General features: G+C 39.9%; 47 protein-coding genes, 1 long non-coding RNA gene and 3 other non-coding genes across 84 annotated transcripts; 24 read left to right on the top strand and 27 right to left on the bottom strand.

The window, feature by feature from the left end:
* The first annotated feature begins 12,313 nt into the window (after nt 1-12,313).
* Awh (Arrowhead) lies at nt 12,314-36,911 on the top strand. 2 transcript variants are annotated; one of them, XM_065488498.1, is made up of 6 exons: nt 12,314-12,450; nt 24,448-24,629; nt 32,982-33,196; nt 34,581-34,820; nt 35,298-35,477; nt 36,229-36,911. In XM_065488498.1, the coding sequence occupies exons 1-6, from the start codon at nt 12,445-12,447 to the stop codon at nt 36,300-36,302; spliced, it is 897 nt and encodes a 298-aa protein (XP_065344570.1). In that variant the 5' UTR covers nt 12,314-12,444; the 3' UTR covers nt 36,303-36,911. The 2 variants fall into 2 exon arrangements, with proteins under 2 accessions (XP_065344570.1, XP_065344569.1); XM_065488497.1 differs by having other exon boundaries at nt 32,979-33,196.
* Nucleotides 36,901-41,901, bottom strand: LOC135942396 (zinc finger protein 28 homolog). The gene is made up of 16 exons (XM_065488494.1): nt 41,703-41,901; nt 41,262-41,390; nt 41,112-41,196; nt 40,845-41,058; nt 40,677-40,786; nt 40,431-40,617; nt 40,237-40,376; nt 40,052-40,176; nt 39,891-39,998; nt 39,626-39,837; nt 39,270-39,570; nt 38,829-39,098; nt 38,559-38,771; nt 38,396-38,503; nt 37,207-37,344; nt 36,901-37,153 (listed from the first exon to the last, which is right to left on the bottom strand). Exons 1-16 carry the CDS (start codon nt 41,853-41,855, stop codon nt 36,998-37,000), a joined length of 2,649 nt encoding a protein of 882 aa, XP_065344566.1. The 5' UTR covers nt 41,856-41,901; the 3' UTR covers nt 36,901-36,997.
* Nucleotides 41,902-42,298: 397 nt separating this feature from the next.
* LOC135942397 (uncharacterized) lies at nt 42,299-46,010 on the bottom strand. Of its 2 annotated transcripts, none has more exons than XM_065488495.1 (15): nt 45,661-46,010; nt 45,337-45,483; nt 45,133-45,282; nt 44,727-44,812; nt 44,518-44,648; nt 44,267-44,453; nt 44,115-44,212; nt 43,904-44,058; nt 43,650-43,853; nt 43,487-43,593; nt 43,185-43,352; nt 43,001-43,131; nt 42,829-42,940; nt 42,612-42,776; nt 42,299-42,556 (listed from the first exon to the last, which is right to left on the bottom strand). In XM_065488495.1, exons 1-15 carry the CDS (start codon nt 45,707-45,709, stop codon nt 42,467-42,469), a joined length of 1,980 nt encoding a protein of 659 aa, XP_065344567.1. In that variant the 5' UTR covers nt 45,710-46,010; the 3' UTR covers nt 42,299-42,466. The 2 variants fall into 2 exon arrangements, with proteins under 2 accessions (XP_065344567.1, XP_065344568.1); XM_065488496.1 differs by having other exon boundaries at nt 44,115-44,209.
* An 815-nt stretch (nt 46,011-46,825) lies between these two features.
* Nucleotides 46,826-48,744, bottom strand: Prosalpha6 (Proteasome alpha6 subunit). Its single transcript, XM_065489025.1, has 6 exons — nt 48,615-48,744; nt 48,221-48,280; nt 47,974-48,164; nt 47,751-47,910; nt 47,459-47,668; nt 46,826-47,144 (listed from the first exon to the last, which is right to left on the bottom strand). The coding sequence occupies exons 1-6, from the start codon at nt 48,615-48,617 to the stop codon at nt 46,932-46,934; spliced, it is 837 nt and encodes a 278-aa protein (XP_065345097.1). The 5' UTR covers nt 48,618-48,744; the 3' UTR covers nt 46,826-46,931.
* Nucleotides 48,745-48,973: 229 nt separating this feature from the next.
* Nucleotides 48,974-50,723, top strand: Coq2 (ubiquinone biosynthesis protein COQ2, mitochondrial). Its single transcript, XM_065489024.1, has 6 exons — nt 48,974-49,535; nt 49,589-49,755; nt 49,819-49,966; nt 50,015-50,208; nt 50,263-50,451; nt 50,502-50,723. The coding sequence occupies exons 1-6, from the start codon at nt 49,187-49,189 to the stop codon at nt 50,676-50,678; spliced, it is 1,224 nt and encodes a 407-aa protein (XP_065345096.1). The 5' UTR covers nt 48,974-49,186; the 3' UTR covers nt 50,679-50,723.
* Nucleotides 50,724-51,538, bottom strand: LOC135942747 (protein Abitram). Its single transcript, XM_065489027.1, has 2 exons — nt 51,467-51,538; nt 50,724-51,410 (listed from the first exon to the last, which is right to left on the bottom strand). Exon 2 carries the CDS (start codon nt 51,294-51,296, stop codon nt 50,739-50,741), a length of 558 nt encoding a protein of 185 aa, XP_065345099.1. The 5' UTR covers nt 51,297-51,410; nt 51,467-51,538; the 3' UTR covers nt 50,724-50,738.
* A 949-nt stretch (nt 51,539-52,487) lies between these two features.
* LOC135943487 (sodium/hydrogen exchanger 9B2-like) lies at nt 52,488-56,129 on the bottom strand. Of its 3 annotated transcripts, XM_065490032.1 has the most exons (11): nt 55,978-56,116; nt 54,801-54,906; nt 54,407-54,729; nt 54,235-54,350; nt 53,983-54,165; nt 53,747-53,925; nt 53,580-53,689; nt 53,366-53,527; nt 53,158-53,307; nt 52,996-53,097; nt 52,488-52,939 (listed from the first exon to the last, which is right to left on the bottom strand). In XM_065490032.1, the coding sequence occupies exons 2-11, from the start codon at nt 54,820-54,822 to the stop codon at nt 52,751-52,753; spliced, it is 1,536 nt and encodes a 511-aa protein (XP_065346104.1). In that variant the 5' UTR covers nt 54,823-54,906; nt 55,978-56,116; the 3' UTR covers nt 52,488-52,750. The 3 variants fall into 3 exon arrangements, with proteins under 3 accessions (XP_065346104.1, XP_065346105.1, XP_065346106.1); XM_065490033.1 differs by lacking the exon at nt 54,801-54,906 and having other exon boundaries at nt 55,978-56,129; XM_065490034.1 differs by lacking the exons at nt 54,801-54,906; nt 55,978-56,116 and having other exon boundaries at nt 54,407-54,562; nt 54,615-54,740.
* Nucleotides 56,130-58,548: 2,419 nt separating this feature from the next.
* Nucleotides 58,549-70,604, top strand: LOC135942758 (carbonic anhydrase 2-like). Its single transcript, XM_065489041.1, has 7 exons — nt 58,549-58,770; nt 65,596-65,655; nt 66,271-66,426; nt 67,283-67,403; nt 69,244-69,352; nt 69,420-69,653; nt 69,972-70,604. Exons 1-7 carry the CDS (start codon nt 58,707-58,709, stop codon nt 70,167-70,169), a joined length of 942 nt encoding a protein of 313 aa, XP_065345113.1. The 5' UTR covers nt 58,549-58,706; the 3' UTR covers nt 70,170-70,604.
* A 5,696-nt stretch (nt 70,605-76,300) lies between these two features.
* mnb (minibrain) lies at nt 76,301-123,059 on the top strand. The gene is made up of 8 exons (XM_065489628.1): nt 76,301-77,353; nt 107,866-108,131; nt 116,517-116,705; nt 116,903-117,050; nt 117,173-117,459; nt 117,723-117,869; nt 118,149-118,578; nt 120,777-123,059. Exons 1-8 carry the CDS (start codon nt 77,134-77,136, stop codon nt 121,373-121,375), a joined length of 2,286 nt encoding a protein of 761 aa, XP_065345700.1. The 5' UTR covers nt 76,301-77,133; the 3' UTR covers nt 121,376-123,059.
* Nucleotides 123,060-125,651: 2,592 nt separating this feature from the next.
* Nucleotides 125,652-129,839, bottom strand: LOC135943183 (mitochondrial E3 ubiquitin protein ligase 1-like). 2 transcript variants are annotated; one of them, XM_065489630.1, is made up of 6 exons: nt 129,794-129,839; nt 128,955-129,229; nt 128,546-128,745; nt 128,219-128,487; nt 126,902-127,095; nt 125,652-126,654 (listed from the first exon to the last, which is right to left on the bottom strand). In XM_065489630.1, the coding sequence occupies exons 2-6, from the start codon at nt 129,075-129,077 to the stop codon at nt 126,415-126,417; spliced, it is 1,026 nt and encodes a 341-aa protein (XP_065345702.1). In that variant the 5' UTR covers nt 129,078-129,229; nt 129,794-129,839; the 3' UTR covers nt 125,652-126,414. The 2 variants fall into 2 exon arrangements, with proteins under 2 accessions (XP_065345702.1, XP_065345701.1); XM_065489629.1 differs by having other exon boundaries at nt 129,689-129,826.
* A 518-nt stretch (nt 129,840-130,357) lies between these two features.
* On the bottom strand, nt 130,358-137,299 carry LOC135943379 (uncharacterized). 2 transcript variants are annotated; one of them, XM_065489876.1, is made up of 5 exons: nt 136,919-137,299; nt 134,562-135,080; nt 133,434-133,710; nt 133,216-133,369; nt 130,358-132,115 (listed from the first exon to the last, which is right to left on the bottom strand). In XM_065489876.1, the coding sequence occupies exons 2-5, from the start codon at nt 134,924-134,926 to the stop codon at nt 131,832-131,834; spliced, it is 1,080 nt and encodes a 359-aa protein (XP_065345948.1). In that variant the 5' UTR covers nt 134,927-135,080; nt 136,919-137,299; the 3' UTR covers nt 130,358-131,831. The 2 variants fall into 2 exon arrangements, with proteins under 2 accessions (XP_065345948.1, XP_065345949.1); XM_065489877.1 differs by having other exon boundaries at nt 133,458-133,710.
* Nucleotides 137,300-137,745: 446 nt separating this feature from the next.
* mge (translocase of outer mitochondrial membrane 22 homolog mge) lies at nt 137,746-139,847 on the bottom strand. Its single transcript, XM_065491152.1, has 5 exons — nt 139,692-139,847; nt 138,858-138,987; nt 138,439-138,544; nt 138,202-138,329; nt 137,746-138,143 (listed from the first exon to the last, which is right to left on the bottom strand). Exons 2-5 carry the CDS (start codon nt 138,978-138,980, stop codon nt 138,093-138,095), a joined length of 408 nt encoding a protein of 135 aa, XP_065347224.1. The 5' UTR covers nt 138,981-138,987; nt 139,692-139,847; the 3' UTR covers nt 137,746-138,092.
* Nucleotides 139,848-140,116: 269 nt separating this feature from the next.
* LOC135944297 (multiple inositol polyphosphate phosphatase 1-like) lies at nt 140,117-148,334 on the top strand. 2 transcript variants are annotated; one of them, XM_065491144.1, is made up of 10 exons: nt 140,117-140,417; nt 140,479-140,616; nt 140,953-141,143; nt 141,202-141,330; nt 141,387-141,543; nt 145,823-145,920; nt 145,984-146,096; nt 146,169-146,372; nt 146,442-146,602; nt 148,173-148,334. In XM_065491144.1, the coding sequence occupies exons 1-10, from the start codon at nt 140,219-140,221 to the stop codon at nt 148,187-148,189; spliced, it is 1,407 nt and encodes a 468-aa protein (XP_065347216.1). In that variant the 5' UTR covers nt 140,117-140,218; the 3' UTR covers nt 148,190-148,334. The 2 variants fall into 2 exon arrangements, with proteins under 2 accessions (XP_065347216.1, XP_065347215.1); XM_065491143.1 differs by lacking the exon at nt 148,173-148,334 and having other exon boundaries at nt 146,442-146,655.
* On the bottom strand, nt 142,701-142,774 carry TRNAN-GUU (transfer RNA asparagine (anticodon GUU)). Its single transcript has one exon. It is a non-coding gene; the product is annotated as a tRNA-Asn (tRNA).
* On the bottom strand, nt 143,103-143,174 carry TRNAM-CAU (transfer RNA methionine (anticodon CAU)). The gene has a single exon. It is a non-coding gene; the product is annotated as a tRNA-Met (tRNA).
* Nucleotides 145,376-145,447, bottom strand: TRNAM-CAU (transfer RNA methionine (anticodon CAU)). The gene has a single exon. It is a non-coding gene; the product is annotated as a tRNA-Met (tRNA).
* A 2,939-nt stretch (nt 148,335-151,273) lies between the features above and the next one.
* Nucleotides 151,274-156,517, top strand: LOC135944299 (uncharacterized). 2 transcript variants are annotated; one of them, XM_065491149.1, is made up of 4 exons: nt 151,274-151,776; nt 152,897-153,119; nt 153,371-153,487; nt 155,850-156,517. In XM_065491149.1, exons 2-4 carry the CDS (start codon nt 152,919-152,921, stop codon nt 156,192-156,194), a joined length of 663 nt encoding a protein of 220 aa, XP_065347221.1. In that variant the 5' UTR covers nt 151,274-151,776; nt 152,897-152,918; the 3' UTR covers nt 156,195-156,517. The 2 variants fall into 2 exon arrangements, with proteins under 2 accessions (XP_065347221.1, XP_065347222.1); XM_065491150.1 differs by lacking the exon at nt 151,274-151,776 and adding an exon at nt 152,231-152,389.
* LOC135944298 (uncharacterized) lies at nt 156,218-175,945 on the top strand. 3 transcript variants are annotated; one of them, XM_065491145.1, is made up of 3 exons: nt 156,218-156,774; nt 169,065-169,403; nt 174,266-175,945. In XM_065491145.1, exons 1-3 carry the CDS (start codon nt 156,655-156,657, stop codon nt 174,581-174,583), a joined length of 777 nt encoding a protein of 258 aa, XP_065347217.1. In that variant the 5' UTR covers nt 156,218-156,654; the 3' UTR covers nt 174,584-175,945. The 3 variants fall into 3 exon arrangements, with proteins under 3 accessions (XP_065347217.1, XP_065347218.1, XP_065347220.1); XM_065491146.1 differs by lacking the exon at nt 156,218-156,774 and adding an exon at nt 160,172-160,628; XM_065491148.1 differs by lacking the exon at nt 156,218-156,774 and adding an exon at nt 166,847-166,933.
* Nucleotides 175,946-175,979: 34 nt separating this feature from the next.
* On the bottom strand, nt 175,980-177,296 carry Vps20 (vacuolar protein sorting 20). The gene is made up of 5 exons (XM_065491151.1): nt 177,096-177,296; nt 176,865-176,974; nt 176,542-176,782; nt 176,312-176,486; nt 175,980-176,258 (listed from the first exon to the last, which is right to left on the bottom strand). Exons 1-5 carry the CDS (start codon nt 177,162-177,164, stop codon nt 176,215-176,217), a joined length of 639 nt encoding a protein of 212 aa, XP_065347223.1. The 5' UTR covers nt 177,165-177,296; the 3' UTR covers nt 175,980-176,214.
* A 216-nt stretch (nt 177,297-177,512) lies between these two features.
* Nucleotides 177,513-185,148, bottom strand: LOC135942176 (uncharacterized). 4 transcript variants are annotated; one of them, XM_065488166.1, is made up of 10 exons: nt 184,677-185,148; nt 183,015-183,245; nt 182,802-182,958; nt 181,836-182,297; nt 181,510-181,783; nt 181,055-181,213; nt 180,898-180,999; nt 180,691-180,845; nt 179,671-179,802; nt 177,513-179,617 (listed from the first exon to the last, which is right to left on the bottom strand). In XM_065488166.1, exons 1-10 carry the CDS (start codon nt 184,692-184,694, stop codon nt 179,517-179,519), a joined length of 1,791 nt encoding a protein of 596 aa, XP_065344238.1. In that variant the 5' UTR covers nt 184,695-185,148; the 3' UTR covers nt 177,513-179,516. The 4 variants fall into 4 exon arrangements, with proteins under 4 accessions (XP_065344238.1, XP_065344240.1, XP_065344239.1 ...); XM_065488168.1 differs by lacking the exon at nt 184,677-185,148 and adding an exon at nt 184,460-184,613; XM_065488167.1 differs by lacking the exon at nt 184,677-185,148 and adding an exon at nt 184,021-184,391.
* A 543-nt stretch (nt 185,149-185,691) lies between these two features.
* LOC135942381 (uncharacterized) lies at nt 185,692-187,629 on the bottom strand. The gene is made up of 3 exons (XM_065488472.1): nt 187,024-187,629; nt 186,073-186,278; nt 185,692-186,013 (listed from the first exon to the last, which is right to left on the bottom strand). The coding sequence occupies exons 1-3, from the start codon at nt 187,627-187,629 to the stop codon at nt 185,692-185,694; spliced, it is 1,134 nt and encodes a 377-aa protein (XP_065344544.1).
* A 2,461-nt stretch (nt 187,630-190,090) lies between these two features.
* RpS19a (Ribosomal protein S19a) lies at nt 190,091-191,746 on the top strand. 3 transcript variants are annotated; one of them, XM_065488634.1, is made up of 4 exons: nt 190,091-190,153; nt 190,427-190,497; nt 190,637-190,806; nt 191,523-191,746. In XM_065488634.1, the coding sequence occupies exons 2-4, from the start codon at nt 190,427-190,429 to the stop codon at nt 191,708-191,710; spliced, it is 429 nt and encodes a 142-aa protein (XP_065344706.1). In that variant the 5' UTR covers nt 190,091-190,153; the 3' UTR covers nt 191,711-191,746. The 3 variants fall into 3 exon arrangements, with proteins under 3 accessions (XP_065344706.1, XP_065344705.1, XP_065344707.1); XM_065488633.1 differs by having other exon boundaries at nt 190,134-190,217; XM_065488635.1 differs by lacking the exon at nt 190,091-190,153 and adding an exon at nt 190,190-190,208.
* Nucleotides 191,747-192,226: 480 nt separating this feature from the next.
* Nucleotides 192,227-196,877, top strand: LOC135943140 (E3 ubiquitin-protein ligase siah-1-like). Of its 2 annotated transcripts, none has more exons than XM_065489560.1 (5): nt 192,227-192,535; nt 193,161-193,661; nt 194,664-195,160; nt 195,847-196,167; nt 196,371-196,877. In XM_065489560.1, the coding sequence occupies exons 2-5, from the start codon at nt 193,163-193,165 to the stop codon at nt 196,644-196,646; spliced, it is 1,593 nt and encodes a 530-aa protein (XP_065345632.1). In that variant the 5' UTR covers nt 192,227-192,535; nt 193,161-193,162; the 3' UTR covers nt 196,647-196,877. The 2 variants fall into 2 exon arrangements, with proteins under 2 accessions (XP_065345632.1, XP_065345631.1); XM_065489559.1 differs by having other exon boundaries at nt 192,228-192,539.
* A 232-nt stretch (nt 196,878-197,109) lies between these two features.
* On the bottom strand, nt 197,110-200,082 carry LOC135942718 (WD repeat-containing protein 91). Its single transcript, XM_065488994.1, has 13 exons — nt 199,807-200,082; nt 199,613-199,736; nt 199,417-199,557; nt 199,236-199,351; nt 198,988-199,178; nt 198,808-198,929; nt 198,529-198,749; nt 198,348-198,469; nt 198,118-198,294; nt 197,939-198,065; nt 197,656-197,886; nt 197,448-197,603; nt 197,110-197,396 (listed from the first exon to the last, which is right to left on the bottom strand). The coding sequence occupies exons 1-13, from the start codon at nt 199,924-199,926 to the stop codon at nt 197,226-197,228; spliced, it is 2,019 nt and encodes a 672-aa protein (XP_065345066.1). The 5' UTR covers nt 199,927-200,082; the 3' UTR covers nt 197,110-197,225.
* A 266-nt stretch (nt 200,083-200,348) lies between these two features.
* lwr (lesswright) lies at nt 200,349-202,813 on the bottom strand. The gene is made up of 4 exons (XM_065488995.1): nt 202,745-202,813; nt 202,128-202,398; nt 201,923-202,067; nt 200,349-200,729 (listed from the first exon to the last, which is right to left on the bottom strand). The coding sequence occupies exons 2-4, from the start codon at nt 202,393-202,395 to the stop codon at nt 200,663-200,665; spliced, it is 480 nt and encodes a 159-aa protein (XP_065345067.1). The 5' UTR covers nt 202,396-202,398; nt 202,745-202,813; the 3' UTR covers nt 200,349-200,662.
* A 1,854-nt stretch (nt 202,814-204,667) lies between these two features.
* Nucleotides 204,668-208,670, top strand: LOC135943943 (uncharacterized). Its single transcript, XM_065490611.1, has 3 exons — nt 204,668-205,140; nt 205,275-205,368; nt 207,635-208,670. Exons 1-3 carry the CDS (start codon nt 204,925-204,927, stop codon nt 207,931-207,933), a joined length of 609 nt encoding a protein of 202 aa, XP_065346683.1. The 5' UTR covers nt 204,668-204,924; the 3' UTR covers nt 207,934-208,670.
* Nucleotides 208,671-209,096: 426 nt separating this feature from the next.
* On the bottom strand, nt 209,097-210,943 carry AIMP2 (aaRS-interacting multifunctional protein 2). The gene is made up of 5 exons (XM_065489334.1): nt 210,866-210,943; nt 210,096-210,265; nt 209,843-210,031; nt 209,544-209,769; nt 209,097-209,490 (listed from the first exon to the last, which is right to left on the bottom strand). Exons 2-5 carry the CDS (start codon nt 210,240-210,242, stop codon nt 209,135-209,137), a joined length of 918 nt encoding a protein of 305 aa, XP_065345406.1. The 5' UTR covers nt 210,243-210,265; nt 210,866-210,943; the 3' UTR covers nt 209,097-209,134.
* A 335-nt stretch (nt 210,944-211,278) lies between these two features.
* On the top strand, nt 211,279-213,538 carry LOC135942966 (zinc finger protein 131-like). 4 transcript variants are annotated; one of them, XM_065489330.1, is made up of 6 exons: nt 211,279-211,369; nt 211,430-211,560; nt 212,022-212,221; nt 212,282-212,335; nt 212,391-212,483; nt 212,542-213,534. In XM_065489330.1, the coding sequence occupies exons 3-6, from the start codon at nt 212,026-212,028 to the stop codon at nt 213,345-213,347; spliced, it is 1,149 nt and encodes a 382-aa protein (XP_065345402.1). In that variant the 5' UTR covers nt 211,279-211,369; nt 211,430-211,560; nt 212,022-212,025; the 3' UTR covers nt 213,348-213,534. The 4 variants fall into 4 exon arrangements, with proteins under 4 accessions (XP_065345402.1, XP_065345403.1, XP_065345401.1 ...); XM_065489331.1 differs by having other exon boundaries at nt 211,280-211,369; nt 211,430-211,556; nt 212,542-213,536; XM_065489329.1 differs by lacking the exon at nt 211,279-211,369 and having other exon boundaries at nt 211,376-211,560.
* A 397-nt stretch (nt 213,539-213,935) lies between these two features.
* Nucleotides 213,936-220,932, top strand: LOC135942545 (BOS complex subunit NOMO1). Its single transcript, XM_065488699.1, has 14 exons — nt 213,936-214,152; nt 214,334-214,433; nt 214,495-214,623; nt 214,908-215,152; nt 215,335-215,635; nt 215,686-215,854; nt 215,974-216,265; nt 216,353-216,751; nt 217,876-218,405; nt 218,649-219,012; nt 219,218-219,389; nt 219,586-219,906; nt 219,971-220,044; nt 220,391-220,932. Exons 1-14 carry the CDS (start codon nt 214,016-214,018, stop codon nt 220,689-220,691), a joined length of 3,534 nt encoding a protein of 1,177 aa, XP_065344771.1. The 5' UTR covers nt 213,936-214,015; the 3' UTR covers nt 220,692-220,932.
* Nucleotides 220,933-221,841: 909 nt separating this feature from the next.
* Nucleotides 221,842-223,425, top strand: LOC135943233 (uncharacterized). The gene is made up of 4 exons (XM_065489688.1): nt 221,842-222,025; nt 222,239-222,497; nt 222,837-222,977; nt 223,050-223,425. Exons 1-4 carry the CDS (start codon nt 221,908-221,910, stop codon nt 223,216-223,218), a joined length of 687 nt encoding a protein of 228 aa, XP_065345760.1. The 5' UTR covers nt 221,842-221,907; the 3' UTR covers nt 223,219-223,425.
* Nucleotides 223,426-223,701: 276 nt separating this feature from the next.
* Nucleotides 223,702-225,515, top strand: LOC135943234 (uncharacterized). The gene is made up of 4 exons (XM_065489689.1): nt 223,702-223,885; nt 223,975-224,241; nt 224,744-224,928; nt 225,259-225,515. The coding sequence occupies exons 2-4, from the start codon at nt 223,975-223,977 to the stop codon at nt 225,341-225,343; spliced, it is 537 nt and encodes a 178-aa protein (XP_065345761.1). The 5' UTR covers nt 223,702-223,885; the 3' UTR covers nt 225,344-225,515.
* Nucleotides 225,516-225,959: 444 nt separating this feature from the next.
* LOC135943236 (uncharacterized) lies at nt 225,960-227,648 on the top strand. The gene is made up of 2 exons (XM_065489690.1): nt 225,960-226,120; nt 227,095-227,648. Exon 2 carries the CDS (start codon nt 227,097-227,099, stop codon nt 227,616-227,618), a length of 522 nt encoding a protein of 173 aa, XP_065345762.1. The 5' UTR covers nt 225,960-226,120; nt 227,095-227,096; the 3' UTR covers nt 227,619-227,648.
* Nucleotides 227,649-227,656: 8 nt separating this feature from the next.
* Nucleotides 227,657-230,077, bottom strand: LOC135943232 (uncharacterized). The gene is made up of 3 exons (XM_065489687.1): nt 229,912-230,077; nt 229,003-229,539; nt 227,657-228,384 (listed from the first exon to the last, which is right to left on the bottom strand). The coding sequence occupies exons 2-3, from the start codon at nt 229,529-229,531 to the stop codon at nt 228,110-228,112; spliced, it is 804 nt and encodes a 267-aa protein (XP_065345759.1). The 5' UTR covers nt 229,532-229,539; nt 229,912-230,077; the 3' UTR covers nt 227,657-228,109.
* A 517-nt stretch (nt 230,078-230,594) lies between these two features.
* Nucleotides 230,595-232,087, bottom strand: LOC135944225 (uncharacterized). Its single transcript, XM_065491035.1, has 2 exons — nt 231,584-232,087; nt 230,595-231,313 (listed from the first exon to the last, which is right to left on the bottom strand). The coding sequence occupies exons 1-2, from the start codon at nt 231,829-231,831 to the stop codon at nt 230,872-230,874; spliced, it is 690 nt and encodes a 229-aa protein (XP_065347107.1). The 5' UTR covers nt 231,832-232,087; the 3' UTR covers nt 230,595-230,871.
* Nucleotides 232,088-235,730: 3,643 nt separating this feature from the next.
* Nucleotides 235,731-237,715, top strand: LOC135943062 (uncharacterized). The gene is made up of 3 exons (XM_065489457.1): nt 235,731-235,889; nt 236,343-236,582; nt 237,136-237,715. The coding sequence occupies exons 2-3, from the start codon at nt 236,350-236,352 to the stop codon at nt 237,446-237,448; spliced, it is 546 nt and encodes a 181-aa protein (XP_065345529.1). The 5' UTR covers nt 235,731-235,889; nt 236,343-236,349; the 3' UTR covers nt 237,449-237,715.
* Nucleotides 237,607-244,685, bottom strand: LOC135943061 (uncharacterized). The gene is made up of 9 exons (XM_065489456.1): nt 244,574-244,685; nt 243,782-243,936; nt 242,616-243,017; nt 241,889-242,202; nt 240,934-241,353; nt 240,455-240,618; nt 240,192-240,395; nt 239,969-240,136; nt 237,607-239,482 (listed from the first exon to the last, which is right to left on the bottom strand). The coding sequence occupies exons 1-9, from the start codon at nt 244,665-244,667 to the stop codon at nt 239,127-239,129; spliced, it is 2,277 nt and encodes a 758-aa protein (XP_065345528.1). The 5' UTR covers nt 244,668-244,685; the 3' UTR covers nt 237,607-239,126.
* Nucleotides 244,686-248,160: 3,475 nt separating this feature from the next.
* LOC135942378 (uncharacterized) lies at nt 248,161-248,763 on the top strand (the record flags this gene model as incomplete). Its single annotated transcript, XM_065488469.1, has 1 exon — nt 248,161-248,763. A coding segment is annotated over one exon (336 nt), but the record flags the coding sequence as incomplete, so codon positions are not given.
* Nucleotides 248,764-248,887: 124 nt separating this feature from the next.
* On the bottom strand, nt 248,888-259,062 carry LOC135942679 (uncharacterized). The gene is made up of 10 exons (XM_065488938.1): nt 258,796-259,062; nt 256,360-256,482; nt 255,576-255,730; nt 253,803-254,204; nt 253,213-253,526; nt 252,455-252,874; nt 250,459-250,622; nt 250,200-250,403; nt 249,973-250,140; nt 248,888-249,497 (listed from the first exon to the last, which is right to left on the bottom strand). The coding sequence occupies exons 2-10, from the start codon at nt 256,451-256,453 to the stop codon at nt 249,142-249,144; spliced, it is 2,277 nt and encodes a 758-aa protein (XP_065345010.1). The 5' UTR covers nt 256,454-256,482; nt 258,796-259,062; the 3' UTR covers nt 248,888-249,141.
* A 1,777-nt stretch (nt 259,063-260,839) lies between these two features.
* Nucleotides 260,840-266,412, top strand: LOC135944740 (uncharacterized). Its single transcript, XM_065491895.1, has 15 exons — nt 260,840-260,988; nt 262,303-262,379; nt 262,439-262,634; nt 262,711-262,882; nt 262,937-263,260; nt 263,836-264,103; nt 264,162-264,343; nt 264,413-264,524; nt 264,577-264,718; nt 264,775-264,920; nt 264,976-265,185; nt 265,245-265,391; nt 265,445-265,605; nt 265,665-265,908; nt 266,039-266,412. The coding sequence occupies exons 2-15, from the start codon at nt 262,331-262,333 to the stop codon at nt 266,182-266,184; spliced, it is 2,499 nt and encodes an 832-aa protein (XP_065347967.1). The 5' UTR covers nt 260,840-260,988; nt 262,303-262,330; the 3' UTR covers nt 266,185-266,412.
* On the bottom strand, nt 263,535-271,701 carry LOC135944744 (uncharacterized). Its single transcript, XM_065491906.1, has 7 exons — nt 271,590-271,701; nt 271,153-271,327; nt 270,654-270,775; nt 270,463-270,590; nt 270,320-270,399; nt 270,133-270,264; nt 263,535-264,011 (listed from the first exon to the last, which is right to left on the bottom strand). Exons 2-6 carry the CDS (start codon nt 271,313-271,315, stop codon nt 270,149-270,151), a joined length of 609 nt encoding a protein of 202 aa, XP_065347978.1. The 5' UTR covers nt 271,316-271,327; nt 271,590-271,701; the 3' UTR covers nt 263,535-264,011; nt 270,133-270,148.
* LOC135944742 (sedoheptulokinase-like) lies at nt 266,603-270,049 on the top strand. Of its 5 annotated transcripts, none has more exons than XM_065491898.1 (9): nt 266,603-266,703; nt 267,548-267,718; nt 267,784-267,931; nt 267,993-268,204; nt 268,264-268,486; nt 268,994-269,134; nt 269,193-269,342; nt 269,398-269,590; nt 269,649-270,049. In XM_065491898.1, the coding sequence occupies exons 2-9, from the start codon at nt 267,563-267,565 to the stop codon at nt 269,830-269,832; spliced, it is 1,407 nt and encodes a 468-aa protein (XP_065347970.1). In that variant the 5' UTR covers nt 266,603-266,703; nt 267,548-267,562; the 3' UTR covers nt 269,833-270,049. The 5 variants fall into 5 exon arrangements, with proteins under 5 accessions (XP_065347970.1, XP_065347974.1, XP_065347972.1 ...); XM_065491900.1 differs by lacking the exon at nt 266,603-266,703 and adding an exon at nt 266,799-266,819; XM_065491901.1 differs by lacking the exon at nt 266,603-266,703 and adding an exon at nt 267,053-267,072.
* LOC135944741 (calpain-5-like) lies at nt 271,617-275,156 on the top strand. Its single transcript, XM_065491897.1, has 11 exons — nt 271,617-271,805; nt 271,868-271,999; nt 272,085-272,293; nt 272,350-272,575; nt 272,626-272,744; nt 272,799-272,888; nt 272,949-273,098; nt 273,149-273,479; nt 274,112-274,341; nt 274,400-274,521; nt 274,574-275,156. Exons 1-11 carry the CDS (start codon nt 271,617-271,619, stop codon nt 274,891-274,893), a joined length of 2,118 nt encoding a protein of 705 aa, XP_065347969.1. The 3' UTR covers nt 274,894-275,156.
* Nucleotides 275,145-277,640, bottom strand: LOC135944743 (uncharacterized). 2 transcript variants are annotated; one of them, XM_065491904.1, is made up of 6 exons: nt 277,423-277,640; nt 276,929-277,268; nt 276,661-276,817; nt 276,024-276,393; nt 275,882-275,969; nt 275,145-275,534 (listed from the first exon to the last, which is right to left on the bottom strand). In XM_065491904.1, the coding sequence occupies exons 1-6, from the start codon at nt 277,476-277,478 to the stop codon at nt 275,367-275,369; spliced, it is 1,179 nt and encodes a 392-aa protein (XP_065347976.1). In that variant the 5' UTR covers nt 277,479-277,640; the 3' UTR covers nt 275,145-275,366. The 2 variants fall into 2 exon arrangements, with proteins under 2 accessions (XP_065347976.1, XP_065347975.1); XM_065491903.1 differs by having other exon boundaries at nt 275,882-275,972; nt 277,423-277,639.
* A 444-nt stretch (nt 277,641-278,084) lies between these two features.
* LOC135941735 (ras GTPase-activating protein-binding protein 1-like) lies at nt 278,085-287,310 on the top strand. The gene is made up of 5 exons (XM_065487423.1): nt 278,085-278,221; nt 281,157-281,282; nt 281,718-282,597; nt 285,336-285,758; nt 285,869-287,310. Exons 2-5 carry the CDS (start codon nt 281,179-281,181, stop codon nt 286,025-286,027), a joined length of 1,566 nt encoding a protein of 521 aa, XP_065343495.1. The 5' UTR covers nt 278,085-278,221; nt 281,157-281,178; the 3' UTR covers nt 286,028-287,310.
* A 54-nt stretch (nt 287,311-287,364) lies between these two features.
* LOC135941734 (uncharacterized) lies at nt 287,365-298,616 on the bottom strand. The gene is made up of 7 exons (XM_065487422.1): nt 298,100-298,616; nt 295,802-296,011; nt 293,091-293,261; nt 292,494-292,871; nt 291,153-291,583; nt 290,327-290,667; nt 287,365-289,105 (listed from the first exon to the last, which is right to left on the bottom strand). The coding sequence occupies exons 1-7, from the start codon at nt 298,467-298,469 to the stop codon at nt 288,610-288,612; spliced, it is 2,397 nt and encodes a 798-aa protein (XP_065343494.1). The 5' UTR covers nt 298,470-298,616; the 3' UTR covers nt 287,365-288,609.
* Nucleotides 295,045-295,700, top strand: LOC135941737 (uncharacterized). Its single transcript, XR_010575005.1, has 2 exons — nt 295,045-295,267; nt 295,327-295,700. It is a non-coding gene; the product is annotated as an uncharacterized LOC135941737 (long non-coding RNA).
* Nucleotides 298,617-299,300: 684 nt separating the features above from the next.
* On the bottom strand, nt 299,301-303,937 carry Nf-YA (nuclear factor Y-box A). Its single transcript, XM_065487424.1, has 6 exons — nt 303,696-303,937; nt 302,211-302,575; nt 301,350-301,492; nt 301,102-301,290; nt 300,868-300,956; nt 299,301-300,462 (listed from the first exon to the last, which is right to left on the bottom strand). The coding sequence occupies exons 1-6, from the start codon at nt 303,920-303,922 to the stop codon at nt 300,303-300,305; spliced, it is 1,173 nt and encodes a 390-aa protein (XP_065343496.1). The 5' UTR covers nt 303,923-303,937; the 3' UTR covers nt 299,301-300,302.
* Nucleotides 303,938-305,033: 1,096 nt separating this feature from the next.
* On the bottom strand, nt 305,034-333,479 carry Hipk (Homeodomain interacting protein kinase). Of its 5 annotated transcripts, none has more exons than XM_065487465.1 (18): nt 333,151-333,479; nt 321,578-321,976; nt 320,342-320,707; nt 320,069-320,287; nt 319,289-319,496; nt 318,873-319,124; nt 318,655-318,815; nt 318,361-318,603; nt 316,934-317,191; nt 316,391-316,874; nt 315,921-316,158; nt 315,473-315,586; nt 314,373-314,600; nt 314,014-314,274; nt 313,466-313,765; nt 313,244-313,312; nt 311,882-312,091; nt 305,034-310,722 (listed from the first exon to the last, which is right to left on the bottom strand). In XM_065487465.1, exons 2-18 carry the CDS (start codon nt 321,971-321,973, stop codon nt 310,512-310,514), a joined length of 4,218 nt encoding a protein of 1,405 aa, XP_065343537.1. In that variant the 5' UTR covers nt 321,974-321,976; nt 333,151-333,479; the 3' UTR covers nt 305,034-310,511. The 5 variants fall into 5 exon arrangements, with proteins under 5 accessions (XP_065343537.1, XP_065343539.1, XP_065343538.1 ...); XM_065487467.1 differs by having other exon boundaries at nt 319,322-319,496; XM_065487466.1 differs by lacking the exon at nt 333,151-333,479 and adding an exon at nt 325,374-325,531.
* A 6,703-nt stretch (nt 333,480-340,182) lies between these two features.
* Nucleotides 340,183-342,675, top strand: LOC135942389 (uncharacterized). Of its 2 annotated transcripts, none has more exons than XM_065488484.1 (4): nt 340,183-340,373; nt 341,806-342,015; nt 342,098-342,274; nt 342,366-342,675. In XM_065488484.1, the coding sequence occupies exons 1-4, from the start codon at nt 340,310-340,312 to the stop codon at nt 342,443-342,445; spliced, it is 531 nt and encodes a 176-aa protein (XP_065344556.1). In that variant the 5' UTR covers nt 340,183-340,309; the 3' UTR covers nt 342,446-342,675. The 2 variants fall into 2 exon arrangements, with proteins under 2 accessions (XP_065344556.1, XP_065344555.1); XM_065488483.1 differs by having other exon boundaries at nt 342,074-342,274.
* Nucleotides 342,676-344,420: 1,745 nt separating this feature from the next.
* Nucleotides 344,421-351,943, top strand: LOC135942004 (signal peptide, CUB and EGF-like domain-containing protein 1). Its single transcript, XM_065487864.1, has 20 exons — nt 344,421-344,495; nt 345,442-345,708; nt 345,902-346,258; nt 347,023-347,142; nt 347,623-347,883; nt 348,083-348,316; nt 348,378-348,494; nt 348,693-348,929; nt 348,986-349,108; nt 349,240-349,455; nt 349,510-349,632; nt 349,714-349,981; nt 350,042-350,133; nt 350,187-350,327; nt 350,382-350,549; nt 350,705-350,866; nt 350,926-351,120; nt 351,277-351,429; nt 351,488-351,567; nt 351,623-351,943. Exons 1-20 carry the CDS (start codon nt 344,426-344,428, stop codon nt 351,767-351,769), a joined length of 3,531 nt encoding a protein of 1,176 aa, XP_065343936.1. The 5' UTR covers nt 344,421-344,425; the 3' UTR covers nt 351,770-351,943.
* Nucleotides 351,944-352,378: 435 nt separating this feature from the next.
* On the bottom strand, nt 352,379-392,009 carry LOC135942005 (ras association domain-containing protein 10-like). 5 transcript variants are annotated; one of them, XM_065487866.1, is made up of 3 exons: nt 391,663-392,009; nt 365,312-365,330; nt 352,379-354,806 (listed from the first exon to the last, which is right to left on the bottom strand). In XM_065487866.1, exons 1-3 carry the CDS (start codon nt 391,682-391,684, stop codon nt 353,486-353,488), a joined length of 1,362 nt encoding a protein of 453 aa, XP_065343938.1. In that variant the 5' UTR covers nt 391,685-392,009; the 3' UTR covers nt 352,379-353,485. The 5 variants fall into 5 exon arrangements, with proteins under 5 accessions (XP_065343938.1, XP_065343940.1, XP_065343937.1 ...); XM_065487868.1 differs by lacking the exon at nt 391,663-392,009 and adding an exon at nt 385,378-385,471 and having other exon boundaries at nt 365,198-365,330; XM_065487865.1 differs by lacking the exon at nt 365,312-365,330.
* Nucleotides 392,010-419,816: the final 27,807 nt, after the last annotated feature.

Genomic DNA, 419,816 nt, shown 5'->3' with positions numbered 1-419,816 from the left:
AAATAATAGCATAGTGAGTGTGCACGTCCTCCGATCCTTTGTCTGCAAGGGGTTGCTGGAAAGAGTTGTGACAGCTTAATTAGATAGGAGGAGAGCGAGCGAGTGCACCTGCATGAAAACCGCGACAATAAAACATACAGCGCAATTATCGCCAATTCTATGCACACAATAAAAAAGCGGCGGCGGCTGGGGAGTCATCAAATTAGATTTGATTGAATCGCAGCAGCCACGTGCCGCTCCACAAAATTAGCGGGCGTGTGGTGCGGAGCGCACGTGCACGCGCGCCGTCCGCCCTTTTGACTCACCCTGTCAAAATATGTACTGAGAAAATTATTAAAATACATACATACGGCTGTATTAAACTCATGACAGTAAGTTTTAGTCCGGGTTTCGTAGAGTCTGAAAATTACTCACATATCGTATACAAACCAAAGAACCATGGGAAAATAGTGTTGAAATGTCAATAAAATTAATCTAGCTGAAATTGTTTAATCCCCATTTTAAACTCTCAACTGTTAAGTTCGGAATCAAGATTATTTACGTGTCTCCCCTAAATTTTTGAACCCGAAAAATCATGATTACACATTGTTAAATTGCCTTAGCTATAACAACATGATTATAGACGGAACGTTAAAATTATTTCAGTTTTCTGGCAAACATTCCATGTTTTAAGTTGATTATTATGTATGACTGTACGAAAAAATTTCAATGTTCGAATGTCTAGCTTAAAAAGTCATACTGCCCAAAACAAAGCAGACCTTGCTGAGAGCAGTTTGTTTAATAATTTGGTCTAATTACTACGGTGCTACCTGAAAATGTTCGAATATTTAAGGACATTGCCAGATGAGAAATTTCGCCAATAATAGTACTTTCCTTTAAAGGCATTAAAGTTATATTGAAATTTAGCAGCAGAGAATTAAGCTTTGATTTTTATTGATGATTTTGATTTAAATTAAAGGCAACTTTCGTCGAAGGTATGCATATAGTTGACAAAATCTCGAAATGAAAATTTTTAGTAATTGAAGTAAAGTTTTTAATCATGCTTCAATCGTGGATGGTGTAACTTAATAAAATTAAAAAATTATTTTATCTTAGCACGATTTAAAAAACAAAAAACTTTTACACCTGCCAAACCAGTTGTGATTAATGAAATCTGGCATTGCCCTGCCCGAACAATTTATTGAATTCATAATAATGTGTATTGAAAACCTCATTTTTTTTAGTGCTTTAGCATCTCTTGTTTTGCACTGCCCCTGCTCGCACGTTGCTGATAACAACGCTTGCGTCGGCTGTTTTGCATGAGCACCTGATGAGTTGCTTTGTGCTCCTGCGAGGTAGGCAGCAGCATAGCAGGAAACAAAATCTGTTCTGTTCGCCCTCACTCGGTGCGAGCGAGCCATTAATCCAGTCGAGCTTTGAGATGATGATCGCGCGCGCGTATGTGTGTGTATCATGGCGGTGCAATTATGTGATCAGCGGTGTCAAAGCCTGTAATCAGCGAGCGGGCGAGCGCCCCGCTCTCGCTCACTCTGCACACTGTAATTTTCGCCGCGGGGTAGTCGCCACCACAGAAGAGACTGTGATTGTAAATGCTCTACTTCTTCTTCCATAGAGTGCTTGTCGAGTTGCGAATCTTCAAGAACCCTTCAGCATCTGTATTTGTCGCAACGGCCAAACTTGGAGGACGCGTCGAGATGATTTGGGGAAGCGAGGGGTGGAAAATTGGAGCCGCAATTACTGGCTGTATTTTCTCTAATCGCTGTCAGAACTTGACGTTATCAGCTGAAATTTCAAGCAGCATATTTTTGTGCGAGAAATCCGGATTTTTACAATAAACACAGCATCGAACATGAAGTTGTGAATTAAATAAATGTCACAACCATGAATATGCACGGAATTATTTAAAAAAAAATCACGTTGATGTCATTATTCGGCATTTAATTTCTCTTGAACTACAGTTGCGCTCTTTTCATGTACGTGCTCTCGTCAAATATGTGCCAGTCTTTGTATTTAGCCATTATTCCATTATAATGGCTGTTGAGAAGTGTGACCGTGCTACCTTTGGTCACCAATCCTCCCCACATGCCAAAGGCCCCGTAGTCGATGATGTTGTGGTCTGCCATCGATAAAAGTGCAAGGTCGTGTCCTTCGTCCTGGCTGACACTGATGACGTCTTCACGTTCGTCGAGCTTGTTCTTTCTGCACCATGCGACGTCATCGCTTACTATCAAAAACAGCAATTTTCCTTTGCTAATATACTTCTGGTACCAATCCATTGCATCCTAACAATTGAATGAAAATTCTTCAGCTTTCAATCGTGTGACTTAAATATTACCAAATAATAGCTGCTATGTGCCGGCAGTTTTCTGTACATGACATACAAATATTTATCATAATGCTTTCTTCGAACATGTACGGCGACGATCACACGAGAATGACCTCCAACCAAACGAATAGTTTCTCTCATTTTGTACATGACGGAACTGTGAAACTTAAATTCTTTTTCTCTAATTTCTTCCAACAAGGGTAGAAGCAGCTCCGGGATTACAACTTTATCAGGTACTCGCAAATTTTCATTTTTAAATTGCTCCGTCAGATTTCCCCCCAACTTAATTAAACTTGAATTAAGTGTTTTGAAATTCTTCAGTTTACAGTGATTGAAATCCTCCAAGGGCAAGAGACTGAGGTCCGGGAAAATAAGTTTCATCTTGTCTAGGATTATTTTGGATGCAAACGCTGGGCGATCGAGAGACTTGGATAAGGCCCACGCAACGGCGTAAGACCAAAGTTGGTTACCAAAAGTCATGTAACCGTCATAGACGACTGCGATGGCAGGTCCAGTTGGGCATGGCAAATTCTCATTGTACTCGGCATTGGAAGTATTGCTGTTCTGAACGAGAATGTACCAATTTAATCTGATTACTATAATTAAAAATGAATTTACCTGTCTCAACTCAGCCGGAGTGCTTTTGTTTGCAATGTTTCGAATTGGTTTCTGTGTGTTTAAGCTTTCCAAAAACTCCAGTTTAAGTGCGACTAGCCAATAAATTACCACACCAATGATAAATGCGTAAAAAATACGTGCTTTCAACATATTGCTTATGTGGCCGATTAGTAAAAAAAGGTGTGTGCACTGTCCTGGCTATATCCGCACTCTGTTACTGTAAAATACACCGGGCCATATTCATTTCTATGTGGGCATAAACTGATAAGGAACGCACCGGGCACGCGTGTGATAACAGTCGCGTAAAAAGAACAGCTTGAAATAAAGTTTTGTTTGAAAAAAAAATTTATTTTCTTACTGTGGTGCCACCACTATTGTCATAAATTAACTGGACCGGATAGTTATAATAGTTAAAACAAATACAAAACGCCGAGTAAACTCGCGTTGAAGCGAGTCAATGTTCAAATTCTAATTTGGAAGTGTATTTTGTTTCGTCGAACACGTGCCAATCCTTGAATTTCGTCATGATCCCAGTAAAGTCAATATCAATAAGGGCAATCGTGTGTCCTTTCGACATCATTCCAGCCCACATTCCGAAACTTCCGTAGTCAATAATATTGTGGTCGGCCAAGGACAACAGGGCCAGGTCATGACTCATGTCATCAGAGGCGATGACCACGTCTTTTTCACCGAGGAGGTTCTTCTCGCACCAATTAATATCGTCAGTAACGATCATGAAAATCAGCTGCCCACCAATATTTTTCCTGAACCAATCCATGGCATCCTATAAAGCATAATAATTCTTTAATATATAGCCTGGGGTTTGAATATGATAAGCGAAATTACCAGATAAAAAGAGCTGTGCGCGGGAGAGAGTTTATAAAGGATGGCAACCAGGTCAATGTAGTCCGACCGGCGAACGTGGACAACAACTTTGGTTAGATCCTCTGCGTCAAACGAGTGAATGGTCTCTTGGACTCTTTCCAGAATTTCATCATGAAACTTAAATATCTCGTCCCGAAGTTCATCCCGGTATGGTAAAATCAGCTCAGGCAACATGTCATATTGCGGGATTCTCACGTGAACTCCTTTGTAACTCTCCTTTAAAGTTTTCACATCCACGTGCATTTTCATGCCAATGGAATTATTGATTACGTTGCAGTGACTTATTTCTTCTATGGTTGGCATCCCAATGTTTGGAAAATAAACCCTTAATTTCTCGTTGAGGGAATCAGAAACGAAGCCAGGGCGGTCAAGAATCTTAGCCGCTGCCCAGGCCTGAGCATACTCCCAAATTTGGTTCCCTAGACCAGTATAACCATCTTTCGCGATGACTGTAGGACCTTTTGGACAGGTTAGTCTTTTAGCACCCTGTAGCAAAAAAAATATTTCGTATTCATTATCTCAGCTATCTATATCTTGTCTTTTTAATGTTTAAAACTATTTGTTAGAATAAATATTAACACATTATATTGTAAATTGCGAAAAATATGAGAAAATTTAAATGATATACCGTTCCATTATTTTCTTCCAGCCAAACTAAGCCGTTCAGAGCGTCAAACGTAAATGTCGCAGGTAGCTCTTTAAATGAGGGAAATTCGACTAGCTTTAAAAATCCTAGATGCATTAAAGCAACCCAAAATATGAAGATGAACAAAACAAACGCATGGAAGCACCGCGCTTGTCGCATGTTGAAAGCGTGGTTCCTCAATTTTCAGTGAAGCAGGTGACTTGTTATCAGCAAAAAGTGATACTTGTTGGTGCACCTCCTTCACTTCCTGTCTTTTTTAGTGAGAAAAGATATCGCTTGGTTTCTTACGTTTGAAACTAACAACACTTAAATTTGCAAGCTTTCAATGTGTGTTTGTAAATTTTGAAAATATTTTTTATATAAACAATTAAAAATCCCATCATATTATAACGTTGTTTAGTTTATTGGCTTGAGATTAAATCAGACACGTAATTATTCGAAAAGAGAATAATTTATTTTAATTTTTTTAATACTCTATTCCTTCTACTATCTCCCCTACACACAAGCGCTATCAAAATTTGAATTGTATAAGTTTCGCGCGAACCAATATATTGTGAATTTTCGCTGTGAGAGTGCACCTTCGCCTATTTAAAATAGACGAGCCCATTTCCTGAGCAGGCACTAAGTGGGGACCGAGTGCATCCGTATTCGCTTGCAAGTAAATTTTTCAGAAGCCCAAACACCTCAACTGGCGAAGCACACATCGTGTAGATGGTGTGCATTCGGCCAACTTGCGACTTCTATTCTGAGTCGGATCCGATTTAACTTTTAAGCTGTACTACAACGTAAGTTACAGTTTTAATTTTTGGGCTTTCTATTTTCCCAAATGACTTCTGGGCATTTGATTATTTTTGGCTGCTTTCTGACAAATTACTTGTAACCCCAGGTGCCCTACGGGGCCGTTTTGTACTGTTTGAATCGACGGCCTGCGAAGCCTTCCCGGGCGTCATACGGGCGGCGGGTTTGGACCCTCGACACCCTGAGTCCACCTAAGACCATCTACCCGGTCCTCGCCGTGCAGCCACAGCGACCACTATATTTTTGCATTCGGCCATTAGAATATCTTTTTTATTTCATATCAATCAGCAAGACTATAATCTTTTCTTATCAGGTAATTCCTGTGAAGATTAATAAAACAAAAAATTTTAAATCGTCATTTGTGCTCCATGCTCAGGGTGAGCATTTTTTGTAACATAAAACTCAAGCGCGCGTCATAGGCCCGCTGGTGAGAGCCGAAGCGCAGCACAACATCATAAATCGAGATTTTGCAGCGGGGCTTTTGAGGTTTCCATGGTGACAGAAGTTGCAAAGGCGTGTCTCTCTGATTGTGAGTCCGACAACTGCGAATATCGCTGCCAGCGAGCGCACTGCATCAATAAAGTAGCAAGAAACGGCGAGCGTTGTGTGAGAGAAGAGCAAGTAAACAATCTTACAAAACTCCATAGCTCGCACAGCACTTCCTTCTCGCTCGCTCCTCCTGAACTTTATTCGCATCTATATGCAAATAAAGCAATTTGAAACTTTGGAGTAATTTGAACAAAACCTTTTTGGATTTTTAATCTAACAATGCGTTGTTCAACCACAACTAAATGTGAAGTCATAGAACTTATTTTACATCTACATTACCATGGTAATTTAAAATTCAAACCCCCTGCTTCAAGCGAGGAACCAGTCGCGCGCAAAGAATAATAATATTTTGGTCCTTTTTCCGTTAATGGCCGGTACGGCGGGGCGCACAGAACCGAGTAAAAGGCGAAAATTGTGATGTGAGGAGGAGCAGCCGCAGCGGGGATCGAAAGATGTAGTCCCATAAAGAGTGATATTATATGTTTGAATTTATTATTTTGTGAGGCGGCCACCGCCGCATGCTGCAGTGTCGCCGAGAGCGGAGGTCAAGCGGCCTTTTCATATTTAAAAAGCGGCAAAGGGCCCGTCTGAGGTGCTGCGCGAGAAAGCCGCTTCGCTCTCAACACACAATGCCCAAGCTCATACATCAAAAAGCATAAAAACTCCGCCGCAAATGCAGTATAACAGCAGCAGCAAGTCTTCCTTTATTTCTAGCTGGGAAGGTGTGTAAATCACGCCGCTTTCCTTATTTATTGATCTACACCATATAAATTTTTAATAAAATATAAAACACGCTCACCGTTTTATTCCGTGTTAATATTTATTATCTGCGCTGGCTGCTTTTTCAAAAGAGTGCCGCCGTTTTGCGCTTTGAAAACACGTCGTCGATTTATGTTTGACGCGTATTACTTTTTGCTTCCTAAAAATTTTAATGCAAATAGAATTTTCATAAACCACCAGCCGTTACTACCAATGAGCATTATGAGCAAGTAGAAAAATTTTCATATTTTAAAATTTGAATATGCATCATGATCATCAATTATTCAGTGAGGGACTCGATTTTTCCATAAAATATAATTCCCAAAAATGAAGTAGGCGGAATGCACGAAAAAGGTTAGTATACCTTGTGGCGCCTTCTCGCCACTACTGCACTAATAACTGCCTTGCATTTAACCCATATCGCCAGGTGGCAGTACAAAGGTGTGCGACAAGCAGAGCACCCTTACTGCACCTTATCCCCCACTGCACAATCAGACTCGCACCAAAGCAGTCGCAACACAATAATTTCTCTCTCCCGCTAGGATGAGATTTGGTGCGAGAAAACTCCATAAAAACTATTTCCTATTAGACCCGAACTACGGGGTAATTGTTATAATTGTTTGTTGCATTTGTGATTTTTGATTATCTATGTAATTTCACAGTCTTGATCTCGGTCCTGATCTTGGTCTTGCTCTTAATTACTAAACCACGAGACCTGAATAAAAGACGTTCACTACCAAAAGACGCATTTCTGTCACGGCTTCCACGTACCCACAACCTATTTTCATTCAAATGCAGTCTCCCTTAGTTTAAGCGTCTTTTTGTGAGTAGATGGAATCGAGATCATGCATGACAGCTAAACAAGTTTTGCAAAAGTATATTGCCAACATCTGAAGATTTGTTTTACTCGCAATATGAAATTTGTCAATAATTTAACGCTTAAAATCTGATACATAATTGAAATGACGGTTTATTAATATTTTTCTCATTTTTTCTGCTAACACAACGTGATTAACGTGACTGTTTTACACTTCTATACGGCACATAATATTACGCATTCTTTTTCCTCGTACGTGAATCGTAAATATTCAATTGTTATTATGTCGCACATCGGGGGCGATTTTATTGTGACAAGCCACTGCTTTGAGATACATGAGGGTGCAATCAAAGGGAGGCTGTGGGGGCGTCAATTACTCGCTCGTCATTATGCATGACAACACCCTCCCACGGGGTGCATTTGGATAAACGCGCCGCGCACCCACACTGCACAGCCTGCACAATGCAAACCCCGAGGGAGAGTCTATTAAATGTGTAAATGCGCAGCGTGCGAATATGTGACAGTTTTGTACAAATAACCGATAAATCTCTATAGCAATCAAAAGTAAGCTTCAAAGTTTATAAAAATCATAGTAATTAATTTTCGAGTCAGATAACAGACCATATTTTATAAATATTGTTAGACATTCTCTCCACATTTCCGACGTCATCGAGGGCTCATAAACACCTTCCATTGTTCAGTAAAATTGTCGGTAAAAGACCTTTTTCGGGCCATTTGTCCGCCACTACTCAAACAGACGAGTCAAACCATTTACAACGTCCCTCCTTACGACTGTGACTATCGTCGCGCAATACATAACAGCAGCATGTGAAAAACGCCACCAAATAAAATCTGGAGAAGTTGCAAACATGATTGACTTTTTATCTGCTTCCTCAGCAGCTGTTTTTAACTTTGGTAGAGCGGCACCTCGCAGCAGGGTATTTTAAGAGCGCGACTTTCAAGTACGACGAACCACCCCCGCTGTGCTTCCAGGGGCTTGATATATGGCTTTCTATTCGACATTGTCCTGCCGTGTCCAATTCGAAGGCGACCTTATGAGTATTTTTTCGGGGAGTCTATATTTGGGGGTAATATAGTATCATAATAATGGGCTCATAATAATACAGCTCAGAGAGGCTGAGCTGGGAATAATCTCTCTGCTTTTCATCACGCCAGCATTTTGCTCACCGGAATCATTTTCCCGCATATGGCTGTGTGTTACAGATTTAACAATTGTACTTTTGTAATTTTATGAAAAGAGCCACGGCGCCATAGTTTGATCATCTCTTTTATACGTTTTATATGGAAAGTGTCACTGCAGATGTTTAGAACTTATCAACATTAAGAGAAAGGATAAAATGTCTGCAAAATTGGATAAAGATAGAAAAAAATGAGGTTTGCAGTATATAAAGACTGGGCGAAAACAGAAAAGAGGCTGATGCGCGCGACACTCTTTGTGGAAAGGTATTTTAGGAATTTCCTTCTGGCTTGTTAGTAAAATTTATAATTAAAGAAAATCATTTTTCACACTTGACTTCAGGAATAGCTGAGTGGTTAAATCAACCCAGTAGCCAGTTTCTTTATAATGGAATCACAGATTCAACTCCCGCAGTCCGAAAATATTTTTTGAAGCAAAAAGAAATATATTTTTTAATAGTTGATGCATAATGAAAAGATTATGAAAAACTATCGTTAGCTTTTGTGTGACAGAAAACCAGATTTATTTTTTAATTGCAATACCAATATTAAGGTGATACTGACAATGAGAATGTACAAAATTTGCATCCAATGGTTTGAATTATTAAAGAAATTAATGGCAACAATAAAACTCATCTCCTCGAGAGAGGTGTGTCTGATGGCTATACGTTTTTTACTGATTGTGCGTAAGAAAAATCTATAATCAAATCTTAATTTGCTTTCAATTAGATTATAATATTTTACTCTAATTTCTTCAACTTTTTTCTAAAAATATTTGCGAATCTAAATTATTTCATGAAATTTCCAAATGAAAAAAACATAAAGCTGTGATGGTTGATTTTTTTAAGATTTGCAACTTTTTAAGAGTAATTTCTTGTGTCGAAATTCAATAAATCTTCTTGTTAGATTAAGTTGTGAGAATCCCTCAGTGGTTCCATCCATATACCGAGGGAAGTGTGATGATCCAACTTTCCCATTGACTCTCTTTGAGTTGCTACTATAGACTCCACAGAGCACAGCGCCCGCTCGTTGAATCGGCATAGACTCGAGTGATTTTGAATTGGCGCGCGTGGCCATTTACGCGGCGATTACTTCCAGGTCCATGACACTATTATGGTGCAATACGAATTGTGGCCTCAGGCGGATCCCACATTAAATAGCACTGTGGATTATTTTAGGACCCACCGATGTGTGTCTTGATGCCGAAATTGTGCCCGCAATCTGCTGCAGATTATTCATGCCAGTGATGCCAGTCACTGCTAACGATAATCAATATTATTTATAAATTTTTCAAACACACACCATATATGATTCCTAAATGAAAAATGGAAACAACAAAATCTAGCTAAAATTAATCGAAGATTCAATTTGGCAAATATGGTTGCGAAATTTCAAATTTAATGCAGCTTTTGTTAACCTGCTCTCTATAACGTTTATTCTCATTAAATTGGGATAGGGGTGTACAGCAATTACCGCCTCCTGAGGGTGAAACGCAACTATATTAGGCTTAAGTGTTAAGAGGGCAGGCTTTCAAGCTGCATGAATCTAAATGTGTATTGTTTCAAAAACTTCAAACAGAACAATATGACCTAGTGTCTTTTTTAAAATACAAAAAAAGACTTGCAAGCTTTTCTATACAATTGCTTAGCGGGAATCTGCTTGAAATGACCCTCTGAAGTCTAAACTGGGGTCAAGGATGACAAGAAATAAGTCGGGGCTTTTATTTAAAGGTCGAATGTAAAATGAGGAAATGGCAAACATGGATTATAAAGAAAAAATGTGTTACGCTCGTGATAGGGAGGCATATAGTAACATAAAAGCAGCTATAATAGCTACCGGCTCTGCTTTTGTGATCGCGTTTGAGACGCGCAGGCTGCGCTGCTTTGTCCAGAATAGAGCGAGAATGCTGTTCTCGATTCGATTTATGCGCGACACTCTATCTTTTTCTTACTGAGAACTATTGTATCGTGTGTAACGCGCTGAAAGTCAAAGAGCACATATGAAAAGAAGCGTACGAGAGTGTGCGGCGCGCAGGTAATAGGGGATCGCGCCCACGGAGCGTCTCCTCTGTCCCTCGCGTGCTACAATGGGACCCCCATAAGCACATGTGTCACCGCAGGATGACTGTCCTCGGAGCGAATTTGAAAGGAGCGCTTCATCCGCCAGGCGCCTCCACTTCAACTTTGACTCGCGCTCTTTGACAATCATTTATGCGGCTGATGCGATTATAGGAGACAGCGCGTGCACCCACCCCGCTCTGCGTGAGACTTTTGCTTTTCCCACTGGTGGTATTTTCAATCTCACGTTAGCTATGTGACAATGCATATGTCAGGTGCACTTGCCAAAAAGGGGGTTTTCAGGATTTAATGACAGCAAAAGTGACAAGGGGGTTGAACGTTCAATTGAACGCAATATTTATTTATTTGTATATAGACGTGTAATATTTGATGGAAAACGTCGTTTCGAGTTTCGTTTGATTTGAGGCTTGACGTATATTTTTATGCTTGAGAGAATATTTCAGACGATTTTAATAAGATGATCAAATGATCATTAAATACAATTTTATTTCCAACTGATGGAAAGGAAAAAAGTGAATCAAGGGTATTGATGCTTAAAGTGCATTTATCAAAATTAGCAAATATGCAGTATAAGGGTCAAGGATCTCACAAATTTAGAAGAATTTTATTTTATTTTTCCAATATACATTTCATGGCAGTGACATTTGAAGTTGCTCTTGAATTGCAAGACATTATGTTAACAATTACAAAATGCACAGCAGTTATTTCCTAAGTTGAAATTCGTGGTTGGGAAATATTTTACGACATACGCATGAGAGCTGCAATACGCTATTCATAGGCTCTGTGTGATTTTCCCGACCAAATATAGAACTTACAAAAAGTAAAATAAAGATTGAATCCAAGTCGTCAAGTTCCTGTCGAAAAAACTCCATAAACGTCATTAATTGCAGCTCAATTGATTGTGAGCACTATATAATGCATGATTTTGGTATTGTCACTTATAATCAGCCGTAGTGCATTATACACCTCTTGATCATATTGGTGACACGAAAACTGGACTTAAATTTCGATTTCATTATCCCACTACAAATTTTTCCCATTTGCAACTTCTAGAATAAATTAGGAGTTATGTATAAAATCGAATGAAAGTATTTAAATACTAAATGGTTGCTATAAGCACAAACAAAGTAAAAAAAAACTAGTAATAGACAATTAAATATAAAGCAAAAATGCAATTTTGTAATCTAAAATAATTTGCACTTAAAATAGTTTCCTGCGTGAAGAACACGTAGAAAGTTTGAACAGTAATCTGTCTCGGTGAGTAGTTCCTTTCAAACGAATTTCTTTGACACTCCGTAACGAAATTTAGTTTCAACTGATTGAAATGCAGTGCTAGTCGTCAACGAAGAGGGCCAGCTATATAGGACCCTCTCTATCGCTCCAGAGCTTATCAGCAGCAAACACAAAAGTGGCCAACTCGTCGTTCGTCGTGCCGATCTGATAGGTGAATCGCGTCTCCTATTCCCATGGCAGTGCCAACCTATTGTTTCTTCCGTTTTTCTACCTTTTGTTTGCACTGGCGAGCGCTCGACGACGCTGAATCCTTTTTCCATCGCGTTGCACGGCAGAGCAGAGGGGTTGCCGCCGCATGGGACCCAGCAAGCAGGAGGAGGACCCGCTGGCTCCTCCTCGCGCTGGACCATTTTAGAGGCGGAGTTTCAAGCGCTCTTCGGTGCCAGCAACTAGCCAAGCTAGTCGTATTCACACTGTGGAGCCGCGAGCCTCAAACGGGCCGCGTTCCCGAGGATTCTTACCCACGTGGAGCAAGGACATGAAGGTAGGATTCAAGTTTTCTAAAATTTTGATATCATCTCAATTTCAAAATTTTGCTATCAATTATTTGAGGACAGTGCCAAGGTGTATTTTTTCTAATGATTTTCCCCAACATTATTTTGAGATTCATTTGATCACGTTTTGGTCGCGTATCGTTCTACTAACTTGGCTAACTAAAAAATGAATGATTCTCTGGAGCTGGAGGCCTTTCAGCTCAAATGAATGGCATCCGCAGTCACTTATTGTGTTGTAAAAGTGTAAACAATTATAAATTTAAGTTGAAAGGAATTTTGTGCTCGTGAAGTCTTTTAAATGAACAGAAACTTTGTTTTGTTTGCTTGTTGTATTCCAAACTGCAAACGAATTCATTTTCAAGTAGCAGTCAAATTCCACTCGTTGCTTAAATTGAAATAGTTTTCTTATATACATTTGAATAAAATGCGCTGTTAATAAAGTTCAACAAATATGCTTATAAACATTACAAATTTAAAAGTTTAAAGGTTAATGTTGTGAGTAAGACTAAAATCAATTTAAAACTTAAAAATTTCCTGCATCTGTATATATTTGTACTTCATTTAGTTTTTTCCGTTTACAATATAAATTCACCCAGTGTTCCGTTTTCAATCAATCGCATATATTTTAAGATTTTTTGAGGTTCTTGAATTCTCTATTTTTAATCATAGCATTTACAATATTTAGCACTAACAAAAGGAAGTATTTTTTTCAATATTTCTTTGTTGCATTAGTCAACATGCATTTCAACAACAAGTTTCACAACCTTCGAGAAATTTTTCCGAGATCTAATGGTGTAAAAATGAAGCAAAAATGCACTTTTATTTTATAGACCACGTGTATATCGTAAAAATAGTTTGTCATTGTCTCCTTTTGTTGAACGCATGAACAGAGCGTGCTCTATGAGAATCTTGAGCGACACCTGAGGGTTATTGAGTGCGCGGGCTTTAACACCGTTGGGATTTGAGAGAAATGCAAAAGCAACCCAACTCGCTACTAGCTATATGGTTTGCACCTTTCCAGCATGTGTGAATGAATTCCACCCGACAAAATAAATGTCTATAGCTTTTCAATAAGATATCCCGGTGCGTGAGTAATAACGTAAATGGTTCCTTTTCTTTTCGCTTCTCCCGCTGAGGCTCCTATAATTCGTTCACTATTTTATTGGGAGTTCCAAAACTTCTGTAAACTTATTGGCCACAACGACTGCTGCAAGTGCAAAAAGACTAAATTGAAGTGAATTGATAGTATTTAAAATAATTTAGTATTGCTGACAATTATTAGCAGAGAGTTCATCATTTTGTTAATAGTTTAAATAATAATTTTTCACCCCCTTTTTATGTTTATCTTGCATTATATCTCATGGATCGAATGGTACAGAGTTGTCCTGCATTTATTAACCACAATAAAGATTTATTTGAGATTTATCTCTAAAGTTTGCAATTAAATTATATCTTACCAAATTAGGACCAAGTAAGAATTCTTTTTCAGATTTTGCCAAATATCTCAGAAAAATAAACGGTTTGTCAATGATTTTGTCGCTTGATTTCGATTCCTCTCGTCGTGATCTATATTCCAAAGGTGTGCAAATAATGAGGTAAACTCCTCCTCAGGTGAAATGAATAATGGTTTTCAATAATGAGTGAGTGCTCGCCGCTTGATGACATGTGTTGCATGTAAACTTTGGTGCCGATTTCCTCAGAAATTTAAATAAAGAGAACCTCGGAAACTTAATCCTCTTTCCTATGATTTTCAGAACATGTTAAGGTAGAGTTACAGAATTTTGCAGATATATCCAACAGCACCAATAAACGCTCATTTTTCTATTTAATTCTTTCACAGTCTCTTGTGAACCATTAGAATTAATTAAAAAATTGTCAACTATACATTGCGTTAAAACTGACTTAATTTCTTGTTAAGCCTTTCATTTCTCAATTATATATTGAAGCTTATTTTGTTTATACTATAATACAACAAATCATTTTTTGTGAATGTGAATTGAAACATTTTACACAATTTGAGAATGGAAAGGTGTAATCCCAATTCGTTTATACTGTGAGCAAGTCTAACGGATGTATAGCTTTAATTTTTTTAATATATATTCACCTTTGAGACAGCTGAAAAGCCTGTCAAATTGCAAGCGAACTTTTCGAAACACCACCGTTTGCTCTTTGATCGCGCTTGTTTTCATTTCTTATGTTGAGGACTCTTGACTTATTTTACAAAGGAAACGTTACGCCTGCCATCGCACCGCAGCGCATTGAAGGCAAAAAAGAACAAGCATTACAAAAATAATAAGCAGCACTTATCAGAGAGACTTTTTGAAATGGGTTTTGTTGTTTTATTTTGATAGGATCCGCGATCGCACACATCAACATTCACACGTCACCCACGCAAATAAACAAACCAGAAGCATTCTTGAATGATAATACTCTCGCGAGGAAGGGCTGAACTCTGCGGTTCGAATCGGAAAAGTAAAATGGCTGCGATGCTCGATCAAAAAAGGAAGTTGCGGGCATATATACACACACAACAGATTGTTTTTGTATAGCGGGTCGACGGCACACGAATAATGTAAAAGGCAGTCGGCGGTGGCGGCAGATGATGCGATGATGCTGAGAAAAAGTGTATTTGTATTTATTGTAGTGTCATGCTTTATTATTGATTCCTGCATGGCTGCTTGCCGAGAGAGCTGCTCACGAATTTCTTTTTATCGCTCTGGGCTGATCACCAAATATTTCGAATTGGAGAATAAATATAGCGGCACACACAACACGAATTTATTTTCAACATTGCAATCACGCCATATTGGAGATGGAGCAAAATTCTGGTTCCGGTCTTTTATTAACAAGCGAAAACGTTAGTGCAACGTTCATAATAACAATTTTGATGGCGAAATTAGAAACGAGAAACGCTTTTTAATTAATTTTCATTCTTTTTTGGATACATTAAAAATGTTGTTATAATAGCTCTCAGTATATTTTGTACAATATTTAATGTAGAATATTATACAGGCTGTAGTATAGCGAGTGCTTTAAGTAGTGGTAAATTTTGCTACCATCTTTTTCACAGGTTTCAGTGGGTTGTTCGCTATATTGACACTTTTCAAATGCCTTATTTCTCCTAATGAGATTTTCTTGACAAATTTATTTGTAAAATTATATGACTTTGGGATAGATAAAAACGAATTGTATTGAATGAAAAAGAGTAAGTTTAAAAAAAGTTTTTTTTTTTAATTTCTAAACCTCTGTTAAACCCAATAGCATACACCGCAGAGCGGATAACACATATATGTTTTGTCCATTTAGATTGCTGACGCAGACATAGGGAAACCCACACAAAACCTATGTCCAGCGGGGTGGCAGAGGAAACACATGATGGGTGCCAAGTGGCCGCAGAGGAGCCTGGACCCAATGTTACCATCTTAAACGGATTAAAAAATGATATTGTTTTATTAATTAATTTGTTAAAAAAATATCGAACGTATAGCAGCAAATGTTTTTAATATCTCTGATATATTTCAAAAGTTTTCAACTTTATTAACAATCTATATACAGAAATGAAAGAATTTTCTTTACCTTTCAATATACTTTACGGGCAGATTTTATTGCTTTTTAAATAAATACACTGTATATACCGATTACACACATGCATAGTTCCTTATGGAACTGGTGAGCCGAACGAGATCAGTTTATGCGTGCACAATTTCATACGATTAAGCGTGTAAGTTATAGTTAAAACATTAAAATTTTGCGACAGCCCAGCGGCGGCAGCATTGGAGATGAATTTTTATTAAATTATGGGGGTCCAGAGGGTAATTAAAAGGGTAGTCGTAAATTTGGACCGACCAGAGTGCTAAGTACCCGATCCCCCGCGGACCAGATTGAGACGCTGGCGGCGCGGCCGCGATAGATATACTCTCATACCCATAAAACGGCCCTGGCAGGCAGCAGGGGAGGCCCGGCGCGCAGTTACACGCACCAAAACACTCACTTTTATTCGAGCCCGACAAGCAGCAATTACCTGATGAGATAAAGCAGTCACCTGATGCTATAAAGAGGTACAACTTACGGCGTCGATTGCCCAAAAAGAAACATAAAAATGCCCCATTCGGAGGCTAATATTATCACTGAATAAAAATAATTTTGGTGGTTGGTGGCAGCGGTGGCGAATGGAATTTTTCAGAATGCGTGGGTTTGAAACGTTATCCATGTGATTCCAAAGGTTCAGACTGAATTTTCGATCAAAATATCAACCATTCCCTTTTTAACAAATTTTATCGAATTAATGGTAATCCAGATAACAAATTTGCAGTTGTTTCGAGCAGTTTGTTCGGTGTCGTGCCAGATTAAAAATACGGCACATCATTATTTGCCTGCTGTTTCCCTTAAATGCCGAAAGATAATCCTTTGATGCAATACGCATTCATATTCCTCTTATAAATATAGCAGGGAGTTGTTCAGTGTCTTCGATCGTGAAAAGGATTCTGCATGAAATATAGCCCTGGTTTGGCGTGAAGAGAGCGGCGCGAGAATGAAAAAGACCAGCGTGCTGTACACGCTGCTCTTTTTCACAGAAATGTACTTTATACCAAGCCGGGCTCTATTGTGCTCGAGTGCTTATTGCTTTTCGAATCGGAGGCGCAGGTAGGTCTTACCTTTCAGCTCGCCGGCCTGTCAGTGACATGACTTATTAGTTAGCGACACTATCCATCTTGCAACATGTGTTGCTGTCTTCGGCCTGCGAACGTTCTTTGTTTAGAAAAGTATGCACACACAATCTTTTCGCTGCTCTCTGCACGCCGCCCGCGACATGAAACAGCAGAGAGGAGAAAGATTTGCTCGCTCCTCCACAACTCGAAAAAGCGAGCGGTGCAGCGAAAAGTTTCAAAAAGGGAATGTGCTAGCGTATGCCCACTTTGCCAATCGATAAGTAACGCGAGATGTCCGTATTTTATTCTAGCCAGCAGGGTTCGCAAATTTTGCAATGCGCAAAAATGCACCTCTGGTTTTTTGCGCATAAAAAACAGCTGGAAAAACCCACTAGTTTTGGGGTTTCCACATTTTTTCGATTTAATCCGAAAAAAGTCATGTTTCGCGCGTATAAAGCCAGAAATTTTGGAAAATAATGATGAGAGTTAAAATTTTCTGCCTTTTGGTGAAACCAGTGGCTTTTATTCTGATTTTTTAAAATCCTTTTTTTTGTCATTTCATCATGGAAATTTTTGATCTTTCATAAGAATGTATGTGTATCGAAAAAATGCGCAAAATTGCAGAAAACCCCGAAAAAAACAGTTTTTTTTGCAATTTAGTGGCTTTTTCCGGAAAAATGCGGGTTTTTGAGAAAACTGCTCGCCAGCCACAGTATGCTTCCATTCAACATTAGAATACTCGGCATATTTATGTTCTAGAGTTTACTGCATTTAAAAACTCCTCTAATTTTTACTACAGTTCATTTTGATTCGCTTTGGATTCGCTTTGAGCAGTTCGGGGCCCAATGTCAGCAGAGATGACAAAATGTGGTTTATAGTTTTGAGTGACTCGAAATGCTCAAATAGCTCAACGGGCTGGGAGGCGCACCAAAGTCGACTTACCACTTGCTGGTCTTTGCACCTTTCCAGCGCCTTTAGGAACAAAGTTCTGGCGTTTCAATTAAAGATCTCAGTGCGATGAGGCGAAAAGATGGCCACATTGGGTCCAATATCTTCTGCGGCCATACTCGGACCCCATGTTATTCGCTCGGCGATGTTGTTAATTGGGACTCTGTGAGCTCACAGCCCATGGGAAAGTGCTGAGCAGAGGTTCTTAAAAAAGCTATATTATCGCTAAAGAATTAGTATATAATACGTGTATTCTACAATGTTGAAGATTCGTTAAGTTCAGCAAGATAGCTTTTTTTATTTCGAAGCCTATCGCTTCCTTTTGCCTAGAGCTGGAACGGCCTGAACATAAATTATACCCCATGCCCCTCGCTGACTCTTTTGTTGCGTATATGCGCGGAGAGAGGATAGGTGCAAAATATGGGAGTAGTGTTTCGCGTGTACCATTGACAGCTGCCTTGTTTTAACAATTAATTCAGCACGGCTTCTAGGCTTCCGTTTTCATTTCAAATATATGTCTTCATTCATTAAACCAGAATATATATGTTTAGCCGGATTTTTAATTGCTGTCAAGAATAGGACCAAGTAAGGTTCCTTGCGAACTCGTAATTTTGTATACGCAACTTATTTTTATCACTAACTTGCAATTTTTCTTCTTACAACCTTTAAAAATATTTTTAGGTTAGTAAGAGAGTTTCTTAATTTCTATCTGAAAATGTTAAACTCGTATTTTAGAACTAATTTTTTTTGGATAATCATATCCGAAACGAGAAAATCGAATAACCGCAACAGCATTTTGCAACGAGTGCCATATAAAGTCAAACCTCCATAATTCAAAACACAAAAGCTGCGACAATCTGTTCCACGAATCCACCCCTGACTCGCAGCGCACCCTTTGCCGGCTAATGGCGCGTGACACCCCTGAGACGATCACGCCGCGATTTGCGGTTGGAGATGCCGTGCACATTCATTTATCTCTGCTCGGCTCTAAACATACAAATCCATTATATTATAATGCAAGGGCAGATGGTTGGTTGGCTGCTCGTTTTTCCGCACGCCCTGCCTATGCGAGTGATATCAAGCCCCCGGCAATATAATATCAATATTGGGGGAGAGGGTGCCTGCCATGCCAGGTGAGAAGAGCAGCCGAGTCGAGTAATGGCACAAAGATGGAGTGTTTTATTGTCGCGTATATGAACTGGCGCGCAGTTTGTCCGATATGTTTACGGCCTTGTAGTACGCGCTGTGTCAACGGTCCTCTGTCGCACACAAAAAATCTGTGGGACTCTCAACACACGCACATCACCTCTCCGCTGGCTCTCTCTCTCTCTCTCTCTCTCTCTCGCTCGCGAGAGCGAGCGAGCGAGCGATCAAGAGAGTGAGCAGCAAACAGCAGACCTCCCGTTGGCATTTTAAACGCCCATAAAAAGAGGAAAACCAAACTCTGTGTGCTGCTGCTCATTTCGGGAACTCGCATTTTGTGGTTCGCGAATGGCTGTATGGCTTTCTTGGCTTGACGCGTTTTCAGAGTTATATGCGTTCTTAACAGACGTCTACCGTCGGCCTGGGCATCATCAGCAGCTGCGAAACCAAATATTTTGAATGTGTCTTGTGGGTTTAACTGAAAAATCTATATAAAATCATGTTTTTACTTTGGATTTTAACTGTTATCAAATCTGCCAACAATAGCGACTATTCTTCGCTGCTTATTGCTAGTTAATTATGATTCCGCAATTTTATTGAATTGATTCGAAATTACATCCTTGAGAAATAGATGAAAAGCCTGTTTTTTCATTATTGAATTATTATCTTCCAAGATTTGATGCTAATCTACTGTTTTAGACCCCTTAAAAACGATTGTTTATTAATTGTCTGGTGTTGTGTATATACAGTATAATCAACTGCATAGTATCTCTATAAGTGCTTCTTGTTTCAAATTTTGTCGTATCTTTACTGTTGCAATTTACTACAAGTAGCATTTAACCGCTGAATTGCGTAGTAAACAATTAAAATATTTCCCGTTGAAAATAAACTAATTAAAATCTCGTGCAAGATTTCAATCCAAACTTGATTCATTTTGCTCCATTTGCTAACCCACTTTTACGGTAATAAGAGCCTTTCAAAGTAGCCCTTTTCCGCAGCAGTAGTGCTGTGTCAGACATAAAGCGGTCCGAAATCCCGAGCATTGCCTATGTTTATGCCCATCAGTGGGTAGCAGCTCGCATCGTGAATGCGAATTGAGTCGCGTATTTCATGCCGGCGACGCAGGGCATATACAATTTAATTTGTCCAACTCGCTCGCAGTTTCGCACGCTCTTAAACTGATTACATCTTGGCACGGCCACGAGGAAGGCATAAGTTATATTAGTGAAGCGTAGATTGCCTCTAGTTGCTCCCAAATCAAATAAATAAACACCCAAATGTCTTTCTCTATGGTTTCTGCTTTTATTAATTTGGTATGAGAGAATTTTTCAAGAGTGGACGATATTTTGATCCCTTTTAAGGGACTTCAGAATAATCGAAAGTATTTGTATATTTTTCTTGAATAGCCACAATACAAGTATACGGGTGGTGTAACAGCATCCATTAATCACAAGACGCGCGCGATATATAAGAGCGAGAGTCTATTAATTCCTTCTGGGTCATCTTTTATCAATTAAAGTTTCGAATCGCAACCCCTTCGGCTGACACGGCGCGGTGCCGCAGTGATTAATAACGTGCGTGGCTCCGTCTTAATACGTATAATGTGCGGCGGCTCTAGACCGCATCTCTCTGCTGTGCAGCTCTTTTGTTGCTTTTTTTCAAGTGGCCGCCACATCCTATATGTAGGCGATAAAATTGTCCGTCCTCAATGGGGATATTTTTTTATACCTCAGTCAATGAGACACGCGCATTCCTTTGGCGGAAAGCTTCACCCTGAATATTATTTGTATGCTTCGAAAGATTATTGCAATTGAAAAAATTTTCAAAACTATGAAACTGATCCATGAAAAAAGTGCAGAAGATTGTACATATAATATTAATTGCAAAACAGTTTGACAGGCAAATCTGATGATAATTATGATGTCTACTTAACAAAATATTTCTTGGGTTAAACAGGGTTAAAAATTTATGTTAGTTGAAGACATCAAATTTGGTTCCACCAAAGGATAAAATTACGGAAAAGGGGGATGCTCTTCTGATTTACAATCTAAATTTTTGCAAGTCACTCAAAAGTAACATAACTACGCTTAAGAGAAAAACAATTTTGCCTCTAAAAAGAGAAACCTTGCATAATCACAAGAATAGCCTTTTACAAATCGAGTTCCTTTTTGAGAAAAAAAATACAGGTCTCGTCCATATACGTGTATTTGCACAATGTCGCGCGCAAGGGAATGTCGACAAGCGTGCAAGAAAAGAATTTCTTCCGCTTGGCGAGTGCAGAGGAGTTATTGCAGGATTAATAATTTAATAGAATGATGAATGCGATTCCCGGTTCCTTTGACTCTTTCGGCATGATGGATGGCGCCATCAACAGCCAGTGACAGACGTAATAAAACCGCCGCTGCCGCCAGAAGGAAAATCTTTGCTTATTCAGTCTATCGCATGTGATGCTGTGAATAAAGCCGCGCGCCGCGAATCTATCATGACATCATAACAAACTGTATCGTTGTTGCTTGTGTTCTGTTCCTTTTCATGCTTCGTCGCCGAGCTCATTCCTCTGCGAAATTTTGACATGCGACGAGGAGAGGAACCTCGGAAAATTTTGCAACAAGCTTTTTAAGTACGTTGTGGCGCTAATTTGACCAACAAAATTTTTACAATTCAATAAATCCGTAATTGGTTTGAAGATATTTCTGTATTTACTTCTTTAAATGTGAAAATTTTCAGTTATTTAATTTCAAGAAGTTTTAATTTAAATATTTTTGATTAAGACATTTTTGTTTTGGTCAGACGGGTCAGACCAAGACCGCCAATGCCCTTTTTAGTTGAACTTATTTATAAATGATAGCTTTATTGATATTATAAGAAAATTATGTTCTTATTTTACTTCATTTTGTCATAAATTTATGCTCCTCTTCATAGTCGTAATATGGACGGGCCAGTTTCTTTAGCCAGCTAAAAATCTCATCACTGATGAAATAAGTAGGGTTATCTAGAAAGGTTGTTAAACTGACAATGAGAGGAAATTCACTCGAGTTGTTCCCGTTGTTGTTCAAGATCTGTTTATGCGTTGTTATTTCATCTTGGCTCATGCCACCTAAATGATGGGAATATTACAAAACATTTATCATTCATGTTCATAGAAATTTTAAACACTAAAATTGTTCATAATCGTTTTTACAAGCAAAAAAAATCCATCGTCTTTTCATTCAAAACGCTAAAATAACATAAATTTAATTATAATCTAATTAGTCATGAGGTACAAACATGCGCCACATTTTATATTTAAATACAAATGAGGCTTTGCACGTTCTTTTCTGTTTCCCGCCGGAAAAACATTCTTATGATTGCAAACCTCTTTCGACGCATATAAATTTTCCTAACTGTCGCACTGTCGAATTTTTAGTAAAAAGCTTGTCAACATATTTTTATTCTCTGCCCAAGATAATGAAATTTTATGTTATGAGATGCCCAAAAGAAGAATAAAATCCAGCCAGAAAGAATATTAAGCAATAATCTTAGTCCTCAGCAGGAATTCTCCGCAGTAGCCGGAGCGTCTTATCTTAAAAGTATTTGGACGGCCGCAGCCACCGCGAAATAAATCCATTTTCAATTAGACCTCTGACCGACCCCAAATTTGTTACGTTGGAGCGCCTCTGGCCACACGTTACGATTTTTTCTGCCCGTGGTCATCAACACCGATCGAATAATTAAAAAGTGTGCGAAACAATTAATTTAGCGAGCGCTGTCTATGTGTGTGTAAGAGCTCATTGTGAGAAAATTAAATTAAAGAGTCGCAAAAACGGCAGGCCTGAGAGTCGCGACGGGAGAATCGAACAACGAGATGTGTGGCGCGCTGCCCGCAGCGGCAGATCAGCGGCAGATCAGCGGCTCACTTGAGGGAGGTCCAGCCGTGCATATTATTAATTAACCTTTGGCAGCAGGAATAAATTAGTTTAATTACTCTCGCTTTGTGGGTCACGTCGGGAACGGAGCGCGGGGATGAGCCCACGCTGCGGGGAACAAAGGACCCAGCGTCCGGATTAATTATTGCTAACAGTTATATATTCGCCAGTTTTTCATCTATTTTTTGCCAGGGCGCCTACCTCGCTGCTGATAAAATTGGATCAGCCTGAAGAGAAGGAAACTGGACTTAATGCACGCATGATTAGATATAAAGGCGAAATAACTAAAGGCGCACAATTTTTATTATCACGAACCCCAATGGGAAATTAGAAATTATGACTAATAATATATAGGATACTATCCTATATACTTTTACTGAAATACATTTTTTAAAAATTTAATTTATTTGATTAGCTGCAAACTAAAGACTAAGTCATTTATTCTTAATATAAAGACTAAGAGTTTATTATTAATATTCAAAATGCGAAATCATTTCATTTCTGTGATGAAACATGCAAACCGTTGAATGAAAAAGAAGTGTCTTGGCGTTCGCGTGCAACACAAATTCAACCATAAAACAGCATTATTTATTGCAGATGGTGATGTTACATTACACAAACCAGGAATCCCTCCTTCTTTGAGCAAGGCAGCTCTCGTTTCTTGCAGGGGATCACCATCACTTTTATTTATTTTCATAAATCAGCGCCGAGTTTTGCATGAAATTTGCCACAATTCGCGCTTGCCGTTGAAATCCTTTGAGTAAAGGGGCAGCTGCTGGCGCTTATTTCATGAATGAAATAGTGCTGGCTGGATTAAAAGAGCGATATGCCAAAATAGACCTGTTTTGCGGTGACGCTAATATTTCGCGACACTAATACCTTGGAGTCATTCATATTAGTCGCTCAAGTCGCCAAGCGTAATCCCTTTATACTGATCGCCTCACACCGCTCGTTCAAGTTTCCAACCAACTGCTCCTTTACTACATCAAATTTAATACGTACATTTTAAAAGTAAATTTTAAAACTGGGATTCCACACAAGAGGACGTAGAATATTAATTTAATTCAGAAGGATACACTCTTGAATGAGTAAATAAAATAAAGCTCAAAACATACGGCTCTTTTAGGGACGAATCTAGACTCAAAGCATGTTTGTTTTTGAAAATTACAGACCAGGAGTTGGTTTTCCAGAAACAAAATTGATTACATTATTATGTTTCTGTATAGCCATTCATTTGCACTCGTTAAAAAATTACAAAAACCTAATTATATTGAACATGAAAACAACCTCGAGTGGTCGCATTTTTCAAATACTAATTAATGTTATTGGCTCTATTTCGCAGACAGAGAACAGCGTGTGTTTTTCCTGCGGCGAGTGCATCACCGACAAGTACCTGCTGCAGGTCAACGGAAGACCCTGGCATGCCCACTGCCTGCGGTGCTGCGTGTGTCAATTGGCCCTCGACAGGCAGCCTAGCTGCTTCATAAAGGAGGACTCCGTATACTGCAAGGCTGACTACGCGAAGTGAGTTTTTTCCGCGACTTTCAAAATTGGAGATTATTCTAGAAAATGCTTTGGACCGAGGGTGAAATTCTTCATGCACGGAAGGGTTGGATATATCTTTTCAATTCGCAGTTCAATAGTGAGTTAATCTATAATGAAAGGCCTGCGGTTGGGAAGGGAATCAAAGGCACTCGGTTTATTATATCTTCTGAAAGGCGAGCCCCCCAATAAAAGCACGCGAGGCTCCTTTCTCTGATTCTCCAGCATCCACTCCTGCGTGGCCAGGAGGATTTTCATTGTTTGACAAGTGCGCGTTAAGAGCCACTAGGCTGTCAATCAAGCATGATAAATTATCATCGCATCACTTGCAAGTTCTCCTCGAGAATTATTATCATTTCCCTGGTAATCGATGTTCCCAACGTGACTCCACAATAATAATCCTCTTTATTTTAGAGCCACACAGCCAGCCGGTTCCCTTAGCGAGCACCAAGCACAAATGTGCTGCACAGGGTATAACGTATATATAATGACATGCCACAAATACCTCTCTCCGCAAAATAATTGCTGTGATCGGCCGCGCGACTTGTGTTAGAGTGTGCAAACCACGCTTGACCTACACGGCTCACAGACGGTGATCCTTTATTGTTTTCCCGCAAGCCTGCGGTGTCGATATGATACATGGGAGATCCGAAAGAGAGTTCAAACACACGCCGTAGGGTGCTATAGCTAAATCTTATATTTATACAATGACCTGCATTCATTCGAACTATAATTTAAATGGGAAACAAGAAATTTAAGAATATTACACTGCACTTTAAGTGATTCTATAAAAAAATGGATTTTCTTCGCAAGATTTTGATCGGGATGAGTGAAAAGTCTCCCGAACATTTGTTCTCAAATTTATTTCCTCTTGCCTCCCAATCTTATTTACAATACATGAATGTGATCCGTTGAGTATATTGTTTTAGGTATTTCAACTTTACATTTCCCTTTTTAAGGCACAGAAGTTAGTTGTTAGTCTCTTTGCACATTATTTTTTTTAACTTTTCAAGATGTTCGCAATTATATCTAAATACTCGTTATAGCACAATCAAACGAAAAATTAATGACTTTAAATTTATAGCCGACGAATTGATTAGAGCAAAATAAAACCGCGCCAATTACGGTGACTCTGAATTTGGCTCCAGAATACCGTTTTAATTTTCACATCGCCCTTTTTTAAAAAGAGAAAAAATATTTAATTTGATATAGGTTGAGAAATGAGATATTGTTACACACGAGAAAATTCCTAGCGTGAACCCAAGAAGAAAATCCTTGGCAGTTGGCAAGCAAAAAGTCGTAAAATCGTGTGTGGCAACGAACTATTCCTCTGGAACTGCATGTGCGCAAGAGAAGGCGGCTAATAACAATAATAGTCCCCACGCAGGGTAACGCGATACCTTAATAGAGCAACAACATCCACCTGACAGACAGACAGAAAAACGAGCAGTGAGTGAAATTGCTCGGCGCACAGTCAAACAATACAAGAGTCGCACTTAATTTACGGCCGCGTATCAAATTTTGCCAGCCACCGAGCTGCGCGCGGCTCGCATACACACATTAAATTTATAATTATTGCACGCTATTCGCATTACAGCCATTTCCCTTGGGGCCAATGTAGTTTTTGTGTGCGGAGAGTAATAATAAGCAACAATAAAACGAGCATTAGGATAGTGAAAAATGTTAATTCTTTTTCTAGTGAATTAGAGTTATACGTATAAATAAAGTAAAGAACTATACCATATGAAGCATCTCATTTGCATCGAGCTGTGGGATTCCGAGCAAAGCTAATAAAGTACAATTTTAATATTAACTTCTAGTGTTAGACAGACAATGAAGTATTCAAAATATTTCTCCATAATTGAATAAAAATATTTCAAATTTAAATTACATGGAATTTTCATAAAGCTTACAAATATATTTTCAAAAGAAAATGAATGATGATTATTGAACGATTTTAAACTTTGCCAAGGAAAAAACAATGGACATTATATATTTACTCTGCCGTTTGACTGTCATAGTTTAATTTTAAAGAGATTTGTCACAGTACATATTATATAAATAAAAAACTTCTTTGTGTCATGTTTTTATTGCTATCGACAAAGGATTTGAAATTTTGATGGGCAAAATGCTCCGATCAAGCATTGTTCCCGCATCATCTCGTAGCCCGAGTTGGCCAGCGACGTGCTCGTATTTATTTTGATTGCGGCCCGGCAAAAAGAGATCTAGCTAGAAAGTGGGCATGACTGGCGATTTGCTTAAACAATGGAACCGGCACATTATATCTGCATGCGGCTCTAGCTGGGTGGTAAACATGTCGGTGATATCAAAATAGGAATCGGTGCACGTCCTTTTCTGCTCGTATCAAAATATCAAGTCAAAACAGTGACAGTCGAAAAGCGGGCACCACGCTGTATGCATCGCAGGGTAAATACACTGAATATAAAAATGTGCATATTGGAATATCTCCAGCATGCAAAAAGAAATATCAGAACGACTGAAGCAGAAGCACAATGGGTGATCTGGTGTTTACAAAGATGCCAATCATCTGGTGTTTATCTAGAGACAGAATACATATAGTGGTCAGAGTTATTTTTTAATATATTATAGTGGTGCTTGATGATTTGGAAAAAACTTGCTGATTTAGTGTGGACAGCAAAACTTTCAAATAAACGATCAGTGCACTACGCGTTAATATTCAAACGTAGATATTTATCTTGGATAATATATTCTACCTGCAATGTGAATATTGGTCAGCCTTCAAGTTGAGCTATTTTTGTTCATTTAAAATAAGCTGCACTTTTTGACTAGTAAAATTGATAATTCCTTAACTTTAAGTGAATTCCATTCCAAACCAAAATGAGAACCTTATTTTTTCCAATTATTTTTCTCTTCAAACTTAACGATTTCTTATGGAATCATGATTCCATTCTTACTCTCTCCGTTTGCCTTCTATCATAAAATAAAAAGTGAACTCAACCTTATGCGTTCTAATCATCATTATTTCATTATAGACTGCTACTTTGTTGAGTCCGCGTGCAATAAAATGCTAAGTATAACGATATTGTTGAGCAAGACACAATACTCTTGTATGCATTTCCACGCAATCGAGCGCGCTGGTTAATAAATAATCCAAGAAGGCACTCTCAATTACCGCCGCAGCTCTCGCAGCAGGTCTAAAGGTTTTGCAAGAGCCGCGCTGCCGCGAACGCGCACCTTTCGTCTTTTTCTCGCAGTAAAGCGCACTTTTCTTCATCTGCTCGCTCGCTGGCTGATATAATTGATAGACCTGCCGTGCTCGAGTGTCATGAACGCGAGTACTAACATATACGTGCTGGCCGGATTTTCATGACAAATGACACACCGCGCATACATGCATACTTTGTTACATGCGGCGATGCGCAAGTCATGGTCGCTGTGTGGGAAAACACTCACCCTGCATGTGACTTTAGGTCCGCGCGCGCTTTGTTCTCCCATATATACCTTTTACTCCGAGTATGCAGCGCTTGCTCCAACCTCTACAGGTCTTCAAATGTTTTGATCTGCTTTTTCAAACGTCAGCTCAACGCATGATGATTCCATCCTCAAGGGAACGATTAGAGGGACAAACAGGAAACAGGACAAAATTCAGGGGTGGCCTGGGAATGAACACAAACACCTTGGATATAGCAGTTATATACCTTTTTACAAAGAGCTGAGATTATGTACTTAATATTTATACTATTGCCTAATCCCAATTTATCTCTCTTCCTTTTCTATGATTGTTTTTTTGCTCTTTTTATCCCTGTTCGAGGACCGGGAAGGGCGCGCACTGCACTAGCACGAATGCTGAAACCCGGGTCCCAATAACACCGCGAACGGATAAAATGGGCGCACCAGGCCGCACAGGGACCCAGCCCACTCAAGGGCCACTTGCCTCCACACCGAGGACTGCATTGAAACGCTAGACATTCGTCCCGTGAAGCCAAATCACGCATGCTGGAAAGGTGCAAACCAGCAAGTAGCGAGTCGGCGCCGGTGCGCCTCCCAGCCCGTTGAGCAATTTGAACATTTTATCGAGTCTCTAAACTGACCACTTTTTGCCATCTCTGACATTGGGTACATTTCATATTATGATAACTTTAAAAATTTGAACTGGTGATCTGGAATTTGGATTGATCTTTGGGATTGTACGTGACTGTAGTTAAATTGAACAAGGCATTGTAGTTTTTAAATCTAACTCAAATTAGGAAAGATTAACTTGGCATTTACATTATGGAGTGTTGTTGAAATGTTAGAGGTGCTACTTCTTCACTGCTGCAGCCGTTCTTCTATATCTTCTCTCTCCACCTTATTTTTCATAATAAACAGCAACTTTTCACACTCCTCGTTTTCTGCGTGCAAACATACATCATAAACGTCAATAAATTTCACAAATGAATGGATTATCAAATTCAATTTCTGTTGATTTGTAATTATGAAAATGGTACATTTCCAATAATAACTTGTATATTCAATTTACGAACTTCGAAAGATTGTTTTAATGCCTCTTAAAAATTTGGAATTCAATTTTTTCTAATAATTTAAAGTCGTTTATGGGACGCATTATATTTTTAACTATTTACCCACAGAGAGCCTTTTTCCCTGTCATCTCTTATTATTATATTCACCAGTCATGTTGCTCTGCTAAATTTTTCCAAATCTGCGGGACTGCATCGTGTACGAAAACGAAACTTACACGCATTTATTTAGCTATGGAATGATTTATGCGTGTGAAAAGGTTCAGCAACAGGCACGCACAATGGTAGTAAAGTAACTCACACGCTGCAAAGGCGACTGACTGAGATGTTATACCGATAAGATCAAAACCCTGGGGAGCGATAAGTAGATTCCAAAGGTGACATCTGAGGATGAAAAATGGCCTTAGTAGTGGCACAGCGGCGGCAGCGTGGTGCGGTGCGGTGCGAGCAAAAGGAAAGGATGCTCTGAATTCCTCCTATCGCATTCCACTATAGCGTTTTAATCACCACGATTTTTATTATTCAGGAATTAATAATTGCTCCGCACGCGCGTTTTTGACGTTAAATTTACGACTCGGAGGAGGAATTCTCCAACATTAAATTTTCATTCAGCGATGATACGCCAGTGTGCGAGTCGTTTTATTAAATCCGCGCAGCTGATTTGCATAGGAAAAATGCAACACCCGGGAAAAAAGGCCATAAATTAGATGCTGGAGACAAAAATGCACTGCATGGGGTCTCCTTTGCTGCGCGTTTGGATCGAATTTGTTGTTAGCAAAACGCGATATCCACACTCATCATCTCTGCACCCCTGAAGTATTTTAACTCAGGGTCAATTTAATTTAACAATTCGCCAGTTGAGTTCGAACCCGCCAATAGATGGCGCCAGAGGTTACTTTTTATTTAAATGAACTTCCGCTACGATTCATGCTGCTGTGCGCATTCTGCTCTTACAACTCATTTCTTTCAATGTGCTGAAAACTATCGCCGTAAAATTGTCAGGAAAGGTTTTTTATTTCAAAATATTGTTTTTCACGTTTCTACGGTTATTGGCTGAACCGATTTAGGTTTCCAACACATCATAAGAAATCATTTTAAGGGCTGAATTCATAGCAGAAGGATTGAGTCTTAAGACGCAACGTAAGTGCCTTTCAACCGGAAGTAAACGGTGGCGACATCTGTTGGCTGCTTCGATCGAACACCAATGGTGAATTGGAAGCCTGCCAATTAGAAACTTGCGAGTTTTTATCTCAACGCGAACCAGTTAACGTCTTAATGTGTGACGAGTTTGCAAAAGAAAACTTCAAAACCTGGAGACTCCTGCTATACATAACAATAATTATTGTATTGCGGTATTTAACCGATATATTTTTTAACTCAGATAAAAAGACAAAAAATGAAATACGAATTTACTGAGAAAGATTATCTTAGTTCTCCTGATTAAGCATACAACCCTTGAAAGTATATGGGACCAAAACAAATGATGGAGTTTGAGATGAAATTATTGAAGCGAAAAATTAATAATTATTACATGTTTCGATTTCGTCTTAAATGCTTCTGACTGCACAGCGAGGTTGAGGAAAACATTCGTTTCCTTTGCGACCCCTTTTTCAAGGTCTCATGTCTCTTTGTCATTTATTGTCACTCCCCTTACACCGATGTTTCGGCTATTTTATTCCGCATTATTCAGCAGAATTTGTCCCCTTCCTTGCCCAACTAAACTGCTTTATATACACAAACAACTTCAACCCCCGGAGGACGAAATGAAAAGCTAATGCTCAGTGTATTCACTTTTCGTCTACTGTCAAAAATGTCGACCGATATTTTGTATCAGGTGCACAATTTGGCCCTGAAATTTGCGTTAATTTAAATGAGCTCGTTCCCGAAGTCAAACTGAATGAGCTCGATTTCGCGTCCAGGGCTTGACATAAGCGGAACGAAAGAAATAGCGTTGGGATAGTTGGAAGCCGCGCGAGATTCCGATATGCATCGAGGCGGAGTGGCGGTAGGAGGTGGCCCGCTCGCCGGCCACTCTGCTCGCCGCGGTCCGGCATCAATAAAGATCATACGCAGATAAGCGCGATTCACGTGCTTTTCTAGACTTACAACTCGTCGTTTTATGTAGAAATAAGGGACTACCGGTGTTCATAGAGCGCCTCGCTTTTTTATTGCCCGATTCTTCTTTCTCTCATGTCCAGCAGCGTTCGGCGCGCGTGAAATGATTTTCCTCGCATCCAGAACACGCCTCTCACTATGCGCGTCGTTATAAATAAAAATGCAGTGACCCACGCAATTGTAATAATGTCCGCAGAGGACACTTTTATTGTGCACTCCCAAGCTCGAAAATATTTTCTCTGAAAGGACGATCTATTTATCAAAAGCGTGGCCATTATTATGCTAATTTTATTGGACTCCAGCTTCGGCGCAGCACCTTTTTATTTACTGCCTCCGCAGCTTTTCCAGCCGTTTTATTCGAGCGAGCCACGGTGGCCGCACGCGCACTCCGCATATTGTCCCTGCGACGCGGCCTCTTATTGATTGGTCCGTGTGAACAACGTGGATTACACGGGCTTAGATGCTCAGGCACTCGAAATTGCTGATTTATGCCTTTTACGCCCGACAGTTGCCAGATTTGTGGGTTTCAATCGCCCACGACGGCTTATTTCAACTCAAAGAAATTCCCAAACTCTTTTTCAATACTTGTCTATTATATAATTTGGAATAACCAAGCTTCACTTAATGACAAGTGGAAAAGACTTAAACTAGTGCAATATGCAGCGTTACTTTTCTTAAGGTTTTGCGTGTAATCAACTTAGTTTTTCGGCCCTCATCAGCAAAAATGACTTGTGTGATTTTAACAAGACAAAAAATCGTTAGTTGCCTCAATGGAATTTTAGTGTCTGTCCTCGCAGCATTAATTTGCTTTGAAGCGACGGAATCACGAGTTTCTTGTCCCCTTGATTTTATTGGCGTTAAATAAACATCCTCGCTCGCACTAGTTTATTAAGTCCGCGATTTTATCTCCCGCAGGTGTGGAAAAATTCCGACCGCAAACAAAAGAGAGTAAGCTTAATTAAATCCACTGACAGCACCAGCTGAAAACCGAAATCAAATTTGCAGATGAAAAAAAAAAACAGCCTCAGGTGAACGAATTTTCAGCGCTGCAGGTGCCAGGCGAAGTGGGCAAAATTTCATTACTCTGCGCGCACGCATATGCGAATGTGTGTGCCGAATTGGGGTTTGTTTTCGAAAGGCTTTGAAGTGCTCTCGCTGCCGGTGAATATGCAAATGTTTGAGCGGGAAAATTCGATTGGATGTAATCATAGCTGGGGTTTGTTATTTGCGGCAGGAGTGCGGCTCGCAACTTTGTTTGTGCTGTGCCGCCGCTGAGCGAAATCTAATAACAAACACGCACGCATTTCAATGAACAACCGCGACAACGGTGACGACAGCGAATAATATATTACGGATTCCATCCCTGCGAAGTAAGAGCAGGGAAGTATATGCATACATATATGCAGGGTTGTTATGCGCGTTTGAATTCAGTGTGTACGCGAGTGTGCTCACCACGTAAACAGCAAGTAAATAGTTATGAATATGAAACAGCGTGAATGCAAATAACCCTATGCGCCTGTTGACACTGCCTCATGCTGCGGTTTGAGGCCCACGGAGCTTTTCCTCGATGCTCTTATTTGTTTGCATTGAAGCGTCAAAATAGCATGATCTTAGTTTTGCGTACAAAGCATTTTTTAGAAGAGACTCATTTTCATTATTACTCGATATTTTTGACTCTATTAGTTCGATTGTGTGAGGAATATTTTGTTTGCGCCAGGAGTTTCGGCGCCAAGTGCGCCAAGTGCTTCCGAGCCATTTCTGCGACGGACTGGGTGCGAAAAGCGCGTCAGCACGTCTACCACCTAGCATGCTTTGCGTGCGACGCGTGCAAGAGACAACTGTCCACCGGCGAAGAGTTCGCGCTGCACGATGGACGAGTGCTCTGCAAGACCCACTACCTCGAAACCATCGACGGAGGCAGCACTTCCTCTGACGGTAAGCTTTAGCCTGTGAGTGCGTTTTTCATTTCTGAATCTCGCTTCATTGTGTATAAGTTGGAAACAATCTATTAAGCAGATGATATAATATACTTAGCAGGGAGATTGTCACTTGACCGCTCGCGTTTTGTCATATTTGTGCCTTGTATCTCAAAGCATAAAAATAAGCAACCTGTGATACACCAGTGTCAAGATATTGCCTTGGTGATTTTTTTCTCTTTTTTTTTAATTTGCTACTGAATTTCGATGGAGAAGCGTCATACTTTTGAATCATACAATATTTCATGTGATGTTCTCGATTCACATACCTTCAATAATTGTAAAAAAAATCACGGTAAGTTTTCCTTCCATCAAACAAGTTTTTTTAATTGCTTCGTGCCAATGAAGCAGTACAGATTTTACGTTTTACCTAAATAAATCACAATTAGTTTGTCATTTAACTAGAGATATTTGAAAACGTTCTTAGACACCTTTATTTAAATAAATCCATGTCATTCCAAGCAACTAAAGCATTTGCTCATTGAAAAAGCCCAGCTCGGCAAAACAAGAGTGAATGGAGTCAAATCATCTCATATAGCATTGCGCAATCAAAGCCGAATTCATCTCCGCACATCTCGGAACTTCCTTACCCGGCATCTTCAACCTGCTTTTCCTTTTGATCCCCGGCGCTGGGACTTTCTGCCGACGGGCAGGGAACTTTTGTTTATCAACCCCTACGACTTTTGCCAGCCTCACCGGCGATGAGTTGAGGTCATAGGTCATCCCGCTCTCTCTATTTCTCTCGCTCTCCCCCGCACGCGATTGCCACCCCCCGTTAACTCGCCCCCGCACTCGATTGATTTTGTGCTGGCTGCATTTTCAGCAGTTGTTGCCGAGCGCGGTGCTGCTGACAATGGAGCCGCGATTATTCAATAAAGGCTGCAAAACCGAGTCAGCAGCGGGTCCATTCGAGCGCGAACGCGCATAATTAAATTAATGACGGCTGTGACGCCACTCTGTTTATATCTCGAAACGCGCCGCCGGACGCCGGGGAGCTCCAATTATTTCAATATTTGTTCCCTAGTCGGACTAATTGAGCGGAAAATCTGCGACAGGCGGCGCGGAAGTAATTAAATTAGGCCGATCTTCATTCTAAATTGGTAAAATACGAAAATTTTCCAGCCTGTTTTGTTTGTACAGATGGAAATTTCGGGAATGACAAAATTTTCATGTTTTTACTAAATGTCATCCGCCCGATTAATAGTCATTTTATTTTTTTTTCTCACTTTTTAAATTTCTCGCACATATTGCAAATAATGCTACGCGCACTTGGTGTCGTACTATATTGATGCCAGAGTGTTTATTGTAAGTGCTGATTCAGGGTTTTGCTGGGCGTGTTACAGATGGCGGTGATTCAGAAAGTTATCAGAAGAACAAGGCGAAGAGGGTGCGCACCACCTTCACCGAGGAACAGTTGCAGGTGTTGCAAGCTAACTTCCAGCTCGACTCCAACCCCGACGGCCAGGACTTGGAGAGGATAGCGCAAATTACAGGTCTTAGCAAGAGGGTGACGCAAGTCTGGTTTCAAAACTCGAGAGCGAGGCAAAAGAAGCATTTACACACAGGAAAAATAAAATCTAATCGTAAGTACTCCGCTGATTTTTTTTTCTCCGAATGAGTGTTTTTATCAAGTGGCAAAATTTGTCATTCCCTTCTGCTGGGACTCGAGCCCGCGAGACAAAACCTTGTTCAAGCGGGATGGCTATGTTGCGATTTGCATTCATAAGAGTCGGTGGCCCCGCCCTGTCGGCGCAAGAGCCCTCAACGAACTTCCGAGCGCGCCTTCTCTCTGCTCCTCCCTGTCACGTCCCTTGCAGAACAAGCGGGCGCAATCGCGTAGAAACAAACACGGCTGCTCTCATCCCCGCACACTTAAAAAATATTTCTTCCCAAAGGCCAAATTATAAAAATATACTCATATATAAATATATACGTATAACCTTAAAAAAGTATGACTCTAAAAAATAAACACGTGTAAAATTAATTTTTTCATGTTCAAATTGAAAGAATTTAATTTTTCTTTCAATGCATATATTTTGATCAGAAATTTTTTGTTTCAGTTCATCACCATTCAAACTCACAGCTCAGAGACCAGGGTGAGCTGTCACCTTGCTCAGGAGCTGTGCCAGGAGCAGGGTATGGCCGACACATAAATCTTCACCTCACCTACTCGTTGCAGCAGCAGAACAACAACAATAATAACAAAGGCGGCAACACAACCCCAATCTTCAGTCCCAACGGTAATTTTGTTGAGAGAAAAAAAGCTTGATTTTTTCAGGATAGACCCTGTTGTCTCTATAGTTATCAAATGTACAGCTAGTTAAATAGGTTACACCTGTAAAAATCGATTAAAAAGAAAAATAAAATCATCTCGTTGAATAGAAAATAGGAATGAGGCACAAATCACAATATGCAAAAACTACAAACAAGAGCAATGTTAAATATACTTTTTATGATAATAACAAAAATAATTTCGCGAGCACGCTATTCAGTGAAAAAGATGACTGACCCAAAGTCAAGATAATTGTTTGAGAAGCCGTGTCATCTTGTGATAAAACATTTAAAATATAAAAAAGGAAATGCGATGATTTGCTTTTTTTCTTTTTTGAATATATGTGGCATACAATTTATAAACATATTTAATTTAATGTAATTTACTAATTCTCTCCATATTTGAAACTTGTGATAGCTTGTGATACGTAATATTATATTACGTATATATTATTTGAAATTTAATTGAATTGAACCTTCTTAAATGTGAATGAACTCAAAATGATTTTAATATTCTCAGTTAATCCAGAGAAAACATAGCGCCTGGTCAAAAGCTTTCGTTATTGTTTAGTCAGGAACCTTTCTTGAATATTTTAAAGGCTCATAAATTGAAAATTTACATTCGCAACTGTTTGAGTGGTTCTAAGAAATTTCACTATTTATACTCTCAATTTGAATGCAAATTTATGGACTTGAGAAATTTTTAATTCATTATTGCAGTTTCTGGTGAGAATTCGTCCATTGATGAAATGACAGATGACTCCCTAATGACCTGTATGAGAGGAGAAGTGTGAAGACGCATCGCAGCATTTAAGGCAACTGTAGCGACTTACCAGGATAGCAGAAATACCAACTTTAGTTGTGGCTGCTGTTTCATCTCCCAGTGTACTTGACTACAGTGTGATAGGCCTGATGCTGAGATTTAAGAGTAAGGGACTCCAAAAAATTTTGTTCGCTCTATAAAGTGTTGTAAATGATTGTTTTGTTCTGCATATTTGTGATTTGTGTCAAAGTAAGAATTCAGAAAAATTGTAAAAACAACAGATCAGCCTTGCCCAAAAATTTTTGTACTGCAAAAAACAGAAATGGTTGTATTGCTAACGAAAATATTAAGCTTCAAGTTTTACATGAATCTTTTAATGTCATGATAGGAAAATCAATGTTACTTCATTGTGCAACTTATAAATGTGCATTCTAGACTGCGGCAGAAAATAGAAAAGTAACCAAGCACTAGGCAAGAGAGATCTGTAAATATATTCAATTCATAATGAACTAAATCTTGCACAAATATGTAAATTTCCACACTTAAGAAGAAGCAACTTTAAAGCCAAATCAATGTTCAGCTATTGTGCAAAGTGGTGTATTTCAATAGTGACAAATAAAACTTAAAAGTACAAGTTAAATTGGATTTGAAGAACAAACAAATATGCTCTCCAGACATATATTTATTTATGTACATAAAATTTCACATTTTGGAGCATTACATCAGTTAAGACTCTTCACTGAAGTCAATGCTAAACGCTGCTGATGCGTCAGTTGCGTTGGATATCAGTTGTACGGCTCTTCCATCTTCTGTGACTAACTGGAACTGCACAGGGGGGACGTCTTTCATGGCACCTTTGCTACTTTTAGAACTCTCCTTTTCCTGCATATTAAATTGAGTTATATATCAAAATTTGGGATTTATGGTTGCCATACCTTCATAAAGTCAGATGAAGTCGGAATGTGCGCCACCAGTTGGCCATCTTCAACTGCCAGAGTCACTGGTAATCTCACCCCGTCTTCTCCAGCCTGCATCTGTAGAGTGGCACCAGTAGCATCAATCCCCTCAGGAAGCTGGAAACAACAACATGACAAATCATATATATTATGGTTTCAAAAAATTTGTAGAACATTAATTTAACTGAATCAAATTTACTAATTTCAAAATGGACAAATTATCTATAGCAAAATGCACTTCAAGATTTGTTTTTTAAACCTTTGCTCAGCACATTCTGTGGGTTATGAGCTCAGCGGGTCCCAACAACAGAACAACACTGCCGGGCGGTTAATATGGGGCCCGAGTGGCCGCAGAGAAGCCTGGGCCCAATGTGGCCAACCTTTCGCCTCCCTGAACCAAGGTCTTTGATTGAAACGTCAGACATTAATTGTCCCTAAAGCCACTGGAAAGGTGCGGACCAGCAAGTGGCGAGTCGGCTGTAGTGATTCTCCCCATTTGTTGGTATAAGAAAATTCCAGACATTTGCAAAGTAAGTTCCAGAATCCAGAATCTCAAGTAGGTATGTTTCAAATAAACTCCACACGTCATGACATGAATTTCTAACAAAAGATTTCACGACCTCTTGTTCATTTTGTGAATAAATATGTAGTTGAGTTATTACTTGTCGTGTTTAAATCTTACGACACCGACTCCAACAAGGCATTGAAATGTTATTTAAGAGCAACTGTTATATTACAATCTATTGACCCAAAATGTTTTGAAACCCCTGCTATGTGTAATTTGGATTGGACTAATACAAATTGTAAAGACAGGGCAATGTTAACTAGATATTCTTTTCATGGCTATCATTTCCTCATCTGTTCACATAAATGTTTTCATCTCGATGTCACCGCTAATTGTAAATGTAATTATTGTGATTCTTTGCTTTCTAGTATGTACCATTTACTAGACTGTGTCAAAAAACCTTTATCTTTATCTCAAGCATTCCGTTATAGTAAATAAATTTGTAATTGACTGTTAGTTGTACACCGATGGTGTCCAATAAAATGAATAGTAATAACAACTGTTATATTATAAAGGAAAAAGCGCGAATTAAAAAATCTTGGGGTGTTTTGCATTTCTCTGCACCAGATATGTGAGGAAAGTAATTTTCTACTGAACAAATACCTGCAATTGAGACTGCGCTGGAACAACCATAGGAAGCTCTCCACCGAGTGTATTCAAGATAACCTCTTGCCCATCTACAGTGCCAAGAACCAATCCAGTCTGCTCAACCTGAGTCAAACATAAAGGTTTATTAAAATGTCACAGCAACAGCTGTAAAATCTACATTTGTGATCTGCCGAAGAACGGATCCCGCTGATGTAACAAGTTCTGGTTGGTTTTCGTGATTATCAACATCTTCAGCTGCTGCTTGCTGGTTGTATGAAACATAAATCACAGGAAGAGTTCCGTTTTCATCTTCCTCTCCAACCAGTTGCAGGACAACGCTTCCTTCTTCAGCTTCAGACTTGGCTCCACTCTCAGGCAAGCCTCGGTGAACCTAGATTTAAATGAAAGTTTATTCTCAAACAAAGACAACTGGGAAATAATAGTTAACCTTTTTGTGCTTGTTTAAGTTTGAGCAGTCAGCAAACGCCTTGTTGCATATTTCGCACACGTACGGTTTCTCGCCTGTGTGGATCCGTAAATGCTTTCGAAGAGCCCAGTGTTCAGTGAAGCCACGCTGACAGTAGTCGCATGCGTATGGTTTCTCTCCTTTGTGGCGACGGACGTGACACTTCCAAGTGTCTTTGTGAAGGAAGGTTTTTGAGCAGAATTCACATTTCCACGGACGCTCACCAGTGTGCCTTTTAATGTGAAGTTTAAACTGCAAATATATTGAAAATCAGCGTGTTAATTCTTTAAGAAGAGGAAGGACAAATTATTTTCACCTTCACAGATTACATGTTTTTTAAATTAATGTTTATTAATTAATTAATTGTTGGACTAGCAAGAGATTTTGAGATAGCTTGAATCTAGAAATTTTCATTGAAGGTACCTGAGACGAGGTGGTGAAGCTGCGGCCACAAAAATTGCAAAAGAATGGCTTTTCCCCTGTGTGAATGCGCATGTGCTCTCGCAGATTTCCATTTTGAGAGAAAGCCTTTTTGCAGTATTTGCACTGATATGGTTTTTCGCCATTGTGCCAGCGGTGATGGAGGACAAGGCTCGTCTTGTGTGCGAATTGCTGCCCACAGCGGTCACAAAAGAATTTCTTCTCTCCCGTGTGAATAACCATGTGACTGGTAAGATTTGGCTTTGTCTTGAACGACGTTGTGCAAACAGTGCAAACATATGGTCTGAAAATATGATAGTGTCAGATCTAAACCAAGTGTAAGCTAATGAAATGAGTACCTTTCTTCTGTGTGAACAAGTTGATGCCTCTGAAGCAGCTGTCTGTGTTTGAAAGACTTGTCACACTTATTGCAGGCAAATAGAATGCCAGGACCGTGTTCTTTTTCTTTGTGATAAAACAGAGAGCTCAGGCTGTTGAACTTCTTATCGCAAACTTTACAAATCGAATCTTGCTTTTCGTTGAATTTGTCCAGGCTGGAATCTTTAACTCCCTATTTAAATGATTTCCTTAGACAGTTCCAAAGAGGTTCAACATTTAACTTACGTGAGAGAGTTCCAAGTGTCTTGCTAGACTCTTAGGGAAGGCAAACGCTTTGACACATTGGCTACATTTGAAAGGTTTCAGACCTTCATGCTCTGACTTCATGTGAGCCTGCAATCAAAATTGAAGGGTTTCTTGTGAATAAATCAATCATGTTTACTTACCAATAGAAGATCAGCGGACATGAATGACACCTGGCATGCTGGGCAAACAAATACCTGATCTCCTGCAGAATTTGGATCAACTGATGTTTCAACCGACAAAAAGTCTAGTGGATCCAAAATCTCATCTGATGAACAATAATGCACATACAATATTAATTATTCCTGAAGTGTTAATCCATCCTTACCATCAAGCTCATCAATTTTGTCATCAAGATTGATGACGCCTTCATGACTTGACAAGGCTTGATGAGAACGAACCGACTCCTCATCAAGGAAGTGTTCCTTGCAAACCTCACACTCGAATTTCCAGCTATGATCCTGAATTCTATTCATTTCTATTTAGAAAAAATTATCTTTTGATAAAAACTCTTGGGCCTACCTGTGAATTTGAAAAAGCTTTCGTTTTGCAAAAGACTTTTGGCAAATGCTGCAAGTGAAAAGCTTTTTCTTGGGCCTGAAGCTTTGGCGATCCTCTGACAGACCTTTTGATTTTGTCAGAACTATCACTCCACCAAGATCTTCACCATCTTGGTTGACAGTTCGTCCAATAACTTGAGTTACTTTCTCTGCAAGATGAAAAATTAGACAAGGAGTGATACAAAATGATAGAATCATTTAATCCAACCAGCAGATGAAAGACCATCAACAAATATGCGTTCTCTGTCGTCATCATCAATTACTCCTTGCTCCTTGAAGACTCGCTCCAATTCAGAACCAGCAACCGACTCCAAAAATCTATATTTTAACATACGAGTTATTGAAAAAATGATGAGCAGTGCAAAAGAAGGAAAACCTCTGTGGAATTTTTCGCTTTCTCTTAATTCGGCCATCAGCATCAACCTCTGCCTCTGGCTCAACTGTAGTAATAGGAGCTTTTTCTTGTGGAACCGCTTCAGGCTCTTGCTTCCTTGGCCGCCCTCGTTTCTTCCTTGGCCTATCTAGTCCTTCCATTTTTAATGAAATAGGATCATCGTCAGGGTACATTGTTTCCTTTTCGCTTGGTACAGCTGGTAGGAAAAACATTTTCATATAGTTATTTTTTTGCATAAAAAGCACCTACTAATCATCATGTACAATTTTCCATCCTCTCCTTCAACTTCCGGAATATTGGCTATTCCGATGGCCATTTTTTTCTCTTGCTCCCGCTGAGAAAATCAATGATGGATATTAATATAACTCATGTAATTATGTTGTATGAAAATGCCTGTACCTGCTCTGCAAACAGAGACCTGATTTTCTGTTGGCCGGCCACGAGGAGTTCAAAGAACTGTATGGTAGCTTGTACCTGGATGTTGCATCCAGGGCAAATTGTTCTAGGTAGCTTGCCGTCATCTTTGACCTTAAAATTGAAGGTTTAATGTCCGTTCAAAAGATAAATATTTTGAATTGGAAAAACACAATTTATTTATTTTAAATTTTAACCAGGACTGGAATTACATCAAATGTATCATAATATTAACGTATGTACATATTTTTATTAAATGATATTTAAAATAGGATTTTAAGAAAGCTTCACTGCGCAATTGATGGAATTTTTAAATAAAAATACACACCATATAAAAACAATTTAATTAGTGTGTTTACTTGTTGTAGAGCAATAAATTCATCCTAAATTGTAATTTTCATTTTTTACATCAGGATCTGGTCTTACCTTCACGGGCAAATATTTATTTACAAGAAAACCTAAAGCATTCTCGTCTTCCTCGTTGAACAGTAGCTCTCCGTTGGAATTTTTTTCACCGCACAAACGGCAAATATCAGAATTGTATAGAAGATTGTCCGAGAAAATAAAATCAGAACTCATTTTTAGCACTGATCGACGCAGCTCATCGCGATTTTAAATGTTTAGGAGGCACGCCCACAAAACAGTTGGTTAGATGCGAATGGTGAGTAGAAAGTGTTTTGATGTTGTCTTGATTTCTGAAACCTTGAATAATTAGTTTTAATGCCCCTTCACATCATTAAACAAGTAAACTTGACTTTAATCTTGTTGCTAAATATTTTACTTTCGTTTATTATAACAGTACAAAGTCCTAACCACAAAACTCCGTTTGTGGTATCTTTACTCCATTCAACACTTACTTCCAATCTAAGCACAGCCATCAGAGGTTGAGGGGGGCGAGGCTTTGAAATTGAAAGGAAACGCGGGAGCAACTTGAGCCTATCGTCCTCCTTAACTGTGAAAGCAAATTTTTCCACCATAAAAATGATAAAATTTAATGATTACTAGATTTCATGCTGAAAATAAGCAATACGCAGTTATATTTTAGCTGATGCGCTTGCGCTTATTATTTACAAAATTAATCAGATGGTTAAGGCACATTTTTAAAGAGATCTTGTTTCTCAGTTCATAAACCGTCATAAACAATCAGAATGTAAAATTTTTAAAAACTTAATAACTGTTTGTTCTATTTCCTATGAAGATTTCTGGGATTTTTCGTTGTGAAGGATTGCTAGAAGATGCGTGAAATTGGGCAAGTTGTTGCTGCAGAATTCGAGGGCATCCTAAAATAGTATTAGATTAACTCAAATAAATAATTGTGAACAGACTAATACATACCTGTAAATTCCACTCATTCATGTCATTTAGTTCCAAATTCAGCCTTGTGATCAGAAACCCAACATGCCTGAGAAGTTTGTGCTTGCTCATGAATCGCCTACTGATCACTGGGATCTGCCTTTCTCTAGAGGACGCCTTGATCAAAGAGAGAGTCTGGGACTCGGCCTAGGAAAAGTTTGGTCATTAGTGGAAAATGTTTAGCTAAAATTAAACCAACATCATCAACAAACAAGTCTAACAAAGTGTGATAAATGCTTTCCAAACTGGCCAGCTCTGCGGTTTTGCTTCTCTTCACTGCACTTGTTAGAGTTTTGGACCTTTCTCTGTACCTGCAGTTAAAATCATATGTATAAAAGATCATCTTCCATATTGTTGGTGAATAAGCTTACCCAAGAACAAGATTTGCAGAAAGCTCAAGAAGGTGAGGAGAACCACTGATAAAGCAGCCAATTATCAAACTGCTTGGTGCAACAGTGTAGAATTGAAAGCTTCGATGAAGAGTGCGTTCAATATTTGAGAGCTGGAATCATAATATTTAATATTTGTTATCAAAAACAGTACTGTATAAATCACCTTCAAATAGTGATTGATACCACTTATTTTCAACTCTTCTAGACTCAAAATGCCCTTAGCTGCAATACAGTGGTTGTACATTTTCTCAATGGACTTAGTTACCATCTCAAGTGACTTGGAAGGGTTCCATTCAAAATCATCCGCTTGCTTGTCAGCAAATTCCATCAGCTAAAGAGCAAAGTTAATTGATCAAGCAAACAATTTTGACTAGCTAAAAATAAAAAAATTTAATAACAAGCATGAAGCGCGATAAATTATAAGTTAGGGCATGATTCATTTTAATTGAATGCAAAATCAAATACCATATTGAAAGCCATACTCCAGAGGGCTTCAATGACTAAACATTTGTGCTGGAATTTGCTCGTGCTAAATGCCTGCTCCAATGGAATAAGGGTGTTGCTCTTGAGATCTGCAGAAGACATATATTAGTTTTTTTAACAATTTCTGCAGCTTAATTGGATTTACCTTCTGGGCCACTAAATTGAGGCCAAGTAGTGAGTTTTAAGACCAAAGGCAAATACTTTGTGTTCTGGTTATACATCAGGAAGTCTCTGTAGTAGCTGGTGATGACGCTCGATCCCTTCTGATCAATTTCTTGCTTGGTGATCACACATGTCAACAAAGATGCAATGTCTTCCTCTAAGTTATTTACACAGTAGAATATTTCCACTAAAAACAAAAATGAGTTTAAATAATTATAAGAGAACAGAAAATCATACACGTAGAAAACATCATTCGAAGGCAGTAATTGAACCGAGATTTGACGTCATCATTCTGATATTTCAAATAAAACACTGCCTCAGGGTTAGTGATCAGCGACAAAATTTGAGCAGGCGTCCTTGCTGAAAGGATATTGGCTGCTACGTCTTTCATTCTGTTAAACAATTCCGATTTAATTACAAAATTCTGAACCTAAAGCCACTTTAATACGTTTCACACTGAAGCAGCTCCTTCCCCTTGGTGTGCTGGGCAGCATCTATATTGTAACTAACTGCAGGCAACACCTCATCATGTTTTTTGGTTTTCTTCTGGAAAAATATGTTATAAGTTGGGTTGCTTTAAATGGTGAATATATCTTTAACCTTCTTCTGCATAGCCCAGCGAATCCTAGCAAAATTGTAGCTGTCATCATTGTGTGCTGCATTTTCTGCTCTCACAGAGGCAACTTCCAGGTCATCTAGCAGTCGCTTCTCAGCACTTGAATTGAAATCAGAAGTGATGACTGGAATCTGCATGGGCATCATGTCTGGCCGAAGTGCTTTGAACAAGCTGCAGTAGAAATGAAATTTGCTTTCGCGATAAGATATTAAATAGCAATTAGATAAAATTGAACCTTAGAATGTGTAGAAGTGGTTGACTTTGCTGTTTCAACTTGTTAAATTCATTCAACAAGTATTGAGTCCTGGATCGCGTGACTAAATCAGGGGTGGTGATCAACTCCAAGAATTTGGCGTGTGGCATTTTCTAAGGATAAAAAATGATTATCATTATTTTTTATGATCCTCATTGAAAAAGGGAACAAAACTAATCGTCAGTACTCACAAAGGAATGGATATCAAATCCGCGGCAGAATGAATCATAACACCAATTGATATCGTCAGCTTGAATTAATTCAAACTTGAGGGCACCTGAAATAGTATTAATTTCAGCAAATAAGAACTGTGCGCTCAGTTATGATTGTATTAGAGGTCTCAGCCAGCCACGCTACGCCACATCAGCCGGCAATTTTTGGGTCATGTGGGCAACCGTCAGCCGCCATTAAAAAGAATCAAAAATTGAAAGGTGCAAGAGAAAAATGTTTTCAGGCTCTTTGGGCCTTTTAAGCACTATAAAACTTCACGTTTGAAATATTGTCACCAGCGCCAGCTGTCAGGCAAAAAATTCTGCTACGCCCTGCTAATTTCGCAGCCGAGACCTCTAGATTTAATATAACTTTCAAGTTACACACCTATGAACCACATGAAAGTAGTTTTTGAAGCATTTTTGGGCATATGAAGCCAATGAGTCATGAACCAAACAACCAAAATTTCTAAAGATTCTTTTTTTAGTCTGGTCTTTGGGATGAGTCCTCGTATCATCTTTTGCAATGCGGTAGAGGCTTTAAACATTGGAAATTTTTTAAAATATGACACAAATTATCGTTCAATCTTACGAAAATTAGATCTCTTCATATCAATTTTTGACAAGGCTAATACTAAGGCATGAAATTCTTCTTGATTCAGCCCAATGAGTATAGCATGTCTTTCCACATGTTCCATAGCAACTGAGAACGCGTCTGAATTGTACCTAGCCCGTCCGTCTGAAAACAAAAAATAATAAATCACACTGAAATAAAATATCATCATGATAGGTTTAACATAAAGGTAAGTATGTAGATACTCTCGATATAATATGATGAATGTACATACATACATAATAATTAACATTTAGTATCATAATGCATAAAATTTAATCACGATTCGTTGTTTATACTCACCAGCTATGCTCTTAAGAAGCGAGTATAGGTTTTTGACATGAGTGTCCATTGTCTATAAAAACGTGAGACAAGCAGCAGCAGGATAAAATTAAATGTCCATGTAAACCATTGAATAGCGTTCTGTTTTCATCAGTTTTCTCATGGGTGCAATCAATTACCCACGCAATGAGCTGAATTTTAAAACATCAACAAGGCTGTGGTCAGAGTAGTGTGGATGCCTGTCAGCAATCTGCATCCGTTTCGATTCCGCAGGTATTAAAGTTAGACGAGTTGTAAGGCGTTAAGTCAAGAGGAATTTTCCGACTTGTCTGTTTGTGACGTTAGTATTTTACCGCTGTTTACAAAGTTGAACGCGGGAAAGCTGAAACTAAACATCTATGGTTTAAACGAAACTGCACTGATTGGTTATGGTTAACTGCCAAAAAGGGGCGAAGCACTGACCTTGAATTTTGGTGATGTTTGTTTTAAAATAATGGCGCGAACCTTGCCAATGCTAAAAACTGCTTATTGTTAGCAGGTCCTTCTGTATGTACCGATGGCTGAATAAACTCATTCATATTTTACTTTACTAGTTTTCACGTGTGTAGTAAATATTTTAAATAATATTATTAATTAAATTGTTAATTTGTTTGATAATTTTCTTTATTGTGGGGTTGTTACCTCATCTAATCAAAAAATAGAATCCTTTCTAGCTACAGAAAAATTAAGTTTTGTTGTTTGATAAACAATACACCGAGGAAGCTATGCATTTAATTTGAAGTGAGAAATAATTATGATACATAATTATGCTCCTCTTTAAATGTTTATCGTGTGAAACTGAAGTACATAAATATGGGCACAATAAATAATGCGATTAAAAATAGAAACAATTTTCTAGTTTAAATAGACAATTGTATAATGTAATGTAACTTCGTTACTTTGGACTATCAATACATAAAGAGCTTTGGTTGCTAAGTTATTTGCAGAACTTTAGAGGCAGAAAACCCATAATAATTTACATGTAAAAATGCGGCAGGGGTATACCATTCAACTTGAAAGTTTGTATATCAGGTGTTGTTCTGTAGTTCAGATTAAATGCTTCTGAAACTGTAAAATATTACTGTGTTATATTCGCTCTTGCTTCCAGGGATTTGAATTTTCCTCCACAAATTGAAAACAGTTGAAATAGTTAAGTTAGCATTCCAATTTTATTAACTTAAAGGCCAAATACATATAATGCTCAAAAGTAGAAAACTTGAAACTTAATTAATTGTAAATTTAATGATTTAAATTTAATTTCCGAAATCTGTGTCCATGGCCTCTTCCTGAGGAGCAGCAGGATCTGCTGCAGGTGGTTGGGCAGGCTCAGCAGCTGCGGCAGCCGCTGCAGCTTGTGCACCTCCGCGACGCTCTTCTCCCTCAATGGCAGTCAAAAGCCGGGACATTTCTTCCTCACCATAGATGGTGAAATCCAAGCCAGCACCAACCACACCAATTGAAACATTCTAAGTGAACCAAAGTCATTATAGCAAACGCGGCTGATGATATTATTTAAATGTTAGATATGATTTAATGAATCTAAGAAGAGTTAAATTATGACAGTAGCAACATTGATGCAAAAAACAATACTACCAGTGCTCTTAAATTAACATTGCACAATGCACATTTGAATTATTTAATTCCATTTCTTTGCTTAATTCTCCTGCATAAGACAAATATATTCTAATATAAAAAATAGTTGTTAAATGAGATTTTTAGTTCAAGAAGCTAGCAGTACATAAAAAATGCAATCTCGGAAATAATTATAAAGTCTACTTGCCTTGGTACTAAGCTCAACTTCGTTGGGCAAAGTGTCTCTCAGAGCCCTTAGGCCGTGCTTTACCAGCTCCTCAACGTCACAATCAGCAAACTTGTCCAGATTCTTCTCCAAATATGTACGAGCGCTCTGAGACCTGGCTCCAATCGCCATTGCTTTGCAGTCATAGAAGTTTGCCGACGGACAAGTCTGGTAGATATGAGGGCCATTGTCCTGAAATTGGGTTAGTTTAGCATATATTTTAAATTTTTAGCAGTTAACTATTGGCACATATTTTTTGGGAAAATTTCCTTACATCATATCCAGCTACCAGGAGTCCCACACCATACGGTCTGCGATCATATCTTTGTGTGCAGACTTGCATCTTGTTGCCAACATCAGTGATAAGTCTTGACACTGGCAGAGCGTCATCATGAGAATAGCGGTAGTTGAGACACTCAGTGCGCATGTATCGGCTAAAAGTGAAAATAGGCAATAATATTACTTTATCTTTCTTATTTTTTTATATAACTATTCACCTGAGGACTCTAGCATCCGCAGTGAGTCCAGCAATAGAAATTCCAATGTGATTATCAATGGGAATTAATTTCTTCTGATGAGCTGACAGTTCAGAAGAGGCCCTCTTCAGAGCCAAAATCACAGCATGTGTCTTGCTTTTCAAGCCGACGGTTGCTGAACCTAGCTTGACTGCCTCCATGGCATACTCCACCTTATATGATCAAAGCTGTGAGTTCAAAAAATATGCACGCAAGAGGCTACTCTCACCTGGTGGAGTCTGCCCTGTGGGCTCCAAACAGTGACATCGCTGTCGTACTGGTTGCGAAACTGAAAGTAAAAAATGAAATTAAAGCATACATAATGTAACACACAACATTAATTTAGCTCGTTAACTTAAATCAAGTAATAGTGGTTGAGCATTGAGCATAAAATTTAATCTTACTGTAGAAGCTAAAATCGCTTTTGCCGGTTTGGGGATGTCATTGTGAGTGCTCAATATGTATGAGCAAATTTTGTAAAACAAGATCAGAAAAAAGAGTACACAAGCCAAAAAATAACTGAATATTTTATTTAATATTGTTTGAAACGTAATTAATGCACGTTTTGGCTCCTCGGAAACTTCTAGTCAATGTTTTTCGTTGGTTAGAAATAGGAAACTTACCATGATTGACTGACAACAAACTCAAAACTTGCCGATTCACAACACACGACACAGCTTTTTAGATAGAGTTGGTAAAGAACTAAGGAGTAGAGAAGAGCGAGAGGCCATTTTATTTAATTTGATTGATTGCGATGCAATATTGACTTGGTGCTCTATTTAAATAAATGAAAATTTAAATTTACTTTTGTTTGAAAAGTTAAGGTTTCACGGTAATTTAAGGGAACAGTTAGGTTTTTTATTATCACATTTTAGCTCTTTTTATTACTACCCTACGCGCTATTCTTCGTTGCTATTTTGGCGTTGTCCCGCAAGATGGCTCTAACAGTAATGTTGTTTCACATGTTTAGTCGTTCGCCGTACTTCATTATCCAAAGCCCATGCACTTCCCGGTGTATACACGATCTCTACCTACCTCTTTCGAGATAGGATTTTTAAAAATTTGAATATCAGCTTTAAAATTTTAACGCCGCGTGCCGTGAAACACCAAACTTAGCTAAGACACCCCAGTGTCCCAAGATAACATGTTGTGAATCAATTTTGTTTTTTGCCTCAAGAAACTGATTCAACTAAAAATGCTGGTCAACCTCGTTCGTCGATGTTTTGTTCCTCACCAGAACTCTTTGTTATCAAATCTTGTTATCCCTAGTCTCGGTCCTAGAAAGGGCCTCTTACATTTTCCTCACCTTGCGGCTGGCAGCAGGACTTTCAGCCAGTTAAGATGCGGCATGTGCCGTCGAAGACCACTGGAAGTAACAAGCTTTACCCCCTATACCAAGTCTTGCCAAAAATATGAGAAGAAAGAAGAAGCTAGCAGCTTGCAATTTATTCAAATGAGATACATCAGCTCGGCTCAACTTGTCGATAGCACCCCTAAGAGTATACAACCGTACTTGAGGCTCATGCGATTGGACAGACCAATTGGTATGCATTGTTAAGATGATGAAAATAACATTTTTAAGAATGCTTTTATTCAGGTTCTTGGCTTCTGTTTTGGCCATGCGGCTGGGCGATAGCAGGCAGTGCAGCCCCAGGTTGCTTGCCAGACATAGCCTTGCTGTCCCTCTTTGGTGCTGGAGCTGTGATAATGAGAGGCGCAGGCTGTACTATCAATGACATGTGGGACAAAGACATAGATGGAAAAGTAAATACTGCGCTAAAATTTAAATCATTTTCCGTAATATGTGTCTTCATAACAATGTTCCAGGTTAGTAGGACGAAGGATCGACCGCTCGTCAGTGGACAGTTGACTCGAGGGGATGCTCTAGTCTTTCTGGCTGGGCAGTTAGGCCTTGGATTGGCGATCTTGCTGCAACTTAATTGGTACAGCATTGTCCTCGGAGCCAGTTCATTAGGTAGAAACAAAGCCCTAGCCTCAAAACTTTCTCTAATTTTTCTTTCAGGTCTGGTCATTGTGTATCCCTTGATGAAGAGAATTACTCACTGGCCACAGCTGGTTCTTGGCATGACCTTCAACTGGGGTGCGCTCCTCGGTTGGTCTGCAGTTCAGGGTTCTTGTGACTGGTCAGCTTGTCTACCTCTCTACGCAGCTGGCGTCTGCTGGACAATTATTTATGACACAATTTATGCCCATCAGGTACGTCTTGAATTTTTAGCCCTATTAGTATGTTCAGTGTTTTTTTCTACTTAGGATAAAGCTGAGGACCTATTGATGGGCATAAAGTCAACTGCAATAAGGTTTGGGGAGAATACAAAATTGTGGCTATCAGGCTTTGCACTGGCCATGTCCTCAAGCCTTATCCTTTCTGGACTGAACTGTGATCAAACTTGGCCATATTTCCTGTCGGTTGGTGTCATATCAGCTCACATCTCGCACCAGGTAAACCAAATTAAATTACATTGATGGTAACATTTCTGATCTTTTTGCAGCTCTACACTTTGGATATTTCCCAGGCAAACGACTGCGCCAGAAAATTTGTGTCTAACCATTACGTCGGTCTGCTGCTCTTCCTGGGGATCGTGTTTGGGAATTATTTAAAGAACAGAACTACGCCCAAGGTAACAGTGGAAGTTGATACCAAAGAGAAAGTCGCGTTATTCCAGTAAAATTACCAGGTGTGAAACGATAATAAAAGATTTAATCAAACTGCATTTCTAGATTTTTAACTAATCAACTTTAATGCTTCGAGCAATCTCATAGTCTTCTTTAGTCATGAGTTGCTCCTTTGCCTTGCAGCTGTTCACAATGTTTGGCAACACAATAGCTATGTAACCCTCCGCCTGAGGACGTTGAGCAATGAGGTTAGGGTCTGAAATCATTTTCTCGTTGAACTCTATTAGCTTTCCATTGAGGCAACTGCAAATACTGTAGCTACTTCCGTCACTACATTCTACAAAACAAAGAGGAGAGCTTGGTTGCAGGACCTGTGCTCCATTTTTGCCTTTGCCTGAAACCTTGTTTTGCCTGCGATCAACATTCTTGGAAATCTCAAAATTAAACTTGACCACTTCCTTCTTCTCGGTAATTATGGGATGTGTCGGGGCCAGTGTCACCAGGCAGATTTTATTCGAGTGAAAGAGGATGCAAAGGTCTTCTCCCTCGATTCCACTCGCATTGAGGACATAACGCGGTGTGTAGTAGCGTTCTGACACTGTCAAAATTTTTTCCACCATCTCAAAACTGCGCTCAATTGGCGGAGCAATGTAAACTTCTGTGGTGCTCATTTTTAAAATAGACTAAGTCGAATTTGACTGCTTTTTTAACTCTTCCAAGTTTTTAAGCACCCTCTCTTGCCGTTCCTGCGCCTTAACCTGGTTCCTCTTTCTGTAGATTTCTCTCTGGAAAAAAAATCAAAAGTAATATAAACTAAACAGGGCACATTATTTCAGCTCACTTCGTTCTTTAAACAAACGGTCATCTGCTTATATAACGAGCTGCACTGGCCGAAGAACTTTCCAACTTTATGCTGAAAATGATAAATAATTTTTTGAAATTTCCTTGCAAAACATGCGAGACAAAATTGAATTGAATTGCTTTTATTCTTGCCTCTTCGTAACAGTTATGGAGTTCTGTGATTACTTTGTTGCACTCATCCGTATGAAGGTGAGGCGAAAGGTCAGGATGCATTCTGGTTCGATTCTTCCTTATCCAAATAGCCTTTTTTCTGGCCGACCAGATTGCTGCTAGGGCCACAGTAAAACAAAAATGTACTGTTACTGTATGAATATAAATTTCTGTTACATAATAACTTCATCAACTTAACACATTTTATTTCACGCTCTAATTTATTGAATCCTCCAGGATCATCATAATAATAATAAATAAATAAAAAACTCTAAATTTATAAATGAACATAAAATATATACCCATATAATAATTTTACCTTCAGAGAAATTGTTAAATTTCGCCGTCGCTTTGCCACCTGATCAGTGATCAGTGCATGTGTTTAGTATAATATTGTGTCACGTGTACCATTGGTGGTAGCTAGGTGGCACCACCATCAATATAATTTAAAAATGTATGGAATCTCTTCAGCCGCGAGACCGGACAAGTCAAGATAACAGTTGGTCTAGGGGAAAACTTCGCTTTTCCTTTTTTCAATGAGCTCATAAATTTGCTACATTTACCTATTAGCTAAAAAAAAACTAATCGTGATGAAAGGATAATGGCAAAAATAGCATTAAAACTTGACACCAAAGGCTCTTGTATACGCGGCATCCAGGTTTCACAAAAAATAACACAAGACAAGAAATATATTTTATTATAGCTTTTATTAAATCACAATATAAATTTGATCCGCATTTTTTCTTGCCTGTAATTTGAATTCCAATTTCATTGTAATCAAAAGTATATATTTTAATAAACTATTCATTCAATAACCAAGCAAAAGGCATTTTTAAGTGAAATACTTTACAATTATTTCCACACGGTTGGTGATTTTGAGCTTTATTTGTGTAAGTAAGCAAATTGCATAATATTAATATCTAAACTTACATAAAACAATAAATAATGTTACCTGTGTAATCTCATTTTTAACAGATAAATTGAAAAGGTACGTTGGGGGAAAGTTAAGAAAATCAGGAACAAACAAATTAAAAAAACAATTATGTGAACGTGACCATTAATCATCATTTGCTAAAAACAATTTACCCAATCTGCACTTGGGCGTTATTTCTTGTCAAGATTGCTCTTTTTTCTCTTGATTAAGAAGGTGCGGACCTGAAAATTTAATGGCTACGGCTCCAATAGGAGCGGTGACTAGGATGGAGAGCACAGCGATAGTTAAAACCTGTTCGCCTAAATGAATTATTTCTTCAGGTGCATTTGTTTCTCTAGCAAGATCCAGGGCAATCGGCGCGAGTAGAGCCTATTTTAATAAATATCATTTCATTGATTTCAATTTATCAAAAATGCACTTCTTACTTGAACAGTCGCTTTGGGAAACCATGCGATGGCGATAAATAGTCTCTCTTTCAAGCTGAGTATTCCATTTACTGTGATAAGCCATACGGTTGTAACTCGAATCTGTCGGGTACCAGTAACAAGAAATACAAATGTGAAAATTGTTAGTTGGAGATTACTTACACATAAGCCAAAAAATAAGACTGCTAATCCAAAGAGCAGGGTTGAAGTTTCCAATTCTGAAAATTTTATTTCAGTTCCGATCAGCCCAAATAAAATTGGCTGAAAAATAACCCAAGCCGTAGAGAAAAATCCTTCAACCGTTTTGGTGATCTAAAAATACAGTTAATGTTACTATTACAAGTCTGTTTTGCTTGTCAGAAACGGATACATTTGCGTTGTTAGGATTTGAAAGCCATCCACTGGATGCCACAAATGCTGCGACAATCAAACCAAGGGGACCAGCACCGCCAAATCCAATTCGTTCACTTCCCAACACGGACAAAATACCTCCACCAAGCAGGAGCAATATTCTCCAGATTTTTATGTTGCTCTGAAATCAGTTCGTGTTTTATTTTTTGTTACATTTCTAGATAGATTCCAACTTCTTCTCGGTGGGGAACATAAACAATCAAGAGTCCATAGCATAATCCAAAAGCAATTCCTATTAATATTTCAATAGGCCCCTGCAAAATCAGCATTGTAAGATTTCCACCTAAAAGGACATAACAACTATGAAAATCATCTTTGGCTCATTACAATTTAAAAATACCTTGATCAGTGAAAATAAGACCTAAGAAAATTCCAAAGAGAGAAATGGCTGCAATGTCATCCAAACTGGAAGCAGCAATTACCAACGTCGCAATCCCTTTATCTTCACCATAGCCTTGCTCCTTTAGACCAAGAAGGGACGGAACTACGACTGCCGGCGATACCGCACCAAGAACGCACCTTCAAGATGACAAAATTATTTTTTTTTAATAATTTGATTTAATATTGCTACAATACCCTAGGAGTATTCCCCAGAGCCACGGCATTCTCAGCAATATGTTTGCAGCAAACATCACAGTGGCAGCCTCTAAGAGGCAAGGACAAAAGGCAAGACGAAGTACAGTGCAGCTAAGTCGCTTAAGAGCCATGGGATCAAGACCCAATCCCGCTTTAATTAAAATAACAACCATGGCAAGTTTCCTGAAAAAGTTAAATAATTGCACCATTACTAAATTGAGAACGGCATTCAAAATGCGCATTTATTTTTACCTGAGAGTGGACACAGCATCCAAGTAAGTACCTTCAAGGTTAAATGCTCCAACGTTTTTAAGCATGATTCCTGCAATAAGCATGCCCAACAATGGTGGGAGCTTGCAAAGGCTCGCCTAAATTAAAATTATCGTTGAGAATTGGGGCAGGAACAAATAATTTAAAATCGTACCAAAAATCCAAGTGCGAGGGCTACTAATGTAAGCATGACCAACTGGAAAATTCCTCCGTCAGGAGGCATTGCAGCATTTCCAAGTAGCGAAATTAACGCTCCGAAAGTCAAAAGGGTGCCCGCGATCGCCAAGCACAAGCTCATCAGATGGGAATACTGGGGGCACAGGACTTCTGGTCGGATGGTGCTCCATAGATTTGAAATATACCCTTTTGTTTTATCGGCCTCTTCACCCCCATCATCAGTTTGAATATCCACGCCTTCGACAGTTTTTTCAGGAGCGGTAGCAGTAGTCTCCATGTTGGTAAAGTAAAATGCGTCAGCTGGAACGAATATTAAAACTGATCACAAGTGGACAGCAACTAATTGACCTATGTGATCAAAACACATTGACCTGGTGAAACAATCTTGTGCATATAGTGTGTATTCTACAGGGTGCACTCTTCAAATGGAATATTTTTATACTCAGATCATGATAAGGAAGATAAGGAATGCGTTATCTGGAAAACAAATCAAAACTAGCGAAGCTTTAGCAATGAAAAGCTTAGCAAATTAATTAGTTAACTTATTTGTCTATTAATATATACATATAAACATTATTATGAGTCTTTTGTACTTGATCTTTTTCATACAAACCAAGTTATTTTTACTGTATTGGCTATTAGGACCAGGTTAAAAATATATCAAGGTGTGAAAATTGCTCTCTATTTTCATTCAAATTTTATAAAAATTAATAAATTGTCCAGTCTTAAGCATATAATTATATAGACGTGATAAATAATTATAAAATTTAATTTTAAGTGCAGATCCAACTGAGTTGTCAAATGTGAGGATTTTAGGACTCAATCCTACTATATATATATTGAAGGTGTATTAAGAAAAAGAGAAATATAACATGCAATTTTGATAACATTTTTAGTTCTACTATTTTATTCCAAACTCCCAAGTGCTTATGCACATATGGGGCAAATTTCACAACCAACTAGACCAAAAATCTTTTACTTTCTTACATCACCTTACCTAATTTCACCATGTATATTTAATATAAGAATGTATGAAAAATATGAAGTCCTCTATCGCAAAATTTTCTATATAATTAATTGTTGCAAAATGTTGCTTACGTTAAAAAGCTTTACTATTAGTCAAATCATCTGTCTGTGATTCAATTTATAAATTTCCGTTTTATACGAATTTTATAAATAAAATTCGTATAAAACGGAAAATGAATGGAAAGGTCCGCGAATTAAAAACATAAACTAATTTAACTGAGGATACAATTTTATGTTGCAAAAATTTGCACCAGCGAAGGTTTTCTTTTTAATTTTCCAATAAAAAAACGTTTCTTCCCGGAAACCTCGCAAACGCGCTTATACGCGCACGTAAAAACACGCCTTAGGGTGTCTTTGAGCAGTGCTTGTTTTATATTAATTGCGCAATGCGCACCCCTTGTACACAACACAGAGACGAATATCTTATTAAAAAAGAATTACAGAAACACCTGCACAAGCCATTGCTTTATTGTTTAATTATAAAACTAAATTTGTGTGTAAAAATGACACGTCTATTAATACCTTCTCCAGATTTTTGGTTTAAAGCTTCTGGATACGTTGCACCTGCTCTGACCTCAACTCATCCTTCACCTTGTTCACAGCGTTCGGCGTTGACAGTCTTAGATTTTGCCGATTTTGCGGTGGCTGACGCACGCCCCGTTGTTATGCTGTTCTCCATTGAGGACATCTGTGTTCTCCCTTCAACATCACTACGGATCTCGAATGGTAGCACATATCCATGCGCCACGACGGCCAACTCTGATGCTAAAACGCGAACCGTCGATTGTTTGTTGTTTGCGCGAAACCGCGGACTCATGCAAGCCAAGAAGCTGTGTTGGTCTTATTATATTATATAATTATTGTGCTTGCAAAAATCATGCGATTACTATATTTTGTTGGAATTATGCTCGACGATACTTTGCTTTGCGTTAAATTTTGATATCATTTTTGCAGAATATTTTCGTAGGATGCTACTTTTATTTCTTTCACTATTGTCAGATTTTGATGCTCCTCTTTTTTGAGTCATGTACCAAACAAACGTGACTTGATTGAATGCAGATAAGCCTGAAGCACCTACAGAGCTAGATTAAAGAATATCAAAGTTGATTACAATTTTATTACTATATTTGAACATAAATTAGTCTTTTTCCGTTTCCACTTTGAAGTATGCATAAAATTTCCCACTTTATTAGCCAAAACATTGCCCACAAGTGGGTTTTAGTGGCATTATGTGCAGCGAGAGATAAAGAGACAGTTCCCAGACTGCATTAATTCAGATTGTGCAAATTTAACATATATTTTATCTCTTGTTATCATCTTTGAGAGTGCTTAAGCTGGCCCACTTTTGAACAATCCCTGAAGATATGAAACGGACAATCTTTGACATGCATCTGCCGACAGTTCTAATTAAATTCATTGTTAATTTATTATTTCTTCACAGATGTCAATGTATTGAAACCAGTCAACGAGTATTTACATTAAAAAACAGAAAAGTTAGGCAACCTGCTGGACGCGGAAGTCGTGATAATTGCGTAGATATTTGAATGTTTGGAGTCGTGCAAATTAAATTAATTAGGATAAATGACAGTTCAAAATGATAATAAGTTTTTTTGTTTTAGTGCATTGCGAACAAAATCCAAGATCGGGTTAATTCAAAGCCTAATTTAAAAAACTGCACACATCAACTTGGAACTACATGATAGTCTGTGAAAAGCCTCAAACATATAAACATTTTATTAATTTGAATTTTATGAGCCATAAACTAATAGAAATTTCATAAAGGACGTTATTGATGGTATTATTTTGCTTTAATTGGCATTCATACTGCATGCCACTTATTGCTCCCTCGCGATATGTGTTTGTCTTGCAAACAAATAAATTAAAAAGCAAAAGTGCAAATAACATATTAATGAGGCAGGCGGTACTCCAAAAAGACTTATAAATTTGGAGAAGTTTACCCAGAAATTTTTAAAAAACGACTAGTCTTCAATAAAATTCAAGTAAAAAGTAAGGTCTGATATTGGTCAGTGTATATAGTCTTTTAATATGCTATATTGTGATATTTTTATCTGCAAACTTATTAATTGGGGGTAATTTTTTTTCTCAAAACTCATACTTTAAGTAAGTTATTTTTTTTCGAATATGCCTTCTACCAAAGCTGCCTCTTACTTAGAAAAATGTAAATGGTCGTACGCCGTTCAATTAAGTATTGCAATAATTAGTGTTTTTTTAGTAATCTTGTCAGCTCAAATAACGGTATTTTATTGAATCGCTTCAATGTCATAGGGTGGAAGGCAATATATTTTGCAGTATTTATAGGAGCAGATATATTTCTATTTTATGGAATCGATTTTTCTGGATTGCTTTTGTCGCTTGAAATTTGAAGTTCGGTTCCATTACATATAATAACTGGGTCTTCAAAATCGATTGTTTTTCTTGTGTGCTTGTAGCATTAAATGTGAAGTATTTTTTAATAAATCTATCATTTTGAGTAAGCTCTGGAGGGAGACAGTGAAGAGCAACATAATATTTGAAAAAGCACGCTCCACGACCTGAAAAAGTGGATGCGCTTCCTGAACAATAACTATTTGCTATAAATCCTCTCTCGATTACTCACGCTCCCTTGCCGTTTGAAAGACTCGATAGTTGACAGCATCCCAAATAGTGCATCGTAAGTCACGTCCAGCGTTTCACAGAAGAACCGCTTTGAAAAAAATGCTTTGGTTTCCAAAGTACACCATTTATTAACAAAAAACCTAACGGCTCAGTCAGTTCGTCAGTCGTGTAGTTCAGCCGTGAAAAGAAGCCCGCATGTGTGTTTAATTTTATATTATTTATCGTATTTAGACGCTCATCGCCGACTCATTGCTCGGCACAGAAATTAATCTTCATTACAGGGTGTCAAACTTTATTTTCAAAAGAGCGTCAGTGGGTTTGTGGAGCATTCGCCGGCGGTGAGCTCTCAGTCCGGCGCGACAAGATAATCAGCAAAAAGCGAGCATCTTTGTCAGCACATAGAGTGGGCGGGCGGAGGGAGGGCGAAGTGGTGAAAAGTGATTAGAGCGAGATTTGCGGCGATTCAGCATCGGCGGAGCAGCGGCGGCGGCAGCAGCAGCAGCAGCGGCGGCCGAGAACCGCGAGTGCAGCACCCACCAAGAGGGAGGAGGCTCGGAGGAGGCGCAGGCCGCGAGGACCGAAAAGCGGGATCGTGGCCGTGCTTTGTGTTCGTCTGTTGCCGCTGCCTTGTCACCATGATCACCCCGTCAAGTGCAGGCAAAACCACTCTGCTCGCACTTGTCACGCTGTTCATTGCAGGTGAGTCCCCCGGCCCCGGTGCCTCGGCTCGAACCCTTCCTTGTTTGCTTTTGCACTCGCCGCAGAACGGATCTGCGTGGCCGGCGGCCAATCCGCACGATTCAAATTGCCAATTATTCGTTCGCGGCTCGCCCGCCACCTAATTGATTTATTTCGAGACGATTTGGCGCAACTAGGTGTGTACGTCGCGTGTTGTGAAACGGACGGCGGTGCACAGATGCACGGCACAATCGGTGCCACGCGCTACTGTCGCCTTGATCGTGAATTCGCTCGTGTTAAGGTTGAACTGCTATTGGTTTGAAAAGCCGGTCGAGTCCATCGGCCTCGAGATACACCATTTGGGGTAATTTAAACGATCTTTGCACTCTCTTTCCTGTAGTTTTATTTACATCTGTATCACGAGACAAAATTCAAAAATAAATATTGCACTTCAAATTTAATAAAACCACATTGAAATCAGTAGTTGCATTTTTAAAAAATTCAGATATTATACTTAGTAAAAATTCTTACATTTTTAAAGACACAATGTTAATACACGTATTTCACGTCGAGAATCGCCTTTGATCTTTATCTCCCACACCCGCAAATTTTAGCATCAAACTCCTACTCTACTGACGAACTGGACTTCGCGCGTCCTCGTCAAACGTCCATTCCTAATAAACTAATCTGATTTTACTAAATCCATACTGCACGCACTCAAGCGAAACACACAGAGAATCATATCTTATTAGGCGCATCTGCAATGAAGAAACCATTAAAGTGAAAAGAGTGCAGGTGTAGATCTTTTTCGTAATACCACAGTGTTTAGGAGAACAACTAAAGCAATTATTTGCGCTCTTGAAGCCTCTAATTGCTCGTCGTATACTCTATATTATTCGTAAAAGAGATTAATTGTATCAAATCTGATTGTTAAATTAATAAAACAATCTTTGACACGAAAACGCGAATAAAAATACTCATTGGGAATTTTCATTGTGAGTTTGTTTCATAAACTCATGAGCCAAAAAAATTAGCACACTAAAAATTAATATTTCTCCCATTTGAACTGCAATAAACAGCAATGATTTTTAGCGAAAGAAATGAGTGCATTATACATATAATTATTACTCTGCGCACATAGAACCACTTTGTTCTACGATACATGAAATTTTTGATGCCGCAAGATCATGTTTCTATTTTTAACCTTAAAATCAGTTCGAGCAGCATGAGATTTCAACTATCCCTACAAGACTGCAACAAAATTAATCTTTGTTTGTATATCTTTTATAATGCTCTTAACATGTTGTTGAGACATTCATAGCTCGTGTAAAATATTTGATAAAAATTAAAAGGAAAATTATGGAGCAATGTTGTTTTGTAGTTGACCACACCAAGCAATAAAGTTTGTTCAATTTTATGAATTACACCACTCCTTTTAAAATACCCATCATTATAATAGACATGATAATGTAAAACATAAAAAATAAATAAATAAAAATATTAAAATATCGATCGTTTAAATAAAGAAATTAAAAAAGTGTGGATTTGCTATCAAATTGTCGATTGAGCTTGCAATTGAGCGATTTTATTTTCAGTGTAAAAATTCTATTATACCGATTATTATTTTGTTTTCATATTCCGACTGGCTCGCGTTAGATGTATGAGTTCACCAATTTGATCTGAGGACATTTGAATTCAAGTTGAAATTTGGAGATACGATATTTTAAGTAGATCAAGGCACTAGCAAGAAAGAGAGGTTGTGTTTGTGTGCATTTCAATAAAATATATTTCGTTGGGGTCCAGCGTATCAACGCAAGGCGGATTTTACCACTTCACTACTGCAAGCACAATAATTCACTGGTGTGCATATAGCGAGGGGGATCCGTCACTCGATGCAAAACTACATAGCACAATAGCAGCCTCGGCGTTACTTTTCAGCAGCGTTCACGAGAGCGCCAGATGATATGCCATGACTTACACCACGTGGTCACTAATTGACCCCGCGAGCCTGCTCGGGATTTCATTCGTCGAATAATTCGATTTGAAACACAAGTCCCCATCCATCGCAGCCTCTGCTTTGTATTGTAGTGTGCGCATGTTTTAAATCACTGCATTGGATGAAATGCATGGCAGAACAAAAGCAATTTGTTTTAATAAACGAACTGGAATGATTCCAGCCGATTATGAAATTATAGCTGCTTTTCCTGGTGATCAATAAAGCAGCAGGTCATTTCAGTTAAAGTAGATAATAGCTGACCGTGATTTTAAGACATTTGCCCCTAGTTAAACGAACAATGAGCAACTTATGTTAAAGGGATGTGAACAGAAAAAAAATCAATCGTAATCTGTGTTAAATGCTTAATTTCAAGACTTTTATTATGGATCAGCAGGGCAACTGCATAGATAATTACACGATTCAATTTCGATTACTATAAAAGTATTTTCCATTGAATACTTTTAATGAACCAGCAAAGTTCAAGTGCATAACAATTTTATTACAGTTATAAAAGATTTCCATAGGCTATTAAAAAGTTGCATCTGGTTTCGGAGAATTTTGATAACACGAGATTCAATGAAGAGAAAATAAGTTAGTGTAATGGTCCACCGCTAAGATTAGTATCAGATTCAATGGTAAAAATTGACTAAATAATTATCAGAAGCAGTTTAAAGTTTATCGAGTATCTTTCGGTTCAACTGCTGCCGTGATGTTTGTGTCACAATTCAGATACACTGCTGCTGCACTGAAGATAAATTACTGCGATATATAGCGTCACTTGTGTTTTGAGCAATGCGCTGACGCTTATTGCTATCTGACGGGTCCAAAGTTTTGACTCCTCAAGCAGCGAATGCCAAATTATAATCGGTGGTAAATTATCGCAGAGACTACAAAGGCGACCACTGTGATTGTATACACTCACGCATTAACGCCGGCAAAGAAGTTTCCAATTAGACGTGTAGTCACTTTTCAAGTGTGCCTCGTGTTAGTCATTTCTTTTTTGTCCATCACTCAGGCTCGTGTAATTTACGCTGATGCTTTTCATCGGCCGCTATTTTTGAGGACGCGGCGAAAATTTCCGCCAACATTTACGACTGCACTTCAGCTTGCCTCACATAAAGTTTTAGAAAAAGGACTTCTGGTCCTGCGATTTTACTCCCCCTTTGAACTCGTCGTAATCCAGGCCGCGGGTAAATTCGTTCTCATTAAGGCTTTCCACGCAAATAAAAAGGGGCACCAAATCAAAGAGCTGCCTGCCGATTTTACGGCTTTTTTGCTGCACGCCGTCGGCAGGGAATTTTATTGGCTGGATTCGCTGTCGAAGAGGGATTTAGGTTCGCTGCTGGGCTGCTGCGTTTTCGGAGTGGAAACACATCGGTGAAGATTGATTGAGGGGGTTGATGGCACGTTGATTCCAATCAGCCGTCCTATTTAAATATTTACTCTGACGAAGTGACGGATATAAGGTAAAGGCAACAAAGGGGAGCGCAGCCCTAGCCTCAAAAACCTAATGAAGCGTTTGTAAATGGGAGATGAGCTGCTAATTCTGCTGCAACGCATCATCACCTGCGTGTTGTTGATAAATTCTTTCTTGTGAAACTGCATGTAACTACACGCAGTAGGACACTTCAACTTGAATATGTTGTTATTTAAAAACAGGTTACCTCCGCTGGTGCCAAGCAACAAGCTGGTAATTTAGCATATGGTGCGATGTCACAAAAATATTTTCGTAAGATCGGCCGCAAGAAGCGACTTTTGAACGCGGGCCAAACGATGTACACCTCGTGCCGGGTGCTGCGGTCTGTCAGAAGTGCAATTTTTGACGCCGCAAACACGCACGTGCCTGTCAACAAAGACCCGGCCAAAATTTGGCTTTGTAAAAATAAGCGCAAATGAACGAGGAGATGGTGTTCATAACCTTGGGAGTGCGTCAAGGTGCTTTCAAAGTTGATTTGGTCCATTTTGAGTTTGCTGTTCGTGGAGGCAAGCCAAACCTTTGATGGAGCAGCCGAAACGAATTTCTCACTGATTATTTTTTCATCTCGCCGCAAGCTGGTTTGTGAGCGGCGATAGATTTAAAATGTGCCTAGAGTACAGAGTGTAATCCACGTTCTTGAATCTCGAAATATATTCCAAGGCATTGGGTCTGACACTTATTCAATAAATTACTCTTTAAGTTTTTTAATGAAATGAGGTTGAACTTCTAGCATTTATATATGGCACCAGAAAATACGTATAGCTCTTTATTGTAAATATAATTGTAATTTTTCCCTCTTTAATATTTTTAAATGCATATTTTCATCGTGTCACAGCAATGGTTGCCAAAAATCACGAAGAGTGATTTCATTGCACATTGGTCAGTTTTTAAAATATAATTCAAAATTTAAATACGTAATTTATAAGCTTACAATCAGCTCAAGCCATTTTAGGCAAATTTTGGGATGATGCGAAAAGTATGCAATTCAGTCAGCATTATTTGTATCAAGGATGAAATTTAGAGTTTCTTTCCTTACCTAATATGGGTATGGTAAGGTATTTTTGGAATTAATTGTTTTGGTATATTTTATTGTTTCTGGTCTTACCTGAGAACAATATTGTCTGTTTTGCAATCTTAGTTGAAATTTTTCTAAAATGTTTTTTAATACATATATGAATTTTAAGTTTCATGCAGTATACATACATTTTTGGCCATATCTGTGTTTCCCCGAAGACATTTTTTAAACTATAAAAAATCAACCATTTCTCAAACTTTGGTTCAACAATTAATTTGTAACTATTATATCTTTATTCGGAAATAATTGAATTTTGCTACCGCAATTAATATCTAAAAGCAAACAATTATGCGAACGATCAGGCCGCAAAAGCCACTGAAGAGCTTCTTTGCTTCCGCAACGAGGACTGAGTCTGAATTCTATTGAAACCAAAACCCACGCATGCTGGAAAGGTGCAACACATAGCAAGAGAATCCGTGTGTAAGCTCTTGAAAACCTCCCACGTTACGAACGGGTTGATTTACTTCTGTGCAAATCAAATTAATCTTCATTGCCAAGTAGAGCAAGCGATTTGATCAACAAACAAAGCAAAATGTGATTAATGGACTTAAGTCTTCGTGAATACTGAATCAATTTAGCTCTTAGTGTTGGTTGCGGTAATCAGTGGAGCGTAATAACGCAATGTTTCAAATAAGTTGTGAATGAATATATAAGGAGTTGATTATCTTCCAATATAAAGCTGCTTATCAATAAAAAAGCTCTTTCCATAAACATCAGCACTGAGAGGTCAGTCAATTATAAATCTAAGCCCCTCAAGCGAGCAAACGTTGAATTGCAAACTCTCAGATAGCCTCTTTCGTAAGAGGTTTAGCTGCCTTTAAGTTAGAACTCAAGCACAGCGCTGAAACGTCAAAAACAATAAATTCCACTTTGTGCAGTCAGTTGCAGGACGCGAGCACATCTACATAATTATATCTGACGTCCCCTCGAGTTAAAGTAATTAATTAATGCAAATATGCATGATGCGCGAGCGCAGCAGCATGAGTGAAAGTGAATGCAAAACGCGCGGCATTGTCGCCGAGCACGCACATAAAATTATCTCTCTCGAGCACATACATACGTACAACCGCGAGGCGAGCAACAGCATATATGCATATGAAAAGAGAGGTGCAATTAATTACCAGAGGATTTACATCTCCCCAGTAGCAGCTCCAGCATCGTCATTTGCAAGATGAAGAGAGGAAGATGCTTTTCAAGAGCACAAAACAGTGAAATATGCGGCAGGTATGCGAGTGTCAATGGGGACGCCGCGCGCTGTGGAAAATTTGTGTTGCGAACACAACTTGGGAGAAGAGAGCAAACACATAATTCACATTACACACTGCTGCTGCTTATGTTTGGTAATATTGCGCGCTCGTCGCGGCTTTAAACTGTACGATCGCAATCACTTAAAATTAACCACCGCAGCGAAGGGGGATTCGCACGTACACTGTACTTACACGCGAGTCTTAAGCTAAACGTGCGGTATTAGAGTGCGTCTTTGAACTTTTGATTGCGCGTTCGTGGAAGGGGTGAACTTCTGCGCAATCTGCTAGCAATTTGAGCCATTAAAAGTGCATTCCGCGAACACGACTCGTCTCCATTAAATTGGAAGTCTGCAGCAGTGTGTAAATCCAGCGTTTTGGTTGTTATCTTTACTAATGGGTTGTAAATATTAACCTTCTTTTGAGTGTGTACTTTCATTACCTTGGGGATGAGAGATTTGTTTGTTATTTCTGGGATTCTAACACGATCATAAATTCTTGTTACCAGCATCTGTTTCATTTGACATATCGGTGTAAACAATTATTATAGGACTTCAGCACGACTCCACATGTCCACAGCCATCGTCTCTTCTGATTTTAAAGTCAACAGCATTAAAGAACAAATTAATTTGCATTTCGTCTTTCAAATGTTTATTCTTTGGATGTTGCAATGAAAACAAATGAAGAAAAATACGACAGATTTCAGGTTATTTTCATGCAAGCCAAAAGCATGTGCTATAGAGATTCTGTTTACCCTTCTGATTTGTTAAATTTATCACATGGTAGACTCAGATTGTGTTTTTAACTCTCAATTTGAAATATCAAACAATTTTCCCTGGCTGTTTTCATTATAAGGCAAACAAATCATATGCTTTGTTAGTTTTAACAAATTTGTTCAAACAATGAATGAATAAATATTATAAGTGCAGTAGAGGCTTTTTCATTTTTGCTATACTGCGGCTGTGCGACGATTATGTTTTTAAAATAAAATATAAATATTTCCTTATCAAAATGCATGAACAATATTTCATTATTTTCATATGTTTGTTTTTAGTGTTGGACAGCGTAGTAGGCGGCGGTGGCGGCCACGAGTGGGGCTACGATGACCACAATGGTGAGTTTTTCTTCGATTGGGAAGCGCAGAGACGCATCTTACATATTAACAATCGCGGCCTGTACGAGCATAATGCAAAAGACCCTCTGCGTTGCTCGCAGTGATTACGCATCAACTATTAGCCGAGGCAATTTTGTTCGATGAGGGGGCTGACTTCGCGGTTGCGAGATGGAGAGGACGCACGATATATGTGTGTGTTCGTATTGTGCATCAACAAGCCGCTACAGTATGCTCGCTCTCTGCGCACTGATATATATGTACATAATATTGTCGTCAACCAGCAGAGAAGAGAATCGCGCCGGGCGCTGTGATTGAGGAAATTGAAGCTCTCTGATCTTGCAACTGTGCTGAGCCAACAAGAGCGTCAGCACAATAAAATGGATATAATATCTGGCTGGCGAATAAAAAAGCTCGGCGTAAAATGCATGTGTAAATAAAGATTTACTGCGTTCAGGGTCGATATCAAAATATCCCAGGTCAGCGGTCGTAAATTCCAATGAATGCGAGAGTAAATAAATTCATTACAATTCGTGAATAATTGAAAAGGCCACGTCGTAAAAGCGCCGATTTTTATTCACAGAATTAATCTTGTTTCATATTTTTAATCTTTTTCAGGACCGAAAAAGTGGGCTGGCACGTGCAAAAGCGGTCTCTTCCAGTCGCCAATTGACCTCAAGGAGAGCATCTCTCACCCAAGGAACTTTGAGCCTTTGGTTTTCTTTTTGTACGACAAGCCTGCTAACGTCACCATGAAGAACAATGGACACACACGTAATAAGAATAATTTAAACTTTCAACCATCAAGCGTAGAAACTGGAGCCTTCCACGGTTTGAATTTAAAGGGTGAAGCTGTGGTTGACCACCATGCAGTGCAGGGCGGGTAAATATTTTCAAGAAATTTGGGAGTGAGTGCGTGCTCATTCAGTGGGAACCAGAAATTTTTTTTTGCGTCTCCATGTTTGCCATTTTGGAAAATGCACAATGGTGGAATTCTTTTTCGAGGACCAGAGAAATTTATCTAGAGTGAGACCAGGAAAATCGTGTATTTTATTAATTCTTTAAATAAGTGGCATGTCGATACGAAAGACAAAATCAACAATAAAACCCTCCTGAATGCCAAATGTATTCATTCTTTAACTAAACTGATGCTGTAAAACTTTTAAGACGAGAGTCATAAAATACTTTGGCACGATCACAATCAAGCCAAACAAAATTTTCGCTTAAAATCTCGTGCAGGTGCGGGAACAATATAGTATGAGACTGAATTGGTTCACGTTACGAAACACAAAGCGAATATACATTCACTTGAGGCAGTAGTTTCCACTGCTTCTGCTGCTCGTCTGGCACTCTCCCTCGCAGTTTACATTTCATTTGACTTGCCGAGCTAAAAATAAAGAAATTCAAGCTCGTTGAAGAGGATGAAATTTGCCACCAAGTTGCCTGCGAGAAACATACTTAGCGCACACGCGCTGGGGGATGGAAGTAATTTGCATCGGAAAACACGACGAGTCTAATTCGAATTCTACTCGCTGCTGCGTGGAGCAAAACGCGGCCACAGCAGCATAACACTATTTCACTTCGCCGGCCGCATAACGCGTATAGTTAGCTGAACGAAACTTTTTTGCAGTGAAGCTGACGTTCGAGCAGTCGTGTGTGGCGCAAATGGCAGGTGGAGGGTTGCCAGCCGCCTTCTCCCTGGCGCAAATCCATTTCCACTGGGGTTCTGAACACACCCTCAACGGAAGGAGGTACGTAATTTGCACTCTAATTTCTTAATTAAAAGCGCAACTCAGGGAATGTATAAGCTAGCTAGCTAGCTACTGCGTGCCCTTGTGCGCGTGGTGTAAAATTTAACGCCGCTTACGAAACACACCGCGTAATTAGCTACTCGTTTCCGCGGCCCCAAAACTCGCAGCGCCCTCCTCGTTTAGGGATACACCGCAGAAGTTGCCGCGTGCGCTTAAAATTAGGGCCAATGAAGGAGGCGGTGCTTGCAAATTAAAATGCGAGCCTAACTTAACGCAGGCGGTGGCTGAGAAATTCAGCGTTGCTTAGCTTAAAAGCTTTTAAGTTTCTCTGAAGCGGCGGGTACTGGAATACTGGCCACAACACCAAAGACAAATTAAGTCCTCCAGAACTCCAGAAGGGCTACAGATGATAAAACGTTAGGACTTTACATTATAATAGATTCCATCATCTTCCATCTCAAATATTATCCAATAATAGAATAACATTGAACATAAAATTAAAGAGCTGGAATAATATTTTAATGTAAAAGTATTGTTCCAGTAAAATTATTGGGAGCTTCGTGCAAAAACCAGAGTTTTGTAGATTTTTTGTTGTTTAGAACAGGATTTTTCAGAGTAGTCAATTTTGGCTAGTTAAAGTCGGTTATGTTACTGTTTGCTGCTCACGTTAAATATTTCCATGCATAAATTATTGAGAATCGTGAACAATGGGAAAAAATGACAAGCAGTCTGCATGAACGCCCGAAACAAAAAATTGATTCGTCGTTGTCACGTGCCGTTAGTTAATAAATTAAACGCTCACGTTATTATGTATTGACTGCGAGCATACCATTTTATATTTTTAAGAACCATAAAATATTATGCATTTCGTTATTAAAATATGTGTTGCTGGCTATCATCTCTAGACTTGTGAAAAATTTAAATTAAGAACGAAAGAAATCAGGTGCGCCTCAAAACAGGTACTGTACAAAGCAAGCGTCCAAAAGTCATTGTAACGTCATCACAGAGTATTGGAGATTTCGAATACGTTAACTGTTACCCTATTTGTTTGTTGGATTTCCCTTCACTGGCTAAGTCATTTTGTAATTAAAATCAGCAATTCATCATAAAAATGGGTAGATAGATTATTAAATCATTTTTTCTCTTCAATTATTTCGCTTTTAGAGCAGAAGTAGAGCCATATTTGTTAATTTTTAATTTTAAAGTAATTATTTATATACTTCTGTGACTTAAAAAATACATTTCAACCGAGCGCGTCCTTTGAGAGACAATTTTGTGGCGCCATGTATAATGATGGTTTAATAAGGCGCACTTGACTCCCGCCAGAGACGCGATCGTCCAGGATTACGTTTAAACAATATTTTCGTGCACTCTGCTCCAAGGCAGCTGTGTATTTTAAACGGTCCAATTCATGAGTGATGACGTTTCATAGTCGCGTGCAATTGCCCAAATTGGTTGCAAATAATATCGGACCTGTTACACTCGGCGCTGCGGCACTAAGTGGCACATGGACCACGTCGTTAAAAGGGTTCAAAAGGTCAAACAACATGAATTATTGTGCCCGCCGTACAAATTCACGGTACGCGTGCTGTTGAAAAAGCGGCTCGCGCCTTCAAAAGAATCGTGTGTGCGAGCACCCATAGTGCGCAAATGTAAATATTGCCACAGCCGGCTGCTTTGCACTGCTGCTGTCACCAATCTCCACGCGGGCTTATTTTCCAGTTGTTTTCATTTTACAATTCGCCGTAACAAAAAGAAAAAAAAACTTGTTGCACGCACGACGGAGTTTCAAATGTTTTTTGGCACACCGCACTGATTGTGATTTACGAAAATGTTTTAGGTACCCGCTGGAAGCGCACTTTGTGCACTACAACCATAAAAGATACGATAGCCTCGGCGCAGCGGTTGGCAAGGAAGACGGTCTCGCTGTTCTCGGAGTGTTTTACGAAGTGAGCCACTATAGCCGCAGAAAAACAAAACGGCCGTTCTAATAAATTCAAATCAAACGTCTTGCAGGAGTCAAACGAGGAAGCGGATAACGGCATCGTGGACAAACTGCTCGAGCACTTAGCGAGGGTGAGCGACGAGGGCGCCGAGTTTAAGATGACCAGCAAGATGAGAGCAGAAGAACTCTTCCCGGAGGACATTGACAAGTTTTTCAGGTATAGGGGCTCGCTCACCACTCCAGAGTGCAACGAGGGCGTTCTCTGGACCGTTTTGGAGAAAACGGTTCCAATTTCTACTGCGCAGGTATATGATAAAAAGTTTTCCGCGTCAGATTTTTGCATGTAAAAGAAGCAATGCAACGTCTTTATCCGGGTTTGAAGTTTACTTGTGGCAATAAAAAGAGATGCATCTTTTTCATTTTGTGAGAAGTTCATGTTATGGAAAACCATAATAGAGATTTATGTGGAAAAATACACAAGTTTTAATCAATTTTCTCTTCTAAGTATAATAAGAGTTTTATCAGCATGGGGGATAATTGATTAAAACTTTGATTATTTCCCATGTTTAAATGTCTCCGTCAAACGACACAACAAAATTATTCATTTGATGATTCGCCTACAGGTGGAAAAATTCAAAAGTCTGGAATCGAGGAGTGGCAAGATAGAGGAAAACTACCGTCCGGTGGAGCCTCTAAATGGTCGCAATCTGTACCGACGCTCGACCCACCACAATGGGGCACCTTCTTCGACCACTTCATCACTGTCACTCATTGCGGCCAGCCTGGCATCTTGTTTGCTGTTGGCCAATAAAGTGGCCTGAAGTCGCCCTCAGCACGCTCGTTAAAGAGAGCAATGCATCACAATTAAAAGCAGACGGTGGATAGAGTTACCTAGCGAGCAGAAAGCCCAATTTTAACACAGCAATGCTTTTCTAGTTTTAAGTCGTGCTATCCCTAAGGGATCTGGCAAATCTTTGCCGTTTCCACATGCACATGTTATCATAGTTACTACGTAACAAGCAAAAAATTTGTAGTAGGAAATTAAAATCCGTAATATGTGTTCTTTATTATTATTATTATATCGTTTTACGAGTTTTCGCGATTGAGATGTGTGTATTGAGTTGCATTTTAATCTCAACATCAGGTGGAGAGATGGATGATACGTAAAATAAATTCAGGTCCTGTTTGAGAGTAAGAGATTTTATCGTGTAATGATCAATTATTTTCATAACAATAAATTACGCTTTTAATTTTAACCGGCTGCGTGTGTGGAATTTAATTAAAAGAGCTACCCCTGATACGTAACGACAAGAAAGAAAACTATTTGGTGCTAACGAATTGATTAAAACTGCGCTGTCCCCGCACGGCGAAAAGTGGCGTCGGGGGAAGAGAGAAAATGAAAACGAAAAGTCGACAGATTTATTAAGCGGGCCGTGCAAGTGTGTGCAGCCGCTTGCGACGGCAGCGCGCAGAAAGGGTCCTTTACTTAATTCTCGAGAAAATTGCCTCAGTTTGTCCAAATTATTCGCACCCCCTTTCGCCAGCATAGTGCGAGGCGGGAAAAGTGCATTAACAGCAGTGCAGTCGGCTGCCTGGCGGTTATGCCGGCCCGCCCGACGCCTGCAAGAAATTGAAAGCCTACGCGTCCAGGCGTTCTCTGGTCTCTTAATTTCAACCTGTCGTCCCCCCTTTTTAAATTCAATTAAAATGGGACGGAATTAATTTAAAAAGTTAACTCGCCGCGGTAATATTATAATACAGCGAGAGGAAACTTCACCCGGTGCGTGCGATTTAATTTCGACTCCCACTCCTGTCACGAATCGAGCGACAAACTATTCGCCCAACTTCATATCTGCTTGCTCGTCTGGCTGGAATTACTTTTCGCAATTAAATCTTGCCGACGAGTGCGCCCGTTCGCCCACCCACCGTGTCATTTGTGTGTTTTTGAGCGCCCTTCTCGCCCTGCTCTAACGTGACACATACAAGTTTTAATTGCAATTAAAAGTGGCATGAATCTGCTTTTGATTTTGACGATAAAGGGGGCGGCAATGCTCCACACAGACTCTCTGTCTCTCTCGCTGATAATAATCATTAGGCTGCTGCTGCTGCGATTCCGGCGGCGGGCGGGCGGGCGAGCGAGCACTTGCTGCTCGTAATTGTTATTGCCGGTGCTGCAGCAAACCCCAAAATTTAGTCGCTCGAAAGGGTTAAGTGACTGTGAAACGCGTCGACCGGGCAGTTAATTCAAAATTTAACGCCAGCTCGTATTAAGGAAGGCGCGTGCGGGCCGATTTTAAGTGAGCCTTTCCGTGCGAGGAACCGAAACGCGCGCGTGGGGGTTGCCACCGATCCCGAGGGAGGTTCACGCAGGCAAGAGTGGTTTTCAGAAATGGATAGTCGCCGGGGGAACCTATCGAGCTCCAAATTGGGGACTAGCTGTGCTTTTGCTCGAGCGCAGGCTGAGGGTAAATAAAAACACCTTAGCGAAAGTCGAGTGAGGGATTTTTGTCAACAAAGGGGGCGAAGGCGGGCTCTCTTTTTGTGGTTACAGGTAAAAAATGAGTTGTTTGGCCGTAATAAATTTGAAAGGTGAAAATTTTCCGAGTGTGTATAGGCGGCAGAGCACAATATCAAATATTGACGATCTAGTAAAAAAGCAATTTGTAAACTGCCGTGCCGGCGTTCGCAGGAGAAAAGTGAGAAAAGGAAGAGGCGGAAAACGCTGCGCATATTTTCGCCGCACGCGGGGGTGCCTGCTGCCGCCGCTTTTTGTTCTCCGCAGCACATTTTTGGGCCTCGTGTGCGAGGTTGGTCGTCGTCGTCGTCGTCGTGCAGGCCAGGGTGAAATATTATTGCGTGCGCTCCGCAAGGGGTGATCCCAGCAGCAGCGAACGAGGGTCGTGTGTGTGCTGCCAATGGGGCGGAACTCGCCACGAGTTGCGAGTCACGCACTATCTCAATAACCGACAGCCTGCGAAGGATGCTGATCCTTGGCAAATAATTTATCGCCTTTTAATCTCGCTGGCGACGTTTTTAGCATATTGATGGCTCAAGTAGCTCCCCATGTCTTTCACTCTTGCCGCCGGCCGCTGCGCGTAAGCGTTATAAATATTTGCCCTTTACTTACTTTCCACTAAATTCAACCCAAACATTTGCTTTGCATTTCAAGCAGCTCCGGGGAATCCTGCAATTTTCTGCGGTTTGTTCCTTCTTTAAACAGCTCCAAATTTCATGCAGCTGGAAACGCTGAAATGTGTACTTGAGCGAACCAATCAAAATATTTTTGTTAAAAAATATAATCTTTTGCAGAAATATAACCATATTATAGGCATATGACACAACAATTTTAAAAAATGCGTTTCTATGAAAACGATAGACTTTACTTATTGCTGAGCACAATAAAATTAATAAAAAAACCAGTTGTTCTTAGTTTTTATTTAAATATAAATATCTTGATCTTTTTATTCGTATCTATTTATCCTTAACACCAAAAAATCTATTATTTATTATGAGTAACCATACAAAATCTTGTGTCAGGCCAGACCAAAATGAGAAAAAATACAATTATTTTTTCTCTGAATTTGAACAAAACTCACTCACATTATTTGAGGAGTCTTTTCCCAGCTGAATGCCAACTAATAAGTGAATTCATTTCATTTACGTCAGAACTTGGTTGAAATTTTTGGTTGAGTTTTGGACCGCTTGAGCTCATAAAAAGTTCCTTCAACAGCGTAATGCTCACGTGGTAATTCCTTTATTTGCTTTTAGCATTTTGCACAAAGTCGATTTCCCTTTTGCCAACGGAGTGGGACGCTTGTTGCCATAAACGCGACGATTTGAAAATTCAGAACCTCGTTCTCTCCTTTTCTCTTTCCTCGTTTCTACTCCCTCGCACACTGCTGATGCTCGATTTGAAGAGGATTTTTCTTGTTTCAGCGTGTGTACGCTACCCTTTGGCAAGCACTTTCAAATCTTCATGAAAGAACTCTCTGGCACACAACGAAAAGAAATTCCCAAGTCGCACTTTTCCTTTCAAAAGAATCCCGTTTCATCCCCTGAGGTCGAACCGCCCTAAAAGTGACGTCACGCTTACAACCCTCGCAGCAATAATCATAACAGGAGAGAAAAAGAGAGGCGAACGACAGTGAAAGAGGGTTTAAATATTTCCGCTGTTCACTTTCAGCCATGAAAAAATGCCTTAAATTGATGTTTGCTTTTCAGGGCTCTCATTGAAGCCTATAATTAATTTTTATTTGAATTCTTTTCTTCCCTCCTTTGATTTTACTATTTGTTTTCTGATGTGTTTGAGTTAAAAATGAATTTCACCAGCACTGTTGAAACTTGTTTGCTCTCATGATTCATCAAATGATTAAACTCCTGAAGCATTTTAACGCAGCAAAACTTTGTCCATTCTGAAATAATCTATTTTAAACATATATTGAGTAAAAGCATGTTTGTTTAATATGTTGAATCGAACCCAAGATTTTTTTTTCTAGAATTGCAGTAAGTTATTATAAAAAATTAACTCTCACTTAAAGTTTCAATACATTTAGATATACATGCCGATGACGGAAACTATGAGGAAGGGCACCAATTCTGGCATAGACAACGTGTTAAGACTAAGAAGGGCAAAGTCAAAATTGACTCAAACTCTTTAGCCGAAAAAATTAAGAGCTTCAAAGAGCTTATTGTTGGTAGGTCAAATAAAAATAGTTGAATACCTTTCCTAACACTTTGATTTTATGTTGTCATATACTATCAGATATTTCCTCGTTCTCAGTTCATGATCTTAATTATATGTGTAGAAAATACAATCTTTTTGAAAATAATTAGAGTGGGGCAGAGCGGCAGGTAAACAGCGGTTACGTTGTTAAGATATGCTCTCGAAAACTGACCATTTTCAGAAATTCATTAGACCAAGGGGGTCCACAATATACCGAAAATTTGGACTCCGGCGTGGCACCCCAGGGCTATAAAACAAACTTAACAAACATTGAGAAGATGGCAAAAACTCGTAGAAAAAAGCCCTCCACTACTTCATCTATGGGCGTTGCGTCCCGCCTAAGGAAAGCAAAACATGCTGTCCGTGCCGGCCCAGATCGTTTACAACAACCTGCTTCTTTTTAAGAAATGTCTGTGCGGCCTTACTGTCTCCGACGCGATGGCGCGTCTCACCGAGGGCCGCGTGCACCGCGGCGATGATCCTCTGCATCCGCGTCTACAGCAGCCTCCGGCGCGCACCAAGCTCGGCCAAAGAGCGTTCGACTATCGAGTCATGGCGGAGTGGAATTCTGCACCCACCTCAAAGAAGGACTGTTCGGCGGCACAGTTTCCTTCAGAGTGCAAGGCGTACGCGAGTGCGATTTTTTAATTTGTAAATGTGATGCACTCTTCCTAGCCTAGGCCCATTTCGGCTTTGTCTCTCCTGGGTAAAGTTTGAACAAGTTTTTTTCGCCAGGTATGCTGCTTTTCTCAGATTTTTAATAATTGAGGCAACGGCAGAAATTTCTCGCTATTTGCCACATTCTTTGAATTTTCCTGTATTCAAAGTATTTTGTTAGTATACCAGGAAAACGCAAAAAATATTATTCTTCTCATTTAAAATTACCGTTTCCCATTTATTTCTTATTCACAATCCAGCCTAAACAGGCTTACGTCTTCGGACTAGAAAAAGTAATCAGAATTTTCTGAGACCTACCTCCCAGGTAGGATGGAAATTTGAATTTTTCGCTCTCGAAAAAAATCCTCAAACACGTATAATGAAATATATTCCACCAGTTGGTCTGGCAGACGGCTAAAGTTGCAAAAAAAAGTTATGTAGAAAAAAATGGTGCCTCTGTCTGGGCTAAAACTTTTGAATATTTCAAAGAGTGTGCCGCGTCGAGAATCGAAGCGATTTGAGCGTAGCTCGCCGGTCGGTCGCTGTAAGTCGCGGCCGCCGCGGCTTGGCGTTCGCCGGCGAGAGCAGCAAAGGGGAACCGCTTGCTCGCTCGCCGGCCAGAGAGTGGAGGGGAATTCTTGCATAGCAACTGTCTGCTCCAATCTTTTTCCTGCACTGCACACGGCTGCAGCTGATAAAGGCACAAAAGCGGCCGCCGCGTATGTGTCTTTGCACTTTTCAAACGCAAAACGAGCGACCGGCCGCTTCACTTGTGCACTGACCGCGCGATCAACATGAAAATTTAAAACGAATGGAATAATATTCGAACGGTTAATTAATCGCACCGTTACTCCGTTTTGCCTGCATCGCCGGTGGAATTTCGTTCGCTCTCCCACAGGAGATTCGTTCGTTAGACTATTTTGGTTATAATGAGAGTTGGCTCTAAATATAAATGGGAATAATTTGTCTGTCAATCGACTGCATGCATACACGTATTATGCACCAGAGGGAAATAAATCGGGCGACCAGCCGCGCGCGCGGTGCACCTGTGCACACATTCCGCGCCGCTGATATAGGCTGCTGGGTGCACGAGTCTCCTTTTCGAGTGACCCGTGGCGCGCGCTGTCTCCAAGGGCCCTGATCTATTTTTGTATACGACCGGACGCGCCCCGCCAGGAACCGACCGGACCCCGCGGGGCCGCAACGGCCGGAGAAGCCGCAAAAACGCGAACGGGGAGGAATGATCGCGTGTAGGACTGCCAGACTCTGGGTTTTACCCAGATATACCCGGAGTTTCAAGATTTTCTGCGGGTTTGTTTTTGAAAATTTAACGCTGAAGGTATGAGGATCTCCAGGTTTTCGGTCCCATAATTTAACCTGGGCTTATTGAAGTGGTGGGGGAAATCTTCGGGTTTTTCTTGGGCTATCTGGCAGCCCTAATCGCGTGACTCTGGTTCGGTCGTACGTGTAACATTATACGCCGTGTGCTTGTGCCGAGCCGAAAGGTGCGTTTGCCGCCATGGGGCGGAGTTGCAGCACTGCGCCGACGAGTGGCGCTGGCAACGGACCGCACGGCGCACGCCAGTTGTGCGCGACTGGTGTGTCCGTCTGCCATGTTGAGAAGTGAAGTCGTCGTGTGTTTGGGGCGTGCATCGGCTGTATTTGGCTGCGAATCGGCGATCAGTGAATGATGTGCCGCGTGATTGTGCCGTTCTAGCGCGACTCGACGAGCGCAGCACACGATGGTGAGCGCGCAGCCGGCCGACAAGTGCGGATTCGGCGGTTCGGCAGCGCAAAAGCCAGTGCTCCACCTCCTGCTCGGTGCCGCCGCCGCTGCATCCCACATCTGCCCAGCAACACGAAGAATGCGCCCCGATTTGTGTTTACGACCGTGTGTATGGTGATGATACTGTCTTAGGCGATGCATATACGTAGGATTCGCAATTAGCCGCACAATTGGTCGCTGACGCCGCGTCCGCACGTTCAGCGGGACGCGTCTCCGATCGCAGGTCGCCCGCTTTATTTTGTCCCCGTGCTTTTGACCCGACCGACCGAGTGGGCGAGTCCATTGTCGCGCCGAGCCAGGGGGTGCGTCCGCCGTCGAGCCGCAGCCCGCCCGACCGACCCGCGACCAAAACACGCCGCCGGGACGCAGGGCGGACACCGTGTCGGACAGCTCGACCGACCTGCTTGTGATATTACGGCCGAATCCACGTACACTTTGAATTCGTAGGCTCTCAAATTGTTATTGTTGTTGTCGTCGTCGTCGTCGTCGCACGGCCAATTCGAACACATAAACAAACAAACCGGTCCGCCCAGGTGGTTGCTACTGCTGCTGCTGAACAAGAGGATTTCTCCATCGGGCTGTCCGGACAGGCCTGCGGCTAGAGCATGGGCCATGTCCAATGGTGGTGTGCTTGCTGATCGCCGTGCCCGTGACGCTGCCACCCCGCGAGGTGCCGACTAGTGTCGTGGTGGTAGTCGTAGTGCTCCTCTACCGCACCACCATGGAGGCGTCTGTGGACGGTGCCACGGCCGAGGCCAACATGATCGCCATGCAGTTGAGAAAGCATCAAGCCGACTTTAGCAAGCGCCTTATCGGCATCGACAAGCAGAAGGAAAAACGTGAGTACATCCAAATCAAAACATTCAACATCTCTCACACCCCCTTTTCGTCCCGTGTCCCGTACACCAGTTTACACACTTCCTGAAGGGATTTTTAGTCCCACTTCTGTGTTATACCATGAAATTTTAGTTGTGCAGGTCGATCATTTTTATTAAATGCGTTACGATTTTTCTTGAATATATTATTGATTTAACCTATTTACAAGAAATTCCGAAAAAGTAAAACTTCCGGCAGGGAATTAAGGAATGAAAAACGATATCCTGATCAATTTTGTTTATATTACACCAGCATCACAGCTGATTTTGTCCGCAATCAGCCTTCATGAGTGCAGGTAAAATCGACAAACCGGACCGATTCCGGATCTTTTAATCACAATCTACAGATTGTAAACACAATCAAGGTGCATCTGACCCAATTTGCGTTCGGCTCGAGACTAATTAGTAAAGCGTTTCGTCCTGCTCGTCACATTTTCCTCGCCTAGCAACAATTTTGTTTTTGATCGGTACTCTCCCCCAGAATATGCCAACGGGGGTGGAAGAGGCAACCAACGAGCTGCGCGCGATGTGTGTGTGTGTGCGTTAACCCCCTTTTCCTCGCACTAATCAGCTCAGGAAGGAGTAAATAAAACGGCCTACTTAATCTCCCCCGATGTAATTGAAAAGTGCGGCCGGCTTATCGCGATCGCCGCCCTCTCAGCACCGTTCGCAGCTTTTCCTTCCACCCACCTCTCTTCGCGGGAAACACCAAAACTGGATTAAGATAAACAATCTGATTTTCGTTGGAATGCGTTTGTTTAAAAGCGGGAGCACGCATAAATTGAAGAAGTAGTCAGCATTTATCATTTAAATTTTCATTTGCTTTCTTTCCTGCTTTAAAGGATTCATTATTTGCATCCTAATTCTAATGTAAATGAATACCTGGAAAAATATGTTGCTCGTGGTGGAATGTGTTTTTAAAATAATATCTTGCTTTTGAGATTTCTAAAGTTTGTTTGTTCAGCTCAATAACCACATTACGCCTGACGCAATGTGCCAGAAATGCAGACGGCGCCGAAAATGTTATGCTCTTGGCACATATTGCTTCACTGGTTGGATTTCCAAGCCACGAAATCTATTATCCGTCATAAAGCAGTGTCAATTACCAATATTTCAAACTTTTCCTCTCCGCAATGTAGTGCGCGATTCGTAAACAACTGTCTCCAAGCCCGTAGTCGTGAATTTCTCGTCCACTTTTACCTACCGAGGGCAAAATATCGGAAGCTAATTAACACAGCAGAAGTTCATTCTCATCGCGGTAATTGGCCGGAATACAGCCACAGAGCGTGTTTCCCCAAGAAAGTAGTCCTTTTGCGTCCAGGGATTCCCCGTCGGCCAAGCGCACCCCGAATAAAGAAGAAAATACGCCGCATTTTTGCTTATCGCGCGTTTCAATTTGCTCTGAAGCCGACGATTTACCTCGATTTCCCTCGTGTTCAATTAAGCAGGCTTGACTGGTGCAGCAGCAGCAGCGGTCCATAAAAACGGAAACAATTTTCCCCCAGTCGCAGTTGTAGTTTTAAGCGCAAGTAATCGGAACAACAGGAGCAGTATGATAACAATCTCCATTCTTATGATCAAATATTATGTGTGATGGAAAGATGAAATTCGAGTGCAGTTGATTTCATAGATTGCTCCGTCTTTTTATTGAAGGTAGGAACGTGTGACCTATTTTCTCAGCAGTTGACTCGGGCATATCATTCCAGGCGCCAGAGGCAGATAGCAAGAAATGCCGCTTAGAAAACTAACATTCCTTAAAGTACTTCTAATTAAAAAAGCAAGAACGAAACCAAAACTAGCCTCGAATATACTCAAACTTGTTGGTGACCAAACTAATATTAACATTTTTTACTCTAACAACGTTGTATTGGTTGATTTTACATAATACTGGGCTGACACGTAAATTATTCACACGTAATTATACTTTATTTTTGTATTTTTGAACGTTTTACTTGCATAATGTAATGCATTTACATCGCTCTAACGCTCTATGCACTTAATAATCTTATATTTATTTATTTATGTGTTTATCATTCAAGACACAAATTATGTTAACAAAAACCAAATATTACAAATATATCAAATCAAGAACGAATACAAATAATGCAAAGTGAAAGTATGTACATATTAAAATAAAACAATATTATGAGTCAATAATCAATCAATTATGGACTCATTGGTATCTCAAATTAAGAAAATGGAGATTCATTAATTAAACTTACTCAGAAGCAAAGCATACTCAATTTGCTGCTAATTTCTCCCAAGAGCAAAGGCCACTTCTAATACCATGGGAATACTAACTAAAAAATTCTTCGCCAGAGCAAACCCTCCTTTTCCTTTTCATTGGTAATCACGAGGCTCACTCTTTCTTCAAGCAGAGAAAACCCATGCTCGAATTTTCCCGATCGGAGAAGCACAATTGGTCTTCCCCGGGGTGCGGGCGAAACTCTTCAAATTATGCAAATGTCGCAATTAGGGGCGGAATCGTAGCCGGCCTTGATAAATCCGCAAATAATCCCGCCTTCGGACGCACCGCTGACGCACAAGGGAGCAGCTTTGTGTCTTAGACGAGAAGACGGCCTAGCTGCTGTTGTTGTTGCTGTCGGTGCTGCGAGAGAGAAGAGAGATAGAGAGAGCCCAAAGAGATGAAGTGGGCTTATAAATATGAGTAGGAAGCCACCTGCTGCTGGCGCCCGCCCGCCCGCGCTCCTTGCTGGGTCACACACTCCTCGCGCTCAGTCACTCGCCTCGGTAGGCGTTCAATATTGTGAGGCCGTCGACCACCCACCCATCCACCCACCCTGCTTGCACAAAATTGCAGCCCGCCGGTGCAGTTGTGTGCCGCCGCCTGCACCCAACGCCAGCCTCGCCCGCCTGCCAACTTTCTCCGACTGGCCCGGCGAATCGCTCGCCCGCGTCGGGCCTACTTGAGTGCTCTTGCCTATGCAAAGCCTAATCTTTGTAGAATGGCTTTGAAGCGAGTGAGGATAGAAAATTTAAAACCGACTCATATTTACGAATTATTTTGAAAGAATTGAGTTATATTTTTAAATAGTTCAACTCTCTGTTGTCTGTTTATTGTTTTTTTTGTATTTTTTATTTCGAATTTTAAATATTTCCTCTACTGATAGCAATAATTTGTGAAGCCATTCATTATGCAATAGCTAGAGGAATGAATTTAATTCCAGACGATGTGTGTATTTGCGACTGGTCCAGAAACCTTGCGAGAATCGCCAGCCAGTAGGCTGTCAGGTGAGCTGGCGGGTGGATCTTCCGTGAAGCGTGACCTCGTGCCTTCTTCTTGATCTGCTCTCTCTAACTGAGGCAGCCAGTGCATGCATGTACGCGAGTGTTGTAGCCGGGTAACGAACTCAAGGCCCGTCCGTCACACTCGAGCTGGCAAAACCTTGCTCGCCGACGAGGAGCCGCCGCCGAGCGTCCCTCGTTTGGTCCGCGCCTCGTTGCTGCGACGATAATCACCTTGATTTACCGTCTGCCAGATAATCCACTTTGCACCCCCTTCCCCGCGCGTGCGGCGGCGCTGCTACAACACACACATTGTGCATTCGCCTGCCTGCCACTTTATGCACTCGACTGCCTTTTTTCTAGGCTTTGCGCTCGCCGAGAAAAGAAATCCGCGCCGCCAGTTTTATGTTTCGCGTAAGCCGAGTGTGCTCAGCTCTCGTGTTGATTGTTCTTCTATTTCGAAATGGCGCCGCCGAGATGCATCGCAAAGCAGCACAAGAGATAATCTTCCTTTTCAAATCATAAGTACCTTATTGCGACGCAGGTATGCTCACTACGACATTTGAGTATTTTCTGCGTTTCAAGAATGGTTGAAAATTATTTACACATAAACTTGTAGAATTTGGAAATTTTAGTTTGCAATCCTAAGATTCCTCTTCTAACAATCCAACTTCTTTGAAATCATTTGTTTGAAAACTGTGATATCTCAACGAGCTGTAAAGCGAAAAACATCGCTCCCCTGCCGCCTAAAATGGTGATGAACTTACGCATTTCTTGGCACCCCATTGAAAAGGTGAGAAGCTGTGCGAACATAAGACATGCTGCTTTGCAGACTAGTGGATTCCAGTTTCGCAACACGTCGTGTATGTTTGTGCCGGGCCCGGGTTTCGTTTCGATTTCAGTCGGGAGCCACTTGAAAAGTCCCCCTCACGGAAAAGGTGCCGCGCCGACGCCGAGCTGGAGATCCTTCCTCTATACAAGTGAAAAAATGAGAAAGAGAAAAAAAGATGCACGGCACGCACGAGGAAACAATGTTGAAGGGTATTAATTTCTCAAGAAAAGTGGTCGAATGGGGGGCGAGCATAATTCCATTCATGGCCGAGTATCATGTTTTCGCTTAGTTACAAACCGCAGCAGCAAGTCAGAGTAATCACAGAGTTCCAGGGAAGTGACCAAATGCATTAGTGATAATTAAAACAGGGGAGTGTGCCATATAAAATTTGTCGCCCATGCTAAGGAAACGAATCTAAGATGACACGTAAGATTGATTTTCTTCTTAATATGTGCCTTTATTATAACGAATTTAATCCGTAATATGACAGAATAGTTGAAAAATTGAAATAAACAAGTTCCTATGTAGCTAATAGCCTCTTATGTATCAATGTTTAAATATTCTTATATTTACCACTTTTTCTCGATTTCTTTAGACGCGAATCTCTTATAAAAAGGTTTAAAAAGCTGACTGTGAGTACCGATTAAGTGTGAAGAGCGTTTTCTCGGCGTATTCCAGGTCGCCCACCCGCTTTCAATCTTGGGTCTTGCCGAGTCCAACCAGCCGGTTCATTTTATACCACACATCAGTTTACGACTGCCGTTTCCTCATGCCGACTAATAAATACAATTATTCCTGGAACTGTGTACCAAACGAATCGGCACCTGTTAGACGATAGCTGGCGGTATTGGTAGCTGTGCGCCCGCCGGCTGGTCAGCAAGTGACCCGTGAACCTAATTAATTGCACAGCCGATGAGGTGGCGAAAAATTGTGGTTTCTGCTCTGGTGGCTCGCTTGCGAATTTTCCATCTAGTAGCAGCTAATGAGGAGCTACTTACTTCCAGCAAGGAGCTTGTGGGCGGTAAAGAGGAAAATGTGATTACTTGGAAGGTGATTGGCTCAAATTTCCGCGAAAAGATATATTCGCACAAGTTTGGCTTTACCTTGAGGGAAGCTGTCAAAGGACCGTGCGACAAACTTCTTTTAATTAAGAATCGAATTTCAACCAGTCCTTTCTATAAGTCTGCTGAAAAGTGCAAGACTCACACTTGTGTAAAAATACCAGAGAGCAGACGATCGTTACTACGTGAACAGTGTGCTATTTACTGTCTAAAAATTTCCCGCGACGAGACGCGAGAGCAGAACTCAAGGTCCGTCTGCTTTTGTCTGACCGAGCGAGCAGCGGACAGAAGTGCCAAGTGCAAACGCAAATCGAGGGTGGCTGCCGTATTTTTTTAACGCTCGCCAAAGCAGGTGATCTGCATCAGCTGTTGTTGTTTTGCACACGTCGGTCGGCAGACTGGCGCCGTCTTTTTGATTTATCAACACAAGTAGACAAAATTGACTGTTTTCAAGTTCAATCCCCTCCTGATGGGAAACCTCCTTGAACCCTAAAATTATAAACTTGGCACATGGATTAAGTTGAGTAAAATTAGCTATCGCCTATCAAAGAGGAATAATGGATCTACTTGGTTGAGCGATAAGAACCACTCAATTTTCTTTCCTAAAAGCTAAATCACGCCTGCTGAACAGGTATAAAGAAGCAAGTAAGTTTTAAGGTTCAAGCACATACCTTCCCAAATAACACAGTTCTTATAACATCTCTTGCGTCAGTCTATTTTAAGAGTTATAATAAAAATGTAGCAAACTCTTAATCAATAAACCTTGAATGTTATGTTTACATTTTGTTGAATAATGAAAACCCTTCATAATCCTACCGTCGGTTCTGCCTACAGTCATTTTGTAAGAACACCTGTGGTAACAACGAAAAAAAAGAGTAATGATTTTAATGTTTGTTGAGAATATAGTGGTTTTTGAACGGCATCTTATTTAACAAACTACAAACTCTAAAAATGAAAAAGTTGTTAACATCAAATACCTCGCTGATCGCAATAGTTGGCGTCCCTGCAAAAACAAATAACAGTAGCAAAGTAACGTCTGGAAGGCGACTTACTTAGTGTGTTCGCAAGCATGCAGGGAGGGTAGTTGAAATTCCTCAAATGCATTTCGACGGCTTCTGCCCGCCAATAAAAAAACGGATTTTTCAAGCAGCTATTATTTGTTATGATTTATTTTCATAATGTGTGCAACTCTCAACAAGGCAGGTAGAGAGCGAACGAACGAGCTAGCAATCCAGGCCCTGCGGCAAGGTATGCAGATGCCGCTGTATGATAAGGAAGAATGCCGCGCGCGAATGGTTAGCTGGATGGATGACCCACTTAATTTTCGAGGAATTCCACCGGCGCTGCGTGCATGAATGGACCAACGGCTGGCCGTTGGACTATAGAGAAGCGAACAGGAAGCAGGTTTCGCGCTTGACCTTGACTTGTTGCGCAAATTTGAGGCGACATAAGAACGAGACATGAGGAAATTAACCAAGAGAAGCCACGTTGGCGTTGCTACTGCGAAATTGGCCAAAAGCGGTGGCGGATCGCGACTAATTATTTGCGATTTGCGCGTGATTTGAGTGGGGTTTCGCAACGGTCGGCAGCTTTGAAGTGCAAATTGAGTCTATAAATGTATGCTGAACTCGGCTCAACTGTGCTTTGAATCGAGGCGTGAATTTTGATTTCTGCAGTCATACTGCTTCGAAGTTAATTTATTAAATTTTTTTGCTCTTTTTAATTTTTTTATCCCTGTCTGAGGACCGGGAAGGGCGCGCACTGCACTGGCACGAATGCTGAAACCCGGGTCCCAATAACACCGCGAACGGATAACATGCACCAGGCCGCGCAGGGACCCAGCCCACTGAAGGGTCACTTGCCTCCGCACCGAGGACTGCATTGAAACGCTAGACATTCGTCCCGTGAAGCCAAATCACGCATGCTGGAAAGGTGCAAACCAGCAAGTAGCGGGTCGGCGCCGGTGCGCCTAGCTCGTTGAGCAATTTGAGAATTTCGAGTCACTAAACTAACCACTTTTTGCCATCTCTGACATTCGGTAGCAAGTATTAGATCTCGAAACTGCTCAAATACCTCCCATTGCTTTGACACTCCTGAATGCCTTAATAATGCGAGCCAATGGACAGAACGTTTTCAATTGGCCTCCCTGTTATCATAATTCGTTTACTCATGACTTTCTACCTCTAGCATTCACAAATCATTTTTTGATTGGCATTTCTTTATTAATATTATAAAATAACATTTTGCAATTAAATTTAATTAAATTTGATGGATTTGAATAGCTGAATGCATAATTTGTTTTCAGCTTAAATAATTCTATAGAACAAACAATAATTATTATAATCGCTGTAAGAGATCTGAATTTAAAAGAACCTCATTTTAAAAGTAAAATAAAGATCGTATGTGGACTGTGGACCCTAACTTACTCCGATGCATTCTCCATCCATCAAAATTGAGCTGTCGTTTGGTCTAAATTTAGACGGTGGCACGAGTTTGAGATTCTACACAATGCTCGGCGTGACGAGCAGCGACGCGCATTCTAAGGGAGACAAAAAGGGCGTCTGATGTATCATCTTGTCGTGCGTCGAGTGTGTGTGTTTTGTTCTTTGCAACGCCGGTGCGACCAAAATTGGCCCGCTTGGACAAAACGGCGTCGTCAGCACGCACTAGCCAGTCGTCGAAGCAACTCGACTTGTCGTGGGCCGAGATGCTTTTTGTGTATAACGTGGAAGCCGCTTAATAGAGGGGATGCGTGGGCCGATTTTCCACCCAGTGCGTGTTGCTGGCTGGACCAAAAAAGCGGCATCCGTGATATTTTTATTGAAACGCCGGCTCTCTTTCCGCATTTTGTTTTTCACCCCCAGTCGCCGCCGCCGCCGTCCGTCCGTCCGTCCACTGCTGCTGTTTTATTTTTTATTCGCGCGCGTTTGGCACACGCACTCGCCGTTCGAATATAATAAAACTGCCGCAGCGTGGTGGCGCGACGAAAAAGCCTTCTTTACGACGACGGACGTGGCAGCGCGACGGAGGCAGGCACTGATCCTTTTGTAATGTGATTAAATAATTAGCCGCCAATTATATAAGAGCCACTGAGGTCGTCCGAGAGCAACTTGCTCACACGCGCTCAAAGTCCTCGCTGCCGTTTAAGAGAGTCGCTGCCTTTGAGGGCTTCTTCAGAGGCACACTGTCTTTCTTTCGTTTGTCGGCCTTGAACGTCGTCTATTGTTAGCGCCGTGACAGTGATTGACTGGAAAATTGAAGAGGAACTCGTGGAATGTCACTTAAATCCATTGGAATGTACTTTTCGTCACATAATTTCCATGTTTTAGGTAAAATAGTGATTGATCGATGTACTTTAAGTGATGGTTAAGTCTTTGACTAAAATGTGTTCTCAAACTTGAATCTACCTCTCGTTGGGATGCTGGTTTGCTAGGAAAATTTGGTTTTAATGATTCAAATGAAATCCCTAGAGTGGCGAGCCCATCTGAGAGACGGCCGCGATCCCTAGGGCCTATTATTTTGATGCGGCGGCGACAGGGCGACGGGGGTAGGTCCACCGCTCTGCTATTTTGCGCTCTGGCTCGCTGCTGGCCGGCCAGAGTGCCTAGCGACAGTCGATTCGCACAAGCCAGGGTGAAAATTTCTTCGCTGCGGCAGCGACGACGGCAGCACCAATTGAATTATTTTTATTGCCGGCCGCCCGGTTCGCCAGTCAACGCCCGGATCGTGATGCGTTTGTGCATCTCGTGATTTCTCGCGTCTAGTCAACGGCCCTAGACGAGCAAAATGCTTACTTAGATGGGCCGCTGCGATAAGACAAGTTGCTTTATTTTGGTGGAAAATGAAACTCGTGTCGAGAAATTGTAAACTTAATGACTGAAGACAAATTTATCAGCACTTCTTGATCTTAGCGATCTTAGAAAGAATTGGAAATCTTAAATAAAATACAAATAAGTTTCCCCAGGTAAATCTTCAGTCTGGTTCAAGTGCTTGTGAACTGATAAATTTTTTTTGCCTTTAAATCCGTGCACATGTTCCGAAGAAGCGAGTCCTACTCTCCCGCGCGCTCAGTTCGTTCACCTTGTCCGCTCGCGGCCGCGATGCTGCTGCTATTACAGATTACAGCACACATATATGAGGCGGCGGCTGGCGCTGTGTTATTATCTCACACTCCAACTCGCGCCGCTCACTGGATGCACCTTGGCTGCTCATTGTGCTTTGCCGGCCAGACGCTGCTTCCGCTCGAAAATCACTTCCAGATGCGCCCGCCAGCCCAAATTAGCACGTCGGCCCTCGAGTAAGACCACTTGATTAATTGAGACGTCGGAAAATGGCCGAGCAGTCCATCTTAATTGGCAGCTTTTTATCGGGGAAACAAGCCGAAGTTTGACGCAAAACACGTGGTGTTTCGCGGCAGTGTTTTGCAATTTAATAAGATCAATTGTATGCTTTAACTGAGTTTAATTTACCATTAGACATTTTGTAGCAAAGAAAAATGAAGTAGTACAATACGGGAAGGTGTTGATTGTAAATTAAAAAATCAGATGCATCGCAATTAATTGCGACTTCAATATCTTGTATGTAGCGGTAATCATATTAGTTCGACACGAAGTCATGCAGGACCACAGCCTAAAAATTAAATTTTTAAAATGACTTAGTTCAATTTGAGTTTTTCCGCCTTTTCTAGAGTTTTTCCTCATTGTTGCTTCTTCTAACAAAAAAAATGGCGTCTAGCGTTTTCTTACAGATGATAATTGTTTTTATCAGTTCTTTACATACACATATATACATTCTGATTAATATCTGCGCGACGGCGGTGTCTGGCGCGGCCGGAGAAAGACAAAATCTCAGCTGCAATCTCGGCACAAAAAGAGCTCTTGACACGCCGTAATAATATTCCTGGCCCGTTTCGTTGGATGCATTAGCACACGAAGCATAAAGAGTTAGATATAAACGAATACATCCTCAGCCAGAGCCTCGTGTCGCTCGCTCGCTTGCTCGCTGGGCCGTCCAGACGGTTGATATTTGGAGGGAATGTGGGGCGCTATCGTGCAGTCTGCTTTCCGCAGGCGATAGGTGCGAAAGGGCGAACGATTCAAAAGGGGTCCTGCCCGTCGGAGAAAGAAGAAGCACTTAGACTGATGTTGCTCGGAGAAAGACACAGCAATGCACTACGAGGACCTCGCGGCGTCTTCTCGCTTGGTGGGGTAATCGAAATCGACGGGGCTGGGAACGGATCGCTAATTGGCTAATAGGCCTGCGATCCGAGTCGGGTGAGAAGAGTCCTGTGGGTCGTCAGCTGATGCAACAGACGGGGCAAAAATGGCCAAGCAAAAGGGGTTGGTTTATGACTTAATGGGCCCGGGTGGCGGCCGATTCTTGTGCGACACCGACAAGCACTCTTTATGATCCGATTGTGAGTGCTCGCTCGTGATGAAATCTCTGGCGTGCTGTTGTTTATGGAGCGCTTTTCGCCTAATGGTCGCTGTTTATATTCACACCGCGGCCAAATTGCGCGTTTTTACCCTCGCACATAATACGGGGGGTTTATGAAGAGCCGGGTATGCTTATGTGTTGACTGAATACGGAAATCTGCTTTCCGACCCGTGCGTTCTCATGCAACGACAACGCAAAATGTTTTGCGACCATTCAAATTGGGTTAAATAATTGTTTCTTCGTCTGATTGTTCTTGGTCATCAGGCTGTAGTACTCGTCTCAATTTATGTGGTTGGTCAGAGGCTTAATATTTCAAACCTCAAGATAATTTTATGCAAGCCGAGATCATTTTTTTTTAATTTTGAACAGCAGTTGATTTGATTGCTGAGTGCATCTGTGGAAAGCCACTGCAATTGCGTCAGTACAGCATTTTACTATTGTGCGTTTAACATTGAAAGTTCTTATCGGTACAAAAGTGCACGCAGCTACTACGCACAATGCGTAACGCAGCACTTGGCCTCATTTCCCAGAGCAATCGGATCCGCAGCTGCGAGCTGCTGCTCCCGGGGCAGAAAATAGGCCGCACGAGGAAAAGGAAATGCAATTATAGTGACGAGCACCAAACAAAACTGTTGCGTAGAAGACTGCAGTTCAGTTCAGTGCGTCCTTGCCGAGTGCGTAAACAATGCAGCCTAGATGCGGAGAGGCTGCAAAGAGCAGCCAATATTGCGAACAATGCGTAGCAAGTGCGTAGGTAGAGTGAAAGAGCTCTCTCGGTGCGTAGAATGGGCACTCGCAGTGCAAACAGCCAAGTGCACGCACGCATCGAGTGCTGCACCGTATGCAGGTTGGGTCCGGAGCTCGAGAGCAGGCTGCAGCAGTAATTAAAACTGCTGATGCCATTACTGCTGCGTGCGTATGTATGGCATGGCACACAGGACGCAAGATTGTTCTGTAGCGCGCGTATTGATTATGCGTGCTCATACGCGCGCACCAGATTTTCCACCAGCACCGGCAGCTCATTACATTATGGTGCACACGCCGAACTGCAGCCTGCTTGCTGCTGACGAGGCGCCCGACTAATTCGCCATCCGCGGGGGGCGGCGGAGGCAGTAAACCACCGCCTCCTTCGCCTGACGGTGCGTACGCGCCGACCCAGGGGCGTGAAAAACAGCGCAATTTTTTGTTATCCGTAGCCGTAATTTCGAAAATTGCTTTTCTGCTTTTGTTCAGATCACATCTTATATCAGCCTGGGCAGCTGCTATTTCATAATTAAATTAAATAGCTAAATCTTTCCTGTGGACAGTGTTACTAATGGAGTTCTGTTAAGTCATTAGTTTTTCCCGTGTGCAATAGAGGTAAAAGATGAAAAAATTTTACTGCAAATACTCCTTCCTCGCAATGCGATGTCTATCAGTTCTCAAACCGATAACATTGATTTGTCACTTTATCCAGAAAAGCTTTGAAATTCGATTTTTCACGTCCCCACCCGTGAAGTTTGCACCCTAGCATTGTAGCATTCCTCCCCGGGACACCACTTTTAATACCGTAATGAAATCCGGCTTAATTAGATTCTCAGGCGCCGCCGCGTCAGCATTGCAAGCTGCCTCGATTGTTGTTATTATTTACGATTGTTTGCGTGCCCCGCCTGGCCGCCGATTTGATCGGCGCGTCTCGTGCACGTCGACGTAATTTTGTCATCTTGTATCTCTGGCCGACGAGCGAGCAAGCGAACACACGGACCAGCAAGAGTATGTTGCAGATCGATCGGTGCGATGCAGAAATCCGTGTCTAGACTGGCGTCTGAATAGCAATTAGACACCGAGTTTCGGTCCCTAAACGTGGGTTGAATAGCTGACGCTTGATGACACAAGGGGTGTAATAACTTCATCTGGCTGAAAAGTTCATAAAAGTTTTGAAATATTAAATATCATTTTTTTAATGCGTATTATATTTAGTTGATTTCTACATAACCTAAGTTAAAAAAATAACAACAAAGTTATTGATCTCGTATGAATGAAGCCACTTTTGGTATCAATTTTGCCGCACGAAAGTGGTTCGCATTAAATTCGTTCGTAAAAGGCCATCTGCCATGGTGCGACGACACAACTCAACTGCCGGCCGACCCAAAAATAAAAAAAGCGACGTATGCATGGCGCGGAAGGACATCCTGCGTCAAAAATAAATATAAAATAACACACATCCCGAGAGTGCGACGAGCGCAAATTTCTCCTCCCTCAGTAAATAGCTCGATGCGCGCAGCAATAGAATGGACTGATTTGTGCTGGAGGACGTAAGCTTTTATTTTGCATAATGCACACACGCTGTAGGTGTAAATAGGAGCAGCGGCTGGTGCACGCGTCTGCCGCCCACTCCATCAGCCCTAATGTGGCAGTCACGTGGCCGGCGGCAGCCAGCGTCTCGCGGAATTGGCAATTCCTAAGGCAAGATGCGCGAGCGGACAAATCGAACCCCCGCGGCTCAGCGGGCACAAATCGATCCGATCGTCGTCGGCCTCGAGAAACAAAACAAACTTGTATCTGTAGATATTATGTATTTGCTGCTGCTTGGGTGGATCCGCCTTGTTAATTTGGCGCACGTGGCGAGAGTTCTACCCAATAGTCAGGGGTTGCTATGCGGAATTTCTAGATGGGAGAAAAGTGAGTGGTGCGACACACATGTGTAGAACTGTAGATGCTGGAAAGGAACAAAAGTGGTGAGAATCATATGACGTGGACCCTTCTGGCGTTAGCTCGGAAAAGAGTAAAACAATTCTTGTCGGTGCTGAAAAAATGAACTTGACTCTTCCAACTGCGATGGAATCTGATCGGTAAAATGTTACAATCAAAAGAAGACATCAACGAATCAATCTGATCAAAGAAAAATATGTTGAAAACCAGTTATCTGCACTTTATTTCAGAATCAAATTTCTTTGTTTTTGGTGTCGTGATATTATTCAGACGTAAGGTTATCAAGTTTTAAACTGTATTAAAAATTTGGTTCCAAAAAACCTAAATTTTCTGCTCAAAGGTTCTCTCAGCTTGGGTCTCATCCATCATTGGTTAGGGTTAGGAGCACTAATTTGTTCCTCGCAGTGGTGAAACTATGCGAATCACGTCAATTCTAGCACATATATACGCATTTGAACATATACATACGCCAAAATAAAAAAGGCTGGTGCATTTTCTCATGTGTATGTACGGCGTAGCTCACAACTCACGAGCTCTCTTTTCCCATTGCAATTTGAACTCTCCTACTCGTTCGTTGCGTCTGCCGCTTTTCTCTCGCCGCCGTTGCTTTATTTTCGCCGCCTGCTCGCCCGCCGTAATAATGCTGTTTTGCAGACCCTTTATTGCCGCAGCCACTATTAGACATTCCTCTATCTGGCAAATTAACCGATTCCAGCAGCAGACTGCTGCTGTTTTTGCGGCCGGCCCCGGCATATTTGTTTATTAATACGTGCCCGCTCGTATTTATGGCGACCGGCTAGCCTCATACATCCCTTTGTTCCCGCGTGAAAAGCAGGGTAATCTGTGCGTGCGAAATAATTTCCAGCCAGCAGGGGGAGCGAGCGCGGTCGTTAAAGTAAGGGATGTACGGATTGTCAAATTAAATTGCCCTTCAGAGACAAGCCTTTTTAATATTCAGTTTTGAACACACGCAACATCAGCAAGGGGAGAGAGTTGTTAGCCGATATATTGCAATTTTTTTTTTACAAAACACGAAACAGAACAGCGCCTGCAAAAGGACTTTTGACAGCTCCTTCCTGCCGGGAGGTCAAGGAAAATGACTCGCTGAAGAAATATAATCAAACGGAACAGCAATTAAACCGATTCATCAAAGTCGCCACAAGATAAACAAACTTGGCTGCCTCTGGTGTTTTATGAGGTCTATTTCTCATCCCAAATAATAATAATAATAACACCGCACCAATCGCGCACGTTGTTGCAAGAACGTACAAAGATAACATTCAGCCCTCACATCCACGCACTCTGACCCCTCAGCGCTGTTCATCATCGTTGTGCCGGCCGCTAATTTTCCTTGTCCGCCCTGCGTAATTACAATCGAAAGCTAGCCGAATTTATATCTGCGGTCACGTCAACTGGGGTAGTCCGGCCGTCGGAACACCAAATGTCACGAGGAGCTTTTGCGCTTGATTATTCGGTGCAGCTAACTAACTTGGCACTTAATCAATCACGCGGTACTTGGTCCGAAAATCACTCGCCAAGTTGTTTGCATTGGTTCGTCACAAAGCAAAAGCAAACAAACTCCGTGGTGAGGTGGAAAGTCAGTCCATGTTGTGAACAACTCGATGTTTGAACTAGCGCTTCGCATTTCCGCCCCGCTTAGAGCTTATCAACTGGTTGTTGAGTTTGGTATGCAACGGTGCCACGTTCAATTTCGCCAGAAATCTCCAATTTGAAACAGGTAGCTTTCTGCCATGGAAATTCCATATCTGGCAAGGCGCATAGGACAAATTCCTTGCCATTGGTCAAATCGCCAGATCCAATTTTTGCTTGGTCTGCCGGCTAACAAGATTGGTCAGCGACGACGGAAAATTTCGTTACTTTTCAGCAGCGGAGACACGCCGACTTCGTTATACCGCGCAGCGGCAGAAGAAATTCAATTCCGGCGACGGTGCTCGAGCGAAACGCAATAATGCGCGCGCCGACCATTGTGGTCCAGCTTTTAGCATCATGCTTGCACGGCACTGAAAGGAAATATTCCCGTCGTTTGTCGCCACGCACGGTATGCTTTCGTCATGTGCGACAACGACGCAGCCCAGTTAATTAAGCGCCCGCTGCATCAGGCAAATTGGCCTAATCGCTCGAATATAATGAACAAACGACCAGTCTACATACTACTTTACTCAACGACCGAAGCACCAACATGGAATATTTGTTGAATTGTTACCAAACTAAAAATGTATATTAAGTTTTCGCCCTACGGTCAATTCAATATCAATTTGATATTGTTTTCAGTTAAATTTCATAGATGCATTTTGCTTCCGCTTCTCATAATATACTTACTAACTTTTTTATTTATATTAAATAGAGTTCAATATCGTTTAAAATTGAAGTCCACAGATGACGATAACATTGCATTCAACGCCATTAATCTGAGATAAAATTGACACATTTTTTTTCAGCAAAGAAACGGGCTTCTTGTAAAAATAAAAAGACATGATGATGGACTATTTTCTGGTAACAAAAGAAACGGTCTATGGGGGGTGAAAAGGTGGATGCACGAAACTTAAAGCGGCGGCATCGAGACCACCTGTCCGCTCACACACACGCGCGCGCGCCCGCTCGCTTGCAAGCCAGTGAGCGAGCACTTGGGAGCAAAGGGTTGTCTGTCGCCAAGTGAGTATATGTATGTGTGTGTTCTATAGCGGGGCCTCTTTCCTTCCTTTCTTTCCATTACCAGCACCTCCTAATACATGTAGAGGAGCCATAAAATGGGCTGGTTGATAGCGCCATCAGCCAAAAAGAAGAGGTCGTCGTGACGCCAAAGGGGAGGAAAAATCGAGTGGAAAAAAAAACAGCAAAGCGTTGGCTAAAATTTTCAATCTTTTATTTAATTTCATATAAGCCTTGTTCAACAGTAAAGGTGATCAAATTTGGAAAATAAAATCTTGTCATAATTATTTTAAAGATTGAAAGCAACTAACATAATCATTGGGCACATCGGGGAAAATACCGCTTAACTTCTCTCCATACGTTTCTGCAGTAGCAACGGATGATGTTATTTTTCCCGCGCATTTCAGCTCTCCAGTAGAGGAAACATCAAAAAGTTTGCTCGTTCTCGCGGAAATTGGATGTTAAAAGCGAGTTTCAGAGGGGGAGCGATCTGAAAACGAGATAAAAGCGTGCAATACTAGATACAAGAGGGTGCCAGCCGGGATTTTATTATTTGGCGGGAGTCGGCCGGCACATAAATATTGCGCTGGCAGGTCGCTGCCGCTGGGGTCAGGCAAGGCGACACAAAGGGGCCGAAGAGCAGCATAAACGGCGCGATAATCTGCGGTGCATTATCCGTCCATGGCCTGCCGGCTGCGTCCAATGGTCTGGCCTCGGCCGCTCCGCCCACCAGACGGCCGGCAGTAATCTCGGATTTCATTCATTCATAAAACGCTCGGCACTTTATTATATTGCGCTTCATTTCCTAAGTTTGACCTACTTGATAAGACGGCGGCGGCAGCAGTAGCAGCGGCAACGGCGGCGAAAAAATTGATGATAAAAAGATGGATGGACGGGAAACACACGAGAGAGCGAGAGAGAGAGAGAGAGAGAGCTATTTTTATGACGATTATCGCGATAATCATATAACACGCGGCCGTAAACGCAGCTTTACGGGTTTTTATGTCTCGCAGCAGGAATTTGTCGTTGCACTTTTCATCCCAGCGCAACAACATCCGTGTCTCGTATTTATGGGGATTACTTATGCCTGGTAGCAGCGTATCTGGTTACATTTAAAGGAAATGTAAACACGGGATTAAAGGCTTATACATTCTTGACAGGTTGAAAAATGGACACAGGCGTGATTTGTAAGCTACATATTTTTATCTTTGAAAAGTATTAACCGAAAAACAACAACCGCAGTGGCGGATTTGCTTTGCGGTATCAGTCGAAAAAATGTGCGAGACAAGCGAGCAAACTTTGATAACATAATTCGCGATAAGAGAAGGAGTGATAGCGGCAGTTCTAAATACAAAGTCCGGGATCCGCCTTCTTTTTCTGCAAAAAGCAGCTGAAATCGTGGCGTACGCAGGGAAATAGGTCGCATGGGTTGTCGTCGGGCGGCTGTGCTGCGAATGCAACGCACTTATTCGTCCTTGCGCACATTTCTGCAGCGAACATCGCACCCAGCGCTATTGTACAGCTCAGCCTGCTAGCTCGTACACATGCACACAAGCCGCGCGCGGTGCACTCTCGGAAAGCGGACGCACATTCGCGCACTCGCCCGCTAGTTCAGCGACCTTGTTTGTTTATATTATTTATCGCCGGCGTTGCGCTCGATTTGGGCTCAATTGCAACTGCCAGCAAGTCACATGATTTATCCACGAGGCTTTGTGCCGTGCGGCGCCTCTGCTCCGACGAGCAAAACTCTAAATCGGCTCGTGGGAAATTAGATTAGAAACTGGGAATTTCTCTAATGCAAGCAATGCAACATTTTCCCTTTTTTAATATATTAAATATTTCTTCAGTTGTGAATGAAGCAAGAAGCAAATCGTGAGCTATGAAGATTATTTTCCCGGAAGTGATTTTGCCTCATAAATGTAAGATGGATGGAAACAATTTACGAGTTGCTAAATCTGTTTATAAAAAATTCTAGTTTATTGAGCTTGCTACAAATTTTTGCGAAATCTCGCTTTGGCAAAAGTGTGTCACTGAAAACTAATTGCGAGAAAACAGCAACCAACTACAAACAATAACCATTCATTTGGACCATGCTGGAAGAGTGGGAGGAAAACAATATTTTCAGTGGGTTGCTAGTGATGCCGTTTTGCGTTGTGCACCTGATGCTCTTTCTCTCACTCGATTTCTAGCAAATCTGTTCTGGCGGAGGCGGACTGGCCGTTCGGCCGGCCACTCAGGCGTTTAAATCGGCGGCGCAGTTGGTCCGATTGCCGGCCGGGTGCTTTTGAAGCTGGCGAACGACGGAGCAGCCTTCGAACAAGCGGTGCAGTGATTATCTCTTCTCACGTGGTTGTTGCTGGGCCGGCTTGCTGCTTGCGCGAGTGACGTTGTGTGCGTCGTAGAGCCCCGACCGCCGCCGCCGTCGCTCTATAAACATACAATGTGCGCTCCACGTGACGTCACATGACCAAGGTCATCGTCATAACTCTCTTTCCGCTAATTCTTCTGCCGCTCGCTTTTTATCGCCCGCCGCAAGCCGGCTGGTCGCATCGCGTGTAATTAAGAGTGCCAAGCTCTCGTTTGTCAGACCGATTGGCTTCCGCCTCTGTCCGCTCTCTCGTGCACCGCACCGTTTGTTTTTCTTCGAGACGGCTGTTGCTGAGCGAGTGCGTTCGACCCGCTGCGAACTGCGAACCAACGACGTCGCTGCGTATTTCGCCAAATCTGGAAAGTTGATGGTCACCGGCTTGTTGCGCAGTGGCACTACATCTTGTCATATGTTTTTAACCTCCCTGATACTGATACTTATAAAAAATTGAAACTCAAAGATATTGAATAGACAAATAATTTTAACAAACATCATTTTTGTACAGAATAATTTTTCAGACTAAAAAATTTTCAAATGTGAATTGGCGAACCTCATATTCAAGATCAATATTATGCTTGTCATTGCTATCGCTTTATTTTTTGTTTAAATAACATTTTCCATCTTGAATCACACGATGATTGTAAAAAATGTAAATTTTCCAGCGATTGCTGAAAATATCACATCCAAAAGTGTCGTGCAAAAAACACGACTCTAAAACTGTGCAAAACTTTAAAATGTAATAATTTTATTGTTGTACGCCTAGTACATTATTTTATTTTTTTAATCTCGTCTCCTTTTTTGAAACAAAATTTGATTTAATGCAAACTTGACTTTAATCCATTGCGCTATTTTAATTCCTGTTCGACGAATTCGAGGTTTTCAAGGCTTTTCATCAGTTCAATTTTATTTCGACTGAATTTTTCTCTTTATGGCGGTCCAGTTTGCGAAACCCGAACGGCCTACGGATTCATGTTGGAGAGCACTTCAGAGTTGCAGCGTTAGCTTTAATGGACTCTTACTTACTTTTGGTTGGAAAACGCTGCTCGTGTCAGAGGTCGAGTCTATAAATTTGAAAACCTGCCTCGAATAGGGGACCGGCCAAGTGAACCCGTATGAGAGCATCGTTTGCCCCTTGACATAGCTTGGACATTAACACGTATCCCGAATTCCTGGCGGTTGAGTGCAAAGTTATTTTATTGCGAAGTAATAGTCTGGATGCAGCATGGCTGTGAAATTGCAATTTTGAGGAATGGAAATTTATTTCTCACAAAATTCCACTCCATGCACATCATAGCATGTGACGGGCACGGCCAAAACACAAATCTCGGTCAAATCTGGTGTTTGGTGCTAACAAGATTTTTGAGCCTCCAAAGAAAGACTCGCATGTGTCTGATGAAGAGTTGGGCGCACTCTGGGCAAATGTGCGGGGGTGGAAAGGTCAGGGGTTAAACAAGGGGCCACTGCGACAGAGGGATGCGAGCGAGTGTGTGTCTGTTTAGGGGTGCGGCAGGAGGAATGCAGTAGCTGCGAGAGAAAAGCTGCGCCGCTCGCTATGATAGTGACGTCATCGTTTCTATGGTTACACCAGCATCAGCAGTGGAGGATACACGGCACGTGGCACACGCAGGAGGTGCAGGGTTGCAGACCTGACGCCCAGGGTGTCCGACCCTGTGACCTGTGAGCCCCCGCACGGTGTGACCCGAAGGCCTTGGAGGCCGCGTGTGCCTGTTGCCGGGCGCAGGGGCCGATGCGCTGACGGCGAGGGCGCCGGGGCGCGCCGCCACTTTGTTGCTAGGGGCTCCGAGTGAGTCATAGCGAAAAGGGGTGTGGAGCCGGTCGCCGACCAACCGAGCCGGCAATCGTAGCCAAGTGAATTGTTATGTAATGGAAACCAATCACCACGTGCTTTAGTGGATTCACTACGATTTCACTAATCAGTTAAATTTAAGTTGCTGATAGTTTAATTTTTTACAGTCAAAACATTGATAAATTGTTGGAGATGAGTATAATATGTAATGCTTAACTTGACTACAAATTACTAGATATTCGAGACACGAAGTTAAAACTACAAAGATTCACCAAAAACTGGATCTGGTGTCTTGTCAATAAAGTAGAGTAGTTGTCGACAGTTATTTATTGGATGTATGTTGCACTGCTTGTGAGGTGTAAGCTCAAAATAGCTGGTTTTACCTATAAGATTTAAAAAATTTCTCACCTAGTCTGCGACCTAATGGAAAATATCACACAGTCTAAAACTTTGTTTATTTTTGCTGTTGCTCACTAAAGAAGGTGTGAATTCCGGTGGTTGAAACTGGAGACCGCAACTGTGAAAAAAAAAATGAAGCTAGCAACTAGATCCACACGGCGATTTCTCTGATTCCGTGCTGGCGGCCTCAGCAACCCAATCGCGCGCCGCTTTTTTCTCCACGCGCATTTTTCGCATAGTTTTCGCGAGTCACGATCGGTGAGATGACGATGCCACTCACTGATCGTGCTCCTCGACCGTCGTCAACGGCCTCAACGGGAAAATTTCGTCTCGATTATGGCGGTAGACCCACCAAGTAGACTGGTGTCATATACAGTCCTTATCTCCGTGAAACAGCTAATGAGCAGTTTTTGCTAGTGCAATATTACTCCGGGTCATATTGTTAGCTTGGAATAAAAGAATTTAATTCAATAATGCAAGATAAATTTGATTAAAAATAGTCAGGGAGCTAGAGTTAAAAACATGCTGACAGAGTTGAATATTTCTTGGAGACATTAACACTACTGCCATTGAAATTTAAGTCGCCTACATTGTTCAACTACGCTAGATTTTTGAATGGTCAGGAGAGTGCTTATGTTCGGCTACTAGTCACAGCAATTCATAATTTGATCCTTTTCATATTTCATGGGATCACTCTCTTCTCTTTTTGAAAGGTCCACGCCAGCGACGCAAATAAATACTGCCAGAGAGAAAGAACGAAAGTTACTCTAAACTGTTTATTGTGACACGCACGCGGAAAAAACCCTCACTCAGCATTCAGCTATCTTGTTGTATTTTTTGCCTTTCTCGCTTTTTTTCTTTTTGAACAAGAGGAGGTGATGATTTGTATCGCTTGCTCCGCAGAGTGGAAGGAGAAAAAATTAACAAGTGACGCACGTGCTCTCTTCCTCTCGCCTCTGCTGGTTTGCATGCGCACCTAAAAATTAATCGTCTGTCAGACGGACTTAATTAAAAAGGGGCGGGGAACTCAACTTAGTGGCGAAAAAATGCTGGGTGAGTAGAAAAGGGCGGCAGACGAATTTCGTTTGCAAAACAAACCACTGATGGAGTGCGTAGACTGTTTTCCAAACTTTGATACGCACTTTTGACGCACCTTTGCTCGATAATAACGTCTAGACTCGTGTTAGTCGCAAAAAATAAAATGAAAAACTGAGTTGGCAAGAAGCTCTTTCTCTATTGGATTTCAAAAATTTTATTTTTGGTACTAAAAAAAGGCCGAAAATAAAACTAACTTGACTATGGTTGAAACAGCGGGAAAGGCATTTACGCAGAAACTAGAGTAGATCTCTGGTGACCTGCAGTCTTGTTTGTTTGCCTTAGAATTTTGATCCGCACGCACAAGACCAATCGGGCAACGCGAACTTTCACCCCGGCGGTGCTGTTAAACGGTTGTCAAAAGCTATTTACCTGGCTTAAGTTGACCGGCCGGTGGGCCTTTTGCGTTCATTCGTAAGTACATACACAAAGTGACCGGTGATGGCAGTGCACGCGCGCATCAGCTTGGCCTAATAGAATCAGAAGCCCTTAGTTTTTGTTGTACCTGCCCGGCTGAGAGCAAGTAGTCTGTCGGCGGGCTCAAATTACGCGTGTCCCATGCGACTGACTCTTGACCTCCCCCAACTCCGATACCATTTTCCGCCACACCCACCCACCGACGCAAATCTGGCCTGCAAGAGTCGACGATGTAGTTCTGCTCGCTTGCTAATTGGATTTTTGCCGGATTAAATAATGATGACAACAAGCGCGCTGGACGTTATCAGGGCACCCGATTAATTTGTAAGCAGCGCATTTTCACCGTCTGAGTGCGTGTTTTACTTGCAAATGCCCGGTGCGCTGCAAAAAAAACGACACTGCACGCGAAGCCTTTTTCGTACATCTAATTATGCACCTAATCCACCTCGGTCGGCGTCGGCAGACCCAGCCGCCGAGATTCAAGCGAATTCGACAATTTCAGTCTGGATGAGCAGTGCAGTTGTCTGATTTTATCTGTTTTAATTAAGGTGGAGTGTGTGCGAGTACATTGAGCACTTGTCGATCCGTGAACGCTCTCGCAGGCACCAAATTGCGAGAGTTCAAGCGGACGAAAAGGTCACGTCTGGCTTTTTCTTTTTCTTGTTAGGTGGATTGCCTTGTTGTTTCCACGCATGAAGCAAATTTCCTGTACCATGGCTACTTCTGCCGAGGCAATTGACTATTTGGGGACTTGCACTGTAAGAAAGTTCATGGCCAATTTTACAAAACTGCTCACTCATATTCAATACAATGCCTGTATTAAAATGAGGTTTTCTGTTATTAAAAAATACTTATCTTGCATTCGAGGTAAATAATGGGAAAATAGTTATTGCCTTGCGTGCGCTAATTATTCATGTATGTCATGTTTCATCCAACATCATTAAACACGTCTATCTCTAATTATTCTAACCAGCGTTGCGAGTGCTACCAGAAGTTTGACCACTAAAATTTCTACATAAAACCATGGCAATTGTGAGGTCTGAGCAGATCTAACAGAAATAAACGTCCCGCTTGTCTAATCCCAAATCGCAGGGAAAACGTTTAAACGGGCGTAAACCCCGGTCACATCAGCTCTCGCAAATTCAATTTTGTGCCCCAATTTCAAATGCAAAACACCTTTGAGACGGTCTCGGCCGCTCGCTCGTCGTATTATTGTCATGCAAAAGGGCCTGAAATTGAATTTGCAGTGTGCAATCTTGCGCGCTGGATCAAAAGCGATGTATGCCGACCGGCCCTGCGGCCTATATGCTGCTGGAAATAATAATAATAACGACGTGAGTGCAAACTGTCGGATGGTTCTCACCGCGGGACGGCCGTGTGTATTGATTAGCGGGCTGCACCCCTGACCCCGCCGCACATAAGCAAAGAGGCCTTTTAGCGAGAGCGGGCGAGTCAGACCGACAGGCAGACAGCATCCATCCATCCACTGCTGCCGCTTCCAATTTTTGCCTTCGCATGGGCAGACTGGTTGTATACTTACTGACGACACGCCGCGGCCAGGAACACCTGTGCTTCGGGCCGTGCCACAGATAAAAAGGAGAGCAAAGTGTAGAAAAATAAAACATCTGCTCCTGCTAACCCCAGCTGGGTGCTGATTAAAATTTTTTGAGGGTATTACACTGCATCTAGAACTGAATTTGCTTAACTTCCATGCTTTTTCGTAGAATCAATTATCCTTAAGTGTCTCTAGACGCTCCTGAAACAGAATTATTAGCATGAATAATTAAAAAAAATATTTTACCGAAAAACGCTCTGATATAATTATGCCTGTTCAAAAACTCAATTATAGCTCAGCTGCCTGCAGCTAAATTCCGAGTGCATTGGCATTAATGAATAGCTGTTTCAATCCCCCAACGCAGATGCATATCAATAATAATTAGCATCTCGATGAATTCGAATTGGCTGCATCCCTTAAATGATACATTGACCTCTTAAAACCAGCTGTTGGAAATCGAGTGATTCCTTTTCATGACGCGTAATCAGAAGCTAGTCAAAATAAAGATCGCATGCTTTTATCGACTTTTATATGAACTGAAAAGTATCAAACTTTTTGCGCGCAGGCATTGCGTCTTGCAACAACTTGGCTCGCACTTTCCGCGAGCGACTCACCAATTTACCGATGCTGACAGGTTTTTTGTGCGGGTTCATCATGCCTGCGTTGAGCGCACGCAGAATCGTTCTGATGATATCCATCTGGGGGAAACGTCAACGAGATTGGACAAACAATAAAGATGCTGCCTGATTACTTTGAAATTTTCAGATGATTTCTTGTTTTCAATAAATAACTTCCTCCCTCATGTGTTCAAGAGATTTGTGTCTAACAAATTGCGTAATTTGCTTTTCCATTTAAGTATAAGCTGAATTGGCTTATTGTTTTTGTTTCTTTATGAAAATTTGCCTGAAAGTCTGCTAATTAACCAAAATCCGCTCGTTCTCAGTTTGAAGTTGAGTACAGCGTAGGAGGTTGTTTTAATTAAAAAAATACGGCAGTCCAATTAATTTTCCAACCTTGGGGCCGTGCGGCGACCATAAAACGAAAAAAGAAAAGAGCGGGCCCGGCTGCCAAGTTTGACGAAAAATGCCAGGGCATAATAAGCAGTGCGGCGGCGGCGCAGTTTATTGCGGCGTCGTACTACAAAACACACACTCACCTCACTGGGTTGTTCATATATCACATATTACTCTGTACTAAATGCGGCGGCGAAAGAGTTCGTGATGAGGGCCATAAAAATGAAGAAATCCCATAGCCGCCTCGTCTTATAATAATAATTTCATTATTGACCAAACTGGCCAAAATGAAAAAGGAAAAGTATGAAAAATATTAAAAAAGGCGAGTGTGCTGGAGCCAAAAAGCGGCTATGGCAAAACACGAGAATGAAGGTCAATTTCATTATTTATACCTCTCTTAGGGTACTCGTCGTCTGAAATTGTAGTACAATAACTCGTAATGCTTTATGGCTATATAACAGCACAAACATCAAGTTGATTAAAATTACTCCTATTGGTTCCAATCAAGTAACCTGATGGTAAAAAATCGCCACCCAGATATTTGGCAGCAGCCACGTATAATATAATAAATTCAGGACAGAAAAGCTTAAAAAGCCACAGAAACAAACCCCGTTTCCCCATTTTGCAAGTATTGTTATTTCGTTGGTTGGGCGCGTGTAATCGGCTCCCTCAGCCGGCGGCCGCCGATAATTTAGGCAAACAAACAGACGGACAGACGCACGCAAACAAGCTCGCAAACAGAGAGGGCGGTGGCAATAATTTTTGATGTCGGACTGTTGTCGGCGCGCGTTTGTTGCGGAGACGCACTTGGGCCTGACCGCAGAACGAGAGCGAGAGGGCCGTCGAGCGGGTTGCAGACTTTGAACCGAAAAGGCGCAGCTGCGTGTGTGCAAAGTGCGGTCGCACGCACAACTGCCGAGTTTGCTTGCCAGCTCGCTCGCGTCCGTGTTCGCCGGCCACCACCGCACGCACACAAACATAGACATAGACTCACGGTCGAATTCTCCACCAACGCGGAGGCCGCGAAATCGCGCAAAAATACCCGGAAAACTGGTCGGACCCACTCCGCAGCCGCCAACTTTGAGCAGTGCTATCGCTGTTTTCGTTACTCTGCAATAAGCAGCTCCATGCAGTTTTTGATTTAATGCTTGATTAAATAATTGATTTGATTTTAATGATAGTATGCAAAAAGTTCGTTAATGATGATGAAAGTAGAATTCTTAGTTAACTGGACAGCATTTTACTACTTAAAGATTTGTCAGACCTGATTTCCCCTTTTTAACTTCTATTAGAGCGTTGTGAAACAGATCGATTATGAGATCAGCTCAAAACTACAGCAAAATAGTCAGGAAAATTACATAGAATTGTAACTCAAGAAGCGTTGCTCTGGTTTTTTATTATACTGGAGCTCGCTTGATTTAACGCCCAATGAGAAGTGAGGGGGAGAACGCAAAGGAAAAACCGGAAAAAGTATCCCTTTTATTCGGTTCGAGCGAGTTCCAATAGCCGAGATAAAATTGGTACAAATTGGAAGCATTGCTGCGATCATAAAGTCGACGAAACATTCGATGAAGCAAAGACGATATAAATCGAGTCAGATTATGTGTGTAGTAACTCTCGCAGTCAGTGTGGCCGTTTTCGAGGGCAGAAGCGGTGCTTCCTCTGACCTGTCCAAATTCGGCGCTTTACGGATCACCGGCAGTAAGTGGTGGAAAGCAGGCAGGCAGGCAACCACTTCGTGATCCGAAATCGTTGCGATTTGCAGCTGCTGCGAACACTTTGCACCGTTGCCGACGTGCGGATGAGCGAAGCAGGCGCATTTTCTCCCGCGTATCATTGCCGCCAGCCATAAATTATTGGTTTCTTTATGTGTGCACGACGAAATGAGCGCGCCGGGTGACGTCACTCGCGAAAGATTGCCGCTGATAATAATAACATGCACGCGAACCCGTTCTTCTCCTCTCTGACGTCGCCGATTTCCTTTATTACGGCGCAGCGCTGTGTTTACGTACACCAGGAGAGTAAGTAATAGCACACATCCCTGCAGCGGCGACGGCGGCGACGACGACGACGCCGGCAATAATAAGGAGCAGAAGAAAGACCTGGCTGCCTGCGCCATCCGAGCATTATTATCCTCCCCGAGCAGACTTGACTACTATTACTATTTTCGGCAAAAAAAATCATGCTCACACAAACCAGTGCATCAAAGTTTGATCATTACAGTACTCTACACGGCTGTTGACAGTTCGTCCTGCCGACGACGCCACTTGTGGAGCAAATCTCAGATTAAATCCAAGCGCCGCTCTGCTAAAGGAGTTTTGATCGAATTTTTGCCAAATTTGCTTACGCAGCCAAAGTTTGTCGGGACTCAGGGCGAGAGTGAAATTGGAGCCAAATTAAGACTTTGAACTCGGATCAGGATATTTTGTTCAGATTTCTCTGTACTGAATGAGAGTGTATCAAACTCAAAAACCTTAGTTATTGAAAATTCTTTCTTTCATTGAATTTACCGTACGTTATTTCACCTCGCTTCCGCAGCAACTGGGTCACTTTTTTACTTTTCCCATTTGAATTCGCGATTGTTCGCGAATTTCAATTGTCACACGCATACCCATACATCTCGAAATTCCGCCCCGCGGTGTATCAGCCGCTCTTACAGAAAGTAATCTGGAGCTGAGTAAGTGTGTGTGTGTGTGTGTGTGTGTGTGTGTGTGTGTGTGAGAGAGAGAGAGAGAGAGAGAGAGAGAGAGAGAGAGAGAGAGAGAGAAGACGAAATATGGATTCACTTTTCAACATTGTTTCGAGAGGCGGCCGGGAATAAAGTGAAAAATCCCCAGGCTCCAGAATTTAATCCGCGGCGGCGTGCACGGTGCCTTCTCGAGTGCTCGTCGTGACGTAACCAAAGCAAAGAGAGCGTAATGAGAACGAAAAAGCTGCTCCCCTCCGCGCCTCCCCTTGTGGCCCACCCTCTTCACCCCGTCCATCCTACCGCCCTTCCGTTCGTTTCGTACGCATTGCCGTATTTTTTTTACTACAAAAGCCACAAGAACACTTCTTGAAATTTTGTGACAGCGGCCTTGAGTTTTTGATGTAGTCTGCGAGCCAAAAAGGATAAAAAGACCGAGCGTCAACACGCTAAATAACGCTTTTTGCGCTGATCACTGTCGCGTATTGATGCTACTTATGTTTTTGCCTCTCAGTTTTCCTGCCGCAGAGATTTTCTTCGAAGCACCTTCTTGCTTTTGATGCTTGCATTTCGTGAGATAAGTTAAAAGAAACAAAAAATTAAAAGCGAATTAATATTTATCTTGACATTTCGTTAGTTGACTTTGAATTAGAAAAACAGTTTTTGGCTGAAAATATTTTGTTTTAATTTCGACTTTATTTTGTTTTAAATTACGCACGGAGGCGCTTCGCACTTTGAACCATTCCACGAATCGAATCGCAAAAATATCTCTGAAAAATCTCATATTGCTTAGAAGATTCATCATAACTTTAAATATGGAAAAAAACTGATTTTATGGTTTATATTCATCCATAAAATCATAAGGCCTCTCTTCGCTTGCTAGTATGAGAATCAATTGCAAACTAAAAAAACATAAGCTCATGAACAACTCAATCGAGAGACTAGTTTCCTACTCTAACACAGCCTTGTAGAGCAAGCAATTCGTATTCAGGTACCCGTTGTCGTCGCATTGTTGGTGCAATCTACTTGTCGCTCGCCGCACGTACGGTCTCGTTAGCAATTTTTGCATTCCGAGGTGAGAGAGAGGAGGGTATAGCGCGCGAAAATAGCACGCAGATAACGAAATTCCTGCACGCTGACTTATTACGCCTTGTAATTAATGCGCGACTCGTGTGTGTAATTAGACTAAAGTGGAGTTGTATTTACAAGAGACGTCCTGCAGGTCGCGAGAAACTTGAAGCGGTGCAAACCGGCTCTCCAACGGATTAACGAGCGAGCTGCTTTTTCTCGAGTGGGCATTGAAAAAACTGGCGAGCGAGACAGATTTGAATGGATGGCTGTGGTATTAATGTGCGACATTCATATTCCATTCACACGTAGCTGCGTTTCATGAATGAAATTATTATTATCAACAGAAAGAGACGCGTGGCTGCTGGGGTGGCGTGTTGGTTCTTTCTTCCGGAGAAAAACAAGTCGCACGACTGCCACTCAGCCTGCCGTAATTATTGTTGCCGCAAAATTAACTCAACAAAAGCCTAGCCCGCATACGCGGAGAAAATGGATCGTGAATTTTTCACGGAGTACCTCCGGTCGGTGCCTACTTCCGAGCCGCGTGCAAAATGTCATTTTTATAGCGGGCAGAATAAGTGGACGCAAAGTGCAAGCGCAAGCCCTAACTGGCATGAACCATTATTTGTTTTCTCTTTCAACGGTATATAGTTTCAGGAAAAGTGAATTTGTTCACGATGACCACATTCATTTAATACAAGGCATTAAAGTCAAGTGTCCATTTTTTTTAAAAATACCACTTCACATTTCTAAAAAATGGGAATTGTCTTGATTTTAATGGGGAAACACTAATTTTGCTATTAAATATCTGCTATTGTACATCGTAGTTGATTAGTTATAATATACCGTTTACCAAGTTGCCAACTTTATTAGTGTGTTTAATTACAACTACTCCAGCATTCGATAAATCTTCTTTGTGAAATGAAAGAAGCACGTGTGGCGTGAACAATGATACTGTTTAGAAGCAAGGACACATAAATCGCATTATGATGCAATTCAAGTCTCATCTTTTCGCGTTCAGACAAACAAATGGGCTAACTGCTCTCGCAAAATCCGCTCCAGCAGCCATTTCTCAGCGTGGAAAATATAAGCATGCGCTGGCAAAATATAAATAACAGTCTCACGAATAACAAGGACGCCGCCGGCGTAATTATCAAGTCAAGGCACAAAGAGTTCGAGTAAATAAATCGCACCGGCAAGATGGTTTTGGCTCGTGGCCCCGGTGCATTAGCCAAAGTGTCCACGTCGGCGTCTCTTCGTTCGAGAGGCTAATGCACAGTATTTTATCCCGCCGCAAGTGTAGTGTGTAATAATAAGTCGCCAACACTCGCGGAGGATGCAGTAAAAGAAGGCAGCGAACGAGCACGCCCCCTGCACTCGCGGCCGACGGGGGTATGCCATAATAAAAGCCTTGCATGACTCGAGTTTGGATTATTATTGCGTGTTGCGCACCGCATGCGAAAAATTGGTGCCTGTCATGGCTTTTCAAATGATGCACATCAAAATCTAAAATGATGGCGCACGAAAGTGCGTTGGAAATAATTAGTCATTCGCTAAATACTTGTGTAACTACGGAAGCAAAATTTGCTGACTTAATTAACTTGGTAGGCATTAACATTATATGATTAAATACATTAGCTATTTTTGGAAGCAAATATATTGCTTTAGTAAATTAAATGAGAAATTTAGATTTTTAATACGCATTGAACAAAATTACCTTGACAGTCAAGAATTAAAAAAAAAATATTCTACACGGTCGGATTTCAGGTTGGGCTAACAACTTGCAATTTATATGCACCAATAAAGGAGCAAAATCCTTTCTGCAATGCAGGGATTTATGCAGCTCAGTCAGCCGTAGAACGCAATAATTACTCGCAGGCAGGAAGATAAAACTTGCCACGAGCCCATTTCTACGCTAGGCAATTTCTGCACTCGGCAAAGGAAAAACCGATTGCGCACTGACATACACACAGCAGTTGTTAAAAATTAAACTCTTGCGTGCGACCCGGATCGAAGTGCTTTCCCAGTAGACCTAGTTTTTCCGGGAACGAAGAAAATTCCCCAAATCGACCTCTGCTTGTTTTCTCTCTGACTTTCCTTGTCTGACTAATTCTCGTGTCCCATGTTAACAGCTGGCGAGGTGAGCTCCGTGGGCCGCCTTCTGCACCAATCGGTCGGCAGGGGTCACAATGCGCCCCTCTACGGCCGTCTTGTGCCCGAAGAGCAGCTGGAACAGATTACCTCGTCATTGGCCGCCGCGCCCGGCAGCTTGGGCACGCCGGCCGCCGACATCCAGGCTATGCAGGCGCGGATCCCGCAGCATTTTCGGGACCCCGCCACCGCACCCCTCCACAAGCTCAGTGTTGACCTCATCAAGACTTATAAACACATCAATGAGGTGAGTGTCCTCTCAGTTACAATTTAAGCCTCGCAGTTGAGCTGGAATTTTTCTTTACCATTTAATATATATAATATATTCTGTCAACTGTTTCGTAATTTTAATTTGAGATAAACAACCGCGAGTTTCTTATTAATTAGAGTGCTCTGAAAAATAAATTAATAGAGCTTTTAATAGTACAGTGTGAGTGACTCAAACGTTCCCCAGAACCAAATTATTGAGGAGCTCAAGAAACTGATTTCCTACAGCCGGAAAGTTTGCCAAAGTTAGACCAGTCTAGTGAAGCGGCGCGCGAAATCCAACAAGTAGCAGTCCAGAAATTTTAAGGCATTGCCGGCCAAACCTAATTACAACTGTGGCCGTCGTAGACGCGTCGAGTGCGACTTCAAAGTCAGCCCAAGCTGACCTGTCATTTCACGGAGCAGCGCGCCTGCGGTATTAGTATGTATGCAACCGGTAGAACTTGCAAGTCGTGCGGTTTGCCCAAGTTATTCGCCTGCTCTCGTGTGTGTAATTGAAAGCTCAGCAGCAGCAGCAGTTCGTTGTCCCCTTTGTCGCCAGAGAGGAGTTGAGTTCCGCACCCGTGAGTCCATCCGTTCGCCCATTTTTCCAGCGGCCAATTTAATTAGATCCAATGCGCGCACACCTGCCTCGCGACTCGAGATTTGTCGCGACAGCCGAGCATAATTTTGCTGCGGCAAGAAATGCAATTTCTGCAATGAATGCGCACGCGATTTGTAGTAGCTCGCTTTTCTGCAGAAAAATCGTTTTGCTTGATGGCTTCATTGCGAGTTCAGTAATAGTTTTTTGTGCTCCAGGAAAGGATATAAATCGCTGATTGCATTTTTATGGAAATACATCATGATGTGTATGTGAGAGAACTGAAAAGTTTCAAAGAAATGATTTTCCCTCCCCTTGGGAAGACCATTTTACAAATCAACCTCTAAAATTTTACATGCATTTCAGTTTTTATTCACACAAGTGGAAATTTTGTATTATTTGCGCTTGCAAATGCACATGGTTTGCTAATTTTCTAAATCTTCTAAAATAGCCCCAGACATGTTTTCTCTCTTCCTCTTTTTTACTCTGATAATATTTTTACATGGAGCCAATCACATCAATTAAAAAGCCTGAATTTTGGATCATTCAGTTCGCGGAATAGGTTCGTCCTTTTATAAGCCCATCAGCCGAAAGTTGAAGGCTTAAAACCTTAACTGGCAACCCATTGCAAATTTAATACAGGCTTATAATAACACTGCTCAATGTTGAAATGATTTTGCATTATTCTGAAAATGTTTGCATTTCGTTCTTTTATTCTTTTTGTGCTGAATAATTTGTATAAATATGAAACACGAAAATGCAGCTGCGAGATATTATAACTATTGTATTATGCTCATTTGAGGCGTGAGAATAATGAAAAACTAGACTTTTTAAAACTCTGACAACCGTACCAAATACTATGTCAGGCTAGGAACAATATTTTGCCGCGAGGCATGCATGCGTGTGGCATCAGGCGATTAGGTGAGGCGAGCGCGCGGAACCGGCGGCGTAATTAAATTATCATCGGGGTGGCCGGCCGCGAAAAAGAGTAGACATGTCTGCGAAAGAGCTGCTGCACCCACGGTCGAGGAGACGGCCCACGTGACGCTCGCCAGTGACGTCACGTGCGCTGCACCCAAGTTTAGCGAGCGAGCCTGCTAACGGCGCGGCGCTGCCTTTTATGCCGCCGCCGTCCCGCGTGGATCATGGATTCCTGCCTGGCTGCTCTGGGAGCCAACAAGCCAAGCCCGATATCTTTTCTTTTTTTTCTTTTTCTCCTCTTGCTGCGCCCGCGGCCTCGCCACCGCGCGTTATTGCGCCTGGAATTCGATCCGCCGCCGCATGCCGATGACTGACTGACTGCCAACCGCACGCGGTCGCGCGGAATTCGCGTACATATATACACACAGCACACGCTGCTTTCGATCCGTCCAATCCATCCAGCCGTCCAAGACCGCCTCAAAGAGACGCGGGCCTGAGACCTGAAGAGTCTGCGCGAAGTTAGTTTTGTCTTGAGCTTTGAAAGCCTGGAAAAATCGCGTCCCAGTTATTAAGATTCCCTTTTTTCACATGTTGGTTCTTGGTGCACTTATTTTAAATTTTATTGGTGCTGACTTGTTTTTTAAGAAATCAACTTATTCTTATTGAATTCGAAGCATCTCCAAAGAGCCTGAAGGTATCGTCAAATGAAATTACCCCCAAATTCCTTTTCTGTTGCCCGCCCACAAAATCAAATAACGTTTTGAAAACTTTTCCACACAATGTTTGCAATGGCCCCTATTCAGATGGTCTCCTCGATCCGCCATCGTGTTGGAATCGAAAAGGGTTCGTTTTTCTCCAACATTAGATCGCACGCGAACAACAGAGGGAATCTGTCACGCCTGCCTTGGGTTGGAGCGAGGAGCCACCGGCGCCAGGGAAAAGTGTCAAAATGTCATTCGCCAAGCTCAGGGTTTAGTGTTGCGATGGGGAAACTATTTGTTCCTGTGGTTTGCGGATCAGAACACGTCCATTGATTCGCCCATATTGCTTTTCTTTCCAAATCCAGAGCTGTGCTGGCGACACCGAATTCTTGTTCAGACCGTTTTGTCAAATGAAATTTCAGTTACTTAGATCATTGATTATCACTGATGTGACTGATTGATGTCGACGTTCGCGTTCCTTCAATACCAATTAAAATTATGCTTGCAAATGCTATTTTTACGCAAACCACGTTCTTGAAGTATGAATCACAATGCATAGTCAACTAAAGTAATTTATTTCACGAATATCATGTTTACATCTCGGCAGAACACTTCGAGCTATACCAGCTATAATTTAGGTAATTTCACCTTTAAAAAAATGAATTTCGACCAATTTAACGTTCTTGTTGTGTTGGCGATGAGGAAACTTGTGATGAAAATTGACCACCCCTTGTTAAAAAAGCAGGAAATTTATCGCAAGTTTTTGTAGCTCGTCAATATTACCAGCTAAAAAAGGCCAACAGCCGCTCACTAGAGATCAGTGATAAGGATGCGTGAGTGGCGTCTAGCGGGAGTCTCGAGTGTCTATGTGCGTGATGGAGAGAAAAAGAGTCAGAGCTAGTCTAGATGATAAAAGTTTTATTAGGTCAGATTGCGAGTGAAAAATAGGCGAGAAGTTTTAAAAGCGTGCAACTTATAAAACACTTTAAAACCCAAACTTTTAATACAGCTGGATGGCTGGTTGGTTGCTGCTACTTGGATGGGAAAAGTGGCGAAAATGCGTGCAAAGTTGAGCGCCCTTATCATCATTTGAACTGTCGTCAGCGTCATTTAGCTGCCGGGTTGGTTGGTCGCTTGCTCGCTCACTAGGAAAAACGAGCGAAAAAAGAGGCTGCGGTGTGCACTCGCTCGCCTGCCAGCCCACGACCTCGAACAACTTGTTAGCGCGTGTTTGTTTTCAGGTGGTTTTATTGGTTTCAAAGGGTCAAAAACATATTCGTCAGGCGACTGCATTTAGGCGGCATCATATTAAGGGCTGCCAATTTGAGCCAGATTAATGCAGGATCACAAGCAATGTATTCTCTATTTGCAAATTATCTTTGAAGCTGGTAAATATTTGGTATATAAGGTTATAGAAATTTTCACCCACGGTATTGCTCACGCAGATTTGAGGAAAACGGCAGCTTGAAACGAACCTTAAAAGTTAACACCCGCGCATAAGCACCACCATGCAAAGTTTACCGTGACTTGTTGCTAGTGCCGTTTCCTCAAGATGCGCGCAGCTCGTTTCCGCCGGTGGCTATGCAGTCCGCCTGACAAATTATGTAATCCTGCTTTTCGAATTGCCTTTTCACGCACCTTCTCACCCACCGCCTTTTAAGTAGGGTCTTGACGGTTATGGCGAAGGAGTTATTGGCTGTTTCACAGGCCAGGTTTAACAACGTGCGTGCAAACGTTCCAGGCACAAATGTGCTCGTTAACAAATCAGCGAAAAATCGACCTACAACTTATCCGAATCACTCTTGAGCCGTTTGTAATGTATCACTAAAGTCAAGGTCCAGATATCATTAAAGCTCATCCATTCGTCTCCCCAATAATATCTCAATGAAATTAATATAATGCAAACACCAGAGCATAGTACCTATCAATAAAGATAGAGTTAAAACCTTAATTTTGCCTAGGTATTTAAAGCACCGTCTCTTTTCAGTAAAAATCTTATTATCATCGGCATGATATAAATAAATGCGAACGCTCGTTGGCATAGGTATTCAGATCTTAATGAAATTTGGTGGAGGCTTGCCCTTGTGGACCACTGTCAAACCCTAAAATATTAAGTCAAAATTCCTAAAACTGCCTATTTTACATGGCATCAACGTTTTCGATGTTTTGTAAAGGCGAATTTTTTCATTGTTTGGTGTTCTAATAATATTTTATTAATAAAAAATGACTAGAAAAAGATACAGAAAAATTGCTAACTTTATTTTGCTGGTGAAATCGAATCAATGAACCACACATCGAGTTGCCGCTAGTCACTATTCGTCCCAATTTTGGCGTGTTAAAGCCTCCAGAATGCTCTGGCAAAACGGTTCTGGTTATGTGTTACAAATCCGGTAAAGTGGAAGAAAGAGATGAATGTGAAACAACATTTGGAATGGTATAGATCACAATTTTCTTGTGTGATGTGAACGTTTGCGCTCTATCATTTAATTAATTAGTCACAGCTCACAGCATCAATGTTAATTAATCTGAAGCATGGCGGTGGCTGGCACCCACGCGCGCTTTGTCCAAATATCACCGCACTTTGGTATTTAGGCGGCATTTCCCTCTTGTCCGAATCAAACACAAACGACCGCATCTAGACTGAACAGTGTCATCCCACGCCGTTGGTCGCTTTTGAAATTCACCACTTTCCTCGATTTGATGCTTTCGATATGCGCGCGCACGCGTTCATGTGCAAACAATGGCTGGAAGTAATGTTGGCGGATCTTTTAACAAGATCCAATCGAAAGGTCAAATCGCCGGCGGTGGCGGTGGAGAGAAAAAACTGATGGGCTTATAATTCAGTTTCACTGGAACGCACGGACGCATTTGTAAATATCACGGCGTTCTGCTGAGCAGGCGAACTCTGTATCAATCAGGAGACGATTCATTCCGTCGCCGCGCGCGCAAAATTGACGAAGGCACCTGGGCAAACTTTAGCACAGGAGCCAATTTTGTTCCGACTGCCAGCATTGATTCCGTTCGTGAAGTCATCATTTTATCAGCTTAATTTTTGGCACCTAAATCGAATTGAGACCAACGTTTCGCTGATTTTTTTTATTAGGAATTAGGAAAATATTGCGTTGAAAATTCAATTTTAATAGTTGTAATTTGCTAAACAGTCACAATTTTGTTCTGGAAAGCCACTCCATCCGCTAATTAGACGCTTTGATTCCTCTCCTGTTTGCGCTTCTTTCCACAAATACTCTGCGAAAGAGCACTTTTGGCATTACGACAGGCACTCCTGGCCGACATTCACCCAGCAACAAAGCCGCTGAAACGCCGTGGTCGGGGGCGAATTTTGGCAGTGCGGCAGCAATAAGGGTCCATTAAAGCGAGGCGGCGGGGCCGATTGAAGGAGCCGAGTGAACCGGCCGCGCGTGTGTGTGTAGTTATTGATGAAAAGGTCAGCAGCGAAACAGACCGTCTGCGGCTATGAATAGCTTTTGAATGCTTCTTTTTCTCGCGAGCTCAGCTGCCGTCGTGTGAGCGACAGAAAAAGCAGCCGGCCTATCAGCAGCCGAAATAAACCGCTCGTGGGCCGACTCGACGAGGCCTCCCTCGAATTAAATCGAACCGACACCTTGACTCCTTCTGTCCCGTGCGTCTGACATTATTGTCGCCGTCCGAGTAGTGCAGCAGCGCACCAGAAACACGGGCCGACCCCGTGCCAAAGAGATCGCTGGCCGCTGGAGTGTATTTTCGACAACGACGACCGCTCCACCCGCGCTTTCCATAGCGATCTACTGATTCACTCGGTATTTGCGACGCGTGCTGCAATTGCTACTTGCGCTCTGGAATTCATTTGGCAAATAGGGTTTAATTGGTGTATGCGTTTTTTGCTCAATTGGCTACTAGCCACAGGTCTACCCGCAGCTATACACACTATTATAATTAAATTGATGTGTGAGTTGTTGATTCAAATTTGTCTCCGTGCCTGTATGCACGAGAACTCGAGTATCTTTGAATAATGTACTGTAAACCTCTTCTATGATCCTTATATACAGTATTATGGATTAATGATGCACTTCTAACCCATCGCAAACCAATCTTATATTGAAAATAATAATTTTACCACCTTAAATGTTGATAGTCTTCGATTTTTGAATTTTGAAATTTTTCTTCTGGTGTCACAAAATGAATGTGATTAGATAGCGAAGGTACGAATTGGTGTGATCATGCTAAGGATATAAATTTTCAAATAATGTGATATATGATACGAAATAATGAGAGGCATTCTATGTTATTAATGCATATTTTTTGGCTTTACATCTTGACATAGATATTATATATTTTAATTAATTCCTCTTGACATTGATAACTTTATTTAAAATTACCGTTCTTAATTTAAATTTTGTGCGTTAGGTCGCGAATCAATCTCTGCCCGTCGTGACGGAAAAGAGTCGCGCATTTTTGCAGCCTGTTTTTCGAGCTGAAATTCCCCGCGGGCGCGCTTAAAGGGGATGTTTTTGCGAGTTCATGGCTGCCACCCGCTCATCCACCCACTGTCGGCAAATCGGGCCAACAGCCTGCCGCCCAACCGCGACCACGCTTTGGCATTGTCGGCCGGTCCGAACGTGGCGCGTGGGCGTATTCGCCGAATAATATGTTCGAGTTCACACCGGCCGTGGGCGAATGCAGGCCGGGTGTGCGCGTTCGCCTGATGGGCGTGCTGCCTCTGCTGCTGCTCTGCTGGTGTTGCCAATTTTTGCTTCCGTCTGTCGGCAAATAAAAATCAATTCCGCCCATCTTGCCGGTGCTAATAATTAAAGGGCGCCGCAAGAACCGCATTCTCGGTCGGTCTGTAGGTCGGATTCGGGGTCGGATGTGCTCTTTAGGCGGCGCCGTGCTGGTCTCTAGCGACGGTCCACGGCAACTGGCTGCCTGTCGACGGCATACATTATCGATCGGCACGCAAAACTCGAATTCTCAACCCTTTAAAGGCCTACAAAACTGCTGGCAGAAAGATGATGATGCTGCTGCTGGGGATGCCTGCCCGCCTGCTCCTCTTTTGTTGCTCGGCTCGTGCCGGCCGAATAAATCAACACGGACCGAATCACGCAACTTTGAGGCCGGGCAAACACACGCCCGCCGCCCCACCGGGCTTTGTTCGCGCACTGCGGCCCCCGCTCGCATACACACACACACACACACACACACACACACACACACACACACACATATGACTCGAGGGGGCGGATTTTTGGGCGGATTTATTGAGCCGCTGAGTGACAGCGGAAACTTGGCTTGGCAAATATTGCCCAAGCCAGCGAACGAGCGACGCGACCGCAGATCAAACTTTTGTCAGTCGATGAATGGAGAGCGAACCCGGAATATTGCGCCAAGAATCACGACCAAAATTATTGTATGCGTGCCGACTGGAGACCGACTTCTTCTTCGCCGCACAAATTGCTTCGGGTGTATCGGGTTCTGCCTTGCCAACATATTTATGTGCAGGTTTTTCCTATCTGGTCATTAAAATAACAGGGCAGCCAAGGAAAAAGACGAATATATGCACCGCAATTACTTTTTATATGTCTACGTGCAACAACGCATACACGCAACGCACGTGCTCCTCGTTACCAATTTGAGTAGAGCAATTATTTTCATTTGATGAAAAATATAAATATGGTAACTATAACTGCAATATTTCTTTTGCAACGAATGATTAAAATGACACCAATCGTTACTAACATTCTACAGTGTTCCTCTTGAGATAGTCGGTGATAATATGGATAATTAATGAGCTGGGTCGACCCTTCAGTACCTGACAGAAATAACTAAAAGAAAATTTACTATTGCCTCTAAAGAATATGTACTGTACTGCCCCAGAATTTGAACTCGTTACACGCCCACATGGGAAAAAATGGAACGCGTTGTAATAGAAAAATTCCAGCTCTAATTGCGTCGAAACTTTACTTAGTTTGCTCCTTCTTGTTAAGAAGAGAGTGCGGCAAAAAGCAGCTGGCTCTCGAGCTCGAAAGAAAGAAGGAAAGTCGTAAAAGGCAACGAGCGTCGCCTCTTGCTTGTTTCGTTATTGTGCGTCATTTTTTGCCAGCATAATTTCTTTCCGATGCTGTGAGAAGTTTGCGCGCTCGCTCACTCACGCGTGCCTTTTTTGCAGGTGTACTACGCCAAGAAGAAGCGACGGGCGCAGCAGACGCAGGGCGAGGATTCGTCCCACAAGAAAGAACGCAAGTTGTACAATGACGGCTACGACGACGACAACCACGACTATATCATCAAGACGGGCGAAAAGTTCCTCGACAGATACGAGATTGACTCGCTCATCGGCAAGGGCTCGTTTGGTCAGGTGAGTGACGTCTCCGTTGCTTTTGAAAAAGCATTACCTGTGATTCATTCTGGACTAAAAAAATTGTTGAAGGATAAATGTTTGAAAATTGTTTTAATTCCTTTTTTGGTACGAAAGGTGATATGAAAATAATGGAACTTGCCTCAAAAACAGGAATCGCAAGAAGTGTGCTGACCTTTTCATGTGTATGCCCGCAGGTCGTCAAGGCTTTCGACCACGATGAGCAGTGCCACGTGGCCATCAAAATCATCAAGAACAAGAAGCCTTTCTTGAATCAAGCACAGATAGAAGTTAAATTGTTAGAAATGATGAACGACGCAGATGCCGATAACAAGTTTTACATAGGTACACAAATTACACGCGCAACATAACAGAATATCTTTAATTCCATCTTTCAATTTTATTTTCATCCCTTATTTCAGCAACTTCATAAGCGATTCTAACGTTGCACTCTTTTGCTCTTTCAGTGAAATTAAAGCGGCACTTCATGTGGCGGAATCATTTATGCCTAGTGTTTGAGCTCCTCTCGTACAACCTGTATGACCTCTTGAGGAACACCAACTTCCGAGGGGTGTCGCTCAACCTGACGCGCAAGTTCGCGCAGCAGTTGTGCACGGCGCTCCTCTTCCTCTCGACCCCTAAGCTCAGCATCATCCACTGCGACCTCAAGCCTGAAAACATTCTCCTTTGTAACCCCAAGCGATCAGCAATCAAGATAGTAGACTTTGGCAGCTCGTGTCAACTTGGGCAAAGGGTAAGTTGTGCATTTTGATTCGTTATCTATGTCATTTGGCGTCTTTAAGCATGGAAAGCTTACTTGGTGGCCATAAATATGTTCACAAAATCACCTTCTGATAGGGAACGTAAAAATTTGATAGTTACAATAATATATTTGAAAAACTTAACCATAAACTGTATTTCTTCTATGGATTTTTAATGCCATATGAGTACTGGCTAAGGATGTAACAAATATTAATTCAACGTTACTTTGTGGTAATAATGTTCTTGTTTTTGCAGATATACCAGTATATCCAGTCCAGGTTTTACCGGTCACCAGAAGTTCTTCTTGGTATACCTTACGACTTAGCGATAGATATGTGGAGTTTGGGTTGCATTCTAGTAGAGATGCATACAGGTGAACCACTTTTTAGTGGAGCTAATGAGGTGAGTTGTATTCTTATTTACATAACAGTCAGTAGAGTCAAAGTCAATGCAAATATTTAGAGCTGTCGTTACTGCCAAGAACGCAAATCATTTCTCTGAAACCAAATTGAACACGTTAAAACCACTCCATCCAAAAACCAAATATATTTTTTAAAAAATAGTGCGTTGCATTGGATATCACTTCAGCGCTGAAGTGCTAAATTTGCATTTACAAGAGCATACTGATTTATTTAAATTCGTGTAAGATGACAAATCGTGATGAGCTAATTGTTTTTTCAGGTGGACCAAATGAATAAAATAGTAGAGGTGCTAGGCATGCCACCGAGGCACATCCTCGACCAAGCACACAAGGCGCGCAAATACTTTGACAAGTTACCCGACGGTTCTTATGTGCTGAAGAAGCCCAAGGACGGCAAGCGATATCGCAACCCAGGCTCAAGACGTCTCAGTGATATAGTGGGTGTAGAAGCTGGAGGACCCGGCGGCCGACGGGCCGGCGAGCCCGGACACTCAGTCAGTGATTACCTTAAGTTTCGTGACCTTGTGCTGCGCATGCTCGACTACGACCCGAAGACGCGGGTCACGCCGTTCTACGCGCTGCAGCACAACTTCTTCAAACGCACAGCCGACGAGGCAACCAACACGAGTCACAGCGCCAGTCCGGCGCTCGAGCCACCCCTGCCGCAGCCCTCGTCGTCTGGTGGCCAAGGTGAGAAGCAGGCCCTCCCTCCCACTTTTAATGCCCTCTGTTTGAAAATCGCGACAGCGCAGGGAACCTTTTAGGCCTTAAGGTGATGGCTGGGATGAAAATGGAGGTTTGGTCTGTTGCAAGCCGTTCCTATGTGGCAATTTTTTTGTGTGATGAGCTGATTAAAATCACTGAGCACAGACCAAGCACTCTGAACCCTTTTAGTGTAAATAAAGCTCATCATTTTTTAATATATTTCTCAATGACTCATCTCCTCTCAAAATTCATTAGCTCCGATTCACGACTACATATTATGTTAGCCACGCCAGTGAGAAACTAACCAATAAGTTATTGTCCTTCTCTGTAAAAGCAATTAAAACTGCGCCCTGACTACTCTTCAGTACTGACTAACAAATTGTCCCATCTCGCAGCAGATGTATTGCCCGCCCAGTTTGTGACCCGATGACTAACGCTAACTGCTGGCTCTCGGGCAGAGGCCAGCCCAGGTGTGCCCTCCTCCTAGTAAGTCAGCATCAGGACCTTTCAATTGATTGATTCGAACCACTCACTCCATAGGCGCTGCAGCTGCCACCATTGCCACTCTATTCAAAGTAGACATGTAAAACTAACGAAATTAGAAGTCAATGTAAGTTCTATTTGTTTCTATTGTAAGTCTAAAAAGTATTGGATTTTAGTAAAATCACGAGGATCTTTTTTCAGGCAATACTATCTGCTTCTATCGTAATTTTCTGCTTTCATTCCCGATTTCGATGGGATCCAAAGGCTTAGAATTATATTTCGCTATTTTCATCGATCAAATAAAAGCATTGTTTTAGGAAAGATGAATTCACTATTTCCAAAGCTCAATTGCATTTCCCTTTCAAATGTTGTCTCCATCAGAGGTTCAGAGTGTCGATGTTGGTGGCGGCGTCTCGTACAGTATTTGTGGCCTCCCCAGTCATGCATGTGATGCGTCCGACTCAAACCCCCGTTCGTTATCAACCCTTATCATCACCTGCTCGACCAGTTATTCATTCATCCTCATTGATTCACATACATCTTGGCTACCAGCTCTCTTGCAATGTGTACATCAAACTGGATGTGTTCATTATACCCAGATATATATATTCTATTCACTCTACAGACATATTTTATATACGTTCTTTCTCTTTCTCACCCTGCTCGAAGTCGGCTCGATCGAACAAACGCCCGCTGATGACTGTTGCAAACAATTGTACATACCCTTGTTAGACCAGTCCAAGTAGACGCAGTATGACACCCACACACGCAGCCTCTCGTTCTTCTGTGCTGTACATTTTGGTGCAAATTGAGCAGGATTTCAACCGGGACTGAACGCCGATGTCGTGAAAATCTAGTTAGTTCAGTACGATTTTTAAATCCCCTTAAGTTGAACTCCTGCTCAAAAAACTGCCATAAGATGATCTCCTTTTATCATTGTCCTTCCGTATCTGTTTAGTTGCAAAATTCCAAATTGTCTTGCATGTTAGAACATTCTTATTGGCACTCCCTTGTACTTCAATTTGACCAGACTGTCACTGCAGTTGCTTTGAATAGATCCAGACATCTGAATCGGAAGTAGAATCTATTGTGTCTCCACACTCAGTGTATTTAGATTAAGCACTGCATTGCAGATTGAAAATTTTCTTTCGCCCTATCATTTCGATTCGATCAACCATTATTTTTGCAGCCTGGTTTTCCTTTCCAAGATTATCATTTCGTTTCTTATTACTTTTTTGTTTTTATTTCTATACAATGTGCTTCTGGTTTTGTCTGTCTAACCTTTGTTCAGTTTTACAGCATTCTGATCTCTACGCCTGAATTTGCAACCAGATTTATTTGTTTTCTGTTCTTTCAAGACGCTAGGCCGATGGAAAAATCGCTTTATTTCAGACAGATTAATCAATAGTTAGATATTTTTAATAAAATACAAACCTCGGTTCTCAAGTATTTCCTTCTACTGCTTTAAACAGTTACTAACGTATATTAAGTAATTTTGAGAGAAGATATTTGTTAGGTTCCTGTTGAAAATAGTTGTAAACAATTTGTAAATTAATTTGAACTGAGGTGATCTTTCCAAGGCCGAGCGGTCGTGCCCACCCATTCAAAGCCACCACCATTAAAGCAAATCAGACAAGCGCCCCTCAGGGAGGCGAAACACACGTTGACAGGCATACTAACGGCCGCTTTTGCCTTTGCAGCTCTGAGCCTGGTGAATAAGATGCAGCGGAGCGGCGCGCAGCGGCCGGACCACAGCCACCACAGCTTGGGGAACTTTGTGCCGGCGCACCCGGCCGCCTCCAGCTTCGTGCACAATTCGACGCAGACAGCCGCCGGGCAGGCGGCCAACGACTTCGGGGGCTGCAAGTCACCGCTGCGGTACGTGTCGGCAGCGCCGCAGGTGGCGGCGCCGACCGGTGGCGGTGGCAGCATGGACTTCGAGTCGCCGTGGCTCAACTGCTACCCCGGCGTGCAGCCGACGCACCACGTGCACCACGTGGGCAGAGGCGGAGGCGGCCCCGGGGGTGGTGGCGGCCCGCCGGGACGACCGCCCCCGCAGGCCTACCTCACGTCGTCGCTGCCGGTGGAGCTCGAGTCAGCCGCCTTCCACCTGAAGGTGCACCATCCGGGCGTGCACCTGATGCAGCCACCCTTCGGCAGCCAGAACTCGCTCAGCGAGGCGGCGGCCAGCGTGTCGGCTGCGGCGGCGCCCGTGAGGCAGGACTCGTCCAGCGGCGACCGCGAGGACAGTCCCATGATGGGCGTGTGCGTGCAGCAGAGCCCCGTGGTCAGCCATTAACGCTGGCCCCCCGCTTAGTTCGACACGGACGCGCAGCCTGCACTGTGTGTGTGTGATTTTCAGTGGACGGACGCCGAGTGTGCCGTCCCAAGTAGGAAGAAGTGTCCCCGACCGATTGATTGACCGACCAACTTTTAATCGGAGCAAACATAGGTTAAAGATATGTCTTTTTTAAGTGCTGTGAGTGACTTTTTACATTATTGTAAAGGTGTACATGTTAAATTATGAATCGAGGGGGATTACTGCTATTTATTACACGCTAAATTATATATTGATGCGAAAAAAGATATTGAAATCAAGCAAACAGATACACACTACTACTATAACTACACACACACACACACACACACACACTACTTCTTAAAGGTTAAAATAATAGAGCAAACACACGCATACACTCACCAACTCACTCACACACACTGCAAGCGAAATGATTGATTTATCAAGCCGTAGATGAACGTATTCCTTCCCTTCTCTCGCGGCCCGGCCGCCGGTCCAACGCGGACGCTTTTGAACAAGGTCCGAGGGTCTTAATTCATTCCGTAGGCTGGCCCGCCTTGGTATCTCAGGGCCGGTGGCAAGGCTGTTCGTAATAGGGAACCAACCGCCTGTCTCATTAGTTTCACGAGAGGGAGGATGATGGAAGGACACATTTCCACAGCCAATCAATCAAATTAATCAATTCGGACCGTCGGCTTTGAGAGAGGAAAAAAATAATTATTATCGCGTAGACAGAGCAGAATGCAATTCTTGTGATTACTGTATATGAGTGACGACTACTCTGCATAGCGTTTCATGTAATGCAGTGGAAATATACATATAAATATTTATTTTAGACGATCCCCTATGTGCAATAAAACGTATACTAAAACCTTCTGAAGCTGATCGGTAACTAAGCTGTAAGGATTAATATGTCTAAGTTGCGTGGTGATTAATTAATTTATTGCCTGATTGAATGGAAAGAAGTAGTTGTTAATTAATCGTTTACATCCAAGCTGAGAGAAGAAAAAGAATTTGAGACGAAAATCGACAGTTTTTATTTTTCTCGACGGGAATGCATTCAGACTTTTTCGACAACATGCAAACGCACCTGGTGATATGAAAAACAGGGCCTTCCGTTGTCCTCTTCTTTTCCATTGTTTCCCACCCTTAAGTAAAAAGCTGCAAAAAGCACTTGCAAAAAAAAGGAAAACTCAAATCTAGCAACCTCCACTGTGTGTTTCCCAAAGAATCACCGCCACTCCCACCAAAAACCGCAAACACTTAAACAAAATAGCAGACAGTTCATAAATGGCGAAAGTTGAGGCATAGCGTCTAATTAAGTAACAATGTCTTAATTATACAATTACATAGAGGATGTCGATTGACACACAATACGAACGTGACACCGGAAATATCAGGAAACATATTGCGCGATGCTGCATCAGAAAATTGTTGAATCGGATATGTTATTCTATACAAGTGCATTGTGGTGATCGATCATAAAGAGTATTTGTTTTGTATACAGAGCAAAAATTGTCGAATTGGTTGAGGAAATGCTTTGAACATGAAAGAGACAAGAACACTCACAGTGTTTAGGGACCGTTTCACTCGAAGACTTGAACAACTCCACAGTTCATACAACCCTCATCAGCTGTTGATTTTGTTGAGTTTTATCGATTAAAGCGTAGGTGAAGAAAGTTGATTTGTTTGTTTGCTTTGTTTGCTGCATTTTACATGGGTTTGTTTTGTCGACGATTCTTTTCCTCGCGGGAGCGCGCGTGAAACTGGATCGCGAGCCTATAAAAGTTGCCTAGTAATTGGAACAGTCGCGTTCGACCCCGCGGAAAGAGCCCGCGCGCTCTCCCGCACGCCACACTCACACACATACACTGACCTCACGACTCCTGCCAGCCGAAGGACACACTTAAACTCACTCATTCGCCCCCATTTATACCAAGCAAACTGAGCTTCAAGTTCTACTCGAGGGTTACTCTGATGATGTAGAAAAGAATATTAATTACATAATATATTGATACGATAGCGAATGAATCCTCCTCGCCGTGCCGAGCACCGGGCTGGCGCGCCGCACTTGAAAAGTGGCCTCCCTCAACCGGCGCGCGCGATTCGGCCGGTGCGCCCATGAAGGCGAGGACTAAAGCAACCACACTAAGCAGCAGCGACACAGCCACTTTTTCTATACGCAGCCCTCTCCAGAGGCGCACATACAGACAGACAAACAGACGAGACAGAAATCCAAGTCGCCGCGCACTGACTGAGCCAGGCTCGAGTTTTTCCTTTCGCATTAATTCGCACGGAAACTGAAATTTCCTTCTCAATTCTTTCGCGGATTCGAAATTCGACCAACCACTAACTCTCTTGTGTCACTCGGAAACTGAAACTTGCTCACCCCCAGACGAGCGAGCAAGCTGCGAGAAAAGCAATTAATTCTGTACACTCTCTTCTAACTACTATTGTTAAACTCACTCACGACACACTCACTTACTCTCGCCCACACAACTGTAAATACGCATATGACTACTTAGTATCGAAATCTCGAGACGACGATTGAAAATCACACAATCCACAGCTCGCAAATTAGCAGTTTTTCGGACGAAAGCAGCATCTCATCGAGTCACGTAGCGAAAATACACTAATTAAACCAAGGGAAAATCCACCGCAGAAGCAGTGAAATGTGATGATTATATCATTGAAACGCATATAATTGTTGTGACGGAAATTGAATATGTTTATTATATTAAAATCATCACGGTCGAAACGCAGAGCAGATATCGCCACAGACTTGCAGATTATTAATTATTAAATTAATTAAGCCGCCGGCAGTTTGAACAATGGCCCTAAATGCGACCATGATTATATCTTATACCAGACAGCAGGTACGTTATCTCGATAAAATTATTATCTCTGTGGTACGTTGTCGAAAGAAGCAAAATTTTTGACTCAAAATGTATTCATACACCCACCCCCTCAAAGAAAAGCCACGGAACAATCCCACACGAGGTGTTTGTTTGCCGTGATAAATACGCTACCTAAATTTTAACAAACACGACGGTTCCAATCTGTGGTTTACTGAAGAAAACAGGTGAAATAAAAAAGAATAATATCCGGAGAGAATCGTATATCTATCTCATCATACCGCAACAAATAGCTGGAAAAGTATATAAAATTAATTAATTAAAAAATCCCCTCAGACAATGCAAGAGAACAAAATAGAATGATTGTTTGCCGAAATAAAATGTTTTGTGTCCCACTCAACGCACTGTTCAAAGTGTCTCGATTAAGTTTCGTCGTCAAAAAACAGAAAAATACTATACTTGTAAAAAACACAAACAAATTTTGTACCCCAGAAGCAGCGCGCAGAAACTGGAAAAATTCGCCACCCCCGCCCGCCGTGGCCGCGAGCTAAACACTACTAATAATACACACTACTTTTGTCGACGGAAAAGCGCATATTTTTGACATTTTAAACGGCTGAAAACGAACTACTCGTGACGCGCGATGGCGGGGGTCGCCAGTTTTTGGCCAAAGAGTAATTAATTATTGTTAAATTAATGATGAATTAATTATAAAACAGACACACTCAAGATGTACATACCTCCTCCCCGTCGAACCTCGTACGTACGAAGAAAAGAATTTTTAATACACACTCGCGCAAGAAAATTCACAGACACACACACACACACACACACTTTGCTAATAAGAAAAGTACTTTATATAGCGAGAAAGAGAATTTAAACAATTGAAAACCGAGGCGAAATGTATATCATCCAGCATCTCTGTCTTTTTCTATGAAATGTTTGTAAGTCTCTTGATTATTAATTTATTATTGTTACACACACGTACGCATCTCTCATCCAGACAAACAGGAAAAATCCACGCTCGCGCATATTTTTGATTGAATGATGAACAAAACCACACTGATAATCTCAACCGATGCTCGAATCGCGAACTCTCCCCAGACACACACTCACTCACGCTCTTCATAAACATAGCAGTAAAGAAACCAGACATGCAAGTGGCAATTCAAAGACTTGTTGATTCAAATAATGAAGAAACACAACTTTCGTTTCGCGGATTTTGACGAAGAAAAATGAACTACCCTCAAACTTATTTTATAAGCGGTGCCATCTCTTTATATAAACAACTGCCCTCTCCCCTGAAAGAAACATGTAAAAAAAAACGGTAAAAAGCGGAAGAAAAATATTTCTGTCGTCAAAAAGATGAGCCAATCGTGATTGTAGTCTAATTTATATGAACTTTAGGATAGACATATTGAGTAGCTTATGATAAAAAAGCTTTTTATTAGACGGATATTTGCTTCTGAAAATGTCAACATAAACCGACCGTGGGCTCGCACCCGCTGTTTCCTAATCACGCCCCGACGCCGCCAATCTCATCTCTTAACTTATTTCCCGCCCAACGACCGACTCATTTCCGCGCTCGCACTTTGTATACAGGCGGACGCGCGGCCGTGAGTCCCTCACTGTCGAAGCAGCTGACGCCGACACAGCTCCCACCCCGAGCCCTGTCGCCCACCAGGGGCCTGCTTAGGAAACGGCCGGTCTGACTCCCTCAGACTCCACCCCTTTTTTCAGTGGGTGTATTCAACACTTTTCTTGGCTTTTTGTTAAATAAAATAAAACAAGAAATTGTTGCAAACAAATGCGTTTCTTTTTGCAATGTACCTTACACTTTGAAATGAACAACTCCTAATACTTAAAATTTGAAATGTTAAATTAACAATAATAATTTTTCATACAGCCTTTGCACTATCAACATTGAACTTCCAAGAATTTGCTGGTGCACAGTATCAAAAATACTGTGTAGTCATATTCTGGTTAGGCCAGAGTCAGCACTCTTCAGGACCATTTTGTTTAAAATGCTCAACATGGACCTTATCAAATTTCACAAACTATCGAAGAAACAATTAATATAAAAAGAAACAATTTTCGGGTGCTAAAATAATAGGACTTTGATTGAATTTGAGAGAGTTTAGGTGACCGAGGTGTTCCTTGTTCGTGCTAGCAGGAACACTCTAGTTACGAGATGAAGTACTCGTTGATTGTCTCCACGTGAGTTCGGCAAATTGGGCAAATATTTTTTATATTTCGGCTGCAGTCAAAGCAGAGGCAGATGTGGCCGCACGGCAGCAGAATAACCTCTCGCGGGTTATCACAGATAATGCACGGCGACTGTTCTGACTGCGATTCTTTAGTCTCGGTGGCCTGGTCTTGACGCCGAGCGTGGAAACGTCTCCTGCGACGCTCATCTTCATCAGCCTGGAAATCAATCAATTATGACTAACTATCAATAACACCCCAAATTTTTGGCAGAACTTAAAAATATTTTCAATGGCAAGTTGTAGACAGGAATGCAGATTAATTTGGAAGCTTTTTACAAACATCTAGCTGCTGTTCAATTTGTTTTTTGAGCTTCAAGGTTATTTAAAATACCTCGATCCTTTAAACAAATTAAGCATCCTCTGGAAGATTTTAGCAAGCTAAAAATAGAGGTTTCATGATTCACCTTTGCTCTGTAATTTTCAATCGCTTTGCGAAGGCTGTAGCCAATAATCAAAACTCCTGTGATGCTGGCGACCGTGAGGAGCAGCAGTGACATGCGTTTGTCAGACCTCATTTTTTTCCTCAGCTCTGACACAGTGAGCTCAGACAGGATGTAAGGATGCATTGAAGCGCCATTGACAGGACTCAAAGTCTTGTCTGTAAGAACGAATCACAGCATAAATACAAAGGATATAATCTACTAGAACTAGAATTCAACTTGAAAGTGGCCAGTAGTTTCTTCTGATAATTTTGATTCTGCATGTCCAACTATGGCATTACATAATTTGTTGTTTGTTAGTTTAAAAATTTACGCAAATAGAAAATATGAGTTTAAAGTCTAGCACTTTGTGGTGACGCTAGATTTTCAAGGGTTGTCCATGGGTATCTTGGTCTTCAGACCCAGTGTCAGTTGATTTTGCAATTCAAACCCGTTTACTCTCCAAAGCAACTCATTAAATTTTTATAAATAAAAAATTATCAAATCACATTTAGGATAAATTAAGCATCTGTAGTAATAATAACCAGCTTTCAGCTCCTAACTAAAATAGAAGAAAAATTTACCACTACATACTCAAATCACTCGCACGACCAAGAAGCGAAGAGAAAAAAAAATTTGAATCTTGAGCAGCGGAGACACCGTTTCAGCAAATCTGATTCTTATCAGGGCTTGCCAAAAACCAACATTTTAATTTAAAACGCACTTGATTGACTGAAGTTATTTGCAATAATTTTCTACTGATTTTCAGGAGAGGTCTCGGCCAGCCAACTCATTTTGAGTCATATGGTCAGCCGCCAGCCATTAAAGCAGGAAAATTTTTTGATATTTTATAAATTGAGGAGAGTTTGGGAAAATGCGTGAAAAACAAAATATAATTAATAAAAAAACAATTTCAACTTTTTGGTGAATGAAAGACTTGGATTATTTAAAACTTTTCTTGTTTTTTAATCTAGTTCCCAGTTTATTGGGCCTTTTTTATATTTAGACTATCCTAAAAATGGTCTTTTTATCAACCACATCACATTTTTGCTGGAAGGGCTGCCCTTACTCATTGCGATCAACCGTGACAAGTCATGAGATGAATGGCATGAATAATTTTATAATTTTGAGAATATTCAAGTTTAAAATTCATCTACATAATATATTTGCTCATGGTCAGTTAGTTTTTTTTTAATTTGGTAAAGACAAGGGTCACATGTTCTTGAATCTCATATATGGGCTTCAAATCATAAACATCCACCCCTGAATCGAACACACTAAATAAGGAAATAAAGTTTGTACCTTTAGTGATTGGTCCACACGCAGATACCCTAGCGCCAACGAGGAGCATCTCCTCAGTGTTCCTAATTCCACGGTGCCTGGTGCCGACGATGAAGCTCCAAATCTGGTCCAGCACGCCTGAAGCCTTTTGACTGAACTTGGAGGCCACCGTCCTGAGCCCGAGGACCGCCGCTTGGGTGGGCTCCTCCATCTCGACCAGACTCCTGCCGATGCGCACTCCGAAAGGCACCACATTGGAAGTATCCGCGATCAATTTTTCGCCGTCTTGCCTGCAAAGGCCAAATTGAATTGCAAACGCACGCCACGTGAATTTTGACCATGCGTCACCAGAAGCCAGCGGTGCTGCGCGACGTGACGTACTCCTTCACTTTGAGTCTTTGGATGACGCCTCTGACCGATTTGTCATTGAAACTTTGTATCACCGGCCCGATTGGCTCCACATAGCCTTGCACCACGGCCCACTTTCTCGCAGACTCGGCACTTTCGAGCCAGTTTTCCAACCCATGGTGATCCACAATCAGTGGACGCTGAAAAGAACCGAATTATTCCTTAAAGTATCAATGGCAAAGATGCTTCCTGAAATTCGCTCATTACATTTTGCTTTCCAAAATATCAAAGGATTTTTTGTCCTAGCTCCTAAGTTAAATTTACTGTGGATTGGCAGGGCTCCTTGGCCCCAAGCACCACCATATCCAAATCAAAACAAAATTATTAAATTAGAAAATAAAATTCTCACTTTAAGATCTAAAGCATCTGAGGCTCTGCTGCTGTTGTGGTACCACTTCCAGGCACAAGCGACCACAACCGTGTCAATCGTGAGCAGAAGGATGTCCTTCCCGTAATCTGACCAGTTGATCATTTTTCACCCCCTTTGAGTCCGCAAGTGAGACAAAGTATCAAGATGAGGCGGCAGCAGAAAAAATTGGACGGTCCATGCACAAAATTTAGGCTTTCTCCTCACGGTTATTTTTTTGTGACGACAGCTCTACAGTTTTGATTGGATGCCTTGTTCTGTAATGTAAAATTAAAAACCCAATAAGCCAAATTAATGAAAATGAAATTTTAATTGACAGAGATGTTGAATTTGAGAGAATTTATACAATTGTGAACAATATAATAATCACACTTTGACATCTGTAAAATATGCTTATATTGACAACAATAGGAGCAGTAACAATCATATTTGAGGATAAAATAATTTATATGTACTCAAAAAAAGTATAAGTCAACGTCAAAAGCGAAAAAATGACTGTTCTCATTCCAAGAGCAAAACACCAAAGTTCTAACCAATATGTATGATACATGATCTATTTTCCTTAAAATGAGTGGCTGGACCCCATTCCCCTATTTTCTTTGATCTTGAAAAACTATGCAATGCAAGAATGTGCAAATACATACATATCGTTAAATTTGCCACAGCAGGACATCAGAATCATGTATGTTTTTTAACGAAAAATGCTAACTACATACGTGAAATTTTCAACGATGTTTAAACTCGAGTCGTTAGCACTTTACTATCGCCGCTGCATTTTATTATATTCGTTGCTGATAATATCGATAGTTAAGTAAATTAACCTTGTTTTACGAGCAGCAGTTGCGGGATGTGAGAGACTGAGAGAACGAAGAACGTAAACATTATCAGCTGCATAATGTACACACTCCCACTTTGGCACTGCTTTAAATTTCAAATGTTGCCGGGAAACCAGTGTACACATTAATAAAAAGATAATCTGCTGGTAGCTAGACAATGAAAGCCAATCAAAAAATGATAAGGAAAATTATATTTTACGAAGAAAAAAACTGCGGAGTTACGCTATTTTTAAACCATAAATTTTTTATTTTTTATCCCTGTGCAAGAATCGGGTGTTTCCCAAAAATTTGAAATTTGTTTGTGCGCTTTTTAAAATGCTTTTATAATATTTTCATGCACATTCTAACTGTTGAAAAAACTGCCTAAATTAGCGGAAATTAGAAATTTTGATAATGAGATCTTAAATAAAGGATAATGCGCACAGTAATGATTTGGCACCCAATGAAGGACCAAAAATCCTGATACCTCACCACAAGAAAAACAATTAAAAGATAAGTTTAGTGAAAACAAATTCATACTACACAATGTTACAGAAAATGCCATGAGCATTATGCTGAGAAGATTTATTTTATTTTCTGTCCATGTCAATTACATTGGAAATAATTATTATTATTTCACAACAACGTGATAGAACAAAGCGTTTGAAGAGGGAAGAGAAAACGTGTTTAATTTTTGTCAAAAATTCTACCTTTGGCTTACGCATTTCAAACGGTTGGTTTATTGTCTGTTGGGTGTGTAACAAGGTTAGTTATTTCCATTTTTGACAGTAAAAATCACACGGTCGTTCAATTTTGTTCGCTTAGAGATGCTCCACACGAATACATAACTTAAATTAGCGGCTTATTAGGCTTGACGTTTGCGATGTTTAATAGGGTACAAAGAGGGATGTATTAGCTTTTGCATTATGAAAATTGGTTGAATGCATTGTACGATATAAAAGGTAATAATTTGATCTTTAAAAAATCTAATTCTTTATTTTGTGTTTGTATTTAAGATGGTGAAATACATATACTTTGTTTCACCAAGAAAATGTCTGATGTATAAGAAAAAATTAAAATACTGTGTGCTTATACCACCTATATAAATATGTGTATAATAGCACATCTGGGCCGTTCCTACATTAAAATGCAAAGTGACAAATCGTATGCCCTTTTGGGAATTCGATCAGTCCCATAAAATAGCAATTTAAGAAAAATAGCCTTTTCAAGATTAGAAATTGTAGGTTCTGGGGGAAATCAGCAAGTTTGTTCAATTTTAGCATACATTTTACAGACTTAACACTATGTTTCACTTATTCCAATTCATGTATGTTGGAGGGGTTCGATGTCATATTTTTGCCTCCCAAGGATTTTTATTAAATTAATCAACTTGCTCATTTTTGGCTCGTACAGGGTATAATAGATTTTCTTTTGATCTTTAAGGTGGGCCTTTTTTACTCTTTGACTTTGGCGATAACCAGCTTGAACACCTAAATTCAGCTTAAAAATATTCAAAATGGGCGTCAGAGGTACAGCAGAAGTCTCTGAATTTGGATGGAGGGAATTGTAACTTTAAAGAATATAGCTTTCCGCAGTTCGCTCCCTTCTTAAACCACTGGAATTTGCATTTCTGGGAAAATATTTTTCCAAAAAATTGAAAATTCGTAAAACACTTTGCTTTTCAAACTCTAAGAGAGTTTTCCGAAAATTTTGAAAAATCACAATCGCAGCTTATGATTTGGACAATCAAACTTTTAGTCCACTTTCTCAATATCCAACAGTAAAACACCAATAAACTTTTGCAATTAGCTTATTATCATAATTATATGGTACTCCACTGAATTTTGATATGTTAGAAAAGCTTTTCAAGCACTCGCCGTCTCCACTGTCCAGCAATGCTTTCACCTTCTTGTATTTAATTCCGTCCATTTTTCCGATCTACAGAAATAACCATCGTGTCATCGGTGGACCACAATCCGCGCATAGGGGAGAAACAGGAAGAATTTATGTGATCACAATGGTGCAATGCGAGCAATTACCGCGATTAACTGGTCGCCTTGTCATAGGAGGGAGGAGGTATTTCTTGGATGGTGGTCGGCGGTGGATCCTCGGCGGTCGCCTCTGGCTGCGGCAGCCAAATGGCGATGTGGTACGGCGGTGGTTCGCCGCCAATCACCGACGGTTGTGCTTCGAAAATTGTCCGCTCGGACATTTGCAACGACTGTTCCAACTGGTGGCGCACGCACATTCCTGGCTGCTGACTCTCGACGACACCGCCGCCACCGCCAGGCTCCTCCTCTGGCACCTCAATTAGGGCACTTCGGGGACCTGAAAATAATGTTCAAGCGATTAAGCACCGATTATGAATAGGCTTGAAATTAAAAAAATTAATAAAATTTTTTACAAATTTGAGTAGATCGGGATTTTAAAATTATTTTTTATTATTACGTTATTAAAAAATTAATAAATGAAATAATTTTTTAAAAGTAATCGTTTTTTAAGATCTAGTTATCTTTTAGATTTAGTACGATTGAAATTTTTTCTGTTTGTCAGGTTTACTTCATGGCACATTGGCACAAATAATGAACACGAATACTTTCGAGCCATACTTAATGTCATCCACTGCCTTTATTTTAGACCCAATACACTATTTAAACTCGCTAAAATCCAGCTATAGTCCAATTCACCCATATAAACTATTGCCATTAACAGCTCTTAGTGTCAAATACTTCGGCACTGAAATGATATTTTTAATGTCCTATGCCGACGGGTTTCAGATATTTTTCGGACACAATAACTTTTGAAACAAGTTTTTAGGGAATAATGATGACCAGATATAAAGTAATTGAAATAAAGAAACCACTTTTTAATTATTCGGATCTCGATTGGTTTTGTTCAGTCACGTCAGCCAAATAATTCAAAAGGAAAAATTGATGGATTTCCGTGTCTAAGAGATTCAAAATCCTTCAAGGAAACAAAAAAATCCTAAATGTCAGTTTCACTTTTACTCTGAACAAAAAAACAACTAAAAATGAAATTATATATTGCTCAGTAAATGTATTTAGGTCGTTTATAGAATCCTCTATCTTGGTTTGTAACCTGTCATCTAATTCTCAACTCTATAAAAATTTGCATTGTTTTGCAGTCTGAAAAATAGTCGAATTCAGTCAAAATTCAAATCTCCACTCTCCATCGCGAAGTTTCCTATTTTTAATGCGTAAATTTGAGAGAACAAGCGCTCTTCTTTTCTTCCTTTAGTCACAGGTCATTCAAAACGCATTACTCGCCTCGAGCATGCAGCTAACGTTAATCATACTGTAAGGAGGAAAATTGCTGCCGAGAAATGAAAAGAAACTATTCATTGTAAAATATACGCAACAAGCAGGTCGTGCAATATGTATTCATGAATAAGCGTGTGTATGTATTACCAAGGTCTTGCGAATTGTTTGGTCCTTGCGGTGTACGTGCAATGAAGCAGCCCCTTGGCGGCCCGGCGCTGCACAGCGAAATAACACAGCCGCAGCAGAGAAGCAGGACCAAAAGCGCGCACACCATTAAGTAGAGTATCTCTAGACCAGAACCCTAAAATAAAAATCGATGTGAGCAAATGATGTGTGTTTCACGCGCGGCAAAATTTTTAACGAACTTTTTCATTTAATATCATCCTCACTTTCTGGTCCGAGTAGAACCTGGCGGCCGCCACGGAGAAGGAGATCAGGGCCAGGGTGGCCCACAGACCACACTTGAGTCTGCCCGAGGCGAAAACCTCCCTCTGTGGCGCCGGCAGCCGGAGCAGAACTTGCTGCTGCGACGCGAGTCCCTGCCCCACCGCGCCGTGGGGCAGCAGGGACATGCCGCCCCCGCCGCGCGCCGACCCCACCAGCTCCGAGTTCTCTGACATGTCTTGCGCGGTGATTTCCAAACTGTTGATGAATTACATAATTATATACTTAATTTAATTCAGTTTTTTTTTGTAAATGAATTACTCTAACAAGGAAACTCATTTAGATTTCGATTTTTAGTTTTTGGCAAAACTTATTGAATCCGTTAAACCTTTTATAACATTATCTTAACTTTTAAAATAATTTTTATCCTGTATGTTGAAAATAAATTCCATTAGTTTTTAATTGTTGTTAAGTAATTATTTAATTCCTTATCAAAAATTTCTTCAACCATCCTTTCCAAGTCATTTTACATAAAAAATTTGAATACTCGCATTTACTTGTGAATAAGTCACTATACAAATATTTTGGGGCATATATGAATTTAGAAAAGCTATGTATATTCGGAGTATTCGGAAACTTTCTAGAAATCAAGAATATCTAGCGTTTCAATAAAAGACCCAGGTGCGGGGGTAGTAACACAAGTTGATCCTTTTCTAGACTCGGTTTCCTCCAATGAGGCCCATGCGCCCAAATTATTCGTTCACGATGTTATTCAGGTCACGGAGTTTTCGCGAGTTGGTCGTTATCTGGGGAGCACCCATCTCGATAGGGGTGCACCGATAAAAAAATTATTCATCCTTTTTTCGCTAGCAACATCGGGACAGAGTTATAAAATTCAAAAAATGGTTTATTTTGCCAAGACGAACGACTTCCGTTAGAAGACGCGAGTAAAATTATAATTAGTCTATTGTACCGTGACTTATTTTGTTCATATCATACATTTAATATTTCGCCAACTAATTTAAAAAATCCAAAAAATCGAGATGTTTTAAAAAATTACAGCAAAATCAATATGATTTAAATAGAAATATTACGAGACTGAAATCAACCTTGGTTCTGCAGATGAAAATCTGGAGCTGGAGGCATGATGGTTGGGGCTGGCGTGCGAGGAGGAGGCCTGCAGGAGCGACGACGCCTGATGCAGGTGGTGGTGGTGGTGGTTGTTGTGGTGGCCGTGGTTGTGCAGTCGCGGCCGGTGGTGGTGGGCGCGGCGGAGGCCAGCGCCGGCCGCCTGCACACTCTCGATCGGTTGGAACCGATGCACCGGGGTCACCATGACGAGGCCGCCGACTTTGCAGCCTGCCACCCCAGCAGCGCCGCTCCAGCCACCCCCACGGTGTCTGTTTGCAGTTGGTGCGTACCTGTTGCGGTTTAGAGAACACACCTGGCTGCGCTTGTCGATCCAAAAATGCATCGAATTTTGTGCTCGCTGCTCACTGCTGCGTTGGAGGGGGGCGGGTTCAGGGTGCACGGTGGTGCAAGGCTACAGGTGGCTCATCATAGAAGAGCAGAGGCACCAGGCAAGCTCACAGGCGCTCGTACAAATGGCTGCTTCAGTATTGGAGTACCTAAAAATTTGGAATTTTCTTTAAGGAATTCCTTTTAGGTTTACGCTCGCAAGGAATGCTCACAAGGATCTATGTTATACAGTTAGTGTGGTGCTTTTGAATGAAAGTTTTACAAACATTTACAGAGCCTTTGATCAAGATTTAGATTTTTGGAATGGCCAAAAAAGACCAATCGATCGTTTTGTCTAAAATATTGTCAACAAATCATAAACAGTGATTTCAAAATAATTTTTAAATTTTTTGTCAATCAAATCAAAGCTCAATTCGTTTGAATTCAAATTGTCGAATCACAAAATTTCTACCGTAGAAACTTAGGTACACATGGATCCTATAAAATTGTACTTGTTCAAGTTTCCTTATCAGAATCGTTGCAGGATAAATATGCTATGATTATTATTTTTAGAGGTCTCATTATCAGTCAGCCGAGCTGCACCACGCCAGCCGCTGGGTGACAAAAATTGAAAGTGATGGAGGAATAAATTGGCTTTTAAAATTATGTGATCTGCGTCAGCCGTAGGCAAAAATGTTCATCCGCTACCCGGCCAAAATCCACCTAAGCTGGATCAGTCAAGCCGCCACCTCTAATTATTTGTAAATATAAATTTGAAATAAATTCAGAACAAAAATGGCATTGCAAAGAGAAATAGAATAAATTTTAAATGCATTAGTTTCAACGCAAATAAACTAATATTGTTACATCATGCATACTGGTTGCTTGTAAATGAATTAATCTTTCAATATTTGATAAGCATTACAATCTCTAGGCTCTACAAGTAACTTGAGAAAGATGAAGGCTGAAAACAAACTCCTGCAGGCACGCTAATCGCTTTTAGATAGTGATCCAAGTATATCAGAAAAGTCAACCACCCGCGCTGAATGTATGTGCGGCGGCACAGTTTCCATCTATAAGCTAGGCGTTTAGTTCGACCATACAAATATGAATTTCGCAATTAAGTTAAAAATTGCCTTATTTTTATAGGTTAATTTTTTATTAACTAATTTCTTGTTTAAGTTCATCCCTTTTTTCAAATTAAAGACGAATTAGGGGTAAATTTTAATTGCAACGATTCGATTTAACTGTTCATTTTTTTGTAAAATAACAAAATAAAATTAAAAATATAAATTACTACAATAAGACATACAATTTTCTTTGGGATTTATTTAATAATAAAATTATATTATGTGTATATTTGTGGTATGGGATATGTGAACTACAACAATACCAATTTTTCATATCATAAACTGCGGTCTTCAGCGAGTCACAAAACTCCTTCCAGATAATATACAGGAAATTAGGCAATAATTGCTTGTACAAGTCAATAATTTTTAACCTTGAATGATGTCTTAAAAAATTAAAGAGTGGCTCCTGCAAATCAAAATGGCTGAGTAACGCGTGAAACTTTGACTATTTGTCAACAATGTTCATCCCATTTTGGACTTTTTGGGAATTGAAGGCCAAAAGTGTTGATAAAAAACACATCTTGATTACATTTGAAATTTGTAGCTACAAGAGTGTAATTTTGGCTCGATATTATAGCAAAAATTGTGCTTCAGTTACGAGTAGTTTTTACTGAAAAACTTGAAATGAGTGCAAATAAACAAATGACAAATTCAGTATTTATAAAAATCATGTGCGAGCTGCATTGACTGGCAGATCTCAGGGTTTCCGCGAAAGTAACGATCTCTAGCAGCCGCAGCCAAGAACAAAACGGGCGCCAACGCCTTGCAGAGCAATGACAAAAACAACGCCCGCGGCTGCAGCCGATCGCAAAAACAAACGTAGGCTCTGTGCGAGAGGAAGGCGAGACAGCAGACACCTTAAAGCGCTTCATGCTCACCTTATTAGCAGGGGCAACATTTTCTCTCGTCGCGAGTGGCATCTTGCTCTCTCTCGTTAATACCACTCAAGGAAGCAAGCGCAGCTTCGAATCGCACTTGAAAGGCCGTGTGTTTACCCAGCGCCGAGCAAGGGTTGCACCTGCGTGGCCCCGCGCAGCCCCGCCGCGCGCCCCTAATTGCACTTGCCGCGGCCGCGGGCGGAATCGAGTCGTACCAACGCCGTCGGCCGCTGCAAATTGATTTCGTCACTCGTCATCGCGACTAATTGCGACTCAGGCGCGCCACAGACAAAACAACCCTCAGCAGCACGGCCCGAGTCTCCGCTGCGAACAGTCGTGTGTGCGGCTGGCTGGTGCGCGCGGCGGCGGCTTTGCATTTCTACCATGCCTACACGTATTGATTTTCGCCGCTGCCGCCACCCCTGCTGCTCTTGTATGAGTTTCCGCAATTAATCGCCGACGCCGCTCTTAATGAGACTGACCACTGAGATTGTAATTGAATGTGCAAATTTGCTTAGCCCTAATATTCAATAACGATGAACAAAGGAAACATTAAAAACTCGAACAAGGATTTTGGAGGATAATCAGGTGTTTTGAGTCACGTGTTAAACTGGCCTTGAACTCTCCACAGCACGGGTGTGACCGCAACGATTTTAAGATTACGCCTCAAATTAAGAGAGTAAGAACGTATTCGAATTTTCAGGCACTGAATTTGTCCTTAACACATACAAGTGTCATTTTACAATCACGTCCAAAAATTATTTAAATTAAATCTAACTAACGTTTTTACAATAGTTGCAGGAAGATAAATAAATTAAAAATGCAGCTTTTCTTTGATTAGCTATATTTTTAAATGGCGAAATACAGTAATTAAACGCATATATTTTTGTAATTTGAATTCAACTGCTGATTTGGACAAAATTACTCAAAAATATGATAAGAACTCAACCAGATCAAGCGCCGCAAAGGCGATTCTGAGCTCTGACGCATATTTTGAGCACTTACATAAAAATAGATGAAAGCAAAAACATTAGAACGATTTCCCTTTTCTGGGATGGACTGTGCTGGTTTTACACGGTAAACATAAACATCGGTGATAGGAATTGGGTTCATTTTAACTGTACTGCTCTTTTCCTCAACTGCTCTTTTTCTCTACGACTAAATTAGCAGAAAGTTACCGCTGGGGTCCAGCTCCTGCCATGGCTGCATTTGGACCCAAGATGAGCTGCAAGAATCGACAGAGTTAATTATTTGATAACACATAATAATGTGAAGCAAGTTACCTGTCTGTTCTGCTGCTTTTGCATTTCCTCAACCTGGATTCGCTCCGTCTCAAATATCACAGGAGCAAACAAAACGATAGACGTGGAGAAGAAAACCCAGGAGGATGCTCTCAGTAATGAATAAAATCCTAGTAATTCAGAAAAATTTAAATAAAAGGCTTTTTTTAATAAAACACGTTTGGTTTAAAATTAAACCAAAGTGTTAGAGATAGATTGACAACTAGAATTGACACTGACCAACAACCCCAGCTTTTGTTGTGGAACAGGTAAAGCCAGCTGCTTTCCGAACAGGTTCAGGGAACATTTCTGTCAGCCCCCAAAGTCTCTCAGCTAATGTTTCGTCCTGCAATCAAAAAGTTTTTCGTAGATTAGAAAGCAAGTTAGCATTGATCAAAATTTCTTCTAAAAACAAATAGCATACATCTCCGCGTTTAATTAATAAAAAATGATCATTAAAAAACCCTAACTGAAGGTTGATTCTCGCCGAGATCATTTCTAGCGTTGTCTATTTTAGGGTTTAAGTGGAAAACAAGATTCAGCCAGTGCCAAATTTTGTTCTCATGTTAAAAATATTTTCTTAGAATTAGGAGCAGTTAAATTTGTTTCAGAATTCCAAGAAATATTTTGTTAGCCTAATATGATAAGAGTGCTATTACCTCATCTTCGTCCTCATCGTCATCTTCCGTGATCGCAGCAACAGTCGGTTTCTCTGGGGTGAGATCCTTGCTGCTGGCAGACAAAGACTCCATTCCGCTATCTGACTCTTCTGCTGGTGCCATAGACTGACTGAAAATTATATTAGAAAATAATGATGAACAATTTAATAAGTTATAATTTGATTCATTATGGCATCCAAAGGGTACTCTGAATCAGGCGCGTTACCCCAACCATTCCCTGAAGTAAAGTTATGTACCTCAATTTTTATGACAATTTGAGGGAACGATTAAGGTAACGAGCCAATTTGGATTAACCTATGATAATGAACATTGCGTAGAATCACCGAAAGAGCTTACACATCAAAATATAAAAAAAAAACAGATCTAGAAATAGTCCAAATTATAAAAATTTTAAAGCATTTTGAAACATATTTTGAGCAACTTCATGAGAATGGAACAGTAGGCAAAAGAGAAATAAATAATCTCTTTCTTTCATCATTTGATGGAGGCCATAAACATTTTTACATTTATTTATGCAGCTACCTATGTATGTAGTCATTAATTAAAGAAGGCAAGGTAGGTTCAGTGTGACTATGAAATTCTTGACCGAATATTCATTAAGTTTATATTCATGAATTATACATAATAGAGATGTACATAGCTTTAAGAAATAAATATGCGAGTACGCACACATTGAAAGTATGTTAAGTAAAAACAACATAACAATAATTGAACATGAAAGAAACAGTCATGGAAATCTTGGATTTTTCATTTAGAAATATTTTCCAGTTATAAACACCAACTCGAGAATAATAAGCCCAAATAGAACGTTACCTGTCGTTTAAAATAATTCCTCAGCTAATTTTCAGCAGCAAAACACGAACAATAACCAATATTAGGAAAAATTTAAATGCACACTAAGTTCGGAAACAACAATGTGGAGAAGGAACAGCAGATGAGCAGATTCCAAGGGTCTAGAGTTGCGATGTTGCCAAGTTGATTGACTTGCAGGTTGCAAAGCTCATTCATTATCAATTATTTTCGATTTTTAATATTTTTCTGCTTGAATTTAATTTTTAAATCATTAGAAAATCCCAAATATTTAGAAAAATATTTAGAAACCATAAGAAAAATACATGAAATTAATTTCAATAAAATTCCATTTTTGAAAATGTTGGTAGCTCTGCACTGCTCTGCACTCTGCACGGGCTCTGCACGAACTATAATACGAAAACATTGCACGCGTGGGTGGTTGTGTTGATATGATGTTGTGTCCGCGGGCAAAGTGAACTCGTCGAACTTGTAGACTGAATGAACGGAGAGTCAACACATTATTTTTTATTTTACGGCACGGATTCGTCATGAAATCACTGGTTATTGTGATCATTTTTCTCAACGCTCTAGCAAAAACGTCTTCTTTACAAAAGAAAGAAATTTCGCTCAACCAAAGAAGCTGTCACAGTGAAAATGTTGACGTCAGTCCGTATTTGAGCACTAGAACTCCTTACAGGGTTATCCATGAGCAGAACAAAGCAAAAATAATTCGACATCACCTGCCAGGTATGAATTTTGAAAAGTTATTGTTTAATATGTATCTCTAATTATAATCTCTATTGAACAGATCAATGCGTTGCTCAACAAATTTGGATGCTTGTACGTCATGGAACGCGAAATCCAAGTGCCTCTGTCATAAAAAATTCACTTAAAAGTTTGTCCTTACTGCGTGAAAAAATAGTTGTAGCTCACCAAAATGGGAAAGGTATGTAAGTAATTATTATACAGAACTTATGTAGATTTTTTTGTATTAAACATGAAAAAGGGTAATGATTGAATTACAACATATTATGTATATTTTATGTACATACATAAACCAGGTTTAAGTTCATACTTATTAAACTGATTTTTTAATATTAGAATGCCACAGAAAAACAATATATTATTGAATGTTGTCCTAGGTATTTTTTCCATACATATATGATGTGCTAAATGTTTGATATCTGAAAATACATATTGTTCACTTTTTGGTTCCAATAATTATTTTTATTTATCCAGCTCATAAATTTTGTAATGATTTTGTTTGTGTTTATTTTGCAAGGGCTGCTCTGCGCTACTGAAGTAAACAGGCTGCAAAATTGGGCTATGAACATCACTGAAATTGATGAAAAGCTTCTTGTTCCTGAAGGGGAAAGAGAACTAAAGAATCTAGGTTCCAGAACGCTGACCAAGTATTTTGGTCTGCTAAATTATGATTCTGACGATCTGGAAAATAGTGAAATTAATTTAAAGGTAATTACACCACAAAGTATCAACTCTATGGTCGACTTCAAACTAATGTTTTTCAAAGTTTCGATACACTGACACAGAACGGACTTATAACAGTGCAAAGCACTTTGCTATTGGATTATTGGATTCAAACGATACGTCCCAAGTGCAATTTACTAAGTCACCCCTCAAACACGATCCTCTTTTAAGGGTAATATATTTTCTTGTTAAGCATCTCTTTTTAAATATTTCAACTGTTCATTTCAGTTTTATCAGTCATGTTTGAAGTGGAAAACTGAAGTCAAGGGCAATCCAGATGGAGGCAAACATCAATCAGTTGCGTTCAAGAATGGTACTGAGTATGAAGTACTAAAGGCAACTCTTACGAGCCGACTGGGACTGCAGGATTACAACCTTTCAACTTGTGAGTGTTACTGACTTTCTATCCTATATTGCAGTATTATGGAAAAGCTACAGTTTTCGCCACCCCTACTTTAACATGGGATTCTAATAAGAACTGGCGAGATGTGTAACGCGGCAGATATTGTAACCTTACCATAGTTACTTAAACATTATTTTTTGCACCTATTTGTCTAAATTGGTTTTAAGCATAGTTCTTTCCTCCCTGAGCAGGGAAACAATAATGTAATCATTAAATGATAGATGTGAATCTAATTCATTTTGAACAAAACGTGTGCCTCTCTGTACTTCTGTACTTCTAAGCTGCTGCTGATGAAAAATGGTTAAAAATCAGGGGAAAATAGTTAGAAAAAATGCCTTTCGGCCCTTCGGGCCGTTAAGCATGATCAGAATTCACATTTATAATATTGTCGGTCTCGCCAGCCACCGGTGAAAATGGCAAGCCGCACCCGCCAGGCAAAACATTCTGCTAATTGTAAGCAAGTCCCGTTAAATCTTGCGACTGAGAACTAAAATATTTTCAATTTTCTTAGATTTCTTGTCAATGACATCGCTTTACTTTTGGAGGAGAAGCTGAGATTGCAAAGTTTTTTCCTTTTATAAATAGCTATAGGAAGTTAAATTGGTTAAATTCGGAGGGACTCAATTACAAATTTCAATTTATTTCAACAAAAATTATCTTGACTGATAATTATTGTAAGAAATCACAGTTCCCTTACCAAACGCTGCTTAAAAGTCTACATGACAACTGACAAACAGAAGCTCAACAAAAATTTGCTTAAAATTTCCACTCATAAAATTAACTTAACAGCGCAGTGGCTATTGTTTCAATTCAACGACACTACTGCACCACAATGCTTCTGATTTAAACAAAACTAAAATTAATTTTGTGTCAATTGATATAAATTGAATCCCTCCAAATTTAACATCCTATTGCTATTTTTAAAAGTAAAAAACCTTTGTAAGAATCTCAGCTCCTCTGAGAGTAATTCGATGTCTCTGACAAGAAATCTAAGAAAATTGAAAAAAAAAATTTAATATAGCTTGAAACCGTTCGAGTGGAAACTTTTTCATCAAAAATACATTTTGGAATTCCTAGATTTCTATCCATTCTTGGCCAAATAATGATTTTTTGATTTTTGTCCTACTCGGTAAAAAGGACGCCCCCGGGTGGGCTTGAACCACCAACCTTTCGGTTAACAGCCGAACGCGCTAGCCGATTGCGCCACGGAGGCTACTGACATTGAATTGCGTGAAACTCTGTGTGGATTGAATGTTGCAATTGACTTAGTTGTCAACAATTATTTATTTTTTATGCTCTCGACTCACTCTTAACAATATTTTCGGAATTCGAGAAATAATTAATTGTCAAAATAGCTAGCATTTAAGTAACATAAATTTAAATATAGTAGTATACTATGATAATATAATATCATTCAAAATTATGTAAATTCTTGCCGGTGCCGGTCCACAACAAAACGGTTGCACTTCTCAAATTTTGTTTTCCATTTTAATAAAAAAAAATTCATGATTAAATTGCAAATTGCAATCCTTTCAAAAAGTTAGCAGAGCATGGTTTCGATCCACGGACCTCTGGGTTATGGGCCCAGCACGCTTCCACTGCGCCACTCTGCTCTATAGATGTGTGTGTGTTATCAACCCTGTTTATAGTTAAAATTGCGGATTCGCGGTGCGAACATCAGTTTTAAAAGAGACTGGAATGTTTTCTCTATGACCCAATGATGTTTTTTTTTCATTGGTAAATATAGGTTAAACCAAAAGAAACGTTACTATAAAAAACAGCCTTTGCAATTCAATAGTTGGATTGCATCATCCTACTCTCATCGCATTGATTCAAAGTATTTTATTTTATGATTAGAAAATGGACCCTCTTGCTTTAACCATGTGGGATCGAGGAGCCGTGACAGAAATGCGTCTTTTGGTAGTGAACATCTTTTATTTTGGATTGTGGTTTGAAGTAGTAGTAAAGACAAGACTGTGAAATTACCTTAATAATTAAAATCACAATATTTCAATAAATAATTACAACAATGAAAATATAACATTCGAAAATAAATATCCTTATCCCGTAAGTAGTGCGGGTCTTATAAATTCGAAATCAAAGTTTATAGAATATTCTCGCACGAAAACTCATCCTAGCCAGAGAGAGAACAAAAATTGTGTTGCGACTTTGCTGTCGTGCAATGCTGTGGGGATGCAATGCTTATCACACACCTTTTTACACTGCCACTTGGCGATACAGGTTATGTAAATACAAACTAGTTACCAGGACAGTATAGTGGCGAGAAGGCGCCACAACCATTATTATATTCCAACTAAATTATGCTTTGCGAATGACATGATTTCTTTCCTTTTAACAATTAAGTAAAATTCGTCCTCTTAGAAGCTCTTCCCCTTGTCAGCATATCAAGCGATATCATCTCTGCATCTTTTCCTGGCCAGATTTGTTGTGATGTGTTTAAGTGTAAATTATGTTGATTTTTAATTATGATGGTGACTTTTTGTCTCTTTAATTGTAAGTTACTCTAAAATATGAATGAAGAAAAATCAAATAATGGTCCGATCAATTCATTTTTACGTTAATTCCCTCTTTCTTACTCTCCACTAGTTCCTAGTAGTTCTCTGCATATTTTTTATCAATGAAAGAGCTGAACTAATTGTAAGTAAAATTCTATCTTTCCTTGAATGTGTAAGCCCACATGATTAAAAATAGTCAACTCCTTTTTCTAAAATAGTCGTTATTTTCTGTAAAATCCTCAACATTTATTTTTTTATAATTTAGGTCTTCTGTGTCTGTATTAAGACTGTTCTCTCCCCAATTATGCTCATAATTATTGTAATTTTGGGTCACATGGGCAGCCGCCGTGAATCTGGCTAAGCTGCGCCAGCCACTGGTGAAAAGGGTGAAAAATTAAAAGTTATTCACGCAAAAATAATTCTCTCAAAGGGCCGTTTAGCACTGTGTGATGCGTCGTCCAGCGTAATAAAATATGCGAATTCCTTTGAGTAGTTGGTTTATTGAAGTTATGAAATTACACGTTTAGACTGGAATATAAATTTACAACAATTACAATCATGCAAACAGCAAGTCAATAATATAACAATTATTATTATCACTGTCAAATACAACGCTTATCCCGGTAAGGTCTTCCAGTCTAACAATTACAAATCGTCCTGGTCCCGGCAAAATTGCGTAACTTTCAACAACCAAACGTGAATTTCCTTGTTGCAAGAAAAGGTCAACGATCAATTCGACAATGAAAATTTGGGTGTTTGTTGTACGTTGCGCAATTTTGCCGGGACCAGGACGAAATAGTATTAGCTACTCGCTTGAGTGGCTCCTGGCCAGGGAGCTTGAGTATGACATGACCGGTAGCGAGCGAAGGTGAGCGGTCAGTAAGGAGAAAAGAAAAGGGTAAAGGAGAAAAGCTTATGATACAAGAGTAGTGACATCTATAGGTTACAAACGCCAAAAGTGCGATCAAACTTCACGCTTTAAATATTGTTAGCTGCGCCAGCTGCTGCTAGGCAAAAAAATCGGCTAACAATAAGCTGGTCCCACCAGCCGCCGCCTCGTGGCTAAGACCTCTATTCAAATTTAATCCTGATTCAATTGTTTATATTCATCATTCATCACTTAAAATAATAAGCAAAAATGGCTTTTTATTGCTATTTAATGAATCAGCTTAAAATCTTATGAATTACGAGAAAGTTATACTCTGCAGATACTCACATTAAACCAAGAGGTAAAATTTAATTAAAATTTAGGTAAAAAGCATTATGGCTGCAAATTACATCCTTCAAGGAAAAAATATTAGCAGAGCGTGGTTTCGATCCACGGACCTCTGGGTTATGGGCCCAGCACGCTTCCACTGCGCCACTCTGCTGTGTTAATGTATCTTTAGCTTTACCTTTTTTGCCCATGTTTGCAGATCTAGTTTGATTCAGGCAATGGCATTTATTCCATTCCTCAATTCTTAAAGTGAAATTTGATGTATACAGTATCATGCTTATAATATTATCGAGATTCTGCTTATTCCATAAATACGATAAACATACTGAGAGAAAGATTGCATCACCCACCTTTGTTTTTTGTTCGTGAAAGATGAAAGGTACACGCGCCCGAACGTGCTTTCAGGTTAACACGGGATCACACTATCATACACACTTTTGTAAAATGAATCTGTCCCTCGTCACCTACTTTTTATTGAATAATTATGTTTTGATCGCTAAAATGTTGCGATTTTTTTTTCATTGTTTAGTGGATGTTGACATGATGTATAACACTTGCACTTTTGAGTGGTCTTGGAGCGATGATCCGTCGCCATGGTGCGCCGCCTTCTCTGAGGAAGATTTGCAGGTCGTTAAAGTTTTATTTTCCCTAGTAGAGAACACGTATGCGAGAATTCAATTCTGCATGCAGGTACTGGAATATTCATCAGACCTCAAATACTACTGGACCGACGGCTACGGCTACGAGTTGAACTACAAGCAAGCTTGCCCTTTGGTCCAAGATATGCTGGAGCATTTCAAAAAGTAGCTAAGCACGCACTTTTAAAATTTGTCGAACGTCTCTTGTATATAACACGCGCGAGCAATTACTTTCAGTGCCTCTCGAGCGACTCCCCAGCCGAAAGGGGTGTTTTATTTCACTCATTCGGGCACAATGCTCAAAGTACTCGCGCACTTGGGCCTGTACCGAGACAAAGAGCCCCTGTGGCACCACAATTTTGATCACCATAAGAGCTCCCGCCTGTGGAGGGTGGGCAGGATTGACAGTTTCGCCGCCAATCTCGCCGCTGTGCTTTACAGGTAACAGCCTGCAAGATTTTTTGCCTCTCAAAACCCACAACTCACATTTTTTAATATTCATAATTCAAGCTGTGACTCTACGCCGAAAGTGATGTTTTTGCACCAGGAGCGCCCAGTCGCGATTAATGGATGCCCCAGTGAGGAGCCCTTTCTTTGCCCGCTGGAAACGTTGGAAAAACTTTTCCCCTACTGCAACTTTGAGCAGATATGCCAGCTGCCCGAGAGGACAGGTGCTAAAATTGAGCTGTGAAAATGACAAATAAAACTGCTGGTCTTTCTTCAACAGCATGAAGTATAATATTAAAAACAAACTATTGCAGGCAAGACAGTTAAATTTTGCCTATGATTGAATTTACTAATTAAACGAAAAAACATGCATTGCGTTCATTAGACTTCCCAGGGCTTGACCAAAACTTTATTTTATTAGAAACGAAAAATTCCCAACCATAAATTAAGAGGGAAATGGTGGGTCAAGCAGTTTTATAAATATTTTAAAATTCCATCTCTCTAATACCATTTTTACTATCATACTTAGCATGAATCAAACTTTCCGGGTATTCGAAAATTTCGAGGACGAAAAAATATTGTTTGCATTAAAAATACATTGGTGACGAAGTTAAAATGCGTCAGAACAGAAGTAGTGTGAAAATGTTCGTTGCGGCACGATTCGCAAAAGCCAGGGAGTGGACCGGAAGAGATTCCATGGCTGTTTTGTTGAGCTCACCAGAGTGCTAATCATAATAACCTGCGCTGCTTCTGTGAGCATGCAAACATCCTTCTCTTGGGCCAGTGCTGGCTAAGAGGCTGCGGCACGCACAATTATGTTCTCCAAGTCCATACAGCATTCACCGCCGTCGCCGCCACCCACGATGAGTGGCTATTGAGCTCTCACCGCCTTCTCGTTCCAAATTGATCTCAAATTTGAAAAGTAAGAAATTCAAGATTATTTATTCAATTCATTGTGTTTTTTTCTAAGCTACTATGGACTTTGATTTGTATCTGTGAATTTTTTTGTATCTCAAAAAATGTGAACTCAAATTCATGCCGTCATTCTTCCATAAAAAAGTTCACAAATTCTACAAAATTTTAATTATTTCATTTTTCGCTGTTCAGTTTCATTCTTTGTCCTGTTTCCCAAAGCGAATTTTTCCTGAATGGGAGCATCTGCAGCCCGCACCCTTCCGACAAACCCACCAATCAGCAGTTTGTCACCGTCTCAAATCGTAAGCCCGGCGCTATATGCATCAAATATGTACAGGCTTGAAAAATCGTCACTCGCACTGTTTTGCCATCATTAATCTGCTTGGCGTGAAATTCCGCCAGCACGCGCGTCTCTCCTAGGCTGTTTGTGTGTGTATTATTTTTGCAATGTGCGTCTCGTGTGATTTATAATGACATTAGCCACACCGACTGACACACCACTAGCATACCGAGCAACAAACACACCCGCGCGGCACTCTTTCTTCTCTCCATCTCTCGCAACCGCAGCACATCAAATTGGTTATAGTAAATAATCTCTGGCGAGCAGCGAACGAAATTAAATTTCAACAACCGCTTGACCTAATAATAAATTTGTTTGTTTTGCCTGCAATAATAACCCCTGAGCGAAGTGAGCATCGTTCGTGCATGTTCCAACATAAACAGAGCAAATGAAAGGGAGCGACCAACACCATTATATGGTTGCGGTTGAGTATCTGTTTGAAGAAACGCTGCATACAAAAACGACGTGTGTGCTTGCTTTCAGCCGTTATGTTTCGGTAAGGACGAGACTAGTGCATTGAAATACCGCCCTTTTTCCAGGCCAGCAGTCCCGATGAGGATAAACAAAGGAGCACCGTGCGCTATGTGGTGGGCATCGTTTGCTCGGTTGGACTCGTTTTTGTCCTCTATCACGCGAGTAACGTCCAGAAAGGGTCCTCAAGCGCGCTTGCTGGACTGCTCGCACCGGCCGCCATCATGATCTCCTACTTGGTCTGGGTGGTCTACTCCACCAGAGCCAACCGCCAGAGGACCGCCCTGGTCAGTAAAATACATCGTTTATTCGTTTAACAAAATTTTGAAATTAAAAAAATCCTTTTGCTTGCACAAGTTGAAATTTCGATAAGTTCGATGCTAGCTATTGGTTTTAGTGTTTTTCTCATATATTACAAACTTCGTTGAGAAAACATAAATGGAATAGTTTTCAGGCTAGGGGAGCCAGACTTCCAAAGCTAAAATCCGGAGATTTTGGACTCGAAAACCCGGAGATCCCTATACTCCCCGTGTTAAATTTTCAGTCCCAAACCCGGAGATCCCTATACTCCCGTGTTAAATTTCAGTCCCAAACCTGGAGATCTCTGGTCGAAACCCGGAGAGTGGCAGCCCTAATTCAGGCTACTTTTTTGACATTCATCTTGAATGACAGGTGTAGCATATATAAAAACGAAGCAGAAAATGTGGGCGTCAAAAAGGTTTTCTTTAAGTAGACACAAGATGCAATCTAAAACAAGCATTCAAAGAAAATTTCAATTAATCCTCATTTTGCTAATTATTGTATATTGTGTACTTTATTTAAATAAACTTTAACTTTCGTGTTGTTGCAATTTATGCAGTGAATCTATTCACTAGACTTGCAATAAAAAAGCTCCACGCAATAAATGAATCTATTTCGCAATTTCCTCCTCTAATATGTGCACGTTTCCATAATTTCCTCAGTACAAGTTCATATTAAAAATATTGGAGGGACTGTAGAATGACAAATAAACTACGATGGAATATCATAATGCAATTAGTCTTGTGCCTGTAGGATACCTTTTAGGACTGAGCCATTTAAGGATAAAAGCGCATCTTAAATAATTTGTTGTTTTCCTAAAGAGACCATGTATGTGCTAAATAGTTTTTAAAAGCCCTTTTAAATCTTCAAAGATGGAACCACACTTAGTTCCCTGATTAATGAGCGGGCATGGAGATGGTCCAATTAGTTTTATATGTTAAGGCTGTTATATCCAATTAATTGCCAGTTCTGGGTTTTAACAGCTGACGAAGTGCTGCGATACCACTGAAAATGTTGGCATGCAGCCAACGTCGATTTGAATCTTTCTTTAACCTTGATATAATTAGACACAGGCCAAAGAGACTTTTTGTGGCTTGGATAGTTATTTAATGGCCCTAATAAACCACGAAATTTAAAGAAACCACATATCCCTTTGAGCATAACAACCCTTTTTGTATTGTTTTCTCAAGCTCGCCGCCCTGACCCAGCAAAACAACGCTCACGAAGCCCAACTCTCAGCACACACAGCAATCACCATGGCTGACAACGTATCCCTATCATCGCAAGCCTCCAGTTCGTCGAACAGAGATCATAAATTAAGTGGAGTGCCTGGGAGGGTGCGTTCCGCCTCGATGCACCGATCCACAGACAGTTTGAACCGCTCTGGGAGACACCACAGCTTGGACAGGCCGTTCACCACTCTGTCCACGGTGCCCGTGCACCAATCAAATTCCAACTTGGCTGCTTCGTCAAACAGGCCGCACCACCGGTCGGCGGCCAACATGCACCGGCAGGCCATTGGCCGCTCCACCCTGCAGATAAACAGCACCAGGCAGCTGGCCGCCGCCGTCGCCACACTGCCCACATTCACAGAAGCGGTCAACAAGAATAATTGGGTTTTGGATAAAAACCACAGTGAAGAGACGTTGCTGAGCAACAGCGGTAAATAGACACAGATATATATGTGAATTACTGATTTTCGGTTTCTTACTTTACTTGGGATTTGTCGTGTACAAAATGGACAATTATTGTTTTTTAATGGCAAATATACATAAATATGTGTATTACTCTGATGTGTATATATGAGCAATTTGAATATTGAGAAGCTAAATAATTATTTTAAAATATCAATTAGAGGCTGGATTAAAAAACTAAAAGGAAATGCAGCTGTGCAGTAAAATATAAATGACGCAGTTTCCCTATTCAGAGCAGGAATGACGATTGTGTCTGTACTTTTAATAGCTTGTATTATTGTTAGATTCTTTAACGCGATATTTTAACATAATTTTTCTTTCAAAGATAGGATGTTCTAGTTTATTTTTTTCTGCACTAATTGAAATTCGGACTTCATCCTTGTTGCTCAATAACCGTAAAATTTATTTTCAATGAGTTTCAACGTCACTGTGGTGCCATATTTTTTTAATTGGTTTACCTCTTTCGAGATGGGCGACCCCCTGATAGCGATCATCTCGCAATAGCTCTGTGTCCCAATAACATCGCGAACGAATAACATGGGCACACGGGCCTCATTGGAGAGAGCCCAGTCCAGAAAGGATCAACTCGTGTTACTGCCCCTCACCGGGGTCTTTTATTGAAACGCTAGATATTCGTCCCGTGAAATTAATTCGCGCATGCTGGAAAGGTGAAAACCAGCAACTAGTGAGTCGGAAAGCTTTGGAAATGTCCCAAATCCGAATAGACTCGTCGTCATTGCAATGACAGGCATCAGCCCGCACTCGACCCCCTAACATCGCTCAGATTCTCGAATTGCATCGTACAAGCCCGCAAAACATGCTCTCAACAATGTGAGCCAACACCATGGTTGGCTCCAACAAATAGAATGAAGTCCGATTTTGTTAACATCGATATGATATGGTTTTCTATATTCAATGATTTTAACTGTGTACAATGTTTTTCATTGTTTTGGGTTTTGTTAGTTTCCTGGTTTTTACTGCTAAACTAGGTTTAATAAAAGCCAACGACATTTATGTGTAGTCAGAGGACACATGTGTCTCATTCCCAACAACCACCCCAGTCATAATATCAAACAATCGCGGCTCATTACTTGCGCCTTATCCGCATATGGCGTGAAATCGGAACAAAGGAGCATTAATTCGCCGACAAAAGGGCGGCTCTTAAAAAACGCATCAATGAAATACAGAATCCACCCCATCCTCACAGCAATAATCGCCCCCTTATCACACCGAGGGGGTGAGTGTGTGTATGTATGTGTGTGTGTGTGTGTGTGCGCTCAACGGTGCAACAGTTACGCACGACGCGGGGAGAAACTGGTTCAGTGTGTCTGTCGGTCGGGGGTGACAAAGAGTGCGCGCGGCGGGTGGAGGAGGCAAGATCCCCCGCAAAATGGACCCGTCTGCGGGTCGGGAGAGCAGCTGGTGGCGAGCGAGAGAGAGAAGAGAAAAGAGACGAGCGAGGAGCAAGCAGCGAGCGCGCAGGCAGGGCGAGCTCTCGCGGGGCGCACCAACCAAGCGCGCGGCCATGTTTTTCGGTCACCATGAATGAAGGAGGGCGGCCGAGCGATTGTGCGTCGGCCAGCGTTTGACAGGACGGACCCTTTGCGACAATAGCGCCAGGCCGACTTGGCATGCGTCCGCCGTTCCTGGCTCCAGCAGCACCGTAGGCCTCCTCTCGGTGAGTGACTGATTGCTTGTTTAGTGTGCCTCGCACGCAACCATGCACCCACACCGCCCCCCGCACACGTACCAGCGCGGATCCGGTGCACGTTTTCCGGGAATAACTACTCCTCGCCGCGCGTTTTGCAAATAAATAAATACTGCACAGCCGCTGCTTCTGCTGCACAAGGTTGAGATTGCGCGCTGCAAAAGTGGGTTAAGTGCCGTACTCAAGAGTTCCTGCTTTTTTTAACAGGCGCCCAGCGCGCATTTGATGAATGCACCAGCTGCCTTTGGGGGTTGGAAAAAATTGCACCACTTGAATTAAGCTGGCGTAAAAAATGGTCATTTCCCTTTTGAGTTGCAACTTGCGGGCCCTTGGAACATAAATACATATGTATATATGTGTATACATTTCTGCTGCGGCGGCGGCATTGCACTACATGTACACGTGCCTTTGTGTAATTTATATTTTTGAGCTTACGCGGCACGTCATAATACACATCCTGTTCTGGGCCGTCCCGGATGAAAAACGCCAGATGCCCGTGGAAATGTGTGCTGCAGTGGCGGCTGCCGCGGCCTAGGTGACAGATATTGCCTCGATTTCGGCTGAACCCATCAAGGAAAGATACGTGCGTGTAAACTTTCGTGGAAGGCATGACGTGTTTATGTTTTTACTCCCGACGCTAAAAAGCTGAGGATATTTGCAACAACTAATTTGATGCACGGTTTGAAAGTAAAATTATGGCTCCTGACAATGATAAAACTATGAGATTTTTTTAATCGCATCTCGTACCAGTTTAATCGCAATGAGGATTCGCTAAAAATGAAATGAATTTTTTTTTGGTTTTAAATAATAAACTGGGCTCGTCCCCACAGTTGGTTATGTCGTCATGGGTCATTGGGAAAGTCACCACGTGCAGTGTCCATAACTCCACATTTTTCAACATTATGAAAGCTCGACTACAAAGAGAGCTAAAAGCAAAACATGGAGTTGTGTTAGCGTCTATTTTGAGCAGAATTCAACACCATTCCTTTTGATTGTTTTCAAACATTCGCACGCAACGGAGCCAACTTGTACACAGCACGTTTATTTCGGATTGCACACCTCACCCCGGCATTCTTGACTTTATTCGCAGGACGTGTGAGCCGGCTCCGATCATGCTGTTCTACCGGCCCACTCCGGGGCCGCCGGGTTCGCCCCCTACGGCCGAGCCACCCTCCCCAGAGCCAACTGATACACAATCAGTCGGCTCTAATTCGTTATCGCGGGGACTGGGCCCCCAGCAGAATAGGACTTGGGCCCTCAAATCCATGGCCACGGGCATTTCAGTTCTTGGACTGGCTTACTGTCTTGTTCAGGTGAGTGCTCTTATTCTTATTTTATTTGAGTTTTAACTCAAAAATTCTTAAATAGTTTATAATATAAGCGTTTTAATTTTTGTTCCCAACCGTCAAAAATAAAGTCCGGCGTGTCATTTTGTTCTTGTTTTTCATTTGCGAAACATAATTATAAATTAAAGCTGTTGGAATGTGTCCTTAAATTTCCTTAAACCTATTTTTAAGAGATGCTTTCAATATTGTTGTATTTTCTGCATTTTCTTTTTATTTAGGCGTTGCAGGTAGCCGGCGTGCAGTACCTGGCCACCCTGACTAGCGTGTCCCTGCTGGCCTTCCTGCTGATGTACCTTATGTGGTGTGCGTCAAGCAGACGACGCCACCAAATGCATGTGAGTAGACGGAAAAATGTAACTGCCCTGGCTCCATGGTTTGGGTCTGCCCTTTAGCAGCAGTCGATATTACCACTCGGCAGGGTCGACTGTTTGCTCTTGCCACCTGAACAATGTCCTCTTTCCTCTTCGGCCCAAGAGATACCGCTGCACCGTTAATGGCCAAGTTTCTGGCTCTTGACTTGTTAAGTTATGGGCACACTGGGCGTTTATGCCAGAAAGCACTATACGCACGTTCTCTTAAAAAAAATCTATTTGAAACACTCAGAAATGTTGTTTTTCTCTTTTATCAATATGAAACTTTATTAATTTTACAAGCGAACAAAAATAGGCTGAACATTGAAAAAATATGCCGTATTAAGATAATTTTTTAATACCCGATCATATATTTTCTATACAGGGAATCAAACATGAAATTTTTAGAGGAATGTCCCATTGTTCAATTGATTCAAATCGATTTTATTAAAAAACAAAAATTGAACCTAGCGCCTGGAGAATATAATTTTATAAGGCATTTAGACAAAAACATTGCTGTATGGCATCTCGACAATTTATTTCTACTTTGTTTCCCATTGATATTCCTGCAAAAGAATGATAATTAAGTTCGTCCCTTTCATTTTCATTTTCAAATGATCTCATTAGATCGCTGTTTCTCCTTCGGCAGCTAATTTAGACTCCCTGAGACGCGAAAAAAATGCTTTTGTTTCGCAGCACTCAATATTTTCCTAATTGCACCCTCGCGTTTCCACGACGAGTTCGTGCGCCCCAGCACGCAAGGTCTCGTCGCTGATAACGATAATAACACACATTATTCTTCTTATTCGTCTCACGCAGCCCTCACTCGTGAAGCAGATTGCTGTCGCACTCACGAATGAGGCGCAATTTATGAACTTTCAAGTGCACTGCACACTCTCAAAAATGTTCTCTGTGCCCCACCGGCGTTTTTTGCCCTGGTTCTACACAAATTTATTCAGATTATTGCCAGCATGCACACGCACGCCGGGGATGCGTGCATTATTTAGCCCGCGCCAACATCCTCATTCATAAATTATTATTTGCTTTATTACACGAGCGAGAGAGAGAGAGATAGGTGACCTGCCAAGTTCCCTGTAAAGTATGTGACTTGTTGACCCGCTGTGCAACGCAGGTGATCGATCCGAGTTTCCTCAACTATGTTTCGCTGCCGCGCACTCAATCTCTTGTATGTATACACATGTACATGTGTAGCGTAGTCCTCCAAAGGCTCCGAAAAAGAGTCACTTCCACCACCGTGATTCTTGCCCAGCACTTAAGAACTTTGTATAAGGATCATAATAATATGTATGCAAGTATATCGACTAAAGTCAAAGCAAACCTTTGATCAGCTCTAAAGTGGCTTGACGCGGCCATCGTATATTGGTCAAGTTGTAACGCGCATATATATGTCAAAGCAAGTCAAAGCGATCAAAAGAGCGAAAAGAATCTCTCTGGAAAAAACAAAATGATGCACATCGCACACAGATTAAAATGACACAAACCAGAGGTTGAAGTGTACAGTAATTGGTAGATAAAAATTAATCCCTGTACATTTTACTAATTTTTTGCTCGAGTGATACCATAAAATTAAATTGCAGCAGTGAAGCACCAGCCAATTATTCTTCAGAATTGGCTGAACTTATAAATACAAATAATTGACCAGCCATCTTATTGCTGGTATTAACCAATCTAATCCTTGTTTCTAGAACTGGATATTATGTGACTCAATCTCACAAAGAATTGATTGTTTCATTTCTATTCTGAACATTCTTCTTAGTTCGCTAATAATCGCTGTGGTTAAAGCACAATTTCATACGTATTGCAACTATTGCGATTACAGTGAACTTTGTTTTAATATTGATATTAATTATGAAACAGTCTTGCGTTTGCATAAACATCCATAGCTTAATTAATTTACAGCTACCAAAAAAGAGAGAGGCCGGCCCTCCAAATTAATTCGATCCTTGACACCCTTGACACTCTGCAGAATTCATTTCGTGAAGCCCCTTTGCGGTGAAATAAAACTCGTGCTTACTTTTGTTGAAAGTTCTGTCATAAAATTATCATCTATACATATATATTGAATATTGCAATCCAATAACAATCTGGATAGTTGTTTGCCTCCATACTTGCAGAGTTTTAAGTTTGATCTTGAATCTTCGGGAGGATTGCGTCTATTTATTGTTCTTACGGCAGTAAAAATAAATCGCTCTGGAGGAGTGCAGGAAAATTAAATTTAATATTTTTAGTTGCTTTTAAAAAGGCTTACTTGTTAAATTTCTCATGCAAGAAGTATTTTGTTGGAAAAAGAAGCAATTAAAATATATTTTTGTCTCTCAACTTGCAGAATAGTGGTGTGGAAAGCGGCATTGATTGCGAGTACCAAACGTCGTTGGCGGCGGTAGGACGCGGCGGCGGTGTAGTGGCGCCACGCGGCGTCGCTCACCACTTATCCATGCCAAGCTGCTCATCCTCCGTGGACCTACACGACGCCGAGCTGCTGAGGTCGCTGGCTGCTGCCGGCGTCTACGTCGGACCTGCCGAGTACAAACCGCCCCGCGCAATCACGCCACCCCCTAGCTACGAGGAGGCTGTCAGAGGCATGCCGCCCCCGGCGCCGCCCGCTCCTCCCGGCCTGCATCAGCACCTCCACGGCCAGCAGCCGCAGCACGAGCCGCCCCTGCCTGAGTAAAATAAGAACGTCAAACACCAACGAAAAAGCTTCATTCTGTTCCTTTTTGGGGAGCACTATGTGGTTTTATTTTCTGCGCAAGCCGTTTTGTTCTGACGAGTTTTCTTCTCAGTGCAGAATTGACTGTGTTAGCGTACAGATTCTAAAGAGCGATTTCTATTGATTGATTGATTGATTGATTATATATTGAAATCGAGTCGAAACCCCACTTATATTAGTTATTGTGACATTCACACAAGCAGTCAGCTTTAACAAGGACAATTTTATCCGCGCACCGTGTCAAATAGTGAATACACTTAAAATACACATCCTCCCATTGTCAAGTAATATTCTAAATTAATTGTTAGTAGCGGCGTTCTAAAAAAAATTGGTGCGCCCCACCGACATGCGTAGCCCTACTTGACAACTTATCAGTACTTTCACTGGTCACACATTCGCGGGGCAAAATACAAACGCAAATATGTCTTGGGAACGCTACTCGGCGCAAATGCTGTGCTCTGTCGACTGTGCCCCCCAGACCGACGCTGCCTCTGCGTCTTCAATGGACCGCAGTCACCCGGCAACGACAGCTCAGCAAAACGTGAGTGACAATTATTTATATTTCCCATTCAATGCATGTCTTTGGGAAAAACGATTGTGCAACCCTGACGGCGAGAAATCGTTTTTTCCATTTTCCTTGTGTTCAACTAGGAAAAATGTATCTATGGGTGGCCATTATTTTGAAACTTGGTCTTTACTATTGTAATAAAAATGTTTTTTTAGAAAGAAATGTTCACGAAAGCCACCATAGAAATCTGGAGAGCGAGAGGTGGCATATTGCCTCTGCTAAAAGGAGAATGGAAATATCGCAAAGTCAATTCCGCCAGCATGACGTAGTGGCCTGCTCTGAGCCGTGTAATCAACAGAGTATTTTTACGCTGATTGAATCTGGGTAAAAATAGTTTCTACACTTCAAGTGTATAGTAACTTTTTCAAAAGAGAAATCCTGAGTAATTTTTTTGGACATTTGCAGGAGATTGCCAACTGTACAAATTAAAACCTCCGTGTTTGAATTTTGAATTTGCTCTAAACCATTTTAACTTTTTTGATGGGAAAACTGCTTAGCAAAATTAAAAATTGAATTTGATTTTAAAGATGGTTCCTCTGCCATGGGCAGTGATTTGACAAATAATGAATTGAAACAAAATATTAAATTTTGAAGGGAGCGTGTTTCTAAACCGTTTTCACCATATTAAATCTGGTAAATCTCTTCTGAAAACAATTTTTGTATGACTAATTGTCAGTCAGATAAATTACAATAAAAGAGATCTTGCGTGTGCAAAAGTGTCTTCCTCATATCTGTGCGTCATTAGTCACTCGGTTGTCATTTCCATCTGCCCTTTGCGACCGCCCTCGAAAGTCGCAAGAGCACACAGCTGCTGTAGACTCGGCTCTTTTTAACATTCCATTGTCTGCCATATAAACGCTTCTCGAACGATCGGAAAGACAAATGGTTGTGCGCGTTGTCGGGCCTTTTATCTGCTCGTCACTGTCGACTGCGGAAAATCCGTCCGAGTGCAATATTGCTAAGTACTTGTTTCTTGTTTACGTTCAGCAACATTTATATCACATATGCGTGTACATGCACACTCGTACAAACACATCATCTGCGGCGCCCTTGAAAAGACTTAAGGTTGAGCCTCTATATGCATAATAGTGCTTGTTTGACATCCACACAAAGAGAGTGCAACTGGTCGCGGAGTCGCCAGTCGCCAGCATGCACGTCGCGCGCGTTTTCCTGTCACTGCGTTTTGGTTTTATAATGGCATTAAACGCCGCGCCTGTTTTGCTCGGGAGCGAATATGACACAATTTTGCATCTCTCGCTTGCCAACGAGCCAACATGAAAAGGCCACGTTTACGACGGAATTTTACTGCTCACGCTCCCTCGTGAAATCACTCTTCTTCTTTTCGCCCGTCACATCTTTCGCCTGATGTCGTGATTTCTGCCACTGAAAATAACGTTATTCGTTCAACAACAGTTGGTTGCACTCTCCGAAATTAATGCTATGCACTGGCAGCTTGCAAAAGTCGTTCACTCGCCGAGATTAGCGCGCTGCAACCTTTGAAATTCTGTCGCAAAAGACTTGCTTGGCTCCATTAGTGGTTTCGCATCGCGGACGTTTTCGAGTCTCTTCGCTGCCGTGGAAATTACGATGTGTGCACAAAGTAAATCAGAAATAACTGTATAATTACACTCGTCCCAGAAATTGGCGATAATTGCAAAATTGCTGCATACTTTCCGCTGCAATTTCCATTGTGTTTCGAAATTACACTCTCGACTTTGAAAATCGTTGGGGCAAAAATTAAATTATCCTGGCAACGAGTCGAGTTGGCCGCTCGCTGCCTCTGCGTATCGAGCGAGAACACGTTACACGGCCCGGCGGCGTTTTCCTCTTCGTGTGCTTGGCGTTAAATACGTACAAAAGCGACGGCAAACATCTTTTCTCTGCAGCCCTGTCGGCATCAAATTGATTCGAATGCCGTTGCATTTAGACTGAAGATTGCTTTCCCGACCTCTGGATATTGTTTTAAAGCGGCGAGCGAGCCGACACACAGGGCTCGAGGTTGCTGTCTGCTTTTTGTCTTCTTTGCACATGCCAAAAGTTTCGCGCAGAGCAAGAGCAGGTCTCTCTCATGCGCTATGTGTACGTAGGGCGAGAGGCCCTTTTTATTTTGCTTGGCACACTACATGCTTAAAATATACGGCGATCCGCACCGTGCGCGCGAGCCGACGAGGAAATCGGCCGCGTACGATGGCAAAGAAGAAATATTGATCTCGAACGAGCGAGCGTTACTTTTCTTTCGAACCATTACTGATGTTCCTCTCGCCGTTTTTTAAGTGAGCGAATAATTTATTTTTGCTTGCCTGGCACTCGCGCTGACGCAAAAAAAAAACACCACGCACCAACACCGTTGGTGTCTTACGTACGATATGTTCGCAGCTTGCTGCACGCTATTTCATCGTGTTTTTTCTTCTTGTAATGGTATTGCGACCGAGTTTTACTTGGCCAAAAGCAGACGCCTATAGGCAGCGTCAAGGAGAATACTCAGCACGATACCATTACCTTGCAGCTCGCATTCAGTTTTCCTGGCAAAGAGAAATAATGTATTTTTATTCGAGCATTGCAATCAGAAACCGAGGTTTCCTGTTTGCGAATGCAATTCCTCGCTTCTTCTGTTACACTATAAATTATGCAACTCTGCCATTTAAAAAAATAGTGTTAAATGAAGATGTTCGAAAGAGAAATAAAATGAATATGCTGTGGAGGTCCCTTCACCGACTGTAAACAACAACTATAAACTATAATATACTCAAGATTTTGCGCTTGTGGAAAAAGACAGTTGTTTTTACTTAATATGGGTGGTGCTTCATTTATTTGATGTTTGCGTCGTATTTGAACACGACTCAAGCAGGTGCAAATTTCCAGGGAAGTGAAGACACAAGGTCATCAAAGCCGAACAAAATTGGAATAACCAACCTCCTTAATGTATCTCAGGAGTTTTAGAGTGCTTATAAAATATTCTCTTCTGTTTTTAAAACTTAGAGCAAACATTTTAATGTGGACATCTCTCTGAATTTCCTACAAACCCGAAGTGGAAATTTGTGTTTAGCTGTCAAATAGGAACAGCCATTATATTGTGTGAAATTGGAAGCAAACGATTGTGTACGCATTTAAAGAAATTCTAGTTGCTGTAAATTGTCACGTGCTTTTAACTGTAGCTTGAGTTAAACACTCATTTTTAAAAAAGTATTCATAGTTGTTGTTTTGTTGTTCGGTATTATTTATTTTTTTCAGAACCAACACCGTTAGAGTTCAATTTTCAAAACAAGAATTATCGAACCAAACAAATTGCGTACGAGTAATTCTTTAAAAGGAATAGTACAATTGAAAACTATCATAATCATTCATAGTCTCTAAGCACTAGGCACTTCTTAAGCTTTGAAGTGCGACGCATTCGCATTTTCCCGTCAAGTGCCGATAATTGAGTCCATGCTTAGTTTGCGATTTTCCGTCTCCTCTTCGTGGAGCCAATCTTTTCCCGGTATAGAAACCCTTGCGTGCCCTTTAAGCGAGTGCCGGCTCGACCGACAACACGGACCCCTACTCCCTAAAGTCCTTGGAGGTTGGTTCTGGCGGCGCGCACGATGCCAGCCAGGCCCTCTCGGTGCGCCAGCGTGTAACAGCCATAGCCGTCAGTCCTGCTCCGCCGGCCAGACGCTCGCGATCGTGCCGGCTTTTCGCAGGCTGCAGATGATGGCACTTTGGTAGCCAGAAAACCACCACCAACACCGGCACCCTCACGATTTCTTCCTTTTTCGGCCACCACCTGCTGCAAAGTGCGTTTCACGACGATTTTGGCCGCGCCTGATTTTTACTGCGCCTACGTCACTGTGAGTTCTCCTCCCGAAATTCTAAATCTTTCCAAGTGTCTCGGCGTGATTATTTTCCAATAAAAAATGCCGTAGTGCCCGTAAATACGCTAAATATGCCATTGTTATCCTGAATTTGAATCTTGCAACAACCGCAGGAATGATATAATCCGGCCAAGCAACTGATATTTTATTAATTGTGAACTCAGGAATTATTTTAAAAGAAGTAAATGTTCCAACGGTTTTGGGGCACGCCGATGAAGTACTTTCTTTCGACTTTGCCTTGACTCCTTCTGCTCTTGCGGTTATGTAAACGCATAATTTTCACTCTCGCTAGTTGTGTCAACGCGCGCGTGGCATACGTTTGTGCCATTTTCGTTTCCTTTGCGGCTCCCTTTTTGCGGGCTGGTTTGCCCATTGGCGCTGATACAAGAAAGTTTTGCTTCACTCCGTGGCAGTGCCAGCAATTGTGTTTGCGGAAAAGTGATCGTTACCCAAGAAAAATATTCTTGGTGCAAAAATGCTTGCTTTTTTGCGGTATGGATTCGCCGAACTGATTTGAATATTTTGATGGAATATATCTTGGTTTTCTTTTTCGTTTGATTAGTTAAATGATTTTTCTCGTCCTCGTTTACACAATGATTGAACCGATTCACTGCCTCTTTCGAGGAAAACGCATAAAAAATTTAACGCTTGGCTGTCTTTAACAGATTTTTTTCGTTTTATATTTCCGCAAAGTCTTGTGATTCCAATTTACAAAAGGTGCACGCCTCCGCAAAATTGAAGATGCGATTCTATTAATAGTAGCACCCAACAATAAGAGGCAGAAAATTTACCCGAAATGCTTTGTGATGACGCTGCTGCTGCGATTTTGGAAAGGAAAAACTCGAGTGTCTGTTGAAAGCAATACGCGACTGGCAGACTCAATGAAAGAACACGCCTAAATGAGCTTTTTAGCAATTCTATCATTAAACATGTCGTTGTGCCCAAAAGCAGCAGGTGAAGGTCAGTTTGGGCATAAACAAAAGCCGGTCAAACTTTCTATAGAGCAGTTTTGAAATGTTTACAGCTCGCGGTTTCGGCCAGGCTGTACGATACTAGCAGAAATTGGAAATATGCAAGGTTTTCAAATCTAAATTAAATTTTCTTTTCGATCAAATAATGAGTTATATATAATCAACAGATAATCAGGAAATATTATTCACTAGGAATATAATTATTTTGATAATTTTGCAATAAAATGAATAATTTCGATTTAAATGAGAATTGAAAGAAGCATCATATTTGGAATAGCTCATTATTGAACAATGAAAACTGAGTGTAATATTACTATCAACAAGAAAATTAAATTTAGCAGTACAATATAAATTTGCGTGAGTAGGTTTATAATTTTAGTCTAACCTGTTAATTTGAAACAGTAATTGATACTTGTTTCCAGGTAACAAGACCATAACTAACTGTGCATTTCCATATGAACAGATTCGAAATTGAGGTTTCAGGTCAAAAAATTGGTGGTTTGGTGTTGTGCTTGCAGCAGTCGAAAGGGGCAAAACACAAAACCGCGATAGACTACAATTAAGCAAGATGAGAAGTCTGCCGCGTGCGATTACCGCATGGGTGACCGCACTTACGTCACCTAAATGCACACGACTCACGAGCCGAGGTATAACAACCTTGACTCGAGCCGACTACAACTTTCATCCTCGCGCCGAGACCTGAGACGCTCGCTCTTTGGCGAACGCGCAAACTGCACTCTGACCGCCAGCTACGCCATTAAAGCGCTAATTATAGTTTCCATTGTTGATTAAGAAAATCGCAATATCTGTTGAACATGCCAGCTGTGAATGTAGTTGCAAACTATTTTAAATTAAAATCGATCACTTTTGCGGATGAGTGTAACAAATTTTAAATTAAAATTCCAGGATTTTCGGTTTATAGTCTTGTGCCCTCTTATAATGTCGTGTTAAGAAAATGTGTTTAAAATTTTTTTGCCGTGGCAGAAATAAAGAAGCCTAAAAACCGAGAAATATACTTCAACCAATTTAAGTTAAAATACGCAACCACTCACTTGCCGGTCAAAAGGACGTCCTTCTTGATTTTCCCCGTATTGAAGAGGAAAGATTATTTCAGTCACCATAACTCACATCATGTACAAAACAACTCTTCAGTGTTAATATTCCCTAATGGAGGAAAAAGGGAAGAACACTTCCATTTTCATCAACTATGCTTTTGAGAAAATGAGTTGCCTCTGGAAATTTCTCGGACGTGGAGAAATGTAAATTTCAAATTAAATTTGCGTGTGACAAATGTCATATAAAAATCCAATTCCATTTTTACGACGCTTGAAAAGCCTCGGGAAGAAATTGCTCCATCTTTTTACGACAGCCTCACACAATCTCGTGAAATTAAGAAGAGCCAAAACCAAGCAAAAGGCCTACGCACCGACGATGTCCTTCAACTCGTGTCGCGTGCACCAATTAAGAACAGCTTACCACCACAGAAAAATCATCTCGCCTTCGACTATAAACCGTCGACGTTGGCGGAGATGAAAAGAGAGAAGTGACGCTGCAGAAGCGCGCGTTGTAAATACAAAATAGGAAACCTTCATCTCATGTCTGGTGTGCGGGTTTTTGCGCCCAGGTAAAAAATTCCGATGTGACGTGGGCAAAAATCAAACAAAAACAAATCAGGCAGTTGCTGGTGAAAGACAAACACGCTGCCTCCCTGGAGTTGAAGTGGCGAAACGAAAAAAAGCAGCAGTTCGTAAAGATGCTTCAGCACCTTGGCGATGAACTGAACAAATTGGAGAAAAGCGTTCGCCGGCCGACTCAGGCTAGAGTTTGTTTGTTGATGCTCAACTTCGCCCAATCAATCACGCCAGTTCGGACTTCTTCTTCTTCTTCTACTCCTTCTATTTTCACAGCAACGCCCTTTTGAATATTTTCCGCGCATCACGCTCCCGACGGTGTAATTTCTCTCTCGTTTTGCCATGCGAAAAGCGACGCAAAAGTCCTTTGTGTTAATTAAAAAGTTTCGTCTAACTGAAACGCGGATTCTCGGAGGACAAGTTCGGCGAGGGACGAACTTTTCCGCTTTTTTCCTGCGCTCGCAAATGTGTGGTGCGAGTGTGCGCGGAAAGTTTAATTGTATAATCCTGGGAGCTGCGTGTGCGATTCTTTTTTAAGAGCCGTTTTTTGCAAAAGGCACTTGCAGCTCGCAGTGCTAAAAAGGCTTTGGAATATTTATTGCTCATCTGCCAGCATTTTTAATTAAAATGGCTTTTTTTGCGAATAGGAGCGTTTTCATAAAATAAAATATGATTTATTTGGAATTTTCAATAAGAGCCTCGGAAAATAATCCAGATTTGTTTTTTGTTTTTTACAGCACAAACTAACAGATATATTTGGGCTTGGTTGAAAGAATTTTAATCAAGTCCTCTGTGATATACTATAGACAATTTAATTTGGCTCTTTTAAAAAAATTAATAAATATCAAAATATATCTTATTTAGTGCAGTTTTAACAAAATGGGTATTTTTAGACTTGAAGAAGGTTGCCAAACTTTAATCATTTTTACTGACCGGAAGTAGAAGGAGATGTAGCGGAAATGCTCATGCACTGCATAATAATTAGGCGCAGCGGGAAGCAAAGCACTTAAAATATAACAAAGTAGAGTCGTGTTCGTTTGGACGCAATCTAATTTTTATGCTATTATAGGATCCTCCGTCTTCTGATCAGATCTTCTTTGTATCCACACACATACACACACTCTCGATGAACAAAAAGAGCGGAGAAAGTGCACGGCGCTTGTCCGTATATTATGTGAGTTTGATTGTCGGCTATGTAATTGGGCGGGTGCCGAAATTAGGCCAAAGCGCGCGCTCGCTCACTTTTCTTGCGAATCGCACGCACGCCGGCGCAACTTAATTCTCTGAGTTGCGGTGCATATTATTTTCTGCACGTGCGTTTACCTCGGGTTCAGGACGACGCAACTCTTGGCTCGACAAACCAACTTGCTCGCTCGCAAGGGAGCCGCCTGCTTTTCTTTTCTCAGACTCCCGAGCCAAGATCGATCAATCAGTGCAATAATACTCTGGTATTCGCGCACGTGAGAACAATTTCTGATTAATGTGTTTTACACTCTGATTTTGCTCAACACGCGCGCACTGCTTTGAAATTGTGGTGGATTTCAGACCTCGCTTGCGAATTTCCTGTTCAATGATGTGCGAAGTTTGCACAATGCATCAAGCGTTCGTGCTTATTCAATTCCGGGCGGATTATTTGGAATTACTGAATTCGACCTTAATTTTGCATTGAAGCATTTATTTTGGTATTCAACAAAGTGAATCGCACTCAATGTCAATGTTTGCTTGATTTTCTTTCGCTTTATACAGGCGCAACATTTGTAAATATCGCATTTCATGCTATTCAAACGAAGCAAACAATCATGTTAGCAATCTCAATGCAAAAACAGTCATCCTGCGAGTGAAAACGACCTCTAACCTGAGACGCATTGCCTTCGATGAGGCTTGAACCTCCACGAACAAAATCAAAAGCAACTTTCAAACGGAAACACGTTTATCGGGAAGCTCGCTTTTGCAATGAGCTGTGAATCGTATTAATTAAAATCGTTTCCTTTTGATGACTGGGTATTTCAGAGTGCAACTTCGGCAACATGCTTATAGCTATTACAAAATTCTTCTCCAATTTGGATGGTCGGCATAATCAGCTCGACAAGTTTTGAACGCGTTGATTCCGATTCGGGCGCACTTTCAAATCAGCAGTCCCCGTTTAAAGAGGCTGGATTTTTATTTGGCAGAGTGAAAAGTCACAAGTCGTGCGAACAGCAAGGCTGCAAATCTCACGTTTCCGCCTCACCTAGACGCTGTCGAACACAATAGTCTGCTTTGTTTAAAATCATCATGAAAAGGCGACGAAAATTTTTGCGCTAACCAGAAAACTAATTGCAAAAGCAAAGCAAAATTACCAACAACGCACTTCCTTAATTTGAGCACCATGCACGGTCATTGCCGCCGCTTTGTGTGCGCCTTTATTTTGCTCTCAAGTGTGTTTGAAAGAACAAGGACTAGAGCACAGCAGCTGCATTAAAAAGTTCATTAATCATCTCGCACCGCAGGAATGATAATTCACGTTTTCTCGGCATTGACCTTCCGAACTGGCGCAGCAAGTGTAGTGAGGCCGACCACTTGCTTCGCTTCGCTTTGCTGGATGACTCGGGGAAATGTAACAAAGAGCGCGTGCATTCGCCTGCTGCACCTCTGCAGAAGCGGCCTCGCACACTTGTCCAGCCGAGATTCAATGGCAACGCCGTTGTCATTAAAATGTTTTGCAGCAAAATGGACGCGCTGCTATCGTGACGTTGCCGACTGGACATTTGATCGTTGTAATTGAGAAAACCTTGTCTTGAGGCTATTGAAAATTGAAATGGATTGGATATCGGTTGGAGAGAGTTTCGATTGCCCCACTGATTAGTTTTTGCCACGCAATTGACGCTTTGCAAATTGTTTTAGGATAGCCAAAAGTTATTGCCCTGTTCAATCTGATGTAAAATTTAGGGAAAGCTACGTTATCAAAGTGATACGGTTGAGATGGTTACGTTTTGAAAGAAGAGTCCCGCATCAAATCTAGGTAAATATTTAAGTGAACTTTACCAACAGTTCAACTTATACCAAGATTTCAAGTTTTTCTCAACTAATTTTTCTTGTGAATTGGTAATTAAGGAACGTTCAAATTTAGGCAGACAATAGGAAATTGGATTTTTTAAATAAAAATATGCAATTGCTTTTCCTCAAAATAAAAATTTAGAAGTATAGTATGTCATTAAAATCTTCTTCTAAAACATCTAAATATTCCTTTAAAATGATCCCAAAACTGCCAAAACCTTAGTTATAAAAATATCAATCTATTTAAAGAAACTGCCAGTGTTAAAAAACTAATAAGATTATAAAATTGTTTTTATTTACAAAACATTTTTGGGCAATGCCTTCTGCAATGCAAAAGGGCATGGACCGTCAGGGCTTAACCTTGTTGTTAGTCTGACCAAAAATACATGTTAAAAGTAATTATTTTAGTCATACTTTCAAATAAGTGACTTTCAAATTTTGGAAAGAGTTAAAATACATTATTTAAAGGAAGTACTGAGTAATCACCACCGACTTTTTAACCGTCTCGCGGCAAATCGATGTGGGCACCGCGCAGCTGTTTGCAAGCTGAGCGTCAGTGTGGTGTGGTGCGGCCTCCGTGAACATCATACAAGCCCGTTTCGAGCCAGCAGAGTTGAATCAAAAGCGTAATTTGCGCCAAACTGTAAGTGTGCAGTGTAATCATCACGGCCTGGCAGCAGATTACTCTCATTCGCTTGGCCGGAATTTGCATTAGTGCAGACCGACCATCGCGGAACCGCCGCCGGAGCTCAGATTGTTTGCACACCATTTGGCCAAACGCTATGTAATGGGCCTGCATGCATGCTCGTTCTCATTTCTGCCCACTGCCCACTTCAAAGTGAACAAAACGCTCGAGCATCACGACAGACAATACGCTCCGAAATGAAATTTGAAAATTTGCTGCCGGCTGTTTTATCAAAAGCTTCATGTGTGCGGATTTTTCGCAAATATTAACCCCGCGCACAACGGCTGGCCAGTTCCTTTGCTTAATCACGAACATTTATTTGGAAAATTCCCAAATTTCGGTCAATCCATAAATATGCGTTTTACATTTGTAAATAATGTTTCGGTCTACTCGGGCGATCAGATAAACGAAACTGCCCTCAAATATCCGCCGCTACCTGATCGAAGAAATTCAATTTACGTATGATTTAAATGGTTTGACCGAGAATTATGCGTGGAACATATAATTTTAAATTTGACTTTCAAATATAAATGAGCTAAATTAGTCACCATTTTCTAACGTTTCAATTTTTAATCTGTGGTGCACCATTAACAGGGTTGATAAATGTGGTGAGAAGGGTTCCTTCTCATGTAAATTTGCTCCGGAAGTAATACTTCTGTGCTGTGATAATTTTAACTTTCGCTGGCTACCATAATTTACGTAACTTCCTGGCGATTGCTGGTTACCCTTCATCCGCCAGCTCGGTCAAAGCCGCGATAGCAAATTTTTCCTTAAATTTAGCCAGCGCGTAGGCAATGTCTTTTTGTTTCGATGGCGCAAATGCTGAACACACTGCATACACATACTTTCTCGTTTATCTCTCCCTCGTCTGCCTGGTGTATTGCCTCATTTCGCGAACACACATACGTGACCTGCGAGAGCATCTTTGCACTTATTCGGTTTGCACAACAGAAGTTCGAGTCGACCTAAAAGCAATAACCGTCGACCTTTTTCCTCTTTATTGAGTCTCGCGCCTGTTTTACGTTGCTCTCATATCGCCCAATGTGCTACCTAAATTGCATAAAAACCAGCCTGAGACAGTTCAAATAAATCTTGTTTATTTTCTTCCTACGCAGTTTTATACAACCAGTATAAATGTTCAACCTGGGGGTTTGAAGTATTGATAACAAAAAAACTTGTGTTTCTTTTACTTTAAATGAAATATTATATTGAACTTCCGCGTCGAAATGTGTATTGCATTTAAATAAAAACAATAGTTTATCAATTAATTTTAAATTTATAAAATTGTATAATCAGTATGTAATTGGCCAAGCATAAAAAACTTTTTACAAGCACACCAAGAGTCATAAAAAAAGAATGGGACACATTTGTTATAAGCAGCCAAAAACCTGTTCTTTCTAAATTTAGGAAGTGTCTTGCTCCAGAGCAGATTAAAAAATTATCTATGGCAGACAGGCAGGCAGGCACAATTGGTTTCCGCTTTCAATCAGACTCATGGACCGCTTATCGCATAATTGTAAAAAACGGCACCTGATCATTACTCCACTTCACACTGCAATTTTTTTCTGGAGCGTGTTCACCACAAAATTTGCATGTTAAAACGCAGACACAGTTTGGAAAATGCGGCAGCATGTAACGGTGTAGTAAATTTAAGCATTGGCGAGTAAAAATAAATCGAGCGGAAGAACGGCGATAAAGGCGCAAAAATAATTTCTCGCCTTTAATTAATCACCTGCAAAGCTATTCGTTCCAAGTGGGAAACAGGAATTCATTCTCTCGTAAATCAGTTTCAGAGGGCTGGAAATAATTATTTTTTATAATTGATCCTTTTTTACTAGATTCCTTTAATTTATTTTGCTATTTTGCATTCTAAATTGTTAATTAACTTACATATAAAAATTAAAAATATGAATTTTCAGACTTTTTGAATCTAAGCATGTGTCCGGACTTCACTAGCTGAAACTAAACTATTAGCACATTCTCTACATCTTAAATTTTTTAAATAGTAGTTTCAAGTGGATAAACAGTACAAGAGATCTCGCTATGTGAATAAAAATTTGTCTGACGTGTTGTGCCCCTCTTGTTGCAGATGCCGCAGCAAGAGTGTCCGGCGTTGGGCTGCAGCCGGTCGGGCTGTACCGGGGCGCGGCTGGTGACGGACAACGCAGCCTTCCTCGAGGCAGAATACTTGCAGCAGCAGCACAATTACCAGGCTAGCCAAAAGCCGTACAGGGTGGGCCTCATCCTGCTTTGCATGGGCGCCCTGTTCAACTGGCTCGGCCTTGCACAGGCCTACGTAGAGCCGATGCGCTACATCGGAGTCGGCTGCATCGTGGCCGGCGCCCTGCTCATTTGCGCCGCTATGTGCCGCTGGTTGGGACGCTCAAGTGCCGGCACCGCGGGACAGCACGCCACTGACCTCAGCAGCGTGAGTTTCCGTCCACTTTTAATTCATTTTTTAATACTGATCCATTTTGTAAAATTTTATTTACACGAGGAAGAATATTTTTAGAAAAAATCAATTGATTTAAAATAAACGCCTGCAGATATTTCACCTGTTAAATTTTGTATCGGTTTACCTCTTTTGAGATGGGCGAACAAGTTGCAAAAACTTTGTGTCCTAATGAAATCGCGAAAAAATAACATGGCCGCACGGGTCTCATTCAAGGAAGCCCAGTCCAGAAAAAGACCAGCTCGTGTTACTGCCCTGCACCGGGGTCTTTTATTGAAACGCTAGACATTCATCCTGTGAAATTAATTCACGCATGCTGGAAAGGTGCAAACCAGCAAGTAGCGCATCGGAAAGCTTTCGCAATGCTCCCAAATCTGGATGGGTTCGTCATTGCAATGCAAGAGAATCAAACATAGGCGCAAACCAGCCCGTACACGACCCCCAAACATGGCTTGGATTCTCACATTGCAAGTGCACGCAAAGCATGCGCACAACGGCTTGTTTTGCAGAGGTTATATAAATTTACGCAAAAAATGGCACAAGGTTTAAACGAATGCAGTGTTCATATTTTTTTGCAAAAGAGAAGAATGCAGCTATGAGTGTGGTATTACACGGTATAACAAAGTTTCTAATGTCAATATGCCTTATTAAGTAGAGTCAAAATACGCGCAAGCTAATTTTGCCCTCAAATGTACCTTATTAACCTTCTTGGCACATACCTATTTTGTAGGATTAACTGGTCAGTCAGTCAATGTGTCAAATTTCAATTTCAAATTAGGTGCTTTAATAGTTTCAACTTTGATACCGACTTTTAAATTGAATTGAAACCTAAAATATATATTTTTTTAATTTGTTTATTCCTACTGTCATAGTTACAAAATTTAAATACATCAAATTAACACATATGGTTAGAACGGACAAACAAATTCTAGCAGAAAACTGCAAAAACGATTTAGGTACATTTTTAAACAGCTCAAGCTCAACTTATGATGGAAAGTTACAAGCTTGTTTGTTTTAATAATCTTTTTTTAAAATATTTTTGGTTGTTCTTCCTATATTAGCTTGTTTCTTTTTACAAAAATAAATTAGCTTTTACTGGGTACAGGAAGAGACTTTCTTCATCCGCCACTTTTTTATTTTTGCTTCCTTAATTTCTTTTGCAAAACTTCGGTCCATCGATTCACTCAATAACAAAACAAACATTGCGGATGTTTAGTCCTTGTCTCCGCACAGGAAACGTTCTGGATGCTCTTGCCAATATAAATCAGAAGCCAGAATCCCAGGAGTAAATATTTTCATATCTCCCTTGGTGCAGAGCACAGATGCGGATGCTGGGCTTTTTCCCTGGCATCAACATTCCGCTGATTTCGCCACTTGTGGAATCTATTGATCTCTTTTAGAGCGACCTTGATCGGGATGAAGGCAATCTCATTTCTCTCTGGTGCTCGCTGCTGCGCTCGTTGACCTTCCCTTCCTCGGATAATTAACATGGCATCTTCGAAAAATTGCGTTTCCATCGCGAGTGTCGCGTTGTTGGGATCACAATCTTTGGAAACGGAACGGCCTTGTTTTCTGTAGAAACAGGCGAAGGCTGTGCACGCAATTAGTCTTCTAATATAGTGTTTTTGGGGCTATTCCCCATTGGCTTGTTGTCTATCTCTAATTATTGGCTGGTCCGAATTTCTTGTGGTTTCTATCAGAGGTTTGTTTATGAATTGCTTCCTAACAATTTTCGAGACCACCAATTAAATTTTTGAATGCAAGTCAAATAGTTATATTAAAAATGAAATTGTTAAATGGACAAATACAAACTGATGATAGTTTTCATAATATATTATGATTAGAGCTGTGAAATTTAAACGATTGGTCTTTTTTCTCAGCTTTCAATCGTCATATGGGACCATCATCAAATGATCCTGAATCGTTGAAAGCCTTTTTAACCACACGTACATAGTAGCGTTTAGAACTACCAAATCCGTCTGAATCGACTAATATAAGCCCTTGCAAGCAGCATATTTTGCATTGCTTTTGGTATCTCTTGCTCAAATTGGAATTTCGCAGTTACAAAATATTTTTTGCCACATTTTCAATGGAATTCAGTTTTTTGCATAAAGCGAAAAAATAAATAATCTCCTGGAATAAAAATAAAGGAAAGAAATTAATGGAAACAACTTAATTTGGTTGATTTTTAAAGAGTGCAAATAATTAATGGAAAAGCCATTTTAGATTCAAAAAAGTTAGATTTAAATAAGAAAATGGCAGAGAAAATCCCACTGCTTTTTCTATGCATGCTGATTGTTAGTAGAAAATGTTTTAATGAGCTTTGTTTTGCACAAAAATCGAGATTCAGTATCAAAAAATGTGGTTCTGGTGCAAAAATCTTCCAGAAAATTGTGCTCCTTGAAATAAAGAAGGAAATGAAAGATATTTTGGCCAGAAAATGCTATTTTAGGCTTAAGTATGTATAAAACAGTCAATAAACCGTATAAATTAGCTATGTTGCACAAATAAACTGTCTGCAAATAGTCGAGTATTTCCTCAAAAATATACTCTTTCGATAATTTACATAGCCATCATTATGAAAACAAACGAAGGAAGAAATGCAACTAAATTTTTTTCACAGACACCACAGATGAAAGTGAAAATTCTTCGACCACTCCATTATCTAACATGCTTCTTAATTGCACTCTATATCGCGTGCACCAGATCTCTATGTTGAAATCATTCTGAAAAAACTGCAGGCCCTTTTGTCATCGCTTTACACTCCCGGCTTCCGAAATAGAAAGCAGACCTTCTCTTGAGTTGACTGTCAATCAAAGTAGCTGAAAATAGAGTTGCGCCGGACGCATATATAGTGTGTGCAGTGTGGCACTCTGTGGTGCGTTCTTGATGCAACGGCATTTACACGAAAACGCCGGCTGCTGATGGCGGTGCCCAACAATTAATTTCTCAACAGCGCACACTTGACCCGCAAACGCGAAACAAAAGTTAAACGAGTCGAATTGCTCAACAGCGGCTGTTATTGCAATGGAAATTGGAAATTCTGCACGCGCGCGCTGAATCGTTTGTTTTAATCAGAGGCGTGCGCGCGTGTGATAATTAATAAAGAATCGCGTCTGTCCTTTGTGCAGATGCCTTTAATTTATGCAGTTATAATTCGTATGAAGAACGAGCAGCAGCGGCACGACCTGCTTTGTAGGTCAGGGTTGTGCAGCAGCGATCTCGCGCGCACTCACCTGCGCGAATATATCGGCCGGAGCACTTTAAAAAAGTGGATTTACATTTATGCCCGTGCACGCGGTGCTCGCCGTTTGATTGTTTAATAGCTCACTTTCCATTTCACCCAGACGTTGCGCGCGCCGCGGCTATTGCAAATAGCGGCGGCATGTGTGTCTGCACGGAGAACAACTTGACCTGACCCAGCATTGCCGGTTCTCCAAACACCGTAAACCCGAAAATAAATAATTTCAAAATTCGTACGCAGTGCATATATAAATGCCAGCCAGTGCGTATATTTAATGAACAGTCGGCATACGCAATTCATTCATTGCGTCTGTTCTGGAGATTGGCAAATGTGTGTAACTAACAATGAAGCATGCGTTAAAAAGTCTGAACAAGGGCGTTTTTGTCATACAAGTCAAGAGCAGATTACGACCGATTTTTCCTTTTGAAACTGTCAATGTGTGACAAAAACTGGAAAGAAGTGGAGTTACGATATTTCATGAAATCTGTAATATACAAATTAGTTTTTCTTAATTTATTGATTATATCAATATCAAAGCTAGCTGTAACCGTATAAACCACATCTAATAAGCCATGGCCTATTTTTTAAAAGATTTTGATGCAAATAATAATATTTTCACGATCAAACCGCGCACTCTAATAAAATTAAAAAGTGAAAGGGTATCCAAGCACAAAAAAACATAATTACTAAATCTCTGTGGTGTATAGACTTCGAAATTTTATTGATAGTCTTTTTTGACAAGAAGTCAACTTTTTAGAATGTAATTTTGATATTTTGACCCATTTCTTGACCATTCCTGCTTTTGTCAATAAATATAACATATTGTTACAATCACTTGTAATAGAGGCAATCCGACCCAAAAATAGCTTTTACGTGTTTGCCAATTTTGCCGTTGCCTCTATTACAAGTGATTGTAACAATATAAAGAAATTAAGAGCAAGAACAGGTCAAAAATAAAAGGGACCTCTAATAAAACAAAAAATATTAATGGTTACATAGGAGAATAAGAAATATGAAGAGTCAAATGTTTTTCTATGCAAAATTTTGACAACTGATGAGGAAAATGACGAATTTCATAGCAATTTTTTTGTATTTGATTCTGGAATCTATTAAATAGCTGTCTAAAAATTAACCACCAACTATTCAAAGATTTCTAGATGGAATTTTTGGAATCAGATTTTCTTGGTCTTATATATATTGGTATAGATATCTATTACTATTATAGGAGCCATATCTACGCTTAGAGCAAAAAGGTCAATGCACTGACATTACCAAGTCTAACAAATTTATTTTCACACATTTGAAGTAGTATTATTTGTTGGCTCGAATTAACGTTAGATGTTATTTAAAATTAGGCTTTAATGTATTTTTTTTAAACAACTTAATCTTGTGTTTTTTCTTTTGCTTTGAAAATTGGTAGCTTTAATACTCCAAGTCCCTTTAAATAATTCACTTTGTAAATATCCTCAGACTATTTTGCTGATGTGGCACGAATTTTTAATTAATGCAAATTCAAATCAAGATAGGAACGAATTGCGTCTGAATGTTTCTACGCACCGATAAATAATTCATAAATTTCCATGTGTGGTTGCAGTGCGAGCTGAACACAATCGGACGCGAAGAGGGCAGCAGTCTTTACGGAGGTCAGCCGCCGTCGGTGCACATCATCAGTTTGCCCTTGAGTCCGACCTTGCAGAGCAAGCCACCTGATTACGAGAGTCTGGTCTGCGAGCTGCCCACCTACGAAGACGCCATCAAACTCCGCCCAACCCTCGAGCTCGTGCAGCAGCAGCCCCTGGTGGCCAACGAGGATTCGGTGGGCTCCTCAACTGACGCGTCGACAACCAGGGTCAACCTGACCAAAGCGGTGGAAAGCTCCCTGAACGACAGCCCAGCGCATCACTCGAGTTGAACGTAAAGTCGTCTTGCCAAGAAGAATTTGACTGACGCGCGCATGTACTTTGAATTTCGCAGTTTTTGTTACGACTATAAACTTTCCGATTCCTAAAGTTCTAAGGTGATTGTGTGATGTTGTGGAAGAAATGTTATATTTTTCCCATTGCCTCTGTTTGGAAAAAAGTGTTACAAAAAAGTATATATTTTTTGATCTAAAAAACAAAGACAGTGTGTGCTTATTAGGCAGGCTTGAATTAATTAGATTGCTCTGATCTCACCGAAAAGTAGTAAATTATCTTTGAAAAAGCATACCAAACTAACTTGATGAAATCATAGAAAAAATGAAATGAAATACTGAAAAAGTGAGAATAAATGTAATTTTGGTGGGGGAGAGATGAGAATTGTTGCAAAAGGAAAATACTCCTAGAGGAGACATTCATAGTGAATTTCAAACTTTCTTGCTACCAATATTAGATAAAAGTATTCCGTATTTTTGGGATAATAATTGACTGCTGCTGAAAATATTTGTCCAAGACAATTCTCATCATAGCTGACGAGAATTTGCATTTAGTTTGCAGACTTCACTAGAAGCAAAGTAAGATTTTGTTGTATGGTTGAGATTTAACTCAACAACTTTTTCGGTGTGTAAATATGGAGAGGAGAAATTTAATAATATCTCTGATGTATAGACTTGCACACAAGATTAAAAGAGAGTATGACATATATTATGAGCAATATTCTTCCAGAAATGCTGATGCTGGCAACTTATACGCACTCGCAAGTCTTTCCCACTATCTCCATTTCTAATAAACTGAATAAGCCACACTTCTAAATAAAATATTACGTACTAAGACCCAAAACCAACGTTAGCAACATTACATGTGAATTTTTCCTGGGAAGGAAGCCAAGAACTATTGGCGTTTGTATAAATCTAGTCATTGTAAGAGGAGCAAGATATTGGGTTTGTATTTTTGCTTCATCTGGTGCGAGGTCGCCTCGTTGTGTAAATTATATTTTTCTTGGAAAATATTTATATTCAATAAGAAGAGCGTTCCACACTCTTGCTTTGATGCTTGATATAATATGAATGATATTCTAAATTTAAATGCGCTGGTCTTGTTGATGAGTACTTTTTTGGTGTTGTGTGAGGTGCGTGCGCCCTAAACTTGTTGTGTAATATTTCCAAAAGAAAATAAACTTGTAATTGTGTAAAATGTTGACGAAGCACGGTGTGTTGCATGAAAAATATACAGTTAATCCAACAAGGCCTATCCAGTGATAAAATACAAATTCATGATTTACCATCATACCCATGATCTTAAAAAGTAAAACAGCTTTACAAGTGTAAATGGAAGAATAAAAAAACTTAAATATTTCACGGTTGCTTTTTCTTAATAAAAAAAAACCATTAGTTATTATTATTTTGTGTATTAAATTAATTTATTCTGGCAAAATTATCACATCTGTGTGACGGTGTAAATTCAAAATTGATTTTTATTATTATAATAAGGCTCCTAAAAGATGATCTTGCTGCCATACAAAACATTGAGATGTGATGAGAGCGACTAGGCGATTTTCAATAATATCATCTTAAGGTTACACCCAATTTTACCGTTAAATCACCAGTAACTTAGGAATTATTTTTGTTCAAGCAGCTTCCATGGCGATTTTTTTCTTCTCCCTGACTGGAGCTAGAATTATAATTATTAGAGAGCCAGTTTATTATATCATTTTAAAAGAATACCTTTAGGCTCTTCGGAAGGAACTTCTGGCAGCTCTACGTCGCCCTCTGGCTCTTCCATTGGCACATCTGGCAGCGTTTTGGCTGGCTCTGTGACCGAAATCAGAGCCTCAAGCTCAGCTTCAACGTCATCTTCATCTTCTTGCGTCAAAGCTCCGCTCAAGAGATCATCGATTTCCTTTACAACATATGGAAAATTTAAATTCTGCCCTAGTGAAATATCAGGCGCAAACCTTCTGCTTTTCTACAGCCTCTCTTGTCTCGTCAAGGATTTTCTCGACAGCATCAATATTCAGCACCTCTTGCACTTTCTTCAATGCTTCATTTCCTGTCTTCAGTCCATCCAATACTTGCATTTCAACCTGTGAAAACTCGAGGTCGTGAACCAGCCGTTCCAAATTTTCGAGTTGATTGTCAGTCTTGGCCAAAAGCTGTTCTTGGAATCGTTTTTTTCTCAGCAGCAATTTGGCTCGGCTACAAAACATGATGCATTAATAAAAGAGCACGGATCAGAGTATTATGTGTTCTGTCATGCTGATTAAATGACAATCCTTACTCTTTTTTGCCAGATGTGAGCAGTTTCTTGGCTAGCTCTCTATCCTTTTCCAAATTCTGTTCAATTTTCTTCTGGTGCTGCTTGATTTTGTCCCTAGTTTGTTTCAGTTGCTGCAATTTTATAACAAAATCATAAATTAAAACTCAGTAATTTCCATAAACATTAAACAGCAAAATCAACTCGTAAAATTTTTATATTAATGCATGTTGATGAAGTGAATTGCGTACTTACGAGCACTGCCTTGTCTTGTTCAGTAACTCGACTTTCCAGTTTTTTACTTTTTCCAAAAATTATACCCATTTTATGGTTTTGAGTAGACTCTTAACTAACACAACTGAATAAAAACTGACACTTTATGTTTATGCTCTTGGTGGCGAGGCAAAGGAAGTTAAGCAAATTTATCAATTTTTAGCTGTTTTGTTTTGATCTCTTGACGTAAGACTGCCACACCCATTATGTGTGCTGCCAACTTTAAAACACTTCCCAAACTTTCGATTTGAAACGATCTGGCGCTCAAAATATTAAGTTCATTAAGTGCCTCTAATTTCAATTACTAATTCATTGTTTAGTAGCTTATTACTAAAATACCGTTAATATATTTTATAAAAGATAACTTTCATGTAACAAAATTTTTACAATTAAAAAATGTTTTAGAAGTGCAAATTATTTTATTTCTCTTTTTAAATGTTCACAAATTTTCATAAAAGCCTAGACTACAATAATTTATTATCTCTCATCTATATAAATTTACCCATTTGAGTAGCAGTTTTTTAAAAGAATAGTGACAAGGGCTCTGAATTTAATTATGAACATTTGGCTAAGGAGAATAAAATACACATTTATAATTATGCCCAGAACCCTTTCAATCTTTTGCTTTTTAAAAAAAAATCAACAGGAAATATTGCAAAACAAACCGCGTTTGATTAATTTTTGCATTCACAATCAAGTGGTATAAGCAGTTAACATTAGAGACACGAATGTAGACAATCCACAACAGAAGTAAATTTTATAATAAAACCTTAATTAAAATCACAAAATTTAAGGATTACACTGAACCAAGCTGAATTTTGTAACTTGCGTCCAAAGCAGTTAAATCATCATCTGCGCGTGTTAAATTCTCAATAAATGATATACAAATTAGTTGCTGAATATGTACACTATACACAAAAGTTGTAGAATTCTTGGCTTGCCCGTAAACATTCAAGAGTGATCATATATATATTAAAATAGCATAAATGTTATTTATGTTTTGAAACAATTATATATGTATTTATAATATATTCAGCATAAGTGTATCTTCATATATATTTATATCATGTACATTTCCATGTGTGACCACTTATATAATTATACACAATCTGTTATTTCTATTTACAATTTTTCCTCCAATAACATATAATAACGATAAATGTTTACTTCAGTTCATACCCTGCAATCTCCTCAGTATTATAATATAAACTGTCCTGAATAGAATATAACATTAATTTTTACTTGTTTCTATTTAAACCTTTAAAAAATTGAGGAGTCCAGAGGGTATGAAATGACTCAAACCCAACAATAAGTCAAGGCACTATCAAAACAGATTAAATAAAACTGATGCATTGTCAATCACATGTAAAAACTGAAAACCTCAATGATTATTAAAATGGCTTGAATGCAATTCTCTAAATCTTTTGATTTTGGATCTTGATCAGAACAGAAAACTATTTGAAAGATGAAAATCAGAACTGCATCACTGCAACCTTGATTTCTGTCTTGATAACTTTCTTTGACGAAATTGAATATTTATTTTCTCATTTTAAGAAACTATTAAAAAATTTCTAGTGATAACTGTAAAATTTCATAAGTCAATGTACCTGACAGCAACCATGGTTTCAGCATTTCATCTGCTGTAATACTATTTTCACATCTCCCAAATCAATTATTCTGAAGAGATTGATGTCTAGCAAATTCAAAATATTAGAAGTCGTGTTCGCCGAGAATATAAATTGAGTTAAAACAACCGACTAAATGTTTCCCGATAATCCAACACGCACTCGAAATGCATACCAACAAGCATGAAGTTGTCAATGCAAAACAAGTTATGGTAACAAGTTTTTGACTAAAACAAAGAATAAAAAAATAACTTAAATGGAAATGTTGTGAAATGATGTAAAAACAATCTAAGGTGATTGACTACTGTTTAAAATTAGTTTAAATCCTCACTCATTCTGTCTGGCAGATCACATTGTGTACACCTCTCGCTTCCAGAGGCGTTTCCTACTACATCACTTTGTAATACAAAACACAGAAAAATATTCTTTAAATGTGCGCCCTGCATAAGTTGGCACCAATTTTCTCTTTGCTTTTGCAACAAAGCCAATGTAGCGTTTTCAAACTTTGTTCGAGCTGACCATAAACTGGTGCCAAATTGAGTTCTTTCCTCTCTTCCGCAAAAAGAGATTCTCTTCAACTATTCTACACAAACATCAACGCAGGTACTCCATTTCCTTGATTTCCTCTTATACGCTAAGGGGCAAGAGAGATATTAGCCCTCGTTTTTTCCAAGTTAAACTGCAAATCAAAATCCAGTTGCATTTTCCGTTTTGTGTGCAATGGTGTGTTAACGTTCGTGTACGAAAATGGCGTTGCTTCTCTCTTGATCATTGTTACTTACTGCTTGAAAAGTCTCTTGGTTACCGATGCTACTGCGGCTAATGTCGCAAGTCCGCTGTTACTCATAAGGACATTGTTTGGATCGGCCACAGCATTATCTGGAACAGATACTTCAGCTCTGGCTCTGGCAAATGTCGCAGCTTGTTCTCACCACTTATAACGTGCGGAGAATTAGGCTCCACTCGAGTTATTTGCAGTCGGCGAGCCTTCCTCTTCTGACTGCCAACCAACGGAGGATTTTTTGTCGGAGTCACGCTTGATGGGTTAGCCGTAGGCTTCGACACTGCAATAAAATATGACTTTTAAATTTTAATCTCCTCCAACACCAAACATTATTTATCGATTTTCACTTGTGTATGTTTGATAGAGCAGCCGATAAAAATGATTGGTTTTTAAATCTGAGAAAGCAAAAAGCATTGCTTCTGTTAGGACCAAAACGAAGAATGCAAATAGCTTGATTCATATCCATGAATAGGCATCTTGATTTTTTTTTAAATTAATTTTTCTTAAGAAAATGAAGATTTTTTATAGAAAGGTTAATTGGTAATCTAATTTTGATTAGAGGTTTGTATTTGGTTAAATTTTAGATAAACATGTAATTTAAAAGTATTAGTAAGAAGAAGTTTTAATTCTATTTACCCTCCTCAGAAAATTGTAATACACAAATATTACAACTACCATAAGGACCAAACTAAACCAGTAAAATTTTACTGCAAGTTTCAGTTTTATATTGAAATAATAAAGATTACCTAACCGTGATAATATTAATTTGGTAACAGATAGACTGACGTTTATAACTTAAGACTAACGCCATAGCCAAATGATATAAATATAGCAATGGTTAGACGCATTTTTTTCAGTCATATCATCTTTCCAATTGCTGTGTAGACCACCTTAGGCCACTTTCAAGCACAGGGCAAAAATTGTTTAATAAGCTTTGCTTTGTTTCCCTACCATTTGACTTTAAATGGCTTAGGTGGCCAGAACCGTGTCTCATATTTAGCACACAAATCAAATGCTTACTACTTCATCTGCAATGTAATACCGAAAACTTCCAATATTAAGTGGGCATTAAGAGTGCAAGAAGGAATATGATAAAGCTTGGTCAAATTGCAATATATTTTCCTCGGATGCGTTAAATTGAGTACTCATGAAAGAAAAAAATAGTCACCTGGAGTGGTCTCAAGAGACCTGTCCCGCACAATGTGTTTTTTAGGAGTAGATGGAGCGCTGGAAGCCCTCTTTTTCTTTGCCTTCTTCTTCTGTTGGAACTCCTCAAGGCTGAGGGAGGGAAGGGCGTCGATTTTCTCATCCAGATTGAAATCTCTGTTGGCATTCGCTATGATTTCAGACTCAATTAAAGCAAGAGCAAGCTCACGCGGCCCTGAATCGTTTCTTCATATTTGCATCCATCTCAGAGTCCTCGGAACACTCGGATATGTGGCGTCGCTTGATTGATGATAATTCCAGGTCCATGTCCCTACACAAAAACGAAAGGCTATTTCATGAACTAGGAATTGATTGGTGAAACTCACATTTCCATGCTGGGAGTGGGCGTACTTTTCCCTTGCAGCACATAGAGCGTTTCTTCATTGGGGTCTCTGGATCCCCTGCTTGCTTCAGAATAAGCAGAGTCTGTTTTTTCAGAGGCAGAAGAAGAGCCAGAATTGTGTCTGACTTTGCTAGGCCCATCACTGAGAAAAAATAAATCATGGTTATTGGATTTGGAACTTTGAGGTTAAGGAAGCTCATTTTTGGTGCCAACCAGCTACTTTGTAGGCTTCTTTACTGTTTGGTCTAGTTTCTATTGGTAAATTATGGCCATAGAAAAAATACCCAATATCTGTTTTCAAATTAATTAAGTTCATTCACTAAATTTATTTACATCCTTTTGCTCATGTTGTAAATATTTTTGTGACAATACAAAGAAACAACAGCCAAAATAACAGGAATTTTGTCAAGAATATGAGTAGTAGTTAAATTTACTAACCTGTCAAAACTCTTGTACATCCTCAGCCGGCCTCTCTTTCCAGTTGCAATTCGACCAGAACTCATAAACTCTTGATACCTCTTGCCCTTGCAAGCGCGAACAGATTTTCTAGTATCATGGGAGCCTTTTCCTTTCAAATTCTTCTCGTAAAAGGCATCCTGACTCGGCATATCACTACGACTAGACTCCTTCAACTGGATCCAAGGACCTGAGCTTTTGCTGGAAGTGTCAGCAACATTTGGTTTTTCATCTTCTTCAGCATGTACTGAAAAATCTGAATCTGGCTTAGTTAGTAATCAGGGCAGATAATAATTTAGCTTGCGTACCATTTAAATAAGAGGCTTCATTGTTATTTGTCTCCCTGCTGGCAACGTCCGCCCAAGAACTTGGTGCAGCAGCAGGAGTCTCGAGGCTGACGCACATGTCTTCCTCATTCTTTTCAACAGTTTCAGAGGTCTTCATAGAAACCGCGGCCGATGGACCTGCTTTCGCGCCCAACTGGCTCCAGGCCTGATTTAGGACGAGGGGTGCTTGTGCCGTCGCGGCCCCGACAGTGGTCGGAGACAGATTGCACAGCCCTGAGTCTTTTCCCTCGCTGTCTGGGCTGCTGTCTCGAGAGTTGTCATCGGTCTTATCAAATGAAGTGCCTTCCCAGGAGGACAAAGGGGTTGCGGAACCCAGGCTTTCCTCCAAGTATCGCTTTTTAGGAGGTTTTGGCACCGTTGGCGAAGTAGGGGTCACCGGGGGTGATGACAAGAGACTGCTCAAACCTCCCATCTGGCTTTCATCTGAAATATTTATGAATTATGAATAATAATATTTCTTGAGTAAGAAGAGAAACAGGCCAAATTAGTTAATTATATAATTAAATCTTCATCTTCATTCTTCACTGCTTTGATAACTTCCTCCTTTAATATATCATTTTGACAAGTTTTGGATGATGTCTCTTTTTATTATAATATGGAACAACAAAATTTGAATATCATATTTTTACTAATAAATAAATGAACTTTGAAATCAACAAGGACTAGATATTGTTATTCGTTTCTATATTAATGCAGCCAACCTTGAGTGAAAATTGTTTTTCACAAACCAATAATTTGTTGATGAGAATGAACCAAAACACGCGGCAAATAATACAGGCCAGTTTTAATGAAATATGTCAACTAAAGCAATAGTTGTATCTTTAAAGCATCTCCACATCTGCTTTAAATTTCTGAACTCAAAGAGTTTCACCTACTATCAGATAATGAAGCAATAGAAAGAAAACAAACACCAATATTCATCTGTACCTGCAAGTTTTCCTGGCACAATGGGTCCCGATGCTGATGGATACTCCAGCTTTGGTGGTTTCTGGTTTGATGGACGAGTGACAAGTGTCCGCAGTGGAGGAGCTGGTAGTTTGTACCATTTGAAGTCAGGATTAGCTTCAAGAAAAGCTTCCTTGTACTGAAACAATAATCCACGACTGTAAACCAGATTGAACTTGAAAATTATTTTATCACCTTCTTCGCCAAGTCGGTGTAGCACGACTTCTCTTGAGGCTCCAGCTGTGCCCACCACTCGCCCAAGATTTTAGTGATGCACCTGTTCTCCAGAGTGGGGTACTTTTCGCGCACCACGCTGCGATGCCTCTTGCAGAAGATGAGGAATGCGTTCATAGGACGGCGAGCATGGTGTGCTGGCTCACCATCGTCTGAGTCCATCCCTGCGTCGGGTGGTTTGAACTCTAGACCCTGACAAAGACAAGAGGCGCTCAATCAATCAATTTGTATTTGGTAAATATATTGTCGGTGATCACACACAAATACTCTCACAAAATGACTGAAATCACATTAAGTGAAAATGGATAATATTGTTTTTATCTCTACAGAAAACATGATACCTCGTTCTTTGCTGATAAAACTCGTCTTGCGCTTGACTGTTACTTTTATTTCTGAGACAATGAGTATTTACTTAAAATGTCGGATGTGCGTCTTTATTTTCACTACTTCTAGTAATGTTTCCCCTCCTCCACACCAAAAGAAGAGAACATATTATGCATAGCCACAGCGATAAATATCATGTTTCTTTCTGCTTTCTTCTATTTAATTACCTAGCGAAGGGCGTGGCTTGGAAAAGCTATAATATTCGCAAACAGCCCGTCGGTAAAACAAATTGGCAATGTCAGTTGGTGTGCAACGACAGCCAGCAAGCAGCCGGGCCCATTTTCTGTCATGAAAGTGACAGTGGCCGTTCTACATTTTTGCAACCTCCTTACGCGCTGGCGTGCTGTGCAACTAATAATAATATATGTATTCGCCGTTCGCTTAATTGACCCAGTCAGCAGCAGCGCGATTTGCAAAAATTTTATCTGTTTCACAGACGGCAAGGCCGCCCGATGAGCAGATTCCGTGCCACTTCTGTTCGCAGATAAAATGCGAGCAGAGTATTATAGTTACACAAGTTCTGGAAATCGATACGCAAATAACGCACAATGAGCACTGCTCCCAGCTCGTTGTCATAACCTACCTTCATGTGATCGCAGCAGCCGAACTGCGGAAAAATCGATTCGCACGCGAAATACTCGACCGCACGCCAAATTCCATCAGCAGCTTCGCGAACTGACAGCCAGCAGCTAGCCTTTCTGTTTCGCGACCTACTTCTAGCGAGCAAAAAGAATGAAATTTCGTCACTTTCCTTTATTCAGCTGTTTTGCTGGTGTTTGTTTTTGAAGCGGGTCGGCCCGACTCGACAGCCGACTTTCCTGTCCGACCCCCCCGGTCGACAGTCGGCGAGAGACACAGTCCAGTTCTCCCTAAAGAGCTGCTTGCCTTTTCTTGTCAATAAAGTTTACAAAGTATGTATGCACTCGCACATATGTGTGTGTATACCCCAACAACGAGCAGTAGCCAGCTTCAAGGTTATTGCGAGCGTCCCGAACACAGCCCTTTTCTTGACTCAAACCCACCTGCGAGGGTTGCGAGGTGGCGCCGATAGACACCCGCCGAAGCCCACTCGGTGCTGCGCGGCCCAATTCGGCAAGCCGAGCTCGGCAAACGCGTCCAAGTGCCGACGAGTGCACTAAGCCAGAGTGACTGTGTAATCTGGTGCCAGTAATGTCGTGACGTCACTCGAACGGAGAAAAGCATTCGCGACACGAAAACAAGTGGCTCCGCGGCACTCACCTTAGTGGATCTCTTCATTGCGATCGCTCACGATGGATTCGGCTCAGTTTGCGGGCATCTTTTCACTGACGATTTGCTCGAATTCGGATCCGCAGTCCAGCTGCGACGGAAAATAATACGAAGCTCTGGTCCCAGCAGCGATGAATCGCGATCAGCTGGTGCCGCCCAATCACGGAAGTGCTCCGTAGGTTGGCGCGGCGTTAATTCTCGCGAGCGCCGCTTCCATTGGCTGCTGTCTGTTTTCTACTAGTTGCCGATGTCACACGTACCAACGCGATCTATATTTAAATACCCTCGAGTGGGATTGAACCCCGACCCTCGGTAAAATGGATCGAGTGCAGCCCGCACACACTGCACTGCCCGACGACGACCTTGAGCCGCGAATCACAATTCATGAATTGATCGATTCGGCCACAGCAGCTTGTGCCGTGCCGCCCCCCGCCTGTCAGGCTGTCAGGTGTTGTGGAGAAGGGAATTTCGAAAATTTCACGGATGGGCGTGTGCGTGCGAAATGTCACACACGGCACGAGAGGATGTTGTTGTCGAGTCGGTTCATTCCCTCTCCCTCTCCTCCGCCACTTACTTGCCTTTTCGCTTTCCGCAGCCTTGACTTTTTTGCAAACGGGAATGCAACACGCTAACGCCAGGAATTTTCGAAACATCAAAACCAGCTTTTTATTTGCAAATATCTCACCATATTTTTCAATAATTTTTATTTATTATGTTTTTGTTTTTTGTTTTCATTAACACACCACTGAATGCAAAATAAATATTAAATAATATGTTTACGTTACATTATTTACTCAAATTTTTAAGTAGAAAAATCAGTGTATTACGAAAGAGAAAGAGGGTAAATAAAAACTCAAATAATATGCGCATATTCAACAATTCTTCTCAATCAGATACTATGCCCTCTGACATGCAATAACATGTATATAATTATGCTGATTTAAAAATCATTTTTAATTCATTAATTAAAAAATTAAATGGAACCAAAAAAGTAGATAATACCTTATTACAGCTGTAAACTTCTTGCTGATTTTCCGCAAAATAGTACTTCCATGCAGAAGGAGAAAATTGCGAGACACAGGCCAAAAATGAGCATCATGAAAGGTCCCCCCATGTGGGACAGTCCAATTGCGATGGGGACGGTGGCGGCGCCTCTCTTTTTCATCAAGCGACCCATATCCCTCTCTGGAATTTTTCGCACTACCTGATCTTCCCACATCTTCAAAATTCCACTCTCGATGAGATGCGAGGTTTCTCGGTCAAATGCATTTTTCAGAGGAAACCCTTTTTTCATAACCATTGCGATTTCCGACGTTAAAACAAAATCTCTGTTAGAATCACAACTTAATAAAATATAATTTATTTTGATCACTGACAAAATTCTCACTCTGAAAGGTGCAAATTTTCTAGCATGTCAGTCGTGATATCATCCTGCAGGCAAAGAAATCCAGTGTCCAAACATTCCGCGGTGTAACTAAATTTTCCCGAGTTGAGTCTCTTCAGCAACTCATCCCACGAGGAGGACATGCGGAATTTTTTCATGATGGTAGCAATATTTTGATCATCGGACAATCTGAGCTGCTCAAAACAATTTTATTTTATCGCACTGATTTAGCTAGTCCGCTATACCTGTCCCGGCCAGATTTCGTCAACATCAGTGAGTCGCAAATTAGAATCAACAAGTTCTTGCACCGAGTCAACTTGTTGGGCTGCTTGCTCTATGGTGAGAACAGCGAACAATAAAGCGCAATAACAAGCTCCCAGGAGGATAACACACAGCTGAAGACCAACTAGAATAGGTCTTCTCACCCCATGCGACCAGTACTGTAACAGTATAAGCACGTTAAAATGGCATCTTCAAGAATTAAATTATTCAAGCTATAGAGAATGGTGTTTTGAAAGCTGCATCAGAATTTCTGGGGTGGATATTTGTTGTTGATTTCAAAACATTAATTTTTTAATATCTAAATGCTTTAGATAGAAAAGGCCGGTCTACGTAACTAAAATTATTTAATTATTTTTAACTATCCATGCAGACCAAATTTTAAACGAATTTCTCAAACTTTTCTTTTGTTGCTATACGTGAGAAAAATGCAATGGAGAGCATTTTCACAGTTATTTTGTTTAAATATTGCAGACCTTTCCCAGATGTAAATATATGGAGAAACAAATTTTAATAATTTAAAAATTCCGTTTAATAACCTAATATAGATGAAGTAATGGTGTTGCTGCGATCTCATTAAAAAATACAGCAAAAAAGTAATTAAATTGCGTTTGGCATATTTATCCAGCTATACAGCTAGCAATATAAGAGTTAGCGACTTAATTTAATCAGCACCTTGGGAATGTCGCCCTGCTGAGCCAGAACGCCGAGGGAGACGAGCAAGCAGAGCACGAAGTCGGCGCCCTGCTGTCCGATCTCGACACGCTGCGCCAGGTTGAGGCAGGTGGCGGCCGCCAGCACCGCCACAAAGATTGACGACCAAATTTTCAGGTCAAAAGGATGCACGAGTGCGAGCCAATTAGCCGAGCCGCCGCGCCGAGGCGAGAGGAACTTGACAAGAGTGCGTCTGTAAGGCAAGAGCTGATCGACGTGCGGCCAGTAACGCAGGTCCCAATTAAAGCCGCCGACGCCGAAGTGAGTGCTGCCGTCCTTTATCATGCCAATCACTCCTGACGCAGTGTCGTTATCGTAGACCGTTCCCCACAGCTCCAATTGTTGGCGCAACAGAAATCTCGTTGTGAAGTTGAACTTGGACGACAAGTGCCGCAAAAGCCGATACTCGGTGCCGTCTAACAGGTCAATTAGTTGCTCGTCCAGGATGACGTCTTCCAGGCAACCTGGTGTGCTATATTCCGGGAAAGTGATGAACGGCGGGTATCGAATAACAGCCGTCTGTAAAAAGTCATTCACGGTTGGACGGCATTCAGCCTGCTTCCTCATAATTGCAAATTATTTATTTCAAAAACAATTTTGGCTAGTAAAAACTAACAGTAAAGAATTAGATATAAAATACCAAATTAAATATTAAAACAAAAAACACGCAGGGATTTAATGAAAGAAAATATAAACTATAAATCATCTCTACGCGAGATTAGTTTAATGGATGGTTTAAAGTGAACATCTTAAAAGAAAAAATAGCCTTATTGCACGTTCTTGTACTGTACAACCTTAGGCCTCATTTGCAGTAATTTCAATGTAAAAAGTTCAATGCAGAAGTATTGACTATGTAGGGGCCAAATGTAGCAGCTGTCCAGCACTGCGAATTTATTTTTCTCTAATGCCGCTCATTATTAAATTATTTCAGAATAGAGTAGACTAGCATTTTGAAGCTATTTTTATATCGTGTTTCAATTATATCTTGACAAAAATTAATCTGATTTCATTTTAGATTCATCAATAATTTGATAATAATAATTTAATAATTAAAAAAAATCCCGCGCACCTTAAGAAATTTATGATGGTATAAAAATACCTCCATTATTTTATGGTGAAGTGATTCTCCGCCCAGGACGTGCTTAATGATCTCTCCATCCTTGATTACAGTGACATCCAAAACATTTTCAGCGAATGCTGTGTCGATTATGCAGCCGAGACAGTTTTTGCTGGTTGCTCGATCCTCAAGTGCGGCCAGAACTTTTCCTTCGCCTCTAACTCTTGTGTGCCTCCAAATTCTAACCATCGAACGAAAAAAACCACAGCAGTCGCGACCTAAAATGAGGATGAAATCGAGGCAATTTTCCAGTTGAATCATTTCTGCAACAGCTTGAAAATTCTCCATTATCAAGACAGGAGCGTTGATTTTCAATCGCTCCAGCAGTGTTGTTTCTAAAAGAGTGTTGCTTGTAAGTACAAAGTGGCACCTAAGTATACGAGAGCGATATTAAAAGATAATGAAATGGTGCAAAATACACAATCAGTCGTACCTACTAAGCCTGAAATTTTCTAGTGATGGGTGGACGTTGTAACTTTGAACGCTTGCTTTGAAAGTCAGAGCGGCATCACTAAATGACAGCAGGATGAGAAAGGGAAGAAGAAAATTTTTTAAAATAGACGAGTCCATCTGTGCATCTGACTCGTAATCGTAAGCCAAATTTGAAGTGAAAATCCACCATCCTAGACCGCGGTTTCCTTTTGCCTCCTCTTGCTGGAGCGCGCGCATGAGCGCCTTACATTTTGCGCCAGGCAACCCGCGCCACACCAACGTCGAGCTCGTTGCATATAATGCTATTTGATACGATTTGATAAAAATTTATTGCTCACTGATTATTTTCTATTTAAAATAATTCTTTAATTAACATACTAATCAGCTTCATTTTAAAATTTGCACCAATTGCGTTCCAAGGAATTTCTCAAATTATGGAAAATAATAGGATTGCTGTTCTGTGAAAATAAGACAGTTCATCCTTTTTTAGTTGTATAATTTCCTTTAAATACGCAGAGATAAATTGGTAAAATTTACCCTGCTGCGGTCCACAACATGATCTTCGTGTTATTATACTGTGTTTTCAAAAATTATGATGCACGAATTTTATTTGTTCTAAAAATAAAATTACACTTTAAGTTCAACGTGTTTGTTTAAACTCATTTAAGTTTTGGAGTTTGTATTGGAAATCATCAGAAAGCTTTGAGTCTACGTTGTAATTAAATTTGCAAATTTGAAAAGCAGACAAATAAATATATTACACTTGATGCACTTATATCTATTTTATCCAACCAACAATGATTTGCGAATCAAGAGCTTTTTCTGACTTCTCTTTAACAATAATTTTAAATATTCTGTGCTTGATACCCTCAACTGTTCTTTCTTATGATCATTTTTCAAACAAAGTTTTAATAATTTCACTTTCTATAACGTGTTGAAAGATAACTAACCTGTAGTTTAAGTATTCTTGTTAAAAGATCAATTATGATTAATAAGTTTTTCATATCGATAGGTTAATTAACTTTCCAATATTATGAATATCCAAAAATACAAAATAAAAAACCTTACATAATAATATTGTCCAGAAAGAAGCGGAGGCGTCGAAAGCGGAATTCGAGTGGTCCGCGTTATATTTATTGTTTGTGTGCTGTTTAGAGTAATTAAATAAATTCAATTGTCTGGTTGAGTTGCGCGGGTTTAAATTTGGATTTCCCTTCTTTGTGCATAGATGAGATTTTCAGAATATTTGCTCAAGGAATATCTGAATTTGCTGCAGCTGTCGGTCGTAGAACCCACCGCGAGAATAAAGGATTTATTTATAGGAATTGTATGCCTGAATTTAGAGAATTTTGGGCAATTTTTCGAATACTTATTTATTTCCTTCTGTCTCGCAAACAAAAGGAACTTTTCTTGCATTATCTCGTCATTCGCGGGTAAACTATAAAAATATTAAATAGGGGCCGACCCGGCTCAAGCAACTAGCGCTCCAGCGGCCGCATAAGTAAGTTTGGGTTCGGACGCCATTTCTTCTATCGGTCCAAGGTAAGCTTGTGACAACGTGTCGGGGTTTAATCGAAAATTTGCTTTAATTTTCTAAGTAAATACCGTAAGTAATCCCAAAATTTAGTTCAGTTTGTATTTCTCGTTTAATTGTCAAATAGATTCGCGTTCCAAAATAATTATTATGCGAGTAGGGGCAAAACACGTGGTGCAGTTGTGTTATCAGACAGCAATCATGCCGAAAATGCCGCCCTGCTGCATTGTGGTGAAGCAGTTTTCCGATGAGTCTGACTCCTTTCCTTTTTTTTATTTCAGATGCCGTCAGTCACAGTGAAGGACGTTGATCAACACAAATTTGTGAGAGCCTTTGCGGCTTTTCTGAAGATGTAAGTACAAAGTCATCAACAACGTCCAGCAATGCTTCATTATGTGGACGCATGCTTACGCGGCTTACGCTTACATAGCGCTCAAATTAACATTTTTCAGAAATGCTTGACTCATTTTTTTTTGTTTTCTTTAATTCAGGTCCGGCAAAATGAAGGTCCCCGACTGGGTTGACCTTGTGAAGACAGCTAAGTTTAAGGAGCTTGCGCCCTATGATGAGGACTGGTATTTCACCAGGTGCTCTGCCATTGCCAGGCACATGTACATTAGGGCTCCAATCGGCGTTGGGTCCACGACAAAAATTTTCGGAGGTAAATTTATGTTCTGGATAATGCTTTTAATCTTATAATAAAGGAACCGCTCATGTGTAGGGCTGCCACTCTCCGGGTTTTGACCGGAGATCTCCGGGTTTGGGACTGAAAACTTTAACACGGGAGCATAGGGATCTCTGGGTTTGGAACTGAAAATTTAACACGGGGAGTATAGGGATCTCCGGGTTTTCGAGTCCAAAATCTCCGGGTTTTAGCTTTAGAAGTCTGGCACTCCTTCCCATGTGGTGAATTAAAAAACAGTTTACAGTGGTTACATAAGAAAGGATGGAATTTTGGCTTATGTAGTTGAATTTTTGCTTGAGGAAAATTAACCATCGTAGGAGTTGAGTTGCGTGGTTGTCAATTTTTTTGATTGGTTTTCTTTTTAAGTGCAGGCTTGCGTTTTTGCATCTGTAAAACACAAACTCCAGCTAAAATCTTGATGTGTTTTATGTTCAATTTATTTAGCAACTTGTAATGTTGTAAAGGGATTAGCGTTCCTCAGAAGCATACTCAGATAGTAACATTTTTTTGTCTAATTATTCACTTATTAAGTGGGATTATAATTTTAATCGATGCAATATCCAGCGTTTGAAACAGTAACAATATTTGCCATGATTTCTTGATGGAAAGAAATATTTGCAACTCTTTCAGATTTTAAAAGTCAAGGGTTGATTGATGATAAATGTGACAATATTATTTTTGGATTTTTCCAGGACGCAAGCGCAACGGAGTAAGCCCATCTCACTTCTGCCGAAGCTCAGGATCAGTAGCCAGAAAGGCTCTCCAATCCCTGGAGCAGCTTAAGCTGGTCGAGAAGACTCCCGACGGTGGTCGCCGTCTCACCTCCCAAGGGAGGAGGGATCTTGATCGTATTGCGGCCCAAGTTAAGGCAAAGAAGTGATTATATCCATATAATAAAATTTCATAAACTCGACAATTAAGTTTGTGTTCTTCAACCATTGACTTTATACTTGATTATATTAAGTTCGGAGTGATAATTCATTAATAAAACAAATTGCTTAGTGGAAGAACATGGTGCACATCATGAAGGAGGAAATTGCAATTTAATTTTTCATGAACCAACTTGAATATTTATGGACAATCGAGAACCTCTCTTTATTATAATTAAATTGTTCTTCAAACCAGAAGCTATAATTATGTATTTAAAAAAAACACGCTTATTCAGATGCCTCATCATTCATCATTCAATTGTTGCTTTCTGTGATTAAGCGCTAAAATTATTGGTCTACTACACTTGAAGTGCTTCTATCAGTATCAAGAGTTCAAAAGGTGGTCTTGGCTGTACTTATAGCGTGGCTCACCAGATGGCGGAAAGAGGAAGAAGTATGTAGTGTGTTTTGTCACTGTTGGGGTCGGCAGCAGGGGAGGGGAAAAGTTATACTTTTCTCCGGCTGATGCTGCAGTGATATAGTGATTGCATAGACAGAATTGCCCTCCTCAACTTCCTATTTCATACTGTCTTGGGCTCGGAACCTACACCACTTTGCAACATATTGTTTACATGCGGTGAACAACGGGATGTATATCTAATTTTCCTACATAATTTGAAGTTCGGATGCTGGATGGTCGTTTGAAGCTACAATCATACCAACTAATTATATCCTGAGGTTTTCGTCCAATCGATGTCCAATGGTAACGCCTTAAGAAGCGACACATCACTCACCACATCGCAGTGAAAGACGATCATTTAAAGCTGAGAAAGCTCGTAGGTACAAAACAAAGGAACAGAATAATATGCATATGCCAACAAAATACCGTAACTTCCCTGTATAATCCGTGCATGCAATCATTAATGCGTGAGCATGTAAACAAATTGTGTTTATGTACATTCATGATGTATTGGCTGGTATTGGCTGAACGAACTGCCATGGTTGAACGTGTGTATCGTCCCCATGGTATCAAACCAACCGAATCTTGAGAGCTTCAGTCAGAAGGTTTCTACGTTTTTACGTATGTAGTATGTAGACGTAAAAAACATACACAGTCACACTGATTCATGATTTATGAACTGTCTAGAAATGAAACCGCGTTTACACAATTTCTATGATTTTAAATGGTTTGGGTTTTTTATTCAAGAGCGATTAGGTTCTCGCACTCATTAACGCATAAAATGTATGGAAATAGGAATTCCTTTCTGCCATCAATTCACACAAAAATGTGCGCGAGAAAGAACCTCGACGTATTGTCTCGTCACCTATTACATTACGTATTCATATTCATAATTTATAGATTGATTTGTTTTCATGAATAATAGCTCTGATCGCCTGTTGGTTCAGATACATACATAAATTCACACAATACAACAACTACATACCTCCAAATTTTTCCAGTGATGGATAGCAGTCGCAAAGGAGGCGCAGGACCAAGTGGAATCTACCGTCGCATTATACCACCTCTTAATGACACAGACTCTGACTCGTCTCTCGAGTACTGGGAGGAAAGAGGCGACAACTTTTCTTCAAGATTAAAAATGGTGAATGTGAAGAGAGAGCCCATCGACCCTGACGAGCGGGAGGAGGAAGCGACGCCATGCTTGCAACGTATTGTTTACAAGATAAAGAACAACACAGAACCTGAGCGACCCCCTCGTAGTTCTGCTGGATCCAGTGCAAGCCAGGTTGCTGCTGCAGTTCCAACAGCTGGCAGTCAGATCTCTGCTTCATCTAGCAGCTCTTCAGCAAGCACTGCAAATAACCAACAAGCAGAAGATGTGGTGCCTCGCAGAAATGAATTTTGGAACTTGCAGAAACTCAGCCTTACGCCCCAAGATTGTCATCGCAGAGATATGCTGCGGATGTCTGCCCACAGTGCAAAACGGTCATCTGATTTGGGTATGCAAAAGACAAACTCATGAAGTGAAAATAGCTTGCTACTCTCCAAACTCACCTGATTTAATATTATATCTTAAGATATCTATACGTTTCTTTGCGAGGGGTAAAATAAGAGTCCACCTTTGCTCACAAGTGAAAATTTATGGTTCCAAACATCCCTGAGCTCATCAAAACCACATCTTTTTTTAAGACAACTCGATTTCAGTCTTTCGCGCATTTTCAAATTTTTATTTTGTGAAAGCCTAATTTCTGTGCAGACTAAGGAATAAATATTTAAAAAGAGGTAAATATCAAATTGTCGATGCAGTTTGTTTTTAATTTTTTTTTAGATCAGACCAAGACAGCCTTGTCGGTTTCTATGTTACCCTGTTTGACAGCATTTCCTTTAAAAATGAATATAGTTTTAATTTTTTAGTATATCTTTAAACAAAATATACAAGAGTAAAATTTCATATTTTTATCTCATTCAAAAGTTAATTTGTTGTCATTCCAAGTCGTCAAAAATATAATCGCTTTCAAGAATCAGGCTTGGAAAGATGTCTTAAATCAACTAGTTTTTTCTTTTGAATAAATGACTCTTTTATGATCATGATTTTACCCAAAATTGGAGAGTTGGAACAGGTTAAAATGGAGCGTTTGAGATCTGTTCATATCATGAAATTCCTTGAAACGAGAAAATTTCCTCTATCTGCATTTTGGACATTCCATTAATGGGTGAAATCTCTGTCGCTTTTAGTAGCAGTCAAGTAGTGTACATCAAATCAACCTTCCTAACATGAATTAATTGCTGCGGCAGCGACCAATGCCAGTACCTTTTCTCTTCGGATTGTAGCAAAATTTGCGTGTTGCAAAAATCGTTGAACAATTCATGCAGATATAAAAAAATCAACTCTATTCAATGTAGACCGGAAAGGTTCTCAATTTTGAATTAACCGAATCATAACGTTTTATTTTCTAATTATCAAACTTTGCACAGCTCTTCTAATCTGATCATTTCATTAGGTGAACACAGGGTGCCATTATCGGAGGAGGACGTTGCCGTTCAGAAATCGGTGAAACCCGTTTTTTCATGTGCACACAAAAGCTCCGTGAACAGCCAGTGTGCGACTCCGCCAAATAGTCGCAGTGGAAATGAAAGTCCAATTAACTCAACTGAATTGGCTCCTCTCTCCTCCCCTTCAAGCAAGACTCAAGTGATGGATACGACTGCATCGCCACCTCCCTCGAAGCGGCCAAAGATAACTGACGAATCAGCTGGACTGAACAGCAACATTCTTTCCATGATAGAATGTCCAGTATGCTTGGAATACATGGGCCCACCAATCAATCAGTGTCGTCGAGGCCACCTTGTGTGTAGCAGTTGTCGAGCTCAGCTGGGAAACTGCCCTACGTGTAGGTCCAGATTCACCGACCTAAGGAACCTTGTGCTTGAGCGGATTGTAGAGATGATCAAATACCCATGCAAGCATGACAACTGTGATGAAATGCTTCTGTTGAAGGTTGGTTTGATGAACTGAGACAATAGAAATAGATTTTGTTTTAAATATGAAATTTTAGGAAATTTTGTGAGGGATGGTTAAATCGCTGGGAGGGCTAGTGGAAAAGTTGACATGTTTCAAGTACATATCTTTGTGCTCATCAATGAGTGCAGTCAGGCATTTTCAACAACTGCTGAATCCAGGGTTCGCAAGTGTTGTTTACCACTTTACCAGCATGGTATTCAACGGTAAAAACCAACAAGGTTTTGCCAGGTATTTCTGTATTTACCAGGAAAGTTAAATTTAAGTATTAGTTGAAAGTGTGCCCCGCAGCCAAAAACAGTTATAACTGGTAAATACCGGTAATTACCGCTGGCTAATTACCGCTGGCTAATTACCGCTGGTAATTACCACCTGGTATGGTTAAAATATTCAATTATGGTAACTTTGGAACCCTGGCTGAACTTTAATTCTTTTGTGATACGAAGTTTTTTCAAGTGAGCTGTAAAATACAGTAATTTTTTTTAGTTTTTCTTCTCTTATTTCTCTATTAGCCGCCCATCCTTAGTCAGTTCAGTGTAGCAGATAAGAACCCTTTGGTATGTTATTAGATTCAACCTAACACCCAACACATTTTGCCCATCGTAAAAATGAGTAACCGGAAGTTTTAAATTTCTAATCACTGTCCAACCATAATTTTGTTTCAGAACAAGTGTGTACATGAGCTGAATTGCCTGCACCGCCGCTATACATGCATGGCTCAAGGGTGTGACTGGAGAGGCATCCACTCTGAGCTAGTGCCACACGTGCGTAGTGTACACAGTGGATTGATTCACGATGGAAACAAGATATGCATATCATTCCCTCTGCAAATGTTGACCAACTCGAGCAGGAATTATGTTCTACACGCTTACAATGAGATGTTCCGGGTCAACTTCCAAAGAGGTCCTGCAAATTCAATAGTCCACGGTGCTGTGATTTATCTTGGCCCAATTGACAATGCGAAAAATTTCACCTTTGAGTTTGCTGTAAGTATTTATCTTCGGATTTGCCCTAAAAAATTTTTTGATGTGAATTAAATGTTATTATTTTTTCTTCTTCAAACAATTTAGCGTAAATTAGAAGTTCTTCAATGAGTATATTGAGATTGTGCTAATTTTGATAGAATTTCAAAATTCAAGTATCTTACATGTAAAATATCTTTCTGCAATATTTTTGTTTAATTTTATAGATGCACAAAGAGAAGGACCGCACCGAAAGGGCACTTACTTTCAAGCGAACTGTTCTCTCTGACGACCAAAAACCATCTAGTTACTACAGTAAGAGTGAAGCCTTCTGCGTGACAACAGATGTGTTGCGTCTTCTTTCCACCAGCAAGGGAAAGGTTCACGTGGATATACACATTGAAAGGAAGATACACAAGAAAGATCCTGTTCCTAGTTTGCCAGTAGCTGGTTCTGAATGCAATGATGATCAAGAAGATAATGGGGATAAGATAGCGGAGTAATTTTAATTTTGTCTTAATATGAAACACAACATGTGAAATCTTTGATGAAATGGAGTCCAAAAATATTGTTTACCATTCCCATCTTTCAACACCACTTTGATTGGTCCGCTCATTAAATGATGTGATTTGGTTCATGTATATTCATTATCATTCAAACGCTGACTGAGTTAAGCTTTGCGTCCATTGTAACTGCTATTCCAACCACTTTGAATACATCATCAATTAGCCCTATTTTGAGTTTTATTTCCCATGGTACCTAAACTATATTTCACAATTTTTACGTCTTCTTAACATTTAATGCGACAAAGTATGACTTGATGCTATTAACTATATTTTAAAATTGCATCCCGAACATAGAAAACATACTGCTGAAACCCAATTAACTAAAAATTCGCACCAAAATGTATGTTTCTTGTGCAAGAATAAACATAAATAATTGAAGAAAAACTAGTGATAGCTCCAATATTGGTGCATTATTTTTTATTTTGTCAATTTCAATCACAAAATCTTACTCCGCTTCTAAGTGAGGAGAGGCAGACCTTAAATCTGATAGTTCATGAGTTATAGGCGTAATAATTATTACTGCTGGAGAAGAGTGGATATTTTAATTTTTCCATCAGACATGCCAACCAAGCAAGTGCTGCAATCATTTGCACTGCACCAGTCAACAGCTGTTGAGAAAGCACCCTGGCCTCCTCCACCTTTGTTCATTCCTAAGGATAGAACTGGTGACAAGCCCTGGGGGTTGACCTGAAAGAAATGTTTTTATGATAAAAAAAAACACTGAATTTTTTAAATTACTTGATTAATGCTATCCTCTGTTCGTCCACAAATTAAGACGAAGTGGCCAGTCTGGTCAAATGTAAAGAGCTGACCATGGATTCCTGATGCAAGCGGCTCTGGAAGAGTGGTTTCCCACACTCTATGGCCCGACTGGTTTAAATTCCGTTGGCAGAACTACACAAGCAATCAATGAATTAAAACTTATTAAATTGTAAGATTACTCTACCTTTCCATCTTGTCCAAGAGTGAAACATGAAGTAAAATCAGCAGAGAGCTGCAAAGACAAAACGCTGCCTTCATGTGCCAACCACGAATCAAAACATTCCCCCTTGCGTATGTCAAAGATTCGAACAACTCCGTCAGTGGCACCAGCAACCAGAAGCTGTCCATTGTGATTGTATGTGCAGCAGCCAACCAGCACGGAATGAGACGAATCCCCAATTAAGGACAGCGACCGCTGAAATTCCAAATTACATATTTCTAACCTACGAAATTATCTTGAATTTTACCTCTAGTTTTCTTGTCTTGACATCAAGCAGAAACAATTTGCCTTGCGGGTCGCCACCATTGGGGACAGGGAATGCTACAGAGCAGACAATCTGTGGCTCACTTGGGCTACAGCAGACATACAGAACTCTGCAAAAATCAATTTTATAACACAAGAAAAACTCCGTGCTGGCAGCAATACCTCGAGTCTTTCAGTGGAGATCCTGATTGGTTACCCAGCTCCCACACTACCTTCTTTTCAGCCGAGTCACACAAGTACACTGATCCTGCCTTGGTTCCAAGAATAAAGAACCGCTCGTGTTTCCCTAGCCAGTCAATAGCAACGACGTTTGACTTGCATTGGAACGTTGCTAGCACCCTATTTGAGTTTTATAAGAGCCTTATTTCAACCAAAGTTAAGCAAATCATTACTTGGGCGCTGGAGAGGTTGACCACACTTTCACCACACCATCCACGTCTCCACTGGCCACAAGAGATCCTGAGTTGTTGAACTTGCACTGAGTTATGGCGCTGTTATGAATCTCTTGTACTTCCTAATGTTTAACGTAACTATATTAATTAATAATAATCTTTATACACTTTTTAATCCAACCTGACTCAAAAGTAAATAAGGACCATCAGTTTCAGGAATTTTAGTGTCTCCGACATCGGTAGGTTGCTCCGAGTCTTTGAATTTCGGACTGGCCTTGTTTTCTAATTTCTGGATTGGAGACGTGTCTGCTCCTATGCTTCTTTGTGATGAAACTCTGGTTTTGCTGCTTGATCTCTTTTCATCAACACTTGAAGAGGTGACAAACCGCCTAGAACTTGAAGCTGAAAATTGAGGTGGTGGTTCATTTTTGTAAGGTAATATTTCTTATGTTAATTATACTTTGAAGTTGTTGCTTTCGACCTAGTATGGGGGAGGTGGGAATGCCACCACTTATATTTCGCATTATGTTCTTTAAGGAGAGACTTTGATTTTCAACTGATGTAGTTGCAGAGACTGTTTCCCTGTTTGAACATTCAGATTACTTGATCAACCACCACATTCAAAGGTGCCTATTTTTACCTTTTCCCAATTATATAAAAGTCGTCCATCAATTCCGTCCGAGATTGTTCAACAACATTGAATCTTCCCTCTGCGTTATCTTGGACTCCAAGAGAGGCAAGCTTTGCCTTCAGAGTCTCAACTTCTTCTATGAGTCTGCGCATTTTCACAGCCTCATCTTCAAAGCTCGCCAAAGTTGGAGGTGGAATGCTCTATAATTGGTTTAATTTTCTTGGATTATTTATTCTTAGTCTATTCTCAGGAATTACTTGGAAAGTTAAAGCAAGAAGGTTGTGAAGAGAAGCCAAAAGAGTATCTTGCCAGTGACGAGTGAAATATACTGCAAAAATATGGCTTTCTTCTGGGTTCCTGACATACGGAAGAGCTGAAGGCAAATAGAAAGCAAATTTAGTAACTCAGATGAGTTTAATTTTATCCGTAATTGCATACCAAACCATTCCTTCCATTCTGGTTGCCCTTGGAGCTCAGAAGACATTTTGCTGAAGAACTCGAGCATCTTGTCAGTTTTGTTGTTTGAGACAGTGTTAATCACATAAAATTTTAGAACAGAACTTTCCAGTTTTCGGATGGCTGTTGAAGTATACATTAAATGATCCATTCATGATTAAAATATACAGTATAATACCTGGAGAAAAATGGGCTTCCAGTTTGGAGAACATCTTCTGGTCTAAATTAGTCCAAAAATCTCTCAAAGCAATCAAATCGTAGGAATTAATGAAGATGACAATTTGATCCACAATTCTGTCCGCCTAGAATTTCCAATTTTATTCATATTAAATTAATAGAACAGCAGTTACTATTTTGTTCATATGATCTTACCCGGAATCCTTTATCTTTGTCTGCTTTCAGTTCACTGTCTAGAGCTTTCATAGTATTGCAAAAACCTCGAAACAAAAGGTACTCTTTAACCAGCTCATCCAAATACTGTATATGCGACATTTAACAGCTGTATATTATGCAAACCAGCAAGCAAATTTAACACAAGATTTCATTAGGTATGTGTAAGAAAATTAACATTAATATTGGCTCTGGATCAAATAATATGTATTCTTTGATGTTTTGACGCGACTTCACCAATGTGTGTTTACTTTCGCAGCTGTTCTCTGCCCATCAGCCAGAGCCAGAGAATAGATCCAATCAGAACTGCAAGCGTTCTTCCATTGGTAGGCCTTGACTGATTAAGCGCTTGCTATTGGTTGAGTGCAAAATGCTTATCTTAAGCCTGTTAACCCTGTAACTAAATATTTATGCTGATTGTTTCTTTCCACTAACAATTTTCATTGCTATCCTACAACCATTTAATTACCATAATATTCTTGTTTTAGCTATATGTTCAATTAAAATGACCAATGACCAAAGAGTAATTATGAACATTATAATTTATTAATTCGAAACTTACAGTGGAAACTAAAGATTGAAATAATACAACAGTGAACTGCAGATTAATTATGAAAATATTGAGTACCTAAAGCAATAAAATTATTCCCATGGTCTGAATTATTTGATCTAAACAAATCAATAGTATTGGTGATTGTGGCGAGAACACTTTTTACCACAACACAAGTCTATGAGAACATCATGAAAAACAATTGTTGCTCAACGCACTTAGTCGAAGATCAAAATTGTTCATGTTAAAGATCCACAATATGGGAAGTTCAGTGTCAAAGAAGTTTGTTTATTCAGCTACAGACATCGCTCTGGCCTGAGCGCGAACCCTCTTTTCGTATTCAAGTCGGTTTTGGCTGAAATAGAAACGCAGATTGAGTTCTCATGTTTCCATGTTTGAAAACTGAAATAAAGATTAATTGATGGCACCCAAGTCAATATTTTCAAACTTAAATAGAAAACTGAAAAGCGCCTAACCCAAGACCTCACAACCTACTTTTTATGTTGCATTAAACAAGGAATAATCAATGCAGATTATCCATATAACACAAGGTTTTGTGTCAATAATGGTATAATAACAGAAAATTGAGACAGAACATTGAATTTCAAGGGATTCTTTTCAAGGAAAATCCGGTAAATAATAGATATGTCATCATAAATGATAAAAATAGAAAATAATTTTAAAAAGAAAAAATAGCAGGCATTTAGTGTTTGTCTTTGAACTTTATTTAAAGACAAACTGATTACTGATTGTGATAGAGAGATGGAGAATTTTTCCTTAAAATTAAAAAAAGAATCCAACATTCTACATTACAAAAACTAACAGAAAAATAAATACACACAGAGTTTATTACCTAACGATTGCCTCTACTTTGAGAGGAAATCAACTCAGGATGGTCAACTGACAGTGAATATTCTGAGAGGACAATTTTAACTAACACGCTTTTGTACTGTGCAGCGACTGTTAAGCCCTGTCGGCCTCACCAGCAGTGATGAACTTAAAAAATCATAACCAAAGTAATACTTGCAGAGAGAAAATTGCAGTCTCCATCCCAACATTATATAGTTTGAATAAATGTCAAGATGATAACATTTAAATTCATATCCCTGTCAATTCTTAAAGAATAAGTTAGGAAATAACGTACGGGGGAAACCATTCTACACAACACAAACCATTTAAGGAGATTCTTTAAAAATCAGTGTTAACCAAACACTTACGAGCATGCAGGACTCTTTATTAAAATTAATGAAAATATCTTGTGATTTCACAAGCTGGTTTTTTTGTTGCTTCCCTTGTAAGTGAGAGTTGCAAAATAATAATTTTTAGGAATAAACACAATGAAAAAGCAGATTAATACAACATACTTCAATGAAAAGCAAACAAATAAAAGGAGCCCAATAAAATCGGATCATTTAGAACGGTTCATATCAATTATGAACTATTCTTGATTTAGTCTCATAATTTTGAATTATAATTGAGGCCAAGCTTTTTTCAGAAGAGAAGGGAGGAGGTTAGCAGTAAACCATATTTTGTCAAATTGGAGCATACCAGTAAATGGTGTAAGCCTCAGCCTGTGCAGGGTCCTTAATGTTGGGTTCATTCAGCAGGTCCTGGATTCCAAGCAGAATTTGTTTGATGGTTATGGCCGGACGCCAGTCCTTTTCCTCATCCAGCAATGACAAGCAAACAGTTCCTGTTGTAAATTTTAAATAATTGTAATGGCGTTCCTTAACGCAATTTCACGTTGTTGCACCTGACGGGTAGACATTTGGGTGGAAGAGAGGTGGTTCGAATTTGCATTTTGGTGGGCTGGATGGGTAGTCTTCCTTGAAAATCATTCGCAGCTTGTAAACTCCATTCTCCCAGGGAGTTCCTCTCTTGCCAGGGATTGCGCACTCCCACACCATCAGGTTCAGATTGTTGTCATTGCCTTTGGTCGGTCTGGCGACGAACCCAAATGGATGGTCCTTGCGCCATGCTTTGCGCTCTTCGGCGAGACGGGCAATTGCTATCCCAGACATGATCTGCAAGTGAATCGGTCTTTAGAAAATTGAGTTCTCTGCCTCCGTTCAGCTGAACGCATGTAGATATAATGTGTACATATTGTGCAATGTTATTATGCGTGGAGAAAGGTCTAGAACACTGGTAACATGCGTTCGATTATGTTGACCCTGTTTTTGTATTTCGTGCGCGCGAGAAATTGAAAACAAAAACGCTATCAAAATAAACAAGCATACAGCCCTAATTCAGAAAGCTAAGCCTCTCGCACAGATCAAGAATGCGTTTTAATTAATTTAGTGATAAATATTCACTTGAATCACTCAGGTTAGAGGGAAATGTGCGGCTGATTTCAATAAAATAGGAGTTTACCTCAACTTACAACGTTGACCTCGCTGGATGCTTAGTGTAAAGACTTGCGGTCTTGCGCCTGTTTTTTCGCTTCTACCGGGAGTGCTGACTGACTCCTGACTGCGCATGCGCAACTGACAGCACGTTTGAGTGATTTGAGTGAAATGCTAATTTTTAATTTAGAAAATTTTCCTGTCAACGCACTTAAGGAATTTACGCGATTTTCGGAAAATTTCAGCCGCTCTTGCCTTAACTATAGAATTAATACATAATATATTACATTATAGCGCTATTTATTTACACACCAACCGTTCATTCAGACATCATAATAGAAGTAGTTCTTAAATATATTATGAAAAATACGAAAAGGCGGAAAATAAAATTTTCAAAACTGCTTGATCGTCAGCATTAGGAAAGTATCGAGGGACTCTTTTTTTCTTTTCCTTTTCAATTTGAATGGAATTAGTAATGTTTTTTTATATTTCTACGTTTTTACCATAAATTTTAACAAAATTTAAAATGTGGACAACGTAGTGGTCTCAAATATAATATACATCCCTTGGCAGAGAACAGAATGATTATATTATGCTGGAAGAAGTGCAGGGTGTATATATTTATGCAATGTAATCCAACTTTCCAATATTAGTATGTACTTTGTTATGTTGGTATACAGGCTCTTTTCAACATCATTGATCATGACATCAGCAAGGAAGCCAAGCCATCGCCCATTAGGGATGTGCACTTTTGAAAAAAGTCAATATCGATAATTGATATTGATATGATATTTCAGATATCAAAATTTTGATATATCACCGAAAAAATATCAACTTCTGATATATCAACGTTGATATTTCCAGATGAGCAAAAAATGGCCGCCGGAGGAACCGAAACCGGTTATGGCCATTTTTAAGGCTTAAAACCCGATTATTTTAGTATTTTTGACCGATTTTTTATAAATATCGGTTTTTTGAGACAAATTTTGAAAATTTCGCGGTTTTCTGCGGTCTGGGCATGAGTTTATATATAATTTAAATTTTGCGCGCCTTTTTAATTTCGGATGATGGAAAAGGGGTGTGGCAGCTCCCGCCATATGGCGCCACAAGTTACATCTAGCTGCTTTCCCTTCCCCCTTACTCCACAGGGGTTTTTAATTAGTTTTAGTTAAATATAGTTGGTTAGTAATTAATAAAATATTATAATTTATTTGTGCCATTTAAGATGAGTTAATTAAATTTGTTAGTCTTTATAACTATAGACAATATCAGCTGCTGTGAATAGCGTCAATTTATCTTAAAATCAAAGTATTGGTGTTTCTCCGTCTCAAATGTGCCCTCTAACCTTTATCTAGTGATAAATAGTTTAGTTTAATTGATATACACGTAATTGTGAGAAATCAGAATGAAATTACACTTAACTGCAGCTGTTTGGTTTTAAGTGTTTAAATTTTTAATTTAGGTTATGCCTTTTAAAGAGCAATGTTCGCAATAATCATATATATGCAAATGCAATTTTTAATTGGTTCAGTTAAAATTAATTATCTTAATTATCACCATTTAGATCCATATATTCATTGTTTACAAACAATTTAGATTAGTTTTCAATCAAGCAATTACTGCCAGCTGATCACAGCTGACAGCAGATCCATCTGTGATCGATCTGCTCAATCATTTTTCGCGCCATTTGTGCATTGCGACAACTTCAATATTGGTAACGCCCACTTTTAGTGACGGAATGTACAGTTCGATCAAAAAAAATTTACGAAAACCGGAATGAAAAATGCCATCTGTCGGTCAAAAATTTCAACTGATATCAACCTTGATATCTGACTTTGATATCAATATCAGCCTGATATGATATATCAAATATCAGGCTTGATATTGATATGATATTTGAAATATCAAAAATTTTTGATATATCAACTTTGATATTCCCATCCCTATCGCCCATCGCATGGTCTAAGGAGAGTAGCGTGGTCCTAAAGTAAAGTGCATCTGCATCATTCATCATTCACAAGAAGACCCAGAGCACGCGTCAGCCACGTTTTCTGTTGGCTCTTTGGCTTGGATAACTCTTCCCGTATTATCCATAATCGACGATTGGCCCTCATTTTAGCGAAATTTGTTTGGATTTTTGCCTCCGTCTGATTATTGGCCTCGAAAACTTATTTTACCGTCAATATTATCGGCTTTAAAATCTGAACAATGTCGTTCCTCACGCGAGCAATGTGCGAGTCGCAAAACTTGACCTGGATAACAGGGCCAGCTAATGCGACCAACATACGCTATTGGGAGGTGAAAAATGAATACTGGCCGGTCGAAGTCACGTATCCAGACCCTGATACGGGCCTTCCAATTACTGAAACTGAATGGGAGGTTGTACCTCATTTAAAAAGATACCGAGTTTTGGAACGGGAGGAGGTAAGATACACATTTTATATCATAGAAATTATTTGCTAAAACATTGTCATATTATGTATTAATTGGTGTTTTATTTGACTAAACATTTGTAACATGAATTTAAATTTACTTTTTTCTGCCCTCCTTGTTTACAGAATTACAATTGCATCTGTAATCAGCACCCCCCAAGACCAAGGAAGGACAATAGGCGCAACAAAGAAACTGCAGCGACCAGCAGTTTACTTCCTGGTAAAAACTTTTTTTCATTTTGATAAGAGAACTAGAGTTGAAAAAATTGTTTAGTATATGTAAATAAGAAGTTTAGATTGGTTGAGATCTCAAATTGTGCCTGGACTGGATTTTTAAATGTAATTTACTTTTTCGGTCTTAATTATATATTTTCACCGATATATATCGTTGCGGTAGCGGCTAATGACTGTAACTACACTTGGTAGCGAGCGGCGAATGACTGGTAATTCAAATACCTCGGCGTTTTTTACCTTTATTTACATCGATACCGATTTTACAGGAGAGACTTAAAACGAGTTTATTAAATTTGCGTTATGAGTTGGTAGAATCGATATCGATATTTAAAATCTGCATTATCGTGAAGCTATTTTCATACCGTCACACCATAAGAAATCTTCGTCTCACTAATTTATTTTATAGCCAAAACTTGACCCTGAAGGTGGTATTAAACATTTGAGTTTGATTACCAAGTGATTATGCTGCCTTAAGACATTGATTTGTGCAAATAATTAAAGATACAGTTATGCAATTTGATATTTATTATGGTTATTATCGTAATTATGTGATAATTTGACAAATATTAGCAAAAATACATACCATACACGCATACATAAAATTTGATTTTTGCCAACATTGTCATCGCTAAATCTCGGGTTTAAAGTGTCAGAAATGCAAAAACGGCACACCGTTCGACTCGTCTAGAGCTTTAGGGATGACTATGTCGGCAAAGATCAAGTTTAACGTTATATTATGAGCGCGTGCATGCATTTTTGCTAACATTGCCACCGCCAAATCTTGGGTTCTAATTATAAAAAAATGTAAAAACTGCACACCGTTCGACTCATTTCAATTTCCTATAGATAGCCAATGCAATTTAGGGTAGTATTTTTTTAATTTAAGAGACTTGTTTTGTAGAGAAAAAGTGTCTGAAAGTGCTAAGCAACGCGATTTTTATCTTATCTGTAGTGCACAGGGTGGAAGGGGGATGAGGGTTGATCACCTTCCAAACCCTTCGGCTATCTAGGGAAGGTTTAGACGAGTTGAACGGTGTGCTGTTCTTGTAATTCTGATGTCTTAAACCCGAGATTTGGCGATGACAATGTCGGCGATTATTGAGTTTTGATTTCTGCGATTGCTGCATGTATTGTCATCGCATACACTAGATGGCATAAAAATCACGTTTCTAACCATCATAATGGTGTAAAATTTTGTCCTGGTGTAGATCATTGTAAAAAAAAACAAAAGACGCACGAAACCGTGTTTGGTAACGAAGTGCAGTTAAAGGTAAAAAACGCCGAGGTATTTGAATTACCAGTCATTCGCCGCTCGCTACCAAGTGTAGTTACAGTCATTAGCCGCTACCACAACGATATGGTGTATATAAGAAGTGCCACTAAATCCGCACCAAATTAGAAAATGACAAAGAAAATTTGCAAGGTTGAATGAAAATTGTCAACATCTACCCCCTATATTTGCACCTAATTTACAAGGGAATCGGAATACTCGCCGCCAATTTTTAGTATTTAGTGCAGTAAGAAACGAGCACCAATTAAAATTCTTCTATCGAGCATAGTTTACAAATAACAGAGCTGCAAAGATTTTCCAAGTGTCCACGTGGAAAAACCAAACTACTATCGACAGTGTCCAAAAATGGTCAAATGCACATTTTTGGATTCGGCATGAAGTGCAGATTCCAAAAATGTTTTTTTTTAATTTGAGCATTTTTAAAAAATTAACACTTTTAAAAAGATAATAATTTTTTAATTTCCTTAATGTTTCAAAGTACTAAAACTTTTCGAAAAATGCTTGGATTTAAAACAACATTTTCGGACACTTTCGATAATATTTTGGTTTTTCCACGTGGACACTTGGAAAATCTTTGCAGCTCGGTTATTCGTAGACTATGCTAGATAAAGGAATTTTAAATGGTGCTCGTTTCTTACTGCACTTAATACTAAAAATTGGCGGCGAATATTCGCGGAACATACACAGGGTTCCCTTGTTAGGCGCGAATATGCCACCATTAAATCTTAATGTGCTTTTTAAGTGTAGTTTGTATTTATCGAGTAGAGTATTCCAAGTTCCAGAAAATAATAATAAATCAATTATTTATTGAACGTAATAATAAATAATAATTTAATGTATTTTTTTGTGCTAGTGCATACTGACAGAATTGAAAAAAATCGAGCGGACTGAAACATTTTATTTATATCCAAAAATTATAATTACTCTTATTATTATATGAACCCCAAATTTTCTATTGCAGAATCGGATCCCTATGTGTTTAAAGTTCCGGCGCTACCTGTTACGAGGAGACGAAGCAATCTCAAAGCTTCGTCGGGGAAGAAACGAAAACATTCGGAAGTAGATGAGAATGAAGAGGTTGAGCCTAAATGCGCTCACCCGGAGAGAAAATCAAAGGCTGATACAAACCAAAGGCAACCCCTATCTGCAACGTCAACTGACGACGGAAATGTTAGTGAGACTTTGGTTGAAGATGATGAGTTGCTTCAACTCATAGACACTGATCTATATGATGAGCTGGATTCGATGCTTGGCCTATAATTCCCAAACTAGGGCTGATCCGCTATGGCTGCTGATGCACATTACATTGAGTCCTCCAGATGCATTTCCAATTATTGGAAAATGTCACGCATCTAAAACACTAATAATTGTAATGAAAATCAAATTTGCCATTGCTAACTGTGCAATTAGATGATCTCCTCCAGAAGTACAATGAATACCATATTAATTTTTCTTCTATTTAAACTATATATGTATTATATAATAGAATGGCTTACATTTAGCACATTTTATTATTATGTTTTGTAAACTACCAGTGTGATCAGGCCTCTGGATCATCTATCATCAGACATCTTATCTAGCCAAATGGTGAATAATGTGTCTTATAGTTGCTCTCAAAGTGACCTACTTTAACTGGTGTCTATTTTACATACATTACTCTCTCGAGACATTTTTATCCAAGTTGTACAAAAAATGTTTGTGACACGCTAAATGCTTTTTACAGTACGAGTTTGCTCAATATTGAATGTTCCTAGTTCCTATGCTCTTGTTGATCCCTGTAAGAAATGTGTATGTATAAAAAATTATCATATTTTTATAATGTTGTCTTCGTTGACCTGAACGTTTTAAATTTGTTCGTCGATCATTGTAAACTATTTAAAACAGCGCAAGCATGTCTGTATCCGGACAATAATTTACTGGAAGTTTATGTTTCACCTTTTGCCTTAGATAAGAGATATGACAAGACTGACTTAATAAAAAAAAGTATAAGTTTTTAACTGACAATTTTCTCTTCAGAATAACCAAAACAAATTTGCGTTAAAAATGTTAATTCTTTCAAAAATAAAACGCGCTTTCACGCTTTTATCATCATGCTCCAACATAATTCTAGCAACCAAGTAAAAATGTCAAAAGGTAAGGACCATTGGCGGGTTTCACAGAATTAAGCCACTCCTTTCCACTTGTTTGCAAGGAAACTTCAGTGTTGACGTCATATATTAGCGAAACCATTAAATTCGTGTGGCCTTTACTGATAAGAATCATGCACAGATTTAGCGATTTTAAGAAAATGGCTCAAAATTAATTTTAATATTAAGTTTTTGCTCCAACTTCTTGAGTTGTAGGTTAGTTGGATATGAATTAATCTATTCAACAAACCATCTCAAAATGAAGAGGTACGGGAAATAAATTTAGTGAAAATAACATTTCAGCAAAGAAGTAACTTTTAATTAAGAGTTGACAGTTATTGAGTTGTGGCAAAATGTTTCTCACAACTCTTTGACCAACCAGAGAGCGTTGAAGGGGTTCGAGCTGACTTTTTGCCCTTGAAATAAGACCAGTGGGCAACATCCACTATGCTGGGACCTCTGCTCAGCAGCCATCCACTTGGCTCCAGAGACAACTTATTTATAAACTCCGTCTGCCCGTTGATTGCCCCATGGACAGAATCTAGCATCTGATCAGCTGCAGATGCATCTTCAGGAGGCAGGGAGTCTATGTTTGTAAATGTAGGCCCAAAGCGAGACAGGAGGCGAAGAATATTGACTTCGCCATAGATTATCTGGCAGGCAGGGGAGGTGACAATCTTAGGATGCTTCACTGTAAATTTTTCAGTTAAACTTGAATTGACAATGCGTATATAGACAAATTACCATCAGCCCAGATGACACGGATGTTGAGCACAGGCAATCCCCTCTGTTCAGTGGGGAGGTTGAACAAATCATTTACTGCCTTTGGAAGGGCATACTTCAGGGTAGAGTGAGCATGAGTGGACAGGGTTATGCTCACTTCATTCGACCATAACGTGCGGAGGGCCAAGAGTCCGTAAGGAGGGTTAGATGGATTGGCTGTAACAGCCGCATCAGCCAGCTTTACTAACTGAAAAGCATAATATACATATATAACATTAATATAGACGGTCCAAAAAATCTTTTTTACAGGACTGCGTTACCTCAATAGAAGCTGGTTTTGTCGATGTCGTGTTTGGTTGATGTTTTATGGGTGCTTTCGGCTCTTTGACCAACTTCTTGATATTGTCCAGTTTGCTTATCAGGTTTGACAGTTTCTGCAATATATCCTCCTGCACCGCCTCCAGCTTAGCTATTTCTGGCGATTGTTCAACAGTCTCACCACCGTTGCACTAAGAAAGAATTTATAAATATTGATATAATCATATCAATTTGAATAGCTTTAAAAATGTGTACCTGTTGAGTTGCAGTTCTGTTTGGTGCGTTTATAACCTCAGCATCATTTGAGGAGGTGTGAAGATTTTTAAGGCGATACATGCATGTTGGTAGATCAGACAAATCATCTGGTACGAAAATTGGTTTTAGTTCGTACATGGTCGCCATCACTTCCAGTTAAATTATAGAGCCTCTGTAAATAATTTATAACTAGTCACCACTCTTTATTTTTTGAGGAGTTCAAAAGTAATGTAGAATTTAATTAATTAACTTTGAAAGAACAGAACGGCAAAATAATACTCCAGCAAATATTGTGCGTGAGATCATTCAAGCATTATGTAATTATTTTGATAAAGCAGAAGAAACTCATAATAGTCGAGAACCAAACTGGTAAAACAGATCCATTTTCTATTAATAATAATATTATGTATCTATGTATATTAATGGCAAGTTTACTGTAAGAATAATAACAAATAATATAATTATACATGAAGTGCCAATATGTTTTGTGAACGAGATGAATTCATAAGATTTTAATTATGTATGTTTTCAAAAATTTCACTATTCGCAAATTATTGTTGAAAGTAATAATAATTAATTTATTTGACTAAAAATTTTTATGACACGGTGTCTTGCACACCTGCACATCACTGTACTGAAGTTAAATATTTTTGCGAGATCAAGGTTGATATATGTAATAATAGCATGGGATAAAAAACTAATTTTTCTTGCTATAAATGTATTATAAATAATGCTGTATGAAAAATATCAAACTATATACATCCTCATACCTGATAAAGCAAATTACAGTGATCACAAGCTGAATGCCCGAGATTATCGGGATCTAAAGGAAAGAGGGAAGAGCGGTGAGCAGAGAGCAGAAGCACACTTTTCTGACTCAATGTGCCAGGTGGGTGTAACAGTTTGTTTAAAAGTCTTGCTCAGTTTTGCCAACAAACATATACTGAGCTCTGAGCTTGTGTCTAGGGCTGGTCCGGGCTGCTCTGGGGTCCTGCTTGTGGCCTTGTGTCTTAATATAATAATGTGTCGAGGAGGCAGAAATCTTCCTTTTGAACATATTGATGACAACTTGTTACGTGGTTATAAATTCAATGCAATGTGCGTAATGAAATGAAACAATCCACGCTTTGAGAGTGAGAAAATAATGTAACTTTCTTGCCGACTTTCCCGCATTTTTTGTTCAGCAATCAGCCCACCGCCCATTGGCCAGTCAACCTTTCAATCTTCTGACGTGCGCAACCAAAACATTAGCCGTACCCGTAACAGCTGCAGAGGTATATCTGGGCAAATTTTATTCGTAGACCTCAAAAACTTATCATTTTAACTTTTCACAGCACAAAAAGAAACATAATTACTCGGGATGAAAGATGCCTCGCCACCGGTCTGCTGCAGCTGTGTAGAATCAGCAATTTCCTTAAAATATTAGGAAGTGCGAAGTGTTACAGGACAGCGATCATATGTGTTGGTAATTTGGAACGCCCTTGCCCTACATCGTTTAAGTTTTCGGGAGGAAACTTCCCTTCAAACTTAGATCTTAATATTTTGTCCCGATGCTGTTTCATTTTAAAGAAGTTTTTTAAAAATTGCATATTTGATCAGTACATAGCACAAAATAATACAATACAATCGTGCAATCTTTATCAATAAGGTGCATTATTGGTTTAAATCGTTCAAAATTGCTTCTGAAATTTCTAAATACAAATTTAAAGGACAATTAATTAGCAAAAATACAAGGTCTTCATGTTGGTGAAATTCATGACTGTGTTTTTTGTTTTCATTAATTAAATTGAAGTTTACATTATTGTAAGTTTAGTTTTGTATGCTTTTACACGGTAAATTAATGTTAGTTGTAGCTCAGAGACGTAATTTTTTTCTCATTTTGCATTGTTTATATATTTGTGCTTGAAGAGCTATTTTATGTTCCAGAGTCATGCCAAACTACAAAATTGGTAAAAGAGGAGCTCTATCAGTCATCCGATCCTCCTTACCTAAAAAGATAAAAAAAATCGCACCAGCAAGTCATGAAATCGATCATGCCTATGGCCACTCTTCACCTAATTGTGCTCTCATACAGCTGCTAGCCAACTACTGTGATGTGAAACTGGAAAGCAATGAGACTTATGCAGGTATTAATGTTAATGTCACCTTTTGGCAAGGAAAAAATATAAAATATATCTTAATTCCAGCTGACGCTTCTCCACTCTGTGATTCTGTTCCTATAAATAATGATTGCTCAGAAGGCAATGCCACATTCATATATTTAATTGGAGTTTATTTAACGTTTTACATATGCAGGGTTCGATACGTGCATGTCATCCGTGTCATCTGATTCAGAAAAGGTGAAAGTGGAGCCAGGGATCGAATGGCAACTGAAAGAAAAAGAAAAGGGTGAGTTTAATCCGAGTTTGAACTTGACTGCTGATTGTTTTACAACTTTGCAAAGCAGCCATAATTATCAAGTGTGGAGAAGACTTAGATTTATCACCCTCGAAAATATCTTCAATAGCTTCGGAAATCATGCAACCCCTAGATGACAAAAGCCTGCCCTTGATATCTGTAAAAAATTATAAGTGCGATGAAGAGGAGTATGCCCTGCCTGATGAAGATAGTGCTAGTGTGGAAGGAAACGAAAACCAAGATGATAATGACATTGTGTTGAACGTTGAGTACAAGACAGAGCAGAATGTCCACACCTCATACAAGTTTTTTAAGTGCTCCGATTGTGATCACATTTTTCCATCTCACAAGAAACTAGTGGAGCACGTGCAGGGCAACACTTCAAACCCAAGTCTGAAAGTCCTGTATAAACAGAAATGCGGTTTTTTCTGTGAGATTTGTAAAATGCGCCTGCTGAATCAGAAAACACTGCTCTTGCATAAGGTCCAAAAACACAGCACACTCTTTCAAACAATTGTCCCGGTTAAAAAAGAGGAGACGGCGGTGCCATGCGGCATGATTTGCAAAATTTGCTCTAAACAATTTAACTCGCAGGCGGAAATGGACAGCCACATGAAAGCTCACGAAAATTTCATGCCCTTTGAATGTCGGAAGTGCTATAAACGGTTTAAGTTTCAACTTGAGATGAAAGATCATAATATGGAGATCCATGAGGTGGCAAAAGATTTGCGTGGCTGGTACATGTGCAAATTGTGTGATGCGACTTTCAAGAAATTGATTGATTACAAGTCTCACACAAGTCATGAACACCGCATTAGTTTCAATGAACTTTATAATATAACTAAGACTTGCTGACTTAGACACATCCGTGTAATAATTAATTGCTTGCGAATTGTTGAATTAACTTAATAATAATGCTTTTGTGCAATCAAAGAACTTTATTTATCTCCAGGTATTTGTCAAAAAAGTTGTAGAGGAAATGCGAATCACTATGAATGGTAAAAAAAACTGATAAAAATTATAGCCACCTTTGTAAGACACAATTTTTTATTTACGCCGTTCCTCTGAAATAATGATGCCAATATGGAATAACTAACTTTTTAAAGGAGGCGTGCAGTAAGTATATTTTGGTATTTTTTATTTGCTATTACAATTTTTTTTATCTTTAATTAAGTTGAGAATATGCAAATTATCCAAATTAAAAAACTCAAAATTTAATTTTAGGTGTGTATACAATAAAATTTTCTATTAATTATTGACAGTAATAATTGTTATGTGTTAATACGGCTTGATTGCATGAAAAAAGTAAACTTTTTTATAATTGGATGGGCTTTTATTCAGTTACTCTGACATGCAGCAATAATTTTATTGTGCAATAGTTAGTTACTAGTTAGTAACGTTTCCGTGCGGTGTCGTTGCAGTTTACGTTGTATAACTTTACATCGCCAGCCAGGCCCTAGTATTTCTTTGTTTTTAATTCGGCTGAGTTGGGCAAGGGCTTGGGCCGGTGACTCGTGCTCAACATGCTGAGAATATTTGCGATTTTTGCCATTTTTTCAATAACAGCCCCCTGGCAAACTCGTGCTGATGAAATTCTAGGCTGCGGGGGCTTCATTAAGAGCCACATTCCGATCGAGTACTCCCGGGTTGAAGTAGGATTGTGAGTTGAAGACAAACACGTCGGCCGTGACTGGGAACACCATTATGGCTTGACTCCTCTTATTAAATTAATTTGATAATTTTTGTCATATTATATACATACATGCTGAGGACTGACCTAATTTATTTATAATTCTAGTGAGTTCAGTAAAGTTATATTGCCTTTTCTATTATTTTTTTAGATTCACGAGACAAGGGAGCAAAAAGGATGTGACTGATTGTGCTCCTAATAATGGCTATTATTTCCTTCCTGTTGATGACCACGGAGAATACATTCTCAGGGTTCGTGAATTTTTAATCTGCACATGAAATAAATAAACTTTGTGTACCCATTTATAATCAGGTGTCTGCTCCAGCTGGCTGGAAATTTGAGCCTAGTGAGGTCCCTGTCAATGTAGATGGACATTCTGACCCTTGCAGCTTGGGCAAAGACGTTAACTTTGTTTTTGTTGGATTTGCTGTTGCTGGAAAGGTATGTTTTCGTTAATACATCAATATTTATGCACTACTTCCCGTTTATGTGCAATGTGGAAAGAACATGATAGACAAAATAGTTTTGTTTTGAAAATAAATTTTTCTTAAACTGGTGGAATAGGAAAAATAGTTTTAAAAAAACTTGGGGCATAATCCAATGTTGTTAACCAAACCAACAATTTACCATCTAAATGGAAATTGATTTTTTTTTAAACTCGGTCATGAAATTAAGTCATAGCTTCAGCGCTTCCTTGGTTGCACTAAGGTCACTTCATATTTCAGGTTGTGAGTGCTGGCAGTGATGAGGGTCCTGAAGGCGTCACAGTTGCTTTGCACGCTAAAGGGGCCAACGAGCCTCTGCTCAAAGCCAAAACTGATCAGGGTGGTGCCTTTTCTTTCCCAAGGGTAGCTCCTGGTCAATATGAACTGGTCGCCTCGAGGCAAGGATGGAAAATGGCTAAGAATAAAGCTAGCCTCTCAGTCACAGCTGACAACTACAAAATACAAGGAGAGCTTTCTGTTGCTGGGTAAAATCTTATTATTTGAATTATCTCAGTGCATATAGTTGGAATTGTAGATATGCATTTTTTCCCATTTATTAGGAATAAAATGTACACTTTGAAATTGTGAGCAAATACAAAAGGAATAAATATTTTTAGAAAGATTTAATTGCTTTGTAGCAAAACTCACCTAACTCTTATCTTTGAAGGTACCCAGTGTCGGGAAAGGTAACAAGTGACAGGGAGCCAATCGGTGGCGTCAGCTTTGTTCTTCATGGTGAGAACTCGATGAAAACAAAGCCTCCTGGCTGCTTGGAATCGCCCACTGGACTCTGCAGGGTTGAGTCTGGTCCCAATGGAGAGTTTTCTTTCCCAGTGCTGCAGCCAGGCTCTTACAGACTTGTTCCTCACTACGCTGCCAGCAAGGAAGGAATCGCATTTGATGTTAGGCCAAAAGAACTTAAGTTCACGGTTAAACACAATAGTTTGACTTTGACACCGGAATTCCAAGTAGGAAAATGAGGATTATTAAGGATTCTTTTCTAAATTGTTTTTTTTAGGTGAAAGGGTTCACTGTAACAGGAAATGTGAAGTTTTCAAAGAAGGGAGCTGGAGTCCCTGATGCTAAAATCTTCCTCAACGGTCAGCAGCGAGCGCTAGCAGGGCAAGATGGAAACTTCAGACTGGAAAATATGCAGGCAGGAAACTACAGACTTAGTGCAGTGGCAGGTAAAGCTTAGCAATAAATCTAATTTTATTTAAATTGTTATATTGAGTTCTCGTTTAAATTGTGGCAGTGGCAATTCCTTCATAAATATATGTGCTGTTATAAATATTTCTATGTTTAGACAAGTTGGAGTTCCCTACCATTGATGTGCGGATTTCGCCAAGTTCTCCGATTCTCCCTGACCTCCTTCCATCAGCCTTTGCTGTGTGTGGAATTGTACACCAGCAGGAAGCGCATCTTCCTCTTGGCGTAGCTCCTGGCCCTAGGACTATCCAGGCAGTTTCCCTGCCAGACAAAGTCAGAGTTTTGAACACCAATACTGACGAGTCTGGCGTTTACTGCATCATGCTGTCGCCTGGAGAGTATCAGATGTCAGTGGTCGTCACTGACAATGAGGTCAAGAAGGGACTAAAGTAAGACTCAATCAACTTAAAAAACAAACGATTCTATTTTGTTCTATAGTGTTGTTCCTATCAGAAAAGTAAAATGTTTTTATACAGATTTTCTCCTTCAACCCGGAACGTGAATGTGATCAACAAGTCCATCAGCATCATTGATTTTTCACCATTGCGAGCCACCCTCTCAGGTCGAATCCGCTGCATTGGCAAGTGCGCTGACACGATGACCCTGAGCTTGGTTTCTACTGATGAAGAAATCCCCCCTGCACAGCAGACCATTATTGACGCTGGGACTTTCACATTCAATGACGTGCTGCCAGGCCAATATGACCTCCACATAAAGTCAGAGCAAGGAAATCTCTGCTGGAGGGATGAAATCCAGAAAATCATTGTTTCTACAGCTGTCACTGCCGTCCCTGATTTCATCCAGACAGGCTATACAATGAGCATTAAGTCCAGCCATGACACCATTGTTGACTACTTCAATCTTGATAACGTTAAGTGAGTATGAGCATGTTAAGAGGTAGTTTTAAATTTTTGATTTGCCACTATGCTAGTTGTTTGTTTTTCTGTGTACTGATCCCATTTAAAAATATCTGGACTTTAGAATTTTCCTTTGGTTTCAAGATACCGAATTCTTGTCTCTCTATCCAAATTAACAAATCAGAATGAAGTACGCCAGATATTTTACAAGCTATTTAAAAAAACCAGCAAGATTTAACAAACTCTTTAGTTTAGTTTAGTTTTGAGCTTTTATTTTGATTAGGTCATTATTTACATGTTAAGAATTGCATATTTCGCATGCTTATTATCTTTCAATTTATAATTGCGGCTCACGTGAGAAATTTGTTTGATAGTTGTGCAACAGCTGTATTATTTCAGAAGATGCCTGCTTGATGGATTTATATTTTTTATTTGGCGTGTTGGCTATAGGAACTTCCATTGTGGTATGGTATCTCTTAAACTCATGCCCCAGCGGAAGTTCTCTTAGTCCGCATGTTTTTGTTTTCCTTTCTCTAGTCGTTTAGTTTTATATTTGTAGTTATTTTTGGAAGTGGATGTTGCAAACTGTGTTCTTTGCTAAATCTATCTTGTTAAAATTGTGATGGCATCGCGTGTTATGCAGATAATGTTATTGTCCTAAAATTTATGCTGCAAATTAGGCTTGAGATAAGAAAGGATCAATCAATGGGGTTAATAACGATACAAATTTAATTTTGCCTTCACTAGTCACATCAGAGGCTCTGTAATTCGACTTTCTACCTGTTTTGAATAAAAATTAAAATATTTGTATACCTCGTTTTGGAATGAGTACTCTCTCAAATCTACGCCAGCTGTAAGAATGCCTGGACAATAGACTAGAAAGATTTCCAGGAAGTTTTTAAATTGCGTAACTTAGATAACATGCTGCACATAATATAACTGTTACTGGAAGTTATTAAATTGTATGTTTTGTTTGCGTTTCAAAAATTTCCATTGTGTACTATTCTGCTTTGTGACTTAAGATCAAGTTAATTTATAAATATTTTGCAAATTTGTCTTGAAATTTATGTAGCGGCAAGTTATTAATTAGTTGCAATATTGTGTACAAAAATCATTTTTAAGTTTTTTTCTTTTTTTGCTAGAATTGCCTCACTGCAGATGCGGCGCGGCAGCAACGAGTTCTGCGTGCCCGGCCCTGGGCCCTATATGATCGTGCCCGTGAGCTGCCACGAATTCCCAGCACCATGGTTCTCCTGGGAACTGTCGACCGGCTCTGTTGTCCTTGAAGCTGTCAAGCATAAGTTTGGCGGTGTTATCCATAGCTCTGAGCTGCACGACGACGTGGTGGTGCTTGTGGCCAAGGACGATGGGTCCAAGGTCAGCCTGGGCCCGCTGAAGGGAGTGCGTGGGCCGCACGACTTTGAGTACAGGTTTGAAGTGCTCGCCAAGCCGAGGGAGGAACTCAGGATGGAACCGAGTGCAGAGAAGCTGATTTTTGCCCCTACCTCCAAGACTGTGAGTGCTGGAGACGATTGCTTGGCTGACGCCGTTGTGTTCAAGGGAGAAAAGGGCTACTTTGTCGAAGGACGCATCAATCCTGCATTGGAAGGCGTCGACGTCAAGATCTCGCAAGGTGGAGAGCGGATTGCTGTCATGATCACTGACAAAACAGGTTCGTTTCGATTTATTGTGTTTCTATTTAAGTCCATTGATACAACAAGGAAAATCGTCAATGTGGATTATTTGTGCCAAAATACTAATTGTACGCTCTTTTTCCTTAAATTTCAATCTGATTTTTAAAATTATCAGTTTTAATTCCACTCCCTCTTGAATTGCTGGTCAAAGTATGCACAAATAATTAATAATGCTGTAAAAGTACAATATAATTTTATTTAATGGCTTTTAAATCTTTCAGGGCAATACAAAATAGGCCCACTTCCCACCCCTAGTCCAGGAAACGAGTATGAAATAACAGCGGAGCGGGAAGGGTACCAAATGTCAAAGATCAAGAACGGCGTATTTGAAGCCAGAAAGCTTGCTGAGGTTGTGGTAACCGTAACCGACTCATCAGATGGATCTCCTCTTGCGGGCGTGTTGCTTTCTCTTTCTGGAGGAGACTACAGAAAGAACAGCCAGGCAGGCCCTGATGGCATCCTCACTTTCCACTCATTGTGGCCTGGAGAGTACTTCCTGAGGCCCAAACTTAAGGAATACAAGTTTGAGCCCCAGTCGAAAATCATTGGCGTCGCTGAAGGCGCTACTGTTCAAGTCAAAGTCAGGTATGTTTTGCAATGCTATTTCCTCTCAGATATCAAGTTAAGTTACTCAGAAGTATCTCTTTTTGGGGTTATTTAAATTGTATTTACATCAAAATCAAATCTACAATACTTACAAGGAGTATTTTAATCATTTTATGTTTTGGACTCTAATTATGAGATTTATAAACGTATGGGATTTATTTAAACATACTCATTGTTTGTTTAGTGGAAAAAGAGTCGCCTTCAGCTGCATTGGAGTAGTCACTTCGCTGAGTGGTGAAGCAGAGCCTGGAGTAATCATTGAAGCCATTGGAACAGGAGACGCTTGCAAAAATCAACAAGAGGAGGCCATTTCAGAGGTCAATGGTCAGTTCAGGATCAGAGGACTCCAGCCTAAGGTACTTTTAATTTAAATTAAATAACTTTAACGGTATCAGTTTCTCTTAATTTTAAGTGCATAACAAATCAAGTTTGGGCTCATTAAAATGTGATTTCATAGACTATAGAAATTCATTTTTTATTAGTAACTAATAAAAAATTGGGTATATTGTATTTTTCTGCTTGTTTTAACGCAGCATCATCTTCTAATTTTAGTGCGAGTACTCATTGAGACTGAAGCAAGGTGTTGAAGCGAACCAGCACATTTCTCGAATTTCCACCTCCAACCTCAAAATCCAAGCTGAAGACACTGACGTGTCAGACATTCGAATCATCGCATGGAGGCCACCGCCAAACTGCGACGTGGCTGTCCACGTGGTCAACTGCCCCAGTGGCGTCAATTTGCGTCTTCGGCTCTACAGGGAGTCTGATCCAGACAGCCACATTTACGAGAAGAAACTGGAGCCTTCCTCAGCGACGCAGCATTATTTCATCTTGCCTGTCCTACCCAACGATGGAAAGGCTTATTTCATGCAGGTATGTAATATGCTGCTAGGTTTTTAGTATAGTTATTTCTAATGTATTGTGTTTTCACACTCAGCTTGACCCTATTGGCAACCAACAAAAGAGGGTTGAAAGCCTGACTGCTCAATTTTCTGCCAATTCTTCATTCAGGTAAGAAAACAATTTTTATATACTTCAAAATATCCAAGGACTAGATTAGATTGTCCGAGGACTGTGATTAAGGCTGCCACTGAACTTTCTGGCATTGTTACAAAAATAATTTTTGCTGGCCCTTAAACTTATTTAATTATTTGGAAACTTCATCAGTCCTATAAAAGTGAATATTGTTTTTCATTCAATTTTTAGTTGCTTCCATATTTATAGTTTTTCAGGAATATACGTTCATTTTCATTTCAAATTGATAAGACCTTTATTCATTAAATTGCAATATTGATGTCTTAGGATGGCACAATTAAAAACAGTGTGATAATTTGATTTTTGTGATGTTCTCTCATAGATACATTAAACTTGAGCTTGGCACACCATCAATTGGCCCCTCAAGAGGAGATGGCTATGAAGATGAAAAGAGTACAAAAGGTTCCATCATCTTCTTCACTCTGGCTGCCGTTCTGGCGATGGCCTACTTCAACCAAGACTACGTGCTGCCGGTCTTCAACCAAATTGGCACTTTCGTGAGACATGTCGCCGCTTCTGCCTCAGCTCCGAATTCAAATGCAAATCCCGCGCCCATTCCGCTCGATGAAGACCTGATGGTCGAGCCTGTGTCCAAGAAAAAGGCCAAGCTGCGCAAAGCCTAGTCACTTGAGTCCCCGCCAACTTGTGAATCGTGTGAGTTCGTGTTTGCTGTGAATGGTAAATGGAGACTGCATGACACTTGACGCTAGAATCAGTGGTCACAGAGTGAAAGAAAATTGAAGTGACACCGTTGATTAATTGTTATTCCATTGTTAGTTTGTTGATTTTTCTTGGTGAACAACGATTCGAAAAAAGACGCGATAGGAAAACTTGAAATTAATAAATCAATTCTCTTGATTAAAACACTCTGGGTTTCATTTACTACCACCCTATTTCTTTTAATTTGTACCATCAACTGTATATAGATGGTGGGTGCGCAGCTGATATTGGAATCTGAGCCATGTTGTTCTTAACACTCATGTGATAATTTCATCTCGGCGAGTGGACGCCTGTCTGATACAGTTCACATCCGCGAATAGTAACGGGATTTCAAACTCGTTTTTCCCAATAAGTATTGCCCCCGAAAATAAAAAATGACTACGTGCCGAAAAGCATTGGATATGCATGACAAGCAGAAATTCTCAAATTATTTACCCCTGAACATGGTTTCAGTGAACTTGTACGTTGATATGTTATGAGAATTGCTAGAAAGTGAAAATATGTTATAGTTAATGGGCATTTGGGTTCAGGTTCAAAGTGATTTATTTGGAGTGATAATTTTTCTATCACAATGAAAATGAAGGCGTTGTATGCGTTAAATTGAAAAAATACTTAACATTACAATAGTTATGAATTAATATTCTCATATGCTACAGTCAGTTGAACATATTTTGTCACCCTGAGTGGAAAGTTCTAGGTTAGATGTTTCTACTATTATAGACCAGCTAGAATGGAGATATCAGTCATAATAGGTATTGATATTTTGTAATAGTAAGGTTGTAAGACTGTCACGTGGAACATTTAGCGATATATGCCTTTTAATTTTTTTAAGTGCTGGGGATATCAGTTGCACCTGAGATAGTGAATAAAGTTAAGTAATTCGTCATGCATATTTCACTTGTTCGCAGTTAACGTAAACGCCGGCGTTTTTGCTAGTTAGGCAGAGCACTAAAGCTCAAACAAACAAAGCAATGTAGGCTAGTAGTCAATTTGCGTGCTCGTGGAAGGGGTTCGTCTCATCTTCTGCGCCCACGCACGTATATAATCTGATGAGGGTGCCCGCTCTGTTCCATTCCTCGCAGATTTTGGACCAGTTTACATTAGATCAAATCGACCAAAATGGATCATCGCATTGTGATCGTAGTGTTGCTAATTATTGCTTGTGCTGCCGAAATTTCGGCCGCCTCTACGGCGGAAATGGAGCATAGATCAGCAGTTGAAAGCAGAAGAAGACCGTGTAAGAAAAATCCTATCAATTCATTTTAATTGTTTATCTTCAAGGTCCCTAATATTTTTTACATCAATAATTATTAATGGTTGAGTTTGGAGCTGGCTACGATAAAAAAAGATAATTCCGCTTCACAAATTTATTTAAAATTTAACATTTGTAGACAAATATTCAAACAGTTTTTAAAAAGAATTTATCAAAGTAACAATTTTGGCCCTGCAGTTGGACTCGGTTCGCTTCTATACGGACCCGCATTGGGCTGGTTACTGGCCATCAAGCTCAAAGTGGTGCTCGTTGCGATTGCGGTAGCAGTCGCAATGGCGAGAGGGTCCAAATTCTGGGGGCCTGGATCCTGGGGCTGTGCGACCTCGTACGAAAGTCCTGGGCCTTGGGTTGAGGAATACCCTGGACCAGTGAAAGCATACCAAGAGAGATCGGACAACTTTGAATCTGAGTCGCTTACTTCTAGAGTAATGAGTGGGTAAGGAAAAAACGTTTGTTTAAATAATCAAATTTCTAAATAAAAATAAAAATGAAATCACTTAAAATTTTAGATTTTAGGTTTCACATTATTTCGTTCTAGTTAAGCCATCTTTAAAAAATAAGATACACAAAACATAAAATGGAAACATTGAATATTATAATTGCGTGTAAAATATTAGATTAAGATTTTCTATGCTGTTTCCAAAAAAGTGTTTATACTGTTCGTTTTACTTAACCGCTGATCAGAATATTTATTTTTATTTTTTTTTTGTACAACTTTTCCACGTTATGTTCAAAGAGAGTATAAAAAAGTGCAATTAACTTTCTTTTATTCTAGAATTGAGCTAGCAAAAGTCGGATGGAAGGCTGTTACCGAGAGCGACGAGCAAAACGAGTCTTGCAGAGCTCGTTTGACTTGCGAGGCGCGACAAATTGCCAAGGAAAGTCCTCCTCTGGCAAAAATGCTTGATGTCTTCGGGTAAGTGAGCATAAAAATAGAAACACTTTGATTGGATTTTAATGGGAATATATCATCAAACACTTACTTTAGCGCATCATTGCGTGAGTATGACACAGGAGCTACGACTGATTGCGAGCAACTGGGATGCTCATCATTAAGCAGTGGTGTGCACAAAGATGAAGCGCGCACTGACTTTCCAACATCTGTATCACCAACTATTCTTTCAAATGAGCGCCCGAGAGGATATTACGCGTGGTAAAGATCGCTTTGGAAATTAAATATTTTTCAGATAAAATAGAGTTGTTAATTTTATCATCTTTAAATTATTTTCTACAAATAAATATTTTATATTTAACTAAATTTTTTAATTTATTTTGTTGAGCTATAAACGTTTTATTAATTTCTCAACATTTTTTGTCATGATTGCATGATACGAAAGAGCAATAAAAACGATATTAACCAAGAATAGTGCTTTTCATATCTCATGACGGAAGACCTTTTTGAGAAATTACCCATCATTCCAACCCAAAACCATTTCCTCACAACATCAACCGCGATCAGCCCCCGCACGTGGATGGGGTTGCGCCACGGGCTACATCCTCTGTCCTTTAGTAATTCTTTGCCTGTGCGATTAACATAGGTAGAAAATCTACAAAAAGTCTGGGTTTATTGAGCTAAAAAATTATGCGAGCTTGCGTTTGCAGTAGCCGCCGAAACACCCGTCTGCGGGGGAAAATTTGTATCAATGACGTGTTAAGAAACCACACTAAACACATGTCAGGTTTAATTTGTTATCTCAAAAAGGCGCATTCCGCGTAGACCCTAGGCGCCATGAAGCTGATGTCGGTGGATATTTTTCCACATAAATAGCCTATGAGACTGGAGCAGTACCATACTGTCTTCTGCCACCGCCAACAAAACAGAAGGTACATTTTTTTCTCTATATATATTCTTCGGACTTTCAATTTTTCTAATATTTAAAAGCGTGTTTTACAAAATTAAAAATCATTTTCAGATGATGAGGACCTTGATCTTCCTTGCAGTCGTGGTGGCCGTGGTCCTCGCGGCGCCAGCTGAAGAGGAAACGGGAGTTGCCGAGGTGGACAACGGCATGGAGCGCTCGTCCAACGCTTCCAATACGCTCACCCTGCCAGGCATCGGCGACGTCTCTCTCAGTGGCACCTCGCTGCTGCATGGCTTCCTTGTTGGCTCCTTCGCTCTTTTCGCAGTTGTTGGACTGGCCACCGTGCTGACCCTCATTCTGCCCTGGTTTGGCCTCAGGGTATGAGTACTTTGCTTTTTAAACAATCAAATAATTTAACCTTTTTTTCATAATAAAATTAAAGAAAAATTATTTCCCGTTCTTGGCATTAAATAATTTTTTCTTTAGCCAGTACAGAGTATGATTCACTCCTTTTTAAAGAAAAGTCTCCAATTTAATTTAGAGTTAAATGAAACAAATCAACTGGGAAGGAGTACATTTTTTATATTTTTGGAACAATGCAAACCTTGAGAGAACATTAACTTAACTTAACTTTCCTTTATTTGTATTACACAGCGGTACAAAAATCGAAGCTTCTCCATTTCTGTCCGCGCATTTACAAATGAGTCTCAAACAACAAAATATTAATAACAATAAATAGAAGAAACATAGTATAAACATTTCCGTATGTTTGTGTCGCAAGCGAGTGTGCGTGTTTTGCTAAATTTGGTGCTCTGAAATTGAGATATTCATCACAAGTATAAAATTTGTTACTTTTTTACAATTTTTAATCGTTTTGCAGAAAGTCATCGATAACTGGTCCTGCGCCCTCACGGGAAGCTGTGGCTACGACCCCTACAACGGCAACCAGCTGGCTTACGACCACTACCAGAACTACCAGCAACCTGCACCTACCGCGTACCAGCAGCAGCAGACTGCTGCAGCGGCCGGATACAGTGCTAACCCTTCGCCAACCTACCATCAACGGTAAATATTAATTTGCTTTCAATTTTTATGTATGTTGATGCTGCTCTTTAAATAGCAGAAGGAATTTTTTAAAGCTATATATATATATATATATATATATATATATATATATATATGTTTTCTGGAGAGGGTAGTGTTTATTGTCGCTTACAATTAATTGTATGATGGCTTGGTTCCAAGTTCCAAGAACCGCTGATCACGCTTTAGCAGCTTAGTTAAATTTTAGAATAATATTATCATTCATTCTCGTTAAATTTTTTTAAATTAAAATAATAAATTTTTGAATGAACTTAATTAAGTTATACTTATATACTTCTTTCCTGTGTTTAGTTCTTCCGATCTTTTGAACCCGATCCTGCAGGCCCTGAGCAGTGCCTATGAGAGGTATGGACCCACCCCCGTCGTCAAAGCATAAAGTTACTCCTGATTAAACGTTGAAAATTGTATGGACCGACCACCGCTCACGCCCGTTGTCATTCCCGTCCAAAAGATCACCATTATCAGCCACTGACAGGATGATGCGGTGAACAGCCATTTAATGTATGAATTCACATTATTGCGAGATATGCAGAAGCGCTTTACAAAAAAAATAGTTATTGTACATTTAAAAAAAAGTTGCTTGTTGGTCAGTTTTGAGCATTTCCACTTTCAAATGTGCTTCTGAATGCAGTGTTGTGAATTCAAATTTTTGTGTAGTTGGTGTGATTGTTAACTCTTTTCGGACTTTTAGGCAAGACTGAATTTTAGTCATAGAAATTATGCGAATGAAAATTTGTAAAATAAAAATGCAATTGATGAGAGAAGTTAGGTGTTTTAATTCAAACCCAGAATCCCTTGAAAATATGCGAGGCACTTTTCGTGAGTAAAAAACCCAGCAAAACAAATTGGTTGACTGATAAGATGTCACTCGAAATAAAACAAAGGGGCAGTTTCTGGGTTGTATACACATATGCTAATCAAAGTTCTCACTGGAGTTCAGAGGAGAGGGGTCACGTTAGCGATAAACAGCGAAACGCCAGAGAGAGTTGCGGCAAATTAACTAAGTGGCATGTGTTTGGACTCTGGCCATATTCAGAGTGAAAAGATAGCGCAGCCGCTACTCTTTCACCCTTTGTATAATAAAAGTGCTGCGCTAAGAAAATTTTGCAGTCGACTTCTCTGCAGTGACGAGACCAGAACCCCAACGAAATCAGTGAGTATATAGTACCATACACTTGCTCTGTTGTTAGTTCAAATGTGATATAGTTTCATTTCCCTGTGGCAAAAGAATTGATTTTTGAGTCATGAACATTTTTTAAACAATCACATAGTTTTTAATTTATTGAACTTTAAATACGTGGCTCATACTTTTCTGACTTGATTAAATTAAACAAACATTTGAACGTATATGTAATTGTAGTATAAACAGAACTCTTGAATTATGAACAATTTTTGTAAAATTAGAATGAATCGGTGGTGTCAAAAAAACATAATAATATAGTCACATTATTTTTGCCATTGAAAATTAAACACCTGAGCAAATAAAGTTTTTAAATGACTCGTAATGACCACTATGAAAGTGGGTGATGAACAATGCTGAGTAAACAAATAATAATAATTACGTTCCTCGGAAATACCAGCCCGTTGGCTCGCATTTTCAAGAGTGTCAAAGCAGTGGGAGATATAGAGCATTTCGGGGATCTATACTGGCTGCCCTATGTCAGAGATGGCAAAAAGGTGGTTAGTTGAGTGACTCGAAATGCTCAAATAGCCCAACGGGCTGGGGGCGCACCGGCGCCGACTCGCCACTTGCTGGTTTGCGCACCTTTCCAGCGGCTTTATGGTCAAATGTCTGGTGTTTCAATAAAAGACCTCAGTGCGGGGAGGCGAAAAGATGGCCTCATTGGGCCCAAGCTCCTCTGCGGCCATGTTATCGGCGGTGTTATTGCGACCCGGTGAGCTAATAGCCCACGGGAAAGTGCTGAGCACAGGCTCTAAAACGAAGAAATAATAAACAATTTATGTCATCATTTTCACTTTAAAAATAAAGTATATAAGAGAAAAATAAAAATGTAGATTTTTGATGCAAAATTTAACATAATATTTTGACTATCACACTGACATTTTTCTTTACCTCTTATTAATTATAGTTACCAGTTTAAATAAGAAAAATCTCCAAATTTCCAGCAATGTTGGCCCGCATTTTCTTCTTCTTGGCCGTGATCCAGTTCTCGGACGTTATCGGGGCGCACGAGAAGCGTTCGACTAGCGTGCTCGGCACCAATTGCAAAATCCGCAGCAAGGCCCTGCCCAACGAGTACCTGACACAGTTGCCCAAGGACCAATCAGGTTTGGTCGTGTCCGCGGCCTCCTCGGGCAGTCCCCTGAGCACCAAGTGGAAGCTGACTCAGCTCACCGTCGACGGCAAGACCTTCTTTGAGCTGCAGAACCGACAGTTCGAGACCTACATGAACAATTACTATTACACGGAGATGTGGATGGTGTCCGGCGCGAGGCAGAACTTCGCCGCGACCAACAAGAGGGACACGCTGTGGATCGTGGAGCCGGCGCAGCTGAACGTGCCCGTGACCATCAAGCACGTCGTCACGGGCTCCTACCTCACCATTCCGAAAGGCTCTTTCGCCCAGAGAAACGTTTTCCTCTCCAGGGCGAGTTCCGGTGACGAGTCTAAATGGGAAATCGTTTGTTAACAGGGCACGGAATAAAAAAGCTCATTTTAACTGCAAACTTTTATTTAAAATTACAATATATTTTTTTAATTTTTATAAAACCGAAAAGAATAAAATCTTTTCTCTAAACTAGCAATTTTCTGTTAAAAAGCAAATAAATTTAGGTCTTATTAATTCTAAAAAATATGGATTCATCACAAAATTGAACAGAATAATGGGAACAGAATATGACTCAAGTTGCACTAATTAAATAACACTCAAATTAAAAAAATGTATTCTGAATTAATCAAATAAATCATGGCACACCAGGCAAAGGGACAAAAAAATTCAGTTACTCGTAAAAGAATTACACTGTCCTCTTCCAGCATTATCACTTTAATTTTATTATTCTACAACACGCGACTTCACGGTCACGCGATTTAACCCATATTTAACAAAACCCCATCACCTTCGCGCTTTTTTCTTCACGTGAACTCACGGTTGACGAATAATAATTTCAGGAAAAATCATATTTAAGAAAACTTTTCGCTTGCAATAGCGTCCATGATTTGTTGAAAAGTGCGCACAGAAATGAGTGAGCCGACCAAGCCAAGAGGGTTGGCACCTGGTGTGCTCATAGACCGAGCTTCGTCGTAGATTTCGTAGTCGACCGCCGAGGTATTGAACTTTGCATAGTAGATGGCCGCTATGGCAGAGTAGATTAGCAGACCCGAAGCAAACAGCATGTAGGCAGCCCAGAATTTGTAGGAATACTCGTTGACGATAAAATCGTAATAGCCAGCATACCCTACGAAATTTTTAAATTAAAAAATTGCTTAAAATTTTATAGATGCCAATGAAACCAGAAGCACACAAGGTTACCATTATTTTTCATAGTTGAAATTAAAATTCATGAAGTGAACAAACAATTAGTTTAATTTAGTGTCCGTTCAAAAATTTCGTGGAAAATGCATTTTTATTTTTGAATATTAATTTAACTTTAAGATGTATTAATATAATAGCAATTATTGCATTAAAAACCATCAATAATTGTTAAACTCTTTAAATATTTTTCCAAAGGTCGTTGCTTTTGTATTGGACGTTAAAGATAACTTTAATCTAAAGGGATGGAAGATATGCAAACGTAAAAGTAGCAGAAATACGAATATGAAAAATTGAAAGACATGTACACACGCAAGAATATGTAAAGAAAATATAGAGAGATAATTAACAAATGGCTCTATTCTGCGCTGATTTAATAAACAGGATGGGCAGCTATGTATTATGTATGTGACCTTCTTCACAGTGTGGGTACGTGTGATATTATTCTGCTCTTCAAAAAGCCGTCCATTCTGTTTTTTTTTGTCAAATTTGCGCAGAGTAGGGTGATTTTCTTTCTTTTTCTATTAAAACATAAATGAATTACCCTGTCGGCCAGTTTCAGCAACTTGGCGAACAACCCTCATAAACGAGTCGGTCAGGGCCTTGTTCTGCGACCCGTCATCGCTATCTTGCTCGTCAAAATCTTCGTATTCGGGAGCATCATCTCCTTTAGGGGACATGACTTCCCTTTGATTCGCACTACTGGAAAAAAGCGGCGCCAGCAGCTTCAGTATGATTCTAAAGCCATATCCTATATTCTTTATCATATTCATAACCGGACTGTAAGTTGTCGTCGAAAATCCATTTGAAGGTTTAATCGTGGCAACTGCACTTGAATTAGCCAACGTAATGGCTTTTGTGGTCGTCAAGGATGGCGCTGGCTCAGTGGTTGAAACGCCTACTGGGATGCTATATTCAATTCCTGAAGTGGTGGCCAGTTTTTTGGCGTCTTCGGCGTCTGAAGTTGCAATGTTCGACTCTTGTGTTGTGGTTTCGTTTTCGATTGGCAGGGATTTCACGGCGGTGGGTTGTGCGATCAAAAATAGCACCAAACACACGAGGATCGTCTTCATCGCGGCGGCTGCCAACAAAACGCACTCATTGCAAGGTTACAGCAATTTGGGTCAGAGCTGCACGTGCAAATTGTAAACGCAGCACACAATATGAAATGATTTGAGCTGGCTTCTTGAAAAGAAATTACCAAAATACAAAGTTAATCTCATTTACTTTGGCCGATAATCATCAATTTTTATTTTATTGTTTAAAAGTTTAATGCATATAAGTTCATGTTTAACTAAAAAATAATACATAATAAAATTATAAACAAAGGAAAATTTAATAAAAATAAATGAAATGTTGCTTATTTTAAATTAGCTTAACCTAAAATAAAACATGTCCCATTCAGCAAATGCTAATTTTTAAGAATGAAGTGAAGAAAATTACGGATTCTTACCTTAGAATCGATCATTTATTCTTGATATCAGTCAATGCTCCATGGTCTCCGCAATAGATATATGAAACGCGCTGCTCACGAAAAGGTTTCGCAGGACTGGACGGCTGCAGAGGCTGGTATACGTCGCGCTCACTTGCTGATCAGGAGATGTTAAATGATTCGGGGTGAGTGGCCCTTCTTTTTCACATCAGCGACGCGACACATGCTCCTGCGTAATATTGACAAAAAAGTCATTCACCAGTGCAACACGTCGCTGCGGTGCTCCAATAAAACAAACTAACACAAAACAGTCAATTGTCATCTTATGACGTGTTTTAAATAAATATGTCTGGTCTGCGGGAGCGCGTGGAGAGAGAAAAAAATTCCTTCAAAATTAGCAGTCAAATGTTCAGCATTTTCATCAGAAATAATGTTTTCAGGTCTAAATTGAAATAAATGCACCATGAAATTTACTCGGACCGGGGAATTTTATTTAAAATGGATTCGCTCTTTAAATTCAGAATAGGAGTTACGTAGCTATTTTTTATTAATTGTCGGCAGTATTCTCTTCATATTTTAATATGTTAAAGTTATAAAATGATTTTTTTTAAAAATTGTGTGTAAGTTTGGTTGCTCTCACTCGTAAAAACTGTCTATTTCAAATGTACAGCTAAATGTAAGGAGGTTAAAATAAAATCAATGCATCCGGTAAAATTCATTTGGAAATAAATTTTATTCCTTGTAATTTAAACAAAATTAAGCAATGATCACAGTATTGTTTTCACCATCTATTAACAATCCAGTAACTAGTGCTTAATTCATACAACCCACAAAAACTTAACTCAATTAGATAAAATATGACATTGGCAGAAAGCTCCTGGAAGCAAAGCAAAATGCAAATGCGGCAATAGAACAGAATTATAAAATAATACACTTCAATTCATGAAAGACAGAAAAAAAGAGATTGGAGCTAGAAAAAAATCACATATATTTCAATAGCATGTCCTCAAGAATCTGATTAATGTCGGCGGTCTGCTGGTCGAGAGTCTCTTTTGAGTTGGCGTCTTTGGCGTTGCCCGCCAGGGCCCTGGCCTGCGGTAGGCGGTCAGGGAAGGTAACCTTGTGCCTCGAGATGGCCCTGATAATCAGCGCGGCCACGTAAATCACAAAGTACAGGCTGAAGTACAGGGGGATGTACCACAGCTTGCGGCCAATGTAATAGTAGCTGTACGGCTGCTGGCGCTTCTCCGCGGGCTCCGCGGGGGCTGCCTTTGACGGTGGTGGCTCAGGGGCCTCGGCCTCCGTGTATGATGAGTACGTCTCAATGGGGTAGCTCTCGGCGGGGTACGTCTCGATTTCTGCGCTTTCCTCGATCGGCACCACCTTTTTGTGGTGGTACGACGGTTGATAAATATTCGGATCTCTAAATAAGAACAGAAAAATCGATGCATTTTATTTTCTCCTTTAAACTTTCGTCAATATATAAGTTAGAATTTTTTTAACTGCTTTGCCATGACACAAATTATCCCTGGAGATCCTTTGTAATTTTCGTAATTTTTTTTTGCTCTTCTTTTGAATAATTTCCGATTTAAAAATTTGAATTAAAAAAATCCGGCATGGCCCAACAATTGACGCTCTTCAGCTTTGACAATATTTTATAGTACAAATTGATCTACTTTCTATTTGTCCTTACCTATACAACACTCCCATCCTGTCCTTCCCATCATCCAGTGGGGGAGACTCGGGTGTTGGGTCGTCCTTTCTGAACCCGGCGAAGGCCATGTGGTAGTACTTGCCCTCGGCGGCCACCGCAAGCGAGACGCAGGCAACCGCGTAAAACAAAAAACGCTTGTTAATCATTTTCCGTCCCTTTTGATTGCCGGCGGCCACAAAGGAGCGATGCGACAACTTTGTTCCTCCGGCGCGATCGACTGCCGACATGAAAGAGCAAACGCAAAAGCGATATTCTTCTCGTTAATTGGACGGCAAACAATCGACCGTTAAGCTGCCTTTGGACCGCAATGCTGACGCCCGCCGCCACACGTGCGACGTTTTTGACTTTAATTAGAAGCAAAGCAGAAAGAACAACAATCAATCAGACAAATAAAGCGGAATGCAAATATTGGCGTTACGTCGGAGCATTTAGCAAAGCGGAACGTCAGCGCAGGAAGAACATACATACCTCCTCCATTTCTAAAACTTTTACTTACAATTACACGTTAAATAATTTTCTATAGCAAAAGTATTCTAACAGCTTCAGGGCAATGCAAGAAATAGGTGTGTAATTGTTACTGAAGACATCTAAAAATAATATCATGAACTTATATAATAGCTAATAAAATATAATTATGCTCTTTGATTATGTTAGATAAAAATTTGTAAAGAAGTTAAAGGTCAAGTGACTCTTTGACTCATCAATGCGTGTCAGATAGAATTAATCCACGTAATTTTCTAGAAATGTATGTTTACATCACGCAGAAATATTAATCACAAAAATTAAAAGATAATTCAATAATTATGTTTTTAATAACATTAGACCAACAAAGGTCGATCTTTTTCCAAACCGTCGATTTTTTTTAATGCTGGAATGCTTTATTCTCCGATGCCAATACATCATGTACTCTTTTTTAAGAATTCGCCTAACAAAAGAAGCTTAAATAGCTTTCTAGGTTTGTTTAATTATTTGTTCAACTCTAATAACAGGTTCCAAGAGCTATGCAGTATTTTACTTAAAACAAAATTTGAACTGAAGCTAATAATAAAGTAGAAATTAATCTGTGTGGTGACTTTAATTTTTTTACTTCATTTCACAAAGCGAAAAGCGAATACAAAAGAACAATTTTTAAAGATTTATTCGAATTTGCTAATTGACTCAATGAAATGACTCAAAAAGCCCTATAAAACGATGCATTTTGATATTTGGGGCTTCATTCATAAACATAGGCATATCCACAGGTATAATTTTTAAAATAGAGCTGAATTTTTTTCTAAAATTATGAAATTTAAACTAACCTTAAAATCAAAGTTAAATTAAAATCCAAAAATCAGAAATTGTGAATAGATTTTATGTTTCGAAATACATTTTGGCTGTTGCTATTTCATGTTCAAGTAACCATTTAATCAACAATTAAATGTTTATGAGTTTTGCTGTAATGTATTTCAAATAATATTCATATATTTGTAGTTCCTCGATGAATTACGATTTTTGCTCATAATGCTTTGATCTTTACTTTTTACCCGTGACGCGATTACTAGCCAGTTTCATCATGGATCATGGCGATCGAATTCTGTGCTAAACGGTGTGATGGCAAAAACAGTCTTTCGCTTTAATATCACAACACATTTGCGTGAAATCTATTATTCCTAAATTTATGTTCCACTTGGCTTTTAATGCGCTATACAACATGAGATTTGCATTTTTAAATAAATTATTGTCCAGTGCCGTGCGAAAGGTGATTCAAATTGTCAGATTTGTATTCTTGCAACAAATTTAACACACCATTGTCTCTCCTTTGGCAAGAAAATTCACTCTCAAAAATCACCTCAAAGGACATACCCGCGCGCAGACTATTGTTAATCGCATTGAGAGGGAGGCAGGAGAGGCACTCGCGTTTTATTCAACGATACAAAAACATTGGATTGTTTTTATATTTATTTCAAAGACACGTTCTTAATTACTGCCCAAGGCAAATACCGCGGCTCGCCTCAAACTAGGAACAGGGCCATAAATACATCTCAACGGGACGCACTTAGTAGATTTTTGGAATATCCTTGCGGGAAATTAAAAAAGAGCTGGTAGACAAAATATTTCTCCTCCATCCCCGCCCTTGATATTCATAATACAAGATACAATCTTTTGTTGAAAGGCTAAATTAGATAATTTGACAAGCCTGCAAGTTTTATTTCAGAAAAAGAAATATTGGAAGGTGCGGGTCGACGATAATTAATGGGATGAGAGCGCGACTCTTTTGCCTTGCGGGGGCAGAGCGGAGACCTTCAGAGAAAAACGGAAACTGCTGTGCATGCAAAAATCGGAGAGGATACAATAAACTGTAATTGCACCCAACTTTTATTGCAAAATTGCAGAACTTCGACTTGCCCATAATAAAGTTGTAGCATCCTGGTCATTTGCCCGCAATTTGTACACTGAATAATATGCTTTGAGCTCAAAGTACGCTGAATTTCTGAACACTAAACACTAAGATTATAACTTCTTGCGGGTTGTGAATTTTAGACGAAAATATTTAGAAATTCAGCTGATGACAAACAATTACAAAGTGTGCACAGACAGTCATTACAAAAAGAAAGAAAAGCAAAATAATTGACTTTACTGCTCTGCGCTGATTTTGAAATCAATTAATTAGAGTTTTCTTGTCGCCGCCACCCATCCTGCTTTTTTAACCAGCACTATGAATTTCTTTCTTTATTTACAAATTTTCTTTGTTTACATATTTTTTGCGATTGTATTTCTTCCCATTTTTACTGATTATAAATAAATTATTGTTGACAAATAACATTTTAATGATATTTTGTGCACCTATAAAAAGGACTGCAAACGGAAGTTGAAATAAGGATGGTAAACACAGGATATGACAATCGACTTTGATCCTAGTTAGTTTGCCATTGTTTACAAAAAATGGTGAAGTAACAAAAATCCATTGACATATCATTGTTTCTACAAATGCTTAAGCTGAAATGATGACCGAGTTGATATGGACTATCCTTTTTTTGCCAACGAGTAAATCAAGAATAATGATTGAATTTCTTTTAAACTCAATTAATTCAATCAATGTGCATCACAATTGGGATTTATGGGATTCAAATTCGAATCATCCTATGAAGAAAAATTGCTCTGTCCCAGTTGTGAATTTTTCTGAATAATTTTGGAGATGCAGCAATCATTAATAAAATAAAACAAGAATTTGGTTGGAAAATTGAATTATTAATACATATGTACTTTATCTAATTTCAAGAATTTTAAAATGTAACAATGAACCATCGAGCAAAATTTGTTTAGACCGACTAAAATCAATAACCATACACATACTTGTTCTTTTCCAGCTCTTGCATAATAGTTAAGATTGCTATATTTCACATTTCTGGTTCTTTATAGCTTTTCGTGCAGCAATTTCTGCATAAGATGCGCGAACATGTTATTTACATAATTGGCTGCAAAACCGTCAATTTGGCTATTTTCTGCATCGGGAAGTGCGATAAAAATGTTGCGCAAAAAGATGACCTCCGATCGGTCATCCAAATCCGCTTATTTGTAAATTCTTCCTAAATTATGATTTTCTATAATTTAGACACGGTATCTGATAATCAGTTCCGTGGTCCAGCCCATGGAGCTGATACCAAAACTAATAAATAAAGCCGTCTCTCTTGTTCCTCTCCAATTTCAAGAGGTCGCGAGAGTTATTGAAAAGGTCGTTAGTAGGTGCGAAAATTTATGTTTGATGGCGCGGTTTCATTTACATATTTCGCGCAGCTCGTGCAATTCCCGTCGCATGATTACTTCTAATAAAGGCATACTCGGTGAGCAGAAAATCTTAATTAGAATTGCACATCCAATTAAATCAGCGCGGCCGTGGCTGGGGAAACTAACCCGGCGTAAATCACGCAATTATGTCATCGCACCGGACGGCATTATAAATAAGGCGGCGCGAATGAAACGCAGAGGAAAATCGCCAATTTTGTGATTGCAATAAATATCTCGAGCGTGCGCGGGCAGAAATTTATTTCGCGTTCCTGGATTGTTTTTAATCTGCGCTGGGCACGCAAATTCGCCTTCCACTTCTTCCCCTTCCTCTGGTACACGCACACACCCGAATTATTTATGCTGGGCAAGAAAAGCGACCAGTGTCGAGTTGCTGGTTCCTTTTGTCGTGACCGTGACATTTATTGCGGGCCGAACGGATAAAACTGGACCCCCGCATCCCAGAACAGATCAGTCGTCTGCCAGCGCTTCCCCCGACACTCCGTTCCGCTCCAAACAACAGGTATTCTAACTCATCATGGAATCTTTCAATTTTGAAATTTTAATATCGATAAAAATCAGTAGAATCCTTTGAATTTTAAAATTAGCTCCATTCTGTTTTAAATTTGTCTTTTTCTGTTGTGTAAGAACTTAAATGAAAATTTTATAACAAATAAAAACTTTGGTATTTTGATAAAAGATCTTCCACTAATATCTATTTCAAATTTTCGTAATAAAAACAATAAACCCTCATACAAGTGTTATTGAATATATTAAAAAAACAAAGAACAACATTTACAGCTTAATATATTTATTTGAAATATGAATTGCTTTCTTCAGAATTAATTTGTATTGACTCTGCTCCTTTTCTAGTCATATATTTATTTTTGAAATTTAACCTTCAATGAACAAAGAGCAGGAAAAAATTTCGGCCTTTATGTTCAAACTAATGCATGCGATTAATTTATTCTTCTAGGGCTACAATGCAGCTGTTGAGCGTTTCTCTGTGCCTCTTCCTATTCGCTTACCCAGTCTTTGGACAAACACCTCGTTCGATTAAAACCCCTGTCGGCAGCACGTGCTACATAAGGAACGTGCTTGCCCATCCCAATGACTATCTCGAGTTCACCCCCGGCACCCAAAGCAAAGCGGTAACTTCCCTCAGGAAGGGAGGCGTCAAAGAAATTGATGAAGCGGGACAGTGGAGAATTGACAAGTGAGTTTCTCTTTCATTGAAATTGCGATTTTAATAAAACTTAAGTATTCGAAACAAACGTTTACTTAAAAGAAAGGCTTAGATTATTGAGTTATAAATTAAATAAACAATATCAACGAGTTTTAATTGATTATTTACTTTAATTCTTCCACCCATATAACATCAAACAGAAAATTTGTATTTATTCATGTTAAATGCAACCACTACCAGTCAGAATTCATTCCAAAATATTCATTATTTCGAGAAAAATTGGAATTGTATCTTTACTTTCAATAGCTCCGAAACTGCATTGAACATATTTGCAACTATTTAATCAGCTTAGTTTGTTATTAAATTATTCTAATCATTATTCTAATTATCTCGAAAGTTTATATCCAAAGAAAAAATATTTAAACATCTATCTTAATTTATTGATTTCCCTCGCACGGTTTTATTATCCTGAGTAAATTTTCCACGGCTTCACTTAATCACTCAAAAAATTGCTCAGCAGTTTTCCAAAAGTAATGTTGGCGTGATTTTATTCTTTCTGTAAAAAGATAATTTCTGTCCGCAGGTGGATCGTCGGCGGCAAGACGTTCTTCGAGTTCAACAACCGGCTGGATGACAAGTACATTAGCCACGGGGTCAACTACGCCACCGGACAGGTGAGCATCTTGGCGACCAGGGCCTCCTACCAGAACACCAGGGACATGCGCAACCTGTGGGAGCTCAACCCGCCCAGGATCAACTCGATTGTGACGATCAGACACGCGCGCACCGGCGGCTACATGTACGCACCGAAAGGCGACTTGAAGAGCAGGCTCGTCCAGTTGGGCAGTAGACCCAACTCGGGCACCGAATACAAGTGGTTCATCACCTGCAAATAATCCCAGCAACGTTAAGGCCTTTTTGTATTCAGAACTTTGAGCGTGATGGCCTTCCCGCCATTGAAAAGATTATGTCCTTTCACAAATCGCGGTGTAATTCACCACTTCTCATATAAGCATAATTTTAAGAGGATAAACAAGCAATAAAATTCACGCTGTACCTTTTAGGAGTGTAATTATTTATGCGCGCCGACGATGTTTCCTACACACGTCTAATACAGGTTATGTTCTCCTGCTACCGCAATAAATATTCGTTCCCATACAAAACCAGTCATTTTAATTCAACCAAACAGGCCAAGATCGCAATGGTCACACGCCGCTGCAATAAAGACTTGTATTTTTCACACTAGCCATGCTCCCTAGGAGGTCATTTCATAAACAAGTACGCTCATTCGGAGTAAAAATCAACTTTTATTACAATCCTTATTTGCAAAAAAGGTGCAATTGAATGAATGAATTTATCGAATTTATTATTAAACGCATACGCGTGCGACACTAATCCTACAATCAATTCTTACAACTCTTTGCCGCTTCTCTTAAACTAATTCTTTTTGCTAAACATTTCAAAATATGATACTTTTTCCACTGCTCACCACAAAATCAACATTTACAAATATCCTGGAGTTCATAATGATACATCTGAATTGAACAGAACAAATAGTGATATCCATTGCATGCAAATCGAATAAATACATATGTTTATCCTCAAAATTTGGCACCCTCCAATTCCCATTTAACATTGTTTGTGTTTCATAAAATGCATCACAAATCAAGCGTCCATTTTTAATCTTTATATTAAAAAACTTCTTATAGTTATCAGTTTCAGGGAGATCACATTTCATTCTTAGATCTGTAACAAAAAAGTTAAAGTCTTTGGCCAATAGTTCATATACATAACGCGATCTATTGTATTTAGAGATCTCCAGCTCTTTCTTTAAATATCGTGTTTTGACTCGCTCTAATGTTTCAAAATCTTTCATAGTAAGATACGGCCAAATAACTTCTATGCCATAAGAGGCAGTAGGGGAAAAGGAGCAATGAAAAATAATTTCACTCTTGACTTAGACTTTGTTGCCAACCAGGTAAAATATGATCACAAGCCGTTCTTTAAAAATTTAACTCTGTAAAAATAGATTATAAAATGTAATGATTGTCTTACAAACTGGCTGACACTAGTTTGTTTGAAGATGACTTAGCTGATAGATTTGCTCTTCCTCACACCACAAATTATAACAAATTCATTCAAAACCAGTGGTTTAAGATATTCCTGATTGAGCCGGGGTTTTTCGACACGCCTTGACCAGAGTTGGAAAGCTGTGTGCTACACAAACAGGCACACGCAAACACGTCATGCTTGTCACGGCTTTCACCATCTACTGTGTAAAATTAAAGAATTTCATAGTGAAGCTCTTCCTGGCTGTGTCTGTAAACTTTGTGATAAGAGTATGGAATTCTATCGCTTTTTGAGCTGTGAAAAAAAATTATATGAGTCTGACTCATGCTGCAAAATTGCCAGCCAAATGACTGACCGCATATTTTGTTACATAATAGAATCTGTTGTACACAAACTTGTGTTTAATAAACAAATTGATTGATAAAAAGTAATATTTAAAATATCGCACATTTCATAGTAGCGTTCAATTAACAGCCGAATCACATTTTGCCGCGGCAAAATTAATCAGCTCACCCTTTTCTCATTATCCTTAAACCTCTTCTCCACATCCTCGATTTCAAATGCCTGATTTTCGATTTCATTGTTATCGGGCTCTTTCTTTTTCTCGTCAATAACGGCACCATTGCTTTGTTCGGACGGTATCACATTCTCCTCCTTGACCTTTTCCATCTGTATCTTGGGTTCGTTTGGCTTCGAGATGTCGTTCATTTGGCGAGTTGGCCGCCTCTGTGTGTAATATTTGTGGAAGAGATAGTACGCCGCAGCAAAGGCAGCGCACGCAGCAGCGAAGAACTGGTACGTCGGCCGCGTTCCAATCGCCTTGATCATGAATCCACCGATTAAACTTCCAGCTCCCCTTCCTGAAATCACGAGTTGAAAAACTGCTGGTAAGAATATACTATCACGTTCTGTTAGTTTGTCGGATAATTTAAGATACCAAAAAATAATTAATTAAAATAAATCAAATATTTTTGCTTTTATAATTCTACTTCTAACTTAATTATAATCATTGATTTAAATTAGAGAGCAGGTTAGATTTATATATATATTATCAATTGCCGTCAGAATGCTGCAGACTGCAGAGAGCAGAGAGATATATCTGTAGGCTATGCAACCGGCATTACTTTCTTGTTGAGCGGGCTAGTATCCGAAGAAACTGCAGGTTACTTTAGTTCCAAAATAGTCTTTGAAATTATCTAAGTTATCAACCGTTAATTTACTTTTGACTAACTTGCTGTAGACAAATCAGTCAAATAAATCATCCAATAATAATACATTCCGACCTCTTCCTCACAAACAAGGAAGTGGAAGTGACAAAATTAGATTTTTTCATTTAATTTACGCACCAACTCCGTGGTAAGTGCCACCAACGAGTCCTTGAATACTGGAGTCCACAGAAGAGTTTGAGAGGCCGGCCGCGTAGGTGACCACCGCCGTGAATGTCAGCGCTGAGGTGACGCCCTCCATGGCATTGAAAAGCAGACAGATCCACGGATCGTACAGAAGGGAATAACCTGAAGGCAAATTGTGGAATTGGGAATTTTCTTTAGAACATCTATTATATCATACCGATTAATCTGATGACGTAAATGACAAATCCGAGGCAGATGATGTTAGCATGACCAAATTTTTCAATTATCGGCCCAGACAAGGCCAACAAAGGAAGACCAGCCAAGCCTCCAACCGTGATTGTGAGACCCATCAGGGACCTCGACGCGCCTAAATCTTGCAGGAGCCAAAAGAGGAAACTCCCCAAGAAGCCCAAAGCGATTCCTGCAAGAAGAGAAGAAAAAAATAATTTAAAATTCGCTTTAGAATAAATTAAATCGTACCCAATAGGAAGCAGACAAAAATCAGCGCGAGGATTTCCACGTTCTTAAGAACCTTCAACACGCCCTTCACAACACCAGGGGCTGGTGCTTTGAAGTCCAGTCTGATAGTTAATACCAGCAAGCCACCGAGTACTTTCAAAACCGCATACAGGTAAAATGAAGGTCTAAAATGCAGGTTCACAAAACATAAAAACGAATCTTTGCATATTTCATATAAAAGCTATGAACTTTTTTCAAACAACTCTACTCTTTGTGGTTTGAATAGATCCCCAAAATGCTCAAATATCTCCCATTGCATTGGCCGAATGAATTTTAGAATGGTTAAAAAAGGAAATCCAATTATTAAAAAACTAATTCTCTTACTGGTTGTACAATTTAATAGCCCACTTGTATATCCTAGATTTTTCTGTTTTTAGCGTTTGATGTTGCAAAAGAGATGTGCACATGCATAGCGACGAGATATTCAACAATAAAAATACCTGAAATCGGTGTAATCCTTCCCTGCAGAAACGTAGTCAATGAGCAATCCGGTGAGAGGGGCACTAATCATGCCTCCAATAGTGGCGTAGATTCTCTGCAGTCCGTAGTCCGCCTTGAACTCTCTGAGAATAGCGATCAAAGCCCCTTCAAACATGGCAACCGCAGTGCTGCCAATGATGCTATTGAACGTCCTAATGCCCAGGTAGCACCAGAAAGTGAGTTTCGGGTCGAACACCTTCTCCCTCTTCAGGTTGGAGCACATTTGCTTGCGGGGCATCGACGCCAGGCACAGGGGACGGCATGAGCGGAGGTTAACTCCGATTGTGGGCATCGCCACTACTAGGTCGCGCAGGGCCAGTGGGTCCTCGCACTTCAGTGTCGTGTTGTTGAAAAACAGTTCAAAGATTGCCTGGTCGTGCCTGAAAAGAGCAGGGAAAAATGAGTGTCTCGATGATACACTTTTTAAGAAATTTGTAGTTTCTTAAAGAATTTCTTTTTTTAGAATTTTTTAAAAAAAATAATGTACGATTTTACTGGAAATTTATTGTATGTTCTAAAGATTTTTGGCAGTTTTCAAAAAGTTCTGGTTCTTTATATTAATTCTCCAGGAGACCTCAAAACCTCAATTTTTCAGCATAAAAATTTCAGGTTAATAGTAACTAATTTTCCAAACGTTGTTTAAATTTAAGAGTCTCTTATTAAAAATATATATATTTTTTTTAAATGAGGCTTCTTCAAAAACCCTATGATAATTCGATAAATCATCTTGTTCAACTCTCGACCTTAAGTACACTCTCCCCCTCTCTCTCTCTCTCTCTCTCTCTCTCTCTCTCTCTCTCTCTCTCTCTCTCTCTCTCTCTCTCTCTCTCTCTCTCTCTCTCTCTCTCTCTCTCTCTCTCTCTCTCTCTCTCTCTCTCTCTCTCTCTCTCTCTCTCTCTGTTTGTTGAAAGTTACTTTGTGAGCGGATCGTCGATGTTGGTCACGTTCTTGCCGGAGTGTCGCTTTGCTCGGCTGTGGTTTGCGAGGTCGTTTGAGAAAATCGAAACAACTGTTTCGCTATCAGACGCGTTCACCTTCTTGAAGAGGAACTTTTTGGTGAAGAAATCATTCGTCGAATACTGGATGGAAGCGTGGAAGCTGACGTCGCCGTCCATGAAGTAGCACTTGTCTCTCAAGCAAGTAATGTTGTATATGGTTGAAGTTGGGAAGTAAACATGATCATACGCAATTACCCTGATCGCCTCGTTGTAGTATTGAGGATGATCCACCTGAAATTAGTGTAATAAATTAGATTTTAATATAAAAATTCGATAATTATTTGTTAGGTCAAATTTATGTTATGCAAATGTTATCAATTAAAGAGATTCTTTGGAGTGCCAAAACGTTGAACCATTTTTCTAGTATAATATATTAGATAGATTAACGAAAATATATGGTGAACAATTTACAATTTCCTTTCCTATACAATTCACAACTATAATACGCAATGACGTTGTGCCAAGCCGCTAAAGCAAAAACGAGCATTGATATGTGATTTAATTACTCTGTATATTATGTCTGTTGTACACCTTTTGGTGTTTAATAAATATTTCATTCATAATATTTTATGTAAAAAAACAACAAGCGTAAAAAATAATACGAAAAAATCTTATCCATTTTAATGTGTTCAAAATATTTTTACCTTTGCAAAGCGTGGATCACTGGCATTTGGTGTTTTCAACTTGCTGAGCACCACTGACGGCGCGTACCAGTAGTCGTCCGTTTGTCCTTCGTGAGTGACGTCCACCCTGTAGACGGGCACCGAGGTGACCTGATCGAGATCTAGGGTGAGGGGCGCCTGGCAAACGAGCCCGCAGGACTCGAGCGCGATGCCGATTGGCTCGCTCATGTTTATCCGCAGGTTGCATGGAGGTTCCTTCAGCAGGGTCACCTGCAGCGGCGAGATGGCGCTCAGGTTGATCTCACCGCAGCCCAGGGCGAGAGGAATTCGCGTTGGGTACGACATGTCAAACCGGCCGACCGGCACCAACAGCAGCAGCAACGACGAGACGCCGCCAAGAGCTGAGAAAATGGATAAAAGCACCTGCGGGAAGAAAAAATCATTTAAATTATAAGTAGATCAAATAATTATTGTGCATTAAAAGTATGTACAACTGATATGGTTGGTTTAATAATTGACTCTTTAAAATAGAAGTAATTGACAAACGATCAGCAAACCTTCACATTCGCGGATTCTACAAATGGCACATAGATTCTGGTACATAATATAATAATTAAAACTAATAATTTTGAAACCTTCAGAGAACATGAGCTATTTTTGCGAATTAAATTACACACGGCGAAATAGCGTGTCGCGCTGCAATTACTTGGGCCTTGCAACCAGACAATGACCGGACTGCTCTTGGTGGGATTGCAATCAGCGTGCGGAAACTTAAAAACAACAAAGCCACGAAATCATTAAATGCAAAAAAACATTATCTTCAGTTTCTGGAAAAATCCTGATTTCGAGTTGTCACTGGAATAATATAGGCAGTGCCCGTCAACAATAAGAACAGACACAGCAGTCAATCTAGAACTTAATAATTTATCTTCACTGTGATATTAAGATATGAAAAATTAAGTTATAAATGTAAAATATATTTTCTTCTAAGTTACCAGCTGTGATTGTATTTAATTAAAACTGGAAATTTAAGAAGCACTCGCAGTTGTCAGAGATACTAATCAAGTTTACGGCTGTTCGTTTTCAAAACAAGCACTGTTGCAAGGTCTCAGCGTATAACATATCTTTTTATTCCAAATTATACGTGCAAGATTTTCACAATTCACATTTTTACTGTAAAAGCTCACCCTGAAATTTCCTATTCTGTCAGCTACAAGTCCCGCCAAGGGTGGCATTATAATTGAAATGACTGGTGTTACCGCGTTCATCACAGCCGTTTCTTCCACGTCGATTCCCAATTCTCTCATGTGGATTGTCAGGTACGGGTAAAGAACAACAGAAGCTGAAAGGAAAGTGACGTATAGAATTTATTTGGTAAAAATTAATTTCATTCCTTTTTTACGGTGTTTTAATTAATCGCAAAAAATAACACATAATGAGGGTATGCAGATGGTGCGCATATTTGGTAGTAAAATTTTCCTAATTTGTCCCTCCATAATGCATTCAAAAAATTTTCAGGGTCACGAGCACAGCGGCAGCTGGAAAGAGTTGGCCTTTCCTCTACTCCGCCTAAGATCTTAACGCGAGTGCGAGAGAGAGACCGTCAAATCAAGAAATTAATGAATTCAATCTCGCCGGCCGAGGCAGTTGAAATGTATAATATGCGCTGCCTCATGCATCTGCCGTTGCGCTATAATCACGGACGCCAAGGCAAAGCGAATCTGCCGCTGGGTTTATTGAGTTTATTGCGCGACCACCTCATTACGCATCGCACAGCCGGGGGACCACGGACTCCCTCGCATTATTTATTCCTAACCGTGATGCTGTGTCCCCGCAGCGCATTATGAGAGAGAAACTCCGATAATGCGCTTGGTTGTGTCTTTTTGAATCAGGATTGAGATGATGTTCTTTGCAAGTAGCAAAGGGTGTTGTAAATATTTACTCAATGAGTATGTGTGTCACTGAATGGGTTTACTTACTTGAAACGTTGATAAAAAATAAAAGTTTGAGAGGCAACAATTCCTTCTGACGAAAATCGGTTGCAATTCGAGTCCATACTGTAGTTAAAATCATTTTTAATGCTGCTGCTGAACGTATACCTTGTGTACAAAAATTGAACGAAATTTAAAAATTGTCATTTATTTATACATTCTTGCTGAAATTTCATACCTTCAAAAAAAAATATTAGACTGAAAAATCATATGTTTTAGTTTAGTAAAGTCATCAGAGACTCGAGAGTACGAAGAGCATTATAGCAACACGGTCCATCACTTTTTATGCAGACTGCAGGTTCAGCGCCGCGTGGTCGTCTGCTTTAACAAGCGATATATGCAATTACCAAATTATCCGAATTAGACGCTGTGTATAGTCTCCCACTAGTACCCGCCACATTAAAGAGAGCGATCATTCACTGTCACCGATCAAAACAATTGCGAAATAGGCCTATCAGTTTTTATTTAGGCTATCCATTTCAAATATATATGCATTTCATTTCATAGAGGCATTTCTTAGCGCTTTAAATGCTGATATTTGATCATAACTTCTGATTGTGAAATTTATATGCGCATATTTTTCTCCATTGCTCTTCATCTTTTCATTCGTTTTAAGTTTTATTAATTTTTTAACTAGAGATATAACTAGTATTAAAATATCGCAATTGATTAGAAAAATATGTTGCTATTTTATTTTGCTTGTCTCATCTATATTTACTGCAAATTTTTCACGCGTCAAGTTTATATATATTTGGGAGAATGAAGAGGGATGAAATGATGAAGACCGATGAATTCAGATGAAGAATTTGTTGGTGGATTGGTTACAGTTGGAAATCCGATCGGATACTTAAATCAAGTACAAGAACTGAAATGGTTTACAATAATAAGTTACAAATTCTTTAGTTTAACTGACTGTTGGACTCACCCCTTTGAATCGGGTTCTGCTCTATTAAACGAATCACGTCAGCACCGTGTGGCTGACGGACGAAAACTGAATTCTTATTTTAAAATCATCTTTCTGCTGTTAAACAATAATGCAAAATTACAATAATTCAAACCGCCGACATTGTTGGCTTCCAACAAAAAGCAGGACCGCGTTGTTGTACCGCTACATATATATTAGTTCAAGATCTTAAGAGAATCTCTGTCTGCCAGGTAGGAAACACCTCGACAACAAGTCTAACTGTACTCTGAGAAAAAAAAACTCGCATGAGATGAGCCTGCGATCAGCACTAATGATCTTTCATCTTTTGGAATAACCTGCGAAGTCAATTACGTAACTAAAGTGAGACATATATCTTACACGCGATTTATCTTTGGATAACACACAAGCTCATTTTTTAAGTTTAAAATTTAGTTGAGCAGTTTTGTAAATTGTTATTTATGTAAATCCCTTTGCATGGGTATCTGCGCCCTGACATGCAGGAAACTCGTTAAGCAACTCTTTTGCTTGCAGACGTTCACCACACTCAGCCGAGATTAAAATACAGAAAATCAGAGGTCAGGAGTTAGGGCGATGCGCTTGCAACAACTGATGCCAGGGCTTTACCTTACAATGAGTGAGAGATTCAAGCGCCCACTTTTCTCGAATGTGAGACATTAATAATTCAAGCATTGCTCTGACACGGATATTAAATTGATTACCCTTATTACTGTATAAGAAAGTGTGACACTTGCATTGCTTTCAGCTTTTCGCACATGTTTATTATCTCGCGAACAGCTCGTGGCTGAAGCGAGACAGCAGCAAATAAAGTCCTCAACAAACAGTACATGTCAATTTAGCGCCCAGATAATTCAGTCTTAAAGGATATCGCTACCGCGTGACATTTGAGCAGTCACTCGCTTAGATAAATTTTCCCAAACTTGCAGTGCAGTATTTTTTTGCAGTATTTACCAGTTTTGTTCGGTTTCTTGCACTTCATGGTAATATTATTGAATAAATGCCCTATATGGAGAGAGAACGGGGTTTGGGTTTTGGGTTATTATTATTAACCTTTATTAGTTTATTAATACTTTAATAATTCTTTTGACTTCAATATTACTTTTTGTTGACTCATGGGTTTTTGAGGGTTTTTTAGCATTTTAAGTCTCATTTTTCATGGGCACCAAAAATGCAGGAGAAACTAGCTGCAAAAAACCGCAAAAAACGGGTCCGCGAAAAACCGCTTAATACCCATGCCCAGCCCTACTCAGGGCATATTCAAAACGCTCAAAAGAACGAGTGAACGTATATCTAACCTGCTTTCACGTTTTGTATTTAAGTTGCATAATCTGGCGAACAACCGAAAGTAAATATTTACTTGCTCCAGAATATTGCACCCGCTGCACGAATTGAAATCTCCGGCACCGTGAAATCCAGCCTATACCGAGTATTTCAAGCGGCACACTGTTGATGTTTATTTTATGCTTTTAAGAGCAACAAAAATAAAGTAAAAGACATGCAACAAGATAGATAATCATAATATACCTGCTTATTAAAAGGAGAACGCGAAGCAGCATTTTAAATTTCTCACAGGGAACTTGAATTTTGTAATAAATATTTTATTTTATTGCGACACCAATTAATAAACCCATTTCAAACCGAATTCTTGGAGTTTTAAAGGAATTCATACTATTATCACTTTTCTCTAGCAAAATTCTAATCACAATACAATGAAATGACTTCATCAGCATATTTATGCCCTTTTAAAACTTCACTTGAAAGAGAAAAACCGAAATGGGTCCGCCAAATTTAATTTTTACCAATAAAGTTAGGATATATCTTCAATTTTAGAAAAAATTGAACTGAATCAATGGAAAATTTCTTATTTTACTTACCAAAAATAAGATTAACAAGCGCCAAAATCCATATTCCACCAAACCTCACAAAAGTAGCTTTCCGTCTTCATGCCAATCTCCACGGACCAACAGTGAGTCGTGGTGAGCGCAGAAAATTGGCCCTCGACACTTTGCATTATCTATTTCCACTGCGTAGCAGTTTTAACTGGAACGTCGTGCGTGTGTGCATTTGTCACTGACATTCGTGCATGCGCTTCATTTGGACGATTCATCAAAATCGGACACAATGTCGAGACTGAAAAGGGTTCGCCAACAGCGCCCATTCTTTTCATTCCGACCTGGGAGGATTACAAAGAATCGAGATGCCGAGACCTATAACCTTGACCCGAAATCTCCCATTTCCTCGATTTAATAAAATGCAACTCGTCAAAAAGTAATTTTTAAAGTTCCACCTAGTTATAAGCTGAATGATTTGAAAACAGACATGCAAGTTTTGCTTGGTTTTAACTTAAACAAAAATCGACAATAGTATAATGAGATACTTAGCTGTAAGATATGAGCGATTATATTGCTCCCCAACGTACCACATTGAAGCAAAATAAAAAAATCTAAATCTGTTATAATTATCTCGAAAATTGCTATCCAATGAAAAATATTTAAACATCTATCTTAATTTATTGATTTCCCTCGCACGGTTTTATTATCCTTAATAAATTTTCCACGGCTTCAATTATTCATTCAAAAACTTGTTCAGCAGTTTTCCAAAAGTAATGTTGGCGTGATTTTATTCTTTTTGTAAAAAGATAATTTCTGTCCGCAGGTGGATCGTCGGCGGCAAGACGTTCTTCGAGTTCAACAACCGGCTGGATGACAAGTACATTAGCCACGGGGTCAACTACGCCACCGGACAGGTGAGCATCTTGGCGACCAGGGCCTCCTACCAGAACACCAGGGACATGCGCAACCTGTGGGAGCTCAACCCGCCCAGGATCAACTCGATTGTGACGATCAGACACGCGCGCACCGGCGGCTACATGTACGCACCGAAAGGCGACTTGAAGAGCAGGCTCGTCCAGTTGGGCAGTAGACCCAACTCCGGCACCGAATATAAGTGGTTCATCACCTGCAAATAATCCCAGCAACGTTAAGACCTTTTTGTATTCAGAACTTTGAGCGTGATGGCCTTCCCGCCATTGAAAAGATTATGTCCTTTCACAAATCGCGGTGTAATTCACCACTTCTCATATAAGCATAATTTTAAGAGGATAAACAAGCAATAAAATTCACGCTGTACCTTTTAGGAGTGTAATTATTTATGCGCGCCGACGATGTTTCCTACACACGTCTAATACAGGTTATGTTCTCCTGCTACCGCAATAAATATTCGTTCCCATACAAAACCAGTCATTTTAATTCAACCAAACAGGCCAAGATCGCAATGGTCACACGCCGCTGCAATAAAGACTTGTATTTTTCACACTAGCCATGCTCCCTAGGAGGTCATTTCATAAACAAGTACGCTCATTCGGAGTAAAAATCAACTTTTATTACAATCGTTATTTGCCACAAAGGTGCAATGAAAAATAATTTCACTCTTGACTTAGACTTTGTTGCCAACGACCAGAATTAATATCGTAACTGGACCAGCCGTTCTTTTAAAATATCCAAAAAATCTAACTCTGTAAAAATAGATTATAAAATGTAATAATTTAAAAATCGCACATTTCATAGTAGCGTTCATTTAACAGCCGAATCACATTTTGCCGCGGCAAAATTAATCAGTTCACCCTTTTTTCATTATCCTTATTCCTCTTCTCCACTTCCTCGTTTTCAAATGCCTGATTTTCGAATTCGTTGTTATCGGGCTCTTTCTTTTTCTCGTCAATAACGGCGCCGTTGCACTGTTCGGACGGTATCACCTTCTCCTCCTTGACCTTTTCCATATGCATCTCGGGATCGTTTGGCTTTGTGATGTTGTTCATTTTTCGAGTCGGCCGCCTCAATGTGAAATAGTTGTGGAAGAGATAGTACGACGCAGCAAAGGCAGCGCACGCAGCAGCGAAGAACTGGTACGTCGGCCGCGTTCCAATCGCCTTGATCATGAATCCACCGATTAAACTTCCAGCTCCCCTTCCTGAAATCACGAGTTGGAAAAACTGCTGAAGAATATACAATGCATAAAGTAAAGTTATTTTGTCGGATAATACTAAAAAAATAGTTAATTTAAAATCAATCATCTATTTTTAATATTTTTTCAATTCTACTTATAACTTATGATCATTGGTTAAAGTTAGAGAGCAGGTTTGATCTATTAATAATCAATTGTCATCAGAACGCTGCAGACTGCAGAGCGGTAGAGAGAAATGTGTGTAAGCTATGCAACCGGAATTACTTTCTTGTTGAGCAGGCTAGTATCCGAAGAAACTGCAGGTTACTTTAGTTCCAAAATAGTCTTTGAAATTATCTAAGTTATCAACCGTTAATTTACTTTTGACTAGCTTGCTGTAGACAAATCAGTCAAATAAATCATCCAATAATAATACATTCCGACCTCTTCCTCACATACAAGGAAGTGGAAGTGACAAAATTGTTTCTTTTAATTTACGCACCAACTCCATAGTAAATGCCACCAACGAGTCCTTGAATGCTGGAGTCCACAGAGGAGTTTGAGAGGCCGGCCGCGTAGGTGACCACCGCCGTGAATGTCAGCGCAGAGGTGACGCCCTCCATGGCTTCGAAAAGCAGACAGATCCACGGATCGTACAGAAAGGAATAACCTGAAGTAAGGCAAATTGTGGAATTGGGAATTTTCTTTAGAACTTCCATTATATCATACCGACTAATCTAATGGAGTAAAAGACAAATCCGAGGCAGATGATGTTGGCGTGACCCACTTTTTCAATTATCGGCCCAGACAAGGCCAACAAAGGAAGACCAGCCAAGCCTCCAACCGTGATTGTGAGACCCATCAGGGACCTCGACGCGCCTAAATCTTGCAGGAGCCAAAAGAGGAAACTCTCCAAGAAGCCCCAGGCGGTTCCTGCAAGAAGAGAAAAATTAATTTAAAATTCGCTTTAGAATAAATTAAATCGTACCCAATAGGAAGCAGGCGAAAATCAGCGCGAGGATTTCCACGTTCTTAAGAACCTTCAACACGTCCCTCACAACGCCGGGGGCTGGTGCTTTGAAGTCCAGTCTGATAGTTAATACCAGCAAGCCACCGAGTACTTTCAAAACCGCATACAGGTAAAATGCAGGTCTAAAATTAATTAAAAAAAACTTATTTTCTTACTGGTTGTAAAAGTGTGTGTTCAGGAGACTTTTAAGGGTAATTGTCAATTTTACCGACTTTATTTCTCCATCCTGAATTTTACAAATGTTGTTAGGGGTGTTTCATAGTGTGTAACCTGAAATTTTGAGCAAAAAATTCGGGGGCGTTTTTTGGGAAATCACGATTTTCGAAAACGGAAAATTTCAGATATTAAATCCGAAATATCAAGGTATCTTCGGTTCAGATTGGAATTTCGATGTGGTTTTTTCACCTCCACACGTAACTTTTTGAGTAGAACAAATTTTCCTTTGGTCAAAAATTTGTAGGTCAAAGGTCAAGGTCACAAATTCGCGTGCAAAATGTTCAATTAAAAATATCGCAAAATACGCCCCCTCGGATTTTTTTCATGTAAAAGTAAAAAATGTAGCCCTGAATTTGTACAATCGAATGGTGAAGAGAAATCGATGGAGACTCTGATAGATCGCGAGATATTTTGAATTTAAGGATTCGTGTCACGCGTCCGGCACGACGACAATATCATCCGGCGATTTTACTTTCGTAATTTACGTCGAAATTTGATATGTAACCCACATGTTATGCATATGATTACCTAGAAAAATAAACGAGCTTTCCAGTGGTGGGCTTACATTTTGTTTTGGTTTCAAACTTCTCAAGAAATAGCGGCGCGCGAAAAGAAAATATAAATTTTTCAAATATTGACATTTTTACAAATCTCAAATCTCGGGTTCTAACCATCAGAATTGCAAAAACTACCCACCGTTGGACTCGTCTCGACCTTCCCTGACCAGCTGAAAGGTTTAGGGGTGTTTACCCTCCACCCCTAACTGTAAGATGCTACATTTTTTGTTTTTTTTTCTTGGGGGTTGAAGTTCAGCAACTTAGGGGTGGAGGGTAAACACCCCTAAACCTTTCAGCTGGTCAGGGAAGGTCGAGACGAGTCCAACGGTGGGTAGTTTTTGCAATTCTGATGGTTAGAACCCGAGATTTGAGATTTGTAAAAATGTCAATATTTGAAAAATTTATATTTTCTTTTCGCGCGCCGCTATTTCTTGAGAAGTTTGAAACCAAAACAAAATGTAAGCCCACCACTGGAAAGCTCGTTTATTTTTCTAGGTAATCATATGCATAACATGTGGGTTACATATCAAATTTCGACGTAAATTACGAAAGTAAAATCGCCGGATGATATTGTCGTCGTGCCGGACGCGTGACACGAATCCTTAAATTCAAAATATCTCGCGATCTATCAGAGTCTCCATCGATTTCTCTTCACCATTCGATTGTACAAATTCAGGGCTACATTTTTTACTTTTACATGAAAAAAATCCGAGGGGGCGTATTTTGCGATATTTTTAATTGAACATTTTGCACGCGAATTTGTGACCTTGACCTTTGACCTACAAATTTTTGACCAAAGGAAAATTTGTTCTACTCAAAAAGTTACGTGTGGAGGTGAAAAAACCACATCGAAATTCCAATCTGAACCGAAGATACCTTGATATTTCGGATTTAATATCTGAAATTTTCCGTTTTCGAAAATCGTGATTTCCCAAAAAACGCCCCCGAATTTTTTGCTCAAAATTTCAGGTTACACACTATGAAACACCCCTAACAACATTTGTAAAATTCAGGATGGAGAAATAAAGTCGGTAAAATTGACAATTACCCTTAAAAGTCTCCTGAACACACACAAAATTTAATGGCCCATATGTGTATCCTAGATTTTTCTGTTATTTAGCGTTTGATTGCAAAAAAAATGTGCACATGCATAGCGACGAGATATTTAACAATAAAAATACCTGAAATCGGTGTAATCCTTCCCTGCAGAAACGTAGTCAATGAGCAATCCGGTGAGAGGGGCACTAATCATGCCTCCAATAGTGGCGTAGATTCTCTGCAGTCCGTAGTCCGCCTTGAACTCTCTGAGAATAGCGATCAAAGCCCCTTCAAACATGGCAAACGCAGTGCCGCCGATGATGCTATTGAACATCCTAATGCCCAGGTAGCACCAGAAAGTGAGTTTCGGGTCGAACACCTTCTCCCTCTTCAGGTTGGAGCACATTTGCTTGCGGGGCATCGACGCCAGGCACAGGGGACGGCATGAGCGGAGGTTAACTCCGATTGTGGGCATCGCCACTACTAGGTCGCGCAGGGCAAGTGGATCCTCGCACTTCAGCGTCGTGTTGTCGAAGAACAGTTCAAAGATTGCCTGGTCGTGCCTGAAAAGAGCAGGGAAAAATGAGTGTCTCGAGGAATACCCTTTTTAAGAAATTTGTGAACTCAGGGAGCTTATATTAGATTTTTAAAAATCGAAAATAAAAGTTTTGGTTCATTATATTAATTCTCTGCGAAAAAGCGTTGAACAATTTTTAGCAAAAAATTTTCAGGTTAACAGTGACTAATTTTTCAAACGTTGTTTAAATTTAAGAGTCTCTTATTAACAATATATTTGTTATGTTTTGAAATCAGGCTTCTTCAAAAACCCTGTGATAATTCGATAAATCATCTTGTTCAACTCTCGACCTAAAGTACACTTTCTTTATTTGTTGATAATTACTTTGTGAGCGGATCGTCGATGTTGGTCACGTTCTTGCCAGAGTGTCGCTTTGCTCGGCTGTGGTTTGCGGGGTCATCTGAGAAAATCGAAACAACCGTTTCGCTGTCGGACGCGTTCACCTTCTTGAAGAGGAACTTTTTGGTGAAGAAATCATTCGTCGAATACTGGATGGAAGCGTGGAAGCTGACGTCGCCGTCCATGAAGTAGCACTTGTCTCTCAAGCAAGTAATGTTGTATATGGTTGAAGTTGGGAAGTAAACATGATCATACGCAATTACCCTGATCGCCTCGTTGTAGTATTGAGGATGATCCACCTGAAATTAGTGTAATAAATTAGATTTTAATATAAAAATTCGATAATTATTTGTTAAGTCAATATATATTTTATACAAAAGTTATCAATTAAAGAGATTCTTTGGAGTGCTAAAATGTTGAACGTTTTTCCAGTATAATATATTAGATAGATTAACGAACATAGAGTGAACAATTTACAATTCACAACTAAAACATTTTTATTTGAAAAATGGATAAGCGTAAAGAATAATAAGAAAAAAATATCATTAATTTTAACGCGTTCAAAATATTTTTACCTTTGCAAAGCGTGGATCACTGGCATTTGGTGTTTTCAACTTGCTGAGCACCACTGACGGCGCGTACCAGTAGTCGTCCGTTTGTCCTTCGTGAGTGACGTCCACCCTGTAGACGGGCACCGAGGTGACCTGATCGAGATCTAGGGTGAGGGGCGCCTGGCAAACGAGCCCGCAGGACTCGAGCGCGATGCCGATTGGCTCGCTCATGTTTATCCGCAGGTTGCATGGAGGTTCCTTCAGCAGGGTCACCTGCAGCGGCGAGATGGCGCTCAGGTTGATCTCACCGCAGCCCAGGGCGAGAGGAATTCGCGTTGGGTACGACATGTCAAACCGGCCGACCGGCACCAACAGCAGCAGCAACGACGAGACGCCGCCAAGAGCTGAGAAAATGGATAAAAGCACCTGCGGGAAGAAAAAATCATTTAAATTATAAGTAGATCAAATAATTATTGTGCATTAAAAGTATGTACAACTGATATGGTTGATTTAATAATTGACTCTTTAAAATAGAAGTAATTGACAAACGATCAGCAAACCTTCACATTCGCGGATTCTACAAATGGCACATAGATTCTGGTACATAATATAATAATTAAAACTAATAAATGAAACACGAGGATATAATTTTATTGATCATGGTTTTTTGGCGTTGTTTGTTAATAAAAATTTTGGAATTTTTTTATAAAATACGAGGAAAATAAATTGAAGACAAGCGAGAAAAACTATGAATTTTTCTATGGTTGAGACGATTCTAATTTTCCGTTAACAAAATATTTTCTTTCTTCAAACTGTTCACTATTGCCAATTTCCACCCGTCCTGATAAAAAATTACATAATGCTCATTTTATTAATCCATTTTTGTTATTGTCAGCGCATTTTGTTAGTTTTAACCTTTGAGTGTCTGGAAGAGCACAAAGCCAGCGAGACACCTTTTAATGCGTGTGTAATTTGGCATTCCCCAGAAGCAGAAAAAAGACACGCCCCGCTACACGCATGCAAAAAGTGGCAATGAGCTGTTCCTATATGAATAAAAATACAAATAGAGAGGAAGCAAATTTCGTGGTTTGCAATGTCGACAATGTTCACATTCTACGAGTCACCCGACATTAATACATACATAATATATTATTTGCCATTCAAAGAAGCTTTTACATCAAATTTAGTGCTGCGTAATATTGAATTAAATATTTCTTGACAGCTTAAAATTGACGCATTTTGAAACCTTCAGAGATTATCTTGAGAATAAGAGCTATTTTTGCGAATTAAATGACAAACAGCGTGTCGCGCTGCAATTACTTGTGCCTTGCAACCAGAAAATAACAATACGCAGACTGCCCTTGGTGAGACTGCAATCAGCGTGCGGAAACTTATAAACAACAAAGCCACGAAATCATGAAATGCAATAAAACATTATTATTTACAGTTTCTGGAAACATCCTGATTTCTTATTGTCATCAATAAGAACAAACACAGCAGTCAATCTAAAACTTAATAATTTATCTTTACTGTGATATCATATTAAGAGATGAAAAATTAAGTTATAATGTAAAATATAATTTTCTTTTAAATTGCCAGCTGTGATTTTGTATTCTTTAAACTGGAAATTTAAGATTTAAGAAGCACTCGCAGTTGTCAGAGATAATAGTCAAGTTGACGGCTGTTCGTTTGCAAAACAGAAATTGCTGCATTGTCAGCGTATCTGCAACCATTCTTTTTATTCTAACTTACCCGTGCAAAAATTTCACAATACACATTTTTACTGTAAAAGCTCACCCTGAAATTTCCAATTCTGTCAGCTACAAGTCCCGCCAAGGGTGGCATTATAATTGAAATGACTGGTGTTACCGCGTTCATCACAGCCGTTTCTTCCACGTCGATTCCCAATTCTCTCATGTGGATGGTCAGGTACGGGTAAAGAACAAAAAGAGCTGAAAGGAAAGGAACGTACAGAATTTTGGTAATTTAAATTTCATTCCTTTTTTACGGTGTTTTAATTGATCGCAAAAAATAACACATAATGAGGGTATGCAGATGGTGCGCATATTTGGTAGTAAAATTTTCCTAATTTGTCCCTCCATAATGCATTCAAAAAATTTTCAGGGTCACGAGCACAGCGGCAGCTGGAAAGAGTTGGCCTTTCCTCTACTCCGCCTAAGATCTTAACGCGAGTGCGAGAGAGAGACCGTCAAATCAAGAAATGAATTCAATCTCGCCAGCCGAGCCGGTTGAAATATATAATATGCGCTGCCTCATGCATCTGCCGTTGCGCTATAATCACGGACGCCAAGGCAAAGCGAATCTGCCGCTGGGTTTATTGAGTTTATTGCGCGACCACCTCATTACGCATCGCACAGCCGGGGGACCACGGACTCCCTCGCATTATTTATTCCTAACCGTGATGCTGTGTCCCCGCAGCGCATTATGAGAGAGCAACTCCGATAATGCGCTTGGTTGTGTCTTTTTGAATCAGGATTGAGATGATGTTCTTTGCAAGTAGCAAAGGGTGTTGTAAATATTTACTCAATGAGTATGTGTGTCACTGAATGGGTTTACTTACTTGAAACGTTGATAAAAAATATAAGTTTCAGAGGCAACAACTCCTTCTGGCGAAAATCGGTCGCAATCCGAGTCCATATTGTAGTTAAAATCATTTTTAATGCTGCTGCTGAACGTATATACCCTGTGTACAAAAATTTTCATTTATTTATACATTCTTGCTGAAATTTCATACTTTCAAAATATAAATATTAAATTGAAAAAATGTAGTTTAGTAAAAAGGCATCAGAGACTCGAGAGTAAGAGCATTAGCAACACGGTTCATCAATTTATGCAGACTGCAGGAACGGGCCGCGTGGTCGTCTGCTTTAACAGGCGATATATGCAATTACCAAATTATCCGAATGTGTATTCTCCCACTAGTACCCGCCACCCCAAAGAGAGCGATCATTCACTGTCACCGATCAAAACAAATGCGAAATAGGCCAATCAGTTTTTATTTAGGCTATCCATTGCAAATATATATGCATTTCATTTCATAGAGGCATTTCTTAGCGCTTTAAATGCTGATATTTGACAGTAATTTCTGCGTCTCAAATGCGCATTTTTCTCCTTCGTTCTTTCTCTATCTTTTACTTCCTTTTAAGTTTTATTAATTTTTTAACTAGGGATAAGTTAAAGTTATAAAGTTTTAAAATATCGCAATTAATTAGCAAAATATGTTGCTTATTTTGCTCATCTCATCTATATTTAATGCAAATTTTTCACGCGTCAAGTTTTTATATATTAGTTCAAGCTCTTAAGAGAATCTCCGTCTGACAGGTAGGAAACACATCGACAACAAGTCTAACTGTACTCTGAAACAAACTCGCTTGAGATGAGCCTGCGATCAGCACTAATGATCTTTCATCTTTTGGAATAACCTGCGAAGTCAATTACGTAACTTCTGCGGTATTAACTATACGCTAAAACACTCCTAAGAAAACCTTAAAAAGGGGAGAGCTAGCTAAATACACCAATTAATTTTTTCCCTTAAGCATTATTCATGATTTTTCTAATGTTACGGTCATTGACTTGGAGATCAAGCCGCTTCCTTCTTTTCTGATCCGCTTTTACGTGTTGCACGTTAAAGTGAGACATTTATCTTACATGCGATTCATCTTTGGATAACACACAAGTTAATTTTTTATAACTTATAAGTTTAAAATTTAGTTGAGTACTTTTATAAATTGTTAATTATGTAATCCCTTTGCATGGGTATCCGCGCCCTGTTTTGCATGAAACTCGTTAAGCAACTCTTTTGCTTGCAGACGTTCTCCACACTCAGCCAAGATAAAAATACAGAAAATCCTACCGAGGTCAGTAGTTATAGGACGATGCGCTTGCAACAACTGTCAGGGCTTTATCTGAGAAGAAAGGTGATGCACTGACGCTGACAATGAGTGAGAGATTCAAGCGCTCACTTTTCTCGAATGTGAGACATTATCAATTCAAGCATTGCTCTGACACGGATATTAAATTGATTACCCTTATTACTGTATAAGAAAGTGTGGCACTTGCATTGCCTTCAGCTTTTCGCACACGTTTATTATCTCGCGAACAGCTCGAGGCTGAAGCGAGACAGCAGCAAATTGAGTTCGCAACAAACAGTACATGTCAATTTAGCGTCCAGATAATTGAATTAGTCTTAAAAGATATCGCTACCACGCGATATTTGAGTAGTCACTCGCTTAGATAAATTTTCCTCGCTGCATATTGTTTACTTTGCTAGAAAAATGTACGTGTAAAGCAAATGCACGCATAGACTTGTCATATCTACTCAGGGCATGCTCAAAACACTCAAAAGAACGAGTGAACGTATATCTAACCTGCTTTCACGTTTTGTATTTAAGTTGCATAATCTGGCGAACAACCGAAAGTAAATATTTACTTGCTCCAGAATATCACACCCGCTGCACGAATTGAAATCTCCGGCACCGTGAAATCCAGCCTACACCGAGTATTTCAAGCGGCACACTGTTGATGTTTATTTTATGCTTTTAAGAGCAACAAAAATAAAGTAAAAGACATGCAACAAGATAGATAATCATAATATACCTGCTTATTAAAAGGAGCACGCGAAGCAGCATTTTGAAATTTCTCACAGATAACTTGAATAATTTTGTAATAAATATTTTATTTTATTGCGACACCAATTAATAAACAAACCCATATCAAACCAAATTCTTGGAGTTTTAAAGTAATTCATAATATTCTCACTTATCTCTAGAAAAATGCAAATTACAATACAATAAAATGACTTAATCAGAAGAAAAAATGTGACCAAACGGAACCACCAGCATATTTATGCCCTTTTAAAACTTCACTTGAAAGAGAAAAACCGAAATGGGTCCGCCAAATTTGATTGAATCACCTTTTTACCAATAAAGTTAGGATGTATCTTTAATATTAGAAAAAAATGGAACTGAATCTATGGATATTTTCTTATTTTACTTACCAAAAATAAGATTAACACACGTCAAAATCCATATCCCACCGAACCTCACAAAAGGCGTTGGAATTAGCTTTCCGTCTTCATGCCACTGTCCAGCACACGCGGACTTGAACCGAGTTTTGAATTGCTAATGAACCAGCGGCTCGGAGTGCGAGCGTCCGCGGTTCGCCAAGGGTCTGACTGACTGATTGCGAGTGAGTGCGGCGAATGCAGTTAGTCCAACTCCGCGTCCTTTTTGCTTTGCCACTGTCGCATCACGGAGAGGGGATTTCGACTCTCACAATGGAGCAGCCTACAATGGCACAAGCATAAGCATACACGGTCATTATCCAAATAACGAGAGAGCCGAATGCTGCATAATAAAATAATTGATTGAGAGAGGACGGGCGGACGGAGCGACAGCGAGTCGTGGTGAGCGCAGAAAATTGGCCCTCGACACTTTGCATTATCTATTTCCACTGCGTAGCAGTTTTAACTGGAACGTCGTGCGTGTGTGCATTTGTCACTGACATTCGTGCATGCGCTTCATTTGGACGATTCATCAAAATCGGACACAATGTCGAGACTGAAAAGGGTTCGCCGACAGCGCCCATTCTTTTCATTCCGACCTGGGAGGATTACAAAGAATCGAGATGCCGAGACCTAACCTTGACCCGAAATCTCCCATTTCCTCGATTTAATAAAATGCAACTCGTCAAAAAGTAATTTTTAAAGTTCCACCTAGTTGGAATTTTAAGCTGAAAAGAAAGTTTTGGTTTTAACTTCAATAAAAATTGAAAGAGATTCAATAGTATAATGAGATACTTAGCTGTAAGATAAAATAAAAAAATCTTAATAAATGAGCTTCATAAGAACAGTGAAAGTTTACGAGACGCATGTATCTTTGCCATCATGCACCTGCTGTATATTCTTTGACACTTCAATGTTATTCAGTAGTATTAAGTAATATGATATTTAATGAGACTGAAGTGAATAGAGGCATGCTATAAATAAAACCTTATAGCAATTCAATTTATATTCTAAGTTCACATAAAATTGCATATTAAAATGCCACGATTAAGATATAATATCAGGCATTTTAGTAACAATAGCAAACAAAATATATGATTTAAACTTTTCTGAGTTGGAATAACTTATCTGATTTTATGAATAATTGAAAGTGGGCAATTACTGCTAGAATTTCCGCTGTTCTTTAGTTTCATATATGGTAAACAGATATTAAGGACAAAAATAGCAGAAAACGCGATCACATGACAAGGAAAAGCGGATAAATTAACTGTTCGTGGGGAGCCTGTTTGCTATTTGCTTTTTATCTCGCCGCCTCTGCTGCCTGGTCAATTACTATTCACGGCGTGCGTGTGTGCGTGTGTTTATCGTAAACCTTTGTCGCAGAACCTTCAATTTTTCAACTGAGTGACACACTATATACTCGTAATCAGTCACCTTTCATGACAACAAAGCTACTCCATACAACGCGTTCAATGCTTTTTTCACACAAATTAAATGGTTATTAAGCTCATGAAATTAATTATGTTCGAACACACAAATAAATAAAAAAAAATCAGACATACGTTTTAAGCAAATCAAATCCTGGGCATTTTTCCCATTTTATTTGATATTACAAGAGGTTTTATCTAAGTCCATTAATTCAATTGCTGCTAATTCTTCTGAATGTTTGAGTTTTTTAATTTTATTTTTATTTTGAACAACACAAACTTCAAATAATTCAATATTTATGATTTTTTCCCTTGAATTTCTAAGGTTTTGACTGCAAAAGACAATAAAATTAAATAGCCAATAGGGAGTAATTTCCTCTCAGGTTGATTACTTGCCAATGAATCAGCATGGTAAAGCAAAGATAAAAGATTTTTAGTAGAGTTGGGTTGCTTGGCTGCAGAGATTTCTTCCCATATTAAGAAATGTTTGAGCAATTAGTAAGTTCCGGCCAATGGTTGATCAAGCTCTTAATTCGCACGTCATCTGTGCGTTTTTTTATCGTTTTTATTTTTCCTTGCAGTGTAACTCAGCTCTTCTCCGTTATCAGTGAGTCAGAAAAGATAAGGACAGCTCTAGTAGGTTGATGAGCTAAAGCAAGCAGAGACTAAGCGAGGTCCTCCTTTTAGGTTCATTTCATCTGAGAGTGTGACCAAGGATAGAGTGCTTTTCCTTTCACCCGGCCTATCCCTTTTCTTCGAGGTAAGCCAAATTTCTTGATTGTAATTCTTCTTTTGCCAGCTCGCCATCACTTCAAACAAACAATTTATTGTCTCATATGATGATCACAGGGTTGATTTCACTGAATAATGGCACGAGGCTGTATATTTTCGTTTGAAAAGTAATGCGTGCTCAGGAATGGTTTCTTTGGTTGGACCAATTTTGCTGTGCATGCATCTTTAATTTTCACGTTGATTGCATTTTTGGAGAAATGAAACTGAATTGAAATTATTTTTAAAAGCAGAAACTTTATGGGCTACTAGAAATTGTTTAATTACATGATTTTGTAAATTAAAATTCCTCTGAGTTGAATGAGAAACAAATATTAGCTTTTATTCACGAATTATTTCTATAGTGAATAACATATCTTAGAGAAAAAAATGTTTTTGCTCTAATTGTGAAACCTCTCAAAAAAGTCTATCCACGACTGCGGAGGCAGATAAGTTATCATCCTCGTCATTAACAGGAGTGGCATTTACACAGCACTGATGCAGAGAGTATTTCCTTCTTATCAGACAGGCCGCCATCAATATCAAATAATAATTTACACTCTTGCATGGTCGCCCATGCGGATTTTATATCTCGTGCGTTTCCTTAGCAAACGCCCAGTTAAGTTGGAATTGTACTTTATTTGCGCGTATCTACGGTACAACGTTGTAGTATGCTGTCTGAAAATTTGCAGAAAAATGTCAAAAAAAGACAAATGCATAAATCAAATATCATCTCAAATTTTAAAATTAGAAATTCATACATGTTGTAAGATTTGTTCGAGTACACAAATGATTTGAGCTTCTTTCAAACTCCTGCTGCTGCTCTGCATTACGTATCGAGACATCGAGACCAGAATTGTATTATACAAGTTAAGCATAATTATACACCTCCGGATTTCGCTCAGCCGCTGATGACACTTGTGCGGGAACGTATATACAGATTTCTGGAGCGCGCATTGTACTTGTGTATGTATCTCTTTCACATGCTGGAAGTAATGAGGGTGGCGGCGCAAAATTATAATCATAAAAACAGATTTCAGGTAACGGAAACTAAGCTAAGCTGAATTGGCGTTTTAGAAGAATAACGCGATCTGAATTTTAAATAAATAGGTTTTAATCACAAAACGATATTTTTGCCAGTAAATTTAAATTGCACCACTTCTTGAAGAATCGTTGTTGCGTATTTTGATTTATTGATTCTCACCAACATAGGGCTGATATTTAATTACGATTAGATTATGAGCAAAAAATCACACTCTTATCTGAACAAATATGGTGTGTTCTCATTTTCCTCATTACTTTTCAGACCCACCGATTCTACTTACAGCTGCACGATGGCGCAAAGTCGCCTCGTCCTCGCCATTTCCGTTGTCCTCTTAATTGGTGAACAAACACACGAGAGTATATTTCTAAATTTCTAGCTCTAACTCTCACGTCCTTAGGGTGTCAATATGCCACAGCGCAGAGCCGGGCCAGCCGACTTCCCCAGGTCGAGTGCTATGAAAATAGAACCCTTTACGAAAGATCTCTACGCATCCCGGCTACGATGAGCTCATTCATCGCGCTCATTGATAAAATCGAGAGGCTACCCGGAATAAATATGGATTTGAGGGTCTTAACATCGACGCTCTTCCACAGGTGCTAATAAACGAATACATTTTAAAATAAACGTTGCGACTCAACTCGATATTAAATTTCAAACGATTTTCAACAGATTTCGAACTGACGGTATAGAAAGAGATCCACTGATTCCTCAGCCCGTTGATGGGGTGGTTCCGTTTATGCCATCCGGCTTCCAAAACGCCAAGCACCGGTTACTTATTGAAAAGCTGATTCCAGGGAGCGCCCTCAATTTTCCCAACTCTAGTTTGACCAACGAAGAGAGGGTAAAAGAGAAACCTAATAACTTGATTAAAAAACTGATCTTTCGTTTCCATCAGTGTGGTCTTCACTTCATGATGTCGCACACGGTGGACCGGTGGGAGCGAAATGACGAGATGCAGACGTGCAGCCGCCTGCAGAACTTCCGTGCCCCCTCCAGGACGCCTAGAGACGCGGAAAGCCTCGAGCTCCATAGCGAGCATGAAGACGATTTACGCTCGTCCGAGGACACAAACGCGAACTTGGATGGGCGTGCTGCGCAGCAGAGGCAGACACCCGAGAGCACGTGTCCGATTGAAGAGGGCGTCGTTTGGACCAAGTGGGGTGCTGTCAGTGCAGGAGCACTCATAGCCGGCATTGCTGCTGGGTTCGAGCTCCAGGATGTAAGTTTACGAATTTCATTTAAATAGCATTGCCCTATTCTAAAACCAAATTTTGTGCACCATGAGTGTGAATTTTGGTTTCATCTTTGCTTTTCTAACAAATTGGAGGTTTTCTAGTGGGCAAATATTTTCTGAAGCATAAAAGCCCCAAGTGGATCACTTATGGCTACTAATATAAAAATGTTTTAAGTGAAACAGCTAGTCTTGCAAGATGAAATCATAGATTCAGCGCTTTGTATGGTAGTAGATAGTGTTTTAAAAGAAAATATTGATATAAGATTATATATAAAAGTTTTATTTAGCACTGGGAAATTTCAGTTATTTATTTCATATGTCAATAATATTTTCTGCCGTTCATTTCATAATAAAATTATCTTGAAGTTTTGTATAAAATTAACTGACATATTTTGTCCACTGTATTTAGTACAATTTTAAACAAAATTTTCAAAGTTAGTTATCTTGAAACATATTTACACTTTTTATAAAGCTTGAAAGAATTAGAATTACAGGCACACTTCACTTTACTAACAAAAAGGAGTGTCTTTAAAACAAAATACATAAATTGAAATTTTCAGGTACCACTGAACCAAATGCAACTGTCCATGCCCCAAGACGTGCCTGTGGTCTTCGCCAATGCTGGTCCTGTAAACAATCTTTTCGCCGCCACGTTGTCTGGAGATTTGGCAGAAGTTGTTCTCCTCCAAGGTCCTCGCTCCTCATACGACCCCATGAAGGTTGGCGCTGCGGGAGGCTGGAATGACACATCAGTACCAAGATATTATTTCCTAAATCTCAACGAAGATTATGAAATGACTGATGCTGAAATTCGCGGAGCCATCGATGGTATCAACTATCTGTTTTAAGTGGGTGTTCACAACATTTATAAATACTTAATTTTCAGGACTTATTCTGGGAATCAATCTTCCGAAATTGCAATCTGCATTTGGCAGTCAGCTAAAGCTGGCCCAGGCTCTGGACATGTATTATTCCGAGAGAGGGATGCCTACGCAAAGATCGTACAGGGCTTGCCAACGAAAGGAGCAATTCTCCACCGTTGCTCCTCAAGAAGACTTAAAAAACCAAGTATGTTGAAGCTTTTCTTTTAATCGAATAATCACTCAAGCCAGCGGAAACTGTTTTGTAAAATTTTAGGTTCGAAATATGATTCAACCTCTGCAGAATTATCTTTCGGCGTCCCTCGTGAAAGAAGAAACGATGGAAAGTTACATCAGTCTCGCAGTCTCGCGGATCAACAGCTATATTCGTAAGTAGTTTTGCGTTTATACAAACTTCAAGTTTCTGACTTAAATATTTAGCCGCGATGAACGACAGACAATGCGAAATAAGGGACAATCAACAGCCAACCATCACGGCTGAGAGGACTGCCACTCCCTTGGTTGACCTTTTCCTGGTCATCGACCCCACTTGGATGTACGAAGACGCTTTGCCAACCCTTGCGTGAGTGGATGCAATATCATGTTAATTGCATTTAACTTACCTAAATCCGTTTCTAGCGCCTTGCTGAATGATGTGACCCCTCACTCTCAAGGCACCACCTTAACAGTTACAATTGGATCAAATGAACAGCCCCCGATGATCAATTACACGAGAACAATCATTGACTTTTACGGCAATTTCACCTACGAAAACTACCAAAACTGTGCGGTCCCATTAAACTGCTTTGAATTGTTTTTGACTGATGCATTGTTAAACAGATCGCGGCTCCGCTCTGGACGTGGCTAGGTCGTTGACCCAGCACAAAAAGGTATTTTACGAGATGCGCGAGGAGGAACGCAAAGCGAACCGCGCGGGTGGACGGTCGCAAGTGTTGTTGTTCATCGTCAACACGGCAAGTGGCGGCAGTGATGATAGCAGCAGGGGGTTCTTGCAGAATGAGGCCAGACTCTTCAGAGAGAGCAACCCTGGTATACCTTATAAGGGTTTCATCTGTGCTTCAAGCTGTTAAAATTTAATTACTCCTCAGATGTGAGGCTTATGTTCTGGACTGCGGGCAACAAGGACAGGTTCAGGGACCTTGTTCTGGACCCTGATAGAGACCTGTTCGTCCTCACGCCCCCTGGATTCCAAGGCGTTCCTGAAGTAAAGCCAGTCGTCGACAGGCTCAAAATGCGTAAGCACCGACAAGTTGTTATAAGATTAAAAATTTTACTTTTATCTCCACAGTGCCACAAAGGATGACAAACCCAGCTTGCGGTGGTGAGTGGAGGATGGAGGGAACCAACGGAGGAGGGCAGGAGATGACCTGGTACGCAGACACCCAGGGTATTTACTACTACCGGCTCAGCCCGAATTACTTCATGCACAGCGAGTCGACCACTGTTAAGGTACGATGTCGACAAGACATGTTTCAGTGGTGCAAATCAATGCTATCGCTATCTTCCAGTTCCAAGCTACCGGCCAGGGTCGTCTCAGCGTGTGCTTTTCAAGATCTATTTCGGAACCCATTGCTGGACCCGGGGGCGACGGTTCTCAAGGCGGAGTGACCTGCCGTCAGTTGCAGGGATCAGACTCGACCGAGTTCAAGGTTTCGCGACCGTGCGACGGCAAGTCGTTTGCCATCGACTGTCAGCCGCAGTACTTTTCAGTCGTCGCTACCGACTCGACCAACAGATGTCAATCGAAAAATGGTAAAAATGAAACAATTGTTTTTTTAAGATGTGTTTTTCTTGTACCAGTATAAATATTTATTTTAGTAAAAAAATTACGGCATTTTGCTCACTTCTCCACGCGGTTCCTAATTTTTGTACTTTATTTCAGTTTTTGAAAATGGATGCCGCTATCCCGACCTGGTTCGTTTCACCGTAAACGCTTATGGAGTGAATTGCCACAGCGGCTCTTCTATGATAATCATCTCTTCGTTCTTAGTCCCTGCGCTCGCGTTCCTTCTTAGCAAACTCAGCTAGAATATAGTTACATTCAAATGTTTAATTTTAAGACTTCATTGTTTCCACAGTCAACAATCAAATTTAATAAAAATTGCGTGCAACTTTCAACTGCCAGATTATACTGTGTTTAGCAGATAGATGACAAATTGGTTTTTGCAATTTTTCACAAGCTTACTCCCATATAATTTAATTTCTCCTCTGTGTACTGAAAATTTTGTTTATAAAAATCAATAAAAGCACCTAAAAGGAATTTTTCTTTCGTCGGTATCCCGCAGAGGGCGATTAGCCCCGGGAAAAAGGAGAGGAGAAAAGCCGATAAATTCCCATAATTCTGTCACGCATAGTGAGCGGCTGGGGAATTAGGCGTTGGCAGAGGTGCTAAGCGGTGCTAAAGGGTTGATTTACAACTCAAAGTTGCGGGCTCATTCGAGGCGCAAGCGCCTTGGCGTCGAGAGTGACGTACACAAAAATGTCACGTGATGAAAAATCGAACTTCAAATACGAGAGTCCGCCAAGAAGTTCGTCAGGGTCGCACAAGTAAGTGCTTAAACATTATATTAACCTATTAGAAAAGCTGCTTTAACTTTGCATCGGCCTTGGCGCGTCAGGCCACGTGTGTCGCGGAAAATTCCCGTGCGTACCTCTTTCAAAAGGTGCATATTTGACTTAAAAGTGTGCTAGTCACAAAATTTTCCGATTACAAAAAACGCGTGTTTTTGTGAGAGAGAGTGTCCGCAGCACTATCTGCATGGCCCGAGCTGATAAAGGCTGGCGGTCGAACAGACAGTAACACGACAAGGGGCGCCTCCGCGTGCGGAATTTCGACTGCTACAGTTCGTTAAACGCAGCCGAAACACTTGGAATTGTCGTTCAGCTCACAGAGACAAAAGAACCTGATTTAGTGGGGTTTAAAAATAAATCTTGTTTACTCTATGTTCTATTTTCGCATGTGAATGCACATTAAACGCTCGTCCAAGAATTTATCGGATTTATGGCCCGCTTAATGTTTGATAGCAAATCAATTGTCTTTCAAAACATCACTCGTTTCTGTGACCGCGCGTTGTTTTTCTAAGATAAATGTGACGAAAACAGGCCAAAAAAGTGAGTTTTTCTTGTACATACATGTTGTTATATTATCAATGTAACACCTAAAAATCCGCAGGACTTGTTCGACAAATAATGGTGCTCTTTTACTTCAACGTCCGTTCACTCAGATCATAGATATTTCTTCCATACAACTTCGATAAATTTTCTCTAAAAATTGAAGCTATCATTTTAAAAATTTGTGTATGTGCAGATCGTTTCACTTCAACTTTATTTTTAGAACTCGAATATGTTTTTCTTGACGTTGATTTATTTTACGAGCCGATTTCTTTTTCAGGATTTTCGAATAAAAATGTCAGCAGAATACGTGCTGGGTGTCGACATCGGCACGACGTCAGTAAAAGTGAATCTCATCGATATATCAACGAAAAAGCCAATAGCCCGACAGACGAAAGACACGCGTGCCGATTGCCCAAGCGAATTGGGTCCAGCGGCAGGAAATAAACAAGTCTGCTGAAACTTTCATTTATCCAGCTGCCCGAAGAGTGAAAACAAATAAATGTCACATTTCAGGATGCGGCCCGAATTGCGTCAGCGTTTCACGGATGTGTTTCGCGACTGCCTCGAGACAAGTTGAAGCTGATCACCAGCATCGGGGTATGCGGGCAAATGCACGGGGTGGTTTTGTGGAAGCAAGGCAGCGCGTGGGGTTACCAAGGAGGTGACATTTAAAATTTATTTCCGCACTCAAATTATGCGAGCGTTGCTGGTGATAATTTCAGAGAGATTGGAACTGAGCACACAAGCGTCTGGATCTGTCTCGGCAGTGTACACTTGGCAGGACAATCGGTGCACCCCAGCCTTTCTGGCATCTCTGCCCCACCCTGACAGCCACCTGGGCATGAGCTCCGGCTTTGGAATACCCACGCTTTTCTGGATGGCCAGAAATAAACCGGAGCGACTCGAAAAGTACAATCGGGCTGGAACAATCATGGCAAGGCTTAATTCGCAATATTTGGCATGCATCACGCGAGTAATTATAAATTCTGGCAGGATCTGATTGTGGCAATGCTCTGCCAGTTGGACGAGCCCGTTATGTCTGTGCAGAACGCTGCCAGCTGGGGCTATTTTAACTGCGTTTCCGCCCAGTGGAATAAAGAGCTTCTTCAGGAAGCTGGTTTTCCCGTCCATTTTCTTCCAAAGGTCATTCCAGCTGGAGGAGTAGCCGGAACTCTGAAACAGGCTTGGCTTGGCATTCCGGCTGGGACCCCTGTCGGTGCGTTTTTTTCTATTTTTCTAATAAAACTTGTGGGTAGCCGTTTTGCGGAGAAGAAAAATTATAGTAATAAGGGAGCAGTGCAAATGCTATGACAGGGCATCAAACATAAACCCGTTTTGTGGTGCATTAGATTTTTAATGTCCTCTAAAATTACTTAAATGAAATTTGATATCTCCTATAACCTTCTTTTATCCAAGCTCATGATTGCCATGTGTCAGTAGATTGATTCCACTGAATGAACTGATTTAGATATCTAAATTTAGGAAACGAACTTTATTTGAATGCTTTCCAAACAATGATTCCCGCAGGGACAAGTCATTTTTCTAATGAATATTTAATTTTGGTGGTACGTTTTCCCAACAAGTGGTTTCGTTTGATATTGATATTTTAAATCGTCTCAGTGCCCCTTGGTTTCCTCATAATTATTTAACACCAACGTGCGTTCAATATGCATGAAGACAAATTGAGCAGATTGCCCACCAGTTGACATCATCAAAATTCTAGGAGCCGCTCTGGGCGATCTCCAATGCTCTGTTTTTGCCAACCTAGTTAGGCCTGGCTTTGATGCAGTAATGAATATTTCTACCTCGGGCCAGCTTGGCTTTGTGATGCAAAAGGAATTCCAACTAGAAAACAAATTAGCAGGTAATTTGAGCTGAGATTCTTAAGCCAGTTAATGTTAGAACGGAAATAAATGTGTTAGATGAGAGCATATCATCCGTGCAATACTTCCCTTACTTTGATGGGCAGTATTTGGCTGTAGCGGCTTCGCTTAATGGAGGCAATAGTTTGGCTTTGTTTGTCAAAATTTTGCAGCAGTGGGCGCAGGAGCTCGGATTTAGCGTTCCGCAAGGTAGGACACAAAGTTACGCAAGAGCAGCTGGTGCATTACTATCTTTGAATTGCAGATAAAGTTTGGACACGCATTCTGGACCTTGGGGCTGCACACGAGTCCACAACACTAGAAATAACGCCCACTCTGCTAGGAGAAAGGCACAACCCGGAAGTGAGGGGCACCGTTTCCAACATTGACCAGAGCAATCTAGGACTAGGATGCGTGACTAGGGCTCTTTGTCAGGGCATTATTGCTAACCTACTCAAGTGAGTTCACCGAATGGATTAATAAGACAAGTTTTATGATAAATTTGACATATTTTAGAATGATGCCTAAGGAATTTTTGGTTTCACACGGAGTAGACAGGATAGTGGGTGTTGGATCTGCTCTAACCAGAAACCCTGTCCTGCAGAGTGAGGTCAGCAAACAGTACGCATTGCCATTAGAAGTGCTGACTGGTGGAGATGCAGCTTTAGGAGCTGGACTTTCTAGGCTGCTTCATGTTTAAGCTCAACCTTCGCGTTTTAAGCGTTATCAATATAGGTGCTGTGTAGCCTAGCAGTAAACAGATTGCATAAATTTATTTAGCCGACGAGACGATAATATGAAACGCTGCCTTGCACAACACACAAATTTAAAGCTTGGATTAACTGATGTAACAACGAACGTGCAAATAATGACCATGATATAACACAATAAATAAATATAGGAATTTCAATCATAAATTAGCTTTTATCTTAGACCGTGATTTAGAAGTTTCAATTGCGACCAAATTTTTAAAAATAATGCTCTGTGGGAGATCACTCACTTTTAAAGCTACAACGCTATTTAGTGTTGAGGTCCTCAATGATTGACCACAACTCACGAGTTTGTTTGCCTTTATCTTCTGTTAGCTCTAGCTCAAAAGGTCGGATTCTTGAGAGCGACTTGCATTTGACATCTAGAGAAAAGGAGAATTAAGTCTATTGAGATAGAAAATATTGTTTTCATCTTACATCCTCTCAACTTTCCGTCCCGGCAGCTGTCAAAGTCCCAATAGACACCAGTATATTCCGATAATAGCTTGACAATCTTTCTGTAAAATACACTCATATTGAAGTGGGTTGTGTTAATGTGTAGACTTTAAAGAATTTCTTACCGGTAACTATCCACTTTTGCCAATGAATCTGTTTCTTTACGTTTAACGACCTCGTCAAATTGCAACATTTCGCTCTTCAATTTTTCAATTTCTTCCTTACAGTTCTCAATAGATTGAGCAGCATGATTCTAAAATTAAAAAAGACATTACCACAATGATTGCTTGAAAATATGTGATAAACTAAATCATACAAAATCAGATTCAATTTTTCTGTCCCTGTCTTCCATCTTCATCTCTGCGTCTGTAACTCCTTTGAATGCAGCCATTTCTTTGTTGAATGTGATCACGTTTTTGTCAATTTTCTCTTGAACCTCTGCGAAAAAAAGACAAATATATCAGCCAAATATTTTATTATAATATATCATTTAAAACGCTCGTAAAATTATTAAAAAATAAACAATAATATAATCGGATCACCATTTGAAATTGAATTGAATACTATCACTGCTTTTCTAATGACTTAAATGTTTTAGCGTTATGATACTTTACTTTCCTAATTTAAATTTAAATGGGACTCACACTTCTCGGTAGAATAGGGCAATAACTTTGATTCTTCCCATCAGTGCGAGAAGTGTTAAGTGAGCGAAGAGAGTACGACATAAAACGTAAAATTCGCGAGTTAAATAACAAACTTACACTTACTTCTTAAACTTACATACACATTATGCACATTATACTAAATAATGATACCTTTCATTTGAGTGCTAATACCACTGGCCTCGGTAGAAATTCTATTGAACTGCTCAATGACACTGAAGCTTAGTTTAATCATAGATTTACTAGCTTCTTCCTTTTTGAAAGCTTGTTTTCGAATTCTATCCAATCCTTCTGTGTCACCTGTGTCCATGTTCATTTTCGTCACGGTCTGGAAACGAAGAAATCCTGCTCGAAACTGTGTTAAAGGAAAACAACAAGAAGAACAATTTTGCCAATTTTGCAAAGGGTTCGCTCGGGTTCGCTAGCCGGCTGGGTTTTCAAACACATAGTCGTGTTTAGCGGGAAGAAGAAAGTGACAGCGGCTTCAGCCAATTGGCTGAAAATTTTATAAATAGAATATGCGCGCGAGCCTTAAAAAAGTTGCCGGGTGAGCAAGACTTCAGGAATGTAAAACTGTTTTTACTTTTTACCTAACTAAAGTCGGTGTGTCTTCGACCATGGGGTGTATGTTTAGCAAGAAATCTTGCGTAAAAAAGTACAGAGGCCAAAATTATTCTAAAATCCGAAAACGTTATCTCAATTTAACACACTATTTACACTTCAAAGACCTCAAATTCCCAGCGTCCGACTCCATCCTCACAACTGGCACTGACATTCCCCGCAACATTGAATGGAAACGACCTCATGTATGAGATGCATCAGCATAGAATTTTCTAATCATTAATAACAATGTTTTCTCTACAAACAGGAATTGTGTGAATCTCCCCTGCTGGTTGCTGGACTCGTTGGAGAGCACACAGCTACGGCTGGAATTTTGTCCCCCGCGTGGATTTCCTCTGCTCTCACTCTTTTGGCTCATCGACCGCATTTGTGGCACTGGGTATGATTATCTACTTCTGATTATCCATTTGTATATGAGTAGCTTTTAATCCTTTTAATGAATTTATCATTTTACACGTCCTCAGGTCGTGCCTCAATATCGTTTACAATGCTGGAGTGAAGAGAATACACCCCATCATCCTGGAGTTTTCCACTTCAGATTGTGGTATCGTGGGTTATGGTATGATGTCGTCATTGATGACCTCCTCCCTGTGTTGGATGGTGACCTAGTTTGTACCCAGAGCTCATGCAAGAATGAATGGTGGCCTTCTTTATTGGAAAAAGCTTATGCAAAGTTTGTTCTTCTCCTATGCGCTGAATTTTCAATATTCAACTTAAACTTTTGAGCAGGTTGCTTGGGTCTTATGCAGCCCTGAAGAGCGTTACCCTGGCAGATGTGTTGGTGGATTTAACTGGAGGAGTGTCAGAGATATGGTCTGTCCCAACAAAAGTGGATCAGATGGGAGGAGAAACAGCCTATGCTGATGACCAGGATGGAAGCTTTTGGCAGCTGTTTATGAAACTCAAGTCAGAGCTTGCCCATCAGACACTTGTGACAGCTTACGTTCGCAAAGAGGTGAAGTTCAATGATAGTTAGGGTAAAAGGGTTTATGATTTTTTTCTTAGACCCTGGAAGAAGAATCGTCAGATCGAACATCACTTGGATTAGTTTTAAACCAACCATACCTCATTATTTCTGTTAAACGAATACATCTAGAAAATTCTACCTTAAAAGGAATTCTGAAGTACTACACTATCTTAAAATTGAGTTAAGGTTTTTTAAGTAATGACATTTACAGGGGAAAAGAAAAAGTAATATTGCTGCGGCTGTGCAATCCTGCTGTTGTGGATAAGACTACACAGAATGGATCAGTGGTTGAAGTGAAAGAGTAAGTTTTATAATAATTTCTTATGTGTATTATGTGGTCCTAACAATTTTTTTGTCCTAGGGAAGCAGGTGGTTCTTCAGAACAGCAGGATTTTGTATTCACTCACAAGCATTTAACTCAAATGCTGTCCAAAGTGCCAGAGTGGGCCAGGCTTTCAGATGTAGACCGTCAAAAATTGGGCCTTGAAGTGGATAATGACAGAGAATTTTGGTAATTTTTTCCTATGAATAATATAAATTGAAACCAAAATTTCTTCTCAGGATTCCTGCTGAAGATTTTGCTACCCAGTTTGGAGAGCTCTGCGTTTGTCGGATTTTGGGAACTTCTGGCGCGCCTCTGGCTTGCATTCTTGGCGAGCAGAATTGGCGTCAAAATGAGATCACCGGTGTGTGGGACAAGAGTTTTAATAGAGGACGAAATGGACATTCATCATTACCTTCGACACCATCACATGATCTTCTGAACAATCCACAGTTCATCCTGGACATTAGTGCGGAAAAGGGGGCTGATGTGGTAATTCAGCTCCTTCAGTGTCCTAGCATCACCTTGGAAAGCCAGGACTATCCATCCATTGGTTTATCTGTTTTCAAGGTAAATCCAACTTAACTACGCTGAAAGAAAGGAGTAGATAGACCGATGGGATTGTAGTAAAATTGTTCATCTATATTTTAAATTTTCTAGTTTCTGGATAAAAACGCTAAAACACATGGTGGCTTACTACCATTTGCGAACCATGGTATCTACCACCATAATTTTAACTTGACTGACATCAATCTGATTTGTGATTGTTATTTTACTATCTTTTTTATCTTAGTAAAATGGAAAGGATAAAAATATATCTTAATAATTACTGATCAGTTAAATTGGTTTCTAATTTTTAACATTTTATAAAATTTTTACTTAAGAAAAATATACTTAATAAAAGTAAGTCTGTCAGGAGCAAGTTATTGACAACTAGACTATATTAGTTCAGTATATATGGTTAAATTAAATGAAACACGCATGCCGAAAATAAGAGCTCAGTTCAATGCTATTCAAATTTGAAAATGTTTAATTTTTAATCAATCTATTGCATATCAATCATATTGGAATTTGAAGTAATTTGCAGCAAAACGTGCTACGACATGAAAGTAGATTAAATATTTTTTTTTAAATCCAGCATTCTTTTCAAGAAATATGATTTTTTTCAAACCAGGCGTTACACTGTTTTACTGTTGTTGCAGGTTGAAAAAAACCGAAAGTACCGAATCCACTCACTTCTTGGCCACAGTTCTGTGTTGACTGTCGAGCCTTCCTCAAAAAGAGAAGTAAACACTCAATGCCACTTGGCGCGTGGCAGATACCTGATTGTGGCCCAAACTGATGCTGCTCCTCCGATCTCCTCTGCCCAACTCAACGTTACCAAACACAACTTTTTACTGCGGTGCTTTGTCACAGAATGCTGCAAATTCTTGTCAGTGTCTTCCCTATCTTTTTTCTTATTGTAACTAATTTTTACTATAATATTACAGTTTTGCGGACAAGGATTTGCCAGCAAAAAACTGGCGGCAATATTTTTCCAGTGATGTAAAAAATATAACTGTCGTCTCAGTGAAGGGAGCTGAAGATTTGAAATTCCATAGTCGCTTTTACAGTAAATATTTCTCACAACCTTATGCATTTATTTAAAATAAATCTTTTCTTAGAGTGCAACCCTTACTGTGTGATTAAATGCGAGGGTGCCAGCGCACACACTGATTACGTGGACCATGACTCAAATCCGGCATGGGAAGACTCCTTTGTCTTCTACCGACGGACACCTGCCGTTCCTCTCACGGCCAAGGTGTACAGCCACCGGCCGCTATTGCCTGGCGTGCTCCTGGGACAAGTTAAAATTCTCGCCCCTGTCAACCACCAACCGACAATCGTCAGGGCAGACTTAGTCTTGCCAGGGTATGAAGATGAAGCTGTTAGAGGCATACTTGTCTTGGAGGTTACCACTGAAGATGATCTGAATGCTATATAGTGATTTGTTGTAACCCTTCTCTATATATTGATTTTGTGACTAACATATTATATTTGTGAATTTTATAGCTAGTTACTTAAATGAAAAACTATGTGATTGGATAAAAGCATGACTAACCTTTGAAAAAGGAAAATGTGTTAAGAAGACTGGTCTACATGCACAACAAAAATATTATTTTCACAAATTCATAGGCTTGCTAGATACTAACAGACTATATATGATATATTGTTTTCAAAATAAAAACAAACTAGTTTTAAATGCAAGTTAGCTAAATGAATTTATTATCCCGGACATGTTGAATTATGACAAAAAAACTGCATTATAAAGTGATGCGAATCGTAAACTTTAGCAAGTACAAAATTCAATCTTACATGCGTTGGAGCAGTGATAGATAGTTCAGATGTCAGATCATTTCGCTCTACTAACACTTTATTCACACTGATCTGCTTTCATTGAAGTTAACCGGTACAACACTAATGCTGATCATAGAACGTAACAGCCATGGGCTGCCCATCAAGCAAGCGTTTATGGTAGACATCTACGGCATTGATAGCATCGTCACGCTTTTTGTAGTAGACCTCGGCGATGCCTCCATGCAAGAGGTCCCATGAATATAGAGGTCCAGGGTCCGAGAAGAGCTCCTAAAATACACATTTAAAATCATGATTCACACATACAAAATATGAATTTAAGTTCATAAACTACCCAATTCTACGAGAGCATATATACATAATGTTAAGCAAATAATTATAACCCAAAATCTTTAATATCAATTGACCTCCATCCTTAAGACGTAAAATTCACTGAAAAAATCTCATCTGATAAAGTTAATAAGGAGCATAGAGCATACTGTTCATTCCGCAACTAGAATGCATTAAAAAGGTCCAAAATTACAGTTAGTTTGCGCTAGTTATGTATAACAGCTCACTTTAATTTATATAAGCTACAAAGAGAGTGCTGATTAAGAATAACTGCAAATTCAACTGACCATAATGTCGTCTTTTGTGACACTTGCAGCAAGGTTGGAAATACGGACGCGGTATCCTGCTTGGCTAGTCTTCTTGTAGCTAGTGTGGCTGCTGAAGGAAGCACATGAAGCAACTTTCCCCTTGAAAATGAATAATACTTACGATCTGGAGGCAGACGCAGACGAGGAAGACTGCTGCACCCGTCTGAACATATTGGACGACTGAGGCTTAGCTTGGATGGTCCTGCTCACGAACTTGCTTCTTGACGGAGGGTGCTCCTCCTCAATCTCCATATCATCGATTTCCTCCTCTTCTCCCTCTTCTGAATCTGCCTTGTAATATTGGTCCATCCTCATGCCGGAAGAACTGCTTTTCCTGAACAGAGGTTGGCTCGTGGAGGCAGTGCGTCTGAGGGGTTGCGGTTCAGCACGTTGCAGCTTGTTCCTGGCGTACATGGCAAGTAGCTCATCGTAATCAGGAAGGCGCTCTCTGCTGCTCCTTGGAGATGGTCTTCTTTCTACAGCGTCCAGGTCTAATCACATAAAAAACAAAAATATATTTAACTTTCACATCTTTTGACACTTTATTTTTAAATTGATAATTATTAAGTCTTTGATGGACTAGATTGGTAACTGTTGAGCAAAAGGTATGGCTCAAAAATATTTATAGAAAACAACCACTTTTTAGTGCCATAATATCTCAACGCAAAGGTTTGATTTTCCATGGCTAATACTGCAATAATTATGAAGTTACTAAATTCACTAGAACTCTATTACAAAAAGCGGAAAGATGGTCTTACCATTGTAAGCATCAACATCAATATCATGCAGCGACTGCGATTGTCCAAGCCTGCCGATTTGAAGGTAGTTTCTAGGTTCAACGTCTTGGTAAACTGTTCTGGTGAGGGCTTTGAGTGGCACTGGCTTCTTTTGCCTTTTCGTCACAAATCCTTGAGCCTGAAATAATAGATATGTATAAAGGGATGCGTTAAATAAATACTAGTCTGAGTTTTCAGGATACATCATTCAGGCAATTATCAAATTACCCCAATCTCAATAAATTCTTACCCCTGGTTTATTGTTAACAGGGCTTTTTTTAAGACCACCCAAGGCTTTCGTGAAGAGCGATTTGGGTTTTCCTGGGTTTCCTGCGGTTTTCTTGGCCCGAATCATGATCAGTTTCTCTCTAGCATCACCCTGTCTGGCGATTTCATTCAGCTGATCCCTGGCATCTACCAAATTCTGTCGTTTTTTGGCAATGATCTTCATCCTGGCATCACCAAGTCTGCTTGCAATCGAAGGAGCAGGGCCAACAGGACTGGTCTTCGTTTGCATGGCTCGTCCAAGCTTCTTTGTCGCTCCAACACCACCGGTGTTTCGCACAGTGTTGAATTTAGGTTTCATGCCGCTGCAGAAGAAATAACTTGATAAATTCATCGAATTAAAATGCTAACTTAGCAGGTAACCCTAATGCTGGCCAACTATTACATTTATGATAGGAAATAGGTGTAAAATTCAAAACAAACTGTAGCGGTTTGTTTAGTTTTGCTTCCCAAACTTACCCTCCTCTAGAAACGAGCCTCTTATTTCTAATGATATCGTCCAAAGTCTGGTTCATCTTGCGGTGTAATAGAAAAACGTATCGCTGGTTTTTCCAGTGGTTTAGAACAAAGCTAACCCAAAGTAGAAAACACGAACGTTTCCGCAAAAAATCGTTGTTTTCAGGATTGTTGATCTACTAACTCGTGTAAAAGGGAATCGAGAAGAATAAGTCAGTCGCGTTGTTTGAGCTTCCAATATTCTCCGCAATGTACATGCATAGCATGGCGCAGACGCAGATCGTATTGTGTAGTGAGTGTAGCGCTGCACGGCGCTGCGGTCGCGTTAAACTAAACTTTTAAACCGGTTAAAAGATAAACTATAATTCTACTCGCGATTAAGTTATTAAGTCCATTTTTCGCAATTTAAAATAATTTATGCATTGAAATTAATATGAGTTGAAGAAAAGAAGATTTACTTAATTTATTTATGTATTTATTAAAATATTAGCAATTAAAATAATATTTTATAGGATGTACAGAACAGAATTTACTGGACGGACTGTAAGAAATCGGTTAGACGGGTTAGACGATCATATGAATTTAGTTTGCCAATTTCTCGATAGAGGCGCTACTTGACGTACAACCAGCAGCCATAGGTGTGATTAAAAAAGCGGCACCAATTTCAAAACTTACTTCTCCTGCTACTGCTACATAGTGGACCTCCTGGATTTGCTCGATAAGCACTGTCGGCAACTTGATCCTCTCTTATCAACATCAAAGGAGTGAAATCACCAAACTCATCCACGCTTCTGTCACTTTCGTAAGCATACAACTTGATTTGCGAATTACAAACACAATTTACACATACGTTGATAACGTTTTCTTGGCAAGCAAGTCCCGAATTCATGCCGACTGCAGTAGACTCGTCCGCCATGTGCGTTGGCCTTTGCGAGCCGGAATTTTCAAATATTTCGCTAATTATCTTTGCGAGGAGGCCCATTTTTGCTCACCTACAGGCCGCGGTGGTCAGGAACGCGGAAAAGGGTGTTTCTTGCTTATCAACTCCGCGGCTATCGATTAACTCCGTCACTTTGCCCCGACAACGACGCGATCGAACGCTCTTTAATGTCGCTGATGCATGAGCTCAACTTCTAAGCTCGTGTTTTCGAAATAACCGTCTCGATTTCTCGCAAACGTGCTATGAGTGGTAGGTTTGCGAGCCAAATTATAAGTTTGAAATTCGAGCAATTAGGATATTAGCAGGCTTGACGCGATTTGGGCTAAAAAGGAGGCAAACCTCGGGCGTGACCTTGGGTTTCGTAGCGACTTGTTTGGTACGCAATAATTTTATTCTGGATCGTTTGTTTCTACTCGCTTTTGGGCCTTCGTGGGATGACTTCTTTCAAACCAAAATGGTGCTGTTCTCATCATTTATCGATACACTAACAAGAACACAAATTTCTCTTTTAATTTTGCAGTGTACCGCGTAGTGCGTTCGCCGGGACGGGAATGTCTCAGGACTCCCGGAATCTCCCGGGAATTCCCGGCGCCAGGACCCAAATTTTTAGGCGGGAGCCACGGTCGGGACGGGAGCGGGAAAGTTTTGCCGGGAGCGGGAATTCCCGGGAACCTAGTCAAAATTCACATTCACAACTCGCTTTTAATTTTCCTAGAATGATTAAAAAATTGCTAGGAATGTTTTGTATATTAGATATTTTTCACGGTTTGATAACTTTATGAACTGTCCTAATTTCAATTTGCGGAGTTCAAGCTGTAATATTTCATTTTTGTCATTCACTACAACTAAAAATGTTACAGAATACAGAATTTTCTTTCATTGATGATTCACGCCACTTAAAATAGTCGGGAGAAAAGTTCTTGATCTAAATAAAATGCAGTTTTTTAGGTTTAGTTTTACTAATTTCTGCATCTACAGAAAATTGAATTTTATTTAAAACTTAGTATTTAACGTTGACCAGTAAAAATTGCCTCCGTGGATTTTTTATCAAAGAAAAGTATAATTTATAACTTCAACACGGAAAAATAAAAGATCATAGTAAGTTTGTATTTGTAAATATGCGAGCTAAGAATTAAAAATTATCAACGCACATTGCTGGTGTCTACTTTCGATTTTAAAATTTTTGGCGGGAAATCGGGAGCGGGAAGGATCGGGAAATAAGAGTCGGGAGCGGGAATTCCCGGGAAAAATATTTGGTAAGGGCACCAGGAAATTCCGGTAACAGAGGAAACATTTTTTCGGGACCGGGACTCCCAGGGAGAAAAATTTTCTCCCGAAGAACGCACTAGTACCGCGCCTAAAATTTACTTACATACATAAGTACATACTAAAATTGTAGAAAAGTTTTGCATCATTAATATCAGTAAATCAGCTCAATTTTTAATATTACTTTTAACGGTGATAGCCTAAACAAGTTTTTCTTCGAAGAAAATATTGTGAAATATCATTTTTGTCTATTTATGGAAGTTCACTTTTCTCTCTCCCTCCGAGCCGACGCTCATAGCACAGCACACAATTTGAAATGCTTGTGAAAGCAGTGCCTACCACCCATTGTGCTTAAAAAATTCATCACATATCTTAACCCACCCCCCTGAAAATAAATACATCGTGGGAGGTCAGGTACAGGGATTTTGTCACATTTTATTACATTTTTCAGCCCTCTTGCTACCTGCGTCGCTTGAAAATAACCATAGTATTGTATAAATGGAGGACGTGCCTGCCTGAATAGCATGTCAGTGTTCATCTTTTCCAGCGAAGGTCATTTTTATTTGTCACTTCAACAAAGAATCTTTTTTGGAGCAGGTACACATGTTTTGTATGCCACAAAACACACATTCCTTGCTGTAGTCAACTGGAACTAATAGGATTTCATTTCAATTATTTGTGTTATTGTTGGCGAGAGGTGGATGGCCTATCAGGGTCGTCCCTTCAATCTCACAACGAATTCTTGTTAAGCCTTTGTGCTTTTCTCCCAACCCCTTTTGTACAGTAGTTTCCCCCCTGAGCCCATCTTTTCTTGGAACGACACTAAAATGCTAAAAAATGTAAATAGCGCGGCAAAGCCCCTTTGCTTTTACTGTCCTAATATTGATTAATTTAATTGTAATGACGATTGTTTATTGTAATAAGATTAAAAACAAATGCCGTAAAATTAGGAAATTTTTTTAATGAGGTTGAATCTAGTCAGGCGCGCGCATACTCAGGTTGACAGCACCCCCCCCTCCCCGTTGGCACCTGTAAATTATTTTGCTGACTTCAGCAAACCTCGGTTCCCTCCTGCCTAATGTCGCCCCAACCAACGGGGAGGGGTGATTAACCTGAATGTGCACACGCCTAACTGGATTCTCCCTTACTCACAAAGATGGCATAATATTATGGCATATTATATTTATAATCTAATTAGTTAATTATATATTAGGACAGTTAATGCAAATTAGTTCTATCGCGCTATCTACAAAGTTATTGAGTTTAGTACTAGTAATAAATAAATGAAATGGTATGATTTATTTTTTTAAAGATATAATAAATTGGAAAAAACTCGTCATCTTGCATTAAAGCTGCATTGAATTATGTGACTCACCCCCAAATAAATATTAGGAGAAAAACATAAAAGGATACCTCCTCAATTAGGAAATGAAATGTCCGATCTCTATTCATTTTCGAACGAATCCATGATTGATACCATCAATAGAATTATCCAACTTGTGTGTTTACGTTATTTCTTTTATGTTTTTAGACTTTGTTAGACGCATCTAGTAATGGTAATGGAAGAGAGCCCCATGCATAGCCCTCACGTCGTGGGCAGAGAATTCGTTCGCCAGTACTACACGCTGCTTCACCAGGCGCCAATGCACTTGCACCGGTAAGTAGTGTTCCAACACCACGTTTTAACCATCCAGTTTACCATTCAGTGAAACTTTAAGTAGTAATATTTAATGCTGATTTTTGTATCCGAGTCTTGTTACGCCTCTCAAAAGAGCATTGTTTGTGGAATCCAAAGAGATAAGTGATATTGATGGAAGTAACCTTATTTATGCATTTAATATTTTAATATATATTATTGCAATTTTTCTCGAAAAAATATGACTACACGCAGTAAGTTTCAACTATTATGCGTTAGTGCTGAATGTGCCTCAAAGCTAAGTAAAAATTGTAAAGAGTAAATAAATTAAATGACTAGATTTTTTTTTTACTTAAACCTCCATAATATGATTAACAGTTGTAGTTGTTATCATTTTCCTCGAATCCTAATTATTGTTGACTAAACAATTAAATTGACACTGGTATGAAATTTCAGCTTCTACAATGAGAACTCGTCATTCATTCATGGTGGTTTGGACAACAAGAGCGGAGAGCAGTCGGTAGTTGGTCAGCGGCAAATTCATCAGCTCATTTCGCAATTGGGCTTTAACAACTGCCACGCCAAGATCCAGCAGGTGGACGCCCAGGGCACCCTTGGCAACGGCGTCGTGGTGCAGGTGACTGGTGAGCTGTCCAACGATAGCGAGCCCATGCGGCGTTTCACCCAGACCTTCGTGCTGGCGCAGCAGTCCCCGAAGAAGTACTACGTGCACAACGATATCTTTCGCTACCAGGATGAGATGGTGAATGACGATGACCCCGGGAACTACCACAACGAGTCGGAGGCGGACCTGGCTGGCAAGGAGGTGCCGGTCATTACGCAGCCCAACATTATCGACTACTACAACGACGCACAGCCCGCTACTGTGACCACCATACCTATTGTCCGTCCAGGGCAGGGCAACATCCATATGCCCGTCATCGAGGTCGCAGGTACGCAGCCTGGTGTGCAGATTGCTCCGCCTAGTGTGCAGATGGCGCAGCCTGGCGTACAAGTGACTCAGGTCATCGTGGCGCCAACCACCACCCCAACTGTCATGGAGCAGGCGCCTCCCATGCCTGTTCAGCAGCAGCAGCAGCAGCTGCCGATGGTCACTCCTATCGTGTCGGAGGTCAAGGAGATTGTTGCTCCGCTGGTTGAGCCCAAGATCGAAGAGGCTGCTCCAGCACCGCAACAGCCAAAGCAGCCGCAGGTGGTTGCCGTTGTTGAGGAGAACAAAGAGCTCAAGACGTTCGCAAGCATGTTCAAGAAGGGTGGACCTAGCGGCCCGCAACAGCCGCCACCGCCGCAACGCGTTAGATCGCCCCCTGTGCAGGTAGAATTATTGTAGATAAGCAAACAATTTATTGCCTTTTTGATGATTTGGGGTCAGTAGCATTAACACAAAATGATAAATTTTATCGAATACCATTGCGTATTGTGTCATAACTGTGAAAACGTGGAAAATGCATGGACTAGAATTTCCTTCTCTTTGCTATTTCCATTTATTTAATTTTATTATGGTTGCTAGATGGTAATGAGGCATTTTCCTACAGTTATATCATAATTTTTGAGTTGAAACATAATAAATAATTTATTATTTACTTATAATTTATTATTTGCCATGTAAATAATTTATTATTGAGCAGTTATTTGCGAGATTGGAGGTCGATTGGACGCGATTTTTCAGCGTTGAAATTTTTAGGTGGCAGTCATATTTGCTTAAAGTACTTGTTAATAGATGGTGAAATTCCAAATTTGAAGCTCGGGAATGCGGGCGTTCCCTATTTTTTCGGTATCTCAAAAATACCCAAAAAAGGAATTATGTTAATGAACTCTAAACTGCAACTCTTGACTGCGTTGAGGTATCACGTTGAAATTTTCACTGCCTAACCTAGTTTTTAATCCTGAACAACTTTTGCATTTACAAAAAATTCGCAGGTCGAAGGTCAAGGTCACCTTTTGCGACCTTTTTTTGAAAATTCAAAATTAAGGGATGATAGCCCCCTACGATTTTTTTGGGGTTAAGGGCTGAAATGTAGCCCGTGAAATTATGCACAAGTACACCAAGTTTCATAGTTGCAATCGCGATACTTTTGCTGCAATTTGAATTTGAAGTTTGAAAACCTGCTCGAGGCCTCTTGACCGCGCATGCACTTTGAGCGGCGAGTTCGCCTCTCGTTCGTCAAGTTGATTTTTTTCGCATTTCACTTGCTTAGAAACACCAAGAGGTCCTAGGGTAGACCAAGGAAGGTAGAAATCGACCTTCAGGGTCTGTCCCTGACGTGACCCTGAAATACAAAATTTCGAAAATTTCCAATTTCATCGAACTTGGTGTCTTTTCATAGGTTTTCACCACTGTACAGCTCAAATATAGAGCCAAAATTGCCGAATTACAATCCTGAAACCGGTTCTTGAAGTAATTGTGGTAGCCATTCATCCAGACGTGATGTGCAAAATGGTCAAATTTTGAAATCTTTAATTTCTGATATGATTCTTCTGTTTTGTACACACAGAGTTCATATTGAGTGTTAAAAATTAACGATTGTTTTTAAAAAAGAGTTAAAAAAATTTATTTAGAGCAAATAACAATTAAATTACATGTTTAATTTTTTTATAAAAAGAAAGGAAACAAAAATTTTTGGTTTTTAAAAGTAGCTTATTTGCCAGTGCATTTAATAACATTTTTTCATAGTATTAAGCATAAGATCCTTTATTATCAACACATATTATGAACTTCATGTGTGCAAAATAGATAGAATTAAGAATTTAAAATTTTGACCATTTTGCACATCATGTCTGGATGAATGGCTACCACAATTATTTCAAGAACCGGTTTCAGGATTGTAATTCGGCAATTTTGGCTCTATATTTGAGCTGTACAGTGGTGAAAACCTATGAAAAGACACCAAGTTCGATGAAATTGGAAATTTTCGAAATTTTGTATTTCAGGGTCACGTCAGGGACAGACCCTGAAGGTCGATTTCTACCTTCCTTGGTCTACCCTAGGACCTCTTGGTGTTTCTAAGCAAGTGAAATGCGAAAAAAATCAACTTGACGAACGAGAGGCGAACTCGCCGCTCAAAGTGCATGCGCGGTCAAGAGGCCTCGAGCAGGTTTTCAAACTTCAAATTCAAATTGCAGCAAAAGTATCGCGATTGCACCTATGAAACTTGGTGTACTTGTGCATAATTTCACGGGCTACATTTCAGCCCTTAACCCCAAAAAAATCGTAGGGGGCTATCATCCCTTAATTTTGAATTTTCATAAAAAGGTCGCAAAAGGTGACCTTGACCTTCGACCTGCGAATTTTTTGTAAATGCAAAAGTTGTTCAGGATTAAAAACTAGGTTAGGTAGTGAAAATTTCAACGTGATACCTCAACGCAGTCAAGAGTTGCAGTTTAGAGTTCATTAACATAATTCCTTTTTTGGGTATTTTTGAGATACCGAAAAAATAGGGAACGCCCGCATTCCCGAGCTTCAAATTTGGAATTTCACCATCTATTAACAAGTACTTTAAGCAAATATGACTGCCACCTAAAAAATTCAACGCTGAAAAATCGCGTCCAATCGACCTCCAATCTCGCAAATAACTGCTCTATGCTATATTCTTGTTCATAGATATTTCTAACAACTAAATTAATTTGTTTAACATAATGGTATTTAAGTAAAATTTCCAATCTTTTTTTTCATTTGCACATTATTTATTGTTAGTAAATAATTGTAATGTTCTATAACTTACTCTCACAGAAAAAAAATCTCACTGAGTATCAAATTTCGGCTCTCAAATTGATAATGCAGTGAGTATCAGAAGCGGCTGGACGCTTCTCATACTCGATGTGAGACCGAAACACTAGTTCTCAGTTGATTCTGAAGCGAGAAAGCATTTTGGTGTAGCTTACCGTGAGGGAGAAATTTAAGGAAATTCAAATCGGACTTGTATATTAGATTCAGAAATACGTGTTGAGTGTTGATACAAAATATAACTGTGAAGGTTGAGTTTGTCTATATCATACCAACTATTCTCATATCAACTGTTGGCATGCTTCTTAATAACGTCTCTTTTGCGTCAGGTTGCTGAGCATGCGCCGAAGTCAACTTCTCCACCGTCAAGCCAGCATGGACATGGTCTGCCTCCACGTCAGGGTATGAACAAGCAGGGCATGGGCAACAAGCCCGGCCGCGGACCCATGAGGGGCAGTGATGGCGAGAAGCGTGAGAGCATGGGCCGCGATCGCGAACCTGGCCAGGACGACCGTCGCCGGTCTGTCGGAGGACCCAATGGCCCGAGACACCCAGACAGCCACCAGGTGTTTGTCGGCAACATCCCCATTGTCGCTCAGGAGGCCGACGTGAAAAATGTTTTCTGCAAATTTGGCAATGTTGTCGACGTACGCATTATCAACTCGAAGGTCGTTCCCGGAAAAGTCTTCCCCAAATACGGATTTGTTGTCTTCAGCGACGCCGAGGCAGCCCAGAACTGTCTCCGCTCCAAGGTAGTACAATTTCTTTGACTTAGTCGAGACTCTCTATTATTTAGAAGATTAAATTTTATTACCACAGCTAAAGAGCCATCCTGATGCTAAACTTAAATTTGTTATTTCAGCCAATCATGATGCCTGGCGAATCACCGCAGAACCTCAACGTTGAGGAGAAGCGTCCAAGATACCCTGCCAACGGAGGCAACAATGACCGTGGCAACATGGGCGGCAGCAACAGAGGTGGCCGTGGACAGAGAAACAACTACGACCGAGCTGATCGATAAAGTGGTTCCACCGTAGGAGTAAAAAGGAGAGCCAGCCAGTAGCTGCTGGGGAATAAACAAACAGCAGAATGAACACTTCTCCCATACACCCAGGTTAAAAAACTTTCCTAAAAGTGCCCTAAGTTAAATGGTTAAAAGAGAGCTGAGCTGCCAAGTTGCGATTAATTTATTGAAGTGAACTGAGGAAGTGCGTGCCCTGGTGGCAAGCAATCGCTCACGGGCTGCTCGAGATGCTTGGTTGTGCGAAAAATAATTCTCTTAATTTGTGGCACCGGAGCCCTCAACTAATTTCACCAACAATTCAATAATGGGTGATTTTCATTACTTAAATAAATAAGAGGGTCTAATGTGATTTCAATATTGAAAATCGTTTAATCATTGATTGGTGCTTAGGCAGCGCTGCTTGCTAGAGAAAAAAAAGATCAATTTGTGTATCTAGTTTTATGAATGAAGCAAAAACGCTTTGAACTCTGCAAGTGGTGCGCTTTGTTGATGAAACTTAATTATTGTTGTTCTTCTTCTGTCCAATCGCCTAATTTTCATCCATTGAAATTGCCATCTGAAAATAAGACTTGATACAGAAGTCAAGCCAAATTACAGAAACAATGTTTCAAAGACATCATGCTCAAATCGACCTAAACTAGTAGACAACTGATTTGGTTATTAGCTCGCGCTTCGCATATTCCCCATCACGCCATGCTTTTCCCCTTACTGCATTGAAACCCGCTCTGTAGTTTGACTTGATGCCACTTGGTAATGGTATCTTATCACCTGGAACATGGAAACCTAATTAAATTCTTTGACATCGGTGAATTATTAAATTCTCGCGTTATTATAATGCAGCTTGAAAACAATTATTTCTAATTAATCTTTTTGTTCTCTCATTGTTCAATTTGAAATGAAAAGAGGAGATATACTCGTCGTAGGCGCATGTCAGCCCAGAAACCTTTGCAGAGTATTTGATGGTTTAGTCAGTCAAATCCTATAGTTTTCGACTGCGCCTTCTTGCTTTCTTAACCATCTTTTGGCCTCATAATTTTCCATTCTATAATCTTTTAATTATTATTTTTGTATCTCGCTGCAATAGTTATCAAAAGAAACGTAAAATTTGTACGATGTAGTAATAATTTTTGTGAGTTTGCATCACCACAACTCATCCATGACTGTTTTTTTTCTAATAATGAGATAAGTTTAAATCAATTTGTAGAGATGTGTACTCAAATTCCGATTCAATTTGTATTATTTTTTCTGAAATGAGGAAATAAAATATATGTGAGAGAAAATGTTTTGTATTTAATATTCACACAACAATAAATTCTTTACGAATCACGTTTTTATTATTAACACAAGTTGTCTGGCAAATTTGACACAGTTTAATAACCTGAGTTATAAGGGTTTTGCTTTACAGGCGTAAACGTTTACAAAAATTTTGATTCCAGTGTCAGCTTGAAGAAAATTTGGCAATCAAATCCATTAAATAGGTAATATATATCCGTTCATATTAAGAGCACATATTTCAATTGTAACTCATGGGTGTTAATACATATTAAAAAATGTGCCAGACAAATTACACTTGCTGAGCTAAAACTGTGTAACTAGTTTTACTAAAATGTACATACAAATTGGATTATCTTAAACCTAGCAATGTTTAATTCAAACTAATACCATGTTATAGCTAATTAAGTTCCTGCAAAATATGGTTTTTCAAGTTTGTTCTTGCTCTAGAATGATGAAATATTCATAGAGCGCTTTCATTTAGTGATGAATGGATTATGTTATATAGAAACTGAAAGCAACAAAATAATTTTCCTTAAATACCAATTAATTTAATTAAATATTAAATTCCAAGAAGTGCGAATTTAAAATTAAACAACTAAGAAAAGAGCTGAAGAAGCGGTAATATCCTACGTAATCAAATTTTTTTTATTTTCACATTCCCTTATTATTAAAGTCCTTAGTGTTTGGAGCAGCCAAAAGATGATTATTTACAAATTCTAGTGGTACTTCCACTGTGATTTCATACACAACCCTGCTTCAGTGCATTCTCAGCGTATAACGTGGTGAAACAAATAATTATTTGATGTGCTGGAGATCAATTTGTCTCAGCCAATCGCGGTAAAAATATTTTTTCTAATTGTGTTCTTAATCAAAAGTTATCTTTGGTTTTCTACCACAATTGGGTTGAACCGTATTTCCTTTTCAATACACATTATAATCTGTGGAAAATGAAATTTTCTATATAGTTCTTTTTTCGTGCGAGTGTCGCAAAGTGTATTTTACTGATACGATCGGCTTGTGGAATGCAAATTATACCAATTTTTTTGAAACCACGCTTTTCAACTACATTTTCATTTGCCTGCGTTTCAATCCCCAGCCGGCGCAAAATCTGCGCGTCGCAATATTCTAGCCCTGGGTACAAACATTTTTTTGAAAACTTTCCACGCCAAAATTGCGCAAGCAATATTGAATCTTCAATCGAAGAGGAAGTACCAGAAATTTTATACGAACAGGGCTCAATTTGTGGGCTGCTCTGAATTTTCCTAATTGGCGAATCATGGAATGATTTTGCTTCACCAAATAAATTACAAAGTTCCCAGCATCTCCTCTCGCACGTCATCCTTATCGTCCAAAGACAGCTGTGCCGGCGACCTGGTGTCACCGCCGTCGTCCTGCCTGGCTTGTGGCACCGGCGAGATGGAGCCTGGGATGGAGCAGGACGAGCATGAGTGGAACTTCTTCAGCTCGCTCTTGATGGCGCTGATCAGGGGCACAGCCGGGTCGTCGCGGCCGAGCTGCGAGTCGGCCAGGATGTAGTCGGCGCGCACGGTGGGCGGGTGCAGCGGCGGCCGTCCCGCGGCCTCCTTCAGCGGCCGGTGGAAAGGGCCCGCGCTGAGGGGCCGGACGCCACTAGACACGGGCTCCGAGGGGGTCTCCCAGGCGCCCCTGGGCCCCGCCGAGCTGGCCCGCGAGGCCGGTAGCAGCGGTCTCCGCCGGGGCTGCTGCATCAGGGACGGTCTACGCGGCTCTGTGGTGCGGGGCCGCGGCGCCGGCGGCGAGTCGGCTGGGGTGGAGACGCGCCTGGGTGACACAAAGGTAAACCATGAGGTTACTTTGGAGCTGCTTGGTCGATGGCCAATCATTTTTGCCGGGAGCTCTCTTTAATTATTTATTTTTATTGTAAGAGTCACTTGCGTGACTAATGCAAGCCGACCGCAGCAGGTGCGTGGCGAGATTTTTTGCTAGCTTAGATGGCGCTCGACTAAGGGTTGATTTCCCGTGTCTTTGGCTAACCAAATTACGTTATTCATCATTCGAGGAAGGGAGATTTTGAATTGTTAAAAATTATTTTTTGGAAACACTGTAGAAAAATATTTTAACTAAAAAGCAAACCCCATGGTCCAACAGCCTCTAACATAATTATCTTACTGTATCAAACGTATGCACTGTTTGTAATATAAACATGAAACATATTGCTTTCGGACAAAATATTTTGGCGAAACTTAAACTATAATTTGAAAATAACTTTAAACTCAATCACGATGATATTTGGTTTATAACATCTCCTTGACTAGAAAAATCTATTGCATATATATGGTGGGTAAATTTTGGTAAATAACTCGATTTTTACACTGATGTCACTTTGAGCCAATAAAACGATTTAAATCAACAATTGTTCTAAAACATTGACAAATTCTTAAAGATGACAAATATTTGCTATGTTTTTCTTATCTAATTTTTCAATATAGCATAAACATAATATTAAATGAAATACTGTAATTCCAATAACATGAAACTTAAATTTTCAAACTTTTATAAGATGTAGAAATATTCATAAACTTTTTCAAAATATTACACAAGACTTTTTAAATATTTCAAACCGTTGGCGAGTCACCAGCTTTTAAATGAGCCAATATAAAATTTCGTATCTACTAGTAATAAATAAGGAAAAAATATTAAAAATTACATCTTGATCTATTTTTCTTGTTAAGGAGAGTCTGCATTCTAAATTTCACAATGATTGGAAAAAATTGCTGATTTGAAAATAATTAACATGTAAGTCCCTATGAGACCCCGTAGCCTCCGCTATAGCTTACACTTATGGTGCTAAATAGAAACTTTTCATTGGTCTTTTTCCTTCTAATTCCATGAGAGTCTGCATGTCTGATGCGAAAAATTTAATTCCGGTCCTTCTAAAGTTTATAAATAATTTAGACGTTTGAGATTTTGTTAGTAGTTGCAGATTTTTTCTGTTAAAATGGTAAAGCGTGGAGATAAAATAACTCGAAAAGGTTAACTTACAAATACGCAGCTGAGTGAACTCTGCTGTCCACCTTTGGCGATGGCGGCCGAGGAGGAGGCGTCGGGGACCGCGATCTATCTTCGTCAGGGTAGACACGCTGCTCGCCAAAGAGGCTGAAGGTGTCGTCCACGAGTTCTTGGAAACGCCGCCGTGACGAAGCCGCACCTCGGGCCATCTGATAGACGCAGGGCCCGATGACGCCTGGGTCTCCGTCGAAGCTGCCGTGACGAACCACCGACATTGGCGAGGCGCCAGGCGGCGCAAAAGCTGACTCGTCGGGGTAAACGTCCAGATTCTTCATGCTAAGGTGATCTTTCCTGGGATCATCTTGCTGCAATAACTGATAAGGCACAATAAAATGTTTTTACTTAAAAAAACATTTTTTTATTTACAATTCCCCAAAACAAATGATTTACCGAAACATAGTGACAGAAAAGGCAAATTTACACATGAACCGCTTACCCGCATCGACCCAGGCAAAAATCATATTAGGGTAAAATAGTATGCCACCGTACTGAAAAACTGTTCGGCAGCACAGTTTCCATCAATCTGCAAGGCGTATGTGACAGCAAGATTTTATTTTGGAATATGAGATTTTTTTATGTCTTTTATTTCAACCTGAAATTTAGTTACGATACATTTTTAAAACCAAATTTTAGTAAAAAATGCAACTCAGCCAGTAAAAAAAATTCTCATTGTAAAACTGCACTGTTTACCTTGAGGAAATAAATTACACGCACCATTCGTAATTTTACTGTTCACATAACGATTAAAATTTCCCAATCATATGTATCACACTATTTGTCTATTTTCGCTCATTATTACCTGTGGCATTGGCTGAGGACTGATTTCCCCTCTCGGGAATTTCCGCACCGACGGCATGGACAAATAGGAGCTGGATGGGCTTGGCGCCTTATTCTTCCTCACCCCTCGAGCCACCGCGGCTGCCACGCTCGAGTCAGACTGATTATTCCTGTCTTCCTGACGGTGGCCGCCCTCGAGCGCCTCAACGCTCCAGTTCTCAGACATTTTGGCCCCGGAGCCACAGCTCTGCACCTCCGGCTCGAAAGACATGTTAGTGGCTCCGTCGACCAGGCGATTCGTCCGCTTCTGCTTAGAGGCCGCCAGGTATAGGAGGACGGCCACGAGACCGACGAGACTAACCATGCTGATAGACACGGCGGCCAACACCCACGGGCTTGCTGTCACGGCCGGATTTTCCTGAGAGATCGCTTCCTCCCTCTCCTTAAGATATGCTATATTTATGAAAAAATTGCCAATTATACATTTGTTTCATTCCAAGCACATAAGAAAATTGTAAACAGATTTTCGCTCAAACTCAATCAGCAGCACCATGAATTGAAAAATTTCAATAAATTTAGAGCAATAAATTCCAGAGCTGCGAAAGCCCCTTAATGTTCAAAGCCACCATTGGCTATTTTTTACTGCAATGCACTTCCGATGTGATTTAAGACTCAATACTATTTCTTTTGACGAGATGAAAACAAAAATCGGTCTAGTCAATCACTGAAGTAACCTAAGCAAAGATTTTATTTTTCAAAAAATATTTTTCCACGTTTTTAGAGCAATTGGCTGAACCGAATTTTTTTATCCACACATCAAAAGAAAAGACTTTAATGGCTAAATGCTCAGTCCTAAATCCCAGTGGAAGAGTGCCTTAAAATTAAAGTATTCGATGGTGCCCTCTATGAACTCCTTTTTTGCAAATGGGGAATTAACTTGAAAATATATAATAAATAATTAATGAAGAAGGTTTGCTAGTTAAGTGATTTCCCAAAATTCATTACAATTTTTTTCCGCAAAAGCCTAGCAATAAATGTTAATTTAGTGGGGTTTACTACTGAATTTCTGTGCTCTGCAAACTTTGACTATGATGTGGCAAAATGACACTAAATAATGTGGAACTTACTATAACATTTCCATTCGATACTAAAGCATACAACTAATTTTCAGAAATCAGAAGCAACTAAAATTTCTATGTAAATAGGCCATCAACCAAAACATAACGGACTAACATTTTATTGCATAAAAAATTAAAAAAACAGTTTAGAACATAATTTTTAACCAAGTTTTTTTTGGAATTCAGTTAACAGGTAATTTTTTCTTTGAAATGCGATCCGTCTGATGATTATAAAAAATTCATACGTTCAGCTTTCGTGAGCACGTTCATGCCGAGCTCCCTGGCCACCTCGGCGTCGCTGACCAGCTTCATATCGTGGACGGCCGCCCTCGCGAGGACAGGCTGGCCTTTCACTTGCACAAGGTACACTAGTTGGATTCGCTTTGGGTTCTCCTTGGTGACGTTTAAAAGCCGCACCAGAACCTCGGGCGAACGCCGTTTTCGTTGTAGTTCAAGTCTTTGGGCTGAAGTGGCGTTCAAAATGCCCAGGTGCTTTTCCTGCTGCCTCTTGAACGCCGTCGCGTATAATCGAGACAGGCCCGATTCAAACGGTGTCTTTTGTGGAGACACAACTTCGTCCTCCTCCACCACGGTCACGATCCAAAATTTCTTGTCTGGAGTACCTAGAATACGGATTTTTTCCCTTTTGGAATCGTGTCGTGATTTTCAAAGCAATTTTTGGTAGAGTGAAATGGTTTAACCTCTCTTATAACTTAGTAAATGTATTTGAGTGGCGTGAACATATAGTCAATTACTCGAAATTTGCCGCATTTGAAACAAGAAGAGAGCAGTGCGCGGCGTCACGGAACCTCAGGCAGCAGGTGTCTGAAATCGATGCTTACCAAAATCTGCAGGCCAGACAGGAGGTCGATCCGTTGGTAACAAAGTGGCAGTTGCTGTGGCTACGATTGAAATAGCTGGAGTAGCCCAAATCGAGGGAGGCACCATGCTCGTTTCAAAGTGAGACTCCGTGAAGGAAGGCTCCAGCAGAGCGGAAGACTCCACTTGCCAAGCTGCAATCAATGCAATAAAATATAGATTTAATACCTGCTTTCACGTATATGAATGCTTGAAAGAAAGCTCTGGTATGGAATAGCGCCTGCTCATAGATTGTGCAGGCAATCACCGCTGCACGCGTGTATAGCCGGTTGCATATTAAATATTAGGTATCATAGTGTATTTCAAGAACAAGACCGAAAAATAATACCGGATTTCCGGTATTGTTCTTGTTTTGCCGGATTTTTTCCAAAATTCAATACCAGAACAATACCAAACAATACTGGAAAAGGCAATACAAGAATATTGTCATTTCCTGAATTCTTTATGGTGGTAGAAAAATTTTCATAGAAAAATTCTTCTAATTTTTAAAAATCCCTATTTTTGGTCGTGTAAATTTTTTATTTTCAATAAAAATTGCAGAAACATCCGCAAAAAAGTTTTTGCAATGCAGTTGGTTTTTTCCGAAAAAATGCGTATTTTGGCGAGCCCTGCACTGGTTATACCAAGAGACCGAAAATTTTATCTCTCATCGCAATATTCCAAAATAGTCAGAAAAATCGGGGTAAAATTCGGAAAAATGCGGACAAAAACAAAACTAGGTGTTTTCCAGCTGTTAATTTTTCCGTAAAAAACCAGTGTTGCTGTTGCATTTTTGCGTATTGCAAATTTGGCGAATCCCGATTGCTTTCTTTCCTCCTCGAGTTGACAAAGTAAGAATCTTTAGGCTTATAATGCTGCACTTTGCCATTGCTGCCGATAAAACTGTCCTTCGTCCCGCTGAAGATTGTACCATGTCCCGTCCCATCCCTGAGCTGTCTTGAAATAAAAAATTCAACCCGCGTCCCTCAGGGACGGGAATCCTGTAATCCCTGTCCCTGGTCCCCTCTCTAGTATCAATTTTAAAGTATATTTAATCAAGCAAAATGACAATTTTATTAAAATGCTAAAGTAAGATTTGATAATATAAAACTTAAAAAAGATGTCTTCCAGAAAAAATCCCAAAAACAATAATTTTTTCAAAAAAAAAAAAAAAACAATACCGAAACAAGATTTTTTTGTCAGAAAAGCAATACCAAAACAAGAAGGTTTGAAAAACAATACAAGACAAGAAAATTTTAAATATTCCTTTCAGAAACAATACCGGAACAATACCAGTTTCGGCAAGAAAAGTTCCAGACAATACAAAAATTTGGTCTTGAAATACACTCTAAGTACAATACTGTTTTATTTAATTTTAATATATTCACATAATCACATAAATCATTCAGTTTTGTTTCACAGCTCTGGAGATAATAAAAATTAAAAATTGAGTTTTTAATAAAATAATAATAAAAGCATAGTGAATTGAACATGATTGAATCAATTATTCGAGACAATCGCGCAGCTGCTCATAATTATTTGGAACAAATTGACTGTATCGTATTATTCCAACACATTATACTATGAATATTCGAGATCTATGGAACAAAAAATTATTATGGATGGAAAATTGGATAGCATTTACCTAAAGAAAAAAAATGCCGGAACAAAATAATTTGCTTGACAAAGCCTAACAAAGGCATTGGAATTTCAAACTTCAAAATTCAAATTTTGAACTCACCTTGACTCATTTAAAAATAATTTTCAGATGGAATCTTGAAAATGAATGGGAGAATTAGACCGAATAAAATCATGGATCGCCATAATATAATTGAATCACTTCTTGCTCATTGGCTTTTATTAAATCTGGTATTCAAAAATCCCGTTTCTTTGATGCTAACCAGTCAAGCCATGCTAATTCAAAATTTAAAGTTGAGAGTGCGAGGCTGCGAATTATACGTAGGCCATAAAATTGAATAAGATGGAGTGAATCTTGCAGAGCAAAACAGGTTTGCTGGATTTTTCGCAGCGAACGAGATAGTGTGACCGGTGCGTGCTCGCTAGTTTGTTCGCAGCTAACTACAAGGTACGATCAGAGTTACCAGCATGTGGATCAAAATCACAACTCTTATCCTTATCGTCATATTCGCATTGACAAAAGGTACACTTCACAGTCAGGACGTCAATTTTTCCTACTTGTATTAATTCTGACTTTTTAAGGATTTGAACAGTTGGAAGGAGACAAAGTTGACAATCCGGTCGAAATCCAGTCAAGCAGCAGGTCATTCGCCCCCGAAATGGCAGGTGCACAGTTCCGACGACTGAACTCCAATTGCAAAGAAGACTACCACATTGACTATGATGGAAAATGCAAGCATGTTGAAGCAACTAATTTACCGAGCGCGATTGGTGCATAACGTAAACTCCATTTACAATTTTTTAAATTATAAATTTGACAGGAAATCAATATCATATGATTTTCTTGAATCAAAACTTATTTTGATGGTTACTAATTTCATTCCATTTTATTATTTGTTGATATAAATCTGTAAGAGCAGATAGTATTATTGACAAATAAAGAACATTATTCTAAATCATATGGATTTTTTTCTCTCCCAAACAAGTAAAGGCAAAAACGAATAGATGACAAAAATTTCAGGAAAAGCACAAAATTGATTAATAAAAATAGACTCACAGGGGGTGACACAAGGTGCCGTTTCTCCAGGACAGTTGGTGGCAGTGACTATGGTAAACGAAGCCGACACCGGGGTGGCAACCAACCTGGTGGTGGTTTTGAACACAGTGGTGGTGACCCACGATATTTGACCTTCGTCGTGGTCGGGGCCATCGCCCGACCCCGTCCATAGGAACTCTTCAAGCGGGTACTCTCTTCGCAGAAGCTCATCTGATGAACAAAAAAAGAGGACAAGCGTCAATAAAGAGTGGTCGTAATAATATATCATTATACAGAACAAAAACTTGTGACGGAGAATAAAGATAACTCAATATTCAGGAATAAACATTTATTTTATCAAAAAAAGTCATAAAATGTCGGAGGCACAAAACCTGAAAATAATGCTAATCGAAAAATATATTTAATATAAATTTGATCTGTTGGATAAGTGATAGAGTGTTATTTAGTCTGGTATATAAACTATTTTTTAAACCAGCTGGGAACAATTAGTGGCACTAATCAAGGGTAAAATTTAATATCAAAATGTTAATTTCCGTAATAACCTATAAGCTTTTAATAATTATCATAATAATTATTATTAAAACCAGTCCAGACTGGCCAGACAGTGACTTGCGTAAAACGAGCATGCGGTGCTCACGTCGCATTCAAGAGACAGTTAGTAGACAAAGTAGCTATTGAATGCCTCGAGCCATCGATTTTTGTTGATATGGCGACTAAAAATACAACAAAAAAGGAATGGAGTTGCACTTGATGGCTGTATAGTCTGCTCAACATTCCAACTTTTGCAGTTGGGAAAACATGGAAAGGTTCATTTCGCAAAAAGTGAAAGGAAAAACACGTGCTGAAATTCCCTCTGTATGGTTAAAAGTCGAGGCACGTGATATTTTCTCACAGTTAATCACTGAAATGGAATCATGCAATTTTTACAGCGTGAGTGAGTACTTCATTCGTAATTAGCACTGTTTTTAAACGTGATTTATTTTATCGTTCTAGTCAGATTTAAGTATTTTCATTTTTGTTAATAATTCAGCAATTAAAAGACTCAAAACTAATTAGCATGTGAAACAAAGAGAGTGTGAGTCACACAAGAGGCACGAACGCAAGTTCTAAAAGCACTTTCGACGGATCGATTTCACAAAACGGCAAAGCTGCACGCAAACAAAGGTTCCTCAATCCGTAAGTGTCCCACCAAAAATAGCGGAAAAATGAATTGGAACGCGCTCGCGCGCTCACACCGCTATGCGCTTATCAACCGCGACTCGAGCATTAGCATACCTCGGCCAAAATGACGCAATTATTTGGGGAAAAATCGTGGGTGCGGATGCAAAAGTGCACACATCGCACGCAGTCACGCGCGATACCGCTCTAACGAGAGAGCCGCCGTATTTATTTATTCTCGTTTTCCAGGGGGAGCCGTCGATTAGCCCGCAACCTGACTGTGCGACCAGTTGTGAGCTCCAGTCCACAATTGGTCGCAATGGCAAATGGTCCGACACCTGCCGCAATATTATCTGTTCCACTGCGTTAGTTCCTCTGCACCTGTTTTCACTTATTTGTTTATTATGCTAATGCCTTGGCAACAAGGAGTGTGAACAATCTGTGCTCTAATTGCGATGAACTGATTCAATTTCACGGGCTAGTTGTTTTTGTATTGACCCGAAAATCTAGCGCATATAGCAAGCAGGTGCATATGGAGTGAAAATTTGAGATGAACGAAAGTTCATCCTTAAACCTCACCTCGCTCTTTAACAATTATGTCCATTTTTGCATTTGCCTGGATATGGCAATGTTTGGGGCAAATAGCCCTGCAAACCGCATTAAAGATATCTTATTTTGAAACTAAATTTTGCAATGAGAGTATAAAAAATAAAACAGTACAATAGTAAGTTTAAATTAATTCGACGTGAGATTACTTTTTAGTTATTAAAATCGTTTTTGCAGTTTTCTGCTAGCATTTTGTTAGCCATTTCTTAACTCCGTTTTAAAAATATCTTAATATTGTGTGTGTGTATATATATGCAGTTAGTAAACAATGAAACGGCTGTTTTATTAAAAATTGTCTAAATATTTTTTATTTATTTTGAGATTGCAATAAAATGGAAGAAATATTGCAATCAAGGTGCACCTATACTTAAAATAATATAACTTCACATTATGAAATTTAGGCCTGCGAGCATTTTGGTTGTGCTTTCATTCAGCCCCTTTTGTAAAACTATTAGGAATCAGAAAACATATAAAATTATTCCAAATTCAATTTTGCTGAGATTTGTCTCGAAATACTGTATGTAACAATATTACCTCTCCTCTCAGGTATTGCAACCACAAACGATCTGTGTGAGGTTAACAGGCAGAGCACCAAAAGGCAGGAGTTCCCAGCTCGGCAGCCAACCATTTTTGCAAGTGGAGCTGCTATCCACCAAGAAGCGAATTTGCTGGTCTCTTCAAGTGAACTCCTGACTTGCGAGTTATGAATGTCATTTTCTTGAACACGCTCACCAGGCACAATTGAGTTTAACCAATTTAAATGTGCAGCACTGGAAGCCAACGTTTCTAGGTTGTGCCACGAATCGCCAACGGACGCACATGTGAAAATAATGACACGGATTGGGAACAGCGTGTTCGACTCAACTGTGCGAGCGCATGGGGCGCACTGACACGCTGGCTGCATACACGCGAGGGGAAATTTATGTTAGCACCGCAGGCGCACCAGCACTGGCCAAATCTCTTTATCTGTAGTAACGCACCATCGAATTTATCTTTTAATTTTACTCAGTCAGAAAACTAGCGCTACTCACTAGGCGTTAATTACGTGTTTTATAGCTCATTTTATTTACAAAATGTTTCAGCATCGAGGATGTTGCATCCTCTATTATATCTTTGCGGCTCTGTGTGATTTGTTTTGATTCTGATAATTAGCTTGGAAAACTCTCCCTGAGGTATCCTTATACAAATATATTTCTAAAAAAGCCTGACATGAAATCTCTAAATATTCTATAATATATTATATTTATTGAGGTTAATGACAAGTGGCGATCTCAATTGATTCGTTTAGCATGGCGTGAGGTTAAACATTCCCCTTAGTTCACAATGTAACCCACTCGCCAGTGTTATTGGGACCGAGTGAGGTCATAGCCCAAGGAAAGTGTTGAGCAGAACGTTCATAAAATTAAAATTGATGTAAAAAACAATATTTAGAATTATTATAAAAAATTTGTAATGGGACAAATCGATCAAAGAGTCATTTTCAAAAAGCTAATAGAAATTTCCTCTTAAAGGTCAGTCCTGTGTATGGGCATGGGCTCCGTTCTGTACGTCAACTTGTAGAGCAAAATATTCAAAATGATATGTGAAACCTGATGAAGTTTTTTCTTTTTCTCATGCTGATTAAAATGTAAAAATATTTGAAAATAGAATCGAATCATTCTTGTAAGAATTAAAATAAAAACTGGTGCATTTACGCTTTTTAAATAATGAGCAGATTGTGTAGCGAATTAAACGATTTTATTCAAAAGTGTTTTCTGTGATTAACCTTTATTGTCATGCAATCCTAGTGCATTTAGTAAGAATGGTTCAATTTCTTGTTCAAACAGCGAAATGAGCAAAACAATAATGAGCACTATTAGTCCGTTTCACTTAAATTCATCATCATTCACCTCAAGTCTTCTTTTCCCTGTCCCTCCAGGTGCTACAATTTCATTCTTTCCTTTTGCTTTGCTTAGGGTCAGGGCACAATTAGATGCTATCTAATTTGTTAGATTGAAAGTTGTACATTAGATTTGGTGGAGATGCCGTGCATTCACAGCGTTATTATGATATAATTTTAAAGTGAAGTATTAAAATAATCAATTTTGAATGCATGTGGAATTTGTGCTGCGGGTAGAGATCAGTTTGCGCTCTTGCGCATATGTACAATTTATGACCAATTTTGCTACCAACGAGTTTTAAACTAAAAAAAATAATACTCGACCATCCACCTTACCAGAAAATGGCAAGATACGCTTCAAATCAGGAGTAGATTGCGAACTGGATACAAAGAAGTTTTAAACTCCTGGCAAAAGAACTTAAGGTTCCTACTCTAATACGTCCTTATTTGAAAAAATAAACATTTTCTTGACACTCGTAACTGAAGAACCAAGGTAGGTACAACATTATTAGTGAAGTAAATCACATCTCTGGCGAGCATCTTCAAACATTTTACGCGTAAAAGAATTTCAATAATTTAAATTTGGAATCATAACACACTCTGATCTCCGTAAAATTGCATTTACTTAAGAAAATCGTTCATCCCATGGGAAAAATACAGTTATTACACAAAATGTATCATAATTTTCAGGTCACTCAAGCAGATATTCGACCAACCAAGCACACTGTCCACTCTGGCGCACGGATTGCTCAATCAAACGAGCGATCCTGCTACGAGTCCACCGCTTTGCAACACCATTACGAAGTTTTTCAAATTGTCTGCAGTGGTAGGAACAATCAGCTCCTGCTGGCCCGTATCTCACATGCCCTGCAAGTCAAAGTTGCCGCCCGGCTGCACCTCAATAACCAAAGTGTTGTTGGTCAGGGTTGCGGCATTTGGGTCTCCCTGTTGGCCCAGCTGGGCCGCGTTCACAGCAGCAGCAGCGGCGGCGGCTGCAGCTTTCGCCTCTGCGTTTCGTCTGAAAAAAATTTGACATTGATTAAAGTAGAGCATTCACGTAATTAGTCTTACAATCTTATAGTTTGTATTTTATTTGCAGCGTAATGAAGGCCACCCTTGAATATTTTATGACTTCATAAAAAAAATGTTATTCAATCCATTTTTTATCGAATTTTTGTGAGTTACAAATCGGAAACAGAGGTACAAAAACCTTGGGTTAAACTTCACTACTGGCAAACGAAGAGATGATTTTACCTAAACTAACATAACTGTTAGAAGTGCCTAATTTTAATTTCAGCCTGTTCTGTGCACGGTGTGAAGGTAATTGATGATTTCATGCAATGTTAAAATTTACTCGAGAGTTTGATTAAAACTTCAAATGCAAAAAAATATAACCACATTGATGATGGATGAAAATTCTTACCTCTTTTTGGAAGAGCCTGAGTGAAACCGTCCGCCTTCCCCTCTTATTCTGTTCATGGCGTGTCTATGTCTTGATTCATGGAGATATTTCTGTGAAAAGGGCAGCACTGTTAGATATTGTGCATAATAATATAATGTAACTTGAAATTTATAATAAAAAATAAATACTAGTGAAAGGAGCCATGCCTTTAGATTAGTGAATTTTATGGTTTAAAACACAGTTCAGAATGCTCACCGGCCTCTCTTTCGGTATTCTTCCCTCTGCCTCGAGTTTAGCTCGAGCTTGCCGTCTTTTCAGAATCCGCCTGTACTGCTTGGCGTTCACGTAGAGTGGCTCTTCCTCAAGGATCTCATTTGTAGCAATCGGCATTCTTTGGAAACTGGCTACGTTAGTTGAGTTCGACGAGCTGTTTGGGACCACTTGCTGGGGGTGCACAGGAACATTAGCAAGGGGAGTTTTAAGATGGAAAACGAGATACTAACCATGACATAATTGCCGTTGCTGAGACTTTGAGGAATTGTGGCGGAAGCAGTGCTTGTGGTCGCTTGTGCCTGCGTTTGCTGACTCGAGCTGGCGCTTTGACTCGGGTTTGCGATTTGTAGGATGTTTCCATTTAGATTGATAACTAGAATAATATATTGTTTATTAATTATTTTATTCATTCAACTTGTATAGCATGAGTACTTTGAAAATCGAGGTCGAAATTTCTTTCAAGTTCAGACAAATTTGGAATCACCAATTTTGGGCAGATTCTGTTCAGACATCCCAAAAAATTTAATGGAAAAATTAATCAATGATAAGAAGCACGAAATTCACCACTAACACACTTCAGCTGCGATTTTAGACTCAATCCTGTCACTGAGCATTCTTCACCAAAAATAATTTCTTATAATCAGTTTGAAACAAAAATCGAATCAGCTGATAGAAACGTGAAAAGCAATTTTTCAAAATAAAAAATCTTTCCCGAAGTTTCTACATGGTGATTGGCAGGACTAATTTTTGGTTTAAGCACATCAAAGGAAATCATTTTAAATGAAGAATGCACATTGGAATAATTAAGTGTGACATCGCAGCGGAAGTGCCTTAAAACTAAAGTAGCCGCTGGCACCATCTATTGGTGGCATCGAATACTCAAGGCTTTCGCAAGGTGGATTTGCTTGCTTAATCATTTAACAATCATCAAAATATTAACTTCAGGCATACTTAGTATTTTTAACTTAAAATAGGCAGTATCAATATTACTAATCTATTTTTTGGTATCGAAAATTAGTCAACCCCTTAAATTCCTCTTAAGATAAATAAGCAGGAATTAAGGTTAAAAATAAATTCGATCTAAAACGCACCTGTTGGCTGTGTCTGTTGGACAACTCCGCCCTGATTTTCCACCATAGGTTGATAGATGAAGGTCTGTCCGTCAGAGGTCTGAATCAGGTGGGGTTGCTGCTGCAGGACGATTTGCTGAGTGCCGGTCGAGCCCTGGATAGCAGACATAGGCAGCACCTGGATGTTGCCCGGAGCCATCTGAATGGTTTGGGTGCCTTGCGGGAGGGTCTGCAGCATGATCTGCTGGCCGCCGCTTCCCTGAAGGACCTGACCCTGGCCGACCTGCAGGACCTGCACGGGCTGCCCGCCCTGCACTGCCTGCATCACGGTCACCTGCTGCCCATCCGTCGTGGTCAGCTGCTGCTGCTCCATCTTAACGACTTCCCTTCAAAAATTTGGAATATACATTGAGTTAGGCTTGAGCTGAAAACATCACTATCGGCATTGCGTTCAGCTGGGGCGATCCGCGACAGGGTTGCAACTTTGAGCCAAAGGGGGTGTATTTTTTATTTTTCCAAACAGCGAAATAAATACAGCATTGATTATGCTTGAAATTTTTGTATTTTGATATTTTCTCTCCATGAGTTAAGTTCCGAAGCAGAACATGTTTTGGTCCCAGGTCCTGGATCGGAATGCGCGTTAAAAGAAAAAATGCAACCCTGCGCATTCTTTCATAACATCATCCAGGCAGCAGAAGGTAACATTATACTACACTCCCCTTTCTAAGTATCCAGCTTGAAAGCACGTGTTTTTATTTATTTTCTCAGGCGCCAAGGACTTTTTCATTTAATTTTTTATTCTTTCATCAACACCTCGAATGCGCAAAACTGAATGAATTTGAAATCTACCTATGCGTGAGTATTAAATAACATGAATTGGACAACATGACTCGTCGATTTTTTATTGTTTTAAAAAAGCAAAATCAAGTGGAAAAAGTCACGGAAACAAACATTAATCCACTGCCCTCCATATTATTGGTCAATATTATCGATTTTTTAAGTTTATTCTTCAAAGATTAAAATCAAAACAATCATCAAGACGTGGAGCATTATTAATTTGTTTTCACGGGCACAGCTGCTGGTATGATGTTTTTTAAGCATGTGATTTAGGTTGAGTTGGATTGGGTCGGGAATTAATAAAAAATATTGCTTTCGAAACCCCCTCCCCTAATCGCCAGCAGCAACATTGCTGGCCAAATTCCGAAACGCCTGGCGACTAGCGTGCAATCCGTTGACAGGGGGACGCGATTGGCCGCCAAAACAAGCAAGGCGCGCGATTAATTAGCACTGGAGGCGTGCGAGTCTCGTGCCCTTTTATTTGTAGGCGGTCGGCATCGCCAGCGGCAAACATGGCAGCCAAACTCGACAACTACGTAGCGGGACACGAATGAGCCTGTCATCGCCGAATCGGGCGCGATTCGGCGACGACGCGTCGCCCGAGTCAAATGTTGCCGGCTGCTATTGAAATCGCACACCGAAGGAGTCCTAGATAATTTGTGAACTTACATTGGATATTTCGACAACACTTTTCCCAATGATTGGTCGGCAAATTGTTCACCAATGGACGGCGAATCACCAGCCCCGACGATGCTATGGCCTAGCTGTGTATTGGTGCTGCCAACTACCACTCCCTGTCCACCGAAGTCTCGGTCGATGAGACCAAGCTTCTCGTTCGTGCTGCCGTTATAGCCTCTCATACAAGCCACGAGGCAGCCCGCCGACGCAAGCGCCATTTCCGCAGTAGCGAGGACACTCCGGTGGCAGACGCTGTGATGCGAGGCTAGAAGTACTACTTAAGTCAAACAACATAATTAACTATTGGCTGTGTTGCTGATTTTCGCAACAGAAATCATTAGATTAACCTCAAAAAATTGAAATTACGTATTTTCATACCATAAACTCCATAAGTTTGCATCACATTTTTGTTGAAAAATATGCGTCAGACTATAATACCGATTGGCGCGAAAGTGCGGATTGGAATTTCCTTCTCGCTCTTAATTGCACACTATTTTATCAATTTTTATCTTGTTTTATGAGAGGACTTAGTGATTTTAGTATCAAAAAGCACATTAAATTTGCTGAATTCATGACTCAGCGTCCAAAATTTTGTTGATCGTCGAGTGTCAGCATTTCAGCAGAAATCGCAAAAATAATTAATATTATGAGAGTGCTCATCTGTGTTGTCATCCATCAAAGACAAAAATTAAATTTGAATTTTCGTTCTTGCAATTTATTGCCTTTCCGCTATATCTTCAGTGCCAAAATAGAGCAAATTTTCCGATGCTCAGCCTGTTCTGGACAAGCGAACAATATTTCATTTTAATAAATGTCGAGCATCTTCGGACTTAAAGGGGCTGATCTATACTACCCTTGTAATTAAATAGCCCCCAATTAATTTTCCCCACGACCCTTCTTGAATTTGCGACAAATTTTCTTATTGTTTTTTTTTGTGTATGTGGTAAATTCTTCAAAGCGGGTTCATAAGACCGGTAGAATATTTTAAAAATTGCTGCTCGTCTTTGTAAAAAATTCTCATTGTTTTGATTTCGATTGTTACGTAGGTGAGCAGTTATTTGAATCAGCCTTCTTGCTGCAGTCTGTGCATTTATTTTTTCTTCGATATGGTTGTTGCGATTGCGCAACTAATTCTTTACTCCATGACAAAATAAGTGGTCTGCGTGCCGTTTCGCAGTGCCGACGGATTGAACTGATCAATTTTCCGTTTTTTCTTGCTTCTGGTTGATGCATTAATTTTACTGTGTATTCAGTAAAATATTTTTCTTTTGCTGCAGTACACAACATATATGATATTTATCATGTTGGAGGTTTCGATTAATAATAATCTTTACTAATTTTTGCTTATGCGTATTTTTATTAGTGCCAAATTTTACAGTTTAATTTCATTTTGCCCGTTAACCATTTAAAGTGTGTATTATGTATCTGACTACAGGCTGAGTTGTTTCAAACCTTTTATCTCAAATTGGTGAGAAGATGGATTTTGATTATTAAATTGGTATTACACTGTCTTTGTATCTTTCCAGCAAAGAATCGCCGCGTTACTGCAAATAATTTTGAGAAAAGTTCCAATGTTTGCAGCGATGTGGTAAAATTTTTACAAAGTGGCATGCCATGAAAAGTAGTGCGATTGAGAAAACACGCATGTGAGTGAGTGTGTGTGTGTTTGTAAAGACAAGACGATTCTCTTTTTCTTTTTAAGTAGATTGTCAGATACAATAATAACAATTACAAAGGTGTGATAATTATGACAGCACGTCGAATATAATTACTTTTTCACGTCGCGGGCAATAATAAATCTCAATCAGTGTTGTTTTGTTGTCCAGCTCTATTAGTAAAAAACTAAATTGGCACAAAACACTCCATGTACAGCACATTTTTCCATCATCAATATATAAATCTATTATGTACAAATTCGCCTATGTTATTAATAATTAAGGGACAATTGTGCAAGCATGTCAAAGTCACTGACAGCAAGTTTTACCACAAATTCACGAGTAAGAAAAGACGCATGATCAGTTGAAACAATTTTTTTCAGCTCTGTCTCGATGCAACACTTACGAATTTTGACAGGTGGCAATATAGCAAAATAATAACAATAGAAATGCAAACGACAAAATTACACATGAAGGCACCCAGATTTGCAAAATTCAAGGAAAACTCGCCGTGTTGAAATCAGTTCAATGAAAAAGACGCGATTCTGTTCTTAATCAACTGCTGTGGTTGTACAATTTTGATTCGTCTTTGTTTTTTAAAAATAAAATTAAAAATTCCTCAAAGAATCTCCACTCTTTCTGAATTACTTATTTTCTCATAAAAATGTACGCTTGTGTAGATGCATTTTCATTTCTTTTAAATTTTTACATGTTATCAGTCTTTTTTAGGTATATCAAATGATCATTTTAAAGCAGTCGATGTTGAACAGATTTTTCATTTGGGGGGCTGTGAAATCATCAAAAGTCATCACACATCTTAAATCCCACATTGACAGGAAACACTTTTACATATTTTTGTGATCCACAATAATTTGTGTGAGTTAATTCGTTCCCGAAGCGGAGTCGTGCACCATCGCCGTTTTTAACATTATCTTCGGTACACATATTCAAAGGGGGGCGAGAGGGAGCGTTTGTTTTTGCCGTAAAGGGGTACAAGCTATTTTATAAAATAGTCCCTGTTAAAAACTTATTCGCTGGTAATATTACAGATATTATCATATATGTTTTTCCTCAAACCGGGGATTAATCAATAATACATCAAGTGGTAAGCAAAACAGCACAAAAAGAGAAACCTTATAGTCGAGTGTAATTTTCCTTTTTTGTAACCAGTTTATATATATCACAACAAGAAACTTTCATCTGACGCTACAAGTATGTTTACGTGTTGGTTGTAAGTTTTCATTATTACTAATACACTATAATGCATCCTTGTTATTCAATTGAATGCATAGTTAATTATTCGATAATGATACCTCTTTTTATTACTCTACGATATCAAGAACTGGATCCCAAACCACACATTTTGTATGCAATACAGAATAATAAACGATTTCTATCTCTACTTTTACCATAATGCAGCAGTGCTTGAAATTGGTATTTATTTTTTAAATTGAGTTAGCGTTAACGATGTTTGGCTAAATTATTTCTTGCTTAATGCTGCAAGCTTCTGACACCACGGAATTAACAACAAACTGTACTTAGCTGAGTGTGTGTATTTATGTTTATCATGCGGTGTAAACACTAAAATTGCGAAAATTTCGATTTTACTTCTCTCTGTCGGCCCACATAGCATTTCACACACTTGTTCAACGATTAAATTTCGTGGTTCTCACATCTCCGGGCCGAAAATAAATGCATGGGCATTCAACTAGAACTGCACCCTTAATCATTTTGGAATATTCTCCGCTCAGAGAACATAGCTTAAGAGCCGTTCCTGATTTTCAAACGAATTCGGTTTGTGAGTTTTTAAAGTACGCTGATGTGTTTTCAAACAAAAATCCATCAAAAGTGAATACAAGATAATATAATAAGGCGTAAATAAAAAACCTTTACCATCTACGCAACCATTGATTAAACTAATAATAATTGGAAAATTTAATTAAAAAAGTGCAGCATTAAAATGCGTTAAGTGCAGTTTTAGTTTTGTGGTTACAATATTTATTCGAGTGTCTTTAAAGTGCGTTCTTGTGAAAGCGTTGAAATAGCTGTATGAAATTAAACAAGAATTTCATGATGTTGATTGCATTGCCAATATTTTTGTGTGGATTTCGTCGAGTTTGTTTGGATTTCCAAGTTTTTACTCGGTCACTAATTGACTCAATTCGGAAAAAATGATTACTTACAAAGTCACACTTTTGAGCATAAAATGAATTAATTAGTACACGCGCACAATCAATTGATTTCCAGGAACATCTCTTTAATTATCTTATGCAATGTCAACTCATCTTTGGCAAATTGCGTTTGTTCATATTCGTTAAAAAGGCTGTTTTGTAATTTTCCATATTTTGAATATGTCCAATTAACACGAAAAAGCATTATTACACATCATGACTCGACAGAAACTCTATTTTGTATACATTATAACAAGCTAGATATCATCGCAATACTTTTGCTCGTCGACTGGACAACCCACTGTACCATTTAATAATGTAGCGTAGTATTTTAATCTAGGTTGCTAGACCACCACAAATTGATACAAAGCAACAAGATGGGTGTGTGTGTGTGTGTTACTTTAAGGCAGATTCTGTACTTCTATTATAGGCGGCAGATATCAAAATATTTTCACGTGTTGATTTTAATTTGACTACAGAACCGTTCTCTTGCAAACACCCAAGGCCTAATGTTTCTAGTGTTGTAAAATTGTCATTACACAATAACCTTTTTTTAAAGTAGATTCTTGTATGGATTATTTATTTCATTATATATTATATTGTGTATCACCATTGACGTAATAATTACCTATTCTGCCTATTTTGTAGTTATGATATATATCATGTGAAGTGGATGTATGATATAAAGCGCTCTTTAGTATTATTTGACATGAATTACAGAGTAAACTACAGAGATGTTAAATATTGAGATGCTGTGAAACACATAATTATTTTCGCTCTTGATCAACTCAAGTCTAACTAGAAATTCGACAATGACAGCAGTTAGATTTAAACGCTATGAAGAATATATATTGTACTTTGTTATGTGTGTGAAGGAATTCAACCAAAACACCGTGTATGTGTCAGCTGGTGGGGCTATAATCATTAGAATCAAGATTCTTAGTTAAGTATTCGAGCGTAAGAACACCATAGTTGTAATAGTATGAGCTAACGAATTCTACACACAAGGAGCAGAGATATTATTTAGTAGTAGAACATCTTTCCAAAAACATTGACAGCAAAGAATAGCATTATTTTGTTTGCATTTCGATCCGACTACTCGGGCGATTTCTTAATCATTACACTCTGTCGGTAGTAGTTGCTATTTATCACATCTAGACACAATCTGAACATACAAACTCCTACGCATCTTGTGTATTACAAAGTACAAACATGATAGTTGTTGTTGTTTGAAAGTGATATTCCCTCGTAATAAGGCAGATATTTATGTTTAGTATTAATATAAATTGAGGTGCTTGTTATAGAAAATATCTGTGGAGCCTGTTCATTTTGTGTGTCAACTATCTTGCAAATGCAAAACAATTTATTTTTAGATAGGTTTCTTTCGGACACGGCTCAATTGGCAAGGAAATGGGGTTTCAATTACCTTACAGAGGCCTTTGATCAGTTGCGAGAAATATCAATCCTAAATGGAAACAACGCATTGCAAAATTGCGCGTTTCTTTTGATGAGTTTGAGTGGTGAAGGGTCAAGCTTAGTAAAAGTGGAAAGTGTTCAATTTCGTCCATTACCGGTAAATATATATATTACATGACATCAAAAGGTAAGTCATTGGAGAAAATGATGCCACACATTAAAGCTAAACAAATAATCAGTAAGGCATAATTCAAGCCTAATTAATTAAAAACTAGATTACTTCTTTAAGTAATGTGAAAATAACTACCCGAGCGATAAAACAAAGTATCATGACTAAATCGTTAGTACAAGTGGATATTGAACAAATTCAACGATAGAACGACGGTAAAATAATTCGTAAAATAGGTTGATTCGACCTAACTAGTGAGAGGGGAGCAACACTAAACACACACTAGCGACACGAGTAGCAGTGTCAAGTGGCTATCATACAAATACAGAAATAGAGAGGTCCCATCAATACATCACCCATATTAAACATTTACATGAATTTCTTTGCTGCAAGAGCTTCTCCTTGCATTCGATTTTGAATTAATATGTAATAATATTATTTAACACCTGTTGTTGGAACTCAATCTACGTGAAGCTATTAAGACCATGGATAAGATATAGCGCTCACCATCAATTCTACTATAAACTATCCAGAACAGCCTTATTTTATTTGAAAACTACCCCAGTGTGTACGAAAAATCAGAGACGCTGTCTTGAAGGATTAAAATAGAGGAACTAACATAATAAATTTCTTGATAAAGCGCAATTATGTAGTACTGAGGACTGACAAAAACTTAATTATTAACTATGTACATTAGATAAGGGGTAGTTGTAGATGTGCAACACAACTTTTTTAAGAATTAATTCATAACTCAAGCAGTCCTTTTGTAATCACTGTGAAATGCACATAAATCATGGTTCAAAAAAGAAGTTGAGAGATATAAGCAAATGAAGCTACTGGGTACACAAAGCTCTAGTTCATTAAGTTATAATTATCACATGGAAACACTGAAATTTTAGGTCTTCATGGAAAGACAGCGATTCGCATTACTACGAGTAATATGTGTTGTATATATCTGAAAATACCGATCAGGTGGTAAACCAACTACGAGTATTCAAGTCGATTGATTAATCCTTCATACTGCGAGTGCCTACAAGCAATCTTCGTCAGCCCCATATTTCGATTCACGCTTGAGTTAAATTAAGAAAGACAAATTAAAGAGTACACGCACGCTGCATGACTTAACTTCTCGGTGAATAAAACATTAAATGCTAGAAACTGGTGCACGTGTGAACAAAACCAAGGGGGAAATCATCTTGTCCCAGTTCTTGCAAAACTTGCTGTTTACCTAGGGTGTTCATCATAACGAAATCCTTCTCAGCACAGAACAAAAAAAAATCCATCAACTTAAATGTAACTGCAACTACCATCACTTCTTCGTTTCTTCCATTTCTTCTATCCTTTCAATCGTTTGCGATCTTCTCTCTTTGTCTTCCGAAACTTAAAAACGTGTCTGTTACTCAGCAGTATACCACAAGTGCTGGTATTGCGACTTAGCAGGGCTCAAGGGTGCGTAGCCGTACGAAGCGGCCGCCAAGGCGGCCGTGGCCACCGCTTGAGGGTGCGCCGGGAACACTGCTGGTTGCATGTGAGCCGGCAGAGGGTGTGCGGGATGTGCTGCCAAGACTGGACGGGCATTTGAATGATGTGCAGGCGGAGGCAGGGCCCTAAAACCAACAAATTCGTATTAGCTTCTTGAAACTAGATTTGAATATTGAATGCGACTTTAATCTAGGGCAGAACCAGGAAGGGAAAATTATTATATTAATTATTCCAAGACTGTCAACATAACAAACGACCTACAGTGTTTAAGTAATAGATATTTGCTTTAAAGGGAAAATCACTGGCAGTAATTAATTTGGTATTATTTAATTGCTTCTTGATCACGCGGGACCACACAGGAACACGGTTGCTCTTAATTATCATAAATTCTGGGGCTTCTGCAGCGGCGTGTTAGTGTTAGAGGCTGAGCCACAATATGTGTTGGGCAATTTAACAATAAATATTTTCATAACATAAATCCCATGATTAGAGATCAGAGAAAAACAAGATTGCATAGTTTCAAGGAAAATTACGTTATCCTGAGACTTAATATAATTATAATCAAACTGACTCGTATTTAATGGCAAGCGGCCACCCATGTGATATGCCAAAACAAACAAAATTTGTCAGGTTGGCGCTTCGTATTTACTTATTCCAAAATTAGAGTTACTGTATCAGTGTCAGGGTTTTTTTTTACCCTGATGATAGGTAGCGATCAAAGCAAGTGACTTTTTCTCTCTCTGAACGCCAGGTTATTGAACATCGGTTACAATTATTTTGATCACTAACCTATTGGTATATCCCTGACACAGAACAGCTGATAAATAGAGCGGAAGTCATTTCTGCTCGTTCAAACATTATTCTCTCAACAACAATCAATAAAAATAAATAAATATATTGAAAGTTTAATTTAAAGAAAAATTAAAATTAAGAGAACTATTGCACAATAAGCTGCTGTGTTAGCCTAACAAGGCCATGTCAGCCTGTAAATTTGTGCCTCAGCAAAGCTATGGGTAGCTTTGCTGTTAGTGTTTGTTAAGTTATTGCTTCAAGACAAACCAATTTTCTGAAGTGTTTACTAATCGAGTAACAAAAACGTTCCAGGACGCTAACTGATTCATAACCACATCTTGATCCCAAATGGTTAAAACTTAAATTGTTTTTTATCTTTCGCAAAACTAGCAGTTCCAAATATATTTTTAAGACTCAAAAATCATCATTGACCTTGGTACACCCCACATACCCCAGAAACTCTTGTGACAAAATTAAGATGTCACAGCTCACCCTGATGTGTATGATGCTACTTGGTGACCAGCTGGCAGAAATGTTTGCTGTGTGTGCGTGACACCAACATACACAGGCGGTCTTCTGTAGAGTTCAGGTTGGTGGTAAAGTGGCTGCCCCGCCACGAGAGGGTGTTGCGGCGACAACCTGCTGGGCGCACCAGCGTGAGTTATCGGCTGGGGTGATAGGTGGGCAGCACTGGCGTGACGGCTGAAACAATGAAAATAATGCAAAATTCTTACAATAAGCCCATGTTGCAAAAGTTGCAACCTTCTCCAAGCCTTCCCTACCTATCACGAAAAACAAGTAGGAAATGATGATGAATGTTTTGACAACTGATAATGAAGGACTAAGAAAAGTAAATAATAACAATCTACTCTACAACACGTTTATTCATTAACTAAAGTTTATTTTCAATTTCTAAATATTACACACAGATTTCTATGATATAATGCAAACTAAACTTAAGGGAAAAAGGTGGCAAAATAAAATATTTTTAACATCCTATATTTTTTTGGAACAATCAATTTGGATTCTTAATAATATTTTGATTCTATAATGAACCTAGCACTGCAAAAATTAGAAGAGGCCAAATCGGCATGATTGCATTTGCAGTGTGTTCACAATATTACAAAAGATTTACATCCAATAAATGTCTAGGACGACTGAGGATAGTAGAGATTAGGATAGGACAATCCTGATACGCCCCAATAAAATTCTATTCATAGGGTAACAGGATTCTCGTCCAACTGTCAGATCCCAATCTGTACTATCCATATTCATAACTAGATGGTTTTCCTAGATAGTTACTGTAATCATGTAAAAAATTTGCTTGATGAGCAATTTCTCAACTATCAATCTGTCAATAGTAATTACTATCAAGTAGAAAAGAGGTGGTGTAGTAAGCAGTGATAAGTAGTGGCACCAAACCATGATTAATGGAATTGTGCATGTTGGTAATTGATGAAGCATGAATGATGTAACTTTGTGTACACACATAAATTTAATGGCAATAGTGATGATTAGATTTGGATTAAGCTTTCCCCCAAAGCAAAAAGCGATAATGTAAATGTATGAATGGATTGAAAGCGTACAAGCTAGATCAATTTTCCAGAGAACACTGCAAGATACAAAGAAAAAAAATTATCAATCAAATGAGACTTGTAGTGAGAGTGAGGGTATAAATTAATGAAAACATTCGTTAATTTTGTTTTTAATGAAGTTTAAAGTTATGCACATGATTTGAATGAAAAACAGCCATGGCATGGCCAAGGAAGCTGTTTGGTCTGATCAGTTGATGAGTGTCCCAGGGATTAATCATCAATAACAATGCACTCAATATCACTCAAAGGGGAACTGCACCTGATATACTCATTTTCAGGGCCTCCAGTCGGCACGTACACTACGCATCCTCGTTTCTGCATCCTTTGTCTAAAATCAAGCACAACAAAAACATACTTAATGTGATGAATCTAGCCAGGAGCAATACTAAAAGCAAATTCTTTGCCGTTCAAGTTTCGAGCCATGGAATTTTAACAAGATGATGTGACTTTAAACTGGCTTAAAAGACCTCATTATACATACCTGTAGGCATTTTGAACCTGCTGGCCGCCTGGCTGCCACGACTTGTTTGCGATGTGCGACTCTCGTTGCAAATCTGACCGCGTTGTATGCGCTGCAGGAGGTAGGATATACTCTTTGTGCACGGCTGCAGGCATGTGATAGTCCCTGTGGCTTGTTGTGACCACGGCCTCCCTGTTGATTTCCCTTTTGTGGGCAGGTGGCACAACAGACTGCGGCTGCTGCGTGATGACTGGTTCGCGGTACACCACCTCATGAGGGTGGATCTCTCTTGAGTGAGCAACCGGCGGGGCCATTTGATCCCTGTTTTAAAAAAGTTAGTAATTTACAAAAAAATCAAGTCTATGCACAGAGTTTAAAAATATTGCAATAAAATTATACACGACTTAGCTAAACTTACAAAGGGAATTTTGGAAAGGTAAAGCATTGGAAGCACTTCACTCAGTTTCAGTTGAAAAAAAAGTTGGTTTCAACATTTGACTTAGCTTACACGGGAAGATTTTTGTACTGCCAACTCTTTCATTGTGAGCAAAAAATTGATATAAATTTACCGATAAAAGACAAACTCCTGCGAGCTAGCGCTGGCACTACTGCCGCTGCTGCAAGTTGTCCCTGGCTGGCAGTTAAGCTGGATGTTGTTTGTGTTCCTTATGTAATCCCTTGGGGGAAGGCCAGCACCGTTGTCATACACATTCTGTTGAGACACTCCTGGTTCTTGCTTGGTGGCAACGCTGTTGATCACGCATTCAGACTGAGCTTTGGCCAGAAGTCTTTTCTTCTGCGATTGAGACGCTCCATTCGAGTAGTTTGAACTGCCGAGAAATGGGTTCAGTTAATAAGATTACTTTAATTCTTACCATTTGATTTTTAAGTAAACCCTGACAAAATGTTAACAAATCAGGGGTTTTACCTTATTTGTGGTTCGTGTTTAACCTCATGCTTGACCTCTCTCAAGGTGGGCAAAGATCCACTAACAAAGTTGTTCTGACTATGAAGTTTGGCCGGGCTTCGATGCTCTTCGTCGCTGTCGCCAACAGTGAAACAGGAAATTACGTTCTTCCTTGCTGCCTTTGTGACCACGGTCGGTCCGTTAACCATTGAGGGTTTGGCTTCATTCACAGTGGCAGGCGGCTGAGAGCTGCAACATTAAATATCAAAGTCAGTGTAAGCTCACATGCTGAGGGTCAGTTGCAAGCGCGACACATATATTTAGCAGAAAATGAGTTAGTAATTTGCCAGGGGAGAGGAAAGGATACACAAAAAGGAGCAATGTTGGATTATTAACTATGTTGAAATTATTTGCCATGGAAATGTTACAAATTAGCTTACATTAAAACGTGTTGATTATGCAGGCAATAAAAACGTGTCCGCCTTAAATATTTAAATTTCTCAAATGCGAAAAAATATTGGAACATTCAGTTAATGTATTTGTATATAATGTACATATATATGGTAAATAACATAATCCCTAACCAGCCTCAAGATCAAGCCAAAAACGTGAATAATAACTGTACAGTCTTTTGATTCACTTGCTTCTGGTTACATCCCTTTTCCTTGTCATATAATTCTTGTTCTGACACAGTGGAGGCAATTTACACCGGAAACCGTGCATGCAGGTGTATCATTTCAATTCTTGCAGAAGCATTTCAAAATTTAGAAATTTTGTGAGCGATATCTTTAGGTTGCAACACGGCATTCACATATACCATAAGGGAAGATTGCCATTATTCTAATTGTAAATCGTTGATTATATAATTATGTTATTCTGATAACAGGTGAAAGGGACACCATGCCTTGCAAGCATGTGAAAATGCATGACCAAAGTGAGTAAGGGTCTGCGACATCACAGTGACCAACCGACCAACCAGAACAGCAGTATGCTGCGCACAGTATCAGCCAAGTTGTTTAATCAGTGATTAACCAACAAAAGAGCAAGTTGTAAGTGTGATGATCAGTACAAAGCAACCAACAAGGTATTTGAGTGTATGTGTTTAGATGGGCGTAAACTACCTGTTGGGACACAGCATTCCAGATGATGAGGAAACGCCACTGCCATCAGCAATATGGCACGTCTCACTCAGTTCATCGCCGTGGTGGCAAGCAGAACAGTCCCTATCTTTGCAACTACAACACATCACATCCACACCGTGTAACATGTTGAAATCATTTAAATGATTTAACAGTGTCGCGAGTGTCGCATAAAATGTGTCACGGTCAAAATTTAATTGGCTATATTAAAACCCTAAAAATTTGGATGTTGATTTGCTTCATTTGATTATTTTGCAAAGAGCGAGTTCTATGTCCCAAGCTTGCCTAAAGAAATGATACATCTTCCCGGTTTGAGTATTACAATAAGGTTAAAACACTGCACAAAGCAATTCCTGCCTCATGCATCCCTAGACAGAATTTCAAGACGTTCGGCAAAATACGTGGATAATATGTATGGAAGAAAACTCACCACTTAGTCGGCGTTGCCTCATCTTCACTGTCCGAGATGGTGATGACAGAGACGGCTGGAGAAGGAGTGTCGTGGATAGTAATAGTCTGTTGCCTTGCTGGACCAGAGCCCTGCTGACTACTGCCAATGTGCTCCTGTTTCGTGCTAACAACCTGCTGCGGGATTGTTTGCGGTTCCCAACTGAGGGTAGAAACAGCAAATGGAGGAGACCCTCTTGCTCTAGAATAGTTGCACGTATCTGCAGAGAAAGGAGGCATTGATAAGAAAATTTAAATATTTTTAATCTTATCATAGAGTTTAAAATTCAAAGTGACTGCAATGCATTAGCTGATGCAATCCTTTGCCGATATATTAATAATCTAATAAAAAAAATTAAAGTATCAAATCCAAAAGACTGAGCGACGTTCTAGCAATAAGTTTACGTTTATTAGCACTCCATCTATTGTATCAATGAAGTTTTATAAAAATACCTGATGGAGGCGTGCCTTCCTTGACCCTCTTTTTGACAGGACTGAGTTGCGTCGCCTCCTTCTTGTCTGGTCTGTGGCTGATCGGCACAGTAAGGTGGTTGTTGCTCAATATGTGGTGCCCGTGGTGAGAAGACGACTGATGGTGATGATGGTGGTGCATCTGGCTACTTGAGCTCTTGTTTCCTCTCTTTGACGCGGTCCATGTCTGGGTAGCTTGCTGTGGTGTGAGATGATGAGCCTGCTGCATGACAGATGTTGCCGCGTGTTGCTGCTCTACCATTGGATCGTAAACTTCAGACACTTCCACAGGAAACATGGAACGCTGCGATATCAGCGAGCTGGAATCTAGAAGTAGAGGACGCGCCCAATCTGCAGCTTCTGACAGAAGGGGCTGCTGAATGGCCGCGTGTTGTGGCGCGATTTGCTGCCACGATGGCACAATCGCCATCTGCCTGTTGGCAGCCCAAGTCGTCTGAACTGCGTTCTGTAACCAGAGATGCAAAATTATAGCTTGCTAAATTAATTCATAGAGGCAAAATTTACCGTCAACAGCATTTGTCTGCCACCGGGCTCAACCATTGATACAGGCACGTACTGCTGCTGCGGCTGCGAGAGTATAGCTGGCGGAGGCTGGATTTGCAATTGTGGTGGTTGCTGCGCCACAACTACTTTGGTTGGAGAACCCATGCCTTGATAGTTGGGTTGACAAAGAATGGAAGGAACAAGTGAATGCGGGAAATGCTCTGGTCTTGCGGCACTGGTGTACTGTCGAGCGACTGATCGGCCATTGTACAGTTGGTACTGAAAAGGAAAATAATTAATGTGAAAAAAGATATGCTATACACATTTTAATATTCAAAGTTATACAAATAACTTTGATTCAAATGAGACATTATTTCCTACCAATCAAATATGAGAACCCGAAAATGGAATGCCCAAAAATTGTTGCTCTGAAAACGCTTTGCCCGAAAAAAGATTATCTCTTCATTTTTCAGTGCCAGATATATGCCTCTTCCTTGAATAACGAAAAGGGAAAATAAATGTTGAAAAAACCCTTACCTAGCTTCTAGCTCATTTAATATATGAAGTTGCCTGATTTAAAGAAAATTTGAATCTCAATATATAAAATGAAATTCAAAAGTTACGTTTATAAAGTATGTATTAGTAGACAGGGTCCACAAAATGGAGTTTGGAAAAAATAACAGCATCCCATAGTGTTAACTGCAGGCTAATGAGCAATATCAAAACTCCTCATCCAATTATCTTGATTTCTCTGAGTAAATTATTCATTATTACGCAGTATATTAAATGTGACATTCTTTTTTAACTACAAAAGTAATTTAGGCAAACTCGGGGACGGCTGACTAATTAATAACTTCACGCCTAGCATCTTGGCAATCAGATTTCCAGAAAATCATTTTGTAATACTTCAAAAACGCATAAAATGATCAGATTTCACTTCAAATTTCATGTCACTAATTTTCAGGCCATCCATTTTTCTGTTCGGGCATTTTTCTGTTTCGGGTTAACCAGGTGCACCAAGAATATCACATTTTACCAATTCATCAGTAGTGCAAGCCTATAGTGTTTGACGCATCCAACAGATAGCGCTACTGTATACTTTTGATTTTAAGGCACTTCCGCTGCGATTCCTGGTCATTGTGCATTCTTAATTAAGATGTTTTCTTTTGACGCACTGAAAACCCAAAATAGGTTACGCCAATCGCCGCAGAACCGTGAAGTTTCTACAGCAAATGGCTGGACTGATTTTTGTTTTCAGTACCTCTAAAGAAATAATTCTTGAAGCAGATTGCACAGCAGCAGGATTGAGTCTTAAATAACAACGGAAGTTTATTAATATCAAACGAAACCACTGGCACCATCTATTGGTGGAATCAAACACTAAGGGCTTACGCAACTGGTGAATTAAGAGATTGGAAATAATACATTGAATGAATGTGACTGCGTACCTGGTTGCTTAACTGGTTGTTAAATGTAAGAGTGACATTGCCGCTTGAGTTTGGAACAAAATTGGCGACCAATGGCGGTGCTTGCGAGGACTGGTGGCTGGTGGTTGAGCTGAAGCTGTTAGTTCTGCAAACCCCCATCATGTGGACACCAGCTTTAACATTGTTGCAGTGCGCGTAGTCAACCAAATGTGCCAGCGTGACAAAGTGGTGGTTGAGGGCTTCCCCTGGAGTGGTACGTCTCTCCTAAAATATTGGTGTGAGCGCTTTGAGCTTTTTGGATTAAACTGAAGATACCTGGTCCATTGTGAGCATTCTCTTAAGAAGATCGATGAATTCTCTCCTGTCAGCTTTCTCAGCAAGTAATTCACCTCCTTCAAGGTCGGTGGGCACATTTACTTGCCCAATGTCGTCTATGCAATTGAATATGTACTTTCGGGCCTCTTTCGATTTGATTCCTAGAGCAAAACGCATTTCAAAATAAAGCTTTCCAAAATAAAATGTTGATTGCGCACCAGTTTCTGCTTCATGCTCCTCAGGAGTTTTCAGTCTCCAGAATGGGTATGTACTATCCATATCTCTGTAGAAGAACTTGGTCGTCTTAGATGCACTGTTCAGCATGTGTTCTGTAGGGAGACCCTGCGTTTGGCTGATGTACCGGATTTGATCGTACTCGGAGGAGCCTGGATATAGAGGCCAACCGAGAAACAACTCGGCGACCACGCATCCAAGTGACCACATGTCAATCGCTTCACAGAAGGGCAACCCTGCAAACAAAAATTACCATGTCAATGGATGTTTATCAGGCCGACCCTCAGCTCGCATTCGCAACTATGCTGGAGGGATGATCTTAATATAATTTCAACGAGTGTTGGATTTTTTTATCTCAACAGCTCCCATCAATCAGGGGTATTCAAATGCGTATTCCTACTTCTTGTTGCCATACGGTGTCTTTGGGACATACCCAAGATGATCTCAGGAGCTCTGTAGTAGCGGCTTTGCAGATAAGTATTGCATACTGCCTTGCTCACGTGAGAAGCACTGCCAAAATCAATCACTTTTACTCTGTACGGCTGCCTCGCAGGATCTACTAGCATGATGTTCTCTGGCTTGAGGTCAGCATGGATCAGGCCCAGTTGCTAAAATTAAATAGAAGATTCAGCAGGGCTTGCGATTGCACAATCATTCAAATGCAATTAAGTTTTTTGAAGATTTTGCATCAAGAATAAACAACAAAAATGCAGCTATGGTTGTTTTTCTATTTTGTGTTGATTTAAGTGAAAAAAAATCACAAAAACTCACTGCTTAATACTCTGTTCGACAATTCAATTATTGTAAGACAGTCAAGTTTCAACTGCTTAAATGCTGTAGGATTTAATAAAGGTTTGCATTAATCTAATTCTGACAAGCTGTGCTCATTTATGAAATTTAAAATTAACGAATGAATAATAAACTCTGCGCTTTGGAGGACTTTCTTCACGGTAGGATAGGGCATAAGATTGATTCTATCTGAGAAGTGTAAAATGTGGGGTTAATTAATTTCCTTGTAGAGTTTAGCCAAACTAGTGTGGTTTTTTTATCAAATAAATTGGTAATTAAATAAATATCACAAAACAACAAATATTTTGAACACCTTGAAATATGCTGCTGGTAACTGCTGACAAACCATGATATTCAGAATATGAACAATCCATGGAATACACATACACACCTTTAATTTCAGCAGGGCTGTCAGGACTTGTTGCAAAATCGGACGGATGAATTTGAGGGGCAGAGGGCTGAATTTGTTTTGCTTGAGAAAGTCATAGAGATTTTGTTCCAACATCTCAAAAACCAAGCAAGTGTGGCTTTTGTGCTGAAAGCACTCGTAAGCTCGAACGAAGTTGAATTCATCAGCATTCTCTTGGCTAAGTCTAGACAAAATACTAACCTAAAGGAACAGATAATTAAGACGAGTTTAAAACCCAACAATGCACGTCATTACTTCGATTTGTCCTTGTCTGGCGTAAGAGGGGTGGTTCTTGAGAATCTTGATGGCTACTATCTCACTCGTGCCCTTTTTCCAACATTTGACCACCTGTCCAAAGGTGCCTCGGCCGAGAAACTCGAGGACCTCATATTGGTTGGTCATTGAGTAGAGCACCTCGTGCTGTACAAGCTGGTAGTCGCCCTCCACACCGTTGCTCGTGCTGGCCGTCGTGTTGGCCACCGTCGCGGTCGTGCCCTTTCCTCCATTGCCAGGGATTGCCGCCGACGCGACGGCGGCAGTTGTCGTACTTGTCGGTGCCGTGGCTGTAGATTCTGGGCCAGAGCCCGTCTCATTCCCGTCACGATCGGATTCCGACTTCCTCTTTAAAGGATTATGTTTAATACGGGCCATGGGGATTGTCAAAAATGGAGTCAGTTAAGCGAAATGTTGGTTTTCCAACCTTTTGAGTACCACGCTCGAACCGAGAGTATCCAAAGGCGCTGTTAAAGTGGCTTGGTCAGTAGTCAACTTGCCCAAATTTAAATCGATTCTCACAATCGATTTTTCTGGGACTCTGTCCATTTTGGGACTGATCTGCAAAAGAACCTAGAATTCAAGGCTGTTGCGCAGATCAGCCCTTTTTTAACATAGCTAATTTAAAACGATTTTAAAATCGAAGTTTTTCCCGACAATTGAACGAAAAAATCGATAAAATCGTTATTAAAAAACATTCATATTTTTATCATGTTTCTTTTCAGTACCTTTCAAATTAAATGGCGGGAAACGGTGACCCACCAGTCTAAACTTTCGGCGGCAAGTGAACTTTCAGCAAACAATTATTGCAACTTGTGTAGCTAATGGTGTTGACTTTGTTTCGTCTTTAAAAAAATTTAGTGGGATACAATGAGTCATTTTGATGTTTGATGACTGAGCGAAGGATGGTCCTGGTCCGTTCAGATACCAGATAAATATTCGACTTGGCCATGCTCTAGCTTGCACTTCTTGTGACCAAAATTGAAAATTGTTGCAACCATTTGCTGCTTGCTGATGTTTTTTTAAAAAATTTGTTGGTTTCAAGTTTAGTGCCAACCTAACGATCGATTTACAGGTTCATATAAGAATAGCGCGAATCTGACAATTAACTGCGGAAGCATAGCAATAATTTACTGTTTTGATCTTTCTTTTTGGAAACTCTCGGTTCAAAGAGCTTCGAAATTTGGAATGCTTTGGGATTAAATAAAATGAACTCACTTTCTGGCCGCAGCGCTGGTATGTGTCTAAAAGCTTAATTGTGGATGCTCTGATGAAGTTCTGTGGCAGCAAACCTGCAGCACCATTAGGCGAGTTCTTGTGGTGCGACCTCGAACGATGAAAGTGAGGTTGTACCACTGATGTTTGAGAGTACGCTGATGACTGGGCGAAGGTGGTCGTATCGTTGGCTACAGCAGAAGTGCCGTTTAGATACTCGACTTGGCCGTGCTCTAGCTTGCGCTTCTTGTGGCTGATGATATGCTGAGGGTGGAGCTGGTAGTGGTTGTGCACTCCTGAAGATGTAGAGGTGCCGGTCGTTCCTGCTGCACTAATGATGCTAGCCCCACTGCTACTTGTTGTGCCGGAATGCTGGGGTGATATGAACATGTCATGCATTCCCTGCAACACATTGTGCAATAACCGGTCAGATAGATAGGGCACAGTCGGTTTTCATATGTGTCGAGGGGGAAAGGGACGAATCGTTTTGGGAGCAAAAAATCAATAGGAATGCGTGGGGTCAGGAAGGGTAGAGAGATCGAATGCTTCAAAAGATTATGCATGCAATTTTTTAACACTTTTGGAGGCTTCGGTGGATTAGACAACCGGTTTCCTCTTACTCTTTGTAATATTTGTGCAACCCCTTATGACTCATTCATTCATGCATGCGCGGCTTGGGGTGGAAGGGGGCGGGAAGGGGTAGGCGAGGCCTACACGGGGTGCTATGCATGCTCTTTTTCAAGGGTGAAAAGCGCGCGCCGCTGGCTGACTGCCTGGCGAGCCGGTTTTCCCTCTTGGTGGTGCAACCGTCGCGATTTCGGTTGAGCCAGCTTTAATAACATCATTTTAACCCAAACTGCCAGAATGAGGACGCATTTGTGGAACTAATTTGGGCATGTGTGTCGCTCGATATTTCGTTGGGCCTGTTATTTGCCCTGTTTTGTCCTTTGGTTCGTGCCCACTTGTGAATTATCGACCATATACTGACTGCCGTCTCGGCTGGCCTCTTTTATTTGATATTTTTGGATAGCAAAATCGATGCGCGGAAATTTGATACCGGTAGCCTGATAATTCTTGATTAATGTTTCATCAACATGCGTGGGTTGGGGCGGCGCTGACAACGCTCGGGGTGGCGGTGAAACTTCCAGGGTCACCACGCAAATTGCTGCAATTAGTGAGGCTGACTAGCTTACTAATTCAGAAATGAAGTCAATGTCATAAAACTCATTTCCTTTGCCAGTCAAACCTACGATATATTCAGTTCGAAACCTATACGCGATAAGAATGACAACGTTGTGCAAAGAAAAATTGTTTGGGCGGAAAATACACCTCTTTTTGGCATCGACGAAAAACCAAACGCGAGGCGAAAGGATACAACTACAAATAGAACTAGAAATCAAAATTAAAGTGACAAGTTTATAAGCAGACTTCCTGCTTGACGGCACTCAAGCCGTTTGACTGGGTATTCAGCTTGGCAGCTTGGTGGCGCGATGATGTTGTTATAAGCAAGCAATAAGAGAAACAATAACGAAAGGCAATTGACATTTATCAACGAGCGACCGGCCCTTCTTCCATTTATTACTCAAAGGTTTCGGGTTGCTGCCAAAAATTCGGGCAATGCAAAAAACAAGAGTTGCACTGAGCTAAACTCTCACTGGCAAAAGTCCAAACATGCGTTGTCAGGACCATTTCGACCGCCGAAAAAATCAACCCAACTGCTCTGAGGCGTTATCTAACAAGGGGATTCAATCTCAATATCTATAATTACAGATCGAATACTATCATAATTTCATCACAATCCGTCCACTTTTCCAAGGCAAGGAAAAACTGGTTTGTGTCCGTAAACCGCCTCCGGAGACAACATTTCAATCGTTAAAACGAGAGCACACACACACGGAATGGTGAAAAATTAATCTACCATCATGAGAGTGCGCGAAACGCGGTCGGCTGACTGACGACTACTTTAGTGCGGGCGAACACACTCGCATAATAAATGGTATTTCGAGCTGCTTATTATTGATTGACATCAAATTCGAGTCTGTTGATTTCCCCTGTCGCTCGCTGCCCGTGTGTTTGCCACGGTGAAATTGCTATCGCAGATTACTGGGTCAATTCGATTTGAATGCGAACGAACGTACACAATGTGCGGAGGCGATTTCTTTATAATGCTGAATCACCGCCACTCGAACCAGCAGCCGCCGTTTGCTAATTAAACCTGCATTCTAGCTGCCAGGCCAACGTGAATCGCTCGCTTAACGGATGCTGCCCGCTTTGCTTTGCAAACTCTGCGCGCTGCTTGCGTAACTTGGAACGGCGACGGTCCGACCTCGCCCGGCCATCTTTTCGCGCAAAACTTGATCATTTGTTCTTTCTTAGGCGCACAGCGAGATTGGCCAATTATTTTGACGGCGAATCGACTTCAAGACTCCGCAGAGGAAATCGCAATGCGTCGTGTAATTACGTCGGACCATTCCAAAAACTTTCCCTTCAGACGAGCTACTGATCAAGCCTCAAGGCAATAACGATGTGATTGAAAAAAGCTTGCCATATATATGAACATTTCAGAGCCACAAAGCTTAAAAATCCAAACTCCGACAGTTTATAATTTGAGTTAATATGAGCTGCACTTTCTGCAGCGCAAAAATACAAGACGTTAGACAAAGACCATGTGTTCGAACAACAAAAAGAGTATTAATAAAACCCCCTTTACTCTCCCGGTCAAGTGATGTTTTTGTAAAAACTACACTCTGAATAAATGTTTCATGCCCTTGGTATATTTTTCAATAAGAAACTACTTCAATAAAATGAAACACTGAACGTTAGTTTAAAATCGATTTCGATTCAAGAAGTTGTAAAGCAAATATTGAGAAAATATAGACGCATAGCTGTAGGTTTTAACTGTTCTGAAATAATGTACGTTTGCGTATATCAGGAATTTTCTTCTGCATTTCTGCAAACACTTGCGGCAGCGTTTTTTGTGACGTCTGTCGCAAAGAACTTGAAGGTTAAACTGAGCAAAAGTAAAAACACCCATTGAGCGAAACATGATTTAACACTTCCTGACAAACATAACCCAAAAGCAATATTGACACACTGAAAATTAATTTAAAATTTGATTGTTGAATAACTAACAAGGTGTAAAATAACCGGTAACTAACACGAAAGAGGGTGTTTGACGAAAATATTTAACCGTGGCCTTAGCAGTTCTTTGCAAATATTGCGTCGTGTTCCCGTAACATCAAAAGCCCTGGTGCATTTCTAAACAAACGTCTACGTGTGGGTGTCTGCCGCGGACGAAAGCACAAACATTTCGCGGGGGCAACACCCGCAGCCAACTGCGTCGCAGTTTGGTCGAATTATGTAAGGCGATGCAAACAAATTGTCGCGCGCAGGAACCGACCGGCTCCGGCAGCCCGAGTGAGTCAGCCAGCGAGAGCCAGCCAGCCGGCGAAGGAGGATCGATCGCGTCCATCGGGTTGCACCACCACCCTCGCCCGACGGCTGGGCTCAATGGCCCGGCTGAATCCAACAGGTTTTACGCCGAATGCAAATTTTGCGTGAGAAATTATTCGTCCAGTCAATCGCCATCCGATCGAGTTTAATAACCAACTTTCGACTAGTTATGCTTGCTGCTTGCGAAATGTTTGTGAAACAGTAGTAGTATGTCTAGTTGAAATACGTAATCTGCGGCCACTAAGGGGTAATGAGATTGCGAGCCGCTGCTCACGTAACTTGATTTTACTAATTCGGTCCCCAATGTCAGCCACGACACGGCAATCACACGTATATTCGACATTACGTGCAAGCAGATAGGTTTCCTCCCAAGTGGTGCAACTGAGCCGCCTCGTAAAAAAGCGCCGTTGAAAAATCGTCCGGGTGCCAAGAGTTCACGAAAGCCGGCCGGCAACTTTCGTTCCGATTCCTTTCACCGCGCAGCTGGCTTCAAACAATGAAATGGACCTGCCGAGATCCTCTTTCTTATCAGTTCACTGTGTCGGCAAGAAAATATTGAGGTAAAACGTTTAAACAAGGAATTCAAGAAGTTTAGTGATAGATACCTTATTGTTAGAATCGTCTGATTGTTTCAAATAGGGAAAATCAAAATCACAATATGAACTTAAGAGAAGTATAGATAATGGGAATCGACATTCTGATCTTTTTGGGTCAAAGTTAATTTTTCATTCTACTGGAAAATCCTAACGAGGTCCTTGTTTTCATGATGGATTGAAATGCCGGACGTTTACCTCAAAGGTTATCGTCTTTATTACGGACGACTATAACTTTCGGCTTTTACCCGAAGCCCTATTTCATGAAGTGATATACTTCCAACCAATAAAAAACAAAAACAAAAAAGCCACCAAACTATCAGGGTCCTGATACTATCCTTGTCTCGTCTTCGTCTATACTTCATCTAACAAAATTGAAAAATAACTCGAGAGGAAATTTTTACTCGAGGGAAAAAGTCATGGGATGAATTTGTTGAATTAACACTAATAACCAACATTGATTTTTGCACTAACTGTAGGGCTATTTGTTGCATTTTATACCTTTGTTGGCTCTGCTACTACTTATTCCAAAGTATCATGTGACCAACAAAGGAGTTCAACATTCCAGCAATCAGGCTAACAGGAATGCCGTTTCCTGGTCTCTCCTTTCAATACACTTAAGCAAAAACGCCTTGTTATGTACACATTATAATATACGCCTTGAATTCTCATGGATTTCTTAATTAAATTGCCATTTGCTCTATTTGTGCAAGAAGCGATTAATACAAATAGTAAACGGTTTGGTTGCATCAGAGTCACCAACTCCCATGCACATCATGCAATTAGTAGATTTCCACTATCCATTTAGTCCTGCCTATTTCAATCAAACTCAAATTTTCACAATCAGCTTAGGCCTAAAAATAGACAGCAGCCACAATCAAGCTGCAGCGGGAAGAATAATACGATTACCCGTTGAAAAAGGTCAGAGAGCACCTTTCGCTGCTTCGACGCAATCAAATCATGCGTGCCATTTGATCAATAATCACAACAAGAGAACAGCGCTTGCTTGCTCACTCGTTCGTTCGTTTGGCGAAGTTGCGGAGAGCAAGGTAATTTGATTTGCGGCGTGATTAAAATCTGACAGCTGCGCCGCCACGTCGAACGCAGACTCGCACGGGCGAAAGGAAAGGAGAAGCCTCTTGCTTCAAAATCGAGAGTCTCTTGCGTGCCTGGCCGCGAGAAGCCAGGCAACAGCATCGCTATGCTTTTTACGTCCTTTATATTCCATCAAGGGTAAAAATAATACACACACACGAGCCTGGAGGGAGCGTGAGGAAAAACTGGCTCATTTTGGTTATGGCTAGCCAAGCCAGGCGTCTTTAGAGTCTTCCTCGGTGCCAACGAATCTTTGAGGGGGGTCGGTTTTTGTTTGCTCACTGTTTTGGCCGTTTCGAGTGTTTGACGATGCTTTTTCTAAACGGGAGATTTGATTGCGAAAGTCATGATTGCGACAAGTGGAGTTCCCGTAAAGCCGACACAACCGTTTTGTGAAGAAACAAGGGATTTACTCTTAACAACCATCAATTGAGTCAATATGGTCAAAGAGGAGGTTTCATTGACCATAGTTCAATTTATGAAAGAACTGAAGAAACACAGTAAAAGTAAAAATTAACCAATGAATTGCAACTAAAAGCAGTTTTAAAATAATATTATATTGCCTCTATGGCATTCCTAATTAAAATGCCAAGTTGAAAGTAAAAATTAGCATTTTTCACAACGTTTCTTTATTAAAATTTCGGCAAGTATTTTGTCTGATTAAAATTATGCAATCAATCATTACCCGAGGCTCCCTTCTTTCTACCGACAAACAGTTAACGACGGCCATAAAAACCGGCATTAATATTCGGGCACGACGTTGCTGATGTGATATAACAATTCGAACGCTCGCGTTTTGAGCACAGGGCCATGTTTTAAGGCAACTTCCTCAGTTCAGCGGTGCAGTGCCATTATTTATTTCATCAGAAAAGGAACATAAACCGGCGGCTAAGGCGCTATTATTTGGCACCGGCATGCGCAGTTGGTGTTAGAGATAGTTCGTTCAGCCCAGAGCTGCGCTTCAACCGAGCGAAAATTATGGTCTGCCTGAAATTTTGCACGTATGGCTGTAAAATGGAGATATAAAAGCTCTTTCGTGCGCCGCAGACAAGAAGGAATAATTGCTTAACATGGACGAAGTATCCTGGCGATGGTTTTTTATTTTGTATTGTGTGCTAACTTATTCTCTATGAATCGCCTCAAGACACCTGATTGAAAAATAATTTTTTGAAACTAGATAGAAAATATTTTGAAATAGAAACACAAACTGAAAATTAGAAATGAATTATGAATTAACGACCCCAGTTTTGAAGCTATATAGGCATATTTAAAGCTTTATCCACAACATTTTAAGATGCAGTGTGAAATTTCTTATTTAATGTACATATATAAAAGAGGTTAGATCTGGAAAATCATGATAGCATTTTTATATGGGACAGGCTTGCAGCATTCAGTGTGTTTCAGTTTGGTTCTGTTTACGTTTCTAACAGAATGTCGGCATCTTTGACTGTGTCTTCAGTCACTTATAGTGCCTGTCTGCGCCACATATGGTACCTAAATGAAATGAAGGCTTTTCCGTCTCTTGGGCTGGGCTTCTAATCTGATAAACGATAAACGCTCTAATTCCGAACACATGTGTCGGTATCAAAGACCTTTGCAAGCAAGCGAATAGCGAATTGTTTGTTAGGCAGCTGCGGGTGCCACCAGAGACAAATTGCCTGCTGACATAAGTTATGGCCCGTGTACCGCCTGGCGAGACGGCAAAAAATCGCGCCGCTGGAATTATTATTGTTCTTTCAGAGGGACTACTACATTGTTAATGAGTCACAGCGCGAGCCAACGTCCTCTGTCCTCTACACACTCGGTGACAACTGCTGCGTGATGGCAGCCCATCACTGACAATATTTCCAGCTTACGATATGTTAGGCAGGAAAAATGGAAATTTTAGCCGCCAAAATACGCAGTGATTTGTCAAATCCAGTATATTTTGCGTGGTTTCTATCTTAAGTATGGTTCACAATGACCTTCATTTGTTTCATGATTGTAACCTAAAGAAACGTACGTGCAATTCCCCTCATTTAATAGTCTAGACGGCTATAAACACCCTAAACACAAAATAAAAAAGCTTTTACAATGATATGTGCTCTTAAGGGGATTTCTGCTCCGCATAAGGCTATTTTCAAGTAGAATATTAAAGCTAATTTTTGACTTAAAATTAATGCTACTGTTGCGATCTGTTGGATAGCCGCGCCCCACCCCCGAGCTTGTAGATATTACTCTCCTTACTATAGAACCAAGAGACAGCCGTTTGAGCTGATTCTATGAGGAGTGGTGTTGAAGTGAAGACGTGGTTGTTATTGTTCATAAGATCCCCATATTATTGCGAAGCGTACCTATTATAATATTTTACGAAAGAGAGGACTAGAGGATTAGGAGCTAGGAATAAAACAGGAATTATAGCGTGAGTAAATCAAGGAGTACCAGGTAGAGTACGAGGAAGGACCCGGCGTGGGTGGTAGGACGCGGGAGAGACTGAAGTGGCTTTGGGCTTCGTGGCTTACTGATTGTGAGACCGGGCAAGCACAGGAGCAGGCATAGGAAGCTCAGCCTCCATACTGGGCTGCAGAGGCCCCTTTGTTACCAATGGAGGCCCACTTCGTCCATGCTCTCCTTCCTCACCAAAGAGGATTCACCCACACAATAGATTTTTAACACGTGTTAGCAAAAAAATGAAAAAATGCGAATTAGTGAAATGGAAACACCGCAACAAAGAGATGGAGGCTCTCTCGTTTTTAGCATCAGCAAAGTATGCTACGGGACAGAAGTCAAAGAAGCACTCGTCGCGGCAGCCGTTTTCCGTTCCTAGCTAGAATTGAGCAGATTTGCGTGCGTGAATTCGATTGCAGCCCCACGAAGCAGTCGGGTATATCGGTGCAGGCGTTCGATTGTTGCGTTCTGCAACGAGCTCAAATGAGAGGAGCGAGTGGTAATCACGCAGCGAGTGCCGTTACTACGCTGCTTTGTTCGGGCGAAGTGGTCCACATGGCCACTTGGCACAACGTAGCAAGCCAGCCAGCCGGCGCTCGGTGGCACAATTTCCAAAATCAACGGGACGAATTGAAAATTGGCGCGCGTGTTTCGCACAGCAGAGTGCGAGTGCAGTGTGTGTACCTGCGGAACGAAAAGCGGCAAAAAGCTGATTCCTCTAGAATATTCTCGGGCTTTCCCAGTGCGCAACGTGATTTCACTATGACAGATAATTCAAACTTCTGCATTGTTTTTTTTAATCAAGCATGAAAATGCTTTGTTACTGAACGTTTTATAAATGGTCGAAACAGAAAAATATTTCAAGAAGGAAATAATATAAAAATACTGTTCATGATTAAAATCGGCCAAAAACATGCTTTACTGTCTTGCACCATGGTTCTTGAAAATGCTTAAATAGACTTAATGATCCATTTCGAAATAATTTATTTATATTGCGTCATTCGGTGACTATACTAGAAACTTGCATTCTGAGGAGACAGCATACTGATGAAAATTTGAATTTCCGATTCAAGATGCAACTGTGATCTTAAGGGGTCAGTAGCCTGTCAAAAATGGATCAAAACGAAGAAATGAAATGAGATAATTGAAAACCAGTATTTTGGCATACTCTGTTAAATAAAAAAATGCAAGCATTTATTGAGTAAAATTGTAAGTAGGCGGTAAGTGAAATTAAAAGTTTCTCTTTTAGAGCTTGAATTTCACGGATTCAAGTGAAGCAACACAATCAATCGAACATCTCTCCTCGCTTGCTCGTGCTTAGTTGCAAAATTATTAGCGATGATCATTCAATCATCATCGCAGTTAGTCTCAATGTTTCTGCAAGCGACTCGCGTATGCGTACTTTGATCGCAATGTGCATGCACTTACGCCAGTGCGAGCTTTCTCGACTGCTCTCACTGCACCAAATTCGCTCGTTCGCATTGCGAAAAGTGCATTCAGAGCTGAACGTGCGAGTTCACGCTGCAATTAGCGGCGGGAAAATAAACAGCACTACCAAGAATTCGCGTATCAATATTGACTCTGAACGCCAAGTGACCCCAGTTTGACCGTGAAATAAACGATTTCGCAGATAAGCACTCACTCAGCGGTAATAATTTCAAGCCCTTATCGCTTTGCTTTCAATTAAACCGGCGTCAGACTGATTGTGAGTGAACACCACGATAAGAAGGACACGTTTGATAATCCCACAGGCATCAACGTCTACAAATAATTAACGGTTTCATATCGGTAGATCGCCCAGACCAAGGAGACAGACCATTCTCGAAATTTACTTGTGAACAGGCCAAAATCTGACAAATAAAAATATCAGATAGTTATTTGTATGTAATACTATCAAGGCTGTATTTTCGTTTTCGGTGCTCTTGAATTGATCCTCAATTCCAGGCGTTAAGAAAAAAGCGTCAATTTTAATTTTCACATGGAACATAACATATTATGCAAACGTTCCAAATCCAGGCAAATTTGAATGCATGGAAATAATAAGACCGTTCTATGAGAAGGATATTAGTCAACGAGCTTTTAAGGTTGTGTTCATATTGGCTCCTAGAGTGTCCTTCAAATATTTTTATTACATATTATTAGAAGTGAGAGGGATTCAATAAATTTAGAAATTCGGTGTCCAAATTTCATCTTCAACAATAGCTCATGCACTTTCTAGTGAAGAAAATTGATACAGGGTTCCACTTAAGAAGTGCAATGCTTAGGAGTTTGATTTTGAAGAATTTATTAAGAGCATTATTTAAATGATCATATATAACATCATTTGTAAGTGCGCAAACAGGTTGCCTTTTAAGAAGCGGTCGCATTAGAATGTTTTCTGTCAATATTGTGGCCGTGCATTACATAATCCTATTGAAAGAGGATAATTATACTGAATGAATCGTTGATTATTGTAGATTCTGACCCATCAAATGTGGTCATGCAAGTATTGCTCGATTTTTAAGCAATGTGATAGTGTGCTTTGGAAAAATTACAAGGCACTGATTGAGAGACACCAGACACCCACATACACACACCTCTTCTGCTCGTTTTCCTCCTTATATAATTATCTCGTGAGCTTTTCTTTATATTTATATATATGTATATTCAATGGACGTGTAGTTTTGTATAATTACTTAGCTGATTTCTCATTTTTATTCTAAGTAATTAGGGCGTCTGCGACCATTAAAACGTGTCGAATAAATATTAATGTAATAATGATATTTTGAAATTTTCGACTTATTTTTTAGCCTATGCACAGCACATCCCGTCGGCTATAGCACCGCCGACATGGGGCTGGAGTGGCCGCAGAGGAGCTTGGGCCCAATGTGGCCATCTTTTCGCCTTCCCGTGCTGAGGCCTCTTTATGAACACGCCAGACATTTTGTCCCTTAAGCCACTGGAAAGGTGCGAAAATCAGCAAGTGGCGAGTCGGCGCCGGTGCGCCTCTCATTGTCGGCCCGTTGAGCTATTTGAGCATTTAAGGCCACTGAAATAACCACCTTTTGTCATCTCTGATATTTTTCTCAAAGAAAAGATTTATTTGTGGAAACTAAAGAAGTCCAGACAATTCCGGAGACTCATTGGCTGGTGCTTGTTCTGCTGCACAAGGCAGAATAATTATATTACATTCATACTGTGCAAATTACACGCAATAATTTAATGCAGTGCAGTCGTCAAGAGTCCATTCAATTGTTCATAAGCCACTTTATGATTTTTCGATTCACCACACATTTGTCAGTCAGATTTTAGATCCTCGAACTATTTAAATAATATATCTCCCACTGCTTTGACACTCCTGAGAATGCCTTCACTTCTGGGGATGCGGTACAAATTTTAAATTAATATCGGGAAGGTTGCTGAAAATGCAGTGAGAAATGAGAAAGTGGTGCTCACATTTGAAGCTGTCGTAAATATACTGCTTTTGTTAGTTTAAAGTTTATAGAAGTTGTGTATTAGATTAAAATATGATACTTTCTCGTGAAGTGTGCGCATCATATTTAAAATTTTAAATCCCACCCACGTCTGTTGAATAGATTTTGGCTTTTTATTTTAATGCCATGTATAAGAAATTTAAATTGAAACAAGGCCCCACGGCCACTAGCAACGTCGAATGTGAAAATAGCACGAGGAAAGCTATCTACGTCGAAGGCCACGAAAATGAGCCGATAAGCCACAAAATATAGCACATTGTCTGTACTGCGCCTCTTTTTAGGGGACGTCTGGCTCAGGTATATTCCTCTACAAGGGTAAAAAACTGTTGCATCTATGCGGGATGAGGGAAAAGGGTGAAAGGTGCTTTTGAAGGGTACACAAACGCGTTAGTCATCGAGCATTTCTGAGCGCGCTGGTCGCGTCGCGATGGCAGTATGTAATGGTAGGGAGGCCTCCCGGGCTGTCGAAGGGATGCGATCGTAGCGATCAACAGGGCGAGGGTAAACGTCTGATTTAGATTGTTGCAGTACAAACCTCTCGGTGTGCTCGAATGCCACGCAGGAGCCTCTTTTCATAGTGTCAACATCCGTGAAAACCAGCCAGTCTGTCAGAGCTCTAGCTCTGCCATCTTGTTTAACGGCGTAAACACAGTAACTTTCACCTCAAATAATGACGATTAATGGCCGCGAAGAGTCGTCCGATAATGGAGAGCGTGCGGCCCGGCGAAACTGAACGCAGGGTCGATCGACTCCGGGCTCGCTCACCCTGCGAAATGCTAATGTTTTTGTTTCATTCTTCGCACCCCGCAGAACGTGACAACATCACTAGTTTCAGACGCACTGAGTCTCTACAATTCAGTTCTCCAGTTCCCCTCCGTACTTTACTCGCCCTTCCCCCTAAACACCAAAGGACACGGACGCTGACAACATTACTCAGAGCCCTCAGAGGCTCGAAATTGAAATGATCATGCTTTCATAGATGGCGCTACCAATCTTGCTGGATACCCTTCAAAGCAAAACTTTTAGCAATTTGTTATTGCAATGCAAATGGCTCAGACAAAATCTTTGAAGGTATTAAACGATTTAATTTCCATCCTTGGATTTTTTAGTTTGACACGGGAGCAATGGGAATCTCCAGGTTTCATACCAGGGGATCTGGAACTTCGGGAAGGAGATGTTCCGTATCCCTTCCAACATTAGTGCCCTCCATAAGACAACCAAACCAGAATCCCGCGCAAGGGGCGTAACTCTCTCGAACACACTGCTGTGACTCACACAAGAACTAACGTTACGAAGTGTTTTTATTCTCTCCAGTGCGCCATCTCTAAAGAGCTGTTTCCCCTACTGAAGAATTGTTTCGGTATAATTAGTTGATCGTCGCTTGTATCGATGATGAAAAGTGAATTTCGGAATGGGAAATTCATCCAAGAGCTGCCCCCGCTCATTGTCAGTAGTGGGTTATGCTGACTTTTGGCTTACTCCGCGTACTCCAGTGAACAATATTTTCTTCAAATGATTTCCTGCAGATATTTTAATATTTTCTACTGAGGAATTTGCCTCCACCGTCATTATTCATACTTTATTCTCTTGGACACCGACAGCGAAATCAACCCTTATTTGTTCATGTGCTTCAATATTATTATATGAAAATTAATTGTAAGGAGGTCTTCTTTTGGGTTTTAATCATTTAATAAGAATAACAGAAGAAACAATTAAATACCGAAATGTTTGGCCCATCAGTGATTTAAAATTATTCTCTCTAGCAAATTTTGGCCTAAAAATTCAGCAATTCAACAGCACTTGCACAGCAACAAAAAGCGCTTAAAATTTTTAAATAATCATTGTATTGACATCGATATAAAAATTCTCATTGGCAGAGAGCAAGCTCTCCTCTCGCCAATTTTAGGAATTTCAAGGGGAGGTAATATTATTGCTGGCAATGGCAGTCAACGGAGAAACAGGACGCAGTAACAACGCTAGTCAAAACTCTAAATAAACAATCACTGATCAAAATCATTATTTGATTTTACCTCTACCTCTTTTTGACTACCGAAATAAATAAATTATCTCTCATATTTTCATGCCTCTCATAATAATGCAACATTAACAAGCTCAAGTTAATAGCATTGTGTTCGCAACGCCAGCACCCGCAGATTGAAAGAGCCATCTAGTTCTTAACTGTTGTACTACATACTTGAATTGAATGCCACAGTCGTGTCAAGCGCGGCAAAATAGCAAGGTTCACACAAATTTTATTTGTGTGGACCTATAGTGGTGAAAAACAAGAATAGACTTTCACCACACCATAGATAAGATACGTTATTTCGTTAAACTATTAAAAGTTTGTAAGTCGTGTGCAGCTGTTCCAGACTCTGTGCCTCTGTGGTCAGAATGTATTCATTCATGTTTCCGGCCTAGAGGCTTATTCCAAAATTCCCTTGAGGGTAAAATTGTAATTTTAACATCGATTCAACAAGAACATAATTTATATAAAGTAGTTAAATCGTTTTTTAATCGTGATACAAGCTCAACAAAGGTGCAAATGTCGAACTTACCGTTTCAATGGAAAATACGAATTATTCAGTTTGCACTGCTGCCCTGCTATATGGAGACGCGAACAACACTCTTGGAATTTTTTGGGCCCGCACTTTGCACTCAATAGCAGCTAAAAATAGCACCAATCCAAGATAGATACGATTTGTTAGTGAATTATTCTTCGCTGCGCTTTCTATTTCAAGTTAAAATAAGGGTAATAACATTATTAGTTTTCAATATTTCTTAGAATTGAGAGAAAATAAACAACAAACCATAGTGGCCCGTTGGCTCGCATTGTAACTAAGACATTTTCGGGAGTGTCAAAGCAATGTGAGCTATTATTGTTGTGATTAAAGACAGAAAAATATAATCATGGCAAAGGCATAAAATGACAAGCAGGATCTGCTTGAACGCGCGAAACAAAAAGTTGATTCGACTTTGTCACGTGCCGTTCGATATAAGGATTTCAGGGATCTAATACTGGCTGCCCAATGTTACGGGATGGCAAAAGGTGGTTAGCTAAGGGAATCCAAATGCTCAAATAGCTCAACTGGCTGAGAGGACTCGCCACTTGCTGGTTTTCGCAACTTTAGGGACAAATGTCCGGCGTTTCAATAAAAATACCTAGGTGTGGGGAGGCGAAAAGATGACCACATTGTGCCCAAGCTCCTCTGCGGCCACTCAGGCCCCATGTTATCCGCTCGGCCGTGTTAATGGGACCGTGAGCTCATAGCCCACGAGAAATGCTGAGCATGGCTCTAAATATAAGAGTGCCTGCAGGACCAAAACAGCCGCTGTATTGAAGGAGAAACGAGTGAATTTTATTTTTCCTTTTCAAATTTGTATTCAAATAAGCCACCCATCCTTTGTCAATTCCGCTTAGATTTGAGGGATTTAGTCATGTCACGGCGTTTTTATAAGTTTTGCAAGATGCGGTAATATTTTAAGCAAACAAGAAAATAAAACACAAAACAGATTTAACGGACAAACTTCAAGCTATTTCTTTTGCTCCATGTTTTATCTCCTTAAACAGGAGATTCTTTTTAGAAAATAATTAAATTAACCTTTATACCTGCACTAACAAAACAATTTACTCCTCCTCCGGCAATTCAACATTTCGTCGCGATTAATATCCTCGTCGCTCCTGGCTCAAACTAATAAGCTCCCAAAGCTACTGGGAATGTCGTTTGCATAAATTTTCCACCTGGTCATCTCATCAAGTCAATTGATGTGAGCTAGTGCTGCAGCCTTGTGACGCACATAAGTCTATATTAGGCCGAAGAAGGATCAAGCAAAGAGAGCATTGCCGTCCCTGTAAGTGACGTGCTACGCTATACAGCACATAATTGCTTTTGGACACTTTGGGTTGATTACCTAGATTATACCTGTCTAGCGTTGCTCTCTCGTAGCAAGGGTTTGTGAAGCATAAATGTCTTTGTTAAAAACAATAAATTGGAATTGTATTTATTTGCGTATATTTTCGATACAACGTTGTAGTTACCTCTATTGCTGTTCGAACATTTGCAAACATGTCAAAACAAGTACAAACATATAGATCACATAACACTAAATATAATCACCTTTAAAGTTTTGAAATTCATTCATATTGTAAAATTTGTTCCGGTACACAAATGATTTGAGCTTTTTTTCGAACTCTTCTTGCTGTTCCACATTACGAATCGCCACCGGAATCCGATTATACAAGTTTAGCATATACACTTCAGGATTTCGCTCCGCCGCTGATGATACTTGTGCGGGAACGTAGTACAAATTTCTGGAGCGGGTATTATAGTTGTGTATCTCTTTGACTTGCTGGAAATAATGAGGGTGGCGTCGAACGAATTTGCAGCACTCCATCAGATATAGGGAGAAGAGAGGAAGAAGGTTGAATTTTTCAAACCATGGTCTTGCGGATTCTAGTAGGGTCTGCGATCTCCAGTAGCGAATTCCTGCCATTGCTCTTATTAGTCGTTTTTGTACCGTGAATACTTCGTCTCGAACTTTATCACAGGATGCCCAGAACACGATGGCATATTGCATATGAGAGTAGGCAAAGGCATAGTAAACGTTTAGCACTTGTTTAAAATCCACAATTTTCCGTAGCGCCGTGACCATTGTTGTTGCTGAATGCAGCTTTCCAATGACAAAGTCACCTTGTTTTTTCCAGGAGAGTTTTTCCGTGAACCTGAGTCCAAGCATTTTTACCTCTCGTGGTGCCATCATTTGTTCCCCGGCCAAAATTATTATTATTATTATTGTTTTATCTCTTTTCTCGTGGAGGTATCAAATATTAGCTTTGTGCTGAATAATAATTATCTCTCTTATTAAAAACTTGCCACTCTCAGAAATGCGACCGCAGTTCATAATTCAAGAGTTTCGGACTCTTGAAATTCACTCACGACTTCATGCAAACTAAATAATCTTAAAGTAATATCAATATTGTTTCAAGCTGGGAATATTATTTCACAATGCTAAATAATATCCTGCAATATATAATTTTCGATATAATACAAAAACCTTTAAGATTTCTTTAAAAATAATACAGTAACATTATAATAAATTTAAGTTTTATGGCATATTTGAGGAAGTGAATTTTCTATTTTTGGCTGTTTTGGCCTGTGGTACTTTGGAAACTAAGTTATGGTTCACGCAGGAGGTTGGGAAAATCAAAGTGACCAGATTCCTTTTCAAACAGATTTCTACATTTTTCAAATATTTGAGGCTTTTTATGTTCTATATTGGTGTTAAGAGATAGAGGAGAATCTTGGATCTTGGGTAAGGTCTAGCTTTTTAACCTGAGTGGTGGGTGGGCTGGATACATGAATGTACGTGACGTAACCTATCAATTTTGACCTAACGATACTCAGCAATTTATGGACTATCCTTCTATGCTACAACTAGCACCAGACAATTATATTGTTGTTAGTTTTTGAGCAAATAACGCTTCAAGAGACAGATTTTTTTTGTCTATTGGAAATGTTAGAACTCAGATGAAACTTGCCGGAGCAATAAAAGGAGGAAGTTTCAGGCATAACGAGGATAATATTTGTTTATTCTCAATTTAAAATCACGCATAACATCAAAAATTAATTTAATATCAAGACGTAATAAAAATCATAGTGAGAAAGGGCATCGTTCGTGACAAACAACTTAGTAAAACCTTTCTCTGAAAAGCAAAGTTCCAAACTAGACGTCACAGGCACATTAAAATCTCGTAAACACGTATGCCTTGGAAACTGTGCCGCAGAGCATTCTTAGAGCGCGGGTTGCATATCATTCCACGCCAAAAATCAAACATATTTGTGCAGAGATCAGTGTGGGCTGCTGCAGCTTGGGATGAATCCATTTCTTTCATATGGAACAACCAACCTCTGGTGTTGATGTTAAATTTTACGAAGTTAATCAATGCATACTGATTTTTAATTTTTTAAAGTGCGGTCTTAGAATAAAACGGATATTATACCAGTTTAGTATGTAATTGAATACTAACTAGTGTATTGGAGTTTTTTAGTTAATTTGTGAAATAGGTAAGCGCAAAAGAAAAATAAACTTTTCTCTTTGAATTATTGTTTTCTTTTATCCACTCTAACTGGTTTCAAATTCTCACAGATTTGGCCGAGTCGAGCCATTGAACAATGTTTTTCATAGCTATCGAGGAAAAATGTTAATCCAAATGTACCAACCTTGGACTAGCGCTGTGTGTGGGACGACATACAGCAACGGAAGAAGCAAATAAATAGATTTCCCATTACTTTTGCACGGCTAACAACAGCACATAAAAGTTTATTCTCTGCTCCAGAGCAATAATAAGCAAGCGAAGAGATACACAATACGTGATCAAACTACTATATTTGTCCGCGAGCGTGTTGCGTTCATCAACACGGCGCAGGCCAGTTTTCTCCCTTGATTAAAAAGCACGTCTGAATTACATAAATCATGCCTATCAAAACGTTAATGGGATTATTTGTAATTTCAGCGCGTAACAGAGCAAAGCACACAGAGGAAAGCTCCAGAGCCTTTGCACATGCCATATACGCTGCTTTGGTATAACAAATGTTCTAGAACCTCCGACAAAACGAGAATCGCGTGCGGCGCTAATAAAATGAAAAAGCGCGTGTGGGGGCGAATTTCATCCATTTTCGCTGCTATAAACAATTAAGCTAAGCTCGTCTGGATCGCGTTGGTTTTGACCGTCGCACGCGTCAAAAAGCGAGCGCACGCAACAGGTCAGATTGTGCTGTGGCATAGTAGTAATCTGGTTGAAATAAATACACATCAGCGCATGGTAGTTAAGCATATAAAGTTACTACAATTTTGATCAAACGATCTTTTGCAAGATGAAATATTGCATTATTAATTATTGTTCAATCAAAGTATGGGTAACGTGGTATTATAGCTCAAGTAATAACGGAATTTAGTGTCATGATAACATTTTGTTGCAAAATGTAGGTATGGATTTATCAAAGAATCTTTTAGATGCATCAGCTTATGAAATCACTTCAATTAAATTTCTTGTGCATGTATTTTAATATTTAATTTAATATTCGTGTGTTTGCCGGATTTTCCAATTATATGCTTGTTTTAAAATACTATCAAATCGTAGAGCGCGAGATTTTTTTAAGGCAGTGCCTATATATATATTGCATGGAAAAAACATTCAAGTTCTAAACAAAAGAATCTGGAGGGAGTGCAATTAGAAATAAACGTCTGTTCTGAGAAGGCGGATCACGAATGGAATTAAAAACCAATCTCGCCAGCCCCTGGTTAATTCCCTTGCAATCTCGCAACAGAGCGCCATTTATCACTGTCTTTGAGGCAGCGAAAGATTATTTGCCCCGCAAGTAGCAAAAATTGCATGTAATTGTGTGAGAAAATCGCCAGCGGCGGTAGCGGGGCTAATTTGAGCTGCAGCCAGCGTTTAGGGCCCATTGGTATGAAGGGTTGTCACGCCCACGGATGCGCCGAACCCTGTGCGTCAGCCCCTTGCCCAAGTGTATAAAAAGGTGGCTTTGCAAGTGCGAACTCGCAGAAAGTCGGCGCACCACCACAAAAGGGAGCATATCCGCGCCGGCACCAGGCAGCCCTTTGCAAATCACACACGCCGTTTGTCATTTTAGCGCCCACAAGCGCTGTCGAAATTTTATTAGTGATAGTGCGGAATGAGCCCGGCTGCTATTATTTTCTCTTCCATGACAATTCTCGCCGTGTTCGGTTCTGCACTAGGTAAGTTTCTTGCGTGCTACTCATTCGAGATAGAAAATTTCTCTATCCCTGTAGTCCAATTTTCACGATGGATTTTACTAGTCAATTCTAATATTTTAAAATAGGTTACATCATCTAACAAAAGTGTTTTGTAATATAATTTCCACTGAATGGAAAAATTATTTGAATGCACTATACCGCAGACATTTTTAACCTAAAAGTTGTCTTTGAACAAAAATACTTTTCTGTTGTCCGTTTGTTCGACAAATTTATACTTAGAGAGAAATAATCCTTTTTATGCTATTATTCATCGGCACTTTGAAGTTTGGAATTATTGTTCGCAAGAAGCATTGCTAGAAGGCGCTTTGAATTTATTTTTAACTTCAAAGAAGTGTATAACAAGGATAGATCGATTCAATCAAATAGAAATAAAACATTATTAAGCAATTTTTTCAGTCATAAATCGTGAGGGGAAAACTTTTTGCGGTCATCCACAATTTAAAAAGAAGGGAGAAGTTACTTGTTGCAATTGCGACTTTTGCTCTTACCATATATCAGAGTGGGCTAAAAGATGCATTTAGAATATTGATCTCACCTCTACGTGTATAGAGGTTAAAACAGGCAGCAGAGTCTAAAAGCATGCGAATAAATGCATAATATGTATTACCCAAAGGAGCAGTGGCATCGGCTTTCATGATTTTGTAGAAAAGTCGAGTGATGGGGATAGCTAAAATCGTTTTGTCTGGCAAGAGGAACTGACTAAGTTTGGCAAGATTTTCAAGAAGCAGATTTATAGGTCCTGATCATTAATTTCTGTTTTTTAACGAAACTTTCGGAAATTTTTAATGACTAAAAGAATGTTAACTGTTTTAGAAAATATCGAAGCATCGACATATTTATTTAATTGTCAACTACAGAAGAATTTTTTTTTAGTTTTACTCGATAATCAACTCTATCATCTCCAAAATTTGGAGAAATTCGCTAGAGAGTTCAGATCAACTAAAAAATATCAAATATCTTTTTAAGCGTCTCAAGTAATGAGTAAAAGTGACAAGTTATGAGTATATGTGGATATATTGCTCCGGGAACGCCTTTAAAAATTTAGACCATAGCTTCAAACCCATATTGGAATATTAACAAGAATTTAATTTTCTATTGCAGGCATTTTCTAAAATCTACAACATTTTCCAATTATTCTTCTTTCGATTTTTAATTCCAGTTTTATTAAGCATGATAATAACACCAAGCGAGGTAAAGTTTTAATCTTTGCATTTTCATATTTTTTGCTCGAGAGAAATGATTAATCCACAAAGAATTGATTATCCTCGACAAATTAATCTCTTGGGCGTCACCAAATTAGCCGTTAAATGTTCGACGTATATGCATCTAATCCCCTTACGCATTTTGCCTTACTTTGACGGTGATTAAGCTGAAGCACCCCTTTTGTTTAAAGGCGAAGCGAACGGCGATTATCTTTCGCAAGATAAAAGGAACAACGAGAGGCCGAAAATGCTGTCCATGTTCCCAAGAATCGGCCGGACTAAGGAGGAGGAGATGCAGAAAAACTGGCGTGGAATGATGAAACTCTTCCCCAGGGTTGGACGTGCCGAAACCAACGACGACTACGAGGACCGCGCATGGTGTCAAGATTGCATTTCTGCAGGTCAGTGTAATTTCTATATGGCATCTGAATGGGATTGAAAAATCTCTTCCGAGAGCAGATTACAATTTTGATGGTGTGCCAGGGAAGAGGCCGAACATGGCGGCCTTTCCTCGTATTGGCCGTCGGCAGTTGGCCGCCTTTCCAAGAGTTGGAAAACGACAGCAACAACGACTTTTGGCTACTTTTCCCAGGATTGGTCGCAGCGCAAACAAGCCTAGAGGACAGGACGAACTCTACGGGGATTATGCTAACAACAAAGGTAGAATTTATTTGTATTAATATTTAATATTTAAGATAAAATACACTTCTCTTTATTCTTAATTTATCGCATGAATTTTTGTTTGTTTTAGCTGGTTGGGAAGGACTCCCAAGCATGACCGGGAATGAAGCAATGGAAATGAAAAATGCATATATCACTGAAGAGGTTTGATTTTTACGAGGCAAAGCGGCTAAAACGACGTCAACATTTTGCACATCTGATCTATGAGTTTTGTCTTTGAATCTTCTACTTTGAGGCTGGATTTTCAAATAACTTTGGCGAGTTTATATGGTTTGGTTTTCTTGGAGACTGCATGTAGATATAGTAACTTTTGTTGGTTCTGTATTGTTAATAAAAGTATATTCACAATAAATGCTGTGAACTGTTTGCGAAATATTAGAGTCGAATTGTTATATTTTCCTCACCACATCTAAATCATTAAGCACCTTTTTTTTCTTGAAAGGTTTTTGTTCCAAGTGCTTCATGAAGATTCCGCCGAGATGTTTTTGTAATCTTCAAAATTTCGACACTCTGATTGTCATTTGGGATTAACTTTTGGATCAAAAAATGATGACAAATACATTTCCCCTTAACTAAATAGGTATAGAAAAAAAGAGAAATAGTGTCGAGAAGTTGTATTGAAATCCACTGAACTAGGCGAGGCGAAGAACACACAATTATGTGACTTCCCCTTTTTAATGGTGCTGATTTATGTGCCTATGTCTGTTCTCCTGACAAGGAAATACACATATACAATATTGTTGCTAATAGGCATGGGATGAGAGATGCTATCATAAAAACATATAAAAAGCAGCAGAATGAGCAGCAGCACCTTGCTCTCAGCCTGAAATTTTCTCCTTTTGCTTCTCGCAGGTATATTTTTTTATGAAAGGCCTTTGTATTCTTCACACTCCAGTCGCGTTTGGCCAGGCAGTTCTGATATAGCGGTGAGACGGTGAGCACGCTGTGAGGTTCCTCTCCGCAGCTGCTAATCTCCTTGAGGTGTTCAAAACGGACGATTGACAAGCTACAGAGCGATGGAATTCAATTAAACAGGTAAAAATAGTCGAGGGAAATATCTATGGGATTTTTTTTCAAATTTGTTTCGTAGTTATTTTCACAGGTCCAAATAATACTAGTCGCTATCATTCCACTAACAAGTTTAAACAATTTTGTTTGATTCAAAATTTAAGCGCAAATTGGATTGCTTTTGATTTTTTATTAAGTTTTTCAAAGAAAAATTGTATGAAGAGAAATTTCAAAAAGAGGACGTCTACAGGTGGTGAAATGAAAATTTAACTAGATGAATAAAAAACTTTAAAACAAGAATATATGATGTTAAATTTATCTTATCCCATAAAAATTGAAATAAAATATAAATTGAAAAAAACCTTACCATTATATCCCAAAGATGCTGCTTTATATAAGAAACAAAATTGTATTTAAGTCGTTCGCCGATATGGTGTTCAATAAATTAATAATAATAATAATACAAAAGATCAATTTTTAACAATATTTTTTAAATCTTTCCCATTTATTTTTCTTTTGGTTGAAGGTAAAAATAGGTTATTTACACTGAAGAATAGAAAATAACGTTCCTGCATGAGAGAAACGAACGTCTGCACTCATCTATAATTTTATCAATTTAAACTGATCAGCTCTTTGGCAAGCAGCACAAAAATTTTAACAAATAATGTTTCCCTTGGCAACAGCTTGAAGTGGAGAGTATTTTATTTCCGTCCAAGCTATTGGATCTTTATTTAAAAATTGAATTACACGACTTAAATTTTGAGCAAGGAGAAATTATTTCCTAATCTATAGTTAAATTTTTCTCACTCTTATAGCGATCTGAAATACTGAAAAGCTCTAACCCATCCAACAAACAACACTAAAATAAAAATAACTTTTGCCTTTGGAAGAGCACGTATGACATTGACACTCTGATTTCAATAGAATGCTTCTCAGGTAATATGTGGTAAAATTTTGTCCCATTGTATGAAGACATTTGTCAAGTATTGTGTACATTTGGGAGATATGAAACATAAAAGAAGATTTTTTTCCTAGGTGGACGTCATGCTGCCGGTAATTGCACCCTCGCTGATTCTGCTCGCAGCTGCTGCAGGTGAACTTGCATTCAATTAGTCGAGTCTGATGCTCAGAGGTGGAATGGTCAGGTGCTACTGCTCTATCGAGAGAATGATCTGGTTATTCGTAATGCTTGGTGAGTATATTATCAAAATTCCCACAAAAACTTAAGTTAACAAAATTTTTATGTTCATTAATGGCTCGCATTGTTAAGGCATTCTCTCAGGTGTGTCAAAGCAATGGGAGATATTTGAGCAATTAGGGTATCTAATGCTGGCTACCCAATGACTCGAAATGCTCAAATAGCTCAAATTTTGCCTCCACTGCATTTTAATAATAACGAAAAAGAGGACACTTCGTAATAAAACTTATATTTTATAATCTATCGCGGTTTGTTTAAATCAGGAAAATGAACTTTTTGTTTCATTATAGGGTACCTTTTGATACCTTTTGTGTTGAAATGTTAAATAGCGGGGCGAACCGCATTAGTGCTCAGTGCCCCGTGGGAGCCAAGCCGTGGGGAATATCTAAAAAAAGAATTTTGAAAATGTAAAATGTACACAATGCTATGAAATCTGTGAAACAAAGTAGTGAAATTTTTATCATGACCTTTTATTTTTCCACACACCTTTTTCCCATTTTGTTTAGGATTTAATTAACAATGGCTTCTTCATTTTCGCCACATTTATTTTAAAACTCATTTTCTAAATGGAATAATTAACTGTTTCAAAATAAAGGTTCCTCTTAAATTACAGATGATTGTTTCTTCGCAGCAACAGCTAAGGATTCTCTTTCTTTTTAATTTGTTTCCTCAGCGTAAAGCACTGCCGCAGGGCTCACTGGCGCCAGCGTGGCTCTTTAATTTGAATACATTTTTTTACATCCTTAACATAATTTGGCGAGGTTGCTATTTTATATCTTTATGTTTATGCTGGAGGTGCCTTTGTTAGAAATAAGTTATTGCAAATTGATCGCTTCCCTTCCCATTATACCTAGTTTGGTTCGTGGGTACTTAAAACTGGATTCAATAATTTAATAAGAACTTCTCCTTTCTTCCAGCAAATAAATTTCTTTTTTTGCAGGTATTTTGATAGAGGGGGCACAATTACACGTGGAAAATGTTCATGTGAATTTGCGCAAAGGGATCGTCATCGGCTATAGCGACAACGTGCAATTCATGGACTCGCCCGTCTCAAATGAAACATCAAGCTCATGTAGCAAGAGTTCCGTGATGCGGATCAGCTTTGATCGAGACTTCAAAGCTGTAAAGCTATCCTTCAAGTATAAGCGCCCACAATCATGGATTCTTCACATTTCTGATCAATACAATGTCGAGGGCTATGGGCAAGGTAAGAAAATTAAAATTTCCACATGCCTTCAAAACTGTCAAATCAAATCTCTCTTTCAATGTTTTTGCTTGAATTCTAACATTTGTCTCAAGGATATTGTATTATTTAAATTATTACACTACTTTATATCAAATAATACCTATTTTTTAAAGATAGATTTCATTGTTAAAAATTTTTTCTGAAATCATTGAAGGTGAGCCTAGAGCAGATTTAGAGTTGCAAGTGGTCAACAGCCAGATGCGCGTGTACGGCCACTCAAAAGATCCCATGCTGGGTTCACATAAAAAATACTTTATCGCCGAGGACACCCCTCGCGTGCTGCAGAAGGTTCTCGACGGCACCATCAAACCAGAACTCAACTCAGAGATGATCATTAGTTCTGGCCACTCACCCAGCATTAGCTGGCACAATGGACAACTTTTAGAAATGCTCCCGGCGCCATCAAAGCCATTCAGCGCCATTTATGTAGCGCTCAATAGTGCCCTCAACGGACCCTGGTTGCCAGGGTCGGGGCTGTGCTCTGTTGACGTGACCATGATGGAGAATGAAGGTTAGTTTTGTGCATCAACAGGAGGGATTTTTAATCGTATTATCATTGGAATTTTCGCAGAATGATTTTCTTCTTTTTTTTATCAAATTTTATTAAACGCACAAAGCATACAACATGAAAATTATTACAGTTTCAAGTTTTTCTCTTAGAGACATTTTTCTGCATGACACTATCATTCGTTTGGTTCATGATGAAACATTTGATTTAAAAATAAAATATAGTGTTTGCCATGAAAAGCATATCGATCTTGAAAATTTGACTCTCGCCAATTCATGTTTCAGTCTTGAGTTTTTATTAGTATCAGTCTCAGGGAGATTGAATTAAATTTTTGCATTGGCTATACAAATCTAGATTTGAGTGTTTGGCAACTAGTTCATACACATTGTGGGGTCTTTTATGCTTTCAAATACTTTCTTTAACTAACTTTAAGAAAGGCTTAATTAAATCTAAACCATGTTGCCTTGCCTCAGGTGAAGCTTTAAAAAAATCAAAATTAAGTAAATTAAATTTTCTTCATTTTTCAATAGAATATATATTATTTTTCATGAGCCAGCTTTGCTATTTCACGTTATTCTATATATCATTATTTTATTTTAATAATGATGGAGGTGCGTAAAAAATGAAATGAAAAATTGTGGATGGATTAGAATTTCACATTTCAATCAAGAGTGTAAACTTTGGTCGTACACCACTGTCTCAATCTTTAGATATTAATTGCTTAACTTTTGAAATGAATGAAATATTAATCAATTGCTTTTCAACAGGTCAATGTTTGAAGACTGGTGGGCAAAAGTGCGACAAGAACGCGTTTTGTCGACCAGGGCTGAAAGATAACCGCTGCACTTGCAAACAGGGCTGGGAGGGCAATGGAAAAACGTGCACAGGTGAGTCTGAATGAGAGGCCAGATAAAAGCGACTGAGCAGCGAGACATTTGAATGGCCAGCGTTTTTTTTTTTGCACCACCAATAATTATCGTAGGCGCTCCTTCGTGCGGCTAATGAGGCTGCCCTTCCAAGCAGAACTAATCCTTTGATGTGCTACACTCGCAATTACAAATAATCGCCATGTGACCTGAAAAGGTTTTCGATTGAAATATTGAAATGTTTATACAAAAGACGTCTTTTTTTCGGTTCGCTTCGTTTTGATGCTTGGGATTACTCTGCACGGGATCCTTATAAATTCACCCCTGCTGTGTTTTACTTTGACATTTCGTTTGCGACGAGACACGTATTAATGAGGAGAAGACGCAACAGGCTTTGAGAAATATTACTTTTTCCCTTTGATACAAAGTTACCAGCCCGCTCAGCTTTTCATAATATGCTCGTTCGCAACAAACGCAACTTAATATTTCTATTTTTTCCAGACGTGGACGAGTGTCGCATCAGGAACGGAGGATGCGTACACTATTGCGTAAACACGCCCGGCTCGTATCAATGCATATGCCGCAAAGGGTTCGTCACAGACCCTGAAAATGATCATAACTGCATTGACAATGATGAGTGCGCTGCTGAAGGTGCGCTTCATTGCAAAGGCCGGCTCTGCATCAACACCATCGGATCTTTCTACTGCCAATGCAAATCGTTTCCGCTGAAAATCTACGACAGAGGCGAACATAACTGCAAACGTAATTAACTTGCCGTTAACACACACTGATTATTTTTTAAAATTAACATATTAATGGGGGAAGTAAATTCATTTTTTTTACCAAAAGTATTAAAAAAACATTATTCAACTTAACTTGCAAACATGAAAATGAGGCTCAATTTATCACCTACAAAAATCCATCCAATCATTTTTATTCAAATATTTTCCTCCGTCCTCAGCTACGACGAACGGTTGTCTGAGTTTGGCCTGCACTCACGGTTGCGAAGTCAGCAACAAGCCTTCGTGCTGGTGCCGCGAAAATTTCTTCCTCAACTATGACCTCCACTCTTGCAGCCCAACGTGCTCCGCAGGAAACGGTGGCTGTCAACACAGGTGCACGGACATGCCAAACGGAGCCATCTGCACCTGTGCGTTAAACTACAAGTTGGCATTCGACACGAAGTCATGCCATGGTACTTCACGCCTGACAGTTAACTCATGTTAGATTTGCTTTAAATCTGATTGTTTTTCTAGCCACTTGCGCGGTGAATAACGGAGGTTGTGAACACGTTTGTTTTTTCACTGGCAGTAAAATCAAGTGCGACTGTCTTGAAGGCTACAATTTAAACGACGATGGAAAAACTTGCTCAGGTAAAACTCTATATATTGATTCTTCATATGAAATACTTAAAAATGAACTTTGTAAACATAGACGTGATGCAACTGCAAAATCTTTATTCTTCATAAAATATAAATCTTGATCATTCATTTAATTTTGGTTAAATTTAAGTTCAAGAATTTTTGAAACAAGTAATTTCAAATATTTATAATTCATCATTCATGTTGCAGATATAAACGAATGCCTCGAACCGCTTAGATGTGCGTATGGATGCTTAAACTCTATCGGCAGCTATGAGTGCTTGTGTCCTGATGGGTTCCGGTTGAGCCCAGATGGGCGAAGTTGTGAGGATGTGAATGAGTGCGAATTAAATAATATATGCGATCACGAATGCGTCAACACGCAAGGTTCATTCCACTGCAGATGCAAGCCTGGGTATCAATTGTACAGCAAATGGCACTGCGGAGGTCAGACTCTTTTAACTGAAAGTAATTTTTTATGAAAATTTTTATTTCTTCAAAAGATATTGATGAGTGTTCCATCGAAAACGGAGGTTGCGATCAAAATTGCGTCAACACAGAAGGAAGTTTTCATTGTACCTGTCAGCATGGATTCAAACTTCACTTTAACGAGAAAGACTGCATTGGTAAATATTTAAAGCTCAGATCAGTTAAGATTTTTCTAATTTCTCCTCACACATGGTTCTGATTTTTTTATTTCATCTGTAATCAAAAACTGTGTTAATTATAACATGATAAATAATCGTGTAACATTCAGATTCCATGGTGTGCTATTCGCTGAAGCAAGAACCCAAAACCGAGGTGACCTGTGTAGAAAAGGGAGATGCAACAATCACCTGCGACGTTCGCTGCACAGGCAATGCTAGTCTGACAACGGAAGAGCCACAAAACTACTTTTGCGGACGGCCAACAAAATACGTATGGGAACAAGGATCAAAAAATAAAAGCAACAATATGCTTTTAAGTTGCTCTGGTACAATTGCTGTTGCTTTGACGTTCCATTATAATATTATATATAAATTGGCAGATATGGTGCAACCTACAATACTCGTGAGCCAAGCCAAAGTTCTTATGACTGGCTTGAGCTGCAATGAAAGTAGACTGGAGGCAACCCTTGAAAAAGCAAATAATTTATTTGAAAAAATGATAGGTATATTTTTTACTTCAAAATATGATATTAATTACTTAATCTCCATTACGGCACAAATTACGAATCATTTTCTTTCTGTAGGTAAAGTCAAGTGCTCAAAACCGGGTTGCAACGTGACTGTTACCAATGCTGACTGTGAATACTCGCAAAAATCAATTTCCAAGGCTAATGCAAAGAAGGGCAACACGTACAAACTGACCCTAAGCATCTTTCTTTATACAGATGATATTGAAAATGAGCTCAAGAGACTGAAGAAACCAAAGAGTGGCAGAAAAAATACCCAAAAAGTAGTAAAGAAGGTGTTAAGTTCGTTTAGAAAATTGATCAACAGTGGGAATTTTAATACAAGGTAAACAAAGAAAAAAATCCCTTGTAACTCTCAATTGGATACTAACTAAGACATTTTCAGTGAACTGAAATTGGTCCCAAAAACCTTCAGACATCTAGGGAACGATAAAAGGATCTGCCTTGAGAACCTGGTTAAAGTGGGGGACGTGTGTGGTAATTCATTCTTGCGCAATTTGTCTTCCATTAATTCAAGGAGAATATTTCAGTTGGTTGCGGCATTGGTTCTTTTTATTCCAAAGACCAGAAGCAGTGTGTGCATTGTCCCTTTGGCACGTATCAAGAAGAAGAAGGGCAGGACAAGTGCATTCCTTGTAACCCCAATGGCGATCTTCATCAAGCCTGTCGTGGTATTGAAGCTCACTTTTAAAAGATAACAATGAAACTGTAAGTTTTCTCACCAGATGTTTGCCAGCCGGGTACCGTCTCCTCTGATGGACTGAGCCCGTGCACGAAATGCCCTCAGGGTTTCTATCAGAACGAATTTGGAAGAATCTCCTGCAAGAGTTGCGGGGAAAAAGGAACAAGCATTTTCCAAGGCTCGACGAGATTCGAGGACTGCACCATTATAGGTACTTTGTCTTAACAGGTTTAATGGATGTATGCAACCGGTGTTTCACGTAAGCTTAGCAGGTTGCATATCACTCAATGAATTAGAGGATTAATAGCATCATTTTACTTATTGAAAATTTGAAGAAGGCATTTAAATTATTATATGATACCATAGAAACCTGTAAGAGAGGATATTACTACAACATTTATTCCGGAGAGTGTGAACAGTGTCCTGAGGGCTACTACCAGGACAAGGAAGGTGAAACTCATTGCATGAAGTGCCCTGGCGAAACGACTACCGATTCAGTGGCCGCAACAGACATCGACCAGTGCAAAAGTACCGATTCCATATTTTCTGCCACTTACCAAGATTTGAACCTCTATTTTTGCGACTAGGCACAGAGTGCGTCAAAAAATTAACAGACATGCACGGCTACGTGCAGTCGCCCAACTATCCTGGAGAATATCCAACCAACGTTATATGCGTCTGGCATTTGAAACCTGGAGATGACATGAGGTTGTTGATATTCGTGCCTCAGCTCGATCTCGCCGACGACAAGTGCGGCGACAGGCTCCTCATTGCAAAGACAGGTGAGTCATCACTCTTGCTCAGCCAATATTTATTCCAGTGCTCTGCCAAACAAAAGCGAAACCCGAGAGGCGCCACCAATTTTCACAGCTTTATTTGCTTTCAATGTCGCGTCGAATGATCAACATGTAAAAATTATATTTTATTTATTTTCACAGAATCTCCCGATTCCATAATAACCTTTGACTCCTGCAAAAGTGTGAATCGTCCAATGGCGATAATGGCCAGAACAGGTAATGTAATCATCAAATTCGAGTCGGATGAAAAGCACACGGCAAAGGGCTTTAGAATTTCGTTTGTGGCTTATGATGGTAAGGATATTAGGAGTTCTTGTGAGCATTATTTACCTCATGTTATTTTTATTTCAAGCTCATTACGAATCACTGATCGAAAATATCGTACAGGACAGCCGATTATACGCTTTTCAAAATCACCTTAAAGTCTTGCAGGTAACCATTTCGAAATTCTACATTGCTATGTAACTTAGAGATGGTACTTTTCCAGGATCAAAATCTCTTGGAACTTCTAATGCAAGTTATTGAGAGGCCGCAAATCTACTTCATGAAATACTCTGTCAAGCAAGATAGTTTGCTTCCAGAATCTTTAATCGATTTACTGACTGAAAAAGTCAAAGCATTTTTCACTGAATAGTTGAAGTAATGTCGCGACTATAGGGATTAAGTACTTTTAATTTAATGCGGTGCTGGTAACGCAAGTACTGTAAATGCTATTTTTTAAAACATACTGTGCCGCCCCAAAGCAAGAGCAAGAATTTGTAAAATAATAAATGTTATACTGTAATACCGTTTGTTCTCTGATGGCCTATAAGCAATAAAGTGTTTAGGTTAAAATTGAACAAAATCGCATCTCCATTTGGAAAATGACTCTAAGTGGCTAAATCTGCGTCGATCTGCCGCGACTGAATGAGTCAGCGAAATATGGGAAACTGCGGTGGCGGAGATTCTCGCTCTCTCGCTCGCGCACTCAGTTCCTGTTACACACGTCTCCTGAGTAGCTACCTCGCTTTATTACTTAGCACTTCTTTGGCTGCACTTGGGCGTCTTGCTGAGTGAGAATCAAGAATTATTCAAACTTCTTGCAATAATCCTGTCCGTGTTCACAATGGGTGCTCGTCATTAGCCCCCCAGTGCAGTAGCTTCCTGTTCGCAGAATATACGCTTACAATTAGAGCTCGCTAATTGGAAGTGGAAATCAAAACTAACTCAAGGTGTTCAGGGATTGGAAAAATACACTGATCTATTTCTTGTACATTATACAATTCTTTATTCAATAATTTGTGACTAGGACAGGATGTACTTAAAACAAAATATCATTGGGAATTGTTAATTATCAAGTAAATCAATTTGGTTCGTGCAGTTAAACGATTGTAACCGCCGTTTTTTGTTAGCTCTATTCTTTGACATAGCCGTCTCATGACGAGGGAGTTTACAATAAATTTCGGCGAATAATTCAATTTGAGGTGCAATCGGCTAGCGGTTAACGGTGCCGAGATTGGTTTTGGTGTTGGTCGCCTTCAATTGCAACACACTCAACGATTTGTTTGAAAGGAGCGACTTCGGACACGAATTAATGCGTGGTTAATTGTCCCAGGGAGCGGTGAAATACCTCCTAATCAATTCTTTTTTTGTTCTTCAATTGTACCTAATCACGCTCCGATTAATTTGAAACATGCTGTGCGGTATTTCACAAAATTCGGCTCGTTTGATGTGCAATGAATAAAAGACGAAAAACACTACTGGCATCATGATAACTGACATTTTGTACTCGAGTTGTCAGATTTTCAGGCTTTCCAGAAGCAATGCTTGCTATGCACCAGCGGGATCCAACGTTGCGACAGACATATTAAAGAAGGGAGATGCTGGTGAATATTCATTATTCAAATTAGCATTGTTGTGTTGTGCGGAGAGCAACAAGAGCGAAACGTGAAAGAAAAGAAGTGTATAGGAAACGAGAAAAGCTCCGCGACTTTCTATTCATAATACTCGAGAAATATATCATTTGGTTATTAATTCATCATTGTGACGCTGAAACAATATGAGTCTGGAACAACACACAGGATGAGATGCATTAACAAAATTATCACTTCGGCGCATCATGCTCTGATTCATCTGATTTCTCTCTGACGCACAATTATTAATTTTCTCGATTACAATAACCAAATTATTCTGATAGCTTAGGTTTGAATTTGCTCTTTATCATAGTTACAAAGGAAATAAAATTATCAACAGTGGCGTATAAGTGTACAACATACGTATAAGTGTATAGTGGGAACGCACGCCAAGAGGAAACGCTTAAGCCTAATGGTAATCAGCGGCGCCACCGTCGATCTTATGCCGCGCAACGCATTCAGACCAGAGTGTCCAACACGTAGACCCCCTCCTCACTGCTGCTGTGAAGCGAACTGAGTCCCGTGTCTGAGTTGGAGTCTGTGTCACCCTCAATCTGCTTGCGGATGGCCCCCGTACTGGCCGCCGGAGTCGTCGTCACAGTGGCGGCCTGCGTGAACTGCTTGGTCAGCATGGCGTGGTGCATCTGCTGCTGTTGCTGAATCTGCTGGTGCTTCTTGTAGGTGAGCTCTTGCAGCCAGTGCCTCAGCTGCTCCTCCTCGAGCTCGCTCTCGCGCAGCTCCTCCTGCAGGTAGTCGAGGAGACGGTGGCGCTCCTGCAGCTGCTCGCACGTCTCCTGTAGCCGCAGCTCGTTCTGGTCGATTTCCATCTGCTGGGCGTTGCACACGGCGTCGGCCTCCTCGATCTGCTCCTTGACGATGGCGATCGCCTCGCTTGTGATCAGGTCGGTGGCCTCCTGCGCAGGCTCGGCCTCGGACAGCCTGCGCAGCTTGACGTGCAACTTCACCAGACACTGCTCCTCCTTCTCCAGCCGCTTATTGACGCGCACCACGCGCTCCCACAACGCGATGCACGCACGCATCTCCACTAGAGCCCGTTGCGCCTCGGTGTCCTCCGCGTCCTCTGGCTCCTCGGCCTCGCCGGCGACCTCGCCCTCCTCCTCCTCCTGCTTGGCGTTCTCGACCTCGGCCACGCCGCTGTCGTCCTCACCACCCTTGTTCGCGTCCAGGTCCTTCAGGTAGGTCTCGAGCAGGTAGTTGGAACCGAGCCGCTCCTGCCGCGAGCTGTGCACCTGGTGCTCGATGCTCAGGATCTGCTCGTCGCGGTCGTGTAGTCGCCGTAGCTGCGTCTGAATGGTCTCGCCCTGCGCCAGGATCAGTTTCATCAGGTGCTCGATGGTGTCCGAGAAGGGCTTATTCTCGTCGTCAATCAGCCGCTTTGGGTGCACGGTTTGCAGCAGGCGCGCCCGGTTGTGGCCGCGCGAGCTGCGCCGGTGATGGTGCTTCACCTCGCGTGGCGTCGTCGGGTTGACGCGCTTCAGGGTGAGACGCACCGCCTCCTGCTCGTCGCCCCACGCCGTCCACACCTTGAGGATGCGCGAGCGGCCGTCCAGGGGCCGCTCCACCTTTTTCCATCGCTCCACAATGGCGTAGTGCTTGTCCTCCTTGTCTTTGGCCTCGGTGTGGCAGCCCTCGGAGCGCAGCAGCACGCGGATCACGTCGTCGCAGGTCGTCTTGCGGCCGATGCCCGAGATCCAGCGCTGCGCCCCGTTTACCCATATCGGGATTTCGGCTGGCTGCGTCGTCGTCATCCCGCCGGTACTGTAACACAGGAAACAGACTCTTAGGAAATTGAAACGAAAGTGTCGATTCTTGCGATAGGCTCATGAGAGAGGTTCAAGTTAGTCATTTTAGAATAATCGGGAAAATACTTTGACCAAAAGGTTAAAATGACAAGCAAAAGCTGCATGAATGCGCAAACGAAAACCGCAACTGACATTGGGCATATCGTTTACATTTCGTTGAGCAAAATAAATATAAAGTTGAGCGCGTTTTTATATCGGATTTACAGAATTATGATTTTTGAAATATTTAGAGGTGGCTAAAAGTTGACAGTTAAATGCAACCTTTTTTTCACCATTCGATAGCTTAAATAAGGGGCGGAATTTTGGACTTATTCAACTTTCTACTTTTTAAATTGTTACTTCCACGAAATAAATGTTATTAGAGGCCTCCTACGTGGGTGGAAAGAATTGACTTCTGAAGCATAGTTCCTTGAACCACGCACGGCTCTCGCGTCAAGATAAACAAAAGTAAAACCACTGCGCCTCAGTGTGCGAGCGTAAAATATGATTCCGCTATTCGGAAGAGAATGATGCGTGATAAAAAGACACGCAGAGCATAATAGAGTAGAAGAAGGAACTAAAAGAGCGGCGGTTGACTATCAAAATATATAAAAATGACCGAACGTTCTCTGGCGAACAGAAAATCACGCTGGTCGATTGATTCGCCGTTTTAACAAGCCGCTTCTCTCGCAAATCAAAGACGATTATTAGTCTAATTATGTTTTGGCCGTTTGAGGAAGCACGATAGAAAATATTTGGAAGTCAATTTGCCAGCGGTTAGTGGCTGGATGGGTGATCGCCCGTCGTCGTGACTTTTATTTCTGACACAATGGCGAGTCACGATACTCACGATGACCTGTGTCACGCAGCAACTCTATACACTTATCAGCAACACCGGCAGCGCTTTGTATACGTACAATTTAGCAATCAGCGAGCGCATTGTGCTTTTTAATTCAATCAAACTTCACTAGCTACCCGAATCTGCTCTGATTTAGCTGTTTTTTGGATTCTTTCTTGCAGAAGAATTTTCCTCGATATAATTATCAATAAAGTGGACGGGCATGTTAATGGCACAAAATTAGTGCCTTCGAAAGAGCGATCTCGCTACAGATCAAACTGATTTACAGCGCTTTTTGTCGCGTACAGACTGGGCGGACAGACGGAGGCAGTGCTGCATCTTAAAACTCGAATAATTGCTTCTCCGATCTCCCGTTTTCTTTTGTAAAATCGTACCTTTAATAAGCGCTTTAAAATTTTACTACCTTTCCTTTGTGTTAACCACGTCTATTCGTCTCAAGATCACCTGCTTCGGACATATTTACGACCGGGGTAATTGTTTATGCGAATGTACAGGAAAAACTTTCTATCGGCGGCGGGTGTAAAAAGAAAACACAAAGCGAGAGTTCAGCCATCTCATTTGCCTGTGGGAAGCAGCGAGACAGTATAATGCGTGTGGAGCAACCTTGAAGGTGCATTACCTAGGCGCGCATTTTAATTGCAGCAGCCGAGTGCATCCGATGCCCTTTTTTTTCGAAAATCGCTGTTTATGATGCATATACAAACAGACATCTCTAGCTCTTGCCGGCGAGCAACATTTCCGTTTTACTAATTATTTGTTTTCGCATTTACATGATAATTATGGCGAGCTGGCCGCTGTTGTTTTTGTGCACAGCTTCTCTCTCTATTATTAAATCCGGCGGTGCTCAGCAAGATGCGCTCGGCTCGAGATAAAAATCTAAAAATTGAATAGCAACCGCTCATTTCGGACAGAAGAGACCGAAATTAATATCCGCGCTCTTTGGTGAGAAACCTCATTTTCCAGGCAGATTATTTCCATCCTCGCTCGTGGTTTTGTGCAATCACGCGTGCTTTATGTAAATAATCGATTCGGATTCCTTCTCAAGCGGAGAGCCGCACTCTCATTGGTGCAAATCAAGTATTTTAATTCTGCCACTCGCACTTCCTGTCGATGATGGTTTTTCGCGCTCGGAATCACCGCCTGGAAAAATATGATGTGCTTTGTGGCTTTGTAAATCTTTCGAGTTCATCATTTTGCGCGAGGAAGAGAGAATAAGGCGGAACAAAGTCAGTTTCTTAATTTGCACGCGTCGTAAAAATTGTTCCCACTGCAGCACCAGAAGCGGCGGTTACGACGCGCGTCGAGGTGCACAGTTCAAAGACTTCTTTACTCTCACTCTCGATTTTCCTGTGAAAAATTTCATGCAGAATGGAGCCAACACTAAAACCGAGCGGAAAATCAATTTTCAAACAATGCAACGCTGAAATGACTCGTAATTTGTCTGGTCCAGAAAAGAGCCAAATTGCCCCCTTTGTTTTTCGACCGGCAATTTGTGTTAAATTTCTCTATTATTTACTGGAAAACTGCAAAGGAAGGAATTATTCACGGATCAGTCAAAGATGAGAGAGGGATTCGGTCCCGCGAGCCTGGTAATTTCATGGTTTGGTTCCCTTGTCATATTTACGGCCGTGTGCTCGGTCAAATCAGTTTGGAGCGTGTCTTTGGTGCTGCATGCACCTGCACTTAAATAATTATCCAAACGTCTGTGTGTGTGTGTGTGTGTTTTCGGTTCTGTGAAGGTGAACCTTGAACCTAGTGAACCGATGCAGCTCGGCATCGCTTTGAACACTGAAAAAATCACAGAGAAATCCATCGCAGCGTTTAATTGGTTGATCAAAATCCGATCAAATCTCTTAATTAATGAAAATGATCAATTCATAATTGCCACGTTAATTATCTCGAACGCGTTTGTGTGCACGCTGAAAACAACACGCAAGACTGCAACGAAGATTTTCTTTCAGATTTCCCGCGCATATCTAAACTCAATCCCTTAAATAAATTAATCTTTGGCGCTAAGGTACAATAAATAGCGGTCAAGGCGACTAGAGGTTCGTTTGGGCGGTTGAGAGTGAGACCAAGTGCGTGCGCTATTCCCTTGGGAACTTTGATACATCGCGTCGGCCCCCTGAAGAGTCTCAATCCGTCGGTTAGGTGCAGCGAAGCCTAACTCGCAGCCCCTCCGCCCCCGCTGCCTGACCTTTGATCTATGGAGAGGAGAGCGGCGGGACCTTCAAAGTGCAATTGGTGCGATCGCACGCAGACACGCATCCAGGGAAATTTGTTGGAACAACCGCCGAAGAGCTTAACGATTTTTTTAATAAGGGCTTTCTAGACATTATAATTAAATTTATTTTCAATTACTTGTTATGATTTGAAATGCATCAAGAAACTAAATGAAAAATGAAACATACAAATGTACTCACTAAGAAAGTCATTAATTAACTTTAGTAAGTAAGGATCAAGTTAATTTATAAATTTTAAATCATGCTAACTCAAATCGAAACTAAGTTATTAATTTTTTTACCATGTTTTTTTAACAAAAACAAAAAATGCTATGAGCAAATCATTAAAAATCCTAGAGCCAAAGCCTGGTGCGCCCATGTTATCCGTTCGCGGTGTTATTGGGACCCGGGTTTCAGCATTCGTGCTAGTGCAGTGCGCGCCCTTCCCGGTCCTCCGGTCCTCGGACAGGGATAAAAAAGAGCAAAAAAAAAAAAAGTGCAATCATTCACTCATTTGGACTTTTGATGCGTTAATTTGGGAGACTTTTCTACAAACTTTTCAGATGTTTTGTTTCTGTAATCTTTTAAACAATCACCTTTAGTAATAAATAAGTTATAGCCATAACTAGTGCGTTTTACATTTTGAAATCAATAAACAGCGTGATAAATAAAATCTACGAGTCAAGAGCTTTATAATGTGAACTAGGACGCATTCCAGGCAGTCAGGCACCAATAATAAAATTTTGATGATCGCATCAGCTCATACAAAACACCGAATTGCAAATCAGGCTTCGAAACAGAATAAAAAAGTCGTGACCATGCGATTTTGGGCCGAGCACGCCGGCTCGCTTGTTTTCTCGGCCGTCTCTGTTTCTCGCTATGCATGTGCCACAACACTTCAACCACCAGGAATGATCCTCCTTATGACTTCATAAGCCGAGAATCCGGCCCACCGGTAGCTCAATTAGCATACAATATTTTTTCGCTCTGCGGCTGATTCGAACTCACGGCTGAGAGTGCACAGTTATTTGTCAGGGCATTCTTTATGGCTCTATATTTTATATTGACCCATGGGCTTCTTTCTCTCTCTCTTTCTTTCGCTCTCTTCCTTTCTGTATATGTAAACGCTCTCGTCGTTCCACATCTAATTCGCGGCGCGCGCGAATGCCGTTTGTGAGTAGTGGAAGATGCGAGTATGCAAATTATGTGTGCTATTGATCTCGCCAGCGAGAGGCATTGAACTTGCAACAAAACAAAAATATAAATGAGCACACCAACACGCCGGCATACTCTTAATTTATGGACTCCAGCTGAACTCGCCCGGTGCGCAAAAGTGTATCGCAACCAATTATTTAGAGCGGCAGAGAGTTGTTATTTTGCCAGATGAGGAAAGGATAAGAAAAGAGATTAAATCTAAAGTTACATTTCATTTTTTGGTGAGATCCTGACGAATTTTATGTATATTGTGCATTAAGATAGTTTGGTTTGTGTAATCAAAATGCCATTTATAGTGTCTCCAAGAATTGTGCTTTGTGCCCATGCTGATTGCTGTTCTAAGTGAATCACCCCTCAATTTTTGAAACGGAGGAAGCAGCAGAAGTAGCATGAAAATAAATTATCCCTCAAAATTGTAGTTTTATTTCTAGCAACTAGTGCTACAATAAATGTGATGGAATTTGTAGGTTATAAATAAATTAATCATATAGTTCGAATGGTTAGAGCGGTTGTTTTCATATTTTGAGAGAATTAAAAAAATGCTTTACTTGAGCAGGAACAATTAACAAAATATAAAGAATGATTTCAAGAACAATAATTTTAGTAAATTTAAAATTATTGAGAACATGTATATCTTAAAAATGGTGAAGAGGCAAATTTGCTGACTAAACCACTATTTTTTATTATTCCAGAAGACTTCTTTGCCCTGGAGCAGTGGGGAAATTCTTTCATATATCATATAAAGTGCATTAGCTGACTTTACAAATCGCATAGTCTTTTAAGATCAGATAATATCCAGCAAGAAGGTCCGGGCCCACCCTAATAGGAGCAAAATTTCCTTCTCAAGATGCTGTTGTCATTGTTCCAAAAGTTGGATGCGCCTGCTGGAGCCTGAACTCTCACGTAAATCGCAGGAAATGCCAGTCATCACAAAAACACATCTCTGTTGCTTTCCTCGTTCGACAGACTTTTCTTGTGATCGACGTGTCTCCCCATCAGATAGAGTCATAAATACGGTCAAATTGCAAAAGTGCTGACTTTTATCCTCACTCCGTCAAGCGGCGGCGACATGCAATTCAGGGGCGGAGTGCGACTAGCAATGAAACAAGGCACAATGTTGCCGACGTACATTCTGTGTTGGCGTCATGAATCAAAACAGAATAAATAACAGCGCGCGAGACTCAAGGAGGAGAGTTAATATTAATTTCTGTATAAATGCCGTACACGGCGATCGGATGAAATGCGGTTTGCACGCTGCGGCAACAAGTTGCTTCTTGCAACAGGGGGTCAGAGGTTGGCTTTGACATCAACATTAATTTGATATTATTGTGCAGAGGATGAGGCTGTTGCAATGACAAAATTAATTGTGCTGCACTTGCCCGCTCAAGGAGTGTTGTAATCAATTAACCGACGCTTGGCGGGCGCACGTCTTCTCCACTACTCGCGCCAATATTTCAATCCGCGCGGCTGCGTGACAAATGGAATAAAATCGCAGAGCCAATGAGAGATAATTAAATTTTGATTTTATTGCTGAAAGGTGTATTTTTGCGATTTTATCATTGGTTGATCTAAACTCAGCGCTTTTATGCTTGAACATAAAAGACACGGCCATAACTTCTGCGCCGGCGATTAATAAATTTAAATTAGCAATCATAGAGGTGCAGTGCGGTCGCGCTTCTTGTTGCGAATGATGTTGCCAGCGTGCGTGAAGTAGTTAACCGTTTATGATTTACTGCACTAAGATCCAATTGTGGTTGATGAGGATTTTCGTTTTTAAAACAAAAATATTGCAGATATTCAGACAAGAGTTAAGTGAAACTCAGTGAACTGGTGATAGTGGTATTTCATATTTTAGTCTTTGAACATCATCAAGTAAATTGCAGCTAAATTACAAATTTCTCATCTCTTCCTTCAATAAAATATTAATAATTTCAATGTAGATCATAATATTTTAATTGAAATGTTGGCAACGCAGGTTAAAATTAATTAAGAAATTTCAATTCGATCCTCTGAAGTAATGCCTTTGCGGGAGACACTCATTATGCAACGCATATAATGAAGCTGAGAATTCTCCAGCGACACATAAACACTTGTGCGCTACTCAAAGCGAAATTAACACCAGAATTCCATTAACGGTGGCCAATTCAATTTAATCGTGGACAATAAAGAATGCCCAATGGCTTTCGAATTTATTCGCTCTGGTCTGAGAGATAAAAATTAAAAGATGCAAGAATTGAGGTTGTGCGTCAAAATGTCATTGGAAATAAGCTAGCTGCTCCTGGAATTTAAATTGCGATGCAATATCGATTTATTTATTTATTTATTAAGTGAACCTTGTTTGTCGCATACTTTTGCAAAGAGGCAGTCGTCCTGGTCGCACAAAGCTTCGCAGCACGAATAATAATTGCCGCTTTTAATTGCGACTGACCATAAGAAAAAGCATTTACAGTAATTATTCTGTAATGACCTCTACGTGTCTGCATGCGATATTGCTTCTTCGGCTTTTTATTTGCGGGCAGCTCAGACTTCGTGTAGGTAAAATTTAAAATGAATTTTTTATGGCCAATCCGAACATATACGGAGCCACAGAGGCAACATTTATTGCAAACGTAATAATATTCACGCAGGGAAAAAGGAATTAGCGGCTTCAGTTTGGTGCCGTTTCACTAACTTTTGCCGACAATTTTCCACACAGTGTTATTCCTTTTATTGCACACTTCTAGGTGGAAATGCTTTTAATTGCACCTGCGTGGCAATTAATTGAATTTCTCTATTAATTTTTTTGCGTGTTGCATTCAAATGAGATAAGCCCCATCGCTGTGGAGAGAATCGTGCCGTGTTAATTCAAACACGCAAATACCTGTTTGAAACGGCCGAATGCAAAACTCTTTAAGCTGCGACAGTAATTAGGCTCAATTGCGCGGCGAAAGGCAGGTTTCCACAAGGGCCTTTTAAAGCAGGCGTAGTATTAATTTAAAAAATATCATGTAGCATTATTAAAAAAGTCGTTGAACCACAAGTTGTGACACAACAAACTGGCTCTCTTATAATGCAAGAGACAACGAAAGCGATATCAGCATCCGAGAACAAACACATATTTCAATCGCACATGCAGCATAATTTCGTTATTACTATTCAACAGATTTATCTCTGCATTGTGCACAAAAGGGATTTCCTCACACATTCTTTGTGTCTGCACGGCCAGCTCATTCACTTTCGCCGCGGCACGAAAAGTGGGAATTGCGTTTCGCAGGATGTGCTGCAAGACGCGAAAATTGGCCCCCCAAATCTTTTTCCCTCTATAAATTACCGCCATAAAACACACACACACACAGCACAATGAGCAGACACGTGCACGCCGCAAATCACACCCAAAATCTGCACGCCGTTTTGTTGCGAAAAGTCTACCTCTTCTCACACACTCACTTGATTTGCAGCTGCAATGAATGAATTAATCTTTGGTGCCATCAGTTAGATCTTTCTCTAGTCTAAATAGCCAACTTGGCTTTTCCCAGACACATAAATTGTTTAGTGCTCTTTGGCAACAGTGGCTACAGTTTTGTAATTGTTTTACATACTTTCTTCTGCTTATCGCGATATGAATTTCGTGGAGTTTTTGTTTAAAATTTAATTTTTATGACTTTACAGGTGAACCTGTTGATGTTTATTTTTTATACCAAGAAAAACGTTAATTAATAAATGAAACTTTTAGAAGCTGCTGAAAACATAAAGTTAAAAAGATACTTAAAATTGCATCAGTTGCTAAACTGGAATTATTAAAAGCCAATAAAAGTGCTTGCAAAGTGCAGAGTGAGGGTTTGGTAAAATCAATAAAACTGATCCGCCAATATAAACGGCACGAGGACATTGCACAATAAGGCGCCTGCTCTTTGAAAAAAAGAGTCCTAGCCACAGGGATGCGTTTGCTTAAAAGGCGGCTGCCAGGGTCTCTGCCCATTATTCGAGTGCGTCACGCTAAACGCACCAGTGCTTTACCTAAATATCAGCTCCGTTGGTGGGTTGGTGTTTTAAGGAAGAAGAGGATGAGATTCTCCGTGCCAGATATAATTAGAATGTGCCTCAAAGGGTTCAACGACTATGCACCTTCACTCAGGTCGCTCAAAGGTCGCGGGTCGTGGCGGCGAGAATAAATTTATTATTATGTATTGCGACAATGAACTGCACTCTCTTTGTGTATTGTCGTGCTATTTGAATTTTAAGCCGCCGCATTATTCAAATGAGTTTATTCTCCTTGCGTTTTTAATTTGCTTTATTCCGCACTCGCTCATTCAACTACGCTTTTTATCTGGCCAGGAAGCGTGTTGTCTTTTGCCGCGAGTACATTGTTACGCGCATCTGCCTCTTTCGGCTTGGTGAAATGTGCATACAAGGGTCAGCAGATCCTCTCTTTCTTTGTTTAATTACGCCTTATCAAACTCTGAAGCATTACCAAGCACTATTTTCGCGCACAGCTAAACTGTACTTTTTGACTCTGTCTATAGCAAATTCATTAGTTTAAGAACTTAACAATGCACAAATTATTATAAAACCTTAATTCATATTTCCAATTGTAATTATTGTTTATTGTCTGTGTGCTATTTAAATAATTTGGAATGTGCTCACCTTCATTTTTTAAGTTTATAGGCTTTAATACCACGCAGCCGAATTTTCTAAATAATAATAGTATCGACTTTAAGTCAACGATGCAGAGTCGTTTTAACGTTAAGGGAAATAAGGAGCTACATACGGCATAATTTATAATTCTTGACCACGAAGCCTTTATTTTCATTTAAAAATTAAATTTATTCCATTTCCAATTATATTTTCAATTTCAACCCATTACGGGATCGTTCCAGCTGCGGTATTCCTAGTCTGTCTTCCGACACCTCATTTCCAACTCTTCATTTGAACCGAGAGACTTACAAAAGGAGAAATGATTTGAAACGCACTACAACATTATTGCATTCAAGATACTAATTTCTCGGGCGTAGACACTTTTCATTTCCGTGTCCCACTTTCGAGGAGTTTGATCCACGCATTTTCCAACATCCCTGATGGCTTACGGTTATTACATAATCACATTAATTAAAAACCTGCCTCCCAGCGGGGAAAAGTGCGTGAATTAAAGCAGCGAGTGAACATTGTATTAGGTCAGCCGCTGCGTAGTCAGTATTATTATTCGAAATGACACAACATAAAGCATTGTGAAGACAGCTTTACGGTCTCGCTCTCGGTTATTATCTATGTGTACTTTGATAAATAATATTTAGAAAAAATATAAATAACACAATGGCCCACCGCATGATGAATCACGTGGCGGCTGGTATAAGCACAATTTAAATCAAGTCGAGCGAGGAGGAAAATTAAAAATGGACCGCTCGCGTTCGGTTTAATTCTGTGTGTAGTGCGTGTCAAACCTTTGAATAGTTTATTATGGTTGGGAGTGCCCACTTTAACAATTATTACATCTTAAATTAGCTACTGGCTACGCCACGTATTTATTAAAGAGTAATCACAAGCTGATGGCTGGTCTGACCCAAGCGAGCGAGCTTCTTCTCTTTCTCCTCGGTGGCGGCTGGCTACGGTCGGAAATTAAAATTTATGAAGCTTAATATTTATTTATATTCGCTTCTGTGCCCCTTCGCGGTCAAAATTGTGTTTAACGCCTCGTGAACTTAGAGTTAAATCATTGTTTGATGTGGGTTCTGCCTCAATTTACTGTTTCTAATCTCGGCCTTACTTTTTATCTTTTCTGCGCCCATTCGGGGAAAGACGGACACACGATCTTCTGACGTAAGCTAACGCTGTTCACAATTTGGAAACTTTCTGTTTTTAATTTGAGAAATTAATTCCAGACTGAATCCAAAGTAGTTCAATACTGCATGGTATGTGTTAACGATTCGTTTTTTAAACCTGCTTTTTTCTTCATTTCAAACTTGAAACGTCTCGAGTGATCTCGATTCTGTTAGAGTGCTTCCTCATTAATTACTATATCGCAATATTGCCGAACGATTTATTACGAGGTGCAATTGAGAGTTTCATATCGTTACTTTTTATCACTCATTCACTCACACGTTAAGCAGTGCACTTGCACAGACGTGTATCGACAATTTATAGGATTCTCAGCCTTATTAAGAGGCGAGCGAAGAAGCTCGGGAGTGGAAGAAACCAGGCCACTCGGCTCACTTGGACTTGATGATCTCACCTGAAACAAACACAAACATTTACTGTAATTAAACCGCTGCTGCTTTTAATTAATGGAAAAATAGCATTCGATTGAGTAGAAGAAGAAGAAAAACGTGCTGGCTCGTGTAATTGGCAGAACACATGCTATCTAATTATGTATCTGCGTATTGTCAGTTCGAAATCAGGCAAAAATTACACGTTTTTCCTCTCGAGTTTCGTCATTTGTAATTTAATCACGACGCGCGGCAAGTGTTAAGAAGCTAAGTAAGCAGAGAGTGTGTTAATTGCATTTTGATGTGGCTCACATGCGCGCTGCTCGTTTTTTGCCCATCTCATTTTTTAATAGGCCAGGTCGCACGTGAGCACACACACTGCTGCAAAGACAAATACTATGTGGAGCACCACCACTTGGCTCAATGTTTCGAAACCGAGAGTGCCGGCGCTGCTGATGCTGTTTTTTTTTCGGCTTCCCAGAATCTGCGTTCATTCAAGAATGCGGTGTTTTCGCGATACGGAACACAGCGCGAAGAGAGGAAGCCAGCGTTTTCTTCCATTTTTTGTCGGCGTGCTTGAAAAGTTAAATTATTTTCGTTCGAGCTCACTGATCTCTATTGTCTGCGCTGCGTTTGATTTTTTCATCCGGCCAGCGAGGAGACAATAGAATATTTCACCTTGGTTTGCTTTTTCTTTCCTCTTTGGCATCACCTGCGCATCAAGACTTTTGTGTGCCGAGATAAAATAATGCGATTGTTAAAGCATCGTTTGTTTCAGATCCTATTGGTTTGGGCGTTTTGCTTGTCTCTCTTGTTCATTGTAAACAGAATAGCCGACTGCAGACAAATGCTGCACTACAAATCCTTCTCCAGCGTTTTATTGCACTAAGGGTTTTACTTGTTATGAATGAGTAAGTTTGAATATTTGGGCTGGGAAGCCTCTCTCTCTCTCTCTCTCTCTCTCTCTCTCTCTCTCTCTCTCTCTCTCTCTCCGTGCGGCCTATTGCTTTGAGGCGATAATTCTGCTAAATTATTATGGATACGAAATTTGGAATAACGGGAGTTTAAGCTATTTTTAGTACGCATCTGTGTAACTTCGTCTTATGTTATAAATTGTGCGTAACTAACCACAATCCAGAGGTTCATAATCTGAGAAAAATTTATGATTACAGTCAAACAGCATTGCTCAAGCAACAGAGAGCGTGTTTTACTTGCGCATAAAGCGTCACAATTGCTAAATTGTATACACTCTATACGATCGAGACCTTCACGCGCTTAGCCCTTAAAGAGTATTAAGAAAGGATCCCGTCAGATTTGTGACTTCATCAATTTGATTTCTTTGTTTCTAATCATTCACTGAATTGTCAGAAAGACAGTAAAAAATTCGTTTTAAGTTTAATCAAAGCAGATCACAATGCAATCCTAGAGGAGCAATTGAGAAATGCAGAAATTCGCTTCGTAGTACAGTTCAGGTGTTCTCCAGTCGAGCTGAATAACAGGAGTTTCAGATCGAACAACGCTGATTATTTATGGTTTCGGAGCAACAAGTGGAGCCAAAAGCAGCATTCCATAAATAACGAAAATGACAACTCGGCTTTGGTCATTTACAGCTAGCCACGTCGGAGCTGCTATATTTTTCTCAATTTCCGCTCGAGAAGTCCGCGCCTCTATATATATTGATAACCCGTCGAGTTGCTGAGAAATGACTTTATATATATTCTCGCTCGCGCGAGCGCGTGTGTGTTTGTTTAATTTTTCAAAGAGCAGGTGCAAAACAAGTCTGTCGTCCTTTTCACTCTGCTGATACCGCGCCTCAGATACATTCTAGATTAGCCGCACTTATTTTTTTCCTTACCAACCTTTCAATAGCGAAAAGCAACGCTTCAGGCTGGACGTTTAATGTTACCTCTTCTTCAACATTTATAAGTTGGTTTTACACACAACTCACCTAGTCGCTGAACATGAGAGGCGAGTGTGCGCCTTGGAACAAGAAGAGGCTGAGCCTGATTAATCATTTTATTGCACGCGTGAGCAGCAACACATACGCTCAAACTTGTCCTTTATCGGTTCAATATCGCGTTTTTACCGCGTTGCGTGCGCAGCTCGGGTAATATCTTTTTTATTAATGAATTTCATTTAATTGGCTGCCATTTGCATAGCCCCAGATCAGTAATAATCGTAACAATTAAACCAGAGCAGGATAGATTGCTTCGAGTGGCACGTATTCGCAATTTCTTGTCGTAGTTAAATACATATATTATAATTGCGTCACCTTTCAGAGATGCACGTGTTCCTCATCTCAGGTTGCTGTTTAGTGGAGATAACTATTTTCCCTTCATTTCTTGATTAGGGAATTTTAGTCTACTTTTGCAAAAGATGAATGCCAATTTAAATGTGCATTCACCTCTGTAGCGGACAGTATTTTCACTCCAGCAATAAATTTTAACCATTTAATTGACATATATTTTTCCTCCTTTAGCAAAATTGATCAAAACCAATTTTTTCAAAATCTAAAAATGACTTTTCCTGCCGGAAAAGCTGATCGAAAGCCAATTATTCTAAAGAAAGTCTAAAATCAAGTTAGTAAATTTTAACGAAACCATTTATGAAAGTACAGAAAGTGGGAAGATCATCTGTTTAGAGTCAGAATCGCGCGGTTGCGTCGTAAAATCAGGAGATTCTGCGGCTGACCCAAATCTGACGGCGCATGAAAATAAGTGTGCAACGAGCGGGCAGATATAGTATTCTCTCTTTGGGCAGGTTAATAAATTTGTTGGGGGGGGGGGGGATCGCCCAGAAGCCACGGCTGCATTAGCACTTTTAATTTGTTTAATTTGAAGAGCACCATACATCCGAGCAGGAATAGATTAAAAAAGCGGCTGGCCCGCTCGTCCCGGCATCGTAAAAGGCGGGCTGCTTGTTAAAATTACTAGAGGGGCCTTTTTTGTGGCCTCGGCAAAAGTAGCCGCTGCTTTCTCAAAACAACTGCTGCTTTTAGAGGCAAAAACGGCGCGCCGCGCGGTACGGCTCAAAGGATTAATATTTGAGTCATGAACGCCGGCCAACTTGATGATTATTACACGATGGACCGCCAGGGTTGATGAGAAAACAAGACCTTTTCCTGCTGCACCGTTTATGCTGGAAATTACTCACTCACTCACCAGGCCCTTTTCTTCCTCTCGCGGAGAAATTAGACCCATTATTTTGGCGGCGAACACCATTATTATAGAATTGCTAGCCGAGTGAGACATACAAATTTATTTCTGTTTTGATAAATAGTCAACCGCAGAACATTTATCTTGTGGAAAATGCACCTTGTTAATCAAATTACAGCCGACTTCTTGGAATCGCTTTGCGAGAGGTAATGCGAGGTGTTGATCATGCGTCACCTCTTCGGTTTTGCCTAATTATTTCGGCAAGGTCGTTTAATTTTTGGCTTAACTGCAGCAGCTGGAGCCAAAGCGCTCTGCCAAGGTGATTATGACTCCATTAGTGTGCAGTAGCATCGCAGAGAAAGCTGTGGTCTTTCTCGCAAGAGCCGATTTTCTCGTGAAAATGACCTTGCAATGACGGTTTGATGAAGAAGTAATGATGACTAGGAAAATAATAGTAGGAATCGGCTTAATTATAAAAAATCCTTTCCTGAAACTGATTGCGCTTGTGTCTGTCTGTGTAGCAATTCTTTACACCATAAAGAAAACTAACAATATTTTAGCCCAATTTAAACATTAAAAGGCAGCTTCTTGAAGCAACGACCTTGCTCAGTAAATTAGCCGTCAGAGCGTAGACCCTTCGCCAAAATAAAACTACCGTGTTTCTTCCAAAAGAAGAAAAAAACGGAGCCGCTGAAACTGAATCAAATTCACAGATCTACGCTGTTGTGGATCCTGTTCGAAACTATAATTATTAGCCGAACGCTAGCCCTATCATTTCCATTACGGTGCGTCAGGTATTGATTTTGAGCCAGCGACTCACAAATAATAATCACGGCGTGCATTTGATTCTCGGCACTGAATTTAATGATCGGGTATCGCCGGCAATTATCTGAAAGTGAGCGTGAAGACGGCGAAATTTACAATTCCCTCCCACCGCAGGGCTCATTAACACTCGCCGAGGGAAACTCTATACCTATTTCACTGAGATTCTGCCCCTATCCTCGCTGCCTATTGTTTTCCATGCGCTTGAGAACACAGCAATCCCTTATTGAGTTTTCGGGACCCTCATGGATGAAACATTTCGTATCAGATTTCGACCAAGGTGGAAATAATATTAAACCGAAAATAAGATTTTGTTATTATGTGTCATGGGAAATTTATGGCTGCTGGCACATTGTTAACGCTTAATTAATCTGATGGTGCAAAGTGTATAATTGTGATTAGCCTTTTAGACGGGGCCAAGGGGAAGTGAGAAAAAGGAAATTGCTAATTCAGGCATTCAGGGGGCCTAAAACCTTTCAACAACTCCTTTTGAACTAAACTATACGCTTCACAAAACTCAGCGCTATATGTAGATGTTAATTTTTTCCACCCATAAGTTAAACCTGAACCATTGAACACGTATAGGATAGACTCGTTATTTCACCAAGTTTTTACGCACTTTCGACCAAAAGAGGAGAAATTCACTGATTTTTATGACTGTAAATTAAGTGCTTCAATCTGTCAGCAGGAAGCGGCTTTACAGCAATGAAACACATAAAATTTTAATTTATTAGCTGCGAACGCACGTTTGAAAAGCAAAACGTTTTAATAGATTTCGATAATTTTGAAGCATTAAGTTGACAGACGACGGTGCGCTCACAGCTTCCAACGCGCTGCGCGTATTGTTTCTAGCAATTAGCACAAAAATTGAGCCGCTTCGAATTCTCCACGCACCATTAGTCAGGCAAAAACTGTACGCCCAGTCCTACTTACACAATAAAATCCGAATATTATAGAGTGGAGTAAAACCAAGTGGAGGTCTTTGAACTGGGCACCTCGTCAAAATATCCGCCAGCATGCAACTTTATTGCCTGCGCCGGTGACCTCAACGCTGGCATAAAAAGTGGCCGCGTATGCAGATGATTCACATACGTATTCGCGCTACAGGCAGAAAGAGCCCTCGGAACAAGTCGCTTGCGTGCCTGCGTGAGGGGTCTGTTCGTGGAACGAGTCGAGAGATTCTGCGAAACAGGAAGCGCAAGGCAGAAAAATAGGGACGGACGATTGTTTAATTGCGTCTTCTTCGGCTTCAAGTGCTGTGAAGAAAAATCGCTCCTTGCGTGATCGTTTCTGGCGAGAGAATTTTCTCCGCGAGTAGCTGCACACGTGCATTGATCTCTCTCTCTCTCTATCTCTCACTCTTGGCAGACTTCGTGGCGCGGCCAAAGTCGTAAAAACTGCCGGCGAGCGCGGCCGCAACTCAGAAAACGAGAGAAAGAGCAGGCAAGATGAAAGAAAGCAGCTGTGTGCACACTTGCACGAGAGTTTGTGTGTGTGTTTTGGTAATTTCTCTCAGGCCAGCAAATATTATACGTGGCGGCTCGTTCTTCTGATTCGATTTTGGAGCTGTAAAAAATCTCCCGGAATATTTTATGAAATATGTGTCAGGGTGATTGTGAGCGAGAATTTATGGTGCTCATCTGATTTATTAACAGCGTTGCTGACGAGGCAGCCGCACTCTTGAATTTTCATACAAGAGCCGAGCCACCTTAGCCTGTCTGACAGTCGGTTTAGCATATTTTTCACGGACCTTTTTCCTTCACAATACCTTTAAAAGGGAAACACAGCGGGTGTAGCACTTTAAAATTCAGATTTAGGGGTGCGCGTTTTTTTCAAAGGCCTGATTAATGAAGCCGATTTTTCAATTTATTCGCGCATAATTAACGACTGACACTAAACAGGGGACTAATAGAAACTATCCAAACAACGATTTATAGTAACTTCTTTATTTTTCCGTCGGTGACTTTGGAGAGGAAGCCAAAAATAGGTTCAGCACCGAGATCGGCATTCAGGTAATGGCCAATTTCCAAAATAGGCATCAATTTTATGTTTTACGACCTGCCGTAAAACCCAATTCTTTTGTTTCCAAAATTTTTTACGGCCCATAAAAATTTTCAAGCACATACTGTCACTGCGCATTATTTGCCCCCTGAATAAACTGCTCGATCAAACAACAAAGCCCAGAGCCGAGGTATTCACACGGCGGTACGCTAGATGATTGTTCGCGTCAGCATAAATTCTATTTGCAACGCCACGACCACTCAAATTGATGCGACACGAAGAGGCGGATGGCTAATCAAGGGGCAATTAATTACGAGCGGCCATTTTAATAAGTGCATTAATGCATTTGTGTCAGCTTTTTATCACGTCGTAATTTCCACCTGAGAATTGACCTCCCAACGCGCTGCGAGAGAGCGCGTCTTCTCGCCAGGAATTTTAGCCGCGCGTGGAACGTGACAGGGAAGCCGAGCCGACCGTTTCTTGGCGATTTCAACGCGCGGCTTTTTGAATCACGAGAAAGAGAAGCAGCTCAGGGGTTTGAACTTGATCATGGAATATTTCCAGTAAACTCATTAACAGGCAACAGTGCTGTTAAAGTTTACAAATAACGCAAGAAATCATGAATTCCAATTCTGCTTGAGAGTGGAATATATTGAATATATTTTCTTGCAAAACATTATTAAAAATTTCCAATTTTTAGAAGTAAAGGGTTGGAAAACAATTCTATTTTTTGTTCAAAAATTTTACTATGATTTTAAGTATACAGTGTGAGAAACCAAGCGAAGTTTGGGGGGTCGAGTGCAGGCTTGTTTGCGCCTACATTTATATTGACTCTCTTGCAATGAATAGACGAATCCTTTCGGATTAAGGACGATTGCTTTCAGCAGTCTGATTCGATACTTGTATGTTTACACATGTCCAGCATGCGTGAATTAATTGCACGGGACTAATGTCTAGAAAATTTCATTAAAAGACCCGGGGGGAGGGGTGGAACACGAGCTGGCCCTTTTCTGGACTGGGATTCCTACAATGAGGCCCGTGCGCCCATGTTATTCGTTCGCAATATTATTGGAAATTGGAACGTGGAGTTTTCTCGAGTGTTTCGCTATCAAGGGCTCACCCATTTCGAAAAAGGTGAACCAATTAAAAAAAATTACATACATCTTGATCATTAAATTTGCTGGACTCATAAAGGTTTAAGAGCGTGAAAACCCCTTCTAAATTTCCAAATAAATTCTTCTTTCACTGCCCTAGAATGCAGATCATGCTATATTTACTCTGACACGCAGATTGGAAGCCGCCTGTGGGAACGGGCCCGCAGGCGCATCTTCACCGCCGCCGGCTGCTCGCCGTGAATGGCAATCGAATCTGGGCAGCATCTCACGTGGAAATAAAAATCGAGTTCGCTTCGTCTATTATGGGAAACGAGGAGATGATACCTCCCTCACAAAAAATAAGAAAAAAATGCGGCAGCAACCTTAGAGGTGTAAGGACGAGTGGGTGGCCCACCGAGGGCCCCACGCATCCTCAGCTGGGCCTCCCAGCACGTGTGGCATCCCGGCTGAGAATCAAATCATCTAGCGGGCGAAAGTATATGTATTCAGAGTCAGGATGTTTGGATACCTGATAGTTGCGAGCGCGCACTTTTTCAGCTAGCGCGCACAGAACGAACGTGAGCACCGGCAAATTCCATTCAGCGCGACCCATCGGCTTGATGGAAGATGAAAGGTGATGCCCTTCATTCACGTCTTGAGAGCATCGTCGCGCACTATAGGGGGTTGATGTCACCGTGCGCAGGCCGCAGCTTGAATGACGCTAGTCTCGAATTCCAGTATTAAATTATATTTTTATTTTATTGTGACGAGTGCTGAACTTTCATCTTCAAAGTAAATTTTGCAGAGCTTACGGTCAGAACGAAACCAACAGTAAAAAATTGTAATTAATTTAGGTATCGCATCTTTTGCTTCATTGTTAATATTCCAAAAGATTTCGTCAAAAAGTTACGCTGATTTTCGTTGCCAATTTTTTAAAACAATTAATTTTTTTAAATCAATTAATAATATTTTTCTTTGCTTTATTTTTTCTGACCTGTATTTCAGGATTTTTCCAAGCAAATTTTGGAAAAAGAAAGCCAGTAATGCTATTTTTTCACTAAAATTTGTACTGAAATCCATTTCATGGACTTTAGCTTTTTTCTTTCCATACAACTTAGTGAATCAAAAAATCTACTCATCTATGGCACTTTAAGTATATTTACTATGCAACTTTATTGTATTAAATGAAAGAGCTGGCTCCCATAAATTTAGCTGCTCTGTGACCTAATCGACCCTAATCAAACGATTGCTGCTTTGCTTTTGTTGCGCCAGAATTGCGAGTTGCCAGCGCAGAGCGCGGTGAATTATGCCCAAGTGCGTCTGAGCAGTCTGATTATGATTGCAAGTGAATTAACGAGAGAGGAGAGCTGGCGGCGCACCACCCTGCTGAATAATGTTCACCTGTCTGGGGCATTGTTCCGCCCAGGCGCGTTTTCGCGCGACGACACCTTGCCAGGCCTTTGAAACGATGTGCAGTGGCGTCTGTGGCCTCAGCACACCTCTCATTATGATGTCGCGCGGATGCCCAGCCGCAACAGTCGCTCCGCAAACGTACATTAATTTATTTTAAAAGCGACTGATGTGCGACAGGCAGGATTGTATTCAAAAATAGTGGCTCCACACTCGCCATTTCCACACCCTTTTTTTGCCGAGCACCGGCAGCAGTCTCCGGGTGTGGTATCTGCGTGACCGAAACGGACTTATTGTCTTTTAATTATCGACTAAATTGTTCAGATCTACAACAAAGCGTTCAAATGTCACATTGAAAACAATATTTTTCTTGAGTCACACTTCTTGCAAAATTAAGTGGAATTGAAAATAATTCACCATTTTAATTATAAATATTTACTTGTTCATTAATATTTACTTCTTTCATTTATCAGCAATCATCATCTGAATTACTCCTGGACCTACAATGTATTCGAACCACGGTCAGAATTTATTTAGGCGCTTAAATAAATTTCATTTGGTAAATATACTTTTTAAAAGAAAAATTATGGTCTTGAACAACTGATTCACTGCGTTATTTTTCTCATTATTGTAAAAAAATCATTGTTTCGGTGAAGGTTTCGATTGAATGCGCCAGAAGATAAGAGGCTGATGCGCGCGACACCCGATAAATTCAGAAAAATTAACTCTTTTCCTAAAATTCGGGAATAGTCGTGTGGTTAAAGCGACTCAGAGCGGCCTGTTCCTGAAAATGGAGTCACGGGTTTGACTTCCAGTCTTCAACTTTTTGTGGCAAAAGATATATCTTTTCCCACGAGTTGAAACTGTTTTCATCCTTTGCACAGTTTAATATTTAAGTTTTTAACAAAAAAATGCTCGTTAGACAATGCTTTGAACAAGTCACAAACTGTGATAAAATGAGTAGAAATTTCCGTTGAAAAAGGTCTGATTTATATTTATATTCGAACCGATTAACCTTCCAAACACGAAGTGATGAGTCTCGACGGTTGGTATCACCTTTCCGCGATTTTCCGCGTACTCGACGCCAGATATATATAGACAGTGGAACAGAACTAACAACTTCATTATTGGCGGTTACATCATGTAAACCCGGCGCGGCTCTAATTACGACCGAAGACGCCATAAAAGTTTGCATGCTGATGATAATACCGCGGCGAACGAGCCACAAGAGAGGCATCCTGCGCGCGGGAATTCTAGACGAAAGGGTAGAAATGATCGGCGTCGAGGTCGCACAGATCACGCTTTGGGTCACGCTGCCGCGGGTCAGAGGGCACGGATTTGTTCGTTAAAAGAGCGCGTCGGCCTCACACATTTTTCACCAGAAATTACACACAATTTTATTGCAGCTCGCCTCGTAAAAGACGTTGCTTTTTCGGCCGCATGCAGCTCTAGAGTTGCGCCCGAAAATTTAATAATCCAAATAAGAAAATGAGATATCATTAGTTGCCGAGTGGGAATGTCCGTTGGACGGAGAGGCAGCTTGTCATAAAGAGCTATCGCAACAGGTGTACCGTCACGTTTATGCTAGGCGGTCAAACATCTTGATAAGTAATTATTGGCGGGGTGCTGGCTGGGAAATCAAACGGACGGAGCCAAGAGTAATACATCCTGTGCGCGCAGCCTGCAATTTGACCGGTGGTGCTGCCGCCGCCGCCTTTCCTTGCACGGGGGAAGCGGCTAATGATAAATTTGAACATGCAAATGATCTGCAAATCGGTGGGCGGAACTCGATCTGATCGTGCAGTCAGTTCGAACACAAAGTGGATTGTGTTTTGCAAAATGTCTCACGCACTGCGCTTAACCGACACATTTGCAGAATGAGAGAAGATTCGTTTTCGAGGGTCAGGTATGCTTGGGAAACGCTCACGTACGCACACAAATGCGAAAACGTGCGGGCATTGCTCTCGTTAAAAAAGTGGACATTGCCACGGAAATAAGGCTGTCGCGTCGTTGAAGAACAAACCAGAGCAAGTTATTTGCATAAATTAAGAGAGAAAAATTGTCAGCGAGCTGCTTTTGGCGGAAGTATAGCGCTAAATAAGACTTTTTTAGTCTAAAAAAGGGATTACGAGTTCGCGCAAAACGCCGGGACAGCAAGCAGGTTAACAACCCAATTAAAAAATAGTTGTGCAGACATTTAGAAACGGCACGTGATGGTACAGTTGAGTCTATTACCAGAGGAGAAAAATTTCAGGAATGGAATTTCATTGAGCACGAGAGAAGGAGAGAGTGGTGCGCCAGAGATATAAAACCCCCTTGAGCCAACAACTCAATTATATTCAAATTCTCCGGCTTACAAGAATTTGAATATGATCTGCGGCTGAAAAAAGTGTTTGTTCAGCGCAACAAAGAGCAACTAGTGCTCTACGATGAGGAGAGCAGTCAAAATATTTCTCTCGGGCTGAAATGTTAATGCTAGCCCAACGATGGGGTCTCACAAATCATGCTGGGTGGTTTTCGGTCGTCGGGAGTGTGTTTTCGAGACACGGATAATGCTCCGGCAATTTTATATATGTTATATGCGTTTTGTCGAAGATCTTTCAGCGTGATACAAGGCACGGACCAATTGCCGAGAGATTGCATTTCAGAATCAGCGCTTAAATTTATTTATTACGCATTGAGGGACGTGAAAGATTATACCATATTCATCGTCTTAGTATGGTCTGCTAAAAGTTGGTTTAACTAAATTCATTATTTTCATTCACTCAGCATTACTGGGAACTATTGATGTAATTAGACAGGATTTTTTCATTTTTTTAAGAATGATTGGAGGACCACGACCACGAAGGAAGGGTAAATTACATAGAATTCAATATAATTATATACACTAAAATTTTTAGAAATGAAAAAATTAATAACGATTTGCCACTTTCTAAAAAATGCAAACCTTCCGCAAAAACTAAACTCAATCGAATTTTTTTCACGTCCCTATTCTACAAGCGCATGCAATTTTTTCCTACCCACTCACACTCTTGTGTGTCCATAAAAGAGAGCCACTGGATTTATCGCCCTACACACTACGCATTAAGTAAGAAGAGATTGTAATCACCGTGTATATACTCGTTCGATTCTGTTCCACGCGCACATTACTCAAGTTGATTAGTCAAGAGCATTACATTTATCAGCAGGTTTGTTGGTGGGCAACGGGCGGATGCACCGCCAGAGATGAGCACCGCACGCGTGATTGATGCACTCGCACTCGCGTTGTATCTCCCTCAGAGCAGCGGAGACGTGCTCTCACTATTCAAGAGACCACCGCGCAACAGGCGAACCCCACGCACGCACTCCAGTGAGTTATTTTAATGCGTGTGAAAGGGATTCATTCTTCAATAAACGCGACGATGATCACAATTCTAGTGAGACCATCTTCATCGCATTGTGCCTCGCTTGGGAAGAATTTCGAGTTTGCGTCGCGTTTATTTGTTAGCTTTTCAACGAGGGAGGAAGAAATGTGCCTGCTGACATGTTCACTAAGGAATTGTTAAATATTTTATTCGACTAAAACACTTATTTTATTTTATTTAGGCCAAATCAGCCAGTGTTAAGTCATCTTTCTAATAGTCGTTGTTAGTGATAAAAGGTGAATATGTTTTTTTCATATTTAATTCAGCAGTGACAAGAATGTTCAGCAAGGTTCAAGTTTTTTCTAATATTTTGGCGATTTTGTAGAATTCCCCAATTAGTTATCACTTTGACTAGCGCTATGATAGCAATTATTCCTCTCATTTCCTAGAGGAGATTAGGCAATGGTAATCTCTGCATGGAAGCTGTGAGATTAACTCACACTTTTGTTGCTGAACGTGCAACACTTTTATTCACGCTTTCCAGAGTCCGTTGTCTCCTTGGCGCTGAGTGAATGAACGATGAAGCAATGCCTCTTCCACAGCGTCCCTCGAAATGGGTCGCGGTGACATTTAGGCGGCGCATAAATTTCGATAATCCCGCAATAATTGCGATTTAAGTTGTGGTCCGAAAGCGGCGTGCAGCGCGATTAATTCCCCGCCGTTTTTACGAGCATAAATAATTTGTCGTCGGCGTCTTCGTGCGCCGTGCAATTATGTTGCACGGAGTGATTTATCTGGTGTGATAGTCGCGAGATTATAATTTATCCCGCGCGGCTCTTTTGCATGCATAAACGCGCCGGATTGAATAAAAAGGTGCAATTACCACAGACGCGATTGTCTCTCCTTTGGAACCTTTATTTATGAACTTGGTGCACGCTGAAAACCCATCATCGTTTGTTTGTTTTCCTGCACCATAATCGACCTTTTAAATCTGAATGAAAGTGCATTTATTTTTTTAAATGTTCACTCTCCGCGCCCAGGAATGTGAGTGTGAGGGGGTGGATTCCTCGCCGCATGACTTTTAACTTTTCGTGTTCCGCCGTCTCCCCGCCTTTTAGCCCGCAGCAACCCTTCATTTGATTTCTCTCGAGTGGATTTTATGATGTTCATCATCTCTTCAGGTCTCACGGTTGGATTTGAAAGAGGATTTGGATCCATTGGCGTCGAGATTATTATAACCTTGCGCAAGCGAGGGGTGGACAAGGTAATCTTCTCAAACATATCTCGTCCACAGTCCGTGCATTTGGAATAATGATGTCTCCACAACTCTAGAGAAGAGTGAGGAAGGAAACTGCGTGTAGCTGTTGTTGAATATAAAAAAGGCTTGATTTGAATGCAAAAATATGTGAAAGAAAAAATACAGGCATCAAACCGAATATTTAGATAACAAAAATACAAGCTTTTGCAACCCTTTACAAATCCTAAGGACGAAGTATTAAAGAGATATCCAGGACTTCCACTATTGTTTACTTTGCATTTTTAAAAGCTACAAAACTTTTGTAAAATGTTAAAATATGCTTAATGTTCGTCATTGCCGGGCATGATAAGTGTCTCCAAAATATTTTGCAAATTGCGAACGCCAATTAAAGGCCACGAAATTTCAGCGAGCAAAATATTTCCTATCGAGTCGCACAGAAGCGACAAGAATTCGCAGCAAAAAAATGTGCACGCGTTGTCGCGAATATAAAGAGGTGCACAAAATTCGACTGCCCAGTCGGCCGAGGGGGAAAAACGAGTCGCGCGGCATTTTCGCTTTTAAGCCATGCGCATACGAGAGCAAGTTATTATCAAAAGCAACGAGTAAGAAGTATGTATAGTGGCTCCATTGATGATGCTTGCAGAGGGAGATGGACTCTTGGCGTGTAAAAGGCAAAAAGACATGCCTACTTTTTTCAGGCTGGCGCTAATTCATGTACCTGCATGCTCGTCCGCCATCACTTGGCATTTGATTCACGTAGCGCTGTCCTTGAAATGAGCAAAGTATTTTGAGTAATAACGATATATCACAACACACACACTGCGAAAGAGCAAAGAGAGAGCCTGTGGAAGGCGATTGTCGCCGTGCAGCATTGTTTCTGCCTCTCCGCGAGATAAAAAAGCAACATGGGCGAGGTCAGCCCAGCTAGTTGAATCTACATATATTTGGCATGCATCACACGACGAGTCTGGTCTCCTTCGCGGAGACAAGTGCCACCTTTCATCATTTTTATGTCGCCGGGTCGTGGAATTAATTCGGCGGCGTCGCAGCCGGCGTCTTTCATGGAAATTTCGCTGCCTCTAAATCCGACCTCTTCAGATGGCCGAAATTCGCCAAACACGGACTGCGAATACGAAGGGATCTGGGAATACTCATATGTCAAAAACGTCAAAACTATTAAATTATAAGAATTCGGATATTTAGTTAAAACACTTATGTGACGTACCATTCTTAAACTGTCAATGAATAATTATTACAAATGAAAGAGTGAAGTTACTTGTACTTAATAAAATTACAACAGTGGAGAAAAAATTAAAATTAACTAGCTTTTCAGGAGCAGGAAAAGTGGCCATCGCGGAATTTAAAATTTTCGTTGCATTCCTAAGTATCATAAACGAATTTTTTATAGTGTCATATATTTCTTTGATGGTGTTGAGCGACCTGAATTCCACTAACCGGCGTTTGAATTCTTTTGTCGCACCCTTCGTCGCTAGAAGGAAAATGCAAGGGTTTTATGATTCAATTTTCGCCGCTCTCCACCTCTTCGCGTCTATTCATTCATGAGAACGGGGCGGTTTTATTTGTGTGTGAGCTGTTTAATGAACGCACACGCATTCTTGCAGATTTTTTTATTCCTCCTCCGCTGTTCTCGCCGATGCCAAGTATTTCCTGTCGTATTGTGGACATGTTTGGAAGAGCTTGCCAAATAGCTGCCATTTCGCCGACGCTCAAGGATATCAAACAGGAAAGTGAGAAAAAAGCATCACCCGACGTCGAAAGAGAGAAAAGCAATTTTCAGGTAGCGCGACGAATCGTTTCCTCATTGTTTGGGCGCGAGAATGTGCATCGCGAAGTTGAGTAATTTGGAAGGACGGTCATTAATCATAGAAACCCACGAGAGGATTTGACTGAATGAATCACAATGATGGAATCCCAAAATGAAACAAAGTTTGTGAGATCATAAATTGAATAGATTATGGCTGCGTGTTGCAGAGGTTGACAAAAAAGGCGTCTCTGTCTTTATAGGGCAAAGATAGAAGGAGAAACGAAAGAAAAGAGCTCACTCTTTTCAAGTATTTTTCGATTTTTACAAACTCCATTATGTTCCCAGAGTAAAAAAAAGATTTGGGATTATAGCTAATTTAAGAAATATAATTATCACTGTGATGGTGTCAAGTAGGATAAATTTCGATTTTCCTTTTCTCTCTAACAATAATAATGCAACATAATTAGAGAGAAAATTTCTCATTGAAACATTGGCGGTGAATATTTTAATGTTTGATAGAGCCTGCACTTATGCAAACTATCAAATTCAAAAAATATTTTGTTTCCAGTCATGTAAGCCTGAGTCGCACTTTCCGTATGTATATGCGCAAATAGGGACCAAAAGTGAGTGCGTGGGCGAGTGTATGACCCCCATTTAGCGTGTGGTTATTGTCCTATCCCACTCATCTCACCAGTACAGATTCAGTCAGACGCACGAGCTCTTTGACCTTCCAGTCACATTAGCACGTGCGCTTTATGTACACACGGCACCTTTGCCTGGTGTAATATTCGGGTGTTTATTTTTATTCGCACACGAAGAGATTTTTACGTGTGAGTGTATGTGTCTGCGCGGGGGACAAAAGCTGACACTCAAAAGTGTACATATAGTGCCCAGCGAGCCGCGGTTATTCGCTCTGTGGCGCAAGAACACAGCGCCATATGGTGCGAGATGGAGAAGAGAGCGGTGTTTAGAGGCGAAATTCCGTTTGCACCTTTCAGCGCAAATTTAATTGAATTCCGCAGCCCGACGTAACATTTTCTATAAGCGAAAGTAGTCGGATATTGGCTAGAAAAAATATTGGGTTCGGAGTGAAAAATTAGATAGATGCTTACAAAAATTATTTCCCTTCAAGGTGTTCTCTGGCTTTGCAAAAATGTAATCATCGTAATACGGAATCCGAGAAAGCGTCTTTTAAACGAGTGAACGTGATGAAATTATCCGCGGTAGGTTGCCAAAGCCAAGCGAAAACTGAACACTCTGCAAGTAGGAAACAGAAGGTGTTCGTTCCCTGGCATCGACGCAAAACATTTTCAAAATTAGTGCCAGCAAAAATTATTAGAAAGCCGGAGTGAGCGTCGGAAGCCAATTGTGCGTGATCGTTGGAACGTAAAAGTGAGGAAGCTACGCACGTCTCAAAAAGTAAGCCAGGAAATTGGCACTTTTTAAGGCGACGAGTCTCTGTATGCGACGACATCCGCAATTGGACGTCGCGACCGGACTTGTCCCGTTCCTAATTCGTTCAAACAACCAGAAGAGAGCCTATTCGCGCCGTTTGTACGTATTTATCATCTCCTGAGAAGAGCATTTCCATTTTAATCGCGCGCACCGATACTGGGTCAACACGCGACAAGGCCAAAGTGAACACGCGAGAGCATCCATTTTCCACCAGCCGCAATGACAAGTGAGATTATTTATATAGTTTTGACAGGCATGCAGCGTTTAATTAATTGACAATAATTGATTCACTCCAGCAAAACACTGCACGCTCACTTATTTCGTCAAAATACACTGTGTTTGTTTAGAACCCACGGCAGCATCCAATGTGCTCTCAGACAGCAAGATGATCGACAGAGATTATTATTTACAGACTGCTGTTGCCAAACTTTTCGCATGAATGAACCGCCATGAATATTTTTAATCCATTTATCATAAAGTAAATGCTGAGTTAGGTAATGATTATTTCGCAAAGATGGACTATCAATTGTAATCGTAATTTCATAATTTTTCGTTTCTGAGCATCTCTGCTGATGGAGTCTGCTTTGGAGCTCACTCAAAAGTTTTTAACGTAGTAAAATTTATTTTCCAATGATAAATGCATGTTGAAATTCCAAATTTCACGCTGCAAATAATAGCTTATGAAACAGTCACATTATGCTTCTACTGATTTAAAAAAATTCAACTTAATGGTTTTTCTTCTATAAGTTAAAAGTTGCATTATATAAATAAACAATAGTTTAGTAAAATTTATAAATAAAATACCTGATAGCATAAAAATGAACAAAAAGTAAGAGTATTTATTTACTTTTTTTAAAAACTAAATTCATCAAATTTTTGCATAATTCAACATTTAATGCAAAATATACTAGAAAAAGCAACTTTAATCATTTATGTCAAGGATCAAGGATGTGAATATATGATATATTGAACTCTCAATAAATTTGTTAAATTTTATTTGCCTTGTGCCCTCTCAGTGATATTGGATAAGAAATTAGAATTTTGAAACATGATTTTCAAATCACCTTATTATGCAACCTGCATCCTTCTGTAAACTGTAAACAACATACACAACCAAAAGGAGACAGAAATGAATCAGACCTGACTAATCCTTAGAGAAACAATCCAATTCCTCTTAGAAAGACAACTGTGCCTTTACCATCTGATGAAATATAAAACAACATCAGCTGAGCTGCTGTATTAATCTATATGGAAATTTCGCTCCTCGCCCAGATTTCCTGCGATTCCAGCGAGCTTGCGTGTCAGTGTTGATCTTTCTAAAAGCGCATTAAACGACGCTGCGCGTGTTATTATAGCGGACTCTGTTTCTCGTCTGAGAGGACACCCAAATAATTAGAAAAAGGACATGCATCCTGTTAGCGGGGAATGAATGCATCTCTGCTCTGCCCAGAGACTGCTGTGCCTGCAAGCAGGTTTAAAAATAGATTTACGGTTTTCCATCGATGACTTGCTGCATCATCCCGAGCTTTTCTGCGAATAAGCCGAAAACGGCTTGCCATCTGATCAAACAGTGACCTGAAATCGGTAGCGCTCTTTTCCTCATATATGACGGAATTTCTAACTTAACCGATAGCTATGCCGGTGACGTCAATGCACGGAATTTTGATTATATAAATTTGAATATCACTGCTCCAGTTAGGGTCCAAAATGGCCATTGTATGGCAGATGACCTAGGCGGATTTACCCTTTCAAGAAAATATATTTCTCCGAGTGCGTGTGTGTGTATACATTGGCCGAATCCTGTGTGCTTTTGAAAACCAGTTGTAAGTGTTGAATAAATTAAAAGTAGCAGAGAGTGCGACACTATATTATCTTGCGAATGGTAGCCCATTCTAATTTGCAAGCAATAAAGCTGCTGTTTTCCCTCCTGCGGGTATCACCGACTTCTCGTCTCGGCGGCAGCAAGATCTCGCGGCCGATCTCTGTATCCTCAGCTGTGCGCGGCGCTGTCCTCCAAAGCAGCATTTATTTCCACCGAGTGCGAAAGGCTAGCCACGCCATAATATTAATAATATTATTGCGGACAGCGACTTTTTATCGCTCCACATGCATTTTTTGCCGCTCTCTGCCTTTAAATTTTAATGGCTCTCGTCCCATCCGTCGCGCGGAGGTGTCGACCGATAAATTTAACTCGTAATTAAGCTCGCGGCGCGCTGATTGAAACGCGCAGATTAATTAAATTATGCTGAGTGGAGAGGACAGTTCATTGATTTGAACGCTCCAATTCCCGGAACGGCGTGTCTTCTGTTCAGGTTCAATGTTGCGCCCCAGTTTTGAGAGTGTCCAGCAGAGTAGTGCCGGGTGTGTGGAAATCTTTGAAATGCGATACCCGGTGGGGAATCGCGGTGTGCTTTCACGATGAGCAAAAGTTGGTGCAACGCCCTACATACTGAAATATGTATAATTATATTCAGTGTAGAGATCAAATTTTGGAGTTGCAAGGTATAAATATTGCACAGACAGAAGATAAAACATGGTCCATCATCTTTAGTCTGACCTAAGTTCACGATGAAAATTAAATAATTAAAGTCCTTCCTCAAATTTTCAAGTTTCATATTCACAATTAAATGGGCTGGAATTTCCTTCTTGCAGATACAAATGATAACCAACAATTTGGACCCACTCAACAGTGTTTCATACTACGTTTGTAATGAAGAGAGAATTTAAATTTTTGAGGAATTCCAACATGAGAATGATGAAAATGTCGGAGACCTTCTCCAAAAATACAGAGGCTCAATTAATTTGAGTCACTCTGCAACTTGAAAAACGCGAAAATTGCGCAAGTGGCTGGATAATCTTCAAATTTTTGCTTGCTTAGCAAAAGGTGTGCCCCAGCAGCGGCGTCGAAAAATTCTAAGATAAGATAAATGTTGTGGCATCACCATTAGCTCCCGTGCGGACAGGAGACAGGCGGAGATAAAAATCGGGTGCTTGGTGAAGCGTTCCTCGACTCGAAATTCGAATTCCTCGCGAGGCGTCACAATTAATTCCATCCCTTGGGTGCGAATCCTGAGAGCAGCAAATTAAAAGGGACAACGCAGCGTCTTCCATAACTGTTCGCGCGGCGTCCTAAAAGGCAATTAGCCGTCTCGAACCGCGTATAAATTAGAGGCAGAATTGTGTCATGACAGGTTAATGCTAGCCGAAAAGCGGCTTGATTGGTGAAGTCTATTAAATGTTAAGCGCCGATTCGACACGGGCGGCAAATTAAACGGATCTCGTTTCCAGTTTTTGCGCTCGAAAAACGCGAATATCATTCGTCGAATTATTGCCGCGCGGCGAGACGTGATAATTCGTCCCTCGTGCCGAGTCTGTGAGGCAAGAAGGGTACTGCACGACTCTTGACGCAGTCGGCACGCAATCTCTGCTACGAGCATCCCGAGGGGCTTCCGAGAGGGACTCCCGCGCGCCTCATTGAACGAGTTCGATTCGTTAACAGCGCAGTCGTGCTCGATTTGAATTTCAAATCGCCGCGCGGCTGCAATTTCGGCGGATTTGCATCAAATGAGCTGTCTAGCTATTTTGTCGGTTTCGTCTGGAATTTCATGAGCCGCGCGCTTTTTTCTTATGGAAATCGAACAGATTTGAAATTCATAAACCGATCCGGCGCTTTTCCAGCTTTACGTTAGATAATTGCCGGCCGTTTTGTCGGCGCTTGTGAGCATGAAAGTGAAATTCCGTAAGGAAAAATAAAGGATCGGATACTCACTCACAGCTTTTGAAGGATTTGGAACATTCCCAGCGTATTAAAAGTGAATGAGGGTCATAAAACGATTGGAAAACACTTTGTTCTCGCTTCAATTGCACTTGCTCTCGGGTCCAATTGGCTCGGCAAACACAACACGAATGCGTGGCGCTGACACACCACACACATACACACTCCGTCGTCGCACAGCAATAACACCTTATCTCTCGGCAGTGTTCACGTGAGACTCAGCGTCGTCGTCGCGTCAGCTTAGCTTTCCACGGAGGAAATTGGCAGCACCGGACATAATTAAAGCCCGGTGAAAATGCCATTCGATTCCCACGGCAGACACAAATTCAAATTTCAGAGAATGATAAAAGTTTTACTTCTCGGAGACATCGTTAACTAGATAATTAATTAAGCAGTCAGTGAGCGCAACTCTTGCGTTATAATGCTATGAATTTTCTAATTTTCTCTTCCTCGTTATATATAAAAACACTTTGCTTCTTGGGAAGATCCTACGCCGTTTAAGTAAGAGATTAATTAAAACTCTAATTTTGTCATTAAATTTAATTAAAATCCTAGCATAATTGCAAGCAGCTTTGCCTGATGATATCACACAGTCAAAAAGACTTGAAAGAAAATTCATTGCCTACTAAAATTGTGATTGATTGATCGCCACTAAATGTGGAGAAATAAAATTTAAGAGTAATATGACGTGGTTGCAGCGATGACTGATGTTGATTAAGTGCGCTTCTTACACAGAAGAGCCATAAAACTTTGGAAATAATTAAAAGGTGTCTGAGGTCGAGAATCAATTATTTATAGTTAATCAATCAGAAATGACAAATATAATTAAATCATCATGGCTTATAAGTGTCACATACATGACAAATTGAAAATTACAGTTGACAAGTGGTGTAATTTTCTTTGCATAATTTAGTGCGCTTCTTTCCCACCAGGAACGCACTAATTGAATAAAACGAGAAGCAATTAATCACTCAATATGACGACTTCGCGGAGGAGGAATGCCACCAAGCTGTTATTTGTTTCAATTCGAAAATTATGATTTCTCCTGAGTCCGCACCAGCTGATTCGAGGTGACGCGGCACAATTTTGTGGCCTTAAAAGATTTCTTATGCGGGGCGATTAAAGTGAAAATTAAGAGTTATCATTTATATATACACACACGCGCGCGCGCGCGCGGCGAACTTATTTCGCATTCAGTTTCGCCGCGTTTATGAAGTGAAATCACAAAACGCCGCAAAAGCTTTCCTCGCGGTGGACGAAAAACTGGTCCACGCTAACTATAAAACTATGAGTCGAATGCGTGCTCGTGTTGTTTATTGACAGTGGTAATTAATTGGGCCACGCCGGCTTATCTCTTTGGGACTGCTAATTCCGCAATTATTTTTGATTAATCGCCGCACGGCTGCAAATACTTTGGCCCCGGCGGCGGCAGAGGAGCAAATTAAATATTTAATTCTGTCGCGGCGGACGCGTCGGCAGCCAGGGAATTTGATTTTATGAAGCTATAAAATCAAGCGAAGCGCTCACTAACGATAGAACCTCCCGGATTATGAGAAAAAATGATCTTGGCACATAAGTTCCCACAAACGTATGAGGAATTCCTGAAATTCTGCCGGGCCGCCACGAGTGACTGACGCTGGACCACCTAGCGTCGATATATCGCAGACGTGGGCACCTGTTTTGCAAAAGTGAGAGTGATCAGCATTGAAGGATTATGAAAAGGTGACAAAACACAGCCCAGGGGTCAAGTGTGACCCAGATTGGGTCAAATCCGACCGACGAGTGGAAAGCTAATTTACGATCAGTGTGCCGTGCTCTTGAAATACATTTTGAGGCGCAAACCTGTTGCTCGGTGGCAAAAAAGTATCAAGCGGGAACTCGAGCGGCGACGACGACTTTTGATTTCGTTTCGATTGTGAAACCGTGCAATAAAAACTGGCTGCTGAATTATGTTTTGGGCCCTTAATGGCCTGCGTGTAATTAGCGATTTGCGTATTTTTATGGGCTGGTTAATATTGCCAAATCCCGGCATGCCGCTTTCAAGAGCCGCCCAGGATTAAGTAATTGACGCAATTACCACCCGATCAAATTATGCGAGTCACCTAACCGTTTTATCATATATACTACATCCGTCTGTTCTCATAGAAAAAATATTTGCATTTACAACTTGTTATTACATGCGCATAGTGTCGACGTGTCCTTTCCCGAAAGGGGAGAAATCATCAGCTCCCTCGGGTGAATTTGCATAAAAAGCAGCTTTTAAGACGTTCGTCGCAAAGATGATAAGGCACTCTGTAAATAATGACTCGGCCATTTAACTCCAGCATGTTACGCAAGCAACAGGCAAAAAGCTTTTTAGCTAAACGAATCAGTCGCGTTTAGCTGAATTAATTAAGAAAACAGGTGACTTTCATCAATCGAAATTGATCTGCATTGTGTCCTTCTTAAAGCTCTTGGATTAGGATTAGAAATCGACTGGACTAGAAACAAAAACACAAGAAAAGAACAATAGACGAAGCGGCCTCGTCTCACACGCCAATAGGAAAGCCGCAGAACGCCGGTGGGCAGCCGTAACTTTCATTTTTCTATACTCTAATGAGACAGTGGAATCGCCGATAAACGTGAGAAAATCACAATCGACTCGGAATATTGAAACTGAGTTGCAACACCTTGATGAGGAACTACTCATTGTAGAATGTTTGCAAGGTCTCAACTCAACACCGGATCTAGCAGAGATAAATTGTTTCCCTCTTAGCGTAAGTTATCAGAATTCGAACAAGGAAATTTTTCCTATACGACGTTGGAATCATAATTAGTAAACATTTCATCATTCCAGATGTGATGAGCGTCATATGTTTTATGAATTGCGATGCGCATTTTCATAACGTTTCTTGCCAAGAGCTCTAATAATAATAAAAAAATTGAGGAGATATACAGCATATATCGACTTTAAAATTGAATTTCTTTGACTTTGTGTACAATTTAAGCGAGTAATGCTGCAGTGAGTCATGTGGTAACCCAACGCGCTGGAATGGTCAATGCACTTGAAAAATTCTGCCCACACTCTCTTCCTCGTTTGATAAAAGGAAGTCAGGATCATATATATGTGTGTGTATGTGATTCGAATGCTGCACACGCATCCGCCGGAGCCCCTTTTTATGAGAGATTAATTTAAATGCACGCAAGAGTTATTGATTCGGACCTGCCGGGCTGACTGCACCGGAGAAAGTCTTTTTTCAGCTGGTGAACGCAATAATAACATCATTATCAGCGGCGGCAGATTCCTTTTCAGAGGCTGGAACGGCACTTCTTTTGATATCGGACCGTTCCCCTCGCAGGCATGTCTCGTTTCTCTGTGTGTATCACGGAGGAGGCGCTCAAAAGAAATGAAATTTGAATAACAAATCGAAAATGGTTTATTTTTCCAAAGGGGCCGCCGTTAGTTGTGCTTTTTGGCCGGCACAATTAACATATTCATTCCGGCTAGGGCATTCGACGGAGATCCCGACATGCAGGCGTTTGTTTTTTCATTGAATTTCATTAGGCTGCCGCGCTGCTTATTAAACGGACGTGTCCGGTCAGGATTTATGTGAACTTGAAACACGCCGCGAGCCCTCGATTATAATTAGTTGCTCGTAATTTTCGCTGAAATGAGGGCTAAATTAAAAATGAATCAGTCACCTCGAAGATGAGATCCACCCAAAATATCGAGCCTATGCGTGTCGATTTTTATTCCCTTTAAACTCATCCATGCTTTCACTTGCCGTGCAGTTGAAACGTCAGAAATATTCTAATTAACTGACCGATTTATTATTTGCAAGGCTCACGGTCGGTCGATCATAAAATATACAAGCAATGGAAGATCCACGAGTCCGCTCAACGTCCAATAAAAGCTTTTTCAAGTTCAAGATCCCAGATCCCCGCCAGCTCTATATATGCTGGCGAGGCGTCGTTGAAATTTTCGCAATTGTAGCCCTGGCCTCGATTTCCAGCTGATTTAGAAACTAAAGAAGGTACGCGCTCATCTAAAGTCTGTATAAAAATGCTTGAAAGAAACCGTAAAGAGGGAAACCTCTGTGATAAGGATCCTTGAACAAGTTGTCGCAAATTTGAGATAATTTTACATGACTGCTTGGTGGGAATTTAATTTGTTATCTGTTATCAGGAGATACGGGTTCACTTTTCCCTGAAAAGATATCGTGGGAAGAAGAATAATGCTTGCATAATTGTGACCCGACAGTGTGGCTAGAAATTTTTGTATAAACGTTGAGAGTTTTTCCCACTATATTCTAGTTTCAAAATTTTTAGAAACGCCACAATTAAGGTAAAAGTTATTAATATTGTGCAAGTCGAATGAATGAATCTAAAACCGCACTTCGTCGTCGGTGGCTTGGAAAGGTTTATCCTTGACAGGCACCAATTTCGTTATTAATTTCGAGATTAGGACCAATTAATTTCGCACTAACAATAATTAAGCGGCTCATTAAGGTGCTTGCTTCCTGGACGGACGCGTCAAATTGCTGTGTTCACAGTCAAGTTCTCTGCCAGAGCGCAAATGACCCTGATTGTGGGGCGCAGATTCAATATGGGCCGTGCGAAAATGGCAATATAAATATGTTTTTATTGCATTGTGTTCCGCGTGAATACGATATTAGCCGGTGAAAATAAATCCGCCCGGCAGACACGCCATAAAACGGCCCGAGCGCGTTACTTTTAATGCCGCCGAACGTTTTTCAACGAGAGAGAACTGTGTTCACGGATTCGCTGTGAAAATTACGCGTAAAAAGTACCGCTACCGTATTATTTGCACACCCGACTGACGATATTTCCATTTGTGCGAACTCTCGTTCGAGTGCTAATAAAATTTATGTGGCTATTGCTGCTCCATCGCGCATGCAAAAGAGGCGCTTTATATTAATACGATATTGCTCACGAATCATGATCCAATTCGATGTCTGTGCATGCCGCTTCTTCGTGTACTTGAAAATAAAATTGTTTTATCTTTCCCCAGCACACCCAAGACGAAGATATGCCAGATATGTTTGCTGTACGATTTTCTCTCAAGATGTTGAACGTTAAATAGCTAATTTTAAACCGGCTTCTCGTTCAAATTAGTATCAATTTTGTCGAAATTACTTTCCTTATTATATCAATTCTGGCATTGATGTAAGAGTCAGAGGGCAAAATAATAGCTCTATAGGTTATTTATATTAAAACGGCCAGCATGTCGTATGCATCCAAAAGCATTGCATCAGACAGCTAGTAAATAATCCTAAGAGTGCACTGTTCAAATTACAAAAAAAAACGACAATGCGCAGCAGCAGATTTGACAATTTATTGCTGATTAAGGAAATTTATTGCGCTGGTAGCGAAGCTAATTTTCTAGATATTTAAACTCGAAATATCTGTCGTGTGGCAATAAGTTAGGAAGAGAGCAGGAAAGAAAAATCATCAGCAGGCGAGCAGAGAAGCCCATTATAAATTTCACCTTTTTATTTATTTGTGTCTACTTCCATACGCGCGCATTTTCTTTCCAGCAGCAAGTTTCATTTAATAAATGGCGTTTTCTACAGGTCGAGTCAGTTGTTCTGCTGAATAAATTTGAATTCTCCGTGGTTGGCAACGATAATTAATCGGCCGTGACTTTTGACTACCGAGCGCTGCTAGAAAAACAAACCGCGCGCATTGTGTAATAAAATTTAGATTAGAAATGAATCACCAGGGTGAATAAATCTGAAGACGGGATTTATATAATTTAATCTGTAATTTATAATCGGGATCATGTTAGTAACAGCAGCAGCACAGCTGGAGCTATAAATTATTTTACGTTTTGTTCGCGTGGTGTTTTAAATCGGCAACTGCTGAGTTTTGTCATTATAACTGTTGTGCGCGAGAGATCTTAAACAGAGCGATAATTAAACGTATTTTTGCTCTAGTAAATCGACTCAGCTGATGATGTTGTTTACAACTCAACTCTAGACTTGACAAGTAGGTCTTATAAGTTATCAGACACATGTTTTGATCCAAATTCACATCAATTTTGTATTCCATCGCAGTGGTATTAAATGTCATATGGTAGACTCAACATGAATAACCAATTAAATAGTTGTTTATTTATTTGACGGGCTTGGAAATGAATTTAGTTCATGATTAGAGAGTTCAGAAAAATTAAACAAAAAATATCGGAATAAATAACTATTGAGTAATTTAGTAAAATAAATTTTTACAATTAAAAATAGAGGGAAATATACATCTAGAGACATGTGAAAGAACCCCTACCTGTATGGTTTTTGCTGTTCATTGTTGTTGGGCTCAGGTATGGTCTGGTGAGACTCCCCCGCGGGGGCCTGTGGCAAGACGAGGGCACCGCCGGACATGTCAAAGGCCTGCTGATCGTGGCAAAATCCCATTCAACGGGCCACACATAAATGAGCCGCGCTCAACAAGTGTCTCCGCGAGTGTGAGTGAAGTAGGGGTACACGCACTGAGTGTATGTAAACAGACACTGTCCGCTGCTTGGGGTCAACCGATTGGAACAGACAGGTGGTGTGGCTTTCGAAAAGCGCTCGGCGAAGAGGTCGGCTCGGCGCGGCTCCAAAACACCAACTGAAACTGAGTGAGAAGCGGCGAGTCTTTCTTCGGCGGAGCGCCTCCTCCCTTCCTCGGAGGAACAACGAACACCAGGTTGCCTGCGCTTGACGTCACAATTACGTCACCCGAGAGCACCTTCCCGTCTACGACTCTACTGCACGCGCACCTTTGAGACGGGAACTAGAAAGGATCCTAGTTATTGTTGGTGTCCTAATGTCCTGTGTTTTGTCAAGTGGAACAGACAACCACTATTATTTGCAACAGTCGAAACGAGTTAACTGACTTGAATTAATAATTAATCTTAAAATTATCTCAAATATTATATTTTTATTTAGGTCTGATTTAGAATAAAAGTAATTTTATCGCGGATCAGCAGAGCAACTATGCCCCATGACTCCTCACCTCAAAAACGATTCAGCAAATTAACAAAATTATCATTTGAGAATAGAGGGAAAAATCAATCTAGTTTTATCCAAATATATTAAAAATAAAATAACAGGCAGTAAAGAAGAATCAAACTAATTTTATTAGAACAATAAGTAATATGTTGAAAAATTTTCACATTTCGAGCAGTCATATTATTTTTATAAATATAATTATTATATTACATTTTGCATTTTTAAATATTTTTGCTTCTGCTTAAAGCTTTTTATGTTGACATTAATTTGAAACAACAAATAAGCTACATTTCTAAAGTATATGAGTTACATTACTATATTTTATGTTAATTAAATCTGTCGTAGGCAATCGCTTGATGATTTAATTGACTTATGATATTATAAAGAATATATATGAATATTATATGAAAATGCTTCAAAGATAAAAGTAGCGTGTTTTATAAGCAAAACTTTCCATCCTTTCAAATGTTCTGTTGGTTCCGCGCTGGTAATTTGAATGAGGGACCCAACTCACGCGAAACAAGGTCTCAAAATCGCAGCTAATACGCAATAATCATCGCTCCTCACTCGACTGAGGATAATTTCACGTTGATTGAGTTTCGAGATTTTATTTACAGAGTAGTGCTACGGCTAATACGGGCATTTTTTTGCAACTAAATTAGTCTAAAACGAGAAAATTCCACACTATGGAAACCAAGCTTGTCATTCACCCGAAAACCAGAAATTCTTGATTGCCATGTGATATTTCTTTTCTCCTCTCTAAAAACCGGCGCACGCCTCAATTAACTTTAACGAAATCCGCACTTAGCTGCCAGCCGTTTCATGAAAATTTAACAGAAAAAGTGCGCTCCACGGCAGACAAAACGGTGTGTTTTTCGTTTCCCATGCCAAGACGCACCGATCCACGTGAATAATTTTCCCAGCCGACGGAAAGATTAGCATCGGCAGCATCCATATGTTGCGTCGAACCGAAGAAATCGAAAGGAGCATCTCGGCCGGAGCTGTGAAAGTGCGCTTTGTGCGCACGTCCAGCTGCTCAATTAGCCCAGTTCGCGGTGCGGCAGCAATAATTTCACGTTCTCATTAAAAGGCCGTTGGGGCGGATGTCGAATTTCGTCTCGAGCGCGGCATTTTGATTTGTACAAAGCAGGTGGCTGAAAGCCGCACGCTTTTCTCAGCCGGAGAGCAGCAGAGCAACGTACGTCTGTGCGCGCATATTAACGGACAAATTTACCTGTGAGTGGAGCTATGCATGTTCACCCTCGCAAGACAACAGGTGGCTCTTTTATTTCACGGCCAGGCGGCCGGGGGGAGGTGTTCTTTCTTCGCGTACGCCAGCGAAATTGAGGCGGACAGTTGTGGGAACGACGCAAGCCGACTGAATGAGAAATAAGAGCACTGGCCTTATTTGCATTAATTATTTTGTAGTTGCCTCTTTTTGTTTACGAATTTGGATCTCACGCCAAACGATTATTCATATTTGTGGATTGTTCGCGTTTTTTGGCGCTTTCCCGTTTTTTCGTAGCATTATACATGAAACTGACTTTGATTAATGAGTGATAAAAATGTGCGAAATGAGATGAAAAATGAATATTTAGCAATGTGGTTTAACAAACTTAAAGGTTTGAGAAGATTATTTATTTATTTTTATTTTGTATTTTTAACAGGACCTTGACTAATACATTATATGTTTCAAATGTGGTTTGAAGCAAAATTAAATTATTGATTTATGATAATTTAAAAATAGTCATCGCCGATGAAATATTGAACCGTGCCATCTTTTAAACGTAACCATTCTTCAAAATTAAAAAAAAACAGTGTCGGGTATAATGTATAATATTTTTATGTTTTTTAACTAAAAAAGTTGTCAAGATTTACAAAAAAAGAAACAATTTTTGACAATTGTAGAGATGATAAGAAAATATAAAAAAATCTTATGATTGAATTTTAAGAAATTCTGACTCAACTCATTAAGAAAATACAGGTGGCAAAAGGCATTTAATAATTTTGCAAATCAATTCCTTTTCAAATTTCACTCGCTGTAAGTCCATATGTTTAAAATGCCAAAAAGTATTTTAATTATTTCTTTCATAGTTGATGTGCTTGAAATATACCATACTCTAACTGTACAAAATATTCAATGTCTGGAGTTTCCGATCCAAGCTTGAACAAATAAGTTAATACATCAGTGTAAGAAAAGGAAAAAATGTTTTTCTAACAATATGCCAAGAAAACACTAACAAAAAGTCTTTTCACCTGCTCGGAACAAAGAAGAATTTATATAGCACTATATCTAAAGTGAAATCCATTTACAGAGCAATTAAGTTCTAGACGAGGGCTCATCGCTCAAACACTTAAAATTTCTGAATAAGGAAAGGTCTATTCAAATTCTTGCACACACGTGTGTTTGAAAAACGCGGAGATGCGCAGAAAATTGTTTAGCGTCATTGAAATGTCGAAGCGTTGCAATGAAAGGTTTCTTCTGTTGCGCAAAATAAACGGCTTACATATCCAAATGCTTAAAATTGCTCGGTGCAAATGAATGGAAAATGTGTTTGTGCACGTATGTCTGCGAGCACAGATGTTGCAGCCGCAGCAGCAGACGTTCGAACTTGAAACACGCACCGGGCAATCAGCATCGTTTTTCGCCAGCTCGTTTTCATCCGATTGAGCAGAAATAATACGTGTGAATTTCCAACTTGCGTGCAACGATTGGAAACTTCTCGTGCATAAAAATTCGCTCTCGCGGCGCATTTATTGCGCAAAATCGCAATTTGTCTGCGAAACGGCATGAATTCTAATTGATGGAGCTATTAGTCGGTTCTTAATTGTTGGCTGTTTCCATACTTTTACGCGGCTGGTTGGCTTGCCATTTCTCGCATGAATTATTCTGCTACAAAAATTTAACTAGTGGTTAAATTAAAAAATCTCAATGCAGGAATTTGCTACTTATAATAAGATTTCAGATTCATAATTATCACTCCCATAGTCGTGTGTTTTTTCGTCCAAATTGTGATGTTCCAAAACATTGCACTGCCAAGAATATATTACCAGCATAATAGTATTAATGTGTGAAGTCAAATTTAAATTAAATTCTTTTAAACATAATATAAATACCTCATCAGTTATGAAAATTTTGAGAATTGCAATAAAATCTAAATTTAGTGAATTATCATATTTGCATTTTTACAAAGCTTAAGTATCATATTATATAGCTCTCATGCTTTTAAAATTCGAGTGCATCAGCTGCAGATGACTATCTTCTTTTCACTTCTTTTAAATGAGAAGAGCTCTCATACGCGTTGGTGGCACAATTTAACAAACTTCTGTCGTTTCCGGCTTCCAACTTCCGTCTTTTTAAACTCTTAAGAAGGCAACATTGGGTGTGCAACTGTGTAGGTCTTTAAAAACAGAGAAAGACGCGCTGTAAAGGTTATTTGCCGCAAAATGTGACCGTTAAATTTAATTCCGTTCCCATGCATGCTGTTCCAACAGATGACTCAAGCAGCAGAAGCAGAAAATTCTGCAGACCCTCGAGAATAAGTGAAACCGTCGTCGTTAATATATAACATGTGTGAACATTCACTGGCCCCGTTGGTTATCTAACGTTATTCAACGCTCCACATTCGCCTGTAGCTGCAGACAAAATTAATGAATCAGTGTAAAAATTGCTATTACGCGCGCGTATCGACAGTGAAAGTGGGATCAAATTACTCTCGCCGGAGATTGTGGGTTGCTCATTTCAAATTGCATGCATGCAATTGAAGTGTGTACAAACCTGCTCTCTAGCATGTTTTTGCATTCGAGCAGGCGTGCAATTTAGGCGAGCTGATCGTTTTAGTGGGAATAAAGGTAATTCGCCGTAATGTCGACACGTGGCTTTTTTGCCTTTCTTGCTGCGCAGGCAGACGATTAATCCGTTGCAAAACGATCCGAATTTCAGCGATTTCATGCTCAAACGAGGAGCCGGAATTTTGCAAGTCAACCCATTGCTTTCCACGTGTGTTTTAAGGCCTGATTATTCTCTTTATCGCTTTTAGAAAGTAAAGGAGCAACCGAGCAGCTAAAAGGACAGAAGAGCACACTCACTGTGCCGCTTTTGGTGCAAAAAGTGCGTTTTTCTCCCACACAATGGATTGCCGAGAAGAATCGCGCCTCGAAACAGTTACGTCCTAATTGAATCAGATTAATCATGCGCGACGGAGAAGAAGCGTCTGGAGTACGGGGCGGCCGCATTTCTCGCTGTTTAAGGAAAAATCGACACGAACGGAATGATCGTCATTAGGTGCAACACCATATTTACAATTTCAGCGTCGTTATTAGGCGTTTCCCTCCTCGTGAAGACCCTTTGGCGCACTCTCGCTGCGGAGGAGTTGTGTGTGCATTTGTGGAAAGTGGATTTTGATTGGCGTTGCTTCATTTCAGCTTTCTGCGGGCTGTCAGATATGCCATTTCGTCGTTTTTTCCCTGCGCCTGATCCTATCTTACGTCCTAAAAGAAATACCTGGAAAAATATGAAATGAACTGCCGAATCTCCTCGCTGCATTCTCACGCTGATACCTAAAATCTACTGCCCATAGCTCGGCAATTTTATGGAATAGCCATTACATTAATCTGTGATTGTAATAATATTTGTAACGCTCCAACCAAGGAAGCATTGTATAGATAAATACGTATACGAGGTTTCACGCTGGGTCAAAAGTCGTTGCACTGACTGAGATAATCAAACAGAAAAAAATCTATTTCTGAGAAAAATAAAAAGGATAAACAATATGAGCATGAAATTTCCTGATTGCACACATCAAAACAACTGCAAATATTGTGTTATTTCAACCGAAACAATTTCCATTTTAAGCATTTAAGCAATTGCATCATAGACAAATATTTCTATTGAAATAACTACAAATTAATTTATTTTTTACATCATGGCTGTTCTAATAGAATGCTTAAATATAAATGAAGGATTAAAAAAGAAAACAAAGTGGTATAATATATAAATTATACTTTCAGTTAAAATTGAAGTAAAATCTATTCTGGACTTTCCCTCGTTTCATAAAGACAATTCAATATCTCCTCATCTAGTTCTATATCTCAGGAATTTTATTGATATATATTGAGAGCCGTATAGGAGGGCAAATAAAATAGGTTAGTCTTCGGTTTAGCGAATCGTGTTGATGGTCCAGGTTTGTCGTTGGCACACTGTAGAATCGTTAGTGCCTTGAAATGTGATATTGGGCTATAAAAAGAGGATTCAAATCAACCGCGGGCTAGTGTCTTGTTTCCTAAGTGCAGTGGCCGAAAGTCCAGAGTATATTGTCGTAATCCGCACTTTATTTGTCAGGTTCAGCTGCAGCACTCGTCGTAAATCAAATCGCAAATTAATCCAACCTTGTAGCGTTCCTGCTACAATGTTGGAAGCAGTGTTCGAAGGCGCTGAGGTTTCGCCTTCGTTATATAAAAAAGTAGCCCGACTCTCCTTTAGCATCTATAAATATACACAGCTTTTAAATTTAAAGACTCGTTATTCTATTTTTAAACTAAATTTTCATGCAGTTTTTAGGTCATTCCAAATTTGGCTTAAAACTATTCAAACAAGCGTGCATATATTGAAGTTTGTGATATGGAAGATATTTTCGTAAATATGCATTATTACTCTTGAAGTCGATTATAGAGAGCAAAATTGCAATTTATAGCGAGAGTTTGTTTCTCAGATTTAAAAGAATGCACACGTCTTAATTTTTATATCTCACATGAATGTGTTTTATATTTATTGAACGCTGTGTATCAAGGATTAAAAAACTGGATGAAAGTAGTTTTTAGTTTTAAAGAAAAGTTAATTTCATAACGAGAGAAAAAATGAAATCGACTGCGTAAGAAATATCAATATTGTCATTTTGCGTGTGACCCAAAAAGTGGTCATTTGGTAAAGAGTCTGTTGCCATGCCTCAGGAGCCATTATATGAGGAAAGACGGCCAACACCTGTGAAGTGGCCTGATGAAAATAAAATAATAAATCCCCCGCCCTGGACGGGTCCAGCAGCCTCTCTGGCGTAAAGATTTTCCACCTCGTTGAGCGGCTGATTTGGAAGACCCGCATGCTGCGAGTGACCTGAAAAACATCCTCCAACTCAAATTTCAAAAAAGCAGTGCGAAGGTTCGAATATTTATTGCATTGCGCCGCGAGTAGAATCAATACACATGACATTGTAGAGGAGATGAAATCAGCATCGTCGGCGGCGGCACGGAAGAAAAGAGTAAGTAGCGCTGCCGGGGCCGCGGCAAATAAAATATTGTTGGCGTTGGTCATTATTTTAAGGTAGCACACAAAGAGAGAGAAACGAGAAGAAGAGAGCTGCTCGTTTCGCACCCAATAGGTGTGGCGATTGCCTATTAAGACCCCCGTGCGCACCTGGAACATAAACTTTGAGCGTATGAAAGGCATACGGTACTTCTTATTCTTTTTCTCTTTCTGTCCGCTCGATTGTTTTACTGCCCTGTACACACACCGCAGCACAAACAACGACGCAGATGACTTCTTTGCATCTTTATAAAGATCGTCTTTACAGCTAATTTTAAATGATATTTACATCTGTTCCAAAGCGAGACAGGAAAGAGGCGTTAATTTACATTTTCATGATTTTCAACTGCAATCCTTGAACTTATTCATTCTTTTTTTAAACCTCTCTTTGGTGCAGATAAGGCACATTGTGTTAAAAAATAAACTATAAGCTGGAGCACGAGAACAGCATCTAAATAAGAAAAAAATATCGTTTTGGACGCCATCATTGCAAGGATTGAAAAGTAAAATTTGCATTAACAAATTAGCTATTACATGATAATCTAATGGAATTAAAAGGAGCTTTCCCTACATTGCAATTAGGTTAGACAATCAAGTAAGTTTTGAAATTTAAAAGTTAGTAAAAATTTAGATGGTAGTAATGTTCATCAGCACTTTCATTACTACTGATTAAAACCTCATGTATTAATTGCATCTATTTCCCCAATATTTCAATTTGCCCAAATAGAAATGCACATATTAAAGAAAAATATCTGGGTTTTAATACGCGTTTAAATTTTTTGCGGCAATTAGGTTGAACCGTTCGTCCATCTACAACAATTTGTCCGTGCAGTGCTCTCAGCACAATGGGAGCAGCGGCAATAAAAATTGGTTGCTCTGCTTGACTCGTCCGGCACAACACACACACGCGGCGGCCCTCCCACGCACACCCGCTGCCTGGTGCATGTTTTACTTTATTTCGAGCAGCAACATGAGTGAATGAATTTGAATGGCCCAGTTGTTGTGAACGGGACTTAAAGTACGCTCTGAAAGTTATCATCATACACTCTACACTTTTTGCCACTTTATTCTAGGGAATGCTTGCTTTAAAATCAAGCAGGCATTATTTGGATGGCTTCAAAACGAAAATACTTTGAATATTTTTGTACAGCTTAAGAGATTAATTTTTTGGTCAGACCAAGACTATGTGTCTTTAAAGCAGTACAGAAGGCACTACCCAATTACATTTTTATTTATTTTTATGTCTTTTAAAAGACCAATATATATTATTGTTAAAATATTATGATTTCATAAACCTATTCGTCATCCTCTTAATTTCCAAACTTCCAACATACAATTGAGTTAGTGGTGTCTCCAGCAAACCAAGACTTCATTAGAGAAAAATTGAGAGTTGTGGAGATAGGTTGGGGGGATTCTATTTTTAGATTATTATATATGAGTGAAAAAAATGTAAAAAATTGCGAATTATTTATATTTTCTAAATAAGTGCTTGCCTTGTTGTTTTGATAATTATATTTATACATTCAATACTTTTTTTTTACTCTATTTTCGCAACATTAAAAATAAAAAATATGTGTAAGTCCTCTATTGATACGGCTACAAAGTTATTTAATTTAGCAATCTCGCCTGTTGCTTCCTACGGTATTGAAGCTATTTGGTCACATTTAACTTTAAATGATTTCCACAAATTAGAAAGTGCTAAATCTAGATTTTTTAAAAAGGCGCTAGGAGTTGATAAACGAATGCGTTCTAGATTGGTTTATGAACTTGTACAGACCGACCTATTTGTGAATGAGCTAAAATCAAAATTCTCTCTCACTTGTTCTGAAGCTTTTGTCAAGTTTGTAAGTAATATGAATATCAAAAAGCAAAATATTGATCCAAAATTCTATTATACTCCTGCAATGTTAAATACTGATTGGAAGAAAACGAATTGTAAGGATCGTTCCATGCTAACCAGATATTCTTTTCATGGATATCATTTTCTTATTTGCGCAAATTCTTGTTTTCACCTGGATGTTACCGATAAATGTAAATGTAGTTATTGCAATGCTGATCTGTATAGTATGTACCATATTCTTGACTGTCCTCTGAAACCTTTGACTTTAACCAAAGCTGCCTCATATAAATGCTGGAAATAGTTGTACGCCGTTGGCGTTGAATAAATATTCTATCTAATACTTTTGTTTGCAATTTAAAATTTGCCTTCAAATATTTTGAATCTAAATTACTTAAAACAAAGACTAAACAAGACATCACAAGATTATATGATCGTATAAAAACAAAATATTGCCCTGAAGTCGATGCCTAAATCGCTCGCTCTTCGTGTTCACGCGCTTCATTCTTCTCGGAGAAAAATTGAATGGAGCAGGTTGTTCAATTTTTCACAGATGAATGCTCTGATAAAACCGACATGATCTCGCTTGTCTTGCGTCAATCACGGGGCCATCTCGGCCGATTATTGATCAGTCTGCACGCAGCTAGCGACTCTTCGTGGTTGGCCCCGATGTCACTGGGCCAGGCCCAATTCAATTTCACCTCGCCGGCAACAATTGCCGCCTCCTCCCTCGCAAATCTTCCTTCTGCCCTACATTCAAGCGCGCTTCTTATTCCCACACGTGCGCGCGCCTCTTTAATATATAGCTTTCCAGTTGCTTCGCCACTGTTTTTTTTTCTATAATTAATTCGGCGAAACTTTTGCTCTTTTTGGCAATTTTCTCTGCATGAGTCACTGGCTGAGTGAGTTAGATTGTAAAATAGTTTCGAGAATGAGGCCCACACACCAGGGAATGCCATGAAGAGGCTCCGAATGATCCAGGGCCTGGCGCGGGAGAGAACGCTAGCTGCGTGAATGCCACCCAAGTTCAAGAGAGCGCGCCGCAATAATTATTTTCTCATCAAACTAGCCGCCAAAGTCGTGATTTCCATGTAAATATTATTCCTATCCCGTGTGCTCTGAGGTCGGGTGCTACAGAAAGAAGCAACTCTCCGCGCCTGCACTTTCCTGCTTTTTCTTTTCTCTCGCTCTTTTTTGTCGAGGAAGAGAGACGTGTTCGACAGGCAGGCGTGCCGCAAAATTAACCTTTTCACTCTTCATGAAAGGTTAGTAATCAGAGGCTTCGATTGAAAATATTAATATAATGCCTTGTGCAAGATATCCACCACGAATGTTTCGAATGAAGAGATTTAAAAAAATACTAAGAACCGAACGTAAGTTAATTTCAACAGGAAAACATATTCTGGTACATGGTTAATGTCGAGTGACGTCACTTAGTATGATTGTTTGGTAAAAATTCTTATTAAATTGGTGTGACTCATTAAATCTAAAGGAAGGAGCATTACGTCTTGTTAGCGGCACTACTATTTTGAAATTTGCGAAATTTGTAAATTAATATGATTTCGTTATGACTTTAGGGACCGCAGAAAACTGACTATATTATACATGTCTGCTTATAAAATTGGATATTAATCCAAGTGTTGATGTATGCCACGGAACAAAATTGAAATTAAAATTGGAAACACGCAGGTGACAGTGAAAAGAACCGTTCCATATATGGTGCCTCCATGTGTAGTCTAAATATATCTTCGTTTGCTCATTTTCCCCACCTGCATGCTTATGCATGATAGCAGGGGTCAACTCAATATCAAGCGGTTTGTGATAAAAAAAAGACCGGACACACACCTGAGCGACTTCCTTCTCTGATTAGGAAAGGCGTGTGTTATATTTTATTCTTTCACCGTCGACCCCAATTCTCGAAGCATAAACAAAAGCGTGTAATTGTTGCATATTCGCAACCTCGCCCTTAGCCACCGTAATCGTCATCACTCCAATTAGTGCAGAAATGTACACAATGTGATTTTTTTCCCATCATCAGTAGAATTTGGAAATTTTCAGAACGGACGTACAAAACAAATTGTGTTTTGGTGCAGGCAATTATCTCGATCATAATTTACGGCCCATTGTTTTGTGCATTGTAATAATTGAAAAGGAAAGAAGAAACGCATCCTCCGCCCACTTCTCGTGGAATTTTCTCTCGTTCTGATTTATTCACTCAGAGTAATTTAATTGGTCACCTGTTTTTCTTGTCCTCAAATATTATTTTAATGTATGCATCTTCTCGTCAATTAAAGTATGGGTTAAAAAGACCAGGAACCAACACTCTTGTTTGCCTGTAGTGTGATTAGAGTAGTGGTAAATTTTCCCTTTATTTAATTCACGATATTAAGCGGGTTGTTCGATAACACTACAAAATGCCTAATTTCTTCTGAGTGTTATTTGATTCATTTTTAAATATTTATTAATGCATGATATGATGACATGTTTTGGAGAAATAAACCGAATGGAATCGAGATTTTGTATATAAGATAATATATAACAATCTAGACTTTATATTATGTATATTATGGTATTTTTCGCCATATATCCTAATACAGTGTTTGCCATCGACTTAAGCTTTTTCAATAATCATAAATTACTTTATAAATGAATTCAGAAGATAGAATATTGTTTTTTTCTAATTTTTAAACTAAAAACTAAAAGTAAAGATAAAAAAATAAATGTGAAATCCAGTACAATTATTTCCATAATTATGTACAACAAAAGGCTAAACTAGCAACTAGCCCAGCTTCTGGCATCAGGAATTGACTATATTGACGTAACGTATTCCTATATCCTAGACTGAAACAATCCTCTGCTGACACTCATCCTTTCATTCTCTTTAAAAGCAATTTCTACTGTAGACTTGGAGATAATTTTTCAGGTGTTGCCGATGCTAAACACAAACAATAAAATGTAAGCACCTCATTAGGTTTGCCTTGAGATGAAAATGGAAGACCGCGAGCACAGAAGCTCAAACATAATAGAGATTAAATCTCTCATTGAGCTTCAGATTGCGCGGTGTTTAGACTTTTATTATAAGGTTTCTCGACAGTGTATCACTAACATGAATATGCACAGTAATTTCGATAAACGCGAGTGTGAATATACATGCTACCTGTGTCAGAGTTTGTTGTCGAGTTGATTAAATAAAGCCGGCTTGACGGAGGAAGGTCGTTGCAAAGAAAATTGCTGACAATTAACCACGCAGTCGAGATTGATTCCTCCGGGCAGGTAATTTATGCAAAAAAATGCGAAAGAAAGGCGATAATTGACGGAGCAATTTGCATTTCACCTTGTGTTAGTTAGTTGCACACTCGAGAGTAATTGTTTTTACCAATAGCCATGCACTACATTAAAATGTAATATGACAATTTGTGCAAAATGATGAAACACTCGCATAGTTTTATGGTTTCACTGCTCGCGGCTTGATTTGCTGCGCTCGTTTATATTCATAGCGTCATATAGTTGAGCAAGATTCTAGTTTTCAATGAAATCGAATTTTTCAGTCAACCAAGAAAGCTGGATTGACGGCTGCAGCGCGAGTGCAATAAAATATTTGTCCTCTTTGTCGTGGATTCTTGGTCGAAACAAATGGAAATTCTTCTACCATAAAAGGTGCACAAAGAATGGAAAACATAAGGATTTCACTTTCTAACAACTGAAATAATTAAAGAAATATCTAGTTAAGTGGAATGTGATGTTTTTTGTTACAATGATGCCATTCTAGGCTCACTAAGAAATCATTGGAGGTCAATAGGTGATTCATCATTTATTAATGGTGCATGTGCTCAACAAATATATTAATTTGTATTTGTTTCCCACAATTTCTAACTGTAATTTGGAAAATAAAAAATGAAAATAGAGATATCTTTACATTAAGCAACAAAATTCTTACGAAAATGTTTTGATTATCTATTCATTTTACTACAAACATGGTACACATTTTCATAAAATTTTCTAAACAAACCATAGTTCTAAAATTAAAAAAAAGGAAAATCATGTATTCGGTGTAAAATATATCTAAACTAAATCTGATATTATAAGCTAATTAAAAAAATAAGTTAGCTTTTTATGTTAAAACTTGGAAGGTAATTTAAAATTCGTTATCTCTTGAAGTGAGCACTAAACTGGTGGAGTAAGCTGAGGTCACGAGGAGAATCAGCGAAGCGTGAATACGACCTACCTGCTGGAGCCGGTGTTAGTAGAAAAAAAAAATCTATAAATTTGCTATTCTAAACCGTCGCGAGCAAATGAAATCGGAGAAATGGCAAACAAGTTTAAAAGCAGCAATGAATATACAATCCATCGCATTCGGCCGCGACAAAATCCGCAAAACTAACCAAACGCGCAGGGCCAAATTTCTGCTCACTGCTCTTTGAGGTTATCTAACTGGCCGGGCCAACACTTAAGAAGATGAATTTGCGTGTTCTCTGCGCTGTGCGTCTCTCTTTTGCTGCGTGCAGCAACATTAAGCATTTGGTTTGGGTGGCTGCGGAGGAAAGAGAGAGAGAGAGAGAGAGAGAGAGAGAGAGAGAGAGAGAGAGAGAGAGAGAGAGAGAGAGAGAGGCGAAACTTGATATGAGATTAAAAACAATACCAAAGTATGAATCATTCGGCCGACGAGTTATAGTCCAGGTGTTTGCCAAAAATGTTCCGTTATTGCGAGCGAGCCGCATTTTCACTCACTCACTCCCGCGCCCCGATGTCATTTTCATTCTTTTTTATGCAAATCTGGCCGATTTCGAGGAGCATAAGCGGATGAAATCGCGCGCCTGTCTTAATATTTTGGCACCGAACCACCAAACATGTCCGTGGAGGCTTTTTTGACCGAATCGAAAGAGAACTATAAAAGTTGAAGCCACGCACAAAAACCTTTTTAGAATTTAAAGAGGATTTTATGAAGTTTTTCTGAATGCGAAATTCATTCTTACTTGGTAGTGTAAAATATGTCACTTGTTAAGAATTAATAACTTGAACGAAAACAACATTGATCACTTTGTACATGTGCCTTTTTACTCTTTTTGATATATGTAAATGACATAGCTGAGAAATAAACTATTAAATAAATAAATAAATAAAATAAAAACATAATATTAAAAAAAAACCATCACATTTCAATGTTATTTAACGCTGCCTTGAAATTTTCACTCGAGGAAGGCATTTCTGACAGTGAAGAAATAATCGTTGGTTTCAGTTGAGACTTTTTATTGTTCTCGAAGTGTTTCGGCTACAACTGGTGCCATATACTCACGAACTTGTAAATTTATTTTAATGTAATAGACATTGTCATAAGATATACTATTAGTACAAAACTAGTGCCGTGTAGAATCCTCATAAGTGTGTTAAGGAGGATAAAAAAGTGGGAAACGAAATGAAAACATATATTTTTCGTAAGCAACGTCCAGCAAAGATCAATTATTTAGTTCTACTAAATCAGAAGCATGTGACACACGCAACTGTGATGTTTTGTGAAATTTCAACCCGATAATTGAAAACTGTTTTAAATGGTTCAATTTCAATTCACATCGGATCGAACAGTTTAAAATTTAACTGTGTTTATTGATTCATTTACACAATCCTTTCCTAACTGTCTGTTCCGTATTGTATTTATTTTTGATGAAATTGTCACAATTTCTTTGTACACGAGCAGAATCACGACTGGCCGTTGAGATGGAACAATCGGAGCTTTGCAAACCGCAGCCGGCATGCCCGCACAGAACTGTAAATGGAGCAGTGGCCGGACCATTGATGCTGCGCGAAATCAAGATAATTCCACCAGGCAGGTTTCGCTTTGTGTGTTTGTGTGCCATATCTGTTCGGGCGAATGCAATCGCTCACTTTGGCGGCGCGGCGGAATTTACTTTATCATCTCTCGTGATTTTAATTTATAGGAATACGTGCCGCGTGCGGTTTGTTGCAAATGCATAACGGTTCGTATTAACATACACGTAAAACTCTCCTCCTCGCTGAGGGCACTTTGGGCAAAAAGAGCGGGCGCGCGCGTGCAGCGTCTGGTGATAAGGTGTGGCCCGGCAAAGGTTGCGTCACCTTGCCACGGATCGGATGGATGTCAAATGGAGCCGGGACCGTGTCTCCGGCGTGCGATCTGCTAAAAATAATCTCGATCAAGTTTCCTGCCTTCCCGACAAATCACCCAGCTGCAAAAAACACTGGCTGAGATGCCCAACCGCGACGGCGATCCTCGCACCTTTTTCTGGCCTAACGATTGACTTACTTTTTATCTCACGACATTCGACTTCTTCAATCAATTCCTACGAAAAAATCTTTTTAGGTAAGATTGGATGACCTTCTTTGACAGTTGTTGTTTATTATTTCACTGCAAATAATGATTTTTTTACATTTTCATCACATTAAAATTTAAAATTTTTTGATCGCTCTGCAAGGCATTATGAAGACAATTTACTTGCCAGAACGTATTTTTGTTTGATTTTAACGAATAACATAATAGATTTTAGACGGTTTCTAGCCCCTGTAATGAAATCAGGAATTCATGAACTCTTAAAGACATTTGCTGTCGTTGTTTGTAAAACATAGAAAGTGGCCGACTGATAATTCCCTAATTGTACAGTAAAGCAAAATCAGTAATACGGGTTTTCATAGCGCTCCTCGTCGCATTCGCAATTTTCTATGCAACAGACAGTTACCATTGGCCGCTTGGCAAAATTTCAATAAGAAGATCATGCATTATTGGTTGCTGGGAAGTATTGATTGCAAATTGAAATATACGAGTTATGCAAATCGAGCCATCACAAGAGGCGCGGTTGGTTACCCATGCCTGTGGTTTTGTCGCGCGCAAAAAGTAAAGCAGTGGATTGATTGAATATGTGCATCTTACCTCATGAATCTCAATCCCTTGCGGCACGAAATTGTCGGTATACTCATCCAATTAGTTGCACTGATTATTTACAAATCAAATCATACCAACAGAACCCTTCAGAATTGCTTGGAGAGGGATATCTATAACAAATTGATGTTAGTTTTTAGAACGTTTTTAGAACAACCCAGTATAGTAAATACATGGGAATTTTTCTTTTAATTTTTCTATTTGAAGTAGCATTATGAACAATGGAAATTTTGGCTTTTGAATTTTTATAAAATGGAGAAGTTATGATGCAAGGAGAGCGAGTGGCGGGATTTCTCATGATTCCGTCACTTGCTCTCTTTTTGGTTGTGCTCTAGCAACGAATGCAGTAAATCGTTTTCAAGCGTGGATTTAGTTTTGCAGAAAATTACTACTGATTAGACCTGAGGGTCCGAAACAGATGCTGTTTCCAGCTCGAGAACATGCAATATCATTTTCTCTTCAACATTCACTTTTAGCCGTCAATTCAGAGTCAAACCACACAGAGTAGATTCATTTGTAAAAATTTTCCTGATAAAAAAAAGATTCATGCACAGCAAACAGAGCTATGAATAACCACGGTACCAACATTGTCCATCTAATAAATATACATAATACACTATTTTTCCTATAAACAAATTTCAATTAGGTTGTATGTTGCTTTTGCGGTTTTCGCTACTTGAGCTGTATTGCTTTTACAAAATAAAAAATAATATATTACGCGTCAATCGATGACTGAATTATTATTATAATTCAAAAGTAATGCTGAATTTTAAGTATACATTCCAGTTTCCGCATTCAAGTTTTAAAGTAATTGAGCAAAAATCAGCAAGAATTGGGTGGATTCCAGTTAAAAAACCAATTATTTGTTGCTCGCCAGACAAGTTACAATAATCTCCACTTCAGACATTGCGAATTAAGTGACAAATTGCCTTCTCAGGGCCAGACGTTTTGTTCCTAGAAACACACGCGGCGCAGTTTGTGAGCATAATTTTTCTCCTCGGCACGTCAAATCACTCTCTTTCGATCTGCTACCGAAAAAGTAATCAGAAGAGAACGCACATGAGAACAATAATAATGATACACAGCTCGGCGGCCGCCGCCGTAATCCATCTGCGTCCAAACGGCCGCGGGGCCCGAATTTCCAACTACCGATCACGCATTTAGAGGCCGGCGTAAAAAATTAATTCATTTCTCGATTCACCCGCCGCGAGACGATGAAGAGATCTTTTTTGCTCCTTTTCGCGCTGGCGGGTACTCACACACATCGGTGCAGCAGGTGATGAATATTTAATTTTTCACGGAAAAATGATGACTGCTTTCCTCATCATTTTTTTTCATCGTAGCAACAGGTGCGAGTCGCTCCCGTGTTCATTTGGCCGCGCCGGTTTTTTTTTTGTGTGCAGGAGCTTTGATTTGTTATTTCAGGCAAACGGGTGCATGCTGCAGAGCGTATTCGACATAAAACGTCTCAGGCCTTCACGCGTTGAAAGCCATCATCTTCTATTGGTTTATTGATTTCGGTTTCCATTGGTGTTGGCTGGCTTGTCGGCTCAATTGTCAATTGAATCAAAGAGCTGCTTTTGAATGAACCAAGAAAACTCGCTGTTTACGGCTAGATTATTTGTTTCATATCCAGCCTTACACCAATGTAAGTGCTTAAGATTTTTTGCAGCCTATATTTGGATGATAAAATAGTTAGTAAATAAGAAGAAGATTGTTAGTACTATAAACTATAGAATGAAATTAAATTTGATCAAAGTGATTTTTTTCATATGTAGATCAACAGTTCATATGAGAAAACATTTTTGCAGCTGTAGGTCTGTTTGCCAGTTCTTGCAATAAGTAGTTATTTTTTTATATTGGGTGACTGACAGGAAGAAAAAAGAAGCAGATTGAAGCATCAAACAATCATATTGGGCACTCGTCCAAAGATTAAAACAACGGTGGGAAATTCAGTTCCAATCTTTTGACGTGCAAAACAGTTGAGAATCAGTTCTATCAGCTGGAATTTTCAGGTTTCATATTGTTGATCAAAATTTCAGGCTTAAAAGATGCCAATATATTGCGGTATTAAAAATTCAGAGATTCCCCACAGTTGTGCCTCTCATGTTGATAGAACACTGCAGCAACATAGCAGTCAAAATTTTACAGCGAACTAGTTTTACAAGTTTTTGAAAATCTCAAAATTTTCCTCAGGGACAGAGTAAACAAAATAACATAAATTTGCTTGAATGTTAAGAACTTGTTTGATATCTTTAGCGATCTCCATAAATTACTTACGAGGTTTCCTCACAAGCTAGAGGAAGTAAAAAGAATTTTATTGCGAAATGATTGCCCTCACAGTTGGACGCTAATATTTTATTCAAACCCAATCATTTGTCAGCCCAGAGTTTATTTATGTTTGTTTTGGGTGTCAAAGCCATAATTTGGAGCGTTGGAGAGTGATCAAGAGCGAAAGCGTTTTCCACAAACTCCAACGGACAGAGGGCCGATTCCCTGGACCAGATAAGAATTGAATCGAATGAGCCAAAAGCCGGAATCTTATCTGGTGAGAGAAATCATCTCAGGGAGCAATTTTCCCTCATCAAATCACCGCCAAAAGAGCGAGAGAACAAAACAAAATAGTGACCATGGCTTGGACCGTGTTTAATTTGCAGCATCTCATCTCATTTCGACGCGCGGCCGATTTTATCGTACGGAAAATCGAGAGAGGTGATTTCCAACGAATTCTCCGGCTCAAATCAAAAGCCCCACAACGAACCATAAATGCCGCTGCATTAAGTAATTAGTTGTGTAGGAACACACAGGCACAAACACACACAAAAAGTGGCGCCCGTATTAAATCTAATGTGTTTCCCGCCAACGAAAAAATCGAATCTCTCAGCACCTGCTGAGCAAGAGCCGCTGCCGTAACGCGTGATTGTGTAAAAAAGGGAATTATTATTTATCAAATGGAGGCAGACTCAACTGCTGCCGAAGTAAGCAGAAATCGTACGTGCTCGTCCTTGAATGATTGCACTAACGATCTCTCGCCGCTTTGTTTGTTTGTCTGTGAGCAAATTTTATCCCAGCCTGAGTAACGTCATGGGGGTCCCACATTGGTTTAAATGAGTTATGTTTGGAAACATTCAAGATGTTGCAAAAGAATATAATTTTTCTTAAACTTTCAATCACGAGTTGCTTCACATTATTAGCTTGAAAAAATATCTTTTTACTTTTAAAACTAAAATAAGTACGCGTTGCGGGGTGGCCGCTCAGGGAGGAAAGGGATGCACCTCACAGTTTCATTGCAAAAGACAGACTAATTTATTAAACACTATGCGCTCTCTGCGTGCACACATGGGAAAACAACGCAACGAATTCTTCTTTTATAACAAAAAATGCAACAATTCGACTTAACTTATTGCAATTCCCTATTCCATCAGGGTAAAGCAGGTGAAGAATTTGAACGTTATGGGTTTGAACAAAATATGGCGACCCACGAATTCGTTTTCGCCAGTTGCGATTTCTCGTTTTATTTGCAGAAATCGTGAGATACTACTAAAATCTTGGGCGCGAGAAGCCTTTGGCCACCGCGTTTTTAACGAGCCGAAAACGAATTCTTTCACATTATGTTGGACCCGCCGACTGATCTGGTCTGGTGCCTGCACAATTTGCCGAGTTTCAACGGCTATGCCATCTAATTAAAAGGAGGGAAATATTCGCCTATAATTATATCGCGACTGCAAACTATTTCCCTATAATGTTAGCCGACGGAAAAAAGAATTCAATTAGTCGGTATTTTTCTATAAGTCTCTCTAGCAGGAGAAAAATGCTCTGCGGTTTGCAGCCTCTCTATTATAGAAAAACCACAACGGCTACTCGAATAAAGTGAGTCAATTTCCTTCGGCGGCAGCTGAAATCGGTAAGTCATTTTCTTCCTGCAGAACCTTGCAGACTGAATAGATATTTTTCTTCAATCGCTGATTCGCTTCTCCCGACTGGCGAGAGAAAGAGCGAATACAAATTTTACATGCACCGCTGATTCGTCCCAAGTGCGAGAAGAAAAGCAACCAACCGTTTTCTGCTCTCTGCTGATAAATAAAGTCTCATAAATGTGGAGCGGTCGTTATATTTTTATAAACTCTTGCAACGGACGAAAATGTTACACTGCATTTTGTGATTGTTAACTGAGAATGACGAATCTCCTATGGGAGAAGGATCTTGTTTTTTGTCCTTATTTTGTGTTTGGCGGGAAACCAGGCAAAGTTTTGCTTGATCGGTTTGATGGTTCAAATATAAAGAGGAAATGATTTATTGAATATAACAATGACGTTAACACACACACGAAATTTGTGTGAATTATGCTTGCATTGAAGAAATCGGACCTCCATATATTTTTAATATTTAAATTTTTGTACACACCTTGAGAAAATGTGGTTCTTAATGACACAATTTTTCACGCGGAAAAACTCGTAATATAAAAAATTAAATTTTTCAGTTCAAATTGAATGTAGCTTCCTCAGTGTAAAGCAAACTGTTTTTACGAATACCTTATTAAAGAATTATTCCTCATTTCTAAAATTACCGGCCACAAGTTGTCAATGCTAATAGCTCGCAGTCAGTCAGATTTTGCAACCAGGTATTGATCCAAATCCTGGAAATTGTCCAGCATTGCCTGAGGACCACTCTTCACTTCTGAAAAACACAATTTCGTAAATAAGTGACGTACTTTGCATCACTCCAAGGCCAACAATCTATTAAATATTCCCCCGTTGGCACAATATTTTCTTTCTGCCTGCCCACACACAGCAGTATATAGTTGGTGCTCTACATACGACTTGAAAAGAGTAAGAGTGATTTCCACACTGTCTAGCGAGAAGTAGTATAATTTACGAAATGGGCAATAAACTCATCTAGCCGCGGCGGAAACACTCGTTTCTTCTATTAGTCGTCGGACTGTAATTTGCACGGAAAACACTCCTTTGTTGAGATATTCAGCCGCCCCTGCGGCGAGTGGAGATAAAAAATGCGCGTGTTTTCATCGCCGGCTGTCACTGCATGCGTCTAATTTCTTAAGTGCTGCTGATTGCCTTCGCCCGAAAAGCAGATCACCCACTGCAATCACGTGCCACCTTTTCGTTTAGCGGGGCATCAGGTGCACCCTGAGGCTGCCAGGCGGCACCTTCACAACTCTTTGCTTGGGAGGTCCCGGCCCTCGGCGAGACAAAAGCCCGGCAGCAGGACACAAAAATCTACCCGAACGAACGGTATATCGTGTACTTTAAATTACCATTTTGGACTAATGAGCGTTCCAATCAAGCACCTGATTGATTAGTCAATCTCGATAGCACGAAAGAACTGTTTTTCTTGCTCGCGAACTCCTCTCAATTTATGTCTCTCTGTGATTTTTATTTACGATAAATATGGTCCTCACAACAAATCAAAAAGGCATTCTCGAAAATTAATCGACCTCTTTTAAAAATGGTTGTAAAGCAAGTCGCTGGGAGTCAAAACTGCACGTTTTTCAATGTAGGGAAAATTTTGGACGTGATGTTCATTTTGTTTAATGATTTTTTTGAACAAAATTTCAAATCTATGGTGGTTAAATTGGTTGGGCTTAATTAAGAACTTCTCTAGCTTCGAGAAAAACGTCCGGAACTTCAATTCAAAATGATTAAATTGTGAGTATTTATAGAATTCAAATTTCGAGATGAGAGATCCATTTCATTGACTTGGATCAAAATTTTAGTGCTAAAAATCCAATTTTGAGGCGAGCGATCAATATTTGAGCTTAAAAATAAAACAGCGAAATACATTCTTCAATAAGTATTTTAGAGCATTAAAATTTAAGCTAAATATTATTTGATTTCAAAATATAGAAATTAAATTCCGTGCCTAGAAACGATACTTTTGGCCTTATTTTGAAAATTTATTTGACGCACTAAGTGTACAAAACAAAAACTATCATACATTAATTTTTCTAAATGTTGCTGCTTAAGTCAAAGATAATTTGCTTTTCAAAATTATTTTATATTAGTATTTTCACAACTCTTCACCACAAAATTTACTTTTAAATTATTGATAGGTTCTCAAATTGCATAAATAAATCATATTTTGAGCAATTCATGTAAAGAAGCGAATTTGTTGTGCATAATACATCTAAAGAAAATAATTTTGTCTTTACTTATAACATTTACTCTGAAGATTGGGTTAGGTTGCTGAGTGAATTTACAAAAAAAGGCCAATAGTGTATGATTTTCAAGTAACAGATTCCATCGTGTGATTAAATGAATTGGGAGATGGACCTTTAATAAAAGCACAACCCTTGGATGGTAACAAAAATTGTTCCCAGAAAGGTTTTGATACCTGGTGCGACGGTAGCTGTTTGGAAGCCGATCAGATGGTTTAGCGAAAGGCTGGGTGAGGCTGCCCTGCCCCGCCCAGCCACCTCCTTGCCAGGAAAAGGAATTAAAAGGGATAATAATAATGGTGGCAGTGCGAGTTGTGTTTGTACGTTTTGCCGCTCGGCGGGCGCATTAACGAGCCGCGGCCGGCGGCAAGGTCACTTTACTCCTCGCCTGCGCTCTTCATTCAGCGCGGGCCCAATAAAAAGCTCCATTTTAATTATGCTCGAGAGACGCGCAGGGGATGCTGTTGCTCCACTTTGCGCCGAGATGGATTTATTACGCTGGTATAATTTCACATTCTGACAGCCAGGTAATAGCTCGTCGCTGCAGCAATCGCGTGCCACTCTTTCTCTCGCGCCTTAGCCGCTCTTGTTCGCCTCTTGTTCGCACCCTCAGGTGTCTCTCAGACGACCCGCGCATCCCGCTGAGAGTCGCTCAGGGTGGGCGGGATGGAATTTATTGTCCTTTTGGCGTTGTGAATTCTTTGAATTCATTTTCCTTCACCCTCCCTGCACTTTATTTTAAATACCGTCATTTTTTAAGAACTTCACGGAGCACAAATTTTTTGTCAAGGATCTCTTCAACTACTTCCTTTCATGTTAAAAGACCAACTTAAATTTTCTCGACCATCAGATGAGTGGATAATTTTTTTATTAAATGCTCTGAAAGTCGCGTCAAATTGCTAAAGTTAGATTTATGCAGAACAAACATTACTACAGCAGGCAGTCGATATTGTAGGTTTGATTTTTGTAATGATTTATTCATGGACTCTATATACAGTGTTTAAAATTGGCAAAAGGGTACCTTGTCGTGTCATTGAAACTTAAAAAAATCCTCTTATTTATCTAATATTTACAGTATGCTTGGTCTTACTTTTATGAGGTACCTCGTTTATTTCGAGAGACGAATTTTCTTCAAAATTATAAAAGTGCTTTTAAACTAATTTTGACTCGGTCCTCAAGGACTTGAAGAAATCCAGCGATGGCATTAAGGCCTTTTCTTGAACATTTTAGACCATTTTCAAGGCTCTTCAGAATTATAAAAATACAGCTTGTCTCGTTGCAGTCATTCATTTATCCATGAAAAATGCAAAGAAAAGCAAAAAGTGACATTTTTCTCATCAGTTTCGATTTCTCCACTAACTTCGTAAGAAATTCGTCAACCAAAATTTTCACAAGTTTCTCCAGTGGAGTGAGAGTAATTTCCGTTCACAGCCCGAGCAAATTGATTTCCTGCACATTGAAGGCCAATAAATAATGTATCGCATGATGAAAATGTGTCACGACTCTTTCCCTCCTTGTTCTCAAGAGGTTCTCACAGGACGCGCACCTCCTCAGCGATTCATGCTGCGTATATTATGCCTCGTCTGACCGTTTACCGGTCGTGACAATTGACTGGCCATATTAAATAATAACTGCCTCTTTAACTCTGGGCAGCCTGAAGCGCCGTGCTATTTTCTAGCGCGATAATTTCGCCAAATTTGGCAGGTAATTACAAACCTTAATCTGTTAATTATTCCGTGCTGCTTTTGGCACACTCTGGCCAAAAAACGAGTCTTTTAACTCCTCAATATTTGTAGGGCTAAAAAACCAATTAAAGTTAGAAAACAAAATTAAGCCATTATGCGCGTAGTTGAAACTACAATCTATCTGATGGAAATCGACCTATTGACTTGATCGGCATGTCTCTAGTTGACTTATCAGGGGTGACAATCTATTATCCAATTCACTGACCTAGTCATTGGACATCAAAAAGCGACGACAATCCAGCGGAGCGATCGTTGATCCCATACATGTTTGATAAAGATGTGCATCGGCCAGAGAGAAAATTTTCCCATCGTTTGTCAGCTTAATGTTCGGCTTTGTGAATGCAAAGTGCGTGTCATAATGATAAAAATTCATAATCATGACTATGCAACCCGCCGACTGAATAAAATGTCAACAATGGCTGGGAAGTGAGCCAAACACTGCTGTTGGATTATGCACACAGCCCACTCGCAGCGCATTTTTGTGTTTGTCAACGTCCACGCCGATAAAAATGCTGTCACGTAGCAAAACAATTCACACTCCTAGAAGCAATCGAATGTGCGAATTGGACGCTGCCGAAAATCGACTTGCCAATGCGCAGTCCGTACATTCATGGCATTCATTAACCATCAGATTTCCACTAACAGCATCAGCAAAATTTTGTGTGAGGGTGCTTGGGTTTAATATTTTATTATTTCCAAATTTCTTAAATTTTTGAAATGCTATTTGCTGGTTTGCACCTTTCCAGCATGCGTTGTTTGGCATCACGGGACGAATGTCTAGTGTTTCAAAAAGTCCTCGGTGCGGAGGCAAGTGGCCCTTCAGTGGGCTTGGGCCCCTGTGCGGCCTGGTGCGCCCATGTTATCCGTTCGCGGTGTTATTGGGACCCGGGTTTCAGCATTCGTGCTAGTGCAGTGCGCGCCCTTCCCGGTCCGAGGACAGGGATAAAAAGCGAAAACAATTTTTTTTTATATAGAAATCTGACGAGACAAGTTGAATGCATGTTAATAACCTTGTGCCATAATTGTGTATCATTGAGCATTGAAGTAGTGATTCAAAATGATATACTCAGTAAAATAATTGTTTACCTCCAGTACTAATAGCGCCATAATAAATATAGTGTTACTGTTGTTACAATTTTTGTATTGATTCATTTGGAGAAATTTTTGAATCAAATTTTAGCGGCTCAAGTAAAGCTTAACTTTTTAAAAAATAAACTCTCCCTCCTCTCTCACTTGAACTAAAATATTAAAGCGGCCTCAATTTTTAGAACAATGAAATCTGCAGATGAATTTTCAGTGTTCTTCAGTTGCAGTTTCTGAAAATTTTCAAGCAATTCGACCTAGTTTTGGAGAAATCAGGCTAACTTTAAAACGTAAAAGCGCTCGAATGTCCCGCAGCTAGCCCTGGTCAGGCGGATCAGCACAAAGCGGGAGGGCTTTTGGCTGTAATTACTTTTTACGGTAGCCGCTGCTCACAATGAGTGTGTGTCAAAACAGGAGCCAGCCCGCCGTCGTATTTTAATGATGCAATATAATAATTTCACCTGCAGGCGGGCCGCGTGCGATTTTTTGCGGCACTTTCTGCGTCACTCGTGTGGTGGAGAGGCTTGGTCCCCGCGCATGTATAATTATTTCTTTTCTGTCGAGTGCTGGCAGAATGAATATTCGTCGGAGCAGGAAGAAAGTAATTACCCCGCGCGCTAAAGCTCCCGACAAGATCCAATGGCAGTCATTCAGGAAAGCTTATAATTGCTCCATTTACAACCGAATAACACAAACACCACTCAAACCCCGATTAGACATGTGCTAATTATCCTATTTAGAGAAGAAAGCTTTGAAATTTGATGTACGTCTTTTACTCACCGCCATTCCTTTGGAAAAAAGGTTTTTATGTGGTCTAGTGGCCCCGTTTGAATTAAATTTCTATTTCTTTCAACTTCACTGGTTCCAATTTTGTGGGAGCGACTTCTTGGTGCGAGGAACATGAAGCTCGAGCAGTGAATAATTTTTTCCACACCTCTCTTGTCAAACGTAAACTTGCGTGTTCAGTAAAACAACCGCGAACAATATCAAATGACTGAAATGGTTAGTGTCAATTTTTTTGTTGTTTACCGGACAGCGTGGAGTTTTGCGCAAACAGCTCTTGCTTGAGGTCAGGGAATTAAATTTACGGAGGCAAAGATAGCGTCTTACAATGAAATGGAGCAAGTAAATAAAGCGATCGCGTTCTACTCAGTCGGTATTTCACAAATAAACTGCAAAAACACAACCACATGCAGGACTGACATTACATTGCTCTCTTGTATGGGGACTTTTTCTGAGGTTATTTGCCCCGACAGTCGTTACAATAATACATCGACTGAGTAAATGCCTGCCTACAAGCTTTCTTTTTATAGTAATTGCGTTCGGAGACTTGTCACAAACTGTGCATTAAATTTATATACGCTCAGCTGTAAAACACTCGCACTGGGGTAATTACATTCATTCGTCCAGCCGAGGAAATGTAGGAGTGCATTATGTGTCATTCTTTGTCTCTCACTATAATGATAGAAAATAATGTGGAGACCGCTCGACACACAGTTGGCAATTCACTGGAAGACTATAATGCTTTGTAATTGTTGATTGACACACGGACATAATTGCGCGAGTTGTTATTCTCTGGCTAAATCTCAGGGGCATAACACCAGTCAACTGAACTGCTCCTCAGAAGGGTATATACATATAATGCTTGGCCTTGTGTGTTATCCATCGGCAAGAGAAACTAATTTTATAAAGCTATGCACTTAATTTGCATTACATAACATAGCTTAATTTTCAAAAAATAATTACTCCTGGGAGTTAAAACAATTTAAACTTATTATGTTTATTCTCAACTGTTAAAATAATAGCTATGAAAATTCTCAAAATTTAAATACTTTCTGTAGCATTGCCTGCTGCCTGGTACAGCATGCCACCTAGCGAAAGTTGTTCAAACTCGGTGGCGGCAGCATTGTACGTTTCGATTATGAATTAAGAAACGGACGAGATGAGCTATTTAAAACAATTGCAAACAGGCAAACAGAAGGCACATATTTAGTACAATGTGCGATTCAGTGTGAAATTCAAGATTTATTTTGTGAGGTGTTCAGCGAAGAGTGTAATTCAGTATTTTCGCTGGTCTGAACCTGAACTGGTCCTTTACTTGCTACTTGTATAATAGCATATTTCGCATTATATGCACCCTCTGTTATATTAATACAGGCACCTGTCGCCTAAAATTGTTAGTTTAAGTTTACTTTTGCTAAAAATTCATGACTCCTTGCATCAGCACAAGATTTAATTTTTGAGAAGTATAATTAAAACCTTAACATCACAGGCCAATTTATTTTAAACAAAAAGATGTTATTGTGTCTATTTACAGACTTCGTCTTTTTACTCGAGGTTAAAATGATCTTTTATTAAATATTTTTCCGGTTCATAACATATTGGCTTGAATGCCTAAAAAATAATAAAAGCTCGTGACTTTCTATAAATATTAAGTACATGTTGTGTGAATGCGTGATCATATTTAGCCTAGTCCTTTTCCATTCACACGTGCTCATCACTGCGATTAGTAGAGGAAAACCCTACTATATTTTCCTCTCTTCGCTGTTTCTTGCGACCTCTTGTTTAATACCTCGGACGAGTTTAATTTTACTTTTGGAAGAATGACTCGACACGTTAACCTGCAACCTTCATTGTTAATGAAACTTTCTTTTTCAATGCTTCTTCGCCACCACTTAGGGAAGTTCATCCCTCGCGGAAATATGTCTGTTGCGATACTCACAATTTCTAGTTCGTACTGCATATATTCCGAACTGCGTAGAATTTATTTCATTTTTGAGGAAATCAGTCTCATGTTAGGAAATCCAATTTCAAGGTACATACACATTTTTGGAATAATTTCCAATACGGCCTTAATCATTGTAAATGTAACAATGATGCACTTTTATAAAAGAAGCGTGGCTGAGCTATTGAGTGATATTTTTCACGCGATAAACTATTTGGAGAAAACGCACATTAGAAGAAATTCGCTCTTTATGGATTTAATGTTACTCTTTTACGGTCTAATAATATTTTTCAACTACCTATTCATATTTAAAAAAAATATTTCTTTTGCAAAGATTGGCTTGATATTGTCAGACATGATACTAGTCACAATAAGATTGCAAATTATTTACATGGTAGATTTGTTCGGCTTTGCCTTAAAAAGTCTAAAAGAAAATATAGATAGGAATAACTTGGCCTCAAGCTCACTTGTGTGGCGCCTGAGGAACGTCAGATACAAAATATGTGATGCGTTTGATAATTTTTTATTGCTCTATCGAGTATGCATATTATTAACCATAATGGATAGAACGACGTACTTTGTGTTAAATGTTTACAAAACCTTGGAATCAATCGTTTCAAAAAGTCTAGCATCAGATGAATTTTTGTACAACGCCATCTGGACCTCCTTGGCTGCTG

The sequence above is a fragment of the Cloeon dipterum genome, chromosome 4 (genome assembly GCF_949628265.1).
Source record: "Cloeon dipterum chromosome 4, ieCloDipt1.1, whole genome shotgun sequence".
Classification (NCBI taxonomy): Eukaryota; Metazoa; Arthropoda; class Insecta; order Ephemeroptera; family Baetidae; genus Cloeon; species Cloeon dipterum.
The sequence above is the reverse complement of the archived record's forward strand: the minus strand, read 5'-3'. Positions and strand labels throughout refer to the sequence as shown.

What these genes read in the sequence shown, in the direction of transcription:
- Awh (XM_065488497.1), top strand. An exon ending in TGCAAGGCTGACTACGCGAA is followed by an intron (nt 24,630 to 32,978) that starts GTGAGTTTTTTC and finishes TGTTTGCGCCAG; the next exon opens with GAGTTTCGGCGCCAAGTGCG. An exon ending in AGGAAAAATAAAATCTAATC is followed by an intron (nt 34,821 to 35,297) that starts GTAAGTACTCCG and finishes TTTTTGTTTCAG; the next exon opens with TTCATCACCATTCAAACTCA.
- LOC135942396 (XM_065488494.1), bottom strand. Translation starts at nt 41,855, where the DNA reads ATGAGTTCTGATTTTATTTTCTCGGACAATCTTCTATACAATTCTGAT. An exon ending in ACTTAAACAAGCACAAAAAG is followed by an intron (nt 38,772 to 38,828) that starts GTTAACTATTAT and finishes ATTTAAATCTAG; the next exon opens with GTTCACCGAGGCTTGCCTGA. An exon ending in CTTCATCTGACTTTATGAAG is followed by an intron (nt 37,154 to 37,206) that starts GTATGGCAACCA and finishes TTTAATATGCAG; the next exon opens with GAAAAGGAGAGTTCTAAAAG.
- LOC135942397 (XM_065488495.1), bottom strand. Translation starts at nt 45,709, where the DNA reads ATGGACACTCATGTCAAAAACCTATACTCGCTTCTTAAGAGCATAGCT. An exon ending in GCTGGGCTATGCAGAAGAAG is followed by an intron (nt 44,213 to 44,266) that starts GTTAAAGATATA and finishes ATATTTTTCCAG; the next exon opens with AAGAAAACCAAAAAACATGA. An exon ending in GGAGTATGGCTTTCAATATG is followed by an intron (nt 43,353 to 43,486) that starts GTATTTGATTTT and finishes TTTGCTCTTTAG; the next exon opens with CTGATGGAATTTGCTGACAA.
- Prosalpha6 (XM_065489025.1), bottom strand. An exon ending in GCGGATGCTAGAGTCCTCAG is followed by an intron (nt 47,911 to 47,973) that starts GTGAATAGTTAT and finishes TTTCACTTTTAG; the next exon opens with CCGATACATGCGCACTGAGT. An exon ending in TCCTGGTAGCTGGATATGAT is followed by an intron (nt 47,669 to 47,750) that starts GTAAGGAAATTT and finishes ACCCAATTTCAG; the next exon opens with GACAATGGCCCTCATATCTA.
- Coq2 (XM_065489024.1), top strand. Translation starts at nt 49,187, where the DNA reads ATGCTGGTCAACCTCGTTCGTCGATGTTTTGTTCCTCACCAGAACTCT. An exon ending in GCGATTGGACAGACCAATTG is followed by an intron (nt 49,536 to 49,588) that starts GTATGCATTGTT and finishes GCTTTTATTCAG; the next exon opens with GTTCTTGGCTTCTGTTTTGG. An exon ending in CCTCGGAGCCAGTTCATTAG is followed by an intron (nt 49,967 to 50,014) that starts GTAGAAACAAAG and finishes TTTTTCTTTCAG; the next exon opens with GTCTGGTCATTGTGTATCCC.
- LOC135942747 (XM_065489027.1), bottom strand. Translation starts at nt 51,296, where the DNA reads ATGAGCACCACAGAAGTTTACATTGCTCCGCCAATTGAGCGCAGTTTT.
- LOC135943487 (XM_065490032.1), bottom strand. Translation starts at nt 54,822, where the DNA reads ATGCACAAGATTGTTTCACCAG. An exon ending in CTCTGGGGAATACTCCTAGG is followed by an intron (nt 53,926 to 53,982) that starts GTATTGTAGCAA and finishes GTCATCTTGAAG; the next exon opens with GTGCGTTCTTGGTGCGGTAT. An exon ending in CAAATCCTAACAACGCAAAT is followed by an intron (nt 53,308 to 53,365) that starts GTATCCGTTTCT and finishes CTGTATTTTTAG; the next exon opens with ATCACCAAAACGGTTGAAGG.
- LOC135942758 (XM_065489041.1), top strand. Translation starts at nt 58,707, where the DNA reads ATGATCACCCCGTCAAGTGCAGGCAAAACCACTCTGCTCGCACTTGTC. An exon ending in CACACCCTCAACGGAAGGAG is followed by an intron (nt 67,404 to 69,243) that starts GTACGTAATTTG and finishes AAAATGTTTTAG; the next exon opens with GTACCCGCTGGAAGCGCACT. An exon ending in TTCCAATTTCTACTGCGCAG is followed by an intron (nt 69,654 to 69,971) that starts GTATATGATAAA and finishes ATTCGCCTACAG; the next exon opens with GTGGAAAAATTCAAAAGTCT.
- mnb (XM_065489628.1), top strand. Translation starts at nt 77,134, where the DNA reads ATGGTGGTGTGCTTGCTGATCGCCGTGCCCGTGACGCTGCCACCCCGC. An exon ending in CGACAAGCAGAAGGAAAAAC is followed by an intron (nt 77,354 to 107,865) that starts GTGAGTACATCC and finishes CCATGTTAACAG; the next exon opens with CTGGCGAGGTGAGCTCCGTG. An exon ending in CGTGTCAACTTGGGCAAAGG is followed by an intron (nt 117,460 to 117,722) that starts GTAAGTTGTGCA and finishes TTGTTTTTGCAG; the next exon opens with ATATACCAGTATATCCAGTC.
- LOC135943183 (XM_065489630.1), bottom strand. Translation starts at nt 129,077, where the DNA reads ATGATCAACTGGTCAGATTACGGGAAGGACATCCTTCTGCTCACGATT. An exon ending in CGCAGCACCGCTGGCTTCTG is followed by an intron (nt 128,488 to 128,545) that starts GTGACGCATGGT and finishes TGGCCTTTGCAG; the next exon opens with GCAAGACGGCGAAAAATTGA. An exon ending in GTGTGGACCAATCACTAAAG is followed by an intron (nt 127,096 to 128,218) that starts GTACAAACTTTA and finishes TCGTTCTTACAG; the next exon opens with ACAAGACTTTGAGTCCTGTC.
- LOC135943379 (XM_065489876.1), bottom strand. Translation starts at nt 134,926, where the DNA reads ATGCATTTTTGGATCGACAAGCGCAGCCAGGTGTGTTCTCTAAACCGC. An exon ending in GGATGATATTAAATGAAAAA is followed by an intron (nt 133,370 to 133,433) that starts GTTCGTTAAAAA and finishes TTTTTATTTTAG; the next exon opens with GGTTCTGGTCTAGAGATACT. An exon ending in AAACAATTCGCAAGACCTTG is followed by an intron (nt 132,116 to 133,215) that starts GTAATACATACA and finishes CATTATTTTCAG; the next exon opens with GTCCCCGAAGTGCCCTAATT.
- mge (XM_065491152.1), bottom strand. Translation starts at nt 138,980, where the DNA reads ATGGCACCAGCAGAAGAGTCAGATAGCGGAATGGAGTCTTTGTCTGCC. An exon ending in ACGATGAGGACGAAGATGAG is followed by an intron (nt 138,545 to 138,857) that starts GTAATAGCACTC and finishes TTTTGATTGCAG; the next exon opens with GACGAAACATTAGCTGAGAG. An exon ending in AACAAAAGCTGGGGTTGTTG is followed by an intron (nt 138,330 to 138,438) that starts GTCAGTGTCAAT and finishes CTGAATTACTAG; the next exon opens with GATTTTATTCATTACTGAGA.
- LOC135944297 (XM_065491143.1), top strand. Translation starts at nt 140,219, where the DNA reads ATGAAATCACTGGTTATTGTGATCATTTTTCTCAACGCTCTAGCAAAA. An exon ending in ATAGTGAAATTAATTTAAAG is followed by an intron (nt 141,144 to 141,201) that starts GTAATTACACCA and finishes TGTTTTTCAAAG; the next exon opens with TTTCGATACACTGACACAGA. An exon ending in TCTCTGAGGAAGATTTGCAG is followed by an intron (nt 145,921 to 145,983) that starts GTCGTTAAAGTT and finishes TTCTGCATGCAG; the next exon opens with GTACTGGAATATTCATCAGA.
- LOC135944299 (XM_065491149.1), top strand. Translation starts at nt 152,919, where the DNA reads ATGCTGTTCTACCGGCCCACTCCGGGGCCGCCGGGTTCGCCCCCTACG. An exon ending in TGGCTTACTGTCTTGTTCAG is followed by an intron (nt 153,120 to 153,370) that starts GTGAGTGCTCTT and finishes CTTTTTATTTAG; the next exon opens with GCGTTGCAGGTAGCCGGCGT. An exon ending in GACGACGCCACCAAATGCAT is followed by an intron (nt 153,488 to 155,849) that starts GTGAGTAGACGG and finishes CTCAACTTGCAG; the next exon opens with AATAGTGGTGTGGAAAGCGG.
- LOC135944298 (XM_065491145.1), top strand. Translation starts at nt 156,655, where the DNA reads ATGTCTTGGGAACGCTACTCGGCGCAAATGCTGTGCTCTGTCGACTGT. An exon ending in CAACGACAGCTCAGCAAAAC is followed by an intron (nt 156,775 to 169,064) that starts GTGAGTGACAAT and finishes CTCTTGTTGCAG; the next exon opens with ATGCCGCAGCAAGAGTGTCC. An exon ending in ACGCCACTGACCTCAGCAGC is followed by an intron (nt 169,404 to 174,265) that starts GTGAGTTTCCGT and finishes GTGTGGTTGCAG; the next exon opens with TGCGAGCTGAACACAATCGG.
- Vps20 (XM_065491151.1), bottom strand. Translation starts at nt 177,164, where the DNA reads ATGGGTATAATTTTTGGAAAAAGTAAAAAACTGGAAAGTCGAGTTACT. An exon ending in AACAAGACAAGGCAGTGCTC is followed by an intron (nt 176,975 to 177,095) that starts GTAAGTACGCAA and finishes ATAAAATTGCAG; the next exon opens with CAACTGAAACAAACTAGGGA. An exon ending in CTCACATCTGGCAAAAAAGA is followed by an intron (nt 176,783 to 176,864) that starts GTAAGGATTGTC and finishes CATGTTTTGTAG; the next exon opens with CCGAGCCAAATTGCTGCTGA.
- LOC135942176 (XM_065488166.1), bottom strand. An exon ending in TGAAGCCTCTTATTTAAATG is followed by an intron (nt 181,784 to 181,835) that starts GTACGCAAGCTA and finishes AGCCAGATTCAG; the next exon opens with ATTTTTCAGTACATGCTGAA. An exon ending in CCCACTCCCAGCATGGAAAT is followed by an intron (nt 181,000 to 181,054) that starts GTGAGTTTCACC and finishes GTTTTTGTGTAG; the next exon opens with GGACATGGACCTGGAATTAT.
- LOC135942381 (XM_065488472.1), bottom strand. Translation starts at nt 187,629, where the DNA reads ATGAGGAAGCAGGCTGAATGCCGTCCAACCGTGAATGACTTTTTACAG. An exon ending in AGCAGGGCGACATTCCCAAG is followed by an intron (nt 186,279 to 187,023) that starts GTGCTGATTAAA and finishes GCGATAAAATAA; the next exon opens with AATTGTTTTGAGCAGCTCAG. An exon ending in GAAAATTTGCACCTTTCAGA is followed by an intron (nt 186,014 to 186,072) that starts GTGAGAATTTTG and finishes TGATTCTAACAG; the next exon opens with AGATTTTGTTTTAACGTCGG.
- RpS19a (XM_065488634.1), top strand. Translation starts at nt 190,427, where the DNA reads ATGCCGTCAGTCACAGTGAAGGACGTTGATCAACACAAATTTGTGAGA. An exon ending in TTTGCGGCTTTTCTGAAGAT is followed by an intron (nt 190,498 to 190,636) that starts GTAAGTACAAAG and finishes TCTTTAATTCAG; the next exon opens with GTCCGGCAAAATGAAGGTCC. An exon ending in CACGACAAAAATTTTCGGAG is followed by an intron (nt 190,807 to 191,522) that starts GTAAATTTATGT and finishes GGATTTTTCCAG; the next exon opens with GACGCAAGCGCAACGGAGTA.
- LOC135943140 (XM_065489560.1), top strand. Translation starts at nt 193,163, where the DNA reads ATGGATAGCAGTCGCAAAGGAGGCGCAGGACCAAGTGGAATCTACCGT. An exon ending in ATGAAATGCTTCTGTTGAAG is followed by an intron (nt 195,161 to 195,846) that starts GTTGGTTTGATG and finishes ATTTTGTTTCAG; the next exon opens with AACAAGTGTGTACATGAGCT. An exon ending in ATTTCACCTTTGAGTTTGCT is followed by an intron (nt 196,168 to 196,370) that starts GTAAGTATTTAT and finishes TTAATTTTATAG; the next exon opens with ATGCACAAAGAGAAGGACCG.
- LOC135942718 (XM_065488994.1), bottom strand. Translation starts at nt 199,926, where the DNA reads ATGTCGCATATACAGTATTTGGATGAGCTGGTTAAAGAGTACCTTTTG. An exon ending in GGAAGCCCATTTTTCTCCAG is followed by an intron (nt 199,558 to 199,612) that starts GTATTATACTGT and finishes ATACTTCAACAG; the next exon opens with CCATCCGAAAACTGGAAAGT. An exon ending in CTTATTTACTTTTGAGTCAG is followed by an intron (nt 198,470 to 198,528) that starts GTTGGATTAAAA and finishes GTTAAACATTAG; the next exon opens with GAAGTACAAGAGATTCATAA.
- lwr (XM_065488995.1), bottom strand. Translation starts at nt 202,395, where the DNA reads ATGTCTGGGATAGCAATTGCCCGTCTCGCCGAAGAGCGCAAAGCATGG. An exon ending in CCCAAATGTCTACCCGTCAG is followed by an intron (nt 202,068 to 202,127) that starts GTGCAACAACGT and finishes AATTTACAACAG; the next exon opens with GAACTGTTTGCTTGTCATTG. An exon ending in GAGGCTTACACCATTTACTG is followed by an intron (nt 200,730 to 201,922) that starts GTATGCTCCAAT and finishes TTTCTATTTCAG; the next exon opens with CCAAAACCGACTTGAATACG.
- LOC135943943 (XM_065490611.1), top strand. Translation starts at nt 204,925, where the DNA reads ATGTCGTTCCTCACGCGAGCAATGTGCGAGTCGCAAAACTTGACCTGG. An exon ending in GAGTTTTGGAACGGGAGGAG is followed by an intron (nt 205,141 to 205,274) that starts GTAAGATACACA and finishes CCTTGTTTACAG; the next exon opens with AATTACAATTGCATCTGTAA. An exon ending in GACCAGCAGTTTACTTCCTG is followed by an intron (nt 205,369 to 207,634) that starts GTAAAAACTTTT and finishes TTTCTATTGCAG; the next exon opens with AATCGGATCCCTATGTGTTT.
- AIMP2 (XM_065489334.1), bottom strand. Translation starts at nt 210,242, where the DNA reads ATGGCGACCATGTACGAACTAAAACCAATTTTCGTACCAGATGATTTG. An exon ending in ACAGAACTGCAACTCAACAG is followed by an intron (nt 210,032 to 210,095) that starts GTACACATTTTT and finishes ATTCTTTCTTAG; the next exon opens with TGCAACGGTGGTGAGACTGT. An exon ending in CCGTGTCATCTGGGCTGATG is followed by an intron (nt 209,491 to 209,543) that starts GTAATTTGTCTA and finishes AAAAATTTACAG; the next exon opens with TGAAGCATCCTAAGATTGTC.
- LOC135942966 (XM_065489331.1), top strand. Translation starts at nt 212,026, where the DNA reads ATGCCAAACTACAAAATTGGTAAAAGAGGAGCTCTATCAGTCATCCGA. An exon ending in AAGCAATGAGACTTATGCAG is followed by an intron (nt 212,222 to 212,281) that starts GTATTAATGTTA and finishes TCTTAATTCCAG; the next exon opens with CTGACGCTTCTCCACTCTGT. An exon ending in AAATAATGATTGCTCAGAAG is followed by an intron (nt 212,336 to 212,390) that starts GCAATGCCACAT and finishes TTACATATGCAG; the next exon opens with GGTTCGATACGTGCATGTCA.
- LOC135942545 (XM_065488699.1), top strand. Translation starts at nt 214,016, where the DNA reads ATGCTGAGAATATTTGCGATTTTTGCCATTTTTTCAATAACAGCCCCC. An exon ending in TCCCGGGTTGAAGTAGGATT is followed by an intron (nt 214,153 to 214,333) that starts GTGAGTTGAAGA and finishes TTATTTTTTTAG; the next exon opens with ATTCACGAGACAAGGGAGCA. An exon ending in GAAAGGCTTATTTCATGCAG is followed by an intron (nt 219,907 to 219,970) that starts GTATGTAATATG and finishes TTTCACACTCAG; the next exon opens with CTTGACCCTATTGGCAACCA.
- LOC135943233 (XM_065489688.1), top strand. Translation starts at nt 221,908, where the DNA reads ATGGATCATCGCATTGTGATCGTAGTGTTGCTAATTATTGCTTGTGCT. An exon ending in ACTTCTAGAGTAATGAGTGG is followed by an intron (nt 222,498 to 222,836) that starts GTAAGGAAAAAA and finishes CTTTTATTCTAG; the next exon opens with AATTGAGCTAGCAAAAGTCG. An exon ending in AAAATGCTTGATGTCTTCGG is followed by an intron (nt 222,978 to 223,049) that starts GTAAGTGAGCAT and finishes CACTTACTTTAG; the next exon opens with CGCATCATTGCGTGAGTATG.
- LOC135943234 (XM_065489689.1), top strand. Translation starts at nt 223,975, where the DNA reads ATGATGAGGACCTTGATCTTCCTTGCAGTCGTGGTGGCCGTGGTCCTC. An exon ending in TGCCCTGGTTTGGCCTCAGG is followed by an intron (nt 224,242 to 224,743) that starts GTATGAGTACTT and finishes ATCGTTTTGCAG; the next exon opens with AAAGTCATCGATAACTGGTC. An exon ending in TCGCCAACCTACCATCAACG is followed by an intron (nt 224,929 to 225,258) that starts GTAAATATTAAT and finishes TCCTGTGTTTAG; the next exon opens with TTCTTCCGATCTTTTGAACC.
- LOC135943236 (XM_065489690.1), top strand. Translation starts at nt 227,097, where the DNA reads ATGTTGGCCCGCATTTTCTTCTTCTTGGCCGTGATCCAGTTCTCGGAC.
- LOC135943232 (XM_065489687.1), bottom strand. Translation starts at nt 229,531, where the DNA reads ATGAAGACGATCCTCGTGTGTTTGGTGCTATTTTTGATCGCACAACCC. An exon ending in TGCTGAAACTGGCCGACAGG is followed by an intron (nt 228,385 to 229,002) that starts GTAATTCATTTA and finishes AAAATTTCGTAG; the next exon opens with GGTATGCTGGCTATTACGAT.
- LOC135944225 (XM_065491035.1), bottom strand. Translation starts at nt 231,831, where the DNA reads ATGTCGGCAGTCGATCGCGCCGGAGGAACAAAGTTGTCGCATCGCTCC. An exon ending in AGGATGGGAGTGTTGTATAG is followed by an intron (nt 231,314 to 231,583) that starts GTAAGGACAAAT and finishes GTTCTTATTTAG; the next exon opens with AGATCCGAATATTTATCAAC.
- LOC135943062 (XM_065489457.1), top strand. Translation starts at nt 236,350, where the DNA reads ATGCAGCTGTTGAGCGTTTCTCTGTGCCTCTTCCTATTCGCTTACCCA. An exon ending in GGACAGTGGAGAATTGACAA is followed by an intron (nt 236,583 to 237,135) that starts GTGAGTTTCTCT and finishes TTCTGTCCGCAG; the next exon opens with GTGGATCGTCGGCGGCAAGA.
- LOC135943061 (XM_065489456.1), bottom strand. Translation starts at nt 244,667, where the DNA reads ATGATTTTAACTACAGTATGGACTCGAATTGCAACCGATTTTCGTCAG. An exon ending in GTGATCCACGCTTTGCAAAG is followed by an intron (nt 242,203 to 242,615) that starts GTAAAAATATTT and finishes CACTAATTTCAG; the next exon opens with GTGGATCATCCTCAATACTA. An exon ending in TTTTGTCTGCTTCCTATTGG is followed by an intron (nt 240,396 to 240,454) that starts GTACGATTTAAT and finishes CTCTTCTTGCAG; the next exon opens with GAATCGCTTTGGGCTTCTTG.
- LOC135942679 (XM_065488938.1), bottom strand. Translation starts at nt 256,453, where the DNA reads ATGATTTTAACTACAATATGGACTCGGATTGCGACCGATTTTCGCCAG. An exon ending in ATTTTTTATCAACGTTTCAA is followed by an intron (nt 255,731 to 256,359) that starts GTAAGTAAACCC and finishes CTTTCCTTTCAG; the next exon opens with CTCTTTTTGTTCTTTACCCG. An exon ending in ATCGACGATCCGCTCACAAA is followed by an intron (nt 252,875 to 253,212) that starts GTAATTATCAAC and finishes TGCTCTTTTCAG; the next exon opens with GCACGACCAGGCAATCTTTG.
- LOC135944740 (XM_065491895.1), top strand. Translation starts at nt 262,331, where the DNA reads ATGGCGCAAAGTCGCCTCGTCCTCGCCATTTCCGTTGTCCTCTTAATT. An exon ending in AATTCGCGGAGCCATCGATG is followed by an intron (nt 264,104 to 264,161) that starts GTATCAACTATC and finishes CTTAATTTTCAG; the next exon opens with GACTTATTCTGGGAATCAAT. An exon ending in GCGAGTCGACCACTGTTAAG is followed by an intron (nt 265,606 to 265,664) that starts GTACGATGTCGA and finishes GCTATCTTCCAG; the next exon opens with TTCCAAGCTACCGGCCAGGG.
- LOC135944742 (XM_065491898.1), top strand. Translation starts at nt 267,563, where the DNA reads ATGTCAGCAGAATACGTGCTGGGTGTCGACATCGGCACGACGTCAGTA. An exon ending in CAGCGGCAGGAAATAAACAA is followed by an intron (nt 267,719 to 267,783) that starts GTCTGCTGAAAC and finishes GTCACATTTCAG; the next exon opens with GATGCGGCCCGAATTGCGTC. An exon ending in ACTAGAAAACAAATTAGCAG is followed by an intron (nt 269,135 to 269,192) that starts GTAATTTGAGCT and finishes TAAATGTGTTAG; the next exon opens with ATGAGAGCATATCATCCGTG.
- LOC135944744 (XM_065491906.1), bottom strand. Translation starts at nt 271,315, where the DNA reads ATGAACATGGACACAGGTGACACAGAAGGATTGGATAGAATTCGAAAA. An exon ending in GAAAAATTGAATCTGATTTT is followed by an intron (nt 270,591 to 270,653) that starts GTATGATTTAGT and finishes TTTTAATTTTAG; the next exon opens with AATCATGCTGCTCAATCTAT. An exon ending in GCAAAAGTGGATAGTTACCG is followed by an intron (nt 270,400 to 270,462) that starts GTAAGAAATTCT and finishes TGTATTTTACAG; the next exon opens with AAAGATTGTCAAGCTATTAT.
- LOC135944741 (XM_065491897.1), top strand. Translation starts at nt 271,617, where the DNA reads ATGGGGTGTATGTTTAGCAAGAAATCTTGCGTAAAAAAGTACAGAGGC. An exon ending in ACCTTAAAAGGAATTCTGAA is followed by an intron (nt 272,745 to 272,798) that starts GTACTACACTAT and finishes TGACATTTACAG; the next exon opens with GGGAAAAGAAAAAGTAATAT. An exon ending in GATAATGACAGAGAATTTTG is followed by an intron (nt 273,099 to 273,148) that starts GTAATTTTTTCC and finishes ATTTCTTCTCAG; the next exon opens with GATTCCTGCTGAAGATTTTG.
- LOC135944743 (XM_065491903.1), bottom strand. Translation starts at nt 277,478, where the DNA reads ATGAACCAGACTTTGGACGATATCATTAGAAATAAGAGGCTCGTTTCT. An exon ending in TGATGTTGATGCTTACAATG is followed by an intron (nt 276,394 to 276,660) that starts GTAAGACCATCT and finishes TTATGTGATTAG; the next exon opens with ACCTGGACGCTGTAGAAAGA. An exon ending in TCTGCGTCTGCCTCCAGATC is followed by an intron (nt 275,973 to 276,023) that starts GTAAGTATTATT and finishes TGCTTCCTTCAG; the next exon opens with CAGCCACACTAGCTACAAGA.
- LOC135941735 (XM_065487423.1), top strand. Translation starts at nt 281,179, where the DNA reads ATGGTAATGGAAGAGAGCCCCATGCATAGCCCTCACGTCGTGGGCAGA. An exon ending in TTAGATCGCCCCCTGTGCAG is followed by an intron (nt 282,598 to 285,335) that starts GTAGAATTATTG and finishes CTTTTGCGTCAG; the next exon opens with GTTGCTGAGCATGCGCCGAA. An exon ending in AGAACTGTCTCCGCTCCAAG is followed by an intron (nt 285,759 to 285,868) that starts GTAGTACAATTT and finishes TTGTTATTTCAG; the next exon opens with CCAATCATGATGCCTGGCGA.
- LOC135941734 (XM_065487422.1), bottom strand. Translation starts at nt 298,469, where the DNA reads ATGCAGCCAGCGTGTCAGTGCGCCCCATGCGCTCGCACAGTTGAGTCG. An exon ending in TGTCTGGCCTGCAGATTTTG is followed by an intron (nt 292,872 to 293,090) that starts GTAAGCATCGAT and finishes TCCGTATTCTAG; the next exon opens with GTACTCCAGACAAGAAATTT. An exon ending in GTCCTCAGCCAATGCCACAG is followed by an intron (nt 290,668 to 291,152) that starts GTAATAATGAGC and finishes GTGCCTTATCAG; the next exon opens with TTATTGCAGCAAGATGATCC.
- Nf-YA (XM_065487424.1), bottom strand. Translation starts at nt 303,922, where the DNA reads ATGGCGCTTGCGTCGGCGGGCTGCCTCGTGGCTTGTATGAGAGGCTAT. An exon ending in GCAACGGCAATTATGTCATG is followed by an intron (nt 301,291 to 301,349) that starts GTTAGTATCTCG and finishes GTGCACCCCCAG; the next exon opens with CAAGTGGTCCCAAACAGCTC. An exon ending in TCAGGCTCTTCCAAAAAGAG is followed by an intron (nt 300,463 to 300,867) that starts GTAAGAATTTTC and finishes AATTTTTTTCAG; the next exon opens with ACGAAACGCAGAGGCGAAAG.
- Hipk (XM_065487465.1), bottom strand. Translation starts at nt 321,973, where the DNA reads ATGCATGACATGTTCATATCACCCCAGCATTCCGGCACAACAAGTAGC. An exon ending in GCAGACAAATGCTGTTGACG is followed by an intron (nt 316,875 to 316,933) that starts GTAAATTTTGCC and finishes CTCTGGTTACAG; the next exon opens with AACGCAGTTCAGACGACTTG. An exon ending in GGAAGGCACGCCTCCATCAG is followed by an intron (nt 316,159 to 316,390) that starts GTATTTTTATAA and finishes CTTTCTCTGCAG; the next exon opens with ATACGTGCAACTATTCTAGA.
- LOC135942389 (XM_065488483.1), top strand. Translation starts at nt 340,310, where the DNA reads ATGAGCCCGGCTGCTATTATTTTCTCTTCCATGACAATTCTCGCCGTG. An exon ending in CGTGTTCGGTTCTGCACTAG is followed by an intron (nt 340,374 to 341,805) that starts GTAAGTTTCTTG and finishes TTTTGTTTAAAG; the next exon opens with GCGAAGCGAACGGCGATTAT. An exon ending in GGATTATGCTAACAACAAAG is followed by an intron (nt 342,275 to 342,365) that starts GTAGAATTTATT and finishes TGTTTGTTTTAG; the next exon opens with CTGGTTGGGAAGGACTCCCA.
- LOC135942004 (XM_065487864.1), top strand. Translation starts at nt 344,426, where the DNA reads ATGCTCAGAGGTGGAATGGTCAGGTGCTACTGCTCTATCGAGAGAATG. An exon ending in CAATGGAAAAACGTGCACAG is followed by an intron (nt 347,143 to 347,622) that starts GTGAGTCTGAAT and finishes TATTTTTTCCAG; the next exon opens with ACGTGGACGAGTGTCGCATC. An exon ending in TAAAGTGGGGGACGTGTGTG is followed by an intron (nt 350,134 to 350,186) that starts GTAATTCATTCT and finishes AGAATATTTCAG; the next exon opens with TTGGTTGCGGCATTGGTTCT.
- LOC135942005 (XM_065487865.1), bottom strand. Translation starts at nt 391,793, where the DNA reads ATGGGATTTTGCCACGATCAGCAGGCCTTTGACATGTCCGGCGGTGCC. An exon ending in GAACAGCAAAAACCATACAG is followed by an intron (nt 354,807 to 391,662) that starts GTAGGGGTTCTT and finishes CCTGTGTTACAG; the next exon opens with TACCGGCGGGATGACGACGA.